The sequence below is a fragment of the Rhinopithecus roxellana genome, chromosome 9, assembly GCF_007565055.1.
Source record: "Rhinopithecus roxellana isolate Shanxi Qingling chromosome 9, ASM756505v1, whole genome shotgun sequence".
NCBI lineage: Eukaryota > Metazoa > Chordata > Mammalia > Primates > Cercopithecidae > Rhinopithecus > Rhinopithecus roxellana.
In genome coordinates, this window is record NC_044557.1 from 62,268,019 (window position 1) to 62,844,734 (window position 576,716).

At 39.5% G+C, this 576,716-nt stretch overlaps 3 protein-coding genes, 1 non-coding gene and 4 pseudogenes across 5 annotated transcripts; 4 read left to right on the plus strand and 4 right to left on the minus strand.

Moving 5' to 3' along the window:
- Positions 1-22,042: 22,042 nt before the first annotated feature.
- LOC104679885 lies at positions 22,043-22,937 on the minus strand (annotated as a pseudogene).
- Positions 22,938-36,082: 13,145 nt separating this feature from the next.
- KCNS2 (potassium voltage-gated channel modifier subfamily S member 2) lies at positions 36,083-39,930 on the plus strand. The gene is made up of 2 exons (XM_010385618.2): positions 36,083-36,466; positions 37,078-39,930. Exon 2 carries the CDS (start codon positions 37,120-37,122, stop codon positions 38,551-38,553), a length of 1,434 nt encoding a protein of 477 aa, XP_010383920.1. The 5' UTR covers positions 36,083-36,466; positions 37,078-37,119; the 3' UTR covers positions 38,554-39,930.
- Positions 39,931-70,106: 30,176 nt separating this feature from the next.
- On the minus strand, positions 70,107-422,164 carry STK3 (serine/threonine kinase 3). The gene is made up of 11 exons (XM_010385616.2): positions 421,943-422,164; positions 368,785-368,865; positions 360,698-360,826; positions 342,271-342,385; positions 312,712-312,876; positions 312,034-312,201; positions 225,886-226,023; positions 217,047-217,172; positions 183,886-184,078; positions 162,462-162,637; positions 70,107-71,479 (listed from the first exon to the last, which is right to left on the minus strand). The coding sequence occupies exons 1-11, from the start codon at positions 421,966-421,968 to the stop codon at positions 71,321-71,323; spliced, it is 1,476 nt and encodes a 491-aa protein (XP_010383918.1). The 5' UTR covers positions 421,969-422,164; the 3' UTR covers positions 70,107-71,320.
- On the minus strand, positions 85,181-85,287 carry LOC115899753. Its single transcript, XR_004059364.1, has one exon. It is a non-coding gene; the product is annotated as a U6 spliceosomal RNA (small nuclear RNA).
- Positions 249,876-257,750, plus strand: LOC104679900 (annotated as a pseudogene).
- On the plus strand, positions 373,340-375,387 carry LOC115899705 (annotated as a pseudogene).
- A 97,157-nt stretch (positions 422,165-519,321) lies between the features above and the next one.
- LOC104679881 lies at positions 519,322-520,427 on the minus strand (annotated as a pseudogene).
- Positions 520,428-559,518: 39,091 nt separating this feature from the next.
- On the plus strand, positions 559,519-567,144 carry OSR2 (odd-skipped related transciption factor 2). 2 transcript variants are annotated; one of them, XM_010385615.1, is made up of 4 exons: positions 559,519-559,938; positions 563,921-564,689; positions 565,705-565,804; positions 566,650-567,144. In XM_010385615.1, exons 2-4 carry the CDS (start codon positions 564,034-564,036, stop codon positions 566,722-566,724), a joined length of 831 nt encoding a protein of 276 aa, XP_010383917.1. In that variant the 5' UTR covers positions 559,519-559,938; positions 563,921-564,033; the 3' UTR covers positions 566,725-567,144. The 2 variants fall into 2 exon arrangements, with proteins under 2 accessions (XP_010383917.1, XP_010383916.1); XM_010385614.2 differs by having other exon boundaries at positions 559,542-559,938; positions 566,568-567,144.
- Positions 567,145-576,716: the final 9,572 nt, after the last annotated feature.

The window sequence follows — 576,716 nt, forward strand, 5'->3', positions numbered from 1 at the left end:
TTAAATGTCAGACTTTTTGGTGCTGTGTGATAGGTCTCTAATTCTGTATTCACTATGGTTTTTTCTGTTTTTTAGATTAGGTCATGGTTATTTATCTATCCTTAAGTTCATTGACTCTTTCCTCTGTCACTCAGTTTTGCTAGTGAGTCCATCTCATGTGTTTTTACTTTGATTATGATTACATTTCTACATTCTAAAATTTCCATTTTGTTCTCTTTATATTTTCTATTTTCTTGCTAAGCCCTTCTATTCTTTCTGTTCATGTGAAGCAAATTCGCCCTTACTTTTGGATTATTTTTATTATAGCTGCTGTGAACTCTTTGTCAGATAATTCTAACTCTGTGTCATCTAAGCATTGGCATCTGTTGACTGCTTTTTCCCATGCAAGTTGAGGTTTGTCTTCTTTTTACGTGCCAAGTAATTTGAATTGCATCCTGGACATTTTGATTATTACATTATGAGACTTTGTGTCTTGCTTAAATTCTATGAAGAATGTTGTTATTTTTGTCTTAGCAGGCAGTGAACCTGGTTAAGCTCGGGCCTCACTTTCCAACCTGCCTTCTGTGGGCTGTGGTTCCAGTGTCAATTCTGTTTTCAAATTCAAAGTCTTTGCAGTGCTATTCAGTTCTGCCCCTATGTGCTTCCCCTAGTGGTTAGTCTGGGACCTGGGCAATGGTCTATCTGTTAGTGTTTCTCTGCTGTTGGGGATCAGATCCACATACATGCAGCTCAGGGAGGAGACCTGCAGCTCATAAACACCTTTATGCGGTCACTTCCCGTGAATCTCCTTCTCCACAATCTCTCTGTTAGTTGCCCACTCCTTGGGGCTCCCCTTTGCAGTTCTCTGGTCATAAAACTGGGCTTTGGTCACCCTACTCTGCTGTGCACCTCCCACAACCATACCACCTTCAAGTCCAAGCTGGAGGGAAAAAGTAAACTCACCACCAGTTTAATGGTACATCGAATTTGTGTCTTTTTCCCCAATCTGCCTACTACTATTTGCTCTTCAGCGTCCTTGCATAGCGTCTCATGCAGTCTCTCCAGGTTTTATAGCTGCATTTCACTGGGAGAGACAGGGTCCAGTGTGCTTACTCCATCTTAACTAGAACCCGGACACAATAGAATGGTTTTACAGGACATTCTTCAATATGTGCCTCTGAAGATGTGCCTAAAGACTCATCTTAGAACTCAAACTCAGGTAAAGGTAGTTTCCTGATGAATTTTTACAGATTTGTTTTGTGAAACTGATAGTTCCCCCTTTTTACCCTGGTTACTGAAAAATTCAGAAAACATGATTTAGTTCACACAATCTAATTGCAGTGTCTGACACACAGGAAGTGCTTAGTAAACATTAGTCATCTCCATACCTGTCTATTTCTCCTCTTATCCCCCAAGAACTAAATGTTATACTCAATAAAAGAAATCTTTCTGAGTCTGTTTTTTAAAAAAAATTAATTTGACTCTTCCCATGCCTTTTATTACTTGACTTTCTCTTGCAGTTATGTGATAGTCATTTGGGGACTTATTTTCATCCTATTAATCTTTTACATTGCCTCAAATTCTGTTTGGAAGTAGTCAAGGCATAAATGAACAAATAGATGACAAAAATACTGTATTCATGGAATACTTCCTATTTCTAAAACTGCTTCTACACCTGTTTCCATATTTCATCCTAAACAATACCCCATATTAGTGAGGAAGAAAGGTAGCATGAGGCTCCTCATCAGAAAAGCCCAGCCCAGGCAGCACTGACTTGGGGATCCTCTGGGCTCCCCTCCCACTGAAACCGAGATGAATTATTCTCCATTTTTATCTTCTGTTGAATGTTATACCAAGATGAAAAGAAGTTTTGAGAATTTCAGTGTCCTCTGGGACCCCATGCCCTAGGAACTCCCAGTCCAGAACATTCCCACCAGGCCCTCTCTTCTCAGACTGCCTCATCAGTGGCTAATGCCTGCCCTTGGGTTCCAGGGACCCCTAGAGAAACTGGAGGCCTGATGTCACTTGAGGGAACATGATACTAGTCTCTACTCCTTCCAATCTGACTTGGAATTAGGACTCATCTCCTGAGCAGGATCATCTTGTCCACTTGAGGGGGGCTTTCCACTCCTACTCCTGTCCATGAAGCCAAGTACCTCTTCGTGGGTTAGCACTGAAAGGTAGGCACAGAAACCACTTCAGCTGGCACACAGAAATACATCACTATGACCCTTCCCTGTTATTCAGCTGTATCCTGGATTCCTCCTTCAGCTCAGAAAGCGAGATGGAACCTAGCACTCAGGTGGGCCTCTCTTCTTCCCTCCCTCCCTCGCTTAATGACACTCAGGAGACAAAGCTTGCAGCCATTTCCCTCTGAGGGGGAGTCCACCCAAGGGCAACTTACTTGCCTTTGACAGTTCTAGGAAGTGACACTAATATGCAGGAGGCTAGGAAGAAGTGAGCACTCAGGAGGCTTCTTGAAAGGTCCCTTGCCCCCTTCCCAGGTCAACTTTAGCAGCCACACATTCCTGGGGTTTAGCTGAACTTGGACTAAGCTCACTGCCATGGTACTGGCATGTCTGAACATGGTCAAGGTCTACAGACCAGTACTAGGGTCAGGGATGACTCTGAGTGAGCCTGGGCCTGTCATTCCAGTGTCCTCAGCCCAATTCCTATGGATCACCACCTCAATTCCAAAGAGAGGCTGCGGAAGGGTACAGATATGGCAACTGTCCTTCACTCCTCCTTGTGTCCATACCCTTTGCAATGTGACTTTATAGCTCCTCCTTTCAAGAGGTGGACTCCTTCTCATCTCCTTGATTTTGGGCTGATTCTGTAACTTTCAGTGTAATAAGGCCTATCGAATCTAAAACAAGTGATGTTTGCCAGTTCTGAGCCCAGGCCTTACGAGGCCTCACACACTTTTGCCCTTTGCTTGGGATTCCTGCCCCATCCACCTGAACAAGCCTGAGCTAGTCTACTAGAGGATAAGAGGACTGTTATTACCAACTCTGGCTCCCCAGTCTACTGGAGGATAAGAGACCTCTATATCCTCTTATCCTTCAGTAGGCTGGGGTGCCATGGCTGGTTAGCCCAGTTACCTCCCAACAGAGACCCCAGGCAGGTGAAAGAATCCAGTCAAGGTCAGCAAAGTTGACCCATGGCTTGCCACAGATACAAGAGGAAGCCCATCTAATTCCAGCCTGAATTGTCAACCTACAGAATCATAAGCAAAATAAATGTTTATTGTTTTAAGTCACTGAATTTTGGAGTCATTTTTTATGTAGTGCTAAATAGCCACTGCAGAGGCTGCTGAGCACTAAGAGAGCTATTTGTCTATCATTTCTTGGGATATTGGAGTACAAGGCTTTAGTAGTACCAGTCAGTTGACGGATGGAGACAGGAAGGGATGGGGATAGAGTGAGCAGCAGGATAAGGTTGTGTCTTGGGAGATGTTGCTGCGGACTCAGTACTCTCAAGTAGCAGGAGGAGCCAAAGGAGGAAGAGAATGTAGCAAACAGGAGCCCAGAGGAGTGGCTAGAGAAGCACTCTTAAAGCCATCTCAGGGACTTCCAGAAATATTTAGGAGAAAGATGAAAGGCTAGAGGTCTTATAGAGACAATGTGGTTGGAGCCAGAAAGACTATGTAATTTTAATATTACATCCAAGGCTACTCTGATTGAATTTTTTTTTAACCTCAAATTAGAGATTGTAACTTTCCAAAGCATATTAGAAATAGGAAGTTTTCGGCCAGGCACAGTGGCTCACACCTGTCATCCCAGCACTTTTGTAGGCCAAGGCAGGAGGATTCCGTAAGGTCAGGAATTTGAGACCAGCTTGGCCAACATAACAAGACCTCATCTCTAGAGAAAAATAAAATAAAACAGAAATAGAAAGTTTTAGCAAATTTGTTACACATGAATTCTTCCAAATAGTGAAAAAAAAAAATCAGTAGATTGTATTTACTTTATTCATCCTCGAAGGATTCTTTATTTCCAATTCTTTGGGGATAAGAAGAATAAAAATTGAGAAATGACTGCAAAGACTAGCAGCATTTATCACATATTCTTTGTACACATGAAGAAAGTGAAGAGCACACCAACAAATACTAAGTTACTGTGGCAAAGAAAGAAGTCTGGTGCTTACTTATATTGGGTTATCTTCTCCTTCCAGGCAAGTGTGAAGAGTACACGTCTTTGCTCACTCTCCTTGCCATAGAGAGAAGAAACATGACTAGTGGAGCCAATGCAGCAGTGAACAGCAGGGATCCTGTCATTTCTGAGCTGAAGCATTTCAGTGTTTGTATAGAACTCTCCACCATTCTTGCCTGCCACATGGACTGAGGAGGCTGTGTGTTCCAGATGGCAAAACCACGGAGTGGTGGTATCTCTGTCTGTGTGGATCACTGAGCCAGGCCATGAAGTGAAGCTGCCTTAGAAGTTACCCAGGCCTGCAGCAGGTATTGCACAAATATGAAACCAACTTCAATTGTGTCAGACTGCTGAAGTCTTGGCATTGCTTGTTACTGAAGCATTGCCTGGCCTAGTCTGACTAATACAGTATTGAAAAGCTGACATCCGGCCAGGTGCGGTGGCTCACGCCTGTAATCCCAGCACTTTGGGAGGCTGAGGCAGGCAGATCACAAGGTCAGGAGATCAAGACCATTCTGGCTAACTTGGTGAAATCCCGTCTCTACTAAAAATACAAAAAATTCGCTGGGCGTGGTGGCGGGCGCCTGTAGTCCCAGCTGCTCGGGAGACTGAAGCAGGAGAATGGCGTGAACCCGGGAGGCGGAGCTTGCAGTGAGCCGAGATCACGCCACTGCACTCCAGCCTCCAGCCTGGGTGACAGAGCGAGACTCCGTCTCAAAAAAAAAAGAAAAGCTGACATCTGATTAAAAAAAACTATCAATGTTGCAAATACATTACAAAAATGAGGAAAAATTGTTGTGCTGTTGTTCAGTGCAGATTTTACATGGTCTAATTTTTGGCAAGCAAGATCTAGTGTTCAGAGGAGCATCCAAAAAATTTTGTGAGCATGCACATGATAATGGAAATTTTATCCATTTGGCAGAAGCCACAGCCAGATTTGATAATATTATGGTAGAATGTTTCTGCATAATATAAATGTTGACACTAAATAATATTGCACCTATTTTGAGAATGAAATACAAAACTAATTAAAATTGTAGCAGATGCAGTGAGTGAAATAGTCTGAATAAGGTAAAAAGAGCTAACTATTATTCATTATTTTGGCTACAACCTTGATGTGTTTGAGACACAACTCCTGACGGATATAGAACAGATAACTTTTTTTGTTGTTGTTGGATTTGTGGATTCTCAAAATGCAAATATTTCCATATGCAAACATATTGGGAATTTTTTTTCTCCAGCAAATGGCACAACTGGGGAAGGATTATAAACAATGTTAGTACACCACTTACAAAACTAATCAAGAATAAAATAATTTGAAGCACCTTGAATATCACAATGTTGCAAATATGCATGGAAAACAGGACAGAATGAAACAGATGATTCTAAGAAATGATTCTAGTTCATTTTCTTTCTTGACTAGATATTTTAATCTTAGTAGAGAATGGTGCAGGAAAAATCTCTCCTGACACCACTGAATTTTTTTGTACCATCCAGATCTATACAACTGCCTTTCAGCTTCAGTGAAATGTTGTGTATTAAAAACACATTTACCAAACATAAATTTGAAACACTGTCAAATGCATGATGGGAGAGTTGAGTTTATGCCATTATGGCACTAAAAACTCAATTAGAGACCCTATCCAATTCTTCAGAAAATTTTGATATATTAATAAAGACAAGGATTATAAAATTCAAGCCAAAGGTAAGCTCTCAAAAACATCCGCTGTTAAGTTTATTTGCTCAGGACTCATTTGGGAAGATGTTTTAAGTAAAATTAATGCTACGTATATCCAAAATAATACAGGAGCTGAAATTCAACATATTGCCCTAAGAAGCATCCAAAGCAATTGTGTATCTGCAGATGTTTATTGTGTCGACTGGGAGATGGGGTGAGAGTGGAGGCTTTTCTTCCTGTTGAAAGAAGAAAGAAGGTTGTTGGCATCTGGACTCATGGTAAGAGGGGTGGTTGACGCCATGGCTTGGGAGGAGGCAGCCTGCCCTGCAGCATGGTAGGCAGCAGACCAACCAGGAGTGGTCCCTGGTGAAGGGCCTCTGCCACTGAGATCCTGGAATTTTCATGTCTGCTGGCCAGTGTCCAGTGATCTTTTCTGCGTGGATGTTCTGCCAATCCAGGCCTTCAGTAAAACTTTGTCAAACTTCACAGCCTCTACTTAGGTCCAGACTCAAACTCCCACTGCCTAGGAGGCAGTGATTGGGCGGCAAGACAGAATGAGAGATGCAGTAAGAACATCTGGCTGAAGTGACAAGCAGCCATGCTGCCTGCTGGTGTGCAGTTCTGATGACAACCAAGGCAACTTCATACATGACTACACAAAGTTAATTTAACATGTTTGACTCTGCCATTTCATCCTAGTACCATAGATAAGATTTTTTGAGTAATTACTATGTACCAGGCCCTATTCTAAACTCTTTGTGAATATTAATTAATTTAATCCTTGAAGCCATCTCACTATTGTGCCCATTTTACAGATTAGGAAACTAAGGCCCAAAGAGGTTACACTAATTACCTAAGGTCAAATTAATGACAGAGTCTGGCTCCAGAGTCCACACTTTTAACCAGAGTGCAACGGAATCTGAATGTTACCCTTATAACCAAAGAGTTCACAATAGTGTTCTGAGTTTTACTCCTAGAAAAGAAACACACGCACACAGTCTCCCATCCCTCTGTCCCCCAGATAAATCCAAAATCTGCTGCCAGCTTACAGTGAGGTTGAAACTGCTTCTGGACCAACCGTGGTGGCTCATGCTTGTAATCTCAGCACTTTGGGAGGCTGAGGTGGGAGGATTGCTTGAGTCCAGGAGTTCAAAACCAGCCTGGGTGACATGATGAAATCCTGTCTCTACAAAAAATACAAAAATTAGCTGGGTGAGGGGGTGGATGGCACATGCTTGTGGTCCCAGCTACTTGAAAGGCTGAGGTGGAAAGACCACTTGAGCCCAGGAGGTCAAGGCTGCAATGAGCCATGATCACGGCACCACACTCCAGCCTGGGCAACAGAGTGAGACCTTGTCTCAAAAAAGAAAAGAAAAGAAAGGAAATAAAATAAAAAGAAAAGAAAAGAACTGCTTCAGATTATCCAGATTATCAAAGTTTCAGGAATGCTGATGTTCAGCCTAGAATCTGCTTCTGCTCATTTGTCTCTGACGTGGTTTGCCTCTGTGTCCCCACCCAAATCTCAAATTGAATTGTAATCCCCACATGTTGAAGGAGGGGCCTGGAGGAAGATGATTGGATCCTGGGGTTGGTTTCTCCCATGCTGTTCTCATGATAGTGAGTGAGCTCTCACAAGATCCGATGGTTTAAAAGTGTGTGGCAGTTACCCCCTCGTTCTCTGTGTCTCCTGCTCCACCACAGGAAGACGTGCCAGCTTCCCCTCCACCTTCTACCATGACTGAAAATTTCCTGAGGCCTCCTAACCATGCTTCCTGCACAGCCTGTGGATCTGTGAGTCAATTAAACCTCTTTTTTTTTCATAAATAACCCAGTCTCAAATAGTTCTGTATAGCTGTGTGAGAATGGACTAATACAGCGTATCAAGCAGGCTGTGGGCTTCCCTCTCTCTTAGCGTGGACTAAGAGCAGGTCAATGCCCCACACTGGCAGGAAAACCTGCTGCCACCCCTCAGCAGAGAGAGAAGGGCATTGCGTGCCTGGGAAACTGAGCAGGAAAACTTTCACTCTTACAATGGTTGGGGTGGACGGGGAATATTTGTTCCCAGATCCGAGGCCATGCAGCAGCTACTTGGGAAGGAAAGAGTGACCCTCCCATTCCTACCCAAAGCTTTGGCTACATCCTAGGGCATGACTTGCCAAAGTCAAGGAACATCAAAGTTATGGTGACCAACTTCTCCTAGTTTCCCACAACTTTCCCCCTTTAGCTGTGAAAGCCCGTATCCTGGTAACCCCTCAGTCCGAGCAAACTGGAACAGAGGGCATCATGATCAAAGATGAAATCAAGGAAAACCCTTTCCACTCTAGCCTCAAATATGGAAAGCCAAAACCCCCAATTCTCCCATCTCATGGAAGCCAGGAGATCCCAAACCCTCACCATCAGATTACAGGCTGCGCCTCGCCGCTCTTAGTCCTAGGGAACTCGACATCTCCTCAGAGCTCTGAGATGAGGCATTGAGGACACAGACCTTGCATTCCATCTGCATGCTCCCATCTCCCCCGAGGCTGCCAAAAATTGGACACTGGGAGATGGAGACGCTTGGCAGCTGGAGTCACTCCTAGCCTCGGGCAAATTTTTCAGGCTTTTACATCTTTGAAGGAGATGGCAATATTCCCCATTTCTTCCAGATCCACACTGCCTGGGGTCAGAGATGCAGGGAGCTGGCCAAAATGCCTTTCTCTGTGATAAAGAGGCCACAGCGTTAAATCCCGTGAGTTCATCAATAGGTAACAAAATATTTTGCATGATTTGGCCTTGACTGAAAGGAAATTGTGAAACCTGCAAGGTGCTCTCTGTTCCTAGTGTGGACTCCCCAAAGAGGTTCTGGTCCCAAGCATGGCTACAGACATTCACTGCATGTAATCCAGACCTCATCTAATGCTATAAGTAAATAAACTCTGAATATTCAGAGAACAAATCACCAGTCCATCAAAATCCTTGGGGTAAATTAGTTCAGAAGACTGGACTAGAGACACACTCTGTGACTCACCCCCACCCAGAGTAAATAAGGGAAGATTAAGCACAACTTGATTGAATCATGCTGAAGTTTGGCATAACACAACAAACAGATCAGCCTGAAATCTCACATTAGGAACACATAATCTCATAAAATTTATGACTGTTATTGCTCACCACATATGTTTCTGGGTTACTGTGTGCCGAGCTTCAAGCAAACTTCATTGCTGGGGTCTTGAGGGGGCTGCCTGCTGATCCATAGCGTATTTCAAGAAAGAAGCCACATTCCCAGTTGACACTCTTTGGCATGAGTTTCCATGTGGCCTGGCCATGGCAGGGAAGGAGACTGGAGGGGGGATCTTGGCAGTGGGAAGGGGGTTTTGTGCCATGCCCCAAGTGGGCCCCTTGGCAAGGTCTCCTTGAGATGCTGAAGGGAAGACTGGCAGGCAAATCTTTTCTATCTCTCTTAGCCTCAGTTTCCTTATTTGCAAAATAAGGGGTAAAATTAGACGATCTCTGAGGTCTTTTCAAGAAGATCAAGGGAGTGATTCATTTAAAGAAAATTCATCTAAAGAGAATGAATTGCCAATCTACCGCCCTCCATCTCCAAAAGGAAGCCAGAGCAAGAACTGGCCACTATGTCACCAACTGAGAGCAGTAGAGAATGGTGTGTGGCTTACAGGAGGCCATGGAATGCCAGCCCTGAGATCTGGGAGGAAAGGAGAGACAGCCACGTGCTTCAGGAGGGTCACCCTCAATTGCTGCCCAGAACTAAAACAGAGTTCAGAAGTGTTTGCAAACTTGTATCACCACTCCACCTTCCACTGCCCATTGATCGAGGCCCCTTTCCCCTCTGAGCCCAAACGCAACCTCATGATTCTTCTTGACAGAAGCTGCTACCCAACCATCAGATCCTGGTGGTGAGCAAGAGCTGCTTTCCAACCCAAATGATGCTTAGACTCCCTCCAGGCCCATGCTCAGGGATTCCAGGTCTGACTGTAGAGACTCCAGAATGCGGAGTCAGTGAGAAGCCAGAGCCCCGAGAGAGGGAGCCAATTCCCTGGAGTGAAGGGCCATCGTTTGCAGGAGATGGTTGCTGAAGTCCAAGTCCAGGGATTCCGTAATGAAAGGAAGACGAAGCCCGTGAGCCCTGGATTCATTTATTGAAGCCCAGAGCAAAGCAACATATTCCCAGGCCCCAAGGCTGTGCCCCCAAGTGTCATCACAAGGGAACACATGTGTAGCAGAGGCAGGTGACATGTAGACACAGCAGGTGCCTGCCACGCTGAGGTTTGTGCCTTCCTGCACCCATCTGGGCTCTGCCCTGAACGTCTCAGCTCAACAATCTCTCTCACGCAGATCCCTGCCTTCCCTGCCAACAGCCAAGGTCTAACCCTTCTGACCCTCGGGCCCTATTCCAGGCTTTTCCTGTTCCATTTCCAGCACTGCTAGCTCCATCCAGAAAGTTTTGAACAAAAGAGCAACATTTTTTTTTTCTGGCTTGTTCATTTTCATTATGATTTTCACAGCCAATTCCAGTAAATCTGCTACAATAAAAGTCCCTATTCATCATCCATGTTCTTCTAAATAATCTTAGATTTGATTTGAAGTCTACTTCAGTTAATATTTTACCTTTTTTCAAAAAAATAGTTTTGTTGCTTTTTCCTGATTGTAACTCAGATATCAGCTGAGGACTGCCCTGCCCCTCAACATCTGTGAAATGTCCTGTTGCAGACTGTATTTTCCAAATAAGGCCACAACATTACTTTCCATCCCATATGCTCATTCCAGAACTTTGCGACTCCTCCATTGAGAGATGGCGGCTGTGTCATCTCCCCTTGAATCTGGGTGGGCCTTTTGACTGCTTCAACTGATAGAGTGCATGTAATTGACTGTGCAACTTCCAAAATGTGAGTCAGGAAGGCCACACAGCTTCCACCTGGCTCTCTCTCTCTCAGGACACACACCTTAGGAGCCATGGACAGCCACGTAAGAAGTCCAGCCCCCTGAAGATGCCCGGCTGCCAGCACCATGCAGAGACCACATAGAGATGGAGAGAAATTGCAAGAAGCCCCAGTTGCTCCAGCTCCAGCTGCCTGAGCCTTTCCAGCCCAGACACCAGACATGTGGATGGGGAAGGCTTTGCTGGGACTCCAGCTTCAGTCGCAGGAGAGACCCCAAGCAAGAGCCACCCAGCAGAGCCCAGTCAACCCCCAGCACCTGGAGAGATATAAATGATTATTGTTGTTTGATGCCAATAAGTTTGAAGTGGTTTTTTAGTGTAGCAATGGATAACAGGGACAATTTGGCTGAAGTTCAAGCAATTCTGTCCTGTGGAACTCACAAGGCTTTCCAAGGCTTCTGCGGATTCCTGGAAAAACAGAATGGATTGTTCATTTGTGGATTATATGTGTTCAGATGCTGCCTCTGTCCGACCCCACACAGCATGTGAAATGTGACCCCAATTTCATGTCCCATAACAGTCACTCACACCAAGCATCTGAGTGGGTAGTAGACCATGTGGGAGATTTAAGATCATGTAGCCGACCACATGGGTTTTTGTCAACTTGCTACCTCTTCTCCCCTCCCTCTTCCCAGGCTCATCTCCTCTCAGGTTGCTCTGGGAACCCACATTCTTCTCCCTCTACTATGAAGAGCAATTAAAGTTCCCTCAAGTGCCTAGTCCCAAACTTCCACACTCAAGCACATCAAGAATCCAGCCTTTACTGGAGCCAATTGAGGTTATAGATGAGCAATTATTCTTGTGTGCATTCATTGTAAAAAAAATTCAAGGAACACCCAGAAAAATAAAAGAAGAAAGTAAAAATTACCCCCAAATCCCACTATCCAGTGATAAGCACTACTAATGTTTGGTAAACATCCTATCAGTATACAATTTTACATATATAAGATTATACTATCCTTGCTGCTCTATGCTTCCCCAGGTATAATTGGTATTAATAACAGCTTTACCATTTATTTAGCACCTACTAAGTACTTAGCAATTATATAAAGGTAGCATCCTCAGTGCATCATTATCTTCTTTTTCCTAAGGGATTTTGGGGAGAGTCAGAGCAGGGACCTGAACCCAGACCCTCCCAACCATAAGGCCGGTGCACTTGCCACTAAATCATTCAGCCATAGCGGAATCTTTCCCCCAGACCTGCATATCACTGTGGAGATACTATCCTGGCCTGCATATCTTGAGCCAGGTCTAGCATCCTAACACATTCCTGTGCCCTTTTACAGAGAGTCCAAGGGATCAGAGCTCCCAGGAGTCTGTGTTTGGCTTGTTCCTGGTGAGGCTGAGTTTCTAGAAGGAAGTGAAAGTCTGGGCCCCACAGGAGAAACAGGGAGGGTTCCGTGTCCTCAGTATAGCAGAGCAAAGCCAGATAGGAGCTCTCCTCTGCCTCCGTGTCTGCGGGACGGAGGGGCCCTGCTGTCCCCTGGGAGTCTGGGGTGGTCTCCCATGAGTTCAGCATGAACCATCTGCCTCTTCCTCCCAGGGAGTGTTTGTCCCAACTCCTGAGGGCCTCATCTGTGCAGGGCCCGCCAGGCGAGGAGGACATGTCTTAGGAACAGGCTGTGCTTGTTCCCTCAGCCCTAGAAGAGACTCTGCCAGGTGGCACTTGCCCTTCCCTGGGGAGGAGTCTGCAGTATATTCTCTGTCAACCTTTACTGATGAGCACATGTTCCAAGCAGAGCTCCAGGGGACTAGCATCTGCTCTGACCCCTTCCAGAGAAACCCTGGGTGAGAGGCTGAGAGAGGAGATCCCACAATGGGGGCACCGCAGCCCCGGAAGAGGAGGAGCAGCCTCTGGGGAGGGCCTGACCTTTCCTTTGATGACTTTCTTGGGCCTTGCACTAATTGTGAAGAAGTAAAAAGTGAGTTATTAGTCTCCAGCTGTTCCCACAGATGCTGACATTTGAGGGAGGCCAAGGGCAGCGGACTCCTCCCCACCACACAACCACACTTACAGCCGTCCACTTGAAGGTGGGCCTGACTTGCAGGAGGTCCCCTTTGACTTCAGAGACTCAGACACCCCCAGCTCAGGGTAGGCGTTTAGAAGGCTGTGAGTCCAAAAGCCCCAGACTTGAGTTCTGGCTGCCACTTATTTACTTGAACCCAGGAAAATTTGCTTAACTCCTCTGAGCCTGGGCTTCCCCATCATCTTAGTTTTGTTTCCCCCATAGAAGTACCCCCTAAGATGGGGGTTCTGTTGCTGGTGTTTTAATTGGGAGGTGATCCCAGGAAGCTCCAGCAGGGGAGCAGGTAAGGAAGGGAAGTAAGCCAGTGAAAGATCATTGTCAAGCCAGTGACAAAACAGAAGCTTAATCCTGCTGGGGAACTCTTAGAGGCAGTGGAGAATACATGTCCTGGAATTATCCCCCATTTCCCTAACCCCAGGGCGAAGGAGCTGGCATATTGATCCACCAATTCCCACCAGTCATTGTTTAAAGGCTGACCCTGGGGAGGGGGTCAGGGATCATACCTGTGTCCCTCTGACCTACCCTATGCCCAGGTAGAGCAGGTTCCAGCCACCAGAGACAGCCTCAGGCAGAGTCACACACTGCTCTTGCACACTACTTTTGTTACAAAGTAGACTGGGTGCTATGGGCAACCAAGGACATGTCTTCATCCTCCAAACCTCCAGTGCCCTCCAGTGCTGTGGTAAGTGCCAAGAGGATATGGTGGGACACCCTCAGCCTCTGCTACCACTACCTCTAAAACAAGAGAAATGACACTGGCTGCTTAGGATGGCTGTGGGGAAATATGCAGATTTTGTTTTATTTGATTTGTTTCAGCAGGCAGTTGACTTGGTTGAACTCTTACTGCATATTCTGTCTCCTGGGTGGCAGCTCAAATCCCCACAAATGCATCATTCAGAGGTCAGCCCGAGATTGAGGCAGAGTTTATGCCCTGAATTTAGTGCTTATCCTCTTTTGATCAGTCTTTTCAACTACATCGCCTCCATTTACAGTGAATATAGATTCCTCAAACCCTGTCCTTTTGCCAGAAAAACTATATGCTGTCTCTCAGAGTTCTATTCTAGCCTCTCTCCACGGGACATGCTCCTGCTGGCTTTTTAAAAGTTGACCGTGGGGTAGGTGCAGTGGTTCATGCCTGTAATCTCAGAACTTTGGGAGACTGAGGCAGGAATATCACTTGAGGCTGGGAGTTCAAGACTAGCTTGGACAACACAGCGAGACTCCATCTCTACAAACAATAAAAAATTAGCCAAGTATGGTGGTGTATGCCTGTAGTCCCAGCTACTTGGAAGGCTGAGGTGGGAGGATTGCTTGAGTCTGGGAGGTCAAGGCTGCAATGAGCCATGATCACACCACTGTACTCCAGCCTGGGCAACAGAGTGAGACCTTGTCTCAAAAATAAATCAATAAAATAAAAGTTGACTGTAGGTTACCATTCTGCTTAACAATAAGCTGAATGAATAAGCACACAATAACTAGGGTTGAGAGAGTCAATTGAATAAAACCCACAATCAAGTTAAGGACCAGTCCTGAATACAGATAACCTATCTCATTGTGCAATCATGTCTCCAATCACATGACTGAACTTCAGTTTGGGTGAAAAAAAGGCCCTTGTAGCTATGTAGCCTTTTATTATTTCTGTAATGAATCTGGCCTATTTGACCCCAGAGATATCAATATTCCAAAGTTCCTGTTCTTGCCCCAGTGTTCTCATATAGGACCTCTTGTCCCCAGAAAGTCTACTAATCCCCATAGCCCTATCCCACCCTCTCTCACTCAGCTAAAATTTTCTGATAATCCACTTCTGATGGTGCCTCTAGGAGAGGGGTGACAATTTTGGATGAGTGGGGAGATGTCACTTTTCCAGATTGTTCTGAGGATTAAATAAGTTAATACATATAAAGTGCTTAGGACTTGACTTGCCCATAGGCACATAGTAAGCCCTTGATAAACGGTGGTGGTGGTAATATTGTTATTATCTTATTATCGTTCTCTCTTCTTAGTTGTAAATGTCATAAGCACAGAGTAGGAACTCAGTCACTGTGTGTAGAATACAACTTAATTGGAAAGATGCCCTCTGTCATGGCCTAGAACCTAGACACCTCAGAGCCTAATTAGCAGTGGGTCAGGAAATACAGATGCCTCCCCTGAAATGGTGAGACTAAGGTATATTAGTCCATTTTCATGCTGCTGATAAAGACATACCTGAAACTGGGCAATTTACAAAAGAAAGAGGTTTAATGGACTTACAGTTCCACATAGCTGGGGAAACCTCACAATCATGGCAGAAGACAAAGAAGAGCAAGTCACATCTTACATGGATGGCAGCAGGCAAAGAGAGAGAGCTTGTGCATTGGAACTCCTCTTTTTAAAACCATCAGCTCTCATGAGACTTATTCACTACCATGGGAACAGCATGGGAAAGACTTGCCCCCATGATTCAATTACCTCTCATTGTGTCCCTCCCACAACACATGGAAATTCAACATGAGATTTCAGTGGGGACACAGGCAAACCATATCATAAGGTGACCCAGGTCAGTGTCACCTCCACCAGGAGGACTCCTTTTCCATCTGAATTTGGTACCCTCCTTTATGTTCCCATTGCACACTACTCTTGTTCCAAAGTAGACTGGGTGCTATGGGCAATCAAGGATGCATCTTTATTCTCCAAACCTCCAGGGCCTGACACATGATAAAAGTCTAGTAAGTATTTGCTAACTGAATATTGGCTTACTTACCTTCCCCCAGGCATTTTATTTTATTATTTCATTTTATTTATTTTGGCTTCCATTTTAGGTTCAGGGGTACACGTGCCGGTGTGTTACATGTAAATTGTGTGTTGCTGGCATTTGGTGTACAAATGATCTCATCACCCAGGTAGTAAGCATAGTATCCAATCATTTTTCAACCCTTCCCCTACTCCCAACCTCCCCCCTCTACGGGTCCCAAGTGTCTACTGTTCCCAGCTTTGTGTCTGCCCCCACACATTGTAATGTCTAGCTAGCACAGTACCTGCCCCTAGTAGAGACTTACAGGTTTATTAAGTGTATGAAGGGCATAGATTTCCTTCATTACATGCAAGTGAAAGAAACATACTTTTTCCTTCTAAATCTAGTTAAATCTGGCTCTAGCCCTCACATGCCTGACTGAGAGCTGTCTGATACATTGAATCAGTAACCCCCAATTCTAATCCCTTATCTGCGCCTACCATAGAGGCTGGAGAAGCTACAATGCACTTTTTTCCCAGCATCCTTTGCAGTTAGGAGTGGTTGGGAGACACAGTATAGGCTGATGAGAAGCAAGACATTTGCTGGCAATGTCCTTACTTTCTTTCTTCTGTGCGATATACAGACATATGTCTGGGGGTACAGCAGCCCCCTTGAAAACATGAGGAGACAGTGTGAGGAAAAGACTGAGACAGTTACCCGCGAGCAAGCCTTGATGTCCCTGAGTCATGAACCAGTGCCTCCAGACATCTGCCTGCAGGCTATTGGCTAAAGGCACTCCAGTTAAGTGTTCTGAATTTCACTCCTCACTGAAACTAGATGGGGTACCTCTCTTTCCAGAGGATCCTGAGGAGGGGTAAATAAGAGATGTTGATCCAGTTATCCTGCCACAAATGAATGGAAACATCTTGCTCAGGTCGTTTAAGTCCAGAATTAAGCACGGAATTTCCCTTCCGTAAAAAAAGTAAGTTGGACCAGGTGATGGCAAAGGTTCTCGCCCTGGAGTCCAGGCTGGAAGAGGCAGCCACAGTGGTGACACCCTGTGATCCCCACCCTTCCTGACTCAAGCTGAGCTTGCTAAGAGAGTGCAAGGCTCAAACAGAGAGTGTACCAGGCTATTCCTACGTTCTTCACCAACCTGCGAGCAAAGGGAGCACCAGACAGGGAGGGAGTGAGGATACACCGAGCAGAGTCACTGGGACTGGAGGAGGCCAAACATCATGCGTAAGTCATCAGGCAGGTGTTGACTTGACTTGAAAGCCAAAGACTCAGAGAGCTGTAAAGTTTAGAGCTGACGAGTGGACTGCCATGAATGTGAGTGTAGTGGAGAGAGGGTGGGGATATTTATGGAGCTGATTCTGGAGACCATAACAGTAGCTGATGAGGAAGAGCTGTCTTCCTCTTAACCTGCTGTAGATTTGAAATTCCGGGAGGAGCTCACCTTCTAGCACACTCAGATGTTTGCGTGTGCATATATACGTGTGTGTGTGTGTGCATGCATAGTATGACTGCTGGCCCCTTAGCCTCCAGGCTGATTGAGGGAAAAGCTTTATGCTGTTACATCTCAACATCAGTGGGCTTCAGAATCTCTAAACGGAACCTGCAATCTCTTGGATATGGGGGAAGAAAGGAAGCAACTAAGCCCTTGGCACAGGTCGGGCATTGTGCTGGCACCTGCATGTCCATTGCACTCACAGTGAGCCTGCAAGGTAGAGATGATCAAACCCACTTCATTGGCTTTGCAGAGAGCACTTGATGAGACCAGAACTCACCACTGGCAGGGCCGCTCCCCTGAGCTTCCACATTTCCTGCTTGCACAGCTTAGATCTGTGTGGCTATGTGCAGGTGACCCAGCCTTTAAGAACCTCAATTTGCCATTTGGAAAAAGGGAGCAGTTTGGAGTTGCAGGCCCAGATGATGATTCCCCTTCTCCTTGGTCCTCAGTGTTATAGTGAGGATGGAATTAAATAACATTTGTGAATTCTTATAAAATTGTGAAGTGCCATGACAATGAAAGGCTTATAATTATTTTCTACAACAACAATAATAAGCTAAATTTGATTCTGGCATAAAAATGCAATAGCTAAGATTCAGTGATGTAGAACAGATCGATTTGGGGAAAATTATACTTCATATGCATTTCACAAGCTAGTGAAAGTGCGCATTGCCATGGCCATGAGAAAGACCAGGAGAAGAGAAAGGCTCAGTAAATTCAGCAAGTCTACCCAATTTCAGTTCACTCAAATGCACAACAATTTATTCTCAAATACTCTGCTGGGCTTAAGGAAAGACTCAATGATTACAATATACTCTTAAAGCCTTTAAGAGAGTTTAAGCAATCATTTGTATTCTAAATAGGCCTTCCTGACACATCCTCCTTAAAATGTTAGATCAGAAAAAGAATTCAAAGCCAGAGGCTGGCTGGCAGCGCTCCTGCTGTTCTATCAAGTTGACTGTGGGTTCCCATTCTGCTTAGACAATAGGCTGGATAAATGAGCATGCATAGCCAGAGCCTGGGAATCTAATCAAACGAAACCTTCCATTAAATTAATCTGACACAGCTTTGGCCATTTTTCTGGACTAGTTCTGGATTCAGATACTCTATCCTATTATCCAGCTGTATCTCCTACCATGTGACCCAATTTTGAGTTTGAAAGAAAACATCCCTGTTGCTATGTGGTCTTCTACTCTTTCTGTGATTCAGCTTACCTTGTTTAAATCTCATGAACACCCTGACCTTCACACTCCTCTACTTGCCTCTCTCTTATCACACAGGATCTCTCATCCCGAAATTGTCTCCTCAGCCTCATGTTCCAGTCCACTCAGCTGAAGCTTTCCCAAAATCCTCTGCTGATGATGCCCTTTGGAGGACGCTGATTATTTTGGGTGAGGAGAGATGCCACGTCTTGTAGCATCTAAAGTCACCAGCCCATGAGATGCGAGAGCGGTGCTGAGCTCCATACAGAGATAGAAGAAGGGTGTCTCCCACGTTTAGTCCATGAGCCTCAAAGCACCTCTGCTTATACCAGTGTCCTCAACCTCCTCATAACAGCAGCCCCTCTGACTTACCTTCTAAGCCTTCTGTCTGCAAGAGGACTGTGAAGGACTGACCCTCTGCCATTCCCTTCATCCTTCAGTCTCTACTTCTCTTCCTTCCCAAGGCAACTCTACCATCAATGTCTTCCATGTTCTCTGGCCAGCAAAGGCTCTGTGCCCAGAGTTCCACAGATGGGCTATCAGTTCAACCAAAAGCAAGCCTTGCATCTCTTTGAATCCCACTTTGGACCCAGCTACCACACCTTGCAATGTGAATTTTGCAATGTGAATTTTCTAATTCCAGATTCTCTGTCCTGTTGTAACTTCTGTGTCAAACCATGTGTTTCCATTTTAAGGCTTGAAAAATATGATCAGCCTGGCTCTGGGGGCTTGCACTGCCCTTAAGTCCCTTCTGACTCATGCCCAGCTGTCTTAGAGCACAGAGCAGGCTCCTACACCTCCCCTGAGAGATGCCTTCTGGCCAGGCTGGGTGCTGGAAGGAAGACCTGTGCCTCTCAAATACCCTCGTTGGTCCCTTCCTCAGCCAGAAAGCGCCATGTGTCCAGGAAGAAAAAGTTGACCCCCTAGTCCAAGACCCAACAATCAAGTTTTGTTTAGGATATAAGGCCATTGAACTGGTCGTATTTATTTTCTCTGCACTAGTGTTTTCTAAGTTTTTCCACATTATTTCTAATTTGGGCTGTCAGAAAGGGGAAAAATTAAAAACCAAGGATCTAGAGATAATGGAGTATCTTGGTGGTTACTGCACTAAAAACCAGCTGGCTAAAATGGGTTTGGAAGATCTTAGAAGGCAACCTGACTCAAACACTGTGCAAACCAAAATTGGTAGAGCCCACAGGCCAAGGTGCAGCTGAAACACTAAATGCACTCCCTCCCTCCCTAGTGAAAACACATATGGACTCATGTGGACGCTGTCCTCCCACCTTCATCTACTTCCGGAAATAGTGAAATAGAGAGATAGGAACTGCTCTTCGGATTGGAGAACCCCAGGCATTCCTAACATGTGGCCCTATCTGTTACCCTTTATCTATCTGCCTTGCTCAAAGCTGTATTTTCATGAGCACATGGTAAGGCCTTAACTATTATTTGTTGAATAAATGAAGGAAGGAGGAATAGGATAAAATACATGTCAGCTGACTCAGATACTTTTTTGGAGAGTTAGATATACATGTACAAATGGGTAAATATATAAAGAAATAGATGAATAATTAAATTGGCACTAATTGGTATGGTTGATAGAACACTAACACCATCTCTCTTGTTGACAGTGTGTGATTGAATTAACAGTATTAAGTGTGTCTATGACATGACTCTCCCTGCTTTTTTCTATCATCCTCCTTACATCTTTCCTCACCTCCAGAAATTATCCCCTCCACAAACACACAGATTTGTGTGTCTACTAAAACAAAATCTTTCACAGATGGTACAGGTGCTAACAGAGAGAAGAAAGGGGAAGAGTGAATTCTAAGTGTTTCTTTTCACTTAATAATTTACCCTCAGAGCAATAGGAGTTTTGGTATAGCTCAAGGTCCTAAGACTGCGACTATAATTTCTAGCAGTGTATTCTTGAGAACAGCATGTCTTTATTGCAATGAATTATGTACTAGCTAAGCATCCATCACCACAGTCCAGAAAGTCTGACCAATTGGTTTCAATACTTAGATGAGGCTTATTTTCAACCAGACATGCCCACTTGTAAATGCCTACTAAGAGTAACCCACATAAATTTGAGTGTCCTCATGGCCTTTTCAGCTCTTGCATAGTCAAAAGAAATAAACATTCAACTCGTAAATCCTTGAGGGAAAATGAAGATTTGGAGATGGGTTTTTGGATGATATGGCCCAAGGATTTTGCATTGCTCTAACTGCTCTTCTCTTGGGAAGCCACTGGCCTGTGCTTTGAATTTAATGCAACAAAATCTATCACCTTGCAACTCTTCCAGAGCCAACAACTAGGCTGCACAACTTCCTTTTAGAAGTATGCAGGAAACATATTCACAGCAAAACATCTTCACTTAAGGCCAATGGGACCCCTCCCGACACTCTACATCTCCTCATTCAACCCAGCTTGTCCTTTCTTGTTCTCCTTTAGAGTGTGGAGCCTTGGGGATTTAAGGCAGTGGGGTCTGGTGCCCCTGCAGCCTGCCCTGCTCCTGCCACATCACTAACATCTGAGCACAGCATCCCGCCTCTTCAACCGAAGACTCCTTAGCGATATCCACAGACCACATTTCCTCCAAGTTACAAGCTAAAATGTTGTTTCTTGCCACAAATAAAACACAAGTTACTTACTCCAAAATTCAATGTGGCCAGGGGGATGACACTACCTCACTTATGCTGAGGCCTGAGAGATGCTTTATGTGTGACCAACATCACTCCTTGAGGGACAAATCAAGGGGTACTAAGTCCTGGGCTGGATCTGAGGTGTCCCCTGAGTGGGACCAGGGGAGCTGCTCTCCCATTCATCTTGCTTCTCAGCTTAAGATACAGTGGCCCCGAAACCACCCCGCTGCCCTAGTTTAAACTCAAGTATTCCATCTCACTTGTAGAAGCTGCCATTTTGCCTCTTTTTTTCTTTGGGCTTGATTAGCCACATCAACACAGGGAATTCAAAAGGCCCCTCCAGTTTAAAATCAGCTCTCAAATTGCACAGCCACTCTTTGCCAAAAGTTGCTGATCTGTCTCCCGCAAGGATTGATCCAAGTGCTTCTCATTATCCAAGCTAGCTTCGATTGCTCCCGTGGTGCTGCCTGCAGTAGTAGTCCCTCCTACCACAACACAGGAAAACATTTGTGCCAGTAACAGATTCCTACTTGTGAATTAAATACATAAATCCTAGCTAACCTCCTCTCTACCCTCTACTGTCTCTAGGGCAGTGAGGTGGTTGGCCACTAGATCAGACATCTGGCGGCGTTAGAGTTGCAAACAGTCCCCATTGTTAAGGTCCTCATCTAACAACATCTTTCCTCTGCCTTTGCTGCATACCACCCCTGAAATCTTCAAATGGAGCTGCTAACACAGCTCAAAGCCCTTTTCTCTGGTTCCTTGCGTGGAACTTCCTGTGAATTTCTTATGTTTCTAGTAGCAATCAGCTTGTATAAACAGTTTCAAAGCCAACTTGATTGCCAACCTTACAGTAGCTGTTGTGCTCCAGGGGAGCTGGTCCCAGCTACAGTAGGGCAACAATGTGGATGAGTGCAACTATCCTTTTCATTGATCGCCTCATTCCTTGCACAAAGCTTCTGCTTCTTAGTTGCATATCTATTGGGATTGATGTGCTAATGTCCAATTTGCAATCTCAAGAGAGAAGGTTTTTGGTTTTTAGTTTATAAATGCTTTACTTTTTTAACATAGAAGAAGCTCAGTGGTGGACACGTATGTGGTCATTTGATGTTTTTATGACTAAACGTTAGAGTTCAGGCTCTCTCTCTTATAGAATGTAAATGTATCCCTACACATGCGTATGTAATTCTTATCAAAATTAAGCTTAGTTACTAAAAGAAGATTCGTTATCTGAACTTTCTTCTGTAATTTCTCACTTTCACCATCAAGCACTGGAGCATCTGGCCTCTCAGGAAAATCTGGGTCTAGTCCTTCTGATATCATTTTTTTTTTTTCGTTTTTGTTTTGAGACAGGATCTCACTCTGTCACCCAAGCTGGAGTGCAGTGGCGCAATCTTGGCTCATTGCAACCTCCACTTCCCAGGTCCAAGTGATTCTCCTGCCTCAGCGTCACAAGTAGCTGGGATTACAGGCGTGTGCCACCATGCCCAGTTATTTTTTGTATTTTTTGGTAGAGACAGGGTTTCACCATATTGGCCAGGCTGGTCTCGGACCCCTGAACTCAAGTGATCCATCTGCCTTGGCTTCCCAAAGTATTGGGATTACAGGCGCAAGCTACCACGCCAGGCCTAATTTTGTTTCTGATTGCCATTGCTGGTACACCTACTTGAACCATTTTGAGATCTCTGGCATATCTTGGATCCTTGACTACAGTTAAGCTGTTTCCTGCTGATCCCTCACTTTCCTGGGGTCCAGAGTCTTGTGTACTGTTCCGTAACTGCTCTGAAGTGGCTTCAGAAGGTGCTGAAGTCCATTTGTGATACCAGTGACACTTAAAGGAGATACTTCAACTGTGACATCATCTAGGTTAGAGATAGATGACAACTTTGTGTCTAAAATGTTGAGAGTTGTTTCAATTTGTTGGATACAAAGAGAAAGGTCTGCCAGTTTCTCCTCACAAACCATAGAAAAGCAGTTGAGGAACTGTACAGTGTGCACCACAAATTGGTTTAGAAAAGCCACAGTTCTTTTCTGTTGAAGAGTTGGCACCTTGGTCAGGTCATGCCTGATTCCATGAGAGGAAGCCCATCGTCATCCATCTTCTCGGTGGGCGGGAGCCCCAGAGTTCGCCCACAAACCCCTCCCAGATGGGGTCGCCCAAGCCAGTAATGGTGTGTTAAGAGGGAGTTTTCGTAGGCATCCTCCATTTAACTGGTTCACAGGGCCCTATGTTTATTTGATTCCCTGAGTGGTGCTGAGACCTGAAAACCATATTCTTCTCTAAAAGAGTAATTTTGGCAACGCACAGTGGCTCATGCCTGTAATCCCCACACTCTGGGATGCCAAGGCGGGTGGATCACTTGAGGCCAGGAGTTCTAGACCAGACTGGCCAACACGGTGAAACTCCGTTTCTACTAAAAATACAAAAGTTAGCCAGGCATAGTGGTACATGCCTGTATTCTTAGCTACTCAGGAGGCTGAGGTGGGAGAATTGCTTGAACCTGAGAGGTGGAGGTTGCGGTGAGCCAAGATCATGCCACTGCACTCCAGCCTGGGCGACAGAGCAAGACTCTGTCTCAAAAAAATAATAATAAAATAAAATAAAAGAGTAATTTTGATATCAGAGTAGGGCCTACCGTTTCCTCTCAGGCTTTCCCATGCTATTCGGTGCTTGTAACTGACTCACCTACACTTGTTTGTATCACAATTCCAACAACTTGGCAATCCCAGAATTTGTCTCTGTGAGTCAGGTCATGATTATTATTTTAATCTAAGAAACATAAGATTGCATCTTAGGCAAAATCCCACTCATCCCTCCACCCCACAAATAGAACCTACACAAAACTGGGTCCATTTGTAGCTCTTTCCACATTGGGTTGCATGCTAAAGCATATTCAAATCCAACTCTGAAACAGTGGGGACCTTTTGTGACGTAAACTGGCTAGCTCTTCACCCAACCTGATTCCTCTTCCTCCCAGCCACACAGGTAGATAAATTTCCCAGCCTCCCTTGCAACTAGGATTGGTCATGTGACTGTGTTCTGACCAATGACATGCCAGTGGGTATGATGTGGGCCACTTCTGAGCCTAGACTACAAGAACATCTTGTATCCATCTCCACTCACTTTCTCCTTCTTCTGGCTTGATGTAGGTGAGCTCTGCACTATCGGAAGGATGTGTTGAAGATGGGGAGGAGCCCAGTCCCTGAATCATCACTTGTAGGAGAGATGCCCACTAATTTAGAACAAATATTTTGGACTCTACTGTGGTCTGAATGTGTCTCCCAAAATTCACATGTTGAAACTTAATGATCAATGTGATAAAGAGGTGGGGCTTTTAGGAGGTGATTAAATCATGAGGGTTGAACAAGAATGAATGGGATTAGGCTCTTATAAAAGGGCTCAGTAGAGTGAGTTCACTCTCTTCCACCCTTTCACCATATAAGGACACAACGTCTCTGCTTCTGGAGGATGCTGCAACAAGCTAACATCTTGGAAACAGACAGCAGCCCTCGCCAGATACCAGTCCTGCCAGAACCTTGATCTGGTACCTCCCAGCTTCCAGAATGATGAGGAATTTCTGTTCTTTATAAATTGTCCAGTCTCGGGTATTTTATTATAGCAGCACAAATTAACTAAGATGGACTCTATGTGAATAAGAAGTGAAATTCTAGCACGTCTGAGCCACGATGCTTTTGTTTATGATAGCAGTCAGCATTACTTTATCTAAGACATTATGATGAGTGCTTTCCTGATGTGCCAGCACATCACGCAGAAAACCTTCTTAAAATTCTTCAGACATCTTCTCATCTTTTTCCCAACCACTCCATCTCTATTCCCTCCTAAGAGTCCGCTTCCCACTCATGGACGTGCCAGTAACCACAATTCTCTGAGAAATATAATCCCACTCTCATTCTGACCCCTGTTCTTCCGAGAGGCTGCCATCATCTTTACCCTGAAATGTGGGTAAATTTTAAAGCCGTCATCTGAACACGAAGTTTGCTTTAATAGGTTAAACATGTTCTCCAACAATTTTCTGTAGACCCAGTAAAAGTAAACTTCATCCTATTCCAAACTAAACTGAACAGATTATTTTTTGAAATTACAAAGTAATCTGATATAATTAAAATAATGTGGTATTGCTGTACAATGATTTTTACAAAAGCATTATTTGTTCATCAGGGTAAGAGAGACTCTGCCATAGGAGACAGCCAGTCCCCCTCAAATCTCAGTGATGTGACCCAGCTGAATGCACAAAGTCTGCTTCAGGCCCCAGAGACTCCAGGGCACTTGTACTCCATGGGGTAGCTCAGAGATCCAGGCTGCTTTGACCTTGGGGCACCATCATGTCAACATGTGCTTCCACAGCAGAGGGAGAAAACACTGGAGCCTCTCACATGAACTGGGCCATTCAATGCTCTGGCCTATATGCAACTTGTCACCTCAGGTCACAGCTCATTGACTGGAGCAAGCCACATGGTTCCTCCAAACTTAAGAGGGGCCAGGGAAATGTTACCCTTCCATATGCCAAGAGGGGACTGAGAGCTGGATTTGGATGAGCAAGATGCACTAGAAGACTCTACCTTTGACATCTTTTATTTTGGTTTCTTAATATTTATACCTTAAACTTCTGGGAAGTCCAAATTTTTCTCCAAAATGATCTTGTGTTTGAAAATTTTTTTTTTTTTTTTTGCTAAGTAATTTGGACTTTTTCTTTCTAGCCCCAGCTAATTAGAATGAATGTAATGTAAGGAAACAAATTCCTTTAATATAAACAAGAGCAAGGGAAATTAGAACCCTAAGAGAGGACCGCTCCTTCTCTCAGGAGACACGCTCAGCCGGGCAGGCCTGGGAGGACAGTGCAGGTGGGAGAGGGCCAGGAGAGGAGGTGCTTCTAGCATTGTGTTCCCCACCTCTCCTCTTTCCAAATCACAGAGCTTTCTACCACGATAAAAATACCTAGAACCTCCGTCATTTTAGCAAGATTTAATTAAACTGCCCTAAATTAGAAAATCTAGTCATTGTTTGCATTCCTAGATGCCTATGTTTAGTTGAGTCACACGTAAGCAGAGAAATGAAAAATTAGCTTAATTTTTTGGCTGCAGGGAAGGGTGTGAATTGGCTTTTTGTCACTCGTGGGGAACATCTTGTGTCTTCCCTCAGCTGGGTTTCTCTGATGGGAATGCTTCTTCCCACCCTCCTGAAGGTCTCTAAGGACAAACTGCAGCTTGGCTCTGTCCTGGGGGAATCCTCCAGAGCCCACAGACAGACCAGCCAGATGGCAGAATCCAGGGGACTCCTCCTGAGAACAGCTGTGACCCTTCCAGACTTCTGAGTAACTGACAGCTGCTCCCAAGTGGGCCTAGAATGGAAAAGGGGGCTTCTCACATGTGGGCTCAGAGCAGAGCTGAGTGCTGGGGAGGTATTCAGGAACCTCCTGTCTTGAAAAAATGACTCAGGGAAACTTCCAGAAACCCAGGGGTGGGGGAGTGGAAGGCTGTAGAGTAGCAGTAGATGCAATGTTTAAGAACACAGTTTCGGCCAGGCACGGTGGCTCACGCCTGTAATCCCAGTACTTTGGGAGGCCAAGGTGGGCAGATCATGAGGTCAGGAGTTTGAGACCAGCCTGGCCAGCATGGTGAAACCCTGTCTCTACTAAAAATACAAAAAATTAGCTAGGTGTGGTGGCAAACTACAGGTACTCAGGAGGCTGAGGCAGGAGAATTGCTTGAACCTGGGAGGCAGAGGTTGCAGTGAGCCGAGATGGCACCACTGCATTCCAGCCTGGGTGACAGAGTGAGACTCTGTCTCAATAAACAAACAAACACACACACACACACACAGTTTCTGGAGCCACCGTGTTTTGCCTTGAATCCTGGCTCTATTATTGGTGAGTTATGTAACCGTGAACATGGTACTCAACCTTTCTGTGCCTGTTTCCCCCTCAGATCATCCTAGCTGTGCCCCACCGTGTTGTTGTGATGATTAACCTAGTTACTAGATGTTAATCCTTATAACAGTGCCTTTCTTATACCAAGTGCCCAATAAATGCTAGCTTTTATTATTACAAAGAGGCCCTCCCAGCCAAGCATCTGCCTATCTCTAGGAACTTCCACTTGCTTTCCTGTGGTAGCACCCCAGGCATTCTTCCAGAATGCCTCACTGTTCAAGCAGTGGAGAGCTTTTAATTTAATTTAATTAATTAATTTTTTTAGAGACAGTGTCTCACTCTGTTGCCCAGGCTGGAGTGCAGTGGTGTAATTGTAGCTCACTGTAGCCTTGAACTCCTGGGCTTAAGCAATCAATCCTACTGCTTCAGCCTCTCCAGTAGCTGGGACTACAGGTGTGTACCACCACCCCCAGCTAATTAAAAGAAATTTTTTTGTAGAGATGAGGGTCTCATTATGTTGCCCAGGCTGGTCTTAAATTCCTGGTCTCAAATGATTTTCCGACCTTGGCCTCCCAAAATGCTGGGATTACAAGCATGAGTCACTGTATCCAGCCTTGATTTTATTTTGGTCCAGAAAGCTGATCACTTTGATGGACCAATCTTCAGGCAATGCCTGATCTGTGGGTAGGGAGAGCTACAAGCAGCGTGGTATCTCAGAAGCTATCCAGGGTTTGGGTCCAGCAACCAAGCTGTCATGGGGAACAGCCTAAAGCTGGAGAATCTTTCAGAAAACCCAGAGCCAACTCAGGCCCTGGAAGTAACCATGGAAACAGGAGCCCACAGAGGCATGCAGGGTGTGGGATAGGTACGTGGGTGGATGGATGGATGGATCGATGGGCGGCGGATGGGTAGGTGGGTGGGCAGGTGTCACTTTCACAGCAGAAGGGCGAGGGCTGGGGCAGCAGCTGTGAGCACCTCTGAGCTGAAGGAGGTTTGGGAGCTTGGAATGTGTCCTAGGGTGGACAGCTGGGCATGATAAAGACAAACAGACCAGGACAGAAAGGGATCTTACCCTGAGAGATTTCTCACAACTTCCCAGCCTAGGAAAGGAGTAGGGGTCACGGGAGGAGGAGTGGGGTGGGTTTTTGGAGCAGCGTCCTTGAGCTTCCACTCCACGTCTAGGTGAATTCTGCCTCATCTAGACCCTTGCATGTTATGACTCCCCTTGCCTTCTCCCTCCCATCTACACCAGCCAGGCTTTTCCAAGCCCTCTGTGCTCCACTCTGCCACAACCTGCAGACAAAGACATGCAGTTAGTGCATTTAGAGCAGTAACCTCCCACCAGCCTTGGTGACTGCATGGTGTTGTGTGCAGCATTGTGCTGGGACTGCAGCATCCTGCCACCAACTGCATGTATGTCCTGGCTCTGTAGCTTCCAAGTCTGGCTTCTGGCCCCAAGAGTCTGTGATCTGGCCAGGCATGGTGGCTTACACCTGAAATCCCAGCACTTTGGGAGTGCCAAGGCAGGAGGATCACTTGAGGCCAGGACTTCAAGATCAGCCTGGCCAACATGGTGAAACCCCGTCTCTACTAAAAATAAGAAAATTAGCCAGGCGTGGTGGTGGGCACCTGTAAGCCCACCTATTCTGGAAGCTGAGGCAGGAGAATCACTTGAACCCAGGAGGTGGAGGTTGCAATGAGCCGAGAGCACGCCACTGCACTCTAGCATGGGCAACAGAGTGAAACTCCATCTCAAAAAAAAAAAAAAAAGAGAGCGAGAGAGAGTCTGTGATCTATCTAAAATCCCTCAGTACATTCTTCTGCCCAAACCACTCCAGCTTCAGTGGGAACCTGGAATGGCACCCTCCTTCTAAAATGCAGTGCGGATAAGTTCACAGTGGAAGACGTTGTTCTGAGAAAAGGAAAACAAAGTTCTGTTGAAGGTTAAGAGAACATTTCTCAGTGCCAGCCGGGACTCCTAGAGAGCCCGGGCATCCTGGGCTGCATCGTGGACCTGGAGTGAGGTCCTTCCAGCCAAGGATAGCAATGGGGACTTTCCTGTGTCCCCTGTCTCCACCTTGGGAGAAATGGATGCAGGTTGTCTACCAGCTTCTGCTCATCCATCAGCAGCAGAGAATGCCAGGGACTCCAGTTTCTGTGATCTGCTTCTTCCTATAATCTCGACACCCTGTGATTTTATATGATTGAGCTCTGGCCAGGAAATGTGCAGAGGTGAAGTTTGCCACTTTCAGACCTGGCCTCGAAAACATCTTTGTATCATTGTCCATGCTCTGTCTCTTCCCTTATCTCTCAGCTTAATACAGAGGATGCCAGGAAAGGATTCTGGGACCCTGGGAGCTGGCAGAGCTCTAGATGGAAGGGTCTTGATCCTGGAATCACCATGTGGGGAAGACACTTTCCAAACACCCAACTGGACCATAACACAAGCAAGAAATCACTGTTTTCCAGTTGTCCCCCCTTATCTGAGGTTCTACTTTCTTTAATCTCATTTACCTGAAGTCTGAAAGTATTTGATGAAAAACTGTGGACATAATTCATAAGTGTTAAATTGTGTGCTTTTCTGAGTAGCTTGGTGAAATCTCTTGCTGTCCCATCCAGGACAGCAATCCTCCCTTTGTCTGCCAAATCCATGCTGCAGGTTCTCCCCACCCCTTAGTCACTTAACAGTCACGCTGGTTATCAGATCCATTGTCTCAGGGCCATAGTGATGTCCAAGTCACCCTTATTGTAATAATGGCCCTCAAGCACAAGAGTGGTGACATTGACATATTGTTATAATTGTTCTATTCTATTATTTGTTATTGTTCATCTCTTACTGTGCCTAATTTATGAATTAAACTTTATCATAGGTATGTATGTGTAGAAAAAAATATCTAGGATTGGTACTATCTGCAGTTTCAGGCACCCATTGGGGTACTTGGAATGTATCCCCTGCAGATAAAGGGGGGACTGCTGTATTATGTTAAGTTCCTGGGATTTGGGGGTTGTTTGTTATAGCAATTAGCCTACCCTAATTGGTCCTGCACCTACTTGAGATAGTTAAGAGGGCAGATTTGGATACCAGAGAGACATGTTTGAGTCTAAACACCCCACTTAATGGGCATCATTAAATGAGGTAATAATAGTACCCAAGTGAGGGCAAGAGGCCAGCAGAGAGCTTAGCACAGGGCCGACACATCACAAGCACTCAGTAATTGGCACTCGTCATTTCTAACATTTTAAGCACTTGCTATGTGTCAGGCCTTGGTATATAGCTCTTTAATGCCTCTTTTAATCCTCACAGTAATCTTATGAGTGTGGGACTCTCATAGGTTTCAAGATGAGGAAAATGAGGCATAGAGAGAGTAAATGTTTCACCCAAGGATTCCTGGCTAAAGGCAGGACTGGGACAGCTAGCTTCAGGGTGTGGGGCTGGCTCTTCATTTTCTCTGCCATCTTCATCTTCCTCACTCACCTGCTGTGGTGGGTGGTGGTTGAGGCTCCTCTACTCCTTGAATGCACTGGAGGGTCTCAGGGTGAATAGTTCTGATCCGGGCATCCCACTGGGCCCAGAGGGTAGGTTTCAGTTCAGCTGTCAGCCTCCCAGGGAAAGTTCAGGCGAGGAGAGACAGCTGACTGCAGAGAATATGCCTGAGGTCGAGGGAGAGGGAGCTTCTGGATCCCTGGGCCTCAACCTCTGCACAGTGGGCTTCAGGAGGACCTAGGGTAGAGGGGAAAGGTGGCCAGACCCCTGAGGCTGAGAAGGGCCCTGGAGGGAGGTGGTTGCCCCTAGCCTTTGCAGCCATGTTGTCCTCCTGTTCATTTCCCTTGTGGTGACTCTAAGTTTAAATTTTATCATACTTTTGTTAATTATTCCAACCTTGGGCCAGGCGCAGTGGCTCATGCTTATAATCCCAGCACTTTGGGAGGCTGAGGTAGGTGGATCACTTTAAAGGTCACGAGTTTGAGATCAGGCTAACATGGTGAAACCCCATCTCTACTAAAAATACAAAACTTAGCCAGGCATGGTGGCAGGTGCCTATAGTCCCAGCTACTTGGGAGGTTGAAGTGGGAGAATTGCTTGAACCCAGGAGGTAGAGGTTGCAGTGAGCTGAGATCGCGCCACTGCACTCCAGCCTGGGTGACAGAAAAATACCCTGTCTCAAACATAAATAAATACATAAATAAAAAATTATTCCAATCTTGTCTCAGGATGTCCTGAGGAATTCAGCGAAGGGCCCCCAAAGGAGCAGTACCTAGAGGAGCCGGTGAAGAGCCCTCCAAGGATAAGGAACTTGGAGCAGAAGGCATCAGAGGAGGGAACTTGAGGGCTCCCATCCCACAGGTGCAGGTCCCGTGCAGGCCAGATGTGGAGGATCTGGGCCCCTTTTCATTAAAGGACTCTTAGAGGAGCCCTTCAGACACAACCATACCCTTCTCTCCCTCATCGTTGGCCTCCAGGGAGCACACAGGGATGGAAGGGCTGTCGTCAAACGAGGGAGTGGCCTCTGCGGATAAAGCCAAATGGCCCAGGCAAGGACTCACCTGTAAAACAAATTCAGTCTAGCATCCAGGAACAATGCAAAAGCCATATAAACATTTACTGTTGCCTCCTGAGAGAACACTTCATGAGGAATTGCATTTGTAACGTGCAGCAAAACTTTTAAAATCCTTTGTTCTCCAATTTTCCTCTCAATCCCTCCCCTCCCCTACTCCAACTTCACTGGGTCCTAGATCCGGCTTCCTTCATTCCAGGGTCTCCCTCTCCTGCCTCCAAGCCCAGCAGGCCTCCATCTCCAGGCCTGCCTCCATCCCCAGCAGCGCCCCTGCGCCCTTACTCCTGTAAAGCCACCCAGACAGGCTGGCTATCTCCCTTGTCCTCCCTCCCCATTTCCACCATCAACATCAAAATGGCTCAGGAGGGGATCCTCTTCCAAGGAGGAAGAGAAATTGTGACTGTTCCTAATCACAAATTGTCTCCAAGGTAAATAATTCTGGGAGAAGCAGGCACAGGAAACCGGCTAGGAATCTGGCATGGAGGGAGGCGACCACAAAGGCACTCAGCCCTCACAGTGCTCCCACCACAGGCAGGCCCTGCCCTAAGAGCTAGAGCAGTGGGTGGGTGTCTGCCAAACTGAGTGAGACGCAGCCCCCTCCCTGAGACTGACCGCCGGGCTGCAGACTCATGGACACACAGCTCTCGATCCACATCCCCAAAGTCAGGCTGCTCAGGGGCTCAACCTTGGATCTACCCTGGAATTGCTTAGGAGCTTAAGAAATGCTGATTTTTCCTCACCAGAGACTCTGATCTAATTAGCCTGGTGTGAGGCCCAAGGCATCTAGGAGCATTGGCTAAATTAAAAGCTCCCTAGGTGATTTGAATGTGCAGCTAGAGCTGAGATCTACTAAGCTGATCAGTTGCTCAGGACAGCACCCCAGAGCCTGGGGGCTCCAGCCACAGCTCCAGGCACAATGACCCCCCGCCCCATCCAGTTCCCTTTGCTGCATCAGGAGGAAGGAGTTGGGGCCAAGACTCTGGATGGCACAGAATAACTTAAGATAGCAGCTGGGGCCTCATTCATTCATCATCCAATCATGTATTCAATAACTATTTAATATATGTATTATGAAGGCAACAAGAGAAACTGACCAAGGGCTCCAGTTTAGACTGGGGAGTCAGGCCTCTTTGAGGAGGTGATATTTAAATCACCTGAGTGGCAAGAAGTGGCCTGCCCTGTGAACCACCATGCCAAGCAGGGAGTGCGGAAGTGCAGAGGCCCTGCACAGGGAGCAAAGCGGGTATGCAGCTGGAGCACAGCTGGTGGAGAAGAGAGCAGTGAGCTGAAGTCTGGCAGGTGGGTAGAGTGTATCGTAGGGGGTCTTGGAGCTGTGGTTAGGAGGTGGTTTTCATTCTTAGTGCAATGGGAAGTCCCTGGAACCTTTTCAGGAGGGAATGACATGACCTGGTTTGTGTTTTTAAAAGACATTCTGGCTGCTGTGGGGAGTATGGCTGGTGGGGAGCAGGATGGACACAGGTGAACTGTCCAGTCCTTCAGGGCGGAAGGCACCCCTGTGCTGAGACCCCAGGGGGAAGGTCAAGGACCCAGTTCTTCCTCACAGTGGGGAATGTAGGTCAGGCAGCTCCCTCAGCCAAGCTGCCAGTGCAGCCCCCTCGCCTGTCAGGGGGAGAAAAGCTGTCTGAGATGTGTGGGCTCAGCTGAGAGATCAGCATTGGCAGTGAGGCAGAGATAACAGTTAACCAGGTGCAAGGATCTGGGCCACCGACTAAGGTCTCTTCATCTTCCTTCCTAGGGTGCCTCTCCCTGCACCCCTGTACCCCCTCACCATCTTCCCAGCAGGCCGGGCCAGCCCAGAGGCAGGCCTCAATCTGTGCCTGGAGCAGGTGGCTGTATTTTAAGATCAGGGCTCAAACCTCTAAATAAACCATAAACAAAGCCAGCTTCCCCAGTATAGAAGGAGGGAGACGGCTCCATTTCTTTTCAGCACGGTGGCTGGGAAATAAACAAGTGGCTCTGCCTGTCACATACACTTACCCTCTGCAAAGGCATCTGTCAGACCCACAGAGCTTCTGCCTCAGCCTTTCCAAGAAATAACTGATGTGCCCCACATTGGGCTTCTCCCTGCAGGCTCCAAGTTCACTTTGCCATTCAAGGAAAGGTGAGCATGGGGCTTGCCCCTGACCCCAGCCTCACAGGAAGAGCTATCAAAGGGCAGGCTTAGACACAGGGCCCCAGTGTAGCTGGAAGCATGTTGGCACAGCTCTCTCAGCTGGGGAAGGGGACAAGAGGGAGGGAGAGAGGGAGGAAGGCAGGAGGTCAGGCGGTTGGCAGGGGCAGGGGCAGAGCTGAGAGGGGCAAGGAGTGGCCTCTGTTAGAGAGATGGGAGGATGAGAGCCTCAGGGGCCCAGACAGAGCGGGTGTGCAGGTGGAGTGGCCGTGGGTGTGGGAGAAACAAAGAAACAGAAGGCAGAGGGCTCTCTCTCCATGGGTGAAATCTCCCACCACCACAGAGGATGAAGGAGCAAGAACAACAGACAGGAACAGAAGGAAGCGGGCAGATACATGAAGCAGGGGAGGGAGGAAAGCCCTGGAGGAATCAAACTCAAGTATGTGTAGAAGGAAGGACCCTCAAAATGCAGCAGGAAAAGGTGATTTATGCGTTGAGCTAAACCAGAAGAGCCAGGAGCCAAGGCCAAGGGAACGGGAGCGGCTGGGAATGGTGACATGTGGCACACACAGATATGTGTCGGTGAAGCAGAAGGGGGCTGTGAGCTCTGGAGGGGCCAGAAGGCAGGCAGTTCATAGTGAAAGGATAGGGGTAAGAGCTAGAGAGAGCCACAGGGCCCATGAAGACTGTCCCCCAGGTGCTGCTGCTCAGGCCCCTGCAGCAGGGACACCTTGCAGCCACCATCACCCCCAAGGTGTGGGAGAGGGGATTGGAAAATGTTGAAAGAGGCAGCGACACAGGGAGTACACACCCCCTCAGCAAGGGCAGCACTCTCTCCACAGCACCCCCATGGGGATGAAGGAGATCCAGGGGCTCCCAGACTGCAGCCAGGTACGCGGGAGCCACAGACCTCCAATGATGGACACAGCAGACCTAGATGAGGTTGCTCTCCACAACACAGACCCTGAGAGAAAGGGAGATGAAGACAAGGACAACCAAGATCAGATTTTTCTCCCTCTCTCCCTCTCAGACACACACACACACACACACACACACTCTCACACACGCAAACACACTGGGAAATAAAGGGTGGCTTGTATGTGTTTGGGGGTAGGGCAGACGGGAGGACTGGTTTTCTCTTTTAGGGACCTGAAGAAAAGTTTCCCAAAGCCCGGGGAAAGGTCAAACACAAGAAAGAGAAAGTGTGTGTGGCCCTCACTACCCTACTGTCCCTCTCCCATGTGGCTGACTCAGCCTACACACACATTTGCAGAGGCCTGCAGGGGCATGGGTGTGAAACCCTCTCAGCAGGCAACACACTGCATTCACACCCACACACATGTCCAGAAGCCAGTGGCTGGCACAGGGATGGGTCAGACTTGGATGCAGGAGCTCCCATACGAAGCCAGATTAAGGGTTCTCTCCAGGTCCACCAAGGAGGCCCCAAGCCCTCCAGGGCTACACAGAGCACCTCTCCAGCTGGGACGGCATTGCCAGAATTGCGTAAAGAAAGAATGTGCTTCCCACTGTGGCTGTGGTGGTTGCACCATGAGTCCAGAGCCACCTTGCAAGGGCATTCCCAGGACTTCTGACCGAGACATGTAGACGCTAGCTCCCTGCTAAGCTCGCACACCCACGGTGCTCCAGTTTTGCAAGTGGACACCACAGAGAAAGACCAAAGGGAGGGGGCTGCACAGGGACTGGGTCCATTTCTCAGCTCAGCCCAGTAGGCAGGGCCTTAAGGACAATCCTAGGAGACCAAGAGCTCAGATCTGGGCCACGAGTCTTCTTGGGAATGGGGACGCAGATCCTGAGCACATCTACCAGTCCCCACTCCAGCTCGAACCCCCCAGTCCCCACTGTTGGCACGCACATAGCTCTCAACGTATTCCACACGCATAAGTCCGTCACAGTCCCAAGAATACTACACTGTACACAGCACACTGTACACACAGCACACGGTTCCCCATGCCACACACTGCGCTGACACACGTCCCAGGGCTCCCCTGTGCCGACGCGTCTTCCCATCCGACAGAGGACCCATTTTAATGAACGCGGTACACACAGTAAAAAGTCCTGCTGTCCTCAGCCTACACACACACACAGCGCCCTGCAGTCCCGCACAGCCCGCACACCACACCGGCCTGGACACAAACGGTGCCCACACAGAGCTCCAGACCAGAACTCAGCGACTCCCGCCCCCGCTGTGCGGCCTGCGCTACCGTCCCCCGCGTACTAAGCCGAGCTCCACCTCAGACTTCACGGCCCCCTGTTTTCTCCTCCAGCTCCTTTTCCCCAACAACCCCACCCCCGGGCTTCGGGAAACTTTTCTTCAGGTCCCTAAAAGGGGAAACCTGGAGTTCCTCCGGTCCCGCCCTGTCCCCGGACACGCGCAAGCCGCCCTTTATTTCCCAGCCCGGCTCCCGCCAGACCCAGCGGGGAAAGGTCACCGTAGGCAGCCCCCTGCCTGCGCCCTGGGGGTGGTGATAATAACAGCTGTCACCGGGGGATGGGCGGGGGGGAGGGAGGGGTGTCGGCCCCGCGCCGAGCCGGGGGCGCAAGGTGGTCGCGGTGACGCGCTGGGGAAGCGCAGAGAAGCAGCGGCGGCGGCGGCTGCGCCTTCCGAGCCCGGGGCGGCGGCCCAGGCGCGCGGAGCTGTCCGTTCAGCACCACCGCGCCGCGCCCAACGCAGGGCCCGCGCCGGGTCACACCCGCTCTGCTCCCGCCCGGGTTCACGGGGCGCCTGCGGCGCGGGCTCCTGCTTCTCTCGGCGGGTGACGGGCGCGCGGATCCGGAGAGGGGGCTCCGCGAGCGGCGGGACCACGCAGCCACCTGTGAGCCTTCCGCAGCTGCGGGCGGCGGCGGCTTGCCCGGCCCGAGACGGGAGGAGAAGCTCGGCGGCCCCCGCCCGCCAGCCCGCCGGGCGCACACTCGGGCGCACACACTCGCATCCGCGCACGCACCGCCAGCAGGCAGCGGCCACCGCCGCGATGCTCGCCCGCGGGTCGGGGAAGTTTCCCGCCGGCCTCGGCCGCGGGCGCCGGTGCTCCCAGGTAAGCGCTTCCAGAACGCGCAGGGCGAGCCCGGGCAGCCCCGCCGGGTGAGGCGCAGCGCACGCGGCCCTGGGGCATAGCGCCAGGCGGGCGGTGAGACCTGGGCCGGGGACGCGGGGGCTGCAGGCGTGGGAGCTGGACCCAGGGGAGGCCGGGCCGCCCGGCTCTTTCCCCGGCCCGGGTTTCCAGACTCCAGCGCATCCGCTCCAACCTCCCAAAGCTACGCGCCCCCCATGTCGGCCCCGCTCTGCCCGTGCGGATTTCAGCTCTGGTCCCTCCTGTCTGCGGCGAGCGGGCGGGGGCGTCTCCCGGGCCTGCCCACGGACAAGGTCAGCACGCAGCCCCCTGGGCGCTCAGAGCCGCGGGGACGCGACGCCGCACGCGCAAAGCGCCAACCGAGACCCCCGGGGTGGAGCCGTGCTAATAGAAACATACCTACCCCCAGCCTTTCCTGGGAGGGAGCCAGACACCTCAAACTCTTGCCCCAGCCCAGTGCCCTTCAGTACCCAAGACCCACCTAGGAGGCCTGGGCCCGCCAGAAACGGGTAGGAAGAGGGGGCGATGGGCCGGGGCGCACGGTCTCTTGCCGACGCTGTTCCCTCCGCTTCCAGGTGTAGCGCCCCCGCGCGGCGCGGGCTGCCGGCGCCTCCAGCATGACCGGCCAGAGCCTGTGGGACGTGTCGGAGGCCAACGTCGAGGACGGGGAGATCCGCATCAACGTGGGCGGCTTCAAGAGGAGGCTGCGCTCGCACACGCTGCTGCGCTTCCCCGAGACGCGCCTGGGCCGCCTGCTGCTCTGCCACTCGCGCGAGGCCATTCTGGAGCTCTGCGATGACTACGACGACGTCCAGCGGGAGTTCTACTTTGACCGCAACCCTGAGCTCTTCCCCTACGTGCTGCATTTCTATCACACCGGCAAGCTTCACGTCATGGCTGAGCTGTGCGTATTCTCCTTCAGCCAGGAGATCGAGTACTGGGGCATCAACGAGTTCTTCATTGACTCCTGCTGCAGCTACAGCTACCATGGTCGCAAAGTGGAGCCCGAGCAGGAGAAGTGGGATGAGCAGAGTGACCAGGAGAGCACCACGTCTTCCTTCGATGAGATCCTTGCCTTCTACAACGACGCCTCCAAGTTCGATGGGCAGCCCCTCGGCAACTTCCGCAGGCAGCTGTGGCTGGCCCTGGACAACCCTGGCTACTCAGTGCTGAGCAGGGTCTTCAGCATCCTGTCCATTCTGGTGGTGATGGGGTCCATCATCACCATGTGCCTCAATAGCCTGCCTGACTTCCAAATCCCTGATAGCCAGGGCAACCCTGGCGAGGACCCTAGGTTCGAAATCGTGGAGCACTTTGGCATCGCCTGGTTCACATTTGAGCTGGTGGCCAGGTTCGCTGTGGCCCCTGACTTCCTCAAGTTCTTCAAGAATGCCCTAAACCTTATTGACCTCATGTCCATCGTCCCCTTTTACATAACTCTAGTGGTGAACCTGGTGGTGGAGAGCACACCTACCTTAGCCAACTTGGGCAGGGTGGCCCAGGTCCTGAGGCTGATGCGGATCTTCCGCATCTTAAAGCTGGCCAGGCACTCCACGGGCCTCCGCTCCCTGGGGGCCACTTTGAAATACAGCTACAAAGAAGTAGGGCTGCTCTTGCTCTACCTCTCCGTGGGGATTTCCATCTTCTCCGTGGTGGCCTACACCATTGAAAAGGAGGAGAACGAGGGCCTGGCCACCATCCCCGCATGCTGGTGGTGGGCTACTGTCAGTATGACCACAGTGGGGTACGGGGATGTGGTCCCAGGGACCACGGCAGGGAAGCTGACTGCCTCTGCCTGCATCTTGGCAGGCATCCTCGTGGTGGTCCTGCCCATCACTTTGATCTTCAATAAGTTCTCCCACTTTTACCGGCGCCAAAAGCAACTTGAGAGTGCCATGCGCAGCTGTGACTTTGGAGATGGAATGAAGGAGGTCCCTTCAGTCAATTTAAGGGACTATTATGCCCATAAAGTTAAATCCCTCATGGCAAGCCTGACGAACATGAGCAGGAGCTCACCAAGTGAACTCAGTTTAAATGATTCACTACATTAGCTGGGAGGAGTTGTCACCCTCCACCCCACATTGCTGAGCTGCCTCTTGTGCCTCTGGCACAGCCAGGCACCTTATGGTTATGGTGTAAGGAGTATGCCCAGCCCCTGAGGGGAGAGATGCATGGGATATGCACCCAGGTTTCTTTTACAGTATTTAGAATCGTTTTTAGAGGGTGGTGTGTCTGACACCATGCCTTTGCACCTTTCCATGAAATGACACTCACTGGTCTTTGCATCGTGGGCATAAAATGTTCACCTTTTTGCCAGATGAGTACACCCAGAATGCTAATTTTTCTGTTCATCGTGTACGCTATTCTAGTGCTTGTGGCCCAGTACTGTCTATGAGTTGTTGTGCTCCTGTTTCTGAGGTTGTCGTGTGAGTTCTGTACAAAAAGCCCCCACAAGTCTGTCCACTGGAAATGCATCTATGAAGTCAGCAAGGATATCATGAGATTTTTGCTCACAGTCATGTGAAAACAAAATCTCAGCTCTTTATTCATTGCTTTCATTTAGTTTTAATACCAAAACAAAGAGAATGCAAAGTTAAGCACACTTGACCAATGCAAGTCTGTAAGTTGTTTTTATAAATGATCTGTAGTTCCGTGGCTTGCATGGGTGCACCTATCATCTTTAGAACGATGTACACTGATGTTCATCTCATAAATGTCACTCTTTAGAGAATGTTATTTAAACATGTAGCGAAGATCGAAATTTTTCCCCAAGGACAGATGCGTTAGGCACAGGGGCTTCAGCTAAATAGTCGAGACCGTAGGGTGCTTAAAGCCAAGTCAGTGCAGGCTGAGCCCCTTGGTTCATGGTCAAACCTCCGTGTTTCGTAGGGTGACTGTAGAGACATGTATTTCTGGATGAGGTTTCTGATCTAGACCATTTGACCAAACTTTGCTGCGTCTGAGATATTAGCATGTTTTTGAAATATTTATTTTTTAAGATGTTTAGGAGTAAGGTTGTGTTGTCTTCCTCAACTAAAAAGAAGTTTATTGTTGTATCGTCTCCCTGAGGTGAACGTTGTTGGGTTGCTAGCAAGGGCAGTAGCTTACTTTTGTTGCCTGCTCTGAAAGCTCATCAAATGAGAGCCCTTTTATTTCCAAGCAGAATTTACTCAAATAATTTTGATTCTAAGATATAGTATGTTGTATATATGTTATGTTTCCCCTGGAGTTCCTGCCATGACATGGAAACCTGGTGGTATGGAAGCATGTACTCAAAATATAGATGTGCATGAAGGCGGTGTGGCTTACCCAGGATGGAAATGCTGCAGTTCTTACATGCATTCCAACTGCCTTTCATTGAGGGTGAGTGGGTAGAGGCCAGGAGAAAGGAAAGAGTTGTAAAATAAAAAAACTGCTAGTTCATAAAATGTCATAAAAATTGTAAACTTGAAAAGCTTAATGCTATTCAAAAGACTTTCGAACTTCTAAACTTGCATTGAAGGTAGATGACTGTTTCCTCCTCCAAAATTCTCCTGCCCCTCTTGTTCAGTTAACCAGCACATAACATTGTGATGGGGAACCTGGGTTCCTCTATAAAATAATTCTTCTCCATCATCTTTAAGGTAATCTGATGGTTTTCCAGGGGGCTTTCATTATTGTTCCATCTTTGAAAAGGCAATAGAACCCAGGGGTCTGAGCATGGAGCTATCCAGGCTTTTCATCCAAAGGTTGGGACTCTTCTTAAGAGGTCTTTTTGTGTTTCAGTTGATTGAAGATGATACTTACCTCGTGGAGGCGTGGCAAGGGTCTTCTCAGAAGGCTTTGTGTTCTTGTAGTTGTCATGGCTACTACAGTGTGGGTGATTGATTGAATGAATTCACTAGCCACTTGTGTCCTGGAGCTCCCAGTTCAAATCTTTCCATCAGACTAGAGGCTCATGGGAGGCTGGGGGTGGCTGTCTCCTAGTGTTTACATCCATGTCTCTGAAGCATCAGGAAAAGTGAGATGACTTAGAAGCAATGGGGCACTGAATCAGAGGAGCAGGGCTATTTTTCAGAATTTGCAATGGAACACTTAGCTTTGGCTGATGCTTCCAGCCCTGGAAGGCATAACATTTACAGAATCATCCCCAGCTGCACTGAAGGCAGGTGGTGGTACAGACTTAAGAGGACCGTTCATTTTGCCAAGGCTGATGGTATTGGGTCACTGAGCCTGGTATCCACGGCCACTGACCAGGAAACTTATGCAAAGTGGAAACAAGGAAGGAGGCAGAATAACTCAGTCACTCTCATGAGGTTTTTCTAAACAAGAAGGCTTACCACCAAAAAAGAGGTACCCTAGTGGTTACCCTTTGCAGATGCGAAAGCTGGAAAACTTGACTTTTCTTTTTGGTAATGACTTGCATTTATCTGGTGCCTTTCATTGGAGGAATCCCAAAGTGCTTTAGAGACTATCTTTTTAACATCTCTTGTACATACATATATACTTACATATATACTTATATAATATTATCTTGCCCACCTGGACCTTTAGTCACTTCTGAGCATGAGAATGTCCCAATAGCATTGAGTTTTTCAAGTGGTGGTTTTAGATAAGTGGGAGAGAGAACAACCCGGCTGGCTTGAACCATGGAGCTAATTCCCACAAGGGATGTAGACTGAATGGTGACCCAGAGAGAAATAATCTTCCTCTTCCCTAAAGTCTCACTAAGATGTGAAGTTTACAGGTGCTCTCCACTGGGTCTTTGATTGACCTTGCTAGATAACATCTAACCAGCAGTTTCTTTTAGTCCCTGAAGCTAACCAGGGAGGGTCAGGTTAATTTTCTGCATTGCTCTTGGAGCAAAGGCTAAAACTATGAGGTGACATCTTTGGCAACCAGGCTGTCAGACTGACCTTGTAAACCTCCTTTAGGGGGACAGAGTAAAAACTGGAGATGACTTGTTTCCAGCTGTGAGCTTGAGAGAAGCGTCACTCCCAACATTTGAAGGTTATTGCTTTCAATACCATTGGGACAAATATACGAGCCAGGCTTTGATATCTGTGATGCACATTTTGGAAGTGCTGGGTTGGGAAGTGACACATGTCTGTTGCACAAATGCATATTGGTTATAGGATTGTGTTTTCTGCCAAACCCCCACATTTCTTGGGTTTGCGAGTGAGGAAGGGCATGTTGTAATGCCGAGCTGATTTGTAGCTCGTAAGGTAGTAATTGGTATTTAACATTTGGATTTGTTATTTCTACTTATGTTAGCACTCAGATAACTGAACTACCTGCTAATTCTTGCCTCATTTCAAAGAAAATAAGTTGTTATGCACTTTGGGATAGCGGTGATCTGTACAGGCTGTGTGTTAGCTACTTGAAGGATTAACTGGTATTTCTTGTATGTTTTAACAGCATGACTTCTTACAGAGTTGTAATTTTTAAAATTGAGGACGCCGTATTTGAGATGTCAGTTTTAACACTCATTAACACACTACTGTGCAAGCATTGATGCAGGCTGCACGGAACCGTTATGTCTGATTGTTGCACTTTCATCTCTGTGCCTCGATTCGGGAATGGGCAGTAAAACTGACACACCCAGGACTCCAGCCTCAAAAAGTGTGCAGATTAAATAGATGAAAATTATTTGCACCTCTTGGAGGCACTTCAATTGCATATACAGTAGCAAACAAGGAGGGCATTTAAAGTTGGGGACCAGATTTCCTGAGAAAGCCTGGTTTTTGTTTTTGTTTTTTTCAATTTGGGGGAAGGGGAAGCTGTTGTTTATTCTTTGTGAAGGCGGGGTCCTGCTTTTCTAGGATCTTGAACCACTAGCCTCCTTTGTAGAAGGAATGGTCATGTATTCTTGTAACTCTTGTGAAACAGATACCCCTGCAGGATTTTCCTCCTGCATGCTTTCCTGCTCAGCACCTCTGTCAGCCTGCCCTGCCAGCCCCACCCTCTTCCAAAGTGCCACTCTCCCTGCTGCCGAAGTAGCTCCCTCATAGTAAATTGGGTAACCCTGAGTGTCCTGGCTGGTTGGGCATGAACACTGCTGGGGGATACATAGAGACACTTCTTGGCACACTTAAAATAGACTGACAGTATAAGCCGGTCCAAAGGCCATGGTGAATCAGTAGGAAGGCCACTGGGCGGACTTGGTTCTGCTGGGTTTTGCCTTTAGCTCTGTGACTGTAGGTACATAGTGTGGCCTCTCCAAGCCTCACCTTCCACTGCTGCAAAATGAGAAGCCCTACCCACTTCTTCATCTCAATATAAAAACAGAATTTCTGCATGTCTCTCTATGTCCTCATTCTAGCCATGAGCCGATCCTACTGTCCCTAATTTATTTTTAAGAAGAGCAGAGACATTGTTTACAAACAACCTTATATTTGGTTTCATTTCCTCTTCAGCAGTCAGCCACAATAGGCGACATTTGCAGGGGACAATGCAGTCAGGGAAATGCTTGAGCTAGGTTCTGATCCAAGTGAATCAAGTTTTAAAATCATCAGCGAGTGTCTCCTTTGGCATTTCCACTATTTCCACCTATGTACACTGAATCCAGATTCCTGCTATTAACAATCATTAGACAGAGGAAAATCACCAAGATCCCATTCAACTTTGGGGCTAACACTGCTCATTTTGGTTTGTTGCCTTTGTGAAGGAGGAGATCCCCTACCTGTTTCCATGAGGTTATTGGGCCCCAGAAGGGGCCCTGAGTTGTATGGAGCAGATGGCTGTCCCGTCTAACACTCAACTCACACTGAGCAGTGGTGGCATCTGCAGGTGACCTTGTCTGTGTATGCAGCAGAATGGTGTAGAAATCTGTGTTAACCTTGCTCCACACTCGCTGAGGCTGAGGAAGGATGCACAGCACTGCTCTCCAGCCTCGCCACAGTCTTTGCATTCCATCAAGTGGTGGGTAGCTCAGCTCCTCCCCTTTAGCCACCATCCCTGCAGCAAGGGTATAAATGAATGTTCAGGGGTATTTTAGGGCCAGGATGCCTTACATCTTAAAAGGAAAAACAAACACCTCCCCTTGAGGGAAGAACTTAAATGTTGCATGTACACAGTTATTATCTTCTGTTATTTTTAGGAGAATTCTTAACTAGCATTTCCACCCAAGGACCTTACATGGGTGTTACATCTGGTTGATGCTGCAGGTCTGAAACTCTGCAACATTTTCCCCCTTCTGGGACCTCACTTGTCAATAGCATCATCCTCCTGGGTAAATTCTCCCAAGCAAACGACTGTGTCTGCAGCTGGCAGCTGATGCATTCAGAAGAACAGAGACGCAAACAAGTCCTCAGAGATCCATGGAGGGGAAAGAGAGGGAGGGGAAAGAGATACAAGAGAGGGGGAGAAGAAGGCTGGCGTGCCTTGGAGTTGTGTAACGTCCTACAGAAGGAACGGGATAGGAAAAAACCAGAACATGGAGGGAAAGAGAAAAAAAGAGGGAACAGGAGAGAGCGAATAAAGGAAAACGCAGAGAGGAAAGAAGGGAAAAGAGCAGAGAGCAAAAAGAGAGGCAATGTCTAGTGACATTATTTTAGGACTTCCAGTGAGTCTATTTTATTTCCAGTCAACCTAGCGTGCTCCCAGCCCAGCAAGGCCTCCTGGAGGCAACGATCGCTGGGGTTGCTCCCACTGCTCTCCACCTGGACTGGCCCCCATCCCTGCTTGCCAGAGGGCTCCACAATCTGGTAGAATAGAGAGCTCCAGAGCCCACTGGAAGCATTTTTGGATGAAGAGGGCAATGTGGACACAAGGAAAGAAGGAATAACTGTTTCCTCTGTGAAGACAAGACTTCCGGGCTACAAACAGAAAGAGGACTCCAGGGGCCAGCCAGACAGGGTGTGGTGCTGGGAGTCAGGGCTGGACAGGTGGAGGGGAGGGAAAAGGAAAAAAACCTTTTCCTCCAGGAACAGGAACCTGCATAGGCAGAGAAAAGGAGGCCGAAGCACCAGCATGTGTGCAGAACGTCGAAGTCAGCATGTCTAGAGAGAAGCAAGGTGCAGATGGGGGGCAGAGCTAAGCCATCTGAAGAGCCTGAGCTTCATGCATTTGTCACCAGGGTGGAGACATCCTGACCTGATGAATATTGTCAGAATGTGACTCTAGCATCAGCTTGGAAGTGTGAGAGGGGACAGGTGGCTGATTTGAGGTCAGGGTCACAGTATAGATCAGATACAAAGGGAGTGGGGTGGGGAGGAGGGGCAGTGCAGGTCAGCGGGGAGGCGGTTCTGCAGGACTCAGTCAGTGACTGGATATGGGATGAGCGAGAGGGAGGGGAGGATGGTTTCTGGGTTTCTGACTGGGTTGGTGGCTGGGTGGATGGTGGTGCCACCTGGAGAGATAGGGAATACTCAGAGCCATGTTGCCTGAGTGCCTGGGACACACAGAGGGGGTGTGCGGTGGGCAGAGGGAGGCCTGGGATGGGAGTCCTCAGCTTAGAGATGGAAGTGAACACCATGGAGAGGCCAGTCGGCACCCCGAGGGAGACTGGCATGGGAAGGGACCCTTGGGGATGAGTGAGGCCATACATAGCCTTGCTTTTCTCAGCTGACTCCTTATCTGCCAACCTATTTCTTTCCTTTCGCCTGAGAAATCCTAGAGGGGTGATCTCTACTGGCGACCTTGGCTTTCCTCTCCTGCCACTTCCTTGTGTTTTCTCTGTGACCGCCTGAGAAATCCTAGAGGGGTGATCTCTACTGGTGACCTTGGCTTTCCTCTCCTGCCACTTCCTTGTGTTTTCTCTGTGACCGGCCTCTGTTCCCACCGCCCTTTTGGAACTGCTGTCCTGATGGTCACCAGTGCTTTCCTGATAGCCAAATTCAGTGTCCTGTCCTCCACTCTCAAGCTCCCCCGAATTCTTTGTCCACACAGATCAGCCTCTAAGTCCCGGGCACTCCCTCCTTTGTGATTTTGGGGCTCTGCTTTTCCTTCCCATCACCCCATGGTTCTTCCTTCTCCTCTGACCCCTCCCTCTTCAGTTTCCCCCACAATTCTGTCCACAGCCACACTGTCCATAGGAGCCTGCCACACCCTATATCCAACTGCAGGCTCCACCCACCTGCAAAGGACCCCTGTGTGTCCTGCCCGATGCCCTCACTCCTGAGCCCCACACCCATGTCACCCATGTGCATTGGCATTCGCCCTCTCTAAAATGAAACTTCCCACCTTCACTCCAAACTTGCTCTTCCTCCTGACTTCTTCCTCATTTCTGTCAATGGAACCACAGTGCTCCCAGCCCCTCAGGTTGAAATTTCGGTCATCTTTGAATCCTCCCAATTTATGTACCCCTTTACTCACCATCGTGATTATTTACTGGCAGCTGAGTAATTGCCAAGTACCATGTTAGATGCAAGGGAAATAAATCCAAAGGGCATTGTGCACAGTCATAAGCAGTGTAGACTTGAGAGACACTTTACTGTGCAGCAGAATCCTCCAGGGAGCTTTTCACGATGTAGATTTCTGGGCATCACCCATCTACAAATTCAGACTCTTGAGGTGAAACCAGGAATCTGCAGTTAAAGGTTCGCAGGTGTACTTGGGTTCAGGTGGCTTTCAGACTATTCATGGGGAAACACTACTTCAGGGGTTCCCCTTGCAGACCACATCGTCTCTTCGCCTGCACCCACTGGACCAGGTGTCACCCACACTTTCCTCGGTATCTTGCACGTTGGTCCCCTTGTATCCATTCTAGGGCTCTCACCCCACTTCTGTCCATGTTAACTCATGTTCATTCCCAACAAACTCATCCCCAGGCTCTCCCCCAACAACCCATCCTTTTCTGCAACCCCTCCACTCCCCGCCCCACACACACATCTTTCTCTTTCCAGTGTCTTAGACCTACTAGTGACTTCTTGGCCACCGTTGGTGCTCCTGTTGAATATAACCAGATGCCAAGGGCCACAGCTGAGGAAGTGGAAAATCTGCATGGGCCCAGTAAGGTACTATCTAAAAGACAGAAAAGGGCCCATTTAGGAAGGAGTTGCCTTTCAATGGACAGCCAGGCACAGGCAGAAGGGACATTAGAGCTTTGTAACTAGGGACACACAGAGTTGGCAGCACAAAGGTCCTGGGCCTCTGAAGGTTGTATGGCCAGGCTCACCATCCATCCAGGGATGACCCAGCCTGCACCCTAGATTATTGGCCTCCCACAGCAGCCGGTCCATCTGCCCAGCAGTCCCTGGGCACCCAGGAGCACAGCCTACATGGCATGAGCGGGCGGACTGGGGGTATGTGGCAGGAACAGAATTGGGGTTCTTGGGGAGGTTTTTTTCCACTTAAAACTCTTTTTGTCGCCTACGTCTCCAGACATTTAAAGACTTCTGAGCTATTTTCAGACCTACTATGAAAAGAACTGAGGTGCTAGCAGTCAGACACCCATCGAACTGTTTCCTAAGAGGAGAACTGGCATGACTCACTTTTGATCTGTCAGCTTTGTATTGATTTTTCTGGCAAACTTTGTAGGTCTACCCAGGGTTGACTCCACTGGGAGCGGCTACATTGTAACCCGCTGCGTTCAGAGTCGGTCATTACAAAGGCCACCATCACAGGATCGGATTATGCATTTCTTTTTGTGGGAATGTGGGAGGAGAGGAGGGAAACCGCAATCCACTAAACCAAGGGTGTCCCTGGGCTTCCCCACTGCCTGCTGAAGGGAAACCAGGCAGCTCTCTTCATGCCTCTCCTGGGGTGGGGACTGAGGGCTGCCTTTGGAAAGAGGGGCTGGTTGGAGCTGACAGAGGCCCAGAGGCAAACCAGTTCCACCCTGACCTTTCCTCTACACTGGGAACCAGGGAGCCAGCGATTGGAGGCTCAGAAGGAGGATGGTGAGGTTTTATGCACAGTTTAAATATATTGCTATGTAATTTTCCAATTTTAAAACATGAGATCACTGATTATTCAGTAGCTTCCCCCCACCTTTTTTTTTTTTTAACAAAGTCCTCCTGTGTGTATGTTTGTGTGTGTGTATTTAAAGCCTTTTCAGTCAAACTGAGATATCCTACTGACCTTCCCATTGTACCTGAGCACCCATGAGAATGTGTAGATGCGTGTCAGAGCTTTAGAGACTGCAAGGAGCTCCCGAGTCTGACGACTCACTCGTGCTGATATTTCAGGGAAGAGCTTGATGGCTGGAAACTGGAATGTGCAGATGTTACATATTGAGAGACTGGAGTGCTGGCCTCAGCAAACAGTGCCAGGAGAGGAACCAAGAGGTGGAACCACGTCAACCAGGAGCCATTGTTTCGCTGAGGCAAAGCCATTTGCCAGGCCCTGTGCTGGCTGCCCTGGCCCTCAGTGCCTCCCCCCAACTTTCCTGTGGGTGCCCTCAGATAAAACAGCCCCTCAGACAGCCCCTTTGGAGCAGGTTTGACATGTCACTGAGAGATGCATATGTGTGTGTGTGCCTGCGTGCATGTGTATGTCTGTGTGTGTGTACGTGGGTCTCTGTGTCTGTAAGTCTGTGTGTGTGTGTGTGTGTCCATTATGTCTGTGTGCCTGGATGTCTGTCTGTGTGGCCATATGGATGTCTATGAGCCTTGTGTGTATCTGTGTGTGCCTGTGTGTATGTGTCTGTGTGTGAACTTCTGCATATGTCCATGTGTCTGAGTGTATGCATGTGGGTGTGTCTGTGCCTCTGTGTGTGTCTGTGAACATGGGGGTGGAATGAAGGGGACAGCCTCACCCGTGGGGAGAAGGGGATGGAAGCAGCTGCTCTCCAGCGCTCCTGGTAGACATCAGTTCCACAGAGAGGCTTTCTCTGCACTCCTTCCAATTTCAATTCTGCTTTCTGCCAGCCAGTGTCTCTCCCTCGTGTTGTCTCACTGCATCCAATGCTTTTCCTTCTTAGCTGTTATTGTAATGTGTCATTTTTATTTATTGGGTGATGTGTGTCACCCCCACTAGTCTGGAAGCTCCATGGATACAGGGAGATTTTATCTCCAGTGCCCAGCGCAGTACCCGGCACAGAATAAATGCTGACAGATAATAAATTAAATGAGGGCAGAAGGGCCCTGTCATTGCTCTTCCGGATAAATGGCGAGTCCCTGCGGAGTCTATTGGACCCGGTACATAGCTGCATCAAGGGTCAGGAGTTTCAGGGCACCGACATCCTTAGCAAAGCCTCCCAGGCTGGAGACCTGTGACATGCTAGCCAGGCAATGCCACCAACAATGAGACTGGAAGGGACAGCTTCCCTGAGAGGCACATTTCTGAATGAGATCCAGAACTGAGGAAAGCTTGCCAGATATTCCCCTCGGGTAATGATTAATGCATGAATCAGTTCCCAGGTGAATAATGTAAAAAGGAATCACTATATAGGCCCCCAACTCCTCTGAGGCCGGGCTCAGTGAAAAGCACACAAGCTATTCGGCATCAGAGCAGCGGTCGCTACATGCGCACACAATTGGGTCGGCAGGTATTACTTTATACTAGTTAGAGGGATAGGCTTAACATTAATTAATGTCTCGTTGCTGATCTGCTAGCAAAACCTAAACCCCAAACCCAAACCTGAGCCCTTCATTTAAATGTATCCTCTGTGGCCAGCTCAGCACAATGAAGTCTGCATACCGATTCAGTCCTGCGGTTCACTGACTGGATCTCAAATGAAGCCGGCAGCGCATGGGCTGGTGTGGGAAGAAGAGCTTGCAGTGTGCATTTGTCGTCTGCCATGCACTAGCAGTGAGATACTGCGCACAACATGGCACCTCTCTAGCCTTCAGGGAAGAGGTGACGCCTGAGCTAGGACTTGTAGATAGAGGAGGGATATCAGAGGGAGGATGTACGTCCTGATTCCTTGGGGCGGGACTAGGGATAGCTGCTGCCAGGATCAAACCTGCTCCAGGGGGCCAGCCTAGCCCTAGAGGGATAAAGGAGTTAAGGGTAGGCTGCTCCTGGGGCCCTCCTGAGAGGCACAGATGGATAAAAGGTTGGGGGCTGGGAGATGGCAGGAATCCAGACCGAGAGTGTGGCCAGAGGCCCTGAGAGCCCCAGACACAGGGACTCCTTTCAGCTCCAGCTCCAGCTCCTAGGCTGGCAGTCTTAAGGCAAATTTCTCCCATTTCCATTTTTTTAAAATTTATTTTTCTAAATTTTAATTGTGATAAAATAGCGGAAATGTTACTATTTTAAGTGTCCAGTTTGGTGGCATTAAGTACATGCGCATTATTGTGCAACCATCACCACCATCCAATTTCAGAACATTTTTCACCTTGCATAAAAAAAATTCTGTGCCCATTAAACAATAGTTCCCCATTCCCTAATCCCCTGTCCCTGGTTCAGTCTTCTATTCGATTTTATTACATAAGCACGTGTGTGTGTGTGTTTGTGTGTGTGTGTGTGTACCATCACCCAGTGGTACAGTGCAAAAAACTTACATAAATCTTCATTAAAATTCTAGGTCAGACATTTACTACTGTGAGAATTCGGTTAAGTAACATCATCTTTCTGAACATTTGTCTTCTCAGCTAAAATCTAAGGAGGAGGATGATGACGTTAATAGCTAACATTCACTAGGCACATGTCCATGCATTTCCTTTTCTCAAAAACCCCATAAAATAGGTTCTAGTATAATTTCCATTGGTAGATGAGGAATTGGAAGCACAGAGATGTATCCCAAGGCCACATTTAACATCTAGAAGGTCACTGTGAAGAAAGCGCCAGGCACAGAGCCCATGCCCAAAAGTGCCCATGCCCAAAAGTGAGGGTTCCTGTTGCCTTTTTCAGGAGTCTTTACCAGGTGTGGTTTATATAGTCTATGTATGGAGCATCCTTTGTGTAGCAATGAGTCTAGAGTCATTGCATTTTAGCTTCACCACAACAGTAGAAGGTAGATACTTTAAATGTAGTTTTAAAGTGTGTTAATTTGTAATTCCTACAATAGTTGAAATCAAAGAAATCATACCTTATAGGGAGAACTCAAAACTCACATGACTACCACCCTCTAAACTCAGACCCCACCTCAGAGTAACTATTCTTATTGCATTGGTGTACTATATGTCTTCCCAGACCTTTCTATGAATTAATAGACACATCTTTGTACCTGAAGAATTGAAAAATGCTTTTGCAGCTTGCTCTGTTCTGGAAACTTCTCAATATCACTCAGAAATATTTTTCCGTATCAGTTCATAAAAATCAACCTCATTCTTTTTAACTGCACAGTGTGTTCATATCAAGGTGTATTTAGCCATCTCCCTCTGACGATCAGTTACTGAGGTGGGCAATGTCTTCATTTGGGCATGGTATCTTGTCGAAGGCCATCTGACTGGCCAGCGGCAGAGCTGGGTTCTAGCATCCTCGTTTCTGGCTCCAAAGTCAACAGCCATAACCACTGTAGTATAAATTAGCACAAACATAAAGTCTGTTTTAAAGTCAGATGGAAACTCAGTAGTTACTGACTACATTTATTTGTTCAATGATCACTTATTTATTGAGCATCTACTATGTACTATAACCAGTGGTGGAGAATCTCCACCTTGAAATGTCTCCCCTCTTGGCTTCTAACTCCACCTCATACCTCCTGGCTTGTTGTCAAATTTGCTGGCCATCCCTCTTGCTCCATTGCCCCCTAAATTTTTATCTTTGTTCCCTTTTTGTTTCCTCACTTGACACTGTTCCTGTGGGCCTTTCCATCCATGCCTCTGATTACTGAGTCTTCATTTCCAGGTCTCCCTCCCTTTCTCATCCAGCTCCAGACTCGTGTTTCCAGCTGCCCCCAGGATACCTGCTCCTGGGTATCTCATAGCCATCTAAAATTCCACACGTCCAATTCTGGACTCATTCTCGCACCCCTAAACCCACTCCTATTCCAATAAACTGCATCACTGCTTTGGGGTGACCCAAGTTGGGTCTGCAAGGCTAACTTCATCCTCTCACTCTTCTTTGTTCCATAAAGTCATTTAGTGAACCAGCTTCATTGGCTCAATTTCCTAAATAGTTCTGGGATCTGCCCTCTCTTCTCCAACGCCACTGCCCTGTCATAATTCAAGCCCCCAGCCCGTCTCCCTGAACTGGAGCAAAAGCCTTCCCCTCTCCAATTCTCCAAGCTCCTAAAGCACCTCATCCATTCCTGTTATCCTTCATCTCAGCACTTGGAACTTACAGGTCTATGTCTGCTCGAGACATGGGCCATATTCCAACAATCTTAATATCTCTGGCACATAAGTGTTTAGAACACAGTTTCCCTGAATGTTTGCTGAAGAAATGTTAGCACCAAAGGCACTTCCAGAAACGCTAGATAAAACCACCAAGGTGTTTTATTTCAGGCCCTCACCTTTTACATTATGGTTTTAGGGAAAGTATAGGAATAAGGACAGAGGAGAATGTCTGCTCCTACATCTGCATGTGTGCTGAAGCTGACTGAGCTCTTCTTACTGTTAAACTCCTTCCTCAATGTTGCAGCTTAGCAGCATTACAAATAATATCACTTCTGCTATCTCTGTGTGGTAATTGTTGGTTTGTCATTCATCCTTGATTTTTGCATAGTAATTGCACATATAACAAATGTACAAAATAAAGAACTAGAACTGGTAGCAAAAAGATATATTATTGCATTAACTGTGCTGCATGCAAATACACTTTTATCTTCTCAACACATCAACTGAGGACTGTATATCTTTTATAAAGCACATTTTAGTACTGTGGTTGGGTCCTTACAGTGCAGGAAGCCCTGAGACTATTAAGATATCCCTCAGTGTTCACACAGATCTCTGTACCAACGACCACAGAATTATAGGAATAAAAATTAAACTGGCTCCTAGCTAAAGCTAACAAAACAAAACAAAACAAAACAAAAAAAAAAAACCCAGACTCCGTTTTTCTCATTTTTGTAAAGCAGATGTGATGCATCCATCTGTTTTGTGTGAATTAAATGGTCTAGACATGCTTTCTAAAGAACTCCAGAGATGTGACTATTTTCACTCCATAAGAACAATAAAGAAACTCTTGTCTCTCCCTTTAGAAACTGGGGTATATTCTTTCAGGCCTGACAATGTAGTTGGATTCAGGAAATACAGCAGTATTTGTCACCTAAATTTTCACTTTCAATTGGATAATTATTTGTTCAAGGCCAAAATAAATGCTTCCCAAGCTTTCAGGGTATTGGCTATTGAGTAATCTAACTCAGGTTTGGGAGATAACAGGTTTGATTTTGTGAATGGCAGGTTTGTTTCCAGTGCATTTCTTTGCCTGTATCTACGTTCACGCATTTGCTTGTCTTCTCATCCACCCTTCCAGCAAACACCAAATGACAGTGGCAACATAGTGATGAGCAAAATAGACACAATCTGTGTCCTCATGGAGGCAAGCAAAGGCATTTAGCAGTTAAAAATTGGGTTTCTAAGCCTTCTTAACCATAGGCTGGGCGCAGTGGCTCACGCCTGTAATCCCAGCACTTTGGGAGGCCAAGATGGGTGGAGCACTTGAGGTTAGGAGTTTGAGACCAGCCTAGGCAATATGGCGAAACACTGTCTCTACTAAAAATGCAAAGAATTAGCCGGGTGTGGTGGCGCATGCCTGTAATCCCAGCTACTCAGGTGGCTGAGGCAGGAAAACTGTTTGAACCTGGGAGACTGAGGTTGTAGTGAGCCAAGATCACACCACTGCATATTTTAAATGTAGTTTTACAGTGTGTTCATTTGTAATTCCACAATAGTTGAAGACATGCATCATAAGAAATCAAACCAGGGCGACAGAACAAGACTATGTCTGTAAATAAATAAACAATGAATAGATAAATAAGATTTCTTAACCATTTGCTTAAATCCAAAATTTAAATCACATTTATTTTACCTATGGTTCCTCCATCCATCATTTAACAAACGTTTATTCAGCATTGCTTTGTCAGGGCCTGTGCTGGTGCTACAGAGATGAGGAAAATGTGGGCACAGTCCTGGCCCTCAGGCAGCTTACAGTCAGCAAGGAAGACAGACGAATAAGTAGATACCATAATGCAATACAGAAAGTGCGGTGACAGTGATCTCTATCTGGGTGTACAGAGGAGGTGTCCCTGAGCTCAGCTGAAAGGATGAGTAAGACTTGATCGCCTCAATTTCAGGAGGGTGGGCAGGAGCTAGGCAGATGTAGGTCACTAAAAGGAAAGTCAGGAGATGAGGAGAGGGAGGTGGGGTCCTGGTCAGAGAGGCTTTAATGATCCTTATCCTGCATCTGATGGAAATTCATTGCATCCTGGATTCACGTGCTGGCAGATGGAGCAGGGTGAGATCGACTGAGGAGGAACAAGCCTGGAACAGAGCCCAGTTAAGGGGATGCTGTGATATTCCGGCAGGAGATGATGAGACCTGAAGGATAGTGGAGTGAGAATAGAGGACACAGATTTGGGAACGACTTGGAAGACTGAACTGGCAGAGGTAAAATGGCATGGGGTGAAAGACAATGAAGATTCAAGGGGGATTCCCGGGTTTCTAGAATTGGTGATTGGATGGAAGATGGTGGCACCAACTGGACAGAAAATACAAGGGGAATGGCGTCTGGTTATGTTGAACTTGAGGTACATGTGGGACATTAAAAATGCAGATATGAAGTTTTAAGGAGAAATTTGGGTCGAAGGCACTAATTTGGGAACCATTTGCACATATGAGTTACTAAACTGAGTGTGTGAGCCACCAGTAAATATTAAAAACATCACAAAAGATAGGCCTGCAGGAGTTACCTCTGTGTTTCCTCTGAGAACAGTGATAATTGAATATTGCTGTTGAATTCAATTTTGATGGCATGCTTCCCTCTGGGTGCCATTAGAGAAACACTTCTTATCTTGGTACTAAGAATAGTTGGCTTTCTTCTGAGCAACAGAGTATACTTTTATCTTCTGTTTTCTGAAGTTCAAAAACTTTTATTTTTATAATATAACTAAATATAATGTATTCATTTTTTAAAGCTTACAGTTCCATGATTTTTAATATATTCAGAGTTCTGCAACCATCACATAATCAACTTTAGAACAATTTTATCACCTTTCCCCAAAATTCTGTCCCCATTATTTTATTCTCTTTTGTTGCTGAATCGTATTCCCTAGAATGGATATACCACATTTCGTTTATCCGTTCATCAGCTGATGGATGCATTTGGCTAATAAACTGTCACTGTCAAACAGAAATGTCACACAAACTACAAACATGAGCTACATATATAATTATATATTTTCTAGTAGCCACATTTTTTAAAAGTAAAAGAAAAACAGATGAAATTAATTTTAATAATATATTTCCACCAAACATATCCAAAATATTATTATTTCAACACATAATAAACATAAAAGATTATTGAGATATTTTACTTTTTTGGGGCTAAGTCTGTGAAATACGATGTATACTTTATACCACAGTACATCTCAGTTTGGACTAGCCACATTCCAAGGGTTTAGTGGCTACTATACTGGACAGCTTAGCCAGGCAGTGTAAACAGTTCCTAGTTTCCATCTTTACTTTGGCTTCTAGTACTGCTGCACACCAAATTCACAGTCAGCAATTTTTTGTAAATATGATTCATGGCTCCAGATTGCTTCTCTACTTTTGTTTTCTCATTGTCATATCTTTTCTTATTTGTTCTTAATTTAGGCTACTTTACTATGTTTTATGCATCCTTCTTTGTAAATTGCCTTAATTAAAAATGGAAAATGCTGATGGCCTCGAGAAGAAAACTGCTGACGAAAAGAAGATAAGTTTTTCACTCAGAGCACGCAGCTAGTGAACTGATTTGAGGAACTGAATGTAAACCTGTCTCCTCAGAAGCTGTTGCCAACCCTCTACCTACCTCTCTCTGCCCCTTTTGCCCCAACACCTAACCTCAGCAAGCCTCTGCAGACATCACTATTTCTAGATATTTATTAAATAGTAGAAATGAGTACAGCTGAGTGTGACCAGTATCTAAAGGCACCAGAAAATAGGTTAGCTCCAACTAGTGTTAATTTATCTGGAAAACATTCAGTGATTTGGGAAAACAAAAACAAAAACAGACCACATGATTCTATGACCTCTCCTAAACTGCAGGACAGAGAGAGTAAGCAAGACCAACTACCCTGACTTCTTTAATTGTGTAATGAACTTTCTCAGACACCGAAAGGTATGCTAGAAATTCTTTCTCATCTCTCTCTCTTTAGATATGCTTTGCCCTCCTCAAAGTGCCATTCTCCCTTTTCCTGCCTTACAAGCCTCAAGACTCAGTTCAAATATCTCCTTAGTGAAGACTTCCTCTATTCCTATTCCTGTAGGGCTTTGTTTACATCTTTCTTATTGCAATGACCACACGTGGGTGTCCATGCCTTGTACCAGGCTATAAGCACCAGCTCTTGGGTAGGAACCAAGCTGCCTTTATTTCTGTATTTCATACTTACCATAGACACTGGCACATAGTTGGTGCTTAATAGATGCTTGTTGATGAGTAAAGAAGGTGCAAGTCCTGGGTACTCATGGGTGCCAGGTAGTGTTTGAAGGGTTTTCTGTGCATCTCTCATTTACTTTTCATAACCCTCTGAGGTTGTCTCCTCTGCTTGATAAAGAAGGTAAGACTTCTGATCATTAAAGAAATGCAAATCAAAACCACTATGAGATACCATCTCACACCAGGCAGAATGGCTATTACTAAAAAGTCAAAAAATAACAGATGCTGGAGAGGTTGCGGAGAAAAGGGAACACTTATATACTGTTAGTGGGAGTGTAAATTAGTCCAACCATTGTGGAAAGAGCTGAAAACAGAACTGCCATTCAACCCAGCAATCTCATTACTGGGTATATATGCAGAGGAATATAAATCATTCTACCATAAAGACACATGCATGCAAATGTTCATTGCTGCATCATTCACAATAGCAAAGACATGGATTCAACCTAAATGCCCTCCAATGACAGACTGGATAAACAAAATGTGGTATAAATATACCTTAGAATACTATGGAGCCATAAAAAAGAATGAGATAATGTCTTTTGTGGGGACATGGATGGAGTTGGAAGCCATTATCCTTAGCAAACTAACACAGGAACAGAAAACAAAATACCACCTGTTCTTGCTTATAAGGAGGAGCTGAATGATGAGAACACATGGACACATAGAGGGGAACAACACACACTGGGGCCTACTTGAGGGTGGAGGGTGGGAAGAGGGAGAGGATCAGGAAAAATAACTATTGGGTACTAGGCTTAGTACCTGAATGATAAAATAATCTGTACAACAAACCCCCATGACATACGGATTTATCTATATAACAAACCTTCACATGTACCCCCAAACCTAAAATAGAAGGTTAAAAAAAAAGAAAGTGAGACTTATAAAAAGGATTAAGGAATTCACCCATGGCCATGCAGTAAGTTAGGCAGCAGAGCTTCAAAGATACCTACCTTTGAGGAGTTCTAATATGTAAAAGATATAAACTTTCTTGTATTTTTATAACAACCTCAAGAACTAAGGAAACGAATTGGCTTCTGATTGGTCAGAGTAAGGATAGGCCTTTTCTGGCAGAAGAAATTGTTTTCTCTCAGGCAAGTTAGAAATGAATATCACAAACAAATGTTGCATGTATTTGCATATATCATATTGCATGTATACTATATATAATATCTATATATGTATATACTATATATACTATTATATACACTATATATATACTATATATATATACTCTATATATACTATTATATATACTATATATACAATAGTATATATAGTATACTATTGCAATACAATATATTATGTTTTATGTATTTGTATATATTTGTAAAATATATACAATATTATATATATGTTTGCTATCATTGCTATGGATGAATGTCAGGGAACTGAGCAAGGCACCAGGATTCATTGAACAAGATTAAAACACTAGCAACCCATTAGATTACTGTGAAATTGAAATAATTTTACATTAAGAACTTTAAAAATATTCTGGTTGGACTTTTATGACTGCCTGACACATTCAAATTCAAATCAAACTCCAAATCACTACTTACTTGTGAAAGCAATTAATTTACCCTCAGAATCGAAAAGCTTTGCCGGAACTTTTAAAGGTCCAGTTCATTCATTCATTACTATCAATCTATAATATCACATATAATTTTCAAAGATTACATGCTAAGCATGCAAACTGATTTATGGTCATCAGCTGGTGTGCTTTTAAAATAAACTCCTACATACTTTATGAAAGGACAACAGAAAAGGAATTCATGAATTTGCACATTGATTAATAATGAAATAATTCCACATTTCAGATTCCTCCATGTACCTTGTTTTTCCTTGACATCACAGACTTCCGTTCCAAGTGCTATTATGTCTTTTCATTCAAATGTTTTGCCAAGAATATTTTCTTTCCAAATGGGAAAGAAAGCTGTCATAGAATAAGTGGAAAGGCTGAAAAATGCACAGGTGCAGGAGTGCCCTATCTAACATGCTTGGTGTACATAGAACATCAGGGAATATTTAAAAGCTCAGCGCTTCAGTATCAGGTTGTATTTAGCTTCCACTCAACTGATTAGAGTTCACCTTGGAAATTCTATAAAAATTTAAAAGACAACTATTTGCTTGGTTTAAACATAGGCAGGCACAGGATTTTCTACCAGAAAAATTTTGAACTTATAATTCTTAGTGCTGTCTCATAAAATGACATAGTCTCACTTTTCTGTTGAGGAAATGTGGGGTATGACATAGCTTTGTAATTTTTGGTTAAAATGTCATTTGTATCATGCTAAAACTATTTTTCTTTGCTCTCACCTCTTTTTTTCCTTCATATCCTTCTCTTTCTATAGAAAACATTAAGTAACTTATGAATAGAATAGTAAAAATGGAAAAATCCAGAGAGGTAGGTTTTTTAATAAGGAATTCTTTCTGACCGTTGGCTGACCTGGGACTGAAAGGTGCTTGCCTGGTAAGCCTGAGTCAGTTTTTGTGTTAATGTGATTTGAAAACAGGTTGTGAGGACGGGAGGTGTGAGAACCAAAGGTACTCTGATGTTCTCTATCTTGGCTCCTTCCAGAAGAAGAAGAAGAGAAGTTATCTCCGTCTCTGGGAGCCTTATATTCTAGAGTTCCCCTTCCTCCTGGGTGGTAAAACTCCCATATAGAAGATTCCAGCAATTGAACTGCAATTCACCTTGATACATATTGCCATATTTGACACTCACTCACAAGAACCCTGTGAGAAGATACAAAGATTACACACGGTTCATCAGATGTTTTTTAGTGGAGGAACCCATGCCTCCAGATATTTCCTTTAAAAAGATATTTTCAGTTGTTATAAATACAGGATCAGAGAAATGTAGATAAATAGAGCATAGAATCCTACAAACTATTAAAATATAAATTTAATTTTGAACTTCCTGGGACCAAAGCAAATTGGGACCAAGTCAATGACATGGTTCATATTTGTAAGGACCAAGAATGATGAAACTTCAGTGAAACGAAACTTTAAGGACATAAATTTGATATTTCCTGATGGTTCATCACAAATGGGGCAACTTATGCTGGCCTTAACAATATCCTTAAAATAATCATCTTAAAGAGGAGGGGGAAAGTTTAGCATAACATAATGTTATGATTTGGATGTGTTTGTTTCTGCCAAAACTCATGCTGAAATTTAATGCCAATGTACCAGTGGTGGGAGGAGGTGCCTTTAGGAGGTGATTAGGATGTTAAAATAGATTTATACCTTTCTCTTGAGACTGTGTTAGTTCTCCTGGAAATGGATTGGTCTCTGTGTGAATGCGCTATTCTAAAGAAAGATCTCCTCTCATATTTGCCCCTTTTCAAACACACTCGCTTTCCCTTTTGTTTCTCCGCCACATTGTGACACAGTATGAGGCTTTCACCAGAAGCCAACCAGATGCCAGCATCATGGTTCTTGAGGTTCCCAGCCTCTAGAGTCATAAACCCAATAAAACTCTTTTCTATTTTTTTTTACTAGTATACTTTAAGTGCTAGGGTACATGTGCACAACGTGCAGGTTTGTTACATATGTATACATGTGCCATGTTGGTACGCTGCACCCATTAACTCGTCATTTACATTAGGTATATCTCCTAGTGCTATCCCTCCCCACTACCCCCTCTGCACAATAGGACCCGGTGTGTGATGTTCCCCTTTCTGTGTCCAAGTGATCTCATTGTTCAATTCCCACCTATGAGTGAGAACATGCGGTATTTGGTTTTCTGTTCTTGCAATAGTTTGCTGAGAATGATGGTTTCCAGCTGCATCCATGTCCCTACAAAGGACACGAACTCATCCTTTTTTATGGCTGCATAGTATTCCATGGTGTATATGTGCCACATTTTCTTAATCCAGTCTGTCACTGATGGACATTTGGGTTGATTCCAAGTCTTCGCTATTGTGAATGTGCTGCAATAAACATACGTGCTCATGTGTCTTTATAGCAGCATGACTTATAATCCTTTGGGTATATCCCCAATAATGGGATGGCTGGGTCAAATGGTATTTCTAGTTCTAGATCCTTGAGGAATCACCACACTGTTTTTCACAATGGTTGAACTAGTTTACAGTCCCACCAACAGTGTAAAAGTGTTCCTATTTCTCCACATCCTCTCCAGCACCTGTGGTTTCCTCACTTTTTAATGATTGCCATTCTAAATGGTGTGAGATGGTATCTCATTGTAGTTTTGATTTGTATTTCTCTGATGGCGAGTGATGATGAGCATTTTTTCATGTGTCTGTTGTCTGTATGAATGTCTTCTTTTGAGAAATGTCTGTTCATATCATTTGCCCACTTTTTGATGGGGTTGTTTTTTTCTTGTAAATTTGATTGAGTTCTTTGTAGGTTCTGGATATTAGCCCTTTGTCAGATGAGTAGATTGCAAAAATTTTCTCCCATTCTGTAGGTTGCCTGTTCACTCTGATGGTAGTTTCTTTTGCTGTGCAGAAGCTCTTTAGTTTAATTAGATCCCATTTGTCAATTGTGGCTTTTGTTGCCGTTGCTTTTGGTATTTTAGACATGAAGTCCTTGCCCATGCCTATGTCCTGAGTAGTATTACCTAGGTTTTCTTCTAGGGTTTTCATGGTTTTAGGTCTAACATTTAAGTGTCTAAACTATCTTGAATTAATTTTCGAATAAAGGAAAGGATCCAGTTTCAGCTTTCTACTTATAGCTAGCCAATTTTCCCAGCACCATTTATTAAATAGGGAATCCTTTCCCCATTTCTTGTTTTTCTCAGGTTTGTCAAAGATCAGATGGCTGTAGATGTGTGGTATTATTTCTGAGGGTTCTGTTCTGTTCCATTGGTCTATAGCTCTGTTTTGGCACCAGTACCATGCTGTTTTGGTTACTGTAGACTTGTAGTGTAGTTTGAAGTCAGGTAGCGTGATGCCTCCAGCTTTGTTCTTTTGGCTTAGGATTGTCTTGGCAATGTGGGGTCTTTTTTGGTTCCATATGAACTTTAAAGCAGTTTTTTCCAATTCTGAAGAAAGTCACTGGTAGCTTAATGGGGATGGCATTGAATCTATAAATAACCTTGTGCAGTATGGCCATTTTCACAATATTGATTCTTCCTATCCATGAGCATGGTATGTTCTTCCATTTGTGTGTGTCCTCTTGTATTTCACTGAGCAGTGGCTTGTAGTTCTCCTTGAAGAGGTCCTTTACATCCCTTGTAAGTTGGATTCCTAGGTATTTTATTCTCTTTGCAGCTATTGTGAATGGGAGTTCATTCATGATTTGGTTCTCTGTTTGTCTGTTACTGGTGTACAAGAATGCTTGTGAGTTTTGCACATTGATTTTGTATCCTGAGACTTTGCTGAAGTTTCTTATCAGCTTAAGGAGATTTTGGGCTGAGACAGTGGGGTTTTCTAAATATACAGTCATGTCATCTGCAAACAGGGACAATTTGACTTCTTCTTTTCCTAACTGAATACCCTTGATTTCTTTCTCTTGCCTGACTGCCCTAGCCAGAACTTCCAACACTATGTTGAATAGGAGTGGTGAGAGAGGGCATCCTTGTCTTTTGCCAGTTTTCAAAGGGAATGCTTCCAGTTTTTGCCCATTCAGTATGATATTGGCTGTGGGTTTGTCATAAATAGCTCTTATTATTTTGAGATATGTTCCATCAATACCGAATTTATTGAGCGTTTTTAGCATGAAGGGCTGTTGGATTTTGTCAAAGGCCTTTTCTGTATCTATTGAGATAATCATGTGGTTTTTGTCTTTGGTTCTGTTTATATGCTGGATTACATTTATTAATTTGTGTATGTTGAACCAGCCTTGCATCCCAGGGATGAAGCCCACTTGATCATGGTGGATAAGCTCTTTGATGCGCTGCTGGATTCAGTTTGCCAGTATTTTATTGAGGATTTTTGCATCGATATTCATCAGGATATTGGTCTAAAATTCTCTTTTTTTGTTGTATCTGTGCCAGGCTTTGGTATCAGGATGATGTTGGCCTCGTAAAACGAGTTAGGGAGGATTCCCTCTTTTTCTATTGATTGAGTAGTTTCAGAAGGAATGGTACCAACTCCTCCTTGTACCTCTGGTAGAATTTGGCTGTGAATCCATCTGGTCCTGGACATTTTGTGGTTGGTAGGCTATTTAATTATTGCCTCAATTTCAGAGCCTGCTATCGGTCTATTCAGGGATTTGACTTCTTCTTGGTTTAGTCTTGGGAGAGTGTAAGTGTCCAGGAAATTATCCATTTCTTCTAGGTTTTCTAGTTTATTTGCATAGAGGTGTTTATAGTATTCTCTGATGGTAGTTTGTATTTCTGTGGGGTCGGTGGTGATATCCCCTTTATCATTTTTTATTGCGTCTATTTGATTCTTCTCTCTTTTCTTCTTTATTAGTCTTGCTAGCGGTCTATCAATTTTGTTGATCTTTTCAAAAAAACAACTCCTGGATCCATTGATTTTTTGTGTCTCTATCTCCTTCAGTTCGGCTCTGATCTTTGTTATTTCTTGCCTTCTGTTAGCTTTTGAATGTGTTTGCTCTTGCTTCTCTAGTTCTTTTGATTGTGATGTTAGGGTGTCAATTTTAGATCTTTCCTGCTTTCTCTTGTGGGCATTTAGTGCTATAAATTTCCCTCTACACACTGCTTTAAATGTGTCCCAGAGATTCTGGTATGTTGTATCTTTGTTCTCATTGGTTTCGAAGAACATCTTTATTTCTGCCTTCATTTCATTATGTACCCAGTAGTCATTCAGGAGCAGGTTGTTCAGTTTCCATGTAGTTGATCGGTTTTGATTGAGTTTCTTAGTCCTGAGTTCTAGTTTGATTGCACTGTGGTCTGAGAGACAGTTTGTTATAATTTCTGTTCTTTTACATTTGCTGAGTAGTGCTTTACTTCCAACTATGTGGTCAATTTTGGAATAAGTGCGATGTGGTGCTGAGAAGAATGTATATTCTGTTGATTTGGGGTGGAGAGTTCTGTAGATGTCTATTAGGTCTGCTTGCTGCAGAGATGAGTTCAATTCATGGATATCCTTGTTAACTTTCTGTCTCATTTATCTGTCTAATTTTGACAGTGGGGTGTTAAAGTCTCCCATTATTATTGTATGGGAGTCTAAGTCTCTTTGTAAGTCTCTAAGGACATGCTTTATGAATCTGGGTGCTCCTGTATTGGGTTCATATATATTGAGGATAGTTAGCTCTTCCTGATGAATTGATCCCTTTACCATTATGTAATGGTCTTCTTTGTCTCTTTCGATCTTTGTTGGTTTAAAGTCTGCTTTATCAGAGACTAGGATTGCAATCCCTGCTTTTTTTGTTTTCCATTTGCTTGGTAGGTCTTCCTCCATCCCTTTATTTTGAGCCCATATGTGTCTCTGCACTTGAGATGCGTCTCCTGAATACAGCAAACCGATGGTCTTGACTCTTTATCCAATTTGTCAGTCTGTATCTTTTAATTGGACCATTTAGTCCATTTACATTTAAGGCTAATATTGTTATGTATGAACTTGATCCTGTCATTATGATATTAGCTGGTTATTTTGCTCCATAGTTGATGCAGTTTCTTCCTAGCATCGATGGACTTTACATTTTGGCATGTTTTTGCAATGGCTGGTACCTGTTGTTCCTTTCCATGTTTAGGGCTTTCTTCAGGATCTCTTGTAGGGTAGGCCTGGTGGTGACAAAATCTCTAAGCATTTGCTTGTCTGTAAAGGATTTTATTTCTCCTTTACTTATGAAACTTAGTTTGGCTGGATATGAAATTCTGGGTTGAAAATTCTTTTCTTAAAGAATGTTGAATATTGGCCCCCACTCTCTTCTGGCTTATAGAGTTTCTGCCCAGAGATCTGCTGTTAGTCTGATGGGCTTCCCTTTGTGGGTAACCCGACCTTTCTCTCTGGCTGCCCTTAAGATTTTTTCCTTCATTTCAACTTTGGTGAATCTGACAATTGTGTGTCTTGGAGTTGCTCTTCTCGAGGAGTATCTTTGTGGCGTTCTCTGTATTTCCTGAATTTGAATGTTGGCCTCCCTTGCTAGGTTGGGGAAGTTCTCCTGGATGATATTCTGCAGAGTGTTTTTCAACTTGGTTCCATTGTCCCCGTCACTTTCAGGTACACCAATCAGATGTAGATTTGGTCTTTTCACATAATCCCATATTTCTTGGAGGTTTTGTTCATTTCTTTTTACTTTTTTTTCTCTACATTTCTCTTCTCGCTTCATTTCATTCATTTGATCTTCAATCACTGATACTCTTTATTCCAGTTAATCGAGTCAGTTACTGAAGCTTGTGCATTTGTCACATAGTTCTCGTGTTATGGTTTTCATCTCTATCAGTTCTTTTAAGGACTTCTCTACATTGGTTATTCTAGTTAGCTATACGTCAAATCTTTCTTCAAGGTTTTTAGTTTCTTTGCGCTGGTTACATAGTTCCTCTTTTAGCTCTGAGAAGTTTGATCGACTGAAGCCTCCTTCTCTCAACTCATCAAAATCATTCTCCATCCAGCTTTGTTCTGTTGCTGGTGATGAGCTGTGTTCCTTTGGAGGGGGAGATGTGCTCTGATTCTTTGAATTTCCAGCTTTTCTGCACTGCTTTTTCCCCATCTTTGCGGTTTTATCTGCCTTTGGTCTTTGATGATGGTGACGTACTGATGGGGTTTTGGTGTGGGTGTCCTTTCTGTTTGTTAGTTTTCCTTCTAACAGTCAGGACCCTCAGCTGCAGGTCTGTTGGAGATTGCTTGAGGTCCACTCCAGACCCTGTTTGCCTGGGTATCAGCAGCAGAGGCTGCAGAAGATAGAATATTGTGGAACAGCGAGTGTTGCTGTCTGATTCTTGCTCTGGAAACTTAATCTCAGGGGTGTACCCAGCCGTGTGAGGTGTGAGGTGTCAGTCTACACCTAGTGGGGGATGTCTCCCAGTTAGGCTACTCAGGGGTCAGGGACCCACTTAAGCAGGCAGTCTGTCCATTCTCAGATCTCAGCCTCCATGCTGGGAGATCCACTCCTCTCTTCAAAGCTGTCAGACAGGGACATTTACCTTTGCTGAGGTTTCTGCTGCTTTTTGTTTAGCTATGCCCTGTCCCCAGGGGTGGAGTCTACAGAGGCAGGCAGGCCTCCTTGAGCTGTGGTTGGCGCTACCCAATTCGAACTTCCCAGCGGCTTTGTTTACCTACTTAAGCCTCAGCAATGGCAGGCACCCCTCCCCCAGCCTCACTGCCACCTTGCAGTTAGATCTCAGACTGCTGTGCTAGCAATGAGGGAGGCTCCGTGGGTGTGGGACCCTCCGGGCCAGGTGAGGGATATAATCTCCTGGTGTGCCGTTTGCTAAGACCCTTTGTAAAGTGCAGTATTAGGGTGGGAGTTATCTGATTTTCCAGGTGTTGTGTGTCTCAATTTCCTTTGGCTAGGAAAAGGAATTCCCTTCCCCCTTGTGCTTCCCAGATGAGGCGATGCCTCACCCTGCTTCAGCTCTCGCTGGTTGGGCTGCACCCGTGGACCAGCACCAACTGTCCTACATGCCCCAGTGAGATGAACCCAGTACCTCAATTGAAAATGCAGAAATCACCCGTCTTCTGTGTTGCTCACGCTGGGAGCTGGAGGCTGGAGCTGTTCCTATTCGGCCATCTTGGGTGTTGTGTCTAAAACTCTTTTCTTTAAATTATGCAGTCTCAGGTATTCAATAAATTATCCAGTCTCAAGTATTCCATTATAGCAACACAAAGTGGACTAAGATATACAACTTTCTCTGCTCTGCGTATAAAGAGAATACTTTAAAAAATTGAGCATGATAGATTTTCCTCAGTGCAAATCACCACCAGAGAGTAGGTCAGGCCCTTAAGAGAAGGCCTCATTGGGTTCTAGGTGACTCTAATTCACTTTAGAAGTAACAATCAGTTTGCTTAACAAGGAACAGAACGCTCCCTTCTTCATTCTTGCAAAAACATGGCACTAAACTAAAAAGGGTTAAAAGTTTTTTTAAATTTATTACTTACATGTCATATGTCAAGAACTTTGCTAAATATTTTACATGTCCTAGAACATTTGATCTTCTTAATTGCTGTATTACAGATGAAGATGTTGAAACACAGAATGATTAAATGGTAATTTTTGCCCAGGACAACAAAAGTCCAAAAGAACAACTGAGATTTGAACCCAGATCATTTAATTTCTGATGCCAGGCTCCTTCCACCATGCTGACTAATGTTTCTCTAAAGCAATCATTATCAAAACAATACCAATAAGGGAAAGAATATAATACATTATCATATACAACAAAACATAGATTTCAAGGCACAAGAACACCACATATATCCTAAAATAATAAAAGAAAAAAGTGTATTTGTACAACTCATCTTGGAAGCTTGAATACATGCACCCTGCATCTTTTTTCTACATGTGGGAAGGAAGTCATTTCAGAAAATATAGATTTCACTGAAATGTGAAAGAGGTAAAGTCAGTCAACAATGGTCCTAAGTTATAACTGAAGAGCCATCAGCAAGCAGGCTCAGCAACCCTAACATTCTAAAGCCAGACCTCCTGTTTATTAGGCTATGTGGTCAAGTGGAAATACAAAGATTTTAGAGACAGAAGGGAGTGTAAGGCCGCTACTGGCGTTAACTAGCAGTGTGACCTCATTTAATCTCTGCAGTTCTTTCTTTTCAGTCCTCCCTTTCTTTTTCACTAAAAGGAATATGCATCTTGTTGTGGAGGTTGAGATGGTGTATCAAAAGTGCATGGCTTAGTAGATGCTCACAAAATGATTATTGTTGTTATGGTGATTATGTGGATGCCAAGGAGAAAGACAGCCTGTATGATTAATGACAGTTTGTTTTTTGTTTGAGCTCACAGCGTTCGATGAAACTTTAATACCAAATTATATCTAATATACTGGCATGTATTGTGGGGAAACAAGATGGATAAACACCAAGTCTCTGCCATCAGGAACTTTACAACCCACAAATAAAATAATTATATAGAGAGTTTGGAAGCAGTTCAGTTTGTTGGCGGAAAGGGCTCAAATAAAACAATAATGGAGATAAGCTCATAAACATCAATTGAGGCCTATTGCAGGTCTTGAATACCAGAAGACAGAGTTCATTCTCAACTTGGCAAAATTCTGTGAGCAGAAAAGTGATTTAAAAACCCTAATTTTTATTTAGGTAGCTTTATCAAGTGAAGGAAGTGGTGGCAAGGAGTCTGGCTAATGATGTGGTCCAGTGTGAGAAGAGCATGAAGTTGGAATTGTTTTTCCAAGGTTGGTGGAAGAATTGAGCTGGTCCTCTGCTTTCCCTCTTAGAGTCTTTCTGGGACCCCAAAAGGAAGTAGAGGGTAGTTGGCTGAGGTTGAAGGTTGTTTGTATGGAACAGGGCAAAACTGACTTGACTCTCTGGAAGTCACCACTCAGTGGCATGAGACTGCCCAACCAAGGTCTGTAAAACTTCCTTGGGTCCAGGTCTCATCACATTGCCCAAATGGCAAAGAAAAACTGTTCTCATTATATTCCAGATTCCTAGTCTTTCATGCCACAAAAAACAAAAAACAAAAAAAACCTGGTACTCCAAAATTGCATTTTGATGAAAGATCTAATTAAATGTCTATGCCTAATAATGGTTTAGTAATGCGATATAACTTCAATTATTTTTCTTTAATGATATTCTACTTAGAAATGTCACTAGTATTTTCAGGATTTATTTTAATCATTAATCTTTAACATACAGGATAGGAAATGAAAATAGCAATTCTATTGAATGCTAATCAGTAATTTGAAAAGATTTCCGGTGACTAAGTTAAAAACATCTTATTAATGTATTATATAATTTCTGTTACAGAACTACACATCCTTCAGTGAGTAGAGTGTGATTTTGAACACTGGGGAGGCGATTCAGTAAATAAGCAGAGGAAAAATATAACAGCAGGTAAGTAATGTATTTAAGGTTGTTTATCAAAGTGTCTGGCATATAGTAAGTGCCCCGAATAACAGGTGTTATTATTTTGAAATCCATTTGAATACACTTTCTTCTCCAGTGTTTATCAAATTAGCTCATACTTTGAACATGAAACTGTTTCTGCTAAAATAAGCTAAGTGTATTGTAAGTCTGTAGAAATGAGTCATCTAAGTTCATTACACCAAAGAAAAAACTTTATCAACTACAGGACAATATATACAATGATGCTAGCTTTTCAGCAAGATGAAACCCTGACTCACTAGCTTCAGTTACATTCACGATACTGTATTTGTTAAAGGATGGCGTGTGCAGAAAAGTACACTTACCTAGTTTTGGAAAGTTCCCAGCAACCAGGGTTAAAATAGGTTTCTTCTTAAACTCATTAAAATAACTAGAAAACTCTCTTTCCTAAGCATCATGATTAATCAAGGCTTAACTAGACTTGAAGATTTTTTTTTTTTTTTTTTTTTTTGAGACAAAGCCTTACTCTGTTGCCCAGGCTGGAGTGCAGTGGTGTGATCTTGGCTCACTGCAACCTCCGCCTTCCGGGTTCAAGCGATTCTCCTCCCTCAGCCTCCCAAGTAGCTGGGACTACAGGTGCCCACCACCACGCTCAGCTAATTTTTGTACTTTTAGTAGAGACGGGGTTTCACCATGTTGGCCAGGCTGGTCTCGAACTCTTGACCTCAGGTGATCCGCTGGCCTCAGCCTCCCAAAGTGCTGGGATTACAGGCATGAGCCACCAAGCCTGGCCTAGACTTGATTTCTTTTTTTTGAGACAGTCTTGTTCTGTCGCCCAGGCTGGAGTGCAGTGGCACGATCTTGGCTTACTGCAACCTTCTGCCTCCTGGGTTCAAGCGATTCCCCTGCCTCAGCCTCCTGAGTAGCTGGGATTACAGATGCGTGCCACCACACCCAGCTAATTTTTGTATTTTTAGTAGAGACGGGATTTCACCACATTAGTCAGGCTGGTCTCGAACTCCTGACCTAGGGATCTGCCCGCCTCGGCCTCCCAAAGTGCTGGGATTACAGGCAGGAGCCACTGAGACCAGCCAGATTTCTTTCATTGCTTGTGATTCTTCAAAACATATCTTAAATTCCTTTGACTGGTAGGGGCAAAGAGTAAGAATATAGGAAAAATTTTAAAGTAGGTCATCCTAAAATGTTTTGGAGCTTCCTAGGACTCTAAAATAAAACAATGCCCATTCCTGTTAATTCTCTTAAATATATGTATTTGTGTACATATACTTAAATAGACATAGATATAATAGGGTATAAAGTCTAACTGCAGAAAATTGCAATGTGATTGGAACATCTGACATATTAAGAGGAGGACTATTGAGACTGAATTAAGAGTGGTTAACAGGCCTCACTGAATTAATTTGCATACATTTTCTAATTTAGCAAACTGAAGAGAAATCATCTTCATAGGTTTCTTGTCCATGTCATGTAAGTGGTTTTGCCTGGATGACAGCAAATCAGTCATTTGATTCCATCAAATCAGGCAAGGTATCGAACAGGTTAGTAAAAAGAAAAATAATTAGGAAAAGAAAAAAGGGCAGGGTGTTTCAGTTGATCGACCCACACAACTGTCCCCAACAGACTCCAGTATAGATCTGCTGAAGCATATATTGTAAATTCAGTTCTTCATTTTTAAATAATCTTTATATGTTTCATACTTATCACTTTTTATAATCTTATAATTTGTATCCAATTATACAATCTATTATTTGTAAGGGCTCCACAGGGTAGAGACAAATGACACTTTGAGGCATTACCTAGGCTACAAATATCATTTTAAAAAAGGAATGGAAGCTTTCCAGAGACAATACACCTTCTGTGACAGACATTAGTGAACTCATCAGCTTTTCCTGTTCTCTCCCCTCCAGCTATGTGGTGATGCTACTCTTCCTGACTCCCTCGAAGTTAGGAGTGGCCATGTGACTAATTCTGAATACTGGGTTGTGGCCAACCAGACATGTGTCACTGCTGGCTGGAGCTAGTATGAAACTCTCCAGCTCCCCTTCTCCTTATTGTGGTGACCACAGATATCTCAGATGGTTGAGGCCCTGTCAGCGGGTCGCTGGGTGTGGATGACAGGAGCAGGGCGCCCTGCCAACCTGGGGTGGGCCTGGAGCAAGAGTGAGGAATAACCTGTATCATGTGAAGCCGCTGAAGGGTGAGGGTTGTCAGCACTGCATAATCTAGCCTGTCCTAACTAATATACGTCCCTTGCTTGGAAAACGTAGAGTCCAGGTCATGAGTTTTAACAAAGATACAGAAACGAAATGTGCTGGGTGGCACAGTGAAATTTATTTGTCTTTATGATTTACATATAATAATTAAACACACAAAAGAAAAAACACTGTCAAGATGGCCATATGTAGCTTAGGAAATGACTGGTCCCAATGCAATCATACAAATGTTCATTCGGCGTAAAAATGAATTTCTTTTTAATGGTTTTAATCTTTTTTTTTTTTTTTTTTTCAGTCCCCAAGGCTTGTACCACTCAGTACAAATGTTTTTGCTACTGGGTTATCATCAGGCACATGATGTTTACCAATTCCCAGGAAATGAATAAAATCAACAGAAACATCCTGTGACAATAGAGCACATTTTCATAGAAATGAAATTGATGAGCTTATTACAGTTTGAATCAGTTCAGCTATTAAATCTACACATAAAACATAAAACAATATTAACAAGTTACATTTATTTTTTTTAAAAAATATTTATCATATTTTTTTGTGCAAGGATTCCACTGATTTCTTTGGTTTTAAACACGATAGATCTATTTTACCTAAATATATATAGTTCTATTTGTACCAAACATCAAAAATCAAAAAATTAAACAAAATTTCAAAGGGTAAAAATGGAATTATTGCTTCGATATAAAAAAGGCCTAGCCCATTTGAGAACTATTGCCATTACTACTTTCCTATTGGAAAACTATCCTGGAAATCAAGGAATGTACCCCATAGCTCCCTGCAGAAAGTATAATTTGGTTGCACATTATCATCATATTAATATGACCCTACCTTCACCAAAGCTATCCTGATCTTGTCCTTAAAAAACAAAACAAAGCAAAATAGCATAAATAAATAAGTTTACCTAAGGGGATACAATAAATAGACTAGTATACTAGATAGGAATAAAGAATATTGTAACATAAAGCCCTTCAGTGCTGCACAATTAAACAATAGCTTTGGATTTTCAAGGTCTCTAAACGCAGCCTCCATTTCAAAACACAGTTTTATTGCTGATATGCAGCTGACAGAACAAGAGAATACATTTCTTTTGTTCTCCTCATCTGAGACTGAATGCACAGCAGATACAACTGTCAATTCTGCCTTTTGGGAATTTACCTGGGCATGTACCATTGTCAGTTTTTGACCTCTGACTAATTGTAGGGCAAAATCTTAGGATTAAAAATATACAAATATTCCTTCAATTCCTAGTGGTTTCTTGGTCTCCAGAATAGTTAAAAACAGAGAGGAAATTGGACTCAAAAGTTTTGCTGCCTTCTTTTTTTTGCATCCATCGCATCCAGAATGGGCTGTCTTTTCGCAGTGTATCTCTGACGAAGTTCTTCTATCTCCCGTTCCATCATAGGGTCCAGTGCTTTTAACCGCATCTGCAGTTCTTCTAAACTTAGATTTTTCAACTAGATATAGAAACAGACAAAGATATCAATATAGTGAAATTATCCACAACACATTAATGTCTAATGAGTTTTAACATAAATATTTCAGCAAATTCTTTACATCATCTTTGAAGTATGGTTCAACAGTTAAAACAGGAATTTCTTCCTTGAAGAACCCAGAGGTCATATCTTGCAAGAACCTCAAGTATTCTGCAATGAAACAATTGGATCATCTGCCTTTAGTAAAGGGCAAATGAGAAAAATATGCTGATGGAATTTGTAAAAAGGTACAAAGACAAATCCACCACTGCCAACAAACAGATTTTCAGAATACGTTCCAGGTGTATTCACTCTAACTTCTTACATCTTTGCCAGCTACTGAGTGCTACAATAATTATGAACACTTGCAGAGATCACCCAAGAACATGACAAGACTGAATAAAGGTTAAATTAACCATTCTATCCTCCATTTTACCAAATGCTTAATAAAGAAGATGACTGTGGTAGGTGGTGGGAAGTAAGGCTGAATAGGCCTGGTGGGGCCCCAAAAGTAGGAAGCCATGATCAATTCTGGAGTAGGACAGTTATGGAAGAGTAATCCAGATTTTGTTTCTCCTTCTCCTCCTTCTTCTTCTTCTTATTTATTTATTTTTTTGAGACCATGTTGCCCAGGCTAGCCTCAAGCTTCTGGGCTCAAGAGATCCTCCTCCCTCGACCTCCTCAGTAGCTGGGATGTGCCACTGCACCCAGCTAAGGCTTGGTTTTAAAATAAAACTTGCAACTTACTTTTTGTTTTAAAAAGATAACTGTCTTTGGTTATTTTATGAGTCAAGGAAGAAAAATACTCATTACTTATAGTCATCCAAAGTAGCATGTCCCAGCAGATCCTTTTACTTGCCATCCCTGGCCCTATCGTGACTTCTGCTTTCAAAAACCAAATTCACTCTTAGCTGAAAAAGACTCTGAGGATACTGAAAAGAATGAGTCACAGACTCTCTGAAGAAAATTCAAAAAAGGAGTTCCAAAAATATTTTGAGAAATGACAGTGTTATGGAGAAGAGTATGCAGGCTTCCATGATGATGACTTTGAAGGTGAACGCCACTCACTTCAGTACATAAGAAGTTCTGGTATGTATATTAATAATCAGCCCTGTTACTTTGTAGTCATATGTCATGAAAGAACCTAGCTTTTAATATTATGCTATAAAAGATACATTTATATATAATATGTATTATTATACACTTTCTTCATTGACTTTTAATTCAAGTAGTGATCATGCATCTGTTACATGCTCGGTGCTGTTCAAATTGCTGCGGGGATACAGAATAAGACAAACAGGGAAACTCCAAACTTTGAACTGTACACATCAGTAATGGCCACATTGAAAGGCCAATGTATACCACACAACCACATTTCCCAAGAAAGACACACCCAACTATGTCTACGTAGGATCCAATTCCACTTGTGTGTTCTTCAATATCATCTCTATTTCAGCCGATGTTAATCTTTCCCATTTCTAAATTTCTATGTAACACTCATAATTTAAACAACACAATTTAGTATTTGATTCTAAATCATGTACTATTTTATAATTGATTTTTATGCATGAGTTTCATGTCCCTAGATATTCCAAAACATATTTAGACTTCAGAGACTGTACATACACCAAGAAACTATCCTACTATACTGCAAATAACATGACATAAAGGTAGATAGATAAACACAAATAAGAATACATGACCCAAAGGAGTGGGTTACTCTAAGATTAGAAGAACTAACATATTATATAAAGCAAACAATTATCATTACTTCAATTCTGATTTAAGTTATTCCTGTAAATATCTTGTACTACTTTTACTGGGGCAAACTGCCAATAAGTTTATAAATATTGTATTGCAGTAATAGAATGAACTCAGAGAAAGAAGCTACTTAGAAGAAAAATTTTCTTCCTTTAACAGATTTTTATATTTTCAATACGTAAAATTTGTGAAAAACAGGTCTGTGATATTAGAGAACCATTATCTAACATTATTAAGGAATTAGGTGTTCATGTAAGTAAATTAATGAAATACCTAAATCTTAGTCCTTTAAGTGATAAAACTTTGTCTCAGTATCACATACACATACACACACATGCAAGCACACATGTGCACACACATATGTATGTACATATGCTCTTTTTTGGTTCTATATGACTTTTAGGATTTTTTCTAATTTTGTGAAAAATGATGTTGGTATTTTGATAGGAGAAGGACTGAATCTGTAGACTGCTTTGGGCAGTAAGGTCTTTTTCATAATATTGATTCTTCCAATCCATGAGCAGCAGATTTATTTCCATTTGTGTCATGTATGATTTCTTTCAACAGTGTTTTGTAGTTCTCCCTGTAGGGATCTTTTATCTTCTTGGCTAAGTATATTCCTAAGTAATTTATTATTATTAATTATTTTACAGCTATTGTAAAAGAGGTTGAGTTCTTGGTTTGAGTCTCAGCTTGATCACTGTTTGTGTACAGTAGTGCACTGATTTGTGCACACTGATTTTGTAACCTAAGACTTTACTGATATGGTGTGGCTGTGTCCCCACCCAAATCTCATCATGAATTATAATCCTCATAATCCCCATGTATCTAGGGAGACACCTGGTGGGAGGTGACTGGATCATGGGGGCAGTTTCCCCCATGCTGTTCTGGTGATAGTGAGTGAGTTCTCACAATATGTGATGGTTTTATAAGGGGCCCTTCCTTCTTCACTCTCACTCTGCTCACCCCTGCCACCACATGAGAAGGTCCAGGCTTGCTTCACATTCACCTTCACCTTCTACCATGATTGTAAATTTCCTGAGTCCTCCCCAGCCACATGGAACTGTGAGTCAATACACCTCTTTCCTTTATAAATTACCCAGTCTTGGGTGTTTCTTTATAGCAGTGTGAAAATGAACTAACACAGTTAACTGGCACTGAGGTAGTGGGGCACTGATATAAAGATACTTGGAAATGTGGAAGTGACTTTGGAACTGGGTAATGGGCAGAGGTTGGAATAGTTTGGAGGGCTCAAAAGAAGATAAGAAGATGTGGGAAAGTTTGGAACTTCCTAGACATTTGTTGAATGGTTTTGGCCAAAATGCTGTTAGTGATGTGGACAATGAAGCCCTGGCTGAAGTGATCTCAGATGAACATGAGAAGCTCATTGGGAACTGGAGCAAAGGTCACTCTTGCTATGCTTTAGCAAAGGGACTGGTGGCATTTTGCCGCCACCCTAGAGATCTGTGAAACTTTGAACTTGAAAGAGATGATAGGGTATCTGGTGGAATAAATTTCTAAGCAGCAAAGTGTTCAAGATGTGACATGGGTGCTCTTAAGAGCATTCAGTTTTATGGATTCACAAATAGATGGTTTGAAATTGGAACTTACATTTAAAAGGGAAGCAGAGCACAGAAGTTTGGAAAATTTGCAGCCTGATGATGTGATAGAAAAGAAAAACCCATTTTCTGGGGGAGAAATTCAAGCCTGCAGCAGAAATCTGCATAAGTAATGAGGAGCCGAGACAATGGGGAAAATGTCTCCAGGGCATGTCAGAGATCTTGCCAGCAGCCCCTTTCATCACAGGCCTGGAGGCCTAGAAGGAAAAATAGTTTGATGGGCCAGGCCCAGGGGCCCTGCTACTCTGTGCAGCCTTAAGACATGGCACCCTGCATCCCAGCCATTTCAGTTCCAGTCATGGCTAAAAGGGGCCAAGGTACAGTTCGGGCCATGGCTTCAGCTCATGCCTTGGTGGCTTCCATGTGGTGTTGGGCCTGCGAGTGCAGAGAAGTCAAGAACTGAGGTTTGGGAACCTCTGCCTAGACTTCAGAGGATGTAATGGAAATGCCTGGATGTCCAGTCAGAAGTTTGCTGCAGGAGTAGGGCCCTCATGGAGAACCTCTGGTAGGGCAGTGCAGAAGGGAAATGTGGGATTGGAGCCCTCATAAAGAGTCCCCACTGGGGTGCTCCCTAGTGGAGCTGTGAGAAGAGACCCACTCTCCTCCAGACCACAGAATGGTAGATCCATCCACAGCTTGCACCAGATGCCTGGAAAAGCTGCAGACACTCAACGTCAGTTTGTGAAAGCTGCTGAGAGGAGGGCTGTAACCTGCGAAACCACAGGGGTAGTGATGCCCAAGACCATGGGAGCCCACCTCTTGCATCAGTATGACCCAGATGTGAGACATGGAGTCAAAGGAAATCATTTTGGAACTTTAAAATTTAATGGCTACCCTGCTGGGTTTCAGATTTGCCTGGGGCCTGTAGCCCCTTTGTTTTGGCCAATTTCTCCCATTTGGAAAAAGAGCATTTATCCAATGCCTGTACCCCCACTGTATCTTGGACGTAACTAACTTGCTTTTGATTTTACAGGCTCCTAGGTGGAAGGGATTTGCCTTGTCTCAGATTAGACTTTGGACTTCGACTTTTGGGTTAATGCTGGAATGAGTTAACACACTGGGGGACTGTTGAAAAGGCATGATTGTATTTTGAAATGTGAGGACGAGATTTGGGAGGAACCAGGGACAGAATGATATGGTTTGGCTGTGTCCCCACCCAAATCTCATCTTGAAGTGTAATCTCCATAATCTTGGTTTATAATCCCCATGTGTCTACAGAGAGACCTGGTGGGAGGTGATTGGATCATGGGGGCAGTTTCCTCCATGCTGTTCTCATGATAGTGAGTTCCCACAAGACCTGATGGTTTTACAAGGGGCTCTTTCCCCTTTGCTCTCTGCTCTCTCCTGCCACCATGTGAGAAGGTCCAAGCTTGGTTCACCTTCACCATCCGCCATGATTATAAGTTTCCTGAGGCCTCCCCAGCCATGCAGAACTATGAAACAACTTGATTTTTAAAAACATATTGAGACTTGTTTTAGGCCTATCATATGGTTTATCTTGGAGAATGTTTCATGTTGGATGAGAAGAATGTATATTCTGCAATTCTTGGGTAGAATGCTCTGTAAATATTTGTTATGTCCATTTGTTCTAGAGTGCAGTTTAAGTCCTGTCTTCAATGACTTTCTGCCTCGATGATCTGTCTAGTGCTGCCAGTGGAGTGGTGAATTCCCCCACTACCACTGGGTTGCACCTATCTCTTTTCTTAGATTTAACAGCAATTGTTTTATGAATCTCAGAGCTCAAGAGTGAGATGCATATTTATTTAGGACAATATCTTCTTGTTGGATTGATCCTTTTATCATTATATAATGTCCTTCTTCATCTTTTTTTTTACTGTTGTTGCTTTAAATTCTGTTTTATCTGATACAAGAATAGCTACTCCTGGGGCGGAGCAAGATGGCCGAATAGGAACAGCTCCAGTCTCCAACTCCCAGCGCGAGCGACACAGAAGACCGGTGATTTCTGCATTTTCAACTGAGGTACTGGGGTCATCTCACTAGGGAGTGCCGGACAATCGGTGCTGGTCAGCTGCTGCAGCCTGACCAGCGAGAGCTGAAGCAGGGCGAGGCATCGCCTCACCTGGAAGCGCAAGGGGGAAGGGGATCCGTTTTCCTAGCCAGGGGAACTGAGACACACAACACCTGGAAAATCGGGTAACTCCCACCCCAATACTGCGCTGTAAGCATACAGGCACACCAGAATATATCCCACACCTGGCCGGGAGGGTCCCACGCCCAGGAAGCCTCCCTCACTGCTAACACAGCAGTCTGCCGCGATCCATCCGCAAGGCAGAAACGAGGCTGGGGGAGGGGCGCCCACCATTCCTGAGGCTTAAGTAGGTAAACAAAGCCGCTGGGAAGCTCGAACTGGGTGGAGCTCACAGCAGCTCAAGGAAGCCTGCCTGTCTCTGTAGTCTCCACCTCTGGGGACAGCGCACAGCTGAAGACCAACAGGGGAAGTAGCGGGAGCCGGTGCAGACGCGAACGACTCTGTCTGACAGCTTTGGGGAGAGCCGTGGATCTCCCAACGCGGAGGTTGAGATCTGAGAACGGACAGACTGCCTGCTCAGGTGTGTCCCTGACCCCTGAGTAGCCTAGCTGGGAGAAATCCCCCACTAGGGGCAGTCTGACACCCCACACCTCACAGGGTGGAGTACACCCCTGAGAGGAAACTTCCAAAGGAAGAATCAGACAGGTACACTCGCTGTTCAGCAATATTCTATCTTCGGCAACCTCTGCTGCTGATACCCAGGCAAACAGGGTCTGGAGTGGACCTCAAGCAATCTCCAACAGACCAACAGACAGTCCTTCTGACTGTCAGAAGGAAAACTATCAAACAGGAAGGACACCTATACCAAAACCCCATCAGTACGTCACCACCATCAAAGACCAGAGACAGATAAAACCACAAAGATGGGGAAGAAGCAGGGCAGAAAAGCTGGAAATTCAAAAAATAAGAGCGCATCTCCCCCTGCAAAGGAGCGCAGCCCATCGCCAGCAACGGATCAAAGCTGGTCAGAGAATGACTTGGACGAGAGGAGAGAAGAAGGCTTCAGTCCATCAAACTTATCAGAGCTAAAGGAGGAATTACGTACCCAGCGCAAAGAAACTAAAAATCTTGAAAAAAGAGTGGAAGAATTGACAGCTAGACTCATTAATGCAGAGAAGATCATAAACGAAATGACAGAGATGAAAACCATGACACGAGAAATACGTGACAAATGCACAAGCTTCAGTAACCGACTCGATCAACTGGAAGAAAGAGTATCAGCGATTGAGGATCAAATGAATGAAATGAAGCGAGAAGAGAAACCAAAAGAAAAAAGAAGAAAAAGAAATGAACAAAGCCTGCAAGAAGTATGGGATTATGTAAAAAGACCAAATCTATGTCTGATTGGGGTGTCTGAAAGTGAGGGGGAAAATGGAACCAAGTTGGAAAACACTCTTCAGGATATCATCCAGGAGAACTTCCCTAACCTAGTAGGGCAGGCCAACATTCAAATTCAGGAAATACAGAGAACTCCACAAAGATACTCCTCCAGAAGAGCAACTCCAAGACACATAATTGCCAGATTCACCAAAGTTGAAATGAAGGAAAAAATCTTAAGGGCAGCCAGAGAGAAAGGTCGGGTTACCCACAAAGGGAAGCCCATCAGACTAACAGCAGATCTCTCGGCAGAAACTCTCCAAGCCAGAAGAGAGTGGGGGCCAATATTCAACGTTCTTAAAGAAAAGAATTTTAAACCCAGAATTTCATATCCAGCCAAACTAAGTTTCATAAGTGAAGGAGAAATAAAACCCTTTACAGATAAGCAAATGCTTAGAGATTTTGTCACCACCAGGCCTGCCTTACAAGAGACCCTGAAGGAAGCCCTAAACATGGAAAGGAACAACCGGTACCAGCCATCGCAAAAACATGCCAAAATGTAAAGACCATCGAGGCTAGGAAGAAACTGCATCAACTAACGAGCAAAATAACCAGTTAATATCATAATGGCAGGATCAAGTTCACACATAACAATATTAACCTTAAATGTTAATGGACTAAATGCTCCAATTAAAAGACACAGACTGGCGAACTGGATAAAGAGTCAAGAGCCATCAGTCTGCTGTATTCAGGAGACCCATCTCACATGCAGAGACATACATAGGCTCAAAATAAAGGGATGGAGGAAGATCTACCAAGCAAATGGAGAACAAAAAAAAGCAGGGGTGGCAATCCTTGTCTCTGATAAAACAGACTTTAAACCATCAAAGATCAAAAGAGACAAAGAAGGCCATTACATAATGGTAAAGGGATCACTTCAACAGGAAGAGCTAACTATCCTCAATATATATGCACCCAATACAGGAGCACCCAGATTCATAAAGCAAGTCCTTAGGGACTTACAAAGAGACTTAGACTCCCATACAATAATAATGGGAGACTTCAACACTCCGCTGTCAACATTAGACAGATCAACGAGACAGAAAGTTAACAAGGATATCCAGGAATTGAACTCATCTCTGCACCAAGCGGACCTAATAGACATCTATAGAACTCTCCACCCCAAATCAACAGAATATACATTCTTCTCAGCACCACATCGCACTTATTCCAAAATTGACCACATAATTGGAAGTAAAGCACTCCTCAGCAAATGTAAAAGAACAGAAATTATAACAAACTGTCTCTCAGACCACAGTGCAATCAAACTAGAACTCAGGACCAAGAAACTCAATCAAAACCGCTCAACTACATGGAAACTGAACAACCTGCTCCTGAATGACTACTGGGTACATAACGAAATGAAAGCGGAAATAAAGATGTTCTTTGAAACCAATGAGAACAAAGATACAACATACCAGAATCTCTGGGACACATTTAAAGCAGTGTGTAGAGGGAAATTTATAGCACTAAATGCCCACAAGAGAAAGCAGGAAAGATCTAAAATTGACACTCTAACATCACAATTAAAAGAACTAGAGAGGCAAGAGCAAACACATTCAAAAGCTAGCAGAAGGCAAGAAATAACTAAGATCAGAGCCGAACTGAAGGAGATAGAGACACAAAAAACCCTCCAAAAAATCAATGAATCCAGGAGTTGGTTTTTTGAAAAGATCAACAAAATTGACAGACCGCTAGCAAGGCTAATAAAGAAGAAAAGAGAGAGGAATCAAATAGATGCAATAAAAAATGATAAAGGGGATATCACCACTGACCCCACAGAAATACAAACTACCATCAGAGAATACTATAAATGCCTCTACGCAAATTAACTAGAAAATCTAGAAGAAATGGATAATTTCCTGGACACTTACACTCTCCCAAGGCTAAACCAGGAAGAAGTTGAATCCCTGAATAGACCAATAGCAGGCTCTGAAATTGAGGCAACAATTAATAGCCTACCCACCAAAAAAAGTCCAGGACCAGATGGATTCACAGCTGAATTCTACCAGAGGTACAAGGAGGAGCTGGTACCATTCCTTCTGAAACTATTCCAATCAATAGAAAAAGAGGGAATCCTCCCTAACTCATTTTATGAGGCCAACATCATCCTGATACCAAAGCCTGGCAGAGACACAACAAAAAAAGAGAATTTTAGACCAATATCCCTGATGAACATTGATGCAAAAATTCTCAATAAAATACTGGCAAACCGGATGCAGCAGCACATCAAAAAGCTTATCCACCATGATCAAGTGGGCTTCATCCCTGGGATGCAAGGCTGGTTCAACATTCGCAAATCAATAAACGTAATCCAGCATATAAACAGAACCAAAGACAAGAACCACATGATTGTCTCAATAGATGCAGAAAAGGCTTTTGACAAAATTCAACAGCCCTTCATGCTAAAAACGCTCAATAAATTCGGTATTGATGGAACGTATCTCAAAATAATAAGAGCCATTTATGACAAACCCACAGCTAATATCATACTGAATGGGCAAAAACTGGAAAAATTCCCTTTGAAAACTGGCACAAGACAGGGATGCCCTCTCTCACCACTCCTATTCAACATAGTGTTGGAAGTTCTGGCTAGGGCAATCAGGCAAGAGAAAGAAATCAAGGGTATCCAGTTAGGAAAAGAAGAAGTCAAATTGTCCCTGTTTGCAGATGACATGATTGTATATTTAGAAAACCCCATCGTCTCAGCCCAAAATCTCCTTAAGCTGATAAGCAACTTCAGCAAAGTCTCAGGATACAAAACTAATGTGCAAAAATCACAAGCATTCTTATACACCAGTAACAGACAAGCAGAGAGCCAAATCAGGAATGAACTTCCATTCACAATTGCTTCAAAGAGAATAAAATACCTAGGAATCCAACTTACAAGGGATGTAAAGGACCTCTTCAAGGAGAACTACAAACCACTGCTCAGTGAAATCAAAGAGGACACAAACAAATGGAAGAACATACCATGCTCATGGATAGGAAGAATCAATATCGTGAAAATGGCCATACTCCCCAAGGTTATTTATAGATTCAATGCCATCCCCATCAAACTACCAATGAGTTTCTTCACAGAATTGGAAAAAACTGCTTTAAAGTTCATATGGAACCAAAAAAGAGCCCGCATTGCCAAGACAATCCTAAGTCAAAAGGACAAAGCTGGAGGCGTCACGCTACCTGACTTCAAACTATACTACAAGGCTACAGTAACCAAAACAGCATGGTACTGGTACCAAAACAGAGCTATAGACCAATGGAACAGAACAGAGTCCTCAGAAATAATACCGCACATCTACAGCCATCTGATCTTTGACAAACCTGAGAGAAACAAGAAATGGGGAAAGGATTCCCTATTTAATAAATGGTGCTGGGAAAATTGGCTAGCCATAAGTAGAAAGCTGAAACTGGATCCTTTCCTTACCCCTTATACGAAGATTAATTCAAGATGGATTAGAGACTTAAATGTTAGACCTAATACCATAAAAACCCTAGAAGAAAATCTAGGTAGTACCATTCAGGACATAGGCATGGGCAAGGACTTCATGTCTAAAACACCAAAAGCAATGGCAGAAAAAGCAAAAATTGACAAATGGGATCTAATTAAACTAAAGAGCTTTTGCACAGCAAAAGAAACTACCATCAGAGTGAATAGGCAACCTACAGAATGGGAGAAAATTTTTGCAACCTACTCATCTGACAAAGGGCTAATATCCAGAATCTACAAAGAACTCAAACAAATATACGAGAAAAAAAGAAACAACCCCATCAAAAAGTGGGGAAAGGATATGAACAGACATTTCTCAAAAGAAGATATTCATACAGCCAACAGACACATGAAAAAATGCTCATCGTCACTCGCCATCAGAGAAATGCAAATCAAAACCACAATGAGATACCATCTCACACCAGTTAGAATGGCAATCATTAAGAAGTCAGGAAACAACAGGTGTTGGAGAGGATGTGGAGAAATAGGAACACTTTTACACTGTTGGTGGGATTGTAAACTAGTTCAACCATTATGGAAAACAGTATGGCAATTCCTCAAGGATCTAGAACTAGATGTACCATATGACCCAGCCATCCCACTACTGGGTATATACCCAAAGGATTATAAATTATTCTACTACAAAGACACATGCACACGTATGTTTATTGCGGCACTATTCACAATAGCAAAGACTTGGAATCAACCCAAATGTCCATCTGTGACAGACTGGATTAAGAAAATGTGGCACATATACACCATGGAATACTATGCAGCCATAAAAAAGGATGAGTTTGCGTCCTTTGTAGGGACATGGATGCAGCTGGAAACCATCATTCTTAGCAAACTATCACAAGAAGAGAAAACCAAACACCGCATGTTCTCACTCATAGGTGGGAACTGAACAATGAGATCACTTGGACTCGGGAAGGGGAACATCACGCACTGGGGCCTATCATGGGGAGGGGGGAGGGGGGAGGAGGGAGGGATTGCATTGGGGAGTTATACATGATATAAATGATGAATTGATGGGTGCTGACGAGTTGATGGGTGCAGCACACCAACATGGCATAAGTATACATATGTAACAAACCTGCACGTTATGCACATGTACCCTAGAACTTAAAGTATAAAAAAAAAAAAAAAAAAAAGATTAGCTACTCCTGCTCACTTTTAGCTTCCATTTGCATAGAATATCTTTTTCCACCCCTTTGAGTCTATACAAATCCTTATGTGTTAGGTAAGTCTCTTAAAGACAGCAGATATGTGGTTTGTAATTTTTTATCAATTCTGCCAACCTGTATCTTTTAAGTGGAGCATTTAGATCATTTACATTCAACATTAATATTGAAATGTGAGTTACTGTTCCAGTCATCACGTTGGTTGTTTTCCAGATACTCTGTTTTCTTCGTTGTGTTATTGTTTTACAGGCCTTGTGAGTTTTATGCTTTCAAGAAGTTCTATTCTGGTGCATTATCTACCTTTTGTTTCATGATTTAGAACCCCTTTTAGCATTTCTTGTAGGGATGCTCTGGTAGTGACAAATTCTCTCAGCATTTGCTTGTCTGAAAAAGAATTTATTTCTCCTTCATTTATGAAACAGTTTTGCTCAATACAAAATTCTTAGTTAACAGTTTTCTGTTTAAGGAGGTTAAAAATAGGACCCCAGTCCCTTCTGGCTTGTAAGGTTTGTGCTGAGAAGTCTGCTGTTAGTCTGATAGGTTTTCCTTTACAGGTTACCTAACGCTTTTGTCTCACTGCTCTTGGTGATGTCCTTTTTGCAAAGAATCTCCTAGAAGTTCTTTTTTAATTAAAAAACTTTTTCTGTGGGTGCACAGTAGGTACATATGGGGTACCTGAAATGTTTTGATACTGACATGCAATGTGAAAGAAGCACATCATTGAGAATGGGGTATCCATCTCCTCAAGCATTTATCCTTCGAATACAATCTAGTAACACTCTTCAAATTATTTTAAAATGTACAATTAGTTATTATTAACTATAGTAACCCTGTTGTGCTATCAAATAGTAGGTCTTATTCATTCATTCTTTCTTTTTTTTTTTTTTGACAGAGTCTTACTCTGTCATGCAAACTGGAGTGCAGTGGTATGATCCTGGCTCATGCAACCTCTGCCTCCTGGGTTCAAGCAATTCTTGTGCCTCAGCCTCCCAAGCAGCTGGGATTATGGGCATGTGCCACCACATCTGGCTAACTTTTATATTTTTAGTAGAGATGGGGTTGTACCATGTTGCCCAGACTGGTCTCAAACTCCTGACCTCACGTGATCTGCCTGCCTCGGCCTTCTATTTTTTTTTAATACTCATTAACCATCCTTACCTCCCCGTCACTGCCTTCCTTGCCCCACCACCCAACTACCCTTCCTAGCCTCTGGTAACCATTCTTCTACTCTCTATGTCCATGAGTTCAATTGTTTTGATTTTTAGATTAAAACACTTAATAAATGAGAACATGCAATGTTTGTCTATGCCTGGTTTATTTCACTTAACATAGTGATCATCAGTTCCACCTAAGTTGTTGCAAATGACTGGATCTCATTATTATGACTGAATAGTACTCCAATGTGTATATGTACCACATTTTCTTTATCCATTCATATTTTGATGGACACTTAGGTTGCTTCCAAATTTTAGCTATTATAAATAGTGCTGCAACAAACACAGGATGCAGTTCTCTCTTTGATATACTGATTTCTTTTCTTTTGGATACACACCTAGCAGTGGAATTGCTGGATCATATAGTTCCTAGGAGTTCTTTGAGCTTCTTATATTTGAATATCTACATCTCTAGCAAGGCCAGGGAAGTTTTCCTCAATTATTTCCTCAAGTAAGTTTTCCAGACTTTTTGCTTTCTCTTCTCCCTCAGGAACACCAATGATTCTTAGGTTTGGCCATTTTACATAATCCCATATTTCTTGGATACTTTGTTCATTTCTTTTCTTTTTTCTTTATTTTTGTCTGATTGGGTTAATTTGAAAGCCTTGTCTTTGAGCTCTGAAATTCTTTCTTCTACTTTGCCTATTGTTAAAACTTTCCACTGCATTTTGTAATTCTTTAAATGTGTCTTTTGACTCTGGAAGTTCTGATTAGTTTTTCTTTAAAATATCTATATCTCTTTAGAAAAATTTTCATTCACATCCTGAATAGTTTTTCAAACTTCTTTATGTTGTTTTTCACCTTTCTCTTGTTATCTCCTTTGGTAGCTTAATAATCCACCTTTGAATTGTTCATAAAAAGGTATTTCAAAGATTTCATCTTGGTTTAGATCAATTACTGGACAGCTAGTGTGATCTTTTCAGGGGTGTTATAGAACCCTGCTTTGTCATATTGCCAGAATTGTTTTTCTGGTTCATTCTAATTTGGGTAGAAATATATAGAATGCTTCACAAATGTGCATGTGAGCCTTGCACAGGGGCCATGCTAATCTTCAGTTTTTCATTCCAATTTTAGTACATGTGCTGCTGAAGTGAACACTGTCAATTTTTTTGAACAGAAAATCTTTTTAAAGTGTTCCACAGAATATACTGCCTTCTTTCTAAGCAGAGGACATAAGGAGACGGTCTTTCCTTGATAGTGAGTTATCACTACTTTTATTAATAATCTGTGTTACATATTAAATTTCTCACTCCTTTTTTGGCTTTTCTGTCAGCTCCTCTTCATGGCCATCATTGAACATATACCCTTCCTATCTCTATAGCAAGTATGTTCATCTACTGGGAACCAGAAAAGCAATTAAACAACCTCATAAGGCATTACCCCAAATAAGAATAGGTTGTGAGTGAAATCCTGAAGCTGTCTGAGGAAAGACAGAGCATGGCCTTAGTGCTGAAGCTCATTAAACCTGTTTCTAGTTTTGTATTTATTTTACAACTATCTGATTTCAGTTTTGTGGTTGTATAAGGTTGAGTTTACAGGAAATCTGACTTCTGCATAAGCTACATATATAGCTAGGTCTTCAGGTGGGCTGTCAGAGAACTTCAAAGTACTCACTGACATATTTATTGAGATTTTTCTACAGACCAAGCATAGTAGGTTCAGAGATGAGTAAAACACTCTACCTCCCACAATGAGATTGCAATCTAGCTAGCAAGACAGGCCCATACACAGCTAACTCACTGAAGGATGAGTAAGATGATAAAATGGGAAACAGGATAGAGAAGGAAAACAGCATGAGTAAAAACATATATGGTACACGACTGTCTGGCATCTTTAGAGATATCTAGCAGACTGCTGGGATTAGAGAAGGATTCATGCAGGAAGATGAATAGAAGATGAGTCAGGAAAAAGAGAGCAAGGCCAGGTTGCTGTGGGCCTTATGTGTGTTGCTGCAAACTTCTGTGACAAGAAAGAAATGCTAAGTCATTTTGAGCATAAATGGTGATGTGATCACATATGAACTTTAGAAAAATATCTCCAGTAGCAGGTATAGGAAATGGATTACCATGGGAGAAAAAAATGGAGGCAAGAAGATCCATTAGTAGGTTACCACAACAATCTAGTGAGAAGGTTAGGCTTGGACCAAGACAATGGAAGTGGAGATTAAGAAGAGAAGGATTTGAGATCTTTGAAAGTAGAATTGGTAGGGTTGTTTTTGTTGAGTGACTGATTATAAAGGGTCAGAAAATAGGAAGGGTTAAGGATGATTCTGACTTCAAGCTTCGGTAATGGGGTAGAGATTGATACTATTAATAAGGTAGGGCAGTTAATGAAATTAATGTTAGTACTGGTGAGTTTGAGCTATGAACAAGGCACCAAGGTGGAGACATCAGATATGGATTGTAATTCAGGGTTTGGAGGTGAGGAGAGAGATCCAAGCAAAAGATACAGACTTAGGGAAGTATCAGCATTTAAGCTGTAACTGAAACCCTTGATGAGGAGTAGGTTATCCAGGGAAAGAAGGTTTTCTCCCTGATCTTACTATCTTTCAGATAGTGTCCAACAGAAAATAACACTCACACTAAGCATTTGTGGTCAGAGACTCTTCTCATTTTGTTAATAGAACAGTAATATCAGTAGGTTTCTAAGTAGCTCTAAATTATGGTGTCATATAGACAAAAAAAAGGTGAGGTTGTGTGGCAAAAATTTTCACTTTTTAGATAGTAGGCATGATTTATAGACAAACTTCTGGCTTTGATTAAGCCCTAATAACACGTATTTAACACTTGGTGTTTCTCTAGCTATCAAGCCTCCCACAGGCATGAAAATGCTTTTGGAAAGAAAATGTGACAGAAGCGGCCTTTTCAATCTCTCGAAAAACAGTGCTGCAACTGCTCAATGCCTTAGTAGTAAAAAGATTCACAAACCAGCTAAAGAGACTCACAGTGATTTAAATGACCCTGTACTATCATAGTTTTTATCCTTTCATTTTATTTTATTTTTGCAGTTGCAAGATCTAATAGAGTGAAATAGAGTGAAAACAGAGCTCCCATACAAAGGGAGGGGACCCAAAGGGGGTTGCCATTGCTGGCTTGAATGCCTGGGTTTATATCCCGATCATTGTCCCTCCTGTTGTGCTCTCAGGCAATAGATGATTGGCTATTTCTTTACCTTCTGTTTTTGCCTAATTAGCATTTTAGTGAGCTCTCTTTACCATCTGATTGGTTGAGTGTGATCTAAGTTGCAAGGCCCATGTTTAAAAGTGGAAGCGGTCACCTTCCCAGCTAGGCTTAGGGATTCTTAGTCGGCCTAGGAAATCCAGCTAGTCCTGTCTCTCAGTGCCCCCTCTCAACAGGAAAACCTAAGTGCTGTTGGGGAGGCTGGCTGACGACCACTCTAACTGCTTCCTGCTGAATTGGGGTGAGATTTTATCCTGTTAAAATGCGAATCCAAATTAAAAGTTTTTTGAGCTAATAAGGATATTAGAAGAAAAAGTTGAACTTCCTAATATCAGTATATTTTGACAAAAGTTTCCTTCATTAAAATCAGGTTTCCTGAAAATCTTTATGAAAAGGAAGGAAAATCACCTCAGAATTATGTTTATGGATCAGAGTTTGTGGTAAATCTGTTACTTTTTTTTTATATATAGGAAAGAAATGTCACTTGCCATCTTTCTATAATACTTAAAACACAAAGTAGCTGTATTACCACAGCTATACACTGGTTTACTAGTTCCAAAATCAATTCAGTGTTGGAGTAACAAATCTGATTCATGCTTCTCAGAGTTTATAATGGGGTCAGTCAACTCAGTAAACGTAATAATTTTAAAATATTCATACATTGTAAGTTTTACTATACATTTACCGAACAAATGTATAAAAAGGAATAACTGATCTGGAAATGGCTTTAGTGTGTTTAAGGCTAGTTCTCTTTAATAAAATTCAGTTTTTAGGTTAATAATAAAATAGAACCAGGGTGGGGCAAGATGGCCGAATAGGAACAGCTCCAGTCTCCAGCTCCGAGCGCGAGCGACACAGGAGACAGGTGATTTCTGCATTTTCAACTGAGGTACTGGGTTCATCTCACTAGGGAGTGCCGGACAATCGGTGCTGGTCAGCTGTTGCAGCCCGACCAGCGGGAGCTGAAGCAGGGCGAGGCATCGCCTCACCTGGGAAGCGCAAGGGGGAAGGGAATCCCTTTTCCTAGCCAGTGGAACTGAGACACACAACACCTGGAAAATCGGGTAACTCCCACCCCAATACTGTGCTTTACCAAGGGTCTTAGCAAACGGGCACACCAGGAGATTATAGCCCACACATGGCTGGGAGGGTCCCACGCCCACGAAGCCTCCCTCATTGCTAGCACAGCAGTTTGTGATCTAACGGCAAGGCAGCAGCAAGGCTGGGGGACGGGCGCCTGCCATTGCTGAGGCTTAAGTAGGTAAACAAAGCTGCTGGGAAGCTCGAACTGGGTGGAGCTCACAGCAGCTCAAGCAGGCCTGCCTGTCTCTGTAGACTCCACCTCAGGGGACAGAGCACAGCTAAACAACAACAACAACAACAACAACAACAACAACAACAACAAGCAACAGAAACCTCTGCAGACGCAAACGACTCTGTCTGACAGCTTTGAAGAGAGCAGTGGATCTCCCAACATGGAGGTTGAGATCTGAGAACGGACAGACTGCCTGCTCAAGTGGGTCCCTGATCCCTGAGTAGCCTAACTGGGAGACATCCCCCACTAGGGGTAGACCGACACCCCACACCTCACATGGTGGAGTACACCCCTGAGAGGAAGCTTCCAAAGAAAGAATCAGACAGGTACACTTGCTGTTCAGCAATATTCTATCTTCTGCAACCTCTGCTGCTGATACACAGGCAAACAGGGTCTGGAGTGGACCTCAAGCAATCTCCAACAGACCTACAGCTGAGGGTCCTGACTGTTAGAAGGAAAACTAACAAACAGGAAGGACATCCACACCAAAACCCCATCAGTATGTCACCATCATCAAAGACCAGAGGCAGAAAAAACCACAAAGACAGGGGAAAAGCAGGGCAGAAAAGCTGGAAACTCAAAAAATAAGAGCGCATCTCCCCCTCCAAAGGAACGCAGCTCATCGGCAGCAATGGATAAAAGCTGGACGGAGAATGACTTTGACGAGATGAGAGAAGAAGGCTTCAGTCCATCAAACTTCTCAGAGCTAAAGGAGGAATTACGTACCCAGCGCAAAGAAACTAAAAATCTTGAAAAAAGAGTGGAAGAATTGATAACTAGAATAATCAATGCAGAGAAGGCCATAAACGAACTGACAGAGATGAAAACCATGACATGAGAAATACGTGACAAATGCACAAGCTTCAGTAACCGACTCGATCAACTGGAAGAAAGAGTATCAGCGACTGAGGATCAAATGAATGAAATGAAGCAAGAAGAGAAATCTAAAGAAAAAAGAAGAAAAAGAAATGAACAAAGTCTGCAAGAAGTATGGGATTATGTAAAAACACCAAATCTACGTCTGATTGGGGTGCCTGAAAGTGAGGGGGAAAATGGAACCAAGTTGGAAAACACTCTTCAGGATATCATCCAGGAGAACTTCCCCAACTTAGTAGGGCAGGCCAACATTCAAATTCAGGAAATACAGAGAACGCCACAAAGATACTCCTCGAGAAGAGCAACTCCAAGACACATAATTGCCAGATTCACCAAAGTTGAAATGAAGGAAAAAATCTTAAGGGCAGCCAGAGAGAAAGGTCGGGTTACCCACAAAGGGAAGCCAATCACACTAACAGCAGATCTCTCGGCAGAAACTCTCCAAGCCAGAAGAGAGTGGGGGCCAATATTCAACATTCTTAAAGAAAAGAATTTAAAACCCAGAATTTCATATCCAGCCAAACTAAGTTTCATAAGTGAAGGAGAAATAAAATCCTTTACAGATAAGCAAATGCTTAGAGATTTTGTCACCACCAGGCCTGCCTTACAAGAGACCCTGAAGGAAGCACTAAACATGGAAAGGAACAACTGGTACCAACCACTGCAAAAACATGCCAAAATGTAAAGACCATCAAGGCTAGAAAGAAACTGCATCAACTAATGAGCAAAAGAACCAGTTAATATCATAATGGAAGGATCAGGTTCACGCATAACAATATTAACCTTAAATCTAAATGGACTAAATGGTCCAATTAAAAGATACAGACTGGCAAACTGGATAAAGAGTCAAGAGCCATCAGTTTGCTGTATTCAGGAGACCCATCTCACATGCAGAGACATACATAGGCTCAAAATAAAGGGATGGAGGAAGATCTACCAAGCAAATGGAGAACAAAAAAAAGCAGGGGTTGCAATCCTAGTCTCTGATAAAACAGACTTTAAACCATCAAAGATCAAAAGAGACAAAGAAGGCCATTACATAATGGTAAAGGGATCACTTCAACAGGAAGAGCTAACTATCCTCAATATATATGAACCCAATACAGGAGCACCCAGATTCATAAAGCAAGTCCTTAGAGACTTACAAAGAGACTTAGACTCCCATACAATAATAATGGGAGACTTCAACACTCCACTGTCAACATTAGACAGATCAACGAGACAGAAAGTTAACAAGGACATCCAGGAATTGAACTCATCTCTGCAGCAAGCAGACCTAATAGACATCTACAGAACTCTCCACCCCAAATCAACAGAATATACATTCTTCTCAGCACCACATCACACTTATTCCAAAATTGACCACATAATTGGAAGTAAAGCACTCCTCAGCAAATGTAAAAGAACAGAAATTATAACAAACTGTCTCTCAGACCACAGTGCAATCAAACTAGAACTCAGGACTAAGAAACTCAATCAAAACCGATCAACTACATGGAAACTGAACAACCTGCTCCTGAATGACTACTGGGTACATAATGAAATGAAAGCGGAAATAAAGATGTTCTTTGAAACCAATGAGAACAAAGATACAACATACCAGAATCTCTGGGACACATTTAAAGCAGTGTATAGAGGGAAATTTACAGCACTAAATGCCCACAAGAGAAAGCTGGAAAGATCTAAAATTGACACTCTAACATCACAATTAAAAGAATTAGAGAAGCAAGAGCAAACACATTCAAAGCTAGCAGAAGGCAAGAAATAACAAAGATCAGAGCAGAACTGAAGGAGATAGAGACACAAAAAATCAATGGATCCAGGAGTTGGTTTTTTGAAAAGATCAACAAAATTGATAGACCGCTAGCAAGACTAATAAAGAAGAGAGAAGAATCAAATAGACGCAATAAAAAATGATAAAGAGGATATCACCAATGACCCCACAGAAATACAAACTACCATCAGAGAATACTATAAACACCTCTATGCAAATCAACTAGAAAATCTAGAAGAAATGGATAATTTCCTGGACACTTAACGCTCTCCCAAGACTAAACGAGGTAGAAGCTGAATCCCTGAATAGACCAATAGCAGGCTCTGAAATTGAGGCAATAATTAATAGCCTACCAACCAAAAAAAACTCCAGGACCAGATGAATTCACAGCTGAATTCTACCAGAGGTACAAGGAGGAGCTGGTACCATTCCTTCTGAAACTATTCCAATCAATAGAAAAAGGGAGAATCCTCCCTAACTCGTTTTATGAGGCCAACATCATCCTAATACCAAAGCCTGGCAGAGACACAACAAAAAAAAGATAATTTTAGACCAATATCCCTGATGAACATCGATGCAAAAATTCTCAATAAAATACTGGCAAACCAAATCCAGCAGCACATCAAAAAGCTTATCCACCATGATCAAGTGGGCTTCATCCCTGGGATGCAAGGCTGGTTCAACATACGCAAATCAATAAATGTAATTCAGCATATAAACAGAACCAAAGACAAGAACCACATGATTATCTCAATAGATGCAGAAAAGACCTTTGACAAAATTCAACAGCCCTTCATGCTAAAAACTCTCAATAAATTCAGTATTGATGGAACGTATCTCAAAATAATAAGAGCTATTTATGACAAACCCACAGCCAATATCATACTGAATGGGCAAAAACTGGAGAAATTCCCTTTGAAAACTGGCACAAGACAGGGATGCCCTCTCTCACCACTCCTATTCAACATAGTGTTGGAAGTTCTGGCTAGGGCAATCAGGCAAGAGAAAGAAATCAAGGGTATTCAGTTAGGAAAAGAAGAAGTCAAATTGTCCCTGTTTGCAGATGACATGATTGTATATTTAGAAAACCCCACTCTCTCAGCCCAAAATCTCCTTAAGCTGATAAGAAACTTCAGCAAAGTCTCAGGATACAAAATCAATGTGCAAAACTCACAAGCATTCTTATATAACAGTAACAGATAAACAGAGAGCCAAATCATGAATGAACTCCCATTCACAATAGCTGCAAAGAGAATAAAATACCTAGGAGTCCAACTTACAAGGGATGTAAAGGACCTCTTCAAGGAGAACTACAAGCCACTGCTCAGTGAAATACAAGAGGACACACACAAATGGAAGAACATACCATGCTCATGGATAGGAAGAATCAATATTGTGAAAATGGCCATACTGCCCAAAGTAATTTATAGATTCAATGCCATCCCCATTAAGCTACCAGTGACTTTCTTCAGAATTGGAAAAAACTGCTTTAAAGTTCATATGGAACCAAAAAAGACCCCACATTGCCAAGACAATCCTAAGCCAAAAGAACAAAGCTGGAGGCATCACGCTACCTGACTTCAAACTACACTACAAGTCTACAGTAACCAAAACAGCATGGTACTGGTACCAAAACAGAGATATAGACCAATGGAACAGAACAGAACCCTCAGAAATAATACCACACATCTACAGCCATCTGATCTTTGACAAACCTGAGAAAAACAAGAAATGGGGAAAGGATTCCCTATTTAATAAATGGTGCTGGGAAAATTGGCTAGCCATAAGCAGAAAGCTGAAACTGGATCTTTTCCTTACTCCTCATACGAAAATTAATTCAAGATGGATTAGAGACTTAAATGTTAGACCTAATACCATAAAAACTCTAGAAGAAAACCTAGGTAATACCATTCAGGACATAGGCATGGGCAAGGACTTCATGTCTAAAACACCAAAAGCAACGGCAACAAAAGCCAAAATTGACAAATGGGATCTCATTAAACTAAAGAGCTTCTGCACAGCAAAAGAAACTATCATCAGAGTGAACAGACAACCTACAGAATGGGAGAACATTTTTGCAATCTACTCATCTGATGAAGGGCTAATATCCAGAACCTACAAAGAACTCAAACAAATTTACAAGAAAAAAAGAAACAACCCCATCAAAAAGTGGGCAAAGGATATGAACAGACATTTCTCAAAAGAAGACATCCATACAGCCAACAGACACATGAAAAAATGCTCATCATCACTGGCCATCAGAGAAATGCAAATCAAAACCACAATGAGATACCATCACACACCAGTTAGAATGGCAATCATTAAAAAGTCAGGCAACAACAGGTGCTGGAGAGGATGTGGAGAAATAGGAACACTTTTACACTGTTGGTGGGATTGTAAACTAGTTCAACCATTATGGAAAACAGTATGGCGATTCCTCAAGGATCTAGATCTAGAAGTACCATATGATCCAGCCATCCCACTACTGGGTATATACCCAAAGGATTACAAATCATGCTGCTATAAAGACACATGCACACGTATGTTTATTGCGGCACTATTCACAATAGCAAAGACTTGGAATCAACCCAAATGTCCATCAGTGACAGACTGGATTAAGAAATGTGGCACATATACACCATGGAATACTATGCAGCCATAAAAAAGGATGAGTTTGTGTCCTTTGTAGGGACATAGACGCAGCTGGAAACTATCACAAACTATCACAAGAACAGAAAACCAAACACCGCATGTTCTCACTCATAGGTGGGAATTGAACAATGAGATCACTTGGACTCGGGAAGGGGAACATCACACATCGGGGCCTATCATGGGGAGGGGGTGGGGGGAGGGATTGCATTGGGAGTTATATCTGTAAATGACGAGTTGATGGGTGCTGACGAGTTGATGGGTGCAGCACACCAACATGGCACAAGTATAGATATGTAACAAACCTGCACGTTATGCACATGTACCCTAGAACTTAAAGTATAATAAGAATAAAAAAAAAAAAATAGAACCTGCACAACTAGAGTAGTTCTCAAATATTTAAGCCTCAGCACTGTGGGAGGATTTTGTAGTTTGACAATCTTTACATGTATTAAGGACACATGGTTGGTTAAATAAATACATTAACTGACATGCAGTAAGAGGAAGAACTGGAACGCAAAGACAGTGGAAGCAGGACCCACAATCTCTGAAAAACACATAAAGAAAAAGATGAATTTCAGAGCGATATTGTTTCATTACCTGAAGCTTTTGTCCTACTCCTAGAAAATTTTGCTTTTCCTGGACAGCTGAAAGGACAAACATCAGCGGGCAAGACATACTAGTAAGGGCAGAGAAAAAAATCCATTTCCATAAAAAGATTTAAAATGAGATCAGGTAAATTAAATTGTATGGGCCTGAGATAAACATATTTTGAGATCCTGAGATAAACATATTTTGAGATCTGGGATTATTAAAAGTCATTGTTTGTGACTAAGTCATTTGTTTAATGGAAGCATAAAGTTGAGTTATGAGATAAACATTCACAGAATCTCACTGCAAAACAGAACCTCAGAGATAACTACTGTAACTTCCTTATTTTGGGTGAGGAAATGAGAGCTAGCTTACTCCAGTACACTCTTGGTTTATGGCAGAGACAAGATTGACCTCTGGGTCAGTTATACTACATACTGAAAAATCCCAAATTTATCTTTTCAATTTCAATTTCTTCTCTCTCTCTCTCTCTCTCTCTCTCTGTGTGTGTGTGTGTGTGTGTGTGTGTGTGTGACTGGACCATCAATGTAACCAATTCTGTGAGACAACAAAAAGTGTTATAAAGGGATGCAGTTAGCTCAGGTAAAAGACCCTTCTCTTGCCTTGTTCAGAAGGAAACAAGAGCCATAACCCATTTTGACTCATAATCTTGGGGAGGGCGATTTACTCAAGCCTGTAATCCCAGCACTGTGAAAGGCCGAGACGGGCGGATCACGAGGTCAGGAGATCAAGACCATCCTGGCTAACCTGGTGAAACCCCGTCTCTACTAAAAAATACAAAAAACTAGCCAGGCGAGGTGGCGGGCACCTGTAGTCCCAGCTACTCGGGAGGCTGAGGCAGGAGAATGGCATAAACCCGGGAGGCGGAGCTTGCAGTGAGCTGAGATCCGGCCACTGCACTCCAGCCTGGGCGACAGAGCGAGACTCTGTCTCAAAAAAATAAAAATAAAAAAACAAAGTAGGAGAGAGAAGAGGAAATAAGACAGAAGAGTGTGGAAACATGCTAACTCCTTTCTATCAGAGGACATACATACTTTTAAATTCTGCAAGTTCAAAATAAGTAATTGTCTAATATGAAGTCTCACTGGAAGCTTGGTCATGTTTCAAGTAGCAAAAGTTACTTAGATAGAAGTCAAAAGTTATCAAGTTTGATATTCTTAATCTAGCACTGTTAGAGAGTTCAAAAATGTTAAGTCACCAAAAATGGGGGGTGTTGCTGGTCGTCGACCTGAGCCGAAAGGAAAACTGTTTTTTTTTTTTTTTTTTAAATATTCAGCTATGAAGGCTACAGTGAATAGAAAACCCTGCATATGACATTTGTATAGAGCAGTATTTTCAAATGAAATAAAGAACAGAAGCTCAGTAAAAGGTCTATGCCGTCTTCTTTAAGCTTAAGATCAGTTAGTAGACTAGGATCTCCCAGTTCTTACAAGATAATTGTTTATACCAAACGAAAGACTTTAAAGAAAAACTGTAAAACTCTTAACATTAATAATTAGATGGATGGACGAATATTGTTTTTAGTTAAATTAAAAAGTCAAAACTACTTTTTAACAGGAGTCAATATTTTGTTTGAAAATTGATATAGTTTGGTACATGAGTGCCAGCTTAAATAAGAAACTCATTTTGTTAATATAGCCCTAGATAATTACATTTCATTCAGGAGATGAAAGATCAATATCCAAAACTATGACATTTGTCAGTATCTCTAAAAAAAATAAAAACCAAGTAAAAGATATGCAAATTAATAATAACTCAGTTACTAGCTCTTGCATAAAACAGGAGCCCAAATAACTCAGTGATATGAGAAGTTAGGGTGGAAAATAAGATTAAATCAATTCACTGATAATTCTGACATTTCAAAACTTTAATAATTAGAATTATTTCTGAACTCTGTAAGAAGTATTGAAAGGCTGCTTATCACTGATCAGAAAGAGTTGTCAGTAAAATTAGAACTTCCTTTAAGTTTACATATCTAGTCTACTATAAAAACCTAAAATATCACAGTCAAGTGATAAAACTTCATAAAATAATTCATCTTAAAATCTCGGGAAAAACACTACGATTTCTATATAATTTTGTTTTGACAAAAATAGTCCTAATTACATGAGCGATTTTTAAAAGTCATAATCTCAAATAGCAGAAATAAGAGTATGAGGGTTTTGAATAGATCACTGTAATAACATTTCAAGACCTAATGATTCTACGAGTTACTGGAACAATCAGTCTGTCAAAATAAATGAGACACTACTACAATGAAGCAAATGGTCTTACATGTTAATGTTAACACATTTAGTCAAACAGTCAATCAAGAGAATCCTAAGGTTTGCTGTTTACTGGGAAAACAAACTCTTCCTAGCAACTGTTTAAATAAATCTTGCAGATACTACAGACTATATTAGTAGCCTGTGATTAAAAAAATATGGGTTGCTAATACTGTATCCTGACTCATCTATTTTCCCATCTGCTAGTAATTCTAACGATATGAACTATCAACAGAATGGCTAACAACACTAATTTTCTATGGCAAATTTGATGCAGAATTGCCTATAGCATTTTTGAGATTTACCAGTGCATGTCTCAGACTGTTTTGAGTTGTTTGTGGCCTGGAGCAATGTACTCTTTTTTCCCTTAATATTCCATTTTACTGAAATTTTTACTGTGTTGAACAGAATCTTGTTTGGTTTTAGAAAACGCTGTTGATGGAGGCTGCCACACATTTTACTAACAATGAGAACAGGAAACACAACAAAGTACTAGTAAAAATCCAGTCAAGTCCACTGATTGGTTCACATATACATAAACAGGCAAGGGGCCTTTTGCCCATAAGCCTGAGCCACAGGGATAACAGGTAGTACTTAAAGTTTAAAAAAAGAAAAGAGAACATTAATATATTAAGGCTTTTTCCTAATTTAATTCCTGGCACTGAGAAGCATACAAAAAAGGAGCATTCTAGTCAATCCAAACTACTATGAAGTCTGTTTAAAGAAAACCGTACATATACATTTAATATATGCACTTACAAAAATAAGATAGTGATAATTTCAGGCACTTGACACTTACACTGTAGAAGAAAAGCTGAATTCCTCACTGTAAAAATGTGATCTTAAAAGCTGCATTAACATCAAATCTATTGGCAGATTCCCCTTCCCCAAACAGACATTATTTATCCTGTTCTGAGCTGAGTGGCCCAGGTCTTCAGCTGACTGAATAACTAAAAATATTCTGGGATTACAACTGGAAACTACCATGAATCGTTCTGTTTTGGCTGTTTAACTTCAGAGCACCTAGAAGAAACTTAGGAATTCTAGATTTTCATTCCCAAAGAAAAGAAAGAATATAGTTTCTTGTGAATATCAATGAAGGAGTAGGAGAAAGTGCCAACTATTGTTTACAATGTGCTGAATACTATCCTAAGGTCCTGTACACTAAGTCATTGAAGTCTAGCAATCACCTTAGGGGGCAGATGTTACCAACCACGTTTGACAGGTGAGGATGCTCACAGAGATCAAATGACCCACCCTAAATCTCTCAGCAGAGGTGCTTATGTAGGCACTCAAAGGCAACATCTAACCCACATAAATTTGAACTGGAGTCTACTGATAGCTATTTCATGGGTCTCCCAAGAACTACAAAAGCACTTCAAAATCCAGTGATCATGTGAAACAGTTTTTAACAAATTGTTTATAGATTAAAAATAGAAAAAAATTGCTTAAAAATCTCACCTTTCCTGTCAGATTACACCTGGTGAAGCATTTTACTTATAAGCTATTCATGTATTTTAGCCATCACTGGCCATATGAAGTAAGTGCATATGTGTTAATTAAGCATTTTTCTATTTAACCAGCTCTTTAGCCAAAGAAACACATTTCTACATAGCCCTTTGGGATAGATTTCATAATGTTATCAATAAAAAGAGAGCTACCCTGACAAAACCAATAAAACAGGTCTCCTTCACATTCCAGTGAGACTTTGCCTATGTCTGTTCAGACTGTTCCACAGTTGGTTTGGTGCTGTGTTTACCTTGAATCTAGTGCAGGAGTTACAAACTGATGAGCATTACCATAATCATCTTGTCCTGGAGAAATCTTGGCCACCCGTTTAAAAAAAGGAACGATGAAATTTTCATTGCATTCCTCAATGGTAGCTGACCACCCATTCCTTTTATGCATTTTCAGTTTCTAGTAAGTAGCTTTGCTTACTAAAAATATCAGGAAAAGCTTAATTTGGGCACACTTCTGTTATATTGTCAGTGGCTCTAAACTTCTAGGCCCAGGACAACAAAATCTAAGTAACTCAAAACCAACCAGTAATTAAATCTTTCTGGATCTATTAAAGGCAGATGAAAAATTGTATGAGTTTTGACTTGATTTCTTATCTCAGCGATTCTGATTAGCATTTTGAATAGTTTAAAACACCAATGAAGCCATAAATAAGAGGTTAACAAATTAAGTAATTAATGTTCTTTTTATACTTCAATTTAAGAAAAACGTTATATGACAAACATTTGTTATGGAAGATCACAAACATTACAAAAACAACAATGGTTAAAGTATATCTGTAACTAGCTTACTGGGTAGTCAAATCTCTGTGGAGCAATAATACAAACTTAAAATAATTTAATTTTTCTCCAATTACACTCTTTTGGCTATGCAAAGCCAAATTTCCTTGATATATCCCACAGTAAATCTTGGGATGATTTCATGGATTTCTGGTCACTTTTACTTATTAAAAGTCCAGATCAATTATAAACTTCAATCTCCTATTAAGTACAAATTTTGCCCCTTCCCTTAGCATGAGCTTGCAACAATTTACAGTGGGGAAGGATGATGTCTATATCTAGAACCTTCTCACCATCTCTTTCTAAGGTCTAGTTCCTCCAGTGCTGGCAGCAGGAAGGAGACAGCATGTTATTATGTAAATGGTGACTTGTCAGTGGGGTGTGTTTCCCTGGTCTTGCTCTGGTTTGTTTGATTACTAGTGGTTTGTGCACAGAAAGTGTGTGCGTGCATTTCCTGATGTTGTGGTTAGTATTATCCTAGTGCTCCTTTTACAGAGGGGCTGCCTAACATCTTTTCTGAGTTAGATATTGTTTTCTCTGACCTGAAAGCCACCTGGGCAGCATTATGACTTCTGACCTCCTCTTTTGGAGTAAAGAGATCATAGAAGTTCTCTACACTCTCCAGGGACTAGTGGGACCCAAGGAAGGTAAGGGGTTATCTAATCTCTTGCTAGCTCACTACTCCAGTGGTCCTTAGTTATCCCACAGACCTTGGCTCTACCTACAGAAGTCTCCCACCTACAAAAATCTTTGGGAGAGAAGCAGATATCAGTGTCTATGCTAATATACCTTCCAAACTTCCAGGAACTAAAGGCTCTGCCTTTAGTGGCACACCAGTGAGTCCACAGATTCAGCTAGGTCAGTAAGCACCTTGCTGGGGTACCAGGTAACGGTATCCCTTTCCTGCAGGCACCACCATTCTCTGTGAATGGATCTCTGGAAGGCTCCTTATTTGACTTTAGGTAAGGAGAGAGCTATTTTCTTCCCCTCCCACTAGGTTATAAATTCCATTTGGACAGGGCCTTTGTTTAGTAAACAGCTACATCTCTAGTGCCTAGAACACTGCTTGGAACATAGTAGGTGCTTAATCAATATTTATTGAATGAATGAAAAATGGTGGGTCTCTTAGTAATTCCCGGAGGGAGGTGGCTGGTTTCAGTTGTTGGTGGCATGCTTTAGAATATCGGGTACTTACCACTTGCTATTATCAGCTGTGGATTCTACTAACAATTTTGTGGTAACAGAAAGTCCCTTTCAATGTCACAGTATACATCTATTAACTATTTTAAAAACGGTGAAACCCCGTCTCTACTAAAAAATACAAAAAAACTAGCTGGGTGAGGTGGCGGGCACCTATAGTCCCAGCTACTGGAGAGGCTGAGGCAGGAGAATGGCATAAATCCGGGAGGCGGAGCTTGCAGTGAGCTGAGATCCGGCCACTGCACTCCAGCCTGGGCGACAGAGTGAGACTCCGTCTCAAAAAACAAAAATCAAACAAAAAAAAACATGTGTGTGTGGCATCAAGCTGGTAAATTTGCAGTTGAAGTAAAGCAAAAAGAATATCTGGGAAGATCAGGGTATTTTTCAGCATGTTTAATTAATATTACTATAGGATAGTTTCACGTTCCACTACATGTTTATTCTGCATGTCTGATGATACAATTATTTCATAATAAGGGGCTCATCCTTTTCTTAGAAAAATGGCTTCTGTCAAAAAATTCTCCAAAACGATCATAAATACCATAGTTGACTCTTTGAGGAAACATGCATGGAATGAAGTGTGCTGGAAGGGCATCATTTTTACTAATGTCACAATTTTCTGCTTCACTGACATCACAACACTTAGTCTGACAATTTAAATTATACTATCTTCATATCATAAAAATGTAAATATTTGTTTCTTGAAAATCTATAAAGTAGTTTTGAAATAAAAGAGGTTAGCTAAAACCCACAAATCATGCAATTCAGATTGTAATAGACAATTTTTAATAGTGAAGCAACACCTAGAAATAAACAAGAGTCTAATATTTTACTTCTGAAGCATCTAAATCCACAGTTCATTTAAAACAGTTCAGAATAAGAATCGTGGTCTGTTAACTATTTTTAAAACAATAAAACTCAAAACATGGCAAAATGTTTTCTAAAACACTTAAAAAGCAAAAATAAATTCGATCATAGTTCTGCATTCTCACTTGCCACATGAGCCTTGGAAGATAAAATTTACCAAAAAGGAAACATTTTAGCATTCTCAATTTTAGAATTGCATGGTTTGCGCCTGAAATAATACTTAATTTTCCCAGCTACTGACAGACAAATGTACAAATTCAACTAAAACACCCATGAAGAGATTCAGATATTTGTAAGGACACAAGAAAAAAGGATAGGAGGCTCTTATGAACATGTTTAAAAAGCAAAATTGATGTCTACCTTAATAATAAATAAGCTGTCTTGTGCAAACTTAAAAGCAAAACAGTCACCTGAATGAAACTGAGATTCTATTGTCTTTTCATTTTTGTTTTAAAATATGTTCACAAATGCTACGAATTTAAGGTAAAAGAAGGTAGAGAATGAGAATACATGAACATAAGTCTAGCTAATTATTAACTTAGATGTGTCTAATGGGGAAATAATCAACTTTCAAATGTAAATGTTTCAAATCTTCAACTTTCTGAATTGGGGAGAGGACAGCAGTGTTCTCTGTCCTAATAGCAAGTGTCTGTCCTAATAGCAAGTGTCTTACCACTTGCTATTATCAGCTGTGGATTCTACTAACAATTTTGTGGTAACAGAAAGTCCCCTTCAATGTCACAGTATACATCTATTAACTATTTTAAAAACGGTGAAACCCTGTCTCTACTAAAAAATACAAAAAAACTAGCTGGGCGAGGTGGCGGGCACCTATAGTCCCAGCTACTCGAGAGGCTGAGGCAGCTACTCGAGAGGCTGAGATGGTTATGTCATCATCTTAGACTGGGCAACTAATATGCAGAAAGCATAGAAACTAAAGATGAGGGCCGGGCATAGTGGCCAAAGCCTGTAATCCCAGCCCTTTGGGAGGCCGAGGTGGGAGGATCACGAGGTGAAGAGATCGAGACCATTCTGGATAACATGGTGAAACCCTATCTCTACTAAAAATACAAAAATTAGCTGGGTGCGGTGGCATGCGCCTGTAGTCCCAGCTACTCGGGAGGCTGAGGCAGGAGAATCGCTTGAACCCGGAAGGTGGGGATTGCACTGGGCTAGGATCATGCCACTGCACTCCAGTCTGGTGACAGAGCGAGACTCCATCTTAAAAAAAAAAGAAAGAAGAAAAGAAAGATGAGAAAGTAATATGCCACCGTTACTTCCAAACGGCTGAGTAAACATTGATTACAAACTAAAATTTTCAAACTCAGATGATTATAATGCACGAATGGTCCAAAAAGGCTTTTTTTGGTGGGGGAGGGGTGTCTGAGAATGGCACCAAATTAGATTTTTAAAAACTGTTTTTGGGTATCAACGAATTTAATAGAGAACATGGCATCAAAATTTTATCTCTAATAATACCTTGCAAAATGAGTGTGTTCCCAAACGTTCCTGCAAGTCTTCAGTGCTGGGGCTGGACCAAGCTGCACCTCACACAAAGGCAGCAAGGCTTTGGTTTTATCCTCCCTTGAGCCAGACACCTGCCTTCCATTCATGTGGACATGGAAGCAGAGGCAGAGAACTGAGGTTGGGGGACAGCACAAAGAATGGCTGATCTTACTTTACATCTACCGGGAAGCTGGGAGACTGCGGTCACGAGTGGAAATTTGGGGATCAGAATTTCAGCTCTGGTTTGAATAATATATGTTAATATGGAGTAGTTTTGCTAGTAAATCTTCACATTTTTATTTTACAAGATGAAATTTCAGCTCAGTCTTAAAAAGTCCATTTTAATAAGGATAAAAGGAAAATGCATCTTTAATTACTGACCAAACGAAAGACATACTGTTGGTTTACCTCCTGTGGAAAAAGTAATAACACAGCTACGCGACTGCTGAATTCAATGTGCTCTTGAGGAACTTTCCATAAAATACTAGTAAGTGACTGACATTCACTGTTATTCAAGGAAGAGCTTATCCACCGGATAATTATTCTGAAACTGGTTTATATTCACATACAATAAATGTAACTCTCAATCTGAAAAAAATGACCCAGCAGACCTAGTGCTGAGCTGCCAGTACCTGGTACTAAGAGATCTAGAATTATCCAAAGTTTTCTTAGACAAGAACACTGTGAGTAACTTTCCTTTCCCTTATTAGAGTCAGAGTAGCAGTGCATTACCAGAAATGATCAACTAATTTTGAAAAATACCACATGAAATGAAAAGAAATTACCTTCAAACTGACAAAAACATTGCAAGCTCGTTCATACAACACTGCCCATTTCTGGATACCCACGATTTACCTAAGTTCTTCTAGCTTATTTTCAGTTAGGAATATCCATTTGAATGAACCTCTTCCTGCTATAGTTCTCTTAACTACAGTGCATGATCTTGTGACTGTCAGGTCCACCCTAGTCCTGCCACTGCCAACCCACAGATCTCTTCTAATTACTCCCAGTTGTGAGAGACAGGCATAGTCCTAATCAGTTTCGTCTCACAGGCATGTTCACTGCCTCATCTCACCAGTACTCAGTACAAGGCCTTTTAAGTAGGCCACCCTCACTCTCACAGTTGTTTCTATAGTCAGAATAGCCAGCTGTGCTGGACCATGCTGTCAAAAGAAGGGAGAGATAACTCTTAAATATTGAGGAAGTTGCAGATTCTGTTAGCTATCTTCTAATTTTTCAATAACCAGAAACTGTCTTTCATTGGTCTTTAGTGAGTGTCATCCTTAATTATATCAACTAATTTTAAAGATGACATTTTTCCTAGACAATTTTGCTAGGGTGACAGCATAAGCTTCCTCAACCCTTGGTAAATCTCTGCTCTAAGTATAAAAAACAAGACACTGTTTACTGACTCTTAAGAGGTACGGGTTTTTAATCTTGCAGGGTGACTAAGTGTTGAATATTTGGTAACAATTTTGTAAACTCTTTTACATCCCACTCAGAAATTAACTGATAGAATACCTGAGGGATAGCAGTAAAAGTGGAATCAGTAGAACAGAATAAAATTAAATGATCCTAAATCAACTGCAGTGTAACTGAAACCTTCTGAATAGGCAGGTGGCTTCTGAAAAGGGTAGGGATAAATGAAGTTACAGTGTGACTGGCTCAGAGAGTTTACAGGTTCGTAGAGGATGAGTGGTTTACAGCTCGATCACTGGCTCCTAAAAAGTCAGGAAGTTGGGCCACTATCAGATCAATGGTATTTGAAACTGAGAAACATGAAGCCGTTGAGCTCTACAGATATGAACAGTGGCATCCACCGAACCCCTCTCACAAGGGCAAGATTTCAACCTCTAAGCGAGGGCTAGGTCGCTAGCTATACAGTACCCTCTGGCGGCCAGATTTGGCACTGCAGATCTTCTGCCTTTCAAGAAAAGAGGCCTGGTTTTTTTTGTTTGTTTGTTTTTAATGCACAGACTTACCATCGGGTTACGCCTTGATAAAGCCATCATAAAGTAAAAATATCATTAAGTCTAAAATGCATTTAGTACAGCTAACCTACCAAACATCATAGCTTAACCTAGCCTAAACATGCTCAGAACAATTAACATTAGCCTTCAGTTGCGCAAAATCATCTAACACAAAGCCTATTTTATAATCAAGTGTTGAATATCTCATGTAATTTATTGAATACTGTACTGAAAGTGAAAAAGAATGGCTATACGATTACTCCAAGTACCGTTTCTACTGAATGTGCAACACTTTCATATCACCAAAAAACTTTAAGTGGAACCATCATACGCCAGGGACTGTCTGTAATTCAAAATCTTTCCAGACAAGGAAGGAATCACCAATAGCACTGCTGGGCTATGGGTAGGTGGGCAACTACCTACTAGGTGTAAATCTGTCACCCAAAAAAGTAAGTTATTATAGTGGCTTTAAGGGAGAAAATGTTCCTGTGAATGTGTTTAAAATTGCATGGGTGTAGCTACTTAAATGAAGAAATCTGGTGAGTACTTAGCTATTTAAAATTTCATTCTTTGCAGGCACTTACTTTACAAGGAATGTTCTTATATAGAGAGATTCATATTGCTATAAATATGTACGTAATAGCTAACATGCACTCAGTGCTTACCACTGGGAGACACTATGCTGTTATTTAATAGGCAATAATCCTATGAATTAGTATTATTAGTATCACGATTTTTCAGAGTTTACGTTTTCAGAGGCACCAAGAGTTGGAACTTCAAGACATTTAGATAATAAAAAAGTGTGGCCAGGATTTGAATCCAAGGGAACCAAATTTCGGAGCCAGCACTTTTAAACACTATACAATGCAGTTAAATATATATAGTTTACCGGCCATAATACATTTTTCCAAAAAAGAGATGGTTTCTTAAAAAGTTTAAATTAGATTCAGATTAGTATAGAGACTTGCAGGTCAATGATGCTTAAAAACAAAACTAAAACCCTATGCCAGTTGAGTGTTCATTTCCTAGAATGTTTACTCACATACACCTCATGGTGGAGAGGGGAGTTTACAATTGGCCACAGAGGCTGAGACCTAATATTTTTCAAATCATAATATATTTTATAGTACTTCACAATTTACAAAGCATGTTTACATACATACATTGTATCACATGAACCTCAAAATAATGCTGTGAAATGGGGCAGATAATTCTGTCAACAGGCATTATTCTTAACTTTACAGATGATTAATGAGGCTTAGAATGGTAAGTCATTTCCTTAAATAACACAATTCTCTCAAAATCTAAGATGTTCCAAATGACTGAATACATTATGAATTACCCAATCATAGGCTTTATCATCTGTCACATAAAAGTTAAAAAAAAGATTTCTCACAACAAACCAAAATAAAATTTTACTTCATTTTATTTCTGCTTTATCTACAATAAATATTATAATTCAACAGTAATTACTATTGTTGAACTAGCAAAACCCACATAACAAAATAAAAACCAGAACATGAAAAGTTATAGTAAGGAGAATGAGAACAAGTATGGATCATAACATCCAGAGTTAGGAATGAAATGGTCCAAAAATTATGAGATTAAGATCAATGATTACATCAAGCACTCAGCATTTTTGTAATTATTTAAGTTTGTAAAGTGCCTTCAAAAATTTGTTACTCTTTTATAATCCCTAAGAGATCACTGAGAGACAATAATAGCCTTTACATGGCAGATGAAGAACATTTTGAAAGTACTATGAAATTAAGTTATTATTTTTGTTTAAAAGAAAACATCTTGTGATTCTAATCATAACTGAATGCCCCAAATTCTTTCTGAATATAAGCAATGCCATTTACAAACATTCCTGCTGCACCCATCTTCTACACCCCCTGTTGTCATGAATTTGCATACCTGCCTCTGATTACAGGCTGGATCGCCCCAAAGTAGTCTTCTCAGAAACCTATCTACACAGTCAGCTTCTTTCTCTTGTGCATCTTCAAACTCTCTTTGTCTTTAGCATCAACAAGATACACTTTCTGATATTTCCCATCTTAAACTTTTATCGCTTTTTCTTATCTCAAGAAAACCCTGCCTTGACTCACTCTCATTCCTCCAGTTGTCACAACTCCATCCCTCTTCTCCTTTAGAAAGTCAAACTTCTCAAAGCATGGAGAAAACAATCTCCATATTTTAAAATGGCAATCAAACTTCAACTTGCTCCATACTAGCTTCTGATCCCCTAATGCGCTACAAATTTTCTCTTGTTAGGTCGCCAAAGTTAAATGAATTCTTTTTAGTTTCTATCTTATTTGGCCCCTTGATACTTTGTCTACACCTTTCCTTCTTGAAATCTCCCTCTCTTGGCTCCTGTAACACCATGCTCTCTTTTCTCCTACCTTTATGGCCATTTCTCAATCTCCTTTATTGGCTTCTTCTCAACTACTAAATGTTGGAACTACTCAGGACTCTGGGCTTTTAATATATACTCCATTTCCTAGGCAGTCTCATACATGCCCTGGGCTTTAAATACCACCCATCTGATGTTATCTCTAATACAGATCTGTCTTCTGAGTTCCAGAACTTAGCAATTCTATTAGATATCTCCTGGGTATTGCAATACTCAATACGTCCATATCTGATAGAGACCTTCTAAACTGTTTATCTTTTAACCTTTCCTATTTCACTAAATGGCTCTTCCGCCATCCAACTAGTTGCAAAGGCTAAGAACCTACTAAATGTTGCCATGCCTTGTGTTCATACTACTTACCAAGATATGTCAAATCGATCCTCGTCTTCATCTGCTGTCATCTTGCCAGTCAAAGCCCTCTTATTTTGAGCACGCTGTTTCAACAGCTTCCTAACTAGTTTCCCTCTATCTTTGCTCCCCTCCAATTCAATCTCCAGACAGCAGCCAGAATTATTGTTTAAAAATGTACAATGGGTCATGCCCTGCCCCTAAGATATGGAAATGGCTCTTTGTTGCATACGAAATCTGAATGCGGCCTTGCCTGAATCTAGTCCTGTCTTGGTCTGCAGCTTCAGCTTGTGCTACTCTAGCCATTACTACTATGTTTCCATCATGACTGATTCTCTTTTAGTTTCTCAGATTCACCAAGCTTTTTGCACACTGAATTGGGAGTAAAATGATCCAAAAATTAAGAGGTTAGGATTAAATGATTACATGCCTTTCCTTCGCTTAGAATGTTGTTCCACACTCCCCACTTTGGCTTCAAGACTTTGTTAACACAGTTCTTTCTACTGAGAATGTCCTTTCCCTCATCTCTGCCTGATGAAGTTCTACTCATCTTTAGGACTGATCTTAAATGTCATCTTCATAAAGTCTTCCTGGTCAAATTTTCCCTATAAGCAGGTTGAGTTACTTTTTCTCCATACACCTAAAGATAATTTTGCATATGTCTCTGTTATAACATTTATCACCGTACTGCAATTTTTAAAACATTTCTGCCACATTAGAACTGTACTATGTGAGATACCTGAATATAGGACTGGGCCTTCTTTAGATCCCCAAATTTAGCAGGTGACTAACATCATCCAATCTGTCACCCATTAATATTGCTTTAAGAATAAGAGCCATCTTACATGGCAACAACCACTAGTGAAGATTGTATTTATTCACTTGTGTTTGTCATCATTGTGACATATACATATTCAGAAAAACGACTCAATATTAATCATTAAAGATGTTACTGTGATGAAGTTTCCTGAAATCTGAGTTCATCTGTATGCCCATATCCAATGACTTGAATGTCTCAATCAATTTATTGGCTAGCACAATTCTCAAGCCTTATTAGGAACCATAATTTCTGTGGTTGACATCTTTTTTTTTTTTGAGACGGAGTCTCACTCTGTCACCCAGGCTGGAGTGCAGTGGCTGCATCTCAGCTCACTGCAAGCTCTGCCTCCCGGATTCATGCCATTCTCCTGCCTCAGCCTCCCGAGTAGCTGGGACTACAGGTGCCCGCCACCTCGTCCGGCTAGTTTTTTGTATTTTTTAGTAGAGACGGGGTTTCACCCTGTTAGCCGGATGGTCTCGATCTCCTGACCTCGTGATCCGCCCGTCTCGGCCTCCCAAAGTGCTGGGATTAGAGGCTTGAGCCACCGCGCCCGGCCGTGGTTGACATCTTAACGCTGAGTAGGAGCTGGAAGCTTTGTGGACCCTCAGGTTCATGCACCTGAAAGGCCTGTTTGCTTAAGGGTGTGCATGATCTTGTTCAGAAGCACCAAGAACAGGGGTGAGAAGAGAGAATGTAGAACATCCATTGTATACAAGAGGCAGTGACAACAGAGATGGCCTATTCAAAAGCCTTTAATTCTCAAGCACCAGGAAAACAATTTTAGAACTGACTACAATAGATCTTTTGCTAGACTGTTCTGAAGGCTAATTTTTTAGAAAGCAAAACCATATTATCAGAATATTAATCCACAATAAGATTGAATACAATTTGTTAAAGAACAGACTCCATGTACTATTACAAAAATCAGGTCTGAGCTGAAACACCATCCACTTGAAATATTTAAAAATAAAAATAGACAACTCTCTAAAGGAGGTCTTTTAAAGTATCATCTGATATCTACGCTATGATAAAAGTCAGCATCAAGTTTAAAGAAGTGAAACAAAACACTGTCACCATGCCCCTATGAGCTAAAACTTTGAGAATTATAAATGGCGGATTTAACAATGACAACCTTGCCATTTTTTTGCCAGATGCGAAACAAATTATGCTAGTTCCTCCTCTAGAATTTCTTGCTTTTTCTGTCTGTGACCTCAGCTCACCCAAAAGCAGCACCATTCATTGACTGAACTGTTATTTGACAGTCTGTCATAATCAAATATGGTAAACAGAGTATCACAATGTTCCAGTTCACTTTAAAGCAAACTATTTAGGCCTATAAATTCTATCTAGGCCTTAGATACACTTCAAGGCAAAGGCAGGTATGTTGGGCAGAGAAAACATCAAGATTTGACTTTTACTCCAAAATGTACTTCAGTGTAGACTGGAAGTTTGTATTCAAAACATTAGGGGAGAAAAGTTCAATGTTACATGTGTATTCAACATAATAATATCCTCTGTTTTATCCAGGTAATTCATGAAAACCAGAGGTATGGAGGGAAGGTGAGAATCAGGCAGTGATTTGCTTACAGATATGAAATCTTGGGAGCAACTCAGTCCAGTGCAGAGACTTCTATTGCCCTAAAAACTCTAATATTGGGCAGACTTGGGTTTTTACTGGTTAGGTAATGAAAAGTCCAAGGTAATTATCAGGACTAATCAGAACTACAAAGGGTACTGACACGAGGTCACTGTAATAAAGTTATACTTTATATTATCAGCAGTCTTAAAGGGCTATGGGTAAATGTTCTGGCTGTGTGGCCCCCTGATAAGAAGGATTTTCATTCCAATAGAAAAAGGAAAAAAACTGATTCCAGGTGAAACCAATATTGCTTCCCCACCCTTTTTTCAGTTGAGAGCTGACAATCATGTTATAAAATGAAAATGCATGAACAGATTTTAGTGTTGCAATAAAACAAAAGTTACCACAAAACTAATGTGGCTTTTTAAATGACATAATAGATTCTGGGCAAATGGTAATTATTCATAATTAATTTCATTTCAAAAATAGCCATAGCCAAAATTATTTTTTACACAGTCAACCCAAAATGTTTCCAAATTCTCTAACATCTACAAATTAAATCACTCTTGATGATTTCCACTACAACCATGCAAGGTTTAACACTTTTACAACAAAGGAGTTTAGAATATGTCACCCCAAAATACATTAGGTTGGCACACTGACTATTTTGAGTAAAAAGGTACTTGAAAAACAGCAACTGCAAGAACACTCTGATCTTCCTTCTTCATAAAAGCAGGAAATGAAATTCCCATGTGAAAAATAGCCTCCCTCTACCAGAAGGAAAGCATCATTCTTATCATCAAGGACTGGAAGCTGAGACTGAGGAAAATCTGTACAGACAAACCTTGTTAAGCTAACTCTTGTCTTTCTAGTTACTTCTCTGCCCAATTAACTACTCTGCCCAAGGCCCTCTGCCTTGTCACAGTTTCAAAATGTACTACTCTTTCGCCAACACAGTAGTAAATTTAGTATATAAGTTTTCAATTTTAACTGCATCTGTGGGTCTTCATTTCCTTATGAAGACTCCTTGCCGTGTAAAATTTGTACTAAATAAATTTCTATGTTTTTCTCCTGTCGATCGATCTATGTCAATCTAATTCTTGGACCTAGCTGAAATACCCTAAAAATTGGTAAAGGTACAATTTCACCTCACCTACAACACATACGTATCATTAAAAACATCTTTCTCAACCCCAACTCCCTAGCAGCCATGGTGCACTCTCAATGTCGTGGCTGAGAATTAAGGGTTCCTGAGCTCTTCTCCTCTGTAAATCCCACTCATGGGTTCTTCACCAAATGTTCGTTAGCAATGCATTCAGCCATTTCCTATCTCCTCTCCACCAGAAAGGGCCACCCCTGCAGCCCTGAAATGCTTGAGGGGCTTGGGAAGCTGAAATTCTGTGGTATAAGGTTTCTATGGCTAGCCTAGCATAATCATCACATGTGGGGGTGGCCCTAACGAAGGCAAGGGAGAGGGAAGGGAAAGGACACTGAGAAAAGACTTCAGGAGTCTGTTTCAGGGCATCTTAGCCTTGGCACTAATGAACGTTTGGTGGGGTCAGGGGTAATTCTTGGTTGTGAGGGGCTGTCCTGTGCTTTGTAGGATGTTTAGCAGCATCCCCAGAGTCTACTCACTAGATGCCAGTAGCCTTCCTCAAGTTTGGACAACCCAAATATCTCTAGGCATTATCAAATTGTCCCTGGAGGGCAAAATCACCCCTGGTTGAGAACCAGCAGTCTACTCTAGAGTCTTGGGCATAGAGAGGTGTAGGAAGAAAAACAGAGGAAAGAACCTGAATTCAGACAGACTCTTGGGCTATGCGTGGAAGAAGCAAGTGGCTCTTGGTCACATGCTGCTCTCTGTGAACATGACTCAATGTAGCAGAAATTTGAGAGTGAGCACAAGGACAAGAGGAAGGGAAGTCAGAAAGTGAGAGGAATCTGCAAGGAAGAATTCCAACCGAAATACTCTGCCCCTCACTGACGAGGTGATCCCTATGTATCTACTGAAGAGTACTCAAACTCTTTTTCTTAAGGCGCTGGTTTATAAAGGCCATCAGGAAGCAGACTGAGATTTGGGGGTGGGGTGGAAGAAGGGGAGTTGGGAGGTACAAAAGGGTTTCCCCTACCTAAACTAAGCTCGGGCTTAAGATAGATCGAGTTTGCCTCCTGAGCAGAGCAAAGAACTGAAACATGCGAGAGGGTTGCAGTGCAGCATTTTAGCCAACTTTCCCAAGGCAGATGCCTGGAGTTCTCACTGAGGAAGCTGGCAGAACCTAGAAAAATCCTTACTACTCCCCCAAGTTTGCAGAGCGACTTCAGATGACTAAAACTAGCTGCAGGAAAGAAAAAGGACATTTTCTTTTCTGCCTAGCCATTTATAAAGTTTTTTAAGTCGTAGAAAATCATCAGAGTTCTTTCAGTTTCTGAGCCTCTCAAATAAAGTGGAAATACTATAAACTCATGTCACAGAGATGTTCTGAAGATTACATGAGACCACAGATGTTAAAGGGCCTAGCACAAAGGTGGCACAGGTGGTTCCCTATCGTCTGTCTCTCCTTCATTTTCAGTTTTCTTTGGGCTAATGTACCACATGCCAACATCTGTGCCACCAGAGCTTTCTCTGTCTGCTCTTATACACTATATTTACCAGCTTCTGTGATTTTCCTCTCTCCCTATGTTCCTGATGAGGTGGCAGTGGTACTTGCTGCTAAATACATCGAAGTCCTTTCATCACTGGTGACAAGAGTGCATGTGAGAGGTAGCAGTGGAGAAGATGCAGGAAAAAGAATGCCACAGTGAGGATGACACACTTCATCACTGTTTTACCCTTGGCAGCTCTGACTGACTCTACCTGCGTGAAGACACGAAAAAATCTTTCTGCGTGACAATGCAGGTGTGTAGTTTAGCAGGAAACTGAGAGGCTGTTAAAAGATGAAGAAGCGGCCAGGCGCCATGGCTCACACCTGCAATCCCAGCACTTTGGGAGGCCGAGGCGGGCGGATCATGAGGTCAGGAGTTCGAGACCAGCCTGGCCAACATGGTGAAACCCTGTCCCTACTAAAAATGCAAAAATTAGCTGGGCGTGGCAGCAGGTGCCTGTAATTCCAGCAACTCAGGAGACTGAGGCAGCAGAATTGCTTGAATCCGGGAGGTGGAGGTTGCAGTGAGCCAATATTGTACTACTGCATGCCAGCCTGGGCGACAGAGCAACACTCCATCACAGAGGGTAAAAAAAAAAAAAAAAAAAAAAGACGAAGAAGTGTATCAGGAGTTCAGCTTTTGCTAGGTCAGAGAAAGTTCTTAACAGACTAACTCTTTCACAGATAATAAACTGTGGACAAAATACAAGAACCAACTACTGAAGTCTCTGCAGAATGAACAAAAACACATTCTTCCCCCTCCACAAGAAAACATTTACAATGTCTGGGATGTAATCCAAAATTACTTGACATATGAAGAATCCAGAAAATGCAATCCACCCCCAATGGAAAAGACAATCAACAGAAACCAACCTTGACACGACCCAGATATCAGAAATAAAAAGACTTTAAAGCAGCTATAATTACTGCTGAGGTAAGAGAAGATATGCTCATTATGGATGAAAAGAATGGGAATTCTCAGCAGAGAAACCAGAAATATAACAACAACAAAAACAAATAGGAGCTTTGAAACTTAAAAAATTCAATATCTGAAATAAAAAGCTTCCTGGATAGGCTTAATAGCAGAACGAAGATGACAAAAAAATGATTGGAAAAAGGTTAGTGAAAATTACCCAATCTGAAGAGGAGAGAGAAAAAAATTTAAAAAGAAAGTGTTTCAGGACCCTCTGAAGTCCCAGAAGGTGGGGAATGGGAGAAAGTGGCGGGAAAAAACATCAGCGTAAATTATAGCTAAAAACAGTCCTAAATTTGGCAAGAGACAAATTTATAAATTCAAAAAGCCCATGAACTGTAAAGAAGACGAAAAACAACATTAATCACAAAAATAAATGCCTAAGTTGATAGAAACCAAAAATAAAAAAGTTGTGAAAGGAGACAGAGAGAAAAACACATATAGAGGGCAACAATTGGAATAATCAGACTTCTCTTTAGAAAATATGAAGTCCAGAAGACATCTGGAACAATATTTTAAACTTTCTGAGATAGGAGAAGCACACTTCACTTTAAACATAAAGGCATAGAGAGGTTAAAGTAAATGGATGTAAAAAGAACATGCAAACAGTGAATGATTATCGTACTAATATTGGAGGGGGAAGCCTATCACCTGCCTAGCTGCCACAGTAAGATTTCAAAAAAACTAGAACATTCACCAAGAACAAACAAACAAACAAACAAAAAACCTCTTCAAATAGACCACGGAACTGAATTCAAACTTGTATCTGATAACAGCGATGACAGTGTCTCTCTATAACAATCTTGACCAGCATATATCACAATTACTAGAGGCTACTGACAAGAAATCCAACCTTGGTATGCTGTACATGACTGTTCTCCCAACCTCCCAGTGAAATCAAGCAAAATTAGTAATAGCCTACTACATCAGAGGGACTCTATTTGGGGGAAAGTTTCAGGCTATGCTCTTGCCTCAAAATTGATGGGGAAAACACATACACATATACATACACACAAAGCAAATATAGCAAAATGTTCAAAATTGTTGAATCTAAGTAGTAAATGTTAAGTGTTTATTGTACTATTTTTCAGCTTTTTGAATATATTAAATTTTTTTATACTGTAAAAAGAGAAAAATTAGCCAGAAGAGCTTCATTCAAAACACCTTCCCCTCCCTTTCCTCCATATTTTGATATGTGGGGGAGGTATATCAGGATACTAACTGTATCTTTTGATATGAAAAGAACTTCACATGATTCTGGTATATTTCAACACTGCTAGAAAATCCACATGGAAAAAATGCTAGAATGAGGGCTAGGACTTTTTCTAGTTTGTCCATTACTGCATCTAGTATGTTTTCAATAAATTTAAAAAAAGCTACCCTAGATGTTCAATAAAAAAGACATCTGCACTTATATGTTTACTGTGGCACAATTCATGATTGCAAAGATATGGAATTAACCTAAGTGCTCATCTACAGATGAGTGGATAAAGCAAATGTGGTGTATCTGTATCATGGAATACTACTCAGCCATAAAAAGTAACATCTTTTGTAGCAACTTGGATGGAATTGGAGGCCATTATCCTAAGTGAAATAACTCAGGAATAGAAAACCAAATACTGCATGTTCTTACTTACAAGTGGGAGCTAAGCTATGGATATGGAAAGGCATGCAGAGTGGTATAATGGACACTGGAGACTCAGAACGGGGATGTGGGATTGAAAAAAATCACCTACTGGGTACACTGTACACTATTCGGGTGACGGGTACACTAACAGTCCAGCTTCACCATTATACAACTTACCCATGTAACCAAAAACCACTAGTATCCCTAAAACTATTGAAATTAAAAACAAAACAAAACAAAACAAAAACTTAGTAAGCTTCCTCGACTTTATGATTCCAATAATTCTCAACATTATCTGGAAAAATTGTTGGTAGGAATACGTTTGTTTGGTATTTTTTCAAGGATAGAATGATGTTTCGATAATCAGACTTCTCCTTTACTTGTCACTTAGTAACCTTCCATACTAAAAAAATTTAGTCATTGAAGTGTAACATTTATTCAACCAAAGCTAGTTGAATTCTCACATTTCTCACACTCCCCTTGAGCTGGCATCAAAGACTAACTTAAAACGTCATGAAGGAATTCAAATTCAAGGAATTGAAAATTCCAGCATGCCCATCTTGACACTTTGAAATAAACATAAACATATCCTAATGTCACTTCATTACAACATTCACCTTTCCAAGGAGGTCTAAAAAGAAAATACCCTGCAGGTGAATTTTTGACATGCAAGTCTTGAAGATAAAACAATATAACATTCTTCCAGATCAGTTATATGCTTTAAAAGCATTATTTCTCCCTGAATAAAAATGAATCCGAAGGCTGTGATTCCTAAGAACAATTAAAGTTAAATGTTCTCAAAACAATTTTACATAGCTCATTCTAAATGTTCTTTACCAATTTTTAAATAAGAATGACAAATAAGAGACAGTCAAATGTTTTTATGGATCTTGTGAATAAACTATATAAAGATAAAAAATACATATACATATAAAATACAATTTGTAAATGAGGGCAGGGATTAGCAAGGCCAGGATGGATAAAGACATGTTTTCTGGCATTTAGGTAACTTTGTCCCCTATGAGATGACCCTCAGCAGTTGTCTCAACGTGTGCTCAGCAGTGATTTGATTCAATGACCAATATTCAAACAGCACTCCCTTAGGGACTCTATGCATGACCTCTGACTGCTTGGTGCCTAGCTCTCCACATATGTCAAACAGAGAGAAGAGTAATTGCTAGCTACCTCCCAGCAATTTTAGAAGATTTAATGAGGCAGGGAGCCAGACCTCCATGGTGAGTCAATTATTCCCTGGGTAGAAGTTATGTTAGTTATGTTATGTGTGAGGTGCCGTAATTCTAAGGATAATAGAGTATTGTACAAGCATTACAAATAGGTACTTCTCGATTCCCCAAAGTGTTGACATTAAATCTTTCAGAATAATATACTCACCTAGTAACAAATGGTCTAATATTTTATAAAACAGTTTGAATTTTACGGAATGAAAGCATACAGATTTTATAATGTTGTTTCTTTTCTCATTATTAGTAAGAGAGAGAACCATCTTTTAGGACAAATGGGCTTAAAGGAATAGAGAGGTAAGGTAGAAGCTCTCTAACTGAATCCGGACCTATTAAAATGGCCAAGAGGTACCATGAACTATGTATTTCACTGAGCTGGGCCACGTCCAGAGTCCACTAATTTCAGCTTGCTCAAGTCAAGGCTAGGATGCTGCCGTGGTAGAAAAGATACGGATCTGCTGATGAAATGTGTTTCAATTCTTCTAAAGAATGGGGCCCAATATTAACTTACATGATTATATAACACACATAAATAAAGGCAGTAACAAACACTTAATTTTGGATTAGTGATTGTCACAGGATCTTTAAATAGTTCACACAGGATGGTCATGCTCTCATAAGTTAAAATGGAGAAAATTGATTTTTTACACCAGATTAGCCACACAATATTAATCATATAAAATGTTTCCCTGAAAGTCTTGGCATAAAAATGGGCCAATGTGTTCTGTTTTGCCTTTTTCCCCAAAGTAAATTTAGATGGGGGTGGGGAAGGAAAACTTAAGCAATCACAAATTTCAAAATCAATAAATTCAAATTGTTTTTAAGGCAGTAAATACATAGGCCTGCCAAATGCTGCAGGAAATTGATGTACAATCTGTCTGGCAGCTGGACCATGTGAAAAAATTTTAGAAAAGACCTTAAAATAACCAAGACTCTGAAGGCTCAACAAACATTGTTTTAGTAAGACAATTTTCCTGGTCCATAAAAAAGATAAGGAAGTAAGAGGTAGGATAACCAATTTAACTTAGGGTGTGGTGAATTATCTTGGGTATCTTAAATTGGTACTTAATTTGGTCTGGGCTCAGAAGAAATGGTTTACCACGGTGATAAAGACAGCTGCTAGGTGTCATGGATTTAAATTATACAACAGAACACAGGAGTGTGTTTGAACACAGACGGGTAGGACAGTCTCCAAAAAGCTAAGAGTGCCACCTCTGTTCAGCAAAAATTAAGTCAGTTTTTTACTACCCTTTAAGAGTTGCCTCCACTGATTTGGCCTTGAATATAGACTGAATGAGAAGATTTAGTTTTCCAACATATGTGCCACCATGACTTAAAGACTTAATACAATCCACTTTATTCTAAGTCCCAAAATTTTTCAGAAAGACCAGGAAGCCATTTAAACAAAGAAAATAATTTCCTTCTTACAAAAATCGGGGGAAATACTAACCTTTGTCATTCAAAATAGTTTTAGTTTGATACCAAAGTATCCTTATTAACACTATGAGCAGGGACACCAACGTATTTTATTTTATTGTTCACTTCGAAGTTATAAAAGTAGTCTACATTAAATGAAAAAATTCAAACAATACCAATATAAAAATGTACTAACTAGTGTAAGTTCACTTTTGACTCTGAACCCCCAGCTACCGAACTCACCAGGGAAAACTACTACGATTTGTTGAAGTGAAGGGAGTGGAGCCTACATTAAATTAGAATATAATAGTGCAAGTTTATGGACTTTTTACATCAATATATGTACTTTCAATGTGACTAAACAATTTCACCATTTACTGTGTTTTTTCTTTTTCAAAGTAAATATAAAGACAGGTACCTTTGGGGAAGAAAAAAGAAAAGAAAAAAAGTAAATATAAAGAAAACACTGGAACTAGATTTTCAATAGCGCAGTTAATAAGGATTAGAAAATACCACATATAATAGAAAATATAAGATTTAAAATTTTAAGATCCTCTTTTTATGACTTAAATATTTATATGTATAATACACATATGTACATGTGTATACATACACATACACAAACTACATATTACAGCATATAAAATACTGAGTAACAGTGAATCTGATGTTTTTGGATATTCTTGAAAAAAGTAAACTTCATCATTTGATCTCTCTAGAAGAATTTTATTGGTGGCTCATGCCTGTAATCTTAGCAGTCTGGGAGGCTGAGGTGGGCCAATCACCTGAGGTCAGGAGTTCAAGATCAGCCTGACCAACATGGTAAAGTCCTATCTCTACTAAAAATACAAAAAATTAGCCAGGCATGGTGGTGTGTGCCTGTAATCCCAGCTACTTGGGAGGCTGAGGCAGGAGAATCACTTGAACCCAGGAGGCAGAGGTTGCAAGGTTGCAGTGAGCCGAAATTGTGCCATTGCACTCCAGCCTGGGCAAAATGAGGGAAACTGCATCGCAAAAAAAAAAAAAAAAAAAAAAAAAAAGAATTTTATTTATAAATCTAATGCTTTAGTGGCAGACCAGGAGACAACCCACACACAAGTAGTCAATTTGAATTTTATCTAGAACCATTACTGTTGCCCTGAAAGCCAGATTCATTTTAGTCAACTAAATTTTATGGAGTGTGTTTTATGAACAAAATATTGTATGAAGCTCTAGAAAACAGTCAGCAGAAGACAGTCCTTCTTCTCAAAGGCTTTCCAATGCATTATCAAAAACATACATAGTCACAAGTAACTACAATTTGAAAGCAGCCCACAGTTAAAGAAATTAATTACCACTGGTGGGGCTGGAGATCGTTTAACAGAAGAGATAGGTTTAAGCTGGGTAAGATTTCAACTAGCAACACAGGAATGAAGGGTGCTCGAAAATAGCACAGAAAAGCACAAGGAAATAGTACAGACAATTGCACAAGACAAAGAAGTAGGAGGTTGACATGTACATGTGAAGGATAATGAAGTGGTACGGCGAGACTAGAGTTTAGGGGGCACAGAGAAGGCAGGAATAGGAAATGAGGCTGGAGAAGTAGATGGGGGCAGATTTTGGAGTCTATTAGCAATAAACCAAAAAATTCAGCATTTATATTACAGGAGTAGGGGACCATCAAAGGTTTCTCAAAGTGAATGACATGATCAGAATAATGATGCACGAGTTGAAATGGAAAAGAACAGTTAGGCAGAATACGACCCATGACAAAGCTCCAAGGAAGAGGTAATGTTGAGTAGATTTAAGGGCAGTAGCAATGAAAACTGGACAAAGGAAACAGAACAAAAGACATTCTGAAGGCAAGCTGACATAAGGAAAAGATCTTAGGCCCCAGGCTAAAGATTTGAATTCTGGCTCCTCCAACTATTTGCTTTTTGGCATTGGGCATGTTTCTTAAGCTCCTTTAACATATAGTTTCCTTATCTATAAAATAGGAATAATGCATTTGCCTGTGTGGGAGGAAAAAAAAAAACTGTGAGAAAAATATAGAAAGCTGTCGAGATAATTCATGTCCACACACTTATTTATTCAACATCACATAACGACAAGAAGAATAAAATGTAGCCCCTATCTGGTTGGGGAAACAGATATACAAACAACTAAAGTGACAATGATCTCATGTAATTGGACCTATACTAGGAGTAAGATCCAACAGGAACACAGAGGATAAGGTGTGTGTAAAGCCACTAGAGACCGTGTAAAAGTAGTGAAAGGGTTCAATGGCGTTCCATAGAGGTGATGTATGAACCAGGCTACTCACAACTTTTAAGGTTTCTTATTTTCACATCAAATCGCCAGGTCCTTCACCACATATATTATTTATTTATTTATTATACTTTAAGTTCTAGGGTACATATGCACAATGTGCAGGTTTGTTACATATGTATACATGTGCCATGTTGGTGTGCTCCACCCATTAACTCGTCATTAGTACACAACCCCCTAGGACATGGTGGTATCATTTGAATTCTAGAGTGTGAAAGTCCAAAGGAAATGGTGGAGGAAAAAAGGGGAGGCGAGAGGAGAGGAAGAAAGATTAGAGGAGTATGAATGAATTTTAGGCAAATACCTTCTCAGGAAACAATACTTGAAAGAAAGCCAGATAATTCTTAGATTCCCAGTGTGATACAATGTTAAGGCAGCAAAACTCAAATGAAAGAATGTAATGAGTTCCAGGTGTTGTTTAGTAGATTTTTTTCAGTAGGTGAAGCTGAGTTGAGGTGGCTACTGTCAGTGTCAATGCCCTGTCTGAACAAGTTTTCATTTAACTTCAAGCAACAAATACATAGGCTTTTGTTTATACTGTTTGCATATATTTGTCTACTGCTGCTAAGAGGCAAAATAACCTCTTTCTCGAGAAAGTGAGATAAAACTATGGTTGCAAAAACGTTTATTTTTTAATCTTTTCATGGATCAAGTAATTTTATCTAATTTATTCAACAAATACTTACTGAATAGTTACTGTGCATTAGGTCCAGTGGAGAATATGAGAGCATATGATATAGATTTTATCACCAAGAAGGTCTGAGTATCATAAGTTCACTATAAAGTAGAAGGTAATAAATTCAATGAGAAGTATACAGATAAAGTGCCACACAGTATAAAGGAAGGAGATTACTTTGAGCTGGGAGGATAAGGATTTGGCACTGGCATTAGGACAGAGGGGACTAGGTTGTGTTACTCATGTGACAAACATGTACTGAGCACATACAATGTGCATGCACTTACCTAAATGCAATGAGACTCTGAGGTGATTTAGTCCAATTCCTTCACTTAATTCACTAGAAAATGAAAACTCAGAAACTTAAATAGCTAATTCAAGGCCAAGATGCAATTTGAATTGATATTTCCAGTCTGTAAGTCCAGTAATTTCTACTACCTACCCTGTCTCCTCCAAAACTCTTCAGTCTGAATTTTTTGTCATGTACAATCATTATTTCAAAAGGCATTCCATTCTACTAAAAAATTAATTTGTTATAAAATGTGCTTTCCAACACTTAGTTAAAAGTTGTCTTCATTTTTTTTTTCTTTTTGAGACGGAGTCTCGTTGTGTCTCCCAGACTGGAATGCAGCGGCATGATCTCGGCTCACTGCAAGCTCCGCCTGCCGGGTTCATGCCTTTCTCCTGCCTCAGCCTCCCGAGTAGCTGGCACTACAGGCGCCTGCCACCACGCCAGGCTAATTTTTTGTATTTTTAGTAGAGACGGGGTTTCACCGTGTTAGCCAGGATGGTCTCGATCTCCTGACCTCATGATCCACCTGCCTCGGCCTCCCAAAGTGCTGGGATTAGAGGCGTGAGCCACCACGCCTGGCCAAAAGTTGCCTTTATTTTTAACTAAAAATGAAGTGGCTCCAGTGGCTCTCCCTGGAGTTACAGAGAACAAATATAATCCTGTGGCCATGTGGCCATCCTTCACATATACGAAGACAATCCTCATGTCCCCCACTCTAGTAAGGACTCAGTAATCACTATAGTCGGGGAAGAAGCTCTGGAATTAGACAGGCCTGAATTTGAATCTCAGTGTCAACATTTACTTGGTGTGTGATCATGAGCCAAGTTACTTAATTTAGATAATCTGTATGTTTATTTAGACAATGGGAATGTTTATGTCCTTCATGCCTCCCATTCAGTGTAATGGCTAATAACTATGACCAAAAATTGGCACAACTTTTGGTGTAACTGTCAGAACACTAGAATTTCTCTACACACATTAGCTGGCACTGAATCACAATGGGAAAAGTTGCAAAACCGAAAAAGATGGCAGCACCTGTCTTTTTCTCCCACTTCTCTTCCTCTCTGGCATAACTAGCAGTGAGTGACAGATGTGAAATACTAAAGACTGGGCGATATGGCTTCTCCAGATAACCTGTGCAGAATGGTGAAGCATGGCTTCATCAAATGACCTGTGCTGATAGAGCTGCTGGCAAAAGTGCAGTCATTTTATTGAGATAAAACATTGAAAATAATTTTCCTAAAACAAGGCACAAATGCTTTAATTAGAAAAAAAAATGTCCTTGAGGGTGGGATTTAGATGCAGTTTTATAACTTGTACACTGCCTTAAATGCATTAAAAGATAGACAATGGTACAAGGACTATTCTCCCTAGTGGTAACAAAACTGTTTCCTAGTTACCAGGGTAGGGTAGGGAGGGAATGAAAGGAAGAAGAGAAAATCTAGAGTTTATTCTTTTCCTACTTCAATGTTATAAGCCAGTGGTAATGTTCAGTAGTCATAACCTCATCTGCTAGGCACTGCATCTAATTTCCCATATTTGGGTAGAAAAAAATACATCATGTCTCAAAGAATGACATACTGACAGAAATTTAGTGACTGGTACTAAAGGTAGATATGTAGCTGCAGGGTATGAGAAAGAAGAGACACTGTCCTAAAAATAACAGCAAAACTAAGATGAAAATGCAGAGAAGTGGTATGGTACATTGGTAGCTATCTCCTAATACCTATCCTATCTTTCTTCCACAGAAACATCATTTTAGCCAGGCATACAGTCATTCAGAATAAAAACAACACTTTCAGTCTCTATTGCAACTACATGTAGCCATACGACCAAGTATTGGCCCACATTATATGGCCGTTTCTGGGCACCTTCCTCAAAAGATGGCTGGGGCATGCTCATTTCACCCCTCTCTCCAACCTGCTGCCTAGAATGGAGATGCCTCCACCTTTGACCATGAAACTGAGAGCATCACCCTAGGCATGATGAGTGGTGAGCTGGAAGGAGTGGGGCTCTCGAAGCAGAAATTGATTTTTCCATTTTTGTTAAACAATGCTGTCAAAAAGGCCCTAAAAACTATCTTTTGCACATATCCATTTCCTTAGAATACATTCCTAGAAGTGAGTGAAAGGATATGAAAACATAATCTGTCATGGAACTAGAGTTAAAAAAAAAAAAAAGAATATGAAAACATCCTAAAGCTCCCAATACATATGGTGAAACTGTCCTTCTGAAAGTTTAAATTTACATGTTCTCTATGCCTTCCCAGCCCAATACCAGGGGTTAATTTTATCATTAATTGGTAAGAGCTCTTCTTATATTAAGGGTGTGAATACTATGTTATAAATACTTCTTCCCAATTAATTTACCTTTCAATTTAGTTACTATTTTTGTTGTTGTGCAGTAACTTAAAATCCTTATGTAATAAACCTTTTTAAAAAGTGGTTTCTGCCCTTACTATTATATACTAAAAAGTCATCCCACATATCAAGATTACGTACATATCCATCTATATTTTTTCTATTACTTTTTTGCTTTCACTTAACCTTTAACGCACATGAAATTTATTTTTCCACACATTTAGCTGATTGTACCAATACCAAGATTCCACAATTCAATTATTGAATGTAATTGATACTATTGAATATAACTATTCCTAATAACTAAAAATTCCACTTTTATTTATTCTGATATCTTGAATTAGTATTATTAGACTCTTTTAATTATTGTGGCTTTAGAAAAAAATTTTATACTCACTTATGCAATTAATTCACATTATTTCTTGTTTTTTCCAAAAGTGTATTTGGTTTACACCTCCAATTAACTTTAGAAACATATTGTCAGTTTTGGCAAAAAGAAAAAAAACCTGAAATTTTAACTGGAATTGTATTAATGATCAATAGAGAGCAATTGGGGTGGGGAATGCCTAATTTTAAAACATTAACTCTCCCCATTATTCCCACAAATATGAGACATTTCTCCATTTCTTAAATTGTTTTGATGTCCCTTATGTTCTATAGTTTATTTCTTATAGTTAGTTGTAGAGTTTACTTGCTTAAACTTGAGGCAAGTTTCCTTAGTTACAGATCTTTTATTTATATCTGTGCTATTATAAGTAGGATCTTTAAACACATACTTGTCTGTGCTGGTACAGAGGAAACACTAATTTCTGAACTTACGCTGTAATTGACTATCATCTTACTGGTATGCTTTTAATAATGCTCATACGTGTTAGTTGATTATCTTGGGTTTTCTAGTTAGATAACTGTATTTTCAATTTCAAATAATGATGATACTTCTCACTTCCTTTGCAACATTTAAACTTCATTTTCTTATCTTACTGCATTAGACAAAACTTTCAAAACAATATTAAATAATAGAGGTAATAGTTGACACTCTTCTCCCCTCCCCCTGACTTTACTTCTTAGGGCATTTTCCTATTTTAACCCATACAAGAGCTGCATTGTATCAGTCTTCTATCTGTTTTTACACTGGTTCCCAACCCCCAATCCCTAACTATATTGTAAGTTCCTTGAAGGGAAAAACTGTGTTTCGCTACTTTTTTAAAATCACTGTAGCATCCAGCACAGTGTCTGGCACAGAGAAAATAAATCATTAAATGGACGGTTCTCAAAACTGGTGAGTCACTAGAATTACACAGGAGCTTTTTAAAAAAACCAACTGCAAGTTTCAGAAACCATTTACAAGCCTGAAATTCCCTGTTCATGGCGGTGCGAATCTAGATGTGTTCAAAGCTTCTGAAGTGATTCTGATGGCCCACAGGTTTAAAAACCACTAGTCTAATATTTTTATCACTCCTGGAGATTCTGTTTCAGAGTCAGGGGCCTGATTTTTAGCAAATCTTCCTGAGATGATTCAGATAGAGGCAGGTTTGGAAACTACTGGGTTAGACATTAATTCAAAGGGATCAGAGTTTTATTTTTTTCCTTTATATTGTATGTATTTTATATTTGTTACTTACAAAAGCAAAAAAGATAGCAAGATATATAAAGACAAGACTAATCTCTCCTACCTCTATCTTCTAAAAGTAGCTATTTATTACTGCCTAATGGTATCCTTCCATCCCTCTTTTCTTGCTTACACAAAATAAACACGAGACAGAGAGAGACACACACACACACACACACACACAGAGAGAATTATTTCTGTTTTCATTAAAACAAAATAATCAGATACTCATTTTGTAATTTGGTAGTATTTAAAAAAATGTTATTTCAAATAAATGATGAAACCAATATCTATTTTCTTGTCTATACAGACTTAAATTGAGCAATGAGTATATACACATTTTCATTTCATTTTTAATTCTTTAGCAGGTATAGGAACAGTTTGGGAAGATTCACCTAGGAAATTCTTTCTTTTTTTGCTGGGGCGGGGGCGGGAACAAAATCTCACTCTGTAGCCCAGGTTAGAGTGCAGTGGCACAATCTCAGCTCACTGCAACCTCCACCTCCTGGGTTCAAGCAATTCTCCTGCCTCAGCCTCCTGAGTAGCTGGAATTACAGGCGTGTGCCACTGTACCCGGCTAATTTTTTTAGTAGAGATGGGGTTTCACCATGTTAGCCAGGCTGGTCTTGAACTCCCAACCTCATCACCTAGGAAATTCTAAAACTATCAGTTAATATACCAAAGGATATGGGTTCATAGGTCAAACAGTGTCTTAAAAACCAGGAAGACAGTATTAATACAGGAAGGCTAAAAATGACATATAAAGCCTTCTTTTCTATACTTATAATAAAGTAATGAAAAACTAAAAAAAGAAATCCTTTTATAAATGTTACTTATGCTTAGCTATTACTCATTTTTTAGATAAAAGCTATTTTTTAATACAAAAGCAAAACTAAGGCACAACTGATCTCCACTTACATGCTTTAACAAAACATAAAAGGCAGCACTCAAATGTACGCCAGAAATAAAACTTCTAAAATAGAACTACTAATAAAAGGAATGTAAATTACTGGCTAAGACAGAAACATATTTTAGAAGACTAAGCGATGATTTTGGTGAAATCAGTAAGTTATTCATTTGTTATTATTAAATTTTCATAAAGCATCTCCAAAAAGCTCAATGACACACACTAATAATTGTTAAATAGTGCAAATGAATACTTCTAAATTCTCCAGTACTGAAAATTAGCAGACAGCGTAGGAGTTGCAGAGAACAATGAGAGAGAGAAGTAAAAACAAAGCAAGAAGTAAAATATGACATCTTAAATTAAGTTGCAATTTCTGATTTGTTCCATAAGGATCTTTCCGGGCAGGCAGGATTTGAAGAGTTTTAAGAAATGGTGTCTTTCTGCCTGTCAGGAGTATGTTAGAAGTATATTTAATTCTGTGAAGTTGGAATAGGAAAGAGAAAATGGGGGAGAACTAAGTTAATCTAGAAGAGGTGTGAAATTGCAGAAAGGCCTAAAAATCAAATGCAAATATGCTGAAGATAGTAATAATTTTAAAAAGGAAATAGTTTAAAGAAAGGGAACAACATTCAGTGTGGTAGTTAAAGAAGTGATCTTAAAAATAGTGTTATGTTTTTTTTTTGGCAGGAATGGAATGGATTTTATGGGTAGAGAAATCAAGGAGACCTACAATGGCAGTTAAGATTTGAAATTGCTAGATATTTGGCAAGAGAACTGATAAAAAGAGAGGGGAGTAATTATCAGGTGTCACCCACACCCTGAAGGCTGCACCCAGTCTTATCCCCTAATTCCTTTGACCCAGAGTAACATTTCTCCCTTTTCCTGTCCAGATGTGGTTTTTCTACTAGTGCTCTAGGTCGCATCCCCTCCTCTTTCCTTAGGAACTTCATTCCATTGACTATCTTCAGTCAATCCTCCAATTCCTGCCATTAAGTCTTTTCTTTCAGCATATAAAAATCATCAAGTACGCCAGGCATGGTGGCTCACACCCATAATTCCAGCATTTTGGGAGGCCAATGCAGGAGGATTGCCTGAGCCCAGGAGTTTGAGACCGGCCTAGGCAACATAGTGAGACCCTAGCTCTAATTTTTTTTTTTTTTTTTTTAATTTGCCAGGCATGGTAGTGTACAATCGTAGTCCCAGCTACTTGGGAGGATGAGGTGGGAGAATCGCTTGAGCCCAGGAGGTTGAAGCTGCAGTGAACTGTGTCTGTGCCACTGCATTTCCATCCTGGTCAAAAGAGCAAGACCCTGTCTCAACAACAACAACAAAAAAAACCATCAAGCGTTTCATATCTGAAAACAATATAAAATAAAATAAAATAAGAAGTCTCTTTAATCTTATATCCTCCTTTAACTATTATATCTCTTCTTTTCACAAGCAACTTCTAGGAAGAAGTCTACTTCTTCCCTCCTTGATTCCCTTCTCACTCTGATGCAGTCTGGCTTTAGGCATCACCATCTCATGGAAGATGCTTCACTTAAAAACAACACTGACCTCCTAAACATCTTATCCAATCTTCGGGTTTTAGCTCTCATATGATTCAATCTTGCTGAAGCTTTTTACACATTCATCTCCTCTTTCTTGAAATGTTCTCCTCCCTCAGTATCTAAGACGTCACATTCCTTTCTCTGTTGTTGTTCCACAGGGACCCATGTCAGTCTAATATTACTCCCCCTCTATACTGGTGACTTGAACTATACCAATTAAAAAATGACTCACAATCCAGAAATCTCTAGCCCAGATCTCTGTGGAACTCCAATTCTGGTTATGTCTAAGAAGCAGCTCTTTCTGAATGTCTGATGGTACTTATATATATAAAATGAATTCATCATATTCCACCTTAAAAAGTCACTATTCCTTAAATTGAATGAATCCACCAACTGCTCTCCTCTCCTTCACCTAGTTATTCAGGTAATCTGGGACTTATCTGAGATCTTCCTTTTCTCTTACTTCCCAGATCTATTCACTAAGGACTAGAGATTCTCTCAAAACTGTCCCCTAATATCAATTTCATTGCTTTTGTTCATTTCTCATTTGGACTATGTCATATTGCAACAATTCCCTTAATGATTTCTCTACTTCCAATCTCAATTTCTTGCAATTCTGTTTCAAGAGGTCAGCTCATTGTAATTTTTCAATGGCTTTCAGTTACCCATAAGCTCAACTCCCAACCTCCCTGTAAGGTATAAATGCAGCTGCCTACTCTCCAACCTCATTTCTACCACTTTCCAACTCAATTTCATGCTCTAGCAATACTGAACATGCTTTCTCATGGCTAGTCCTTCTGTAAATACTGTAGCACTATTTTTTCCATTTGTCTATCTGGTACATTCTTACTTATCCTTAAGTATCTGTTTAAATGCTGACTTCTCTAACAGCATCCCTTTTCTCTCAGGTGAACTTTGGTGTTCCTTATATATACCTAATTGTAGTTTTGAAGCCTCTTCCATTAAACAATGATCTTATTGCATTATAATTGCTTGCATGGGCATCTTAACTTCTTAACTGGCTTAGATTAGGGAATTAATATAGACATTGGCTGGGAAGAGTGGCTCACACCTGTGATCGTGGCACTTTGGGAGGCTGAGGTGTTTGGATCACTTGAGACTAGGAGTTCAAGGCTGCAGTGAGCTATAATGGTGCCACTGCACGCTAGTCTATGTGACAGAGTGAGACCCTGTCTAAAAAAAAAAAAAAGAAAAAAAGAAAAAAGACAGATTATGAAAACATTTATTGGGAGACCTAACCTATTTTTTCCTTGAGGAAACCAATCTTAAACAGTGCCAAGAAAGGCAAGCAAAAGACAGAGGATGAAGACAGTGGTGGTGATGCTGGAGAAGCCCAGGAAAACTGAAGCATAGCTACTGTGGAAGAGAGAACAGCAGAAAAAAAACTGGAGAGACACCAGGAGCCCAAATGTAAAGGGACTGCTAAGAGAACATTCAGCTTTGTGCTTCCAGTCACTGATTCAAACTTTCTTTATGAATCCAACCACTAAATTAAACACCTGCTTTCTAAAAGCTGTACATTCTCATACTATAAAAGAAAACATATTTCAAATAAAACACTTTCCAGGCTTTCCAGAAGAAAAAAATCCATCCCATGTCACCCACTGTGACTAAGCTTGAAGGAAACAGATTAAATTAGGGATATTTTGCCTGCACATCTCCAGGCTGCATTAAATGAAACCAAATGAGAGTCAGGACTCTCAAAAGTTTCACAGTTCTAACCATCAACTCAATGTGCCAAGCAACATAGTAAATGTTCACGTTTGAAATAGGAGGAATACATCTTACCTTTTCTATCTGGCATAGAAGATTAGATTCTAATCTTTTTTGGTTTTCCATTCAGATGAGCACCTTAAGTGGGATCGTATTTCTGTATTACAGGTACATTTTTTTTTTCTGAAAGTCTGTGAATACTTAATTCAAAGGCCATGGACAGCAACCTAGAGGAGCTCTGACCATGAAAAATGTTTTATAAATAGTTCCATGTGCACTGTTCATCTGGAGTCTCACTAGAGATGGATAATGACCTTGTATTTTGTACTCATTTATTCTGAATTAGCCAAACCTTCTGTTTTTAATTACATACTTAATTCACCTAGCATGGTCTAATTACAGAAAACAAAACATCATTTAAACAAAAGGTGGCCTTGAACTTAATCTATCAAAACACCAGTTAGTTTTTAGTTTTCAGTTCTTAACAAACGGCCAAGACATGCAATAGTAATTTTCCAAATGTGATCATATGCTTTTATAGCAACAGATTTACTACATAATCAAACATCTGTATATACTTTTGTCTCACTATTAATGCAAATATGCTTAAGTTTTGATAGACTTAAAAATCTTAAAGCTGAAGTTCATACTACACAATAATTTTTAAATATCCATAGTCATTTTGGCCTTGAAATGACAAGTTATCATAACCATGGCTACTTATTTACAAAATGGTCCAGACCTTTGTAAAAACTCACGTTCAGAATTTTCCCTAATTCTTCACAGTGTAAATTAGGAGCCCTTCTCTGTGCTATCATAGTACCTTACATATTTTCAATCACAGTATTTATAATGCTGAGTAGTTATTATTGGTTTAAAGATCTGACCCTCAACTAGATTGCAAACTTCATGAAAGCAGAGTTTATGCCTTTTATCCCTATTTTGCCAACATGGAGCACAGTGCCTAGCACAGAGCAGGTCCTCAATACATATTTGCTGAATTAATGTACTAAAATACAATGTTGTAAAACTACCTCAATTTGTGAATATGGTCTTATATGTAGAAAATCATAAGGAATTCGCCAAAAAATTATTAGAACTAATAAAAAAGTTCCAAAAGGTTGCAGGATACAAGATCAATATACAAATATCAATTGTTTTTCTATCCAGCAGCAATGAGCAAACAAAAATGAAATTAAGAAAACCAATTCCATTTACAATCAAAACCATTAAAATATTTTGTAATAAATTTAACAAAAGAAGTATACAACCTATACTCTGCAAACCATAATCCTATTTTCCTGGCTTGGAAGACGATATTATTAAGATGGCAATATTCCTCAAATTGATCTACAAAATCCAGAGCTCCAATGCAATCCCTATGGAATCCCAGTTGACTTCTTTGCAGAAATTGACAGCTAAACCTAAAATTCATATGGAAATTAAAGGAATTCAAAATAGTAAAAGCATATAATGGACTCTTCTTCAGCCTTAAAAAAGGAACAAAATGTGTCACCCTACAACACTGATGAACCTTGAGGATATTATGCTAAGTAGAATAAACCAGTCACAAAAGATAATACTGTATTACTCCATTTATATGAGGTATATAAAATGGTTAAATTCATAGAAACAGAAAGTATGATGGTGGTTGCCAGGGGCTGATGGGAAAGGGGAGTTGTTATTTAGTGGGTTTAAAGTTTCAGATTTGTAAGATGAAAAAGTTCTGGAGATCTGTCTCAGAACAATGTGAATATACTTACTAGTTAACTGTACACTTAAAAATGATTAAAATGGTAAATTATATGTTTTTTTAACCAAAATAAAAAAATTTTAAAAGCCTACCCAGTCTTGAAAAAGAACAAAGTTGGTGGACACACTATTTTTCAATTTCAAAACTTACTATGGAACCACAGCAATCAAGACAGTGTGGTAGTGGCATGAAGACAGACATACAGATCAGTGGAACACAGTTGAGGGTCCAAAAATAAATCTTCACATTTACAGTCAATTGATTTTCTAGCAGGGTGTCAAGATAATTCAATGAGGGAAAGAATAATCTTCAACAAATGATGCTGGAACAACTGAATATCGACATGCAATAGAACAAAGTTACTCCGATCTCACACCATATATAAATATTAACTCAAAATGGATCAAAGACCTATATGCAACAGTTAAAACTATAAGACTCTTGGAAGAACATGTAAGTGTAAAGCTTTGTGACCTTGAGCTACACAATAATTTTCTTAGCTATGATACCAAAAGCACTAGTCAAAAAAGAAAAAAGGAAACTGGAGTTTATCAAAATTTAAAAATGTGCTTCAAAGGACACCATCAAGACACTGAAAATACAGCCCACAGAATGGGAGAAAATAGTTGCAAATAAAATATCTGATAAGGAACTTGTATGTAGAATATATACAGAGCTCTTACAACTCAATAATAAAAGACTAATAACCAATTTAAAAATGAGCAAAGGGTCTGAATAGACATTTCTCCAAAGACAATGAGCAAATGGACAATAAGCACACAAAAAGATGCTCAATATCATCAGTTATTAGGTAAATGCAAATCAAAATCAGAACGAGATACCACTTCATACCCACTAGGATGACTATAATCAAGATGATAAACAATAGCAAGTGTTGCAAGGACGTAGAGAAATTGGAACCATCATACACTGCTGACGGGAATGTAAAATGGTGCAGTCACTTTGAAAAACAGCCTGACAGTTCCACAACATAGCACTTCCATATTATTCAGCAATTCTTCTCCTAGGTATATACCCAAGAAAAAGGAAAATGATGTCCATATAAAAACTTGTACAAAATCGTTCACAACAGCATTATTCATAATAGTGAAAGGAATAAAGTACTATCTGCACTTCATCCTTACATGGCCTTATAGTATTCCATATTATGAACATACCACATTTTGTTTATCTGTTCATCAGTTGATGGATATCTGGGGTTGTTTCTACCTTTTTGTTTTTAAAGCTATTATGAATAAAGCTGCAAACCTTTCTGTCTTTAAATCCCGACATGAAGACCTGGACTGAGGCAGGGGTATAGGGGTAGAGAAAATGCCTGTTATCAAGTTTTTCCCTTATGTCTATGGCCTAGATGGGGTGGGTGTCCCCACAGGCCTCCATGTGTGATGTTCCCCACCCTGTGTCCAAGTGTTTTCATTGTTCAATTCCCACCTATGAGTGAGAACATGCGGTGTTTGGTTTTCTGTCCTTGTGATAGTTTGCTCTGAATGATGGTTTCCAGCTTCATCCATGTCCATGCAAACGACATGAACTCATCCTTTTTTAGGGCTGCATAGTATTCCATGGTATATATGTGCCAATTTTCTTCATCCAGTCTATCATTGACGGACATTTGGGTTGGTTCTAAGTTTTTGCTATTGTGAATAGTGCCACAATAAACATACGTGTGCATGCGTCTTTATAGTAGCATGATTTATAATCCTTTGGGTATATACCCAGTAATAGGATCACTGGGTCAAATGGTATTTCTAGTTCTAGATCCTTGAGGAATCACCACACTGTCTTCCACAATGGTTGAACTAGTTTACACTCCCACCAATACTGTAAAAGTGTTCCTATTTCTCCACATCCTCTCCAGCACCTGTTTTTTCCTGACTTTTTAATGATTGCCATTCTAACTGGTGTGAGATGGTATCTCATTGTGATTTTGATTTGCATTTCTCTAATGACCAGTAATGATGAGTATTTTTTCATATGTCTGTTGGCTGCATAAATGTCTTCTTTGGAGAAGTGTCTCTTCATATCCTTTGCCCACTTTTTGATTTTTCAAAAAAAGTTTATTGTAAATTTGTTTAAGTCCTTTGTAGATTCTGGATATTGGCCCTTTGTCAGATGGGTACATTGTTAAAAATTTTCTCCCATTCTGTAGGTTGTCTGTTCACTCTGATGGTAGTTTCTTTTGCTGTGCAGAAGCTCTTCAGTTTAATTAGATCCCATTTGTCTATTTTGGTTTTTGTTGCCATTGCTTTTGGTGTTTTCATCATAAAGTTCTTGCCCATGCCTATGTCCTGAATGGTAATGCCTAGGTTTTCTTCTAGGGTTTTTATGGTTTTAGGTCTAATGTTTAAGTCTTTAATCCATCTTGAATTAATTTTTGTATAATGTGTAAGGAAGGGATCCAGTTTGAGCTTTCTACATATGGCTAGCCAGTTTTTCCAGCACCATTTATTAAATAGGGAATCCTTTATCCATTTCTTGTTTTCATCCGGTTTGTCAATGTGTAGATGTGTGGTGTTATTTTTGAGGCCTCTGTTCTGTTCTGCTCTGTTCCATTGTTCTATTTGTCTGTTTTGGTACCAGTACTATGCTGTTTCGGTTACTGCAGCCTTGTAGTATAGTTTGAAGTCAGGTAGTATGATACCTCCAGCTTTGTTCTTTTTGCTTAGGATTGTATTGCCTCTGCGGGCTCTTTTTTGGTTCCATATGAACTTTAAGGTAGTTTTTTCCAATTCTGGGAAGAAACTCATTGGTAGCTTGATGGGGATGGCACTGAATCTATAAATTACTTTGAGCAGTATGGCCATTTTCACGATACTGATGCTTCCTATCCATGAGCATGGAATGTTCTTCCATTTGTTTATGTCCTCTTTTATTTTGTTGAGCAGTGGTTTGTAATTTCCTTGAAGAGGTCCTTCACATCCCTTGTAAGTTGGATTCCTAGGTATTTTATTCTCTTAGGAGCAACTGTGAATGAGAGTTCACTCAAGATTTGGCTGTCTGTTTGTCTGTTATTGGTGTATAGGAATGTTTGTGATTTTTTTTTTTTTTGGAGATGGAGTCTCACTCTGTTGCCCAGGCTGGAGTGCAGTGGTGTGATCTCAGCTCACTGCAAGCTCCGCTTCCCAGGTTCACACCATTCTCCTGCCTCAGCCTCCCGAGTAGCTGGGACTACAGGCACCCGCCACCACGCCTGGCTAATTTTTTTGTATTTTTAGTAGCGACGGGGTTGCACCATGTTGGCCAGGATGGTCTCGATCTCCTGACCTCGTGATCTGCCCTCCTCGGGCTCCCAAAGTGCTGGGATTACAGGCATGAGCCACCGTGCCCGGCCAGGAATGCTCGTGATTTCTGCACATTGATTTTGTATCCTGAGTCTTTGCTGAAGTTGCTTATCAGCTTAAGGAGATTTTGGGCTGAGACAATGGGGTTTTCTAAATATACAATCATGTCATCTGCAAACAGGTATAATTTGACTTCCTCTTTTCCTAATTGAATACCCTTTATTTCTTTCTCCTGCCTGACTGCCCTGACCAGAACTTTCAACACTATGTTGAATAGGAGTGGTGAAAGAGGGCATCCCTCCCTGTCTTGTGCCAGTTTTCAAAGGGAATGCTTCTAGTTTTTGCCCATTCAGTAGGATATTGGCTGTGGGTTTGTCATAAAGTGCTCTTACTATTCTGAGATACGTTCCATCAATACCTAGTTTATTGAGAGTTTTTAGCATGAAGAGCTGTTGAATTTCGTCGAAGGCCTTTTCTGTATCTATTGAGATAATCATGTGGTTTTCGTCGTTAGTTCTGTTTATGTGATGGATTACGTTTATTGATTTGTGTATGATGAACCAGCCTTGCATCCCAGGGTAAAGCAGACTTGATCATGGTGGATAAGCTTTTTGATGTGCTGCTGGATTCAGTTTGCCAGTATTTTATTGAGAATTTTCGTGTCGATGTTCATCAGGGATATTGGTCTAAAATTCTCTTTTTTTGTTGTATCTCTGCCAGGCTTTGGTATCAGGATGATGTTGGCCTCATAAAATTAGTTACGGAGGATTCCCTCTTTTTCTATCGATTGGAATAGTTTCAGAAGGAATGGTACCAGCTTCTCTTTGTACCTCTGGTAGAAATTGGCTGTGAATCCGTCTGGTCCTGGACTTTTTTTGGTTGGTAGGCTATCAATTATTGCCTCAATTTCAGAGCTTGTTATTGGTCTATTCAGAGATTCAACTTCTTCCTGGTTTTTTGGTCTTGGGAGGGTGTATGTGTCCAGGAATTTATCCATTTCTTCTAGATTTTCTAGTTTATTTGCGTAGAGGTATTTATAGTATTCTCTGATGGTAGCTTGTATTTGTGGGATCGGTGGTGATATCCCTTTCATCATTTTTTATTGTGTCTATTTGTTTCTTCTTTTTCTTCTTTATTAGTCTTGCTAACGGTCTATTTTGTTGATCTTTTCAAAAAACCAGCTCCTGGATTCATTGATTTTTTGAAGGGTTTTTGTGTCTCTGTCTCCTTCAGTTCTGCGCTGATCTTAGTTATTTCTTGCCTTCTGCTAGCTTTTGAATGTGTTTGCTCTTGCTTCTCTAGTTCTTTTAATTGTGATGTTAGGGTGTCAATTTTAGATCTTTCCTGCTTTCTCTTGTGGGCATTTAGTGCTATAAATTTCCCTCTACATGCTGCTTTACATGTGTCCCAGAGATTCTGGTACATTGTGTCTTTCTTCTCATTGGTTTCAAAGAACATCTTATTTCTGCCTTCATTTCGTTATTTATCCAGTAGTCATTTAGGAGCAGGGTGTTCCGTTTTCATGTCGTTGTGCGGTTTTAGTGAGCTTCTTATTCCTGAGTTCTAATTTGATTGTACTGTGGTCTGAGAGACACAGATAAAGAGTCTTGACTCTTTATCCAATTTGCTAGTCTGTGTCTTTTAATTAGGGCATTTAGCCCATTTACATTTAAGGTTAATATTGTCATGTGTGAATTTGATCCTGTCATTATGATGTTAGCTGGTTATTTTGCCTGTTAGTTGATGCAGTTTTTTCCTAGCATTGGTGGTGTTTACTATTTGGCATGTTTTTGCAGTGGCTGGTACCAGTTGTTCCTGTTCATGTTTAGTGCTTCCTTCAGGAGCTCTTGTAAGGCAGACCTGCTGGTGACAAAATCTCTCAGCATTTGCTTGTTTATAATGGATTTTATTTCTCCTTCACTAAGGAAGCTTAGTTTGGCTGGATATGAAATTCTGGGTTGAAAATTCTTTTCTTGAAGAATGATGAATATTGGCCCCCACTCTCTTCTGGCTTATAGAGTTTCTGCCCAGAGATCCACTGTTAGTCTGATGGGCTTCCCTTTGTGGGAAATTCGACCTTTCTCTCTGGTAGCCCTGAATATTTTTTCCTTCATTTCAATCTTGGTGAATCTGATAATTATGTGTCTTGGGGTTGCTCTTCTCAAGGAGTATCTTTGTGGTGTTCTTTGTGTTTCCTGAATTTGAATGTTGGCCCACCTTGCTAGATTGGGTAAGTTCTCCTGGATAATATCCTGAAGAGTGTTTTCCAACTTGGTTCCATTCTCCCCGTCACTTTCAGCCACACCAATCAAACGTGGATTTGGTCTTTTCACACAGTCCCATGTTTCTTGGAGGTTTTGTTCATTTATTTTTACTCTTTTTTTCTGTAAACTTCTCCTCTCACTTTATTTCATTAATTGGATCTTCAATCACTGATACCCTTTCTTCCACTTGGTCGATTCGGCTATTGAAGCTCGTGCATGCGTCATGTAGTTCTTGTGCCATGGTTTTCAGTTCCATCAGGTCATGTAAGGTCTTCTCTACACTGTTTATTCTAGTTAGCCATTCATCTAATCTTTTTTCAAGGTTTTCAGCTTCCTAGCAATGGGTTCGAACATCCTCCTTTAGCTCGGAGAAGTTTGTTACTACTGACCTTCTGAAGCCTACTTCTGTCAGCTAGTCAAAGTCATTCTCTGTCCAGTTTTGTTCTGCTGCTGGTGAGGAGCTGCAATCCTTTAGGGGAGAAGAGGTGCTCTGGTTTTTAGGATTTTCAGCTTTCTGCTCTGGTTTCTCCCCATCTTTGTGGCTTTTATCTACCTTTTGTCTTTGATGCTGGTGACTGACCAATGGGGTTTTGGTGCGGATGACCTTTTTGTTGATGCTGATGCTATTCCTTTCTGTTTGTTAGTTTTCCTTCTAAGAGTCAGGTCCCTCTGCTGCAGGTCTGTTGGAGTTTGCTGGAGGACCACTCCAGACTCTGTTTGCCTGGGTATCACCAGTGGAGGCTGCAGAACAGCAAATATTGCAGAACAGGAAATATTGCTGCCTGATCCTTCCTCTGGAAGCTTCATCCCAGAGGGGCACCTGCCTGTATGAGATGTCAGTTTCTCTGTTTTGGTACCAGTACCATGCTGTTTCGGTTACTGTAGCCTTGTAGTATAGTTTGAAGTCAGGTAGTGTGATGCCTCCAGCTCTGTTCTTTTTGCTTAGGATTGTATTGCCTCTGCGGGCTCTTTTTTGGTTCCATATGAACTTTAAGGTAGTTTTTTCCAATTCTGGGAAGAAAGTCATTGGTAGCTTGACCAGGATGGCATTGAATCTATAAATTACTTTGAGCAGTATGGCCATTTTCACGACATTGATGCTTCCTATCCAAGAGCATGGAACGTTCTTCCATTTGTTGGTGTCCTCTTTTATTTCGTCAAGCAGTGGTTTGTAATTCTCCTTGAAGAGGTCCTTCACATCCCTTGTAAGTTGGATTCCTAGGTATTTTATTCTCTTAGCGGCAATTGTGAATGGGAGTTCACTCATGATTTGGCTCTAAGTTTGTCTGTTATTGGTGTATATGAATGCTTGTGATTTCTGCACATTGATTTTGTATCCCAGTTAAGCTATACAGGGGTCAGGGATCCACTTGAGGAGGCAGTCTGTCCATTCTCAGAGCTTGAACACCATGCTGGGAGAACCACTGCTCTCTTCAGAGCTGTCAGACAAGGACATTTAAGTCTGCAGACGTTCCTGCTGCCTTTTGTTCAGCTACACCTTGCCTCCAGAGGTGGTCTACAGAGGCAGCAGGCCTTGCAGAGCTACAGTGGGCTCCACCCAGTTTGAGCTTCTGCAGCCGCTTTGTTTACCTACGCAAGCCTCAGCAATGGCAGATGCCCCTTCCCCTCCCAGGCTGCTGCCTTGCAGGTTGATCTCAGACTGCTGCACTAGCAGTGACAAAGACTCCGTGGGCATGGGACTCACCAAGCCAGGTGTGGGATATAATCTCCTGCTGTGCCATTTGCTAAGACTGTTGGTGAAGCACAGTATTTAGGCAGAGGTGTCCCGTTTCTCCAGGTACAGTCTGTCACGGCTTCCCTTGTCTAGGAAAGGGAAATCCCCTGATCCCTTGTACTTCCCAGGTGAGGCAATGCCTTACCCTGCTTCGGCTCACCCTCCATGCACTCACCCACTGTTCAATCAGTCCCAACGAGATGAACCAGGTATCTCAATTGGAAATACAGGAATCACCATCTTCTGCATCGATCACTCTGGGAGCTGCAGACTGGAGCTATTCCTTGTTCGGCCATCTTGGAACAGAATCCCTGTCTCTATTAATAATAAAATTAGCCAGGTGTGGTAGCAGACACCCGTAATCCCAGCTACTTGGAAGGCTGAGGCAGGAGAATTGCTTGAACCCAAGAGGCAGAGGCTGCAGTGAGCTGAGATCGTGCCACACTGCCCTCCAGCCTCGGTGACAGAGTGAGACTCCATCTCAAGAAAAATAAAAAGAAAGAAAATGGAGAAAGAACCAAAGACTCAACGAATGCAGCTCCAGATACTGAAAACTAAAAGAGATTCTCCACTAGAGTATTTGGAGGGAGTGCAGCCCTGCTGATAGCATGATTTAGCCTCATAACACTTAGTTCAAATTTCGCCAGAGGAAGTGTGGCCCTGCTGAAACCCAGGTTTAGCCCCGTAAGATTTAGTTTGGATTCCTGGCTCCAGAACTGTAAAACAATACATTTCTACTGTTTCAAGTCATTAAATTTGTGGTAATTTGTTACAGCAGCCATGAGAAATGAATACAGACCCCTTCCCTTCTCTACATATACTCATTTCTTTGTTACAGCAGCCATGGGAAATGAATACAGACCTCTTTCCTTCTCTGCGTATACTCATTTCTTTGGAGAGTCCTTTGAAAATCCCATTCAGTCTCATGGTTTTAAATACCATCTATATACTGATTACCACAAAATTCCAGCCTAGAACTCTACGTTGAACTCCCAATTTGGACATACAACTGTATACTCGCTATGCCCACTTGGATGCAGAAGAACTTCCCAGTCAACAAGTTCCACCCACAGTCTTCCCCAGTTCAGTTACAGGCGACTCCATCCTGGTTGTTCAAACAAAAAACCTTGGAATTATCCTGGATCTTTCATTTTCATATTCAATCAGTTATACAATTTTGTTGCCTATATATTCTAAAGTTATCAGGAACCTGACCAATTCTTACTGTCTCTGGTGCTCTCTGCCCGGATGACTGCTTCTACCCTTGCCCCACTCAATTAATTCTCAAATGTGGCCAGAGGAAACTTTTTATAGTCAGTCAGTTATACATCAAGTTATTTCTCCATGGCTACATATTTTAGAACAAATGCCCAAATCTTTACAATACTTTCAGGAGCCTACCATCTGGTGCACCCTACCACTTCCCTATCCTGCTCTCCAACTTCATCTTCATATGCTCTGGCCCTCATTCAGCTCCCCAAAATCAATGTATCACTTTAGAGTTCCCCCAACACACCAAAGGGAGCTTCCACTTCAGTCTTTGCTGGTCCTTCTACTTGGAATGTTCTTCCTTCAGACATCAGATGGCTCACTCCCTGCTTGGTCCTTTCCCTCCTTCAAGTCTTTATTCAATTGTCACTTTCTCAATGAAGCCTTCTCCAACCACTCTACTCAATATTCCAAGCCGTTTCCCCCAATACTGGCCTCAATACCTTATGTGGTTCTTTTTTCTCTCCAAAGTACTTATCATCTTTTAGCAAACTGTATAATTTACTAATTTATTATGGTTATTGACTGTTTTCTCCATTACAGTGTATGCTTTGTGAAGGCAGAGATTTTTGTCTGGTTTATTTGTTGCTATATCACGAATATCTAGAGCAGTGCCAGGCACGTATTACGTATACCTGACTTCTAGTATATAGGAAGCAGACTGCACTACCCTAGTATTTAAGGTCCCAATGAATCCATTACAAATATTTTATTTTAGACTTCAAGTTTTTATCTATACTGCTTCAAGAAACACTTTATGTTATCTATTATTATAGATGGCAAATTCCTATGTTACAGCAATATTACAGTCATCCTGTTGTAATAATCACCTATCTACTAGAAAGGTAGAAGGAATAGTTGTGGCTCATATTGTATGATTCTACTTATATAAAATATCAAGACAGGCAAATCCACCAAGACAAGAAGTAGACCAGCGGCTGCCTAGGACTAGAAAAAGAAAAGGGTGTTGGGAGGAAATGGGAAGTGACTACTAGTGGGTACAGGGTTTCTTTTTGGGGTAATGATGAAAATATTCTGAAATGGATTATGGTGCCAGCTGCAAAATTGTACATGTACTAAACAACGATTGAATTACACACTTTAAAAGGGTGAGTTACATGGTGTGTGAATTATATCTCAATAAAGTTTTTATTAAAAATGTTATGTGACTGTGGCTGGTAATGTTTTAGATTGCTTAAAAAATAAAACAATTTTGGGGAAAATTATGGGAAAACAAATTTAAAATAAAGTTCTTAACAATTTAGGACTAACAACTACTATCACAATTTGACAGAAATTAAAGTAAGCAAAATTATTAGGATTCTAAAAAGCTTTCAAATAAGTATTTTAACCGTATAGCCTTGTTCTATTTAATGATGCAAAAGATTTAGGAAAGGTCAAGGTTAAGAACTAATGATGTATTCTTACATACCTTATAAACTGAGTAAACAAAAACTCAGAGAAACTGATCTAAAAAAATTAAAAGGTTTTCAAAACTCGACCCACATTTGCCCAATCAGGTAACTAACTAGTCTTTCCCTAACCATCTTTTTTTTCATCGGAAAAGTTTAACGATCTAACCTGCTAGAGATTCAGCATATGATGAAAGGGAGCTTGAAGAAGGCAAAATAATTATAGGAACAAAATATATTTCCTTCTCTTAACTTGGACAAAATATATTTAGACAGAACTAAATGGCAGTTTCTTGGATGGTTCTTTAAGGTCTTCTTAAGCACTCTTAAGATTGGTATAGCAATATGAATTTTATTATATCTTTAAGCATCTCAGAAATAACACTTATAATTTATGCTCATAATTATAAATAGATGTGTCTATGTAAAATGTACAGTGTACTCATTTAAAAATCTAGATTCATAGCATTAAAATACTTAGGCTGTTTTATATAAACTACAAAAAAAATACAAGTTTTACTTAGATGACTATTGTGCAGATTATTAATAGATTGGTAAATTTAATGAAACCATCCTAATGGAATTATGTTATTAAGGAGAATTACTTTGACTTTTAAATTTTTTATTTGAAAGAATCCTACCTAGTAATTGAATAGCTTTTTAAGAACAGTGTATAAAATGAACTATACCATAAACCTCAGCCTAGAGTTCATCACAGATTAAAACTTTTAAACTTTAAACTAATCATAAATTAAAGTATAGACTGAGGAATAAGACATATACAGAAAGAGAAGTACTATGACCAATAGCTTTTTAACAAGATTATAAGTAAAACTTATTTTACCAATATTAATGGATTCACCTACCATATGCTACTAAAAATTCTATTTTTCTCCTCAAGTTACCTCAATAACAACGATGTATGTGAAAATTAATCTAATACTTTTCTAAAACTTACTAAGATTTTATTTACAATATAATATCTAATGCTCACTGACATTTATTCAAATCACTTCTTTTTAAATAAAAACAAGTTCTCTATTTTGAAATTTTGTAGGACTCGATATCAGGTATTTTGTTAAATGGTAACTTACAATAAATACAAAAGAAAGGTTTAAAAAGAAAAGCTCTAAGCTTTTAAATAATCCTATCAATATTGGTGTCCGGGTTCCACACAAATATAAATCAAAGCAGAAACTGGCAAAATAAAAGAATGATGTTGACATACACCATTCGAATACATAATGGATTTCTATAAAGAAGAATTACTACAGACAATAGATACCCCTTTTGTTATGCTGCTATTAAGTATTACTTAACAATCACATTTAATTTAATGCCTAATCCAGAGGCATGCCACAAATATGCAAGTCTTATTTTTGTCTATGTCTGAACACAGTTATGTGTGTTCTTTTTCTCCTTCCAATTTCTTGATCAATTTTGCAAATAGTTACAAAATTTTTACCAGGCCAAACAGCCCCCTGCTTCCTACCCTCACCCATGTATTTGCCTTCATTTTCAGCCCCTGTAACATCAGAGGGTTTTTTTTAAAAACTGTAAATAAATCCTAACTAATTATGACTTATTCACAGCTGCTCTCAATGATACTATAAACTAGTATCCTTTTGCAGTATTAATAATTTACATAAAATATTTAAATGCAGTTTTCTTTACAGCTAGAATTCTCATTTGAACAAACAAGAAAATGTCAGACTGAAGGTAGATATATCAATTTAAAAATTTCTCTTATAAATAAGTATGTTTTTTTTATTATACTTTAAGTTCTAGGGTACATGTGCATAACGTGCAGGTTTGTTACATATGTATACTTGTGCCATGTTGGTGTGCTGCACCCATCAACTCGTCAGCACCCATCAATTCGTCATTTATATCAGGTATAACTCCCAATGCAATCCCTCCCCCCTACCCCCTCCCCATGATAGGCCCCGATGTGTGATGTTCCCCTTCCCGAGTCCAAGTGATCTCATTGTTCAGTTCCCACCTAGGAGTGAGAACATGCGGTGTTTGGTTTTCTGTTCTTGTGATAGTTTGCTAAGAATGATGGTTTCCAGCTGCATCCATGTCCCTACAAAGGACGTAAATTCATCCTTTTTTATGGCTGCATAATAGTCCATGGTGTATATGTGCCACATTTTCTTAATCCAGTCTGTCACTGATGGACATTTGGGTTGATTCCAAGTCTTTGCTATTGTGAATAGTGCCGCAATAAACATACGTGTGCATGTGTCTTTATAGCAGCATGATTTATAATCCTTTGGGTATATACCCAGTAGTGGGATGGCTGGGTCATATGGTACATCTAGTTCTAGATCCTTGAGGAATCGCCATACTGTTTTCCATAATGGTTGAACTAGTTTACAATCCCACCAACAGTGTAAAAGTGTTCCTATTTCTCCATATCCTCTCCAGCACCTGTTGCTGCCTGCCTCTTTAATGATTGCCATTCTAAATGGTGTGAGATGGTATCTCATTGTGGTTTTGATTTGCATGTCTCTGATGGCAAGTGATGATGAACATTTTTTCATGTGTCTGTTGTCTGTATGAACGTCTTCTTTTGAGAAATGTCTGTTCATATCCTTTGCCCACTTTTTGATGGGGTTGTTTGTTTTTTTCTTGTAAATTTGTTTGAGTTCTTTGTAGATTCTGGATATTAGCCCTTTGTCAGATGAGTAGATTGCAAAAATGTTCTCCCATTCTGTAGGTTGCCTGTTCACTCTGATGGTAGTTTCTTTTGCTGTGCAGAAGCTCTTTAGTTTAATGAGATCCCATTTGTCAATTTTGGCTTTTGTTGCCGTTGCTTTTGGTGTTTTAGACATGAAGTCCTTGCCCATGCCTGCGTCCTGAATGGTACTACCTAGGTTTTCTTCTAGGGTTTTTATGGTATTAGGTCTAACATTAAAGTCTCTAATCCATCTTGAATTAATTTTCGTATAAGGAGTAAGGAAAAGATCCAGTTTCAGCTTTCTACTTATTGCTAGCCAATTTTCCCAGCACCATTTATTAAATAGGGAATCCTTTCCCCATTTCTTGTTTCTCTCAGGTTTATCAAAGATCAGATGGCTGTAGATGTGTGGTATTATTTCTGAGGGTTCTGTTCTGTTCCATTGGTCTATATCTCTGTTTTGGTACCAGTACCATGCTGTTTTGGTTACTCTAGCCTTGTAGTATAGTTTGAAGTCAGGTAGCGTGACGCCTCCAGCTTTGTTCTTTTGAATTAGGATTGTCTTGGCAATGCGGGCTCTTTTTTGGTTCCATATGAACTTTAAGGCAGTTTTTTCCAACTCTGTGAAGAAACTCATTGGTAGTTTGATGGGGATGGCATTGAATCTATAAATAACCTTGGGCAGTATGGCCATTTTCACGATATTGATTCCTATCCATGAGCATGGTATGTTCTTCCATTTGTTTGTGTCCTCTTTTATTTCACTGAGCAGTGGTTTGTAGTTCTCCTTGAAGAGGTCCTTGACATCCCTTGTAAGTTGGATTCCTAGGTATTTTATTCTCTTTGAAGCAATTGTGAATGGAAGTTCATTCATGATTTGACTCTCTGTCTGTTACTGGTGTATAAGAATGCTTGTGATTTTTGCACATTAATTTTGTATCCTGAGACTTTGCTGAAGTTTCTTATCAGCTTAAGGAGATTTTGGGCTGAGACAATGGGGTTTTCTAAATATACAATCATGTCATCTGCAAACAGGGACAATTTGACTTCTTCTTTTCCTAACTGAATACCCTTGATTTCTTTCTCTTGTCTGATTGCCCTAGCCAGAACTTCCAACACTATGTTGAATAGGAGTGGTGAGAGAGGGCATCCCTGTCTTGTGCCAGTTTTCAAAGGGAATTTTTCCAGTTTTTGCCCATTCAGTATGATATTGGCTGTGGGTTTGTCATAAATAGCTCTTATTATTTTGAGGTACGTTCCATCAATACCGAATTTATTGAGCGTTTTTAGCATGAAGGGCTGCTGAATTTTGTCAAAAGCCTTTTCTGCATCTATTGAGATAATCATGTGGTTCTTGTCTTTGGTTCTGTTTATATACTGGATTACGTTTATTGATTTGTGAATGTTGAACCAGCCTTGCATCCCAGGGATGAAGCCCATTTGATCATGGTGGATAAGCTTTTTGATGTGCTGCTGAATCCGGTTTGCCAGTATTTTATTGAGGATTTTTGCATCGATGTTCATCAGGGATATTGGTCTAAAATTTTCTTTTTTTGTTGTGTCTCTACCAGGCTTTGGTATCAGGATGATGTTGGCCTCATAAAATGAGTTAGGGAGGATTCCCTCTTTTTCTATTGATTGGAATAGTTTCAGAAGGAATGGTACCAGCTCCTCCTTGTACCTCCGGTAGAATTCAGCTGTGAATCCATCTGGTCCTGAACTTTTTTTGGTTGGTAGGCTATTAATTATTGCCTCAATTTCAGAGCCTGCTATTGGTCTATTCAGGGATTCAACTTCTTCCTGGTTTAGTCGTGGGAGAGTGTAAGTGTCCAGGAAATTATCCATTTCTTCTAGATTTTCTAGTTGATTTGCATAGAGGTGTTTATAGTATTCTCTGATGGTAGGTTGTATTTCTGTGGGGTCGGTGGTGATATCCCCTTTATCATTTTTTATTGCATTTGATTCTTCTCTCTTTTCTTCTTTATTAGTCTTGCTAGCGGTCTGTCAATTTTGTTGATCTTTTCAAAAAACCAACTCCTGGATTCATTGATTTTTTGGAGGGCTTTTTGTGTCTCTATCTCCTTCAGTTCTGCTCTGATCTTAGTTATTTCTTGCCTTCTGCTAGCTTTTGAATGTGTTTGCTCTTGCTTCTCCAGTTCTTTTAATTGTGATGTTAGAGTGTCAATTTTAGATCTTTCCAGCTTTCTCTTGTGGGCATTTAGTGCTATAAATTTCCCTCTACACACTGCTTTAAATGTGTCCCAGAGATTCTGGTATGTTGTATCTTTGTTCTCATTGGTTTCAAAGAACATCTTTATTTCTGCCTTCATTTCGTTATGTACCCAGTAGTCATTCAGGAGCAGGTTGTTCAGTTTCCATGTAGTTAAATAAGTATGTTTTCAGTGTAATATAATTAGCTAGCAGCTGGGAATAGGAAAAATGGTGTTTGCTTCAATTTTGCAAGCATTTGATTTGATTGGATGGCAAAATCAGCTTGATTACATTAGACCTTAAAGCCTAACAGTGACATAAAATAGGTAAAATAGGATACCCTGTGAATAAGGTGGGTGAAGCAATTGATAATACAGAGATATTCTGCAAGTGGCTTCCTTGACTGCATTACTTTCTAAAGGGAGGTGAAAGGCACATAGATGGCACTTAAAATACTTTTGTTGAACGAATGAAACATTAAAAACTAAAAAGGAATTTTGTTAGTGTGTTACTCTAGAAAAAAATATAAAATTAGAACATTAAATATTAATTTATATTTAAACCAAGTAATCCTAAATTGGTCTCAAAAATATATGAATACTAACATATTCTAACCTCAATGTGTATACCTTATTTTTTTTTTTTTTTTTTTTTTTTTTGAGACGGAGTCTCGCTCTGTCGCCCAGGCTGGAGTGCAGTGGCCGGATCTCAGCTCACTACAAGCTCCGCCTCCCGGGTTTACGCCATTCTCTCGCCTCAGCCTCCCGAGTAGCTGGGACTACAGGCGCCCGCCATCTCGCCCAGCTAATTTTTTGTATTTTTTTAGTAGAGACGGGGGTTTCACCGTGTTAGCCAGGATGGTCTCGATCTCCTGACCTCGTGATCCGCCCGTCTCGGCCTCCCAAAGTGCTGGGATTACAGGCTTGAGCCACCGCGCCCGGCCGTATACCTTATTAACATCATCAACCCAAATGTCCATCTGTGACAGACTGGATTAAGAAAATGTGGCACATATACACCATGGAATACTATGCAGCCATAAAAAAGGATGAGTTTGCGTCCTTTGTAGGGACATGGATGCAGCTGGAAACCATCATTCTTAGCAAACTATCACAAGAAGAGAAAACCAAACACCGCATGTTCTCACTCATAGGTGGGAACTGAACAATGAGATCACTTGGACTCGGGAAGGGGAACATCACACACTGGGGTCTATCATGGGGAGGGGGGAGGGGGGAGGAGGGAGGGATTGCATTGGGGAGTTATACATGATATAAATGATGAATTGATGGGTGCTGACGAGTTGATGGGTGCAGCACACCAACATGGCATAAGTATACATATGTAACAAACCTGCACGTTATGCACATGTACCCTAGAACTTAAAGTATAATAAAAAAAAAAAAAAAAAAAAAAAAAAAAAAAACATCTTCTCATGTTCTGGAAAATTAATTAAAACAAAAGTGGTTCTTATTAAATGAATAAAATCTATTGAGACAAATGCTTATTCATATTTTTTGAATTTGATTCACTTCAAATGGAATATCTAATAATTCAGTATTTACATATCCCATAACTTTAAAAATATAACAATGCAAGATACTGAATCTTAAACATGGGAGTAGCTACTACTTATTTTGTACACCTATGATTTGCATCTATTAAAGATGTAAAAATATTGAATGAAATTTCTTTTATTCTAAAATTCAAAAAAAGATTATGTTTTAAATATATAGACATACCTAAGTATTTTAGAACATTTTCGCTTAAAGGAGTGCTAACTGATGTTATCCTAAATACAAGAAGCTAAATATATTAAGTATATCAATATAAAATTGAGTATGAACTGGTATGTTTCCTGAATGCCTTCTTTTATATTGTTACTAATTCATTTTATAATTTATCATGAATTAAAATCAGTTGCCTAAAAATGACTTATGGAAATATATGGGTATATAAATACCATCCATTTTCTCCTGGAAATATATTACCAATCTGAACACAGAACACAGAACCTGAAGAGAGAAGCTCAAGTGTTTTAAAAATACTTCCCCTATTCTCAGAAACTGGTTTTATTTTTCAATGCTTGTTTTAAATATTAATATAAAACAGGTTTTCCTTAAATTACAAAATAAAGGTAACTTTAAAGAAATATTCATTTAAGTTAGAGGTTATGCATTAAATTGTTGCCAGTGATACTGTTTTAATGTTTTAGTTACGAAACAGAAACTGAAGCGAAAAAAATCCCACTTGTATAATGTTTTAAAACAACCTTTAGCTTGTAATCTAGATATAATTTGTTTTTTACTTTCAGAACAATAAAACAATAAATAGAGACTCTAGTAATTGATTGGTCTGAATTTTTCTAAGTTCCTTAGCATGAATTCTGTTTCACAGTTAAGCCTTAGACTCAACTTGTATAAGGCAAATAGACAAAGCATAAAATACTACTTTGGAGACACAAGATAGTTATAATTTTTGAAGAAGTCTCATTTTAGAATTTTAGATGACACAAAAAGAACTAAATATATAAACAATATGTGCCACATGTGAGCAGTATCCACTTAATAAAATATTAGTATGAAGCTAAAAATTTCTTACCAAAAAGTTGGTAAAAATAGACATTATTGTCTTCAATTTCTTCCTTGAAGAAACTTTAAATCTTTAAGTAAATGACCTATAAGAATTCTTAGTCTGGTCCATGTGATTACATGATCCTATGTACCCAGGGCAACCGGAAATTCTGTAACCTTAGATAGCATGAATTCTGAATGTTAAACATTGCTGTTCAATAAAAAATAACTTATATTAAAATTTCATATTTTCACTTTCATGGTTTTATTTCTAAGTCTGGTTATTTTCACTACAACCTGATTTTCCAGATCAGTGGTGTCTGGCCAATTTATCTACGGGTAAAATAATTAAGTGTTCATATGTCTATACCCAAATGCTCCTCCAGAGCAGCAATTTGCTTAAAGTTGGCAGTGCCTAGTGCTTGGCATGCAACAAGGCTGTCACAAAAAAATGTTTACTGAATAAATGATGAATGAAGGAACAAATAAACTAAAATATTTCTGTAGAGAAAGAAACATGAAATGCTCTAAAATGTCAGTCATGTCAGTAATGTTTATTTTTACAGAAGAATGCTGACTGAAAGTTTTTAACTGTCCCCTGAATTGTGAGACTAAGGCTCACAACAAAGACAAAAATAATGTACAAGCACCACCTATCTTGAAGACGGCCACCAACCAAATGGGGCCAAATCGCCGACCTTGAGTTTACTCAGAGGTTGAATAAGCCCCACCACTCCCAAATCATCACCCAGCCTACATAAGAGAGCAAGGGTACATCAGGAGCACTGGGGGGCAGTTTTTGTCATAGCAGCTTCCTCACTCAAGCCACGTTGCATAGTACCAAGATATTCCATCAAAGACACGTTGTGGTTTCCTGCAAGAAGAGGAGACTGACATCTCACTTTCCAGCTTGACTGAACACTGAACAAAGAACCTTCCAACCCGCTCTGGTGCTGTCAGTGGAGTAGAATTTAGCCTGGTGATATGTTCATAGATGACCTGGCATATGTCCCTAGAAGTAGGGGAAAATATATTGGCCTAGAAACTTGTCTACTTCTTATCTAGAGATTTCTGAAGATGGGAGGCTTGGTAGAGCAGCCTGCAGCAGCAGACCTAATAGGGCCACAGAAATAGTATACCTGGGGGGGCGAGGGAGAAGTGGAGAGTACCTCTCACATTTCCCTATCTACCCACTAATTCCCTGAGATCCTAGATAAAGAACACCACTGACTCCCATGGCTCATGTGAGAGAACCAGAGGCTGGGGAAGAAGCAAGAAGCAAGGGCTGCTGATCAAACACATCAATGCCCTACCTAGAGAGGGGGAGGAGTTTGAACTTACGGAACAGAGAGGAGATATAGCTACCCATTTCTGAGGAACAGCTCAGTGATAAAGGGAGCCAAGATAACGCTATCATCCCAAGAAAACCACACATTCCAACCACATGAACATCACATTGTCAGAGACATTTTGCAACAGTTAGAACCAGATTATGCCCGACTGAGACCTACTACCTTCAGATAACCACGTTCGTTCAGATGATGACCTCTGCCTCTCTTGTCCTTCCTCCTCTCTCTACAAGAATGAGACCTAGAAGGGGAGAAAGCATGCCAAATGTCTTAGGCCACTTAGGTGGCCTACTCTAAGATGTAGGGTGGGGAAGGATCAAGTAAGACTTAAATCAAATTTGAGGTTACAATTTTAAACTACCCAGAATTTTACTAACCGAAAGTGACCAAAAAGTTGTAGCATTTGTCCAAAGGCATACTTAAGAGACAGAAAAGGGAGATTAGAAAGAGCATGCTTCAAAGTATGTTTTTTTTAAAAAAAGCAATTTCAGATATATCGCCAACGAGTTGTAGCTGCTTAAAAGTTATTTACACCCTGTGGTAGGATGAATGCTCAAAAAACTGCTAACAAAAAACCTGATAGCTAAAACTATTCTTTAAGTTCAAGCATAGACTGATACCTGCACCACACTCCCCCTACCACCACCGCCCCCCACAAAAAAACAGTGAAATTCTACTTATGGTAAATTCTCAGGTGACAGCTGTAATCTGCCTACATCTAAGCTTGGTTCAACATATCCATGGGTAGACAGAGCCAGACTCTGCTCACTGTTCCTGCCCCAGTCACCTTACATTTGGGTTACCCTAGAAATCCATTTTTGGTAATCATCTCTCTTCAAGGGTCTCTTTGGTTGATCTCATGTACTCTTTTCCATGCCAAATATTCCCAAATTCATGGTTCCATTCTGTAGTTTCAACTATCTAATAGATTTATATGTTCTCCAAACATTGAAAACTTTATATATCCACAACATATCTTGCTATTCTCCACACCACACCCAATCTCTAAAATCTGTTCTTCCCTTTTTCTATTCTTTATCTCAAATGATAGCAAAACCATCAGTCTAATTATCTAAATCAGAAACCTTCTTCACTCTAATCCTCTATATAAAACTGATGATCAGATCTAGATGATTCTAAATGATCTAATCTAGATGATTTCTTGAATGTAGACTCTCTTCTCTAATTCTACTATTTTTGCCTTAATCCAATTTTAACAATTTCAACAGTCTTGAATCCAGTTATCCTAGGACTCCAGTTCCTCTCTATGCTTCACTTTGACACCAAAAAACAAGTTTGGTAAGAGTTTTCCCCTCATAAAAATTTTTTATTAGCTATCAATTACTCATAGGATTAGGGCTAAACCTAGAGGCCGCAGCTTGGCAGCCAAAGCCTTTACCACCTAGGTCACTACTGCATCATATCCAATACTAGGCTGTTCAGGAGACATTGCTGCCTTTAGGACCTGTTCTCTGGCCCAGCTGGAATGTGCAAAAAAAGGATTCTGTGTTGCTGGCTAAGCCAACTCAGTCTGCACCCTGCACCTCTGCCTGCCCCATGTCTGTATTCCTACTTTATTCGAATGGTCTTCAGTTTTGCTACTACTCAGAATTTGGGTTCAGTGCTATAACTCATGCATCTCCTCTTTCTCTTGACTGATGGCTTTACTTCTGGCGGAGGCTAACCTCTTTACTAAAGGCTTAGTGATAGTATCATTGTTAAATAGTACAAAGTAAACTCTTAAGTCAGATTTCCTGGGTTCAAATTTTTGCTCTATCACCTACAAGCTAAGAGATTTTGATCACTGAACTTAATCTCTTTGTGCATTAGTTTCTTCTTCTTTTTTTTTTTTTTTAAGGATAATAATAGTACCCTCTATAAAGGATCTCCCGCATTGTCAGGGAAGTGCTTTAAAAAGTACACACCATATACTAAGAGCTCAATATGTGTCAGCTGTTGTTTTTACCAATACTTACTAGTTTATTAGCCAAAACAAAAGGATAGGACACCCTCTGAACCATAAAATTATACATGTAGATAAAACTTCACACACCATTTTCAATATAAAGACTGGCTACTTAGAAAAACAAATTCAGATGCTGAAGTTTCCAACTTAAAATAGCCTCCTATCATGAGTCATAGCAAAACGTGGCAAAGCTGCCCAAATTAATAGAAGCCTAATAGTTTAAATATGGAATCAAGAGGAAAAAAAAGTATAAATGACTATAGACAAGGAGGAAATTCTTACAGGTGAGAGCAACTGATATACAATATGGAAAGACACCACAGGTTGACTAATTCTGGAAAATTCTTTTAAAAATGACAACAAAAAAGGTGAATTTCCACATATCGAAAGAGCTGCTACTAAATGATGACTACTAGACACCCAAGGATTACATATAACTTAATAATCTTCTTCACTCAGTTATTTGAAGAATATTTTTTCTAGAAGAATATACCTATAATTTTATAATAAAAGACGGAAAATAGAATTTATTTGCAGACATGAGCTATAATTCACTGTTCTGCAAAGCAAGGGGAAATTATCTGTACTTTATTTCTATTGTGCCTTATATAGATATGCTAAGGGGAAAGTCTTTTAATGTTCATAGTCAGAACAAAAATGATTAAATAATAAATGGTCAAAACCAAAAGCAAGGCAATTTCAGGAATTCTGTATCATCACTGAAGTTCCAATGAATTAGACAGTATATTTATTTTCATCAAAGAATATAGGCATTAAAATGACTATTTTAGATCTGTCATTAGCAAAGATAATCCAGAACTCACTACTCGTTCCACTGGACTAGTTAGTACAAGAATATGGCCAATAATTAACTTTCTATATATTTATATATGTGTAGCCTTGGCCAATTAGGTAGTTTCATTTGCATTCTCAAATTAAGATAGAGAGTTAAAAACTAAACTGAAGTTCTGTGGGAATGAAACTTGACACTCTAACCCAGGTTACTGAGCCTTTTATAAATAGTTAATGATAGTATATTGCATATCAAATTTCAACATGCACCATTATTGAATTCATGAAGAAAAAAAGGTCTGTTAAGAACCATGAAAATGTGTCTTCAAAATAAATCAGTAAGGTATCTTTTTTCCAAAACACTTTCATCTGCTATGAGAAACAACATTAGTTTGAATGCCCCTATCACTCACTTATCTCCTTAAGATCTGTCTATTGTTCTGGGAAGGTGTTTCAACAACTGATGAACACAATTACAAAACAAGGCTACTTTGGTTTTGAGTCAAGACAACTAGATTCCGGATTTTTTTTTAAAAAAAGTCTATTATTTACTGAAAAGTCTTCCAACATGAAGAATCCAACCTAATGAGGGCTTTCTATTTTTATGAATGAGAGGTACTATGGAAAAGGCTACCAACCTAATGGCAGGAAGGAGGAAAAGGTGTCAGGATTAATTCAAGTAGGCCGACAAATATGATAGGCCCCCAAACAATGATGTGCATACTTCTAACTATGGAAGATAGACATGAGAAGTATGATGGAAGTCAGTTATGGAAATATTTCTGATAGTGAAATACTATGCATACTCAGAAAACCTGAATTAAGTATAAAATTACAAAAATAATTTTAGACTTAAAGAAATTTCATGACAGTTCAAGTACAAAACAACTATTCCATCATCAAAACGGAACCCGATATATGCATTACTAGTTACCTCAATCAATTTTTAAAACGTTTTTGAAATCTAATGCTTTATTTATTTCAAAAGGTAAACACTGTTGGGATATCAGTCTTAAATTAAAAGATCATAAATTACACTGTTCACTCTTTGATCCTAAATTCCACTATTGGTTAACATCTCTTTTGATGTAATCACCCCAATAGTCCCCAGTGCTTACTGACTAAACATCCAAAATTGGGTTATGAATAGAAAGCCCACATAGTCAAAATAACTTCCTTAGACATCAACATTAGCTACAACATATACTTGGAGTACAATATCTTGTTTTAAAATGTAGAGTAGTCAATTTTTCAACGTAATTTTCTAAATAAATGACATTTTAAAAAGAACAAACTACTATAAGGAGAGTTTGTGCTTCTTGGAACCCTTTATGTAAGCCATTTTTCTTTTGCCATGTGCTTTAAACATCTTAATAAATTATAACATGCTGACAAGAAAGCACATACTGCACCTGTGCTTTCTATCTTAATTAATCCAATAAGTACAGGCCTGCTCACTTAAATTTGTAAGGGAAATGATGATATAATGAGTTTTAACTTAAGGTATTAATTACCTAAATAAGCAGAATTAGCTTAATGTTTCAGTAGACTTTGCCTAGACACAACCACCAAATAAAAATTGCAGAAATTACGGAAGCCTTAAACAGCACCTTTAGGAATAAGAAAGTGAAACACTCATTCTACCTCAGGTAGCCAAGGGGATTAAATTCTACTAAATAAAAACATTTTAAAAACCAGTGTAGCAGTTCAGAGACACTAAAATCTTTGTTGCCTTTACCACAGAATCAACTAAATCTAGTTTACTTGCCCAGTGACTAAATTATTATTTTCTACTTGTACATAAACACTTATCTTTGAAGCAGGTCACCTTCCTTTCAAGACAAAGGTTATGACTATCTTAAATGCCTCAGCAGACTGATGGTCAAAACCTCATAAAAATTCTACATGGACCTAGACAATCATATGACACAACTGTGCACACGCCATACCATATGTTGGATATGACTGCCAGCAGAGATTTCGTGAGCTGGCAAAGGACTGAAATAGTCAAGAATTCTGCAACTGTTTCAAAGTGCAGGCTTCTCATTAATTTTAATTTCCTGTTGGCTCTACAAGGAATGACTGAGTAGTGAAAGCACAATGTGCCACATACACTTGAGTTCATGCCACATGTACACCTGTAATCATAAACTCTTATCCAAAGCTATCCACTGGAACATTTGGGATTTTGTGTGTTTATTTCTTCTTTACCCTAGAAGAAATAAATCTGAAATATCTATAGTTATCTTTTCATACTTTGTTAATACTCTTGCAAACATCTGGAAATACTTGACAATAATCATTTAATTAATGCAAAGCTAATCGATGACAATATGCTTAAATACTTCACTCAACTGAAGTGGTTTCCTCAGTCCACAGAACTAAGGACTGCAGAGAACAAGCAGTTCTTTGACTAAGGAGTATGCTACAAGGAAAACTATAGCCAATATCTCTTTTAAAACCAGAAACATTACCTGCATTTAAACAGACAAAGCAGATAACATGCTGCTATACTGGTAAAACAAACAAACAAAAAACTGGTAGATGCTGCTGGCTTAAGTTTTTACCTTAAGCTGTCTAGAGGGTCTGTGTTGCTGAGGGCTTACTAAACGGGTGGCCCTGCTGCTCTTTTTCTGGGGCTACTCCAGTTTCTTTATCACTCCTTCACAGCTGCTGGCTATAGAGGAGGGTGAAAAGACCCTGAGAAAGAAACATTTCTCCAGAACAAGTGAAGATTCCTAAAATGTCCATGGGCAGCTCCAGCAGCAGAGCTGGTACTTTCTCTGCCAACCCTTTACTGTTTTCTGCATTTTCCAGCAGTGACTTTTGTTTTGTTTCCCTGTAATCACACTCACTTGCTAATGCAGGCATCAAAGGTAGGACTGTGGAAAAACTAGAAAAGCCTCAGACAACTTTATACTTGGAGAACAAAGTTAGTTTTTTTTCCCTTCTCTGCCACAATTTTTGAGACTTTTTCTTCAGTGTGGCCCTGGTGGATTCTTGTGTCCCTTAGCTCAAAAGAACACCGCCAACTGAATAAATATTTAAGAATCAGAGTAATTAAGAAACGTTAACTTACAATTCAGTATGAGTCAAAACCAAAAATGGTTGATTTACCTAATTTCTTTTATACTAGTAATTATTGTCAATCCAATTTCTTTCTTTTTTAAAATTTGGAACCAATGTAGTGGGTTAACAGATGGCTTTTGAAATTTTTGTTCTTATTCCAAAATCTTTACGTTACCCAAAATATATCTATTTAAATACGATACTGTAATTTCTGCAAAACACTATCTACATGCTCTCTATTTAACACTAAACAATCTGGATGCTAAGGCTGTTTGGAAATAATTCTAACAAAAACTGAAACATTAGACTAGTGCTATAATAAACAGATTTGCCTTTTACATTTGTTTTAGAAATCTGCATAGGCACATCCTAAACATAACTTTTTTCTGGTAGGGTTAAAAATAATTCAATTAGCCCAAATATATTTTATCTCCTATCTTTCTACGATAATCCCCAATTTGGTGACATCATAAATTCTCTTATCATCTCCTTACATTCAGGAACATAACATGAAACAATCCACAGAAAATCCCAAAGACAAATGCTAACAATTTAAAAGGAAGTACACAAATTCTATTGCATACAGGCTTTAAGACAAGGAATGCTTCCTACCCTGCACATCTGTCTAGCAGGTGCCTTTCTGAATAAGTTTTGTCCTTTAGAAATCTGCTCTGAATACCTCAAAAGACAATAAAGTGTTCTCTTTCATTTCTTTTTTTTTTTTTCTTAGAACCCATTTTCCTCAAGGCAGAAGGATGAAGACTTCTTTGTCCTGAAAATATGGTCAAAGCAACTTTGGCTTATTTTAAGCAACTTCTATCAAACAGACTTAGGAACTACATAAAATACAGTTCTCTTCTAGAAGGCGGCCTCGAGATGCATCGTGAAGAGGGAAGATAAACACATAAACCTTAGTATGCTTTACACTTTAATATTAGAGTCACATTTTTTTAACATTCTGTAACTAACAGATGAGGGAATTAATAAGATCAGATTTCCCTCATTAACAGCTGGTATCTCTGCTTTTAGTCCATTTCCCCATTTTGTGAGAAAAGCAGTCCACCTAATCACTTACACTGTGCTCCACCTATGCTTCTTCTTTTAACTACCCTCTCTTTGCCCCTCTTATACACACTTTTCCTTGTCTTTTGCCATACTCACTACTACTCTTGGCAATTCTTTATTCATCTCCTGGCAATGCTTCCTTTATTCATATCTTATTTATTTCCATTTCCATTCCCCTCAGTGGCGATTACAAACATTTTCCACTTTCCTCAAAGTGATGAGAGGGTTGAGCAGTTCCAGTTGACAGGTGTAATAAATGTTGAGAAAAGAAAAACTATTTTAGTCACTCCATCCCTCCCACAATTCCCTTTTTAAGGCTATCTGCCCCATATAAGTCAAAAATAAATAACTCTGCAAAAATTGGATCCAGTCATATGATCTCTTGATATACCTTTCCTCCTGTGAGAACATTTTCCTTTATTTTATTTTATTTTTTGGTTACTGTCACCATTTATCATTTGGTTCCTCACCTTAACTAATCAAAATAGTACTCTTCAATCTAGTATGTCAGCTATTTCTGTTAATTAATCTTTCCTCCTCATTCTTGTTTTTCGTTTCAATTTTATTCCTATATTATTTTAAGCTTGTGCCACATAACCGATATCCCCTACCCTGAGTCTCTTCCTATCAATCCTTCATGCTATCTTCAATATTAATATTCTTAAGATACTTTTCATCATGTCATCCTCCAACTTAAAACCTTCAGTGGCTTTCCATTGTCTATTAAATAAACATTCAGACTCTGTAACCTTGCAAGCTTCCACCCTCTGATCTGGATATACTTTTCCATTTTATCTCTCATATTTTTGCAAATTAACTACCACACACTTGAAGGTTTCTACTTCATTGCCACCCAATATACATTATACTTTCCTACCGCTAAGCTTTTTATTACACATCATTCCTTGTAGTGCCTACCTTCTCTCTTTCTGCTATCCATTTATCAATGCTTAGACAAAGTCCTCTTCCATATTATAATTTCGTATACAACTCCAGCCTTCACCAAATCTCCCTCTTATTCAAAACCACATGGCAATGTCTGAGTTACTGTTCTGGATTACAACTTACCACTTCATTAATTCATACCTTGTCTTCTTAATACATCAGTATAACTTATTTTTACCCACAGTGCCTAGCACAATCCAAAGCAGAAAGTAAAATATTTGTTAAATTAGCTTAATGTTTTCTAACAAATTTTGGAATTTCCAGATAGAATGACTACAAAACCTATGAGGGGCTAAAAATGTTTCCAAAAGTTTACTTTCAGGAGTTAGCCACTGGAAAAATAGATTCACAAAACTAAAATGAGTCTAAGACAGACAGTAGAAGGCTACATGTCAAAAATTGTGTATATGTGAAAAATCAGAAAGTAGAGTACTGCAATGGACATTATCAAAATCATTAATAAACTCTCATTTCCTAAATTCAACATTCTAATTTCTGTTGAGTTTTAATTAACACCCTTTCTATTAGATTGTCTGCAAAGTATACTGTAATAATTCCTTCCATCTCACAGCACCCTTTGCCATGTGAATTTGCTGTTCCTTCCATCATGAGGGGAAATTTATTTCCATATCCTTTGAGTTAGGACTAGACTTCTGACAGATTTTGACAACAGACTATGACAACAGTGACACTGTGCAAATTCTTTCCCCTCTTCTCTTATGCATTTTTTTATGCAATTAACCATTTTCAAGTGTTCAGTTAAGTGGCATTATTTACACTCACACTTTCATACAAGCATCACTACCATCCACTTCTGGAACGACTTTTGTCTTGCAAAATGGAAACTCTGTACCTATTAAACAATAACTCCCTATTTCCTGCCTGTGAGAACCAACATTTTATTTTCCATCTCCATGAATCTGACTATTATAGGTAACTCACATAAGTAGAATCATATAGCATTTGTCCTTTTGTGACCTGGCTTATTTCACTTAGCATAATGTCTTCAGTGCTCATCCATGTTGTAGCATATTGCACAATTTCTTTCCTGAGGCTGAATAATATTCCATTTTATGTATTACAACATTTTTTTTTATCCTTTCATCCATCAATGGACACTTGGGTTACTTCTACCTTTTTGTCATTATGAATAATGCTGCCATGAAAATGGGTGTACAACTATCTCTTTGAGACCCTGCTTTCAATTCTTTGGTACATACCTAGAGGTAGAATTGCTGGATTATATGATAACCCTATATTGGTTTTTTTGAGGAGCCACCATATTGCTTTCCATAGTGACAACAACATACTTCCACCAGCAGGTGCACAAGGAAAGGTTCCAATTTCTCTACATCTTCAGCAACACCTGTTATTTTCTGTGTTTGTTTTTTGATAATAGTCATTTGAATGGGTGTGTAGTATCTAATTGTGGTTTTGATATGCCTTTCTCTAATGATTAATGATAATTATTGAATCTTTTCACGTGCTTATTAGCCATGTTTATCTTCTTTGGAAGAATATCTATTTAAGTCATTTGCCCACCCCCCCACCTTTTTTTTTTGAGACAGAGTCTTGCTCTGTCGCCCAGGCTGGAGTGCAATGGCGTGATCTCGGCTCACTGCAACCTCTGTCTCCTGGGTTCAAGTGATTCTCCTGCCTCAGCCTCCCAAGTAGCTGGGATTACAGGCATGTGTCACCACGTCCCAGCTAATTTTGTATTTTTAGTACAGGTGGGGTTTCATCTTGTTGGTCAGGCTGGTCTTGAACTGCTGACCTCAGGTGATCCACCCACCTCAGCCTCCCAAAGTGCTGGGATTACAGGCATGAGCCACCATGCTCAGCCCCTTTGCTCATTTCTGAAATGGATTGTTTGGGGTTTTTTTTGTTGCTGTTGAGTTGTAGGAGTTCATTATACATTATGAATATTAACCTCTTATCAGATACATGATTTACAAATGTTTTCTCTCATTCCATTGGTGGCCCTCCACTCTGTTGATAGTGTCTTGTGATGAACTCAAGTTTTCCATTTTGATGTAGTCCAATTTATCTATTTTTTTGTAAATTGTTTTTAGTGTCCCAGCCTAGAAATCACTGCCAAATCCAATGCCATGAAGTTTTTCTCATATGTATTTCCTAGTAATTTTTTAGTTTTAGTTCTTACTGTAAGATCTTTGGCCCATTTTGAACTAATTTTTGTATATGGTGTAAAGTAAGACTCCAACTTCATTCTTTTGCATGTGGATATCCAGTTTTCCCAGCACGATTTGTTGATATGCCTCTTCTTTACCCCCACTGAATGGTCTTAGGACCCTTGTCAAAAATCATTTGACCATAGGTGTGAAAAGTTTACTTCTCAGCTCTCTATTCCATTGGTCTACATGTGTCTTTCTGACAGAATCACACTGTTTTGATTTCAATAGCTTGGTAGTAAGTTTTGAAATCAGGAAACATGAGATCTTCAATTTTGTTTTTCTTTTTCAAGATTGTTTTGACTAATTAGGGTCCCTTGAGAATCCATATGAATTTTAGGATGAGTTTCTTCTACTTTTGCAAAAAATATCATTAGGATTTTGACAGAGATAACAATGAATCTGTAGATTGCTTTAGGCAATATAAACATCCTAACAATATTAAAGCTTATGATCTATGAATATGTCTTTTAATATATTGATGTCTAATTTCTTTCACCCATATTTTTGCAGTTTTCAGTGTACAAGTCTTTTACCTACTTGGTTAACATTATTATCAAGTATCTCATTCTTTTTGATGCTATTATCAATGGACACTGTGCAGATCCTAAGCTGACGTCAAGAGGCCTTACAACCTTGTTTTCACCTTCTTGGAAGGCTACTATTGCCATGTAAAAACCCCAGGCTTGCCTGATGAGATCATATGACCTAGCCAATAGTCAGCACAATTGCCAACACATTTGTGAAGTAATTTTAGAGACTGTTCAGCCCCATTCAAGCCAGCAGATGACCGCAGTCACTTAAGAAACCCCAGGTGAGCCCAGCAGAAGACACACTTAGATAAACCTAGACAAACTATTAACCCACAAAATTCTGGTTTTGATGAAAGTAAAATAGTTGTTATTTTAAGCCGTTAAATTTTGGGGTGTAGAAAGATTAACTGAAGCAAAATTAAATCATTTTATTTGCCATTTTTTAACCATGATAATTTATTCATTACTTTGTAGCTCATTTCAAACTGTTTCTCAGAGACCATTAAGATGTATTTCACACTATTCAGCCATAAAAAAGAATAAAATCTTAACTTTTGAAGCAACATGGATGAACCTGGAGGCTATTATCTTAAGTGAAACAGAAACAGCAAAGTCAAATACTGCATGTTCTCATGTATAAGTAGGAGCTAACTAATGTGTACACATGGACACGGAGTGTGGAATAATAGACAATGGAAACTTGGAAGGGTGACACAGCAAGAAGGGAGTCAGGGATGAGAAATTACCTAAAGGGTACAAAGTACATTATTTGGGTAATGGTTACACTAAAAGCCCAGACTTCACCATGATGCACTATATCCATGTAAATTTAAAAAACTGCACTTGTACCCTTAAATTTATGCCAACAAAAAAAAAGATTTATTCCAACTGACACAAGACAGAACTCTTTGTGGTTAAATACTCTACATTATTCATTATATTCATGAATAATTTAAAGCTTAAATGTCAGCATTCTAAATAATTCATAATTTTTAAAAAGTAGATAGCTTAAAATGAAATCTTATTAGGACTAAAGACATACTGATTTTATTTTTCTAATTGCTTACTATGATATTGAAAAAAATATTGAGTAGACATTGCAATGATGTTTGCAGGCTAACCTGTGAATTATACTGCTAATATTTGCTAGCAATTAGTACTAAATTTACTGGGGACAGATTTTGAAACTTTATTATCTGATTATTTAAAAACTCAATCACAGCACTGAGGAAAAAAGTACTTAAAATATTTATAATTGCAAAGCATTTGGAGTCATGTTGTCTAAGCAAAATGGTTTAATATTACTTAAAAATTCTTAAATTTAAAAAATGTATATATTTACATATATCTAAAATTGTATTTACTTTTTATTAATAAAACTACAAAGGATTATAAAGTTATTTTGTTTGGAAAAAAAATCTTCTAGAACAATATGGAAAAGTAACATTATTATTTAAAATGTTCTTCAGTAAAAATTTACTCCACAAAATTTTCACTCCATTAAATCACTCATTTTGAGAATTTACTCTCTCAAGTTCTGGAAACAGTTACTTTAAAATAGTTTATCTGTATTTTATGCATTCTTTCAAAGAAGTAAGAAGAACCAGGGTAGAAGAAATAAAGAGATAATGTAACAAAATAGGCGACAAGGCAGTTTTATACGGAAGTTTATATGCTCCTAGGTACAGAATAGGACTATTATTTCTGAGAAACCAAGTGGAATTAACACTTACTCAAACAGAAACCAACTCATATACTTTCAAAATTGAAGCAAATTCTCAAACTATGTCATAAATACCTTTGAATCATTAATTTTGGCAACTGAGTTTACTGACTGTCAGAAGTATCTCATATTTGCATTATTGAAAACATCTTTTAAAATAGTTGTCATTTTAGTTTTAAGGAGTCCTGAATATTTGTCTAAATTTGAGCTATGATTTATTTAACTATAAAAAAGTATTTTCTGCAAGTACATTTCTATAAGTAAGCTACAGCTTCACAATTCCTCTATCCACGTATATGGCTGTAAAATGAATATTAACATATGGTCTATAATTGTATATACATACACACAGTTCATATACATATGAACTATGCTTCTCAATTTGATGGTAAAATATAGAAGGAGAAAACAAATGGAAGAATTAAAATGTACTTACAAAGTCAAAGTCTCCATCTTGAGGAACTTTCCAGTTATCAGGAAAAACATTTTTGGACAAAGGGAAGGGTTCATGCATGTTCTGATTACAGTTTTCATGACTCTTATTCTTGAAGTCTTGCTTATCAAAGTAGTCCATGAAAGATGGTCTTTGTACTTGTGGTGAGGTTGTATTTCCTTAGGTAAACAAAGAACATAAGGAAGGTATAAGTTCTTACATTTAAGGAAGTATTTTCATTGAAGTATGATTTTTTATGAAGTCATATAATAAATTTGCACTGGTCAGATTCAAGGCCAACATAATTAATTTCATAAAGAACAAAGTGAAATAAGAATTTAAAAATACCCAGACCAAATAAAAATTAAGCTGATGATTAGGCAAAGGTCTGGTATGTTTAGATTGTAGAAACACTTCAGAAGTTTAGTAGAATCATTATCATAATTTTATTAAAAATCATTTCAGCTGTATTTCAAATTCCTCAAAGAAAGTAAATTTTAAAAACTCAAGTGTTTTTGGTGGACTTTTTTTCTTTGTATTTAAGCCTGCATTGCTATTGTTATTGTACATTTTCAGCTGTAAGAAATTATGAGGACTTGGCTAGGCATGGTGGCGCATTGCCCATAACCTCAGAACTTTGGGAGGCTAAGGTGGAAGGGATGCTTGAGCCCAGGAGTTCAAGACCAGCCTGAACAACATAGCGAGACTCTGTCTCTATGAAAAATACAAAAAATTAGCCAGGTGTGGTGGCACCTATCTGTAGTCCCAGCCACTTCTGAGGCAGAGGTTGGGAGAGTCACTTGAGCCTGCGAGGTCAAGACTGCAGTGAGTCATGATTGTGCCACTGCACTTCAGCCTGGGCAACAGAGCAAGACCCTGTTCAAACTAAAAAAAATATATATATATATATATATATATACTTTTAAAAAATTAAAAAAGAAATTATAAGGACTTACTCAGTTTCCTCTTATATCTATCGAACTGCTTCCTCAGTCTTTCTGATTCCCTCTGCCCCTGGACGTCCACAGCTTCGCCTGCCAAACTTACATCCATGTCTCCCAACACTACTTCTCTAGCCCAGACCTTGCTCCTAAGTTCCATATCTAACTTTGCTTGCTATTAGACAACTTAATCTGAGGTGAGCTGCCAATTAATTTATCAGTTCTAAAACTAAATTCAAGATCTTTCCCTTCAAACCTACAGCTCCCCCGACATATTCTATCTCCACTAAAGTCAACCTTATTTACTCAATCCCCAAAAATAATAAAGTTGAGAATTAACTCAGATTCCTCCCTTCCCACCACAGCAAACTGATTATTAGGTCTTTTAATTCTACTTCTCAATACAGTTAACCATAACCCCTTTTCTCTACTTATCATTGCAACTGTCTTAGTTTAGCTTCTAAACATTTCTTGCTTAGGCCATTGTAGCAGCCTCCAAACTCGTCTCCTTGCTTCCAATATCACAGTTTTGATTTTAATTTCCATATTGTCAACATGGTGACCTTTCTAAATACAAACCAAAACACGTCATTCTCCTCAGCATCTTTCAATGGCTCTTCATTTTTTATACTGAATGACTAAATAGGAAATAAATATTTGGAATAACTAGATTTTTAATCTGGCTATACTGGTCTTGATCGGTGGTTTTCAAATTGGATTCCTTAAAGCCCCAGGGCTCCAAATAAATGTCCCAGAGACCACCAAGAAGGCATTTCCCATGTAATTCTCCAAATAGAAAGTAAATTACTTTCTTTTTTCTTTTTGAGATGGAGTTTTGCTCGTTGTGCAGGCTGGAGTGCAATGGCATGATCTCAGCTCTCCACAACCTCTGCCTCCTGAGTTTAAGCAATTCTCCTGCCTCAGTCTCCCAAGTAGCTGGGATTACGGGCACATGCCACCATGCCTGGCTAATTTTGTATTTTTAGTAGAGATGGGGTTTCTCCATGTTGGTCAGGTGGTAAACTAGTTTCTTAAAAATTTTTTGTGGGGAGTGCACCTCCCCACAAGGGGCCCTGCTGGGCAACTGTAAGTTACAAAAAGTATTTTTAAAATGTAAAACTGAAATCTTTCCTTCTGTAATTTACACTCATGTTCCAAATAAATGCCTGTTTCATATAATTGTTCCTCAAATATCTGAAGACAGAGGTAATGGCTCCTGTCTTGGCTGTCTATTTTTAATATAAAACATCCCCAGTTCCTTTCATAGGATATATGTTTCAGAGTCATCATCAACTTGTTTACTTGCCTATGGAGACATTCTAGTCTCATTGTTCCTCTAAAAAGACACATAATATTCATAACAGTCATCTGATCAACCTAGATTGCATTTGTGATAGTCCTGGCACAGTTTAAAACTACAGTTACTACTATGACAACTAAGTAACACTGTTAGTTGGGATGAGCTTTAAGGTCATTTTGATCAAAAGAATGCATGCTAAGACTTATTTTTAGTCTTTAAAAATATGAGGAAAGCCTAAATCGATGCCTAGTTTATGTGACAAATCAGAGAGTCTGGAATTCTTAAACAAACTTCAAAAAACAAAAGGGTGGGGTGAGGGAGACAGAACTGACAGGTAAGCATCCTATCTCCTCTTTCCTTTCTCCCTACTTTTGGATCTCTATGTGCATTATTTGACAGATTGGGAGCCTAGGTGAGACGGCTTAGGTGAGGATACAAGAGAGAGTGGTAATGGTGATATTTATTCATTAAAAAAATTCTGTCTCATTGCCTTAAAATAAAATGGTTTGCCATATCAAAACGAAGGTTTTATTGACTTCACCTTATGTGTTTTAAAAAAATTTTTTTATAAGATAAAATTTACCATCTTACTTCTGGGTATATATCTGGAATTGAAAGCCAGGTCTTGAAGAGGTATCTGTATCCCCATGTTTATTGCAGCATTATTCATAATAGCTAACACATGGAAGCAAGCCAAGTGCCCATTTGCAGAGGAATGGATAAGCAAAATGCGAGGAAGGAAATTCTGACACACGCTACAACATGGATGAACCTTGAGGACATTATGCTATGTGAAATAAGCTAGTAACAAGAGAACAAAATACTGTATGATTCCACTTATGTCAGGTATTTAGAGTAGTCAACATCATAGAGACAGAAAACAGAATGGTGGTTACTAGGTAATAAGAGGACAGGGAAACGGGGAGTTAGTGTTTCATGGGTACAGAAGTTGAGTTTTACAAGATGAAAAGAATTACGGAAACTGATGGTGGTGATGGCTGCACAACTTCATGGAAGTGCTTAAGATTAATACCACTGAACTAGATACAGGCATATTTCACAGTTATTGCAGGTTTGGTTCCAGACCACTGCAATAATGAGAATATTGCAATAATGTAAGTCACATAAATTTTTTGGTTTCCCAGTGCACATAAAAGTTATGTTTGTTTGATTGCTTGCCTTCACAACGTCAATTTTCTTAAAGAAAAAATTTTTTAACTTTTAAGGTCAGGGGTATATGTGCAGGTTTGTTACATAGGTAAACTTGTGTCATGGGGGTTTGTTGTACAGATTATTTCATCACCCAGGTATTAAGCCTAGTACTAATTTGTTGTTTTTTCTGATCCTCTCCCTCCTCCCAGCCTCCACTCTCTGAAAAGCCCCAGTGTATGTTGTTCCCCAGATGTGTCCATGTGTTCTCAACATTTAGCTTCCACTTTTAAGTGTGAACATGCGGTATTTGGTTTTCTAAAAGTTATGTTTAGGAGTGACATCAGAAAGATGGCTGACAAGAGAGGCCTGGTGCTAGTCCATTCTCAACAAAAAAAGACCAAGGCAACAGATAAACAGCTAAGATTTGACTGAAATGTCAGCGGGAGAACCCTGGAGAATAATGAGAGAGTGCAAAGGCACCTGTGCTGCTTAGAAGTCCAGTTTGGGGTGGCTGTAGCGTTTCTTAAATAATACCACAGTGAAGTTTGCTGTATCAGTTAACTCTTCCTTTCACAGAAGAGTTCTCTGTAGCATGAGATGCTGTTTCATAACATTTTACCCACAGCAGAGCGACTTTCAAAATTGTAGTCAATCCTTTCAAACTCTACCACTGCTTATCAACTAAGTTTATGGAAAATTCGAAGTCCTTTGTTGTCATTTCAACAATGTTCACAGCATCTTCACAAGGAGTAGATTCCATCTCAAGAAACCACTTTCTTTGCTCATCCACAAGAAGTAACTCTTCATCTGTTCAAGTTTAATAATGAGATTGCAGCGATTCAGTCACATCTTCAGGTTGTACTTCCAAGTCTAGTTCTTTCACTATTTCCACCACACTTGCAGTTACTTCCTCCACTGAAGTCTTTAACCCCTTAAAGTCATCCATGATGGTTGGAATGGACTTCTTCCAAACTCCTGTTAATGCTGATCTTTTTACCTCTTCCTATGAATCACAAGTGTTCTTAATAACATGAAGAATGGTGAATCCTTTCCAGAAGGTTTTCAACTTACTTGGCCCAGATCCATCAGAGCAATCACTATTTATGGCAGATATTGCCTTATAAAATGTATTTCTTAATAATAAGACTTGAAAGTCTAAAATACTCCTGGATCTATGGGCCACAAAATGGATGTTGTGTTAGCAGGCATGAAAACAACATTAATTTCCCTGCATACTTCCATCAGAGCCCTTGCGTGACCAGGTGCATTCTCACTGAGCAGTAACAGTCCAAAGATAATCTTTTTTTTTCTCAGCAGTAGGTCTCAACAGTAGGCTTAAAATATTCAGCAAACCATGGTGTAAACAAATGTGCTGCCATCCAGGCTTCATTATTCCGTTTACAGAGCATAGGCAGAACAGAATTAGCACAATTTTTAAGGGCCCTAGGATTTTCAAAATGGTAAATGAACATTGGTTTTAACTTAATCTCCACCACCAGCCTGTCCTTTGAAGCTCAGAAGCCAGGCTCCTTTGTAGCTAGGAAAGTCTTAGATGACATCTTCCAATAGAAGACTGTTTCTTCTATATTGAAATTATGTTGTTTAGTGTAGCCACCTTCATCAATTATCTTAGCTACAACTTCTGGATAACTTGCTGCAGCTTCTACACCAGTACTTGCTGTTTCACTTTGTACTTTTACGGTATGGAGATAGCTTCTTTCCTTAAATGTCACGAACCAACCTATGCTAGCTTCAAACTTTTTTTCTGCAGCTTCCTCACCTCTTTCAGCCTTTACAGAATTGAACAGAATTAGAGCCTTGATCCGGATTAGTCTTTGGCTTAAGGAAATGTTGTGACTGGTTTAATCTTCTATCCACACCACTTAAACTTTCTCCATATCAGAAAGGGAAAGGCTGTTTCACTTTCTTATCATTCATGTGTTCACTACAGTAGAACTTTTAATTTCCTTTAATAACTTTTTCTTTGCATTCACAGCTTGGCTGTTTGGTGCAAGAGGCCTAGCTTTCACCCAGTCTCAACTTTCAATATGCCTTCCTCACTAAGTTTAATCATTTCTAGCTTTTGATTTAAAGTGAGAGATGTGTGACTCTTCCTTTCACTTTAGCACATAGAGGCCATTGTAGGGTTATCAATGGGCCTAATTTCACTACTGTGGTGTCTCAAAGAACAGGGAGGTCTGAGGAGAGGGAGAGAAACAGGGTAATGGCCTGCTGGTGGGGCAGTCAGAACACATACTACAACTATCAATTAAATTTGCCATCTTATATAGGCACAGTTTGTTGTGTCCCAAAACAATTACAATAGTAACATCAAAGACCACTGATCACGGATTACTGTAACAGATATAACGATGAAAAGGTTTGAAATATTGTGAAAAGTACCAAACTATGAAACAGAAACACAAAGTGAGCACATAACGTTGGAAAAACAGCGCCAACAGACTTGCTTGACACAAGGTTGCCACAAACCTTCAATATGTAAAAAACAGTGTCTGTGAAGCACAAAACAGCAAATCGCAATAATGAGGTATGCTTATGTTTAAAAATGGTTAAGATGGTGAATTTTAGGTATATGCATTTTACCGCAATAAAAAAATTTTTTAATTACCATCTTAACCATTTAAAAATGTGCAGTTCAGTAGCATGAGGTATTGTGTGACCAATCTCCAGAACTTTCACCTTGCAAAATGGAGACTCTTGTACCCAATAAACAACTCGCCATTTTTCCCTACCTCTAGCAACCACCATTTTACTTTCTGTTTTTATGAGTCTTACTACTCTGGATACTTCATATAAGTGAAATCCATTAAAGTGTTTTTTTTTTTCTCCTTTTTTTTTTTTTTATGATTGGCTTATTTCATTTAACATAATGACCTCAAGGTTCATTCATGTTGTGGCATGTGTCAACATTTCCTTCCTTTTCAAGGATAAATAACATTCAATTCTATGCATATACTACATTTTGCTTATCCATTTGTCTGTCAATGAATACTTGGGTTTTTCCACTTTCGTTGAATAATGCTTCTATGAACATGAGTATAGAAATGTATCTCAGAAATCCTGCTAATTATGTGGTTTTGTGTTATTTACTCTTTTTTAAATAACTAAGTTTTTCTCTATGTGATCTTTATTTGCAAGTAATCTTATTTTTTAATACCTATCCAGAGGTCTTTTTCAATTCTAGTGGGTGTTTCGATGGTTGAGCCTAATCTCTGATTAAATGAACGATTACGATACAATGTAAACATGTGAATAATATAATTATTGGTAAAAGTAATTTTTATTTTTACCCTATGAATATGTTGTATGGATGGATGGGGGGGGCAGACCGACTGATTTGACTGACTGACAGGGTCTCTCCTTCTGTCTCCCAGTCTGGAGTGCAGTGGCATGATCTCTATCCACTGAAGGCTTGACCTCCCGGGCTCAAGCGATCTTCCCATCTCAGCCTCCTGAGTAGCTAAGACTACAGGCATGCACCACCACACTTGGTTAATTTTTGTTTACTTTTTGTAGAGATGAGGTCTTACTATGCTGCCTTGGCTGGTTTCAAACTCCTGGACTCAAGCAATCCTCCCATTTTGGCCTCCCAAAGTGCTGAGATCACAGGTGTGGGCCACCACACCTGGCTGAGTTATGTCTTTTAAATGTGTTTCCATCTTTACTTTTCATTAAGTCATAAGTTCCCTAATGCAGAATTCCAGGTCCTTTACGTAAATAATTTCACAGCTATCTCTATCAATTTGTGTTTTTGACTGTCTACCTAGATATTCAATATCTATGAACAACAGCAGGAGCCATGTTACATGGTTTTTCAATGTTACTTTTGAATTAGTAGAAGCTATATGTATTTCATTACTAGCACTGGTGCACTGCTGGTAACGTATTTGAGAAAGTATTGTGACTACTACAATTATTATTAGGTTGGTGCAAGTAATAATAGAATGATCTATCCCAGTAGAGTCAGAAAGAACCTGATTTTCAGAATATGCATGTATTAGTGGAAAAATAGAAAAAGACTCTCAACACAACTGTTTATCTAAGGACCAGTCCTCTAATTACAGCTTTAGATGGCTAGAAAATAAATGCTACAAGACATCTGGGACCCAAACGGTACCCACTGTAAAGATATTGAGACAGTCTATCAAATTTAAGATAGTATAAAACACCAATATTTGCGGTAAACCTTTAGAATTTAGAACTTAGAACACTCTCATATCTCACATTCAAAGTTCATGAAAATGAAACTCCTTAGGGACAGTTCAGCAAGATAATGGCCAAGGCTGCCTTTAGATTTCCTGTCATAACAGATTTTACAGGAGTGTTAAAAATGAACAAAATATATAGAAGAGAAGGTGTAATATTTTAACAATCAATAAATATGCTAAAAATAAATACATGGTGTTTATGGTGTTCATCTTCAATTTTGTTCCCTGGAATCAACAACAAAAACAAAAACTGGTTAATCTGATGGGTTACATTACTGACGTTTAGATAGGACACATACATTCCATTAACATTTTCAGCAGATTTTTAGTACCTTTGATTTGTCTGTAGGCTTCATCATTACAAGACATATTTCTCTATATTCAGAATTGAAATTTGGTTCCCATGGTAACCTCTTAAATGAAAATCGAGTCTAGGAATTTAACCTGTTATTCTCCATTTCTGTCCCATTTTGCAAGTTTAAAAAAATTGCAAGTGTAGCTCAACTTACACATACTTTTTTATAAACTAATCAAAGTAGCAAATCAAACCATAGAGCTAGGAGAAGGTAGATAATCCCTTAAAGAAAATCTTTGCTCATTATTCTTTTTGTTTCTTTTTCTTTCTAAAAGGAAGATTGATTCTGTAATAGAATTACATATTTAGTTGTAAGTTCTGTTTTCATCAAGAAGTCTTAAAATGTGTCACACACATAAATACATCTGAAAACTTTAACATTCAGTATTATATAATAAGGGTTATCAAGTTTGTCAAGGAAAGTCAGAATCAGGGAGGAGAGGAAAAATGGTTTCTTTAGAAATGAACTGCTGGAAAAGTAAGAAACTCCTAAACCACCATTATCAACTGTATTTGATAATGAATAGAAAGGTTTCACTGAAGCGTATTTCTAGATAGCATTCTATAAAAAGTAAATTTAGTATTTGTAGGTACTTTGGTAAAAATGAAACAAAACAATAGAAACTACAAAAAGCATGCATTGTGGCACTACTAATTCAGTGAAGACAGCAGCCCTCTGTGACCTATGTTCCTCCCCAGATCATCTTCCTCTCTCCACACCAAGCCAGGACCACATTGCTTTCATTAATTTTTTTTTTTTTCATCCAGCACTGGCTTCACTGCTGAGGCTCTCATTATGGTCTTCTTTGTGTTCTCCTCAACTAGGAGATAAGGAACTCTTCATCCCAGAATCTTTACAAACTCCCCAGTACTGTAATAAACAGGGTTCTCTTGATATACCACTGACTCTTACTTCAGACCTCTGTATCTGAGAAAATTCACCCAAACCATTATTGGAGCAAATTAAAAACTAATATTTTCCTACCAGAAACTAACATTTATAGAGTACCTATTCTAATATGACCTACATGCTAAGAGTAGCAGCATACACTGGGAAGGAGAAGGAGAAAAATCAAATCTCAGAGGTTGTTTTTTTCACTACAAAGAATAAAGTGGGGGGAATTTTAATCTTCTATAAAAACCTTCAAAACAGAAAGATGGGCTGACCAGGCATTTCCTATAAAGATGAGGAGAGTAAGAAAAAGGCTGAAGGAAAGACAGTGTTCTTTTCTGCAATGAGTCAGAGAAGAAACAGTTTGATTAGAGAGAAGTGGTAGCAACAGAAAGGGGAGAAGCAGACTTCTCCTTGGTGCTGATTAAATAAAGAAAGGAAATTACTAGGAAATTTCATTCCAGGAATCTACCTTTCTAACCCCAACAGTCTTGTGCGTGCTCCTGACAACATCTCAATCAGGAGCTTCTAACTGAAGTCACATGAGCCACCATTAATGTCGTAGTGTCTTGAAGTGAAAAATGTGCCTCCCTAATAACTATAATTCCTAGCTTCCTGCCTACGGGTGAGAAAGTATCTATCTTGTTGGAAAAAGTGGCCATGTAATACAATTCTGGCTAATGACACATAAAAAGTAATGGTTTAGGCCAGGTATGGTGGCTCATACCTCTAATCCCAGCATTTTGGGAGGCTGAGGCAGGAGGATTGCTTGAGGCCAGGAGTTTGAAGCTGCAATAAGCTATGGGCTATGATCACACCACCATTTCCACTCTAGATGACAAAGTAAGACCCTTCTCTTAAAAAAAAAAAAAAAAATCAAGTAAGGGTTTCTAGGAAAGCTCTGTTTTCTTGATACAGGCACAATCCTTTCTGTTTTTTGCTCTTTTCTACTGCCTGGAATGCAGACTTGATGTCTAGAGATCCTGCATTTATTTTGCAGGCAGAAGAACAAGCATAATACCCTAAAGATGGTGTCACAGAAAGGATTTCTAATGACATCATGAACTCACTCTGCCAGTGCTGGATACTTTGCTTCTGGATTTCTCGTTAAATGAGAAAAGAAATTAATCTTATTTTGTTTAAACCACTGTTATTTGGGTTTATTGGTACATACAGTCAAATTCAGTCCTTAACTGATACATTTCTATTCCCAAATGGAGGATGTAGGGAGAAGCAGAAGAAGCAGCGATCTTCAGTTTTACTGCAGAAACATCCCAATTTCAAACTTGAAGTCCACTATTATACAGAGTAGTTTAAATATCAGTACGTTTCAGATACATTATAATTTTAAAGGTTTTTTTACAGGTTGACCTAAAAAACCTATGGCAAAATGCCTTTTGGCTTCCATACTCAAAAATTTAAAAAATAACCCATTCCTAAGATAAAAATAAACATTCTTACAGAGAGTTAACAAAAGTTTAAAAAGCAACTTAAATAAAAGAAGGAATCTGTTCTGTTAGATTTTTCTTTCTGGATGATTTGATAAGATACTATTAACCAAGATATGTTTACACTTAATTTTTTATTCAAACGTATGTGCTTACACTTCTAAATATTTTCCATTGCTTAATTTAAAACCTAGCATTAACATTTAGAGTATCTCTTTGTCATACACATAAAAGATTAAAAAACAATTTTAAAATAATTTTAAAGAGGAAAACAGGTTAGGTTTGTTTTAAAAGTTAACGGGAGGGGGCAGCTGCAATTGCCCAGTAATGTTTAACGACACAATATGAAACACATGCCACAATGTGGAGCTGAGTCTCCAGGGAGATACATGTTCACAGAAGTGGGACAGAGAGGATGATGTTTCTGACTTACGACTTATTAAAAAAAAAAAAAAATACTAGGCTCTTCAATGAGAAAATAAAGCAGGAAATCTCAAGACAGTAACCACTGTCATATGTGATGTGGTTGCTACGGCAAATACTTTTTTAAGCACAGAAAGAATAATCACATAAAATTGACATCAATTTCTCCAGCTGCAGCTGAATTCTGATCCCCAGCTTAAAAAAAACATTTTATTTTAACAATAATTTTAATGTTCAGAATTACCTAGTTCCTCAATTTTGGCCCCAATTCCTTCAACTAGTTGCTTATGGAACTAAAAGCCTATTAGCAACAAAGAATAAGGTAATTATCATTCATTCTCTTTGTGGATAAGAAATTTTAAAGAAAAAGGTTGCTTTTCATCTCCTTCATGCATCCCCAAAACATTAACAAGTAAATCAAATTGTGAGGAATATAATACCATAGAAAATATGTCAGTCCACCCACAATTATTCATTAAGTTTCCTAATTTGCACATCTTCTAAACAAAAGTCCTCATAAAAATGTAAATATATAAAGTAATATTTAAAAATACTTTAACAAAATAATTTAATTTTTAACTTCTTACCATGATTATGACAAAGATATTCAAGTTTAGAGAATAAAATAACAATCATGACTTTAGCAAAGTATGTGTCAACATCAAAGAGATTTATAAAGATTACCTAATTTGTTCTTCTAAAAATATTTTAAGATGTGGGTGGTTCCACCTCATTAATGACCTTGGAAATGTGTCCTTTAATTTGTTGCCAAGAGTATAGTGAATACATATAAAAACCAGGATGTTAACACAGAAGCTACTGACATCAGTTTTTTTCTGAACTTCACCATACTGTATTTTAAAACAAAGAAGGATAAACATAACATGGAGAAGTTCCACAGACTATTCATAAGAGATTAAAAAGCTTAGAAAATAATACCTGCACAAAGGTTAAAGAGACTGAAATTATTCAGCTAAGAAAAGTCAAGTCTGAGGAAGAACTTAGTAAGTATCCAAGTATTTATGAAGGGTTCTTTGCACAGAAAATAATGACCAGCTGTTTTCAATCTCCAATGAAGGCAGAATAGAAGGAAACAAAAATTGAAGCCCAAGATTTTAGTTAAGTAAAAGGATTTCCTGTGCAAGTAATGAATATTGTAATGGTCACTGTGTGTATCTATGAAAATGCTTTCTTCAAAGGCCTATACAGGAAAGAGATTTTCATTTGTACAGGGAAGACTAATATTTACATCCTTGTGTGTGTTCTGTGCTAAAAAAGAGGTATCCTACAACCAAAATACATACACCAGCAGGTCTGAGCTGGGTTATACTTTGTTAAACATCCCACGGACCAAGAGCACACAGAAGAGTAGACTATACTCAGTGCCCACAGGGAACTCCAAACCACTGCAGCCACACCTTACCTGGCTTCCTCATACTTTTGTAAAGGAAAATGAACGATTTCTAGTTGCCCAGAAATACGATGAGTATTTGCAAGAGGGACCTGTAGTTCATTGCTGTCACCTTTATTGTCATATCCCAGGCAACACTAACCTCCTAAGTTAAAGAGGAATGCAACAGTGTTTCATAAAAGCATGATAAGTGGGAAAGTAATTCCCCTACACATTCTCCTACCCTTGCCAATTATTTCTTGGCATCTAAAATTCCATCCTTAGTGATTTACTCCTTTGGCTCAAGGCTGTATGATTCTGGGTGAAAATGTATTTCATGAACATTAGGAACATTATTAGGCATTTTATTCCTGTGTATCTGGTCTTTTTCCAAAACAGATTTTGGGGGAAAAAAGGAAGGAAGGAAAGGATATGAGAACTGAGAGAAAGATATTACTAAGCAAAGAATACGGCATGGAAGTAGACGTTCAGAACAAAACAAATTGCCTCACACTTCACAATTTTGTCTAGGAACAATGGATGAACCAGGGAGCAGAGTCAGCCTTCCTTTCTTGGTATCTCTCCTAAACTGCCGCTGAATATCTAGTATCTGTTTCCAGAGTAACTCCTAAAAAGCTAAAGCGGAACTTCATTTGCTTTCTCCTACTATTTAAGTAAAACTGCATATATGTGCTGTCCAAAATAAACTCTGAAATTCTCAAAATCAATAAATACTATAGGCATATACAGGTAAGACATTGTTAAAATGTATATTTAGTAAATATTATTTAACCCAGTATTTAAGAAATGATAAATATTTATGAAAGGTTAATATAAGTAAATAATATACAACCTAAACATAACTGGTGATTTCTCCACCCATTCTTTTTTTGTTTTTCTGAGACAGTCTTGCTCTGTCACCCAGGCTGGAATGCAGTGGCACGATCTCGGCTCACTGCAGCCTCTGCCTCCTGGGTTCCAGCGATTCTCCTGCCTCAGCCTCCTGGGTAGCTGGGATTACAGGTACATGCCACCATGCCCGGCTAATTTTTGTATTTTTAGTAGAGATGGGGTTTCACTATGTTGGCCAGGCTGGTCTCGAACTTCTGACCTTATCTGCCTTGGCTTCCGAAAGTGCTGGGATTATAGGTGTGAGCCACGGCGCCCGACCTCGCTACCCATTCTTTTTATATTTTTTGAGATGGAGTTTTGCTCTTGTTGCCCAGGCTGGAGTGCAATGGTGCAATCTCCAGCTCACTGCAACCTCCGCCTCCTAGGTTCAAGCAATTCTCCTGCCTCAGCCTCCCGAGCAGCTGCGATTATAGGCCACCACACCCAGCTAATTTTGTATTTTTAGTACAGACAGGGTTTCTCCATGTTGGTCAGGGTGGTCTTGAACTCCCAACCTCGGGTGATCCACCTGCCTCAGCCTCCCAAAGTGCTGGGATTACAGGCATGAGCACCACGCCTGGCCTCCCCACCCATTCTTAACACAACATGGTCTCCACCTACATCACCATCCAGCTGCCTCTCTGTTCAACATGCTCCAGTGTATCTCCAGCCTTCTTAAATATTCCCGTAAGTTCTAAACACAATATTCCAGATGAGTTCCAGCTCCCAGCTCCGAGAGCAGAGGGAAGCTGTTTATTTCCTTGTTCTAAAAAGTGGTTATCTGTCCTAGCTGCCCCTCAGAAGCTCTTGTAGAGTTTTTAAATTTTAAAAAATATATTTTAAAAGCAGAGATGCCCAAACCCTGCTCCAGTCTTCAGACCAGTATCTCTGAAGACTGACTGTTACAAATACTTGTAAGGCTAGTTATTTGGACCCAAGACCAGGGTTTATCTTGTAAATCAAGCCCACTGCTCCAGCCTGTGGTGATCTTTTAGGATCCTCATTCTATCCTATAACATATTTTTATTTTGTTCCACTTCACGTTATTTGCAATTCTGATGGACCTTCACCTTATAGCTTCACCCAAGTTTCTATGAAAAATTTTGAGCTAGCCAGGGCTTGAGGCCGAGGTTCTGTATCACAAAATGAGAAATCTTCTGGTAAACGATTTATTATTTAACACTGTAGTCGACCGAAATTTAGCAACCACTGCCATGTGCCTCTGGTGAGCCTTTGTATCATAGAGGCTAGAGAGGTGAGCACCACATTTCTCAGAATTCCTTGCAACTAGAGTTCTGGGTAAGTGCACTCTTTCACAACTGTGGGGTGGAAAAAACAAACAGAAGCTATGTGTCTGCTAGTTTAGTTATTTCCTTCTTGCAAGCCCTGTCATGGAGACTTGATTATTTACAGCAGCATTCTAGCATCTAGTCACCAGTTTCACAGGTACTGAGGAGTGGTTACAGTAATATTTAGTAGCTTTCTAATCCCTAAATAGCAATGATGGTTTATTTCAATCTGTATTACTGAACTCAACAGTGCCAGTGGCAGCCTCTGGATTGCTATTCCTCATTGTGGCAGTAGTAGTTGTTCCTTATATGCTCACTTTTGTGGTGGTGTGGGAGTCACTCCTGAAGCCTATGCTACACAGTCTTCTCCTCTAGCCTTCCATTGATTTTCTTAACATCTACATCTCTAATATGGCTTGGCTCTATGTCCCCACCTAAATCTCACGCTGAATTTTAATTCCCAATGCTGGAGGGGGGTCTGGTGGAGATGACTGGATCATGGGGGTGGTTTCTAATGGTTTAGTACCATCTCCCTAGTACTGTCTCGTGGTTGAGTTCTCACAAGATCTGGTTGTTTAAAAGGGTATAGCACCAACCCCTTTGCTCTTTCTCCTGTTCAGCCACGTAGGACGTGCCAGCTTCCCCTTCCCCTTCTACCATGATTGTAGGTTTCCTGAGGCCTCCCCAGCCATGCTTCCTGTACAGGCTGCAGAACCATGAGCAAATTATACCCCTTTTCTTTATATATTACCCAGTCTCACGCAGTTCTTTAAAGCAATATGAGAACACATGAATACAAACTCTGACTTACATTTCTTTGTGTGTGGAATACCTAGAGTAGTTTCTGTTTCTTCCAGTAAACTCTCACTGATATAAGCACATTTGAGTATAACTGTTGCACTCTCATAACAGGACCACCAGCTAGGTCACACTACATAATGTCTACAAGGATATCATGAAAGACCTTGTTAAATACTTTTCTAATATCCTAAGATACAATATTCAAACTCTGCATTTTCTCTGACCTTGAAGTTTAGCAATGCTGTCAAAAAAGTAAATTATATTATTCTGATATGATTTCTTCTCAGGAATCTATGCTGACTTATAAGGATCCTGATCTTTCCTAAAGGACTCTTAAATGTTCTAGAATCCTGCCCAAGAAGGACATTGAGCTCACTGGCCCCAGAACAGTGATGTGATTCTAGTATCAACCCTGTGTCTATATACTGGTTCCAGTATATTGCTTACTTGCTATGAAAATCTTGGACAACATTCCCAAGTCTCAGTTTCCTTAGTGCTAAATGGTAGTGAAATGCTATTTTACAGGATCCTTGTGAGGAGTAAATAAGATAACGCATACAAAGTCCTGAGCACAGTGTTCGGCCTGCAGTAGGAGCTCAATTAATAACAGCTATAACCTGAGAAATTCACCTTTTTCTCCCTTTCCAAAAATAAAATAAAATAAAATGTAAATGTACTCTTTTATACTTCCACGACACTCTACTCATTTTCTCAAAGAGACGTCAAATTTCACAAATAGTGGAAAACAGTTCTTTCATTTCAAGTCATATCAATAGATATTATCAAACATACTCTTGGTCAGGAGGTGCCAAGTGCACTGAGTACTTCTCTAGCATTTGCTTATCTTGCCATTCAAACCCCTCTTAATCATGTTGATGCTACTCAGTTCATTTTGGAGATCATCACTATCTATAGAAGCCCCATTGGCTAGCTTACTGAAAAAAGAGAGATGGAGCAAGGTCTTGGAGGAGGCAGGAAAAGGTGGAGGTAAGAATTTGCCGTGGGAAGAACAGAGCTGCTCGACAGCTCACCATCTCCAGTCCCAGGAAGATATGGTCTTTCTCACTGCATGGGAAGCAAGGCTGGCAATGCCTGGGGCTTCCCAGATGCTCCCTCTTATCAAGTTGTTGGAAGGACAAATTAATAGGATGGATAGATGAATATTATCCGTTATTGATCATCAACTATATTTAAAACACTGCTAGGCTTGTTTTGAATTTACATAATACACACACCTGCACACATATACACAACAGAGAGACAAAACATATCACTGAAACTCAGACAGAATTAAGTAACACAATTAATGATTTGGCTTCACATCCCGTGCTCTTTACTATACCACACCATTTGTTCAGAAAACATTTCATGAACTCTTACCAAGTGCTAGGTATTGTATTAGGTATAAAAAATACAGTGGGGAATGAACAAAAAGCACATGCTCACAATAAAGCATGACAGTGCTGTAAGAGTGAAAGCTTGGGGTGAGATGGGAGCCTATTAGAGGGGCACTTATTCCTAACCTGAAGTTGACAGAGGAAGCAACCTCTTAACTGAGCCTGAGTGGATGAATGTGATTTAGCAAAAGAAGGATAAATCCCACAGAAGGATTTGGGCATTGCAAGAGGCCAAAGGTGAAAAAGCTCTGTAAGAGCTGAGAAGCTGGAAGAAGGATGAAGAGGGAATAGAAAGGTAAGTAGTAACCAGAGCATATACTGCTTCTTAACTGGTGTTGAGCTTTAGCCTATAAACAATTGGTAGTCACTGGGAGGTCATAAGCAGAAGAAAAATGTGCTAAAATCTGTATGGTGGGCAGGGAATGAAGATTGGAGGCAGAGGATCAGCTTAGAAGCCTCACAAGTGAGAAACTATGAGGACTTTCACTAAAGAAATCCAAGCCGAGATCATGAGAAGAGGAGAGGGATATTTAGAGGGCAGAACTGATGAGATGTTACTTCCATGAAGGGTGAAGGAAGAAAAGGAAATTAAGAATGATCTCAATTTTTTAACCTTATTCCAAAGACCACATTTAAAACACCTATACAACTTCTCTAGGTACTCGCATTATAACATTTCATTTTTTTTCTATAAAGTAGGGAGCAAGGTCATCTACTGAAACTGAGATGGGAGGTAGCAAGAAGAGATGTAGTGAAGATCTAAACTAGCCACTCTGTAGAATGAGGAATTGCTGAACCGAGAAACACAGGCTTCCAGGAAAGTTCTGAGGGCCCAAATGGGGCAGAAGGTCTTGATCTGGTAGCCCTCATCTGTACAGATGGAAGATTATCCTCAGCAGCACTCAATAGCCAGGGTAAAGATGCAGAGAAGATGAACACAGAGACTGGACCATATCAAAGTTTTCCAGGAGAGGCAGAAAAGACAAGATATTAGGGCAGAGGAGTTTAGAATATAAGAGAGTGGCAGAAGCAATGAAATATAGCCTCTAAGAGGAGTTTAGAATATAAGAGAGTGGCAGAAGCAACGAAATATAGTCTCTAAGCTGGATATAGAAGTGAAGGGAGGGTGTGCTAATAAAAAGAAAGCAGACTAGGAACTAGGGTCAGGGAACTAGAGGGCTCTCATGACAGCATTTCCCAAAATGTGTTTCTCAGATACTTATTACACAGGATGTTAATCACTGACAAGTTCCTCATTAAAAGCTTTTCATGGTCAAATAAGTGAAGGAAAGCTTGGGTAATGTAATTTTTAAACTTTCCTTCCTGTACTATTTGCATTTAATAAGTTAATAATATATACCGTAGTTCTGTAATAATTTATCTCTAGGATAAATATGCATTTCCCAAATACTTCTGATTATTGTATATTATTTATCTATATTTATCAGAGAATTTCACCGAATGGGTATCTTAAGGAACACATTTTCAGAAGGTGTGCTCTATGAAATGAGAAGTAGGGATGGTAGAACACTTGAAAAGAAAGTAGCTTACTAAGGCAGGAGGTTTACCTGAAAGTTCTCTTAGCTTCCAGAGCTATGTATCTTTAGTTCTACTATAACACACATACACACACACACACACACAGCTTGACTCTGACTCTACTGTAATTAGTATTCATTCATGAAACCAATATTCCAAGAGCATGTACTATTATGTGGCAGAGGAGATTTATACAGCATTCTCACCAGGACAAACTTCATAACTTATCTGGGGAAAAAACAGAAACACACAAGAAAAATGAAAACCTGGCTGGAAAGTATGGCTCTTCCTCAGATACCCATAAGATATAGTTTCCCTCCAGGGCAACTAGTGCTACCAATATAGCCACAGCTCTGTAAGATCAGAAAGTTCCTCCATAAAAACAGAACTAAGATGAGTAGAACTGAGCTGAACCAACGAAAAAGCTCCAGTCTTGTCTTTGCTGAAGCTACTACTCTCCCAGAGTCATTCATGATGAAATAATCTCTCCTACCCCATCAATCTGATGATACAGATTCTTGACCTGGTTCTAATCTACTCCAGGATAAGAAATCCTACAAGTTGATTTTCTTAAATGACAACCAACCTGCTTAAACCCAGTGTCAACCATTCAGAATTCCAACTGTCACAGACTAGTATGGATAAAGCATAATCCGTAAGGAAGAAGTAGAGATCCACATGTAAATACTGGCTAGTGCCAGATTGTGAAGGATCTTGGTGACACAGCTGAAGCCTGGACATTCCTTGGGGAATGAGGAGGCCTTATGGATATATGAATAGGAAGACCGGGAGCGGGAGGGTAAAAGTGATGCCATCATTGTTAAAAATAGGTTTAGAAAGTTATTCTTAGGGTCCATGTCCATTTTCAAAAAGTCAGATCAAATTTTAAAACATTTTTTGTCATTTTTCTCCGCTTCCTGTCAAAGGGTCTGTGGGTAATTTTCCTTCCTAGAGGTAAGGAAAATAGGCCCATAATTTCTAGCTTCATGGTTAAAGGTATAAAAGAGAAAGTGTAAACATAATTTAAACTGACAAGGATGTTAAATCAGGCAACTCACTTGAAACTCCAATGGGAAAAGAGATGAAAATCAAAATCTTCAGTACATATTGTAGAGATTTTAGAAAAACAAAAATAATATACTGCTATCATCTTATGAGGGAACAAAAACGCTATAGACACATTAGCAAATGTGGCTTTGACTGATGTGACATAAGCTGAGACCTCATACCAACTAATTTAAGAAGTTTTAAAGATTTAGATTATGAGAAAAACAAAACTACAATAATTATGTGGTTTCAGAAAAAGTTAAGTCTTCCCTCAGTAACTTCTTCACATTCTTTACTACTACCATACTACAATATGACAATCTCTAGGGGTTATACTAACATCACTTGATTAGAATTTTGGAAACAATGAAGTCCCACATTACAGAATGATGTCTAACTTGCAGAAACAAAAAACACAGAAAGTTGGCTCATGGGATTTAAAACTCGCCGAGGTCCATAAAACAACTGCAGTTATAAAAACCACTATCTGCTCAAATTCAAAATGGGCTTTCAATAAAACCTCTGTGACAAAAAGTCATACCTATATATTCAGTTACAACAAAATTATAACATATATTGATTTTTGTGGATGTCAAACCTAAAAGTCATACACAAATTGTGTAGAAATCTGTGGTGTAATTTTAAAGTATGATGTTAGAAACATCATCATTGCTCTCTCTTCTTTGAAACATAATACACTGCAATCCAAATGAATTCAATTCTATAAAGACTCATTTTTCTTAACTACTATATATATGCTGATGTTCAACTATATGACTGCATGAAAAGTTGTTTATACAGCTTCATGAGGAGCTCAGTAACTCCCTAAAGATACAAGACAGCACTCATGATCTAACTGATCTGTTAAGAATCATAAGATTTGAGTTAAAAAATTGTATCAGCTTATGGAAAACTGATATTACATGTGGATGAAAAATGTGTTAACTGTTTTACCACAGAATCTTTGTGATCCACTTGTACCCTAACACTGGCTGGTTCTGGAGGCCACAAGACCATCCTCTGCAGTGTAGTGAGGCACATTACGGATGCAGAAAACTTACTCTAGTCAGATGCCCTGCTAGGAATTTCAGGAAATCCAAGATTTAGGCTGCTTTCTGGGAAAAAGGCTCAGAAGACCCACCAATGGCAGGAGATAGAAAATTCATACTCCACCCGCAGGATTATGGCAACATAGCAATCTATTTACATTTTGTGCTTCATGATCTCTCTATCCAAAGTACATATGCAACCATAATGGGCTACACAGAACTAGGAAATGTGAAGAAAGCAGCAGTACTGAGCCACGTGACTTGAAGCTATGGGTCAAACTTCACAGGAGGAGTAGCAAAAAGAAAAGGGTGGGCAAAAAGGAAATGGAAGTATCTGAGAGAAAATTCTGGTACCCATTTTGCAGTACCAGCAAATTACTTGAATATTTACAGTCTTCTAGGTTCTACAATGCTAGAAGTCATGTAATTCTGCTTTTCTACCATTGAGAGGCAATACTCTTCAGTGGAAAGCAGCCTAGTGCTTGCTTAGACTTTGACACTAACCACACAGGACTAGGGTAGGACCAGGACAGGAAGAAAAAGGTCAGTTGGTGCTAAGAGAAAATTTGTTTTTGCCTATAATTGTGAAATCACAATGACCTACAATGTTAACTGCACTATCTTAAAAAACTATTTTTAAAAAAGAGAAGTGCTGGTCTGTGAAAGCATTCCTATTGTCATCACTCTGTAAGCAACAGAGGTCAGAGAGAAAGTTTGATCATCATTTTAGCCACTGCAGCACCCCCAGCACTGTGCCTCACATATGATAAGCAGCAGTAAATATTCATGGAACTGAATCTTCTGTATTAGCATCCCTGTCTCTTAATCCTTCTTTCTAGTGTTTCTTATTTTCCCACCTTATTTCTTCCCATAGCTTGCACTGCTCTGTCGTTGTGGTTTAACTGATAATTTGGACAACACAAAATAATAGTCTGTTGAATTTATTGGAAGATAATTTTAGGTTCACTTTTTTTAATTGGAAAAGTAAATGTTAGGAACATTATCTTTTTCACTCTAAAATACTTTGCAAATTAAGCTGTGGGTTAGCAACCTTCAACAGAAAAAAGTTCCATATCTCTAAGTTGAAGATGTGTTGCTTTCTGCTATATTAAAATACAATTTTAAAAAGCTGACTTGTGCCATACTCTTTTTTATTGTTACATAAATCTAAGAGACAAAATTTTCCACAATTGGCTATAAAAAGTAACACAGAACTAGCTTGGTTCCTATAAAAGTATCCTTTCAAATTAGAAAACAAATATTCAATGTAAAAAAGTCACATACTTTTCATAGTTCCATCTTCTTCTTCCTCATCCTCACTGTTTATCACCATGGTCCCCAAGTCGGATTCCAACATGGTGCTATTATGTTCAATCATGGTCTGGGCCCCTTCACTCATCGTGCTTGTGGCCCGCATGGTGCCCACACTCTCCACACTAGTCTTCACCATGGTGTGGGAATCCAGCTCATCTTCATCCTGCAAGCAAAATACTGCAATGAGGGAAGACTTTTCTGTGACAGCTGGATTTAATTCTTAACAAGAGAATGAATATATTATAGTTTTAATACTTATAAAAATACGATTAGTACTGATTTTAATATAGACATACATACAAATATTATTTTAAGAGCAAAAATTATTCAAAATAACCTAAAGCTTTAGGTAATTAAAGATCAAGCAACAGATACTGATGAAGCAGAAGGCTGCTAGTTGCTTTTAAAATAAGGATTAAGAAAGTGAACTATCAACAAATGCATAACAAAGAATACAGTGATGAAAACAACTAAATATATAAAAGAGAGTACCTTTAAGACAGAACACATTGACACTTTGTATTATAACGAGCATAATGATGTCTATAACCTTGTACAAGAGCCATTAGTTTTTTCTTTTAAATTATGGCAAAATATACAAATACATATACATAAAATTCACCATTTTAACAATTTTTAAGTGTACAGTTCTATAGCACTAAGAATGTTCACAGTGTTGTGCAACCACCACCATTATACATTTACAGAACTCTTCATCCCCCCTTTCCCCAGTCCTGGCAACCTCTATTGTACCTACATGAGGTATCCAGAATAGGCAAATTCATGAGTACTATTATAGTACTAGATACCTCATGTAAGTGGAATCATACAATATACTTCACTGAGCATAATGCATTCAAGATTCAGGTATATTGTGGTATGTTGTGTAATTTCATTCCGTTTTAAGGCTGAATGATACTCCACTGTATGAATACACCACATTTTGTTTTCCTATTTACCTGTTGATGGCTATTTGGATTGTTGACACCTTTGTCTACTGTGAATAGTGCTAATGTGAACACTGACCTACAAGTATCTGTTTGAATCCCTATTTTCAGTTTGGTTGGGTATTTACCTAGAAGTACAATTGCTGGATCACATGGTAACTTCATATTTAATTTTTTGAGTGCCCAAACTGTTTTCCACAGTGGCTATACCATTTTACATTCCCACCAGCAATGCACAGGATTCCAACTTCTCTATGTCCTTGACAACACTTGTCATTTTCCCTTTCTAAAAAGTAACAGCCATCCTAATGAACATGAAGTGTTATCACATTGTAGTTTGATTTGCATTTCCCTAATGACTAGTGATGTTGAGCAATCTTTTCGCATGCTTATCAGCCATTTGTATATCTTCTTTGGAGAAATATCCATTTACCCATTTTAAAATGGGTTGTTTGGTTTTTCTGTTGTTATTACAAATTCTGGATATTAATTCCTTACCAGAGATATAATTTGCAAATATTTTCTCCCATTTTGTGTGCTTTTTACTTCATTTATAGCATCTTTTGATGTAAGTTTTTAGTTTTGATGAAGTCTGATTTATCAGTTTTTTTTCTTTTGTTGCCTATGCTTTTGTTGTCAAATCCCAGCTTTTGAATGTTTCACAGAAGAATTGAGTCAGTAATATAAGTACAAATTAAAAGTGCTCTTTAAAACATTCACCAAAGATATACTGGAATAGGGTCACGAAAATAAACTAACAAATCCTGTCTGAAAGACCAACTGATAATCCCAGTGCTCTCGGAGGTCAGGGCAGAAGGCCAGGAGTTTGAGACCAGCCTAGGCAATACAGCAAGACCCTGTCTCCATAAAAAATTTAAAAATTAGCTGAACATGGTGGTGTGCCTGTAGTCCTAGCTACTTGATGGGCTGAGGCTGGAGGATTGCCTGAGCTCAAGAGTTTGAGGCTGCAGTGAGCTATGATGGTGCCACTGCCCTTCAGCCTGGGTGACACAGCAAGACCCCATTTCAAAAAGAAAGAAAGGACCAAAGAATCGGCTATTTAGAAAAACTTGATTATGTACTGAAATTCATTTATATTTATTCCATTTTTAGTAGAAACATATAAGGAAAATCTAGTTCTGGCAGAGTTGACAATGCAAATCTGAGAACATCAATGTTGAGTCTCAGCAATTTGGGTTGTATAATATAACAATAGTTGGACAGCTGTTTGATACCTTTCCTCTTCCTAAACCTACATGATAAGCTTGGGCATTATGTCTCAAAGTCGTTTGCACTTCTTTCATGATCCTTTCTCTTTTAGAAGACTTCTTCATTCTCAAGCCTTCAACAATCTAATAAGTCGAGGAGTCTCAAATCCTGAAATCTTCCTATGTCTTTACTTATTATGTAAATGCTTAATGACATCTAAAATTTGACAGTCCCAAATCAGATATTATTTGTCTCTCCAGTCCCTCCTATCTGTCTCCATCCCCAACAACCACCACAAAGCATGGTAATCTTCACTTGCTACATAAAACTTCAATGTCTTCTTACATTTATTTTGTCTTTCATTCCCTATATATGTAGTTCTTTAAAAAATTCTCCAATGGAACAGAACAGAGTCCTCAGAAATAATATCACACATCTACAGCCATCTGATCTCTGACAAACCTGAGAGAAACAAGAAATGGGGAAAGGATTCCCTATTTAATAAATGGTGCTGGGAAAATTGGCTAGCCATAAGTAGAAAGTTGAAACTGGATCCTTTCCTTACTCCTTATACGAAGATTAATTCAAGATGGATTAGAGACTTAAATGTTAGACCTAATACCATAAAAACCCTAGAAGAAAACCTAGGTAGTACCATTCAGGACATAGGCATGGGCAAGGACTTCATGTCTAAAACACCAAAAGCAACGGCAGCAAAAGCCAAAATTGACAAATGGGATCTAATTAAACTAAAGAGCTTCTGCACAGCAAAAGAAACTACCATCAGAGTGAACAGGCCACCTACAGAATGGGAGAACATTTTTGCAATCTACTCATCTGACAAAGGGCTAATATCCAGAATCTACAAAGAACTCAAACAAATATACAAGAAAAAAACAAACAACCCCATCAAAAAGTGGGCAAAGGATATGAACAGACATTTCTCAAAAGAAGACATTCATACAGCCAACAGACACATGAAAAAATGCTCATCATCACTGGCCATCAGAGAAATGCAAATCAAAACCACAATGAGATACCATCTCACACCAGTTAGAATGGCAATCATTAAAAAATCAGGAAACACAGTTGTTGGAGAGGATGTGGAGAAATAGGAACACTTTCACACTGTTGGTGGGATTGTAAACTAGTTCAACCATTATGGAAAACAGTATGGCAATTCCTCAAGGATCTAGAACTAGATGTACCATATGACCCAGCCATCCCACTACTGGGTATATACCCAAAGGATTATAAATTATTCTACTACAAAGACACATGCACACATATGTTTATTGCAGCACTATTCACAATAGCAAAGACTTGGAATCAACCCAAATGTCCATCTGTGACAGACTGGATTAAGAAAATGTGGCACATATACACCATGGAATACTATGCAGCCATAAAAAAGGATGAGTTTGCGTCCTTTGTAGGGACATGGATGCAGCTGGAAACCATCATTCTTAGCAAACTGTCACAAGAAGAGAAAACTAAACACTGCATGTTCTCACTCATAGGTGGGAATTGAACAATGAGATCACTTGGACTCGGGAAGGGGAACATCACACACTGGAGCCTATCATGGGGAGGGGGGAGGGGGGAGGGATTGCATTGGGGAGTGATACATGATATAAATGATGAATTGATGGGTGCTGACGAGTTGATGGGTGCAGCACACCAACATGGCACAAATATACATATGTAACAAACCTGCACGTTATGCACATGTACCCTAGAACTTAAAGTATAATAAAAAATAAATAAATAAATAAATAAATAAATAAATAAATAATAAAAAAAAATTCTCTCTTAGCTCCATCTCTTCTTTTTCCATTTCCACTGCTACTGGGTATAATCCTCACTACCTCATAGGTGGTTTACTGCAGCTAATGCTTCCTGACTGAGGACTCTCCCATCTAACTTTCTAGAGTCAGGCAGACATTGGTTCAAATCCTGGCTCAAATCACTTACGAGGCATAGGATCCTTGTTCCCAAAGATTGATGATTAAATAAAAAGGTAAGCAAAATGCCTGCATGCTACCCGGAACAAGGTAGTTTCACACCTTTCTCAAAGTACATGGCATTATACTAACCTTTCTTGAATACTATTTATATTATTCTACGGAAGAATCTACAATGGCTCCCAGTTCCTGCCTTCATTAAAGCTAAACATTTCTGCCTAGTTTTCAGTGTCTTCTATGGCCCAATCCTATTTTCCCATTGTTCATATAACCTCCAATACAGGCAGGCTGGACTTTAACTGAATCTCTCTTTGCCATAACTCCTTATGATGCTATGCTCATTGAAGACTTCCTTTGTGTACATGTCTTATTCTCTATCCAGAACCCCCTTCCCCTCTATCCATTTAACTAAATCCTACCTAGTTTCAGATCAAGTATCTACTACTTCCATGGCTAATTCAGTCTTTGTTAATTATTCTCTTTTCTAAACTTCCACAGAATTTACAACCTGCATTATATACTTTTGTATTCAATTTATGATCTCATATTGCAAGCAATCGTTTTGCAAAATCTTTTATAAATGTAAGTATCCTATGGACAAGAATGTCTTTGAGTGTCTCTGAATCCACTAAAGTGCTTCATTTAGTATTCAAAACACAGTAAGGATTTGTGAAAGTTGTCAGAATCAAAATGAAAACATTTCTGTTTAAAACAACAAAAAAACAAACAAAAACCAACCCTGACAAATGGAGCAAAAGAAAGCCATAAAGAGATGGTCCTCATGCATAAATGCCTGATAGCAAAAGCTATCACAAAAGACTCTGCCAAAACCACCACTTTGCACAACGGCCATTGCAATCTTACATGAAAAATACTGCGAGGACATCTACCCAGCAACTGCCTATCCAACCACAGACTGGCGCACAAGGATAAGGATTTCAAAACAATTAGGCAATTCTCCCCATTTTTCCTTTAAAAACCTTCGTCTTCCTTTACCCCCCGAATATACACATCGTTTACTATAGCATCTATACTAGCACTGCAATGCCCTATTCTAAAATAAATGTTACTTTCTTTTAGAGAGTCATTATTTAGGTTGACACGTTCAATACATATTGACTTTTTCATGGAATTACAAAATCAGGGACCTTTACAGTTAGAGAGAAACTAATTCGAACCATCATTTTATATCTGAAAACACTGAGGTCCATAGAAAATAAGAAACTTCCCTAAGGTCACACACCTACTTAAAAGTAGATCTGGGACTAAGAAACAAGTTCTTTTATTTCTTAGCCCATTATTCTACTACATACATGTACCTGAATTACGTTTAAATTTTGATCTACTTGAATGCTTAAGTTTGAGGTGCAAGCTTACAATTTTAAAAGCTTATATCACCACCTTCTATTCCCAAAGAGTCCCATACAAATTATGCAGTGCATTCTAGTCCAAGCCACCATCTTCTCCCACTTGGAGCATGAAAATAGCCTACTGACTGTTCTTATTGTTTCCATTTTTGCCCCTTTTAGTCTCACTCACATAGGCAGATTGATCCCTCCAGAAGACATGACATCATGTTACTCTCCTGCTAAGGACTCTACATTTGGCCTCCTATCACACTTAGAATAAGATCCAAAACCTTTATCATGTCCAAATGTGATCTGGCCTATCCCATTTAGTAATATCTGCCAATCCCATCTCCTATCACATTCCTTCTTGCTCACCAAGCTCTAACCAGGCTGACCTCCTTTGCTGTTTCTTGAGCATTCTAAGCATGTTCTTCCTTTTAAGTCTTTAAATTGGCTGATCTATCAGACTGGAATGCTCATCCATAAACCAGATTGATAATTTATTTAACTCAGGTCTCTATTTAGCTGTGACCTCCTCAGTGAAGCTTTTTCTGACCACCAATCTAAACTAAAGCCGCCATCATTTTCTATTCTTCTGTATTCTTCACAGTCTATACCTGGCCTTCGCGACCACTAGAATGTAAGTCTGAAGAAGGTAAGAGACTGTTTTAACTTCTGAATCCTCATTATTAAAACACCTAGCATACAGTAGGTACTTGATAAATATTTATTTAATGAATAAATCAATTTATATTTTCACGTATTAATCATCCAACAAGCATTTATTGTACATCAAGTAGTAGACAAGACATTGGAGATACAAAGATGAATAAGATAGTTTCATTCCATTTCAGTTTTCAGGGAGTTTGTGATCTAGGGGAAATCTACTACCATGTGAACAATAAGTTACAGGACAATCTATTAAGTGCTATAAGAAAAGTGTTGACAGTAAAATGGGAATACCAAGAGTAGAGCCTCTAACTCTGCCTTTAGAAAGTGAAGAAGGCCCCACAGAAGAGGCTGAACTTGAGTTAGCTCTTAAAGGATGAGTAGACTATATATTTAACACAGGTAGATACATTTGGGTGGAGTGTTTTACAACTGTTTACATCAGAACTAAACTCAGACACATTCCTTCTCAGCTCAGACACCCCAAGATTGAATTACGTGTCATGCCTCTGTATTCCCATAGTACTCTGTGCTTATGCTGATTTTACAGTACTGTAATTGTCTATCCACTTGCCTTGTCTAAATCCCCCATTAGACTCTCAAATCTATAAGGGCAGTAACCCGATCTTGTTTACAGTTGTATTCCTGATGTCTGGTAAAAAGTATTGTTCTTATTATGTAATTTGTTGAATGAATGTTAAATCCCTCATTATGAGGTAATGCCAAAACACAGAACGAAGGACAATGTTATGAGGTTATAGTAACATAACATTATTATTATAAAACATAGAATGGCTATTGAAGATATTATACTTTGGAACAGGAAATAAGGCTAATAACTAGAATTATTCAGTTGATCGTTCATTTAATAATGAAAAAATACTTATCATTGAGTTGGAAGCACTATGCTAAGGTCTTTTTAATTCTCTTTTGGCTGGGCACAGTGGCTCACGCCTTTAATCTCAACACTTTGGGAGGCCAAGGTGGGTGGATCACCTGATGTCAGGATTTCAAGACCAGCCTGGCCAATATAGTGAAACCCCATCTCTACTAAAAATACAAAAAATTAGCTGGGCATTGTGGCACGTGCCTGTAATCCCAGCTACTTGGGAGGCTGAGGCAGGAGAATCACTTGAACCCGGGAGGTGGTGGTTGCAGTGAACCAAGATCGCGCCACTGCACTCCAGCCTGGGAGACAGCGTGAGACTCTGTCTCAAAAGGGAAAAAAAAAAAATTATCTTATTAACCCTGAGGGGTGCTATTAATCCTCTTAGGCAAAGGAATCTGAGGCTCAAATAGGTTTCATAATTTGTCCAAGGTCATACAACAAATAAGTGGAGAAGCAAGAATTCTAGCAAGGTCTAATTCTAAAGCCTAAGGACCTACCTTCTAATTATGTAAGGCTTTTAAACTATCTAAGCATTTCTCAAGCCCCATTTAACTTACACTACAGGTTTGCAAGAGCATGTTTCATTTTCCGAAGTAAAGAGATGAAGATGATTTTACATCAGTTCCTTTTTCAAAACTGCTGGTTGAATATCTTATTTTATCACAGTTGCAACCAGTTTATTCCCAAAACACTAAGTCTGTTTTTACATGTGTGAGTCATTTGTCTCTTATCCTTGTGAGATTCAAAGCTGTGACCATTAAACTTAACAAGAAACATAACATCTGATTGGTATAAAATAGTCTTTAGCCTCCCTATATTCTACATTAGAGTTGAATCTACAAACGGACAATAAGGCCTGAACCTCTGGATTCACACAATTGGCTTAGATAAAATTGTAAAAACACTGAATTAAGTTTGGAAGGGATTGATCTTACTGCATATTATTTTTACTTACGTAGTCAATTTGCTAAAGAATGCTAATCTAATTTACAAATTGACAGTAAAAAATAGCAATAAAAATAGCATGAACACTCAATTCACTAATGAGAGGGTGACACACAAATAGAAATTAATAAAGTACAGATGGAATAACTAGTTAAACGAAATTAGAAAACTCACTTATAATTTGGTGATGGTGTTGAAAACTTTTAAGCCACAGCTTTTACTTTTTAAAATTCTTAACTTATTCTTGATATTTTAGATTAGTATTATAATTTCATTTGATACTTTTTATATTTTTATAATGAAACATTTATGTTTTTTCAAAATTATATTCCACTTACATATACTGTTATTCCTCACAAAAGAAAAGCAGAAGGAAAAACATGTTGATACTTTATAGAAAAAGGTCTGCAGAACAGATGCTTCCCTACTGTAGAAAGCAGCCAATTCCAGTAAGGAATACAACAGCACTTTCAATCAGTGGCCATCATGTGCCAGGAATGCAAAACAGAGTACTGATGATAATCCAGTTTATGAATCATAAAATCCACATGGAATACAAATATTTGAAAACATTATTAGGAAATCCTACTCCACTGCTAAGACAGGCTTATGCTAAAACAGTCTGAGAAATAATCAGAGATTTTGCATTATCTACTAGTAGATACGTGTAATAACTACTACCTTAAAGCATTTTCTAAATACTCAGTAATTGACTAAATTAAGGATAAAAAGTATTTGTCATTTGTGAGACTAATTTGTCATTAGTGTCCCAAAGACAAATACTTTAGAATACAAAATTGTTTCTATATTCTAAAAATGTTTAGAATATAAAAATAGAATTTTTCTCAGTTAGGATACCTATTTGATGAGATAGTTAGACTACTCCTTAAACAGGTGTCCTAAATGGAAAATATTCTAATTTTATTTTGCTTCTTAAAATGACATTAAACATTTCTTTACCGTACACGCAATCACCTAACAGTATAATATCGGTATAAGAGCAGTGATCTTAATGACTTTCATTCAGTTGGACAATTCTAATGAATATGCATTCTGCTATAGCATGAAAAAAATATTCGTCAGAAATGTGTAAAATATATACTTGAAACAATTATACAAAAAGTTGCATTATAGTGGTCTAAATATTTTTAAAACCTCTTAAAGGTGCTAATTAAACAGTCAATAATAAATGTAACAAACATACTACAAATACATAGCTGAGTTTTCAAGACAGGGCTCAAAACAGAGCTATGGTAATAAGTCAAATCTAACTTGAGGGCTTCTTTAGAGGCATGCGATGATTGGGGTGGGGGATTATTGGTTAAATAAGGTTTCTATTTTAACAGATAAAGGGGAAAAGGGAAGTCTTTGGTTTCTTTCCAAAGTAGAAATGAAACCTTCACTTAAAATTGGGAATTTTGAAAGACTACATCCTCAGGAAAAAGGTAGACAAGAAACAATTTACCCAGTGGCAAAGGAGATGACAAGTCTCACCTGAGCTAGGTAAGGTAGGGGACAGGGATTGGGAAAACTCCCTTTAGAATTTATAACCATGGTTTAGCCTTCGATTTTACATCACTCACACGCTCTGGGGGAGCCTCGTACTGAGAAGTTAACCAAATATAGCCCCAGTAAGGTAGCACCCCAGGTGCCTGATAGAAACAAATACAAATCCATGTTACAGGGATGCATACTGAACCCTCAACTCACACCGTTCTCAGAGACAAAATCTAGCCAAACATGAACTCACTATCCCAAAGATAAACACATGAGTAAACAAGTCACTGAGAATGGGTAGAAAGAACAAACAACAGAATTAAGATGCCCTTGCTCCTTAGAATTAATTTAGTCCCCTTAGAAAGCTGGATCTTGGGGTAAAATTAGGGAAGAATAGACAGTGGCATTCTGAACTGCAAAAAAAATGGAACACAAAAGTAGAAATATTCTGGCTAGAATGGAAAGCAATGAGTAAGTTTGATTGAATTAGGGGATGTCCTATAGCTTATGGATGCTTTGAACACTGGGAGCCCAGCATAAGTTGCTTGGCAAAGGAGTGACAGGAACCATGGGAACTAAAAGATGATTTGGAGAAGGAGAGACCGGAGAAAGACTAGAATCAGAAAGTTATTACTAGAATCCAGATTTGAGGATAATTAATTAGAGCCTGTACTAAATAGAGTCATATAGTAACAAATGACAAGTTGAATCTGAAAGAAATCGCTAAAGAGGAATTAACATTTTCTAGAAAGTTTCTAGGCAGTCAAATATAATGGATCAACAATAACTCCAATATTCAGAACCTAAAGAGATCAAACTGAATCTAAAGAGAAAGTTGAGAGATTTTAATTTGAATAAAATAGATAACGCCAGTTATTTGTAATCAAAAAGTGACTTACTATACTTTGTCACTTGACCACATGATCAAGGAAATGAAATCTATTATTCATTTTCCCATCAAGTAAGAAATCGGCAAGGCATGTCCAATGCAACTGCAAGAAGATGAACACAAAACTCAGGAAAACTAGGGTAAGAATCTTTCACTTCTTTCCCCATGCATAACTGAATTCGGGGACTGTTGACTACTTGATGCTAACATGTTAACCTAGGATGGTAAATAGATTTTAATCAGTGAGTTAGAAAAGGCAAAAATCAAAGGGTACTACTGTACATTTGCTTGTATGTCTCGAATCATGTAAGAGTCCTACTAAACTAAAAACACTCTTTCCTACAGCAAAGTGAAACTACTGATGTGACCCAACAGAGCATTACCTTTAAATTGTACTTCCAACTCTGGTAAAGGATAGCAGTTACCCCATTGTCCTTGTTATCAATACACAAAGGTTGTATCTGTTTATTGTTTCTGTGTTCCAAGTGAAATTGCCCACGGTAGGTCAACTGGTAACTCTGATCCAATTGAGCTAAAAATTACCGAGAAAACATCAAAAATAATCTCTTTCAAATAGCTGCCCTTAAGTGCCACTTCAATGTCTGACAGGCTGAAAAAAGTAACAAATTGGTATTCACCCATTAAAAACTAAGATTTACAGTATCTGAAAATCTGTAAAAAGAATTGTCTTCTTATTGCTGTAAGTAGGTGGTCTTTCTCTTTCACTACAAAATCAGCTTAATAGCTTATACAGCTGCTGTCTTTGACATACCTGTCTTTAGCAAACAGAAACTTCATGGATCCTAACTTTTTGCACGTTCACAGGCAGGTTTTAAAGTTACATCAAAGCTTTCAGGATCTCCAAACGTCATAAAAGACTTATTCAACAGTATAACAAGGCTAAATGGTGAAAAGGCGTATGGGCAGGACTTCAGAGGCTCCATGATGCAAGACTGTACAAGTTTTTGGCATTATAGGAGAAGTTTCCAAACAAAAGATTACCTTACATCTCCTGTGCACAATACTAGTATACAATAGAGTGAATTAAAAGTAAAAGCAACCTTAACTGTGACATTTCTTTTTTCTTTCACAGCCAAAGCATGTCAAAGGATTGACAAAATATAAAGAAACTTATAAAATCAAATATTTTAAAATAAGAATAACACCTTTAAAAACTGTTGTGTTCTTACAAGCAGTTTATAAAACATCCACAAGAGGGAACCAAAGACAAAAGACTAAAATTCCACTGTTTGGAGATGTACACAAATAGGTTTATAAAATAGGTTATTACATTTACTAACATACCTCAATATCTTTCAGAAATAGGCTAATGGTTCCTTGATAAATTTTTAAAAAGTGATATATTTAAAAATACTATAACCACTGTCATGTTGATACCTTTATATAAGCAATGTTTATGTTCCTCAAGGACAACAGATGTCTTTCACATTCAGTAATCTCCACTTGCATGTAATAGCAGGAACTCAATGAACAGGTGGTAATTCCACAAAATTGATAGAAGTACACAAAGGGAAATAATCAATAGTCACATTAATTTATCAAAACTTCATTCTAAATTGCTTTTATATGAAAAGATTTATGATTGTATTATCTTTTGTTCCTAGAACAAATACAACTAAAGGCTAAAGGGTCTTTAAAAATATATTTTTCTTTTCTTCATTCTTTCTTTCTCTCATTCCTTTTCCATTATCATAGTGTTCTAAGGGTAAGCAGAAATTTTGCTGTTGTTCTTTTTGGTTTGTTGGTAGTAAACATAAATTTTAATACATAAATTGTATTTTTATCGTTTAAATGTTAACAACAGAAATATCACCTACATAAACTTAGATATAATTTTGTAAAATAATTTTAGAAAATTAATTTCCAAAACATACAATTCAAAAGAAGACTACTTGAAACATGCTAAAGCAACAATATTGATTTTAACATACAGTTTACATCATTGAACTTCCTGATAAAAATGAAATTCTGGGGCAGAAAAATGTCAGGGCAACAAAAAACAACCTCCCCCACAACCCAATATTTTTCACACATTTGACTTAGGCATTGCTAAAGAAATACTTCATGTGCTACTATACACCTTATTAATTATTAAATGCAAATACATTCTGTATTGATGATTTTGTGGCTGGCACTATCCTTAATGATGAGTAAAAGTCAGGCAAAACCTGTTTAAAACAGTTTTATACATGTGTTTCTTGATTTGATAAATATTTACCAATTAAATATTTATGTAATAAATGCTTTCTGTGTGCCAGGCAAATGTGCTAAGGTATAATCTTTTCCTTGAGAAATGTATAGTTTAATGGGGAGTTAGAAAATAGACAACTACAGTGAGATAAATATTCTCAGAGCTAAACGCAGTATACCGTGGTAAACATAGAGGAGCACTTGCCTAACTGAAGCCTGGAGGAGCCCCATGAAAGGCTTCCTCTTTCCAGAGGAAGCAATGGCTAGGATGTCAAGACAAAAGCAGCAACCTACACTTTTCTTTAAATACTTTTTGAGCAATCCAATCTATGCTCATGGTTTAACTACCAACTGCAGAAAGCACTGATTTCCTAATTTGCCTGAGTTATTTCTCCCTTGGCATTCAGACCTGCATATCCAACTGCCTGCTATACAAAATGACTTAAGTGACCTATGGACACCTCAAATTAAGTAAGTGCTAAAGTAATCTCATCTTACACAGAAATATGCCTTGGGAGAGAATACCGCTGGAGAATACTTCAGCCACAGTGTAAGAGGCACAGTGTAAGTGCAAAGTGAAAAAACAAAGGCTCTGACTATGCTATCAAGAAGTGTAGTTGTAAATAATTTGTTGTTTTTTCCCTTATTTTTTAAATGGTCAAAGGATAACTGTATTTTTGAATGAGGAGAAAGGGCCCAGAAGAAAGGGTTCATGTAGCTGACTAAAGAAACAAGCAGAGAAGGGGCCTTTTGAGGGAAGTGAAAAAACCAAGAGCAATAAAACAATTACTGTTCTTCATGCGTACCTCTATCACAGTACTTGTTACATTGCATTATAATCAGTTATCAGTTTATTTGTCTCACTCATTAGATTGCAATCTTCTTGTAGGCAATTACCATGTCTTATTTTTCTTCCATACCCATATTTATAAATGGGAAAAATATATAACCTCTGAGCCAGGGAGACAAGGAAACATAGTGAGGATACAGAAACATATCAAAGTTAAAAGAAAACTGACATCTAGTTAGTGCCCTAAGAAAAAAGTTATAAATACTGGAAAGAAAGAAACTATATTTGCAGATTGACATCATTGTCTGTGTGGAAAATTTCACAGAATCTACAAAAAAACTCCTAGAACTAATAAAAATTAGTGTGTATGGCAAGGTCACAGGATACAAGGGAAATACACAAAAGTCAACTGCTTTCTTACATACCAGCAATAAACAACTGAAATTTGAAACTGAAAAAAATTTCAATAGAAAAAAAACCCACTTAGGTCTAACATATTAAAACATGTACAGGATCTGTATACACTGATGCAAAAAATAAAAAACGATCTAAATAAATTGAGAAACATCCCATGTTCATGAATTTGAAGACTCAATACTGTTAAAATGTCATTTCTTCCTAACTTGATGTACAGATTTCATTCAATCCCAATAAGAATTCCTGGAAGCTAATTTAGAAACATTGACAAAATGATCTTTTCTATGGAAATGCAAAAGGCCTAGAACAGCCAAGGCAATACTGAATCACAAAAACCAAATTTGGCCAGGAGTAGTGGCTCACACCTGTAACCCCAGCACTTCAGAAGGCCGAAGTGGGTGGATTGCTTGAGCCCAGGAGTTTGAGACTGGCCTGGGCAACACAGTGAGACACTGTCTCTACAAAAAATACAAAAAATAGCCAAATGTGGCAGTGTGCGCCTACAGTACCAGCTACTCGGGAGGCTGATGTGGGAAAATCACTTGAGCCCAGGAGGTCAAGGCTGCAGTGAGCGTGATTGCTGCCACTACACTCCAACCTGGTTAACAAAGCAAGATGCCATGTCGAAAAGAAAAGGAAAGGAAAAAGAAAATTGGAAGATTCAGTGTCCAATCTTAAAACTTCTACAACACGATGATAATCAAAACAGCATAGTACTGGCAAAAGAATACACACATATAGCAATGATATATCAATGAAACAGAATAAAGAGCTCAGAAACAGACCAACACAAATACAGTCAACAGATTTTTGAAAAGGACACAAAAGCAACTCATTGGAGAAATAACAGTTTTTTAATTAAATGGTGCTAGAACAAGCTGGATATCCATACGAAAATAAAAATAAAAAAAGGACCCAGACATAGACCTTACAGCTTTCTCAAAAATTAACTCAAAATGCTTCAAAGACCCATATAACATGCAAAACCGTAAAACCTATAGAAGAAAACTCAGGAGAAAATCTACGTGACTTTGAGTTTGGTAGTGAATTTATAGACACCAAAAGCATGAACCATGAAAAAAAGCTGATATTTTCATAGTAAAACTAAAAACTTTAGCTGGGCACGGTGGCTCATGCCTGGTAATCTCAGCACTGAAGGAGGCTGAGGCAGGAGGATTGCTAGAGACAAGGAGCTTGAGGCTATAGTGAGCTATGATCATCCACTGCACTCAGCTTGTGCGACAGAGCAAGACCCTGTCTCTAAAAAAACAAAAGGCAAAAACTAAAAACTAGAAATTTCTGCTCTGTGAAAGACACTGTTAAAGAATGAAAAGACAAACTAAAAATGGGAGAAAACATTTGTTAAATACATACTTTATAAAGGACTCATATCCAAAATACACAAAGAACTCTTAAAAATTCACAATAAGAAAACATACAACACAATTTAAAAATGGGGAAAACTATTGAACATTCACTTTGCCAAAGATATATAAATGGCAAATAAGCATATAAAAAGATGCCCAGCATCTTCATCACTAAGGAATTGCAAATTAAAACGAAGTACCACCAAACACCTTTCAGAATGGTTAAAATGCAAAAACAAACAAAAACCCTGACCATACAAACTGCTGGTGCACAGCAACAGAAACTCTCATTCCTTGGTTAGTAGGAATATAAAATGATACAACTTTGGAAAAGAGTTTGGCAGTTTCTTACTAAGCTGAACATACCGTAAGATCCAGCAACTATGATCCTAGATACTTACTCAATGTACCTGAAAACTTATATCCACACAAAAGCCAGCATATGAATGTATACAGCAGCTTTATTTACTAATAACTGCCCCAAACTAGTAAGTAACCATTGAAGATGGCCTTCAATAAGTTAATGGATAAATGAACTGTGGTGTACCTATGCAATGTAATACTATTCAGTGATAAAATGGGTTATTAAGCCACACACACACAAAAATGGATGACTCTTATAAAATACTGTTAAGTGAAAAAAGCCAGTCTGAAAAGGCTGCATAATATATGATTCCAATTATATGATATTCTGGAAAAGCCAAAACTGTAAATGGTAAACAGATCAGTGGTTGAAAGGGGGGTGGGGGAGAGTTGATTATGTGAAGCACAATGGATTTTTTTAAGGGTGATGAAACTGTTCTGTTTGACACTACAGTGTATCATATGTATCATTTTGATGCCTAATACCATGCATTTGTCAAAACTTTACATCATAAAGAGTGAACCTACTGAGGTTGGAGGATCCCTTGAGACCAGGAGTTCTAGACCAGCCTGAGCACACAGTAAGACCTCTGTCTCTACAAAATACTAAAAAAATTAGCCAGGCCTGGTGGTGCCTGCCTGTAGTCCCACCTACTTGGGAGGCTGAGGCAGGAGGATCACTTCAGCCCAGGAGGTCAAGACAGTGAGCTATGTTTGTGCCACTGAACTCTAGCTTGGGTGAAAGAGAGAGACCAGTCTCAAAAGCTACAATGACAACAATAACAAAAAGAGTGAACCTAACGTATGCAAAATTTAAAAAAATAATTTAGGAGGTCGGGGATCCCAGGGTGAAATGTAGAATTGTGGCAAAAAAAAAAAAAAAAAAAAGTAACTGTATTAAAAATGTATTGAAACAACTTCACTGAAGGGGGTGAGAAGAAAAGGTACTAACCTAAGTAACTTTGGAGTAAGTGAACTGTGAATTCTGTTAGACTAAAGACAAAAGGAATGATACATAAGCACTGCAACTGATAATGTTGTTTTCAATGTTTTCCATATGGGTCAAGAATTCTGAAACCACTAGACATGTATACTGGAGGTGAAAAACTTAGTAAATGAATGATGGGAGCCAGGTTTCTCACTACTGGAGTTGTAGGTTATAAACAAGCAAGGGGACCCACCTAGAATAATAATGGATTAGAGTCAGACACATCAGTATAAATTAATGTTTAGTTTAATACAGATACAGATGTATACACATACATATATATATATACACACACACAGGTGCCTACATATGTAGTTATAAATGTGTATATACACAGGTTAGTATACACACATATATCTCCTTGCCTCATAAGCTGAGAGGGCACAGAAGCAACAATGTCCCACAGTAAAAAAAGTCCCCGTGGAATTCAATCTTGATTTCCTACAGTTTTCCAGTAAAAGGAAGTAGGCTCCTTATTCTAGGACTGGAACAGGAAATATACAATATGAGCCTAGAATATCTTATAGTGTCAGAGAGTAAGGAAGTGTTAAAAACAAAACAAAACGCCATAACGATGGGGATATGTCATAGGGACATAGGAGTAAAAACAAAAGGTTCCCAATGGCCAAAGCTGGAACAATTTGAGCAAAATAAATAAATAAACATAGTAGTACTGGACTATAATCCAAAATATAAACTAATAACCGTGAGTCAATATTGATGCAAATGACTGAATAAACTCCTGGTCTCAAGGGAGAGTAGACAAATATCCTGTGTAGAAAAAATTCTAAATACTCAATCCTCAAGAAAGTTGAGAATAACCCCCCACTTCTTAAATGTGAACTGTGTACTGTGACTTCCTTCCAAAGAGTACAGTATGAAAAGGAAGAAAGAATATTTTACTGTAAAGAAATGTGACATGCTACCTCAGTCAGGTGATCCTGGTTAACATCAACAGTGGTAAGTCATATTGACAGAATAATTTACTCTTGATGTGATGAGACTTACATTTATCTCTGGGTCTTCTCAAAAACCAGTAAGCTTAGTCTCATCATTAGAAAAAAAATCCCAATTGAAGGATATTCTACAAAATATCTAACCATTATTACCCAAAACTCTCAAGGTCATCAAAAACAAGGACATTCTGAGAAGCTGCGACATCATGAACCCTTTCTGTGCATGGCTTATATCATTTAACGTCCTCCAGAGAAATACACGCTTGCCACAAATGACAAAATTGCATTCGTTTTTATCGTATAAATACCATGTGAAACTAGCCAAGTGCAGAAAGACTAAAGAAGCTGATCTCATGGAAGTAGAGAGTAGAAATGGTGTTTTCCAGAGGTAGGGGAGGCTTGTGGAGGCTGGGGGTGGTAGGGAGAGATTGGTCAATAAATACAAAATTACAGTTAGGAGGAATAATTTCTGGTGTTCTACTGCATAGTACAGTGACTATGGTCAGCAATATTGTGTATTTCAAAATGGTAGAAGATTTTGAATGTTCTTATCACAAATAAATGATAAATGCATGAGGTGATGGAAATGCTAAATATTCTGATTTGATTTTTACATGTTGTATACATGTATCAAAACATCACACTTTACCCTGTAAATATGTATAATTGTTATGTATCAATTTTTGTTTTTTAAAAAAAGAGAAGCCTAAGGAGATATGACTAAATGTAATACTGCATCTGATGGGTCCTAAAACACAAAAAGAACATTAGGTAAAAACTAAATAAATCCGAAAAGAATAGGCACTTTAGTTTTAAATCTGTATTAATATAGGTTCATTATTTAGACAAATGTATCATACGAATATAAGATGTTAATAACAGGGGAGACTGAATGTGGGAGGCATATGGAAACTCTCTAAACTATTTTTGTATTTCTTCTATAAATCTAAAACTATTTAAAAATAAAAAGTTAACTTTAAAAATTGAGAAAATCCTTTGCTTCTTATTTTGAGCAAATATTTATTATCTGTTTCACCACAAGGCCCAACACTACAACCCATAAGTCAATGGTTCTCACCCAGGCCACACATTGGAATCTGCTAGGAAGGTTTTTTAAAAATCCTGATGCCTAGGCCCTAGCCTATAACAATTAAGTGAGAAATTTCCCAGAATAAAAATCAAGCATTGCTTTTTGTTTGTTTTTGCCAAAAGCCACCAGCACTACAACGAGAAAGCTCAAATGATCTAGCAATTTATTAAATATTTTACATATTATATCGAGTATCACAAATCCCAAAGAATCACGTTTCTATTACAGGTAATAAAGCATATAAACTTTAAGAGATTAATATCTACAATTTTTATACTGACAAGAACTCTGTATTCTATTACTTCACCAAAAATTTTTTTGCAGTCCCTTTTCAGAGTATTTTAAAAATATTTTACAAATTTCAATATGTATATGCTTTTAAAAAATGCACTTAAGTGCATTCTATTTTCAAAATAGCATCTTTTATTCAATAATATATTTTAAATTTTCATATGACAGAGACAATTCCTATAAGTTTGCTCTATATCACACACAACACTACTGCAGAATGCTCCTTGGTAACAACAAAATGTTGCATTTTGAAGCTTTATTGCATAGAAAGAGCAATTTTGTTAACACATACTCTTTAAAGGTAGACTTGCCATAAGCAATTCAAGAGTTTACAGCAAATATGAACAAATAGATATTTTAATCAACTCATACTAAAGATTTGGGAATATCTTCCACTAATATCCAGAAAACAAAATTCTTACTATGTAATACAGTTGACCCATCTCAACACCTAATTTACATCACATGCTCAGAAATGCCAAAAGAAGATTTTTGTCATAGTTAGCAATGCTTAAACTAACACAACAACTTTGATATTGGATTAACCTTCTACAGAAATCTGTTTGCGATTTGTTTAATTTTAGAAATCTGTACAATTACCTCAGCACCTATCAAAACATGTCAATTTGTCAAGATACATTCTCATCAGACAAGCTCTTCCTATAATAGGTATAAAAAATCAAATTCATAAGGCACTATTTCCAATCATGCTCCATACTTTTCTTGAATAAAAAATATTTTAAAAGGTTTGTTTATAATAGCTACCCAGGGCACAGGTGTATGCACTAAAATTTTAAAAACCAACATATCTTGTAATGGTTATCATATACCATTTCCTTTTTAAAAGCCACACTATAAATTGATGAAAATGGCAATTTAATTTTAGGCCCCTAATATTTCCCCAACTGCAATAAGCCAAACCAGATAGAAGTAAATTAAATTTGGAAATTTTTTGTTTATATTGTTATAACCCATAAATTCTCTGAAAATTATGTTAAGAATACAGGATCCACACACAATAGACCCAAGTATCGATACTTGATGTGAAATATAAATCTCTCCCTTAATGTAGCAGTGAATTTCAGTTCTGAAATTTTGAAATCAGAGAAAACATTTTATCTATATTATCTAAAAAGTTAGCTTTATGAAATTTGTCAGTGGTCCAATGCTAAACTTGCTCTGTGTTATATTTGCTCCGTCACTGCTTAAGGACCAATCCAGAGTCTGGACTGGAAACAGCTACAGTAAAAGCTGCCAGAGAATACAGGTCCTCTGGGCTGAAAATAAACCAGAAGCAAAAGTTGGCAATACAGATCTCTCACCATGCTGAAAAGACCTTTCATCCATGAAATAATCAAAAAGGAGAAAACAGAATGGAGAAACATTTCACTGAAAACAACTGGGACACCCAAATATCCATCTAAAACTTTCTGTCATATTCTAAAAGAAAGTCAACTCCCCAGTACCACAACTAAGTAGGTAATGACCAAATGAATCCCTCAAACTAAAGCTAAAGAAAAAAAGAAAAGAACCAGAAAGTTTTATGGGCCAAAGGTAACCAAGCTAAGTTGTGAACACAAATAACAACAGGTTGCAAAGCAACAACCTTGACTTAACAGATACAGATGTTAGGTCAAGCACAGTATCAATTAGATAAGGAGGGGCCCAAGATTGTACTTTTGTTCCACCACCTTGACAAAATTATTGTAAAAGACCCAGTGGTTGAGAAAAAGAAAAGTATCATTTATGTCTATTCTTTTTGTTGTGCTGTTGAGACAGGGTCTAGCACTGCAGTGGCACAATCTCGACTCAATGCAACCTCTGCCTCCTGGGCTCAAGCAATCCTTCCACCTCACCCTCCTGAGTAGCTGGGACTACAGGTGAGCACCACCATGCCTGGCTAATTTTTGCATTTTTTGTAGAGATGGGGTTTTGCCATGTTGCTTAGGCTGGTCTTGAACTCCTGAGCTTAAGCTATCCACCTGCCTTGGCCTCTGAAAGCGCTAGGACTACAGGCATGAGCCATCGTGCCTGGACCATTTACTTCTGTTCTAGTCAACTATAAATTTGGGTATGATTTGCTTTAATTGTCGTGATTGCTTGTAATGCTACCTTACAGAAGTTTTCCCTTCCCTGCTTGTCACTTTGTTTGACAACTTCTCTAAAACAAATCAGAATTGAACAAACTATGATTTTTTCTTTGAATGGTTCTAATTTATGGGCACTCAAGGAGTCTGTTAATCACTGAAATATATTAAGGGTTTTATAGATTTATAAGGAGATCATATTACAAACTCAATATCAAAAATCATAATTTTAGGCCAGGCATGGTGGCTCACACCTGTAATCCCAGCACTTTGGGAGGCTGAGATGGGCAGATCACTTGAGGTCAGGAGTTCGAGACCTATCTGGCCAACATGGTGAAATCCTGTCTCTACTAAGAGTACAAAAACTACGCAGGCATGGTGGCAGGCGCCTACGATCCCAGCTACTCAGGAGACTGAGGCAGGAGAATTGCTTGAACCCAGGAAGTGGAGGTTGCAGTGAGCTGAGACTGCACCACTGCACTCCAGCCTGAGCAACAGAGTGAGACTGTCATTCATAGATAGATAGATAGATAGATAGATAGATAGATAGATAGATAGATAGATAGATAGATTTTAAAAATAAAATAAAAATTACAATTTTAGAACACTCCAAGTAATTATGAAGGGCAGGAGCTCCCATCAAAACGGAGATTAGAACACACGGGTTTACACCCATCCCTCGCAAAACCCTCTCAAAACTACAACAAAGTCACAGAAAAGGATAAACCCAAAAAGACAAACAGCACAAGGGAACAGACAACAGCATATAGGAGATGTCAAAAATGTGGAAGCTAGAAAAAAACGTTTGGAAGTTAGAAAACAGATAAATAGGTAAGTAGCTAACTCAGCAGACCAAAAATAAAACTTAAGCTTGCAAAGAGAAAAGTCACAAGAAGCATGTGAATTCAGAGTAGTGAACCCTACCATCTTTTACAGCAAGATTTGCTGGTCATCTAGTTCCATTCTTATACACAGAGCTGCCAGAGGTAATTTTAGTGTTTCTCTCAAATATAATCCCAATACATCTGAAGAAAGCCCATAAAGTGAAATGTCAGAGATCAAAACAAACACAAAAGAAACACAGACAAGGCAGGGAACAAAAGAAAACTCAAAATAATAATAAGGAAATAATAACGTAGAAGAGAAAGCTATCTTAGACATTAAATATCTAATATGAAAAAATAGCAAGTTTGGAAGATAAACTTGAGGCCATCTGAGAAGAACAAAAAGAGAAAAAGAGGGAAAAGGAAACAGAAAAGATAATTGAAAGACTAACCTAAGAGGTTCAACAACCAAATAAAAGGAGATCCAGAGAGAGAAAAGAGGAGAGACAGTGAAAATTATCCAGAAACAGCAAACATGAAATCACACAGAACTGAAGGGTGTTTCCAGATTTAAAAAGTCAAAGACATTCCATACGATGAATGGGGAAAAGATGTACACCAAGGCACATTATTAGGAAAGTTTTAAGTAACAGGGACAATGTAAGGATCCAAAAAGCTCCCACAGTCAAACATTCAAAGAATCAGGTATCAGAATGGCATCTATCTTCTCATCAGCACTATTGCTGAGCAAGGAAAAAGAGCAAGGTTTTCAAAATTATAAAAGAAAGTTATTTTCAATCCAAAATTTTACACCCAATCCATCAATCAATCAATCAATTAAGGGTAAATGTACAATAAAGACATGGTCAGATATGCAAGGACTGAAAAAAACTGCTGATATCAGGAAGCTACTGGGAGATATGATACATAAAAACAAGGAAGTAAAACAAGAAAGACAGAAGACAACATCTAGGAATAAAGAGATTACAGAAGAAAAAAAGAGGACATTCCACAGGTTGATGATGAAAGGAAGTCTTAGGATGACAGCTGCTCAACACTCCTAAAGAGCAATTAGTTCAGATTAGTAGAGGACAGAAGACTAGAGAAGGGATGAATCAATAAAAAAAAAAGTACAGTATTAATAAATTGTGTTTGAACATACACAGAGGAGTTCAGAGCTCCAGCAGAGAGTCTGGGAATATAGCATTGGGGAACAAACTTAGTGATTAGAAAACTATAAAAACCACAACAGTAACAAAAACCGAGACAATTATTGGTTCAGAAAAATCACAAAAAGAAATAACATGTAATCATAATATGAGATAAGTGAACAGTATTTACACAGTTAGAACTATATAAGAATTTGTTTTAATTGTGATTACACAGGAAAAATTAGAAATAACAAGTAATCCTTTTACAAGGTTTCAATTTGTCATCAATAATTTTATCTGAACTATTTCTTATTAAATAAAATTTACTTTTTACCATGTAAAGGAATAAGTAAATGTTCTTTACTGGTTCCCCCCCCAAAAAATATATATATATATGTGTGTGTGTGTGTGTGTGTGTGTGTGTGTGTGTATGTTTGTACATACTTTCAAATATATGTATACAAATATACATATATACACATATATTTGAGGAAAACCAGTAAAGAACAAATATATATTATATATTAATAAAAATAAAAAATATAAAAATATATATTGTAAAAATATAAATATATAATATATAAATATATATATGTTTTTTCTTTTTAGAGAGACAGAGAGAGAAAGAGAGTCTCACTTTGTCACCCAGGCTGGAGTCCAGTGGCATGATCATGGCTTACTGCAGCCTCAACTGCCCAAGCTCAAACCATCCTCCCACCTCAGGCTCCCAAATAGCTGGGACTACAGGCATGCATCACCAAGCCTGGCTAATTTTGTGGGTTTTAAAAAAAAATTTTTTTTTGTAGAGACAGGGTTTCACCATGTTGCCCAGGCTGGTCTTCAACTCCTAGGCTCAGGCAATCAGCCTGTCTTGGCCTTCCAAACTGCTGGGATTACAGGCACGACCCACTGTGCCTGGCCCAAATATATTTATTTTTAATTTTAAAACTAGGTTTATAAAAATATCTACTAACTCTTCCAAACATATTTGCCAGTTAAAATTTGTTTTAAAATGTTTTTTTAAAAATTGAATCTATATTGGTTCACACCAGATCAGTAATGTTATTTTGGTGGCCACAAGGAAGGGCAAAACCAGTAGGGGCAACCACCAAAAAAACCCTGAAAACTAAACAAACAGAACAATAACAACAACAACGAAAAAACCTGGCCAAAATGTTACAACAGCAGTAGTGATGGTGTAAGTAGTGGCATTAATAAAAACAAAAGCTAAACTTTATTGAGCATACTATGTGCAAAACATTGTTCTAAGTGCATATATATATATATATATATATATATATATATATATAAAATTATATCCTCATAACAACTCTATTTGCAGATGGTAAAACTGAATTAGAGAGGTTAAGTAACCTGCCCAAAGACATAAAGTTATTTGGGAACAGAACTAGAATTCACATTCAGATAGTCTGATCTATTCTTAGATAATGCAACCTCCCTTTTACCAACTAAGTACATTACAGGCTTCTGGACTGACTTGGGCTAATTCCGTTGCTGTTCTGTTCTTTACATAATTCAAAAGGTTCTCAAAAGGTAGACTTTGGGCCAGAAACAGCTCAGGCCTGTAATCCCAGCACTTTGGGAGGCCAAGGCAGGTGGATCACTTGAGGTCAGGAGTTCAAGACCAGCCTGGCCAACATGGCAAAACCTTGTCTCTACTAAAAATACAAAAATTAGTTGGGCACTGGTGGCATGCGCCTTTAACCCTAGCTACCTGGGAGGCTGAGGCAGAAGAATCGCTTGAACTCAGGAGGCAGAGGTTGCAGTGAGCCGAGATCACACCACTGCACTCCAGCCTGGGCAACAGAATGAGACTCTATCTCAAAAAAAAAAAAGAAGGCAGACTTTTGAAGCTCCCTATTGAATAGGGGTAAGGAGAAAGAGGGGAAGGGGAGGGGGAGTTTCTGTCTAAGAAATGCTCACCTGAAACTGTGTCACCACCTGAGGGGAATGGGTTATTCAAAGCACCCTGGCATTTCTCCCCATACCCATGCTGAGAATCAACTGCTTTAGTGAAGCACGTTTAAAGGGAATATGCCATTATTCAGAGATTAAGGACCACAACCTGAACAGCTCTGAGTTCAGACCATAAGAGGTCACCAGAAAGTCCTCATTTCTTTTCCAAGGATAGAAGCTCTAAGACACAGTCAAAGACCAATTTGACTTCTTGTCTTTGAGTCATTAATAAGTTAATATGAAGTCAAATAACACCTTTCTTTAGATAAAAGTAAACGACCTGATAAATGCACAAAAGTGAAAAGATTTCATTCAAGCTTAACATCAAAAAGTATCCCATTTTTTGCTCAACATTTCACTTAAAATTCTTCTACACCCATTTAACTCCTTGTATTTTACTTAACACTGTAATCCCTAAGAAATGTCTGAGCTCCAGTGACAAAGCAATTCTTCTAAACTCCTTATCAATCTTTTAAAGTACTTTAAAAATAGCATGTCAATGCTGCGTTCTATGCCTTATCTTATAAATTCAATTAACATCATTCTGCTTTGAAAATCATCATCCAATGTACCACATGTAGAACATTTGCTTTGCTGTTTTACTTAAAAACAAGTATTCTTTTACTGTATAAATATTTAAAAACTCATTCAAGTACCTGTATATTTCAATAAGCCATACCAGCAAACTTACAAATTAGTATTTTAAAAATCATCAACTGAGTTCAAGAAATACATAAGAATGAATAGTGCTTGTTGTGTAAATACCAAATTACCAAATTGCATGCTTACATTTTGAATACTAGAGATAAACGAGTATTAACTGAACAAATCCTGTATGCCTGCTTTTTATATACACAACTTAAACTTTGTGTTCATTTAGTCAAAAATGAATGTAAATTTTATAAAAAGTATTTTATTTTTATGAAAAAAGAGTATCACTTCAATGAAATAAATTGGCCTACTGAACATCAAGAGATGTGTAGTCTATGATAAATTAGCTGTTTTATTTAAAACTGTATATGTAATCCAATTTAAGCCAATTCACAAAAGAATCCCAAAGGAATAAATGATATAAACTATGTAAGATTCTGAGCCTTCGATGTGGATAAACTTTCCTGAGAAATTATATCTACTAATTTTAAAAGTTGCTAAAACTAAATGGCAATGCAGGATATACATTTACTGTAGAAAGACTTCAGATTCATTCTGCCTATCTCGTTCTTTTAAGTGCTTGTGAGAATGTATGTGTGTACGTATGTATGTTTTCCATGCAGGGCAACATCTAATAAAATGACCTCAAAATGGAAGGTACTGCCTGAAAAAATAATCTGAAGCAAAGCATGTGAATATTGCTCAATGTGTGACTCTCCAAACTTTTTACTTTTTTCTTATAATTTCAGTAAAAAGACCGTAAGAGTTTTACCCAGAAACACTAAGCTTTGCCCCAGAGAATAAATGTTTATTCAGGAAAAAAAAAAAATCATAAAAACCTGACATAATTTTTAAGTGCTCACAATATTTTCAGTTCTCCCTCAAAAAGCAAAAACTAATTATCCTCACCCTGAATATGGATAGGACTTTGTAACATATACCTAAAACGACTTGGTGTCATTGGATTTGAAACTAAGCAGTGGGCAGAAGCTAGAAGCACTTTGAAGACAGTTTTAGTAAGAGCCTGAAGAGTCATGAAAAAACTGTTAGAAGCCTGATAGCCTTTAAGAAAGTTTCAGGAAGGTAAGGGAAATATTAGAAAGCTGGAGAAAAGGAGATTCTTACGTGGTGGCAGAAAATTTAGAAACATTGTTGTATTAGTTCATTCTCACACTGCTATGAAGGAATACCTGGGTAATTTATAAAGAAAAGAGGTTTAATTGATTCATAGTTCCACATGGCTGGGGAGGCCTCAGGAAACTTAAAACCATGGCAGAAAGCACCTCTTCACAGGGCAGCAGGAGAGAGAACTGCTGAGCAAAGCAGGGAAAGCCCCTTATAAAACCATCAGATCTCCTGAGAACTCATTCATTATCACAAGAACTGGGTGCCTCCCACCAGGTCCCTCCCATGATACATGAGGAATATGGGAACTACAATTCAAGAGGAGATGTGGGTAGCAACACAGCCAAACCGTATCATTCTGCCCCTGCCCCCTCCCAAATCTCATGTCCTCACATTCCAAAACACAATCATGCCTTTTCAACAGTCCCCCAAAGTCTTAGCTCATTCCAGCATTAACTCAAAAGTACAAGTCCAAAGTCTCATCTGAGACAAGGCAAGTCCTTTACAGCAGCACCCCACTACCATACCAATTTACTGTATTAGTCCATTCTCACGCTGCTATAAATACCTGAGACTGGGTAATTTATAAAGAAAGGAGGCTTAATTGACTCACAGTTCCACATGGCTGAGGAGGCTTCAGGAAACTTACAATCATGGCAGAAGTCAGCTCTTCAAAGGGCAGCAGGAGAGAGAAGTGCCGAGCAAAGAGTTTTGGAAAAGCCCCTTATAAAACCATGAGACCTCATGAGAATTCACTCATTATCATGAGAACAGCATGTGGGTAACTGCCCCCATGATTCAATTACCTCCCACCAGGTCTCTACCACGACACATGGGGATTATGGGAACTATAATTAAAGGTGAAATTTGGGTGTAGCCACAGCCAAACCATATCAACTGTTGACTATAGGAACCAGAAAAGTAACAGGAAAAGCAAAAAATGTACCTAATGAACTGGGTGGTCTAGCAAAGCATTTAAGATGTTGCCTGGTTTCTTCCTGCTGCTATAATCAAACACAAAAGGAGAGAGATAAGCTTAAGAAATGACAACTAAACAAAAGAGGGACCAAAGACTTGTCCATTTTGTAAATCTCCAGCCTCTACAGACAGCAAACCATGCTACAGTTATGAGACAGCTTCCAAGCAAACTTCAAATCCAGGCAATAGTAAGGAAATTATGGTAAAAATATCAAGCTGAAAAGGTGACTATAAAATCCTTTAAGATTTCTGAGAGATCCATGCAGTTCCTCAAATAACAGGGCTTCTAAGAAGCTTAAAGGCATTGTCCCTGCACAATCTCATCAAGAGGCCAAAATTAGGGAAACAATTATCTCAACAAAATTTATGAGTGTAGATTATTCTAATGGAGTAAGCTCCTATAAATCTCATTTATAGGAGACCCAAAAAGTGTTTTTGGCAGAAACACTACCAGCATTGACTGCAGAGCACAGAGATGCATGAAATGGAAAGAGGGGCTTTGTACTCCAAAATTTCTAACCACAGGAAGCAGGCTAAGAAAACTATCTAGCTCAACACACAGGCTACCTTCCATGAAAAAGGAAGAACTCAGTGAGCAGAGCAAAAAAACAAAGAACATAGAAAGGAGCCATGAAAAACTATGCTGAGGTAGGAATAGAACTTAGTTTTAATGAAGAAACTTCTAACATTTGCTTGGCTGGATTCCAAAACCGCTATGGAAATTTTCTATGCACTCGTGTGCACTTCCTGTCTTCCGTTTTTTTAAACAGAACTACCCACAGTGATATAATTTTATGCCTGACCCACCATTGTATGTCAGCTACTCAGGGCGGTGGGGGTGGGTTAAGAAACTTACCTCTTTTGTTTATAGGTCTTCAGATTGAGAGGAACTGGACCTAAAGAACATTATCTCTATCTCAATGTAATTTAGAAGATGACATTCTAGATTTTGAGCCGATATTGTAAAGAAATAATACTTAGGGTAGATGGGATAGTGCGTGTATTTTGCATGGGCAGGGAATGTAAATAATGTGCGGCCAGAGGATAGTCTGAGCTAGTTTTAAAACATAACCATAAATTCTTTGGCAATTCTCCCCTCAAAAGGTGCAGCCTCATTCCTACTGCCTTGATTGCAGGCCAGACCTAGTGACTTCTTTTTTTTTTTCAATTGAGGTGAACTTCATATACAAAAAATTAACCATTTTAAAGTATACAAATCAGTGACACTTAGTACATTCACAATGTGCAACCATCTCCTCTATCTAGTATCACATTTTCATCACCTCAAAAGAAAATACTTTACACATTAAGGAGTCGCTCTCCATCCTTCCCTCCTTCCCACCTGCTGCCCACCACAATTGGGTCCTGTCCTGGTCTCTGGTAACCACCAATTTGCCTATAATTCAATTGTAAGTTGTAAGAGTTCTCTATACAGTTTGCTTGGTTTTTTTTTGTTGTTGTTGTTTGTTTGTTTTTAAAAACAGATAGGGTCTCATTATGTTGCCCAGCTAGTCTTGAATTCCTGGGCTTGGGCAATCGACCCATCTCAGCCTCCCAAAGTGCTGGTATTACAGGCATGAGCCACTGCACCCAGCTTCTATACATTTTGGATACTAGCCCCTTATCAGAAGCATAATTTGTAAATATTTTCTTTCATCCTACAGGCTGTCTTTTCACTTCTTGATAATTTATTCTTTTATGCACAAAAATGTTTAATTTTGATGAAGTTCAGTTTATCTTTTTTCTTTTGTTACTTCTGCTTTAGGATCATTCTCTAAGAATTCACTGACAAATCCAAAGTCATGAAGACTAACCCTATGTTTTCTTCTAAGAGTTTTAAAGTTTTAGCTCATACATTTAGGTTGCTGATCCAGCCAATCAGATCTTATACTAAAAGGCTGCTGTATTTGATAAGACACAGGGGTCTAATTTCATTCTTTTACATGTGGCTATCCAGCTGTCCCAGTACCATTTGTTGAAGAGACTGTTCTTTTCCCATTAAATGGTCTTAGCAACTCTGTTAAAAATCAGTTGGCCATAGATTTATGGGTTTATTTCCAGACTTTCTATTCCCTTGGTCTACATACCTATCCTTAAGCTAGTACTACACTGATTTGATCACTACAACTTAATATTAAGTTTTGAAAACAGGAAGTGTGAGTCTTCTAATGTGGTTCTTTTTTGATATGTTTTGGCTATTTGGGGCCCCTTTTTATTCCATATGAATTTGAGCACTGACTTTTCCTCTTCTGCAAAAAATAACCTGGAATTTGGAAATGGATCTTTAAAATCTGTGAACTGCTTTGAGAAGTACTGCCATCTTCACAATATGATGTCTTCTAATCTCTGAACACAAGATATCTTTCTATTGATTTAGGTCTTTTATTTTAGCAATGTTCTGTACTTTTCACTGTACAAGTTTTTCACCTCCTTGGTTAAATTTATTCCTTAGGTATTTCATTCTTTTGGATGCTATTATAAATGGCATTGTTTACTTAAATTCCTTTCTACATTTCTCATTGCTGGTGCCTAGAAATACAACTGAGTTTTGTGGTTGATGCTGTACCCTGAAACTTTGCCAAATTTGTTTACTAGCTCTAACAGATTTAGATGGTTGACAGATACCAACCAGGAAGCTGCTCTAGCTCATGGGGAGCTGAATAAAGGTATCTGCACCAGTCCCTCAGGGAACCACCAGACAGGTCAAAATGAAAACTACAGTTTTGTTTTTCAGAACAAGGTTCTTATTGTCCCCCTCCTGGCACCAGTGAGCTACACCAGGAATATGGGTTGCTGGCCCCATAGCTGCTGCTGAGCTAGAAAATAAAGGATTCTAGGTATATAAGCAAAAATGTCATAATGCTTTCTTATCAAAATCTGGCAGTCTTCCGGATGCTGTAAGTTTTCTATCAGATTACAGAGTTATGCAAAAGTTGATTTGTCAGTTTTTGCCAGCTTAATTAACAGTTGCTTCTGTGGAGATAATCGATTCTTGGAACTCCCTGCTCCACCACTCACTTGCTTTTAAAAACTAGAATGGGCTGGGCGCAGGGGCTCATGCCTGTAATCCCAGTACTTTGGAAGGCTGAGGTGGGTGCATCACCCAAAGTCAGGAGTTCAAGACCAGCCTGACCAATATGATGAAACCCGGTCTCTACTAAAAATACAAAAATTAGCCGGGTGTAGTGGCATGAATCTATAGTCCCAGCTACTCAGGAAGCTGAGGCAGGAGAACTGCTTGAAACTGGGAGGTGGGGGTTGCAGTGAGCCAAGCTCATGCCACTGCAATCCAGCCTGGGCAACAGAGCAAGACTCCGTCTCAAAAAAATAAATAAAATAAAATAAAATAAATAAAATAAAATAAAAAGAATGTGACAGAAGTGACAGTATTTAACTCCTGAGACTACAACATAAAAGACCAAAGTCCTCTTTGTTCTCTCTCTTGGACCACTCACTCTGAGAGCCTGAATGAGTCATCGTGGAAGTGAATCCTCCAGCCCTTGTCAAGCCTTCAGATGACTGCAGCTCTGACGAACACTTAGACTGCAATCTCATAAGAAACCCTGAGAATGAATCACCTAACTAAGACCCTCTTGAAACAGCAATCTACAAATACCATGATAATAAATGTGTGTTGTTTTAAGGTGCTATGTTTTGGGGGTACAAGATATTTAAAGCTGAGACTCAAAAGAACCTAGCCACTCCAAGAGTTCTAAGGAAAAAGAGTGTTTCAAGCACAGAGTATAGCACATGCAAAGGCCCTGAGTAAGGAAAGATCTTAAGCATGTTAAAAAAAATAATAAAAATCTGAAAGATTAGTGTGACTTAAGCTCAGCGAAGGAAAGAAAAATGGTGAAGAAAGAGATCACCAAAGGGGCAGAAAGAAACCAAAATGACTGTAACAAAGTATTAAAAAGTAGTAAAAACTGATAATATATGATAAAGTGCCTTTGAACCCACAAGAAACAACTACAAAAATTTAACATTTAAAAACATTAACTGGAGAGAAATCTAAAACTAAATGTAGCTATCATCACACAGGAATCCACGTAGGAAACAGGAAACCCCGAGAGCAAGAACCAAGGGTCTTTACATCTCCCATATCACCTACTTACCTTTGTAGAATTAATGCACAATGACAAACCCGAAAAAAATATCTTTTGAAGACACTATTTAAAATTCTAAGTAGTGAATTCATTGGTGAAAGCTTTTAAGTCTAGAATACAGGCTTCAAGTATCTCCTCACTAGGTATTCCATGACGATGGCCAAATAAATAACTCATGTAGCTGCATATCTAAAGAACATGATTATAAATCAGCTCTATGAAGATGCACATTTCTCCTTGTCCTGGGCTACCATGTGATAAAAGGTTTAATAATTGGTAAAAACAGTAAAAGAATTTCAAAAGAATTCCCAACTGGATAACCAGTTTCTGAAATTAAAACTGAATTTAATTTAGCAAAATAATTCTATTTACATACAGAAACTGTGAGATTTTTTTAAATGAACTTTTATGGGAGAACACACTGTTATAAAATACATTTTCAATCAGTAAAAAATAAAATAATACACGTGTTTTCAGATTTTATGACTATTTGAATACCAAGGGTTATTCTCCTCTATATCTTTATCCAGAAAAAAAATAACTTGAAACACAGAGGCAAAAAATAATTAGCAAGGGATAGAAGCATCAGACACTACAAGCCAGGTGCAGTTGGCTCACACCTGTAATCCCAGCACTTTGGGAAGTCCAAGTGAGTAGATTACTTGAGGTCAGGAGTTTGAGAACAGCCTGGCCAAAAGGGTGAAACCCCATCTCTATTAAAAATACAAAAATTAGCCAGGCATGGTAGTGTGCGCCTGTAGTCCCAGATACTCATGAGGCTGAGGCAGGAGAATCGCTTGAACCCGGGAGGTGGAGTCAAGATTGCAGTGAGTCAAGATTGCGCCACTATACTCCAGCCCAGGTAACACGGTGAGACACTGTTTCAAAAAAAAAGTATTAGACACTACAAAATGTGGTAAATAAATACAACTATTTTATTTCGTTATTTAAATGTAGTAACACCAGCATAAAGTAAAAGGAACTAATGGCTAGTTTAATATGCCAGGCCCTTTTACGTCCCACCTGCAACTCCTATTCTGCTATGGTACGCTTTATCTACAGCATAGCTGGCGACCAGTTAAAAGAAAATTCCAGAAGATATGACACAAAATTGTCCAAATTCAAGACAATATTTATTTAACAAACCCAGAGTTAGTATCAACTAGATACTAGGTACTGTGCAAGTTCATCCTATCAACATTACATTCCAGTAATCACTAATTCTTAAGACATCAGAAAAAGACAGCAAATGTATAATGCAAACCAAATATATTTTGAGATTCAAAGAAAAAACATATCTTACTTGTATAATAAAACAGTAAGTGCTTTTATTTAAAGAAACAGAATTATAGAAAAGTAACTCAGCAGAAAAAAATCAACTTTTTGAAGATAATTACAAACCGAATTTTCTTCTTCCTCTTCCAGTTCTCGTTGCTGTTCCTCATGTCTTTTAGCTTTGATCTCCATAGCTTCTGTGATCAGGTCTCTTAATATTGATACAGGTTTTGCATTCTTGATAAAAGGATGCTAAAAAAGTAGAATTCAATGGTATAAATTCAAAAGATTTTTCTGAATTATAGCTAACAAATGTGAAAACAACATGTAAATGTTAACCAGGATCACAGGCTTCAACAATTGTTTTTTCATCTAGAATTAAATGTATAGGTTAAGAAAATAGAATATGGCCACTGCCTAGAAATAAAGAATTTGCTTTGGGGCTTGTTTTCAAAAAGAAAAAAAAAAACTTAAAGCACACATACAAAAATACAACCCTGTAAATAAAACTACATTATCCTTAAAGATCTAATTGTCCAAAGGAAGTGTACATTAGGAGTAAAAACAATTAAGTTAAAAATATGATTACAGATTATATTACACATAAAAATAAACTTATTTTGGTACTGAGTTACAGAATTTAGTTAATCTTAATAAGCTGACAGCCAAAATCAGGGGCCAAAAAAAAAGCAACTATTTTGTTACTTCTTTAACATATTTTCTGTTTTACTGTATCTTAAGTAATTTAACCTCTTCCAAAGACAAAAATATTTTTTCAGAACATGAATGCTGCCTAATTTCTTTACCATACATAAAATAACTTGTCACTTTTAAAAAAATATCACCCTGATCTAGCTAAAATAGCTAAGCTCTCTACAATTCTGATAAAGAGAAGGAAAACCATCAGAATAGACCTAGGTTTTAAATTTCTTTTTACTGAGAAGGAGGGACACGAGAGAAAGTAGAGTGAAAGGTTATAATTTGGGATAGATAACCTAAATTTGGGGCAGCAATCAGTTTCAGTAATTTTCATAGTTATATGTCAGTAGATAGTGTCGGGTAAAAGTGACCTGAGTGAGTGCGTGAGTGAGTGAGTGAGCGAGCGAGTTATTTGTTTGTTTGTTTGAGACAGGGGCTTGCTCTGTTGCCCAGGTGCGAGGACAATGGTGCAATCATGGCTCACTACAGTCTCGATCTCCTGGGCTTAAGTGATCCTCCCACCTCAGTCTCCGTAAGTGCTAGGAATACAGGCATGAGCCACTGCACCCAGCCCTGAGTTATTTTAATAAACACCAATAGAACACAAAAATATATTCAAAGACAAAAAAACTGTGCTGAAGAAGAAATAGATATTTGAAAGAGGCTTTTAAAATGGCAAACACATCATTTGGGACAACCATAAGAAAGAACTTTTTCAGAGTACAGAAATATTAAAATCAATTGTAAAGAACCAGTAAATTATTTTAGAACAGTTATAGATTAATCTTACCAGATAAATTAAGTCCTGTTAACATATCTGTGGTAGAGACTCCTGGTCATACACCAAAATAGAGTTGTGGTTGGACCTATAATTGCCCAACTGGATCCTACATTTCTCAGCTTAACCCATTCAGGTAGTTATATGCGACTAAGTGAATGTGGGGGTAAATACTGTGTTCCATTTCCTGGCCTGGGCTATGGAGGGCTCCTTGTTACTAATGGATAAGGGTGAGAGGTCAGGTTCTCCCAGAGTCCTATACTGGTACTGTGGGGAGTAGTCTCATTTTAGCTGATTGGTGGTGAAAGTCGTGACCCTTCACCAGACTGCCTCTGACCCCACTCCAACAGGGAGGTTGTTGGGTTCTTGTTATTGCCTGGTAGGAGTATAAGTCCAGGCTCCCACATGGTCTTCACTGACACTCCTCAGTTAGGGAGGGGATACTTTCTACACTGCCTTGTGGAGATGAAAGCCTTAGCTTGACACTCAGTCTTCTCTGACAGCACCTCAGAAGGACTGGACAGCCTCAAAAGGGTGGAAGTCTAGGTTCTCCATTTAGCCTTTGCTGGTGGGGTAGGCCATAGTTCTCTTGGTGGTGTCTGGATAGAGTAGAATGGTTATCGTCTGAAAGTTTTCTGTCTTACTAGGCTGTCCATTTCTCCGTCCTTCTGCTTGAGAGAGCAGGTTTTTAGTTTGTGTCCAATGTTGTTTCTGGGTTGTTGGCTTCTCCACTACTCAGTGTGGGATAAATGAGGTAAAAAGAAACCCCAGGGAACTCACAGCTATGTCTTTCCTTGGGTCCCACCATCTTTAGCAAGTCTATTGCCTTCTTTCCACCTTTCAGTCTTTTTATGCTTATTTTATATACTTATAATGTGCAAGGTTTTAGCTGTACTTTAATAAGGACAGAGAAAAATATGGTTACTCAATCTGTCTAGCAAAAGAAATCCCTTCTTCAATTCACTTTAAGCACTTGTTTTATCTGAAATGTTTTTATATAAATAATTAATTTTGAACTCTATCAGTTTAGAAATTGATAATTCAGAACATGAACAAAATTTAAGAGGAAGTATTTCAGATTTTAAAAGAATAAACTTTTCAAGCAGTCTTAATTTTTAAAATACATCATCAAGAATGTGATAGGTTGATCTGCAGTAATTTCTGTCTTCTCATTACTTTAGGTGGTTTAAGAATCCTCACCCTCTTTAATTTTTATTTTAGATACATTTAGAAATAGGAAATCTTTATTGCCTTTTAGAATCTGGTACATTCATCTTTTTCTTGTTGAAATACTTTACAAAACCCTTCATATAATCAGCCCCTTGCCTGACATAAATATTATATATATATTTTTTAGTTTCCATTTTTCACCGTTCATGTATTTTTTTAAGTTATATGTATTCAAATCATCCATTTTTCTTTTGTTTTATTGCACTAGAATGAATATATAAATATTCTCCTATGTTAATCCCTAGTTCTTTCCTATTTCCCTTTTTCGTTTTTGTTTTTTTAACATTTAAGACCTTAATCTATCTGGAAATTACTTTGGTGTGTTGTGGTGAAGATCTAAGTTAATCCTCCCAACACCCCCCAAAGGCGGGCAGTTATCTCAGCACCATTTTTACTTTAAGTTGTTTCTCCCTCACTGATTACAAATGTTATCTTCATGATATGCTAGTTTCCTTTGTATATTATATACCATTTCTGGGCATTCAATTCTGTTTCATTATTCTATCTCATACTGGCGTCATATACTTTTCCAAGCATTTAACAAAAAGATGTAATTTGTTTATTAAACATAAAATTTGATTTTTCTATTAAATCAATCACTATATAATTCAGATAATGTTTATCTTTATTTTTTGCCTATATTGTTTCTCAGTGACTGAAAACGGAGTATCAAAATATCCCAACTTACTTATTTAGATCAACCTCTTATGTCTTTAATTTGTAACATACAATGCTGTATTAATATACCAAGTTTATAACTATATCTTCCTTTATATTATGTTTTTTATCAATATTAAGTGACTCCTTCCTCATTTACTGATTTCTGCTGTCAATTTTGCTTTTTTGATCATGTTATTCATAGTATCTTTTTATGAGTTTTATTAAAATTTCATTGCCTGTTTTTAACTTTTAACCCATTCTTTTAAGTATGCCTCACACAGAAACATGAGTTGGATTTTATATAAGTTTGTAAGTTTAGCTCGTGTAGAAAGCATGGAGTTGCGTTTATCTTATGAACTAAGTGAACCATTTAGTACTTAACTAAATATTATTTAATAAAAAAATTAACCATTTATGTTAGTTTATAATTATATGCTAATGCCATTTTTATAATTGTTTTACATTATGTAAAACATAAATGTTTTATCATAATATTCTATCATAAATGTTTTACATTTGCCATCTTGTTTTTTCCGCATTCTTTTTTACGTTGCTTTGCAGTTTTAATTTTACCTGCTGCTAACCTTAAAATGCCTTTAAAAATATACACATAGTCCCTGACTTACAAAGGTTCAATTTAGGATTTTTTAACTTTACAATGCTGCAAAAGTGATATGCATTCAGTAGAAACCATACTTGGAATTCTGATAGCTGATACTTTCCCAGGCTAGTAATATATGGTACAATACTCTCTTCTGATGCTGAGCATGGAGGTATTAGTAAGTCCCAGCTCCCATGAGCTATGCGATAATGAGGGTAATTAATCAATATTCTATAGTGTACTGTGTTGTCAGCATTTCTTGGATAATGTGTTTTGTGTTTTCACATTCAATTGTATCTACAAAACACTCAACTACACTAATTTATGTGTTCTGGGCATGTTTTTGGTAGGCTAGGCTAAGCTAGGATAGGTGTATTTTAACATGTTTTTGACTTACAATATTTTAAACCTTCATTGGGGTTGATCAGGACCTAACTCCATTGTAAGTTAAGGAGCACCTGTACTTAAAAAATTGGCAATTTGTCTGATAAAACTTCTCTTCTGACTCAAGAATACTCAAATAATATGGTCTTGCTCTTCAAGTACCCTTTTAACTTTATTAGCCACTTCCTCTTTGTTGATCAAAACCATGTCTGCAGCAGTTATACAGGGAAAGCACAAGTACAAATGAAATTGGACATACTGAGATTTTGAGATTAAGAATGTTAAGCTCTATAGACTAACTGTAGCATGACACTATTGTGAATTCACAATGAACTGCATAAAAACAGGGTTGCGGTAAACTGGATGAACCAGATAAGTATATTGGCTTTTCTTAAAAATAACTGCAGCTTAGAAGGGTAGTTTATACATTCCCCTGAGAAGATAAAGTATGATGTAGTTTGAAATTTCTATACTTTGTTAAAGAAATGTAATTCTGCTGGTTTCTAGTTTCTGTAGTGTTGGTCTTCTCTCGCTTTTGTTAATATATAATCAGTCACTAAATCCTTCTCATTCTTTCATCAGATTTACTATTTTCTATTTTGGCAACTATTTTTTTAAACTCAGGTCCTTAACAATTCACACCTGTATTATTACAGTGCCTCCTCATTCTATTTATACACTTCGTTGCAATATTATGCTATCAAAGACATTCTTTTCTTACATTCTCCTGTTTACATATGTAAGTAAAGTGGCTCTCAGACAAAATTGAGGCATCTCATCCTAGGCATCAGTATACCCTTCTTACTTTACTGTTGTCTGTATCTAAACTCTGACACTATTTCTCTAACTGGTGTTTCTGCTCTGGCTAAGCAGATCTTACTGTGTTCTAAGATATATCTCCCATTTTTTTGTCTTTGTTCATATTGTTCATACCATTTCTCCTCCCTAAAATGACCTATTTCTTCTGTAGGAGGTATCTGTGATTATCGTATCCATTCTTCTACTTTTACATTTATTAATCATATAGGCTGTGCATCATGAATGTAACTTCTATATTGTATTGTAATTTTTTAACATTTCTGTCTTTCATTTCTCAAAGAATATAACTTGTTTTTTGTGTGTTTTTGGGGTGTGTGTGTGTGACCTTTCTACTAGTTTGTCAAAAATTTTTAGAGTAGGACAGGAGTCTTTCCTTTCTTATTGCTCTGCTCTCCTCTAGGACACTGTCTTTGTTTTTATAGCTGTTTGAAGTTGCGTTGTAAGTACCTCTGTTTTCCAACTTGACACAAACGGAAGAGATCATGGAAGACTGGTCACTGACTTTATTTATTTATTTTGAGACAGAGTCTCACTCTGCTGTCCAGGTTGGAGTGCAGAGGCGCGATCGTGGCTTGCTGTAATCCCCATCTCCCGGGTTCAAGTGATTCTCCTGCCTCAGCCTCCCAAATAGCTGGGACTGCAGGCATGCACCACCATGCCTGGCTAATCTTTATATTTTTCGTATAGACGGGGTTTCACTATGTTGGCCAGGCTGGTCTTGAACTCCTGATCTCAAGTGATCCACCTGCCTTGGCCTCCCAAAGTGCTGGGATTACAGGCGTGAGTCACCGTGCCTGGTCACTTACTAACTTTAGATTCCAGGTTGCCCACCAGCAGGTATAAGGATCATCTCCAGATCGGGAACTCCAGTGCTAACAGACTGAAACTGAACCTTGTCTTTTAACATCTCTAGGGTTTTAATTTCTTTATCTTTAAAAACTACTAAAATTTCAACTTAATAATCTCAAAGGATCCTTCCCATCTATGATTTTTAAAAATTTATACAATATTCTGTGTCATAGAAAATCAATCACTATTTTTAAAATCCATCATGAATTTTTTTTAAATATTGTTTCTTTGTTTACTGGAAATGAATATGGTATAATCTGTACATGTAAGCTATAGATATATGTCAACAAAAATTTGGCAATCAGATTGTCCACTAAGAGTTAAACTATGATTTAAATCAGGGGTCCCCAACCTCCAGCTGCAGACTGGTACCTGCTGTGGCCTGTTAGGAACTGGGTTGCACAGCAGGAGGTGAGCAAGCATTACAGCCTGAACTCTGCCTGCTGATGTGGCATTCGATTTTAACAGAAGCACAAACCCTATTGTGACCTGCGCATGTGAGGGATCCACATGCTCCTTATGAGAATCTAACTAATGCCTGATGATCTGAGGCAGGACAGTTTAATCCTGAAACCATCCCACCTCTGCTCATCATCCATGGAAAAACTGTCTTCCATTAAACCAGTCCCTAGTGCCAGAAAGGCTGGAGACAGCTAATTTAAATCATAACAGATAAGACATACAAAACTCTTTGAAGAGACAGAATGGTTTCTAGGCTTCCTGCCAAATAAGACTCTAATGAGGCCAAAGATAATTATCCTATCCAAAAAAAAAAAATTTAAATCAGAAGTTTGTTAGGTTAAATACACACATATTACCTTTACTATGTATGTATTAAGTACTGGATACTAGGAATCTAAAGGTAGTACCCTTTGGACTACTTTAAAATACATATATATTTCAGCAGGGCGAGATAGCTCATGCCTATAATCCCACGAATTTGGGAGGCCAAAGTGGGCAGATTACATGAGCCCAGGAGTTAGAGACTAGCCTGGGCAACATGGCGAATCCTGTCTCTATGAAACAGACAAAAGTTAGCTGGGTGTGGTGGCATGCATCTGTAGTCCCAGCTACTCAGGAGGCTGAGGCAGAAGGATAGGTGGAGACCAGGAGGTAGAGGTTTCAGTGAGTGAGATCATGCCATTGTACTCCAGCTGGGGCAATACGGTGAAACCCTATCTCAAAAAATATATGGGCCGGGCACGGTGGCTCACGTCTGTAATCCCAGCACTTTGGGAGGCTGAGGCAGATGGATCACTTGAGGTCAGGAGTTCGATACCTTCCTGATCAACATGGCAAAACCCTGTCTATACTAATAATACAAAAATCAGCCAGGCATGGTGGCACACACCTGTAATCCCAGCTACTTGGGAGGCTGAGGCATGAGAATCACTTGAAACTGGGACGCAGGGGTTGCAGTGAGCTGGGTGCCACTGCACTCTAGCCTGGGTGACAAAGTGAGACTCCATCTCAAAAAAACAAAAAATTAAATTTAATTTAATTTAATTTAATTTAATTTAATTTAAAAATACACACACGCACATACATATATAACGCATACATATATTTCAAATGAATATTGACAATATTTCAAAATAAATGTTTTAATCAATTTTTTGTGGAAAAATAAATCTTTACCATCTAAACCATTAATTTTTGAAAGGTAATATTTGCACATAACCCAAATCTCAAAAGTCTCATAAACAGTATTCATCAAAAAGCAAGTCTCCATCCCAGTCCTGCCCCATCCATAGTTAGTTACCTTCTCTGGAGGCCATTTTTTTTGCTTATTTTTCTAGAGATACTCCATTATAAGCATTAAGATAGGTATATATGTTGTGTGTACGTAGGTGTATTTTTCCAATCACTCTCTTTCATGGACTTTAAATTGTTTCCAACTTGTTCACAGATATTTAGGATCTTTCCAATCTTTTAAAATTTCAATGTTCTATGAATATTTTTACACATATGTTATATCACACATGGTTAAATATTTCTGTAGAATAAATTCCTAGAAGTGCAATTGTTGGATCAAAGAATATATGGATTTTTATTTTAAATAGATATTGCTGTACTGGCATCTATGGAGATTGAGTACCAAGTTACACTTTCATAACAATAAACATTATACTTAAGAGCATGTTTCCCATACCCCTCAACACATCCTTTTGGAAAAACAGGACTTTGGAAAGTTACTTTTTTTTTTCCTTTTTTCTTTTTTTTGTCCTTTTAACCCAATGATTCTTTTAGAGACAGAGAAGTCACTTTTTACAAGAACCATGTTTTTCATTCTTTTGTTACTTAACAATAGAAATCATTTTGCAAATATCAAGTTTTGTTAACGTGAGACATGCTTATTATTAGTTGAAAGTTCTAAGGCTACTCTGTTGGGAAAATTAAGATTCACAAACACCTATTATAAATATTAAATTATTTCCATTTGCATTAAATTTTAAGGTAGATTTTAAAATCTACTGACATTCTGGATACAAAGTCTACTTACAATTATTCTATCAAAAAAAAAGTGAAACTCTGAAGCTCTTCCTTTAGATAATCCTGTAAGTGATATTTACAATGTGATAAACCCTTCAAGGAGTCCAGGGATCTTGTACTTACATATTTTATAGTGGAGCAAAAAGTCAAAGGATAAATGCTGAGTCAAGGAACAGAAGGAAAAAAAACATGAGAAATCGTAACTATGAAGACAAAGATTCCTTTCTGAAAGGAAAATGCTTTGGAAATTTTGTTTTAAAACAACACTGCAGGGAATGAGGGGATGAGAGGGGAAGAAAGAAAAGAAGAGAACAAAGAGGAGAGGTAAGAGGAGGGGAATGGAGATTTACATCTTTAGAAATCAGTTATGAAACACACAGCAATTCTGGCCAATGTCAGAAAGCTGAAAGGTATGAAGAAAATATCCTTCCTTTCGAGGCACAAGCACTGACCTGTAAAAGTTGTGTTGCAGTAGCTCTCTGCTCAGGATTCTTCACCAAACACTTTTTAACAAAATCGGTGAAATCATCGGACCAAAGTTCTGGCTTTCTGAATGTCGGTGGTGGATTTGTGGGAATCATAAAAATAGCCTAGTGCAAAGGAAATATCCAAAAGACAGTAAGAATCACAGTAGCACAATCAAATAAACAAATCTCTTTATCTTTTTATCAGACTCTAAATTTGAAAAACAAATTTAAGCTGTTCTAGGATTTCCAGTAAGTCTGAAATTCAGGAAGCCAATCCATCTGCTCCTAATGTAATCATTTCCCATTAAATTTCCTCTATTTGAATTGTAGCTCATTGAGCACATCATTCTTTATTTTACCTATTACTTTTTTTATCAGTCTCCAAAGAAGACTACATTTCTGACCCACTAACAATATTCCCTAAACAGATATATTCCCAAATTTTGCTACTACGTGCCAGATTTACTTCGTTTCAGTTTTATATAAGTACTGCTGCTTCAAATGGGTAGTAGGAGTCCAATTTGCTTTTGCAATCCAGAATATTTAAGTAAAATTACTGCTATAATATGAAATAATACTTGATAGTGCCAAGACTTTTATTTCTTTTTAAATACGAGTCAAAATTTCAAATGAAAAATTTCAAAGTAATACACTACTTTAATTTATCACTAATGATTCAGTACTAATAATTTAGTGGTAATGACAATACATTCAGATAGCTCAAAATTCAAAAACCACAGAAAGACTCCATCTCATCTCTCGCCTCCTAGAGAGTCACCCTGGTATGCTTTTGCTTTTAATCTGAGTATGTTTATGACCCAAGAAGTAGATTAAAAAAACAAAAACAAAAACCTGAAGACATTCTAAATATGAAATACAAAAGTCAGTTAGGGGGCTAATGTAGATGTCCCAACGTGAGTAATAAAATGTTTTGGAAGAAATGAAGCATGAGATACTTCAAAGGAGGAACCAAGAGTACCTGCTAATAATATTGTTTTGGAGAGGTGAAAAAGGGAAGCATGAAAAATTACTCCAGAATTCAAGAAATAAGAAATAGGTACCTTAAATTGCAAGGTACTCAGGTATTTTAATAATTCCCTATATCATTTTTTTGAATGCCCTCAGAATATGCAGCCATTTACTACAATGCATTATCATTGGTTTCTAACTTGGAAAGTGAACCAAGGGACTTTCTGTGGACACAGCAGCAAAGACTCAATATCCAAGTCTGTTGATTATAGGTTAAGAGTCAATCCTTTTACCAGTATATGCATCTTCTTTCATAAAAGGTAAATTCTTTAATAGATTAGAATATTTTTGTGTACCTCACGTCATGCTATACTTATTACATCTATGGTCGTCTTTCAAAAGCAGTGTAGCCAGTATTATAAAACAATAAACATCTTTCAATCAAATATTTATAAAGCATTTTTGTGTGTTCAGAACAATGCTTAATTTAGAGGTATCAAAACAAAGGGCCACAGGCCAAATAGTGCCAGTGGACCTATTTCGTTCAGACAACATCAATCTCACATTGCCACAAGGTATGAATCTGCTGTAATTAGGCTCATTTAAACTAGGACATATGTTCTTCCTTTTGCATGAGCCCTATCTAGCCTGGCTCAATTATCTACTTTATGTGATGGTCCCTTTAAATATCAGATATTGTAAACCTGGCTATTACAGATTTTAAATAGGATACATATCTCAGACCCCCAGAGCTCACAGTTAACTTGTGGAGAAAAAAACAAACACATATGAAACAAATAGCAAACAACAGAGTGCCAAACAATGAAATTCTGCCTGCAAATAACCTAATGAAACTCAGACGGCTCCACAGTTGAGGCAGAACCTAATAAGGCTTTAAAAAATGAGTAAAATGGGGTTAAAAGCAGCTGCTAGAAAAGGCACACAAAACCACCTGCTACTTCCAACTAGAGAATAAAAATAAATTTGAACTCTCATCTCTGCAAAACAGTTCAAAGGACTTACATGAGCCCCTATATAGACTGACCTCAAACTACAGGTAAATTACACTAGATTGTCTAGATAAATATTGTTCATCTGCACTTCTGTTGTAAACTGGGGGATAACACAGTGATTTATGTCCTTGAAGCCAATGCTCTCCTTTGAACTTTGAGGCAATGAGTTGCAGTCTTATCTTCAGATAATCTTAACATATAAGGCTCACCTTAGCAGTAGCTATTAGAAACCCAAGGATAAAAAGCTTAACTCTAACTCTTATTTACCCAGTACTCTCATAAAGTGAACCTCAAATGTCACAGTCTACCCTCAAATATGCATTGAACAAGCATGAACACCAAGCATACAGTCCAAACAAATAAGTCTTAGCGTATGATCTATACCAAAATGTCTCCAGGAAAACCACTATGCCATGTATTTCCATTTTTTAAGGTTAGATCATCAATAACAGATTTTCTTGCCAGCCTTACTGTACTAATTTAACTAATTTAACCTAATAAGGAACAACAGAGGATCCTCTTAAGAATCTCCAGGTTTCATATGAGTTGATTAGGTAATAGGCCCCTTCTATAGAAAGTTTTGGCAATCAGTGGTTCACTCTAGACTAACAATTCATTCCCTTGCCACCAACCAAATCACAGGGACACACATTACAGCCATATAATTTATCTTATCTCTAACACCATTTTGATTGAAGAATGTTAGTAAAATAAATGACATGATTATCCTTGTGTTTGTTTCTACACAATGTGTTGCTTAACTACATACCAAACCTCTGATTATGTTTCTAAAAGAACTACTCTGATCACAAGTAGTTTAAGAGGCCAAGAAATCTAGGTGCTTCAAAACAACTAATTATCTTCATGCCTGAAATGTCATGCCTTAGACTGCAGGAGTACCCAGGAGATGTGGAAAGGGTTGAAAATGAGAAGTTACAATGACTGAACTTTATAATCTCAGTGGAATGAGTCAACACATGTCTGAATCTACAGCAGCTGAGTTTGTGAATGTATAGAAGTGATGGGCATGCCAGAATAACAAAGAAATTCATACCATTATTTAAGAACCTCAGATATATGAGCAAAAGGTTATCTTCACAACAAATAAATGAGATAAAGGATGAGAAAACACTATAAAACTACAAAGAAGTAACAAATATAACTGTTTCCTGACAGCAAACATAATATACAGGTAATAAGCTAAATACAATTTAAAAATAATTTCTGGAAAGGAAATAAAGTAATTACACTAATTTATAAAAGACAGTACAAATAAAAGCAAACGGTACAATGTGATGAGGCCAATACTGGACATAAGACAGAAAAACTGGCTTGAGTTCTAAATCACTACCTGACTGTGTGGCTTTAGTATCATTTTGGTTTTTTTTTCCAAGTAAGGAGGTTGAACTGGATGTTTATCAGGTCCCTTACCAGGTATAAAAAGACCCTGGCACTCTTTACCGGGTATTAAAAAACCTTGGCACTCTAACTGCCTAGCAATTGAAGGGTAAAATTATACTAAACAAATTGCTAGTTAGAAAAGGGATGGAGAAGAGGAAAAAGAGGGAAGGATAGGAAAAGACCTTTTAGATGTTTATATAAAAATGTGAATCTAGGCCGGGCACAGTGGTTCACGCCTGTAATTTCAACACTTTGGGGGGCTGAGGGAGGTGGATTACCTGAGGCCAGGAGTTCGAGACCAGCCTGGCCAATATGGTGAAACCCTGTCTCTCCCAAAAAACAAAAATTAGCCAGGCGTGGTGGGAGGCACTTGTAATCCCAGCCGCTCAGGTGGCTGAGACAGGAGAATTGCTTGAACCTGGAAGACGGAAGTTACAGTGAGCCGAGATCACACCATTGCACTATAGCCTGGGCAACAAGAGGGAAACTCCGCCTAAAAAAAAAAAAAAAGTGAATCTAAATTTTTATCACCACTTCCTCAAAAGCAAATATGAAATATACAGAAATTTTGAAGAGAACAGTAAATCTAAAGTGAATATTTCTCCTATAATAATGTTTCCACAGTAAGCACAGAGTTAAAGTATTGGCACCATGAACTCACAATTCACTCCAGCTCCAATAGCAATCATTAATCTGGCCAAGAAAGGCCAATGTGCCAGCCTGGAAACCAAATTAAGGGAGAGGGTGCAGCTGGTATTCTGGCAGTACAAAGCAAATAAGAGAACCAGCTCTAGACGGCACTGGGTACATAACAGCACCATTACTGGTAACTATCTGACCTATTTACTCTATGCCTCTGTTCCCACATCTTAATATGCGAATGTTAAGGCTGTTCTGAATTTTAAATAGATTAATACATGTAAAACACTTAGAATAATGCCTGCTACAATTGTAAATGCTCAATAATATGAGCTATTATTAACCTAATTTTACAACTGAGGCTCACAAGAGTAAGCTAGCTCATTCAAGATCACACAGCTAGTAAACTGAATGTCAAAATTAGAACTCAAGTTTGATTCCTTAGCATATGCTACCTCACATTACCTCTACATTTCCATTAAATTTCTGCTGCACATAATTTTAAGATAAAGGCTCTGTTATATACATTCAGTCTCTAGAAAAAAATGGAAAAGTATTTGTAACAAAGATGATTATAGTTTTACTATCTTTAACAGTAGAAAACTGAAGAAAAAAAAGCCAAACAATTGAGGGTGCTAAGTAAACTATATATGAATAACATAAAGTAACATATTGCCATAAAAAGTGACAAACGTGTGAATTACAAAACCACAAAGAACAGTTCTTAAAAAGCAAAAATGAGGGAGTAAAACAGTAAAGACTGCTTTCACATAAAAACGACTAGTATGCAGCAATAAAAACTAAAAGATGATATAGAATCTTAAAAATTTAAACTGTCAATTCATAGCAGCAATTATGTACAAGATTGTATAAGTGTCTTTAAAATTTATTTTTACTATGATGGCTTTTTAATTTTTTTTTAACTTTTAAAAATTACACTTGCAGCTAGGCAAAGTGGCTCATGCCTGCAGTCCCTGAGCTGAGAGGCTGAGGGAGGAGGATCGCTTGAGCCCAGGAGCTCAAGACAAGCCTATGCAACACAAGGAGATCCTGACTTTATTTAATATATATATATTATGTATATATATATATATATATTTAAAAGTATCTAAAAAATTATACTTGCAACTGCAACAGCTTCATTTGATACCACCCCGCAAGCTGTCACCTATTCTAGTCTGCCCCACAACCACCTCTTACTCATGCACTATTTAATATACTCAATTGCTTCCAGTTAAATCTTAACCATCTTTGAAGACTGAAATATAATATCCCTTTAATACAATTCAACAATATCATAAAACATGGCTGTAGAGAAAAGTAAAAGTGAACAAAAGCCAACACTGAAAGAACTTTATCATAAATTTCACTCTCTCAGATAGAAGTCCTATGATCAGTTCAACTGACTTTTGTAAGCACACAAATATATCCATACCTGCAATATATTAACTTCTTCAAGAAATTTAGAGTCTAATGGAATACAAAAATGCATATGAAATCATTTTAATAAAATAGTGTAAGTGCTCAAATACATGTGAGCAATGGATATTACAAAAGACGACTTAGCCCAAATGGGTATGTGAGCTAGAAGGGTATGGGAAGATGAGATTTCAGCTGAGTCATAAATAACGAGTGAGTCAGTGAAGCACAGAAAGGAGACCAGCATCTTCTAAGTCGTGAAGTCTGAAACCTCATGGAGCTGTGAAACCTCATGGAGCTGTGAGAGAAACTGACTTACGTCAGATATAGGGCAGGAAAATTACAAGGTGAGCCAAAGGCATCTTGTTTCCCATAAAGAAAGAAATCACTAATACTAACTGGATCACATCAGAAGTTCAGCACTTGTAGAACTTAAGTTATCAGCCATAAAAGAATCTGATTTAACTGATCTGGGGTGGTGACAAGGTACAATATTTTCTCACATCTCCCAAGCAATTCTAATATGCGAGTAACATGGAGTACCACTATTCTAAAATATAAAATACAAGACAAGTGTTAGCACTCTTTAATATTTCAACTTCAGAGCTTTCCATATTTTAATCTTGTACTCTGATTAGTTATAAACTTATCCTCTAAATGCCCTGGATAACATGGAAACTACTTGAAGGCAAAACAATGTCTTCTATTGTCTGAATGTTTGTCTCTTGCAAAATTCTTACGTTGAAAGCAAATCACCAATGTGATAGTATTAGAAGGTGGGGCCTTTGCGGGGTGATTAGGTCATGAGGGCTCCACCTTTGTGAATGGAATTAATGCTTTCATAAACAAGTCCCTACAGAACCATCTAATCCCTTCTGCCAAATAAGGACACATAGAAGGTGCCATCTATGAGGAACAAGCCCTAACTAGACACCAAATCTGCTAGCACCTAGATCCTGAACTTTCAAGCCTCCAGAACTGTGAGCAATGCATATCTTTTGTACAAAATTACCCAGTCTAGGTATTTTGTTATAGCAACCCAAACAGACGATACAATCACTTAAGTTTTGTATGTCAACTGCATTAGGCATAGTACTTCGCCATAGTAAAATCTAAATTTATATTGAGAGTGTTGATATAAAGACATCCAGTTCAGTATGGTGACTTGAACATACTGATTTACGTCAACTCCTTCCCCAAAATCCTGCTAAAGTAGAGTAAGAATTTTAAAAAGACTTAAACCTCCAAAGTCAGAAGGGCAATAGAAAATAAGAGATAGCAATAAAATTTTGGAAATAGAAAGTAGATGAAAGAGTCATAACTGACTCAAAAGATCTGAGAAATCAGTAAGAAGCACATCAATTCCCTCCAAATAACTGGAAAAAAAAAAAGTCTAAGAACTTGGAAGTACCAAATATATCTAAAGATAGTGGACACCTGTAACAAGGAACACACTGGGTATCCCAATCTTGGCTTCTAAAATGCCAATCGCCAGTAAAAGCAACCTATGCTCCTTGAGGAAATGACTCATTTCAAAGGCAAAATAGGGAAATCATAAGGTTAGCTTTGGTATCTTGCTGGGCCAGAAGGTTAAGAAAACACTCAAAAGATTAATGGTATTATGTCAAAAGGACATACAAATAACCAAATTTAGGATAATTTGAGCATCAAAATAATAATAATTACACTAGGCATATAGACTATAACTGATAGTAACAAATTTTAAAAAATTAGTCTACGTGATTTTTTTTTTTGAGATGGAGTCTCACTGTCACCCACCCAGGCTGGAGTGCAATGACACGATCTAGGCTCACTGCAACTTCCACCTCCCAGGTTCAAGCCATTCTCATGCCTCAACCTCCCAAGTAGCTGTGATTATAGGTGCCTGCCACCACGCCTGCCTATTTTTCACATTTTTAGTAGAGACGAGGTTTCACCATATTGGCCAGGCTAATCTCAAACTCCAGACCTCAAGTGATCTGCCCACCTTGGCCTCCCAAAGTGCTGGGATTACAGGTGTGAGCCACCGCACCTGGCCTATGATGTTATTTTTCAAAGAGTTTAAGAAAAGCTATTCTTTATAGAAAAATTCTAAAAACACACAGTAACTGAAATAGAGTATCAACATATTACACCCTCAACGTAATTTAGTGATCAATTCAGGCAAGGAACACCAATGGATACTTGAGTTTGGATATCTGTCCCTTCCAAATCTCATGTTGAAATGTGGTCCTCAATGCTGGAAGTGGGGCCTGGGAAGGAAGCGAAGGAGGAAGGGGGAAGGGAAGGAGGAAGGGGGAAGGGAAAGAGGAAGGGGGAAGGGAAGGAGGAAGGGAAGGGAAGGAGGTAGGGAAGGGAAGGAGGTAGGGAAGGGAAGGGAAGGAGGAAGGGGGAAGGGAAGGAGGAAGCGGGAAGGGAAGGAGGAAGGGAAGGGAAGGAGGAAGCGGGAAGGGAAGGAGGAAGCGGGAAGGGAAGGAGGTAGGGAAGGGGAGGGGGAAGGGAAGGAGGAAGGGAAGGGAAGGAGATAGGGAAGGGAAGGAGGTAGGGAAGGGAAGGGAAGGAGGAAGGGAAGGGAAGGAGGAAGGGAAGGGAAGGAGGAAGGGAAAGGAAAGAGGAAGGGAAGGGAAGGAGGAAGGGAAAGGGAAGGAGGAAGGGAAAGGAAAGAGGAAGGGAAGGGAAGGAAAAGAGGAAGGGAAGGGAAGGAGGAAGAGAAGGGAAGGAGGAAGGGAAGGGAAGGAGGAAGGGAAGGGAAAGAGGAAGGGAAGGGAAGGGAAGGGAAGGGAAGGGAAGGGAAGGGGGAAAGATGATATAGAGAGATAGAATGAATAATGCCCCCGTCCCCCAAGATGTCTACGTTCTAATCCTCGGACTTGTGAATATGTTACTTAACATGGCAAAAAAGGATTCTGAAGATAAGATTAAAAGTCTTGAGGTGGAGAAATTATCCTAAATTATCTAGGCAGCCAAATGTAATCAGAAGGGTCCTAAAAAGTGGAAGAGAGAGCCAGGAGAGTCAGAGAGAGATGTGAGTGTGAAAGAATGGTCTGCTTTGAAGTAGTCTTCAAATAATGCTGCTTTGAAGATAAAGGAAGAGGGCCATGAGCCAAAGAATGTGGGCAGCCTTTAGAAGCTTGAAAAAGTAAGGAAACAAAATCTCTCTGAGACACTCCGGGATAAAAAAAGCAGCCCTGCCACCACTTCAGATGTAGCCTAGTGAGATCTGTGTTAGACAGGATATTTTGGAAAGCTCCAAAATGATCTCCTTTGACTTAATGTCCCACATCCAGGGCACACTGATAAAAGGCATGGGCTCCAAAGCCTTCAGCAACTCCATCCCAATGGCCCTGCAGGGTTCAGCCCCTGAGGCTGCTCTCATGGGCTGGCATTGGGTGCCTATGGGTTTTCCAGGTGCATGGTGCAAGCTACTGGTAGCTCTATCTGGAGGGGTCTGGAGGATGGTGGCCCTCTTCTCACAGCTCCACCAGGCAGTACTCCAGTAAAGATTCTAACTCCATACTTCCCCTCTGCATTGCCCTAGTAGAGGTTTTCCATGAAAGCTCCAGCCCTACAGCAGACTTCTGCCTGGACATTCAGGCTTTCCCATACCTCCTCTAAAATCTAGGCTGGGGTTCCCAAGTCTCAACTGTTGCTTTCCTTTTAGTTATGAAAATGTCTGCAGCTGGCTTGAATTGCTCCTCTGAAAATGAGCTTTTCTTTTCTACCACATGGCTGGGCTGCAAATTTTTCAAACTTTTATATTCTGCTTCCACTTTAAATACAAGTTCGAGTTTTACAACATTTCTTTGCTCATGCATATGGGCATAGGTTGTTAGAAGCAGCCAGGTCACCTCCTGAACACTTTACTGCTTAGAAATTTCTTCTGCCAGATACCCTAAATCATCAGTCTCAAGTTCAAAGATCTGCAGATCCCCAGGGCAGCAGTACAATGCCACTAGGTTCTTTGCTAATGCATAACAAAGGTGACATTTGCTCCAGTTCCCAGTAAGTTCCTTATCTCCATCTGAGACCTCTTTAACATGGATTTCATTGTCCATAACACTATCAATATTTTGGTCACAAGTTAACAAATCTCTAGGAAGTTCCAAACTTTCCCTCATTTTCCTGTCTTCTTATGAGCCCTCCATACTCTTCCAGCCTCTGCCTGTTACCCACTTTCAAAGGTGCTTCCATATTTTCAGGTATCTTTACAGCAATGCCCCACTCCTTGGCACTGATTTTCTGTACTGGTCTATTCTCACATTGCTATAAAGAAATGTCTGAGACTGGGTAATTTATAAAGAAAAGAAGTTTAATTGGCTCATGGTTCTGCAGGCTGTATAGGAAGCATAGCAGCTTCTGTTCCAGGGAGACCTCAGGAAACTTACAATCGTGGTGGAAGGTGAAGGGGAAGCAAGCACATCTTTTTTTCTGAGGCAGAGTTTTGCTCTTGCCACCCAGGCTGGAGTGCAGTGGCATGATCTTGGTTCACTGTAACATCTGCCTGCCCATTTGTGGTGATAACAACTTCTTCCTCTCTTACTTCCTGTCTCTCTGTCTTCCCCCTGCCCCCAACTATCCATCTATACTAGTGTTCTATTTCTGCTGTAGTAAGTTATCACAAACGTAGCAGTTTACAGAAGCTTATTATCTTACAGCTCTTCAGGTTAGAAGTACAATATGGCTTGGCTCTGTGACCCCACTTAAATATCCTGTCAAATTGTAATCCCCAGTGTTAGATGTGGGGCCTGATGGGAGGTGACTGGATCATGGGGATGGAGTTCTCATCAATAGTTTAGTATCATCCCCTTGGTGCTGTTCTCATGATAGTGAGTTCTCATAAGATGTGGTTATTTTAAAAGTGTGTAGCACCTTCCCCCTTTCTCTCTTCCTCCTGCTCTGGCCATGAAAGATGTGTTTGTGGCCGGGTGTGGTGGCTCATGCCTGTAATCTCAGCACTTTGGGAGGCCAAGGCAGGCGGATCACCTGAGGTCGGGAGTTTGAGACCAGCCTGGCCAACATGGCAAAAACTCGTCTCTGCTAAAAATATAAAAATAAGCCAGGTGTGTGGTGGTGGGTGCCTGTAATCCCAGCTACTTGGGAAGCTGAGGCAGGAGAATTGCTTGAAGAAACTGTTATCTCCATAAATGGGCAGTATCAGGCTAGTTACCATAACTATCAAGTGCTGTAGTGCCATCAGTATGTGGTCTCCACCTTCCAGTTTACCTCATGGTTTAAGATGGGTGGTTGAACATTACCACACACTGACTCCAGACCTCAAAAAAAAGGGTAAGGGATTGGCAATACAGAGTATTAATCAGGTCTCTTTACCCAGCCTCCTTAGAAGTCCAACACAACATTTCTCTTTTGCAGTGTTCTGAACACTTTTGAAGTTCTTTTCCAAGAGGCTGCAAAAGCCCATGGAATTTCCAGAGATAGATATGGCTTTGTTATGCTAAGGAGTTGACTCATGTCACGCCCCTAGATAGCTTCAGGATACAGGATGGCCAGCAGAAAGAATAAGCATGTAATCAGCAGGTTAGGATATTTAGCTGCCTGACCTCTGGTGAGCAGATATGAAAGACTGAGCTCAAACAAATGGCCAAAGATTTAACCAATCATTTCTACTTAACGAAAACCCAGTAAAAGCTCTGTACATCCAGGCTTAGCAGAGCCTCCTGGTTGGCAAACACATTCACATGTCCTGACTGTACAAGAGGAAGTCACAGAGGCTCTGTGTTCCCTCTGAGACACTATCATATGAGTCCCTTCATTTGACTGGTCCTCCTAATTAGCATCCTTTATAATAAACCGGTTATTCTAAGTATAGTTCTTTCCTGAGTTCTGCCAGTCATTCTAGCAAGTTATCAAACTTGAGGGGAGCAAAGGAACTGCTAAATGTATAACCATTTAGTCAGAAGTATGGGTAACCTAGGGACCAATTAAGTGTAGCTGGTATCTGAAGAATGGTCATGTTAGGGATCACGCCCTTGAACTTGTGGGGTCTGAGCTAACTCTGGATGGTTAGCAGCAGAACAGAACCACAGTACACTCAATTTGTGTTGAAATAGAATACTGTAATTCAGGTGGTATTCAAATGTATTTTCACTGTTTGTCAAGTACAGCAAAATAGTGAAATTGATAACCAAGCGATATAAGAAGTACTTTTTAGACAAAGGTGAAAAATACTGTTTCTCTAACAGCTTTTCTTTACAGTTGTGGTTTTCGAGGTGTAGTTCATGAACTCCTTCACAGGGCTCTTTCAGGGATCTACCAAGTCAAATCTTTTTTCATAAAAACACTAAGACATTCTTTTCCTTTTTCTCTCAATTGACATTTGCACTACAGGTACAAAAGCAATGACAGATAAAATTGCTGGCTCCCTAGCACCAATGAATACAGTTGAACAAAACTGTAATCATTGTATTCTTCATTGTCATGCATACACAATTTTTTTGAATTTGCGAATTCACAAAAAAGACACTTTTGATTAAGAAAACCCTTGATTTAAAAAAATACTCTTCTTAGCAAATCTTTTTAGCATCTTGTAGTGAAATGAGAAATATGCATAAACTATACCTGCTACATAATGAAGTACAATGGTTGTCTCAAGGAAAATTATCTGTGATTAAATTGCAAGCTGAACTACAGCTTTTTTCATGAATCATCTTTTTCATTTGAAAGAAAAACTGAGAGATAAACTTTGATTATTCAGATTTGGATACTTGGCAGACATTTTCTCAAAAATGAACCAACTGAGCCTATAACATCATGGAAACACAGATGGTTTTTGATAACAATTATAAAATTTAAGCTTTCAGTTGAAAAGCCAAATTTTCAAAAGCTTCTATCTGCCACCATGAACTTAACAGTTTCCTAGTATTTAGAAACTTTTCTGATTTTTCCAAATGACAAATACATGACATTACCCATTCACATATGAATAAAAATCCATTCCAAGTACAAGATAGAGAAATAGATTTTAATGTAACAAAATAGAAAAACTCACTACTATGGTTTCAGATTCTAATACTGGAATTAATCTTTAGAAAATTATCACTGTTGAATTTTGGTGTAGTATCAAAGGAAGAATATCATAAATACCAGAAAAAAATTATTAGAATATTGCTTTATCTTAATCACATATCACATATGTGTTAAGCCAGATTTTTAAATACATTTCCATCGAAATAATGTGTTACAACACTCACAAATAAAAAAAAATTCAACTATCTTCTATTAAGCCATCTGCTCATTATTTTTATGAAAATAGTGATTTTTCATAAAAATATATTACTTAAGTTAACTTAGGTAACAGAATTATTTTTAAATGAATTAATGAATAGATATTTTTAATTTTCTCAGTTTTAATTCTCAATGCAGTAATACTGGTAAGATTCATATAAACAAAAGCTCTTGGATCCTCAATTATTTAAAATGAAAAGGACTGCTCAGATCAAAAAGCCTGAAAACCACTATTCTATAGTGAATGCAAACTAGGGAAACTAACAGGAATATTTTCTCCTGTTTGATGCATGTTCACCAGCAACGGTACCACAAACTTGTTTCACTTTATATTATGTCCTTCTAATTTGTTTTCTTTTTTACATATTTGAAATTTTAACAGAGATAAAATTTGGTATATAGTTTATTTTTTCCAAGTAACTGTATTTTAACATGCCTGAAAAAATAATGAAGAGACATGGTTCACAAGACATCAAAAGAACATCCAGAGAAACAAAATTGGTAATGTGTCTCCATCCTGTCCAAGAAGAGGATGCCCTGGACCACTAAAAAACATACCTGGTTCTTGCAATACATAAATTCAAGTGGTAGAGACAGATGAGCATAGCTTGATGCAGCAGTCAATAAGATCATACAACTAATCACCTGATTCTAGTAACCATTTTCACCTGACAGCCTTCTGGTCAAAATTTGGATTCCCATGTAAAACTGACTTCAGAAGAGAATATGGTGATGAACATCTGATTACTTGAGGGTTAAATATTTTTAAAGTAATAAATTGGAATTTTGATTTGTATACCAGTGAACTTGGTTAAGTCCATCCTATGAGACAGTTCCATATTTATTACATTGGCAGATCAGTCTTGAATAATAAATTCTGCTCTCTGTGATCTTGTCTGGGTAGCCAACTGATCTTCCTTAGAAAATACACAACCACAACCCTTCTGCAAGCATTATGTTCATACTACCTCACTGATTACCTAAATTTCTGCCCTGACAAAGAAGAGGGCTCTGCATATTAAGTTATATATTTCAGAATAATGGAATAAGAGTGAAACTTTACTAAGAATAGTGAATAAAATAATATTTTAAATGTTAAATAAGTTTGGAGATAAGGCCTTTTAATGTTTAATTTTAGAATAAGTCTAGGCATTTTAACAGCATAATAACTCCTCAAAAAAAAAAAAGAGTATGGTTTAGATGCCACTTAAGCCATGAAATTTTTATCTCAGCTCTTTAAATAAAGGATCTCATCTGAAATATGGTACAATATATACTTGACACCGCATTACCTATAACAATAAATAATGGATCATAAACATTTACATATTATAAAAAGAACAAAACAAAAGGTAAGACTGGAAAAATACTAGAACAACTACAAGAAATTCAGGAAAAATAAGAAGACAGTACAAAAACATCAATAAAACAGATTGAAAAATAAAGCTGATGAACTAATTGCCTTGCATGTATCAGAAAACTTAAGGGAAGACAAAATGTTAGAAATAATTGACTGGGTGCAGTGGCTCTGCCTGTAATCCCAGCACTTTGGGAGGCCGAGGCGGGAGGATCACGAGGTCAGGAGATGGAGACCACCCTGGCTAACACAGTGAAACCCTGTCTCTACTAAAAATACAAAAAATTAGCCGGGCATGGTGGTGGGCGCCTATAGTCCCAGCTACTCAGGAGGCTGAGGCAGGAGAATGGTGTGAACCTGGGGGGCGCGGCTTGCAGTGAGCCGAGATCAGAGATCGTGCCACTGCACTCCAGCCTGGGCGACAGAGTGAGACTCTGTCTCAAAAAAAAAAATAATAATAATAATTGACATATATCAGACAAACTAACTGCATGCACTATCAAAACAATTTCAGAAGCATGATAAAATTAAGAATCTGGAAGAAAACTTTCATAGTAACTTATCTTAGGAATAAAACAGAAAATGAATCAGCTTTAAAAGCCAGAAAGAAGACCCAATACCCCCCATCCAAAGGAACTATCTGGAATGTACCAAAATGCTTCAAAACAGAAAAAAAAACATATGATTACAAAATGGGAAAAAATGAAATGAAAAAATGATTCATGAAATATAACTTATTATAATTTGACCATAAGATTAGGGAGATAAATTAATACTAGTCATTAGCAGCTTTTGTATCATCTGGTAAAAGGTTCCAAGGACAAGAAGTTCAAGACCATGAAGTACTATTAAAAGATCAGAATATTATATGCAATACTGCCTAGCTTCATTTTACCAAAGTGCAACAATAATTCAATTCAATACGAAGTAAATCAATAGCATCAATTTTCTTTCTATTCTATTCCCACCTCTGACTCTTAAAACAGTGCAGCACACACGTCTTAGATCTATCCCAATGCCCCCACCACCATATGCCACCCTTGCAATAGCTGTGTCTTGTCTACCACTAACCTGGTGTAGTCTGTCCTAATGAGGAAAAGCAGGGAAGATGCCTGCATAGGCTCAAGACCATTTAAATGGGGAATCCTGGGATCCTGGGTATGCAGAGCATGGTCTAGGAGGGAAAACTATGGGCTCTAGCACAGGGATGTAGCATGGCCCATGCAGGGTATAATCTTTGGGCAAAGGCTCCAGTTACCCGGGCCTAGTGCCTATAATTGACATACTATCCTCAAAATTATCATTTAGCATAAAATCATCCTGATTCAAGTTAAAATATTATGTCACACTTTACAACCAAAGTGCAAAGACTAAGTTGTTACAGAATCTGTGAAAGTTAATCAAATAATCAAAACATAGCAAAACTATAAAAATGCTCATTATGAAGAACACATCACTCAAAATCCAGTCATATCTAATATAGACTACAAAACTTAAGCAGATGTTTACACAAACGCCTATGAACTCAAACTGATGCAAAGAACTGGGTTAAAGCTAAACAAGCAGAGGTCAGCACAGAGCTCCTATGATTGAATTATGATAAAACAATATACTAGTCCTAAGATAGCAAGAATATGACGCAATAAATGAGGCTCTGGTCCCAAAACAGTATAACGTCCAGTACAAATCAATTTCACAAAAATCTATAATAGAAGTCAATGTAAACTAGAATTAAGAAAATCAAAATTAATAACAAAAAATATATGAAGAACAAAAAAGAAACAACTGAAAATATGAAGTTTGTAATTAAAGACACACAGACATATATCATATCAAAGTCTACAATCAGAAAAAAAACAATTGATCTCAGAAATCTGGTGTGAAATTTAATAGTAAATAGTAAGTTTTAGAAAGAAAAGATATCTGTCAACAAAGCCCCTCATTTTCTTGCCTAGGGAAAAGAAGGCTTAATCTACAGCCTTGGCCAAATACAATTGCCAGATAAACAAACCCTTAGATTCTAGGTTAATTCATAAGTTAATTAAAATGATAAAAAATATTCATGTATTAGTTTCTAACTTCAAATTTCTTTAAGAAACCTTTATGATTCACAAGCAACTACCCAATTCCAAACTCTATGCCGTTGGTTCTTAACACTGGCTACATATTAGAATCACCTGGGAAGCATTCTAAATTGGCTTATTCCCTGAACCCAGCCCAAAGAATCTGGTGTTGTCTAGGCCTAGGTTGGTTGTTTTAAAAAAAAAATTCCTATATGAGTCTAAGGTGTATCAAGGGTCAAAAAATCACTGCATGAATCAAACAGTATGGATCCAAACTCCCACTACATTTAGCACAAGTTTGGAGAATAAAAACTTACCATTTTTAGAGACAGAGTTCATAAACAGAATGGAAGAAACTATGAAAACTAATTCAGGGGCCAACTCCAGGCAACAAAATCAAACTGTTCCCCTTGCTAAATAACAAATACATATACAGTATATAAAATATATATATACACATATAATAGACATTTATATATTTATATATGTGTATGTATGTCACTATATTTTATATTTCATCTAAAATTCCATAAATTAGAAAGTCATTGCTGTTTAAAAACTATATGTAACTTCTGCTTCTAGGAAGAGTAGATGTACATTTTCCTATTTCTCTCATTAAGTACAACCAAATACCATGGACACTATGAATAAACAAGCATATGAAGATCTGGATTGGGCACAGTGGCTCATGCCTATAATCCCAGCCTCTTGGGAAGCTGAGTGGGGAGGACTGCTTGAAACCAGGAATTCAAGACCAGTTCAAGACCACTGTTTCTAAATATATATACATATGAATTCTATATATACACGTATATATCAATTCTATTTACATATATCAATCCATATATATATATAGATTCTTATACACACACACACACACACACACACACACACACACACACACACACGAAAGATGGAGAGAAGGCATAACAGCTAGGGATCTTGGAACCCCAGGAACATAACTGATGACTTCCCTGGATCTTCTTTTTCCCTTATATATTCCAGACTTGGGGCCAGAGAAGCCAACAACCAGAAAAAAGCTAACAGGTACAAACAAAAAAGCTTCAACAAAACCCTGCCCAAAAGATCCAAGAGAAGAACACCATGGAAAAAAGAAAATCAGGCAAATTTCATTCTTTGTCAGTCAAACACCACAGGAAAAACTGTAGTCCCACTCTAACCATGTCAGAAAGGCTCAGTGGACAGTCTAAAGTTCTATCCTCATGAGACTATAACATGGCCCCATAATACTCCTGACATGGTGAGAAAAGACCAAGTAGGGAGCCAAGAATTTCACCCCTCTGGAAAGTAAAAGGACAGCTCCCCCTAGCAGTGTCAGTAGATACCAAGTAGAACCTGTACTTCTTCTCCAAACTGGCAGCAATGAAGTGAGCCTCCCACTACCCACTAAGGAGGACTAGAAAAAAGTTAAATTAAGACTTTCACTAACAAGTGGAAATTAGGTAAGACCAATACAACAGAGACTACACATGGAGAGTTAGAATCCCCACTCTGCCTCAGCAATAATGAGGAGCCACTCCTGCTACTTGAATGGGGCAACAGAGACTAAAAGGGGAATCTGGACTTCAACAAACTCTACCTGGCAGTGATGAGCTCCCTTCCCCTCCTAAAGTAATGTCATAAACATCCACCTAAAATAGAAGGTTTAAATAAGATCCAGAGTCTCAGAACATAACGGGGAAACAGGTTCTGTTTTCAACCAAAGATTACTCATCAGAACAAGAGTCAAAAAAATCACAAACTGACAAAAAAAAAAAAAAAAAACACAAAAAAGATAAAAGTCAACACCAAAAAAAAAGAGATGTCAGAAGTATCTGACAAATATTTTAAGAGTCTTTAAAAAAATGCTTCAATGAACAATCATGAAAATAATGGAAACAAATGTAAAAATAGAAAGCCTCAGCTTTACCAGTACCTTGTGATAATATATGTACATATAGTATAATACTCAAATAAACCACCAAAAAGTTTTGCATAGAAATATCCTCATAAATACTATAGATAAATCAAAACTCTAAGAAATGTTCAAGTAACCCACAGGAAGTCAAAAAAAAAAAAACAGAAATTTTAAAAATGCAAAACTTTAGCCATAACATATTAATAATCACATTAAATGTAAATCGCCTAAATATGCCAATTAAAAGGCAAAAACTGAAAAAGAAGATTTTAAAATGTAACTGAATTATATGTAGTATATAAGAAACTAACTTAGAATATGAAAATACAGGCATGTTGAAAGAAAAATGATGGAACAAATACAACATGCAAACAATAATCAAAGGAAAGCAAAAGTGGCTATATTAATAAGAGATAAAGGAGACTTCAGCAAAGAAAATTACCAGAGACAGAGAGGGACATTATGTAGTGATGAGACATAATTCACCAAGAAAACATAACAATCACTAATGTGTATACACCAACCAACAAGCTATAAAATATATGAAGCAAAAACTAAAACTTGAAAGGAGAAATAGACAAATTCACCATTATGATTAGAAACGTCAATATCCTCTAACAACAAGAGATACAACAATTAGACAGAAAATCAGCAAAGATACAGAAGAAATCAACAACATCATCAACAAAATTTATAGAATACCCCACCTCAACAACGGCAGAGTACTTATTACTTTCAAGTAATCATGGACCATATACCAGGAGAGAACATATACCGAGGCATAAAACATACATCAACAAATTTTAAAGAACTGAACACAGTAGAGTCTCCAAGCACAGTGGAATCACACTAGAAATCAATAACAAAGATAATAGGAAAATCAAGCACTTGAAAACTAAAGAACATGCTTTCAAATAATCTATGGGTCAAAGAAGATGTCTCAAGGGAAATTTAAAAAAATTCACTAAACTGAATAAAAATGAAAATACAACAAATCCTATTAAAATTTGTAGGACACATGCTGCTGCCTGAAGAGCCTAGACAAAGAAAAGCAAAAATAAATGCAAGACAAGAAGAAAGAATATAATAAAGAGTAGAAATCAATAGAGTTTAAAATAGGAAAACAGTTAAAAATATCAATGTAACAAACAGCTATTTTAAAAAGCACACACACACAAGAAATTGACAAATCTCTTCCAAAATGACAACAAAAAAAGACAAAAAGAGTAGTAAAGTTTCTAAACATATTTTTGTTTTTTAAGCAATTGTAAATTGTATCGCATTTTTAACTTTAATGTTCATGTATTCACTGTTAATGTATATAGAAAAACAACTGATTTTTACATATTTATCTTGCATCTTGAAACCTTGTTGCACTCACCCATCAATTCTATGAGTTTATTTATTGGTATTTTCTACATAGAAAATCATATCATCTGCAAAAGGAGATGGTTTCATTTCTACCTTTCCAATCTGTATGTCTTTTCCTTCCACTTCTTGCCTTTTTGAGCTGGCAAGAACTCCCAGTACAGTGCTGAATAAGAGTGGTGAGAGTGAACATCATTCTTGTTCCCAATATTTGGGGAAAACATTCAGTCTTTTACCATTAATTATGATGTTAGCTGAAAGGTTTTTATAGGTATTCTTCATCAAATTGAAGAAGTTATCTTTATTCTTATTATTCTGAGATCATTCAATACCATAAATGGGTTCTGAATTGCATCAAATTTTTTTTTCTACATTATGTGACTTTTCTTCTTTAGTCTGTTGATATGGTGCATTACATTGATTCAGTTGAATGGTACTCTCTCCACCCAACAACCCAGCTGTCTGTATGCTCTTAAGGTGGAAGCTCAGAGTGTTGTTTTTTTTTTAACACTATGACCCTGAATAAAGCAACATATTTATATAGCTAGTCCCAGAATCAGTGGTAATTGCTTACATAAGAAGCTCCATATGGCCAGATGATACAGATTGTGGACATATGAGAAAAACCTTGTTGCAAGTAAAATATATCTGTGGCTGCGAAAAAAAGACTGTCAAACGAAAAATTCTACATACAAAAAAAAAAAAAAAATTCAGACACTGGGCATGGTGGCTCATGCCTGTAATCCCAGTACTTTGGGAGGCTGAGGCGGGCGGATCACTTGAGGTCTGGAGTTCAAGACTAGCCTGGCCAACATGGTAAAATCCTGTCTCTACTTAAAAAAAAAAAAAAAAAATTAGCTGGGTGTGGTGGTGTATGCCTGTGTTCCCAGCTATTCATGAGGCAGAAGAATCACTTGAACCTGGGAGGCAGATGTTGCAGTGAGCTAAGATTGTGCCACTGCACTCCAGCCTGGGTGACAGTACAAGACTCCCTCTCCAAAAAAAAAAATTGGATTTTTTGGTTTACCTTCCCTGATTCTATTAGTCACTCAATACAATAAACCAAATACTAAATAGGATTAGTTATGGCTTATAAATAAACATAAGGATGTGTACTATATTGCCATTCATTCATTGTATGTAAATTTCCTACAGCTACACTACAGTATACAGCTTCCCAAAGCAATCTAAAAGAAACAAACTTTAATGATATAGCACAACTGAAGTTTGGTATAGTAAGTGCAAATAAGTATTGCAATGACAGTTCATCATGGTAAACTCAAGGGTCTGTAAAAAAATCAAAATTATCGAGGACCTACTTCAAGAAGTATATTAATACATAGATTTCTGTAACTTGGCAGAGAATTCCCTACAATTGCTACATTTAAAGTAATCAACACATTTCTATATCTCAGAAGAAGATGGAAATTATGTGTTTGCCTATCCTAATGTGTTAAACTTTCATTACAATAGTTTTAGCATATTTTTAGCTTAATATTAAGGTAGAAATATTCTATCAAACTAAGAAATAGAAACTGCTCTGAAATTGCAAAAACCTGTACTAGTTCCCTTTTTAAAATTAGAAGGATTATCTGTATAGCATTTAGATTGTTACATCTTATAATAACAAATTACTTGGTATTAATATGCATAATAGAATACAATAGTAGTAGTAATAATGATTGAGAAGTAGTATATTTACTTACCGACAAAAGAAAACCCATGTAAAAGAAACTGAAGAAAATAAATGGAAGAGTGAACAAACGATGAAGTAATGCTCCAAAATACAATAAAAAGAAAGAATGGGATACAGAATAGGGGTTAAGACATTGAACTTGAGCAGAGAAGGAACCCTGTTCCTCCACATGGAGCATATTGTGAGGGAGTGAAGAATGAAATGAGAAGGAGGAGAGAAAGAAACAAGGGAAGAAAAAATAAAGGGAAGGAAGAAAGGAAGAAAAAGAAAGGTGGGGGAAGAGACAAGGGAAGAAAGGAAAAGTATAGATACTGACTGTTATGGACTGAATGTGTCCTGTCCCCCCACCACTACCACTACCAAATTTTACGTCAAAGCCCTAATGCCCCATGTTACCGTATTTGCAGATTAGGTCTTTAAAGAGGTATTAAGGTTAAATGAGGTCATAAAGGTGGGGCTCTAATCCAATATGACTTGTGTCCTTGTAAGAAGAAGAGACATTAGGAATGTGGACATTCAAAACCAAAGGCCAGGGCTGGGCATGATAGCTTACGCCTATAATCCCAGCACTTTGGGAGGCCAAGGCAGGCAGATCACTGGAGCCCAGGAGTTCGAGACCAGCCTGGGCAACGTAGCGACAGCCTGTCTCTACAAAATATACAAAAATTAGCCAGGCATGGTGGTGCGCACCTGTAGTCCCAGCTACTTAGGAGGCTGAGGTGGGAGGATCATTTGAGCTCAGGAAGTTGTGGCTGTAGTGAGCTGTGATCGTGCCATGACAGAGCAAGACCCTGCCTCAAACAAAAACAAAAACAAAAACCCAAAGGCCATGTGAGAACACACAGAAGGCAACCATCTGCAAGCCAGAGGGAGACCTCAGAAGAAACCAGGCCTGCCAACACCTTGATCTTGGAAGTCCAGACTCCAGAACTGTAAGAAAATAAACTTCTGCTGTTTAAATCACCCAGTCTTTAGCATTTTGTTATAGCAGCAGGAACAGACTAAAACATTAAGTTAAATGGGGGGACAGAAACAGTGAACTGCTAATAGTCTCCAGTTTTTCTTTGGACCAGAAAGCAAGTCTGCCAAGACCAAGGAGTGATGGGGTAAAGAAATTTTGCAACAGATCCAGAAGAGAATGAGGTGTTAGGCGTAGGGGACCATGTGAAAGGATTGCCAACTGTCCATTTCAGATTAGAGATCAATCTTTTGGAGGCATCAGTCTTCACAGTTACATAATTGACTGGTTAGAAGGAACACAGCAAAATGGGAAAGGTAAAACCTTTGAGGTTTTTAAAGTCTGAGTGATAACCTACCTCTGTCAGTGTAGCTGTGTCTTGGGTTGTTATCTAGAGTTATAATAATGATAGTTACATAGAGTGTGCCAATAATAATATCTACTCCTTTTAGAGTTGTTCTAGAGTTATGTAAAACTTTATCATAGAGTCGGTCAGATAGTAGACAATAAATAATAGTTACTATAATTATTACTATGGAATTAGTTTAATATTGGTACATTGTTAGGAAGATACAGCAAAAATGAGAAGGAAAAACAGGAGTTAAAAGCAAGTGGTTCAGCTGGGCGAGGTGGCTCATGCCTGTAATCCCAGCACTTTGGGAGACCAAGGCGGGTGGATCACTTGAGGTCAGGAGTTCGAAACCAGCCTGGGCAACATGGTAAAACCCCATCTCTATTAAAAATACAAAAAATTAGCATGGTGGCAGACACCTGTAATCCCAGCTACTTGGGAAGCTGAGGCAGGAGAATAGCTTGAACCTGGGAGGTGGAGGTTGCAGTGAGTTGAGATCACGCCACTGCACTCAAGCCTGGGCAACAAGAGCAGAATTCTGTCTCAAAAAAGAAGAAAAAAAGAAAGTGGTTCAAGTGACAGAGCAGTGTCTTGGCTAGAGAGGGGAGTAAAGCGAATGCCTGAGGATACTGACAAGCTGGAAAACAGGAGGAAAAGTAAGTTAAATGGCCTGAGGATGAAGTCCAGTTGAATTTTAAACCCAAGAAAATGAGAAAGATCGAAAGATCGGTAATTAAAATAAAAACCTCCAGAGAAGACTGCTGAGTGTGAATTAGCAGTTACTTCTTATACGTAACACCACAGAGAAACATAACAAAAAAAGAAAGCCAGCTAAATGGTCGTGGCCTTGTCATTAGTTAGCAGTATATCGTGAAAGAAGGCGCTTAAATTGTGAGCCTTACTGCTATTTGAGGATTACTGACAAATTACCTCTGGTTTCTCCTTTATTGCACTTCCTCTGTACCCTCTCCCACAACACACACACACACACACACACACACTCATCATTATAGTAAAGATCAAGAAAGGCAGCAAAGAAGAGCAAAGATCTGGAAAGTAGGCACATTTTCAAAACTGACATTTGTCTTGTGCATCCACCCACTTCCCTTTTTTCTCTCCCAGTCCCACCTCTACAAGCCCAAAAACCCCAGCTCTCATTGCTGGCTCTGCTCCCAGAAAAAGCCCAAAGTGTTATGTTTCTCTCTGACCTTTCTTCCCTCCCTCCCACCTATTACAACTTCCATTGCTGAGTCTATCTCAGTTTAACAAGAGAAAAGGCAAACTGATTAAGCCTTTCCATAATGATGCCAGGATGAACAGTAACTCTCTCATCTATGCTTAAACCTCCCGTGTGTTTGGCTTAAAAACTGAAATGAATCTATTTGGCAAAATTTCAGGAAGAATGGAAAAGGGATAATTTGGGACAACGAGATTTTCTTTCTTCCCTATTTTACAGTTGTGAGGAAGAAAAAGAAGTGTTTGTTGTAACTGACAACAGATAACCACCACAGAAAAAACATCCACAGCAGTTCAGAATGTTACACTTAAAGGTACTTTTTAGGCATACAGGCCTGCACAGGATGCTGAAGTGGGGGACTTACGAGGGCAAATATGAGGAAGCAATCTACCCTACTATAACCCTGAAAACTGGTTCAGAACCATCTACCATGTCATGGTAATGACTCTCTTTTCTCTTCCCTTTATCACAGAGGCTGCCCCTCACCCTGCCCCCGAGATGCTCCCCTGATAAAAGGAGGTGGAGGGGAAAGGAAGCAGCCATAAAGGCAGCAGTAGGAGTGAACTCTCCACCTTAGTTATTTCCTGTTAGAAGCAGGTAAAGAATCTGCAGCCTAGAAGACTTAACAGAAGCCTGAGTATAAAGCAAGAAAATAGCTGTAGACAGAATCACATGAAAAAGTGACTATACAGGAAAAGGTGCCATTCAATGAGAAAAGGGGGAAAAGGATCACTGAAAGAAAGAAACACTCTCTTCCCTACCTTCCCAAAAAAGGTAGAAATACAATCAAATGTTTCAGAGCAGGAATCAGGAAAACTTCAGCCCACATGCCAAATCTAACCAGTTGCCTGTTTTGGCAAATAAAGTTTTATGGGAACACAGCCACACTCATTCATTTATGTGCTGTCTATATGGCTACTTTCACATTATAATGGAAAAGCTGAACGACTGCAACAGAGTCCATATGACTTGTAAAGACTAAAACATTTACTATCTGGCCCTTCAAAGAAAAAGGGCCCTGCTTTAGGAGGTCAGGGGTAAGAAGGGGATTGAGATGAGGCCATCGGATTTGATAATAAGTGATCTCTGGCAAATATGAAGAAACAATTTAAAAGAAGTTTAAAAGAAAGTAAAGATATTTTAATAAAATAGAGACAATGAGGATAAGGTATTCTTTCAAACAGCCTCTAGGAACTACATGCAAGTCTGCATGGGGAAATAAGAAATTTTCTTGAATCTCACCAATCTTACTCCCCTTGGAGTCACTCTCTCTTTAATCACCAACCAACCAGCCTCCCAAACTAGAAACTTTAGAATTTTGGTAAGTGATTCTAGCTCCACACTGCTTTCCATATCCTCAGTTCCAGGTGCAATGCTTAGTATACAAAAGATAATGTTTGTTGAATAAACAATTTAAGAGTACAGAATGTAGAGAGAAAAGATTAAGAGAGAAAAAAATTCTGTCCCCACTTCATACCTGGAAAAACATTCCATGCCACCTCTAAAGGCTATGTAACTTGGACTCAAGTCTTAAGACTCATCATAGGCCGGGCGCAGTGGCTCACGCCTGTAATCCCAACACTTTGGGAGACTGAGTCCAGTGGATCACTTGAACTCAGGGGTTCGAGACCAGCCTGGCCAACATGGAAAACCCCGTCTCTACTAAAAATACAAAAATTAGCCAGGCACAGTGGCATGTGCCTATAATCCCAGCACTCTGAGAGACAGAGACAGGTGGATCATGTCGGGAGTTCAAGACTAGCCTGGCCAACATGATGAAACCCTGTCTCTACTAAAAATACAAAAATTAGCCAGGCGTGGTGGCATGTGCCTGTAATCCCAGCTACTTGGGAGGCTGAGACAGGAAAATCGCTTGAACCCAGGAAGCAGAGGTTGCACTGAGCCGAGATCGTGCCACTGCACCAGTCTGGGTGACAGACGGAGCTGCACCAAAAAAAAAAAAAAAAAAAAAAAAAATCTGGTTATTTAAAAGAGCCTGAGACTCCTCCCCTTTCTCTTGCTCCTGCTATCACCATGTGACATACTCATGCCCCCACTGCCTCAGGAAGTAAAAGCTTTCTGAGGCCTCACCAGAAACCAAGCAGATGCTAGCACCATGCTTGTATGACCTGTAGAACTGTGGGCCAATTAAACCTCTTTTCTTTATAAATTACCCAGCTTCAGGTATTTCTTTATAGCAATGCTAAAACAAGCTAACACACACACACCAAAGCCTAAGATTTACATCTATGTTTCCTACTAAAAATGTTATAGATTTAGCTATTAAATTTAGGTCTTTGGTGCATTTTGAATTAACATTTTTATATCGTATGAGGTAGGAGTCTAATTTCATTTTTGTACATGTGGATATCTAATTGTGCCAGCACACTATGTTGTTTTAACAGCAAATGAGAAAATATATAAGATAATTTGATACTACAAATATTTGTGGTTGTTAAAATTCAGGTACTAAGCAAACAGCTCAGTAGGATACTACAACAAACATGTAACTAATTCTCCTGTCTCTAGTTTCTCCTTCAATATCTGTTTTATATCTGTTTAAAACACAGTCCAGTAACGCAACAACTCTGCATAAAACTAAAGATACCTACCCCTGACAGAATTAGAATTTCTGGAAATTGTAATACAGAACTTGCCCCTGATTTTTCCAGTTTATACAAGCTATCCACAATACTTCGCTCATGGTCTCTTTCCTCTCTTTTCAATTTTCCAGGCTCATCTCTTACCATTTGTTGTCAACCACTTGGTCTGGCCACACAATGTTACTAGACACATCCAATGTGAAGTACTCTTGAAAGACTGTAGATTCCTCATGCTAGACTTTTGGCTTTTCTTACCCTGGGGGTTCTCTGAAGCAGAAAGAATTTTATTTATCCCTACATTCAAGAGTCCAGCAGAGTGCCCAACACAAAGCAGGTGTTTCACAAACACTTGCTAAGTTAAAGGAATACACAGGCAGGCATGGTGGCTCACACTTGTAATCCCAGCACTTTGGGAGGCAGAGGTGGGAGGATCACTTGAGGCCAAGAGTTAGAAACTACCCTGGGCAAAATAGCGCAACCCCATCTCTACAAAAGCAAAATTTTAAAAACTAGCCAGTCCTGGTGGTATGTGCCTATGCTCGCAGCTACTCAGGAGGCTGGGGCAGAAGAACAGTTTGAGGCCAGGAGTTCAAGACAGCAGTGAGCTATGATCAGACCACTGCACTCTAGCCTCGGCAACAGAGGAAGATCCTGTCTCCACTCCCCTCCCCACTCCAAAAAAAGGAATGTGCCTATAATTGGAAGATAGTGATGAAGTTAAAGGAATAAAGTAGACCAAGGTGATAGGTTTGGAAAACGTTAAATCACCTTGTTTGGCAGGAAAATTGTCTATACAGGGGGATGCTGAGAGAAGGCTGGAAACCTGGGTGGGACAGCAAGAGTAAAGGCCAAGTGAGGAATTTGTACAGTAATAGTTTTTTAGTGTAACTTGATGGATTTTTAGACACAGGTTATACCACTTCTCTTTTCCCCCAATAATAGATTTGTGACTTTGGCTAAATTATGTGACTCAGAAAAGACTCAAGTACTTCATACACAAAATTAGACTACTCTCTTTAGTATGATAGGCTCAGCTGGTAGGCCTATCACCCTAGACACAGAAGAAAAAAAATTCATGCTATAATAAGGAAACTTGACAGTCATTTACAAGAGTTTACCAACTTTTGAGCAGTGAAATCTATTTTCCAAATAAACTCATACATGGAACCCTAGTACAGAATCCTTTTTTAAAACCACAATAATTGAAAGTGGCATGAAAAACACTGGAGGCCCCACACACCCACCTTCCTTCCTCTCACAAACATTAGTTCATATAATCAAGTGAACTTCAAATCAAATATGGGGAACCCTAAAGCACTATTTAGAACACTGGTCAAAAGTTTACTAATCTAGAGGGATCTAGGTAAAGTCATACAATCAAGACTCCCCTTTGTGGCTACTGATAACGAAAATAAATGCTAGGGAGGAAACAAAGAAAAAAACTAAAGATGGAAAGGAAGTCCTACTGTAATTTTCCTGGCCAGACCAATAGAGGGCATAAACTAGGATGGTAGCATTAAAAACACAGAAGCCAAGCAAATATAACATACAGAAACAGTTTCTACTTTGTTTTCCATATTCTTGATGGGAACCCTGCTGATCCAGGAGAAACTGCCCCTCCCAAGGCTAGCTACTTCTTAGACAGCAAACTACCCCTCCTTAAGTGCTTTTCACATGCAAACCACTCAATCTAAAACTACCTCCCATCCATCCCCAATATTCAGCTCTCAAAGAACTCTTATATTTTGGGACTATTAGAATAGTCACCTGTTCTAACAATCACACCAGGGCCAGATATCAAACATGGGGCTGCTCTTATATGTGAATATGTCGAGATTATTAAAATCAGCCAATTCTCCTTACCCTGCCTCACCTGTTCCTTCTCACTAAAATCATGATAAAGTCTCTCCCCAATGATTTCCCTAGATATTTCTGCCTCCTAACCAACCCTGGTGCTTCCCTATGAGCACTATGTGGCGTGGCATATATGCCACCCTATCTGATGTGCCATGCCCTCTCCGCTTAGAAACTGTATCAATCTTTTCAATGGCAGTTGTCTCCTGACCTATTAGTTTCACCATGTTTGAATAATAATATAAACTACATTTTAAAAAGAGTTCAGAACCAAGCATCAAACAAACAGCATATATTGAGATAATAAAACGTGAAGTATTAAGAAACAGCATGGCCGGGCATGGTGGCTCATGCCTGTAATCCCAGCACTTTGGGAGGCTAAGGCGAGAGGACTGCTTGAGCCCATGTGTTCGAGACCAGCCTGGGCAACACAACGAGACCCAATCTCCACAAAAAATTTTAAAAATTAGCAGGGGTGGTGGCACATGCCTGTAGTTGCAGCTACTTAGGAGGCCAAGGTGGGAGAATCACTTGAGCCTGGGAGGTCAGGGCTACAGTGAACCCTAATGGCACCACTGCACTCCAGCCTGGGTGACAGGGAGGGATTGTCTCAAAAAAAATAAAAAATAAAATAAAATAATAATAATAATAATAAACAGTATGAAGATGAGATTTTCTAGTTATGAGAAATGCCAAAGCAGAATATGTTTTAAGAGATAAACCTGACATAAAGTAAATGTCTTTTTTTAATTAAAACACATTAACTATGAATATGTTTAACATCATTTATCTTCATCATTCAAGATATCTGAGCCAAAAACCTAGGCCAATAATCCTTGACTCTCATTTACATTCCACATTTAGATCATCAGAATATACAAATATCCAGAATCTGGCCACATCTCAACAACTTTACCTTTACTACCCTGGTTCAAGCCACCATCATCTCTTACCTGGACTACTGAAGAAGTAACCTCCTCACTACTCACCTGGCTTCCATTCTTGTCCTGCTACAATCCCTTCTCAATGAAGAATGAGCCCTTTAAATCACAGTCAGACCATACCATTCCTCTGCTCGAAACCCTGCAATGGTTTCCTGTTTCACTCAGGGTAAAAGTTAAAGGTCCTGCTGTGGTTTAAGAAGGCTCTAAGTGATCTGCTCCCCTGCCATCCCTCTGATCTCATCTCCTACTTCTTTCACCATCTTATCCAGCTCCAGCCACTTAAACCTCCTTACTGTTTCTAAAACATCAAACACAGTCACACATCAGTTTCCTCTGACTAGAACATTCTTTCCCCAGAAATCTGCATTGCTCATTTACTTACCACCTTTACATCTCTACTATAAGTCACCTTATTAGACAGGCCTTTCTTGACCATCCTACATTTAATATCACAAACATATCTGTCATTCTGTATCCCTCTTATCCTGCTTTTTCTTCATAGCAGTTATCAGTATCTGATATGCTATAGTTTTTGTTTTTTTGTGTTTTTTTTTTCCTGAGACAGAATCTTACTCTGTCTCCCAGGCTAGGGGGCAGTGGCACGACCTCAGCTCACTGCAACCTCCGCCTCCTGGGTTCAAGCAATTCTTCTGCCTCAGCCTCCAAAGTAGCTGGGACTACAGGTGTGCACCACTATACCTGCCTAATTTTTTTTATTTTTAATAGAATTATTTCACTATGACCAATTGTTTCACTATGCTGGTCAGGCTGGTCTCGAACTCCTGACTTTGGGTGATCCATCTGCCTCAGCCTCCCAAAGTGCTGGGATTACAGACATGGACCACCACGCCCGGTTTTTTGTGTGTAATTTATTGTCTCTCCCCATTACAAATAGGCACCTAAGAGGCTGGAACTTTGTTTCATTCACTGCTATGTATGAGTGCCTAAAACAGTGTCTGAGCAGGCACTGAGTAAACATGAAATGAATTAATATACCAAGAATTTGGCCTTCCTGAGGGATTTACACTTGCACTGCTCAAAAATCCATAAACCTAGCAAAGAGACAAAACTGGTTCACTAGTGGTAATATATAAAAATGTAAAAATAAAAATGTAGTCTTCTAAGAAAGATGGAAGGCTTGACAGTAAATGATTAACTACCAAAAGAATAAAGTATAAATGAGAGATTGGCAACCATGTGAACTCACCTCAAGAGAATAATAGATACCTACAAATGAACATGTGAAAAACTTTATAATAAAACTATATAATTAAGCACAGAGAATAAGACTATCTTGCCAAGATTTGCTAACTTGGCAAACATCCATATTAAACTCAGCTTCCCCAATTCCAGATACAAATGGAATTGTGAATTTGGCAATTCACTGGAGAGAAAGACTGCATTACAATCTAGGTTCACATTAAAGTTACCTCATTCTTCTCAACTTAGATCTGACCCAGAGGAAAATTTTTAACAGATTCTATTGGACATGTGCCATACTATAGTCAGTGAAGTTCAAAATTAACATTTTAGATGTTAACCTAAATGATTTGTTTTCCTAAAACTAAACTGTACTAAAAAAATATGCATTATGAGTATAAAATGAATTAGTTTAAATAATATTTTGTCAAAGAAAAAGCAATTTATAACACCAGTCCTTCCCTCATATTTTGATTTCATTCATGTAGTGCCTCATCCATGGCTGAACACATGGTAGCACTCGAACTGTTCACTGATAAGAGGGAGACAATATTCTTTCCTTCAAGGTTTATTCAATATAGATATGTCCACCTCAACATTCCCAGTTATTAAAAAAAAGTAAATGAAAATTATGTACCCCAAATTTGTATATAAATGTATTAATCATTTATTTAACAATTAGTATGTCATAAAGCATAGTATTAGATACTGAAGACACAAAATAAAAATTGCACATGCTGCTATCAATAAATTCATAATGTGGTAGGGAAGTCATATAAACTATAACAGAAAATGATAACTTCTATGATCTTGGGGTACACAGGATGCAAAGGAAGCCCAGAGGAAAAGTTTCCGAGACAGAATGCGTAGAAAAAGGATGGGAGAAAATGCAGGCACAAAGTAACACTGAGAAGAGGGCAGAGGTAAACCCAACGCTACCTACAAATGATAGTATGGCTAAAGGAAAGGAAATGTCACGTGAATAAAGACATATGCAGAGCCCAAGGCCTTACATGTCACCCTTAAAAATCTGGCTGTTAATGGGGAGGATCCTAGGTAAGACAGTAGTATGAGCTGTGTTTCATTTAAGATGGTCAATCTAGCAGTATCATGAAGTTTACTTTAGAAAGGAGATTGAGACTGTAGATTATTAAATCAGTTGGTACTGATCCAGAAGAAGGTAGAACGGTGGCAGCGGTGGTGGCTTTGGCAGCTCAGGACTGAGTGCAAGTAACAGAATCAGCACAATTCTCCAGAGGTTCTTCAGGTTCTCCTCTGTCTTTCGGTCAGCAGTCTCAGTCCGTTTGCAGAGGAACATTGGTGTTACAGCAGTGGCGTTTAATAAGGAACTTGATCCTGTACAGAAACTCTCCATGTACAAGGTTAGAGAATACAAATCTAAGTGACAGACAACTGGAGGATCTGTTGATATTGATCCAGAGTACCAGCAAGAGCCGGACAGGAAGCTTTTTAAGCACAAGCAACGGTATGGTAAAGCAGACATGAATACATTTCCTAACTTCAAATTTGAAGATCCCAAATTTGAAGTCATCAAAAAACCCCAGGCCTGAAGAAATAAAGTAAAATTAATCTGGTAAGTTGTCAAGGGTTAGCAGTACAACTAGCTAGAAGTTTCAGAATAAACATACATTCACAACTGTCAAATGTTCTTTTAATCTCGATTCCAAATAAATTATTTGGTGATGTGGAGTATTAAAAAATCTGGAAGGAAAAATAAAGATGTGGATGAAAAGAAGGGGATATTACTTGAGAGATATTAAGAAAGTTATAGAGATGGGAACTGGTGAATAATGAAAACTTGAATCAGCTCAGTGGCAGTGGAGCTGGACAGGAAGGAGGGAAGGAAACATCAACAGGACCTGGTGACTGATTAAAGGCAGAAGATTGGGCCAGACACAGTGGCCTGCAATGCCAGCACTTTGGGAGGCCAAGGCAGGCAGATCACTTGAGTCCAGGAGTTTAAGACCAGCCTGGGCAACATGGTGAAACCCTGTCTCTAAAAGAAAAAATATATATACATACAAAAATTAACCAGGGGTGATGGTGCATGCCTGTAGCCCCAACTACCTGGGAGGCTGAGGTGGGAGGATCACTTGAACCCAGGAAGCACAGGTTCCAGTGAGTGGAGATCACGCCACTGCACTCCAGCCTGGGTGACAGAGTGAGACCCTTTCTCAAAATAAAATAAAAAATAAAGGTGGAAGATTGGACAGAAGGAGGATACTCTTGGTTAATGGCACCATCACCCAACCAATTGCTTCAAATATATAGTTGGTTCAGATATAAAGGGAGAAACAAGTCTGATGAAAAAACAGTGAAAACAACTTGGAGATACTGGATTTGAATTATTTCAAAATAGTAAAGAAAAGAAAATTATATAAGCAGATTATTAGAAATAAGTCTAGAATTCAAGACAGAGATAAAAGCTGGAGGAAAGCCAGGGAATGGTGATCTCCTAGAAATCAAAAAAGGTAAGAGATTTAACAAACAGAGAATGGTTACCAATGCTAAATAGGAGTAAAGGTGTTAATAATTTCAGTAGGGTGGTAGGGAAGACACAGCCAAAGTCTGTTCAGGGGTAAATGAGAAGCAAGTGGGCAAATGGTAGCAGCAAGTATCCATTAGTCTTTCTACACGTGGCTCTGAAAGAAAGGGGTAAGACAGCAGTAAAGAACTGTTCTCTACTGCTGTCTTTCAGAGCCTTTCTTTCAGAGTCACATATAAAGCAATTCACTGGAACCTCTGCTTCCTGGGTTCAAGTGATCCTCTCACCTCAGCCTCCCAAGTAGCTGGGACTACAGGCATGCGTTTTCTATACTATTTTGAGATAATTCAAATCCAGTATCTCCAAGTTGTTTTCACTGTTTTTTCATTCTCCCAAAGGAGAATTGTTTGTCTCCTAAATCAAGGAGCACGTGAGCCTGTGAAGTTCCATAGCAGAGAGGAAATAAGTGATAGGTAGGAGAAAAAAAAAAAAAAAAGAAGGAAGAGGCATACCCTTCTATAATGCTGCAGCCAGAAAAGGGTAAAATGAGGCCCGAAAGTTCAGGCATATGTATATGGCCATTTAACTAGGACTTTTTAAGCAATAAGCATGCTGTGCTTGGGCTATCTCAGCACTATTGTTAAATGTTTTAATTATGTAATTTTTGATACTTTTGATACTTTTAATTATGTAACTTTTGATAACTTTGATACATTCATGTTATCATATGTTGTAATTATTGTTGTTACTATTACATTTTCTCTATATAGCACTATGTATGGGGCAATATACTAAGTAGCTTTACAAAAATTATTTCTTTTAATCCTCACCAAACTTCTATGAGGAAGTATTTCTCCATTTTATATATGAGAAAACTGAGGAATAGAAAGGTTAAATAACTTGCCCTCAAATACTCAGCAAATAAAGGACAGAGTTGAAAATGGAACCCGGGCAGTCTAGCTCCAAAGCCCATGATCTTAACCATCAAGTTATGCTACCTGTTTTCAGGTGGATAAAGAATACTTTTGGTTACTAACTTAATCTGAAGACAATTACTTTCTAGCAGGAACTATTTCTAATTTTACAATACATGTAGGAGAAAATTGAGTCTACTGATCAGAAACTTGCTAGACTATATTATTAAGTAAAAAAACACACAGAATTAAAAGTAATGTTATTTAAAATATCTGTACATTTTTAATCTATATAAACATGTACATATAACAATAGTTCTTATCTATATAAATATGTACATATAACAATTGTTCTTAAATTTTACCATGTATCAGAATTTCTTGGTGGGCTTGTTCAAATGCAGACTGCTGAACCCCTACTTCAAACTACAATCTTTCCCCATTACTTACAAAATAAAGTACAAGTTCTTCTCAGCATGGTTTACCTCTGGCCATGAGGCACTGTCTAATTATTCATCTTTCAATATGTTTTTAGTACATTACCTTTTTTTATGCTTTCCCTAATACAACCCTTCCTAATAAAGCCATACATTCCTTCTATGACTCCAAAGCACCTCTAAAATAGTAAAAAACAGAACAACAATGATAATAATATCAATTAACTCTGTGGGGCATTCCCCAAGGAAACATGAATTACCTCATTCAATCCTCATAACAAATTCTCAGGATAAAGATTATAATTATTCTCACTGTACATATGGGAAAAATATGTGTTAAAGACAAAAAGTACAAGGCACTCCAAGATTATAATAGGAAGATCTAACCTGTTTATAGTTATTGTACTGGCAGTGTACTATTATAAGAGTATAAGTTACACAGACTATGAATTTCAGGATGCCAAATAATTCCATTTTAAAATGACACTTTCAAAACCAAATTATTAATTATAAGACCAAAGTCATATAGTTAAAATTTTAAACACATTATTTAAAATGAAATTTAAATTTCTCAGCTCTTTTTTTTCCCTTAGCAAATGGAGCTATTACCCATCTGACACAGAATGTAATAAATATAAACTATCCAAAACTAATAAAATAGCATTTGAAAATGTCCTTGCAATATTGGTCATAATAAAGGTAAAATAATATGTCAAGTTCCTGACAATCCTAGTAGTGCATAAAGTACTTCACTTTTGGACAATGCTAACTTTCTTATGATTGAATTAGATCCATGACTTAATATACATCATTTGTAAGATTTTATTTTATTTTATTTTATTTTTTATAAAAAGCAGACTTGTTTCATAGTAAATTTCAAAATGAAAACCAGTATTTTTTTTACAGAGGAAAAATGCCTAAAAGTCCAAATACTGATCTTACAAAGAGACATGAAAGGTAAAATCAAGTATGAACCAGGCCTGGATCCCCATATCTTCAGTTTCTATTTATCAAACAGAAAAATCTTTCCAACTTTCTCCTTTCCTGTATAAGACCAAAACTATGCAATATTCTGTTTGTATTACAATTACACTAATTCAATGCAGGTCACTTGCTTTTTACTGAGTCCAGATGACATTCAGTAAACTAAACATGGGCCAATTAGTTTAAAAAAAAAGGAAGAAAAGAAAAAAGGAAGAAAGGAGTATGTTCTGATTGCCTTTGGGTAGGTCATACAGTGGCTACAGAGCATCACAGCCTGAACTTCATTTTGGGTAACACCAACCATACGGCTAACATTAAGGACTAGCATTTTTTATTCCTTTCAGATTTCTCACGTTTGGAAATTCCAATTTAAATACATTTTCTGGTGAAAGTGAGGACAGCACTCCTGCATAATATCAGTTTTCCCCTAATTCAACTCCAATGTCTTATTTTGGAGCTACTAAAATGGAGTCTGCACAATGTCTAAAAAAGTGTAATAATCCTTTTGAACCAGTTTATGTATTACAGTTATAAATGAGCAAATGAAACTGATGATTTAGCTGACACAAACCCACACAAAAAAAGATGGTCTAAAGCTATGAAGTTTCAACATCAATGTTTGTAATCTCAAATCAACCTGAACCACCATACAATTAGATATATGATAAAATAAGTAACAGAAATATTCATAACTAAAAGCAGTATTATTTTTAAATATCTTATTAGGTGTTGGCACCCAACATTTTCTTACAATCTATCATGTAAAGAAATCTGTTTTACTATTCCTTTTAAACTCTCTACTCATGCTACTTTAGTTGTATTTCTAGAAATAAATAATAAACTGTTCACTAATTTTTTTTGGCTAAGAAACTTTTTAAAAGTTATAATGTAACTAAGTTAAAATGTACATATAATCATAATTTGATATCAGACTGCTTTCATACAAAAAACCTACATTAATTACTTCCTCAAGTAAATTTACACTTTATCAATTGTTGGTATTTTAAATTAAAAAGTACTCAAAAGAAACTATTCATTCACCAATATTACAAAAATGGAAGTCTCCAAATATGTAAACTAGCTTGATTTTTAGATTTGTTACTTATTTAGTCTAATTTTTTTAAACTTGCCTAAATTTAACTGAAGAATATTGTGTTCCTGCAAGTGTTCATGAATACAAAGATACAGTAATGAAGATGGAAATTATTTACTCTAACAATTCTGACTGCATGACTGTTAAATCACTTACATACGGTCAAATGATCTACAAGGAAGCAGGGAGGTCCTGAAATTGTGTACTCATATCCATTTTCAACTACTGCACAGGTGACACAACCAATCAAGGCATTACTGAAACAGAATGGGAATAGAAAGCACTTAGTGAATAAAAGTAACTCCTTTAGACAAAAATGTAGAGGTTAGCTTGTGACCAAGGTGCAAGAAACAGCAGCACCATTCCTCCCATTGTTTGTTCATATTAAGAGAAAAGTAAGAACAATAAGAGGCAAAGGACAGAGGACAGCAACACCAGCAAAGAGTCAGGCAGCAGTGGGGTCAGAGCACAAGAACAGTATTAAGAGTTAAACATGGAGCACAGAAGGGGTGGTTTAAAATGTCAGTTTTGCCCAACTATTTATAGCACAGTTCTTACATATCATTGAATCAATAAGCACTATTCCCAAAAGCTTGGAAATAAATGTTACAATGAAATGTTGGTTATGTAAAAATCTTATTTAATGCAGTAATTACTATTTAGAAAAGAGCAAATATAGTAAATATTAAATAAAAATTAAAAATAATTAAAATGGGCTTATGGTCTGAAATATAATAGGACATATTACGGGAAATGCATTACAACCATGCATAAAGCTGTGAAAAGGCAACAGTTATATTAATCTGTAGAAACAGTACTCTAAAAATTACAATAGGGAGATATACTTTTATTTTTTTTCTTTTCACACAAGGTCTTATTCTGTCACCCACACTGGAGTGCAGTGGCATGATCGTGGCTCGCTGCAGTCTCAACCTCCTGGGCTCAACCGATCCTCTCAACTCAGGTTCCCGAGTGGCTGGGACTACAGGAGCATGCCACCACACCCAGCTAATTGTTTTTGTATGTTTTGTAGAGACAGGGTTTTGCCATGTTGCCCAAGCTGGTCTGAAATTCCTAGGCTCAAGTGATCCACCCACCTCAGTCTCCCAAAGTGCTGGGATTATAGGCATGAAGTACCATGCCCGGTCCAATATGGATATTAATCCTCCTGAAATAGATGGGATTTTAAAGTGCAATACTCAGTTTCAATGTTGAAATGTGCTCTCCTTTGACTGAAAATGACATGACACTGTGAAAGCTTTCTTCTAACAAGGGAATTTTTAGACCTTCACACAACAAGTTTTCATAATGTTTACTACTTTCAATAAGCTTCATGACTATTGATGCTTTGGGGAAAATTTACTTTTTGTTTCTTCATTTGCTTTTCAAAATCAAAGGCATACAGTAATAATTCATTATGCTTTTACAACCAGGTTTCATCTGATGTCAGTGTTATCTTTCATATATTTTTAAGTGTTTTTCCATGTTAACATGAAGGTGTGTTTCTTAACTTTACACAGCAAGAAACAAAGACACGCCTTTGTTCAATTTAAATATTTTGGCTCCTGGCCGGGCGCGGTGGCTCACGCCTATAATCCCAGCACTTTGGGAGGCTGAGGCAGATGGATCACCTGAGGTCAGGAGTTCAAGGCCAGCCTGGTCAACATGGTGAAACCCCATGTTTACTAAAAATACAAAAATCAGCTGGGCATAGTGGTGTATACCTGTAATCTCAGCTGCTTGAAAGGCTGAGGCAGGAGTTATTTGTTATATGTTATTCCATATTCCCTATTCTATTCTATTCTACTCATTCAGAGACAGGATCTCACTCCATCACTCAGGCTGGAGTGCAGTGGCGCGATCATGGCTCACTGCAGTCTCAACCTCCTGGGCTCAAGTGATTCTCCCACCTCAGTCTCCCAAGTAGGTGGGACTACAGGCACAAGCCACTATGCCAGGCTAATTTTTGTATTGTAGACACGGGGTTTCACCATGTTGTCCAGACTGGTCTAGAACTCCTGAGCTCAAGTGATCTGCCTGCCTTGGCCTCCCAAAGTGCTGGGAATACAGGCTTGAGCAACTATGCCTGGCCTCCATATTCATTTTGTTCAAAAGAATTTTATACACAAAATTATGGCAAAATTTCAAGGAAGAATATATTCTTTTGTAGTTCTATAATCTAGTGGAAAAATGTGATATAAAAATGTAAAAGTTAATGATATACTAGTGAAGGGCTCCTCATATTCAATTAACTTTGATTTTATTCTCAATTTATTTTATAGTACCATTCTTCTTATGAACATATCTTCAACACTTTCATTGTACCAATAAACAATACAATAATTAACAATTTGCATTCATTATTAAAGTATTAAATTTAAAACTCCAAAGCACCTACTTGAAAGGAACATTCCAATATAATTTAAATATTCTTGGTCATTTGCTCACATTTCCTTAAATATAAATACAGTATACCTAACAAATAATAAGCATAATTATAAATATTACCACATTTTACAATTTTTTATTCCAATAAAGAAAACATATGCTCAAATAATGGAATTTAACTATAAAATCTATTTTTTAGCTCATTGAAAAAACATAAAAAAGGAATGATTAAACTATTTACCTGTCTTAAATATTTAAGAGGATATGTTTATTTATACTACTATATTTATGTTATATAAAGTATATATTAATGCATTTATATACTATAGTAATATGTATTTATATACTATAAAAATATAATACTATATATAATACTGGTTTTCTAAATACATTTCCTAATTTCCTTTATTTACTACTTTAACTCTGTAGTTTATAATTTACAAATTTCCCAGCACTATATCTTCCCCACAAGAAGATTTCCCTTTCTAGTGGCTACAACATACAATGTTTAAGGACTAATTAATCATAGATTGGTTAATGAATCTACAAAATATTCAGATCTTTTATTTCCATTTTTCTTTCCTGCTAACTGACTTTTGACCATGTTAGTGTTTATTAAGCTAAAGATCCAAATTAGCTAAATTCTTGCCCTCCCAAATAGGAGGTAGTCTAAAACAAAGGTGTTGGCTGACTGCAAGTTCTGGTGGAATTTACCTATTAACCAGTTCTACACCATTTTGTCAAATCTGACCCAATATAGTGCCAAAAGAACATTCTTAAATATTAAGACTTTTATCTTTGGCATACAAGATTCATTCATCCAACAAACATATACTGAGTAACTACTATAGGCCAAGCACTGTTCTAGTGCTTAACATATATTAGTGAACAAAAGAAATAAGAAATTCCTGCTTCATGTTGCCAATTTACCAACCCTGTGCTGTGCTCCACACCAAAAATACAAAACTGAAGATACTATGTCTTACTTAAAGAATATTTAACCTAATTAAGGCAAGAAAAAAGTCCTCAATGCAACTTATCATATAATGCTAAAATAGGCATATGTAAATGGTAGCAGAAGCATATATAAAGTGCCATGGAGAGTAGGGAGGAAGAAGCCTCTGTGCAGATGTTATTGAGTACAACATCACAAGGACTATAATTCTCTCTGCCTCTAACAATCAAACACAGGCATTCCAACTTGAGAACAGATATGCCCAAGACAGTAACACAGCTTTATATCTAACTCTATGTTGTCTTTCTCAGAGGTAAATCAAGGTGCTGCTTTACAGACCTTCATAATTTATGTCCCCTTAGCATCTTCAAGAGTTAATGGAAAAGGAGGGAAAATTCTAATCACTACATGCTGACACTTGCTGGTAGCCAAGAAAAGTTCTCAAACAATGATAATTTTAAAAATTAAGTTGTATACACTTTCTAGGTCAACCGTGGGCCTCAATAATCCCTACCATTCCAATACAGAAAGACAAATATCACAAGTTCTCACTCATATGTGAGAGCTCAAACCACTGGATCTCATGACATACAGAGTACAGTTGCCATACCAGAGGCCAGGAACAGGAGCAGGGAGGGAGGGGTGAAATTGAGGGAAAAGGGATATAAATGTATTTATTAGCACTGAATTGTGCACTTAAAAATGGTAAAGATGGTAAATTTTAAAAACATTTTCAATAATAATAATATTAATAATTATCCTTACCATCCTTATCTCTTATTCACATGGAGACATTAGCTACCATTTATTAAGTGCCTCCAGCAGGAGAGGCACTGTGTACACCCTTTATATAACATTATTTCTAAGGCTTAAACCTTTAGAAGATTAGTATTCTTATTACCCAGTTTTTCACATATGAAGACTGAGGGTGGGAGAGATTGTATAATTCGCCCAAGGTTGTACACCATTTGGCCTGGAACGTAAAATAAATCCATATGAACACAAAGTCAAGGATCTTTTCACTCTACCTCATAGCTGCCCACTCTCATAAAGAATCTAATATTGAGGGATATTAATTTCTCTTCTATGATTATTTTTAACCATCTTATATGTAGATACATATGTAAACTGATCTAAAACAGTTTACATCCTTGTTGAAAACAGGATCACATATGATTACCTAGCCTGCTAACCTAGACAGGCAGATGGATAGACAGGCAGGTGGAAGAATGAACAAAATCTCTTAGTATAATGACATCCAAACTGTTTAAATCTACTGCACAGTGTTCTTATAAATCTTCAATGGCAAGTCCATTTGACCGACACTATTTCTAAAAGAACAATTAGGTTAGGCACAGTGGCCCATGTCTGTATTCTCAGCATTTTGGGAAGGCAAGGCAGAAAGATCACTTGAGCCCAGGAGTTTGGGACCAGCTTGAGCAACATAGGGAGACCCTCATCTCTACAAAAATATTTAAAAATTAGCTGGGTGTAATGGCACACACCTATAGTCTCAGCTACTCCAGAGGCTGAGGTGGGAGGATCACTTGAACCTGGGAGATTAAGGCTGCAGTGGGACATGATTGCGCTCCACTGCCCTCCAGCCTGGGCGACAGCTCAAAAAATAGAAACTAATAAATAATAAAAGAAAGCACAATTAAACAAAAAATAAACTTACCTTGAGATCTTTGTAACACCTTTATTATCCCTATTACCTCATCTTCTATTAATGTCCTTCTGGCTCACTCCAGCCACAGTGGTCTCTAGTTAAGAATCAAAGAGCCAAGCATGTTCTCATCTCACACAGACTTTGTACTGTCTGTTCCCTCCAACCAAGGCAGTCTTACCCCAGATGGCTCACTCCCTTGTGCGCTTCAGTCTTTAGCTTAAATATCTCCTCCTTAACAAGGCATCCTTGACTACCATTTAAAAGTACAATCAGACCTTCATACTCCCTAATCACCATCCAATGATATATTTTATGTATGTGTTACATTTATTATGTCTAATCTAACCAGAATATAAACACAATGAAGGCAGGAATTTTTGTTTTACTCAAGGCTATATATCCTGCCCATAGAAAAGTGGCTGATGCGCAACAAATATTTGTTGAATGAATAAATGAACTTTGTGGCCAGGCACAGTGGCTCATGCGTATAAATCTCAGCACTCTGGGAGGCCAAAGGAAGGATCGCTTGTGTCTAGAAGTTCGAGACCAGCCTGGGCAACATACTGAGACTTCACCTCTACACAAAACTTAAAAATTAACTGGGTGTGGTGGCATGCACCTGTAGTCCCAGCTACTCAGGTCTACTTGGGCTGAAGTGGGAAAATCTCTTGAGCCTAGGTATCTGAGGCTGCAGTTACTATGATCATGCCACTGCACTCCAGCATAGGCAACAGAGAAATACCCCAACTCAATAATAATAATAATAATAATAATAATAATAACAATAATAAATGAACTTCATTACTTGGAACCTAAAGAGGAATTGTTTAAGTTCAATGTCATCACTGATAAATAATTCAATTAAAGACTTCTTTTAAAGCAAAGTTTTATATTATTTGGCACTACTGAACTTCCCCTTCTTATAAAATGTTTGCCTCCTTACTCTGGGCAACAATCTTCTTTTCATTGCCCTTTAGAAATTTAACACGATGAAAATCAGTGTTTGACTTTAAAAGTCAAAGTATTGTACACAGCTATTAGCTCTTGTACACAGCTATTAGCTTGTACAAGCTATTGTACACAGCTATTAGCTCTCATTTCAATAAACTGTTATTAAACCCATAATCTTTTGAGAGAGCAATTCATATATTAAAAATTAAAATTAAGATTTTATCTGATGCTTTATGGCATCCATTGTATTGAATGCATTTGTTGAGTCACTCATTCATTCATTATTTAATATAATTTACTCTATGTAATACAGACGGATATAACATGACAAAAAAAGTCCCTGCCTTTAAAGAACACATATATTCCAGCAGACAAAGACAGACAATAAGCACATAAATGAATCAATTAATTAAATATAAAATGGTTAGAAGAGCTAAGAAAAAATAAGGCAAGGAAAGGAGAATCTTTTGTAATATATACATAATAGTCAAGACCAACCTCTGATTTTGACAATGATGGCCATTCACCCGTATATAGTGCTTTCTAAGTGCTGGGTACTGTGGTAAGTACTGGACACACATCAAATCATTCAATCATAAACAACCCTTCGAGGTAGTAACTATTAAAGTAAAAATGCTAAAACTGATGAAACTGAAGCACAAACAAGTTGATTTACCGAAAGTAAAACAGCACATAAGTAGTAGAACCAAGCTGTCCAGCTCTTAACCATTATGTTTTCTTGCTTCTCTGATAATATGCCATTTCAGTAGATAATGAAAGGAAATGAAGGCAGAAGAGAGAGCCATAGGGTTATACGGAAGAATAGAATTCCTAGCAAAAAGAAAAGCCACCACAAAGACCTTATAAACTCAATGAAAAATAGATATAAATACATTAAAATATTTGTATTATAATTTTAGACTCAACCTTAAAATACGTGGCTGAAACAACAATTCCTCATATGCATAGAAAAATGTTTAAGTTATATCACCTTATCACTCAAGAATTGATCAGATAAAGTACTCAGGATTAAAATGCAAAAATGCAAAAAAAGAAGATTAAGAGTATCTTAATGTGATTTCTTAAAATTTCCTTCTAAAACTAAATGCTAGAATTTATATAAAGTGAAGAAACACAGACATATTCTCAATAAAAATAGAAATAAAACTAGAATAATTGTCTACCACCCCTATGTACCAATACTATAATGGATCCTTTACACACAATTTCTCATTTAGTCCTTACAATAAGCCTGTGATTCCAATAAATCTATTGTGTCCATTTAATATATAAAGAAACTAAAATTTAGGAGAATCAGTAAATTGCCCTAAAGTCACATAATAGGCAAAGGGGGAAGAAATAAAATACAAATTTGTAAAACATCGCTGTATACCTTAAACATATACAATCTTTATATGTCAATATATCTCAATAAAGCTGCTGAAAATATGAATTTGTATGATGGCATGAGCACATAATATTAGATCCAAGAAAATCAATTTTCTATGGGAAATAAGTTCAGCAAAATTATAGGATATAGGGTAAATCCAAAAAAGTAATTCCCTATTGAAGCTGGACGGTGCGGTAGAAAAAAAAAATGAGCTTCGGTGCAAAATATGCTTGATTCAAGTCAGGCAGAGGAGGCTAGGGAGTTAACTGAAAAGGGAGTGCTGCTGAGATTAGTATCTGCAGGATCACGCTTCCAATAACCCTAGTGGATGCACCAGTGACAAAGTTGCTCAGCAACAACAGCAAACTAAAGCAAACATATCTGTTCCTAGATCTGAGAGATCAAAAGGCAACCATCCCAAACTATGTAAGAAGTTAAGAACCATACTCCCTTTAAGCCCTCATTCTCTTCTCTTCTCAATAATACTACTTTTACCTCCTGTTAACTACCTCATTTTTCTTTCTTCCCTTGCTCTTTTGACTCTTTCTGAGGCTTCCCTACTAGGCCTCTTTTTTCCTTTCAATCACCCCCTATTGAACTGCTTTCTTCCCTCTCAGCATCAGTTTGGTTTCAAGAGCGTTCTTTTTTTTTTTTTTTACAACCACGTCATCATTTTACTTGAACACTAACAAAAATATGCACCACAAAAATGACCAAATAACCCTCTATCCTAGCTAATGCGTGACTGTTGCTTCTTTTTTTTTTTTCTTTTTTTTCTTTTTTGTTTTTTATTATACTTTAAGTTCTAGGGTACATGTGCATAACGTGCAGGTTTGTTACTTATGTATATTTGTGCCATGTTGGTGTGCTGCACCCATCAACTCGTCAGCACCCATCAATTCATCATTTATATCATGTATAACTCCCCAATGCAATCCCTCCCCCCTCCCCCCTCCCCATGATAGGCCCCAGTGTGTGATGTTCCCCTTCCCAAGTCCAAGTGATCTCATTGTTCAGTTCCCACCTATGAGTGAGAACATGCGGTGTTTGGTTTTCTCTTCTTGTGATAGTTTGCTAAGAATGATGGTTTCCAGCTGCATACCATAAAAACCCTAGAAGAAAATCTAGGTAGTACCATTCAGGACATAGGCATGGGCAAGGACTTCATGTCTAAAACACCAAAAGCAACGGCAGCAAAAGCCAAAATTGACAAATGGGATCTAATTAAACTAAAGAGCTTCTGCACAGCAAAAGAAACTACCATCAGAGTGAACAGGCAACCTACAGAATGGGAGAAAATTTTTGCAATCTACTCATCTGACAAAGGGCTAATATCCAGAATCTACAAAGAACTCAAACAAATATACAAGAAAAAGAGCATTCTTAAATAACTTCACTACCTCCAAATAAATGTTGATCTCAAAGGTCACAGCTCTTCTTCCAATATCAGTAATTTAAGAATTACTAATGACACAAATCCACGTGTTAACATGAGACAATTCCACATGTTACAGAGTTAACAAATGGGTCAAACACACTGACCTGTTTATGTTAAAATATTATATGTCTTCAGAAAAAAATTATGCCCTAAATACAATATGTGCTGCATTAACAACTGCATTAACGACATTTTAGTCCTTTAGATATGCAAATACTTATTGTGTTACAACTGCCTACAGTATTCAGTACAGTAACACGCTGTAAAGGTTTGTAATCTAGGAGCAATAGGCTATACCATATACCAGTATTCAGTACAGTAACATGCTGTAAAGGTTTGTAATCTAAGAGCAATAGGCTATACCATATACCCTAGGTGTACAGACAGCTATATTATCTAGGTTTGTATAAGTTCACTCTATGATATTCTTCACAGATTTCTCAGAATGCATGTCCATCATTAAGCAATGCATGACTGTATTAAAAATTCTTTCATACAATTCTTCATTATTTTTGCAAAATTCAAGGAGTAATATATCACTTATTTAACAAAAGTTAACAGGATATTTCAGAAGATTAGTGTCAAAAAAACTCAGTTATTGCTTTAATGTCTCTCAGCACCACATTTCTTTTCCATTTGGACTTAATAACACCTTACATATACAAATGATTCACAAAGGAAAGACAAGTCCTCTACAGGTTACTATCATGAGAATCAGAAACCAGTAATCACACAATGCTTTTAATTCTTATCATATTACTAAAATTTTATCAGAAACAGATGTCAGCAACACAATTTTGATGGAAATACTTAACTTTTTTTTTACTTTCATAACAAATTAAGTATTGCTCAGTTGAAAAGTTATAATGTCACAAGCCTTGAGGCAGCATTAGGTACTATAATTTGAACCGATGCAGTGTAGTGTGCATACTAGTAGAAAATAATTTATTAGCTACATCGTTGATAAATATTTAACTAGCAAACTCCAAGGTTTTTTAAAAACACTTCCAATCAATTAAATATCTAAGAAAACTAATAAAATAACTCAAAGTTTTCTAGATGTATAATTAACATAGCAATATATAAGTTAGCAATATAGCTGCAAAACAGGTGGAAAATATAACCATTAAATGACTTCCAGCCTTTCGGTAGCAAGTAGCTTAAAAAAACAAAATAAAAATAAAAACAAAAACAAAAAATAAAATGACTTCCAAAGAACAAACCAGGCAAATGGTTTATGTCCCTAAATAAGCTAAAGCCTTGAGATAAAGAAATTTAGTGGGTAAAAAGGAAAGATAATCTATACTAAAAACAAAACCAAAAAATGAATGAAGATGATGAATGGATAAACAAAATGTGGTATAAACAGATAATTGAATATTATTTAGCATTAAAAAGAAAGAAAATCACATGCTAAATACAGATGAAGCTTATGGACATTATGCTTAGTGAAATAAGCCCATCACAAAAAGAAAAATACTCTATGATTACACTTACAGGGAGTATCTAAAGTAGTTAAATTATCATAGAGACAGAAAGTAGAATGGTAGTTACCAAGGGCTGGAGGGAGGAAGCAATGAGGAGTGGTTACTTAATGGGTAAGAGTTGCAGTTGTGCTAGATGAAAAACTTCTACAGATTTGCTGTACAATTTGAATACACTTAACACTACTGAATTGTGCACTGAAAAACAGTTAAGATGGGAAATTTTATTTTTTTAACCACAATTAAAAATAAAAGCTTTTAAAACTAATGTCAAGTAAAAATGGAAGATCTGTAGCACAATTTTTCTTACAGGCAAAGAAAAATGGTACATCTTACAGGTAAAACATGTATGTTATGTGTTACAACTTTAGGGAAGCCAAAGGTTTTACTATCTGATGCCCAATGAATATGATATAACAGCTCTCTCCATATCAATTCTGACAAACACTATCAACTTTATTTCTTAAAACTGTCCCTTAGCCATATTCATTCACCCCTCTCCCACCAATGTTACAGGATTCTAAGCCAAGACCTGCTTTGAAGCCCTTCACCAATGCAATCAGTACCCGACATACAACTTTCCATCCAGTATTTGTCGGTCAAGATATCACATTAGGTTTTCCCTTTCCTCTTCTCTTCACTTTCCCATCATCACTGTAGAAGCCTCTGCTACATAGGACTTCCTCTCCCTCCTCAAAAATGAAGAAGAAATTAAGACATTCCCAGATAAACAAAAACTGAGAGAATTCATAGCTAGCAGACCTGCCCTGCAAAAAACACAAAAGGAAGTTCTTCACGTAGAAATGAAAGGACACTAGATAGTAATTTAAATCCACACAATGAAATCAAGAGTACAGCAAAGGTAACTACAGAGGTAAATGCAAAAGACAGTATAAATGTATTTTTTTTATTTTCTTCGTAACTCTTTAGAGCACTCCTACCGTAAGTATAAATTACAATTTTTAAAATGTCAGGCTACAATTCAATAACTAAATACTAAACCTGTTTTAAGAAGTATGTTTTATATTTCACTTCTAGAATAGAGACAACTAAAGGAAACACAGCCTCTTTGAAAATAAGGAAATGCTTCAAAACAAACCTGTGGTAGATGAACTATCACTCACATGTCATAGACATATAGTACTCTTATAACTTGATAATTTAGCTCAATGAAGTTTCAAAATACTAACCCCATCTTATTTTACCCCTTGTATATCTCTGGAATCTGTCCCTTTTCCTCTATCACCACAGCTAATATGTTAATCCAGGGTATCATCATTTCTCCCCTGGATTACTGGCAGTCTCCTAACGGGTATTCCTAATGTTAGTCCTGCTTCACTCTAATCCGTTTCCTACACTGATGCCATTAGTGACATAACAACAACAAAAATCAGACCCCACCATTCTGCTCAAAATTTTCAAGGAGACTCCCATAATCTTCAGGGAGGAAAAATTTAAATTCTCAAATAATATACAGGTCAGGACATGACCACTACCTCTGTCTCCAGTATTAGAATCACCACATACATAAATAATCTACACCCATATTCTCTGCTACAGCCCTTAAGAGCTATTTAGGATCCGAGAATACCACACATCTACTTTTATACATGCTTACCTTCTCTGATTAGAAAAACCTTACTTTGTAGCACACCCCCATCTCTACTTCTTTAGTCTTCAGGACTCAGTGCCTATAGCTACACCCACCCTAACTCCCAATAATGCTGAGTTATATCATCTTATAGGTTCTAGTCATAATTACCACAGTACTTACCAAAATGTACTATAAACACCTGCTTGCTATGTATTTATCCCAGAGACTGTAAGCTTCGTAAGCATAAAGATTGTTTTCTTACTCCTATTTTTTATCCCTAGTATATGCACAAAATGCCTGCCATGGAGTAAGTGTTTAATCAATGTTTGAAAAAAATGAATGAAAGGATAAAGCACGTTGTACATTGAGAGACCTATGGAGAAGCTGTTCAATTTTTACTATCTATAACAAAAACAAACATCAAAATTAATAATCTGGTAAAACTGAAATACCAAAATTAATCTTTACTAACTTTGTAATCAGTAAAAATAAGTAAATCGATATACTAAAGTAGTTCTTAATTTTTGTAGTTCATTCTTCAAAATATTTTATTCCATTATGAAAGAAAATGGGATCCAGCAAAAAAAATGGAGACCATCCCCAAAAGAAAATGAGCTTCTTTCAAATTCTGATGCAGAATTCCCAAGTAACCTTGCAGCAAATTAAACAATATGATCCATATGATCCATATGTAGGCCTTAACTATTAAACTTATTTTGTCTTATTAACAGTATCGGAGGGATTATTTTAACACCATTGATTAAAAAGTGAAAATGAATTTTTTAAAGTGAAAAAGTAAAGCTTAAATAACACTATCTGTGGTTTTGCAAATGTGTTATGAAGCCTTAGAAACCACAAAATTTCCAACGACCTAAAAATGTACAATGTGCTATATGTCAAGTTGTATTTCTAAGGTAGGAGAAAGGTTACGTAGTCTTTAATACTTTCTCCTTTACATTAAACTTTTCCTCATATATAAAATAGAACAAAAACAGTACCTCTTGTTCAAACGATTGTTGAGAAGACTAGAATTCACATATCACACTTTTGCCTCGCGCAAAATAAAAACTTTGTACATGTTTAGGTGTTATTACTATAATTATTATGACATATCCAAGTCCCAAAAAGTTACCAGCAGTATACTCTTCAAAGGAAAAGAGAGCGCACCACTCAGATAAGTCTACATTCATTAATGAATATATCTACATACCAAACCTGTCCCCATTTCTTTCTACTGATTCTCATGTAACTGAAGAAAGATTTTAGTAGTATTCTGCTGTAGATTGACTCTTAAATCACTTCACTAATAAAGTCCTATGAAAACTGAACCACCACCAGAAAAAAAGGGGATCAGCACTTAATCGCAATCCTAGATTGCAACAGGAATGATCAGATGCTACCCGGGTCTGGGTCTTCATTTCTTCATCTGTCCAATGGCAATCACAGTTCCTATCAGATCTCATAGGGTTAACTATCTGTGAGAATTTAAAAATTATAATTTACGTAGAATTGTTTGCTAACCTTGAAAATATTTCATAAATACAGACTAATAATACTATTGTTGTACAATGCCAAATAATATATATTCTACACTTTAAGCAGACTGTCTTTGCTTCCTTCAGAACCAGGTCTTGACTCTTTAGCTCAACTTTATTTGGTTTGGATATATACAAAGACATCTTACAAGATGTTCCCTTCAAGGGTACCTTATATTACTATGCATAAGAAATGCTTTCCATATTAACTGAAAAGAGATGAAATGAACTAATAAGTTCACCGAAAGCATAAATGACTAAGAGGAGAGAGAATGATCTCTGGCTTTGAGGATTCTCTTAGAAGTACTGCTTGTAATCCCAGCTACTCGGGAGGCTGAGGCAGGAGAATTGCTCGAACCTGGGAGGCGGAGGTTGCAGTGAGCTGAGATCACACCATTGCACTCCAGCCTGGGCAACAAGAGCGAAACTCCTCCATCTCAATTAAAAAAAAAAAATTCTAGGTATAGTAAGTAGCTTAACTAAAAACAGTCTTAGAAACACGGATCCCAATTCCTACCCTAAATCCCACTAGGACGCAACATTCTTATAATTATACGTACTCTGCTTTCTTGCCAAGGTACTCAGCACTAAGCAGGCAAATTCCCAGAAAAAATCAAGAGTGTAAGAATGTATGTGCACTAACTTTAACTTCCTGTGTGTCAAACACTATCTTCACCTACTTTCTCATTTAACTCTCAAAACAAACTCGAAAGGTATTACATCTTTTTTACAGATGATTAAGTTACTTATTTCACAGAGATAGTATTAGAGAGAACAAAATGCTAAAACTAAAGGTCTGACTTCAAAGTTGGTTCTTTCTATTTCACCACACTATTGATCCTATGAAGCAGAAGCTAAAATTTTAAAATGTCATTAGAGGGTTGTATCCCCATTGAAGTAGCTGGTTACATAAACCATCAAGGTTTCTTTTTGTTTGTTTGTTTGTTTGTTTTTTGAGATGGGGTTTTGCTCTGCTGCGTAGGCTGGAGTGCAGTGGCACAATCACAGCTCACTGTAGCCTCAGCCTTCCCAGGCTCAAGCAATCCTCCCACCTCAGTCTCCGGAGTAGCTGGGACTACAGGTATGTGCAACTGCCTATACCTATTCTAGTCTTCTCAACAATCGTTTGAACAAGAGGTACTGTTTTTGTTCTATTTTATATATGAGGAAAAGTTTAATGTAAATAAAAACTAATTTTATTTTTTTGTAGAGACAAGGTCTCACTATGTTGCCCAAACTGGTCTCAAACTCCTAGACTCAAGTGATCCTCCTACCTCAGCCTCCCAAAGTGCTGTGACTATAGGCATGAACCACCACCACACCCAGTATCCATCCTGATTTTCTCTTTTTTTTTTTGAGATGGAGTCTTGCTCTGTCGTCCAGGCTGGGGTGCAGTGGCGCAATCTCGGCTCACTGCAAGCTCTGCCTCCCAGGTTCATGCCATTCTCCCACCTCAGCCTCCCAAGTTGCTGGGACTACAGGCGCCTGCCACCATGCCTGCCTAATTTTTTATGTTTTGAGTGGAGACGGGGTTTCACTGTGTTAGCCAGGAAGGTCTCGATCTCCTGACCTCGTGATCCACCCACTTTGGCCTCCCAAAATGCTGGGATTACAGGCGTGAGTCACCTTGCCCGGCTCCATCCTGATTTTTAAGGAAACTTCAACACTAGTTCTTCCAGTCCCTTTTACATGATGGGCACTGTCAAGAAGTAAATTTCCCATAATAACTAGTTTATCTGGAAAGAAAACTGATTGGCATTATCATTCAATTGGCATTCTATTAAACCAGAATAATCTCCTTACCTGGACACAATGGTTTTTGTAAATGTAAAAAAAAAAAAAAAAAGAGGTATTCTGATTCATCCAAGGATATTTTCTGTATTAGCCTAGTAACACACAGAATAAAGTAATATACAAGAAAACTTAGGGGTAGACAGTTAATTATTTAGCCACATGCTTCTCAATAAGAAAAATGATTTATCTACTGTAAGAAAAAGTAATCTTAAGTAAAAAACAGCAGCAGAATATTACTTGTAATAGATGTTAAATATTTAGTGTCTTTGTTAGTTCTATCCACAGTTATACCTAATCAAGTTAAGTTTAGAGATTTAGCCTCATAAATATTCCTATAACAGAATATAACCTCTATTTCTTAATACACAAGGCAAATGTAAATAAAACAAAGATTTGCTGGTCTATACATCCAATTCTTTAAAAGTATATCAAAATTTTCCCATATAAATTTTCCTCTGGAGAACACAGGAATAAATCCCATTTGATGAAGGAAATTATCAAAAGAATACATGTTGACCTAACATGTCTGGCTCACTTTGCCTATTATAAACAATTCTGGTCTCTGGACATGAAAAACTAATAATTTTCAGCCACTTGTTTTCTTACATCTAAGTCTCAATTATCCACAACTAAAAAAGACAGAATAATGACATTTTACAATGTCCCAAACACATGAATCAATCACAGAGTAGGTGGAAAAAGTGCTAGAAAAGATAACATTTGTTATCAGCTTTACCTCTCTCTCACAGAAGTCTCAACAGTGTAAAACTTAGTTCACATATCTTGACTGCCCAGAGCCATCCAGAAAACAAGATCATACTGTCTTTTTAAAAAATCTCAATTGTCAATAACTGAAGGAAAGCAAGCATAGCTTTCCAAAATAACTGAGTCCAGATATTTTTCTCATTGTTGCTGTCAATCACTTTTCTAATTTCCAACTTTAATTCTAATAAAAACTTTAGCATAACAAAAAAGACAAACTAAAACTACTCAGGAATTTTTATGCAAAACTTCCAATTATGTGTCCTCAACTCTTTTACTCCAACATGAATTCACAAACTCTGACAGATGTTTTATAACTGTTTAAATATTTAGTCAGTAAAAGGATAAAATTTTTTAAAAACAGAATGATTTCATTCTTTTCAAAAACCAGGGTGGTCTATGGGCAATTTTGGTACTAGCGGTGTTGCCGGGGGAACAAAATGAAAACAGGTGTCATCAAATTCAAATTAAAGATTTACTTCTATTTTAAACCACCTTAAACAATGTTTCCATAAACTTTCTAACTGATACTACTATAAATTTGACAATATTTTATAACAAGAAAAGGATTATAAATTGTCTGTAGACCATCAAATTTTAACTGTAACAAATTTTGACTGATTGGCAACACTTCCTTTTAAAAAACTTTTTCATTAAATATGCAGCATCATTTAAAAACTGAATGTATAAAAGGCAAGTTAAAATAAGAAAAGAGAGCAAGTATAGACTCTGATAGTCTTTTCTGGGAGATTTTACTTTGTTTTGAGCCTATGCTGTTTTAAAAATAAAAAATGAAGTACAAAACAATGTAAATTCACAACATATAAGGAAAAAGTTATACAATTAGTAACATCACAATCGTAACTTTTCCTCATAAACTTAATTGAACTATAATCTTTAATGTTAAAAAAATCCATTAACTTTTGTTTCTTATTTTGATAATGAAAAGAGTATCAATACTTGGTTTCTACCATTAAAGAGCACTTATTTTTATGCTTAAAAGAGATGATGAAGCAAGTGACTCATCATATAAAAGTTAATCAATGTTTAAAAATATACTACAGTAATAGACACTTTCTCAGTTGTTTAATACAGTTTCAGTGACAAAATACACTTAATTTTGTTAAAAGCTTTAATTAAGAAATGAGCATATAAGAAATTTTTAAATAGGTAATATTGCATATTGGTTGATGTTCTTAATAAAACCATTTAAGATTCTTTCAGAATGGATTAAATACTTACCCAGTGAGGATTCTAGATACAGGTAAGATGAGGTGTACATTCTTCAGTATTATTAACTTAAAACAGAATTAATTTCTCTTTGTATCACTTTTGACACATGAAAACTTCTTACACTTTTAGGGGCATTTAATCTTGCACTAAGGAGAGAACTTTTATCTTAATTGTGAATAATCAAATTCCATTGTCATTTCAAATCTTTCAGACAGTTCAAAGTTTTATCTTTAGCACTGCTTTAGGGAGGCACAAGTTGGTTCACTAGTGTGGAATCATAACTCACAGTCAGCTCCATTAGTTGGATTCTTTCCAATACTTATTAGTTTCATCAACTAGTTTTCAAAAAAGCTTAACGTTTCAGTATTAATAGATAAAGGTCTTCGAAACTAATATTTCTAGCTTAAAGTTTCCCCCATTAAATTGTATTTATAAAAATAATAAAAATAAAATCTTTTTTCAGATTAGTACATGTACTTTAATAGTAAAAGAAAAATATACAGCATTAAATAATGTTGAACAATATAAAACTTCCTTTACAGTTACAGTTTTAAATAATCTCACTTGTGTATAATTATAAAATTACTATACTCATCTATTGCTTACTTTGAAAGTGATTAATCAAAGTCAGAGAAAGCCAACCATCAAATGAAGTGTGTTTCAAATTTCCTTCTTAGGAGGCACATCAAAAAAAGATGAGTCAATTTTACTTTAATTAAAACCTTGTTTAAGAATATGAAATAAATGTTTTCTATATAATTCCAATTATATTTCAATTGTGTTCAGCTTTCAAACTGCCTCTGCTACTTGATTACACGTGCCAAATTAATCTTGTCTTTTAAATCATATAAACAGTTCTAAAAACAAGACTTGGATTTTTTATTGTTCTAGTAGGTATTGTTCTAGAAGCAAGATTCCTCTAATTGATCATAACACCAAGCCTACCCCTTAGCTAACAGTTCAGATGTGTGTTTCTGGTTGATTCAAATACAGGAAGACACCCTTTGTATATATTTGGCTAATTAGTCAAAGAATAAGAAAGCAGGGGAAAGAAATTTATCTAAAATATTTTTTGACTAATACATAGCAGTCTTCCAAAAATTCAAAGTGGAATTTTAGAGAAACTACATGTTCTAACATGTTCTCTTACGGTGCTTCAAACAGATCGTCCAAAAAGTATCCCCCCAAAAATCAATGAACACCCAGAATACCCGGTCTTCAACTGAATCAAGCAACACGCTACACAACTGAGGGTAACAAAGTATCAGTCCCTACAACACTTGTGTCAAACAAATCTGTTTCTCCTTTCAGCTTACTTACCTTCTTTCTCCTACACTGTTCTATTTATGGCCTAACCCTTCGAAGATACCCAAACACAGGAAAGATTAAAGATCCCTTTCACACGATAGAAGATAAAACTCACTGATAAAATGAAGAGATGTTTAGAAGGCTGTAGCTGCTGGCATTCTTCCACCATAAGCTTCTCCACCTATATCTGTAGTAGGTAACTGTACTTTTAGATAACTTTTCAACTCTTTTGAAGGGTTTCAGGTTAACAAATACTTGAAAATTAGTACTCACAACAGTGTATATAAAAATGAATAGAGGTCAGGCGTAGTAGCTCATGCCTGTAAATCCCAGCACTTTGGGAGGCCAAGGCAAGTAGATTGCTTAGTCCAGGAGTTTGAGACCAGCCTGGGCAACATGGTGAAATCCCATCTCTACAAAAAATACAAATATTAGCCAGGCATAGTGGTGTGTGCCTATAGTACCAGCTACTCCAGAGGCTGAGGCGAGCAGGTGCCTAGGCTCAAGGGGTTGCAGTGAACCGTGATCGCACTACTGCTCTCCAGCCTGGGTTACAGAGTGAGGCCTCATCTTAAAAAAAAAAAAAAAAAAAAAGAAAAGAAAATGAAAGAAGTGCTGACTCAGAATCAGAAAAGAGGTACTGACTCATAATAAGCAACAATCTAGATGCAAATAAAAATCATTAGATTTAATGTAACATCTTTAGGCTCAAATGGAAGCTCGTTAAATATTAAGTCAATCAACACTGATAGAGGCAGGAAGCAGACAAATTCTAGTCAGACAGGGTGAAACCCCACCTTCAAGCCAAAAACAGCCTGAAACCCATGACCCAAAGACAGAACTTCCATTCCTGTTTGCCTGCTCTTTCCCAATTGGTTCTTTCTGAATAATGCTTTTTAACCAATCAAATGCTGCCTTTTCCAATACTACCTATGGCCCATGGCCCCCTCATCCTGTGCCTATAAAAACCCCAGATCCAGCCACACTGAGAGAGACGACCCAACTTTGGGTGAGAGACCACCATCCTGTCCCCTCTCTAGACTGAGAGCTGCTTCATCATTAAATAAAATTCTCCGTCCTCATCATCCTTCAATTGTCAGCATGACCTCATTCTTCTTGGACATGGGACAAGAACTCAGGACCCACTGAATGCGGGGGCTGAGTATGCAGTCGTGGCAGCTGTAGGATCCACACTGGAGTGCATGCCAGATGTGGCCCAGCAGGCTGGGTAGATGGGGTACCTGCTCCTGTGAGCCCAGCAAAGGGGCCAAGAAAAATCCTGCATCAACACTATTCAAATGTTAAAGGAAGTCAATACGAATAACATGTATAACACACTAAAAATATATTGCTGATAAGGCAAAATGAAATTAGAGAATGTAAAATAAAGCTCTCTGGGATTAGAACCTTCTCTTATAACATTCTGTCAATGGCTGAACTTCCAGAAACACTACCTATGAAATTAAGGACAGCCTTTGTAAATAGAAGGGCTAACTCCTTACATCGAGACAGCACCCAGAACTACTGTCTGAATCCATCTGAGGGGGAAAAAATCCCATTTCCATGGTAAGGAACAAAGCAGAGACAAAGTTAATTACAGCTACATACAAATGGAAATGCCATAAACTACATAAAAGCTCATACAACGAAGAAATTAGCAACGTGGTTATTTGTATACATACAAAGACAGCAGAAAATAAAGTATTTTATATTATATGAAAACAAAATGCCTATGAACTCACTGATAAAGTTCTTTGAGAAATATGCTGAGATTTTTGTATATAAATTTTTTGGTTTGGGGATTTGTTGTTGTTGTTGTTGTTGTTGTTGTTGTTTGAGACAGGGTCTCTCGCTCTGTCATCCAAGCTATAGTGCAGCGGTGCAATCACGGCTCACTGTAGCCTCGACTTCCTGGGCTCAAAAGATCTTCCCACCTCAGTTTCCAGAGTAGCTGGGACCATAGGCACATAACACCACACTTGGCTACTTTTTAAAAAATCTTTTGTAGATAACAGTGATATGGTTTGGTTCTGTATCCCCACTCAAATCTTACCTTGAATTGTAATACTCCTCAGGTATCAAGGGTGGGACAAGGTAGAGATAACTGAATCACAGGGGCAGTTTCCCCTAGCTGTTCTCATGATAGTGAGTGAGTTCTCATGAGATGTGATGGTTTTATAAAGGGCTTTCCCTTTGCTCGCCACTCATTCTCTCTCCTGCCGCCCTGTGAAGAGGTGCCTTCCACCATGATTATAAGTTTCCTCAGGCCTTCTCAGCCATGTGGAACTGTCAGTCAATTAAACCTCTTTTCTTTGGAAATTACCCAGTCTCGGGTATTTCTTCATAGCAGCATGAGAATGAACTAATACAGACAGGGTCTCTCAAACTTGCCCATGCTGGTCTTGAATTCCTGGGCTCAAGTGATCCCCCAACTTCAGCCTCCCAAATATGTAGACCCAGCACTTTGGAAGGCTGAGGCAAGGTGGTGGGGGGCAGGAAGGTGGGGGGGGGGGTTGTACCAAGGGCCTTGAGGTCTCAAAGAGCTATGATCCTGCCACTGCACCCCAGCCTGGGCGACAGAGAGAAAATCTTGTATGGGAAAGAAAGAATTTTTGTTTTGTTTTGTTTTACAGCTTTGGGAAAGATCTTTTCTACAGAATCATATATCTGATATTACAACAAAATTATGACTGAAAAATTTGTTTTACATAAAATCATCTACATGTCTTCAAGCTAATTACTTAAACAACATCACCATCTCTTCCACAGGCACTAGCACATTTAGAAAAGAAAGAGGTTTGGGTTTTGTTTTGTTTTTCTGTATTCAAAGTTCAGCTAAGTAAAGAAATAATTATTTTCCCAAAGGTTTCAGAGCAATTGCCTCAGTAAATTAAAAGAATGCGTTCCTATTAGCAAAGCCGTATAATTTAAGAGTAAAGGGTTATTTAAGGTGATTTAACTTTTCTCAAATAAAAAAGTGAAAAATTAGGTGGCAATACAGTTAATGACCAGAATTCTGGAAAACTGCCAAATTCAGGCACATTCTAACCATCAAGTTATTACTATTTAGTGGAGGTGGGGGGCAGTCATGAAGAACTTTTTATGCAGGTTTAAATGTTGCATACAGAGAAGCCATATAATTATTGTGAAATACTTTAAGGGATTCAAGAAGAAACTATGACATTTTGCTGTGTTTCTTTTAAAAAAGGCTTATTTACTGACTTTGAGTGGTATTTAGATCCAAAAATACCAAAAATATCAGAAAGATAATATCTATATTTAATATTTGGTATTACATAGTGTGGTTATGGCTTCTAAATGTTCTCATAGCCCAGGCACTCAGCTATTCAACCTAAATTTTTCCAGTTGCCTCAATGTTATATAATTCCCTTTTCAATTTTGTTCAGTCATACTTAGGACTTACTTTATACAAGGATAAATAAAACACTATTTTACATCTAGGTCACAAGACCAGGATATAAAGTCCAGTGTCTGGGTTCTAATCCTGGTTCTACCAATTACTAGTTCTTTATTCTCTTTATACCTTACTTTTATCATCTGTAAGCTGTAGATATAGTAATAACACCCACAAAATAGGGTTTGATGTGAGAATCAAATAAGTTAGTATACAAAAAATACTCAGAACACAACCATATAAAGAAATAAAATGCGTGCTACAACATAAATGAACCTCAAAAACATTATGCTAAGTGAAAGAAGCCAGACACAGGGTCACATATTACATGATTCCATTTAGATAAAATATATACATCCATAAAGACAGAATGCAAACTGGTGGTTGCCAGGATCGGAGGGATGGGGAGGGGCGGGTGGGGTGGTGGAGAACGGGGATAAAATACTTAAGAAGTACCGGGCTATATTTTGGAGTGAAAAAAATATTTTAGAACTAGATAAGAGTTCTGAATGCCACTGAACTGTTCACTTTAGAATGGTTAATTTTATTTTATATGAAATTCATCTCAATAATTTCAAATTTTAAAAAAAGAAATAAAAAACAATTTATTAACACCATCCAAAAAATACTTAGAACAACAGTAGTGATACAAAATGAGTTCAGTAAATGTATACTATAATTATCAATGCCACATAAACTGCTAAATATGTAGAATCCTATGTTACATTCCAAAGATTAAAATAAATATACATAGGTTTGGAGTTTATGTTTTAAGTATTCATTTTAACAATTATTTTATTTTATTTTATTTTATTTTATTTTATTTTATTTTATTTTATTTTTTGAGACAGAGTCTCGCTCTGCTGCCCAGGCTGGAGTGCAGTGGCACAATCTCGGCTCACTGCAAGCTCCGCCTCCCAGGTTCACGCCATTCTCCTGCCTCAGCCTCCTGAGTAGCTGGGACTATAAGTGCCCACCACCACACCCGGCTTATTTTTTGTATTTTTAGTAGAGATGGGGTTTCACTGTGTTAGCCAAGATGGTCTCGATCTCCTGACTTCATGATCCGCCCACCTTGGCCTCCCAAAGTGCTGGGATTACAGGCGTGAGCCACCGCGCCCAGCCACAATTTATTTCTTTTAAATTCAGCATGAAATTATGTAATTCATCCACAAGGAACTCTCACTTCCTCCAAAAGAGACACTCGGAGAGAAAATACATATGAAAAATGGCAACTAAAAATTTATTTTGTACATTTACTGCTACATGTCATCCAAGTTATGTTATTTTAACATACAGTGCTTATGTGTCAAACTATCTGGGAAATAAAGAGATGACAGGCATAAAGAAAATATACACAAAAGGACAACCAAATAATTATTTTGTAAATTTAACCCCACAAATTGTAAATATTATATTGTTACATTCAGTTGTTTAAATAATATAATATATAAAATACCACTAAAAGACTCATACACATATTTATAAACTCAATAAAATGTTCAACTTGTGATGAATCAGAAAAAATGAGAAAACGTCTTCATAATGGGATACAAAAATGGAATTTAGAACTGGATCAGCCTGGAGAAAGCGAATTTAAAAAAGATAAAATCATAGGGCTAGATTTGTGGATATGAAAAATCAATGAATTCATTTGCTTTTTTTGAGGCAAAAAAAGGTCAAAGTAAAAAAAGTATTCTATATATCAAACTTAACACATTTATACTATAGTTTAAAGAATAATGTAAACAAATGAAGAGATCACAGTTCCCAAATAATTACAGCAGCCAAAAGGTCAAGTCTAAAAACCCTTCGCTTCAAATAAAAAGCTACTAGAAGAGACTACGAGGCATTTTCTACTAATATCTCAAAAGAAAACCCATGAAATATTCAAAAGCAAGATAATAATTCATGTTTTCCGTTTCTTTGCCTCACATATTTGTTTTACTATTAGAAGAAGGCTGTTTTTTTTTTTGTTTTCTTTGCCATGCCTAATGTTTATCTCATAAATTTCTATTAAATGTGTTATCAAAAGTTCCTGTTGGGAATGGTAACTACATTTCAAACACACATTTATAAACAACAAAAGAGAAAACTGTCATTAATTTTAATATGAAATTAAATTATTAGAATAAACTTTCAAACACACGTTGACAGCAGTCAAAGAATTGTGGCATGATACATGTAGCCTTCACTGTTTCAAAAGCACAGAGTTTAGGTCAAGCTTCTTAAAATGGCCAAATGTTTTAACAAGTAAAGAAAAATATACATTAAGTGCTTCATGAATAAAAGTAGTTCAAATGAACAAGCCTTGTGGAAAATAAAGCATTGTACAGATTTTATATCAAACATGCCAAGACTGTTAATAACACTACACTACATTACACTATATATGAGAAAGAACTCTCCCACTACAAGAATTGTTATATTAAAAATACACGTTATCTTTTTCTGTAAAGATCTTTAAACAAATAAGTCAGCTAGCTTCCTGAAATGATGTAAATGTGATTCAACCTAAAGATGTGATTTTCTTGCATGTCATGAGTTCCACAAATATTTGAATACAAATATTATGCATTTTATAAGCCATCTTATCTGTATGTCTATAAAAAAATGGCTGAGCTATGGAAAAACAGTATGGTGGTTCCTCAAAAAGGTAAGCATGAAATTATCATACGATCCAGCAATTCCACTTCTGGGTATATACCTAAAAGAATTAAAAGCAGGGACTCAGGCCGGGCGTGGTGGCTCACGCCTGTAATCCCAGCACTTTGGGAGGCCAAGGCAGGTGGATCATGAGGTCAGGAGATGGAGACCATCCTGACCAACATGGTGAAACCCCATCTCTACTAAAAATACAAAAAATTAGCCAGGCATGGTGGCGGGCGCCTATAGTCCCAGCTACTCGGGAGGCTGAGGCAGGAAAATGGTGTAAACCTGGGAGGCAAAGCTTGCAGTGAGCCGAGATTGTGCCACTGCACTCTAGCCCGGGCGACAGAGCGAGACTCCGTCTCAAAAAAAAAAAAAAAAAGCAGGGACTCATACAGAATATTTGTGCATCCACATTCATAGCACGATTCACAAGAGCCAAAAGGTAGAAACAATTGAAGTGTGCATTAACAGATGAAAAGATAAACAAAATGATGTGTATGCATAAATGAAATATTATTCAGCCATAAAAAGGAAATGAAATTCTAATAGATACTACAAGATGAATGAACCTTGAATATACTGTGCTATATGAAAGCAGCCAGACACAAAAGGACAAATATTTCTTGATTCCACTTATATTAAGTACCTAGAATAGTCAGATTTATAGAAATAGAAAATACAATGGTTGTAACTTGAAGTTAGAGGAGAAAGTAGTAGGAAGTAACTGTTTAACAGGCACGGAGTTTCAGTTTGGGATGATGAAAAGTTCTAGAGATGAACAGTGGTGATGTTGCAGAGTAATACAAAAGTAATGCCACTTAAAAACAGTTAAATGGGGAGGGGTGCAGTGGCTCACTCCTGTAGTCCCAGCACTTTGGGAGGGCGAGGCGGGTGGATCACGCGAGGTCAGGAGTTGGAGACCATTCAGCCCGATCAACATGGTGAAACCCCATCTCTACTACAAATACAAAAATTAGCCAGGCGTGGTAGCACATGACTGTAATCCCAGCTACCTGGGAGGCTGAGGCAGGAGAATCACTTGAACCTGAGAGGCAGAGTTTGCAGTGAACTGAGATCATGCCATTGCACTCCAGCCTGGGGAACACGAGCAAAACTCTGTCTTTAAAAAAAAAAAGGTTAAATGGTAAATTTTGTTAAGTGTATTTTGCCACAATAAAAAAGGAAAAACAAAGTAAGTTGTGTGTATGGATGGTAGTGATGGCTGTATAACAGTATAAATGTGTATATAACATCTCTGAATTGTACACTTAAAAATGGTTAAAATGGTGAATTTATGCTTATTTCCACAATATTTTTAAAAGTTGGTTAAGGTCTTTCAGTAATTAGCTTCACTCTAAATTATTTTTAAGGCAGATCAAAATATAGTTGCTCAGAGGCTTCTAAATACTTCGCAAGCAACTGAACTACCACTATAGCTAACCAGCACCCCTAAACCAATTAGTGCCTAGCAAAGTATTACTGCCCTTCAGCCCACTGGCCCTGCCTAAGTCTAGCAACCATATAAAATGCTTGATACTGCTTCTGCATTAATAAGCAGTGAGCTCTTCAAATATAACACTTGATGTCCAGGGCAGGAGCAGATTATAGACACAGTATGCTTAAATCTATTTTCCCTATGGTTGATGACTAGACTTAAATCCTCAATCACATTCCCTGCTACCTGACTGGGGCCTTGTTTCATTATCTGTCACCCTTGGTCCTTCTCCTTACATCTTTAATCCTCTCCTCTGGGTCCTACATCTCATTCTAAAATCAGACTAAGTCTCCTCATGCTATTAAAATCTTCCCTGGACTCTGACACCTTCAAATTTCCCCGCTCCCAACCCCCAACTTACTCCTCTTCTTGGCTACCAAACACCTCTACCTGCCATTCATTTCTGGATCCCCCAGGAACTGATTTTTGCCCGCTACTTGACTGAACTACACTCCTGAAAGTTAACCATGACCTCCAATCTGATAACTTATTATTCATACTACCCAAATTAAAGCTCCAATCTGATAACCTATTATTCATACTACCCAAACTAAACGCAAAAAAAGAAGAAAGACAAAGGAAGAAGGAAGAAAAGGAAGGAAGAAGGAAGGAAGAGGAGATGGAGATGGAGACAGAGAAGAGGACAAACATTTGTAAAAGGTCATCAGTCACAACCTCCTTAAAACTATTTTCTCCTTTGGCTGAAACTCTTAATTCTTCTCTTACTCTCTGGCCTCTCTTTTATCTCCGGCCTTTTATCTCCTTCCACCAAATCTCCAAACATGGGTACTTGTCATTCTGCCTTCACCCTTTGTCTTCCCTCTCCTAGGAATTTTTCGGAACTTTCCTTCTTGAAACTTTGCAGAACATTTGAAAATGTTTTTTACATTTTATATGAATACCATCAGCACAAGACGTAGCAGGAGTCAGGTAGTCAGAGAACAATTCCGCCTACCCCAGTAACTAAGTAGCTGGCAACAGAGGTATGCTTCCCTACTGCACATGTATATATCAGTGTCCAAGGTTAAGAAAACCCTATTTGTATTTTTTGGCAGGTACAATACATTTTAAATGAAAAAAACATTTAGAATGTTTTCTTTTTAAAATGATTGTACTGCTAGAAGGAAGTATCTAACAATCTGTTCATTATTAATTGCATGTTTTCTGATATGGTTAATTATTTAGGCTTGATGTAATCATTCAGCTGGTTAAGACTGCTTACTGATATAAAGTTAAAGATAGGATGTATAAATGCAATGTAAATATCAGTTTCTTAAGGTTAAAAAAAAATAGTAATTTCCTCCAATAGAGAGTTCTTAACATTCTATGTGGAAACAAAATTTGTAGAAAAGAAACAGAAAAATGAAATCCATAGAGAATTGATATGCTATACCTTAATTTAAAACTTATCACCGGAATACTTAAATTCTTAAAAAGTATAATTTATGATATTTAATACACAATTTGAATATGAAAAATTAAAACCATGGACTTTTTTAAACTTTAGGATTAATGACTAGTAATGGCTTCTTTGCTTAAGTTGCTTCCTTTTGCCTTAAACAAAGAAACCATACATTTTAAAGTTTTATCATAAAAGCAGAATGTATATGAAATTATTTCACTTTCGCAATTTTTAAAATATGTTAAGGCTCAAAAACTTAAGGATATGGGAAAGTGATCAAGATGTGGTGATGAAGGAAAAAAAGAAAGTTATAAAACAATGTAATCTCATGATTCCAATTTTGGTTAAAAACTAGTATGTACTAATGGGCAGAGAAGACACACAAAGTACACAGAAGCCCATATATCAAAATGTTAATGGTAAATCTTGAGGTAATACAAGTGATTTTTATTTTCTTCCTTATACTTTGTTTTCCTCCTTTACACCTTTATTCCTTTCTATAGCAAACATGCATCACATTTATAGCTGAGTTTCGTGGAAGAATAAACTCTATATTTCATTCCATTTCTGTCTTTCTGCTTATATTTTGATAGACTAGAAAAGGACCATCTTCCAAAGCTGTGCAGAGTAACTTTTTAGCATTGTCAGTGTTCTCATGTACCTAATCCATCAGCAAATCCTGTTAATCCACTTACAAAATACACCAGAATTCAACTACTTCTTCTTAAAGAGAAGTCACCGTCATCTCTTGGTTTATGCAAAAGTCTCCTAACTAGTCTACGTAATTCCACCCTTATCGCCTTTCAGGCTTTCGTGTCACTCCTTTACTTAGAAATTCTGTGACTTCTCATCTCATTCAGCATAAAAGTCTAAGCACTGATTTTAACCTTCAAGGCTCTATGATCTAAACTAGGAATCACCAGGCACACTCCCACTTCAGCACCACAGAACTTGCAGTAAGTTGGCTCTGCCTAGATATTCTACACCCAGATACCCTCATTTTCTTCAGCTTTTTATTCAAGTATCATCTTCTCAAAAAGGCCTTCACTGGCAATCCAACACAACACATCAACCACTCCACCCCACCCTTGAAATTTCCTATCTCGTTTCCCTGTTTTATTTTTTCTACTCTGGCACTTATGACTATCTAACACAGAGGATGTATTTATTTATTTTTGATATTATCTCCCTCCCTCAGTAGAATATAAACTCTATAAAGAGAAATTTTTACCTTTGCTTTGCCTGCTGCTGTATCCCAAGCACATGGTAGGTACTCAATATATATCTACTGAATAAATGGATAAACGCATTCCAGTGAATCCACAAGTTTAAACCCACAGCTTCTCAGTTACAGTAATAGTTGGCTCAATGCATATCATGAAATGATAGCAACACATTTATTCATATTCTGAGAATCAATGACTTTCTAAGTGACTTTGCATAGGGCAAGAGAGCTGAAGAACAGCTATAGTAAACAATAATGCAGACATATCTTCTCAAGCCTAAAAGGGAGCATCTAGGATCTTAGCTTCAAAATTCATGAATAAAATTATGACTTGATTTGGTGTAACAAAGATAATGTACTCTGAGATCATATTGCTGTTATTGTTCGTACTAAAAAGTAAGCAAAACTGTCTAAAATCATATTGTTACTCTTCTAACTTTTCCACTAGAATATTCAATTCCAGTCTGTAAAACTGGATATATAACTTTCCTTATGCAAACAAAAAACTAGCTGAATATCATACTACTATGCACCTGAGTATCTGTTATCTGCAAGATCTTTGGATCTTTTATAAACACCAATCAATGCTGTGCAGACAGAGCTAAGGGGAAAAGGCAATTAGATACTGTGAAAAAATGGAGGCAATCAGAAGAAATACAGTCCATGGTGGCAGTGACAGAGCTAAGCAGGAGGTATGGATAATCTGGGTAAGTGCCATGGAAAAATAAATATCATGATTGAACTTGAGGCAAATGGAAACAGTTCAAATTGGCTTCATACACTACTCTGTGAAACATATGATGTCCATATGTCCATTACCAACAAACTGAAACATGGAAAATAACAAAAGCCAATGCTATGATGGCTATAAGAACACACCCAATGCCAGTCTCTACCACACCGCAGCAGCATAACTTAGTCTAGCTGCCAGGTAAGTTGGCTAAGAAGTCAGAAGCAATAAGAAAAAGAGGAGAAAGAACTAACTATAAACTGTTCTCTTTCCCTACAGAAGACAAAGTTGGGATCTATACTAGAAAGTAGAATGTAACAACAATAAAGGCTGAAAAGTAAAGCACAATTTTTTCTCTGTAGACAGTTTCTAAAAGTGTAAACTACTTTGGAATTAAAGAAGGCAACATTTTATCCAAAACTACAAATGATTTAAGATCCAGAGAATTACATAAAACAACAGAGGAATAAGATGGAATAACTTCCAAATAAAAAATTATAAATATGACCTTTCAAGTTTTGAAATACATAATAGAGTATAAAAAGAAACTGACCAAAAGATGTGGTGGGAATCCATTACGTTTTACATCAGTTTCAATAAGTCTACCAAATTTTCCTTCTATAGTTTCTAACCCCACCTTTCTTTTGTTGTTGTTGTTGTTGTTTTGTTGTTGTTGTTGTTGTTGTTGGTTTTTTTTGAGACGGAGTCTCACTCTGTCACCCAGGTTGGAATGCAGTGGCATGATCTCGGCTCACTGCAACCTCCACCTCCTGGATTCAAGCGATTCTCCTGCCCCTGCCTCAGCCTCCCAAGTAGCTAGGACTAGAGGTGCATGCCACCACACATGGCTAATTTTTGTATTTTTAGTGGAGACAGGGTTTCACCATGTTGGTCAGGCTGGTCTTGAACTCCTGACCTCATGATCCAACCACCTCGACCTCCCAAAGTGCTGCGATTATAGGCGTGAGCCACTGCGCCTGGCCTCTAACCCCCACCTTTCTATACTCTCTAACCCCCTAAGTGATTCATCTTCAAGATACAACAAGAGTTGACATAAAAGAAGTAGAGCTTAACTTAGGCAAGTGTCATGAAGGACCAATTTACACAGCAAAGCCAAAACTGTAAAAAAAAAAATATATAAATATAAATTTTGTATAATTTTTAAGTCTTAAAGCCTATCTGGTGGTACTGACCTTTTCAACCAATCAAAACCAGGCCAGTCAGATGAACTATATAAAAATAATATGTACAAAGATTATACATCCATAATAATTAAAAAGAACGTTTAAGAAAATAATCTCAGCACTTATTCAGAAATACACTAGTGTCACTCAAATGATACAGTAATGAAATTCAGCAGCTAAAAATATATAACTATTTTACAGTAAATATCAATGTCATTCTTGTTTCAACCTGACTTCCCATTCTACCCCTAAACTCCCAAACTTGAAACCAACTACAATTTCTTGAGTAGCTGGAGTGTGGTTTAGGAAAGGAAGCTATGCTTGTTTGTATGGAATCTGCCATTTCCTCCCTGCCAAAACACTTGTTTAAAAAGTCATGTAATATTTCTATTAAATTGTAAATGCAGTCGACAAGGAAATGGCCTACTAGCAGTGTATTACCTTTGTGGCAGTGCCAACGGGCCTACAGCAAAATAGTGCACATGATAATTTCAACATGCATTCCCAAGTAACAAAATTGTGCTTTACATAAATACCACAGAACCTGAGCAAGATCCAGAAAAAGCAATGAAAATCTGCCCAAGCTTTCATGCTTGCCTATATCAATTGTATGTCATAACTAAAGCAAAATAGAAAAGCATCTACATATGTTCAAGAAGCTTGTGAAGTTAGATCATATAACCCTGGGAAAACTATTGCAACTTAAATCTGTGTATTTCTTGTTAACCACTGTAACAACTCACTAATAAAAATGAAGAAAAACCATGGATATCAAATGAACCAAAATGTACTAACTACATACAAGTCCTTAAAGATCATGATGCAACTTATTAACAGGAACATATGTTCAGTGTAAGCCACAATTGTTATGTTAAATTATTTCTTTCTTTGATATCATTCATTTGATTACAGAATGTAAGAGATTCACAAGCCTTCCAATTAAAATGGTGACCTCCAGTTTGTAAGTCACTTACCGAAATGCTTAAAAAGTCACCACTGATCATTTACTTCTTACCTTGCATTGCATAGCACTACATTTAATTATGCAAATTAAATAACCTCAGATGTAATAAAGATGGTTCTATTCATGTAAAAGTTATACTTAAAACCAAGTTAACATAATTAAATAATTAATCTGTAATTAATACAGTATTCTAGGACAGCTGAATTCTGTTCTACAGCAATTTAACTAATATGCATATTTATTTTGTAAGTCAGGTATGTCTCATCTTTCTTTTTAAAAATGTCAATCCATGCATAATTTCAAAATTTAAACCTGATAGAGATACCATTTCCTCCAAAAATGTAAATTTTTTAAGTGTTATACACATGAAATGAGAGTAAATACCTGCCCTCAGTGTACCTCCTTCCACCTTCCTACCCTATGCACGCCTATTTATTAATGTCTCATAAAATAAATGCTAGCTTAAATCTCTGGCATAAACAGTTACTACTACTGGCTTAGAATAAAATAAAACTTACTATGACCAACAGAGTAAGTCCACACAATTGCTTTTAAGGTATAAATCTTCAATAAAGCTTAACAGTTTTTTGTTAAACCAGTTTTCATCCCCAATTAGCAAACCAAAGCTACTATATCCTGACGCCAACATTAAGGGTGGCCACTACCGATTTTTCTGATCTCTAATAAGGAACAGGAACAAAAGTGCCAAAAAAGAAATAAATAATATAAATTATATCAATTTAAAATTTAAATGTTAAATAAATAAATTGTGCTAAGTAAAAGTTTGAAACGCAAGCTGTGAGGGATGACAGCTCTTTCAAGTTGGATTTGATTAGCATTTAATTACTTTCATTTTTTAATTTATTTCATTGATTTCTTATTTTAAGTTGTAAGTACAACACTTATTATTTTAAGAAAGAAAAATCTGAGCTTACCAGATTTCAGTATTAACACCACAGAAGCATCTTTGAGATAGGAAAGGAAATCAAGCACATATTCAACAAAAATATTTATTGGATATTCTTATGTTAGAATCTGTTGATTCATTTAGACACACAAAGATGAAACATACTTGAATTTAAAACTTAGATCTAGTAGGGAAATAAGACAACTATATCAAAATAACTATGATAATACACAGTAAGTTTAAAAGTGCCATAAGAAAATTATAAAGTGATATGAGAATTCAAAGAAACAAAATATTTTTTAAATCAGTAGGATGAGGAACTTCTAACAATAATTAGACTTATCTAAAACTAAGTTTTCCAGAAGTAGAAAGATTATGGGAGGAAGACATCATAATCTATGGCAAGATTTTTATATCTGGTTCCAGACTGAAATGCATGATATGCTATGATAAAGAAAATAGTAAACAAAACACTATCCTAAATACACAATGTAACAAGAAATCCTCTTGAGGGTCACTGATATTAAGAACCACAGTTCTCAATTATTTTGGATCAAGGAATCCTTGTTTCAAGGAGTCATTATTTTCATTTTGATGGAAAACTATGAACTATCTTATCAGAAAAATACATACCTGCACAAACATCAATATTTAAGCGCAATTTCATAAGATGCGTTGACTGAATTATCTGCCCCAGAAACAGCTCATTCTACCCTCTTGTGAATCATGGTTTCCATTATTGGGCTAGTATGCAGTATAGGTGAAAATGAAGAAGTAAAAAATAACTGTTTTTCTCCATTAGAAAAGAGAAAATGCACTGCAGTCCTAATAGGCTCATTATGTTCATATTGCTTCCAGTAGAGGCTGCAGAAGACATCTCAGCAGCCATAAGCAGGAACTTAAAAGTTTTCAGTAACCTCCCCTGGCTAGCAATAAACGGCCAATAAGCAGGTTCAGGCACAGAAACAGTAATTCCTTTGGGTACTGTGTAACGTCCTAATACCTCGCATCCTACTGAATGTCCTACAAAAAAATCAGGTGATGAAAAACAGCTGCTCGATCCTTCCACAGCCCAAAGTTCCTTAAGTAACAATGGTAAATATTATTAAACAGGCATCCTCTGTAAGAACCTGAACGAATTTATAGTCTCAATATGTTACTTCGAAAGCAACTTCATAAAGCTAGCTCACACTTCTACAGTAAGTATTTTACACGCATTGTTCATATACACTGTCCCTTCTGATCTTCAAAAAGAACTCTGTGAAGCAGATGGATGAGGGTCCATTATAACTAATTCACAGATAACAAAATTGATTTAAGCCTCACAAGTCTCAAACATCAGGTCACACCATTATTACGTAGCAACCATGGAAGCATTCGGACTTAGTTAGAATTTGGATTTCCAACGCCTGGTTCAGTAATTATTGCTCTACAGATTCAAATTAAAAGCCATTACTGGTTCATAAAATCAATGTAATGGATTTGGACCACACATTTTTTTAATGAAAAGATGAAACAGAATAGAATACTGTGATAGAACAGAAGTCAGAGTGAATCACAAATAAAGAAAATAAGTATGGTTTCATGTACATTTTGTTTCACTTATGTGTCTGTGTGTCTGCACACATGTGCATAATGGGTCACACTGTGAAAATATTTCTACTATGAACCACAATTTTAAAAGTCTGAAATGTAAATATCATCTTTCAATCATTAATAAATCAATTTAACTTGTCTCCTTTAAATTCTCCCACACAAATACACAGAAATATTGCATTTGTCAGTATTCCACATTAAAATCCTAAAAAGATGAAATGTAGTATAATTCTTTCTCAGTAAGTATTACTCTAAGCAATACTTAATGGAAACATGTCTCCAAAACTGTAATTCATATTTACATAATTTGTATTTCAGTAGGAAAATAATTGCTTCCTCAATAGTTACCAAACTAATCATGTGTAGAGAGCACTTGGCAATACCAACAGCAAGGTTACAATACAGATTAAGAACAGGAATGCCTCTTTCCTGTGTAAGCATCAGGGGTGACCCCAGCAGGCTTAATCAAGAGAAGTTGAGACTTGTTTATTCTCTTCACTTGTTCATGTCTTAAAGAATAGTAACTCTGACAAGACAAAAATATGTTGAAACTGTCACTGTAATAAACCTTAATCCCCAATTTAGGGGCTAGAATGCCTTGTACCACCACCACCCTTCAATGTGTATCAGGACCACAAAGCAGAGAACTCTAACTTTCAAATGGAATAAAAATCCATGTCTTGGAAGCAGTACTGAAATTCTCTGATGATCTCATTTCTCCCACTCCTCTGGATCCTTGGATGATCTGAAAGTACAGTTAACAGAATCAAGGTATCAGCTAAATAGGCAAAAAAAATAGGGAGAGAAAGGAAAGGAAACCAAAGGTAGAGACGGGGGTGAGGTGAGAGTATTCGCCTACACGTCCTGTCAGGAAACAAAAAAATCAAAGGACAATGGTAAGAAGAAAAGTAAAAAAGGAAGATAAAGGTAAGTTCAGGGGAGAAATGCAAGTAAAGTATATAATGACAAAATAATAAAATCTTTATCTACAACCATATGATATGTAATTTGAGATAATATATACATATAACTGAATAAATGTTTTACAGTGTATAGCTTTCTATTCTAATCAACAAAACTCTTATCTACCCTTTCTTATTAAATAAAACAGAAATCTAAACGATTCTAACATTAAAATGCTAGTTATCACTGAATTATAAATTCCAAAAGAACAGGGAACATGTCTGCTGTGCTTACTACTACTTCCTAACAGCTCAAGTGATACCTGATAAGTGTGCACCAAGTATCTACGGAAGGAAATACAGGAAAGGGAAAGGGAGTAAAAGAATACAGGAAGGCACTCTAGATGACATTTAATTTCTCTGACACAAAACCACCAATTTGGGAGAGTAGATATACTGTCCAACTGGTCCCAAGGCCAAATTTATTGCCTTTACGTTAGAATATGCATTTCTTACATTCTAACATTAATATTAAATCAAAAATAAGTTAATATTAATGATTAAATTTAGTATTGACAACAACATGAGAATGTCCCATCATGAGAATATACACATTTACATGGCAGAAAATTTCAAGAGTGTCATTCTCATTACTAAAAGTTCATTAATAATTATTTGTACTCCGAGGCCGGGCGCGGTGGCTCACGCCTGTAATCCCAGCACTCTGGGAGGCCGAGATGGGCAGATTACGAGGTCAGGAGATCGAGACCATCCTGGCTAACATGGTGAAACCCCGTCTCTACTAAAAAATACAAAAAAAAAAAAAAAAAAAACTAGCCAGGTGAGGTGGCGGGCGCCTGTTGTCCCAGCTACTCAGGAGGCCGAGGCAGGAGAATGGCGTAAACCCAGGAGGCAGAGCTTGCAGTGAGCTGAGATCTGGCCACTGCACTCCAGCCTGGGTGACAGAGTGAGACTCCGTCTCAAAAAAAAAGAATTATTTGTAGTCCAAAAGATCCCACTAGTTCCCAATGAATCCTAACCAGAATGAAATGTATGAAATAACAGATACAGAACTCAGAATATGGATGTCAAAGAAACTTAACAAGATCCAAGAGAAAGTTGAAATCCAACACAAAGGAAACAGAAGAACAATCTAAGATTTGAAGGACAGTATAGTTATTTTAAGAAAGAACCAAACAGAACCTCTGGAACTGAAAAAATCACTACAGGAATTTCAAAATATAGTTGGAAGCCTTCACAACAGACTAGACCAAGCAAAAGAAAGAATTTCTGAGACTGAAGATCAGTTCTTCAAATCAACCCAGTCAGATAAAAATAAAAGTAATTTTTAAAAATGAAAAAAGCCTTCAAGATACATGAGATTATATAAAATGACCAAATATGTGACTTAGTGGCATTCCTGAGAGAGAAGAGAGAGTGAGCAACTTGGAAAACATATTTGAGGATAGATATAATTCAGAAAAAATTTCCGCAATCTTGCTAGAGGGGTCAACATGCAGATATACAAGAAATCCAGATAACTCCTACAAGATACTACACAAAATGACTATTCCCTGGATACATAGTCATCAGACCATCCAAGGTCACCCAAAAGAAAAAACCTTAAAGGCAGTTAGAGAAAAGTGTCATATGAACTGCAAAGCAGCAGTCTCCAAACTTTTTGGCACCAGGGACTGGTTTCATGGATGACAAGTTTTCCACAGATGGGGCTGGAGGGGGTGGTTTAGGGATGAAACTGTTCCACCTCAGTTCATCAGGCATTAGAGTCTCATAAGGACTGTGCAACCCAGATCCCTTGCACGTGCAGTTCACAAAAGGGCTCATGCTCCTCAGAGAATCCAATGTCACTGATGATCTGAGAGGAGGCGGAGCTTAGGTTGTAATTCTTGATCACCCACCGCCCACCTCCAGCTATGTGACCCAGTTCCTAACAGTCCATGGACCGGTACCAGTCTGTGGTCCAGGGGTTGGGGGACCCCTGCTCTAAAGGGAAACCCATCAGACTAACAGTAAACTTCTCAGCAGAAATCCTACAAACCAGACAAGATTAGGGGCCAATTTTGAGCATTCTTAAAAGAAATTCCAGCCAAGAATTTCATATCTTGCCAAACTAAGCTTCATAAATGAAGGAAACATAACGTATTTCCCAGACAAGCAATTACTAAGCAAATTTGTCACTGCCAGACCAGCCCTTCAAGAGATGCTTAAGGGAGGTCTAAACATGGAAACAAAAGAATGACATTTACTAATACAAAAGCACACATAAAGCATATAACCCACAGACTCTATAAAGTAACTATACAATCGAGACTACAAAGCAACTAACTAACAACCCTATGACGGGAAAGAAACCTCACATATCAATATTAACCTTGAATATAATGGGCCTAAGTGGCCCACTCAAAAGACATACAGTGGCAAACTGGAAAAAACAAACAAAATTCATCTTTCTTTTATCTGCAAGAGAACCATCTCACAAGTAACAACACCCATACTCATAGTAAATGAATGGAGAAAGATCAGGTAAACGGAAAACAAAGAAGAGCAGACATTTTATATTAGATAAAACAGACTTTAAACAAACAACAGTAAAAAAAGACAAAAAAGAGCATTATATAATTTTTTAAAAGGGTTCAATTAGTCTTCTTAAAAGAAGACTTAACTATCCTAAATATATATACACTCAACACTGGAGCACCCAGATTTATGAAAACAATTACTTTTAGACATAAGAAAAGATGTTGACAGCCACACAATAACAGTGGGAGACTTCAACACCCCACTGACAGCATTAGACTGATCATCAAGGCAGAAACTAACAAAGAAATTCTGGACTTAAATTTAATGTTTGACCAACTGAACCTGATAGACATCTACAGAATACTCTACCAAACAACCACAGAATGTACATTCTTCTCATATGAACATAGAACATACTCAAAGATTGACCACATGCTCAATCCTAAAGCAAGTCTCAAAAAATTCAAAAAAATCAAAATCATACCAGGCATCTTCTCAGACCACAATAGAATAAAAATAGAAACCAACACCAAGAGGAACTCTCAAAACCACATAAATACATGAAAACTAAACAACATGCTCCTGAATGACTTTGGGGTAAACAATGAAATTAAGGCATAAATCAAAAAGTTCTTTGAAAAAAATGAAAACAGAGACACAACATACCAAAACCTCTGGGGTACAGCAAAAGCAGTGTTAAGAGGAAAGTTTAGAGTGCTAAATGCCTACACCAAGAAAATGGATCTTAAATTGACAATCTAACCTCACACCTAAAGGAATGAAAAAACAAGAAAAAACTAAACCCAAAGCTAGGAGAAGGAAATAAATAAGTAAAGTCAGAGTAGAACTAAATGAAATTGAGAACAAAAAACCATACAAAAGATCAATGAAACAAAAAGTTGTTTTTTTGAAAGGATGAATAAAACTGACAGAGACTGCTAGCTACAATTAAAAAAGGAAAGAGAGAAGATCCAAATAGGCACAATCAGAAATAACAAAGGTGACATCACAACAAAGCCCACAGAAATACAGCAAATGCTCAGAGGCTACTATGAACATTTCAATACATACAAAGTAGAAAATCTAGGGAAAACGGAACCTGAAATTTCAGGAACCTTAATTCCTGAAAACACGCAACCTCCAAGATTGAACTAGGAAGAAACAAAAATCCTGAAGAGACCAACAAGTAACAAGATTGAATCAGAAATTAAACACCTACCAATGAATAAAAGCCCCCGAAAAGAGAGATTCGCAGCGGAATTCTACCAGTACTAATGAAACCATTACAATCAAAGAGGAGGGCCTCCTCCCTAACTCATTCCATAAAGCCAGTATCATCCTGATATCAAAATCTGGCAAAGACATAACAAAAAAAGAAAATTACAAGCCAATATCCCTGATGAACATAAGACACAAACTTCCTCAACAAAATACTAGCACACTGAGCTAGGTGGAATGGCTCACATCTATAATCCCAGCATTTTGGGAGGCTAAGGCAGAAGGATCACTGGAGCTCAGGAGTTTGACACCAGCCTGGGCAATATATTGAGATGCCATCTCTCCAAAAAAATTTTTTTAATTAGCCAGGTACAGTGGCACATGCTTGTAGTCCTAGCTACTCAGAAGGCTGAGACGGGAAGATCACTTGAGTCTGTGATGTCAAGGCTGCAGTGAGCCATGGCTGCACCACTGCACCCGAGTCTGGGTGACAAAGTAAGCCTGTCTCAAGAAAAAAAATATATATATGAGCAAACCAAATCCAGCAGCACATCAAAAAATTAATTCACCACAATCAAGTGGGCTTTATTCCTAGGATGTAAGGACGATTCAACATATGCAAGTCAGTAAATGTGATTTACCACATAAGGAGAATTAAAAGCAAAAACCATATAATTATCTCAATAGACACAGAAAAGGTTTTTGATAAAATCCTATACCCCTTCATTATAAAAATCCACAACAAACTTGTCATCAAAGGAACATACCTTAACATAATAAGAGTTATCTATTACAAACTCACAGCCAACATCATACTGAAAGGGCAAATGCTAGATGCATTCCCTTAAGAACTAGAACAAGACAAAGATGTCCACTCTCACCATTCCTATCCATTATGTTATTGGAAGTCCTAGCCAGAGCAATGAGGCAAGAGAAAGAAATAAAAGACATACAAATAGGAAAAAAAGAAGTCAAATTATCTCTCTTCACTGACAATATAATTGTATACTAGAAAATCCTAAAGATTCTGTCAAAAGACTCCTAGGCCTGATAAATGACTTCAGCAGTCTCAGGATATAAACGCAATGTACAAAAATCAGTAGCACTTCTATACACTAATAATGTTCAAGCTGAGAGCCAAGTCAAGAATGCAATGCCATTTACAATACCTACCAAAAAAAATATCTAGGAATACACCTAACCAAGGAGGTGAAGGATCTCCACAAGGAGAACTACAAAAGACTACTAAAAGATATCAGAGACAACACAAACAAATAAAAGATCATTCCATGTTCCCAGGTTGGATGAATCAATATTGTTAAAAACGGTCATACTGCCCAAAGCAATCTACAGATTCAATGCTATTCCTATCAAACTACCATCATCATTTTTCACAGAATTAGAAAAAAACTATTCTAAAATTTATATGGAACCAAAAAGGAACCCAAATAGCCAAGACAATTCTAAGCAAAAAGAACAAAGCCAGAGACATCAATTTACCTGACTTCAAATTATACTACATGGCTACTGTAACCAAAACAGCAAGGGACTGGTACAAAAATAGAAATACAGACCAATGGAACAGAACAGAGGCATAAAAAAATAATGAGATCATGCCCTTTGCAGGAATGTGGACGCAGCTGGAGGCCACAGTCCTAAGCAAACTAACACAGAAACAGAAAACCAAATACTGCATGTTCTCACTTATAAGTGGGAGCTGAGTACTGGGTTCACATGGACATAACTATGGAAACAATAGACACTAGGGACTCTAAAAGGAAGAAAGGGGTGGAGAGGACAAGGGCTGAAAAACTTCCTATTGGATACTATGTTCGCTATCTGGGTGACAGGATCAGCAGAAGCCCAAACCTCAGCACCATGCAATATACCTTTGTAACAAACCTGCACATGTACCACCACTAAACCTAAAATAAAAATGGAAATTTAAATAATATAAATAAACTGTGAAAAAATATTTTTAAAAAATAATTTCCAAAGAATTTTGAAATGCTGATTTACAATTATTAAATATTTACACAACTTCTTCAGAACACATCTATTGCATAATGCAGAGCACATATATATGATTAAATAAAAATAATCCTCTACTTAGTAGACAACTAAGTCATTTGCACAGAAACAGTGAAAAGCATTCTGATTCAAAGATCTCTCAATATAGTGATTACAAAGAAGACATACAAAGGGACTCAGACTGTGTATTATAATTGGGGTGCAGAAAGTGATATGAGGACAACTGGAAAGACAATAAAGAGGCAGTAAAAAGTTAAAGGAGTAGGAGACCTTCGCCAACAATGAAAAACAAGCAGGTCAGTACTAGAGAGAGGTTAAACAAAAAATCCAATTTAAAAATGGGCAAAGGAGTGCCGGGCACAGTGGCTCACGCCTGTAATCCCAACACTTTGGGAAGCCAAGGCGGGTGGATCACAAGGTCAAGAGATCAAGAGCATCCTGGTCAACATGGTGAAACCCCGTCTCTATTAAAAATACAAAAATTAGCTGGGTGTGGTTGCGCACACCTGTAATCCCAGCTTCTTGGGAGACCGAGGCAGGAAAATTGCTTGAAGCTGTGAGGTGGAGGTTGCAGTGAGCCGAGATAGCACCACTGCACTCCAGCCTGGGTAACAGAGCAAGACCCTGTCTCAAAAAAATAAATAAAAGGGGCAAAGGAATTGAATAGACAGTTCCCAAAATATACACATAATGGACAATGGAAGATAAGCATATGAAAAGATGTTCTATATCACTAGTCATCAGAGAAATGCAGATCAAAACCACAATGAGATGCCACTTCACTCCCATTACAATGGCCACTAGCAAAGAAAAACAACAGAAAATAACAAGTGCTGGCAGGAATGTGAAGAAACTGGAACTCTTACACATTGGTGGTAGGAATGTAAAATGGTACAGCTGCTGTGGAAAACAGTATGGAGGTTCCTCAAAAAATTAAATAGTCTTGAATTGACGATTGTGGATCCAGTTCATGGTAGCATTATTCACAAAAGCCAAAAGGTGGAAGAAACCCAAGTGTCCATCAACAGATGAATGAATAAACAAAATGTGCTATATACATATGAAGAATATTATTCAGGCTTTAAAAAGGAAGCAAATTCTGACACATTCTACGACGTGTATAAATTATTGAAAACATTAGGCTACATAAAATACACATACACAAAAGAACAAATATTGTATGATTCTACTTATATGAGGTATTTAGAATAGTCAAACTCATAGAGACAGGAAGTAGAATACTGGTCACGAGAGGCTGGGGCAAGAGGATATGGAGAATTATTGTTTAATGGGTACAGGGTTTCAGTTTGAGAGAACAAAAAAATTTCTAGAAATAGTGGTAATGATTGCACAATAATGTAAATGTACTTTAGAGCAATGAATTGTATAGAGTACTTTAAAATGGTTAAAATGATAAATTTTACGTTATATATTACTCATTAATCTTAATTATAATCTTAAATTATATAATGATACTATATAATTGTTAATCTTAAATTATACATAATTATTAATCTTAAATTTTCTTTCTCTCTCTATTTGAAAGAAGTGAACATATTATGGGGAGTGTAGTGAGTTGAAAAATGACCATCCTCAGAAGATATGTCCACATCCTAATCTCTGAAACCTCTAAATGTTACACAATTTCCGGGGGCGGGGGGAGAATACAATTTATGCAGATAAAATTAAGAATCTTGAAAGCAGAAGATCATCCTGGATCATCTAACTGGGCCCTAAATCCAATAACAAGTGCCCTTATAAGAGAAAGGCAGAGAGAAATTTGAGGTAGACAAAAAAGAGGACACAGGGCTGGGTGCAGTGGCTCACGCCTGTAATCTCAGCACTTTGGGAAGCCAAGGCAGACAGATTGCTTAAGTTCAGGAGTTCGAGACCAGACTGGGCAACATGGTGAACCCCATCTCCACAAAACAAATACAAGATTTAGCCAGGCATGGTAGCTTGTGCCTACAGTCCCAGCTACTTGGGGGGCTGAGGCAGGAGGATTGCTTGAGCCCAGGAATTCAAGGCTGCAGTGAGTCATGTATGCGCCACAGCACTCCAGCCTGGGTGACAAAGCAAGACCCTATGGAAGAAGAAAGAAGATGATGATGATGACACACTCAGAGGAGAACGCAATATGGAGACGTAGGCAGAGATTAGAGTAAGACACGGATTGCAGGCAGCCACCAAGAGCTGGAAAAAGTGAAGAATGGATTATCCCGTAGAGCCTCTTGAGGGAGTACAGTCCTGGCAACACTTTGATTTCAGACTTCTGGCTTCCCAGGCTAAATGAAGATACTCCTCTATGCCATTCACCGCTGTGTTAAATCCTTGCAAGGAATCTTCCACGAGGTGGTGCCATACAAACACACTTGCACATACACTAAGCCATCCAAGGTATCTACCAATACCTACACAGCAGGGACTGGGAGATGGAAGGTGTGTTAAGTGTGTTGGGTACGGTATCACTTAAGTCTCACCACTACAGAGAATCAGTTTTCTAGAATTTCTCAACCAAATTTTATTACTAATTGAGCAGGAAGGAGGACATGGATTGTCTTCTCTTTTTTGGTGTTGGGTTTTTTTTAAATATTAAAAAATGGTTAACTAAGTGTTCACTCTTTAGATGTGAACATAACCACATTTTTATGTCTCTTTTTTTAAATCATTTGGTTGTGAAAAAAAGTAGTGCCATGTGATTTGCAAAGGGAGAGAGCTACTGTGTTTTATTTTTTTATATGCACTATAAAGAATGATCTTCTAAATCATGTCTGTTTTTATGCTGCCTATACTAAAGCATTTGTTGCACCTACTTAAATGCTATGTTTCTCTAAAAAGGGAGGTGGGAGCCAGATGGAAAATATGGTGGGTTAAGGAAAAGATTGTTCAGGAAAGGATAACATTATTTTCGAAAATATCATTCATCAAAAATAACTCTTCCATGTTTGAAAATATCTGCAGGGCTCCTTTCTTTGTAAGTACATAGTGTAAGGACACAGCGATAGAGACCTTTTTTCAGGCTAAAATAATTCTTAATTTACTCTTAGAGATTGTCATGTTTTATGTGAGTTAAATTTCCAGAAAATTGCCAAGTGCCTCCAATTATCTCCTTAAATCACATTTGACATAAATCTTCCAAAAATACACTATTTATTTACACATTTTTTAAGTTATAAACATTCAGTATTGCATTGCACAGAAGTAAAAATTCTTAGTTTGATTTTTATTTTCTTTCCTTCATCTAATTCAAGAAATCATCAGGTACTTCTCCTGCTGTCCACAGACTGATTCAAACAGTTCTTTCCTTACCCCTTTCCCTATGCTGAACAACAAGTAAGCAAACACAAAGGTTTTTTACAGATTACGCCTGTAATCCCAGCTACTCAGGAGGTTGAGGCAGGATAATTGCCTGACCCGGGGAGGCAAACATTGCAGTGAGCGGAGATGGCACCACTGCACTCCAGCCTGGGCGACAGAGCAAGATTCCATCAAAAAAAAAGGAAGCAAGGAAGCAAGGAAGCAAGGAAGCAGGGAGGGAGGGAGGGAAGGAAGGAAGGAGGGAAGGAGGGAGGGAGGGAAGAAGGCAAGAAGGAAGGAGGGAAGGAAGGAGGGAAGGAGGGAGGGAGGAAAGGAAGGAAGGAAGGAAGGAAAGGAAGGATAGGAAGGAAGGGAAGGAAGGAAGGGAAGGAAGGAAGGAAATGATACTATTTATTCATCTCCCGATTTAAAAAATATATATATACACACACACATACATATATATATATATATTTATATATATATATATATACACACACACACACACACACATACACATCCTAAGGCTGGCTGCACTGGCTCACGCCTGTAATCCCAGCACTTTGGGAGGCCGAGGCAGGTGGATCACTTGAGGCCAGGAGTTCAAGACCAGCCTGGCCAACATAGTGCAACCCCGTCACTACTAAAATTACAAAACATTAGCTGGGCATGGTGGCAGGCACCTGTAATCCCAGCTACTCGGGAGGCTGAGCTGAGACAGGAGAATCACTGGAAACCAGGAGGCAGTGGGTGCAGCGAGCCAAGACTGCCACTGTACTCCAGCCCAGGTAACAGAGTGAGACTTCGTCTCAAAAAAAAAAAAAATATACACACACACACACACACTCTTCACACTCACTTCCAACAGGCCTGAGAGAGAAGATTGATCTCCTCAAAAGTATGTGGTTAACTGAATTCAAGACTAAATTTTTTAAACTATTCTATTTATCTAACTGACCAAAATTAATTTGGTGGTTTCATATTTAACTTTATAAAATAAACTGAGTTTTAATTTTTAAAAAATTTGTTTCACTTAACATTCTGATTAGACTTACTCCCATTTGCCACTACTCACTAATTTTAATCTCACAGCTGAATGTAAATTTATAAGCACTTCTATCCCCCTCCTGTTTAAAAAGCTTTATACGTTTCAATGTGTACATCATCATTTCCCTTTACTACACAGATAATCATTACTGTCTATCACAGTGAAGATTCGGTTTACATATACCACAAGTTTCTTTGGGGGGAAAAAAAGTTGTATCAAAACTAACAAATTCGGTTGACTCCTTGCCATCAAACAAATCCAGTGTTTTTAACAGCTCTTTTTAATAGAAAATTTCTCCTTGAACACCTATATTCCAAATATTCCTTATTCTGCCCAGGAATGATAAAAGAAATATCAATCTTTGACATACTGATAAACTAAAGCATATAAAACAAATGACCTCAGACTTAACACCTTTGAAGGACCCATTCTCAAATAACTGTAAATTTCCAATTTAACCACTTTCATTTCCTAATTCAGTGCCATCTTTAAGTTCTTCATATCCCTCAGGCTATGACACCCTAAATATATGTCCTACAAAAACCTTAATTAGTGAAAAACACAGCAATAATTTGTGGCCACTTAAGGAGAAGCAACTCCATTCTAAACTATCCAAGCTCGAGGCATCTCTTTTTGCCCCTAATTTTTGCTGTCCTAAGCAAGACTACTTTATAAACAGGCCTGGTGCCTAAACACGGTAAAAGGCTGAGAAAATGACTGGGAAACCAAATCCCAGTTCACTCAGTCTAGAAGGCAGCACCACTGTTCTGGAGTGTTCCTAATTATATACATCTAGTGGGCAAGCATAGTGGAAAGGGCTAGAACTCTGTGAGGATGACTGCAAGGCATTTCAGAAAGACTGGATAGAATCCTCACTCCAATCACACTATCACCAGTGGCTGGGCACCCCACTGTATATGGAGGCTGGGGAAACTCATCCACCACATCCTAACTTTGTCTCTAACTTTATTCTAGATAGCCATTTATATGTAGTAAATTGTATCATTTACTTACATTAAAATAACTATCAGTTTTTTTGCCTGTATCAGTTGTGGGGTCTTCGTGTCAATCATATCTTTGTCTCATTGTGGCAACTTTGTAGATTACTGATTATATCATTAGCCTATATGGCTACCAAAAAATGGCTGGAAAACAAAATATTAAAAATTGAAATCTGTCCATATTTTCTGCTACTCTGGAAAACTTGTCTTATTTTTGTTAGCTGCTCCTCCACTTGTACAGAGTTGGAATATTAATGCAGAGGATATTTCTTTGGTGTCTAGGCAAAAACACCCATAAAACTGAGTTCATATCTCAGCTCTGCCACTAACAAGTTATATCATCTTAACAAATAACATAATCTTATCCATTTCATCCAAGCCACCCAATGGAGGATAAAATATTTATTTCACAAAGTTACTACAGTACAAAAAAATGTTGGCTAAAAAAGAAAACTTCAGTATTTCACTCACTTACCATAGTCTCATATCCTCCCAGCTTTCTCATATCTTAACTACCACTTTATCTCCTCTATAACGTCCTGAGATTTTGGATTTAATCTGTTCAGGGTAGGGCTCCCCAGATGACTGCTATGCAGCAAGCATGGAGAACACTATCTATTCTTCGATCCCCCCATTTCCTGACACTCTTTCTTTTCTTTCCAGACTGTGCTCTGTTAGTAACTCCTGAACTGTCTCTCAGCAGCATCCTTAAATTCCCTGAAGCCCCATCCTTCCAAGACACTCATTCATTAAAACCCAAACCCTCCATATCAAAGCCATAATGCACTCTACTGCACAGCAGAGCACACTACCACAGGAAGGCCCACAAACCAGGATTAATTACACCATAATTTCTCAATTATCAATTTTAGCTGGGCCCTCAACAACTTTTTTTCTCTATTGGACAGCTCTTTCTTTCATTGCCCTCACTATACCCCCGACCAAACTACTATAAACCTTGATGAAACAGTAAAGGTTATTAATTTTTTAAATTTCTATACTTGAATATGTTTTTTTTAATATTCTACATTGACAAAATGGAAAATAAAGCACTTCCCCACATATCAAAGAACAACAATAATCTGAAAAAAAGCAGTTGTGTGACTGAGCTGGAAGCTAAATAAACTACAAGGCTCTTTTCAAGGAACATCATTTTTACTTGAAGAATAACTAACAGAAAACTAAGGTTACACAGACTTGGGTATTTGACAGACATTTTCTCAAAAATGAACCAAGTGAACCTGTCATTTCAAGGAAAACAAAAGGTAGTATTTGTTACCAGTGATAAAACACAGCTTCCAATACTTGCAGTTCAATACTCTAATTTGTAAGACAGCTCACAAACACAAGAAAAGTTAAATAATGATACCATTTAAAAAGAAAATAAACTATATTACGTTTGGAAATGCACAAGACAACACCTGATTAACTGTCCAAAGAATTGGACTGTCAAGAAATTGCCTATATACAAAATATGAGGAAAAAGAGAAATTTACTTGGGTGATAGCTGTCAAGAATGGCTCTATACAGGCATAAAATCCAAGCTGGGACTTGAAAAATTGGTAGGATTTAGATTTTAAAAAAAAAAAGTGAGCAAGACATCCTAGGAAGTTTGCAATATATATATATATACACATATATATATACACATATATATATATACACATATATATACACATATATATACACACATATATATACACACATATATATACACACATATATATACATATATATATACACACATATATATATACACATATATATACACATATATATATACATATATATACACATATATATATATACACATATATATACACATATATATACACATATATATACACATATATATATACACATATATATACACATATATATATACACATATATATATATACACATATATATATTTTTTTTTTCCTAAGAGAAATACTATTTTCAGGTATATTTTTAATAATGTATAATGTATTCATTCAAACTCTCAGGTAATATTATAAGATCCTTAAAGGGAGAGGCCACATATTACAATTCTCTGCTATCTGAGCACAGGATCAAATTTAACAAGTTGAACTATCTGGTTGGAAAAATAAGATTTACACAGGGAAGAAGCAGAATAGTAATAATGGAAGTCCTAGGTTAAATCCCAGCTCTCGAAGTTACCTAGGTTGCCTTGGGGAATTTAGTAAAACTCACTGATTCAAACTCAAATACGCCTACTTTGAGGATCACCCTACAAACATCCTAACTAAAAGAACTGCAGATAACTAATGATCAGAGATGAAAGAAAGACTTTGTGTTCCTGTTTTTATGCTGACCTTGTTATTTTTCATGTTATTTTCAAACAATTGATGCTATTTTTATTTTTCATTTACCAAAAGGAATTTATATACACAAGGAAGAGAAAGATGGTACATATTGTATACTACTTATATATACTTATATACAATATATACTTATATATACTTATTGTATATAAGTATATATAAGTAGTAAACAATAAGTATACTACTTAATATACTTATTGTATATTACTCAAAGAATTCTAGGTTGAGCACACTCCTGTTATCTCAGCACTTTGGGAGGCCAAGATGGGCGGATCACTTGAGCCCAGGAGTCGTAAACCAGCCTGGGCAACATGGCGACACCCTGTCTCTACAAAAAACTAGTTGGTCACGGTGGTGCATACCTATAGCCCCAGCTACTCTGCAGGCTGAGGTGGGAAGATGACCTGAGCCCAGGAGGTCAAGGCTCGAGTGAGCTATGATCGCACTACTACACTCCAGGCTAGGTGACAGAGTGAGACCCTGTCTCAAAAGAAAAATAATAATAATAATCTCTCTTTAAAATGTTTCAATACAGCAGACAGATTTTCAAGTATTTTCTGTATAATATACTGTTACCTGTATTATCGAAATTGAAGCCACAATAGCATTATAATATCAGATGTAATTCCAATTTATTCTTCTTCAGATATTCTAAAATAATGCATTCTTCCTCTTCCTATCTATTTACTTCACATTCCTCCAGCCACCATGACATTATCTTCTCTTTTCTACAAATACACACATACGTACACTCTTCCCCTCATTCCTACATCTTTATTGAGATAACTACAGCCACTAGAGGGCAGTAAGTATACAAAGATAAATGTACTTATCTATGATGATGAACTTATCTATACGATTCACACAGTAATAAACCTAAAAAGTATATCATCACAAACCCTGAAACATAGGCAATTAGATTTGAATATGCAAGATACATATTTCAAACTCAAAAATTATCCTGCACAAGTCACAGAAGCATATAATGATGTTCAAAAAAGGAATTCCATCTTCTTAATAAGCATTCATTTAAAAAAATTAGCCTAATTCCTTTACATGTGCATAGTAATATTAGAAATTAGGATTGCTTAATACCATCTCCAGACCAAAGAAGAGAAAGGGCAGAAAAAAAAAACACAGTAAGGTATAAATTACAGAGTGGGTAAAAAAGTGAGAAATGATTACTTCAAACTCTTTCACTACCACAATCGAGAAAACAATAAACTGAAGAGCAAAGAGGATTTACCAACCCTTTCTTCTACTGAAAAGCAAGCAAAAATTTTACGGGTATATTTTTGGGGGAGGAGAACAGTGATGGTAGAGATATACAAAGCCTTCAGTTCTTTTCTCACAATTAAGAACATGGAAGAGAAGTTAAGAGTTACCAATCTTTAAGAGGTAATTTTACCATTTTTAAAAAGAATACATTTAAATGAACGTATTTAGTTTATATTTACTTACACTGACATTACAAAACAACTGCAACACTTATATAAGGCTAACATTTTCAGCAAACCATAATTTTCTTACCCTCATTGGATGTATATCAGCATAAGGAGGTTTTCCTTCAGCCATTTCTATGGAAGTAATGCCGAGGGACCAGATGTCGGCCACACAGTTATAGCCTATTTCTTGAATCACCTCAGGAGCCATCCAAAATGGAGTTCCTATTACAGTATTGCGTTTTGCCATTGTATCCTGCAATAACGTTACATAGCCATAAATACTATTACAAAAGCACAAAGGAAATCTGTATGCCAAACATTCTTTTAAAAAATGTTGAAACCTCCAATGCCACATATTATATCAGAAATTGACTATTTTGCTAAAATTTCAACTAGTTATGACATACTTAGGAATTCTGAATTCTGAAAATAACCAAGAGTCCACAGGTAACTTATCCCCACTACCATCATTAAACACAGTCATTAAAGATAGTGCTATAATGATAAAAGCTACAGAAATGAGCTACGTAGCTTCCCTTTTAGAACATTTAAGCATTTTGATTACAAGATATATTTTCATATTCAATCATCCTAAATTATAAATTAAATAATACTCAAATTTGGCTCAATTACGGTTCTTTCTCCATAAAAACTAAAGTTACACATTTCTTTCCATTCCCCCTCAAAAAGTTATTGAAGTTTAGTTATAATCAAATCTGAACAAATTAGCCAAGTGTTTAGAAAATTATTAAAGTTAACTTACTGTTAACTGACCAGCCACTCCAAAATCTGCCAATTTTGCATGTCCTTCTGTATTGAGGAGAATATTTCCAGCTTTTATATCTCTGTGTATTTTTCTCATAAAATGCAAATATTCTAGTCCTTTCAATGTAGATTTAAGAATGGTTGCAATTTCATCTTCTGTTAACTGGAAAGAAATATTTTTTTAAATCATAATTAAAATGCCATGTTAGATAAACTCTTACAAAAGAGCACTAGTAACAAGTATGTCTTTCTGTGTGTGTGTGTGTGCTTTTTTAAGAGACCCCAGTCTGTTGCCCAGGCTACAGTGCAGTGGTGTGGTGAATGCTCACTGCAGCCTCTAATTCCTGGGCTCAAGTCATGCTCCCACCTCAGCTTTCCGAGTAGCTAGAACTATAGGCACACGCCACCCCAACAGGCTAACTTATTTTTACTTTTGTAGAGATGGGGGGGTCTCGCTATGTTGCCCGGGCTGGTCTTGCACTCCTTGCTTCAAACAATTCTCCTCCTCAGGAGGAGAAGAACAATTCTCAATTCAAACAATTCTCCTTCCTCAGCCTCCCAAAGTGCTGGGATTATAGGTGTGAGCCACCATGCCTAGCCACAAGTACTTCTTTCTAATGACCACTAAACCTCCAGGAAAATGCTAAAGGGGTAAATAATCGAGAACCTCTTCTTCCCATAATACGCTTTGTTACTCTTATTACACATTTTACTAATGAAAGGATCATTAAATTTCTCTCTTTAAGATTATCAGTATCAGCAGGGCATGGTGGCTCACAGTTGTAATCCCAACACTTTGGGAGGCCGAGGCGAGCAGATCACTTGAGGTCAGGAGTTCGAAACCAGCCTGGCCCACATGGTGAAACCTTGTCTCTACCAAAAATACAAAAATTAGCCAGGCGTGATGGCATGCACCTGTAATCCCAGCTACTCAAGAGGCTGAGGTAGGAGAGTGTTCAAGGCAGAGGCTGCGGTGAGCCGAGATCACATCATTGCACGCCAGCCTGGGCGACACAGTGAGACTCCATCTCAAAAAAAAAAAAAAAGATTATCAGTGTCATCAGTATCATTCCTAAAGCAAAGGACATATCTCAAGAATCAGCCTGATACAAGGAATCACTATTTCCCACATCTTCTAACACTGGGGGTGGGGGGGCACTATCACAGCTAATATCTGTTCTGAAAAAGTAAATTCAGATACTTCCCCTGAGATATTTCAGATTCTTGATGAAAATGAAACCAACAGCTAAAGGAAAGTAAATGAGGGAGGGGGCTTGAAATGAATCTTCTGCAAGAAGCTCCTACACCAGTGCCACCCCTAACCCTTCCAAGACCTGGACTTCTGACCTAATATTGAGAACTCAGAAGAAAAAAATGTCAGAGAAAGATTAGGAAAATGGAAACACAAGCAAAGGTTATCAGAGGAAGGAAAAAGGGGAGAGCAGAGAAGGCCAAGGAAGAGACGGATGGGGAAGAAAATCTTAACAGCTGTAGCAGTAGAGCCACTGCTATCTGTACCAGGCAATGTGCTAAGAGTTTTGCATGCATTCTCTCATTTATTCTTAAAACAATCTTGTAAGGTAGTGTGACATTATGAAATCATAAGAAATATTTGGTCTTTGTAGGTTCTTGGCACAAAATCTCCTAAGACCCTATGAATCGACTGAGTGAGTGAGAAGTTGAATCAAGATATTTTATCTTTGTTTTCTCACCCCCTCACAAGAGTGAAAGGGGCTGTCTTTTGTCATTCATAATAAGCTCCTTTCAACCATACCAGAATTTATACTGATCAGGTGACTCGTAGTGGGAGCCTACATAGCTTCAGGATGGGAGCTGGTTTCCAAAAAAACCAACCAAGTGATTAGAAGTTTGGAAATTTCAGCCCAACCCCTGACTTACGGAAGGGCTGCAGGGAGACAGGGGGTAGAGATTTAGTTAAGCACAAATGTCCAAACTTAATCAATCATGCCTACGTAATAGAACTAACCATAAAAACTCTAAATGATAGGGACTGCTCTCAAGCTTATATTCTATCTATAAGCAATGGGATAATTTGATAGAAAACAGGATAACAAAGGAAAATGTCTGTGAAAATTGCTATGAGGACAATAATAGAGAGCTACTGATACAGAATGACTGAGAAGCTACTTTAGACTGACATTCAAGAAGGCCCAAAAGACATTTTACTAAAGTCTAAATGATATAATGGGGCCAGCCATGTGAATGGCTATCTGGGAACATACATTCCACAAAAAGGGAGAAAAGAAAAGATTAAAATATCTTGATTCAACCTCTCAAATTTTCTAAAACACTGAAGAAAAGAGAACACTTCCAATCTCATTTTAAGAGGCATTATTCTGATACCAAAGCCAGACAAAGTCACTATAAAACAACTACAGACTAATATCCCTTATGAACATTGATAGAAAAATTCTCAACAAAATACAGCACACCCACTTCAACAGGATCTTAAAAGGTTATACACCATGACCAACTGGGAAGTATTCCTGGAATGCAAGAATGATTCAACATACAAACTCAAACAATGTAATACACCACCTTAACAGAATGGAGAAGAAAACACATGATCATTTCAAATGAAAACAGAAAAAGCATTTGACTAAATTTAACTTCTTTTCATAAAACACACAACTAATATGAATAGAAGGAAACTATCTCACCATAGTAAAAGCCATATATATAAAACCCAAAGTAAACGTCATACTCAAAGCTGTAAGACTGAAAGCTTTTCCTCAAAGATCAGGAACAATGCAAGGATGCTATTAGGTTGGTGCAAAAGTAATGGCGAAAACCGCAGTTACTTTTGCAACAACCTAATACTTCTGTTCCACATAGTACTGGAGGTTCCAGCCAGAGCAATTAGGCAAGAAAACCAAATAAAGGCATCCAAACTGGAAAAAAATAAGTAAAATTATCTCTGTTCACAGATGATATGATCATATTTGTAGAAAATTCTAAAGCGTCCACAAAAAAACCTATTAGAAGTAATAAATAAATTCAACAAAGCAGCAGTATACACAATCAACCCATGAAAATCAGTTATATTTTTGTACATTACCAATGAGCAATCTGAAAAGGAAACTACAAAAAAAATCTGTTTACAATAGAAATAGAATGTCTTTATTTTAAAGAATAAAATACTTAGGAATTAATTTCACCAATGAGGTGAAATATCTGTACAATGAAAACTACAAAACACTGCTGAAAAAACAAATTTAAGACATTAATAAATAAAAACCTATCATAACTTCATAGATAAGAAAATTTAATGTTTTTAAGATGCCCATGCTACCCAAAGCAACCTACAGATTCAAGACAATCCCTACCAAAATCCCAGTGATGTTTATTGCAGAAATAGAAAAACTTATCCTAAAATTTGTATGAAATCTCAAGGGGCCCCAAATAGCCAAAACAATACTGAAAATACAAGAACAAAGCTATAAGTCTCATAGTTCCTGATTTCAAAACTTATTACAAAGCTATAGTAATCAAAACAATGTGGTACTGGCATAAACACAGACAGACAGATGGACGGAACAGAGTAGAAAACCCTTGTATACATAATCAAATTATTTTCAACAAGAGTGTCAAGAACATTCAACAGGAAATGAATAGTATTTTCAAAAAACAGTGCTGGCACAACTGGATACCCGTGTGCTAAAGAATAAGTTGAACCCTTACCTAGCACCATATACAAAAATTAATTGAAAATGGATCAAAGACTAAACATAAGACCTAAAACTATACCACTCTTGGGAAAAAATAAAACAGGGCAAAAACATCATGATACCGGATTTGGCAATGGTTTATCAGATACGACCAAAAAGGCGCAGAGAACACAAGAATAAAACAGGCAAATTGGACTTCATAAAAATTAAAAAAAAAAAACGCACATCCAAAGACAGCATCAACAGAGTAAAAAGACAACCCACAGAATGGGAGAAAATATTTAGAAATTACATATCTGGTAAGACATTAACATACAGAATATAACATACAGAACTCCTAAAACATAACAATAAAAAAATCAAATTCAAAAATGGGTAAAGGACTTGTATAGACATTTCTCCAAAGATATACAAATGGCCAAGAGGCACGTGGAAAGATCCTCAACATCACTAATCATAAGAGAAATGTGAATCAAAAACATAATAAGATACCACTTCACACCCATTATGATGGCTATTATCGAAAGACAAAAAAGAACAAATGTTGGCGAAGAAGTAGAGAAATTGGAACCTTTGTGTATAGCTAATGGGAATGTAAAATGGTACAGCCTCTGTGGAAAACAGTATAAAGATTCCTCTAAAAGTTAAACATAAAATTACCTTAAGACCCAGCAATTCCACTTTTGGGTAAATACTCAAAAGAACTAAATGCAGGGTCTCAAAGAGGTATTTTTGAACAAGTTTCACCTCGTGATGAGTGTACACCCATGTTCATAGCAGCAATATCCACAATGGCTAAAAAAGTGTAAGCAACCCAAATGTCATTTGACAGACAAATGAATAAGTAAAATGTGGTAGAAACATACAATTGAATTTTACACAGCCTTAAAAGGGAAGGCAGTTCTGCAACATGCTACAACATGGCTGAAGCTTGAGTACATTACGCTAAATGAAGTCAGTCACAAAAAAGACATCTAATGTATGATCCTGCTTATATGAAATACTCAGAGTTACCAAAATCATAGAGATAGACAGTAGAATAGTGGTTACCAGGGGCTGAAGTAGCAGAGAATGGAGAGTTAGTGCTTAATGGGTACAGAGTTTCAGTCTTACAAGATGAAAAGAGGGGAACGGATAATGGGGATAATTGCACAACTTTATAAATGTATTTAATGCCACTGAACTGCACACTTAAAAATGGCTAAGATGGCAAATTTTGTTTATGTGTATCTTGGCACAATAAAAGTAAAACCGAGGGGGGGAAATGCTTTGATTCAAGAAAAAGCTCACCATATTTGAGTTGAATTAAGAAGGCTGAAGTTTAATGCACCAGGAGAAGACTAGCTCTAGATGAGATCTGAGAGACAGGCAAGGACCAGATCATGTAAGGCTTTACTGGCCATAGATAAGGAGTCTAAATTACCTGAAAATTCTGGTACTTCCAGGAATTTATTCTCTACCTCAGACTAGATGGTCTGACTTGACAGTGCAGAGAGAGCAAGCACCATACTCTAAAGCCGCACCATCCAATAGAGTAACCACTAACCACACATGGCTCCTAAACATTTGAAACGTGGGTATTCTAATTTCAGATATGCTGTAAATGTAAAATATACACCAAAGATCAAGGCTTAATACAAAAAGAATGCAAGCTATTGTGTTAAAATTTACATATTGATTACCCAATAAATATTTACATATTATATTATTAATATATTAATGTTGAACATATAAAATGTTAGTGTTTAATATAATAAGTATTAAATATGGTATTTCATATTATATAATATTGTTTTATATTAATATGTCTGTTATATTATGAAAGTTAATTTCACTTTTTTTAATGTGGCTACTCAAAAATTTAAAATTATATGTGGCTTGTGTTTCTTGTGGACAGTACTGCAATAGAAAGGGTCCACAAGAATGCTTTGTGAACACTTTGTTCACTGATGTATCCACAATGCTTGGAGCGATGCCTGGCGTTCAGACAGCACTTGATAAGTAATGAATGAATGGGTACAGACTTGTCAATACAAAAAGAAAGGAGACACCTTCATCTGATGTTCCCAGTCTTTCTAAGTTAGTGGTGTGCAGCCAAATGTGAGGGAGAGGGAGGTAGGAGTGTTGTTTAGGGCCATCACAGTGGACCACTACAGACGGTGGGCAAGGTGGTGGCGCTGTCATAGGCACCTAAGTTTTCTCGTCTGTCCTCATCCTCCACTCTTTCTATAAAGACTAAAAAGCTTGGGGTGTTAATAAAAGCAGCATCAGCCCATAAAATTGTGTTTTGTTTAGTTACTTCAGTACAGACCTTTTTAGTTACCTAGACTTGAATTTTTATCTCTTAACATTCTACTATTTCCAACCAATAAGTCACTAATTTTCTATTAACTCTGATTTGTTATCTCTGCTCCTGTACCCTATATTTCACTGCTCTACTAAAGAATGTTCAGAATTACGTAAACTGACTGTACTTCAGGGCCTTAGGATTTGTCTGATTTCAATGCTATAAAGTCACTGGACAAATCCACAGCAAGATTAAAGGAGGATTTTTCAGGGATATTATACTAATTCAAGAACTGTCTGGCTTTGCTCAATGACTTGAAAGGGTCATTCCAACTCTATGATTCTATGTTATCAAAGTATCTTCACGTAAAGGCAATCTTCACTAAATAAAATTCTCACTCATTTGGGCATCAATCTATGTGTTCATTCAGCAAATATACACCTGACTGGCTCTATCACTGCGCTGATACTGTTCAAGGTGCTGGGTGTACAGGGACATGGAAACTGATAATCCCAGTCCTAACGAAGCAGACAAGAATATCTGAGGGTATAACCTGAATTTGGCTCTGAACTGTTAAAGGTGGAGAGTGCAGATCTGAAGTTTATACAACCTCTCTTTCATTATGTTTTCCTCCCTTTGGTAATAAATGCCTCCCACTAATTCAGAGAGTCAATGTCTTCTCATTTGCTTCATATCCTCCTCAAATCAAAAAATGATGCAATATCCAGTCATTCATACAAGTACATGAACACAGCTTAATTTAAATTTATTTTAACAACCCAATTTAGTATTAAGGCTTAAAAGCAGTATCTGTACTTTAAGACTTTTAAATTCAATTATGAAATGAAAAGTTCCTATACCTCAATAAAATCACTTTAAACAACAATAAACAGGTGGAGAAATATTTCCCAGAACATAAAGGCATACTGTTGTCTTAAATTTTTATATTTCTTTACAGTTTATAAAAACATTTTATGTGATTTCTCTACTCAAGTAAGTAAGCAGAAACACTTATTATTATTCCTTTTAACAGATGAGGAAACAAATTCAGAGAAATTAAACGGACTACCGAATGTCATACAACTACTAAGTAATAAATCCCACATTTCTTCAGCAATCAATATTACTTCCATCACACCACTGCCAGATGTCACAAACATAAATCTATGAATTAGTCTAATATAAGAAAAATTGGGGGTTTTGAGGCTTGTTCTAAGGGTGATATTCAAAATATCTGACAGTCATTAAAGCAAATGTCTAATCAGGACAGTTGCCAACCACAATACCAACCAATCAGAACAGCTACCAGTGGTAAACAACAGTAAGAATAGATACTAGCCATAAATAGGCAGCAAAATGATTATCCCTGAATATCAGGCAGAGTACCTGCCCCAGCTCAGCATTCAAATTAAAGTTATTTTAAATGGTATGCCAGCCAAACAAAACAAATACACCTGTTAATGAACTGTGGCCGTAAGCACACTCACCTGGCCTGAAGAGTAACCCTGAGTACATTAATGGGTGACTCTATAAGCATTTTATTGAAAACAGATGCTTAATTCTACTAAAATAAATATATAAATCAATGATTTAAACATTTTAAAAATACTTAGAAGAAAACCAAAGTAAGTTTCAAATCACTAATCAGGAAAGACAGTTTCTAACCAAAAAAAAGCAAAGAAAGAATTATGAGAACTTATTAGTTTTGTCTACACAAAAACTTAGAATACATAAGCTTAGAATACATATAAGGTTCTACATAACCTTAGCAAACTCAGAAAAATAGCCAGTTACAGTGGCACAGGCCTATCTACAGTCCCAGCTACTCAGGAGACTGAGGTGGGAGGATCACATGAGCCCAGGAGTTTGTTCAAGTCCAGGCTGGGCAACATAGTGAGGCCTTGTCTCTAAAAAAAACTAAATAAATTTTTAAAAAGAAAAAAAAGTCATAGCAAGATATTAATGTATAGAATTATTTATTTAGAACATAAAGAGCTTATATAAAACCTTCAGAAAAACAATAAAATCTCAATAAAAGAACAGGCCGAAGAAATCAATATAAAATTCACAAAACTAAAAAAAAAGAGCTAATTAACATACATGGAAACTATTACACTGCACTAATTATCAAAGAAAAGCAAATTAAAACAATAAAGTATCAAATACAAAATTACCCCAGGGGTTACAATATTGCTGAGAATAACAGCACATATATAACCAGAATGTAAACCAGAGTATAAAAGTGACATAAGAATTCAGAAGTATTTTCCAAGAAGCACTAGGTAACATTCAGCCACTGAAAAATCATTTATTGAGTACCTACTCTAGATTTAATTTTTTTTTAAATCTCTAACCTAACCTAATGGGGCTCCAATCTAGCAGGAAATACAGACTTAGAAACTCATAAACAATCATAAAACGCTGTTTCAAAGTGAAACATACCCAAAAAGGAGTGCAATTAATTAGGAATAGAGAAAGGAAGTGGCATTAAAATCAAGCTTTAAATAAAAAAAGTAGCTCACTATCCAGAGAAAGGAAAGACTACTAATAGAGTAACTAATGAACTAAAGAATAGAAATACAACAATTATAAAATGGCACTCAGAAACCAAGTAAGGCCCAGTTTTCTTCCTTCCACTACAATGAGAAAAATGACAAAAAGTGATAGGCCAAATTTCAGCCTTGTACCAAAATGGAGACAAATCTTAGAAAACTTGGAAGATAAATGTTTACTTGGTCTCTTTTAAATATCAATGGTGCCCAATGAACTTTGGACAAGAGAAATATCTGTATCAAGATTTAAGGCACTCTACAAGTATTGTGTGTCACTAAGGGAAAAGGAGAAGAGTGGAAGGAAATAAGAAGGTATATTTAGTGGACACCATGTAGCAGGTTCTGATCTAGATGTTTGTATCATGCTTATTTCATGTCATTTGGATATATGTTAATCTTTTTGTTATTAAAAAATAAAGAAGTTGACAGTCATTTTCCTAGATAGATGGAGTTTTGTTTTCAAATACTCTCTAGCTGTTTTAACAAATTTCATTTACATATAAATACAGCCAATTGCCAAAAGTAGCTCGATTTTTATTTGGCAACAAAGAGAACTACTTCTTCCTATTACGACATAAAATTTAAAGCAGTACCTTTCTCATATCTTTAAGACTTTTCATGAGGCTGGATAGGTCCATACCCAACTATTTCAAAATGGTCAGATTTATATTGAAAACACCAAGGGGGAGAAAACACATGAGAGGATGTGCTTCATACAGAAGAAGATAATATAAGAATTCAGTTTCAAGATGGAAAAGCGTTAGATCCATTCTCAAATCACAGCTAACACTTCCTTCAGTGGTATCTGTTAAGAATCCCTTAAAACAAACAAACAAAAATCTGTGGAACCATTGACTGGAACACGAAAAATTTTATCAACAGAGTACTTCATTTGTGGATTTAATTAAGTTATCCTCAATACATTACAGATTTAATTTCATTTGGGTCACTATACAAATGGTGCGATGTCATTTTTAAATCCCTTGAATCACATTTTATAGTCCATTTTGTTGTATTTTTTTAAAGAAGGGTGGTAGAGAGATAATAAACTATGAATGAAATACTCAGCAATCAGGGATGAAAATAAGACATTTATAGCTGAGCTAATACATTAAAAGACGGAAGTCTACATCTGGTTTCAATTGGTATGAATTCACTGGCAAATTTAAGAAGAATTTCATTGTACAAAAACAAAAAGATGGTTTTGATAGGCTTTAGTCCTCTGGTTACTTTTGTTTCTATAGTCACATGATTAGTATAATAATATGATACATTTAATATGTCACTGTGTATATGGTTTTGATAAAAATACACCCACCAACTTGTCTCAAGGGCACATGCACAAATGGTTTTCAAATACATATACTGCCTTAATGTTTTTAGATCAGTAAAATTCAAGTGAGGTTTTAATTTCACACAAAATTAAGAATTTTAATTTTCTAATAAGTCTTTCACAATCTTAGCTAAACTCCACCTTTTGGACATAATTATTTATGCACATAAAATGATGCATTAATTTTACATTTAATACCTATTAGATAGTAAGGATACAAAAAATTAGACATATGTCCCCCTTTCAAATGCCATAAACAGATAAGCATAGATACTTCATTTAAGTTTTACTTTCATAGGAACTTGTATAAGGTCTTAAAAACTGATCAAAACTCACCAATGTAATCCTTACACAGTCTTTTAAGGCCTGGATCAAACTTTGCCTCTTTCAAGAAATCACCCTATATTCCTCAAGTCAGGATTAATCTATCCAGTGTTAACAATGGTGATAACAATAACAGCTTGCATTTATTGAGTTCTTACTATGTCAACCACTCTACAGGTTTCATTTCATTTAACACCCAAACAGAACTGTAGCAGGTAGGCACTAACAAGAATTTGCTAAAAGTCTGTTACATGATCCCTGTCTTCATGACACTCAGAATTTTGTGGGAAAGGAATAGGAACAATTAATTACAATACCAAGCGATGCCTGCAACAACAGGATTAGCAATAGGAGCACTCCAGGACAGCAGTTCTTAAAGCTGATTATGCATCAGAACCAGTACACTTAAAATCCAAACCATCTAATACAACATTTAAGGCCCTGAATACCGTTCCTGCCAGCCTCAACCATTTACCTTACCATTCTACCACTCAGGAAAGACTTCATAGAGATGACTTTTGAGCTGAATCTAAAAGAGTGAACAAAGTTTATCAGGTGACCAAAGAGGGAAGGATACATACGGCATGTGCAAAGGCACTGAGCATAAAAATACATAAAGTGCATTACCAGTGAATAGTTCTTTGTGTTTGAACATAATGTGTATGGGAAAATAGTGCAAAATGGGAAGTCAGATTAGGGCCAAATTGTTTATACACCTACATATTTTTAAGGGGAAAGATGACATGATCATATCTGAACTTTTAGGAAGAAAACTCTGACAGCAGGCTCTCAGACAGAGACTAAAAGGAGGAAAACAGAAGTGGAGAATTTAATAATAAAATAATTTGTAAAAATAATAGGAGGAGGAGTAACAGGTCTATAACCTTGCTTAGAATCCTAAGAGAGACTGGTATGGTGGAATTAATAGTGAACACCTTAAGTAAAATTATTCATAAGATGAAGAAGAGAGCATGCAGAGAAGCCAAAAGGTGCCAAAAGCAAAATCCATCTTTCCTACTTCAGGAAGGTCTTAATGACTATCTAGAGTCTTTTCCCACAACTGAAAGTGCCTTAGCACTAAAGAATCATATGCTTAGTTAGCATCCTCTCAGTTTTCCCAAAAAATTGTTACAAAAAATGAACATGTCCTTTGACTCAGTAATTCCATTTCATGTAACGCATCCAATGATCACAACACAAATACGCCAATACATATGTACGAAAGTTCCTGCAGCTTTGACTGCAGCAACAAAACACTAAAAAGTTAGAAGTCACTTTCATCCAGGAGACTGAAATAAATACCTTCTGTTACACACACATAAGACCTATATGTACTGGTATGGGAAGGTATCTAAGGTATCCCAGAAGTTGAAAATGAAAAATGGTAAGGTATAAAACATCACATATGGTATTAATCCCTTGGGTAAAACAACATATACATATATAGGTGGTGAAAGAATCCACAAGAAATTAACTGACATAACCTCAAGGAAGTAAAATTGAAGGGCAGATGTAAAGACATTAACTTCCTCTTTTGTACCCTTTTGTATTATTTGAAATTTTTACAATGTGCTCATGTTTTTTTCTCTATAATTTATATAATTAAAAGGAATGGAGCAGTTAAAAGTACACTCTAGTTAAAAGTGCAGATAATTATGCAATGCAATTTTAGAAGATCTCCATATAAAACCGTTAAAATTAGAAATCTGCCATCCAAGGAACTAACTTTCCATTTCCTAGAAAATTAACTTACATATATTTCTTTATTTCCTAAGATTAAACAAAAGTAAGATAAGACACAATGATCTTTTAATATGTTTTTCTAATGCTGAAGAATATCCACTATTTCAACAAACATCATACAATTCTTAAATCACCTGTGATTTAAAACTAAATATCACTTTTTAAAGTTTTTACCTTAACAGTAAAAAGTGGCAATTTACATTTGTATAGAACTTTACAGGTTACAGAGTCCTCTGACACTTAGCATGTTTTTTTTCCCCACAAGAAAACACTGATGTAGGTAAAGCAAGTAATCTGATATTAGATCAATTTCAGGATTATGAAACCGAAGCTGAGAGGAGTTACCCAATGTACCCAGGGTCACAGAACTAATAAGTAACAATCCAAGCACTGAAGTTTGGTCTTCCTGCTCCACATCCAAAGGTCTTTCCACTAAACCACATCACTCTAAATAACCAGTTACAGTGTGCTATGGGGTCAGGCTTCTGACAGGGAAGAAGGGCTCACTGCAGATCTGGCAATGACAGGCAGTCTGCCTGCAGAGGAATGTACAATATAAAAATAAAGTATATGAAGGTGGGCCTGACTGATGAAAGGGAAATAGAACTGGGAGAAAAGCCAAGAAGAATAGCAACAAAGGTGAAAACTGGGCAACTTACCAACAAGAGAAGCCAAGGAAATACTTCTGTAAACTTAATTTACTTAGTTAAGGTAGAAGGGATAGTCTATGTAGGGGACTATATTATAATGTGGAAAAATGATAAAGTGTTTATAATTCAATCAAAAGATTTAGAAAAGATGTAATGGAGCGTGACGTGTATGCTGTATTTAATCAGAGATTACAATGTGGCAGCACATGATTGCTATGAAAATTTTAATGGTCTAATCCCACAATGCATATTCTGTTAATGCGGTGGCTTGGAACTGTAAGAGGCAAGTGTGAAGTACACTCAGAACTCATTCTCACTCCATGAGACACCCCAAATAAGGAGCAAAAAGTATCACTTTCTACACAAAAGAACTCATTCTCCTAAGATTCTAGTACAGCACTGATCATTAGTACCCACTCAGAGTGAGAAAATCCTTGTAAGAAGGGGCCAGGGACACCAGAAATAACATCAGGCTCAAGCCATCCTGGATTAAAGGGAACCATGGGTCTTTCCACTGCGTACTTTTCAGGAAAATCCTTATAGCAAACATTTACTTCTGACCTAGCAGGAACAGGCTCCTTGAGAAACATCAACCTTACTGTCCCTTACTGTGACAGAAGGAAAAAAGAGATGGGGACCCAAAAGCTTTGACTCAATGTCACTAGATATATCTTCCACAGTTTAAGATTCATTTTGTGAGCTATTTTAGAGTTTTTAAATTATTGTCTTTTATTCCTGGTGTGTTTTGTTTTTCAGTTTAGTAAATATATAGAAATATCTATTATTTTTTCCCAGTCTAGCACTCATTTGGCCTTCTCCTGCTAAACATATTCTGATTTCCCTTTAGGAAATCACTACTTCTCCATTCTCAGACCACGTATTTCTAGTAGTCAAGTCTACCCTAGCTCTGGATTGAACACATGACGTAGGTCTAAGTCCACTGCTAAATCACACTGTAATGGCCACAATGATTTGCTCAGAGAAGGGCACATGACCCACGCAGAGGCACAAGATTATCACTCTTTTCTGCTGGATTCTATATAGAAAGATATAACCCAGGGAACTGCTGGCAGACATCTCGTAACTGAGGGAAGAGTTTGTGTGAACGAGGCCAACGAAGAGGTATCAGAACAAAAACATGAATTCAAGTAATTCCTTTCACCCTGAATCAAGCCACGCACAAACTAACTTTGCAATGAGCGAGGGGTATGTGAACAAATAAATTCCCTCTTTGGCTTAAGCTGACTTAGGCTGAGTTTTCTATAACTTATAACCAAAAGTTGAAACTGATGCAGTAAACTTGAAGTAAATACCAAACAGGAGAAGTTCCTGGAAAAGAGGTTTGTATAAAGCACAAACCACTGACTAACTCCAGAAATGCTAGAGGTTATTTCAGATGTGTAACAGCATTAGATGTCTGATCTATTTTCTATTTTCTGGCCCCCCCAAAAAGGGATACAATAATTGGCAGCAAGAAAAGTAGAATAAACATATCTTTTAAAAGGAACATGCACAGTCATTTTTTTAAAGTCTCTTGCTGCCTTTGTTTTCCTACTACCACCTTCCTTAGCTAATAAATGTTTGTCATTGTATTCATTTGCATTTGGATTTCTCATTTTACAGAACTCTCAGATGTTTCAGTTTCCATTCATTTTTATGACATACATGTTATCAACTCACACAATAGTTACCAAAACCCCTTACAGAAAAATCAATGGTTTCAAGAAACTTGGTGAATATGTAGCAATTTCTGAAATACTTAAATCTCAAAAGTAATACTTAAGCTTACATGTAAGATTTTATCTGATCATTCACCAAGCTTCATATTCCAACTTCTTAACAACCAAAATGTCTCCCAAGCCCCTCCTTCTCTCTTAGGATAAAGAATACATACATTAAACAGGGCTCCCAGGTATCCTGGATGAGGAAAATACTCTGGGAAAAACCGCATAGCAGCTTGGTTAACTCCCCTCTACCCTCACAAATCTATTTCATTCCACACCCCAAAAACAGAGACTTGAAAATATAAAATATCCAAGGTTATAAACAATAAAAAAGTTATGGAATTTGTCCAGAAAAACACAAATCTTCTGTTCAACACAAAGTACATACATTAGGAAAAATAACTAGAATATTTTAACCATTATTATATACGAGAGGGCAGAGAGAGGTTGTCTTTCATGAAATCTGGATTGCACATGTCTGGCAAGGAAAAAAAAGATTAATAATCTATCACAAAGCCCCACAACTAGTGATTCAAAATGAAAGCTTTCACTACTTACACCATATGTAAATATATATATATATACAAGCTGCTTATAATCCCTTGATCTGCAGAGAAAGAGAACTGATACTCTACTGTGAAAATGGTCAGTGGGTACACATTTTAAAACCCTTTCCCACATGAAAAGATTCCTGAAAAAGAGATCAGAAGACAACAGAAAAGCACTCAATATATATGGAGTTGTAAATCCAGTATGAACCAGTATCTATTACACAAAGGGGGAACATGCCACAAAGTGATTAGGAAAGTCAAACATGAATTAGTCTAATAACACAAAGGCAAATATAAACCCCAAAGAGCACTTTATTGAACAGAAATCCACACGTATCAAAAAGATGTCTATTATTAACAATGATATATCAAGCTTTTAAGCTCCAAATAAATCTTAATAATCAATAATGCGAACTTGATATGCCCTTACCAAGAAAAAAAAGTTTGAAGAAGCAATTAATATCAAGGCAAAACATACACATATTTTTAAAATACAACAAACCAAATGTTTACCATAAAGGCTATTATTATACGCAAGGTATTGATTCTAAGGGCACTTGGATAAAATATGCTAGTATATTTTGAATAGCCACTGCTTGATTCTTTTATTTATTTGGTTATTTACTTATTTATTTGTTTGTTTATTGAGGTGGAGTCTCACTCTGTCACCCATGCTGGAGTGCAGTGGCAAGATCTAGGCTCACTGCAACCTCTGCCTCCTGGGTTCAAGTGAGTCTCATGCCTCAGTCTCCCAGTAGCTGGGATTACAGGCGCATGCCAACACGCCAGGCTAATTTTTGTATTTTTAGTAGAGATGGGGTTTCTCCATGTTGGCCAGGTTGGTCTCAAACTCCTGACCCCAAGAGATCTGCCCACCTCAGCCTCCCAAAGTGCTGCGATTACAGGTGTGAGTCACCTCACCCAGTCGCCACCATTTGATTCTATTAAAGAAACTAACAGTGTACCTAAAAATGTGAGGTCTGTGTTATGGAATGTATACTTTCTTCACTAACAACAATAATTCAAAGTACCAATGGTGACTACTAAGATTCTATTCTTGGTTCTACAGTTCTCTGCATTCTTCTACCCAAATACATCTGACAGATAATCATGTTCAAAACACAAAGACACTTTTATCTAACTAAGTGAGATGATAGGAGAAGGATGACAATATCAAAAGCAAATATATATAGGGCCATTTATGTGCCAGGTGTTATTCTTTAAATGCATGTAATCTTCATAACAACTCATATCTTATCCCATATATCAGATGAAGAAATTAAGTCACAGAGAAGTTTAAAAACTTGCCCAAGTTCAGAGAGGTAGTATGTAGCAGAGCTAGGATTCAAATCCTGGCAGTCTGACTCCAGATTTCATGTTCTCAGCTCAATTCTAGTCTTCAGCTATAATTCCAATCCTTTCTTTCCACATGACTACTTAACCTCTGTATGTTTCCATTTCTCATCTGGAAAATGCATCAATAATAGTTCTTACTTCACACAGTTCCCCAATCTTTATGAGGATTAAATGCCATAATATACACAATGTATTTAGAAAAGTACCTGGCACATAAAAGTAATACATATGTCTGTTGTTATTTTATCTACCAAATGTCTGTCACTGGATTTGAGAACCACTGTTCTAAAACTATAACAATGAGTGAGCATTTACCAAGCAGAATAGTCTCAATGTACCCTTTACACTGGTAACTAAAGAAAACTGGACTTTCTCAACTATTTTCATTATGAAACAAGTCTACCAGCAGCCTTCAAGAAAATATACAAATCATTTAAGAGTTGCTCTCTTCAGCCTGGAATTTCTTCTCCATTATTTAGTGTTCCCTCACACCCACCCAAAATTACAGAAATAGATCTCATCCTGATAAAGGTATATAGTGAAAATGTCTCTTATATACCAAACTGAATGTTCACATAACTTTTAAGACATAAAACCTATGTGGTATTTTAGGCCAGGTGTGGTGGCTCCATCTGTAATCCCAGCACTTTGCAAGGCTGAGGTGGATGGATCACCTGAGGTCGGGAGTTCAAGACCAACCTGGCCAACATGGTGAAACCCCATCTCCACTAAAAATATAAAAATTAGTCAGGCATGGTGGTGCATGCCTATAATCCCAGATACCTGGGAGACTGAGGCATGAGAACTGCTTGAACCTGGGAAGCGGAGGTTGCAGTAAGCCAAGATAGTGCCACTGCACTCCAGCCTGAGCAACAGGGCAAGACTCCGTCTCAGGAAAAAAAAAAAACAAAAAACACCTGTGTGGTATTTTAATGTAATTTTCATCTATGCAGCTGGATGCTGGGTACTCTTGAACCACAATACTACTCCCAGAGTTTGGCTTCAGGAAAGAGCTACAAAGTGTGAAGACTGAAAGAACTACAACCATCCTTTAACCCAGGGACTGATGCTGATTGACATTTAAATATGCTTCTATTAATAGTTTTTTGTTGTGACAACACTCTTGCACAGTCTCACTATACAATTGTGCCAAGATTTCTCGAAAGTACAGAAGGAGGAGGAAAACCACTGGATAGATCCTAGAGTACATACATATTCAACAACAGATTATCAAATTACTCTTCGAAGTAGTTGTACTAATTTAAACTCCTAACAGTATGATAGCATATAGAGTATATATAAGGCACAGGTGAATATAATAAATTTGGAAGCATTTCTACGGACAGGGTCACAGCCAAGAGCAGACAATGAAGTGATCTATCAAGTAAACCCCAGAAGGACTCCCAGCTTAGTACCATAGGGTAGGGAGAGCAAGAGTGAAAGGGAGTTCACTTTTTCATGGAAGCTGAAAAGAAGAAAATGGAACAACAGTTGGCTCCTTGTCCCCAGTCTGCTCCTACTCCCATGTACATGCAGATTACATGAATTCTGTCATTTATCCCCAGATCAAAAAAAAGGGGAAAGGGTTCCTCTCTAAAGAAATTCAGGGGACTGGGCACGGTGGCTCACGCCTGCAATCCCAGCACTTTGGGAGGCCGAGGTGGGCGGATCATGAGGTCAGGAGATGGAGACCATCCTGGCTAACACGGTGAAACCCCGTCTCTACTAAAAAAAAAAAATGAGACGGGCGTGGTGGCAGGCGCCGTAGTCCCAGCTACTTGGGAGGCTGAGGCAGGAGAATGGCGTGAACCTGGGAGGCGGAGCTTGCAGTGAGCGGAGATGGCGCCACCGCGCTCCAGCCTAGGCGACAGAGTGAGACTCCTTCTCAAAACAAAAAAAAAGAAAGAAATTCAATAAAACCTGTTGTAGGCCCTTTCCCTTAAAAGCTAGCTCCCAAACCATTCACCCTATCATGCCTGTCGGTCAAAAGGCATTGCTTATGGTGAGACCTGATCAGCCTTCCAGTCCCAAGGGCAAGACCAGAATAAATAAAACAAGGAAATCAATAACCCTAGAAGAAACAGAAATGATTCAGGAAACAGACAATAGCATTTATTTTAAAAACTTATTATTCTTAAAGCAATTTTAAAAGCTTTTCTATCCATGTCAGCATCAATATGTTATGAAAAAGGAATACGCGTAAGCGTTCTTTTAATTAAAATATAACTGCTGAAATAAAAACTTCAGTTAGAAGAGTCAGAAAACAAAGCAAAATAAAGCACCCTGCCTCCTCCAAAAGGCAAAAAGACATAAAGAGAGGAAAATCTAAGAGGAAAAACAAATTCAGGAGATTCAAGCTTTCAATAAAGAAAACAGAAATTTTCCAAAGCTAAAGACAGACAAGTGTTTATATATTAAAAGGAACTACTGAATGCCGAGCATAACTAATAAAAAGGACTCACATGTAGGCACATTCTTGTGAAATATCAGAAACATCAAGATAAAAAGAAAAGTCCAGAAATTTCCAGAGGGGGAAAAAAACTACAAATAAATAAGACTCAGACAGCCATTATCAACACTAGATGTTAGAAGATAAATGGAGGAAAGTCTCAAAGCTCTGAGAGAAAATTATTTTCACTGTAAAATTCTACTTAGGCTATCGACCAAGTATAAAAGCAAAATAAAGACATTTTCAGATACGCAAAGGCTCAAACAATAATTGACCTCTTATTCTTGTATCATGAAGAAGACAGTTTAGGAAGAATACAAAACAAAGGTAAAAACCAAGAAAACAGGAAATATCCTTTTTTTAATGGTGGCACTAACCCAAGAGTCAAGTGAAAAGAAATTCTAAGGATACAGCTATAAAGCAGACCTCAAAGCAATGAGTCCACATTAGAACAAGAAATCAGGAAGCTCCAAAGAAAATCTCAAAGAAGAATCACATACATTCCAGGAAATAAATATACTGATAATATAAAAAAATATATAATATAAATAATAAAAAATATATATAAATATACTGATAATATAAAGATATTACCAAAGCGATAAAAGATGCATACATTGCTTTTCTCAAAATAACAACAACAAAAAAAAAACTCCCGGAAACAGGAAATTATATAACAACATGATCCTAACATAGAGCCATCAACCTAAAATGTGAAAATGATTTTAAGTAATTAATTGATTAAGTGTGAGAAAAGTAAATCCATTTAGACCACATGCTGGGAACATTCTCCTTTGGGTAACCTAGGATATTTAGAGATAGAAATAAAATTTGAGCATATCATTGTTTCCTCTTCCAAGATGTTCTTTGCCCTCTCTTCTCTCCTCTCACTCATTTATTCACTCATTCTTTCAATATTTACTGAGCACCCGTGCTAGGAGCTGAAGATAAAACAGTGAACAAAAAAAAGAAAAACCCCTGCCCTTTTGAAGCTTTATTCAACAACTCCTACTCTTTCAAGAATCTGCTAATGCAGGAGTCTCCAATCCCTGGGTACTGGTCCATGGCCTGTTAGGAACTGGGCCACACAGCAGGAGGTGAGTGGCGGGTGGGTGAGCATTACTGCCTGAGCTCCACCTTCTCCTCCTGTTGGATCAGCAGCAGCATTAGATTCTCATAGGAGAACAAACCCTATTGTGAACTGCGCATGCAAGGAATCTAGGTTGTGCACTCCTTATGAGAATCTAATGCCTGATGATCTGAGCTGAACTGGTTTCATCCTGAAACTATCACCCCCAACCACAGAAAAATTGTCTTCCATGAAACCAGTCCCTGGTGCCAAAAAGGTGGAGGACCACTGTGCTAACGGATTCTCTCACCAATGAAACTTTTTCTAAATTGTTAGGCTATGTGTGTCTCCTTTTTTCCTCCTAAAGAGCTCTAACTCTTTGCAAAACAGAATTTGGCTTTTTACATACCTATTACCTCATCTAGTGTGTGAAGAATGCAAGACACCAACATTTATTAGTTATTTGTACCTCTAGTGAACAGCACTGGGCCTAAATCAATAAATGGGTTTTGAACCTTTCTACTCAACCAAAATGTAAATAAAACAGCTGTATTCATCCACTCTCACACTGCTATAAAGACCTACCTGAGACTGGGTAATTTAGAAGAAAAGAGATTTGACTGACTCACAGTTCCACAGGCTGTACAGGAAGCATGGCTGGGGAGGCCTCAGGAGACTTACAATCGTAACGGAAGGGCAAAGGGGAAGCAAGCACCGAATTCTCATGGCAGAGCGGGAGAGAGGATGAAGGGGGAAGTGCTACACACTCTGATGAGAACTCACTATCACAAGAACAGCCAGCGGGAAATCTGCACCCATGATCCAATCACCTCCCACCAGGTCCCTCCCCAAACACTGCGGATTACAATTCAACATGAGATCTGAGTGGGAACGTAGAGCTAAACCATATCAACTGCCAAGTAAAATGTAAAGCACTATGCAAATGTTACTTATTACTTAACAGATGAGGACACTGAAGTCCTTCTCAGTTAAATGATTTGCTCCGGACCATAAAACTAGTCTGTAGAAGAACCAAAACTAAGACCCATATTGCTGAAAGCCTGGGTTCATGCCATTTCTACTGTACTAGGTTGAATGAAAACAAGTAGTCAAATCAAAAAATGGGCCTAAATGGGAGAGAATTACCTTAGGCATTTTTTTAGAATGTTTTTAAGTATACAATAAACATCTAAAACATAGAATCTATTTCTTCCATATGTCAAGACATAGCTTTACAATTATGTAAAGATTGTTTCAAAAGCCTCTAATCAAAAATCTAACCTATCTTTTAAGAGCTTCAATTTCACAGAGTTATGTATTTCTACTCTGTAGTGTGTTTGAAATGCATAAATGTTTCGAGATGTTTAATGGCATTTAATATAATATAAATTGGCTTTTTAAAAACTTCCTCACGGGAAACCTTCAAAACTCATTACCACAAATATACTAAACTTTTTATTCTTTTTAAACCTGAAAACACTTGACTCCTCAAAAAAAAAAAAAAATGTGTATATTACCTTATACAACAACAACAAAAAGCTTTTTCATGAGTTACAGCAAGCCTATGGTTAAAATTATCAAGATACACATTTTTTAAATTAAGCAAAAAATTAAACATAGATACATATATAACTTCTGTAAAAATCAGAGAGCTAATGAAACATATTCTGGTATTTCACACATGCCAAGGTTACTAGTAAGCATACTTTTTATGGCTTGTCTTTGGTATATGACCATAGTTGTTCAGCAATCCACATTATTAATACTGAATAGTAGTCATGGAAATTATAACTTATCCACCAAAATATAACACTGAATAGAGAGGTAGGGTAATTTTATATTCACAGGATAAGAAGCCAAAAAATTGGCTGTTTCAGCTCAACATTTATCAAAGGCTTGTAGGTGCCAAAAGCTATTCTAGGCACTTGGAATATTTCAAGATGAATATATTAAAACTCCTGTCCTTGAGGAGTTTACTCCTCAAGGAGAAAGGCAACTGCAACTACTCTTCTCCCAAATAGTAAAAACTGACTAATTAAATGTAACTCCCAAGTATAGGATACCATGGCTGGATTATCTACAAAGAAGTTTCATCAAACTTAAAAGATAGTTTAAAATACTGTGAAAAAATCAGTTACTGAACGTGTATGATACCAGGACTTGAGCTGTGTTTGTGAGTCTGATCACAAAAATCAGAAATTTAAGTCACATACACTATATTATAGAGCCCCAAAAGGACTCAATGAATACTAACCTAATAGATTTTTACTTATAATGTAACCAGAAGAGTCAAGAGAAACTTTTATCACCCACTAGAATACAGGAGAGTTTTACCTTTTTCCTAATTCTAGTACCACTACCATTAATTACTATAATTCGTTACCAGCTCAGGTGCCAACTCTGTGATCCGGCCCATGCTGAGTAAGAATCAGCACTTAAATAGACAAAATCTCTATCCTTTACAACTCAGACTCAGTTACAATCACTGGAATATGTCTAATTAATCCGCAACTTAATTCTATGCCTTCATCTTTTCCTACATGTTTCCCAAAGAAAAAGTACAGATTAGCTTTTGAAGGTCCTTCTTTAATATCTATGCTGACAATCAGATAATTTGTTTTATGACTTTTAAAGCAACCTGTCAAGCAATAAAATGGATCCAAAAAAAAAGGCCAACAGAAACAACAAACAGCAAAGAATAGGCACAAAAAGAACATGAAACAGACAACACAAATATGAAGACAGCCTACCTAATAGTCAAAATAAACATCATCCCCACAGTAAAAAACAGCATTTATTGTGCTTTCTTTATGTAAGAGTGAATATGCAATAAAGACTCAATTAATTAATCAACGATTTACTAAACAGACAGCAAACTACCTGAGAAAATATGCAAATTTTCAAATAAGAGGTAACATTTTCAGCTGGGACTTCATGGATGCAAGTTCACTAGGCAAAGACTGGGGGTAGGGATAACACTAAAAGAAAGGCAGAGGACAAGGCAAGGGCATACATATCATCACCAAAATATGAAGCCAGTTCTTATTCTAGGAGCCAGTTCTCATTGTAACACTGAAGTGGAAAGTACCTGATAAAACAGTGACAAGGTATGAAAGTGTACAGGCAGAAAGGAGGTAACATATAAACTCTGTTTATACATCAGGGTAAAAAATTTGAACTTAAAAGTTTTGTTTAAAAGACATGTAACTTAATTGGACTTGCTCTTTCCTGTGCCTTTTATTTTCAGTTTTCAAGGAAACATTTGTTCAAAAATAAACAATAGTCAATAATTCAGAATCAAGAACGCTTTATCCCTAATAAGATTTCTCTCAAAGACAAGCACAATTCCACACACACAAAATATACATTACTTAGGTGGTCCTCCAAGACTTACTACTCTTAAAACAAATTAAGAATTTAGAATCCATTGTCAGCTCCCTAAATCATCACATAATTTTGTTTCTTCTCTATAGTAAATGAAGCTCACTATATATAAATATGTACAAATAGAATATGCAAATTATACATAGTCAGACAAGATCCAAAAGTTTCTAATAATGTAATCTAAGCTGTCCGTTACTCTGAGAAAGCTTACTATTAATATGGTTGATATATGCAGTATATACATAATCAAAGCAACTATACAGTTAAGCTCTCACATCAGAACAGGATTATGCCATCAGAGCAACATCCATATGGGTCCACTTGAGCACCAATCCAACCTTGTTCTCAACCTATATTTTATAGTGTTTATTAACAATTTAAAGATAAGCACAAAACAATAATTTCAGTGATCATGTTTTTACATCTTTTTTAGATTTATAAAGGTTAAAGTTGTCAATAAAGTTTTACATCCAGAGATCATACATGAATTCATTTAAGTGAATATAATAATAAGAAAAGTCAAGTCAAGGATTCCACCTGACATACCCAAATGACCAAGAGTAAAAAGAGATGCAAGCAAATTAGTAAACCAGTATCTGAGATACTCACTGCAACTAACAGGCCCCCAACACAAAGCATGAGTTTCAAGGACAAGTTAAAACTCCTAAAAAGAGATTAAGAGAAATAACTGGGGTACTAGGCAAGAATGATACAAAATGTCAAACAGGATTATTAACTGGATTACAAAAAAAGGTACGTGGATAGAAAAAAATAAGCAAATGACTAATTGGTAAAATCAAGGAACAGGGTCAGAGGAGTACCAATGGCAAAAGTTGCTATGGTGAATAACAAAAATATACAAGATACAGCATTCTTAGATACTACCATTAGCCTACTTGAAAACATAACAACAAAAGATCATTCATATTAGCAGTAAAAATGACAAAGCTCCTAGAAGCAAATCAAATTTAAAATGTATACGTTTTTTGTTTTTTGTTTTTTTTTTTTGGAGACGGAGTTTCACCCTGTCGCCTCGGCTGGAGTGCAGTGGTGCAATTTCGGCTCATTGCAATGTCTGCCCTGCAGGTTCAAGCGATTCTCCTGCCTCAGTCTCCCAAGTAGCTAGGATTATAGGCGCCCGCCATCAAACCCAGCTAATTTTTTTGTATTTTTAGTAGAGATGGGGTTTTGCCACGTAGGCCAGGCTAGTCTTGAACTCCCACCACCACACCCAGCTAAGTTTTTTGTATTTTTAGTAGAGACAGGGTTTTGCCATGTTGGCCAGGCTAGTCTCAAACTCCTGACCTCAGGAGATCCACCTGCCTTAGCCTCCAAAAGTGCCAGGATTACAGCCATGAGCTACCGCACCCAGCCTAACGATTTTCAAGGAGATTTAAAAATGCATTTAAATACAAAAAAGAAGAACTGAACACAAAGATATTCTATGATCATGGATTGGAAAATATCAGTTAACACAAATTATGAGTTAAACCTAATTCCAATCACAAACCCAGCAAGACTTTTTGTGGAGCTTGACAACTTATTCTAAAACTTATATGAGGCCAGGCACGGTGGCTCATGCCTGTAATCCCAACACTTCGGGTGACCGGGTGGATCCACCTCAGGTCAGGAGTTTGAGACCAGCCTGGCCAATGTGGCGAAACCCGATCTCTACTAAAAATATAAAAATTAGGTGGGTGTGACGGCAGGTGCTTATAATCCCAGCTACTAGGGAGGCTGAGGCATGAGAATCACTTGAACCTGGGAGGCGGAGGCTGCAGTTAGTCAAGATCACACCATTGCACTCCAGCCTGGGCAACAAGAACAAAACTCCGTCTCAAAAAATAAATAAATAAAACATATATGAGAGATCAAGGAAAACAAAGACAAGGGAATTGCATCCCAAATATCAAACATGCCACCATATAATTAAGAACATATTTCTGTTGCAGAAGCAGGCAAATAAATCTCTGCTAGAACAGAGACCAAATATAAAGCCAAATATATACATAACCTTAGTAGGACAGGCTTATAAGCCAGTTAAAAAGGGATAGAAAATTGTGTTAGGACAATTAGATTTCCACACAGAAAAAAAAAAAAAAAAAGAAGTGCTGTATACCCCTATCTCATATCATATACAGAAATAAACTCCAGCTAGATTAAAGACGTAGGTAAAAAACCAGCCTGTTGCAAGACAAGAGTGACACCATTTCGAAGCAAAACCACCATAATGACAGGAGTTTGGCTCCAGCAGTAAAGTCTTTAAACAACTGCCTGTAGCATAGATAACCCCTCATAAAGATGTTTATCTAACCTCTCCAGTGGTCACGAATAGCAAGAAAGTCTGAGGTGTCACCAGCTGCACATGTTTTACCAAAACAGCTTGCTATATAAAGGATATTTTGGGGAGCGTGGATGTGGGAATACACCACCTTTTGGCTACCCAAAACATTATTTCTGTAAGTCTGTAATAAATGTCTTTTTATAAGAAACTGGATTTGTCAGCAACTTTCTTCAGCCTCTCAGCTCCCTTAGCCTTTGAGGGTAGCTTTGCATATGTTTGCTCATAGCAGAACAGAACTGCTAATAACAAAACTTGTACTATTTGAAAGAGCTCCACTTCTGGTAATGATAAACTAGATAATTCAGACCACTCTCCTGCTGAAAGAACTAAAATGTCTGGACAAAATACATTTAAAAGTCTATGTTAAGGCTAATGAAGACACAAGGCTAATGAAAACAAAATATTAGAAAAAAGAAAAAGAAAGAGGTGAGCCTAGCAATAAGGGCTGCTTTTCTCCAAGAGGCATCTATTAATTACAGAACAGAGGCCAAGAGGCTAAGAAGCAGAGCAGACCTTTTGAATGACTTACAAGATGAGAAGGTCAAAAACTGGAAATCAAAACCTACCAAGAAACTGCGAAGCCCTATAATGCCAAAGGACCATATCCTAGATGTAAAGGAGGATCAACCCTCAAAAGTACAGTCATGTGTCACCTGACAACATGGATACATTCCAAAAAAGGCATTATTAGGCAATTTCATCATTGTGTGAACATCACAGAGTGTGTTTACACAAACCTAGATGGTATAGCCTACTGCTCCTAGGCTACAAACCTGTATAGCATGTTACTGTACAGAATGCTGTAGGCAGCAGTAACACAAAGGTATTTGTGTATCTAAACACATCTAAACATAGAAAAAGTACAGTAAAAACACGATACTATAATTTTATGGTACCACCATTCTATATGCAGTCCATCATTGATGGAAACATCATTATGTGGCACATAACTGTACTAAAGCCCAGATTCAAATTATCTCTAACCCTAATTGAATTAAAGTGATCCAGGATTGCTAGTTCTAGTCACCAGATAGAAACAAACAAAAACCTTAAGTAAAATACATCAATATTCAGAAGTTCAAAAAACCTCTATCACGTTTTATGCAATGTTTAGCACTCTATCAAAGATCACAAGGCATAGACAAAAACAATAAAAAACAAGAGAAACAATATAAAATAGAGACACACAGGAGATTAACATTTAAAGATTAGCAGACAGAATTAGACTATAATTAATATGTTCTAGGATATGAGCCTAAGAAACAAAGTGAGACCCTATCTCTCCAAAAAATCAAAAAAATTAGCCGGGCATGGTGGCACATGACTGTGGTTCCAGCTACTCAGGAGGTTGAAGTGGGAAGATCACTTGAGCCCAGGAGGTTGAGGCTATAGTGAGCCATGATCACACCACTGCACTAGAGCCTGAGTGACAGAGCAAGACCCTGTCTCAAAAAGAAAAACAAAAAATAAAAATAAATTATGTTCTGGAATATAAAATACAAGATTTCTGGATAATATCTTTAAAAGGCTAAAAGGAATCACTAACCTAGAATTCTTTACCCAGCAAATATACTGTTCAGAAGTGAAGTGAGGGTCAGGCATAGTTGCTCACATCAGTCATCCCAGCACTATGGGAAGCCAAGGCAGGAGAATTGCTTGAGACCAGGAGTTGAAGACCAGCCTGGGCAATACAGCCAGACCCCATCTCTACAAAACAAAATTGTTTTAATTAGCCAGGCATGATGGCATGCTCCTGAAGTCCTAGTTACTCAGGAGGCTAAGGCTAGAGGATCGCTTGAGCCCAGAAGTTCAAGGTTGCAGTGAACTGTGATCACATCACTACATTCTAGCCTGGGCAAAAGAGCGAAAACCTGTCTTAAAAAAAGGAAAAAAGAAAACATGAAGTAAAATAACAACATGTTCACCAAAAAAAAACAAAAACAAAAACAAACAAACAAAAAACCCCCAGGTATTATCATCATACCCACACACAAGAAAATACTAACAGATATTCTTCAGGCAACTGGGAAATGCAGAAAGAAATAAAGAACAATAAAAAGCATAAATATATGAGTAAATATAAACATTTACAATATAAAATAACAAGAATTCCTTGTTCTATTTCAAATGTATACAGAATTTAAAAAAACAAAGCAGATCACAAAAAAGCAACAGACCATACAAGCTCTTAAAAACACACTGCCGTATTCTTAGGAAAAGATTGTTTCATGACCATGAAAACAGTGACTAGAGTGAGTTTTACACCTGTTTAATCAAAGACGACTGTTATACTCGTCAAATTTTTGAAAGCTAGTCAATCAGTAATAGTCATGCTTCTGAAATTCAGACAATCAAGAGTATCCTTCAGTGAACAAAGGCTTACAACGTCCAGATACTTTTTAAATGGAATGTTACATATCTTTATATTATTAACCTTAACAATAATGGTACTCTTTTTGAATAATAAATAAATGAAGAAAAATGTTCTTGCACTAGAAAAGAAAGATACAAATATTTTTGAGACTTAATAGGAGCTGTCATCAAGGCAACACTCAGAAACAATATACCTACAGCTGCTAATCAATCTCTTGTGCAGCTCTGGGCTCCTTTTCATATACGGAAATTAGACTATTACCATGTCATCCCAGAACCCAGGGTACCTGTTGTGTGAGAGGAACAACCATGCTATTCCAAGTGTACGACTCCCCAACATGCTCAGTGGACTGTGTCTTATAACAAAGAATATGAACAGATAAAATCTTTTCTTTGATAACTGACAAAGAGTTTTCTGAAGATAATGATCTGATCCATACCTATCTTTAAGAACTATAGTATGCCTTCACAGTTGTAATTATTGGCAACAAGAATTAAACTTCTTGGATCAAATACTTCATATCTACTCAAAATTGTAACATTAACACTTAAAACTAAGAAAATGGAGATGTTTAAAATTTTCCATTTCACACCCTTTTACTTCATATTCCTACTTGATAACTTTAAATACCAAATGCACTGAGTTTAGCCCTGAAATGATATTAAAACTCTTCTCTAACTGGGATATAATTACTTTCCATTGAAGCATTGTTCTGCCACTCAAGAGTCATCTGATTTACATAAATGCTAGTTAAGCACCATAGAAATTCTAAAATATATCATTAGAATGTCACAGATCACTTAATCTACTCTGTCAAAACAGGGATTATTTCAATTTCTGTTTCACTTCTCTTACAAGAAATCCTATTTACTTTCTTTTCTCTAACAGGGAAAAAAAAAGTAAAATAAACTTACAGTGTACTTCCCAAATCAAACTTTAAAATGATTCTGGTTAACCACAAATTGAAGTATTTTTTCTGAATGTATTTTACTGAAACATGGCTGACAACATATAATAATGTTACTGCTACAGAATTACAAATTATTTCACTGATTACTCTTCTTATTCAAGAAAAAAAGGTCACTTTGGTCCATACAAAATTGTCCAAATAAACTAGATACACTACTAGCTTAAAGTAAACAATTTTGTAAATAGCACTTCTACTTAGAGTTAAAACATGACCATAAAAAGCTTTCATTAAGCAATACATTTCACTAAGCTAAATTTATAGAAATATGTAATACTTCTATCACTTTCACACATCCTGACAATATTTGGGAAAATAAATACAAAAATGTTTTATATTTTTTTAAATTCAGAAGTATATAATTTCTTCAAATATTACCAGCCATAAATTATAATATAGAAAATTTAAGATAATACCATGAATATTATAAACTTTAAATAAAATTCTAGCCATAATTTATGAAACTCACATTATTAAACAACACACACACATACACTGATTCCAAATGAAGAAGTACCATGATAGTTTCTCCGTGACACAACAAAAATTATTCTAATAAATAAACAATCATGTAATTCCTAAATTTGTCACAGAAAGGTATGTGAGCTGGTCCTTACACCTCCTACTAGATATCTTTACACAACTTAAAACCTTTTCTTTTTTCATGCTATTATTTTCTTTGTAACAAAATGCCAACTAGTCAGATTCTAAAATATGAATCTTTAAAAATGAGATTAGCAAAACTATTTTAAAATACTTACTGTCTTGTTTCGTAATCTAATTATGTCTGAGACAGAGCCAGCGCCACAGTACTCCATAACAATCCAGAGGTCTGTATTCTTAAAATAACTGCCATAGTACTTTACAACATATGGGCTAAAAGAAAATACATAAACAATTAAATTTAGTTAATTCCCAAAGAAATTTTTTTCTTAATCCCAATGCAAAGTATTTTCAACATTTCATAATGTTCCAATAAGTTAAATAAGTAAATGTCTATTGTACATCAAATTCTCAATATCTGGAGTTCACCAACTATGCATAATTAGACTTTAATTTATGGATGAAATTTAACAGGATTACAAACCAGAAGAGGACCAAATGTTTTGAGTGATTCTGAAGAAAATAAGACTTCATTTTGGCAAAGAAATTACTACTTAACATGAGGAACAAATGAAAATTTTTCCCTTTAACTAAAGCATTTTAAATATAAGTCTTCTAAAGGATTTTGCATTCAGTCAAATATTAATCAACTCTAAAATAATCTATATTGCAATGAGGCCAAAAGAGTTATTTTAAATTTTCTTTCATTCTGGCTTTTGAAAATTCTAGAGAAAAAAATTATAACTGTTTCTGCTTAAATTTATAGAATTAAAATATTAGCAATTTAATTTCTAAACTGTGGTCTTAAGTCTTCCAGAGCAGAATAAACTATGTTTATAGCCAAGCTGTCTTCAGGAAGATTTAGAAAGGGACAAATGACCATCAGCAATAATGTATATCATGGATAAACTACATATACTGATGTATGAGAAATCTTACCTATCTCAAAGAGGCAGAATACCAAATTCAAAAAATACATAGAGATAGGAAATACAAGACAGCAGAAACTAGAACACAACTTTAACGCTACAAGAGCTCAAATGAGGAAATAACATTGGAATCATCCAAAGAGAACTTTGTGGAAGGGAGTGGGATTTGAATGAGATTTTGAAAGAAAAGTTTAAACTCCAAAATGTAGACGGAGAAGAGGGATAAGAAAATTCTAGAAAAGAGAAAGGCCATGAACAAAGGTACACAAATAGAAAGAAAAAAACCAAGTATGGCATGTAAGAGCACAACTTGTTCAAATAAATACTTCTATGTAGTAGTAGCTACAATCAAAAACAGTAGCTATTTTGCTGGGCACCAATGTAAGAAAAATAAGACAGAAAAACAAATAAGGAAAAAAAAATAAATTGAAAGTATGATAAAAGAACATGTAGAGACTACCAATTGTGGAGGTTAAGAGAAGACTGTCGGGGAAGACTTCTCAGTACAGCCTTTAAAATTTTAGCTATGCTCTGTCATTGAGGCAGCAATAAATAGCCTACCATCCAAAAAAGAGAAAAAAACACTCAGGACCAGACAGACTCAGGGCTGAATTCTAGCAGATATACAAAGAAGAGCTGGTACCATTCCTGCTGAAACTATTTCAAAAAATTGAGAAGGAAATGCTCCCTAACTCATTCTATGAAGCCAGCATCACTCTGATACCAAAACCTGACCGAGATACAACAAAAAAAGAAAATGTTAGGCCAATATCCTTGATGAACACTGATGCAAAAGTCATCAACAAAACATTAGCAAACCAAATCTAGTGGCACATAAAAAACCCAACCCACCACAATCAAGTAGGCTTTCCCTTTGGGATGCAAGGTTGGTTCAACATATACAAATCAATAAATTTGACTCATCACATAAACAGAACTAAAGACAGAAACTACGTGATTATCTCAATAGATACAGAAAAGGCTTTCAATAAAATTAGACGTCCATTCACATTAAAAACTCTCAACAAACTAGGTATTGAAGAAACATACCTCAAAATAGTAAGAGCCATATATGAAAAACCCACAGCCAACTATCATACTGAATGGGCATAAGCTGCAAGCATTCCCCTTGAAAAGCGGCATTAAGACAAGGATGCACTCTCTCACCATTCCTATTTAACATAATATTGGAAGTCCCAGCAAGGGCAATCAGGCAAGAGAAAGAAAGAAAGGTCATCCAAATAGGAAGAGAGGAAGTCAAACTATCCCTGTTTGCAGATGACAAGATCCTATATTTAGAAAACTCCATAGCCTCAGCCCAAAAGCTTCTTAAGCTGATAAACAACTTCAGCAAAGTCTCAGGATACAAAAGTAATGTGCAAAAATCACTAGCATTCCTATACACCAACAACAGTCAAGCTGAGAGCCAAATCGGGAACTAACTCCCATTCACAACTGCCACAAAAAGAATAAACTACATAGGAAGACAGCAAACTAGGGAGATGAAAGGTCTCCACAAGGAGAACTATGAAACACTGCTCAAAGAAATCAGAGATGACATAAAGAAATGTGAAAACATTCCATGCTCAGGGATAGAAATAATCAGTATCATTAAAAAGAGGCTGGGCACGGTCGCTCACGCCTGTAAACCCAGCACTTTGAAAGGATCACTTGAGGTCAGGAGTTTGAGATCAGCCTGGCCAACATGGTGAAACTCCCATCTCTACTAAAAATACAAAAATTAGCTGGGCATGGTGGCACGTGCCTGTAATGCCAGTTACTCGGGAGCGTGAGACAGGAGAATCACTTGAACTCGGAAGGCGGAGGTTGCAGTGAGCTGAGATTATGCCACTGCTCTCCAGCCTGGGCAACAGAGCAAGACTCCATCTCAAAAAATAATAATAATTAAAAAAAAACAAAATATATATGTGCGTGTATACATGTATACACACACACACACATCATTAAAATGGTCATACTGCTCAAAGCAACTTATAGATTCAATGCCATTCTTATTAAAACTACTATTTGAGATTCAGCACAGAACTAGAAAAAATTATTTTGAAATTCATATGGAACCAAAAAAGAGCCTGAATAGCCTAAGCAAAAAGAACAAATCTGGAAGCATCACGCTACCCGACTTCAAAATATACTACAGGGCTACAGTAACCACAGCAGCATGGTTATGATACAAAAAAAGACACACAGACAAATGAAACAGAATAAAGAACCCAGAAATAAGACCACACAACTACAACTATATGATCTTTGACAAACCTGACAATAACAGGCAATGGATAAAGGATTCCCCATTCAATAAATGGTGCTGGGATAACTGGCTAGCCATATGCAGAAGATTTGAAACTGGACCCCTCCCTTATATCATGTACAAAAATTTAACTCAAGATGGATTAAAGGCCTAAATGTAAAACCCAAAAATATAAAAACCCTGGAAGACAATCTAGGCAATACCATTCAGGACATGGGCAAAGATTTTATGACAAAGACACCAAAAGCAATCACAACAAAAGCAAAAATTGGCAAATGGGATCTAATAAAATCAAAGAGCTAATGTACAGCAAAGAAACTAGCAAGAGAGTAAACAGACAACTTACAGAATGAGAGAAAATTTTTGAACAAACTATGCATCCAATAAAGGTCTAATATCCAGCAGCTATAAGGAACTTAAACAGATCCACAAGAAAAAAAAAAAAACAACCCTATTAAAAAGTGGGCAAAGGACATGAACAGATACTTTTCAAAAGAAGACCTACATGTGGCCAACAAGTATATGAAAAAAAGTTCAACATCACTGATCATTAGAGAAATGCAAATCAAAACCACAATGAGATACCATGTTACACCAGTCAGAATGACTATTATTAAAATGTGAAAAAAAAAAAAAAAAAAAAAAAAAAACAGATGCTGGCAAGGTTGTGGAGAAAAAGGAATGCTTACATACTGTTGGTGGGAGTGTAAATCAGTTCAACCATTGTGGAAGATAGTGTGGCAATTCCTCAAAGATCTAGAGACAGAAATATCATTCAACCTAGCAATCCCATTACTGGATATATACCCAAAGGAATATAAATTTTTCTATTATAAAGACACATGCATGCTTATGTTCATTGTAACTAGCACTCTTCACAATAGCAAAGACACGGCATCAACCTAAATGCCTATCAATGATAGACTGTATAATGAAAATGTGGTACATATATACCATGGAATACTATGCAGCCACAAAAAAGAACAAAGTCATGTCCTTTGCAGAGACATGGACGGAGCTGGAGGCCATTGTCCTTAGCAAATTAACACAGGAACAGAAAACCGAATGCTGCATGTTCTCACTTATAACTGGGAGCTAAATGAGGAGAACACATGGACACACAGAGTGAACAACACACACTGGGGCCTATCAGAAGGTGGAGGGTGGAAGGAGGGAGAGGATCAGGAAAAATAACTAATGGGTACTAGGCTTAATACCTGGGTGATAAAATAATCTGTACAACAAACCCCCATGACACAAGTTTACCCATGTAACAAAGCTGCACATGTACCCCTGAACTTAAAATAAAAGTTAAAAATAAATAAATAACAAAAATATCAATCATCTAAAAAATAAAGTTAAAATTTTTCCATTATAATTAAATTTTGTATTAAAAACAAAGCCAATAAATACAAAAAAAAAATTAACTATGTCTTGAAGTCAAAGGTAGAACAGAGTGGTTGGAGCTAAAAGGCCTGAATTCAAAACTGTTTTATCCCCACTGCTACTCCATTACCTCTTACACAGACTTGCTCCCCACCGGTCTCCTTGTCTTAGTTTTCTCCCCCGTTCTAATCTATGATACATACAGTTGACAAGGTACCTTACTTTAAAACAAAAGTAAAATAAGCTGATCATACTGTTCTCCTAGTTAAACAAAAATACCCCAATCATTCTCCATTACCCAAAGGAAAAGGTCTTATCTGCTTCATATCACATACAAGTTATTTCAAAGTCTACCTTGTTACCCATATCTCTGATTACTCTCCATCTCATACCTTAAGTTTCCAGACATACTCAGCTTTGCTAGGTCTTGGGAATTGAAAGTACATATTTGGAGTTCATAATGTTCACTGAACCATTTAAGAAAAGTGCTTGTTTACAAACTAATGAAACTAAATACAGACTTAGAACTGCGACATATGGGAAACGTAAAAAAAAAAAAAAAAAAAAAAAAAAAATTCTTTACATGTACTCCTTTGAGGTACGGAGCCTACGTGGAAACTTTTATAGGGAGTAGTGTTCCTATACCTGGCTGTGCATCAGAGCCACCTGTGACCCAAGCCCATATTCCTTTGAGGTTCTGATTCAGTAGGTTTTTAAAAGCTCTACCGGTGACTCTGATATAGACCCAGAGTTAAGCTTCACTCCACCAGTGAACAGACTGTATATCCTTCAGAAAACAAACAAACAAAACTCTTTCTCTATTTTTTTTTTTTCCTGAGACAGAATCTCACTCTGCCACCTAGGTTGGAGTACAGCGGCACCATCTCGGCTCACAGCAATGTCTGCCTCCTGGGTTCAAGTGATTCTCATGCCTCAACCTCCCAAGTAGCTGGGATTATAGGCCTGTGTCACTATGCCCAGCTAATTATTATAGTTTTGCTAGAGAGGGGGTCTTGCCATGTTGGCCAGGCTCGTCTTGAACTCCTGGCCTCATGTGTTCCGCCTCCCTCGGCCTCCAAAAGTGCTGAGACTACAGGCATGAACGACCATGCCCGGTCAAAAAAAAACTCTTTAAATATGAATTTTCTCATTCAAAATTTTGAAAAGTGTTAAGTAACAATGAATTCAAGATTACATTCACTGAAAAGCACACAAACAAATGTACATTTTTCTTGCCATACACTAATCAGCAATGCTAAGAGTAGAAGTGACAACTCACGAAAATTAGGAATTCTAACCTGGGCAGCTACCTGAAAAAACAGCCCTATCTCTCCATAAGAGTACGTCAAGAGAAAAAGTTGGCAAAAGGTAAAATTCTCTTCAAAAAAATAATTCATGGCCCATCTAATACCCATGTAAGTAGACGGATCCAAGTCCAACACCTCTACAACATAAAACATGGCCTCACTAACTTTAACCCAGTGAAGTATTTAAGCAACTAGAACTAAACAGCCACATGCATTCACTGACCCTCTACTTGGGCCAGGCATTTGACCAGATGTTCAGTATGCACTGGTGAAACACACATCCACAATTTGGTCCCTCACACAGAATACACCAGCATGAATACACAGGAATTAAGGAAGTAAACTCACAAATAAATATGATTACTAACCACGGCAAGAAAAGAAGAAAGGGTGCTATAAGATAAACTGGCTGTGACTTTATTTTGTATTCACTATTTCTGCAAATAAAATTGTTCCTAGTTCATATGCAGGAATGGAATGCATTCGTATTCCATGGTGGCCTCTGAGACTTGGAAGGCACTGGAGTATGTGAAAAACCTTTGAAGGTAGGTAAGTGAGCTTTAACAATAAAATGTCCTTTCTCCATTGAACGGCTGTGAATTACAAAATCCACAGATTGGAAAAGAAGGAAATGCTTAAACTCCAGAGTTCATATGTATACAGTGGCCATCCTCTGATACTTTCTATGTCAGCACCTTTTATACTGTAAAGCACTTATTACACCTTGTAAGGACTTTGTCATTGACTTTTATCTGCCTTCCCTAGAAGAACAGAAGCTCCATAAAGATAGGTACCTATCTGTCTTGCTTTGCATTTTATCCTCAGTAGCTCTCTTCTCATATATACAAACTGAAGGAGCAGGCAGGGAACGGTGGCTCACGCCTGTAATCCCAGCACTCTGGGAGGCTGGGGCAGGCGAATCACGAGGTCAAGAGATCGAGACTATCCTGGCCAACATGGTGAAACCCTGTCTCTACTAAAAATACAAAAAAAAATTAGCTAGGCGTGATGGCGCGGGCCTATAATCCCAGCTACTCAAGAGGCTGAGGCAAGAGAATCGCTTGAACCCGGGAGGCAGAGGTTGCGGAAAGCCAAGATCACACCACTGCACTCCAGCCTGGCCAAAGAGTGAGGCTCCGTCTCAAAAAATATATATAAAGTTAAAATAAATAAATAAATTAATAAATAAAAGAACCAATGAATAAATAAATCACACAAAAAAACTAAGACAGGACCTAATTTAGGACTCTCCAAGGGAATAATATTTAAGCTAAAATGCAAAACTTAATTAGAAGTTAGCCAGATAACTAAGCACCAAGAACTGCCCTGCAAAGGCCCTGAAAGACAGAACAAAGCACGGTCAAATAATTGAACGATTAGCAGGCCTAGGATAAAGTGAGTAAAGGATACAGTAGGACATAGTGGAGGTGCATATGTAAGCAGAAGCCTGACCATGAAGGGCCTCAAAACCAAGGTAAAGAGACTGGGCTATATTTGAAATACAGGAAAAAATCAGTGAAGAATTTTAAGCAGAGGAGTAACAGGATGTAAAGTTTCTGTGGTTGCTGAATGAAAGCTAGATTGTAGGGAAGCAGATGTGAATATAGAGAGACCAATTAAAAAGTAGTGTTAGTCCATGCAGAGATTATATTAAGCATATCTTTTTATTTTCTGTATTCTTGATGCTTTGACATCTGGGACCTTCCTAAAACTGAAGCGACTGCCCCTCTCAGGGTTAGCTAATTTCTAGAGACAGCAAACTAACTCCCATGGAAGGATGTCTTTTATAGGCACACCAACCTATCTAGAGCCCAAACCTCCAACCACCTCTATGGTTACAGTCTAGGGTCAACTTTTCCCCTGCCCAAATTGCCCCAGGGCCAGATACTAGACAACCAGAGAAAGTCCTATGCCCCAGAACCCACTTGAAATACTCAAAGTAGCCAATCCTAAACCTGTTTTACCCTGTCTCACCTGTCCCTTCCCACAGAAACCACATAAAGATTCTTGCCCACTTTTTCCCCCTCACTTTCTCTGCCTCCTAACTGACCCTGGTACTTCCCTGTGGAGCCCTCTGTGACACAGCACTCCTCCTTCTCTTGTGAGCTATATATGTAACAATATATCTTTTCCACAGCAATAGTCTCTTAATCTGTTGGCCTCATGATATGGGAGTAATAATAAAGCATACTTTTTTTGAGACGGAGTCTCACTCTGTCACCCAGGCTGGAGTGCAATGGCGTGATCTCAGCTCACTGCAACCTCTGCCTCCCAGGTTCAAGAGATTCTCGTGCCTCAGCCTCCTGAGTAGCTGGGATTACAGGCACCTGTCACCATGCCCAGATAATTTGTATTTACTAGACACAGGGTTTCACCATGTTGGTCAGGCTGGTCTCGAACTCCTGACCTTGTGATCCACCCGGCTCGGCCTCCCAAAGTGCTGGGATTACAGGCATGAGCCACCACGCCCAGCCCTAAAGCATATATTTTAAAAGAGAGATGTTGGTGGCTTGGATTAAAGTGAGTGTAGTAGAAATAGCAAAGAAAACAAATTCAAGAGATGTTTTCAAGGTACACAGAACACAATGTGATAGTAGTACAGACTGGGAAGCTGGGAAACAATAAACAAGTTTTCTTCTGTTTTATTTACTGTGCCTCCCTACAATTGCATACAGAACCTACAACTTAAGACTGGCAAACTAAAGACTAAATTTTAAAGCTGTCATTTTAAAAAATTAAAAAGTGAGGCCAGGCGTGGTGGCTCACACCTGTAATCCCAGCACTTTGGGACGCCGAGGCGGGCAGATCACAAGATTAGCAGTTCGAGACAGCCTGGCCAACATGGTGAAACTCCGTCTCTACTAGAGATACAAAAAATTAGCCGGGCCTGGTGGCACGCGCCTGTAATCCCAGCTACTCGGGAGGCTGAGGCAGAAGACTCTCTTGAACCCAGGAGGCAGACGTTGCAGTGAGCCAAGGTCGCGCCATTGCACTCCAGCCCGGGCAACAAGGCGAGACTCCATCTCAAAAAAAAAAAAAAGAAAATGTTAAAAGTGTTAACACAGCTACCAATAGGCCAATAGGCTCAGACAGTTCAAGACCTGAGACTTCAAAACTCAAGTCTATTTCCACTAACATAGATATGCATTCAAATTCACATTTATTTAATTTTTTTTTAAAGTAATTCAAACAACAAACATTCACTGAACTATTAGCAGACGCTAGGGAGAAAAACGGAAAAACATTAGACTAGTGACAAAGAATAAAGGGCAGTCCAGGCAATGCAGAACCCCTGAAGGAATTTATGTAAGGAAATAATACAATCAAACTAGCATTTAAATATTATCCTGTGCAGGATTGTCAAGGATCAAACATGATATTGTTCATTCTAGCCAGCAAGTTAACTAACTGCAATTATTTAGATGTTCTAACATCTGTTTTTAAACCATCATGTTGATTATTAAAGGCTAGGGAAGAGGGAGAGAGAGTTTCACTCAAAACACTGTACACTCCAGTGTTATATACAGGCAAATCTATAAGATACTGCAGGTTTGATTCCAGACCACCTCGACAAAGCAAGTATCACAATACAGTGAGTTACACAACTTTTTGTTTTCCAGAAAGAGGCCTTGGACCAGGTAGATTCATAGCTGAATTTTACCAAATGTATAAAGAAGAGCTGGTACCAACCCTACTGAAACTATTCCAAGAAAGCCGAGGAGGAGGGACTCCTCCCTAACTCATTCTACGAGGCCAGCATCATTCTGATACCAAAATGTGGCAGAGACAAAATGAAAAAGAAAACTTCAGACCAATATCTCTGATGAACATAAATGCAAAAATTCTCAATAAAAGACTTGCAGACCAAATGCAGCAGCACATCAAAAAGTTAATCCACCACGATCAAGTAAGCTTTACTGCTGGGATGTAAGGTTGGTTCAATATACACAAATCAATAAATGTCATTTGTCACATAAACAGAGGAGATTTTGCAAAATTCTTGAGGGTCCTAATATTTTTGGAATGGGCAATGAGTACTGGCTTCAACTTAAAGTCATGAGAGGCATTAGCCCCTAACAAGAGAGTCAGCCTGTCCTTTGAAGCTAAGCAGTGACTTCTCACTAGCTAGGAAAGTCCTAGATGGCATCTCCTTCCAATAGAAGGCTGTTCTGTCTACATTGAAAATCTGTTGCTTAATGTAGTCACCTTCATCAATTATCTCAGCTACATCTTCTGGATAACTTGCTGCAGCTTCTATATCAGCACTTGCTGCTTCATCTTGCACTTTTACATTATGGAGACAGCTTCTTTGTCTAAGCCTCATGAACCAACCTCTGCTAGCTTCAAACTTTTGTTGCTTCCTCACGTCTCTCAACCTTCATAGAGTTGAAGAGAGTAAGGGCATTGCTCGAGATTAGGCTTTGGCTTAAGAGAATGCTATAGCTGGTTTGAACTTCTATTCAGACCACTCAAACTGTCTCCATATCAGCAATGAGGCTCTTCCACTTTCTTACCACTCATGTGCTCACTGGAGTAGCACTTTTAATTTCCTTCAATAACTTTTCCTTTGCATTCAAGTTTGGCTAGCTGTTTGGCACAAGAACCCTAGCTTTCAGCTTATCTCGGCTTTCAACCTGTCTTCCTCACTAAGCTAAATCATTTCTAGTTTTTTATTTAAAGTGAGAGTTGTGTGACTCTCCCTTTCACCTGAACCCTTACGAACCATTGTAGAATGACTGATTGGCCTAATTTCAATATTGTGTCTCAAGGAATAGGAAAGCCTGAGGAAAGGAAGGGAGATGGGGCCCATGGCCTAGCAGTGGTACAGTCAGAACACACACAACATTTACTTCACCATCTTACAAAGGTGCAGTTCGTGGCACCTCAAAACAATTACAACAGTAACATCAAAGATCACTGATCACAGATCACCATAACACATATAATAATAATGAAAATGTCTGAAATATGGGCAGAATTACCAAAACATGACACAGACACATGAAGCAAGCACAAGCTATTGGAAAAACGGTGCTGACGGACTTGATTTGTTCAGTACAGTTGCCACAAACCTTCAATTAAAAAAAGAAATTCAGCATCTGCAAAGTGAAGAAGTACAACAGAGTAAGGTATACCTGTATATAAATTTTAAGCAATGCAGAAAGTTTTAATTCAGACATATGCCTAAGAATTTTGACTAAGCCAGTATATGGACTCGCAGGTTGTATCGGAACCCAGCAATTCTATACACAGTCATCCCTCAGTATCCATGGCGAACTGGTTCCAGGAACGCCACAGATACCAAAATCCATGAATGCACAAATTCCTTATATTAAATGGCACAGTATTTGCATATAACTACATACATCCTCCAGTATACTTTAAATCATGTCTAGATTACTTATTACACCTAATACAATGTAAATGCTATGTAAATATTTATTATACTGCATTGGTTTTTTATTTTTTATTTTTATTGCTTTTTTCTTCCCAATATTTCCAATATGCAGTTAGCTGAATCTGCGGATGCAGAATAAGCGGGATACAGAGGGCTAACTGTAGTTTTATTATTTTTGTTATTCTTTTTTTTTTAAGAGACAGGGTATCACTCTGTCACCTAGGTTGGAGTGCAGTGGCACAATCATAGCTCACTGTAGCTTCAAACTCTTGGGCTCAAGTGATCCTTCTACCTCAGCTTCCCAAGCAGCTGCAATTATAAGCATGCACACACCTGAACTAATTTTTTTTTTATTTTTTGTAGAGACAGGGTCTCACTATATTGTCCAGGCTACTCTCAAATTCCTGGCTTCAAGTGATCCTCCTGCTTTGGCCTCCCAAAGCACTGGGATTACAGGCGTGAGCCACTGTGCCTGGTTAGTTTTGTCTCTCTTAAATAGGAGTAAGCGGCTATGCCTTTGAAAATTTCACTGCGTGGAAGAACCAGGAACACACAAAGGAAATTACAGACTACACCAGGAAGCAGAGGTGAAATATGATGCCTTAATAACTAGCATGCCAATCACGCACAGGAAGCAGAGGTGAAATATGATGCCTTAATAACTAGCATGCCAATCATGAGCCACATTCTATGCCTTTCTCTTATGCATCTTCTCTCCATTTCATCCTCCTGTCTCATTAATTTTTCCCTTCCCCTATGTAAACACTTTCAATCCAATAAAATGATGTATCTTGTTCTGGTTTTTTTTTTTTTTTGAGGGGATGGGGGCATCTGGGCTTCCTCTCATCTCATACCTAACGATCACACCCTTTCCATTTCCATCTTCATTTCATAGCTCCCTACACTCTTTATCCTAATGATCCTCCTCTAGTATCACAACTCAAAATAGAAAGAGTATTTTAAAAAATGAGAAAACCCAAAGGGGAAAAATGGAGAAAGGACCACATACTCCTATCTAACTGTACGTTACTTAAACACTACCCATGATACAAATTATATGGACTGAATCATTATGTTGAAGCTTCTTATAAAAATCCAAATGTTCTATTCACAACACCCGAAACATGGAATCAATCTAAGTGTCCATCAACAACATCATATAATTAAAGAAAATGGAATACTTTGAAAATACTGCTTGAAAGGTGACTTTTTTTTTTTTTTTTTTTGAGACAGAGTCTGGCTCTGTCACCCAGGCTGGAGTGCAGTGGCATGATCTCAGCTCATTGTAACCTCTGCCTCCCAGGCTCAAGCAATCCTCCCAACCTCAGCCTCCCAAGTAGCTGGGACTACAGGCACGTGCCACCACACCTGGCGAATTTTTGTATTTTTTTTAGAGATAGAGTTTTGCCATGTTGCTCAGGCTGGTCTCGAACTCCTGAGCTCAAGCAATCTGCCCACCAAGGTCTCCCAAAGAGCAAGGATTACAGGCATGAGCCACCATGTACAATCAAAAGGTGACTTTTTAAATATTAACTTGAATTTCATTCTAACTGAAGAAAACCATATATTGCTAAAGGTATATTTTTTAAAAGTCTTCCTAATGTGAGCATGTGATAATTAAAATACTAAAGAAATGGCTATTTTTAATTACATCATTTTCATCAACATCTTACTACAGTCTTAGTAGTGTTCTATAACTTAGTAGGTAACATAAATAGAGTTTTTACAAAGGTAATATGGATATTCTACGGAAACTGAGCTGTTCCCAGCAAAAGCTGAATCACACAGCAATTTATTTCTTGGCCCACCCAAAACTGAATATACACATGAGCTGATACAAATTGCCAAAGTTCATCACTAACCCTCCAATATGGTGATTTTCAAGCTTTTTATTTTTTTTATGTCAGAAGCCGTGTTCAAATGGAATCTTATCTAGAAACATGAGGAAATAGAACAGGTAAGAATGTAGCATGCTCTGGTAGAAGTCAAGGGGTGCTCAGTGACACCCTGAACAGGCCAGCTGAAAATGCTCTATTCTGCCATAAGAGTTGTCTCTTCTCTTTGCCCAGCAAATCTAACTCATCAATTAGGACTCAGCTTAGCTATGACCTCCCTGGGAAAACTTTCCCTGAACCCCCAAACATAAGGTGTTAGATATCTCTTCCAACCCACATACTTCTCCATATCTATCCCATCCCATCACAGCTCTTACCACACTGTGTATTGAAATAGCCTACCCATTCATCTGTTTCTTCCAGCTCAGTGAAAGTCTCTCTAAGGCCTAAGACCCACTCTTTTTTTTTTTTTTTTTTTGAGATGGAGTCTCACTCTGTCACCCAGACTAGAGTACAATGGTGTAGTCTTGGCTCACTGCAACCTCTGTCTCTCGGGTTCAAGTGATTCTCCTGCCTCAGCCTCCCCAGGAGCTGGGATTACAGGCGCCTGCCACCACGCTAGGCTAATTTTTGTATTTTTAGTAGAGATGGGGTTTCACCATGTTTGCCAGACTGGTCTCGAACTTCTGACCTTGTGATCCACCCGCCTCAGCCTCCCAAAGTGCTGGGATTACATGCATGAGCCACGGCACCCAGCCAAGACCCATTCTTTGTTGTATCTCTTGTGAGAGCAAATCAGGGCTACACTTAGGAGTAGGAAGTACTCAATACATACTAGTTGAACAGGTAAAAAGGGGATAGGTGTGTGCCCTGATTTGTAACAACATTATTTCTCTTTGTTTAAATATGAAAAGTTCCTTCTCTGGCATATAAGCACCAGGAGAGTAGGGACTGTGTCAGTTGTGGTTCCCTTGTGTACATATTACCTGGCACATAGTATTGCTAACCAGTTGTTACCTCTCCTCCTAGGAATGCCTTGAGAGTGCTTCACTTTGAACTGTTGGAATTTTTTTACAGACACTGCTTTCTTCAACACTGGCCCTAGAGTAGGGTAAATGTGGGTTCTTATTGCATCTCAGTCACTAACTAGCAGTGTGATCTTGGGCAATTCACGTAAAAGCTCTAGGTCTCATTTTCTGTATCTGCAAAACTGTTTTTAAATATGCTTTAGCACTAGAAGACTTTTCCTCAAATAAAAATTTCAAAAGAGTCCCATATATAAAAAAGATAAAAGCAATAATGAGGTTCTCATTCTAATCAATTCTTCAGTGAAGAAAATGCCACTAAAAGTACCTTCTTAGATCAGGGTATGATTTGAAAAACACTAAACTAGCTGACCCACAAAAGTTGAGTCTAGCAATAACATTCCATGATTTATCCATTTAATAAATACTTATTAAATGTCTACTTTGTACCTAGTACTGAACTAGGCACTGCACATTCAGCAATAAACAAAGCAGATGGGCTTCCTGAGATATTTATGCCAACATGTAGTATTCAGCCTATTATTAAATATTCACTTAAAAGAACAAAAAAAAGATTAAAACACTACCTCTGATCTTTTTATAGAGTACAGAAAGCAAGACATTTTACCAAATTCACAAATAGCTGAATGTATTAAGAAAATAGCTAAATTTCAGAAATGCATATCTCATTTTTCCTAACCAAAATTTCAGTGTATTATTTGGGAATTTTTCAATTCATACTGTTTTCTTCCAATCATTTTTATGCTAATTTCTTAATAACACATTTACATTAATACTATTTATTGGTAGCTAAAATCTAAGTTTGTCCCTGTCATTTCCTAATTGTTTTTCTTTTTCTTTTTTTTTTTTTTTTGAGAAAGAGTCTCACTCTGTCACCCAGGCTGGAGTTTAGTAGTGTAATCTCGGCTCACTGCAACTTCTGCCTTCCAGGTTAAAGTGATTCTCCTGCCTCAGCCTTCCTAGTAGCTGGAATGACAGGCACCTGCCACCATGTCCAGCTAATTTTTGTATCTTTGTAGAAACGGAGTTTTGTCATGTTGGCCAGGCTGGTTTTGAACTCCTGACCTCAGATGATCCACCCACCTCGGCCTCCCAAAGTGCTAAGATTACAGGTATGAGCCACCATGCCCGGTCCTTATTTATTTTTTACTTGTCCTATCTTTTAGCATTTTAGGATCTTTTAGCCAACTGATTTTTGATCCTTCGCAACTTCATACTTAAAATATGAATTTGACAGTGAAATCTAAAAGGCAGAAACTATTTTTCATCAATATTTGTTTCACCATTTATTTCATTCAACAAATATTTGAGGAGTACCTACTATATGCAAGGCATTCTGCTATAAAGTGATACAAAAGTTCTAGAATTCTATTCACATTTCCTTCCCACTGTATTCTTTACTTTTCTTTCGCTTTAAAAGCTTAAAGTGCATAACAAGAATAAGTACCTGATTTCCCTAGGGTTCCCTCAATCTGTAATGCTCTTCCTCATACTCCTCATACATACCACATTCATTCATTCATTCATTCATCAAAAAGTATACTGCTAGGCACTGAACAGGTGCTAATGAAGAAAAATATATGGTTCCTTTCCTTAAGGAATGATGAGAAGAATAAAGATAGTGATGACATTTCAGAAGGAAAATCCACGAGACTCAGTATCATCAGAAGCATCATAAAAAGGAATAAAGATGATTCTCAGACTTGCTAAAAGACTAAGTACATGATGATGCCTTTGACACACAGGAATTTGAAAGGCTTGCCTGGAATGTTTAAAACTGGTTTTAGAATGTTAAATGTGTAATTCCCTCTGGATAGTCTAGTTGAGTTGCCCAAACAGAAATTACTAAATAGAAGTACTCATTAGTATCTGAGTAACCATTATGTGGCAGGATCCAAGGACACTGAGTAAAATACAATCCCCGAACTCAAGGAACTTAAGACTTAGATGATAGAGAATACAAGTAAACAGACACTTAGAAACTCAGGGAGGTGTAAGCACTAGATGGAACATGAAGGACCAGAGACTCGATTTCTCGAGGCAATGCGGAGCCATGGGTTTTAAACAGAGAATGCTTGATTACATTTGCATTTTAGAAAAAAACGCTCTAGCTTCAAGGAAGATAATGGGTTGGAGGAGGCAAAAATGAAAGACAAAGTGAAAAATTAAGATGCTGTTGCAGAAATCTGAGCAAGATTTGACAGGTTCCAAGACCTACAAAGATTAAGGGAAGAGATATGTAATAGTAATATTTGAGACCCTGACTTTCCTAGACAACACTCAAAGTACAATGCTAATTCCTGAACTATTTTTAACCATAATAACAGAATAATGCTAGCATCAGGCAAGTATAAAGCATACCTGATGGCCGAGCACTATGCTATCTCATCTCCCATTCTATATCAAATTGTGGGAACCACAGTTGAGGAATGTATCTTTTTTTTTCTACAACCACTTGAATTTCACATGCTATGGGAAATATGTAACATAATTTAAATATACAGCATACTCTAAAGAAAAGCAAAATTGAACAGATCCAAGCAGCAAAGTTCCTCTAGGATTATGCAATCACTTCATTAGCCAAGAAGCTTACAATCTATAGATCCTATGTATTGTTATGAGAGAAAGCTTTCCATAAATCTCTAATTACAGGGCCCTGAATTGATAAGGGGAGACAATGTGTCCAGACTACCCTGTGTCACCAGCTCTAAGTCACACATGAGACAATTCTTACAAATAAAACTGAAGCTGAAGGTTTCTGGGAAAGCCCCTTCCCTGCTTCTTCCTTTCTTCCTCCTGCCTGGAATGTAGACATAAAGCTGGGGCTATAGCAGCTCTGTCGTAGCCCTGAGATAATAAGCATGAGGACGAAGTATATGCTAAGGATGACAGAGTACAAGAAAAGAAGTCTGAGACCTGGCTGTTCCTTTGTTGCTGCTGTACCAGCAGACCTTTTGTTAAGGGAGAATAATAAATTCCTCTGTGGTTAAGTAACTTTAGGCTAAACATAGTCATAATTTATACACTCTGAATTCCTTATAGAATAAAGCCTTCGCTACTTAACATTGCATAAGACGTTTCTCACCGTCAGCTCCATTTAACTATCCAACCTCATTTCATTCTGTTCTCTGTCCCATACTTTCCATTCCAATAATTCTAAGTCTTGTCAGATGAGCACACCCCATTGAGCTGTTTTTACCTTTGTACCTGTCATTCCCTTGACTCTCCCTTATCACTCCATTTCTTCACCAAATTAACTCTTCGTCAGCATTCCAGATTTCCTGGCTCTACTGGCTGAGGAAGATGCCCTGCCTTCTTCTTTTCACACTACCCCATGCACCAGTCAGTACAATGAGTGTGCTATATTACAGTTATTTATTTATATATTTGTCTTCCCAACTACACTACTGATCCCTCAAAAAGAAAAAGGTAGCTCAGTTCTTTCGGCATTCTTAGATCCTGGCACAGTACTGGGTCAACTGGGCACGCTTAGTGAATGTTTGCTGAATGAATTAGATTTACATAAAACATGATTTCTTAATTAGTAAAAGTGATTATATAATACAGACTGCTAAATGATCCCTTTAACATCAAAAACTCATTCTCATCCATAAAGTTGTGCTAAAAATGTCCAGGCTGTAGTGCAGTGCTGCAATCATAGCTAACTGTGGCCCTGAACTCCTGGGCTCAAACAATCCTCCCACCTCAGTTTCCCAAGTAGCTGGGACTACAAGTCCAAGCCACCACACCTGGCTAATTTTTTCTCTTTTAGTAGAGAAAGGGTCTCACTATGTTGCTCAGACTGGCTTTGAACTCCTAGGCTCCTTTACCCTCGATGCTCTGGCCTCTCTAAGGGTTGAGATTACAGGTGTGATCTACCACATCCAGTCTCATTTCTGCTTTTAAGCAGAAAAGCTACAAAGAGCTGTAAGTCCTAAAGACACTTGACAAAGCCATCCTCATCTGCCTTAGAGGATTAATCTCACTTACAGTGGGAAGTCAGAAATGAAAACTAGGCTGGATGTGGTGGCTCACGTCTGTAATCCCAGCACTTGTAGACCAAGGCAGGTGGATCACGTGAGGTCAGGAGTTTGAGACCAGACTGACCAACATGGAGAAACCCATCTCTACTAAAAATACAAAATTAGCTGGGTGTGGTGGCACATGACTGTAATCCCAGATACTCAGGGGACTGAAGCAGGAGAATCACTTGAACCCAGAAGGTGAAGGTTGTAGTGAGCCGAGATTGCACCATTGCGCTCCAATCGGGGCAACAAGAGCAAAACCCTGTCTCAAAAAAAAGAAAAGAAAAAGAAATGAAAACTAAACAGATGATCAAAGAATAAATTTTGTTATACGTTATTAGCAAAACTTGTCAAAACAAGGGTAAGCAAAGAAATAAAATCTCTTCATACCTGTCACATTGCTGCATTATGGAAATTTCTTTGATTATTTCCTGAAGATCTGATTCAACAGGTACTTGTTTAATTGCGACAACTTGACCAGATTCCTTGTGTATTGCTTTAAATACACTTCCATAGGACCTAAAAGAAACCAAGACATTATTTTTTTCCTATCAAACATCGTAACTATAAGGTTAAAAGTCTATGAGTTTTCTCTGGATAGTCTTTTTTAGTTTAAAACACTATTTAAAAGATTAAAAAATCAAAGTAAATAAGCAACAATTTTAAAAGTTAATGAATTATATCTTAGCTTTATTGCTTCAACTATAGACTTAAAATAATCAAGTTAATATATAATAAGTAGCTATTTTTCTTATGAATGAAAGAAACAGACTTACGTTTTGTCAACTCAAACAAATGCAGCATTAGGAAGACATAAATGGAAATTAAAAGAATGAAATGTACATTAAAAATAGCCAAAGTCTCAAATTAGGAGAAAAGGCTGATCTCAAGGAAAATGACCCCCAGAATATCAAAAAGTCACACGTCTGTTCAGAGTACCTTAACAGTTAAAACCCTCAGCTGGGGACCACATTAACATCAAAGTTAGAGAAGCAAGGAATCTGCAGCCATCTGCTTCTACCTGATTTACAGATCCAAGGGGTCTTTTTAAAAAGTTCCTTTCACTACCTTTTCCTCAAGAGAAAAACTACATGCTCACAGGTAAATAAAATAAGGAACAGGGTCTAAGTCACTTGCCCAAAACCTGTCTGCTACAACTACTGAAACTTTGACAACTGAATATTCACGCGTTTTAAAAAACAAAACCAAAAAAGGAAGAAGCCATTTGTATCTTAGTATGAATTTAAAAACGAGGTTAAACACTACTATGTACTGAGTTCTTACTATAAACCAGGTCCTGTGCTAGGTGTTTTACATGCATTATGAAATTAAACCCTCACAATCATAAGGAAAAACACTATTATTGTCATTAAAAGATAAGAAACAGACCAGTAGGGCCAGAATTCAAACACATTCTGACCCCAAAAAGCATGTTTTTCTCACCATATTTTTCTACAGAAGACAAGGAAAAGCAAGCCAATGGAAGACACTGAATGTTTCCTAATATTAGAAATCTATACAGAAGACCTTCCAGATTTATAATCTTTTTAAATAAGTGAAAAAGAGAGAAATAAGTGATAAAGTGACTACTTCAATACAATATATTTTATCCTCTCCTCTATTTCTTTGGGCTCTCTGAAGTAATTTAATTTGGTTTGGTACCCAAAGTCACATTGGGCTGGGTGTGGGGGAATGTATGTGTGTGTATCTCCCCTTGAAAGCCGTATGTGTGTATGTTCCTTCAAAAGCTAACACAGAATTCAGTGCTAGATCATCTACTGTCAATTAGGCAACACCATCACTCCTTTCTAAGGACTCCTCAGCATTACAAAAGAGAAGCTGCAATCCCCATTTCCCAGAATCCTTTCCCTGAATGGTTCCTCATTAAAAGTCTGCCAGTGGGAAGAACATGCATATGTGAATGCAAAAAGGAGAAACCATTCTTTCTCCAGATATAGTTGTAGCAGATGGACTGACAGATATGAAGCGCACAGCGGCTTCCTGCTGAGCTTCCAACAGCCACCACTGCTGCAGACTGAGGTAGTTGGTGGGAGTTTCTCAATACTGCAGGATTCCAGCAGATCCCCAGAGAGCTTTTGAGAAACACCCACTTCAGTGCTTCAGGCTGAGATCTTCAATGCTGACTTCAACCTTCAACCTTCGGCAACAGTTTTCATGAGCTTTGCATCCCCGGCCCCTCCACAATTCATTTGAGCTCCTAACTTTATTACTAAACTCTTTATATCTAGAGTACACAGAGTAGCTTCTCTTTCCTGACTATACCTTGATAGCAATATAGTTTTTGGTAGAAGAAGTGGTTCCAAGGGAAAGAATCTTAAAGATGATAATCTTGAATTACTTCTTTCTTAGATGTTGATATGGTTTGGCTGTGTTCCCACCCAAATCTCATCTTGTAGCTCTCATAATTCCTACGTGTTGTGGTAGGGACTCAGTGGGAGATCACTGAATCATGGGGGCAGATCTTTCCCATGCTGTTCTCATGATAGTGAATGGGTCTCACGAGGAGATCTGATGGTTTTAAAAATGGGAGTTTGTCTGCACAAGCTCTCTCTTTGCCCACTGCCATCCATGTACGATGTGAGCTGATCTTCCTTGCCTTCCGTCGTGATTGTGAGGCCTCCCTAGCCACGTGGAACTGTAAATCGATTAAACTTCTTTCTTTCGTAAATTGCCCAGTCCCGGTATGTCTTTACCAGCAGCGTGAAAACAGACTAATACAGATGTGTAGATAGTAATTATTTCAATACAAGTAACAAATAGAACACTGATGGTCTATGGCATTCAGTGGCAAACAGTTATTTAAATTATCACCCTTAGTTGCCTGGAGTCTAAGCAAAGCTTTAAAAGACCAAGTAGCTGTATCAATACAATGTATGGTGAAAATAAAGTATAAGGACTATAGAATGGGCTGCTGCCTCTGCCTGCACTGGAAAAGTTATAGAACAAACACAGCAAGCTGAAGGCTTAAATGTCCAGCTCAAGACTAAGAGAATCAGAAAATTTCTGAATTTCTTAATTCTTACAGAAACAGGGTTGAGATTTCTGAAAAACAAATTCTAGGTACAGTCTTACTGGAGGCTGAATTACATTGTAAGTTGAATTCACATCAGCACCAGGTCTGTTATGTTAAAGTTATGTTAAAGTTAAGGCATGTAACAGTAAAGAGAAGTACCTAGAGAACTGGTATTAGGACATTTAGACAGATTCTCATTAATCTGAGTACCTTGAATCCCCAAATCCTATCAAGCCTCCCTTGCTACCAAAAGTAACTCTGCCCTCCTGTCTGAGAAGATTAACCTTACAATGCCTGAAGACTCCACCTCCTGAGGCAGTCACTTTTCAGGAGAATGGAGTGGTCCTCCAGACCACTCCACCACCACTTCTCATTGCTTCCAGACCCAAAGTTATACTCAGTTCCATAGATACCAGGGAGACAAGTATAAAATTTAACCCAAGAAGTTACTATTCACACTAAAAAAGCTGCAAGATTTTGCCAATTTTTATCAGAACCCTAAAGAATATGTGTGAGAGCAAATTCTAAGATTTCCAGAGAGGAAGAAATGTATTGCTATGGATGAAAGACCAGAAATTCCAGACTCAGCGTGTTAGCTCAAACAGTTGGGGGTGTCCCTAACAGTTGCTCAGCCAGTTAACTGAAACCTGGACTCAACAGTGGCCCATATTAAGTGAGATGCTAAGTGAGCCTCAGTACACACCAAAGGAAGCATATCAAAGGCTCAAGGAAATGGGATACTAGAATGGATATATATTATATGTGCCATGCTCACATACTCCCTAACTATGTTTTCAAAAAGCGTCCAGAGGATACCATCATCAATCAAAGCTCTATTAGTGCAGAGGAAAGATGACAAATATGCCAACAGTGAAACTGGCTCCTTGAGTTTAATAGATAACAGGATCCCAACACAAGAGAAGTGGCAACATCTATTCACCTGAGACAAGGTGGGAACAGTTACCATAATGAGTAACAAAGCAAGGCTGAATTACAGTTTTCTTTTATTGTACATCTGGGTATCAGTATTAAAGTTACACCAGCTTCATTTTTTTAAAAAAAGCTATAATTAACTGTCCTTTGAACAGTGTATAAAACATACTTGGAACCTTTCTGGAGGGGAGGAGGTGAAATACATACAACATAAAACTCACTATTTTAAAGTGTACTATTCAATGGCATTTAGTGGGTTCACAGTGCTGTGTAAACGTTATCTGTATGTTCCAAAATATATAGAATCTGCTTTCTGTCTCTATAGATTTATCTATTCTAGATACTTCATATAAATGAAATCATATAATATGTGACCTTTTATATCTGGCTTCTTCCTTCACTTAGCATAATATTTTGTAAATCCAACTACACTGTAACATGTACCAGTACTTCACTCCTTTTCATGGCTAAAAGGTCACTTGTACAGACATATCACATTTTGTTTATTCATCTGGGATAGTAGATGGACATTTAGGTTGTTTCCACATTTTCGCTATTGTAAATAATATGCTGTGAGTTGGTACCTTTATAATTAACAGTTAATCATTTCTCTATCACTGGCTGTATCTTCCTTCTTATTCCAGATCAGCTGTATTTTTGCTCTATTTTCTTTAGTCAACATTGTAAGAGTTACTATTTTACTGATCTCTTCGAAAGCTTATGTATGTATAAACATATATATATATATTTATCTTTTTTTTTTTTTTGAGACAGAGTCATGCTCTGTCACCCAGGCTGGAGTGCAGTGGCACAATCTTGACTCATTGCAACCTACACCTCCTGGGTTCAAGCAATTCTCCTGTCTCAGCCTTCCAAGTAGCTGGGATTACAGGCACATGCCATCACGCTCGGCTAATTTTTGTATTTTTAGTAGAGATGGGGTTTCACCATATTGGTCAAGCTGGTCTCAAACTCCAGACCTCAAGTGATCCACCCACCTCAGCCTCCCAAAATGCTGGGATTACAGCACGTAAGCCACTGCGCCTGCTTCATATTTTTCATTTCTAATTTTTTTCTATCTCATTAATTTCAGCTTTTTCTTTAATTCAATCTTCAGTTTCTTTTGGTATGTTTCATAATTTTTCTAAGTTCTTTAAGCACTAAGTTTATTTTTTGCCTTTCTTCTTTAGTAATGAATGAATTTAGAACTAAAACTTTTCTCTTAATTAGTTTTGCTGTGTTCCACAGATACTGGCACAATGTGTTCTCCTTTTCAGTGTTTTGTAGATAATTTATAATATCCTCTTCAATCAACAAGTTACTTCAGATTATGTTTCCTAATTTCCAGTTGGTGTGGATTTTGTCATATTATAACTACTTATTTCTAATTTAGTGAGTATAATCAGTGATATGGTTTGCATATTTGTCCCCTCCAAAACTCATTTTGAAATGTAATCCCCGGCCGGGCGCGGTGGCTCAAGCCTGTAATCCCAGCACTTTGGGAGGCCGAGACGGGCGGATCACGAGGTCAGGAGATCGAGACCATCCTGGCTAACACGGTGAAACCCCATCTCTACTAAAAAAATACAAAAAACTAGCCGGGCGAGGTGGCGGGCGCCTGTAGTCCCAGCTACTCGGGAGGCTGAGGCAGGAGAATGGCGTGAACCCGGGAGGCGGAGCTTGCAGTGAGCTGAGATCCGGCCACTGCACTCCAGCCTGGGCGACAGAGTGAGACTCCGTCTCAAAAAAAAAGAAATGTAATCCCCAATGTTGGAGGTGGAACCTGTTAGGAGACGTTTGGGTCATAGGGGCAGTTTCCTCATGGCTTGTTGGTGTCCTTGAGATGGTAAGTGAGTTCTCACAGGATGTGCTTGTTTAAAACGGTGTGACAGGCCGGGTGCAGTGGCTTACGCCTATCATCCCAACACTGGAAGGCCGAGGTGGGCAGATCACCTGAAGTCCGGAGTTCAAGACCAACCTGGCCAATATTGTGAAACCTCATCTCTACTAAAAATATGAAAATTAGCTGGGCATGGTGGCAGGCGCCTGTAATCCCAGCTACTCAGGAGGTTGAGGCAAGAGAATCCCTTGAACCCAGGAGGACGTTGCACTGAGCCAAGATCGTGCCATTGCACTCCAGGCTGGATGACGAGAGAGAAACTCTGTCTCAAAAAAATTTAAAAATAAAACAAATAAAACTCTGGCACCTCCCCTGCTCTATCTTGCTCCTGCTCTCACCATGTAAGACATCTGCTCCCCCTCTGCCTTCTTCCATGACTGTAACCTTCCTGAAGCCCTCACCAGAAGCAAATGCTGGCACCGTGCTTTTTGCAGTGTCTGCAGAACTGTGAGCCAATTAAGTTTTTCTTTATAAATTACCCAGCCTCAGGTATTTTTCTTATAACAACACAAGAACAGCTTAATACAATCAGAAAATGTGACCAGTAAAAATCCCTTATTTTTTAGAATTTGTAACTTTTCTTTCATCAATGGTCCTTGAACATATACCAAAAAAGCAGGTCTGCAAGAAATATATATGTATAGTTATATAGACATACAGATACTTTATATATTTTTACTTTATATATATTTACATTTCTATAAAATCAAGTTTATTCATCATCATGTTAACTCCCTCTATGTCCTTTCTCATTTTTCTATTATATCTGTCCAATTCTAAAAGAGATACAATGAAATCTCCCATACAATTATACTTTTATTAGATGCCTCTGACATCACTAATAGCTTTTCTGTCATAAATTTAGCTACCATGTTGTCTGACATGTTTTGTTATAAATTGTCTTTGACATCGCTACCTAATATACCTCTTTATTTAGTTGAAATCTTTTAAACTTTAATGTATCTAATATAAAAATTGCTACTATTACTTTGTTTTTTTATTTGTACATTCATCTCTTACATAATATTTTTTATAAGAAATATCCTTATAAGCTATGCACAGTGGCCCACATCTATAATCCTAACAATTTGGGAGGCCAAGGAAGGAGGATCACTTGAGGCCAGGAGTTGAAGACCAGCCTGGGTAACATAGCAAGATCCCATCTCTATTAATAATAAATAGCCTTGTATTTCCATTATTTGTTTTACTTGCATCTCCTATAAACAAAATATAGGTAGGTTTCACATGTTCACTTACTCTAACAGTTTGTCGTTTAATGGGAAAATTAACATTTACCGAAAAATACACTTGATTTTATTCTTTCCATCATGTTTAGCTTATTATTTTTTTTTTTTTTTCTTTTTTTTGAGATGGAGCTTCGCTTGTGTTGCCCAGGCTGGAGTGCAATGACGTGATCTTGGCTCACCACAACCTTCACCTTCCAGGTTCAAGTGATTCTCCTGCCTCAGCTTCCTGAGTAGCTGCGATTACAGGCGCCTGCTACCACACCCAGCTAATTTTGTATTTTTAGTAGAGATGGGGTTTTTCCATGTTGGTCAGGCTAGTCTCGAACTCCCGACCTCAAGTGATCCACCCACTTCAGCCTCCCAAAGTGCTGAGATTACAGGCGTGAGCCACCGCGCCTGGCCTACCTTATTATTTTACCTTTTTATTTTCTCTATTTCCTTGTCTTTGTTCTTGCTGATCTATAAGCTTCTTTTAATTCTGTTTTGTGCCTTTATTATTTTGGAAATTCTCCTATACTTTGTCATTCCATTAAATGCTCCCTACCTTTCTCTCTGCTCAAACCAAGACATGTTTCTCTACTATTATTTTGAAACCATGTCAACTATTCTTCTGCCTATACAAACTGTTTTCCTCACTAAGATATTCCTGTAATATCAACTACTTACCCTTTCCAAAATAAAATGAGCCCCAAGATCTAAAAGGATGGCCTTATGTTCGCTTGCCTAACAAAGTCAAAACCTTCAAGCATATAATAAGAATGCCATAAGGGATGAACTAACAAATCTCTTGAAAATCATTTCACAGCACATTTCTTGCTTTTCCCTTATATATATGGCCTACTTTCTCTGAAAAAACACTATTACCAGATTTAGTACAAACTAATCTTTAAAATTCAGTATTACCTGCCAAATTTAATTACTACTAAATACTATTCAATTCATACAAATATACTCTAGTTGAAAGATTAATGTCATATAATATTTTTTAAATTGTTCTGAAATTAAGCCGGGCGCGGTGGCTCAAGCCTGTAATCCCAGCACTTTGGGAGGCCGAGACGGGCGGATCACAAGGTCAGGAGATCGAGACCATCCTGGCTAACCCGGTGAGACTCCGTCTCTACTAAAAAATACAAAAAAACTAGCCGGGCGAGGTGGTGGGTGCCTGCAGTCCCAGCTACTCAGGAGGCTGAGGCAGGAGAATGGCATCAACCCGGGAGGCAGAGCTTGCAGTGAGCTGAGATCTGGCCACTGCACTCCAGCCTGGGCGGCACAGCGAGACTCCGTCTCAAAAAAAAAAAAAAAAAAAAAAAAAAAAAAAATTGTTCTGAAATTATTTAGACGCTTTCATATTTTTTGTACTTACCCTTCTCCAAGCTTCTCTAATACATCAAAAACTTCTTCAGGCTGCTTAGTCAAACTGTCTTCACTCAGCTTTTTTAGTTTACTGATTTAAAAAAGAAACAAGAAAGAAAATATTTTCTTTAAAGACCTTTTACAAAATTTTTAATTTTTAAAATTTTACAAAGTTTTTAATTTTATTTTAATATATTCAGAAGACTATAACAATATAAAAACATATATAGTAAACGTTCTCCTTTCAAGCCCTGTTCCTCATGTGCCCAGCAACACCTCCAAAAATAATCACTTTTATTAGTTTTTTGTGAAACCTTTATGCAAATATGAATACATATTCTTAATTCCTCCCCTTTGAATATATAAGAAGCACATACACACCCTTCTTTATAAATATTGTTATGTTGTCTACTGTTTCCACTTGACAAAACTATGTTAGAGAGCTTTCCATACAGGTTAACCATCCATAATCCAAAAATCTGAAATTCAAAATGCTCCAAGATCTGAAATTTTTGGAGTAACAACATGATACTGACAATGGAAAATTCCACACCTGACCTCATACAATGAGTCACAGTCAAACTGTAAGCACATAACACAATTTAAGGAAAAAAGATCCTCCCCAGCCCGCTTCAGCTCCGACATATCTTTTCCATGCATGCACAGATTCTCCCACCTAAGCACATCCAAAGAAGGGTAATAAAATGGCACAGGTACAGGCCAGATGCACCAATGACAGGTTCCCCACGATGCCCCACATGGAGCCAAGACTGTGCATTACTCACTGTGGGTTTTTTTTTTCTTATTCTCTGCTTTGTGGCATAAAGACAATGTTGAAAATCTGAGTAAGTGACAGAAAAACAGGAAGCATTTATGCTTATCTCAAGCACAAAAAGTCAAGCTGCTGGCTAAACTGGACAGCAGTGTGGGAAATGTCTTACAAAAGAGCATGGTGTTGGAATGACCACCATAAACAATCTGAAGAAACAGAAGGATAAATTGTTGAAGTTCTATGCTGAAGTGTCAATGAACAGAAGTTAATGAAAAATTTTTTTTAATTGCAGAAAACCAAAATGAAGATCTCAAATGTATACTGAAAGAGTAAATCTGTCAGCATGGCAGAGAAAACATACTACTTAATGGTATGGTGCTCATGAAACAAGCAAAGATATACCACGATGAACTGAAAATTGAAGGGAACTATGAATATTCAACAGGCTGATTGCAGAAATTTAAGAAAAGACACAATATTAAATTTTTAAAGATTTGTGGTGATAAAGCAACTGCTGATCATGAAAAAGCAGAAAAATTCATTGACAAGTTTGCCAAGGCCATCACTGATGAAAATCTGACACTAGAACAAGTCTATAATGCTGATGAAACATCACAGTTTGGTGTTAGTTCCCCAGAAAGACTCTGACTACAGCCCCTACAGGATAAGAATGCCATGGACAGAGTAACTGTGCTGGGAGGTGCTAATACAGAAGGCACACTAAGTGTAAACCTGCTGTGTGGGAAAGACTGGGTTCATTATCAGACTAACAAAAAGGCATGGGTCACCAGGGACATCTTTTCTGATTGGTTTCACAAACATTTTGTAGCAGTGGTTCGGGTTTGCTGCAGGGAAGCTGGACTGGATGATGACTACAAGATTTTGTTATTCCTTGACAACTGTTCTGCTCATCCTCCAGCTGAAAAATCTCATTAAAAATAATGTTCATTCCATGTACTTTCCCCCAAATGTGACTTCATTAATTCAGCAAGTGAGCAGGGTATCCTCAGATCAATAAAGAATAAATATAAAAACACTTTCTTGAACAGCCTACCTGCAGCAGTGAACAGACATATGAGCGTGTAAGGTTTTCAAAAGCAGTTTAGCATTTAGAATGTTGTATATGCTATTGCCAATGACTGGAACACAGTATCTAAAGACAGAGTTGTGCATACCTGACACAATCTCTAGCTTGCAACTATGTTCAGTAATGATGATGAACAAGGCAGTGACTTTGAAGGATTCTGTATGTCAAGGTAAAAAAAAAAAAAAAATAGGCCGGGCGCGGTGGCTCATGACTGTAATCCCAGCACTTTGGGAGGCCAAGACTGGTGGATCACCAGGAGATCGAGACCATCCTGGCTAAAATGGTGAAACCTCATCTCTCCTAAAAATACAAAAAATAAGCCGGGCATGGTGGTGGGCGCCTGTAGTGCCAGCTACTTGGGAGGCTGAGGCAGGAGAATGGCATGAACCCGGGAGACGGAGCTTGCAGTGAGCCGAGATTGTGCCTCTGCACTCCAGCCTGGGCAACACAGCAAGACTCCATCTCAAAAAAATAAATTAATTAAAAATTTAAAAAACAATAATAAATAAAAATAAAAAGATGTTTGACTTTCTTACATATGCAAAAAAACATACCTTCAGAGTCTGTCAGTAAGTTGGAAGAAATGGATATCAAATAAGTTTTTAACATTGATAGTGAGTCTACAGTTGCTCATTCATTGACCAATGGTAAAATAGCAGAAATGGGCGGGGTGCGGTGGCTCATGCCTGTATTCCAGCACTTTGGGAGGCCAAGGGAGGCGTATTGCTTGAGCTCAGGAGTTCGAGACCAGCCTGGGCAAACAGCGAAATCCTGTCTCTATTAAAAAATACCAAATGTTTGGTGGGCATGGTGGCACGTGCCTGTGGTCCCAGCTACTTGGGAGACTGAGCCTGGGAGGTGGAGGTTGCAGTGAGCTGAGATCACGCCATGGCACTCCAGCCTGGGTGGCAGAGTTAGACCCTATCTCAAAAAAAGAAAAAAGAAATAGAAATGGTTCTGAATCAAGGTTATGGTAGTAGTAGTAGTAACAATGAAGAAGATGTTAACATTGCAGAAAAAGTGCCAGAAGACGACATGGTGTGATGCGGTTATTTTAGGACTAAAGTAGAATGCATTCTTAACAGAACAAGAAATCACGTCAGTTTATAACATCAAAGAGAGACTTCTAAGACAAAAGCCATTGTTAATGAGGCAGACGATTCTAGAGGAAACATTTTAAAAAGTCATTCAGCAGAATGTTTCCTTATCCCTAGCAGACCTATTTCCTGGTCCCTCAGCTGCTTCTGATGTTTCTTCTCACCTAAAAAAAACAAAAAAACAAAACAAAAAAACCCACACAGTGTATAGTAGTAACCTTTCAATCAAAAATCAGCATCATAGGTGAAAACTAAAAGCCTGCCGTTGTTTGTTGTTCCTGTTGTTTAAAAGCTGATACAGGTATTCTGGTAATGCTACTGTGCTGCTTCTTTACCCTGAACATATTTTTTTTCCACTGTATTAATGTTATGCCATGTTTTTTACAGTTAAGTACTTATGCATGAGCAAGTATAAGAAAATGATTCCTTATCAGTAGCATGTAAATTCAGAGTCAGAAATGATGGTGATGCCCAACAACCCCACAGACTGTCCACATGGGTGGCTGAGATAGTGACACCTTTGCTTTCTGATGGTTCAATGTATGCAAACTTTGTTTCATGCAGAAAATTACTTAAAATATTGTATAACATTACCTACGGGCTATGCGTATAATGCAGATACAAAACAAATTGCATGTTTGGCCTTGGGTCCCAGCCCCAAGATATCTCATTATGTATATGCAAATACTCCAAAATACCAAAAAAAAAAAAAAAAAAAAAAAAAAAAATTCAGATATTTGAAACACTTTTGGTCCCAAGCATCTCAGATAAGGAATTCTCAACCTGTATAAAGCATCACTGTTCTTTTTTACAGCTGCATTCTATTCAATTACAGAGATATAGCATATCTTACTTGCCCAGTCTTTTGCTTATGGACATCCAGGTTCTCTTTTGATACGATAAACAACGCAGCAATGAGTAACCTTATGTATAAGTCAATTAATACATGTGCTAGAATATATGTGGAATAAATTCCCAGAAATGAAACTGAGAATACAGACACATTCATACACACATCAATATAAAAGTAGATATACTGACAAATAAGTATATAATCATGTAATAATATAATTTTAATAATGTAGTATAACATAAGATCATCATTATAATAACTATATGGTAATTATTAAAATTATTGATTACATTATGGTACATTTTACCTATTATACTTGTATGTTCTATAAATATATATACACATATACTGATTTCAGCAAGTTGTCCTTCATAGAGTTTGTACCAATTTATTCTCCAACAAGCAATATATTAGAGCCCTTCTTTCCCACAGCTTCACCAATAGGGTATTTAATGAAATTATTTGGATTTTAGCCAATCTGTGACGAAAACTTATTAGCTCAGTGTACACTTAACTTGTATTATGAGTGAAGCTGACCATCTTTTCAACATGATTAAGAAACTAAAATCACCCACTTGTTCTTTAATCATTTTTCCACTGGGTTTTCAGCCCTTTTCTTATCTGTATACAAAGGAAACTAGCCCTTTTTTTGAGATTAAAAACATTTTCATTTGGATTTTGACTTCACTTATTTTTAATTGTGCCGTCTATTTGATTTTCTGCCATACAAAAAATGTCATTATTTTGTTTTTGCAAATGAGTGGACGGTAATGCCATTTACTAAGGTAGGAAACACAGGAAAAAAAAAACAGTCTGGAGGGGAACAAGATGGACTCAATTCTAATCATCTAAAAGTAGATTTCCAGTAAGCAACTGGATTTACAAATCTCAGGAGAGATTTGAACTAGAAATATAATTATCGGTGTCATCAGCACATAGCTCAAAGCCTTCAGAAGAGACAAAATCATCAAGAAAATGTCTAAGAAAAAATAAGAGTCAAACACAAAACACATATCAAGGAAACACCAATATTTAAGAAATGAGGTCAAGAAGCACAAGAAGGTAATATCTGGCTACATCAAAAGCTACCAAAAGTTCAAGCAGCTTCAAAGTGTAAGTATCCATTGTAGAACTTCCACTTCTAGCCACCAGGTGTGACAGGAAGCAGAATTATCTGTCAGCTGTAAATAGCTACAAAACTCAACAAAATATAAGAAACTGTTTCCAGATGCTGGCTATCAGGTATTACAGAACTGGATATACTGAGGTCCCCAAGAGAAGGAGAAGAAATAAGACGAGCCCTGCCATCACCCAGGCTTTAGATCTAGAGACTATGTCATCAGACTGTAGCACAGGAAAAGAAGAACTCAAACACAACTAAGCAATTTTGCTGAGTTGAAGAAATAGAGCTTAGAGTTTGGTGAGGAATCAAGGCAAATAGAACTTCCATTACAGAGTATCAGGACAAGGGAGCTATGCAGAGAAAAGGTTCAGCAATCTATCTAGAGGTTTCCATGAAATGCCAGTCTGCGCAAGCTTACAAAACACTCCTCAAAGCCCTGCAAAACCAGTTTCTTAAGGGGAAAAAAACAATCAGGGAGCAATAAAAAGCAAAATTCCCAGACATATCACAAGGCAGGGAATCTTTCCCACTATCCAGAGTTGAAAGAACTCCATGAATATAAAGGTCACTCAGAAAATAACTCAGAACAGCATTATTTTAGAAAGGAGATATATTACCAAAAGATAAAGGATATTCCAGATTCTCCCTAGAGTAGCTTAAAAACTAACCTCAAAAGCATCAAGCCAAACCACAAGACAACTTACTTAACTGCCTACCAGAACGAGTCCGTAACTTCTTAAGCAAAACAAAATTCGACATTCACAAATGTAAAATTAACAATGTCAAAAAAATCAATCAAAAACTATTAAACCTATGAGTAACCAGGAACTATAACTCATAAAGAGAAAAATTAGCCAATAAAACAGACCCAGAAACAACAGAGGCGGTGAAATTGATAAATATCTTATAAAAAGCTCTTATGAATATACTTTCACATACTCACAGATGTTAAAAGAAATGGAAGGTGAGGGAAAGATAAACGGAAATTTAACAGATAAAAGATAAAATATTTGCTTTTGTTGCTGCAGCAGAAGCTGTGAGTATGTTCAAGGCTTCAGATGAGGCTTGCCTCTAGCATCCTCTGCTGTGGCAAAAAGATCTGGCCGGACACCAATGAGACCAATGAAATCTGCCATGCCAACTCCTGTCAGCACATCCAGAAGCTGATCAAAGATGGGCTGATTATCCGTAAGTCTGTGACTGTCCGTTCCTGGGCTCACTGCCAGAAAAGCACCTTGGCCTGCCAGAAGGGCAGGTACATGGACACAGGTAAGCAAAAAGGGTACAGTCAATGCTCAAATGCCAGAGAAGATAACTTGGGTGAGGAGAACAGGAATTCTGCGTCAGCTGCTCAAAGATACTGTGAATCTAAAAAGACTGATCACCACATGTATCACAGCCTGTACCTGAAGGTAAAAGGGAGTGTGTTCAAAAACAGGCAGATTCTCATGGAACACATCTACCCGCTGAAGGCACACAGGCCCACAAGATGCTCCTGGCTGACCAAGCAGAGGCCTGCTGGTCTAAGATCAAGGAAGCATGCAAGTACCATGAAGAGCGCCTCCAGGCAAAGAGGGAAGAGAGCATCAAGACTTTGTCCAAGGAGAAAGACGAGGAAATAAAGCTTCCCTTTTCTTGTCTGTACATAATGGTCTTGGTGATTATACAGATCAATCATTAAAATAAAACACACCTTTATCTGCTAAAAAATATATATATCTGAAACAAAATTTGTTGAATAAGATTAAAAGGAGATTAGACAGTGCAGCACAAAAGATGAATCATTTGAAAAGGAAAAAATGTTATTTAAATAAAGGAAGAAACAAAAAGCCTGAGTCCCACATGAAAAACAAACAAACGGGATGGGAAGTAAGGAAAGAAAAGTAAGGCAAGGAAGGAGGGAAATAAGGAGAAACATTTTCCAAATTTTATGTAAACCATAAACCCACACAGATGCATCAAATTCAATAAATTTGAAAAGATAAAACACAAAGAGAGAGAGAGAAGGCGAGAGAGAGAGCCAAGATATATTATGATAAAATTGCTGAACATCAGCAATTTGTATAGGTATAAATTTTGTATAGAGAAAAAATACTAAAAGTAGTCACAGGAAAGACATATAGGCATATCTCAGAGATACTGCAGGTTCGGTTTCAGACCACAACAATAAAGCAAATACCACAATAAAGCAAATAACACAAAAATGTTTGTTTTCCCAGGACATATAAATGTTTACACTATACTGTAGTCTATTACATATATAATAGCATTATGTCTGAAAAAATATATATATACCTTAACATAAAAATAATGTTTGAAGTGAAGGATACCCACTATTCCCTGATGACTGTTATGCATTATATGCCTGTATCAAAATATCTCATGTACCCAATATATACAACTACTATGTACCCATAAAAATCAAAAATAAAAAAGATTTTAAACACATTATTGCTAAAAATGCCAATGATCATCTGAGCCTACAACGAGTCAAAATCTTTTTGCTGGTGGAGAGTATTGCCTCTATGTTAATAACTTCTTCCTGATCAGTGTGGTGGTAGCAAAATGTTGAGGTAGCTGTGGAAATTTCTTAAAATAAGACAACGACGAAGTTTGCCACATCAATTAATTATTCCTTCCCAAAAGATTTCTCTATAGCACGTGATGCTGTTTGATGCATCTTACCCACAAGCAGAACTTTCAAAATTGGAGTCAATCCTCTGAAACCCTGCCACTGCTTTCTCAATTAAGATTATATTCTAAATCCTTTTTTATTTCCAAGATGGCAGATTAGAGGCTTTCAGTGGGCCTCATTCTCTTGGAAATAGCAAGATAGTGTACAAAGGTCAACTCTGAGAGCTTTAATTCACAAAGGAAAACAGGAATCCACTGGAATCGTGACGGACACCCCAGATCCAAGGAAGACACACAAACACAAACAGCCCCTATGATGGCATCCAATTGATAAAAGTGAGGGAAGCCCAAGTATGCAAGACAGTCAGAAAGCCTCCCTCTGTGACTCACTTTTCCACTGGGGATCTGAGCAACCCAGGTCAAGAAAGAGTACTTTGTTTCTTCCAAGACCTGGATCTAACTTGGGGACAGGCTGGTTTGGAGATGCTGTGAGGGACAGATACTGGGAAAAGCTACTGGCATTTCCCAGACCCAGGACGGAGAACAGAACACCATTTTAAATGTGGGTGCATACAAGTCAACCATTATTTGGCAACCCAGCAGCATGGTCACATAGGCATCTGGCTCTGGAGCAGGACAGGGGTCTTCACAGCCACACTGTAGTTAGTGCCTCAGCACTAGGTGCTGGGATTGTGCTCTCCTCCACTGGAGGTCTAGGATGAGAGGAGAGCTGCTATGGCTGTAGTTTCTCCTGGACAACCAGATTTGGAGCCAGATCCAGGCTGGCAACCTGGAACTGGTCTGCATGTGTCATGGCTGGTTGCCACAGCCTGTTCCTCTGAGAATGTGGTGCAGCAGGGCCCTCTCTGCTCTATTCCCTGGCAAAAATCCAGGCATTTGGAGCAACTGTTTGCCTGGACAAGCAAGCTGAACCACCTCACCCTTCATGGATATAGATTATGGCACAGGGGAGGCCTCTCTGCTCCACATGGAGGCAGATCTAGAGGTATTCAGAGCACTCCCTCACCTGCATCCACAGTCTGAGCTGCCTTACCCTTCCTGTGCATAGATTGTGGTACAGTGGGGCCCTCTCCACCCCACATGGAGACAGATCTAGAGGTATTCAGAGCACTCCCTCACCTGCATCCACAGTCTGAGCTGCCTTAACCTTCCTGTGCATAGATTGTGGTACAGTGGGGCCCTCTCCACTCCACATGGAGACAGATATCCAGGTATCTGATGCACTTGCTCACAGGGACTAGCAGATTGAGTTGCCCTACTTTTCCTGTACAGAGATTCTGTGCAGAAGGGCCCTCTCTGCTCCAGGCCCAGGCAAATCTCCAGGCATTCAGAGCATCTGCTCACCTGAATCAGAAGCCTGATCTGCCTTACCCTTCCTGTGCAGAGATCCTAGTGTAGGGAGGCCCTCTCTGCTTCACACTCAGACAGATCTCCCAGGCATTCAGAGCATCTGCTCACCTGAATCAGCAGCCTGATCTGCCTCACCCTTCCTGTGCAGAGATCCTAGTGTAGGGAGGCCCTGTCTGCTTCATTCTCAGACAGATCTCCCAGGCATTCAGAGCACCCACTCACCTGGATCAGCAGCCTGGACTGCTCCATCCTTCTGTAGATAGATTATGGTGCAACAGGGCCCTTCCACTCCATTGCCCAAGAAGATCTTCAGATATTCAAAGTACCTATTTGCCCAAACTGGCATCTTGGGCCATGCCACTCTTCCTATGAAGAGATCTGGGTACAGGGAGGCCCTCCCTGCTTCATGCCCAGGCATATCTCCAGGCATTCAGAGCACCTGCTTGCCTGGTTCAGCAGCTTAGATCACCCCAACCCTCCTCCGCAGACATCTTAGTGGTGGTGGGGTCAGGGGGACCCTCTTCACTTCATGCCCAGGCAGATGTCCAGTCATCTGAAGCACCTACTCTTCAGGATTAGGAATTTAAGCTGCCGCCCATCCCTGTGCAGAGAACTTAGGGCCAAGGAGGTCTCTCAGCGCCACACCCAGGTACACCTCTGGGTGCTTGGTGACTACCCACTGGAGTCTCCCTATGCACTGACGCTTGTGCTTGCCATTGGAGGACCTGGCAGTGAAAGTGCCCAGTCCAGCCCTACATATCTTGCCCTCTGCCCCCTCAGGGCTAAGCAGGAAACTCGGACCACTATACAATCCACAAATCAGCCCACTGCTTGAGGCAACAGAGAGCTGCTCCCAGTAAACAAGGATCAAATATATACTCAGTCACACTGGCAACACCTGGCTCTTACCCATAAGTGCCTTCTACTGATTTATAGGACAAACTACACACCCCAATATAAAACCTGCCAACTGAAGTGCATAGGACTATAAAAACAAAGCCAAAAGACTCTACACAGCATTATTTCCACTCACACCCCCTAAGGAGAAGGGAAAAGGGAAAGAAGAAAAAAACGTTATAAGAAAAGAAAGAAAAAATCCTACCAGTATGAAAATAATCACACAAATTAGCAGTGCCAGTGTCTCCAGATGGGAAGAAACCAGTGCAAGAATACTGGCACCATGAAAAATCTGAATGTAGTGCCACCACAAAAGGATCACACTAGCTCTCCAGCAATGGTCCTCAACCAAAAAGGACACTCAGAAATGACAACTCAAAGCACGGGTTGCAAGGAAGCTCAAAGAGATCCAAGACAAGATTGAAAATCAATACTAACACACTTCAAAGGAAATCCAGCAAATAAAAGAAGAGGTAAAGATCTTCAAAAGAAATCAATCAGAGCTTCTGGGACTGAAAAAGGTTTACTTAAGAAATTTCAAAATATAACTGAAAGCTTTATCAATAGACTGGACCAAGCAAAAGAAAGAATTTCAGGCCAGGCATGGTGGCTCATGCCTATAATCCCAACACTTGAGGAGGCTGAGGCAGGAAGATCATTTGAGCCAAGGAACTTGAGACCATCCTGGAAAACATAAAGAGACCATGTTTTTACAAAGAAATTTAAAAATTAGCTGGGTATGGTGGCTCGCACCTATAGTTCCAGCTACCTCGGAGGCTGGGGTGAAAGGATCACCTGAGCCTGGGAGTCCAAGGCTGCAGTGAGCCATGATCATATCACTGCAAAACAGACAAACAAAAGGAAAAAAGAAAAAAGGGATGAAGGCTGATCTTTTGAACTAACCCAGTCACACAAAAATAGAGGAAAATGAACTTTTAAAATTGAACAAAGTCTTTAAGAAACACAGGATTATGTAAAGCGATCAAACCTATAAATTATTAGCATTCATGATACAGAAGGAGAAAAAGCAAACAACCTGGAAAATATATTTGAGGAACTAACTCAAAAAAATTTCCCTAATCTTGCTAGAGTGATAGACATCCAGATACAACAAATCCAGACAACACCTGTGAGATAATATACAAATCCAGACAACACTTGGGAGATAACAAACTAAATGAACATCACCAAGGCATATACTCACCAGGCTGTCCAAGGTCAATGTTAAAAGAAAAAAAAAATCTTAAAGCTAAAGAAAAAGGTCAGGTTACATACAAAGGAAACCCCATCAGGCTACCAGTGTGCTTCTCAGTAGAATTTTACAAGCTAGGAGAAACTAGGGGGATTATTTTCAGCATGCTTTTTTTCCTGAGATGAAGTCTTGCTCTGTCACCCAGGCTGGAGTGCAGTGACGTGATCTCGGCTCACTGAACCTCTGCCTCTTGGGTTCAAGTGATTCTCGTGCCTCAGCCTCCCAAGTAGCTAAGATTTCAGGTACGTGGCACCATGCCCAGCCAAATTTTATATTTTTAGTAGAGACAGGGTTTCACCATTTTGGCCAGGCTGGTCTCAAACTCCTGACTTGGCCAGGCTGGTCTCAAACTCCTGACCTCAAGCAATCTGCCTGCCTTGGCCTCCAAAATGGTGCTGAGATTACAGGTGTAAGCCACTGCACCCAGCCAATTTTCAGCATTCTAAAAGAAAAGAAATTCCAACCAAGAATTTCATATCCCCCCAACAAATTAAGCTTCAAAAGCAGAAGAAAAATAACATGTTTTCCAAACAAGCAAGCACTAAGAGAATTCATTACCACTAGACCCAACATTACAAGAGATCCTTAAGGGAGTTCTAAACATGGAAACAAAAGAATGATACCTGCTACCACAAAAACACACTTAAGTACATAACCCACAGACCCTATAAAGAAACTACACAATACAGTCTACAAACAACCAGTTAACGACTTCATGATAGGATCAAATCCTCACATTTCTTTTATTTTGAGACAGAGTTTTGCTATTGTTGCCCAGGCTTGAGTGCAATGGCACGATCTTGGCTCACCACAACCTCCACCTCCTGGGTTCAAGCAATTCTCCTGCCTCAGCCTCCTGAGTGGCTGATATTACAGGCATGTGCCACCACATCCAGCTAATTTTGTATTTTTAATAGAGATGGGGTTTCTCTACGTTGGTCAGGCTATTCTCGAACTCCCGACCTCAGGTAATCTGCCCACTTCAGCCTCCCAAAGTGCTGGGATTACAGGCATGAGCCACTGCGCCTGGCCAAAACCTCACATTTCAATGTTAACCTTGAATGTAAATGGTCTAAATGTTCCACATTAAAGGTAGAGTGGCAAGTTGGATTAAAAAACAAGACCAGATATCATGGCAGACAGGAGGCAGGACTAGATTGCACCTCCCACTCAGAGCAGTGTGTGGAGGCTCACGTCTTGAACTTTTGCTCCAGAATGACTGCAGGAATACATTAGGAAAGCCAAGAAAACCCAGAGACCCTCTGAAGGAAGTGGACTGCTCCTGCAGGACCTGGCAGACACCCCAAATATTTTGAGTGCCCAAGCTGTGGAAGTGGAAAAGGGAGATTGTCCGCCTCCGAACACACATCCCCAACTGGGGAACGTGAAGGTCTAGATTATGGGAGAAGATTCAGACCTTACCTGGAGCTGAGACAATTTAAAGAGCCAAGAGAAATATGGGCCAGATGCGGTGGCTCACGCCTGTAATCCCAGCACTTGAGAGGCCGCGGCAGGCGGATCACAAGGTCAGGAGATCGAGACCATCCTGGCCAACATGGTGAAACCCAATCTCTACTAAAAATATAAAAATTAGCTTGGCGTGGTGGTGCGCACCTGTAGTCCCAGCTACTCGGGAGGCTGAGGCAGGAGAATCACTTGAACCTGGGAGCTGGAGGTTGCAGTGAGCCAAGGTTACACCACTGCACTCCAGTCTGGCGACAGAGCGGGACTCCATCTCAAAAAAAAAAAAAAAAAAAAAAATACAAGAACTAAAGGAAGAAATATTCAATGAAATAGATAGCATAAATAAAAAACGAAACTTCAGGAAACAACGGGCACATTTATAGAAATGCAAAATGCTCTGGACAGTCTCAGCAATAGAATCGAACAAGTAGAAGAATGAACTTGAGAGCTCAAAAACAAGGTTTTTGAATTAACCCAATCCAACGAAGACAAAAGAAAAAGAGTAAGAAAATATGGACAAAGCCTCCAAGAAGTCTGGGATTATGTTAAACGACCAAAACTAAGAATAATCAGCATTCCTGAGAAAGAAGATAAATCTAAAAGCCTGGAAAATATATTTGGGGGAATAATCGAGGAAAACTTCCCCGGCCTTGATAAAGATCTAGACATCCAAATACAAGAACCTTAAAGAACACCTGGGGAATTCACTGCAAAAAGATCATCGCCTAGGCATGCTGTCATTAAATTATTTAAAGTTAAGACAAAGAAAAGAATCTTAAGAGCCATGAGGAAAAAGCACCAGGTAACCTTTAAAGGAAAACCTATCAGATTAGCAGCAGATTTCTCAGCAAAAACTTTACAAGCTAGAAGGGACTGGGGCCCTGTCTTCAGCCTCCTCAAACAAAACAATTATCAGCCAAGAATTTTGCACCCAGCGAAACTAAGCTTCATAAATGACGGAAAGATAAAGTATTTTTCAGACAAACAAATGCTGAGGGAATTTGCCACTACCAAGTCAGCATTACAAAAACTGCTAAAAGGAGCTCTAAATCTTGAAATAAAGCCAGGAAACACATCAAAACTGAACCCCTTTAAAGCATAAATCTCACAGGACCTAAAAAACAAAAATACAATTAAAAAAACAAAACAAAACAAAAAAAACAAAGTATACAGGCAACAAATCACATAATGAGTGGAACGATACCTCACATCTCAATACCAATGCTGAATGTAAACGGTCTAAACATTCCACTTAAGATACAGAATTGGCCAGGCGTGGTAGCTCACACCTGTAATCCCAACACTTTGGGAGGCCGAGGTAGGCAGATCACAAGGTCTCAGGAGTTTGAGACCAGCCTGGACAACATGGTGAAACCCTGTCTCTACTAAAAATACAAAAATTAGCCAGGTGCGGTGGTGCACGCCTGTAATCCCAGCTATTCAGTAGGCTGTGGCAGGAGAATCGCTTGAACCCGGGAGGCACTGGTTGCAGTGAGGCAAAATTGCGCCATTGCACTCCAGACTGGGGGACAAGAATGAGACATCGTCTCAAAATAAATAAATAAATATATCTATATATGTATATATAGAGAGAGAATTGCAGAATGGGTAAGAATTCACCAACCATCTGCTGCCTTCAAGAAACACACTAACACATGAGGACTCACATAAACTTAACGTAAAGGGGTAGAAAAAGACATTGCATGCAAATAGACACCAAAAGCGAGTAGGAATAGCTCTTCTTATACCAGACAAAACAAACTTTAAAGCAACAGCCATTAAAAGAGACAAAGAGAGTCATTATATAATGATAAAAAGCCTTGTCCAACAGGAAAATACCACAATCCTAAATATATATGCACCTAACACCGGCGCTCCCAAATTTATAAAACAATTACTAATAGACTTAAGAAATGAGACAGCAACAGTAATAGTGGGGGACTTCAACACTCCACTGACAGCACTAGACAGGTCATCAAGACAAAAAGTCAACAAAGAAACAATGGATTTAAACTATACCCTGGAACAAATGGACTTAACAGATATATACAGAACATTCTACTCAACGACCGCAGAATATACGTTCTATTCAACAGCACATGGAACTTTCTCCAAGATAGACCACATGAGAGGCCACAAAACGAGCCTCAATAAATTTAAGAAAACTGAAATTATATCAAGTACTCTCTCAGACCATAGTGGAATAAAATTGGAAATCAACTCTAAAAGGAACCTTCAAAATCATGCAAATACACGGAAATGAAATAACCTGCTCTTGAATGATCATTGGGTCAAAAATGAAATCAAGATGGAAATTAAAAAATTCTTCGAACTGAACAATAGTGACACAACCTATCAAAACCCCTGAGATACAGCAAAGGCAGTGCTTAGAGGAAAGTTCATAACCCTAAACGCCTACATCAAAAACTCTGAAAGAGCACAAACAGACAATCTAAGGCCACACCTCAAGGAACTAGAGAACCAAGAACAAACCAAACCCAAACCCAGTAGAAGAAAGGAAATAACCAAGATCAGAGCAGAAATAAATTAAAACAAAAAAAATACAAAAGATAAATGAAACAAAAAGCTGGTTCTTTGAAAAGATAAAATAAAATTAATAAAACATTAACAAGATTACCAAGAAAAGAAGAAAGAAAATTCAAATAAGCTCAATTAGAACCAAAAAGATAAAACCTTCCTCACTTAAATCAGGAAGAATTAGATACTCTGAACAGATAGACAGCAAGCAGCAAGAATGAAATGGTAACTTAAAAATTACCAACAAGGCACTTGGGAGGCCGAGGTGGGCGGATCACCCGAGGTCAGGAGTTTGAGACCAGCCTGCCCAACATGGTGAAACCCCATCTCTACTTAAAACACAAAAAATTAGCTGGGCGTGGTGGTATGCACCTGTAATCCCAGCTACTCAGGAGGCTGAGGCAGGAGAATCGCCTGAACCCAGGAAGCGGAGGTTGCAGTGAGTCAAAATCGTCCCATTGCACTCCAGACTGGGGGACAAGAATGAGACTTCATAGCAAAAAAAAAAAAAAAAAAAAAAAAAAAAAAAAAAAAAAAAAAAAAAAAAACTAACAAAAAAGTCCAGGACTAGAGAGATTCACAGCAGAAGTCTACCAGACATTCAAAGATTTGGTACCAATCCTACTGAAACTATACCACAAGTCAGAGAAAGAGGGAACTCTCCCGAAATTATTCTATGAAGCCAGTATCACCCTAATACCAAACCAGGAAAGGATGTAACCATAAAAGAAAACTATAGACCAATATCCCTGATTAACATGTAAGTTAAAATCCTCAACAAAATACTAGCTAACCAAATCCGACAACATATCAAAAAGATAATCCACCATGACCAAGTGGGTTTCATACCAGGGATGCAGGGATGGTTTAACATACACAAGTCAATAAATGTGATACACCACACAAACAGAATCAAAAACAAAAATCACATGATCATCTCAACGGATGCAGAAAAGCATTCAACAAACTCCAACATCCCTCTATGATTAAAACTCTCAGCAAAATCAGCATACAAGGGACATACCTCAATGTAATAAAAGGCATCTATGACAAACCCACAGCCAACATAATACTGAATAGGGAAAAGCTGAAAGCACTCCCTCTGAGAAATGGAACAACACAAGGATGCCCACTCTCACCACTCCTCTTCAACATAGTATTGGAAGTCCTAGTCAGACCACTGAGACAAGAGAAAGAAATAAAGGGCATCCAGGCCGGGCACAGTGGCTCACACCTGTAATTCTAGCACTTTGGGAGGCTGAGGCAGGTGAATCACCAGGTCAGGAGTTCGAGACCAGCCTGGCCAACGTGGTGAAACTCCGTCTCTACTAAACTACAAAAAATTAGTGAGGCATGGTGGCAGGTGCCTGTAATCCCAGCTACTAGGGAGACTGAGGCAGGAGAATCACTTGAACCCAGGAGGCGGAGGTTGCAGTGAGCCGAGATCGCGCCATTGCACTCCAGCCTGGGGAACAGGGTGAGACCTCATCTCAAAAAAAAAAAAAAAAAAAAAAGCATTCAAATAGGTTAAGAGGAAGTCAAGCTGTTGCTGTTTGCTGATGACATGGTTGTTGTTTACCTAGAAAACCCTAAAGACTCCCCCAGAGAGCTCCTAGAACTGATAAAAAGAATTCAGCAAAGTTTCCAGATACAAAATTAATGTACACAAATCAGTATCTCTTCTATACACTAACAGTGACCAAGCTGAGAATCAAATCAAGAACTCAACTCCTCTTACAATAGCTGCAAAAAATAAAATAAAATACTTAGGAATACGCCTAACCAAGGAGGTAAAAGGAAAACTACAAAAAACTACAAGGAAAACTACAAAACACTGCTGAAAGAAATCACACATGACACAAACAAATGGAAACACATCCCATGCTCATTGATGGGTAGAATCAATATTGTGAAAATGACCATACTGCCAAAAGCAATCTACAAATTCAATGCAATTCCCATCAAAATACCACCATCATTCTTCACAGAATTAGAAAAAACAATCCTAAAATTCATATGGAACCAAAAAAGAGCCCACATAGCCAAAGCAAGACTACACAAAAAGAACAAATCTGGAGGCATCACATTACCTGATTTCAAACTATACTCTAAGGCCACAGTCACCAAAACAGCATGGTACTGGTATAAAAATAGACACATGGACCAATGGAACAGAAAGAACCCAGAAAAAAGCCCAAATACTTACAGCCAACTGATCTTCGACAAAATAAACAAAAACAAAGTGGGGAAAGTCACCCTATTCAACAAATGGTGCTAAGACAATTGGCAAGCCACATGTAGGAGAATGAAACTGGATCCTTATCTCTCACCTCATAAAAAAAAAAAACTCAAGATGGATCAAGGACTTAAATCTAAGACCTGAACCTAAAAAAATTCTAGAAGATAACATTGGAAAAACTCTTCTAGACGCTGGCTTAGGCAATGATTTCATGACCAAGAACCCAAGAGCAAATGCAATAAAAACAAAGATAAATAGCTGGGACTTAATTAAATTAAAGAGCCTTTGCACAACAAAAGAACAGTCAGCAGAGTAAACAGACAACCCACAGAGTGGGAGACAATCTTCATAATCTATACATCTGACAAAGGACTAATATCCAGAATCTAAAACAAACACAAACAAATTAGGAAAAAACAAACAATCCTATCAAAAAGTGGGCTAAGGACATGAATAGACAATTCTCAAAAGAAGATATACAAATGGTCAACAAACATAGGAAAAAATGCTCAACATCACTAATAGATCAAGAATGCAAATCACAACCAAAATGCGATACCATCTTACTTCTGCAAGAACGGCCATAATCAAAAAACAATAGATGTTGGCATGGAGGTAGTGAAGAGGGAATACTTCTACACTGCTGGTGGGAATGTAACTAGTACAAACACTGCAGAAAACTGTGGAGATTCCTTAAAGAACTAAAAGAAGGCCTGGATGCAGTGGCTCACACCTGTAATCCCAACACTTTGGGAGGCTGAGGCAGGCAGATCACCTGAGGTCAGGAGTTCGAGACCAGCCTGACCAAAATGGAGAAACCCCACCCCTACTAAAAAAATACAAAATTAGCTGGGCATGGTGGCGCATGTCTGTAATCCCAGCTACTTGGGAGACTGAGGCAGGAGAATCACTTGAACCCAGGAAGTGGAGGCTGCAGTGAGCTGAGATTGCACCATTGCACTCCAGCCTGGGTAACAAGAGCAAAACTCTGTCTCCAAAAAAAAAAAAAAAAAAAAGAACTAAAAGAACTAAAAGTAGAACTACCATTTGCTCCAGCAATCCCACTCCTGGGTATCCACCCAGAGGAAAAGAAGTCATTATAAGAAAAAGATACTTGTATACACGTTTATAGCAGCACAGTTCACAATTGCAAAAATGTGGAACCAACCTAAATGCCCATCAATCAACGACTGGATAAAGAAACTGTGTGTGTGTGTGTGTGTGTGTGTGTGTGTGTGTGTGTACGTATGTATATGTATATGAATTAATGGCATTCGCAGCAACCTAGAGGAGACTGGAGACTTACTCTAAGTGAAGTAATTCAGGAATAGAAAACCAAACATCGTGTGTGTGTGTGTGTGTGTGTGTGTGTGTGTGTGTGTGTGTGTATGAATTAATGGCATCTGCAGCAACCTAGAGGAGATTGGAGACTATTATTCTAAGTGAAGTAATTCAGGAATAGAAAACCAAACATCATACATTCTCACTAATATATGGGAGCTAAGCTATGAGGACGCAAAGGCATAAGAATGACACAATGGACTTTGGGGACTCGGGGAAAGGGTGGGAAGGGGGTAAGGGATAAAAGACTACAAATTGGGTGCAGTATATACTGCTCGGGTGATGGGTGCAACAAAATCTCACAGGTCACCACTGAAGAACTTACTCATGTAACCAAATACCATCTGTTCCCCAATAACTTACGGAAATTAAAAAAAAAAATTTTAATAAAAAATAAAAACAAGACCCTGCAGGAGGCTGAGGCAGGCCAATTGCTTGAGTCCAGGAGTTCAAGACCAGCCTAGGCAACATGGAGACACTCCATCTCTACAAAAAACAGAAAAAATTAGCCAGACGTGGTGACACAAGCCTGTAGCCCCAGCTACTCAGGAAGCTGAGGTGGGAGAATCACATGAACCTGGGATGTTGGAGCCAAAATAGCACCACTGCACTCCAGTCTGGGCAATCGTAGTGAGATCCTGTCTCCAAACAAACAAGCAAACAAGTACTTCTAGACCTAGGAAAAGACTTAAACAACCATACATAATAGTGGGAGACTTCAACAGCCCCGTGACTAATGCATTAGCCTGACCACTGAGGCAGAAAACTAACAAAGAAATTCTGGACTTAAATTCAACACATGATGAATTGGACCTAACAGACATCTGCAGACTACTTCATCCATCAACCACTGAACATATACTGTTCTCGCCTGCACGTGGAAGCTACTACAAGATCAACCACATGCTCTGCCATAAAACATGTCTCAATTAATTCAAAAAAAAAATCAAAATCATACCAACCATACTCTCAGACCACAGTGTAATAAAAAAATTAATACCATGAAGATCTCTCAGAACCACACAATTACATGGAAATTAAACAACTTACTCCTGAATGATTTTTGGGTAAACAATTAAAGCAGAAATCAAAAAGTTCTTTGAAATAAATGAAAACAGAGTATGAAAATCTCTGGGAACCAGCAAAAAAGTATAAAGAGGAAAGCTTACAACACTAAACACCTACCTCAAAAAATTAGAAAAATCTCAAATCAACAATCTATCACATCTAGAGGAACTAGAAACAAAAGAACAAACTACCCATAAAGATAGCAGAAGAAATAAAAGCGAAGAAGAACTAAATCAAATTAAGACCAAAAAACCATACAAACAATCAGTGAAACAAAAAAGTTGGTTTTCTAAGAGGAAAAACAAGACCAACAGACTGCAAGCTAGATTAACAAAAGAAAGAGAGAGAAGATCCAAATAAGCACAATCAAAATGACAAAGGTGACAAGAAACCAGTATCACAGAAATACAAAAGTTCCTTAGGGACGATTATGAACACTCCTATTTACACAAACTAGAAAACGTAGAGAAAATGGAATAAATAAATTCTTGGAAACCCACAATCTCCCAAGATTGAATCAGGAAGAAATAGAAACCCTGAGCAGACATCAATATTGAATTCTGAAACTGAATCAATAATTAAAAACTTATCAACCAAAAAAATCCCTGGACCACATGGATTTACAGCCGAATTCTATCAGACGTACAAAGAAGAGATGGTATCAATCCTCCTGAAACTATGCCAAAAATCAAGCAGGAACTCACTAAAACTCATTCAAAGGACTCATCACCCTGATACCAAAACCTTGCAAAGACACAAAGAAAAAAGAAAACTACAGACCAATATCCCTGATGAACATAGACACAAAAATCCTCAGTAAAATACAGGGCCATTTGCGGTGGCTCACGCCTGTAATCCCAGCACTTTGGGAGGCCAAGGCAGGCGGATCACCTGAGGTCTGGAGTTCGAGACCAGCCTGAGCAAGATGGAGAAACCCCATCTCTACTAAAAAATACAAATTAGACAGGCGTAGTGGTGCATGCCTGTAATCCCAGCTACTCTGGAAGCTGAAGCAGAAGAATGGCTTGAACCCAGGAGGCAGAGGTTGCTGTGAGCCGAGATCGCGCCATTGCACTCCAGCCTGGGCAACAAAAGCGAGATAAGAGCGAAACTCCGCTTCAGGAAAAAAAAAAAAAAAATACTAGTAAACCAAATACAGCAGCACATCAAAAACTTAATTCACCGTGGTCAAGGAAGTTTCATTCCTGGGATGCACGGTTAGTTCAACATATGCAAATCAATAAATGTGATCCACCACATAAACAGAATTTGAAATAAAAATCTTATGACCATCTCAACAGACATGGAAAAGGCTTTCAACAAAATTCAACATCCCTTCATTTAAAAAAAAAAAAAAAACTCTGAACAAACTAGACATCAAAGGAACATACCTCAAAACAGTAAGAGCCATCTATGACAGCCCCACAGCCAACATCATACTGAATGGGCAAAAAATGGAAGCATTCCCCTTGAGAACTGGAATAAGACAAGGATGCCCACTCTTAAAACTCCTATTTAACACAGTATTGGAAGTCCTCGCCGGAACAGTAAGGCAAAAGAAAGAAAGAAAAGGCATCCAAGTAAAAAAAGGAGAAGGCAAACAGTATCTCTTCACGGACAGTTTGGTTCTATACCTAGAAAACCTTAAAGGCTCCACCGAAGGCTCCTAGAACTGATAAACTACTTGAGTAACGTTTCAGGATACAAAATGAACAAAAACCAGTAGCATTTCTATACACCAGTAACGTTCCAGCTGAGAGCCAAATCAAGAACATAATCCCATTTACAATGGCCACAAAATAAAACAAAATAATAAAATAAAATAAAATAAAATACCTAGGGATACATCTAACCAAGGAGATGAAGGATCTCTACAAGGAGAACTACAAAACACTGCTGAAAGAAATCAGAGATGACACAAACAAATGGAAAAACATTTCATGTTCATGAAGTGGAAAAATCAACATCATTAAAATGACCACAATGCCCAAAGCAATCCACAGATTCAACACTATTCCTATCGCGCTACCAACATCATTTCTGACAGAACTAGAAAAAAACTATTCTAAAATTCATATGGAACAAAAAGGGCCTAAATAGCCAGCCAATCGTTTAAGTAAAAAGGACAAAGTCAGAGATACCACATTACCCAACTTCAAACTATACTATAAGGCTACTTTAACCAAAAAATCAAGTTACTGGTACCAAAACAGACGCATAGACCAATGGAACTGAATAGAGAACCCAGAAATAAAGTTGCACACCTACAGCCATCTGATGTTCAACAAAATTGACAAAAGCGATAGGGAAACGACTCCTTAATTCAACAAATGGTGGTGGGATAACTGGCTAGTCATATGCAAAAGAATGAAACTGGACCCCTAACTCAAGATGGATTAAAGATTTAAATAGAAGACCTCAAACTGTAGGAATCCCAGAAGAAAACACAGGAAACACCATTCTGGACATCAGCCTTGGGAAAGAATTTATGACTAAAAGCAATTGCAACCAAAAAACTGATGAGTGGGATCTAATTAACTTAAAAAGCTGCTTTTGTACAGCAAAAGAAACTATCAACAGAGTAAACAGACAACCTACAGAATAGGAGAAAATATTTGCAAACTCTGCAGTCGACAAAGGTATAATATCTAGAATCTGTAAGAAACTTAATTCAAAAAGTAAAAAGCAAATAATCCCATTTTTAAAATCAGCAAAAGACATGAACAAACTTTTATCAAAAGAAGACATACAAGTGGCCAAACGTATGAAAAAATGCTCAACATGACTAATCATAAGAGAAATGCAAATCAAAACCACAATAATATACCATTTGTACCAGTCAGAATGACAATTATTAAAAAGTCAGGCCTCAGATTTCTGGACTGATAATGAGCATTGGCTTCAACTTAAAGTCACCAACTTCATTAGTCCCTAACAAGAAAATCAGTCTGTACTTTGAAACTTTGAAGCCAGTCACTGACATCTTTTCCCTAGCTATGACAGTCCTAGATGACATCACCTTCCAGTAGAAAGCTGTTTCATCTACATTGAAAATCTGTTGTTTACAGCAGCTACACTCGTCAATTATCTTAATCAGATCTTCTGATAACTTACTGCAGCTTCTATATCAGCAATTGCTGCTAAGGGGTGGTTTCCTGGCCCACCTGAATTCACGGCAGACAGCTTTTGTTTCTACTTGCCCATCAGAAACATGATTTTTTGCCTGGGGTCAGAATGTAAAATATCCCTATCCTTCCCCCATCAGCACATGGCTTTTCCTTCTCTCTCTCTCTCCCTTAGGACAAGTATATCATGTGCAAGGATTGGAAGACAATATTTTTAAAGTCAATCCTCCCCAGTTTGAGCTTAGATCAAGGCAATCAATCAAAATCCCAGAAGCCTTTCTGGTATGTCATTACACATCACTTTGAAAGGTGCATGCCAAAACTGAGAGAAAGTAAGATAACTGACCGCAAAGGAACACAACCCAACTTTTTGAGGTGGTAGAAATGTTCTAAATCTTGATTTGGGTGGCAGTTACAGGATTATACACACTTTGTCAAAACTCATCAAACTGCACACTTAGAGAACATGAACTTTATTACATAAAAATATTAATGATCCTATCTTTTAAAACTTCAGCCGGTTTTTCTAGTAGAAGTTGACAAGCTGGCAATCTTAGAGTTTGTGTATTTTCTTCAACACTGCTCAGAACTCTGACGGTAGAATTTGTCCAGAGTTAGCATTTTCTAGGCAGATGCCACAGAACACCAATGATATAAGGGAGTTAAAGATATTAGCAAAAGAATGGTTGATGAAATAGACCGAGCAGAGAAAGAAACTAATGAACAGGGAGGGGAACTAATGAACAGGGAGAAAGAATAAAGTAGAAACATTTTGCGAACCATTGAAGAGCATATTCCTACAGAAAGATAAGCAATCTTTTTTAAAAATTGACAATTGCGCCTTAGAAATCAAAGAGACTTCATCCTCATGGCTAAGGCCAAGATGAAGCCATCCACATGGTACAGTGATAGAGGCGGCACTATGTTAACAAATCTCATTAATATTAAACCAAAAAAGTAATCTAATGGCTACATGATTCTCCAGGAGTTAAAAGTTTGCTTCAAAGCAGCTCATAATATGGCTCACTTTAAACAAATAAGTCAAAGATCCCCCAAATGAATCCAGTAAACACGAGAATTTTCTATTAGTCCACGCATCTCATTTTCTCAGTATGTGGAACAACTGGAATGTTACTAATTTAACTTAGGCAAAAAGACAATCTGTGAGGCATTGGTCAAGTGAAAATACATGATTTATTTTGGTAAACAATTCATGTTTTATGTCATTTTGTCTTTATTTCCTCTTTTTCTGGTGTTTTACATGAAAATCTTTTCAGTTATGAATTTTAAATAATTTTTATACTGTCTATTTTTAAAATCCTTACAGTCAAAAAAATCTCATAATTAAAAGTCAATATAAAATACACACACAACACACTTTTCTGTTTTCCTGACTTGGCAAACACAATATAATGTACATAGTTTCATCTGTCTTTGACATACTGTGAATTTTAACACCTCAGAATATCATCATAAAGGTAATGTTTTTAATCAAAGGCCCCCAAAAATGTTATTCTTGACTGACTGCCTTTAGAGCATGCACTCTTCTAGTTGCTTGGGAATTTTGTGGAGAACAAGTCACCCACAAAGTACCTCTCGTGGATGTTAAGAGGGAGGATTTCTTATGTGCTTAGGCAGACATACTCTGGAATTACCTTTTTTAAAATAAGCAATGTTTTGGATATGTCCCCTCCAAAATTCAGGTGCTGAATCTAAATGGTCAATGTCATGTATTAAAAGGTGGGGTACTTTCAGAAGTTTGAGGTTATAGTGATCTATGATCACCACGCCACCACACTCCAACCTAGACAAGATTAAGACCCTTTAAAAAAAAGTCGAGCCTTTAAGAGGTAATTAGGTCATGAGGGTTCCTCACCTTGTGGATGGGATTAAGGCCCTAATAAAAGAGATTTCACCCTTGTCCTTTCACAATGTGAAAACACAGCAATCCTCACCACCAGAGGATATAGCAACAAGGCACTATCTTGGAGCCACAGAGCAGCCCTTATTGGACAACCAAACCTGCTGGCAGCTTGATCGTGGACTTCGTAGCCTCTAGAACTGTGAGTAAATAAATTTTTCTTCTTTATAAATTACCCAGTCTATGGCATTTTGTTATAGCAGCACAAACAAACTTAAGACATCTATCATTTGACTATCTCATTAAGTAGGGAAGAGCATAATCTCCTATTATACTGACAATGGAAATATACTTAATCAAAGATAAAAGCAATCATTTTTCGGCGGGGCGTGGTGGCTCAAGCCTGTAATCCCAGCACTTTGGGAGACCGAGACAGGTGGATCATGAGGTCAGGAGATCGAGACCATCCTGGCTAACACGGTGAAATCCCGTCTCTACTAAAAAATACAAAAAACTAGCCGGGCGAGGTGGCGGGCGCCTGTAGTCCCAGCTACTCGGGAGGCTGAGGCAGGAAAATGGCGTGAACCAGGGAGGCGGAGCTTACAGTGAGCCAAGATCCGGCCACTGCACTCCAGCCTGGGCGACAGAGCGAGACTCCGTCTCAAAAAAAAAAAAAAAAAAAAAAAGCAATCATTTTTGAACATTAGTATATGCCCTTTTTTTTTACTGACATCCAAATTCTCTAGCACTTCAAAACAGTAAGCTTGTTGTATCTCATTTTTGTTGTTTCCTGTTCAATGTAAGAATTTCCAGCCAGAAACAGTGGCTCATACCTGCAATTCCAGCACTTTGGGAGGCCGAGGTGAAAGGACTGCTTGAGGCCAGGAATTCAAAACTACCCTGGGCAACGTAGCGAGATCCTGTCTCTATAAAACATTTTAAAATTAGCCAGGCATAGTAATGGGTGCCTGCAGTCCTAGCTACTGAGGAGGGTGACACAGGAGAATCTCTTGAGCCCAGGAGTATGAGGTTATAGCGAGTTACCACCGTGTCACTGCACTCCAGCCTGGACTACACAGCAAGACCCTGTCTCTTAAAAAAATAAAAAAGGAAAAAATAATTCTGTCAAAATTTTTTCCTAGCTCTCAATACAAAGTTTTCTAAATATTGAGGGGAGGTAGAGATTCTGTATAGACTAGTCTCCACTTTCTTCAAATTCTTCCTAATATTTTATAATTTCAATAAGAAGTTACATTTCAAATTATACCACAGACAATGCTAATATGGTGATAAATTATTTAATATTCTTATCATTTAGAGATGCATGCTAAAAGTTAGGAATATATCTGAGGTTATTTCAAAATAATAAAGGATGCAGTATATGTAGGGGAATATATTATGTAAGATTGCCCAAGGAATTAATAATTGTTGAAACTGAGTGATGGATACATAGAGGTTCACTTTCTCTACTTTGCTAAACTATGTTTAAAGTTCTCCATAATAAAAAGATTTTTAAAGAGTAAACAATAGGAATTAAATCTAATTAAATTGTTCTTAGAAATAATTAGACACAAAAAAGGGTATTCATTGTAAATTACTTATAACAAAATTTAGAACGAAATTAAATGTCCAAACATAAAATATTAATTAGTTATAGAACATTCATTCCATGAGACACCAAGTAGCCACTAAAAATCATGTTGTAGAAAACTCATTGATATAAAAAGAATTCACAATATACTTCTAAGAGAAAAAAAGGCAGGTTACAAAATAACGTGTACAGAATTGAACCATTTTCATTTTTTAAATGTGGGCATCTGTGTGTGTGTGTGTGTGTTTGTGTATGTGTGTGTGTGTGTGTGTGTTTGCATATGTGTGTGCTTCTACCAAATGCTGACAGACTTTGTTTCATTCACTGCTTTATCCCCAGCACAAAAAACTGTACCTGGAACATAGTAAGAACACCACATACTTGTGGCATGTAAAGGTTTTGGCATTCCAGACAACAGGGTTTCCCTTGGGGTATGATTCTCTCTGTGCTTTTGTTTCATACGGTTTCTCAAATAAACATTCAGTTTTTTCTGTTATTGGGGGAAAACATTTAAAATTGTAACTCACATAACAAAATTAAAATTTATTTGCCTGATTCAATAATTATTTCATGAAATGCATTCAATAAAATCATTTTATACACTGAAAAAAGAAAGGCCTCTTCTATACTTTGAATGAATAAACTGACAACAGCAATCAGAAATAGTAAAAATAGGCTGGATGCAGTGGTTCATGCCTGTAATCGCAGCACTTTGGGAGGCCGAGGTGGGAGGATCACGAGGTCAGGAGATCGAGACCATCCTGGCTAACATGGTGAAACCCCGTCTCTACGAAAAATACAAAAGCTTAGCCAGGCGTGCTGGCGGGTGCCTATAGTCCCAGCTACTCAGGAGGCTAAGGCAAGAGAATGACATGAACCCAGGAGACAGAGCTTGCAGTGAGCCGAGAATACCCCTCTGCACTCCAGCCTGGGTGACAGAGCGAGACTCCGTCTCAAAAAAGAAAAAAGGAAATAGTAAAAACAATAACCTGTTAATCAGTCTTATCGTTGTGAGTGAATTCTGTTGCTGAACAATAACATAGCCTTACTATCTTTAGGAAAGCTAACACTTCTAAAATGAATCTTTAAAACTGGTACAAAAAAGTATAAAATCAGTTTTAAAAAAATGAGTCCATTATATTCATTCAATATACACTTACTGAATTTGTAGACAATAAGTTACCTGCTAGGGTAATCCAAAAAAAGATTACGTTATAGCCCTTGATAACCAAGAGGCTCCCAATCTAGTGGGAAAGACAGATGAATAAAAGCTAAATGAAACATAAAAATAAAGGTAGCTGACATTTGTTAGGTTCTTTTTTTGGCATTGTGCTGACACTTAAAAAGCATTTTCTTTTTTTTTTTTTTTTTTTTTTGAGACAGAGTCTCACTCTGTCGCCTAGGCTGGAATGCAGTGGTACAATCTCAGCTCACTGCAACCCCCACCTCCCAGGTTCAAGCAATCCTCCCACCTCAACCTCCCAAGTAGCTGGGATTACAGGTGTGCACCAACATGCCTGGCTAATTTTTGTATTTTTAGTAGAGATGGGGTTTCAACATGTTGGTCAGGCTAGTCTCAAATTCCTGGCCTCAAGTGATCCACCCACCTAGGCCTCCTAAAGTGCTGGGATTATAGGCATGAGCCACCACACCTGGCCAAACAAGCATTTTCTTATTTAATCCCAATAACAACATTTTTGGTAGTTACTATGATATTCTCAGTTTTTAGAAAAGAAAACATTAAGACTTAAATGACTTTCTCAGTCACTTGGGTAATAAAAGGCAAAACAGAATCAAACCAAATAAACCCTGTCCCAGATACAATATGGTGTCGCTCATTGTTAGGATGCTAGTAAACACCAAAGTGGACTCTTATCATTTCCATCAGTTACTATCAAGTATAACATAATAGTCACCTTTTTTAAGGTAGATATCCTTTTGGAAGTGTTTCCAGGAATTTCTTATCTTCAACTCAACTAGTTATCTCTACTTTGAAATACACTATTACAGCCACTAACCTATAAGCCTCTAGAGCACAGAATTCAGTAGCTTCTCTTCTCCCAGTGCTATACAACGTAGGCACTCAAGAAATATTAAACAGATGAACTTTTAGCTTGTTTTATGCTTCCTAAATTCCAAATCACTATATCATATTACATAATAGTTGGTCTAGGTCAATAGCAATTTCATTTATGTTATTAGGAAAATGTGGTGTGGGAGAATCAGAGGAATAAAATTCTGAAGTGCTAAATTATGGTGGTTATGCTAATTGGGGAACACTGCTGACCGTAGAAGATGACCAAGATACTCTTCCTCCAGGGACTTCTTCCTAATCTTCTAAATGTCCTATAAGCCAAATTTCATAAGAGAACTAGAAATGTGCAAAACTAGGGGGTAGTTTTGTTTCTTGCCAAAATCTGGTGATAAGGATCTGAGCTAAAAATAGTGAGAATGACGGAAAAGAATTCAAGAGATATTTCAAAAGCAGAATCATTTCTCACTACATGCAAGACAAAAATCATAACTAACTGTGGAACCTAAGATCTCAGTCATCTCATTTCTGTTTCCTACAGCCTAGCCAGAGAGAACTACTCCTTAAAGGTCCTGAATTCTCACGTAACATTTTAAAACTCCCACAATAACTGTAATATAGGCCGGCACAGTGGCTCACGCCTGTAATCCCAGCACTTTGGGAGGCCGAGGCGGGCGGATCACCTGAGGTCAGGAGTTCGAGCCTGGCCAATACGGTGAAACCCCGCCTCTACTAAAAATACAAAAATCAGCCAGGCATGGTGGCGGGCGCCTGTAATCCCAGGTACTCAGGAGGCTGAGGCAGGAGAATCGCTTGAACCCAGGAGGCAGAGGTTGCAGTGAGCCGAGATCACGCCACCGCACTCTAGCCTGGGTGACAAGAGCAAAACTCCATCTCCAAAAAGTAATAATAACAACCGTAATATAAAAATCAGATAGTGTGCAGTCACTTGTATGTTACAAAAGAAATAGACAGTAGAACATAGGAATGGGAAAGGCACTCAAATTTTGTGTTGGAAAATGAACCAATGAAGATAATGCAGAAGACCTTCATAACTGATTTGAGAAGGGACTAGCAGCTATCTCTTGGTGATGAGATAATACAGGCCCTACCTCTCTATATATCACCATATTCTCTTACAACATGATCTTCCCCTTATCTCTGCCTGTCAAAATTAATCACTTGCTTAAAGACACCATCAAAAATCTTCTCTGGGAAATTTACAGAAATCACCTCCTCACTTCTACCATTGTCCCCACACAAGTACACACACATACACAAAGAACTAGTCCCACTGTCTACTATGGTCCCACAGCACTTGGCACCTGCCTCTATTATAGTACTTAGTACAGTGAGTCATTATTCCTTTCATTATGATGTTCTGTATGAGAATATCACTAGAGCTAGAATATGAATTCCACAAGGATATGGATCATATCTTACCTAGCCTATTTCCATTAAATACCTACCACAGAACCTCACACACTACTGTTTAAATAACTTCTATCTAATAAACAAATGAATAAACAAATGAAAACAAATTTGCTAACTCCTGGACAGCTAAAGGAACCTCAAAATGTCTGTGACTCAGACAGTGCCTTTATGGGAAAAAAAATCTATCTTCCTATATAAACACTTCTGGTTAACCATGACCTGCTTCAACTTAAATCAGTTTCGCTACCACAGCAATAAAAAATACACATATATGGCTAGAAGTTGATGTAAAAGCCAAAAGCATCCCTACCAGGGCTGAAATGGCCAATGGGGATATTCCAAATTTCATGGTTGCAAAATGACCCAATTAATCTTAGATTTCAGTTAACTGAACAAAGACAAGGTTCACTGGAGCTCAAGTCATCATTCCAAGTGACTCTAAGCTATTAGTCCCTGTGTTAATGGAGCCTGTTACACAACCCAGTATTAGAAAACACTGGAGCTTGGAAGGAGCATGCTACTCCATGCACATTTCCCAAGTATCCTCACAATACACTTATATTACTGAAGACAATCTATGTAGTTCTCTACCTTGAGTCTTAAAAGACCTAAGTAACAGTAAATAATATAGGAAACCAAGCAAAGGAAAGAATCACACACCGAATGTGAACTGTAAAAAGTGATAACGCCAATTAGTAAAGATTAGGTGTCCCAGGCGCGGTGGCTCATGCCTGTAATCCCAGCACTTTGGGAGGTGGAGGCAGGCGGATCATGAGGTCAGGAGATGGAGACCATCCTGGCTAACATGGTGAAACCCTGTCTCTCCTAAAAATACAAAAAATTAGCCAGGTGTGGTGGTGGGCACCTGTAGTCCCAGCTACTCGGGAGGCTGAGGCACAAGAATGGTGTGAACCCAGGAGGCGGAGCTTGCAGTGAGCCAAGATCATCACGCCACTGCACTCCAACCTGGGCAAGAGAGAGAGACTCCATCTCAAAAAAGAAAAAAAGAAAAAAAAGATTAGGTGGAAGGTGTGGATTCAGTTCTGAACATAAGGCCTTTAAGGAGACAGTAATCAAATATTTGGGTTTTTGTTTTGGGGGGTTTTGTTTTGTTTTGGAGACAGAGTCTTACTCTGTTGCCCAGGCTGGAGTGCAATGGCATGATCTTGGCTCACTGCAACCTCTGCCTCCCCAGTCCAAATAATTCTCGTGCCCCAGCCTCCCAAGTAGCTGGGATTACAGGAGCACACCACCATGCTCGGTTAATTTTTTGTATTTTTAGTAGGGATGGGGTTTCGCCATGTTGGCCAGGCTGTTCTCAAACTCCTGGCCTCAAGAGATCCAGCCGCCTCAGGCTCCCAAAGTATTGGGATTACAGACGTGAGCCACTGTACCCGGTCAGTAATCAAATGTTAATTTAGGAGACTGGAAATAATGAATAAGACTGAGTACAAAAATTCCAAGTCTCAATAGTATTTGTGGATCATTTCAATCAAACTGAAGCCATTAGAGTAGATAAACTCACCAAGGAAATAATTATGTAAAATAAATAAATAAAGGAGGAAAAGATAGAAAATGCAAAGTCACTGTCAATTATGAACTATGAAGATCAGTTCATAACTGAACATAAAGCAGGCAGAGAAACAGAGGCAACAGGAGAACCAAAATGCCAGAGAAAACTTCAAGAAACAGATATGAGGAATGTTAAGAACAGAGAAAAAGTTTCTGGTCTTGCCAAAACAATGATTAATTTGCAACCTACAGTAGTTTCATTAATAAACAAGGCCTGAGCATGTTGGAAGGCTGAAACAGAATACACTCGTAAAAACAGATTTTTAAACTGGGGGGCAAAAGTGTGTTTACAGGAATAAAGTCCTAAGAGCTACGAAAAGGGACACGTCCAAAGGTCAGATGAGATGAAGAAGAGAAGAAATTGTCCTTCTGTGACAGAAGCAAAAATTATGTAGAATAATCAAATGAAATTAAGATGAAAGTACATAAGGCAGCACCTCTTCCTACCAGCCACTGTATTTCAATCTTCTCTACAAAGTAGCAGAAAGCATCTGTGTTAAATTATATGAAAACATGAGGGTAGGACAGGAAAGAAAGTGTAAAGTGAGAGGACTACAGCTGTTTCTAAAAAGTCTGCAAACACCAAAACACATGAAACAGCTCGGTCAGTCAAAAAGGCCTTAGGGTAGAAAAAATGAAGGGACTATATTTGGTCCTGTTTCTTTATTTTCTCTGTTTCCAACCTTGGAACAGCAGTTTGCACGTTTGTGGACAGGTTGCAACTTCTGCTAAGGATGTCTCTTCAGCTTTGAAGAGACTCAGGAAAAGCTGAGAAGAAAGGAGAGAGCTGTTTATGATTGGCTAAAGGCTTTTTTAAATTATTATTGTGGCGGAATATACACAACATAAAGTTTACCATTTTAACATGTACAATTCAGTGATCTGTACATTCAGCTGTTGTGCAACAATCACTGTTATCCATTTCCCAAACTTTTTCATCATCTGTAATATGGTGATCTAATAAGAAATATACATTCCCGGCACACTGCCCCTAAAATCTTTGGAATTTCCTGAATGATAAGGGTGGAAGGATTATCTTTTGCTATTCATAATAAGTCCCTTTCAAATAAATTTGAGCTTATGCTAATGAGATGACTCTTGGTAGGCCCCTACAAAGCTGCAGGGGAGTGGGTAGAGAAGCTGGTCACCCAAGAAACCAATCATGTGATTACACGGTCAGAACTTTCAGCCCCACCTCTAGGGAGGGGAGAAGGACTGGAGTCTGACCTAATCACAAAGGGCCAATAATTTAATCAATCATACCTATGGGGTGAAGCCTCCACAAAAACCCTAAATGATGGGACTCAGAGAATTTCTTCTGGATCAATGAACACATCCACATGCTGAAAGGGTGATGCACCCCAACTCCATGGGGACATAAGCTCCTGCACTGGGGACCCTTCCAGACCTCACCCTATGTGCCTTTTCATCTGTATATCCTTTATAATAAACTGGTAATAGTAAGTAAAGTGTTTCCCTGCATTCAATGAACCATTGTAGCCAACGATTGAACCTGATTTGTAGCCACATCAGAAGTACCAGAGGCCTGGGACTTGCAACTGGCATCTGAAGTGGTGGAAGTCTTATATAACTCAGCCCTTAACCTGTGGTGTCTGACACTAACTCCAGGGAGTTAGCATCAAAATTGAATTAAATGCTAGGACAGAGAACTGGGAGCTGTGGGGGGAAAACCCCACGTATTTGGTGTCAGAAGTCTTGTAAGTGTAGAAAAAGTTATTTATCATCTCCAACCAAAACTCTATACCCATTAAATAACTTTCCATATTCCACTTCCCCATAGTCCCTGGTAACCACCATTCTGCTTTCTATCTGGTTCTATGACTTTGACTATTCTAGTGGAATTATACAAATTTGTCCTTTTGTGTGTACTTTACTTCACTTAGCATAATATTTTCAAGGTTCATCCATGTTGCAACATGTGTCAGAATGTTATCCCTTTTTAAGTCTGAATAATACTCCATAGAGGGAAATTTATAGCACTAAATGCCCACAAGAGAAAGCAGGAAAGATCTAAAATTGACACTCTAACATCACAATTAAAAGAACTAGAGAGGGAAGAGCAATCACATTCAAAAGCTAGCAGAAGGCAAGAAATAACTAAGATCAGAGCAGAACTGAAGGAGATAGAGACACAAAAAACCCTCCAAAAAATCAATGAATCCAGGAGTTGGTTTTTTGAAAAGATCAACAAAATTGACAGACCGCTAGCAAGGCTAATAAAGAAAAAAAGAGAGAGGAATCAAATAGATGCAATAAAAAATGATAAAGGGGATATCACCACTGACCCCACAGAAATACAAACTACCATCAGAGAATACTATAAACGCCTCTACGCAAATCAACTAGAAAATCTAGAAGAAATTGATAATTTCCTGGACACTTACACTCTCCCAAGGCTAAACCAGGAAGAAGTTGAATCCCTGAATAGACCAATAGCAGGCTCTGAAATTGAGGCAACAATTAATAGCCTACCCACCAAAAAAAGTCCAGGACCAGATGGATTCACAGCTGAATTCTACCAGAGGTACAAGGAGGAGCTGGTACCATTCCTTCTGAAACTATTCCAATCAATAGAAAAAGAGGGAATCCTCCCTAACTCATTTTATGAGGCCAACATCATCCTGATACCAAAGCCTGGCAGAGACACAACAAAAAAAGAGAATTTTAGACCAATATCCCTGATGAACATTGATGCAAAAATCCTCAATAAAATACTGGCAAACCGGATTCAGCAGCACATCAAAAAGCTTATCCACCATGATCAAGTGGGCTTCATCCCTGGGATGCAAGGCTGGTTCAACATTCGCAAATCAATAAACGTAATCCAGCATATAAACAGAACCAAAGACAAGAACCACATGATTGTCTCAATAGATGCAGAAAAGGCTTTTGACAAAATTCAACAGCCCTTCATGCTAAAAACGCTCAATAAATTCGGTATTGATGGAACGTACCTCAAAATAATAAGAGCTATTTATGACAAACCCACAGCTAATATCATACTGAATGGGCAAAAACTGGAAAAATTCCCTTTGAAAACTGGCACAAGACAGGGATGCCCTCTCTCACCACTCCTATTCAACATAGTGTTGGAAGTTCTGGCTAGGGCAATCAGGCAAGAGAAAGAAATCAAGGGTATCCAGTTAGGAAAAGAAGAAGTCAAATTGTCCCTGTTTGCAGATGACATGATTGTATATTTAGAAAACCCCATCGTCTCAGCCCAAAATCTCCTTAAGCTGATAAGCAACTTCAGCAAAGTCTCAGGATACAAAATTAATGTGCAAAAATCACAAGCATTCTTATACACCAGCAACAGACAAGCAGAGAGCCAAATCAGGAATGAACTTCCATTCACAATTGCTTCAAAGAGAATAAAATACCTAGGAATCCAGCTTACAAGGGATGTAAAGGACCTCTTCAAGGAGAACTACAAACCACTGCTCAGTGAAATCAAAGAGGACACAAACAAATGGAAGAACATACCATGCTCATGGATAGGAAGAATCAATATCGTGAAAATGGCCATACTCCCCAAGGTTATTTATAGATTCAATGCCATCCCCATCAAGCTACCAATGACTTTCTTCACGGAATTGGAAAAAACTGCTTTAAAGTTCATATGGAACCAAAAAAGAGCCCGCATTGCCAAGACAATCCTAAGTCAAAAGGACAAAGCTGGAGGCGTCACGCTACCTGACTTCAAACTATACTACAAGGCTACAGTAACCAAAACAGCATGGTACTGGTACCAAAACAGAGATATAGACCAATGGAACAGAACAGAGCCCTCAGAAATAATACCGCACATCTACAGCCATCTGATCTTTGACAAACCTGAGAGAAACAAGAAATGGGGAAAGGATTCCCTATTTAATAAATGGTGCTGGGAAAATTGGCTAGCCATAAGTAGAAAGCTGAAACTGGATCCTTTCCTTACCCCTTATACGAAGATTAATTCAAGATGGATTAGAGACTTAAATGTTAGACCTAATACCATAAAAACCCTAGAAGAAAATCTAGGTAGTACCATTCAGGACATAGGCATGGGCAAGGACTTCATGTCTAAAACACCAAAAGCAACGGCAGCAAAAGCCATAATTGACAAATGGGATCTAATTAAACTAAAGAGCTTTTGCACAGCAAAAGAAACTACCATCAGAGTGAACAGGCAACCTACAGAATGGGAGAAAATTTTTGCAACCTACTCATCTGACAAAGGGCTAATATCCAGAATCTACAAAGAACTCAAACAAATATACGAGAAAAAAACAAACAACCCCATCAAAAAGTGGGGAAAGGATATGAACAGACATTTCTCAAAAGAAGATATTCATACAGCCAACAGACACATGAAAAAATGCTCATCATCACTGGCCATCAGAGAAATGCAAATCAAAACCACAATGAGATACCATCTCACACCAGTTAGAATGGCAATCATTAAGAAGTCAGGAAACAACAGGTGTTGGAGAGGATGTGGAGAAATAGGAACACTTTTACACTGTTGGTGGGATTGTAAACTAGTTCAACCATTATGGAAAACAGTATGGCAATTCCTCAAGGATCTAGAACTAGATGTACCATATGACCCAGCCATCCCACTACTGGGTATATACCCAAAGGATTATAAATTAGTCTACTACAAAGACACATGTACACGTATGTTTATTGCGGCACTATTCACAATAGCAAAGACTTGGAATCAACCCAAATGTCCATCTGTGACAGACTGGATTAAGAAAATGTGGCACATATACACCATGGAATACTATGCAGCCATAAAAAAGGATGAGTTTGCGTCCTTTGTAGGGACATGGATGCAGCTGGAAACCATCATTCTTAGCAAACTATCACAAGAAGAGAAAACCAAACACCGCATGTTCTCACTCATAGGTGGGAACTGAACAATGAGATCACTTGGACTCGGGAAGGGGAACATCACACACTGGGGTCTATCATGGGGAGGGGGGAGGGGGGAGGAGGGAGGGATTGCATTGGGGAGTTATACATGATATAAATGATGAATTGATGGGTGCTGACGAGTTGATGGGTGCAGCACACCAACATGGCATAAGTATACATATGTAACAAACCTGCACGTTATGCACATGTACCCTAGAACTTAAAGTATAATAAAAAAAAAAAAAAAAAAAAAATACTCCATTGTGTATATACACCACGTTTTGTTTATCCATTCATCCACTGATGGACATGTGGGGGTGCTTCCACCTCTGGGCTGTTGTACATAATGCTGCTATGAATACAGGCACACAAATATCTCGAGACCCTGCTTTCAATTCTTTTGGGTATTGTACTCATCCGCTCTGGTGCTGCTATAAAGAAATACCTGAGACTGGGTAATGCATAAAGAAAAGAGGTTTAATTGACTTATGGTTCTACAGGCTACACAGGAAGCATAGCAGCTTCTGCTCTGCTTTTGGGGAAGCCTCAGGAAGCTTCCAATCATGGAAGGCAAAGGGGAGTAGCACTTCACATGGCCACATGGCTGGAGCAGGAGGAAGAGAGAGAGCGAGACAGGGACGTGCTACACACTTAGAAACAACCAGATCACACTTAGAAACAACCAGATCTCGTGAGAACCCTCTCGCAAGACCAGCACTGGGGGATGGTGCTAAACCATTCATGAGAAACTGCCCTCATGATCCAATCACCTGCCACCAGGTCCCACCTCCAACACTGGAGATTACAATTTGACATGAGATTTGGGAGGGGATACAGATCCAAAGCATATCAGGTATATACCCAGAAGTGGAATTACTGAGTCACATGGTAATTCTATGTTTATAATTTCTTGAGGAATTGCTACAATGTTTCCCACAGCGGGTACACTATTTCACTCTCCCACCAGCAATGCACAAGGGCTCCAATTGTTTCACATCCTCACCAACACCTGTGATTTTATGCCGGTTTTTTTTTTTTTTAATAATAGCCATCCTAAAGACTATGAAGTGGCATCTTGTTGTCGTTTCGATTGCATTTCCCTGATTACTACTGATGTCAAGCATCTTTTCATGTGCTTATTGGCCAATGTATATATCTTCTTTGGAGAAATCTCTATTCAAGTTCCTTGCCCACTTTTTATTTATTTGTTTTGGTGAAAAGCTTTTTAAAAAAGACACAAAGAGGCCGGGCGCGGTGGCTCAAGCCTGTAATCCCAGCACTTTGGGAGGCCGAGGCGGGCGGATCACGAGGTCAGGAGATCGAGACCATCCTGGCTAACACGGTGAAACCCCGTCTCTACAAAAAAATACAAAAATCTAGCCGGGCGAGGTGGCGGGTGCCTGTAGTCCCAGCTACTCGGGAGGCTGAGGCAGGAGAATGGCGTGAACCCGGGAGGCGGAGCTTGCAGTGAGCTGAGATCCGGCCACTGCACTCCAGCCTGGGCGACAGAGCGAGACTCCGTCTCAAAAAAAAAAAAAAAAAAAAAAAAAAAGACACAAAGAAAGGCTTTCTATACAATCAGATCTAGCTCTCTAGTCAAAAATAATTGGTGATATAGTTTGGATGTTTGTCCCCTCCAAATCTCATGTTGAAATGTGATTCCCAATGTTGGAGGTGGGGCCTAGTAGGAGGTGTTTGGGTCATGGGGGAGGATCCTTCATGAATGGCTTGGTGTTGTCCCCTTAGCGATAAATGAGTTCTCGCTCTATTAATTCACAAGAGAGTTGGCTGTTTAAAGAGCTTGGCACCTCCTCTTCTCTCTTGGTCCCTCTCTCTTCCCATGTGACACACCTGCTCCCCCATGCCTTCTGCCATGAGTAAAAGCTTCCTGAAGCGTCACCAGAAACTAAGCTGATGCTGGTGCCATGCTTGTACAACCTGCAGAACCATGAGCCAAGTAAATCTTTCTTCATAAATTACCCAGTCTCAGGCATTCCTTTATACTAGCAACACAAAACAGACTAATACATTGGTATCCGCCCTCTAGATCTCTTAGGAAACTAATCATGGAGAAGAGGCACTGGTAAGAGTGCTAACCCAGCAGAAGAGAAAAAACTTCTAACCCCAAGAACAGAGATTTCTTCTTCATAAAGTGCCTTCTACCTGATTTCAGCTCTGTAACTGTCAATCTCTTTTTCTCTTCTGACAGATTTCCCTATCACTAAAGCATAGGTTTTAATGACCACACTGCTGTTAGCTGTATCACTACTAATAGCAGCTATTTAATGAGTCATAAGTGTTACTGATATGTGCTAGGCATGACCCTTCATCTCATATGTGAAATCTCATTTAAAATTAAGTCCTACTAATGATGCAGAGAGGATTATCATGGTTCCTACACAAGGATGATATGCAAATTAATTAAGTGTTCCATTTAAGGAAAAAAAAAAAAAAAAAACCTCTTCCACCCTAGCAGTTTCACTTTAAATACTGTTAAAAAAAAAAAAAAAAAAAAAAAAGTCATACATCTTTAAAACACATGAAAGGTTTTCATCCTTTAGTCCTTCAATATAACGTTATCAAACAACGTCAAAAAGTCTCAAAGTTAGCATTAAATAATAAGCATTTTCTAAATTATACATTGAGGAGTCTGATCTTGAATCCACAAAACAAAACACCTTTTCTTCATCAACTACAGGAAGTACACTTTTACCTCAAACTAGTAAAATTAAAGGTTTCTTTGTTGTTGTTGTTGCTGTTTTTGAGACAAAGTCTTGGTCTGTGGCCCAGGCTGGAGTGCAGTGGCACTGCAGCCTCCGCCTCCCAAGTTCAAGCAATTCTCCTGCCTCAGCCTCCCAAGTAGCTGGGATTACAGGCATGGGACACCATACCCAGCTAATTTTTGTATTTGTAGTAGGGACAGGGTTTGACCATGTTGGCCAGCCTGTTGTTGAACTTCTGACCTCAAGTGATCCGGCCACCTCAACCTACCAAAGTGCTGGGATTACAGGGGTGAGCCACCGGGCCCGGCCATTTCTTTTTTAATCCTGCTCCCTTTTGCCTTTTAAAAGCTCAACATTTTACAAATATTTAGCAAATGTTTAGCTCTGAAGTAATAAACTTGATTTTTCTTAAAAAAAATCAACTAGAACTAGAAGTGAACACTGTCTTATTATACTCTTAGAAAGTTATGTGTTTCTCATGAAAAAAATGCTCATCATGATTGGCCATCAGAAAAATGCAAATCAAAACCACAATGAGATACCATTTCACACCAGTTAGAACAGCGATCATTAAAAAGTCAGGAAACAACAGGTGCTGGAGAGGATATGGAGAAATAGGAACACTTTTACACTGTTCGTAGGACTGTAAACTAGTTCAACCATGTGGAAGACAGTGTGGCGATTCCTCAAGGATCTAGAACTAGAAATACCATTTGACCCAGCCATCCCATTACTGGCTATATACCCAAAGGTTTATAAATCATGCTGCTATAAAGACATGCACACATATGTTTACTGCGGCACTATTCACAATAACAAAGACTTGGAACCAACCTAAATGTCCATCAATGATAGACTGGATTAAGAAAATGTGGCACATATACACCATGGAATACTATGCAGCCATAAGAAAGGATGAGCTCATGTCCTTTGTAGGGACATGGATGAAGCTGGAAACGATCATTTTGAGCCAACTATCGCAAGAACAGAAAACCAAACACTGCATGTTCTCACTCATAGGTGGGAACTGAACAATGAGAACACTTGGACACTGGGTGGGGAACGACACACACCAGGGCCTGTCATGGAGTTGGGGGAGTGGAGAGGAATAGCATTAGGAGATATACCTAATGTAAATGACGAGTTAATGGGTGCAGCACACCAACACGGCGCATGTATACATATGTAACAAACCTGCACATTGTGCACATGTACCCTAGAACTTAAAGTGTAATAAAAAATTTTTAAAAAGGAAAGTTACATGTTTCTTCAAAAGATGCTGACAATGTCAGACACGTTTTTTAAACGGTTTGGAAACTGTCTTCAGAGACAAATGCTGTAAAATCAATATTTCATTTAATCTTCACAAAACTCAAGAATAAGGTAGTATATAACTTCCATTTTACAAGTATATTCAGACAGAAAAGCTAAATAACTTGCCCACCACTGCATTTCAGTAAATGGCAGAGCTGAGATTAGAGCCAACATCTATCAGACTCTAAAGCACTAGCTCTTAATTGCTTTACTTTGTATCACTGTTTTGATACAAAATAGATGTAATGTGATGATTTCATAGTGTATTTACTTTTATAAAACAGTATTAAATTTATGGGGTTTAATTAATTATTGGCACCATAAAAACCTGAAACTACCTAAGAAAATAAATGCTCTGCAATAGACAGAAGAACTTTTTTAATTAAATGAAAGTCTTGTTTTTTTAACTCTATCATACTATTTCCTCTTAAGCTGGGCTCTTTGCCCAAAAGTACTCTAAAATTATAATTTTCTGGCAAGGAGTTTTAAAAGAAAAGAAGCTGAAATTTTCTCTTCTTCCTTCTCCCTTGGACTCTAATTTTTATTATCTAAGAATTTTCTCCACTTATCATAAACTGGAAAGTGATATGATTTCTTCGCATTTCTTGTAACAAACCTATACAAAGTTAACGAACACTGCAACATACTCCCTATTCCTAAGACATGTTACTACATTCACTTTCTTAATTATTAATTATTCAAAAATCACAAATTCAGAAAATATAGACAAATTTGAAAATGGTCTAACATATTCATGTCCTATTAAAATAAATTTGAAAATGCCCTAACATATTCATGTTCTAGTAAAATAAAAATTAAAAATAATTTCATTAGAAATATGGACACCTATAAGGCTCATACATTTTAATCCAGTTCATCGTAAGTATTCTGAAATAACCATACCTAGCTTTGAGAACTAAAAAAGGGCAACTGAATCTTTAATTGATTTTTTCTTTTTTTTTGAGACAGAGTCTCTCTCTGTCACCCAGGCAGGAGAGTAGTGGCGCGATCTCCGCTCACTGCAACCTCCACCTCCTAGGTTCAAGGGATTCTCCTGCCTCAGCCTCCCAAGTAGCTAGGACTACAGGTATCTGCCACCATGCCTGGCTAATTTTTTTTTTTTTTTTTTTTTGTATTTTTAGTAGAGACAGGGTTTCACCATGTTGGTCAGGCTGGTCTCGAACTCCCGACCTCAGGTGATCCACCTGCCTCAGCCTCCCAAAGTTCTGGCATTATTCATGAGCCACCACACCCGGCCTTTTGTTTGTTTGTTTGTTTGTCACCCAAGCTGCAGTCCAAGCTGGAGTGAAGTGGTATAATTACAAGTCACTGCAGCACAACCTCCTAGGCTCAAGCAATCCTCTGACCTCAGCCTCCCAAGTCACTAGGGCTAAAGGCATGCGCCACCATGCCCAGCTAATGTTTTGTTTGTTGTAGAGATAGGGTCTCACCAGGTCACCCAAGCTGGAGTGCAGTGGTACAATCATAGCCTGCTGCAGCCACAACCCCCCCGGCTCAGGCAATCCTTCCACATCAGCCTCCCATGTACTGGGACTACAAGCATGAAAAACTATACCTGGCAAATTTTTGTAGAGTGTAGTGTAGTGTAGTGTAGTGTACTGTAGTGTAGTGTAGTGTAGTGTAGTGTACTGTAGTGTAGTGTAGTGTAGTTTAGTTTAGTTTGAGACAAGGTCTCACTCTGTAGCCCAGGCTGGGGTGCGGTGGCATGATCACAACTTAGTTTAGTGTTTAGTTTAGTTTAGTTTAGTTTAGTTTAGTTTAGTTTAGTTTAGGACAAGGTCTCACTCTGTAGTTTAGTTTAGTTTAGTTTAGTTTAGTTTAGTTTAGTTTAGTTTAGTTTAGGACAAGGTCTCACTCTGTAGCCCAGGCTGGGGTGCAGTGGCATGATCACGACTCAGTGGAACCTCAACGTCCCGAGCTCAGGTGATGCTCCCATCTCAGCCTCCTGGCTGGGACCACAGGTGTGCACCACCATGCTCAGTTAATTTTTGTATTTTTTTGTAGAGACTAGGTTTTGCCGTGTTGCCCAGACTGGTCTCGAATTCCTAGGCTCAAGCAATCTGCCTGCCTCGGCCTCCCAAGTGCTGGGATTAGAGCATGAGCTACTGCACCCAGCCTAAAATCTACTCTTATCAACAGTGGTGTTATTTGTCTTGGATTATTTTATTTTCTATCTTTTTCATTTAAAATGACACTAGGTCCTCTGCAATACTACATGGTGAGAAAAAAGTGAGACAGTGTATTAGGATTATAGTGGGTCAAAGAGCAACCAGAGCAAATAGGAAGAACATAAAGATAAAAGTCTGCTCTAAATAGTCTGTAACCTGTAATTTGAATTTATATATGCCCAATTTCTGACTCAAACTTAGAAAATAAATGTGTAGCAGAGAGACTATCCAGAGAAAGGAGCTCAAAACCACCAGTGCCATCACATTTTTTGGCAGAATATCCCAGAGTTTGAGAGAAAAAAATCAGTTATCCTATCTATGAATAAAATGCTATTAAAAATAACAGGATAGGATATTAGTCTCCAGGTTAGGATCTTGAAATACCATTTCTCACTAAGAGAAACCAAGGCTTCTTGGAGAAATGGATGATTCCAGATCTGGGACAAGAAATATACAAGATGGGCCCCAAATATCAAAGCAGACAACAAGGAAACTATCAAAAACCACTAGGGTTATGTTATCTCCTGAAGAGACTCCCACTAACAAAAGATGAGACAATTTGCCCTTCAATGAAAGTAATTCCAATGGATTAAATCCATCAAGTATGTTTAAATCCATCTTCTCATAATGGCATTTAAAAGAAAAAACAATGGCCACCTTTGGAGGAAGACAGGGAACTAATTCCTTATCTTGAAAACTAGTAAGTAACAGGAAAGAATCAAACATTTATCCTGTCTTTCCTTTATCAACAATACCACTGGGTAACTAAACAGAAGATGAGGGGAAGTTACTTTTTATAAAAACATTCCAATTAATAAATGAAAGCAAAATGATGTATTTAGAATTTCATTATTTTGCAACACCCACTAACCATCCACAGCCGCTAACATCACAAAAAAGAAAGATATTAGACATTAAGATATTCCCATGGTCTTGCCAAACCCCACCTATATATATATCACAATGCCTAAGGGATCGAACTTGAGTCTGCTCCATCTCTGGACCCAGTTGCACGTTTGCAGAAAATACAGAAGACAAAGGAACATGTTGAACTGACCTATATTAAGCAATCAGCAAAATCCAGACTCTGGGAAAACAGTTCAAACAACCTGGGTTCTCCAACAGGAAAAGGAAAAGGATGGAGGACTAAAGATTAAAAGTGACAACTCATATCAAAACTACTTTTTGGGCTGGGTGCTGTGGCTCATGCCTATAATCCCAACACTTCAGGAGGCCAAGGCAGGACCACTTGAACCCAGGAGTTCAAGACCAGCCTGAGCAACATGGCAAGACCCGGTGTCTACAAATACACAAATTACCTGGGCATGGTGGCCGATGCCTATAGTCCCAGCTCCTCAGGAGGCTGAGGCAGGAGGATCCCTTGAGCCCAGGAGGGTCAGGCTGTAATGAGCTGAGATTGCACTACTGCACTCCAGCCTAGGTGACAGGGCAAGATCTTGTCTCAAAAGAAAAACACACACACACACACACACACACACACACAACCTACTACTTCTTTTTTTTCTTTTCTTTTATTTTCCTGAGACAGTGTTTCCCTCTTGTTGCCCAGGCTGGAGTACAATGGCGCGATCTCAGCTCACTGCAACCTCCACCTCCTGGGTTCAAGGAACTCTTCTGCCTCAGCCTCCTGAGTAGCTGAGATTACAGGCGGCCACCACCATGCCTAGCTGATTTTTGTATTTTTAGTAGAGATGGGGTTTTGCCATGCTAGTCAGGCTGGTCTCGATCTCCTGACCTCAGGTGATCCGCCCACCTCGGCCTCCCAAAGTGCTGGGATTACAGGTGTGAGCCACCACATCTGGCCAAAACCTACTATTTCTTAATCATCAAGACTAACCAGAGTATCTAGCAATGCACATTTGGGTTAATACTACACAAGTCAGGAAAATGATTACTTACAATGAAAGGCCACTGCGATCTATTTCTCAACCTGAGGTGTGATTACAAAGATATCTGCCTTATAATAATTCACCAAGCCACACACGTTTTATACTAATGTTCTATTTTGCAATAAAAAGATTTTTTTTTAATAGCAGGTTACCAGCACACCTGAACATTTCAACACCTTAAAAAGGCTAGATATGTTTTCCATTCTCTACTCTAACTGAGTGAAAACAATAGGATAAAAATAGAAATCAGGCCAGGCATGGCGGCTCATGCCTGTAATCCCAGCACTTTGGGAGGCCGAGGTGGGTGGACCACCTGAGGTCAGGAGTTCGAGACCAGCCTGGCCAATATGGTGAAACCCCATCTCTACTAAAAATACAAAAATTAGCTGGGCGTGGTGGCATGCACCTGTAGTCCCAGAGGCTTGGGAGGCTGAGGCAGGAGAATCGCTTGAACCCAGAAGGCGGAGACTGCAGTGAGCCAAGATTGCACCATTGCATTCCAGCCTGGGCGAGAGAGAAAGACTCCATCTCAAAAAAAAAAAAAAAAAAATAGAAATCAGTGCGCATCATTTCCTCCCTACCCACTTCCTCTTCTAAAGGAACCACTTAATACCATATTTTAGGCCAATCAGATTCACTTTCTTGGGATTATGAAATTCCAAGAAAGAGATTTATAGATATCCAAACCTGTTCTCCCAGTCTTTCCTCATTCCCCAAGTTGTTTCAACCCAAAACATAGGAGCCAGGATTGATACTTTTTTTTTTCCTCATTCCCCACATCTAGTCTATCAGTAAGTCCTTCATTCTTAACTCTAAAACATCACAAATCTCTCTACTTCTATCTCCACTGACTCTACCATCTCAAACCACAAACTATTCAAATAGTTTCCTAACTAGTTTCTCTTTTATTCTTAACCCTCTACAATCTACTCTACCCAAAGCAGCCAAAAAGATCTTTTAAAAACATAAACTGCTTAAAATCATGCTTAAAAACCTTTAACAACAGCACACAGAGCTCTGCCTTAAATCCAAATTCCTTACCATGGCCGGCATCATTGAATCCGTGCCCATCTCTGTGACCTCATCTCTAGCTACTGTCCTCTTCTCCAATCCAGGCACATTGGTCTCATTTCAATTCCTCCCACACATTAAGCTCTTTCCCACCTCTAGGCCTTCTCATAGCTTTCCCCTCTGACTGGAATACTTTTCCCTTGCTACTCACATGGATAATTCCTCAATGTCAGGTCACAACTTAAATATCACCTTCTCAGAGAAGCCTCTGCCAACTGCCCTATTAAGCAGGTTCCACCATCTTTCTCTACACACTACTTATATTTTTCATAGCTCAAGCTCCAACAAGAGTCTATGTTATATGAGGGCAAAGAGCCCACCTGTTTCATTCACCAGTGAGCATCTGGAATGTGGAAAACAATTAATAATTACTGAATGTATGAATAAATGAGGAAATGAAGTAAAGGCTGAATGCCAATTTTGCCATGAGTAGTGATCAGTAAGTAAAGAAAGCCAGTTTTCAGAAAAAAAACAGAACACAGCAACACAACAGAGAACAGGAGACTATGTGGCTTGGTTCCAAAAACAAAGAGTCAAGAAAATTAGCTGGCAAATATAAATTATAAATATATGTGTATGTGTGTGTGTATCAAGATAACAGAAACATCTGAAAATTTTACTCAATTCACCTCTTCCCTAAGATGTCTGGTATTATATAAATCTATAAACTAATTCAGAACTCAAAATAATACTACCTAATTATCATTAATGTTAACACTTTGTAATTCTCATTTTGCTATGAGTCATTTTTCAAGATATACTCCTATGATGTACTTTCAGAAATTCAAGGTAATCTTCATGTCGATATTCATAGTATGTATGCAAGCAATGAACATTTTTGAGACCGGGTCTTGCTCTGTTGCCCAGGATGGAATGCAACCACACGATCATGGCTCATTGCAGCCTCAATCTCCTGGGCTCAAGCAATCCTCCCACCTCTACCTCCCATTTACATAAATGTGTCGGTCTATACTGAGTCTCAGTATCAATGATTTTTTTTTTTTTAAATGTTGAAAGCCAGTAATATATGATGGCCTGAATTGTTTCTAGAGTCAACTAAAGACTGAATTTCTCTAGTTGACGTACAACAAAAGTTTGTTTACCAGAACTATTACAACTTTTATTGTCACACTTATTCTATCCAAGAAGAACGAGCCAACTGACTGTTGCCATCAGCAGGGCCTAAAGCAATTCTAATCATATTAATGTTACCCTAAATTAACCAAGAAAAGCCAAAGGGAAGACAGCAGATGCTTTAGCGACCAAGTTGTTAATTCAGAGATACTCCTGTTTGCTTGGTTCTTTTCTTTTCCCCTTGGACTAACTACTTTGAACATTTTGTCCACTTGCCTACCTCTAAAATTGGAAATTTTCCATAGGGCCTTCCTCTAAGACTACTGGGTCTTTTAAGGGTTCTTAGAGTTCATCTTCTCAAAGAAAACTCCAGCTCTCTATTTAGTCAATCTCTATGATATACACACAATTTTACTTTCCAACATTCCAAGGAAACATAAATTAGGAATATACACATAAAATGACATCCACCCTTCTTCTCCCTGCAATATCTTCATGATATTCCTACTATCTACTTAACTGGTGTGTTGCTTTGTCTCACCCACTTGCATTAATGAGCGCTGGGAGTTATCTGCTGTCTCTCTCCATTCCTAATTCTTGGCCTGAGATCCAGGCTACAGATGCTACAAGTTGATGTGGGCTCTTCATGCTGAAGAATTCATGAGTACTTTCTACTTAACTCCTCTATATTCTCAACCCATTACCTTTGCTTTTTCATTTCATAATAATCTATTTTCTGATGGGTAATCCTTCCAAACATTCATTTGCCCTTATGAAATTAGTGTTTTCTTGCTTTCCATTTGTGTGAAGGGACCCTAATATATGACTTCAACCTTCAACTTTATTTCCCCCAAACTACCCTTCCACACTATTAAAAATAATAATAGTAATAAAAAAATTGCCACAGAATCCAACTATAGCTTAAATTAAAGAACTCTCCTCACCTGTCTTGAGAGTAAGTATGCTTCAATAGCTTATTCTTTTACTATCCTTTTAGTGTTTTCATTGTTCAATGCTAACCTGTCCTCCAACTACACCTTAATCAACGAATTATACATTTTAAATAACAACACTATAATCTATTTGAGGAACAAGCCTATCTGGTAAAGTGTCTCTCTCCAGCAGTGATATTCTATCCTCTCTTTGACAAGTATTAAATATATTCTCATGCTGCCCACCTATCTATCACAGAGACCCACCTCCCTTCTATGAAGGTTCCACCTGGTGAAGAGCCCATGTTTTCTGGTCATTTACCTTTCTACCTATCAAAGCTGGACTATTATGTGGTCATTTTTCTCTCAGCTAGCAGTTCCCCTACAAAAAATCCAATAAATCTGGCAGTGTGCTGTGGCTCAAGCCTGTCTCCCAGCACTTTGGGAGGCCGAGGCGGGTGGATCATGAGGTCAGGAGATCCAGACCATCCTGGCTAACACGGTTGAAACTCCGTCTCTACTAAAAATACAAAAAAAAATTAGCTAGGCCTGGTGGCAGGTGCCTGTAGTCTCAGCTACTCAGGAGGCTGAGGCAGGAGAATGGCATGAACCTGGGAGGCGGAGCTTGCAGTGAGCCGAGATTGCACCACTGCACTCCAGCCTGGGCGACAGAGCAAGACTCCATCTCAAAATTAAAAAATAAAATAAAATCCAATCAATTCCATCTAACCAAAATGCTAATTAATAATCATTTAATAAAGGAGTGCCCAACTTCTTTACAGTACAGTACGGTGGACTAGTACTGGTCCATGGCCTGCTAGGAACCAGGCAGCACAACAGGAGGTGAGCTGTGAGCAAGCATTACTGTACTTGCTCTGGGCTCCACCTCCTGTCAGATCAGCGGTAGCATTAGATTCTCATAGAAGCGCGAACCCTATTGTGCTGCGCATGCAAGGAATCTAGGTTGCATGCTCCTTATGAGAATCTAACTGATGGCTGATGATCTAAGATGGAAGTTTCATCCTGAAACCATTTCGCCCCCAACTAAACCATCTGTGCAAAAATTGTTTCCCACTAGACTGGTCCCTGGTGCCAAAATGGTTGGAGATCTGATTTAATGGATTTCCCTTCCCAGAGGGAAATCCTTTTAATAACGACCTTGGCCAGCCTGAGCAACATGGTAAGACCTCATCTCTACAAATTAAAAAACAAAAAAATTAGGTGTGGTGGTGCATGCTTGTGGTCCCAGTTAATCAGGAGGCTGAGGTGGGAGGATCACCTGAGCCCAGGGAGGTCAAGGCTGCAGTGAGCCATGATTGTGCCACTACACTCCAGCCAGGGTGACAGAGTGAGACTCAATCTCAAAAAAAAAAAAAAAAGTTAAAAAGAAAAAAAGGACTTCTGAAGACCTCAGTGACAGATATGTTAAGGAAATCTAAGGAATCTAAAAACTACTCTGGTGCCTCAAGTCAGTGACATGGGTAACCACATCTATTGCCTATGTTTAACACAAACCTTGTTAAGGAGACCAAATCAATGAATGTGACGGTGAGAGTTACCTTAAAAATCATCTAGGTCTCTGAGTCATGATTTTTGAACTTGGCTACACACTGGAATCTCCAACTCCCAGAGGAGATACCCAAAGAAGCAAATTTCAAAGTCAGTGACAAGGCTAGGCCTAATACCCAGGCCTAACATTATGTGTTGATATGTGTACATACATACATATATATACACACATGCATACACACATAAATATATATAACATACTAAAAATATAAAGGCATGTATGGGAAGGACAAATATCCAATTCATGGCAGTGGTTACCTTTTGGGGGATGGGAAGGGAGTCTAATTGAGAAGAAATACACATGGTGGCTTCAAATGTATTGGTAATATTTTTATTAATAGTTCTAATTTAAATAATTTAATAATTTAATAGATACTTAAGTATCTATTAAATTAGGCTCTGTTCTCTTTTTTCTGTTTGTTTTGTTTTTATTTTTATTTTCGTTTCTTTGAGGCAAGGTATCACTTTGTCATCCAGGCTGGAGTGCAGGTGGCACAATCATAGCTCACTGAAACCTGCCACTGCTGGGCTCAAGCAATCCTCCCACCTCAGCCCCACAAAGTGCTGAGATTACAAGGCGTGCACCACCACAGCAGGCCCTCTTTATCTTTTGGAAGTCTAAAACCTTGTAATAAAAAAGAATAAAAAGATGGTATATAATCAAATGGATATCATGTTATGAATTCAGTGAAATATCTCAGGCTAGAAAGTACTCAGAAAACATACTTGATGAGGTAGGCTTTGAAGGAAGAATAAAACATAGATTATTCTTCAGGCAAAAAGTAACACAAACTTTTCTAAAGGAAAAGTGTGAATAAAGGCAAAGCTGGGAGTACCCACAGCCTATAACATAAATAAAGAACAGTGGGGGCCAGGCACGGTGGTTCACGCCTGTAATCCCAGCACTTTGGGTGGCAGAGGCAGGTGGATCACCTGAGGTCTGGAGTTGGAGACCAGCCTGGCCAACATGGCTAAACCCTGTCTCTACTAAAACACAGAAATGAGCGGGGCATGGTGGCGCCCACCTGTAATCCCAGCTACTCAGGAGGCTAAGGGACGAGAATCGCTTGAACCAGGATGGTGAAGGTTGCAGTGAGCCGAGATCGCACCACTCCATCTCAAAACAAAACAAAATAAAACAAAACAAAATAGTTTTGAAAACCACTGGACTACAGTGCCCAGCTAGAAGGTACTGCTGCAATTCAAAAGTGAGGGTCATAAAACCATGGAATGGGTTTTATGGGGTAGTACTCTTGAGAAAGAAAAGAGAAAAAATTAATCCACCAACTTTTCAACAGAAAACTTGATAGGCTCTAGTGACAAACTAGATGGGTTAATGAAAGAGTAAGAAAGAGTAAGACCTGCCTGAAAAAATGAAAAATGCCAACTGAGCAGCAGCTTCTAGTCATACTTGAACATCAACAACATCGATACGGCCATGTAAAAGTCAGCACTAAGGAAGTGTTATTCAAGGCAGAAAAGCAAAATGGCACTTTTTTTTTTTTTGAGGCGGAGTCTCGCTCTGTGGCCCGGGCTGGAGTGCAGTGGCCGGATCTCAGCTCACTGCGAGCTCCGCCTCCCGGGTTCACGCCATTCTCCTGCCTCAGCCTCCCGAGTAGCTGGGACTACAGGCGCCCGCCACGTCGCCCGGCTAGTTTTTTGTATTTTTTAGTAGAGACGGGGTTTCACCATGTTAGCCAGGATGGTCTCGATCTCCTGACCTCGTGATCCTCCCGCCTCGGCCTCCCAAAGTGCTGGGATTACAGGCTTGAGCCACTGCGCCCGGCCCAAAATGGCACTTTTATAGGCATTATGAACAGAATAAGCAACAGAGACCAGGAGATTACAGAAAAAAAGAGGACCACTACATCATGGAATAAGAAAGAGAGTTTCGAAAAGAGCCATCACTGTATACAATAAGAGGGTGCACAGCCTCTGTAGCCAATCAGATGCAGAATTCTGGCACCTTCTCCACTTGACCAAGTTATTTAACCTCTTTGAGCCTCATATAATAAAGAAAACATAAGTTAACAACTAACACTGTTGAACACATAGGGGCTTCGAATATATTGGTCAAATTTTATTTCTTAAGCTCAGTTGTGATACATAAATATTTATTAAATTAGTCCCCATTATGTTTTGTTTGTTTTTGTTTTTGTTTTTTTTGAGACAGGGTCTTGCTCTGTCCCAAGTGCTTTACATATCACCTCATTTAATCCCCACAATACATTTCCACAGATGAAAAAATTAAACTCAGAACTAGCATAATAAGTAGCAGTGCCAGGATTACTATTTCTCAGAATTTAAATAATGTATATTTAAATTTTCTGGCAAACAGGATGACCTCAAAACGAGTAGCTATATTTCATTATTAGGAGACAATAATCAATACGGACAAAACTGCCAGGAATTCCTGTCATAGCCTTCCATGTGGCAAACTCCCTCAACATCCTCATCTATAAATTAGGATTAATGCCTATAATCCAACCTACTCCATAGGGTTGCTGTGAGGATTAAATATTACGAATACGAAAATTCTTAAAAAAAATGCTGAGACATTCAAATATAAGGGATAGCTGTCACATACCTTTTGCCTTCAAAAATGCCTTTGTGGTATTTTTGTTCACTACTTCAAAATAAGACTCTCTGAATAAGCTAAAAATAAGTATGTTAAATGTGCAACCACCACTTTGAAAAGTATAAATCACCACAGAATTACCGCCTACACCTGCCCGACTCCTCCAGGTTCTCTAATGTCTCTACAAGGGCAAGGATTCTCTTACACCTATAATGAAACTCTGATAACTTACAGTACAGCTAATCAATAGAGAGCTGCACTTCAATTCAGTTGTTCAAACTGGCCTATTGTGTTTTCTCAGAAGTGCTCCTTCCAGTTCTTCCAGAAAAGAAAAAAGTGCCCAATTCTCTTATACTGTATTAAAACGGTGCCCAGTGAGTAGAATGCAGGTAACTTGTGAAATGCTAGAAAATAATCTATCAGTTGACTTGCTCAAGGGCTCTGACAGCAGGTCCCTTTTGGAAACTCCTTCACGACCCCCCCTTTTTTCACCTGAACAGATGGCTTCCAGGCCTCAAGGTTCACATGTCTAGTCACACAATTCACAATAGCCCCCAAAGTTCCTACCTTTTCAATTATCCCATGTTCTTGAATACACCTTTCATCTAAAGATCTCCAGCTGTCAAAGCAAACGATCTCTTTAATCTTCACAACAGCACTGAGAGATTACTATCCTTATTTTATAAGTTAAAAATGAAAGACTGAGGTTAAATGTTTTAGCAACATCAGACAATTCGTTAATTCATTCTTGGGGAGAGAGGAATGCATATTATGAACTTCTGTCAATGGACAACCTAGATTTGGCTTCCTAAGATCATCGCAAATATTAGCTTAAACACATCCCACTCTTGTATGCACACATTTCCAACATAGGTATCAACGATTAAATATAACCCATTAATAACAGTAAATACCATACCAAAGCAGCACTATTTTTACACGCAAATCTATATTGGGGGGAGGGGGTTCTAATTTAAACTTCCCACTGTCTTGAATCCATAAATACTTTTGAACTTGAGGGGTTAGGCGGAGGAACACCTGTCAGAGCAGCACATCCACAATGTTTTACAGCCTGTGTAGCTATTAATATTTAATTCCTTAAGCCGTAAGCAAACCACCTTCTCAAAAAAAACAAAAGGCAGTATTATGCAGAACACTTGACAAGAAAGTCTACGTGGTTGTAAGAAGACCAATAATTCCCTGGTTTTAAGTCTCCCAAACTTTGTGAACTTGCTACGAGGGATCACCCCACCCGCCCCGGGAGGTCAGGCCGCAGGGAGCCCGGCGCTGCCCACCCGACTTTCCACGCGCCAGGCCCGCCGGCCGCAGGGGAGGCTCCGGCTCCCGCTCCCCTCAGGCCCCCTCGCCCCGTAGACAGACTCGGCGGGACACTCGGACCCGCCTACCGACCTCGGCGCGCCCGGCTCGGGCCCGGCGGGCGGGGAGAGGGTCGCAGCAGGGCCTGGCCTAGCCACCCCCGCCCCGCGGCCGCCGGCGCCGCTTCCCTCCTTCTTCCCACTCCCCGATTCGTTACCTCTTAGGCGCCGGCGGCTGCTCCATGGCGGCCGGGGGCAGAGGGAGGGACCTGGTGGACTTCGAAGGCCGAAAGGAGGAAAGGAGACCGGGCACCGGCTGGCCGAGCCTCGGAAACCACAGAGGGAAACTCTGGGAACTCGGACCAACTTTCCCGTAACTCCGCGGCGGATCTCCCTCCCGCTTCGGAGCGCTGCTCCTACCGCCCCGCCCCCGACCGCCGGTCGCCTGCCTCCGGCAGCGGCCCAGAGAAGGTGGGCGGAGCCGGGCGCCGCGGCGGGGGGCGGAGTCTGCCGCGGCGGGGGGCGGAGTCTGCCGCGGCGGGGGGCGGAGTCTGCCGCGGCGGGGGGCGGAGTCTGCCGCGGCGGGTGCGCGGGGCCGGGGACGAAGGCCGGGCTGACCCCAGAGCCCCGTGACCGGGAAAAGGAGGAGGTTCGGCTAGAGCGAGGGGGCGAGGCTGGAGCCGCTCTAGCCTGGGGAAGGGCGAGTCCCCCCGAGCTGGCCCAGTGCTCCGCCCCTCGCTTGCCCTCGGTACTGTTTGCCCTGATCCAATTTGACTCATTTCTTTGGCTTTCCCAACGATACATCCAAACATCGTGTGAATCCGTTTGAAGTATTACTTTCTAACTGCCCACGCTTCCCTCTCTAGTTCTGTTTATAATTATCGGTTATGTTTTCCCCCAGCCATTTGGCATGTGTAGGCCGCAGTACTAGGGATACTTCTGGAAATTCTTGTTGGATTTTTATTGTAGACAAGCTCCTCGCTACATTTCACAATAATTACATCTAATTACCGAGAAAATAATTAATGTAGTGAGATCTCTCGGTGCACCAAATTCAGTTGCACTGGGTCCTTGCAGCTGTCCCATTGGGTAACCTGGCAAGCCTGTCAAATTATGGTGCCAAGAAGAATACTCAAGAAAAGTGTGCTTCCTTCCCTCTTTGGTCCTCTCCCCTAACCTGATCCCAGTAATCCTCATCCCATTGTAATTTGACCACTGCATGCATCCATATTGTGGGTATACTTTTAACCTTAAATTCCATGTATAGATACCTTTCACATAACAATATACAGCTGCTACATGAGTTTACTTGTTTTTGTCAGAAATTGTCAAGATGGGCCTGGTGCGGTGACTCACGCCTGTAATCCCAACACTTTGGGAGGCCAAGGCGGGCGCATCACTTGTGCTCAGGAGTTCAAGACCATCCTGGCCAACATGGTGAAACCTCGTCTCTACTAAAAATACAAAAGTTAGCCGGGCGTGGTGATGCGCCTGTACTCCCAGCTACTTGGGAGGCTGAGGCAAGAGAATCACTTGAACCCGGGAGGCAGAGGTTGCAGTGATCTGAAATCGCGCCACTGCACTCCAGCCTGGGTGACAGAGCAGACCTTGTCTCAAAAAAGAAAAAGAAAGAAAGAAATTGTCAAGATGTAGAGTTATATAGAATTTTCTTGGAGGTTAGAACAATAAATATGAAGATAATGCTAAATAAAGGAAATGAATTTGAAGAGAATGTTGAATAATGTGAATATTTGCCCAAATTAAACTTGACTATTAGCAGCTAATACAAGTTTAGTTTAGTCCTCTTTTTGCATTAAGTTTCACTATGTAATAAACTTACACTATTTATTTTCAAACCATTATATGCTTCCCTAAATTTAGTTATTTTAAGACCATTCATTTTTGAAACTCAAATTCTGAGAACAAGAAAAAGGGTTTTTTTGTTTTGTTTTCTTGAGACAGGTTCTCACTGTCCCCCAGTCTGGAGTGCAGTGGTGTGATCATGCCTCTCTGCAGCCTCAACCTCCTGGGCTCAAGCAGTCTTCCCAACTCTGCCTCCCAAGTAGCTGGGACTACAATGCCTGGCTACAAAATTTTATACTTGTTTGCATTTATTAAAGATCCACAGTCTGACTGTTCAGAAATAACAGGACAACAACAATTTTAAAACCTAATATTTAAAATGTTAAACCTGAGAAGAATCTTTGAAATTACCCCACTCTAACCCCCCAACTCTCATCTTCACTTCCATGCCATACTCCCATCTTTTTTCTTTTTTCCGCTCTTGTTGCCCAGACTTGAGTGCAATGCCGTGATCTCGGCTCACTGCAACCTCTGCCTCCCTGGTTCAAGAGATTCTCCTGCCTCAGCCTCCCTAGTAGCTGGGATTACAGGCACCCACCACCATGTCCAGCTAATTTTTTGTATTTTTTAGTAGAGACAGGGTTTCACTATATTGGCCAAGCTGGTCTTGAACTCCTGACCTCAGGCAATCCACCCACCTCAGCCACCCAAAGTGCTAAGATTACAGGCATGAGCCACCGTGCCAGGCTCACTCCCATCTTTTTGTGTTTCATCAGAGAAACCTCTTGAGGAAGGCTGGGCGAGGTGGCTCACACCTTCAACCCCAACACTTTGGGAATCCAAGGCAGGCAGATAGTTTGAGCCCAGGAGTTCGAGACCAGCCTGGGAAACATGGTAAAACCCCATCTCTACAAAAAAAAAAAAAAAAATACAAAAAAGTAGCTGAGCATGGTGGTGTGTACCTGTAGTCACAGCTACTAGGGAGGCCAACGTAGGAGGATTGCCTGAGCCCAGGAGGCCAAGACTTCAGTGAGCCATGAGTCTGAGCAATAGAGTAAGACCCTGTTTCAATAATGAGAGAGAGAGAGAGAGAGAGAGAAAGAAAAAGAAAGAGAGAAAGAAAGAAAGACAAAGAAAGAAAGAGAAAGAGAGAAGAAAGAAAGAAAGAAAAGGAAGGAAGGAAGGAAGGAAGGAAGGAAGGAAGGAAGGAAGGAAGGAAGGAAGGAAGGAAGGAAGGAAGGAAGGAAGAATAAATGATCTCTGAATTGTTTTACCAACTGTAATCTCCAGGGAGCCTTTCCCATTCAAACCACCAGCACCATCACCCACTATCTATCACATTTAAGTTGTGAAAGAGATACTCGTATATATGTCCATAGCACCCCATGTTGGCTTTTCTATGAAACTTTTCACACTATATTGAAGTTCTGTTATTAAACTGTCATCCCAACCCAACTATGAGTTGATTGAAAGTTGAACCATATCTTTATTCTCTATACCTTGATAGCAAGTGCCTGATACATCGTAAGGGCACTGGACTAGATAGCTTCCTTTTGGTCCTGCAGATTCATTCTCCATCCTTTTCCATCTGCTGTCTGCTCTGTGAACTAACATGTATGGCTGACATCAGAAGCCCCTTGGGTTATGGTTGGGTCCGATGATAGACCAAGCAACAGATCATCTGAGGGAGAAAGGAGGGTGAGGTCAGACTATTGGATGCCCTGGTTCCCTTCCTGTGAGGTGACCTAGGGCTAGCTGTGTTCCAGAGAATCATGGCTCTTTGCAAGGCAAATTACTCTACCTAATTATCCCTCCTTCCCCTTGACCCTTTGGGCCTAAGTGTCATGGCTGCTCTCCTATTCCCTGGGTTTCTTCTCTATGTCCTGTGTTCCCCAACCTCAATCCTCAACTGACGATTTGTAAATTAAACTCCTTCAATTGACTCTAATTTGATCGTACCTTCTAAAGGGCTTACGATCCTGACTCATACACTCATAAAGAATTGTGGAAGGAGGAGGAATACTATCAGAAAATAAATTTCTGAGGTCTTTCCTCAACTTGAAAAGGGAGAAGGCGAATAATTATCATATGACTCCAACAGGATCAGACACTTGGCCTCCATTTTCTCATTAAACCCTTAAAACAACCTTGTGAAGTAGTTATTTCCATTTTATATGTGAGAAAACTGAGGTTCAAAAGTGTGAAATGAGTTACCTTAGGATAAACAGAATGTCTGTGTTCTAATCCAGGCCTTTATGACTCCAAAGCTGGGCCTCATTCCACTGTAGATCAGTCAACAAATATTTATTGAGCACTTAAGTATGCCAGGCACTGTTCTAGGTGTTGGAGATTCATCAGTAAAGAAAAGAGACGACAAATAGACAAAAATCCCTGCCTTCAGGGGGTTTACATTCTGGTTGGGGAAACATAATAAGATAAAAAAGTACCTAATGGGTCATGTTAGAGATTGAAAACTGGTAAGGAAGAAACGTGAAATGGAAAAAGGGAATATAAAGTGGAGGGGAAGAGGCCAGATGTAGTGGCTCACACCTATAATCCCAGCACTTTGGGAGGCCAAGGTGGGCAGATCACTTGAGGTCAGGAGTTTGAGACCAGCTTGGCCAACATGGTGAAACCCCATCTCTACTAAAAAAATACAAAAATTAGCCAGGTGTGGTGGTGGACACCTGTAGTCCCAGCTACTTGGGAGGTCGAGGCAGGAGACTTGCGTGAACCCGGGAGGCGGAGGTTGCAGTGAGCCAAGATTGCGCCGTTGCACCCCAGCCTAGGCAACAGAGCAAAAGTCTGCCTCAAAAAAAATAAAAAATAAATAAAAATAAAGTGGAGGGGAAGGGATGAAATTCAGGTAGGATGGCAAAGGAAGGCCTCAATGAAAGAGTGACTAAGGAAGTAGAGGCCAGAGCCATGCAGCCTGACTGTGAGGCCAAGGGAATGTTAGAATGTGAGGCCAAGGGAACAATAAGCGCTAAGGCCCAGAGGCAGGAGTGTGCCTGGTGTGTTGTGTGTTACTGAATAAAAGGAATTGTTTTTCTCCTGAATTATTCAGAAGAAGAAAAAAAAATGCTTCAAGCTTCTATTTTACTTTGTCTGTGGAAAACCAACCTGAAGATTCCAGGAGGAAAGCATAGAAGTCATCATTCAAACTGCAAATAAGATCATGAACAATGAAAGCTGCAGGAACATTTGAGATACAGATAAGGGTCACCCAGCTTCACTTAACTGTGAAAGTAAGGTAATCAGCCGGGCACGGTGGCTCACGCCTGTAATCCCAGCACTTTGGGAGGCCAGGGCAGGTAGATCACGAGGTCAGGAGATCGAGACCATCCTGGCTAACACAGTGAAACCCCGTCTCTACTAAAAATACAAAACAATTAGCTGGGTGTGGTGGCGGGAGCCTGTAGTCCCAGCTACTCGGGAGGCTGAGGCAGGAGAATGACGTGAACCCAGAAGGCAGAGCTTGCAGTGAGCCGAGATTACGCCACTGCACTCCAGCCTGGGTGATGGAGCAAGACTCCATCTCAAAAAAAAAAAAAAAAAAGGAAAGTAAGGTAATCTGTTTCTGCTTCCATCAGCTCCATTTGGAATCGAGATTAAAGATACACTTTAATTATACTAGCAAACAGCTGATTACAATTCTCAGTTGAGTGCTCTAAGAGAAATGGGAGAGAAATCTGCAACTTGAGATCCGGTTCCTTTGAATAACAAAAAGCACCTTCTTTGTAACTACCATGTTTAAAATATTAAGACAGAAAAATATTAAAGTAAAAAAAATTTTCCTTGTCATACTAGTTGCAGCTATTCATTGAAACTATAACTTTGTATTTCTCTTAGGCTGGAGTGCAGTGGCACAATGAAAGCCCACTATAACCTTGAACTCCTAGGCTCAAGGAATCCTCCTGCCTCAGCCTCCCAAGTAGCCAGGACTACAGGCATCCACCACCATGCCCAGGTAAGTTTACTTTTGAGTTTTGTAGAGACGGGGGTCTCACTATGTTACCCAGACTGGTCTCGAACTCCTGGTCTCAAGCAATCCTCCCACCTTAGCCTCCCAAAGTGCTGGGATTATAGGTATGAGCCACCATGCCCAGCCTCATTTTTATATTTGTTGGAAAAATAATATCAATTAACAAATGTTAATTAATCTTTTCTGCTATAATAAGGAAGAGTTTGGGGAAGAGAGAAATCTCTAATCAAATATATTGTGTAGGTTTTTATTTGCAGGAAAATTTGGAAATGTTTTCCTTCAAGAGGTAACTTCACAAAACATTTTCTCTTGATCTGTTTCTCTTTTCTAAATCAGTTTTATGGTTAGTTTGAAACTAGCATGTTGCATTTGAATTTAACCACTGTACTCCTTTATTGTAACAATCTTAAACTATTATTTAACTTGTTTCTCAGACCACACTGTGAGCCTCTTGGGAATAAGGACAGTCTTCTTCCTATTTGTCATGTCAGGAGTCTATCATAACTATTAGCTACAAGTAACAACTCAAAATTATTTTTAAAACAAGAAGCCTAGAAGGAGGTGTTTCTAGGTTTGAATAATTCCTCAATTTACTTCCATTTCTTGTTGTCAACTTAAGAATCACAAGGTTCATAAATTTTGAGTGGAGAGCTTTATTTCTTATAAAAGGTTGCAGCCTGCAGGCTGGCCATCCCACAATCTGGGAAGCATAGCCTCTGTCAGAAACTGGAAGCAGGCATTTTAAAGAAGGAAGAATGAGACGGATTGGCTAAGTGTACATGTTCAATAGGTTATAGTGCCTCCCCTTTGTGAATATGTATATTCATAAAGGGAGACACTCACATGCACAATAAGCAAACATGCATATTACCCATGTTCACTTTGGGGTGGAGACTTCAATTTACATGCACTAAAATTAAGCTGTAACTTCAAAAGGTGAAACTGAAAACACAGAGGCATCCTGTGTGCATCCTCTGCAAATCAGCCACAACCAATCCATGGTGGTCACTTACCAGAAAGGAATGCTGGTCAGTTGTGTTGTCAAACCACAAAGTTTTGTTGTCAAAACCACAAAAAAAGGAGTCCAGCAAGTCTTTCAAAAGGACTAGTTCCTGTTTGACTCTTAGGAAAGAAAGTCTAAAGGCAATTAGCAAGGGAAGAAGTATAGTGAGGTATGTCTGACCGCCTATCCTGTCGTGGCTGGGAACTTAGTTTTTAAGGTTTCTCTGGGGTCCCGTTGGCCAAGGGGGTCCATTCAGTTGGCTGTGGGGCCTAGGATTTAATTTCTATTTCTCACTGCTCTGCTGTGCACAGCAGACCTAGTTATCTCCTCAAACTATCTCCCTACCCTCAAAGGACCAAGATGGCCACCAATGTTCCAGGCCTTACATGGAGACAAGACAATACCCAGGACCAGAAGAGAATTATTTATTTCTGAATACAACTTTTATGAGATGGTAGGAAAAGTCTATTCCAGAAGTCCCTCTGCAGACTTTCCTACATGTCCTGTTGGCTAGAAATGTGTCACAGACATGTTGATGAAAAATGCCAAACTGTGTAAAATATTTGAAGAGGTTTATTCTAAGCCAAATGTAAGGACAATGACCTCAGGAGGTCCTGAGAATATGTGCCCGAGGTGGTTGGGTTACGCTTGATTTTATACACTTTAGAGAGACAGAAACTACAAGCAAAAATGTAAATCAATATATGTAAGGTTTACATTGGTTTGGCCTGGAAAGGCATCTCAAAGTTGGGGGGTGCAGGGGGAAGGTTCCAGGTCATAGGAGGATCCAAAGATTTTCTGATTGACAATTGGTTGAAAGAGTTAAGTTTTGCCTAAAGAGTTCAAGTTAGCAGAAAGGAAGTCTTGTAGTTAAAATAAGGGGGGTATGGGAGCCAAGGTTCATGTTATGTAGATAGATCCTCCAGGTAGCCGACTTCAAAGGGAATAGATGGTAAATGTCTCTTATCAGCCATTTTCCCCCCTGTGCCTTCACATGGTAGAAGAGGTAAACAGCTTCCTCAGACCTCTTTTGTAAGGGTACTAATTCCATTCATGAGGGTAGCCCTCATGACTTAATCACCTCCAAATGCCATCACCTTCAGGGGTAGGATATAAGGAATTTAAAGAGACACAGTAATTCATGAGCTATACATTATGTCGACCTTAAATGATGAGATTCAGAAAATATGATTAAGTATAGAGTTTATTACAGCCCAAAGCTTGAGAATGACCTCCTGATGAACAGCAGTTACAAATGGGGTGTAAGGAAAAAAGAAGAGGCAATTCCTAAATTGTTACCAGGAATTTACATTGAAATAACATGAGCTATTGATTGGCTATTCATTTTTCTTTGTATCACAAAGTTCAGGAACCTGAAGATAGTGGGTGAGGCAGCTAGTCAGGAACAAAATGCTTTTACACAGTTGCCCCTGGGCATGGGTTGGAAGAGGCATGACTGAAGTTCCATACTCATGACTCTCTGGGCCTGATACATTTTGCATACCTCACATAGCTCAGACTACTCTGAGTTCTTTTTCTTTTCTCATAAGAGAAAATGAGTATGCCATTTGTGATTTTGTTTCTTCTCAACTCTAGATTCATCCTTCATTGCCTGCTCTGTTAAAATAGAGCTATGCCCTTTAAGTAATTTTTCTTTACCAGATGGCATGATGTTAAACTTTGTCAGTGGACAGCACTGGAGAGACATTGCAAAAGAAAAAGGTTTCCTTCCTGGTGGGCATATGTTCCCTCTGCAGGCTCCTGCACCAAGGACTGCTTTTCTGGGTCCTACTAAATGCGCAACTTCAACGTTGTCCAGCCAGGTCCTGTAACACATGTACCTTCTTCAGCATTTGGTTCCTGCAGTACAGAGCAGCAGCAGCACCCAGTGACCAACAGTTTCCTTCCCACCACACCCACCCCTCCTTCAGGCAGTTTTGCTACTGAGTGCCCCCAGTGAGATACCTCACTATGAACAGCTTTCCCAGAAACCTAAGAGGAAGATTTCTGCAAAGTTCCAGAAGGAAGATTTCCAGCAAGTTCTGTCAGCATGGCACTACAGTAACTTCTCTGCCATTCAGTGAGACACAGCTGTGTCCTCTTCAACAAGGTCTGGATCTCAATCCTGGGGGGCCTCTTCCTTGGGTGCTCCAGCTCAGCCCCAGGGGGAGTAGCTGTTATTCCTGTTGTCTTAGTCAATTCAGACCGCTATAACAAAATATCATAAACTGTTGGCTTATAAACAAGATAAATTTGCTGGGCACAGTGGTTCACGCCTGTAACCCCAGCACTTTGGGAGGCCGAGGCAAGTGGATCACCTGAAGTCAGGAGTTCGAGACCAGCCTGCCCAACATGGTGAAACCCTGTCTCTATCAAAGATGCAAAAATTAGCTGGGGATAGTGGTGGGCACTTGTTAGTTCCAGCTACTTGGGAGGCTGAGGCAGGAGAATCACTTGAACCCAGGAGGCAGAAGGTGCAGTGAGCCGAGGTTGCACTATTGCACTCCAGCCTGGGCAACAGAGTAAGACTCCGTCTCAACAGAAAAAAATAAAATCAAAATAAAATCAAAAAATTGAAAAAAAAAAAAAAAAAGACAGAAATTTATTTCTCACAGTTCTGGAGGCTGGGAGGTCCAAGATCAAAGACCTGGCAGATTCAGTGTCTGGTGAAGGCCAACTTCCTGATTCATAGACAGCCATCTTTCCCCGTGTCTTCACATGGTAGAAGAGGTAAATAGCTTCCTCAGACCTCTTTTGTAAGGGTACAAATTCTATTAATGAGGGTAGCCCTCATGACTTAATCACCTCCAAAGTCCCCACCTCCAAAGTCACCACCTTCAGGGTTAGGACATCAACATGCAAATTTTGGAGGAAAACAAACATTCAAACAATAGCACCTATATTCTTTAGAGGTGCCTTTGCTTCTTACTAGCCAATCACTTGTTACTCCAGTCCTCAGTTATAGTTAATAATTCTTTATATTAAACTCTTCCTGTTCAAATAACTGTGGTCTCTATCTCTTGTGGTTACTGTATCAGATTGGACCTTGACTGATACAGAGAGTAATAGCAAAGAATCCCAGGCCCCACTATAAACTCAGAAAAATGATTTAGATAAGATCAGATTGATTTTACTTTTAGTTCAACACATAATTATCTACACCAACAGGTCTCAAACTTTTTTGTCTCAGTACCATTTTACACTTTTAAAAACTACGGAGAAACTTAAAGAGCTTCTGTTTATGTGAATTATATCTATCAATATTAAGAAATTAAAACTGAGAAAATTTTAAAACACAAGATACACAAGCACACATTTCATGAGGCATCAGATCAATGATATCATTACATATCCATGTAGCATGTGGAAAACTCCATCATACATTCATGAAAGAGGGAGACTGAAAAAGGCAAATAATATTTAAACCTTATTTTTAAATAGTTTTGACCTTGTGGACCCCTTGAAAGGGTCTCAGATACCCCCGGAGGTACCTGGATCACACTTTAAGAACTATTGATCTACACTAACTTTATATAAACACAATAACTAAGACCTATGAAAGGAAAGTATAGAAAATATGGTCCTTGCCCTCTCAGAACTGCTTAGTTGAAAATGCAGAATATATATTCATGAAAGAGTAAAATAACAATTCAATTCTGTATGTAATAAATTATCAGTAAGTTCTATCATTCAGAAAAGTGCTGTAGTTCAGGCTGATAACAGGCTGGAGTTCAGCAAAAAGAAAAAATGGCTTCCATTTTATAAAATTTATCCTCCTTATACATTAGTTATAAGGAGAAAAAACATTTTCTTTATGTACAAACCCAAGTTCCAGAACAAGCTGAAGATCTCTCAAAACACAGCAATGATTGGCTAAGACACTAAACACAGCCACAGAGCTAAGGAAGAGAAAAGAACCAACACGAAGAATCTGATAGACTCCATGAGATGAAGCCCTTTCATGGTGCGTCCTTAGTTACATTGACATAAGGAAACATGTCCAGGTGTGGTGACTCACATCTGTAATCCCAGAGCTTTGGGAGGGCCAGATGGGAGGATCCCTTGAGGCCAGGAGTTCAAGACTAGCCTGGGCAACATAGTGTAGACCCCCATCTCTATTTAAAAAATGTAAAAGTCAACTGGGCATGGTGGCACACACCTGTAGTCCTAGCTACTTGAGAAGCTGACATGGAAGGATCACTTGAGCCCAGGAGTTTGAGGCTACAGTGAGCTATGATTGCACAACTGCACTCCAGCCTGGGTGACAGAGCAAGACCTTATCTAAAAATAAATAAATTAGTCTGGGTGTGGTGGCTCACACCTATAATCCCCGCACTTTGGGAGGCCAAGGTGGGTGGATCACTTGAGGTCAGGAGTTCGAGACCAACCTGGTCAAGGTGGTGAAACCGTGTCTCTACTAAAAATACAAAAAAAAAAAAAAAAAAAAAATAGTCAGGTGTGGTAGGACACACCTTTAGTACCAGCTACTCGAAAGGCTGAGGCAGAAGAATCGCTTGAACCCTAGAGGCGGAGGTTGCAGTGGGCCAAGATCATGCCATTGCCCTCCAACCTAGGTGACAGATGAGACTCTATCAAAATTAATTAATTAATTAAAAAATATATAGGAAACCTAAACTCTATAAACTACTGTTTCTTGCTTTGATTATTTTTCTTTATACATTTTTGATCTTTCAATTTCTTTTTATTCCTGCCTGTGGCCTCTATGAATAATTTCTAATGTGTCTTGACTGAACTAAGCAGAAAGAAGACTTGTTTACTTCTAGGCGAGGAAAGTTAGCGAAGTAAGAATACCCCTAGATAAATGTGTAGTGGTGACATCAGTTAATGATCTTGGAAAACAAGTCAATGAGGCCTAGAGCAGGAGGGAAAAAAGAGGAGAGGTAGATGTTTAGTAGACAGAGAGAAGCTGGAGTAAAAGTCAGCTGCCCTAAGGCCAGTCTGAGCATGTGATACATTCAAAGCAAGCTCAAATTCAATTGCAAAAAGTTTGGAAAGATGAAAATTTTTACTAACAATCTCACAGAAATGCCGAAGAAGGAATTATATACATATTAACACAGCAAAACTTCCCAAAAATCCTCTTTACCGGTCTTTTTCCCTAAAGTTTCCCTGAAAAGCTGCCCAAATAACTTCTCCCTTGCTCACCAAATTCTCATGTTTCTTCCGGTTTCTCATACTCACCCTCCTCTCCCTCCCCCGCAATTCCACCCCCACCCTTCCATCAAGGCCATTTACCTTCCTTGGCTATTACTTCAGACCTTTCCCCCAACACACAAGAGAATAATTTAACCTTCTTCTCCTTCTTCTTCTTCTTCTTCTTTTGTGTGTGTGTGTGTGTGTGTGTGTGTATTTTTTGTTTGCTTGTTTTTTGAGGGGGTTTTTGAGACAAGGTCTCACTGTCACCCAGGCTGGAGTCCAGTGGTGTGATTTTGGCTCACTGCAGCCTCAAATTCCCAGACTCAGGTAATCCTCTTGCCTCAGCCTCCGGAGTAGCTGGGACTACAGGTGTGCACCACTAGGCCTGGCTAATTTAAAAAATTTTTTGTAGCATCAGGGGTTCCCACTATGTTGCCCAGGCCGGTCTTGAACTCCTGGGCTCAAGCAATCCTCCTGCCTCAGCCTCCCAAGTGGTAGGATTACAGGCATGAACCACTGTGCCCAGACTAACCTCCTTTTTAACCCAACATAGATGGAGAGATAAGAAATGAAGGATCCTTCCTTCAGTGGGTGGGAGAAACCGAAGGGAGAAAGACTGAATATTCAAACTTTAATATTTTTTTCCTTTCAAACATTTTTTAATCAACATTTATTCATTAAGTTGCCAGACACAGATAATGAAATGTGGTCCCTAACCTGACATTATGGAATATCCATCCCCACTACAACCTTCTTTTTGCTCTTTCTTTGGAATTCCTTTCCAAAGGGAAGGATTCCCTTATAAAAAGTAATTTTTTGCTTAATAAAGTGATTATTTTACAAAAATTATCCATGGAATACTTTTACATGGTTAATTTCCCTCAGGCATTTAAACTATGATTTCAATCTCAGTCTTTATGAGAAAGAGGGTAAGATGACTGTGGCTTCTAAAATTCCCTTTGAAACAAAGTCAAAGGTATTAGAAAAGTTATCTCAGGGGCACCTTGCTAATAAATCATCATCCAAGGGTTTTGAATAACTCAAAAGTAAAAAAATAGATTTTTCTGCCATATAACCAGTTGTTATAAAATACCATCAACAAAGAACTGTTGAATTATCTCTGTATATTTAGCCACAAATAAGAGGAGAAAGAGTAATAGAGAAGCATCTGAACACCACAGATTTATGCTTAGTAAACAGAAATTATTTTGAAAAAAAAAAAAAAAGAGTAAGGGCATTAAAAATATAGGCTGGGTGCTGTGGCTGACACCTATAATTCCAGCACTTTGGGAGGCTGAGGCAGGTGGATCACTTAAGGCCAGGAGTTCAAGACCAGCCTGGCCAACATGGTGAAACCCTGTCTCTACTAAAAAATACAAAAAATTAGTTGGGCACAGTGGTGCATATCTGTAATCTAGCTACTCAGGAGGCTGAGGCATGAGAATCACTTGAACCCAGAAGGCAGAGGTTGCAGTGAGCTAAGAATGCACCACTCCACTGCGCTACAGCCTGGGCAACAGAGTGAGACTCTGTCAAAAAAAACCCAAAAAACCAAAAGCAAAAACAGCCTGAGCAACATGGTGAAACCCTGTCTCTACAAAAAATACAAAAATTACCTGGGCATGGTGGCACCCATCTGTAGTCTTAGTTACTCAGGAGTCTGAGGCAGAAGGATCTCTTGAGCCCAGGAGGTGGAGGCTGCAGTGAGCATGATCACACCACTGCACTCCAGCCTGGGGCAACAGAGTGACAACCTGTCTCAAGAAAAAAAAATGTATGTATATACACACACACACATTATATATATATGTATATACACACACATAACTTATTAATTCCTATCTTTATTAGTTGCCTATTGCTGAATATCAAATTACCCCCAAATTTAACCATTTAACAAACATTTATTACCTCCTAGTCTCTATAAGTCAGGAATCCAGGTGCAACTTAGCAGGACCCTTCAGTTCAGGGCCTCTCAAAAGGCTGCAGTTGAGGCACTGGTCCTGTGTCTCTCACAAGGCTTTAATCAAGGTGATGGCCCGGGTCATAGTCACCTCAAGATTTAACTGGGACAGGATCCACTTCCAAGCTCATTCAGGGGTTATTGGCAAGATTCAGTACCTCATGGGTGTTGAACTGAGGACTTCTGTTCCTTACGACTAGTTTGCCTCTGAGAGGCCCCTCAGGTCCCAGATGGCCATCTTTAGAGGGCAGTGCCCAGCATAGAGGCTGGCTTCATCCAAGTGAACAACTGAGAGAAGACAAGAGAGCAAGCAAGATGGAAGTCACAGTCTTTTGCAACCTAATCACAGAAGTGGCATCCTATTATTTTTTTCTGTGTTCTATCAGGTAGAAACAAATCACTACATCCAGCCAACACTCAAAGAGAGAGGATTACACAGAGCTTGAGTACCAAGAGGTAACTTTTGGGAGGGATGGATATGTTCATTGTCTTGATTGTGGTGATGGCTTCACAAGTGTGTATATAAATCAAAACTTATCAAACGATTGACATACAATAAACTGCACTTGAATTATGTGCAGTTTATTGTTATGTCAATTATATCTCAATAAAGCTGTTTCAAAAATAAAGCATTATTTTATCTGTGTGCAAAACTGAGGTTATTTAAAGCAGGAACTATTTCAATAATTCTATCATTTCACCTTAAGACCTCTAAAAAAACAAAGAAAATAAAAAGTACAGGGTCTAGCATGGTGGCTCATGCCTGTAACTCCACGGCTTTGGGAGGCTGAAGTGAGAGGATTGCTTGAGCCCAGGGGTTGGAGGTTACAGTAACCTCCACTGCACCCCAACCTAGGCGAAAAAGAGAGACCTGGTCTAAAAAAAAAATAAAAAAATTAAAAATGTAAAAAAATAAAAATAAAAAGTTTGGACTTGACAGTTCTATGGAAAATGGAAAAAGATAAAAATAATAATAGTAATAAAAAATACAAGGTTGTCTACTGCAACCTATAAGAAAAATAGGATTTCAACTATCAGGAAAGACAAAGTATCTTTCTAATGCAGTGGCTCTAACTTTAGCATGCATTAAAATCACTTGGAGAATCTGCATTTCTAAGTTTTCAGGAAATGTTGATGCTGCTGGTCCAGAGACCATACTTTGAGAATCACTGTTCTAGTTCATCAGCAATAAACAACTAGAAATTGGGTCAGAAAAAGATAGCATTCACAAATATAACAAGCTCCATAAAATACATAGAAATAATCCAAAAGAAAAATATACAAGACCTATATGAATTTAAAGAAAATAGTGAAGGGCATACAAGAAGTTCTGAATAAAAGATATACTGTGTTCCTAAATGAGAAGATTCAATATTTAAAATTTTTTAATTCTCCTTGAATTAATCTATAAATTTAGTTAACTCCAATTTTTTGAAGTCTCAAAAGGACCTTTTACAGAATTTAACATGTTAATTCTCAAGTTCAAATGGAAAAGGAAATACATTAAAAAAGTCAATAAGGTTTTGAAAAAATGAGCAATGAAGAGAGGCTTGTCCTAGCAGGTGGCAAAATATGGAATAAAACTATGGAAATTGGCCAGCCTTACACCTATAATCCCAACACTTTGGGAGCCAAAGCAGGCAGACTGTTTGAACTCAAGAGTCTGAAAACAGCCTGGGCAACATGGGGAAATCAAGTCTCTACAAAAAATGCAAAAAATTATCTGGGCATGGTGACATGCACCTATAGTTCCAGATACTCAGGACACTGAGGTGGGAGGATCACTTGAGCCTGGGAGGTTGAGGCTACAGTGAGCCTTGATCACACCTTTGCACTCCAGTCTGGGTAACAGAATGAGATCCTGTCTCAAAAACAAAACAAAACAATGGAAATTAAAACGGTGTGGTATTGGCTGGGCCCGGTGGCTCATGCCTGTAATCTCAGCACTTGGTAGGCTGAGGCAGGTGGATTGCTTGAGCTCAGGAGTTTAAGACCAGCCTGGGCAACATGGAGAAACCTCCCTGTCTATGTCAAAAATACAAAAAAATTAGCTAGGTGTGGTGGCGCACATCTGTGGTCCCAGCTACTCAGGAGGCTAAGGTGGGAAGATTGCTTCAGCCTGGGAGGTGGAGACTGCAGTAAGCCAAGATCATGCTACCATGCACTCCAGCCTGGGTAATGGAGTGAGACCCCCTCAAAAAAAAAAAAAAAAAAAAAAAAAAAAAAAAAAAAAAAGTGGTATTAACTTAGACATAGATAAATTTATATATATAATAAATAATAAGCCCAGAACATACATAACCATTTTTATCTGGAAATGTTGTTTATGATAAAGTGACATTTTACATCTCAATAAATTGAGATGAAACAGGTGACTTTTTGGAATAAATAAAATAAAGTTAGATCTCTGTTTCTATCACTCTGCATCAGTTAGCCTTCTTTATATTGCAAGCAATTGATGATCCAGCCCAAACTGCCTTACTCAACAAAGGGCCCATTTAACTGAAAGACCCTGAAATAGAGCAGGCTTTAGGAATTGCTTGGAGTTGCTAGCTGAGTACTGACATGAAAGACATTGGGGTTTTTGTTTATTCACTTGTTTTATGTTTTCTTTTTCTGCCTCTTCATTCTGACATAGGCAGTGTCAGCTGCTTCCTAGGACTTCAATGGCTGCCGAAGTTGCCAAGCTCCAAATCTTCACACCAAACTGCCCCAAAGGAGAAAAATACTATCTTTTGGTAGCTCCCTTACATGAGAAGGAGAAACCCCCTCTTCCAGAAGACAGCCTCTCTTCCTGTCATTGGCTCAAACTGTCGGCTCGACATTCCCTAGAATGCAATGATTTGGTTTACACCTGAAACAATAATTGACTTATCTGAATAAATCTGTGTGAAAAGAGGGATGGAGGCTGGACCTGGTGGCTCATGCCTGTAATCCCAGCACTTTGGGAGGCAGAGGCAGGTGGATCACTTGAGGTCAGGAGTTCAAGAACGGCCTGGCCAACATGGCGAAACCCCGTTTCTACTAAAAAGACAAAAATTAGCCAGGCGTGATGGTGCATACCTGTAATCCCAGCTACTCCGGGGGCTGCGGCAGGAGAATCGCTTGAACCTGGGAGGTGGAGATTGCAATGAGCCAAGATGGCGCCATTGCGCTGCAGCCTGGGTGAGGGAGCAAGACTCCATCTCAAAAAAAAAAAAAAAAAAAAAAAAGGATGGGAATTCCAGTTGATCTAAAACAGCAGGGCTCTCTTTTAGCGGTAAGGATGTTGTCAATTTCAACCCACTACCCCAAACAAAAGAAATGCTTGTTACATAAAGGAGAGGAGGAAGAAACAGTCCTAATATCTACTATGACAATATATCTGAATAAATTCCAGATGTGTTTTAGATCCAAATTGTTAAAAACAGAGAAACGGGATATTCCACTCTCAAGGAAGTAGAGCATAATTCTCACTCCTTAAGTGTGGGCTATACATAGTGACTTCCTTTAAAACAGTACAGTATGAAAAGGGGGAAGAAGAGTAAGAGAGAAACATTCTCTCAGTTAGGTGATCAAGGCTAATCTCAGTGGTGTTAAGTCGCTTGATCATGTATACCTTTCATATGACACGATGGTCAGCCTGGGCAGCATGGTAAAACCCCATCTCTACCAAAAATACCAAAAAAAAAAAAATTAGCTTGGAGTGGTGGAGTGTGCCTGTAGTCCCAGCTATTAAGGAAGCTAAGGTGGGAGAACTGCTTGAATCCGGGAAGCAGAGAATGCAGTGAGCCGAGATCGCACTACCGCCCTCCAGCCTGGGCAACAGAGCTAGATCCTGTCTTAAAACAAAACAAAACAAAACAAAAAACCATGATGGGAAGGGCTTTTTACAAAAGCTCTGTGATCTTCCTCCCACAAACACAAAACTCCAGTCTTGTTATGAGAAAAACATTGGATGAATCTCAGTTGAGGAGTATTCTATAAAATATCTGACTAAAACTCTTCTAGGTTAATTATTAAAAACAAGAAAGTCTGAGAAACTGTCACAGACCAGAGAAGGGCAAGGAAGTATTAGAACTAAATATAATGGGGTATCCCAAATGTATCAGGGACTCCTGGAACAGAAAAAGCATATTAGGTAAAACTAAGGAAATATGACCAATGTATGGTGTTCAGTTAATAATGTGAATACTGGTTCATTAATTATGACAAATGTATCATGCTAATATAAGATGTTAATAAACAAGGGAGATTGGGTTTGAGGTATATGAGAACTATCTTCACATTTTTGTAAATGTAAAAATATTATAAAATTAAAATCTTATTTTAAAATTTTTAAACAAATTAGGCCAGGCACAGCAGTTCATGCCTGTAATCCTAGCGCTTTGGGAGACCAACACAGGAGGATCACTTGAACTCAGGAGTTCGAGACCAGCCTGGGCAACATAGGGAGACTCTGTCTCTACAAAAAAATACTTTAAGAAAAGCAAGGCATGATAGTGCATGCCTGTAGTCTCAGCCACTTGGGAGGCTGAGGTGGGAGGATCACTTTGGCTCAGGAGATAGAAACTGCATCGAGCTGTGATTGCACCACTGCACTCCAGCCTGGGTGACAGAGCAAAGCCTTCTCTCAAAAATAAATAAATAAATATCTCCAAATATAAAAGTTTTGGTACAGTATAGTGGAATATTTTTATAAACTTGAGATAGAAAACCTGATAAGCAAAATGTAAATACTCAAAAAACAGAAAGGAAAAGTTGAGCAGATTTGACTACATAAGAATTGAAGACTAGGCCAGGTGCGGTGACTCACACCTGTAATTCCATCATTTTGGGAGGCGAGTCAGGCAGATCACTTGAGGTCAGGGGTTGGAGACCAGCCTGGACAACATGGTGAAACCCCGTCTCTACTAAAAATACAAAGCTGGGCATGGTGGCTTGTGCCTATAATCCCAACTACTTGGGAGGCTGATGCAGGAGAATCACTTGAACCCAGAAGGCGGAGGTTGCAGTGAGCCAAGATTGTACCACTGCACTCCAGCTTGGGTGACAGGGCAAGACTCTGTCTCAAACAAACAAACAAAAAGAATTGAAAAGTTCCATTACAGGAAAGCCAATAACCACAGTTAATAGATACCTACCTAAAGCCAGGCCCAGTGGCACACGCCCACAGTCCCAGCTACTGGGGAGGCTGAGGTGGGAGAATCACTTGAACTCAGGAGTTTGAAACCAGCCTGAGCAACAACATAACAAGACCCATCTCTAAACATTTTTTTTTAAGTTAATTAAAATAGATATCCAACAGAATGAAATAAAAATATTTGCAATATATATATATAATAGATGAAAAAGAATTCATATGTAGAACACATAAACAGATAAAAGGAACTAATTAGGAAAAAATAGACTAGACAAATGGGCAAAAATCTAAACTGATAAATTTGTACACAAAACACAAATGGTTAGTAAACATGAAAAGATGTTCAACTTCACCAATAGGAAAATGCAGATGAAAGTAACAATGTTTTTAAGTCATCATGGGGAGGAGAGGAGGGAAGAAGAAGAAAAATAAAATTAGAAGGATACTATGTAATTGACACTGGGAGCAACTTCTGTTTATCCCTTTGAAGAGCGTAAGATTAAAAATTGTATCCAGACAAAGTGGCTAATACCTATAATCCCAAAACTTTGGGATGCCGAGGTGGGAGGATTGCTCAAGTCCAGGATTTGGAGACTAGTGGGGTAACACAGAGAGATCCAATGTCTACAGAAAATTTAAAAATTAGCTAGGTGTGGTGGTGTACACCTGTAGTCTCAGCTACTTGGGAGGCTGAGGACAGAGGATCACTTGAGCCCAGAAAGTCAAGGCTGCAGTGAGCCATGAACATGCCACTGTGCTCCCAGCCTGAGTGACAGTGAGACCCTGTTTCAAAAAAAAAAAAAGAAAAAGAAAGAAAGAAAGAAGGAAAGGAAGGAAGGAAGGAAGGAAGGAAGGAAGGAAGGAAGGAAGGAAGGAAGGAAGGAAGGAAGGAAGGAAGAAAGAGAAAAGAAGGAAATTGTATAGCTGCTTTAAGACTTCAGGAAGCCCATGAAAGACAAGTTGTAGGCTGGGCATGGTAATCCCAGCACTTTGGGAGGCCCAGGCGGGCAGATCACTTGAAGTCAGGAGTTGGAGACCAGCCCGGCCAACATGGTGAAACTCTGGCTCTACTTATACAAAAATTAGCCAGGTGTGGTGGTGCATGCCTGTAATCCTGGCTACTCGGGAGGCTGAGGCAGGAGAATTGCTTGAACCCAGGAGGTGGAGGTTGCGGTGAGCCAAGAGATGTGCCACTGCCCTCCAGCCTAGGCAACAGAGCAAGACTGCCTCAAAAAAACAGAAAAGAAGAAAAAACAAAAAGACAAATTGTAAACTATGCTGCAAAGCTTAACATAAAACTTAGTGAAGTAGAAACAAATTATTCCTACTTTTGTTTGGAAAATATCTGTGTCTGTTTTTTGAAATCATCTCATGTCACTGCAACCTCTGCTTCCCGGGCTCAAGCAATCCTTCCACCTGAAGCTCCAGAGTAGCTGGGACCACAGTTGTGGGTGCCTTCACCACAACTGGCTAATTTGGGGGTTTTGTTTGTTTGTTTTTTGGTAGAGACAGGGTTTCACCATGTTGCCCAGGCTGGTTTTGAACTTCTGACCTCAAGCAATCTGCCCACCACAGCCTCCCAAAGTGCTATGATTACGGGCATAAGCCACCATGCCAGGCCAGGAAAATATCAATATGCTTCTTCGGTTGGGAAGGTGGCACCCAAAGCCTTGTTCTGTAATAAGACAATATGTAAACAGGCAGCCGGAGTCAGACTTGTAAATGTATACTGTGTAAGTTCCAAATGTCTTTGGACCCTAGGAAGAGATAGAAGCAGAATTACATTTTACTACCATACTGTTGAAGCAGATTCAAGGAGACGTTAAATGGTCTTATGGCTAGGCATATTTTGAAACTTGTGTTAAATGTTATCTTTTCTTCAGACTCAGCGCTGGCAATTAGTGGCTAATTAATCTTTATTCTAAGTTTGGGAAGCAGTTATTTTTATAGAAAAAAGTATAGTTGTGGAAAAGTTTAGGGAGTAAGACTTGCCTTTGGCATGCAGCCATGTCCAAGCTCGACCTCTTACCTGAGGACACCACATTCTAGGCATGATACCTAAAAAGAAACAATTTGCCTCGTATGATTTAGTTGCAAAGTCATGACAAGGCCAGGCACAATGGCTTATGCCTGTAATCCCAGCACTTTGGGAGACTGAGGCAGGAGGATCATTTGAGCCCAGAACTTCAAGACCAGCCTGGGAAACACAGTGAGACCCTGTCTCTACAAAAGAAAAAAGAAAAAGAAAAAATTGAGATGGAGTCTTGCTCTGTTGCCCAGGCTGGACTGCAGTGGCACGATCTCAGCTCACTGCGACCTCCACCTCCCGAGTTCAAGTGATTCTCCTGCCTCAGCCTCCCAAGCAGCTGGGACTACAGCTAATTTTTGTGGGACTTTTTGTTTGTTTGTTTTTTGTTTTTAGTAGAGACGGGGTTTTGGTGTCTGGAACTGCCGACCTCAGGTGATCCGCCCACCTGGGCCTCCCAAAGTGCTGGGATTACAGGCATGAGCCACTGTGCCCAGACAAAAAAAAATTTTTAGTTAGGTGTGGTAGCACATGCCTGTGGTCCCAGCTACTCAGGAAGTTGAAGTGAGAGGATCACTTGAGCCTGGGAGGTTGAGGTTGCATTTGAGCCCAGGAGTTTGTGCCACTGCACACCAGCCTGTGCAAAAGAGACCCTGTCTCAAAAATAATAATAATAAAGTCATGACAAGCATCAAATATGGATAGGGTTAATTTACATTTACTCCACCAATGTAAGAATACTAGCAAAAGAGGATGTCCCTTCAGGTTTCACAGAAACCATATTAATATTACTAACAGAAAGTACTGACATTTTATAGTAGGAATTTATAATAGGAAGTCATTCATACAATCATATAGGTTGAAACTATAAACATTTAAGAAGGGTTTGAGTATTATTATCATCATAGTTATCTCTAGTATTTTCACAGATTATGGATCCATCATGAGCTTTTTTCTTTAAAGATAAAGAAATATCTAAATATTTTGGAATTGTTATAATGGTGAATAACCACTTTTCCCCCACGAAGCCCCATTTTAATCTTGAAGACTGCTTCTTCCTGGTCAATATTCTTATCACCACCACCACCATCATATCAACAACACTTACCCAATACTTACTCTGTGCTAAGAGCTTTGTATGAATTTTCTTATTATTAAGTATTTGATTGTTTAAAAATGCAAATACTCATGAATGCCATAACCAGTTTACTCAAGAGCAGTAACCATGAAGCAAAATCCTTCGGGAACAGAAAAAAAAATATAAACCTCCTGTATTGAAGGGAAGGGAAAGTGATGTGAAAGATGGAAAACAAGGCTGGGTGCAGTGGCTCACGCCTGTAATCCCAGCACTTTGGGAGGCTGAGGCAGGCGGATCACTTGAGGCCAGGAGTTTGAGACCAGCTTGGCTAACATGGTGAAACTCCGTCTCAACTAAAAATACAAAAATTAGCCAGGCATGGTGGTGCTTGCCTGTAATCCCTGCTACTAGGGAGGCTGAGGCATGAGAATCACATGAACCCAGGAGGGAGAGGTTGCAGTGAGCCAAGATCACACAACTGCACTCCAGCCTGGGTGACAGAGCAGCCCTCTGTCAAAAAAAAAAAAAAAAGAAAAGAAAAAAGAAAAGAAAGAAAGATGGAAAACACAACATGTTTGTTGTGTTTTTAACTGGCTCCTTTTTATAAAATGCCTCAGGGATAGTCATCAAAGAACCCACTGAATACCTAACAAGTGCAGAACAGTATCCTAAGTGCTTTGATTATTTGGTTTTTACTAGAAAAGTATGGTCTTCTGCAATGGTCTGAATGCTTGTGTCCACCCAAAATTCATATGTTGAAATCCTCACCCTCAAAGTGATGGCATTAAAAGGTGGAGCCCTTGGGAGGTGGTTAGGTCATGGAGGTAGAACCTTCATGAATAGGATTAGTGCCCTTGTAACAGAGGCCCCTCACCCCTTTCACCATGTGAGATCACAGCTAGAAGGCACAACTGATGAACAAGAAAGTGAGCCCTCACCAAACACTGAATCTTCCTTGATCTTGTATTTCCCAGCCTCCAGAACTGTGAGAAATAAATTTCTCTTGTTTATGGTATTTTGTTATAGCAGCCTGAATGGACTGAGACATCTTCATTCAAGAAAACCTATGAAATTTAGAAAGTAGTAAGATAAGTAAAATAATATAATATCAATAGGTATATGTACACCAATAGGTATGCATACAAAACACAATTGTTTTGAATCTTTTGATTAAACTTTTAATTAAATCTTGCCATTTTCAATTATTGTAATCATTATCTTAATTGTTCACCATGCTTTATAATAATTTACCTGCTCTATTTAAAAAATTTACTTTGGGCTGGGCATGGTGGCTCATACCTATAATCCTAGCACTTTTGGAAGGCCAAGGCGGGAAGATTGCTTGAGCTCAGGAGTTCTTACTATTAGAGAATATGAGAGGAGGTCTCACTATGCTGCCCAGGCTGGTCAACATAGTGAGATCTCCTCTCTACAAAAAAATTTAAAAAATTAGCCAGACATGGTGGCACATACCTGTAGTCCTAGCCACTCAGGAGGCTGAAGCAGGAGGATGGCTTGAGCCTGGAAGATCAAGGCTGCAGTGAGCTGGGATTGTACCACTAAACTCCAACCTGGGTGACAGAGCAAAACCTTGCCTCAAAAAAATATTTTGTGTTCAGTTTTTTACTATTATATACAATGTTACAATGTAGATCTTTGTACAGAATCTATTTTGTGTTCAGAATTATTTTCTGGTATAAATGTCCATAAACAAAATGACTTGGACAGCTCACATATGCAGCGCAAAACTTTTGATATGTTACTATCAAAAATATCTTTCCAAGAGATATTTTCATATTCTCATTTGAAAACATGATTTTTTTTTTAGATGGAGTCATGTTCCATTGCCCAGGCTGGAGTGCTGTGGCATGATCTTGGCTTACTACAACTTGTCTCCCAGGTTCAAGCAATTCTCCTGCATGAGCCGCTCAAGTAGCTGAGATTACAGTCACCCGCCACCACACCCGGCTAATTTTTGTATTTTTTGTAGAGATGGGGTTTAGCCATGTTGGCCAGGCTGGTCTCGAACTCCTGACCTCAAGTGATCCACCCACTTCGCCCTCCCAAAGTACTGAGATTACAGGCATGAGCTACCATGACTGGCCTGGAAACATTAATTATTAAAGACTTTTTGTAGGATAATTTTGTAACATATTTCAGAATAAAAGTGCATATACAACTTGATTCGGCAATCCACTTCTAGGAATCTTTCCAACAAAAATTCTTACACATATACACAGACATGGATATACAAGAGTTTTGTTTTAGCACTCTTTGAAATAGGAAGAAGGTTGGAAATAACCTAAAGGGGAAATAAATTGTGTTATGGATATACTATATTATGGAATATATAAAGCTGTTAAGAATGCAGCGGTTGTGTACTGTCATGGAAAGATCTCTTAGGTAAGTGAAGGAAAAGCTAATTAATGAACAACCAGAATTACTTCATTTTTTTTTTAAATTAATGATTACAGCTGAAGATGCATTTAAAAATTAAAATTTAATCTAATTAAAAATTTTTTTAAAAGATGCAAAAAAAAAAAAAAATAGGGATTACACAACTGTGGCTGAGACCACTAGTTGTCCCACTGAATCCATCTTCCCCTTCCTCCATAGTAATAAAGTACCAGTTAGCTGGCCACATTTCCTAGCTGTTCCTGTAGTGAGAATTGGCCTTGCGATTAAATTCTGGCCAATGAGGTGTAAGCAGAAGTATTTGTGGCAATCCTGGGACTCTTCCTTAAGAAACTGCTGGTACATTTTATCAACTAATTCTCGAGAGCCTAAAACGGCAATTACTTATTTTCGTGGATCTGCGGGCAGCTGGGGCAACTGTGCTCCACATGCTTTAACTTTGGAGCCCAGGCTGAAGGGGCAACAGCTCACTCAGGAATGCTCTTCTCATGACAACAGCAGTGTGGGCAGGAGGGCAAACAGAACCGTGGAGGTTCCTGAAGGCCTGGGCTTGGAACTGCCACTGACCACAGTAAGTCACATGGCCAATCCCAAACCCAAGAGGCAGGGAAGTGTGTCTATGATGAGGCCATGGCAAGATGTCAATGGAGGTAGGGTAGAGAAGTAGGACAATTAAGGTCCATAATATACACTTTCCTTAAATGTATTAAGTTAATTTTCTAGGGTTACATGGTTACTATGTGTCAGAGCCAGGAATTCAAACCTACCTCTACTAGATCCAAAGCCCATGCTCTTTTAGTCTCACCACTGTGCACTTTTGTGTTTTTATTCTGTTTTCATTCTGGTAAAATAAATTGTCCCTCATTACTCAATTTTTTATTTTTTTATTTTTATTTATTTATTTATTTATTTATTTATTTTTTACAGAGTCTTGCTCTGTTGCCCAGGCTGGAGTGCAGTGGCATAATCTTGACTAACTGCAAGCTCCACCTCCAGGGTTCAAGTGATTCCCATGCTTCAACCTCCCTAGTAGCTGGGATTACAAGGGTGCACCACCATACTCAGCTAATTTTTGTATTTTTAGTAGAGTCAGAGTTTCACCATGTTGGCCAGGCTGGTCTTGAACTCCTGACCTCAAGTGATCCACCCAACTTGGCCTCCCAAAATGCTGGGATTACAGGTATGAGCCACCACACCCAGTCTTTAAAATCTTTTTCTTTGTTATTATAGTGTGTTTATGATTGCAAATAAACTTAAAATCATTTTGTCAAATTCCCAGAAATCAAACAAGTAAGAAAATAAACTAATAACAAATAAGAAAACAAACTGGAATTAGGCCGTGTGCAGTGGTTCACTCCTGTAATCCCAGCACTTTGGGAGGCCAAGGCGGGTGGATCTCAAGGTCAGGAGATCCAGACCATCCTGGCTAACATGGTGAAACCCCGTCTCTACTAAAAATACAAAAAATTAGCCGGGTGTGGTGGCGGGTGCCTGTAGTCCCAGCTACTCAGGAGGCTGAGGCAGGAGAATGGCGTGAACTCAGGAGGCGGAGCTTGCAGTGAACCAAGATTGCGCCACTGCACTCCAGCCTTGGTGACAGAGCGAGACTCGGTCTCAAAAAAAAAAAAAAAAAAAGAAAACAAACTGGAATTAAATCTATAACTTGGGAAGTACTGACATCTTTAAAATTATTTGTTTTCTTTAAAAGGAATATGTTGTGTCCATCCTATCAATTTGACTTATGTAGGCCTATCTTGTTAATATTATTCATAATCCTTTTGGATCTCTTAGCTATTTCATCATTTTACCTATAAATATTAATAATCTTGTCACTTTCAAAATTTAAAATTCTTATTTCTGTTTTCTGCCTTTTTATGTTGGATAAAATGTCCAGAAGAAAGTTATTGGGAGTTTTCTCACCAAAAAGGTTGCTTTGTTTTGTTTTGTTTTGTTTTGTTTTGTTTTGGGACAGAGTCTCGCTCTGTTGCCCAGGCTGGAGTGTAGTGGTGCGATCTTGACTTGCTGCCATCTCCGCCTGCCAGGTTCAGTTGATTCTCCTGCCTCAGCCTCCCGAGTAGCTGAGACTACAGGTGTGCGCCACCACCCCCAGCTAATTTGTGTGTGTGTGTTTTTAGTAGAGATGGAGTTTCACAATGTTGGCCAGGCTGGTCTCAAACTCCTGGCCTCAAGTGATCAACCTGCTTCAGCCTTCCAAAGTGCTGGGATTACAGGTTTAAGCCACTGTGCCCGGCCACCAAAAAGTATTATGATGACACTTTAAATGATTTTTTTTTTAATCGCAGTAAAGAAATAACTTATTTTAAACTTTTTTTTTTTTTTTTGAGACAGAGTCTTGCTCTGTCACCCAGGCTGGAGTATAGTGGCGTGATCTCTGGTTCACTGCAGCCTCAACCTTGCAGGCTCAAGCAATCCTCCTATCTCAGTTTCCTGAGTAGCTGGGACCACAGGAGTGTGCCACCACCCTCAGCTAATCTTTGTATTTTTTTGTAGAGATGATGTTTTGCTGTGTGCCCAGGCTGGTCTCGAACTTCTGGGCCCATGTGATCCACCCGCTTCGGCCTCCCAAACAAAGTGCTGGGATTACAGGCGTAAGACACTGTGCCCAGCCTTGGAAAATAGTTTTGGGGGGATGCTCTTATTACATTTTGCCCAAACCATTCCTGGGGTTTCAAATGGTAATGAGTCCTCCAATTCTGCAGCAAGCACATAAAGGACAAGAGTAGCCGACAACATCTGCCTGGGATATTTGGCCAGAACTGTCCTTTTGCTAAGGAAGATTTTTACACTGCAAGTGTTGCAGGGATTTGCTACATTAAATAAACAACTACTGGCGAAATTTTTGTGGGAATATATTTTAAAAGCACTCAACCAAGAAAAGTGAAACACAATTTTAGATTGGGCTGAATTTGTCGATAAGGATGCACTTACCAAAAGTGCTGCATCCAAAGTGCTGGCTTAAGCAGTTGGGTGTCTAACTGGATTGAATAAGGCAAATCAGGCACCAGCTTGGGCCCTCATTAAAAGATGCAGAGATGCCAAAAGTCCCTTGGCATATATATGGGAAGGAAATTAAAGGCTCCATGAGATAAGAATGCTGGAATAGATTCATTACGAATGTCCTGCTTTGCACATACGTAACTGTTGCCTCAAGAATGACTGAGACTGTCGGATGCAGTGGCTCACGCCTGTAATCCCAACACTTTGGGAGGCCAAGATGGGCAGATCACCTGAGGTCAGGAGTTCAAGACCAGGCTGGTGAACATGGTGAGACCCCCCCCATCTCTATTAAAAATACAAAGAATTAGCCGGGCATGGTGGTTCATGCCTGTAATCCCAACTGCTTAGGAGGCTAAGTCCAGAGAGTCTCTTGAACCGGGGAGGTGGAGGTTCCAGTGAGCTGAGATCACACCACTGCACTCCAACCTGGGCAATAGAGTGAGACTCCATCTCAAAAAAAAAAAAAAAAGAAGGACTGAGATGGAATTTCATCCATGACCTTGAGACCTGCACTGTTAAGGGGAATTTCAGCATCTTACAGAAAGAAAATATTCATGACCTATTTTCTGAATGTTGGAAATTGCTGGTGGGAAATACTGCAATTGAAATGCATTTGCTAGTTTCAATTTGCATAGGAGAATCTTGGGGGTATAGAGGTAAGATAGTGTTCCTCAACAGTCAGAACCGAGCGTGCTTGATTATGACAATAGGCTATAAGACTAGCTTGGTAATCAGAATGAGTTCACCTTCAGAGATATCTGGCTATGCCTATCTGAACACAGAGTTTCCACAAAATTCTTACTTAATTTGTGCAACCAAAATAGACCAATGTGACCTGAGGCAAGACAGTAGAGAGTCATGACTCCTCATGCAATTTCCAGAGCTGATTAACAAATTCATAGCACTTGCTTGAATGGAAGTCTAGGTACTGTGTTATAACAGCAAAGGTTCCCTTTCTTTGACTATTACTCTTAGACAGTCCTAATGGGAATTTAATAGGGTAACTGTGTTTTAGGATGAGAGGAAATAAGGCTTTTTGGAAACTCTTAGATACCTGCTCTGGGCTACCAGCTAGTTCTGGTACACATAAATCACCAGGAATTACCTGTCAGAGTGAGGATGTACCTGGGTCACTTTGACTGGATCAAACTTTAAACTCACTCATTCTGTGGATTTTTTCAGTTCCTGTGTTGGATAAACATTCTCCACAAGCGGCAAAAATCCCCAGACTTTTTTCCTATGAAGTAAGAATTATTGTGATAGGAAGAACTAAATGGAAGACCCTGGGGTTTCTTCTCCTTATTAAAATGGTAAATCAAAGGCAAGGATATATCCCGGGGAGAATTTCAGATGTTAATGCCACTGTTTGTGACCTATCCAATAGCTATTTTTACTTGCTAAACAAAATGTCTCTTTAAAGTTTATTTTATTTTAGAGGCAGGGTCTATTCTGTCACCCAGGCTGGAGTGCAGTGGCAAAACCATAGCCTTGAACTCCTGGGTTTAAGTGATTCTCCCACCCCAGCCTCCTGAGTAGCTAGGACAAATGTGCCACTGCACCTGGCTTAATTAATTCATTTTTTTAAAGAGGCACAGTCCCATTTTGTTGGCTAGGCTGGACTTGAACTACTGGACTCAAGCGATGATACTACTCCCACTCGGCCTCCCAAAGCGCTGGGATTACAGGTGTGAGCCACCACGCCCAGTCTCACCTTTTTTAACTTTAAAATTATAAAACAGCCATGGGCTTCAAGGAGACTAAACTCCTTCCCATTACATGAGAATAAATCTTAATTAGACTATGTCCAAATCTAAATAATTTCATTATCTTTGCAATAATTGGTTCAGATATGACAATATGATGTCATTCTAGCCAATAAGATGAGAAGAAAGGAAATAGAAGAGAACACAGCCTGCAAGGGGGCTAGAAGTATTCCAACACAGCTTGGTTTTTGTGTGTGTTTTTTTGTTTTGTTTTTGTTTTGAGACAGGGTTTGGCTCTGTTGCCCAAGCAGAAGTGCCTTGGTGCAATCTTGGTTCACTATAACCTCTATCTCTTGGGCTCAAGCCATCCTCCCACCTCAGCCCTTCCAGTAGCTGGGATTACAGGCCTGTACCACCATGCTCAGCTAATTTTTGTACTTTTTGTAGAGATGGGGTTTCACCATGTTGGCCAGGCTGGTCTCCAACTCCTGAGCTGAAGGTATCCTCCTGCCTCAGCCTCCCAGAGTGCTGGGATTACAGGCGTGAGCCACTGGTCCCTGTCCCAACAGTCTTTTTTTTTTTTTTTTTTTTTTTTTTTTGAGGCAGAGTCTCACTCTGTCGCCAGGGCTGGAGTGCAGTGGCCGGATCTCAGCTCACTGCAAGCTCCGCCTCCCGGGTTTACGCCATTCTCCTGCCTCAGCCTCCCGAGTAGCTGGGACTACAGGCGCCCGCCACCTCGCCCGGCTAGTTTTTGTATTTTTAGTAGAGACGGGGTTTCACCGTGTTAGCCAGGATGGTCTCGATCTCCTGACCTGGTGATCCGCCCGTCTCGGCCTCCCAAAGTGCTGGGATTACAGGCTTGAGCCACCGCGCCCGGCCCCAACAGTCTTAAAGAATGTCAATAATTATTGCTAGCATGATCAGATGGTTATTCCAAGTGCAGCTGCTCTTCTAAATACGTAATGGGGCAAAATACTACAGCCTCAGTCACTGGTATACAGCTTTGGAGCTAGGAAGTGTTTTTTTCTACTTTCCAACAAGCAAAGTACACCAAAAGCACTTTGCTTCCACGTGACAAAAACTGACAATGGTTGGAGCAGAGCATCCCAGTGGCAATGACTTGAGATTGTCACTTAGTTCCTTCTGGATCCCTGGACTTGCTCTGGTTCTTATCCTCTCTGAGACCCTATTCGATAGCTTTTGCCTTGATTCTATGGTTACATCACAGCCCTCTAACAACTTTCTTTTTTTACTTAGAGTTCATTTCTGTTACTTGCAAGAACCCTGCTAGATATACCTACTTATTTTTTTAAAACACATATTTATTTCACAAAGTTTTTGTTTTGCATTCAGTTTTATAATATATTTATCAATTTTATGTTTTATGTGCTTACTTGATTTTGTTACATGTCAGCAGTTCTTTTCTACCACAACTTCCTCATTCTTAAATTCTTCAGTTTTGACAAATCTCTCAATGTAATAGAGCTCATCTTTTTTTTTTTTTTTTTTTTTTTTTTTTTTTTTTTTTTTTGAGACGGAGTCTCGCTGTGTCACCCAGACTGGAGTGTAGTGGCGTGATCTCGGCTTACTGCAACCTCCGCCTCCTGGGTTCAAGCAATTCTCCTGCCTCAGCCTCCCGATTAGGTGGGATTACAGGTATGTGCCACCAAGCCTGGCTAACTTTTTTGTATTTTTAGTAGACACGGGGGTTTCACCATATTGGCCAGGCTGGTCTCGAACTCCTGACCTTGTGCTTCACCCACCTCGACCTCCCAAAGTGCTGGGATTACAGGCGTGAGCCACCGCGCCCGGCCCTTAGAGCTCATCTTTAAGAAACTTTTCAGACAGAACACATAGATGGTCTAATTCTGAGACCTTTGGTAACTGAGAATGCCATTCTTTTGACATCACACATGACAGCACTCCCACCCTGTTTCTATGGGTATTGCTTTATTTTTTTTATGGTATTTAGTGTTGCTCAGAAGCCTGAGGCCAATCTGATATTTTTCCACTGAAAATAACCATTTTTCCATGTTCATATACTTGGACGTTTTCTCATATGTTTTGTTATTATTTCTGCTTCCTTTGTTATTTTTACGTTCATAAGTTCTACAAAGTTAGTCTGGACTCTTGCAGTTGCTAATGACAGAAAATCAACTTAAAATTGATCAGCATTCAATTGTGGACAAAAGAATTCATTGAAGTCAGTTTAAGCAGAGAGATACTTACCAAAGTATATTAACTTGCTGCAGAATGGTTGGAAGACTTGTAGCAGGAGGCTGGACTTTTAGGAACTCCTGGAGCTACATTGAAATCTACCTCAGCAAAATTGCTGCTACCACTGCCGCTGCACCGCTACTGACTTAAAGAACAGGCTGCCTTTAAGCCATGGTCAAGAAATCTGCCAGAGTAGGAAGTTACTGCTGTCACAGTAGTAGGTTGCACAGAGCTAGGAACTGACTAGACATCAGAGCTTCTGACAGCTGCTGCAAAAGCACCAAAATGCCTCTGCCACTGTGCTGCCAGGATAGCCTCCTCATAGGACCCATAACCCTCTTCCAAGTCTCATTCAGATGCATCTATTTGGTGGATGCTACATCCCATGCAGAAATCCTCACTGCAAAGGTGTGTGGGTAATGTAGATGTCCATCTTCCAGCCTCTGATGTACACAAAGTCTCGTTAGTATGGGGTTGGAGCAGTATTGAGTGAACCAGTTGACAGTGTCTGCCACACTGACTAGAATAAAAGGAAATTTGTTCACCCATGTCCCTGGGAAGGCCAAGGAACAGGCTGACTCTAGAAACAAATGGAAGCAAAAGTTCAAACCATGTCACCAGCATTCTTTCTCTCTTCCTGCTTTTCAGTTCTGATTTTATTCATTTAACTAACATTTATTAAGCACCTACTGTGTTCCAGACACTGTACTAAGTGCTGGGATGCTGCAGTGAACAAAACATACATAAGTCTTTGCCTGCCTTGGTCCTTACTTTCCTCTGGGTTAGCTTTGTTTTCTGGCAGATTATTTGAAAATGGCAGCAAAACTAGTTCCCAGTAGCTCCAAGCCTATAGGTTACTTAGTGCTTGAAATATCACAAGGAGAAAGGGTTTTCCTCCCCCAAAGCCATATAAATTCCACACAATACAAAGATTATAATTGATTTTATTATGTGATGCATCCAAGACCGATCAGGGTATTGAGGGGCCACCAGATGTGGAGAGACTGTTGTTCCCAAACACAAATGGTGCTGTAACCACAAAGATAGAGTTGATGTCCATTTCATTCCTAAACTATTCAGGACCCTACACACATACACACACACACACACACACACACACACACATTTCCATATACTTTAAAAGGTACCCCCCATGACAATGCAAATATTTCTTCCACAAATGAAAACACAATCTCTTTCTCCCCCAAAAGAAGAAATCTCAAAACTCATGTAGTCACCTTATTGTGCTCTAAAGTCCCAGAATTTTAGGTCTAGATATGACTCTTCACCATTTAATAACCCATGGATAAATTAAAAATATAGGCTGGGTACAGTGGTGAGTACCTGTAGTCCCAGCTACTCAGGAGGCCGAGGTGGGAGAATTGCTTAAAGCCAGGAGTTTGAGGTTGCAGCATGCTATGACTGCGTCTGTGAATAGCCACTATGCTCTGGCCTGAATATTCAGTTTTGCAATATATGAAGTAAATCTGGAGACCACAACAAAACCTCTTATTTGAAAACTGAGGGCCAATTTTCAGTGGCCACCACTCTATGGCATATACCTGTGCTGCTAAAAGAAAAAGTAAGGAGTCTGCCCTAGCAGTAGGCTGAATCTTGCACTGTAAACTCCATGAACTAGTAACCAAAGTCAAAGATCTGCCAGGTCCTGATTTTTGAACCTGAGCCCACAGCCCAATGGCTTTTTCTCTTTGCTGCAGACCTTGATGCTGTGCCCATATGCCTTGCTCTTGGTTTAACTGTATTGTTCCTGGCTGTGACCCAACACTCCAAGATCCAGTAGTCTTTCTCAGACCACATCCCAGTGGTTGTCTTTAGTAGCAGAATTACTCTCACCTTTGTGGTGCTGAGAAGTAACAGCAGGAGGTGTCTGGAGGAGGCCTGGGGGTCAAGCTTCTACCACAGCCAGTCTTTTTCCCTTTTTTTTAAAACAAAGTTGGTTTTTTTGTTTGTTTTTACCTTTAAAAATATTTCTTCCTAATTATGTCCTTACTTACCCCAGCCAGTTTTATCTTCTGCAATTTCCACCTGCCTGCCTTACCTCTCACTAACTTTAGCTCCAGGTTCAAGTAGGGAATAGTGTTCTTAGACTTCTCCAAATGCACACAATCAGCTGCTTCTTAGTGATCCTGCAGGTATCTCAGATATCTTGCTGGTTACAGACAGAAAGGGCCTCTCCACAGAGCTATATGTCATTCCCCTTCAGCATGCTGTTTATTCAGCATGCTGTTTAGGTTAAAACCTTCTTGTTTAAAAAAACAGTTTTATAGAGATATAATTTCCATGCCATACAATTCACTTATTTAAAGTGTAAAGTTCAATGGCTTTTTAATATCTTAGTTCAATGACTTTTTAATATCTTCACACAGTTGTGCATTCCTCACCATAATCCATTTTGGAACATTTTTATCACTCCAAAGAAACCTAGCACTCACCTCTCAATACCCTCATCCCTCCCAGTCCCTGGCAACTACTAATATACTTTTTTTTTTCTTTTTTTTTGAGACAGAGTTTCGCTCTTGTTGTCCAGGCTGGAGTGCGATGGCGCCTTCTCAGCGCTCCCTGCGACCTCTACTTCCTGGGTTCAAGCGATTCTCCCACCTCAACCTCCCAAGTTGCTGGGATTACAGGTATGCACCACCATGCCTGGCTAATTTTGTATTTTTAGTAAAGATGGGGCTTCTCCATGTTGGTAAGGCTGGTCTCGAACTCCTGACCTCAGGTGATCCGCCCACCTCGGCCTCCCAAAGTGCTGGGATTACAGGTGTGTACCACCGTGCCCAGCCTAATCTATTTTCCCTCTCTACAGATTTACCTACTATGGACATTTCATATAAATGGAATCAGATAAAATGTGGTGCTTTGTGACTGGCTTCTTTCATTTAGCATAACATTGTCAATGTTCATCCTTGTGGTAGCCTATATCAGAACTTCTCCTTTTATTGCTGGATAATATTTCTTTGTGTGGATGTATTACATTTTCCTTATCCATTCATTCGTTGGTGGACATTTGGTTGTTTCTTACTCTTGGCTATTATGATAATATTGCTATAAACATTCATGTACAAGTTTTGATGTGGACATGTGTTTGCATTTCTTTTGGAATACCTAGGAGTGGACTTGCTGAGCCATATGCCAATAGTATGTTTAACTGCTTGATGAAGGCTGTAATTTTCTTGAAATTATTAAAAGCATAAAAAATCATCAACTTATTCCAATATCTGGGTATTTTCTTTTTCTTTCTTTTTTTTTTTTTTTTTGAGACAGAATCTTACTCTGTCGCCCAGGCTGGAGTGCAGTGGCCGGATCTCAGCTCACTGCAAGCTCCGCCTCCCGGGTTCACGCCATTCTCCTGCCTCAGCCTCCCGAGTAGCTGGGACTACAGGCGACCGCCACCGCGCCCGGCTAGTTTTTTGTATTTTTTTAGTAGAGATGGAGGTTCACCGTGTTCGCCAGGATGGTCTCGATCTCCTGACCTTGTGATCCGCCCGTCTCAGCCTCCCAAAGTGCTGGGATTACAGGCTTGAGCCACTGCGCCCGGCCTATCTGGGTATTTTCTACAAGTCACTAAAGCACTAGCCATAGAAGGCACATGATCAGATTTCCCAAATATAACATGTGTGGTTACTCTATAATCCAAGTGTTCAGTTCTTAGATGGGGACAGAAGAATCCTCATTCCCACTTACATACCTCAACTCACCCAGTTCTTCATGTTAGGGCCTAAGACTTGCTGTACTCCACTTCTAGTTACCAATATTTATCTTATGATTGCAAGTAAACCCGTTAGGTTTCACATAACTGGGAAGTTTGGGAGACCTGACTTCAGATATAGCTGGATGCAAGGGTTCAAACTGAACAGAGACAGATGCCAGCTTTCTACTTTTCAGCAATCCTTTTTCTGCTTTGGCTTAATTCTCAGGTGAGCTTGCTCTGCTTGACAACAAAAGTGCTCTTAGAAGCTCATAATTTCAGATACCAAAAGAGATCCGTATCAATCGCTTCATAAATTGCTAAGTGGCCCTCCTTGGAGGTGGGGGTGGGGATTATTTTCACTCCTTGCTCAATTTCCAGGTCCAAAGGAATAGGGTGGTCAGCCTGGGTTACAGGCCCGTTCCTGTGGCAGGAATTGGGAGGTCAAATGATTGCTATCCACACTAGGTATGGGACGAGAGGTTACTGAAAGGAAAATATGCCTGCAAAACAGAAAAGAAACAACTGTTCAACACTTTCTGTATCTATTATTCAATCACATAATTTTCATTTTTATCTCTTTATCACTTTTATGTGTGTCCTATGAAATGTTTCTCAAACTTGCCCTATACATCATTTATTCAGTTTTCTGCAAGGTGAAGTCTATAATTCACCTTCTGCACTTTGGTTTCTGTGTAAATTTTAAAAAATGATTTATGTATTTATTAAATTAATTTTTTTAGAGATGGAGTCTGTCTATGTTGCCCAGGCTATAGCGCAGTGGCTATTCACAGGGACAATCATAGCACACTACAGCTTTGAACTCCTGGACTCAAGCAATCCTCCTTCCTCAGCTTCCTAAGTTGAATACAGTCAACACGCCACTACACTTGTATTTAAATATTTACTATGAATCTTCTCTGCTCTGGGTATTAGGCTAGGACAAGGACCCTGTCTTCAGAGAGATTACTCTCTAATGGAGGAGGAACCAAGAAGCAGAAAATTACAATAAGATAATATGATTAAGGTAAGCTCAGGGGGCTTACAAGTGCACAGCACAGGCATCCAATCCAGCTTGGGGGCAGTCAGAGGTTTCCTAAAGGAGGTGACATCTTTCAAGAATGAGTATTGATTACACAGGGAACGGGGGCCAAAGAAGGAAGGGAATTTCAGGTCATGGAGCAGTATGTACGAAGACATGAAGATGTGAAAGGGCTTGTCCTGAAAGAGGAACACCAGTGATTTCAGTGCGACTGCGACAAGCAGTGCGTGGTGGGCAGCAAGAATGAGGCTGGTGAGGAGCCCAGGGGCCAGGTCATCAATCACACTGCACCTGTGCGCCTGGGGGGTTCAGAGTTTAACCTGTGGCAGTGGAAGGGTTTAAACAGGAGAGTGTCATGATCAGAGCCGCATTTTAGAAAGGCAATTCTAGGGCCCTTCAGAATCAAGAAGATTGTTCAAGAGGTTACTGCAGCCACAATGGTGAGAGACAGTGCGGGCCTCAATTATGAAAGTGTGGCAGGTGTGTGACCTTCACATGCCCAGCTCCTTCTTGTGATTAAGTCAGAAGCTCAGCTGACATCTCCTTGGAGATTTTCTCTGCACTCCTAGAAAGTGATCTTCATATGGCTAAAGCCTCCTCACCTTTGAGCTCAGCTGTCACATCTCAAAGAGGCCTTCACCATTCTAAGGAAGCAACACCCCAACCATCAGCCCTGACTCAGGTATAATTTTCGTGAGAACAGGGACTCATCTATCTTACTGTTCTCTGTACTCCAGAGCCCAGAGTAGGAGCTTAAGAGCATGTGTTTAGTGGATGAATGTCAAATGAACTGAAGCCATTCTCATTTTCAGGCAATGTATGGAAGTTCGTCAAGCCCACACTAGTATAGAGAAAGGCTCTTGTGGCAAGGTCATGGTTGAAAAGACAGAGGTTGCAGAGTCAGAAGGGCCTTCAGATATGACCATTCTCTGAGCCTCTTATCTTGTCTTCTGTGTTACTACAGCTCTATTGGCCTGAAGTGTGTTCATTAGTTCCTTAATGTAATCAACAATTAGCTATAAGGAGTATGAAACTGCATTTTTGTCAGAAACTATCTTCCCCAACTACACGGAAAAATCCATTTTTAGAATGAAGTAACATGAGGTTAAAAAAAAAGAAGAAGCCGGGCGCGGTGGCTCAAGCCTGTAATCCCAGCACTTTGGGAGGCCGAGACGGGCGGATCACGAGGTCAGGAGATCGAGACCATCCTGGCTAACACGGTGAAACCCCGTCTCTACTAAAAATACAAAAAAACTAGCCGGGCGAAGTGGCGGGCGCCTGTAGTCCCAGCTACTCGGGAGGCTGAGGCAGGAGAATGGCGTAAACCCGGGAGGCGGAGCTTGCAGTGAGCTGAGATCCGGCCACTGCACTCCAGCCCCGGCGACAGAGTGAGACTCTGCCTCAAAAAAAAAAAAAAAAAAAAAGAAGAAGAAGAGGAGGAGAAGGAGAAGACAGAGAAGGATAAGGAAAGGAGGGTGAGGAGGAATAGAAACAGGAGGGGTTGAGCATGGTAGCTCATGCCTATAATCCTAGCACTGTGGAAGGTAGAGGCAGGAGAATCACTTGAGGCCAGGAGTTTGAGAACAACCTAGTCCACATATCAGGCTTTTAAATTTTTTTTGTAGATACTTTGTCTTTACAAAAACTTTTTTTTAAAAACAGTCAGGCATGGTGATGCAAACCTGTAGTTCTAGCTACTCAAGAGGCTAAGGTGCAAGGACCTCTTGAGCCCAGAGGTTCGAGGCTATAGTGAGCTATGATTGTATCACTGTACTCCAGCCTTGGAAACAGAGTGAAATCTGCTCTTAAATAATAAACAAACAAATGAAAAAGAAAAAGAAGAAGAAGGCAGAGCCAAGAGACAGAAAGACAAGAGAATGATGTATAGCATTCAACTACATCTCTTAGACTTTGCAATTCTATGAACTAACAAGTTGCCTTTGGAGCTAAGGTAATTTTTTTCTTTTTTCTTTTCTTTTTTTTTTTTTTTTTTGGAGTTTCTCTCTTGTTTCCCAGGCTGGAGTGCAATGGCGCGATCTCGGCTCACTGCAACCTCCGCCTCCCAGGTTCAAGCAATTCTCCTGTCTCAGCCTCCCGAGTAGCTGGGATTACAGGTGCCCACCACCATGCCTGGCGAATTTTTGTATTTTTAGTAGAGGTGGGGTTTCACCATGTTGGCCAGGTTGGTCTCAAATTCCTGACCCCAGGTGATCCACCCACCCGGGCCTCCCAAAGTGCTGGGATTACAGGTATGAGCCACGGCGCCCAGCCTGGAACTAAGCTAATTTATATTGGCTTTGGGGTTTTTAAGTAAAAACGCCCTGAACCAGTTAATAACAAATCAAATAATCAATCTATCCCTACACCTATCTATTAATATGTTCTTCAAGGACATAGTTGACAATTCACTCTTCTGATTTAATTTCCTTTATCTTTTCTACTCTCATCTTTTCCTTGAGATTTAAAAAAAAAAGCTAGAGGGTGGAAAAAACTTTGCAGGGGCAATTCTCACAGTTTATTTTTGTGTTTCTCTCAAATCTCCTTACATGTTTATGTAAGATACTACTGTGGGTCTCATGTTATCCACAGAATCTTAAAAGGGATTATTAGCATAGCTGTGGCTTTCTCCCTTTAAAATAAATCCCATGTTACTTGGAATTTGTATTCCTCAAGGGACCATTTTTTCCAGATACACATCATACTTAATATTCTAATCAAATGTGTGATTAAAAAAATATTTTCCATTTTACTTCTTTTATTTATTTAATGGATTCATGTTACCCATTCTTTTTGGAAGAGAATTAATTTGGAATAAAAGCTCAGCTTTTATATTCCAAAATATGAAAAAATAATTTCTTCTTTCTGGGACACATAAAATGTCAGTCTAATTGTCCATTGTTTGGTATAGTCATGTGTAGTTCTAAGGAATATGAAATTATATACATTAATATTAAATTAATTTTTCCTAGGATATCTGTCTCATACTTAAAAGAGTTTGGTATAGGGTATGACTTGAGCAGGTTGTATAGATCTTTTAGGGCTCTCATATTATTTCAATTATCACTGTTTCATTCCCTAATATTGTCAGATAGTCCTACATATCTGTATCTTTGAGTCTCATGGCACCAACCTCAGGAGTGGTTCCTGCCTTCAACACAGTTCAGAAAAGGTCTTGGGTTGAGGCAGAAGTTGGTTCAGTATCAGGGAGTGAGCTCTGTTCTTACTGCTGGTCTCTGGTCTGTCTGCCTAAGCCTTGGTCTGTGTTTTCTTCTATTGCTGTTTTCCCTCCCCTGCTTTGCACACCTCCTAGTTCTTACTTTCCCTCTGGGTCTAGTCTCCCAGTGGCTCTATTTTATGGCTGGTCCTGACTTCTCTGCTAATGCACAGTCTGCCTTCTATTGCTCCATGGGTTGCTGACCCCTGGCTGCTTTTTAATCCTTCCAGGTCTTGCATCTAGCCACATTCATTTGTGCTCCACAATCCTAGTGCTGATTCATCACATCTGCCAACATTTAGAGACAATGAAGTGGGGAAGCTCAGACAGAATCAGGAACCAAAAGAAAGATACAAACTACTGAAACTGACTCAAGAAGAAATAGAAAGTCTGAATAGAACCACATGTGAGAAGGATGAATTAGGAATTAGTAATGAATAATTAGTTTGTAATTTTTTGTAACACTCATAAAGAAAGACCCAGGCCCAGATGTCATCCCCACTGAATTCTACCAAACATTCCATGAGGAATACCAATTTTTCCACAAACTCTTCCAAAAACAGAAGAGACAGGAACACTTCCCAAATCATTCTGTGAGGTTAATATTACCTAGATGTCAAAATCACACCAACATACCACAAGAAAACTGTAGACCAATATCTCTTATGAATATGAATGTAGCTAGGCAAGAAAAAGAAATAAAAGGCATTGAGATTGGAAAGGAAGAAGTAAAACTATAGTTATTTATTTATTTATTTATTTATTTATTTATTTATTTATTTTTGAGATGGAGTCTTGTTCTGTCACCCAGGCTGGAGTGCAATGGCGTGATCTCAGCTCACTGCAACCTCTGCCTCCCAGGTTCAAGAGATTCTCCTGCCTCAGCCTCCTAAGTAGCCGGGATTATAGGTGCCCACCACAACGTCCAGCTAATTTTTATATTTTTAATAGAGATGAGGTTTCACCATGTTGCCCAGGCTGATCTCAAACTCCTGACCTCAAGTGATCCACCCAACTCTGCCTCCCAAAGTGCTGAGATTACAGGCATGAGCCACCATGCCAAGCCTAAAACTATTTTTAAAGATGATATAATCTTGTATATAGAAAATCCTTAGAAATCCATTAAAATATTACAGTTAACAAATGAATTCAGCAATGCTGCAGGATACAAAATTAATATACAAAAATTAATTGTACTTTTATATACTTGCAATGATCATTTAAAAATAAAATTATAAAAAAACTCATTTACAATACATTTAACAAAAGAGCACAAAACTTATACTCTGGAAACTAAAAACATTCTGTAAAGAAATTAAAGAAGATCTAAATAAATGAAAAAATGTCCCATGTTCATGGATCAAAAGACTTAACATTGTTAACATGTTAATACTCTCCAAAGCTGGGCACGGTGGCTTACACCTATAATCCTAGCACTTTGGGAGGCCGAGGTGGGCAGATCACTTTGAGGTCAAGAGTTTGAGACCAGCCTGGCAAATATGGCAAAACCCCATCTCTACTAAAAATACAAAAATTAGCCAGGGGTGGTGGCGTGTGCCTGTAATCCCAGCTACTTGGGAGGCTGAGGCACAAGAATCGCTTGGACCTGGTAGGCAGAGATTGCAGTGAGCCAAGATCACGCCACTGCATTCCAGCCTGGGCAACAGAGTGAGACGCTGTCTCAAAACAACAACAACAAAATGTTAATACTCTCCAAACTGATCTATAGATTCGATGCAACTCCAATATCATCTCAATTGACAGCTTTGAATAAATCTACAAGCTGATTCTTAAATTCATATGGAATTTCAAGGGACCCAGAGTAGCCAACACAATTTTGAAAAAGAAGAATAAAGTAGGAAGACTCATACTTCTCAATTTCAAAACTTACTGTAAAGAAACAGTAATCAAGACAGTGTGGTACTGGCACAAGGACAGACATATGGATCAGAGAGTCTAGAAATACATTTATATATCTATGGTCAATCAACTGATTTTTGACAAAAGAACAAAGATGATTCGATGGGGAAAGAATAGTCTTTTCAATAAATGGTGCTGGGACACTGGATAGCCACATGCAAAAGAATGAAGCTGGACCCTTACCTCACACTATTTTTAAAACTTAACTCAAAATTGGTTAGTGACATAATAGAAGAGCAAAAACTATAAACTATTAGAGGAAAATACAGGGGTGTATTTTCATGACCTTGGATTCAGCCATAGTTTCTTAGATGTGGTAACAAAAGCAAGAGAAACACAAGAAAAAAAATAGATATATTAGACATCATCAACATTAAGAACTTTTGTGCTGAGGGGCTTGTATCTAGACTATATAAAGAAGTCTTTCAGGCTGGGTGCAATGGCTCACATCTGTAATCCCAGCACTTTGGGAGGTTGAGGTGGGAGGATTATTTGAGATCAGGAGTCTGAGACAAGCTTGGCCAAAATGGTGAAACCCCATCTCTACTGAAAACACAAAAATTAGGCCAGGCATGGTGGCTCACGCCTGTAATCCCAGCACTTTGGGAGGCTGAGGCAGGTGGATCACCTGAGGTCAGGAGTTCGAGACCAGTCTGGCCAACATGGCAAAATCCCGTCTCTACTAAAAGTCCAAAATTTAGCTGGCATGGTGGCAGGCACCTATAATCCCAGCTACCCAGGAGGCTGAGGGAGGAGAAGCTTGAATCCAGGAGGCAAGGCTGCAGTGAGCCAAGATCACACCACTGCACTCCAGCCTGGGCGACAAGAGCGAGACTCCGTCTCAAAGAAAAATTAGCTGGGCAGTAGTGGCAGGTGCCTGTAATCCCAGCTACTAGGGAGGCTGAGGCCTGAACCTGGGGGGTGGAGGTTGCTGTGAGCTGAGATCACGTCATTGCACTCCAGCCTGGGTGACAGAGTGAGTGAGACTCCAACTGAAAAAAAAAAAAAAAAAGAACTCTTTCAATTCAGTAATAAAAAGCCAAATAACACAATTTTAAAATGAGCAAATGTCTGAATAGATGTTTACCAAGAAAGAGATACAAATAAATGGCCAATAAGCACGTGAAAAAATGGTTGACATCATTAGTCACCAAGGAGATGCAAATTGAAGCCACAGTAAGATACCATTTCACACAGTAGGATGGCTAGGATAAAAAAGTGAAATAGTAATTAAGTGTTGGTGAAGATGTGGAAAAATTAGAACTCTCATACACTACTAGTGGGAATGTAAAATGGCACAACCACTTTGGAAAACAGTCTGGGTGCTCCTCAAACAATTAAACATAAGATTACCATAAGACCCAGTGATTTCATTCTTAGGTATATGCTCAAGAGAAATGAAAACATCTGTCCACACGGACACTTGTATTCAAATGTTTGTAGCAGCATTATTGTAAGAGCCAAAAGGTGGAAACAACCCATATGTCCATCAACTAATGAACAGATAAATGAAATGTGGCACATCTATGTAATGGAATATTACTGGGCCATAAAATAGAACAAACTACTGATATACTGCCATAACATAGATGAACCTTGAAAACACCATAGTAAGGGAAAGGACCCAGTCACAAAAGACTGCATACCATAGAATTCCATGTATATAAAAGTCCAGAATAGAGAAATCTATAAAGAAAAAACCTGGATTAATAGTTGCTTAGGGCAGGGGAGGACAGGGGGAAGACAGTGAGAAAGCAGATAGCTAAAGAATAGGGGGTTTCTTCTCGAGATGATGAAAATGTTCTAAAATTGACTATAGTAATGGTTGCACATATCTGTGAACATACTAAAGGCCACCGAATCACACACTTTAAAGGGTGAATTGTATGGTATGTAAATTATATCTCAATAAAGCTGTTAAAAACAAACTAACAATAACCAAATCCACCCAAGGGTTGTATTTGATGACTTTTCAGAACATTAAAAAGCTTTGAACATCTGGTGCAGATTTCTGAAGGTTTAGCTTCATGGATCTGTTTATTTTGCAATTAATGAAGGTTAAAGGAGCATTCTCCAGCCTCTCAAAAACTGTTACTGAGATTCTAGTTATGAATCTAAGCACAAGAACAGCCCCTGTCATGTCTTTCAAAGGAGAATGTATTTGCCTTATTAACAAATCAAGAGTACTAAGTTTCTATCAAAAGAGCAGAATAAAAAAAGATTAAATGTCTTATTTGCTCACTGTTTAGAGAAGTATGCTAGTGAATAATAGGTTTAAACTTCTTTAAGAGTTACTAGCATTTCAAGTTCTTAAAAAAGGAATAATGCATTAAAGTCCATTTAAAACTTCTAAGAGTGACATCAATGACCATACAATGGAAGCTGAATGAGTATTTCAAGTTAAAATTATTTACTAGACCAACTACTGGCTATAAGCAATTAAACTAAATACAGAATTACTGAGATGGCAATAAGAGGAAAAGAAAAAGATAAATCCTGATGAAAGAGCTGTAACAATATTCTGATAGGAGGATAATAACAGAATCAGTTAGAAGCAAAACTGGAGAAAGGAGAAAAGGAAAAGCCTGTGTGAAATATTCAACTGGGTGTTGAAAAATATGATAATTTTGATAGGCTCACTTTTTTAAACTAATTTTCTCACATGTTTACCAATGACTGGATGTGCAAATGGACAACTATTTTTATCCTGTAATAAAATGAATTTCAAAAATATAAGGTAGGGCCAGGCACAGTGGCTCATGCCTGCAATCCCAGTCCTTGGGAGGCCGAGGTGAGTAGATTACTTGAGATCAGGGGTTCGAGACCAGCCTGGCCAACACGACAAAATCCAGTCTCTACTAAAAATACAAAAATTAGCTGGATGTGGTGGTGTGCACCTATAGTTCCAGCTACAGTATATATATATAATATATATATATTTACATATAATATGTATATTATATATAAAAATATGTTATACACTCTATTATATATAAAAATATGTTATACACTCTATTATATATAAATATATATAATATACACTCTATTATATATAAATATATATAATATACACTCTATTATATATAAATATATAATATACACTCTATTATATATAAATATATATAGTATAGAGCATACATAGTATATATAAATATATATAGTATATAGTATATATATGTAACTCCTGACCTCATGATCCACCCACTTGACCTCCCAAAGTGCTAGGATTACAGGCATGAGTCACTGCGCCCATCCAGTAATTTTTTTTAAACGCTCTCCTGTACCTGTGTCTTATGTTTAGCCAAAAAAGGTTGAAAATTGAGTTTCTAGACTTAACCATTATTTTTCCTGTCTGAAAGGATAGTGGGAGGGGTCAAGCCTCTAAAAGGGACATATGTGGGCCAGGCACAGTGGCTCATACCTGTAATCCCTGTACTTTGGGAGGCTGAGGCAGGTGGATCAAAAGGTCAAGCAATCAAGACCATCCTGGCCAACATGGTGAAACCTTGCCTCTACAAAAAATACAAAAATTAGCTGGGCGTGGTGGTGCATGCCTGTAGTCCCAGCTACTCGGGAGGCTGAGGCAGGAGAATCGCTTGAACCCGGGAAGCGGAGGTTGCAGTGAGCCGAGATCACGCAACTGCACTCCAGCCTGGAGACAGAGCAAGACAGCAAGACTCTATCTAAAAAAAAAAAAAAAAGGAGATCTCTGCACATTGGCAGCAATGTGAATGAATAAAAGGATTAAGGATTACTGAATATTTGTCAGTTAGAGGACAGCCAATTCAGTGTCTATAAGAATAAATCACTCTTGACTATTCTTTCAGAAGGAAAACAAATTTACAGAGAAAAGGGAGAAACAATGAATTTATTTGATTTTTGGAAAAATCTTTGAAAAATTTTCACACAAATAGCTATTCCTTAGTTGAGTTAGCCTAGGGTTTCACTGTGAGAAAAGAATTAACATCGAGGTAGTAGGGCAGAGACCTTACTAAATGGAGAAGTGTAAATTGTGATATTTACTGAGGAAGCAATTCTGGGTCAGTCCAATTTAATGGTTTATTATGTTTTGGAAAAGACAGTAAATTCTCTACATTTGAAAATGATACTACATTTTTATAGGGAATGAGATGTCACAATGACAAGGATAAACTATGCAAAGCAAAAACAGCAGACAATTTTGGCCTATATATAAGTTAACAAGCACATTAGTGGGAAAATCATCCAAGCTCTAGTTATACATGGATTTGATTGCTGAGTCACAATGGGGCACAGGAATCTAGGCGTCACTGAGGCTGCTTTTTAAAGATACCCCAATGTGCTGTTGACATTAAAACAATCAGCACAAAGTTATTGGAAACAAGGCAACTGACATTGTTGATTTTCCTATCCATGAACAACATGGCTGTCATGACTCCTCTCAGCACATTTGGCTCCGAGACCTAGAAGCATGAATAGAAGGAGCTGGCCATGCAGGGGCATGCTTTTCTACACTGTGCAATCATATCACACAGCATGACCATGCTTATGTATAAGGACAGAATGTGGGTTGGCCACATCACTGGTAAGAACCCAGACAGCATTTCTTGGGCTCTGATAGGCACCAGAAAATGGAAAGATGTTTATTGAGAAGTTACAATGTGAAAGGCACTCTGCTGGGTTTAGGAAGGATATGTAGATAAATTAGACTGTGTGCTTGTGTACTTGAACTCCAAGCCTACTTAGAGAAATAAAACTATTGCAATATGGAGGAGTTGGTAATTATGCTATCTGAGAGGTATGGTTGTGGGTGTTCAGAGGAAAGGGAAACCAAATTCTGTCATTTATTTATTCATGTTAGTTCAACTAACATGTATTAAGTACCACTATTCATTCATGTATTGATCAACATTTATTTACTACTATGTGCCAGCCACTTTTCTAGGTGCTGGGATGTAGCAGTGAACAAGACAAGGTCCCTGTTCTCATGAAGTTAAGACAAATTTTTTTAAAGGATCAAAATAGACATGATAACATCAAATAGATAAGTGCTATGAAGAAAACAAAACAAATGGATGTGATGGAGTGGCTGGAGGTTGGTGGTTCCTTTATATGGAATCAGAACAAGCCTCCCAGAGAGGTGACATCTGACACCTGTTGATTAGAAGAAGCCTGCTGTGGGAAGATGCTCAGGAAGAGCTTTCTAGGCAGAGGGAACAGCAAGTGTGAAGGCCCTAAGGTGGGAAGGAGCTTGGTGTGCTTGAAAAGCAGAAGAAAGACCAGTTATTGCTCAGCAAGCCTGGAGAACCCAGACAGACAAGGCTGGAAGAAGACCTCGTTCTGCCTTTTGTGGATCCCTCAACCCTCACAGCCCAACAGAAAAAAGAGAACATGTCAGTAAGTACGTGATAACGTGCAGATTGCACAGATTTACAAGGGAGATCAATTTTATTTTAAATGTGAAACAGGAGTGAAAGATCATAAGTTATGAATTATATTTTCAGAAAGAACTAGGAGTATAATGCTGAGAAAGAGGGACTATGGACACTATGGACCAGCATATGACAAACACACAAAAATCTGGACATGGGGTGAATGCGGTGGCTCATGCCTGTCATCCCAACAGTTTAGGAGGCCAAAGTGGGCAGATACCTTGAGTCCAGGAGTTCGAGACCAGCTTGAGCAACATGGTGAAATCCCATCCCTACAATAAAATAAAATAAAATAAAATAAAATAAAATAAAATAAAATAAAATAAAAAATTAGCCAGGCATGGTGGTGCATACCTGTAGTCCTGGCTACTGGGGAGGCTGAGATGGGAGGATCACTTGAACCCAGGAGGTGGAGATTGCAGTGAGCCAAGATCACACCATTGCACTCCAGCCTGGGGGACAGAGCAAGACTGTATCCCAAAAGAAAAACAAAAAATCTGGACACCAGGCTAAGAATAAGCTGTACTGTGGGAGCAGAGGCAGCTGCAAGAGTGGGCAAAGAGGGTATTGTCCAGGGCTGGGACAGGGGCTGCAAGGCTAAGCTCCTTACACTGCAGGGTTTGAATGATCCCTAAAAGGTCAGTCAAATCCACCTCCTTTTCCACCAGAAACCTCTCAGGACTCACTCTGGGGAAGTGAAACACTTTACATGTCACGCCCTGCAATGTATTATTAGGGCTTCATTTCTTTGGATTTTTTTTTTTAATTTATTTTGAGACAGAGTCTTGCTCTGTCACCTAGGCTGTGGTGCAGTGGTGCTATCTCGGCTCACTGCAATCTCTGCCTCCCAGGTTCTCTGCCTCCCAGGTTCAAGCAATTCTCCTGCCTCAGGCTCCTGAGTAGCTGGGACTACAGGTGCACACCACCATACCCGGCTAATTTTTTGTATTTTAGTAGAGATGGGGTTTCACAGTGTTGCCCAGGCTGGTCTCGAACTCCTGAACTCAGGCAATCCGCCCACCTTGGCCTCCCAAAGTGATAGGATTACAGGCATGAGCCACCACGCCAGGCCCCATTTATTTGGATATTTAGTCTTCAAGAGGTCTCTGTTACAAGAGAATGGCAGCACCTTGGTATGAACTTTATATATGATTGTAGTCCTTCCATCTTTATAACAAGGCAAGAGATAGTAATGAGGCACTTGCAGTTTTTGAAGCAGAACAGAGTAAAGAGATTGTTTTAAGGAGGCAGCATTCACAGCCTTGTGAGCCAGGTACACTGTTCATGGACTTGCCTCATTGTGGAACCTAGAGAAAATTTATTATTTGAAGTCCCAGTTTCCTCATCTGAAAGAATGTCAGCCTGAGAGATTTGTTACAGAGATTTAATTGGGTAATTTAAATGAAAGTGCCTGCCAGATTCAGTAAATGTTCAGTGGTCATTTTTCCCACTCAAGCCTGTGGCCCCAATTCACCCAAATCCTGGAGGCCCACTCTGGGTGGGGAATAGGGAGTCCACAGACCTTAAAGAGAAAGGGCAGAAAGAAGGTGAGGCCATTAGGAGAAGCTGGTACTACTTACGAGGCAATGAATTGAGGAAAGATGTGTGAAAAATGAAATTTAGCCTCATTCCAAAAAGGATTCTGAGAAGAGAAACTCTGGAACTTCTGCAGTAATGCATTTTCTCCCTTCTTAATGCAGAAAGCTAATACACACATTGGTTTCAAGGGTGTTAACATATAATAGGGCTAAAATCATTTATTTCCAGGATTTTGATAACAAAATCCAAACATAAGAACTAGCAACCCACTTGCCAGAATTTAAACCAAGTTAAGCTCAAATCAATGCACAGTATATCCAACAAGGGAAAACATTTTTTACACTGCCTGACCTGGGATTCCAGCAAACAATCTTCAGCTATGTAAATTCATAGGCCCTTTTAATACCACGTTAGTCTAGGTTCACATCAATTGTTTCTTGCCAGGAAAATGAGTTTTTCATTTGGAGATGGCTCAATGCCAGACCGAACAGGGCTTTTTAGAGACATTGGAACTCTCAAATGTCACCAGTCACAGTCAATGCAATTTCAAGCTCATGAGATTTTAGTTAATGCAATTATTTGAAGAACTGAGAAGGCAGAAAGGAGGATGCTGATATCAGAGGGATTGCAAAATCTATTGAAATGGCATCTACTGAAGAAGGAATCAGGTGACCTATGTGAGGCTCTTAGTTCTATTAATAAACCAAGGTAGGACTTAATTGGATGAAGTGACAGATGTCTAGTATTTTTCATTCTTAATGTACACACAACAGGTTCAAACGAGCCTAGCAGAGATTCAGGCACTCACTCGGTGGATTGGCCAATTTAGTCTGAGGCAAGGAGGCACTCCCAAACATACCAGACTCCTTGGAAATATGTTAAGTGGTATTGATGATGGCCAGGGCTGCCAAGGATGTCAAATGTATTTAAAAGTGAGTGGAGCCCAAGCCTGCTGCCCTCTGGGTGGAGACATGGTTGATTTCAGGAGGATATGGTTCCTTTTTTATAGTGTGAGCAGGAGGCCCACAGCCAAGGATCTTACCTGACACAGACAACATCAATATAATATGACGCATGCTAGAGATGCAGCTCTTGTCTTTGTGAAAATGGTGAGAATGGTGTTATTGGTATGAGCAGCATTTGCCTTCTTGTTTTATTTTCTCTGTTTAATTTCCTTTTAGGAAGGGCAGTACAACATTAAGCTGAAGGCAGACTATCAGCTAGATTCCCTGGGTTTCAACACTGGCTCTTCCACTGGCTAAATGAGTGATATTAGGCAAGTCACTTTACCTCCATGTACCTCAGTTTCCCCATATATAATAGTGATAACAGTAGCATCTACCCCAAAGATTTACTTTGAGGAATTCATAAACACACACACACACTCACACACATACACACCACACGAACTGTTTAGAGCATGCCTAGCATGTGGTAATTAATAAAGTTGGTTATTATATTTCTGTGTGGTTGATTAAAAAAATACATATTTGCTATAAAACAACCAGTATACAAAAAATTTTTAAATGAAAACAACCCATTACCATCCATATTCTCACTATCCACAGGCAATGGAAACATTTTGGGAAAGAAATACAAGGTAGAAACAACCATTTAACTATGTAATATTTATTCTTTCCTTCTTCCTTGTTAACCACATCTTGATTTTGTTGTGGGTAGCAAACTATATTTCCCAGCCTTCCTTGCAAATAAGATCGTGCATGTGACTAATTTATGGTAAATGGAAGTTGTTGGGTGGGGCTTCTAGGAGAGCTCATTTAAAAAAGTCTAAATCAGCTGGATTTTATTCCATTTTGTCATCAATCTTCCTCCTTCCTGCTGTCTAAAACATGGGCGTGATGGCTGAAGTTTCAGCAACCAACTTGTAAAGCTGAGTATAAAAAGCACACCATGGGGATGGCGGAATAAAAAACTAGAATAAGACTGAGCCTCTAAGGACATTATAGAACAGCTACACTCACCAGGAACTGCTGTCTTCTGGATCTTTCATTTGGTGAGAGGAAATCTCTTCTTGTTGAAGCCACTAACTATTGGAAATGTCTGTTTTCATATAACTAAACTAGATTCTTGAGTACTTCCATTGTTTCTACCTTGTATTAAATCCTCTGTTTCCTGAATCTCCTGGTTTTCTTTTCCTTGGTTGATTCCCCTGTGTTGGTGGAGCATATCCCAGGTAACTTCATGAGAAAGGTACATCACATACAAACTGTTTGAGATTTAAGAATTTAGGTAAAATACTTGTTTATCTGCTACATCAAAGGTCAGAATAACAGTCGCTTAAATAAGATAGAAGTTTATATCTGTCACATAACACTCTGAACATAAGGGCCCAAGGCTAATACGGTAAACTCTGGCTACTCTATTACTATTTGCATCTTCAACAAGCAGCTTTTTGTGGTCCATATTGGCTGCTTCCGCTCCTTCTATTACAGCTACATTTCAGTCGGAAAGAAAGAAGAGGTAGAAAGAGCAATCTCCTTTCTCTTTAGGACATGGGCCAGAAGTTGCACATATCATTTCAACTCTCATCCCACTTTACAGAACCTAGTCACATGGTCACACCTAGATGCCAGGAAGGATCAGAAATACAGTCTTTTGCAGGGCAACCAATAGAAGCCATACAGCATTTATTACTACAGAAGAAGAGGCCAGGCGTGGTGGCTCACACCTGTAATCCCAGTGCTTTAGAAAGCCAAAGTGGGAGGACCACTTGAGACCAGGAGTTCAAGACCAAACAGGGCAACATAGCAAGACCCTGTCTCTACAAAAAGTTTCTTAACAATTAGGTGGCTGTAGCAGACCCAGTTTGAAACCAGGTTACTTTTGCCAGAGCTTTTGTTCCTTCCCCTATACCTGTCAGCCTCCGAAGCAATCTGAAATGGCCTTGCTATGCCATATAGTTTACTACTTTTTTTTTTTTTAAAGACAGGGTCTTACTCTGTTGCCCAGGCTGGAGTGCAATGGCATGATCTCACTGCAGCCTCAACCTCCTGAGCTTAAGCAATCCTCCTGCCTCAGCCTCCCAAGTAGCTAGAACTACAGGTGTTCACCACCAAAACCAGCTAATCTTTAAAAAAATTTTTAGAGATGATGTCTCGCTGTGTTGCCCAGGCTGGTCTTTGTTCTCCCACCTTAGCCCCAAAAAGCACTAGGATTATGGGCATGAACCACCATGTCCAGCCTAGTTTGGTATTTTTAAAGCACAGGTCATTTCTCAGGGGCACTCTCTAATAAAGTTATATGATGTGCCTTTAAAATAGCAGTAGGCCAATGCCATTGGCTATAGAGTATCATTATGGACAGATGTCCATCAAAGTCTATATTACCTTGCAACACAGTGGAGTATCAAAGCCCCGTTAGTGCCCTGCAGTGATCATTGTGTGAAATAGCCCACTAGGTTTTCTGCAAGGCCTGTCGCCTGCCCACAGGACAACACACAGGGCTGCCCCAGACTGTTTCTTCCTCCTGGCCACACAGTCCTCTAGGCTGGAGTGGGCAGAGGCTCTGCAAGCAACATTCCTGGGATGCAGGACCATGTGCCCGCTTGCTGTGTGTTGCTGCCTGCACACTGTGGCTGCTGCTTTCTGCTCTATCTATACCCTATAGTCTTTAGACCATGATGCTCAGATCTCTCAGGCATGTTGCTGACAGGAGCAGAAATTCCAAATTTTGTTAAGTTCTCAAAGCAGTTACTGTTGAGAGAGTATCTGTGTCTAGGTTTTGAATTCCACCTATTTGGAAGCTGCAAACTGAGTGTTCATTTTGCAGGATCAGTAGTGGCCTTACATCATCAACAACAAACATTTGCTGAAAGCCTCTTATGTCTAGAGCTGTGGGCAGCTACCTTTGTGGTGTAATTGGATCTCCTCTAGAATCAGGCTTTCACCCTGTAACTGCTCAATGTAGTCTAGGAGGTTATGAATCCCTCAACCCAGGTGAACAGAGACATTAATTGACCCATGACTAACCAGCTTTTGACAAGATGCTTCCCTGTGGCAAGATGTGGGGCTGCTAAATTTCATTGAGACACAGGTAGTCCAAAGCACAAGCACTCTGGGGGTGGTGAGGCATTGCAGCAGGAAGAATACAAGGTGAGTAGAAAAGCTGGAAAGAGTTTGTTGAATGTGTACCATGTGTCAGACATTATGTATACAATAGCTGGTGTAAGTCAGGCTCCCCAGGAAATAGATTCTGAAATGGAGGTTTGAATGTAGAGGTTCATTGGGAAGTGATCTCAGCACCAATGCCTGAGAGGACTGAAGTAAACAGGATAGGACAGAGGAAAGAGTGGAAGAATAGCACAGTTGCAATAGAGGTTTCAACCAATCCTCCTACCAGAAGCTGCTAGAACTGGGGTGGTCCTTCAGAGGTATCCTAAGTTGAAGTAAGGGAGTGGGCCTTCTTGCTCTTACCACACACAGTTGATAAGTCATCAGACGCCAGATGCCCCTGTGGAGGGGCATAATTTTGGACTCAATACCTTCAGCTAAAGGCAATTTCTGGAAGAGGCTCAGTTGTGAACTGTTAACAGGTAACTCTCTTGGCAGGAGGGGAAGGAGAGGAAGAGTGCCTTGATCCTGAAAGGGTGATCTGGGCAGCACACCACAACATCCACTACATTATATTATTTCATCCACAGGACAATCCTATGAAGTTATCATTATAATTGCCATTTTAAAATGGGGAAACTGGCTCGGCACAGGGGCTCACGTCTGTAATCCTAGCAATTTGGGAGGCTGGGTGGGTAGATTGCTTGAGCCCAGGAGTTGGAGAACAGCCTGGGCAACATGGTGAAACCCTGCCTCTACAAAAAAATACAAAACTTAGTTGGGCGTGTTGGCGCACGCCTGTAGTCCCAGCTACGGCAGGCTGGGGTGAGAGGATCACTTGAGCCTGGGAGGCAGAGGTTCCAGTGAGCCGAGATTGCACCACGGCACTCCAGCCTGGGTGATAGGAGTGAAATCCTGCCTCGAAAAAATAAATTTTTTTAAAAAGGGGGAAACTGAGGCTCGGGAAGTTTATCTAACTTGTCTACGCTCATATAGCTGGGCTAGATTGACTAAAACATCCATATGCTTTCTACTACCCTACCCTGCCTCAGAAAAGAAAAAAAACAAAGCAGGGAGGGCATGGAAAAACGCTGGAGACAGCCTCACCCACTGCACAATTTTGTCAGAAATGGATCAGAAGATGCAGATTACAAAGTGGTTATGAGCACAGTCTCTGGAGCTACCCTAACTGGTTTGTATCTCAGCTTCATTGCTTACCAACCTTCGGCAAGAATTTAACCTCTCCATGCCCCAGTTTTCTCATTTGTGAAATGGAGATAATAATAGTACATGCCTCACAGGGTTATTACAAAGCTTAAATGAAAGAATAAATGCAGCACATGCCAGGGCCTAGGACGGTGCTAGGCCTATGATAAGCCCCTGGTAAACTTTAGCTACTATTATAGCATTCCCATTTATGGTAACTCTTTTGACAGTACAGAAAATACTCTCTTTAGGGGTTCTGCTGAGACTTGCCTACCATTTCAAAGAATGATGCCTGTCCCTGAGCACCACACACAGCCTCATCACCAGTGAAGGCTCTGGATGTTCCATAGATCTGAATAATTTTAAAAATCCAGCTTTTAGATGGTCAGGGTGACTCCTGAAATATGAAAGGGAACAAGTACCAACCACACCTACACCTCCAAAGTATAATCCTGGAGGCAGAATAATAAAAGAAAACTGTAAAAAACAGCTCTTTATTGTCTGCCAAACAAAATACCTTTTATTGAAGTCAACATTTTAGAAATCTTGGACAGTGCATGAGTGGAAGCTATTCAGTTCTCAAAGAAGTCTCAGTTGAGTTTTGTAATCCAAATCCCACAGCCTGGGGAGAAAGATCATTAACCTTATTGCTGCAATTTCACCGCCACTTCCTCTGGATAGCAAAGCTCAGGGAGTTAAATCCTCAGTGCATGTTTCTTAGGTGTGTAGCCCATTTGTGACTGTATATCCCCTAGCCCCACTGGAGCCACTCAGTGGGTTCTGCCACAGCTCAGTTCTGCCTACCATGTAGCCATGTGATAAAAGGACCTGAAAATTTAAATCAATCACTCCTTTAAAAAATAACTTTTAAGAAGAAAATCATTTAACCAAGCATAGTGGGTTAAATGTTGGCCTCCAAAAAGATGTGTCCACTTGGAACCTGTGAATGTGACCTTATTTAGAAAAAGGGACCTAGTGCAGTGGCTCGTGCCTGTAAACCCCAGCACTTTAGGAGGCCAAGGCCAGCGGATGGCTCAAGCTCAGGAGTTCGAGACCAGACTAGGCAACGTAGTGAGATCTCGTCTCTACTAAAAATTAAAAAAAAAAAAAAGCCAGCTGTGGTGGCGCATACCTGTGGTTCTAGCTACTCGAGAGGCTGAGGTGGGAGGATAGCTTGAGCCTGGGAGGTCAAGGTTGTCGTGAGCTGTGATCATGTCACTGTACTCCAACTTGCATGACAGCATGAGACTTTGACTCAAAAAAAAAGAAAGAAAGAAGAAGGAAGGAAGGAAGGAAGGAAGGAAAGAAAGAAAGAGGAAGGGAAGGGAAGAAAGAGAGGGAAAGAAAGAAAGAAAGAAAGACAGAGAGAGAGAGAGAGGGAGGGAGGGGAGGAGGGGAGGGGAGGGGAGGGGAGGGGAGGGGAGGGGAGGGGAGGGGAGGGGAAGAGAAATTAGAAAAGAAAAGGAGTCTTTGCTGATATTAAGAATCTCATGCTGGGTCTGGTGGCTCTTGCCTGTAGTCCCAGCACTTTAGGAAGCTGAGGCTGGTGGATCACTCGAGCCCAGGAGTTCAAGGCCAGTCTGGCCAACACGGTGAAACCCAGTCTCTACCGAAAATGCAAAAATTAGCTGGGTGTGGTGGCTCACACCTGTAATCTCAGCTATTCAGGAGGCTGAGGCACAAGAATCGCTTGAGCCCGGGAGGCAGAGGTTACAATGAGCCGAAATCGTGCCACTGCACTCCATCCTGGGCAACAGAGTGAGACTCTGTCTCAAAAAATAAATAAATTAAATAAAATAATAAAGAATCTCTAGATGTAATCATCCTGAATAATATGGGCAGGCCTTAAATTCAATGATAGGTGTCCTTATAGAGAATGGCAGAAGGAGATTTGAGAAACACAGAAATGAAGGCCATATGAAGACGGGGGTAGAGATTAGAGTTATGCCGCCACAGCTAAGGGATGCCTGGAGCCACCAAAAATTGGGAGAGACAAGGGAGGATTTTCTCCTAGAGACTTCAAAGTAAGCACCATCCTGCCAACTCCTTTATATTATTTTATTTTTAAAGTTTAATCCATTTATACAGATTTATTACACATTTCAGAAATACAATAAGAAAACAGAAATGAATATTATTGTCTTTGAAGATTTTCTTTTTTTCTCTTCACTTTGGAATATTTTATTTTTTCTTTATTATTATTATTATTATACTTTAAGTTCTAGGGTACATGTGCACAACGTGCAGGTTTGTTACATATGAATACATGTGCCATGTTGGTGTGCTGCACCTGTTAACTCATCATTTACATTAGGTATATCTCCTAATGCTATCCCTCGCCCAACCCACCCCATAACAGGCCCCGGTGTGTGATGTTCCCCACCGTGTGTCCAAATGTTCTCATTGTTCAATTCCCACCTATGAGTGAGAACACACAGTGTTTGGTTTTCTGTCCTTGTGATAGTTTGCTCAGAATGATGGTTTCTAGCTTCACACATGTCTCTACAAAGGACACGAACTCATCCTTTTTGATGGCTGCATAGTATTCCATGGTGTATATGTGCCACATTTTCTTTATCCAGTCTGTCACTGATGGACATTTGGGTTGGTTCCAAGTCTTTGTTATTGTGAATAGTGCTGCTATAAACATACATGTGCATGTGTCTTTATAACATCATGATTTATAATCCTTTGGGTATATGCCCAGTAATGGGATGACTGGGTCAAATGGTATTTCTAGTTCTAGATCCTTGAGGAATTGCCACACTGTCTTCCACAATGGTTGAACTAGTTTACAGTCCCATGAACAGTGTAAAAGTGTTCCTATTTCTCCACATCCTCTCCAGCACCTGTTGTTTCCTGACTTTTTAATGATCGCCATTCTAACTGGTGTGAGATGGTATCTCATTGTGGTTTTGATTTGCATTTCTCTGATGGTGAGTGATGATGAGCATTTTTTCATGTGTTTGTTGGCTGCATAAATGTCTTCTTTTGAGAAGTGTCTGTTCATATCCTTTGCCCACTTTTTGATGGGATTGTTTGATTTTTTTCTTGTAAATTTGTTTAAGTTCTTTGCAGATTCTGGATATTAGCCCTTTGTCAGATGGGTAGATTGTAAAAAATTTCTCCCATTCTGTAGGTTGCCTTTTCACTCTGATGGTAGTTTCTTTTGCTATCCAGAAGCTCTTTAGTTTAATTAGATTCCATTTGTCAATTTTGGCTTTTGTTGCCATTGCTTTTGGTATTTTAGTCATGAAGTCCTTGCCCATGACTATGGCCTGAATGGTATTGCCTAGGTTTTCTTCTAGGGTTTTTATGGTTTTAGGTCCAACATTTAAGTCTTTAATCCATCGTGAAATAATTTTTGTATAAGGTGTAAGGAAGGGATCCAGTTTCACCTTTCTACATATGGCTAGCCAGTTTTCCCAGCACCATTTATTAAATAGGGAATCCTTTCCCCATTTCTTGTTTTTGTCAGGTTTGTCAAAGATCAGATGGTTGTAGATGTGTCGTATTATTTCCAAGGGCTCTATTCTGTTCCATTGGTCTATATCTCTGTTTTGGTACCAGTACCATGCTGTTTTGATTACTGTAGCCTTGTACTATAGTTTGAGGTCAGGTAGCATGATGCTTCCAGCTTTGTTCTTTTTGCTTAGGATTGTGTTGGCAGTGCGGGCTCTTTTTGGTTCCATATGAACTTTAAAGTAATTTTTTCCAATTCTGTGAAGTAAGCCATTGATAGTTTGATAGGGATGGCATTGAATCTATAAATTACCTTGGGCAGTATGGCCATTTTCACACTATTGATTCTTCCTATCCATAAACATGGAATGTTCTTCCATTTGTTTGTGTCCTCTTTTATTTCACTGAGCAGTGGTTTGTAGTTCTTGAAGAGGTCCTTCACATCCCTTCTACGTTGGATTAATAGGTATTTTATTCTCTTTGTAGCAGTTGTGAATGGGAGTTCACTCACGATTTGGCTCTCCGCTTGTCTATTATTGGTGTATAAGAATGCTTGTGATTTTTGCACATCGATTTTGTATCCTGAGACTTTGCTGAAGTTGCTTATCAGCTTAAGGAGATTTTTGGGCTGAGACGATGGGGTTTTCTAAATATACAATCATGTCATCTGCAAACAGGGACAATTTGACTTCTTTTCCTAATTGAATACCCTTTATTTCTTTCTCTTGCCTGATTGCCCTGGCCAGAACTTCCAACACTATGTTGAATAGGAGTGGTGAGAGAGGGCATCCCTGTCTTATTCCAGTTTTCAAAGGGAATGCTCCAGATTTTGCCCATTCAGTATGATATTGGCTGTGGGTTTGTCATAAATAGCTCTTATTATTTTGAGATACGTTCCATCAATATCAAATTTATTGAGAGTTTTTAGCATGAAGGGCTGTTGAATTTTGTCAAAGGCCTTTTCTGCATCTATGGAGATAATCATGTGGTTTTTGTCTTTGGTTCTGTTTATATGCTGGATTACATTTATTGATTTGCATATGTTGAACCAGCCTTGCATCCCAGGAATGAAGCCCACTTGATCATGGTGGATAAGCTTTTTGATGTGCTGCTGGATTCGGTTTGCCAATATTTTATTGAGGATTTCTGCATCAATGTTCATCAGGGATATTGGTCTAAAATTCTCTTTTTTTGTTGTTGTGTCTCTGCCAGGCTTTGGTATCAGGATGATATTGGCCTCATAAAATGAATTAGGGAGGATTCCCTCTTTTTCTATTGATTGGAATAGTTTCAGAAGGAATGGTACCAGCTCCTCTTTGTACCTCTGGTAGAATTTGGCTGTGAATCCGTCTGGTCCTGGAATTTTCTTGGTTGGTAGGCTATTATTGCCTAAATTTCAGAACCTATTATTTGTCTACTCAAGTATTCAACTTCTTCCTGGTTTAGTCTTGGGAGGGTGTATGTGTCCAGGAATTTTTCCATTTCTTCTAGATTTTCTAGTTTATTTGAGTAGAGGTGTTTATAGTATTCTCTGATGGTACTTTGTATTTCTGTGGGTTTGGTGGTGATATCCCCTTTATCATTTTTTGTTGTATCTATCTGATTCTTCTCTCTTTTCTTCTTTATTAGTCTTGCTAGTGGTCTATAAATTTTGTTGATCTTTTCAAAAAACCAATTCCTGGAATCACTGATTTTTGAAGGTTTTTTTGTGTCTCTATCTCCTTCAGTTCTGCTCTGATCTTAGTTATTTCTTGCCTTCTGCTTGCTTTTGAATGTGTTTGCTCTTGCTTCTCTAGTTTTTTAATTGTGATGTTAGGGTGTCAATTTTAGATCTTTCCTGCTTTCTCTTGTGGGCATTTCGTGCTATAAATTTCCCTCTACACACTGCTTTAAATGTGTCCCAGAGGTTCTGGTATGTTGTGTTTTTGTTCTCATTAGTTTCAAAGAACATCTTTATTTGTACCTTCATTTTGTTATGTACCCACTAGTCATTCAGGAGCAGGTTGTTCAGTTTCCATGTAGTTGAGCAGTTTTGAGTGAGTTTCTTAATCCTGAGTTCTAGTTTGATTGCACTGTGGTCTGAGAGACAGTTTGTTATAGTGTCTGTTCTTGTACATTTGCTGAGGAGTGCTTTACTTCCAACTATGTGATCAATTTTGGAATAAGCGTGATGTGGTGCTGAGAAGAATATACATTCTGTTGATTTGGGGTGGAGAGTTCTGTTGATGTCTACTAGGCCCGCTTGGTGCAGAGTTGAGTTCAATTCCTGGATATCCTTGTTAACTTTCTGTCTCGTTCATCTGTCTAATGTTGACAGTGGGGTGTTAAAGTGTCCCATTATTATTGTAAGGGAGTCTAAGTCTCTTTGTTGGTCTCTAAGGACTTGCTTTATGAATCTGGGTGCTCCTGTATTGGGTTCATATATATTTAGGATAGTTAGCTCTTCTTGTTGAATTGATCCCTTTACCATTATGTAATGACCTTCTTTGTCTCTTTTGATCTTTGTTGGTTTAAAGTCTGCTTTATCAGCAGCAACCCCTGCCTTTTTTTGTTTTCCATTTGCTTGGTAGATCTTCCTCCATCCCTTTATTTTGAGCCTATATGTGTCTCTGCACTTGAGATGGGTATCCTGAATACAGCACACTGATGGGTCTTGACTCTTTATCCAATTTGCCAGTCTGTGTCTTTTAATTGGTGCATTTACCCCATTTACATTTAAGGTTAATATTGTTATGTGTGAATTTGATCCTGTCATTATGATGTTAGCTGGTTATTTTGCTCAATAGTTGAGGCAGCTTCTTCCTAGTATCAATGGTGTTTACGATCTGGCATGTTTTTGCAGTGACTGGTACCAGTTGTTCCTTTCCATGTTTAGTGCTTCCTTCAGGAGCTCTAGTAAGGCAGGCCTGGTGGTGACAAAGTCTCTCAGCATTTGTTTGTCTGTAAAGGATTTTATTTCTCCTTCACATATGCAGCTTAGTTTGGCTGGATATGAAATTCAGGGTTGAAAATTCTTTTCTTAAAGAATGTTGAGTATTGGCCCCCCACTGTCTTCTAGTTTGTAGAGTTTCTGCTGAGAGAGCCGCTGTTAGTCTGATGGGCTTCCCTTTTTGGGTAACCTGACCTTTCTCTCAGTGCTCTTAACATTTTTTCCTTTGTTTCAACTTTGGTGAATCTGACAATTATGTGTCTTGGAGTTGCTCTTCTCGAGGAGTATCTTTGTGGCTTTCTCTGTATTTCCTGAATTTGAATGTTCTGCCAACTCCTTTATGTCAGACTTCTGGCCTCCAAAACTATGAAAGAATAAACTCCTGTTGTTTTAAGCCACCAAGTTTGTGATAATTTATTATGGCAGCCACAGGAAACTAATACACCAAGAATGGCCAACTCAAATGGATAGTCTTGCTTCATTGTTTCCTTTGTAACCTATATGTGTGTGTGTATGTGTGTGTATATATATATGCATGTATATATATATGTGTGTGTGTATGTGTATATATATATGCATATATATATACATATATGTATATATATATATGTGTGTATATATATATATGCATGTATATATATGTGTGTGTGTATGTGTATATATATATATACACATACACACACACATATATATATACATGCATATATATATACACACACATACACACACATATATATATACACACACACACACATATATATGTGCTATCCATCAAGATGTTTATAATTTTTTTTGGAGACAAGGTCTCCCTCTGTCACCGAGGCTGGAGTGTAGTGGTGAGATCATAGTTCATTGCAGGCTTGAACTCCTGGTCTCAAGCAATCCTCTCACCTCAGCCTCCCCTCCCCAATTGCTGGGACTACAGGTGCACACCATCACATCCTGCTAATTTTTTTTTTTTTTTTAGAGATGGAGTCTCACTATGTTGCCCAGGGTGGTCTCAAACTCCTGGCCTCAAACTCCTGGTCTCAAGCAATCCCCTCACCCTAGCCTCCCAAACAGCTGGGATTACAGGCATGAGCCACCACAACTGGCCCTTGTTTATGATTTTTAAATATATTCAGTAAATTAAAAATACAAGTTGTAAACAGTATGATCCAATTTTTATTTTGAAACAATACATGACAACTGTCCATTACCCAATGAGTGTTTGCACTACATATTTTTCTGAATAAATAATTAGAAAGCTTTAAACCCATATAGCATCAATGGATAGGTTCCAGATCCTAATCTGTTGTCCAGATTTGAGGAAGTTACTTCTGGGATTGAGCCAATCTTTCTCAATTGTGTGGAAATATTCAGTTCTTTTCCCATCAATAGACCCAGACCAGAGATTAAAAACTCAAATACCTGTAGAAGCCAGGCAGAAATACTCTTTAAGGATGTTGGTACCATAAAAGACATTCAGGCAAACGGGAAAGAACATTCTTGTCTTGAGTTGGAGCTCCAGCTCATCCCCAACTGCCTGTTGTCACAGAGAAGTTAGGCTGAATGTTACCAAATCTTCTGGTTTTTAAAAAGGTACTGGAAATTTCAGTTTTTATATGAAAACTTCTGTTTTTTTAATGCAAGCATCTAGTTCACATTCTCTTAAAACATTTTTCAGGCAAAATAAAATCCAGAAGCTCAGTCCTTTAAGTTTCCACTTGGGATTTAGACCTTTATAAATAAAGACCATTTCATTCTTGCCAGAGGTTAAAAGAAATCCAGGCTTCAGAACACAATGCCTAGGCTTCTTTGTTGGAAGAGATCTGGAAAAATTCCTCTCATTCTTTGCTGATGAGCCTACAACCTTGAACACAAGATACAGTTAACTCTGTAATCAAGTTATTCTGCCACGTGAAATTTTTCACAAATTGTCCTGCTGAGTAAACACTGTGCCAAATATATGGTATATTTCAATGCATGGTAGATCATCATCACAATGATTAGTATGAGTTTTCTCCTCCTCCTTTGGGTAGTCCAACAGTAGAGATAGGGGTAGGATAATGTGGTACCCAAGAAATGGTAGAAGAGCCTTTATTTCTCAGGCCATCATAGTAGCAGATGCTTATTGACCAAGCCTACAGGGTCTGCTCTAAGGTGAAGGACCCTATTCTCTCCATTATGCTTAGTGCCAAGCAGAGTCATAGTAAACTTCCATCATGGCACCAAAGGCAATGGTTCTTGGTGTTCAGTCTGGTCCCCCAGCACCACTGCTCCCCATGCCCATCAATGTCCAGTCCCTTCTGGGGTACAACATGGGACAAACTGTTCCACTTAGCCCCCTTCAGCCTTTGGTGTCCCTCTGCTTCTTGGATAATCCAGCACCTTTAGGAACCTAGGGCTTGAGAGTTTGGGGAAGGAAAAGCATTTTAATGACACCAGAGAACAAAAGCAGTCTCACTTGACTGCTTGAAGTGGGTCAAAGACCAAGAGAGAAAAATTCTACTTACTGTTTTCATGCTTTCTTACTGTAAGAAACCTAAGAGAAATTAATCTCTCAATGGATCCAGCCACCACATTATCGTATTCAGGAGAAATGTCCCTAAATTCTAGACTTTTGAGTCTGCCCTAGAGTCAGAAATCACTGATCTCTGTCTGCATTTGGAGGAGTTAACAAACCAAGTAGTGCCCAGGAATGTCCATAATAAACCAAAGGCATAGCCAAGAGAGGCAGAGAGGCATTTGTGTTGGGAAGGACCACAGGAACACTCTCACTACACTGCAGCTCCACAAAGCTTTGTTCTCCTGCCCAGGTCTAGAGGAAAGTCTCTTGAGGCCAGGATATTATAGATGACTTCTAGGACTGGAACAGTGACTTGCTCCTAGTAGGGTTCAATAAACTTGTTGCTTAATTATCTCCAAGAAGCTATGCGAAAGTGAGAAAGCCTCAGTCTCTCTGTTTCAGCTTCTCCAAATGTGACTAATGGCAGCAACCCTGTCTATTGCTGAGAACTGCTGTGCAGATCAAAACAAATATATGTATTTTTAATTGTAGGCAATGTGCTTGTAAATTTGCATTTTGAAAAGCTAGAAATGCCCTTGAGTAAACTGCCAACTCCTTGCAGAAAAGATAAAGGAAATTTTGTTCCGCCCAGAACAAAAAGATCCTGACTAGTCCATTAAAACATAGCCTTGCAGTATTATCTAAGAATTTGTTACACACTTTGTAAGCTTTGTTAGCTAGAATGATTAGATAGATAACTGTGATTTTGAACTATGACATCTATTCCAAAAGGTTTTAGAAACAACATGCATAACCATATAACTAAAGATTCAAAGTAAACAGGTCTTTTAAGGTTTATCTAGGCTATGTAATGACAATACAAACAGGCATTTTGATAACAAAGCAGTATGAGGTCAGCACTTACAATTCTATGTGAGTCTGGAATGTAAAATCATGGGCAGTTTGACATCCTCCATATTGTCTCTGTTCTAGCTCAGGAGACTGTACAGTCTACTTTTCAAACTCCAAAGCTTAAGATGATGGAACAAATGCCTTCAACTGTTTGTTTAGACTTTTCACTCTTAGGCTCACTTAAAAAAAATTAGCAGTAATACTCTACTAATAAATTCAGTCATTCCTTTTTTTTTTTTTTTTTTTTTTTGAAATGGAGTTTCGCTCTTGTCACTCAGGCTGGAGTGCAATGGCACGATCTCGGCTCACCGCAACCTTTACCTCCCGGGTTCAAGCAATTCTCCTGCCTCAGCCTCTCAAATAGCTGGGATTACAGGCATATGCCACTACGTCTGGCTGATTTTGTATTTTTAGTAGAGATGGGGTTCCTCCATGTTGGTCAGGCTGGTCTCGAACTCCCGACCTCAGGTGATCCACCTGCCTTGGCCTCCCAAAGTGCTGGGATTACAGGCATTAGCCACCACGCCCAGCCCAGTCATTCCATGTTTTGTAGGGGAAAAAAACTTGAAAAAATATTGAAATAATTATTATATAGTACTTTAAAAATGTTTTTCAGACAGTTTTAAGACAATAATAAAATAAAAGAATTATAGAGGTTTAGGAAACCTAAAAGAAATAGTCACTGGTCTAATTTTATAAACAAAGAAACTGGCCCGAGAGTTCTGGGTGAACTGACCTGCTCAAATTGGTGTTAGTAAATCATAACCAAATTTGTTGCAACAACAACAACAACAACAACAAAAATCTTTTTCTTTTTTTGAATCTTGCTCTGTCGCCCAGGCTGGAGTGCAGTGGTGTGGTCTCAGTTTACTGCAACCTCTGCCTCCTGGGCTCAAGCAATTCTCAGTCCTCAGCCTCCTGAGTAACTGGGATTACAGGTGTGAGCCACTATGCCCAGCTAATTTTTGTATTTTTGGTAAAGACTGGGTTTCCCCATGTTGGCCAGGCTGGTCTCGAGCGCCTGGGCTCAAGTGATCCACCCGCCTCTGCCTCCTGTTAGATATGAGTTCTCAATTTCTTTTCAAAGAGTCAATATGTCACTATGTTCAATTCTTTGCCTTCTACTTTTAAACTTAACTTCCTCATAAAGCAACCTTTTTCGACTAACTGCTCCACCCTGACTCATTTCAATCACCGGCACCACCCTGACTCATTCCGATTACCTACTCCACCATGACTCATTCCGATTACCTGCTCTGTCATAACCATTTTTCCTGCCAAACCACTCACCCCGTTACTCTCTTTAAATTAGCCAATCGGAATTAGTTTCGCCTGTGCCATCTAACCCTAGCCAATAGGGGAACAACACAGCAGCAGGGGCCAAGTGCCTCAGGGATAGGAAACCTTTTCCCTTCCTTGTCCAAGTGTGCGCTCACCATTGCTCCATCTGTAAGGGTGCGCCCTTCTCTGGAAGTAACTTACCTTGCTGAGAATTAAAAAGATAATTTTATATTCGAGTGCTATTTCTTTTGCTGCACTGAAACTTTATTTATAACACTCCCAAAGTGCTGGGATTACAGGGGTGAGCTACCACGCCTGGTCAAAAAGTCTATTGATAGAGAATCCTTTTTTTTTTTTTGAGTCGGAGTTTTGCTCTTTCTCCCAGGCTGGAGTGCAGTGGCGCGATTTCTGCTCATTGTGACCTCCGCCTCCTGGTTTCAAGGAGTTCTCCTGCCTCAGCCTCCCTAGTAGCTGGGATTATAGGTGTGAGCCACCGCGCCTGGCCACAGATTGGTGTATTTGTGTATGCACACTAGGACACCAAAATCCACGGATACTCAAGTCCCTAATATAAAATGGCATAGTATTTTCATATAACCCATGCACATCCTCCTGTATACTTTAAATCATCTGTAGATTACTTGTAACATCTGATACAGTATAAAAGCTACGTAAATAGTTGTTATATCATATTGTTTGGGGAATAATGACAAGAAAGCGAAAAGTGTATACATGTTGAGTACAGACACAACTTTTTTCTGAATATTTTTTATCTGAGGTTGGTTGAATCCACAGATGCTGAACCCACGGATACGGATGGCTGACCACCGTTGTTACTCCTTCACTTCGAGGCATCAGGTTTTATCCTTTGGATTTAGACAGGACTAGGATACCCATATCAATCTTAATTACATTACACTTCTGTCAATTCAATTTTTTTCAGTAAACTGTTCTTAACATATTTTACATGTACTTTTGTCAAAACTGGGAGCTGAGGAAAGAGTACATTCAAGTCTTGGAAAATACCTGCCACAAAAAACCTAAAGAGCGAATCCTCTTTGTCAATCCAATCAGCCTTATTTCACTTTCACAAAAAGTCTGACTTTTTCTTTTTTTTTTCAAAAACTAATCGGTGCGCAATGACTTTGTTTTTCAATTCAAATTAATGTATTAATTCATATCTCAAAAACATTATTGAAAACAACTGAGAAATATCTTCAGGGAAGTACTGTATAATATTACTAAAAAAGATTAAATTGATAAAATGATAATATATCAATTTTATAACATGTTATTCAAATGTGCTAAGCAAGATAATAAATCAATTTGCTGTTTCAACTATTTTGAACTCAAATAAGAAAATCACTTGAATTTGCTTTTTGTCTAACATCATTTCCATAACCTACAATAAATATAAAATAGGCTGGGCACAGTGGGTCAGCCTCTAATCCCAGCACTTTGGGAGGCCAAGGTGGGTGGATCACCTGAGGTCAGGAGTTCGAGACCAGCCTGGCCAACCGTGGCAAAATGCCGTCTCTACTAAAAATACAAAAGTTAGCCAGGCGTGGTGTTACACACCTGTAATCCCAGCTACTTGGCAGGCTGAGGCAGAAGAATTGCTTGAACCTAGGAGACGGTGGTTGCAGTGAGTGGAAATTGCACCACTGCCCTCTACCCTGGGTGAGACTCCATCTCAAAAATAAATAAAATAAACATAAAATAAACAGCAAGTAATAAGTCATTAGCAAAAATATAAAGTGAGAAATGTGCATTAAAATGATATATAACATAACCACATTTATTTAAGAATATATTCCAATATCAAATGGCAAATTTCAACAAAGCAAAAACTTTTTTGCACCAACCTGATACTTTGTAGAAATGTAATAGAATGTGTGACTAAACTTTTAGGTTATTTGTGAAGTTAGAGGTATCATAAAAGTCATAGTACTCTTCTGAAAAATTTATTTTGATCAAACTCTGGTGTTCATTTTTTGAGAAAGAATAAGAACTAAGAATAAAAATCAAACTCCATTAAGAAAATAAAAAGACAAGCCACAGACTGGGAGAAAATATTTGCATATCTGATAAAGGATGGGCAACAGACATGAAAAGATCTCACTTCACCAAAAAAGACATACAGATGGAAAATAAGCATATGAAAAGAAGTTCAACATCATATGTCCTTAGGGAATTACAAATTAAAATAAAAATTAGAAGCTACTACACACCTGTTTGAATAGCTCAAATGGAAAACACTGATAATACAAAATGCTGATGAGAATGTGGAGCAACAGAAACTTCAATTCATTGCTGGTAGGAATGCAAATGATACAGCCAGTGTGAAAGCTGGTTTGGCAGTATTTTACAAAACTAAACATACTCTTAATTATGAAGCAACGGTTTTGCTCCTTGGTATCACCCAAACCCATGTCTACCCCAAAATCTGCATATGAATGTTTAGTTAATAAATAACATATTTATGCCAATAACTCATAGCATATTATTATTTAGTTAATAAACATAGCAGCTTAATTCATAATTTCTAAAACTTGAACATGACAATGATTTCCTTCAATAGGTGAATGGATAGATAGGCTGTAGTACATCCATACAATGGAATATTATTCAGCATTAACATGAAATGAGTTATCAAGCCATGAAAAGACATAGAGGAACCTCAAATGCATATTACTAAGTGAAAGAAGCCAATCCCAAAAGGCTACATACTATATGATTCCAACTATATGACATTCTGGAAAAGGCAAAACTATGGAGACAATAAAAGGTCAGTTGTTCCTGGAGTTGTGGGGGACAGATGGATGAACAGGTGGAGCACAGGAGCATTTCAGAGCAGTAAAACTCTACTGTCCAACACTGTTATGGTGGGTATATGTCATTATACATTTGTCCAAACCCATAGAATGTACCACACAAAGAATTAACCCTAATGTAAACTGTGGACTTTAGTTAATAATAATGAATCAATATTGGCTCATCAATCATAACAAATGTACCATACTAATGCAAGATATTAATAATCAGGGAAATGTTGGGAGGGGGAGAAACAAGAAGATATATGGGAACTGTCTGTACTTTTCACTCATTTTTTCTGTAAACCTAAAACTGCTCTAAAAAAACAGTCTGCTAATTTAAAAAATATCAAACTCTGTAATTTTGTTTAAATACATGATCAAAATTTCCCTATGAATTAATGAAAGAAAAGGGTATGCATTGCTAAAAATCCAGAAGCTAGCATTTTATTATTATTATTATTTTTGCCACATTTTCCTTTTTTTATTATTATTATTATACTTTAAGTTCTAGGGTACATGTGCACAACGTGCAGGTTTGCTACCTGTGTATACATGTGCCATGTTGGTGAGTTGCACCCGTTAACTCGTCATTTACATTAGGTATATCTCCTAATGCTATCCCTCCCCCCTCCCCACTCCCCACAATAGCACCCAGTGTGTGATGTTCCCCTTCCTGTGTCCAAGTGATCTCATTGTTCAATTACCACCTATGAGTGAGAACATGTGGTGTTTGGTTTTCTGTTCTTGTGATAGTTTGCTGAGAATGATGGTTTTCAGCTGCATCCATGACCCCTACAAAGGACACGAACTCATCCTTTTTTATAGCTGGATAGTATTCCATGGTGTATATGTGCCACATTTTCTTAATCCAGTCTGTCACTGATGGACATTTAGGTTGGTTCCAAGTCTTTGCTATTGTGAATAGTGCCACAATAAACATACGTGTGCATAGTGTCTTTATAGCAGTGTGATTTATAATCCTTTAGGTATATACCCAGTAATGGGATGGCTGGGTCAAATGGTATTTCTAGTTCTAGATCCTTGAGGAATCGCCACACTGTCTTCCACAATGATTGAACTAGTTTACAATCCCACCAAGAGCATAAAATGTTCCTATTTCTCCATATCCTCTCCAGCACCTATTGTTTCCTGATTTTTTAATGATTGCCGTTCTAACTGGTGTGAGATGGTATCTCACTGTGGTTTTGACTTGCATTTCCCTGATGGCGAGTGATGAGCATTTTTTCATGTGTCTGTTGGCTGTATGAATGTCTTCTTTTGAGAAATGTCTGTTCAAATCCTTTGCCCACTTTTTGATGGGGTTGTTTGTTTTTTTCTTGTAAATTTGATTGAGTTCTTTGTAGGTTCTGGATATTAGCCCTTTGTCATATGAGTAGATTGCAAAAATTTTCTCCCATTCTGTAGGTTGCCTTTTCACTCTGATGGTAGTTTCTTTTGCTGTGCAGAAGCTCTTTAGTTTAATTAGATCCCATTTGTCAATTTTGGCTTTTGTTGCTGTTGCTTTTGGTGTTTTAGACATGAAGTCCTTGCCCATGCCTATGTCCTGAATGGTATTACCTAGGTTTTCTTCTAGGGTTTTTATGGTTTTAGGTCTAACATTTAAGTCTCTAAACCATCTTGAATTAATTTTCATATAAGGAGTAAGGAAAGGATCCAGTTTCAGCTTTCTACTTGAGGCTAGCCAATTCTCCCAGCACCATTTATTAAAAAGGGAATCCTTTCCCCATTTCTTGCTTTTGTCAGGTTTGTCAAAGATCAGATGGCTGTAGATGTGTGGTATTATTTCTGAGGGCTCTGTTCTGTTCTATTGGTCTATATCTCTGTTTTGGTACCAGTACCATGCTGTTTTGGTTACTGTAGACTTGTAGCATAGTTTGAAGTCAGGTAGCGTGATGCCTCCAGCTTTGTTCTTTTGGCTTAGGATTGACTTGGCAATGTGGGCTCTTTTTTGGTTCCATATGAACTTTAAAGTAATTTTTTCCAATTCTGTGAAGAAAGTCATTGGTAGCTTAATGGGTATGGCTTTGAATCTATAAATTACCTTGGGCAGTATGGTCATTTTCACGATATTGAGTCTTCCTATCCATGAGCATGGTATGTTCTTCCATTTGTTTGTGTCCTCTTTTATTTCACTGAGCAGTGGTTTGTACTTCTCCTTGAAGAGGTCCTGCACATCCCTTGCAAGTTAGGTTCCTAGGTATTTTATTCTCTTTGAAGCAATTGTGAATGGGAGTTCATTCATGATTTGGCTCTCTGTTGGTCTGTTTTTGGTGTATTGGAATGCTTGTGACTTTTGCACATTGATTTTGTATCCTGAGACTTTGCTGAAGTTGCTTATCAGCTTAAGGAGATTTTGGGCTGAGACGATGGGGTTTTCTAAATATACAATCATGTCATCTGCAAACAGGGATAATTTGACTTCTTTTCCTAATTGAATACCCTTTATTTCTTTCTCTTGCCTGATTGCCCTGGCCAGAACTTCCAACACTATGTTGAATAGGAGTGGTGAGAGAGGGCATCCCTGTCTTATTCCAGTTTTCAAAGGGAATGCTCCAGATTTTGCCCATTCAGTATGATATTGGCTGTGGGTTTGTCATAAATAGCTCTTATTATTTTGAGATACGTTCCATCAATATCAAATTTATTGAGAGTTTTTAGCATGAAGGGCTGTTGAATTTTGTCAAAGGCCTTTTCTGCATCTATGGAGATAATCATGTGGTTTTTGTCTTTGGTTCTGTTTATATGCTGGATTACATTTATTGATTTGTGTATGTTGAACCAGCCTTGCATCCCAGGGATGAAGCCCACTTGATCATGGTGGATAAGCTTTTTGATGTGCGACTGGATTCGGTTTTCCCTTATTTTATTGAGGATTTTTGCATCGATGTTCATTAGGGATATTGGTGTAAAATTCTCTTTTTTTGTTGTGTCTCTGCCAGGCTTTGGTATCATGATGATGTTGGTCTCATAAAATGAGTTAGGGGGATTCCCTCTTTTTCTATTGATTGGAATAGTTTCAGAAGGAATGGTACCAGCTCCTCCTTGTACCTCTGGTAGAATTTGGCTGTGAATCCGTCTGGTCCTGGAATTTTTTTGATTGGTAGGCTATTAATTATTGCCTCAATTTCAGAGCCAGTTATTGGTCTATTCAGGGATTCAACTTCCTCCTGGTTTAGTCTTGGGAGAGTGTATGTGTTCAGGAATTTATCCATTTCTTCTAGATTTTCTAGCTTATCTGAGTAGAGGTGTTTATAGTATTCTCTGATGGTAGTTTGTATTTATATGGGGTCGGTGGTGATATCCCCTTTATCATTTTTTATTGTGTCTATTTGATTCTTCTCTCTTTTCTTCTTTATTAGTCCTGCTAGTGGTCTGTCAATTTTGTTGATCTTTTCAAAAAACCAGCTCCTGGATTCACTGATTTTTGGAAGAGTTTTTTTGTGTCTCTGTCTCCTTCAGTTCTGCTCTGATCTTAGTTATTTCTTGCCTTCTGCTAGCTTCTGAATGAGTTTGCTCTTGCTTCTCTAGTTCTTTTAATTTTGATGTTAGGGTGTCAGTTTTAGATCTTTCCTGCTTTCTCTTGTGGGCATTTAGTGCTACAAATTTCCCTCTACACACTGCTTTAAATGTGTCCCAGAGGTTCTGGTATGTTGTATCTTTGTTCTCATTGGTTTCAAAGAACATCTTTATTTGTACCTTCATTTTGTTATGTACCCACTAGTCATTCAGGAGCAGGTTGTTCAGTTTCCATGTAGTTGAGTGGTTTTGATTGAGTTTCTTGATCCTGAGTTCTAGTTTGATTGCACTGTGGTCTGAGAGACAGTTTGTTATAGTGTCTGTTCTTTTGCATTTGCTGAGGAGTGCTTTACTTCCAACTATGTGGTCAATTTTGGAATAAGCGTGATGTGGTGCTGAGAAGAATGTACATTCTGTTGATTTGGGGTGGAGAGTTCTGTTGATGTCTACTAGGCCCGCTTGGTGCAGAGTTGAGTTCAATTCCTGGATATCCTTGTTAACTGTCTCGTTGATCTGTCTAATGTTGACAGTGGGGTGTTAAGGTGTCCCATTATTATTGTATGGGAGTCTAAGTCTCTTTGTTGGTCTCTAAGGACTTGCTTTATGAATCTGGGTGCTCCTGTATTGGGTTCATATATATTTAGGATAGTTAGCTCTTCTTGTTGAATTGATCCCTTTACCATTATGTAATGATCTTCTTTGTCTCTTTCGATCTTTGTTGGTTTAAAGTCTGCTTTATCAGAGACTAGGATTGCAACCCCTGCCTTTTTTTGTTTTCCATTTGCTTGGTAGATCTTCCTCCATCCCTTTATTTTGAGCCTATGTGTGTCTCTGCACTTGAGATGGGTCTCCTGAATACAGCAAACTGATGGGTCTTGACTCTTTATCCAATTTGCCAGTCTGTGTCTTTTAATTAGACCATTTAGTCCATTTACATTTAAGGTTAATATTTTTATGTGTGAATTTGATCCTGTCATTATGATATTAGCTGGTTATTTTGCATGTTAGTTGATGCAGCTTCTTCCTAGCATCGATGGACCTTACATTTTGGCATGTTTTTGCAGTGACTGGTACCAGTTGTTCCTTTCCATGTTTAGTGCTTCCTTCAGGATCTCTTGTAGGGCAGGCCTGGTGGTGACAAAATCTCTAAGCATTTGCTTGCCTGTAAAGGATTTTATTTCTCCTTCACTTATGAAACTTAGATTAGCTGGATATGAAATTCTGGGTTGAAAATTCTTTTCTTAAAGAATGTTGAATATTGGCCCCCACTCTCTTCTGGCTTGGAGAGTTTCTGCCGAGAGACCCCCTGTTAGTCTGATGAGCTTCCCTTTGTGGGTAACCCGACCTTTCTCTCTGGCTGCCCTTAACATATTTTCCTTCATTTCAACTTTGGTGAATCTGACAATTACGTGTCTTGGAGTCGCTCTTCTTGAGGAGTATCTTTGTGGCGTTCTCTGTATTTCCTGAATTTGAATGTTGGCCTGCCTTGCTAGGTTGGGGAAGTTCTCCTGGATAATATCTTGCAGAGTGTTTTCCAACTTGGTTCCGTTCTCCGTCCCTTTCAGGCACACCAATCAGACGTAGATTTGGTCTTTTCACATAATCCCATGTTTCTTGGAGGCTTTGTTTATTTCTTTTTACTCTTTTTTCTCTAAACTTCTCTTCTTGCTTCATTTCATTCATTTGATCTTCAATCACTGATACTCTTTCTTCCACTTGATCGAGTCAGTTACTGAAGCTTGTGCATTTGTCATGTAGTTCTCATGTCATGGCTTTCATCTCTATCAGTTCGTTTATGAACTTCTCTGCCTTGGTTATTCTAGTTATTCATTCTTCCATTCTTTTTTCAAGGTTTTTAGTTTCTTTGCGCTGGGTACGTAGTTCCTCCTTCAGTTCTGAGAAGTTTGATCGACTGAAGCCATCTTCTCTCAACTCGTCCAAGTCATGCTCCATCCAGCTTTGTTCCGTTGCTGGCAATGAGCTGCGTTCCTTTGGAGGGAGAGATGCCCTCTGATTTTTTGAATTTCCAGCTTTTTTGCACTGCTTTTTTCCCATCTTTGTGGTTTTATCTGCCTTTGGTCTTTGATGATGGTGACGTACTGATGGGGTTTTGGTGTGGGTGTCCTTTCTGTTTGTTAGTTTTCCTTCTAACAGTCAGGACCCTCAGCTGCAGGTCTGTTGGAGTTTGCTTGAGGTCCACTCCAGACCCTGTTTGCCTGGGTATCAGCAGCAAAGGCTGCAGAAGATATAATATTGCTGAACAGCAAGTGTTGCTGTCTGATTCTTTCTCTGGAAGCTTCATCTCAAAGGTGTACCCAGCCATGTTAGGTGTGAGTTGTCAGTCTGCACCTAGTGGGGGATGTCCCCCAGTTAGACTACTCAGGGGTCAGGGACCCACTTGAGCAGGCAGTCTGTCCATTCTCAGATTTCAACCTCCGTGCTGGGAGATCCACTACTGTCTTCAAAGCTGTCAGACAGGGACATTTACATCCACAGAGGTTTCTGCTGCTTTTTGTTTAGCTATGCCCTGTTCCCAGAGGTGGAGTCTACATAGGCAGGCAGGCCTCCTTGAGCTGCAGTGAGCTCCACTCAGTTCGAGCTTCCCAGTGGCTTTGTTTACCTACTTGAGCCTCAGCAGTGGTGGGTGCCCCTCCCCTACCTCACTGCCACCTTGCAGTTAGATCTCAGACTGCTGTGCTAGCAATGAGGGAGGCTCCATGGGCATGGGACCCTCCAGGCCAGGCGTGGGATATAATCTCCTAGTGTGCCATTTGCTAAGATCCTTGGTAAAGCGCAGTATTAGGGTGGGAGTTACCCGATTTTCCAGGTGTTGTGTGTCTCAGTTTCCCTTGGCTAGGAAAAGGAATTCCTTTCCCCCTTGCACTTCCCAGGTGAGGCGATGCCTCGCCCTGCTTCAGCTCTCGCTGGTTGGGCTGCACCCACTGACCAGCACTGACTATCCGACACGCCCCAGTGAGATGAACCCAGTACCTCAGCTGAAAATGCAGAAATCACCCGTCTTCTGTGTCATTCACACTGGGAGCTGGAGGCTGGAGCTGTTCCCATTTGGCCATCTTGGGCTCCCTCCCCCCATTTTATTTATTATTAATCAAAAGAAGAAAATATGCAAAGTTTAATAAATAAAAATGAGAATTAGACCAAAGAGGGAGAAGGCTAGAAGCTTGAGGCCAGAAGGTTGAGGCCATAGTGAGCTAGAATCATGCCACTGCACTTCAGCCTGGGTGATGGAGTAAGACCCTGTCTCAAAAAAAAAGAAAAATCATTTCATTCAAAAATGATTTTTAAAGAGAATTGACCATATTTGAAATAAATATTTCATGATATGATTTGATAATCAATTTTAACTATATTCTTTATGTAATAATATACAGCAAGTCCAAAATAAATAAAAAATTTATCCATGGCTTATTCCTGAAAAATTGGGTACTCATGAAAAATGTTTAAAATAATCAGAATCATTCACCTATACTGCTTTGAGTGTTTATAGTTGCTTCCCTTTCCTTTTTAAATTTATTTTTATTTTTAATTTTTGTGGTTATATAGTAGATATATATGTTTATGGGTTCCTTCCTAATCAATGATACATTTTAGGAATAAGTAATTGAAGAGGTAAAAAATAATCAATATTTAAATATTTTTAAATATATTGGCATTCACTCCTTCATAACAATATCTTTTTTTTTTTTTTGGCAGAGTCTCGCTGTGTCACGCAGGCTGGAGTGCAATGGCGAAGTCTCGGCTTACTGCAACCTCTGCCTCCCAGGTTCAAGCCATTCTCCTGCCCTCAGCCTCCCAAGTAGCTGGGATTATAGGCACGTGCCACCATGCCCGGCTAGTTTTTGTATTTTTAGTAGAGATGGGGTTTCACCATGTTGGCCAGGCTGGTCTCAAACTCCTGACCTCAGGTGATCCACCCACCTCAGCCTCCCAAAGTGCTGGAGGCGTGAGCCACTTAGCCTGGTCCAATATCCTCTTTTTTCACTCACCAGGTAATGCATTCTTTAACAGCTGCCTTATTGAGAGGAACCACTAGGACAGGGCTGCTCAGATTAAAGCAGAAAGATGTTAGACAACAATTATCATTACTCCTACCATCACACTCAACCAAATATCTCAATACCAAAAAGGCCATTTCTAATGCTGGTTTTACTCTCAGAAATAAGGTTTTCTAAATAAGAGTTTCTCAGCCTTATCTGGGAACCACATCATCATAGGAATCTTCTCTTTGGTGTCCTGGGAGTTCTCATACCCAAGGCCAGCTTGATTGGGATGGCGATGGGTCTATCTTTCTTTGTAAAGTGAGAAAAGGCCTATGGTAAGCACAAGCACGTTATCAACAAGGGTTTTCTTTTTGTTTTTTGTTTTAAGAGAAAAGATTAAAAGAAAGTTGAATATCTGACAGTGGAATCTCTCAAAACTATATAGGCACCCTTACGCAAAACTAATTTCTCTCCTGTTTTCCCTCTACTGTTCTCCTTCCATAGCTAAGGGTGAGGGGGAGTCCAGAATCTGCATTTTTAAAAAGTGCCTCCAGGCAAGTCTTATGACTAACCATCCAGTTTGGAAACTACCCAACAGTGTACATTCATTGGGGCTTGATGAGGTCATTCTCCACCATTCATCACATTACTTATGGATTAGGCTAGTCTGCCAGAAGGAAAGTACAGCATATTACAAAATTTCATCAAAACTATCTAAATCACTCTCTTGGGCTAAAATATCTGCAAGGAATTCCAAACACTCTTCTGTATTACTGAAGTCCTTTGTTTCCAAGTAACACATCACTTTAAGGTAAATAAAAAGAATTTATTTTAAGGACAGTAAACATCTAAAGGAACCCAATACCAAAACTGCTGCCTGGTCTGAGGAGGGACTGCAACCAGGCATTTCTTTACCTGTCTTGCTTCTGTTTTCTTCTCCCTGTGTGCTCCATTCTTTTTTCTTGAAGACAGAGGCTGCTCCATTCCTAAGGCAGATGGTAATGCCACTGTCCATGAGTTGTAACATTTCCTCCACTGAAGAGTCTAGCTCAGAGAGATCTCTCCATCCTTTTTCCAAATTCCTGAAAAAGGAACATTGAATGGCCTATTTGGAATAAAAAATTCACTCCTTAATTCAGTCAACTGAAGCCAGAGGGGCAGTCACATTTAAACAGGGGGGGAAATGGATGGTTGTCTCTGTACTGAACATGGACAGACCGTTTTTTGGTCATTATTTCCTAAATGATACACTATAACAACTATTACATGGCATTTGCATTGTATTAGGTATTATAAGTAACCAAAAGATGATTTTTTTTTCTTTTTTTGAGGCAGAGTCTCGCTCTGTTGCCCAGGCTGTAGTGCAATGGTGCAATCTCGGCTAACAGCAACCTCCGCCTCCCAATTCAAGCGATTCTCCTGCCTCAGCCTCCTAAGTAGCTGGGATTACAGGTGCGCACCACCATACCTGGCTAATTTTTGTATTTTTAGTAGAGATGGGGTTTCACCATGTTGGCCAGGCTGGTCTCAAACTGCTGACCTCAGGTAATCCACTCACCTCGGCCTCCCAAAGTGCTGGGCTTACAGACATGAGCCACCGTGCCTGATCCAAAAGATGCTTTTAAGTATTCAGGAGGATGTGTGTAGGTTATATGCAAGTACTCCACCATTACGTATAAGGGACTTAAGCATTTGTGGATTTTAGGGTGTCTTGGAACCAATCTCCTATGGATAATGAGAAATGACTGTTTCTCTCTTTTTCTGGGCACAATATTTTTAAAACTTTTTAAATTACAAAAGAAGTGTAACGATGTTGAAATATCCAAAGAAAAAGTTAATATGTATTTCTTTACTCCCAGGGCAACCACTTGTAACAGTTTAGCATAGGTATGCCCTCATTTCACTCCATGTTTTCCTAATGTTGCATGTAAATAATTGGTCTAACTCATCCCTTACTGATGAGTATTTATATTGCTTAAATTGCTTTGTTCTTGTAAATACATTGCACTGAACATTTGTTTTAATAAATTTCAGATTTTGAGCATTTCAGATTTCAGGTTTTCAGATTAGGGTTGCTCAACCTGTCATGTGGAGGTTTCATGTTTAGTTCTCCCAGATTCCACCAATGCCAAAATCTTACCAACTCTAGTACAGGATCAGAATTAGGAAGTTGACATTGGTACAGCTGACAGATCCTATTCAGATTTCATGAATTTTAGATGTAGTTGTGTGTGTGTGTGTGTGAGTACGTGTACATAGTTCTGTGCAATTTTATCTAGTGTAGGCATGCGTGACCACCACCACAATCAAGATACAGAACTGTTCTACCATAAAGATTCATTATACTGCTACCTTATAGTCATGCCTTTCCCCCTCTTCTCACTCCCAACCACTGGAAATCACTAATCTGTCCTCTATGTCTATCATTTGGTCATTTTGAAAATGTTATGTAAGTGGAATCATACAATATGTATTTGATATTGGCTTTTTCCCCACTTAGCATAATTCCCTTGAGATCCATTGGCGGTGTTGTGCCTTTATATCAATAACTTGTTCCTTTTTATTGCTGAGTTGTATTCCACAATATAGGTGTTCCACAGTCTAACCATTTGCCCAACTGAAAGATATTTGAAATGTTCCCAATTTTTGGCTGTTACAAATAAATGCAATGCTTTTCTAATAAATAACAACCTAAATCAGCCCGGCACGGTGGCTCACGCCTATAATCCCAGCACTTTGGGAGGCCGAGGTGGGTGGATCACCTGAGGTAGGGAGTTTGAGACCAGCCTGACCAACATGGAGAAACCCCATCTCTACTAAAAATACAAAAAATTAGCCAGGACTGGTGGTGCCTGCCTGTAATCCCAGCTACTTGGGAGGCTGAGGCAGGAGAATTGCTTGAACCTGGGAGGCGGAGGTTGCTGTGAGCCGAGATCGCACCATTGCACTCTAGTCTGGGCAACAAGAATGAAACTCCATCTCAAACAAAACACAAAACAAAACAAAACCAAAACAAAAACAAAAACCTAAATCATAAAACTCTGAGAAATGCCACGAATGTTGAATTTGACACCATCTTTGCACTTTTAAAACAGAGGGAAAAGTTTGGCTTCCACATCGCTAGTCATTGTCAAGTCCTTAGTCTGAAGCCTCCTTTACTGACCATGAAACATAAACTGTGCCCTCTTGAAATCAGTGCACATCTGTGCTGGGGCAAGGAAGCAGGCGTGGTCTTGGTTCAGTTAATTACCCAGTGATTTTCTACTCCTGGTAAGACCAGACTCTGGTATGTTATGAGAAGTTTGTTCAAGTCCCTAAGGCCATTCTCCATAATAATGTGGCCAGTTACAATGAGTTATAGGTGATTTGGCTAACACATTCCTCATTGTTAACAGGGTAGTTCATTTGTTTGAGGTTTATTTAATCTGTTTTACAATGCCATGCCCAACTACACAGGGAACTTGGAAGATGGTATTGCAGAGTTCTTTGAGTTTTTAAGCAAAAACAATTTTCTTAGCAATGGTTCCCAGCATCATAAAATGTTTTAAAGGAATTTATTCATTTGTTTAATAAATATTCATTGAGGACATAATATGTGCTAAACACTATTTTAGGTACTGGGAATATACTGGTGACCAAAGCAACCTGACATGATTACTGCCCTCATGAAGCTTATATTCTAATGGGGGAGACAAATTAATCAAATCACAAAAAGAAACATGAAGTTACAACTGGGATACATTCTATACAGGAAAGGTACTATGAAATTGTATAATGACCTGATTATTTCCCAAAAGCCCTACCTCCTAATGCTATAATCTTGGGGGTTCAGATTTCAACATACTGATTTTGAGGGGACGTAAGCATTCAGTCCATTGCAATCCTGAACCAGGAAAAGAAAATTAATGGGACAGTTGACAAAATTTAAATAAGGTCTGTAGGATAAGCTATTGTATTATTCATTCCTTAGTCTTGATAAATTATGCTTATGTACCAAGTTACATTTGGGGAATCTGGGAATTCTTTGTACTATATATTTACAACTTTGTAAAAAGTCTGAGATTACCTCCAAATGGGGATTTTTTTTATTTAAAAAAAATAAAATGGAGATTAAAAAGAGGGCTCCCTGAGTAAGTACCCAGTGCAATAAATAAAAATAGACTCACATCTTAGAATATCATTGTGAAGTTTTAGAGCACCACAGATAAAGAAATATCCTGAAGACTTTCAGAGAGGGGAAAAAATAGATCACATATATAGGAATGAGAATCCTCTGGGCACAAAACTTATCAATGGCATTACTGAAAACTAGAAGTTACAGCAAAATAGTCTTGGTGGTAAGGGCTCAGTGATGTCTTTCCTTATGGTAGCTAATGAGTGCTACCGTGGAAGATTTCCTTACTGTGTCCACATTGGCTGTCCGGAGCTTACAGGATGTAGTAGTAGTACACCTTGGGGGAACTCCTGCTCTTCTCAGAATGACCCCCTTAATTGCTTCCTTTGCTTTCCCCTCCCTGTTCCCAACATGCTGAGGTCAGAAAAAGAGAGAAATGGTCATTTCTCATTATCCATAGGAGATTGGTTCCAAGACACCCTAAAATCCACAAATGCTTAAGTCCCTTATACATAACTGGTGGAGTACTTGCATATAACCTACACACATCCTCCTGAATACTTAAAAGCATCTTTTGGACCAGGCACGGTGGCTCATGTCTGTAAGCCCAGCACTTTGGGAGGCCGAGGTGAGTGGATTACCTGAGGTCAGCAGTTTGAGACCAGCCTGGCCAACATGGTGAAACCCCATCTCTACTAAAAATAACAAAAATTAGCCAGGTATGGTGGTGCGCACCTGTAATCCCAGCTACTTAGGAGGCTGAGGCAGGAGAATCGCTTGAATTGGGAGGCAGAGGTTGCTGTTAGCCGAGATTGCACCATTGCACTACAGCCTGGGCAACAGAGCGAGACTCTGCCTCAAAAAAAGAAAAAAAAAATCATCTTTTGGTTACTTATAATACCTAATACAATGCAAATGCCATGTAATAGTTGTTATAGTGTATCGTTTAGGAAATAATGACCAAAAAACGGTCTGTCCATGTTCAGTACAGAGACAACCATCCATTTCCCCTGGAATCAACATCTGAAAGTTTTTGAATGCTGAAATGACGCTCAAAGAAAATACTCATTGAATCATTTTGGAGTTCGGATTTTTTTATTAGAGATGCTCAACTGGTAAGTATAATGCAAATGTTCCAAAATCTGAAAAAATCCGAAATCCAAAACACTTCTGGTCCTAAGCATTTTGGATAACTAATACTCAACCTGTATTTTTGCAACTTTCTGTGAATCTATAATGGCATCAAAATAAAAACTTATTTTATGCAATATAAGTTATTTCTAGTAAAACAACATTCAGCATATATGTTTGCCTCCATTTACTTCTGAAATCCCACTAAATGGAGTAAAGAAATGAAAAGATTATAAACGTAAAAGCGTACACACACCCACACACACACACACCAGTATGAGACCATAGAAATTGAGATGACTGTAAAAATATAGAAATTGGAAAATAGATGTACATGATATAACTATTGATAGTAGACTTCTGCGAAACCACAGTAGTAGAGATGACCCCAGAGCAAGGAGCAGTCAGCAGGGATGACTCCATTCTGGACAAGGCCACTAAGAAGACCTGTTATGTAGGCCTGGACAAAGTACTACAAAGCCAAGCAGCTATGGAGAACATATGGCTCGAGGCGTTTGCTGGCCTTTCTGTCTCTGAAGCAGGTGCTTAGCAATGTGACAAGATGCCAGACAGTTGGAGACCTGAGTGAGTATTCATATGCTGGGGGGAAGCAGAGGAATGGCTTAATGTGGGTCAAGAGGTGGATCTAAAGTCTGAACCATTGGGGGCCAGGTGCAGTGGCTCACACCTGTAATCCCAGAATTTTGGGAGGCCAAGGTGAGTAAATCACTTGAGGTCAGGAGTTCGAGACCAGCCTGGCCAATATGGTGAAAACCTCTCTCTACTAAAAATACAAAAATTAGCTGGGCATGGTGGTGCGTGCCTGTAATCCCAGCTACTCAGGAGGCTGAGGCAGGAGAATCGCTTGAACCTGGGAGGCAGAGGATGCAGTGAGCCAAGATCGCACCACTGCCCTCCTGCCTGGGCGACAGAGAGAGACTCTGTCTCAAAAATAAAAATTTTTAAAATAAATAAATAAATAAAGTCCAAGCTATTAGGAAAAATCAAATAGCACAGGAGCTGAGGAGGAGGGGTCCCAGTGCCTCCTGTGTCTGAGCCTTGCTCTGTGGACTAGGAGGGAGTAGACGAACCTGATTTATAGGGCCAAGGTTGGGCTGGACACCCCCAGTTTGAATCAGTGGTTTTCAAACTTTGTAAAGCAGTGGAACATTTTCTCCAAAGTAAATCTTAAATAAAAGTGTAATCCACCAAAACAAAGTGAGGATGCTCTGGTAGCAACTGCATCCTTGATTTCCAGGCCTCCTGAGGGTCCCACATCCAGATGTTGAAGCAAAAAAGAATTCAAAAATGTAGTAATTTTCTCTATCGAGAAGTCAGGTTAGAATCCCAACTTTCAAGTATGCAAATTAACTAGAATGTCTCCAGTCTGTGTTAGATAGAACCTGAAAAGGGAAATTTTGAACTAGCACACCCGTCACCATTTCCAGTCTGCTCTCTTGCGGCCCCATGGTCCCTGTAATTTAGCTGTTTAAGCCTTTTCCTCTGGCCAAACAGCTAAACTTGAGCCAGGTGGACTTAAACACATGAACCAATTCAGTTTACTGTCTAAAAATGAAAGAGAAAAGTCTGCCAGGATCTTCTCCTCATCCCCACAAAGTTCCCAAGAGCAGAATTCAGCCCTCCTTCCCACCCACTACAAACACAGGGGAGAGGCCAGCCCAATATAACTTAAAACAGAGCGACCCTGCAGCCCTCTCAGACAAATTACATCAAAACAAGTCAAAGCAAATGCAACTGTCCTTACCAGTTTTGTAAAGGAATTGCCTGGGAACCATTCCTTTTCAGACCTAATTAAAAAGTCAGTTTTGAATTACAGAACAAGATGGTATGAGAGCCAGTGTTCAACAGGCAGAACAAACAAACACGCAAAGATAAAATGCATGGGCTTTTACAGAGAGTTTGCTGCCAGCGACAGCAGAAATGGCTCTCTTTCAGCCAAGTCTGGGGTGCCCTGGAAAACTTCATACCTCTCCAGGGAGACAGTTCCCAGAAACCTCCCTCCCCTGCAAAGCACTCCTATAATAAATAAATAAACTACATTTCCCAAAGTTCTCTTTGCTCAGGCCTGGGGCTATATTTTAAACCACTCTGTAATTGTCCCCCACCAGAAAAGCAGAAACGTTTAAATGTGACAACCTTTTGACATACAGAGTTGACTCAGCTCATTTCAAATTTCATCTTATCTCCAGTGTCCTTGGGCATGTTTTAAAAGATAAAAATACCAACTGGGACCAAGATCAGCAAGGTATAATAGAACAAGAGTCCAATGCTTTTTACCCTCAACGAATGCATTATATTTCATTTAGATCAGTGGTCTCAAATATTAGCATGCGTCAGAATCACCTGAATTCAGGGCTTGTTAAAATACAGATTGCTGAACCGCACCTCCACAATCTCAGATTCAGCAGATTTGGAGGGGGTCCAAAGAATATGCATTTCTAACAAGTTCCACTGGTTCTGGATTATACTTTAAGAACTGCTGATGGAGATTATCTACATGGTCAATTCCAAATCTGTCGGAAAAGAAGGCACACGGGTACTGATTTCTGCAAGCTTTGAACTAGAAGTATCTCTGAGAAGACCCCAGCCATCTCTAGCAGTGTGGGGAATAGTAAAAGGCAAAGCAACCAGTTCCAGAAGATCCAGAAACTGGCACTGCCTGGTCCAGCATTTTCATTTTCCCACTGAGGAAATGTAGGCTTAGAGGGAATCAATTTGTGCAGTCTCCCAGTGAGTCCATGGTTGTGCTGGGACAAAGTACCCAGTTGCCCTGGCTCCCAGTCCAGTGCTCTGGCCCTTGCTGGAGTAAAATGGGACACCTGGGCTTGACAAGGAACAAGGAAGCCAACATGATTCTGATTCATCCCAATTTCTCTACAGCCTTCTACCTTTTCATTTCCTCTGCATTGGTAAAAGTATAATTCCCAACCCAGGAATTTCTACTCTCGCTTTCGTTCATGTCTTTGTACCTAAGAGAGGCAGTCAAAATGGGGCAGCCAATAGCCACAGCAGCCTTTAATCACAATATCTGGAGGATACATTAATGAATGTAGACCCATTTATTTACTTTTCTATGTACCTTGTCTATGTGACAGCAAGCAACAATAGAATCTCAGGAAACACCAACCAGACCTAGGCATCAATCTGCTACTCTGTTATTAGAAGGAAATTAGCCTTTAAGAAAAATTGTCTGGGCTTACCAATCACTCCCACCAGCCACCAGGGGTCACATAAATAAAAGTTTTTACTGGACCTTTCTAATTCACAAACCTACCCTCTTCCACCACAGGCCTTGGTAGAACACATAATTCAGCAACAAGAATCCCTTGAAGAAGAAAAGAAAACACCTATAAAACTATATCTTTTTCTAACTCCAGAGATGTGAAACTCTTTAGGAGTTTAGGCCAGGGTTCACCACAATCCATTATCTGAAAGCACAGATGTACAGATAAACTATTATTTTGGTAAAGATACATCTTCTAAAACACCAGTCAGTTTGGCATTGTGTTTGTCCTTGAATTGAAGAACGGTATCATTTTATCATCTTAGCCTTGAGCATGGTTATCAATGCCAGTAACTAAGAGGCCTAATTTGAAAGATGGTCGTGCTGTCCGACTTACAAATGCCTTCTACTCAGTTAACATGAACTGCTGAAAGCAAATGGTTTATACACTGTTGGACAAGTGAAAAATCTGGCCTCCTAACAGTTGTTAAATGTGCCAGCTAAGAGCCTCTGAAGGTCAGTCTGCCAGGGCTGGGGCAGTGACCACAGCCACGTGCTGTGCCTTTTTTTTTTTTTTTTTTTTTTTTTTTTTTTTTGAGACGGAGTCTCTCGCTCTGTCGCCAGGGCTGGAGTGCACACTGCAAGCTCCGCCTCCCGGGTTTACGCCATTCTCCTGCCTCAGCCTCCGGAGTAGCTGGGACTACAGGCGCCCGCCACCTCGCCCGGCTAGTTTTTTGTATTTTTTAGTAGAGACGGGGTTTCACCGTGTTAGCCAGGATGGTCTCGATCTCCTGACCTCGTGATCCACCCGTCTCGGCCTCCCAAAGTGCTGGGATTACAGGCTTGAGCCACGTGCTGTGCCTTTTGCAGCTCAGCACCGCATGGTGCAGCTGTTGTATTGGCCAAAGAAAGTGCTGGCAGCTCCCAGAGAAACAGAGACTTAATTCACTTGCAGGAACTTTCCTGAAAGAGTCTTTTAAGAAGCATTTAAGGCAGACCAGGTGCACTTTTTTTCTTTCTAAATCTCTTTGCTTTGTCAAGTATTCTCATTTATGACTCCAACACTCTTTATGTGCAACATTAACCATCCATTGTTACATTATAAATTATAATGAGAACTTTTATAAAACGTATTTAATGATAATTCATGATTTCTAGGTAGATTCCTTTAGATGTATAACACTTAAATATCTATGGTATAGCACTGTCGATATGTACATAGCAGGGATTGCAATTTAGGTTGCCTGGGGTTTTGTTAAAAGTTTAAGTTGTGCAGACTTTATCTTTAAATAAAACTCTGTGTGTGTGTGTGTGTGTGTGTGTGTGTGTGTGTGTGAGAAAGAGAGAGAGAGAGAGATACATAGTGCTCAGATATAAACAGTAGTAAAAGAAAGCTGATTCAATTCAGTATGTCACACTGTTAAGACTGCCAGCTGTCAACTGCTTCCACTGTAAACAGGAGGCGGGAAGGATGGGATCTAGAGGGAAAAGAGATTGTATAAAAGTGAAACTTCCCGACGTGAGGGCCGGAGGTTGGACTCAAGTCATCATCTATTTAGGTGAAAACTGCCAATACCCTGAATAATTCTAGGAAATACTCTGTGGTCCTTCACTAGACTCTGAAAGTACTCAGGCCACAAACACTCCCAGTCCTAGCATGACAAAAGACCTCCCTATGCCAGTAAGTAAAAATGAGTGCCAGAGCGATCCTCAAAGGTAAATATTTGGGGTAGGCAGCTGTTTGCATAATGTGATTTTAAGTGTGACAAGCACGCACTCCACCCAAAAAAAAAATCTATGCTATAGACCCAGGTCACGGATGCCTGCAATTCTACCATTAGGGAGTATTTCCATCCCAGAGACTTAGACTTAGGAATCATCCTTGACTCCTCTCTCTCCTTCTCTGACCCCATTCAATCAATCATGAATTCCTCCTTCCTAACTCTTGACTCTGTCCCTTTATCTTCATTCTCTCTGACAGTATATAGCTCAGGTCACTGTCGACTCCTGCCAGGATGACTGTGGTTACCTCCTGACCTGTCTCTGTGCCTCCAATTTGTTCTCCACACTGCAACTGCAACAAATGTAATCTTTTTAAGATTCTGATCTGATTATGACAATCCCCAGATTAAAACCATTAGCTGAGTTCTCAAGGCCCTCAGAATGAAGTCCAGATTCCTTAACGGGGTTTACAAGCCCTTATGCTCTGGCCATTGCTGACCACTGCGGGCTCTCCTATGACACTGCCTCCCCGTCAGTGCACTCATCTTTTCTTAGTCCCTTATTTTTGCTTCCAGGCCTTTGCACACATTGTCCCCTTTGCTTGGAACACTCTCCCCACTTTCCTACCTTTGTTCCCAAAGACTATATGACCCTAAATTTATCCCTATTTTAGCACTTTCTTACCATGTAAGCTTTATCTATCTGACTCTTTAATTCTTTCCGAATTAGGACTATGTATTTCACAAATGCCAGAACTGTTACTTACTCACTGCTTTATTTCCAGGACCTAGTAAATGCTTGTCTCATAGTAGTCACTCAATAAATATTTGTTGACTAAATGAACAAGTGAATTCCAGTAAATGTCTTATCTTTTATTAACAATGTTGGTAATTCACACTTCAGTGTGATTTTTCATACTACAGCTCTCTAAGAATATATTTGAGAGGGCTAATGAAATAAAGGCAGAATTGGCTCTAGAAAACCAGGGGACAATGTAAAGGCAACGGTTAGCCAAGAGAGAAAGGCACTGGGAGGGAAGGCAAGAACAGGCACTATTGGGATTGCTTAGATAGGGGTCCTTTATGGATAAAAAGAAAATAGCAACTGGGCGCAGTGGCTCATGCCTGTAATCTCAGCACTTTGGGAGGCCAAAGCGGGTGGATCACTTGAGATCAGGAGTTTGAGACCAGCCTGGCCAACATGGTGAAACCCCGTCTCTACTAAAAATACAAAAAATTAACCGGGCATGGTGGTGCATACCTGTAGTCTCAGCTACTCAGGAGGCTGAGGCAGGAGAATTGCCTGCACTGAGGAGGTGGGGGTTGCAGTGAGGCGAGATTGTGCCGCTGCACTTCAGCCTGGGTGACAGAGCAAGACTTGTGAAGAAAGAAAAGAAAAGAAAAGAAGAAAAGAAAAGGAAGGAAAAAGAACTTAAAAAAAAAAAAGCAATCAAAGCTTGAGTTCTGTCCCTGATTTCATCCCCAAGGTTACCACCAAGAAAGGTTGGTTCCTCTGCATGGGTTGAACAGTGAAGTACCTACACTTGGCCTGTGGCTCCACCCACGGCTGGCTCAATTCCAGCCACTTAGGCCTGGCCATATTCCCAGGCCTATGCCATGGAGAAGCTGCAAGAACAAGGCAGAGTGTACTGGACAGCCTGTGTCGCCCTGGCCAATTTGACCAAACTTATCTAGTCACAGATGGCTATGAGTAATTTTTTGCTTATCACAGCCTTTCAGAAAAGTATTAAAGTTTCAGCAGCCCATGCTTCAGGTATTTTCCTCCCGAAGTGTACTCTTTTATCTATAATCAGTACAATGGAAAAATAAGATGTAAAATGTGTTCTCTGGTTTGTTTGTTTGTTTTACTACTGACCTCAGTCAATCACCCAGTGATGTTTCTGGGCAATACAAAAATACCTTCTTCCTTCTGTCCCATGATAAGGGGTATTTTCTTTTTTTTTTTTTTTTTTTTTTTTTTTGAGACGGAGTCTTGCTCTGTCGCCCAGGCTGGAGTGCAGTGGCCGGATCTCAGCTCACTGCAAGCTCCGCCTCCCGGGTTCACGCCATTCTCCTGCCTCAGCCTCCCGAGTAGCTGGGACTACAGGCACCGCCACCTCGCCCGGCTAATTGTTTGTATTTTTAGTAGAGATGGGGTTTCACCGTGTTAGCCAGGATGGTCTCGATCTCCTGACCTCATGATCCACCCGTCTCGGCCTCCCAAAGTGCTGGGATTACAGGCTTGAGCCACCGCGCCCGGCCGATAAGGGGTATTTTCTAAGCCTCAGACGTGAGCCCTGATTTTTTTCGTCTCTCTTCTTTCCTTGGGGAACGAATTCTACATACTGATGATGCCTAAATTTAATACATCCACCTCGACCTCATAAACAGACTCCACCCCCACATATTTCATTGTCTATAGGACATTTTCCTTTGGATAGCTCACCAATCGCTTCAACCCAACAAGCCCAAACTACCTTGTTATCTTACCTTCCTCCAAAAAAATATCTGAGCCACAGCTGCAACATCCTAACTTTTTCCAGTACACCATTATTCTCCTAGTCACATGTCAGAAAACTCACTCCTCCCACTAGAACACAAACTGTCACCTCATTAGTGAGGGCCACCTTGACTACTACATTTAAAATTTCATCCCATGGCCCCAGCATTCTTGATTCCCCCTTAAAGTGCTCTGTTTGTTCCATAGCATTTATTGTTTTCTTGTATGCTGCATAATTTACCTATCTACTTATTATTTCTCATTCTGTCCCCAAATCCTGCTAGAATGTAAGCACCACTGAAGACAGGGATTTCTGTTCATGGGTATCATCCCTATGCTTATAACAGTGCCCAACATACAGTAGGTACAAAATAAATATGTGTTCAATTAATTCATTCACTCTACAGTTACATACTTAATATAACAAATAATGTAACTTTAAATACCTTATTCCTGTGATTGGAATTTACACTCTGTGAAGTAGAGGTCTTTGACTGCTCTGTCCACTGTTGTGTCCCCAAAATCTAGAATGGCACCAGGTAGCATAGATGTTCAATAAAAATTTGTTGAATAAATGAACGAATGGATAGGAACTCATTGAGTACCTTTTAGTACCAAGTACTAAGCTAGGTGCTTGGGGATTCTGGATATTTTAAATAACTATGATGCAATGGGATAAAGATATATAACAGAAATCGGAACAAAATGGCATGGGAACTCAAGAGCAATGGCACTGAAGATCATTCTTCACACCTGAGTCTGAAAGAAGACATAGATGTTTATCCGCTCCCTGTGCCAGGTAAAGGGCCACAAAGGGATTAAAGTGTATGGTATGGAGCAATGTTTCTCAAATGTTATTCGCATATGAGTCACCTGGGGACTCTTGTTAAAACAGATTCTGGTTTGGTGGGCCTACGGTAAGCCCTAAGATCTTACATCTCTAACAAGGCCCAAGGTGATGTTCAGGCTGCTGGTCCTCAAACCACACACTGACTGACAAATTTACTCAACTCAGCACCCATGCCCCTTATTTCTTTCTACTAGACTCAAATTTTGTCTGTGTATCTAACACGCCCTCCTCCAGTATGGAGAGGAAGTAGTTCTAGTCCCAGCTCCAGAGGTAGACTGGATTTGAGCTCAGCCAATCAGGACAAGGCATTTTTTTGACTGATTACTGTGTGAGAATGGGAATGGGAAGTAAGGATGTATGATCTGTTTAGGGGAAAGATTTTCCTTTCTATGCTGCTGTCCTTAAACAAAGAAGCATATGGCTTGATGGATACAGGCAGCCATCCTTCAACATGAGAAGCATCAGCTTCAAGAGGAAGCCAATGCCAAGGGTGTTGAGTGGAGAGGGGGAGAGAACCTGGGCCCTTGATGATGCCACTTAGCTGCTGATTGTGTTGATCCTGGAACCTACTGTACCTCTGATCTTTCAGGTATGTGAAACGATAAATATCCTTATTTTTCAAGCCAATTTGAGGTCAAGACTTCCACTGACAGCAGAAATTATCCTAATGATTACATCTGATTTTTGTTTATTTGTTTAGGGAACAAATATTTATTGAATACTACTATGTCCCAGGCACCAGAAAAATAAGACAGGCATAATTCTCTACTCTCATAAAATTTATAGCCTAGATGATAAATTAATTTGATAGAGTTCAAATTTCTGAGATGAGCATGATTTCATTTTAAATTATTTATATCCTTGGATAGGGACTATTTCTCCCTCCCTAGCCATGCCCCTGAAATAGTTCTTTATGAATCATCTCTGCCCTGATACAACTGCCTTCATCCTAAAACAGAGCTTTGTCTCCTTACACTTGAAAATTGCAACAGTACCCTAACACCTCTCTCAGATCCCATCTACAAACTAGTACCCTGTTAATCTTCCTAAAGAGTTAAATTCATGAGTGAAAAATCTCCAGAGACCCTCCGTTGCTTAAACCAGTGATTTTCAAGCTTGCTTTATGAAAGCAAAAAACTGTTTCTTCAAAAGCAAAAAATGTTCTTATACAAAATCACAATGTATTAAACAGACAAACTAGTGCTGTGCTGTAGAAGTGAGAGGCACCCAGAATCACTCCCCAACCCCACTCCTACTTCACATCCCAACACACCCCCTTCCTGAGGAGTGGTAGTGTCCAACTGGTGCCTTCATTTCACATAGTTTCACAAACAGTAGCGTTGTCATAGGGTAAAATTAAGAATTTTTACTTGTCATTCTATTACCTGCCTCTATTATCTGCCCACATTCTTGAATTGACCAAGTCCAGCCTCCCCACTACCCTTCAAACATACACACTCAAGTCTTTGCCTAGGCTATTACTTGCATCATAAATGTGTGGACTAGGTGCAGGCTCTCATGCCTGTAATCCCAGCACTTTGGGAGGCAGAGGCTGGTGGATAACTTGAGGTCAGGAGTTTGAGACCAGCCTGGGCAACATGGTGAAACCCCTTCTCTACAAAAAATACAAAAATTAGCCGGGTGTGGTCTCTCATGCCTGTAATCCTAGCTACTCATGAGGCTGAGGTGGGAGGATAGCTTGAACTCAGTAGGTGGAGGCTGCAGTGACCTCTGATAGTGTCACTGCTCTTCAGCACGGGCGACAGAAACCCTGTCTCAAAAAAAAAAGAAAGAAAAGAAAAGAAAGAAAGAAAAAAGAAAAGTTGTGTGTCATCTACCTCTGTGTCTATGCAAAACGGATCCACCTCCACTAGAAACCTGAAAACAACACGGAACACACACTTCCAGCATCCACATGGCAGGCATGACCAATCGATCCCAATCCATCAGTCTCACTTTCCTCTGAGTTTGGTAGCTCCACAGTTTGTTTCCATGCATCACATCGGTCAACCACTATCAATCCTATTATTTGATACTCAAAAGAAATGTCTTTTTATCCTCTGCAGTAAATACAGCCCTTATTCCATCATTTTATAGATTCACATTGGCACTTAATTATAAAGTAGTTTGATGTGTGTGATTCCTCAGTTCGATTATAAATGACTGGAAGCTAAGGCCTATATTTTCTCTTCTTTCCCCTGGATTCTTGGCTCAGCTGTAGCGACTTAGCAGGTATTAAATAAATGCATACGTAATGAATAAATGTTAAGACAACTATTAATTTGTATCTTCTAAAGCATGCTGATATGATCACCACACCATATCAAAACATGAGACAGCCCTACAGCTTGAAGAACCACTTTAGGAATCAAGAAATCAGAGCTCTTCTCCCCCAGGAGCACTACTAACTAGCCATGTGGTCCTTTCGTCTTCTAGGCCTCGGTTTTCCTCATCCATTAGAAGGGACTTGATTATATTGTTTCTGAGGGTCAATATTAGGGATGTTCTTCAGGTTTGCTGGGCGAAGAAGCACTCAGATTACCAGGTTGCCTGTGGGTGTGGAGTTCATCCTCCATGTCCCTAGCTGTAATCTGGGTTCCTGGACTTCCCAGCCAGGCCCTATGCCAGACCTCATGGAGAACTGGCACAACACTCCTGCCACGAAGCGTGACTACCCTTCTTTGTGTGAAAGCCTCATCAGTTTATCCTCATCGAACAGACTCTGTCGGTCGGGCAGAGTTTCACAACAAACTCTGTTGAGGCTTTTAACCTCCTGCATACCCGGCTTCCACATGATTGTCTTTGGCTTGGACACCAATCCCTGGTCTAAGCAGCTGGGGCCAAAACAACAGGATCAATTTCACTCAGGGAATAGTCAAGCCACTTTATGTGTAGGGAATAACTGATTTGGGTCATCATTCTCCAAAAAGGGGGCTGCAGGTGTGGCATAACCTGCACTCCCATAAACTCTTTTCTCTCCATTTCTAAAACATTTTATGTGAATTAACCAAATACTGACAATCATCATAAAGAGCATTAAGAAATGTGCAACATGAATGAAAGATTACATTATTCACTTAGCGGTAACTTAATCTTTCTGCACAGTAGAAATGCATACAGAAAGAAGACCTAGAGAAGAGGCTAACTACACAAATGGCAGAAAACCAACTCCCCCAAAGAATTTTTGGGATCCAGAGATCTTAAACATAATGTAGTGTTCCTCTAGTATTTAAAATGAAAGAAATATTTTTAAGAGGACACAGGGAATAAAAGTGTTTTATAACCTTCTGATATGTAGCTAATTCAAACACAGCCTGCCTGGTACGTGCTTGGCCATAGCCAGTAACAAAATCTCCAGCCTGTGGACCAGTCCCCAGTCCCCTCTCCTGGGATCCAGACACAAGTGTGCTTTCCAGAATGGGTTGGAGTATGCTAGCCCACATATCTCACTTAAGCAGAGAAATCAGGGGCTGACCCTTGAGTCCAAGGCCTTTGACAACAGATACACTTTTACAAATAAAAAGAAACAAAATATGGCACTATGTTTTCAACTATCATTTCAAAAGCAGATTTAAGAATGTCAGGATCATAACTGTTACACCCGGAAAATAGCACAGAAAATGCCGCAGAATCACCCCGGCAGCACTTCATGGGGAAAGGAGCCTAGACTTTGCTTTCATACAGCCCTAGGATTGAATTCCTATTATGCCTTCCCCGGTATGCAAAATTTTTTGCAAAGTGCTTAATATTAATAGTAGTTACAGTTCATCAAGCACAGTAGGCCCTCCTTATCCATGGGTTCCATATATCTGGATTCAACCAACCTCAGATCAAAAATATCTGGAAGCGTTGGTGGTATAGTGGTGAGCATAGCTGCCTTCCAAAAATATCTGGAAAAAAATTGTATCTATACTGAATATATACAGACTTTTTTCTTGTTGTGATTCCTGAAACAATACATTATATTAATAACAATGATTTATATAGCATTATACTGTATTGGGTATTACAAGTAATCTAGAGATGATTTAAAGTATGGGAAGATATGCATAGGTTAAATGCAAATATGACAGCACTTTGTATCAGGGACTTGAGCATCCTTGGATTTTAGTATCCATGGGGAGTCCTGGGACCAATTTCCCATGGATGCTGGGGGATAATTTTACTTTATTCTGTGCCAACGGCATGATATGCATAATCACATTTACTCTTTACAAGAACCCTGGGAGGTAGAAATTATTGAGTCTCTGAGATAGTAACCTTCTCAAAGCCAGTTAACGTGTAGAAGGGAAGCCAAGATTCAGAGCCAGGTCTGAAGCTCTCCACTGCCTTTCCTATTCATCCTGTCTGAGACTTCATTTCCTCATTTATAGAATAGCTATAATAATACCTCCCTTAGAAAACTGTAGGGAGATTTCCATTTTGTTTTATTGTAAACATGCCTGGAACATAGTGATTGTTTATTAACTTTTGGCTAGTAATATAAATTTACACATGAAATACTGAAGTCACAAAGGGTCCCGCTGGCCACAAACCGGTTTCCTTGATTTCTAGTATGCTATTTATTTATTTATTTATTTATTTATGAGACAGGGTCTCCCTCTGTCGCCCTGGAGTACAGTGGTGCATTCTTGGCTCACTGCACCCTCTACCTCCCAGGTTCAAGTGATTCTCCTGCCTCAGCCTCCCGAGTCCTAAGATTACAGGCTCCCGCCACCACACCCAGCTAATTTTTGTTTTTTTTTAGTAGAGACAGGGTTTCACCATGTTGGCCAGTCAGGCTGGTCTCAAACTCCTGACCTCAAGTGATCTGCCTGCCTCGGCTTCCCAAAGTGCTGGGATTACATGCATGAGCCACCATGCCCAGCCTCCAGCCTGCTTTTTAAAAACATGTTTTAAAGAAGTCTAATTTAACATCACAAGTACAAAATGTAGAATAATATAAAATCACCCCAAATTCAATTACACATATATAGTTTCCCCTCCCAAGCTTTAGTGAGGTATAAGTGACAAAAATTATATATATTTACAGTATATAATGTGATATTTGGATGTATGTATACATTACACATAGTTTTTTGTATATTTTCTCCTGCTGTTTTCTCACATTTTTTTAAAAGATTGTTATAGTTTTATATTCTTTTTTTCTTTTATTTTCCCGAGACAGGGTCGTGCTCTGTCACCCAGGCTGGAGTGCAGTGCTGCAATCTTGCCTCACTGCAACCTCCCCCCACCAGGTTCAAGTGATTCTCCTGTCTCAGCCTCCCAAGTAGCTGGGATTACAGGTGCACACAATGACACCAAACTAATTTTTGTATTTTCAGTAGGGACAGGATTTCAGCATGTTGGCCAGGCTAGTCTCGAATGCCTGGCCTCAAGTGATCTGCCTGTCTTGGCCTCCTAAAGTGCTGGGATTATAGGCAGGAGCCACTGCGCCCAGACTATAGTTTTATATTATACTTTTTCACTTAGCATTGTCATAAATATGAATATCATAAATAATATGAATACTATGCTACATCCTATTTATACTTAGCATCTTTAATCACAAAATAAGTGAAACATTCTGGAATATTTTTTTCTCCTTTGGATGAGTTTGGACCCTGTGTGAGAGAAATCTAGAATAGAATCCTCAGCTCTACCACTTATCACCATGTGACTTTAGGAAAGTTCTTAACTCTCTAAGCCTTTGTTTACTTATTTGTAAAATGGGGATAATGATTCCCAAATCAGAGGATTATTGTGAAGATTAAGTGAGGTAACACTTGTAAAGCCCCTATGCTTTTACTATTCACAATAAGCTTTTATTAACTATAGCTATTCTTAACTAGAAGCTTCTCCTTCCCCATCCAAACAGCATTACTTCACATTTTCTGTTAATCAATGGCTTTAGAGAAATATGCTTAGAGATTACATTGGTTTAAGAGAGGGAGAGGTGAAAGGGGAGAGAAAAAGAGAGAAGAAAGCTTGGGAGCTGGAAGGCTCTGCTAGGCTCTCTGACTGCACATCACGCCTGCCTTAGCCCTTTTCTTGCAACTCTTGCAACTGCAAGAGCAGCAGGGGTTCCCAGGCTGAAATTCCATTCCCAGGTAGCTCACAGGGCAGATCTGGTCACTGCTGGGATGTGTGGGCTGTGCCCACCTGCTCCCTCAGGCAGCCTCATTACACGCTGGCTCCCTCGGGATGACCGAAGCTTCTGTGGCCTGGGATAGAGGCAGCTGGGGAGGTAAGGGCAGCTTTCCGTGTTCTGTGAGAGCTTCTCAGTTGTCTGAAATCCTCAGCCTTCAAAGTAGAGCTGATCCCTACACAGAAATGTGAAACTGCTGTGAGTCAAATAAATCATTAATAGGCAAGCTGGGAGAGAATGGGCAGTAAAGAAGACAAAGGGTCAATCCTAACCTTTCTCAGAAGGATGGACTTCACATGTGCCCTTTACTTCCTTACTTGCAGGCAATGGCCTGCAACACACAAGAGGCTTTTTGCTGCCCCAGGAAGGCTCCAGAAGCATTCCACACAACTGAGCACTCCCTGGTTCTGGAAACACTCTATTCTCTTGGCTGCCATGATGCCATCCTCTCCCGCGCTTTCTTCTGCTTTTTTGGATGTTCCATGACTCCCTCCTTTGTCTGCCATTTCTCCTCTACTTGACTTCTAAATGTCAGAGCTCCTTAGGGGATGGCTCTAAGCTCTGTCCTCTTTATGAACTTTCCCTCTCCTTAGATGCCCTCATCCGTTTCCATGATTTGAAATATCTAATCCTAAATTTTTATCTTCAGCTCAGATTTTTCTGAGCTCTAGACCTATGTGTCCAATACCATGGATACACACATCTCCACTTAAATATCTCTAAGATCTTTTGTAACTTAACATGTCCCAAACTCTTGATCTTAACACCCCAATACACATCCCCCAAATTGTCCCTTCATTCAGTGCTACTCTCTTAGTAAATGGATTCCCATCTGCTCAGTAGCTCAAGCATACCTGAGACCTAGAAGTCATCTTTGATTCATCCTCTTCCCTCACCACCCCCATCCAGTTGATCACAAATCTCTCTCAATTCCTCCTCTACAATATTTCTTGCATCTTCCCACTGTCACCGTCCTGGCCCAAGTCTTCTCTTCTGATAGCCAGCTAGCTAATCACCCCGAGCCCTCCATATGGAAACCAGGAATCATTTAAAACACAGTAAATGGGGTCATGTCACTATCCTACACAAAAACACTTCAATGGGTTCCCGTTGCACTTAATGATAGCCAATATGTCAGGCACTTTGCAGAGATTATCATGTATTACACATGTGCATTATCTTAGTCTTCACAACCCTGTGATTATCATCCTATTTTACAGATAAGGAAACTGATGATTGGAGAAATTATTTGCCCAAACTGACAACTAGAACAGTGTAGAGTTAAGATTTGAACTCAGTCAGTCTGACTATAAAACCCAAGCCTCCCAATCACCACTATCCTGTCTTTCACTTAAGATGAAATCCAAATTCCCTAACATAACCTAAAAGACTCCGGCCTCCACCCCCTCTTTAGCACCGTCTCCTTCTGCATCTCCATCGTTCAGTGTGTTCTAGCCATGTAGGTCTTCTTTCAGTGACTCTAACACCCTAAGGGGCCATGAAAATTATGTTTACTACACTTTCATTATAGCACAGGGAAATGGCTAGGATATGACATTGAATGCACTGAATGAAAACACATAATTGCTTATATTATATATGCCTGAATGTGAGCAACTTTGATTATTATACAGTCCCAAGTTATCCTGATTAAAATATTAAACCAATTGGGTTTTTATGGGCAGGTGATGGAAAACTTGAATAAACTTTTAGCAATGCCAGAAGAAAATGCTATTTTTAGTAGTCAACTCCCAGAAGAAAATGCTATTTTTTAGGAGTATGTTTAACTGAAAAAGCTTATATTTCCACTAAATTTAGGCAGTTCTCCTTATTCTTCTCCTTCTTCTCCTCCTCTTTCTCCTTCAAGTAGGGCCTTGCTCTGTCACTCAGACTGGAGTACAGTGGCACAATCGCAGCCGAACTGCTGGGTTCAAGTGATCCTCTAGCCTCAGCCTTCCAAACACTGCATTACAGATGTAAGGCACTGTGCCTGGCCTTAGGCAATTATTTTTGACAGAAGGTATGAAAACTAATGTCACATTACAAAGTCCTCATCAAATATCTCATGCTTAAGCAAGGACCCCAAATCATAGTTTGTAGATTTATTGCAGCTTTCATTCAAAATATCTTTTTTATCATCTGTCACACAGGAAAACCCTGATATCTTCCTATCGGGCTAAAGAAATAAGAAACACAATAGGACCGTGATTATACTTTTAAATATTAGGGAGTTTAGAGCCCCAGATATTCTATATGCAGACCACCATGCTCATGTTTATGTCTTTTTTTTCTTAAGTGTTAGAAATGTTTATTTGTCAAAAAATTATTAAAAAATGGGAGGAGTGGAGTAAAACAAGGCTAAATTTCAGCTAATACTGTAACACCATCACAGGTCAGATATAAAAAAACAAACAACAATAAAACCCCCAATTGTTCTAGCAGTTTCAGAAGATTAACTTCAATGTTAGAATCCAGAACTAACAGAGAAGAATAAAAGGCTGCTTGCCACTACATGGTCATTTTAAAGAGAAAGGAGATGCTGCAGGTAGGCAGGGAGAAGTATTCAACTCCTAGGAAAAGCAAGATAAGAGGGGTTCCAATGCACAGGAAAAAGGGGATGCCAGCATAATCCTTACCCAGGACTGTTCAGAGGTTGAGAATATAAGGAACAGAGTAAAAAGGCTGCAGAGACTAGTATCAGGAGGAAAGAAAAGTCAACTTAGAAGAATTAAATTAAGAAAGAAAACATAGCTGGTCACAAACTTCTTTTGTTTACTGAAACGTGAAGCAATGGAAACATCCTGGCAAAGTGGACCGCACGGAGCAAGTTCTCATATATGCCCGCAGCGGAGGTTCAGTCTGCAATTATTCTACCTCCAGTTTTTAAAAGGCTGAATATCAGGCTTGGTCCATATACTGCTCCTGTTCATACCGGGCCATGCCATGTAGAGAATTCCGTATAGCTGCTGAAGCCTGAGATAACTCACTCTCTGGCCCATAACCATAGCCCTCTCCAACTGTGGGGAGCATGGCGACACGGTAAGGCTCCTGTCCGTTCCATAATAGGAGGAATTGGTGGCCGGAGCAGCAGCCATAGCAGCTGAAGTGGCAGCAGCGCGGGAGCTTGGCAATAGGTGTCTGTCGTAGGTATTAGCAGAAATAGAGTTGAGGTGGCTGGTCACAGTTGTACTTTGGACTTGAGGCAGATGGGACATGGTCTGCTCTGCCTAGTTATATGCAGAAGCTGCTGCTGCCGCTATTGCTACTGCCTCATAAAAGCAGACCCAGCATCACTAATAGTATCGCTTATAGATGCTCCTTATGCATCGTTGTAATACCTGGATTCCCCATAGCCCAGGGTATAAGGCGTGTGAACTGCTCCATACTGTTCATTATACTGCTTAGTAAAGTCTGCCACACAACCTGTGTGATCTACTGGGCCCTCTTTGGATCAGTGACCTTCTTTCTTACACTGATAGCAGCCACACTATCTGGGAGATAGCAGTCTCCCATCCCAGGGGCAGTTTGAAGCCGGCTTGTGGACAACTGCACATGCATTATCTTGCCTTGAAACTCTGTGTTGTCAAGGCCCCTGATGGTCTCCACTGCATCCTCTGACCACTCCTTATATATTCCATGTGTATGAAAGCATAATCTTTCACGATGTCACATTCGATGACTGGACCATACTTCTCAAACTTGACTCGAAGCTCTTGGTTGGTACAAGTGGGACTGATATTACCCACGTGTAACTTGGTTGAAGCTTTGCTCTTACTCTTGTTGGCTTCAATGTTGATGTTCACCCCATGAAGCTTGTAGTAGTGCAGATTGTGTATGGCATCCTCAGCCACTGTCTTGTCTTCTGTGTGTACAAAGTCGTAGTTCTTAATGATGTCATATTCCAGCACCTTCCCATACTGCTTGAAAAGAGAGCGGATCTCGTGCTTTGTGGCCTCCTGGGGCAGGTTTCTGATGAACAGCTTCACCATCCTGACAAGCGCCTCTGGATGGCAGCGGCAGAGGTAACTCCTGCATCAGAGAGAACCCTAAAAAATCATTTGTCTTGATAAAAGAAAAATTTCAGCCAAAATTAAATTTAAAAGAGTTTAACTGAGCAACGAACGATTCACAAATCCGGAGCCAGAGTAGGCTCAGAGACTCCAGGGCAGCCACATGGTGGAAGGAGATTTATGGACAGGAAAAGGAAAGTGACGTGCAGAAAACAGAAGTGAGGTACAGAAACAGCCAGATTGGTTACAGCTCAGCGTTTGCCTTATTTGAACACAGTTTGAACAGTTGACTATATGTGATTGGTCAAAACTCAGAGATTGGCACATGTGTAGGCTACAGTGTGTTTACAGCTCCACTTGTTATAGTTCATGACGCACGGAGAAAACTTTAGGCCAAAATCAAAATATGTAAGGAGGCAGCTTTAGACTAAACTTGATTTAACAGCCTTAATAAGATCCCTGTTCAAAGGCTCACATTTCTGTAGAAGCTACAGTTTTTCAGTTCCAAGGATAGGTAAAAACAGGGCAGCACCATGATCTATAAAATCTAGAGTTATGGCTCAGAGTTAGGGCTTTTTCTTGGTGACATTGTGATGGTTGAGCTGGTCTACAACACATCTATGAGGGCAGAACTTGGAAGTGTTGGTTGCCTTCACGGCATGGAAGGCCTCAGCCCTGCATACCACAGTGTGGTTGTGCTCCTGCCCCATGGTCAGGTAGGATGTGCTTGTGCAGTAGTAGTTCTCACGGTCTGCGGGGCGGCCGCTGGTGCTTCCAGATCCACTGCCTTCCAGGAATGCCGCCACAAGAGAGGAGGGCAGTCAGGAATTTGGAGCCTGGGGCTGCACTCATCAGAGAGCCAAGTCATTTTGGCCACTGAAGCACAGATGAAATGTTTAACTATCTTCTTACAATATTTAACTTAGTATTTTAGTTTAAAATGCATATACAAAATTATATGTATTAAAAAACAGTTTTTTTAATTGCCTTTTCCCACTCACATATTTTATGAAAACATTTTATTCAAACTTTTTAAAGGCATGTTTCATGTCAGTGTCTTCCATCACCTCTAAAGAGATGTTCTCTACCAATTTTCCTGACCACCTCATCTTCACTTCTACCCAAACGATTTGCAACATAGTATTTTCTTCTTAAAAACAAAAAAAATTATTACAGACTGGGTATGGTGGCTCACGCCTGAAATCCCAGCATTTTGGGAGGCTAAGGAGGGAGGATCCCAGGAGTTCAAGACCAGACTGAGCAACATAGGGATAACCCCATCTTTACCAAAAAAAAAAAAAAATTAGCCAGGCATGGTGGTATGCACCTGTGGTCCCAGCTACTCCAGAGGCTGAGGTGAGATAATTGCTTGAACCCAGGATTTGGAGGCTACAGTGAGCCATGATCGTGCCACTGCACTCCAGTCTGGACAACAGAGCAAGATCCTGTCTCAAAAGCAAACAAAGAAACAAAATTTATTACAGAAAATTTCGAACACAAATAGAAGTATATAGAAATATCAACAAAGGTTGGGTGAGGTGGCTCATGGCTGTAATCCCAGCACGTTGGGAGGCTGAGGCTGGCAGGTCACAAGGTCAGGAGATCAAGACCATCCTGGCTAACATGATGAAACCCCATCTTTACTACAAATACAAAAAAAATTAGCCGGGCATGGTGGTACCACCTGTAGTCGCAGCTACTCGGGAGGCTGAGGCAGGAGAATCCCTTGAACCTGGGAGGCAGAAGTTACAGTGAGCCGAGATTGTGCCACTGCCCTCCAGCCTGGGTGACAGGGCAAGACTCCACCTCAAAAAAACAAAACAAAACCAAACAAAACCTCAACAACTATCAACTCATGGCCAACGTTTTGTTCATAATCCTCCATGCCCTCCTTCCTGAATTGTTTTTAAGCAAATCCCAGACATCTTATCATTTCACCCAAAAATATGTCAATATGTATCCCTAAGAGAAAGCTCTTTTTAAGAAATATAACTGCAATAGCATTATAATACCTAAAAATTAATAATTTCTTCACATCATTAAACATGTAGTAAGTGTTCAGATTTCCCCAATTGTGTCATAAAGTTGTTTAAATCAGGATCCAGACTAGGTCCATACCTTGCATTTAGTTGATAGGTTTTTAAATTATCTTTTAATCTATGAGTGTCCTCCTTCCTCTGGCTCTTTTTTCCTTGCATACAATTCATTTGTTGATTGGCTCTTTAGAGTTTCTCACATCTGGAATTTTGCTGACTGCATTCCTGTGGTATCTCGTAACATGTTCCTCTACTCACATTTATCTCCTGGGAACTAGTAGGTAGCTCTAGAGACTTTATCACATTCACATTCTATTTATTGGCAAGAATATTTCTTAGCACGTTCATCAAGAGGCTAACTGGTTTGTTGTTTTTCTTTTTGTGTTATTATAGCCATTAATCATCACTACCTAGATTCACTATTTCAGAAAGGGTGCAAAATGGTGATACTCTGATTCTATCCTTTCTTCTTCATTTGTTAGCTAGAATACTTCTCTAAGGAAACATGTTCTCTTATCAGCTTTCGATTATGCTAAGGTGCAGTCTTCAGGAAAAGCAAGATAAATGTGTGATTCCTTCTCTTTATTAGTTTTCAGAATAATGAGTTGGTTTCCTAACATCCATCAAGAGTGACTTAATGTCTGTGTATTAGTTTTATTTTTGGGTGGTCATGGTGGCTCATGCCTGTAATCCCAACACTTCGGGAGGTGAAAGTGGGAGGATCACTTTAGCCCGGGAGGTTGAGGCTCCAGTGAGCTATCATCACACCATTGCACTCCAGCCTGGGCAACAGAACAAGACCTTGTCTCAAAACAAAAACGGCTGGGCGTGGTGGCTTATGCCTGTAATCCCAGCACTTTGGGAGGCAAAAGTGGGCAGATCACTTGAGGTCAGGAGTTCAAGACCAGCCTGGCCAACATGGTGAAACACCATCTCTACTAAAAATACAAAAATTAGCCAGGCATGGTGGTGCGCACCTGTAATCCCAGCTATTCAGGTGGCTGAGGCAGGAGAATTGCTTGAACCCAGGAGATGGATGCTACAGTGAGCTGAGATCACGCCACTGCACTCTAGCCTGGGCAACAGAGTGAGACTCTGTCTCAAACAAAAACAAAAATAAAAACTTAGTTTTGTTTTATCTTATTTGGATATACTACTTTTTATTTTATATAGGCTCCTGACCCTGGAATTTTTATTATAAGCTACAATCAACCAGCTATAAACTATTAGGACAGTTGACCTTTTTTTCAGTGGATAATCGTATTTTATCAACAGATGTTGAATTTTTGAGATAGAATTCACATACCATGCAACTCACAATGTAAAGTGTAATCCAATATTTTTTAGTATATTCACAGATATATGTAACCATCACCACAATCAGCTTTAAAACATTTTCAACACTTCAAAAAGAAATCTCCATACCCTTTAACTACCACCTTCTTATCTACCCATCCCCTCCCCCAGGCCCAAGTAACCTGTGATCTAATTTCTGATTTATAGAGTTCCCTGTCTGGGACTTTCATACAAATCAAATCATATATTATGTGGTCCTTTGTGACTCGCTTCTTTTACTTGGCATGATATGTTCAAGGGTTGTCCATGTTGTAGCATATACCAGTACTTCATTTCTTTCTACAGTTAAATAATATTCCACTGTATAAATATACAATGTCTTGTTTATCCATTCATCAGTTGATAAACATTTGGGTGTTTCCAGCTTTTGGCTATTATGAAGAAAGTTGCTATAAACATTCATGCACATGTTTCTATGTGGACATATGTTTTCATTTTGCTTGGGCATATACCTGGACTAGAATATGGTAATACTATATTTAATCATTTGAGGAACTGTCAGACTTTTTTTCAAAGCAGCTGCACCATTTTACATTCCCACTTGCAGTGTATGAGAATTCTAATTTCTCCACATCCTCAACAACATTTGTGGTTATCTGACTTTTTGTTTCCAGCCAACCTAGTGGGTATGAAGTAGTATCTTATTGTAGTTTTGATTTGTCCTTCTGTGACTTATAATTCTAAGCACCTCTTCATGTGTTTATTGGTCTCTTATACAGTTTTCTTGGAGAAATGTCTATTCAGATTCTTTGCCCATTTTTAATTGGATTATTTGTCTTTTTTATTGAATTGTAGGATAGATAATTTTTCTAATTTGCCACATAGGTATGTATTAATATAACCACTTATATTTTTAAAGTAATTTTTTAAAAACTTACTTTATAAATGTAACCAGCACTTAAAATTGTGTAGTAATAACCTCAGGGTTATTACTGACTCAGTAATAGGGTGAATTATTCACTCCATAGTAAGTTTTTCAGTAACTTTTAAATATTCCAGCAGATGACCTCAATAAACGTGAAGAACTAACATTGGCTGAAGTTTTTTTCAAACTAACATGTATTATCTAAACAGTAAGTTGTTATTCAAAACAAAATAATTGAGAAGGAGCCTTCTATAGTATGATCAACTTTGTAAGGACTTGAACGTATGGTGACTCTTTTCTGAGGAATATTTTTACAAAAATCCTGTCTTTTATTGGATATATGTGGTACATTACATAATTTACAACTCTGTTTTAAAATAAAGCCCACGTAGCCCACATTGGTGGATGACATTAGTCCCTGTGCATTACTGCTGGGTTGTAGGAGATTGCAGTGTTAAATGACATCACACAGGAAGTGTTTAACACGGTCTACGACCTGCCTGTGAGAATATCCTTCTTCAACTTAGACTCCAAAGGAAATGAGTCTTTCCACTGAAAGGTGTTAAACATGTCCCTCCCACGATTACAGTGCTCAAGAGAAAACTGACTGGGCAGAGAGATTACAGCCCCAAGGAGAGCATAGGTGAATAGCCCACTGGAGGGAGCTTAGTGGTCAGCCATTGTACTTAGCAGGGGAAACAGAGCTGACGCATCACATGGCTTCTGGTGAGGTCCATACATAGCAAGGCAGCAGGCCACAAACAATTCTGTGGACTGCTGGAAGAAACGCATGCTGGAAAAAGGTTACCACTAGTTCTTTATGAGGAAGAACTAGGGTCTGGAGTCATATGTCACTGTTCATTTTTTGTAGTTTGTTGCATGTAATCTTGTAAGCAAACTCTAGTTCTTCTCACAATGAGTGGATTGGTCATTCTCAACAAATTATTGTCTTCCTAAAGTTCTAAATATAAAAAGCTCTTTAGGTATAGATAAATTAGGTAGACCACAACTAATTATTAAGTCAAGATTCTGTTTTTGCAGTGATCAATCATATATCAGCAGCCTCCCTTACAAAATTACTAATGCAGGCCGGGCGCGGTGGTTCAAGCCTGTAATCCCAGCACTTTGGGAGGCCGAGACGGGCGGATCACGAGGTCAGGAGATCGAGACCATCCTGGCTAACACGGTGAAACCCCGTCTCTACTAAAAATACAAAAACTAGCCGGGCGAGGTGGCGGGCGCCTGTAGTCCCAGCTACTCGGGAGGCTGAGGCAGGAGAATGGTGTAAACCCGGGAGGCGGAGCTTGCAGTGAGCTGAGATCTGGCCACTGCACTCCAGTCCGGGCGACAGAGCGAGACTCTGCCTCAAAAAAAAAAAAAAAAAAAAAAAAAAAAAAAAAAAATTACTAATGCAGCCACAAGGATGTGTTACTCACTAAAAATATTGTATTTATTTATTTATTTATTTATTTTTGGAGAGAGGGTCTTGCTCTGTTGCCCAGGCTATAGTGCAGCAGCATGATATTGGCTCACTGCAACCTCTGCCCCCGGATTCAAGTGATTTTTGTGCCTCAGCCTCCCAAGTAGCTGGGATTATAGGCACAGACCACCATGCCTGGCTAATTTTTGTATTTTTAGTAGAGACAGGGTTTCACCATGTTGGCCAGGCTGGTATCGAACTCCTGGCCTCAAGTGATCTGCCTGCCTCAGCCTCCCAAAGTGCTGGGATTACAGGCATGAGACACCATGTACACCCCAGAAAATATTCTTAGTGGAAATATACTAACACAGTGATTTTAGTATATTTTGAATGGGGGTCTTATAATAAGAGTATTTATCCTACTTCTTTTTTCTATTTTTCTAATTGTACGTAATGGGAATTTTTTTAAAAAACCAAAACATAAAAAATAAACAAAGCTTATTCCTAAATGATTCAGATTTGTTACAGTTTCTATAGTAGTGCTTTCCACACTTGAAATATTGACCAAAATAGATTACTTCTAGTCCAAATAATTAGGTTATAAAAAAACATTAAGAATTTGCCTATACAACATTATAAGTGTTGAGGTTTTACAGAGCTAAGCCCTTTTTTCCTCACCCAAGTTTAAGACCAACTGAGAGATAGACACAAGAGTCAGACAGTTGAAAATCAAGACTTTATCTTGGGCTGGGCACCATGGCTCCTACCTGCAATCCCAGAACTTTGGGAGGCAGAGGCAGGCAGATCACATGAGGTCAGGAGTTCAAGACCAGCCTGGCCAACATGGCAAAACCTCGTCTCTACTAAAAATATAAAAATTAGCCCAGTGTGGTGGCGCACGCCTGTAATCCCAGCTACTCGGAGGCTGAGGCAGGAGAATCGCTTGATCTCAGGGGGAGGAGGTTGCAGCCCGCCTAGATCGCACCACTGCACTCCAGCCTGGGCAACAGAGTGAGACTGCATCTCAAAAAAACAAAAACAACAACAACAACAACAAAAATGAAAAAAAACTTTATCTTGATCGCTGGTAAAGCTAGAGTGGAGAACATGGTTTTAGATCTGTGACTTACATTTTGTCCCAAATTAAACTTGTCTGCTTGGTCACAGGAAGAGGTGGAAAGCCATAGGTTTTCTTCACAGGGATGGAATGTGCCCCACTAACAACACTATGTAGAGAACAGACTAAAAACATACTCTCTGCAGGCAGCCGAGATAACAGGGAAGTGGGGTCCAAGAGGCTGAGTCATGCATGCCCAGTTCTTATGCCCAAACAGCAGAGGTAGGGGGGTAAAAAGAGACCAGGGATGTTACTTTAAGAAAAGAAGTCTTCCATACAGAACTATGAGACCAAGGGAAATGAATAATCCTAAGCCACCTGAAACAATAATAAATGGTAAAAATTTCAGCCAGGTAACCAGGGCCATGTGATACTAAGAAAGAGTTTTGACAGATTATGTGTGTTTTTTTGTTTGTTTATTTGTTTTTTGAGACAGGGTCTCACTGGTTATGAGTTTGTTTTTCCTAGGGACTCTGTCCCCTAGGCTGGAGTGCAGTGGCATGATCTTGCCTCACTGCAGCCTCCACCTCCCGGGTTCAAGCAATTCTTGTGCCTCAGCCTCCCAAATAGCTGGGATTACAGGCATGAGCCACCACACCCAGCCCATTTTGCCTAGTTTTGAAACTAAATTGATTTTTAAAATTTGGGATTCACATAAATGGCAAAAATGAAATCATTAAGCAGAGGAACCTGTTGTATTTTGAAAAACAAATGAGAGCTTTCTTTTTTTAAATGTGCAATAATATTTTCACTTGATTTATACTTCTTTCAAATTCCACAAATTAAAAATGACTTGCAAATTAAAACAAAAATTAGAAAAACATTGTCATGTCTAACAGAATTCTCTCTCCCTTCCCTAAACACTACTTAGCCAGAAACAGAGAAATAAAAACTTGTCTAAAAGAGGGTAGAGAAGCTGTTGTTTGTTTTTTAAAAGTTAATTCAGTGTGCAAAGCTAGTAAGGAAAGCCCATCCTCTTAGCTGGAGTTGCATAATCTTCAAAGAAGAGTCCCTGAAGAGTCATAACCAGAAATGTTGATTCAACACACACATTTGCTGTGCAAGACTTCTGGCCTTCATCCAGACTCCTTGGGACAAGGTGTCCACATGCGCCTGAATGCCGCCAAGGAGATGGCAGGTAAGAAGATTTTCACATAGGTATTTCAGTGTACAAACCTCTTGCACCACATTTGCCCACTCAGGTATTAAACTAAATCCCTTTCCACACTGCAATGTGACTGAACCTGAGGAAAATAATCTTCCACATCAGGCACAAATGAATATTTCTGCTTAGGAGCAACCAGAAGTCCAGGAGTGAGAACAGAGTTCTCCAAGGCAATTGCTTCTGGCAGCCACAGGCTAAGATACCTGGGGTCTGTCTTTACTGAGAGACCTTGAGACCCTTAAGCCTGTTTTAGCCTCTATTTTCTCATCTCAAAAATACAGAAGCTGGATTTATCAGGTGAGAACTGCCTTGAGATTCTATGATACTTTAGTTTCTTTCTATCCAAACATTCTTATGGCAATCCAATAAGTTAAGATGAAATTTATTTCAGTGATTGATTATTCAGCTAAAGCCAATTCAAAAAAAAAAAAAAAAAAACCCAGACTTTATCACTGTGCAATACATCTATGTAACAAATCTGCACTTGTACTCCCAAATCTACAAAGATAAAAAATATATTTTTTAAATAAAAAAAATTAAAAAAATAAAAACCCAGCCAGGCACGGTGGCTCACACCTGTAACCTCAACACTTTGGGAGGTGAGGCAGGCAGACCCCTTGAGGAGTTTGAGACCAGCCTAGGCAACATGGCAATACCTCATCTCTACAAAAAATACAAAAATTAGAGGCCAAGGTGGGAGGATCGCTCACTTGAGCCTAGGAGGTTGAGGCTGCAGTGAGTCGTGATTGTGCCATTGCCATCCAGCTTGGGCGACAGAGCAAGACCCTGTTTAAAAAAAAAAAATGAAAAAACCTGTAAGCTAGTCTTGTGTGTAGGCAACACATGCCTACACACACACACACACACACACACACACACACACACACACTTCACTCTTAAAATAAGGGGTTTGAAATTATTTCAGTTGTTTGTTCACACAGGCCCAAATTGCTCAACACTGGGTCTCATGTTGCCGCTATTGACACGTTAATTGTACTGGACTGTTTTCCATCCTCTCAACTGTCCTAGTCTCTCTTTAAGCAGAATGGATTTCTAAACATGGGTCCTCAAAACAGGATGGTGGAGCCAGCCCCACATGCTTAGGGGCATGTAAGAGCTAAACGTGCTGATGTGCTAACTATGTGCCTGAAAGATGGAAATGACACAAGGACAATAAACAGTGGTTGATTGAAGGAAAAATTCCTGAAAAATTGAAGACAAATACATCTTTCACCAAACAGAATCAAGTTTTATGTGTTGTAGGACAAGTATCTAGGACTACATTTTGAAAATGTAAATGTAAAAAGAACACTGGATTTAGGTCCAAATTCATTTCTGCCATTTACTATGCAACTTTGGGCAAGATCCTTAAGCACCTTCTCTGAGCTTTGGTTTCTCCTGTAAAAGTGTAGATTAGACACCCACCTCAAAGCAAAGGGTGGTTGTGATGGTTACTACTAAGTGTTAACCTGATTGGATTGAAGGATACAAAATATTGATCCTGGGTGTGTCTGTGAGGGTGTTGCCAAAGGAGATGAACATTTGAGTCAGTGGGCTGGGAAAGGCAAACCCACCCTTAATCTAGGTGGACACAATCTAATCAGCTGCCAGCATGGCTAGAATATAAAAAGAGAAACTGGCCTAACCTCCCGGCCTATATCTTTCTTCCACGCTGGATGCTTCCTGCCCTTGAACATCGGACTCCAAGTTCTTCAGTTTTGGGACTTGGACTGGCTCTCCTTGCTCCTCAGCTTGTAGACAGCCTATTGTGGGACCTTGTGATCATGTGAGTTAATACTTAATAAACTTTCCTATATATATATATGTAGTTCTGTCCTCTAAAGAACCCTAATACAGTGGTTTTGAAGATTGAATAGGAAACTGTAAAAGTGCCTGGCATAGTACTTAATATACTCAAAAGTTTTTATCTGGATATCAAAATAATTATTTTATCATTTGAGAAATCTTTTTGAAAAGGAAATAATAATGCTAATTGATTGATATGTGTGTATGTGTGTCTGCATGTGATTTTTAAAATGGAGTCTTATAAAAATTTTCCCCAGATAAGACGTGTTCATCATTCTGTCACACAGGGCACCCACCACTCAGAGAAAATATCCATCCTCTGCCCCTCCACACATATCAAGTACTTATCCAAGAGAAGTTTCTCCTTTCCTTTTTATGCCAACATGGTTAGCTCATATTTTCTTTACTAGTGACCAATATCACTTTACCCATCTATTTTAGGATAGCTTTTCCAGAAACTATGAAAGGCAAAATAAAATTCCTCCTGTTTCAAAGACTTACAAAGCAGTAGCAGATTCACCAACTTCTGCTGGAGATGCTACAAGGAGACTATATTCACTGTCTCAAATGCATTTTTTTTTTCCTGCTGTGGCATAACCCTGCAAAAGCTAAGGAGAGCAAGTGTCCTCTTGCCAAAGGAGATGAACATTTGAGTCAGTGGGCTGGGAAAGGCAAACCCACCCTTAATCTAGGTGGACACAATCTAGGTGGACACAAAAAAAGAAAGGGAGGGTTAAAACTCCCTGTTTAAAAAAATATAAAAACTGGCTGGCTGTGGTGGCTCACACCTGTAATCCCAGCACTTTGGGAGGCCAAGGCAAGTTGATCACTTGAGGTCAGGAGTTTGAGATCAGCCTGGCTAACATGGTGAAATCCCATCTCTACTAAAAATACAAAAATTACCCGGGTGTGGTGGCAGGCACCTGTACTCTCAGCTAGTCGGGAGGCTGAGGCAAGAGAATTGCTTGAACCCAGGACGTGGAGGTTGCAGTGAGCTGAGATTGCATCACTGCACTCTAGCCTGGGTAACAGAGCAAGACTCCTCCTCAAAACAAACAAAAAACCACTTCAGCTTCTAGCATAGTGCTGGACGTGCAGTGAAGGGTGCAAAAAAGCTTCAGAAGGAAAATGGAACAAGCACTGTGTCTACAGTCTTCACAACTGAGACTTAGTTTCTCTTCCTGCAGTATAAATATAATTGCCCTCCCTGTCTCCACTGGTTATTGAGAGGACCACATGACCATGAGTGGCAGCAATACATTACCTAAGTTATTATTATTATTGTTATTCATCATGCATTCAACAAATACTGAGATCACTGTTCTAGGCTCTGGGGATAGAGCATTAAATCATCAGACTAAGATATCTGCCCCTCGTGCAGTTTCCTAAGTAATTGTAAGATATTTTTAGTTTGGGAATAGTTCTAAGTAGGAAATAAACAGAGCAAAGTAATTAAAAAACAAAACAAAACAAGACAAAAAACAGGGTGGAGATGGGAGTGGTTCTAGGTTAGTCAGTCCTTTTTGATGGGGATTTGGGAGCTGAGTCCTGAGCAATGGGAAAGAGCCAGCCATGAAAAAAGGTGGAGGAGGAGCACTCTGTTCTAAGAAGAGCATCTGCACTTCTTCGTGCGGGTCCTGAGTTGGGCATGAGATTGATGTGTCAACGGACTAGAAAGATAGCCCATGTTCTTGGAGCGCAGTGAGCAAGGGAGAGGGACAGAGGATGAAGTCAGAAAACAGATGGAAACCAGTGCATCTAGGTCATGGTAAGGATTATTCCAGAAATCTGCTGAAATGCACATGTTCCTGTTTAATTGCCTTGACACACAATAGGCACTTAATAAATATTTATATTCATTGATTTCCTACAGACACAATGTCTTAGATAAATATGGGATCTAACAGTCATCTAATTGACCAGGGCTCTGAGCAAATGGCAGATGTACCAGCATAACCTTTTTAAAGAAGACAGTAATGCGGGTTGCATTCCAGGGAGCAGAATCTAGAGGTGGGCTTCTCATCTGCAATGGATTGAATGTTTGTGACACCCAAAAATTCATATCTTTAAATCCTAACCCCCAATTTGATGATGTTTTTTGGAGGTTAGCCTTTGGTCATGAGGGTGGACTCCTTAGGAATGGAATTAGTACACTTTTAAAAGAAACCTCAGAGAGCTTGTTTACCCTATTTGCCATGTGAGGACATAGCAAGGACCAGGAAGAGGCCCTCATCAGACACTGGATCTGGCAGCTCCTTAATCTCGAATAGACCGGCCTCTAGAACCGTGAGAAAACAAATTTCTGTTGTTCATAAGCTATCCAGTCTATGGTATTCTGTTATAGCAACCCAAACAAGCTAAGACATCATCCATCTTGGAAGAAACCTCTGCTATTTCACTGTAAATTGCAGATTCCACCAACACCCTGCCAACCACCAAGAACTGATCTCAATGTTAGTATCATGTCTTCTGGGTACCAAGACTTCGAAGCCATCTCTGGGGAGTGTGGGAGGGAAAAAACCAACAGCTCAAGACCCATTCTCTACTCCTTTCTAGCAATACAACTTTGAGCAAGTGAATTACCTAATAACAATAAAGGTAAGTGTTTATGTAGTGCTTTCTATGGGGCCGACATTGTTCTAAAGACCTTATTTGTATTATCTCATTTAATCTTTAAGAGGGCATAATAAGGCCGGGCGCGGTGGCTCAAGCCTGTAATCCCAGCACTTTGGGAGGCCGAGACGGGCGGATCACGAGATCAGGAGATCGAGACCATCCTGGCTAACACGGTGAAACCCTGTCTCTACTAAAAAGTACAAAAAAACTAGCTGGGCGAGGTGGCGGGCGCCTGTAGTCCCAGCTACTCGGGAGGCTGAGGCAGGAGAATGGCGTAAACCCGGGAGGCGGAGCTTGCAGTGAGCCGAGATCCGGCCACTACACTCCAGCCTGGGCGACAGAGAGAGACTCCGTCTCAAAAAAAAAAGAGGGCATAATAATAGTGCCTACTTCATAGGCTGAGATGGGAGTTGCAAATCAATTAATGTTTGCTCCCTCCCCCTTTTTCTGTGAAGACTAAAATGTCTAAAATGTCTGCCTTCAAAAGCACTAGAAGAGATAACGTGTATGAAGTGATGCTCGATAGTGGGTGCTCAACATATTGTAGCTGTAATAATAATGATGTTACCAAGTCTCCCTCACTGAAGCTCTAGGTTAGCTGGAGGGTCAAAGCCCTGCTGAGTAACTTGCAAAAGTCAGGTATTTGGGGTAAATCTTGCTGCTAACTTATCCTAGAGACTGATTAAGAGCCTGGAGCAAACTAGATACTTAACAAATATTCTTTCCTCTCTGCTGAGATCCAGAGCTACCTGAAAAGGTAGCTGTCCTATCTCAGAGAATACAACTTAGTACTTATTAACTGTAGAAAAGAAGGTCAGGTGTGGTGGCTTATCCCTGTAATCCCAGCACTTTGGGAGGCCGAGGCAGGAGGACTGCTTGAGGCTAGGAGTTTGAGACCAGCCTGAGCAACATAGCAAGACCCCGACTCTACAAAAAATAAAAAATTAGCTGTGGTGGTGGCATAAACCTGTGGTCTCAGCTACTCAGAAGGCTGAGGCAGGAGGATCACTTGAGCCTAGGAGGTCAAGGCTGCAGTGAGTCATGATGGCACCACTACACTCTAGCCTAGGTGACAGAGAGAGACCCTGTCTCAAAAACACAAACAAAAACAAAAACAAAACTCTAAAAAAGAAAATCTAAACCTTTGTTTAAGGTGTCACTCTCCAATGTTCAAATTCATGCCTCAGCAGAGAAGTTGACAATCAGAACCTGAGGAAGGGGCCCAGCACCCCTGTCAGCCACATCAGGACTGGCCTGAGAGTAAGAGGCAATAGCAGTGTCATGGCCAAGCAGAAGAAAGGGTTAGGGGAGCTGGCTCAGGGAGATGGGCTCAAAACAGTGAGAATAACCCCTGGTAATAAGGCAAGGAAGTAAACAGTGTTCATAAGCCAAGATTTCGCAAGCAAGATCTGCCTGTGTATCAGTTTATGAACCGTATATTATCCCATACATACGGTACCATATCCAACAGGCCCCAGGGGATAAGAGTTGAGGCGCCTCTCATATGCCTCCCTTACCACAGCCTGCCACAAGATCTCACCTTAGAAGAGGGACCCTTTGAGGCTAATGTCTCTTTCTCCAAAGACCTCTGTGAAATGCCAAGGTCTGACTTGAGAAAGGTAATACATCTATCCATTAGCACCTACCCACAAATGAGTGTGTTGTCTTAGTAGATAAGCCAGCTCTCATGTTAGGAAACTAAGAGTAGAGTTCAGAGATAGGACACAAATCAGAAAACCCGCTGTCAGTTCTAAAACAGGCCAAAAAATAACAATAAATCTGAAGTTTAAAAAAAAAAAAATCAGAACAACGGTTGCCTCAGAGGGGGATTGACTGGGAAGGTACATGAAGGAATCAGGGGAGGGGGAAATTCTATGTTGTGAAAGGGAGTAAGTTACATGGGTGATGTATCCATTTGCCAAACTTGGACAGCTAAGAGCCCAGGAGCTGAATATTTCAATGTACGTAAATTTTACCTTAAACAACTCTTAAGAAAAATAATAATGCAATGGGAAAGTGGAGGTATAGATAATATAGAGAGGGCAGAATGGGATGGGTACATGAGTGTACATTACAGTATTAGATTTACTTTGTATATGTTTAGAATTTTCCATAATAAAAAAGCTAAGAAAAGTCTTAGGAGCAGCGGAAGGTAAGACTGGGACCAAGAAGGGGCTCTGTGGGATGAGGACCAACTTAGTCAAAGGACCGCATGGGGAATACACGAAAATGTCATGGGGAGGGAGGAAGGAGCCTTTTGTCCCCTGCACATTTCTTGTCAAACTTAATCCCATGTGTTATATATTCTTTTGCCTTATGAATCCGATCTTTTTCCATTTAATTTTCTAACTGCATAAAAGAAAGCTAATATTTTCATGTGTTTGCACAGGCCACTGTATTAATAGTTAACAAGCTTCCTAAGAGGAGGGGAACTAGAAGGTTATAATGCCATTTAAATGTGTCCCAGGCCAGCCCTGCTTATACCAAGTGAGAGAATTTCAGAGGAGAGGGACCCACAAACCCAAACTGAAGTTGCTTCAGAAACTTCCACATGTAGATTGTTGTATTCCCAGAAATGATTCTCATCACACAAAAAAATTGGGGGTTGGGGTAGGTTAGTGAATGGCCTTCATGTGTAGATAGATTTCTCCACCAGGGGATAGAGTTAACAGAACGAGGCCTGCAAACTCATGGAAATTAGCAGTAATGAGACATAAACAGTCAAACCTCAAAATAACATCTCTGGCCTTTAGAATCAACACAGCTCTCCTGTCAGCCTGCACCTGGCCCGTCCGGCTGGGTCTGGGAGCCAGTGGGGTTTTAGGCCCCTTTTAACAGCTGCCAAGAGCACATTACTCATGGCCGGGATGTTGGCCTTTTATGTTGCCACAAGTGGCCCAGCCGTTGTTTGGACCTGGCGGAGTCCATTGTAGGTTTTTCTCAGGGCTGGGGCTTTGTTCTTTGATTTTTCCAGAAGCTCCAGTTTGTCCAAATGTTACCCATGTGCAGTGAGCAAGCCCCCCATGCTCCTGTGCTGGCCTCCAGCCATGCTCACTGCCTGGCAGCATCCTCCAGCCCCTGGAGAAGCAGGGCAAGAGGCTGAAGTTAGAACAGCAGAAGGTTACAACCTCACCCTAAGAAACTGTTTGACCTGCCTTGTCAGGGTCCATGTACTTAATATAGTGCAAAGAGCTGGGAGGAGGCAGATTAACACAAAAACTGCTTATTACAGGCATACCTGTGAAACTACAAAAAAGCCTAATTGTAATACCTGTGTTTGAAATACACCCTTGAAATAAGTTGGTTGGTTGGATGAGTGGTTGGGTGGGTGTATCTAGTTAAAAGAGTCCCTAGATCTGTTTAGTTGGTAAGATCTTTTCTGGGTTTCTAAGCTGCAGATCAGCCTGGTGCAAATGGATTTGGGGTGAAATCCTGGTGGAGGTCATTAGTATCTGGTGATAATACGCTCACAATATTTTAGTGTAATTATTTGTCTACTATCTATTTCTCCTTTTAGACTTTAAGTTCTTTAAGGGAAGGAGTTGTGTCTATCTTATTCACTGCTCTATCTTCAGGGTCTGGCCCAGAGAAAGCCTTCAAAAAAAAACTCTACTGCATGAATGAATATGTTGAATCTTGAGAGCTTGTCTGGAGGTTCTAGCAGGGGAGCTCAGCTACTCTGTACCCTTGACTGAAGATCGGTCCTCCTCTGTCAGGGATGGTCATCCACTTTGACTGAGTGCACAGCTTCAGGAGAGACGCACATGGAGCGGTGAGGGAGGAAGGGAACACCCGCCTAGCCAGCCAGATCAGCTGAATTAACCCTGGTGGTCAATGAGGTGACAGATGTCACAGCCAGATCACCCTTGCATGCAAATATGTTGAATCTTTAATGTTCAAGTTGTTACAGCCTATGATGGCCTGAAGGCATTTCATACTACACTAGGTCCCTTGTGGCAAACTTTGTTAGCTGGGTATCCACAGCCATTTCTTTCTTTTCTTTTTCCTTTTTCTTATTTATTTTTTCATTGTTTGAGACAGTCTTACTCTATCACCCAGGTTGGAGTGCAGTGGCATGATCTCGGCTCACTGCAACCCCCACCTCCTGGGTTCAAGCGATTCTCCTGCCTCAGCCTCCCAAGCAGCTGGGACTACAGGTGCACACCACCAAACCTGGTTAATTTTTTGTATTTTTTAGTAGAGACAGGGTTTTGCCATGTTGGCCAGGCTGGTCTTGAACTCCTAGCCTCAAGTGATCCACTCACCTCGGCCTTCCAAAATGCTGGGATTATAGGCATAAGCCACCACGCCTGGCCTATCCACAGTCATTTCTATCTCCTTTCTCTTTCTCACTACAGAGGTTGGAAAGCGCCCTTGCAGCTAGGGGTAGCCGTTCTGGCCAATAAGGCGTAAGAGGGAAACTGCTGGCATATTTCTGGGAGAGATATTTTATTTTCTGATTAAAAAAAGAAAAAAACTCAAATAAAATCACTTTCTGGCATTGCCCTTTCTTCCTTCTTTTTGCTGTGAATGTGGACTGTAAAACCAGACACTGTGACAGTCGTCTTGCAACCAGTAGTGACAAGCATGAAGAGGAAAATGCAACCCCTAAGGATTGTAGAGGAGAAACAAAAATATTCTGGATTATTGGGCTTCACGGGGTCACTGAATCATCTCAGGAACCACCTACCTCCAGCCTTCTTGTTAAGTGAGATAACAGGAACATCTGTAATGTTTGAGTCACAATTAGTCTCATTCTATTTTCTGTTACCTGCATTCAAATATTTCATAACTGGGACTTTTCTTACTTCCACATTAGATACATGGATAGTGATGGTGTTTTATTCAACTTGTTATTCCTGCACACCTAGCTTAGAAGCTGGTACATAGTAAGAGCTCAAATATTATTAAATGAATGAACAAACAAAACAGGAAACAAATAAAAAGGGATTCAGAAGTTTATTGCTCTTCTATTATATACAAGGCACTGCTGATCGCTGAGTGAGGGCTGTTTTTAGAATTTATTATTTACTTGAATATTTAAACTATAGTATTTATAAGGCAGTGGTTACAAACTATTGTAATTCTTGCCTCTTGTCCTTTGATTTATATAAATTATGGTTTATCAAAGTGCATGCTGTTTGCTTATTTTCTTAATGCATGCATACTCATTCATTCTTGAAGCTTTAAGAAAAATAACTTCCTCTATTTCCTCTATTATGTTTATTAGCAAAACCCTTTTTATGAAATATGGAAACTATTTTTTCTTCTTTGAAATTAGTTAAAATTGGTTCCGCTGAGGATTGTCAAACTCTGGCTGTTTGCTGACATCATTTCATGTAGAGCACTAGGGTATATACCATCCATGGGGTTTCAAAATGTTTGATGTTTGAAACTTTTAAATTAAAAAAAAATGTGGAGCATTGATCAAATGGAAAGGTTTTAAATATATCTAATGCAAATTGTAATGAAGCAAAATGTATACTCACTTACAGTCAATGACCCATGTTAGAAGAAGGTCTAAAATAACAAAAAGAACAGTAATAATGCAAATATTATGTTAGTAAGTCTGGGGATTGAGTCTGTGGGAATTATAATAAAGTTTCTTTTTTCCTTTCACGCTATTCTTCATCAGAGCTCCAGTGAAACAAGAGTAATAAAATTTCCATCAACAGGTGGCAACACTTGTACTGTTTGCTTTTTCGAGTAGGCCTTGATTGCATTTCAGAACATTTCAGAGCATTGATAGTTGGCAAAGATGAATATGATATTTTTTTAAAGCAACCAAATCCAGAAATAACATCCTCATGCAAACATAAAATGAAAACTGTGACAGAGGAAATCATGAAAACAAACAAACAAACCTAAACCCTAGCACTACTTGTGAACATGGCCTGAGAAACCCCAGAGGCATTTCCTTAAGCACAGATAGATGGAGTCTCCCTAGGCTAGAACAACCCAGAAGCCCACAGTAGAAGGGTGAATGGTCACGCAACCGGAGATATAAATAAGATGGAATACTCTTTAGCTATTAAAAGTGTTGAAGTCTGGGGTACCCCCCAAGTCATGGAAATGTGTATATGGAATAAAGCGAAGTGAAAAACCAGAACATAAAACTCTGTATATATACAGATTACAGTTTTGCAAAAACTCGTGTGTGTGTGTGTGCGCTTGTGTGTGTGGGTTGACAATGATGGGAGAGAATTTGGAACCATGTCAATGGTTTTATGTTGAGCCAGCCAGTTCTTTTTATTTTTTTCCACCTGTGGAATTTGTTTAGATTCATGATATTAAAAAGAAAAGAAAAGAAAAGAAAACCCATAGCACTAAAACCAGCCATTGTACCCTGAAAGAGTTGTCAGGCCTTCTTGAGCTCATGGAGGTTTGTAGGCTCAAAAAGTCCATTTGAAGAATGCAGAGAAGCATGAAGACAAAGGTTCCATTTTTGCCCCTGAAAATTTTGTGGAGGCTGTTCTCCATCCTTGGCAGGTCTCTGCCTTCTTGTTTCTTCACACTGCAGTTTAGACAGCAGGGAGAACCTTGTCTGTTTAATAAGTTTGTGAACAAAGGCTGATTGCTTCCATTGTCAATAAATAAACATTATCTGCTTCTGTTTCTCTGCTAAATTGCGTTTTTGCTTACCCTAACTGGTTATATAAAGGCTTTATGTACACAGGAAAAAGAAATGACAAGGTTGTGTAAGCAGGCAGCCTTGAGTAGAGTTGTGAAGTCAGTACAGTTTATTTCTATGGGCTCCTTGCTTCTTCTTTATGCATACTTTCCCTCTTTCAAAGGCCCAGATGGCTCATGAAGCCACTGTTCTCATCTTGTATCAACCTCTAAAGGAACCAATGGATTTCTTCCCAGGATTCTTCAAATCAAGACAAAAGAGGGACTAGCCCAAGGAATGATCACTACAGACTGAATTTTGGGTGTGGAAGTGGGTTTATATTTGAGAATGACAATCTTAAGTCATACCACATAGGCAACAGTCCTTGTAAAAAGCCAGAACTGAGGAACAAACCTGAGGCACAGTTTAATTTACTGGCTCACCACCAAACAATTAAAAGGAGGTAAACTTAGTATTAGAAGCTAGGTCTGCGGAAAGCAGAAGGTGCGATGAGAGGCTGTGAGAGTTCAGAGGAATGAAGATGAACCTCTCTTTCTCTTCCCACAGGAGAGTGGAGCCTGGACACTGTGCCCATAAAATGCCTCAGAATTGTTGCTGGTGTAAGGCACAGTATGATATCAACAAGAAGGAAGAGGACAAAATCCTCTGATTTTGAAATGATGAGGGACAAAGGAGAAAAACTACTCACACCAATGATTCAAAGGTAGGTTTCCTCTGAAATGTCATCCTGTAATAAGAATGATGTTAAAGTCCAAAACTTTCTCGAAAGTAGCCACAAGAAGGTCAGATTGACCAGACAGAGTGGGTGCTTTGGGGCCCATCTGCTCCCAAAGTCACTCATCAGACTCAATGCTACTTTTCTCTATGCACAGGGCTGCCATTGGTCTCCTGAAAACCCATAAGAAATTTTTGATCCTTCTGTTGGCTCAACAGTTCTGATTTTTCTGCCTGGCTTATTGATAGTGGTTGCTTACATTTCAAGTAAAAACTGCAAAATAAGGCATCCAGACTTGTTGCATCACAAGGCAGGAAAAGACAATTACTGAAAATCTAAAGAGAGATGTGTGACTATTCAGCAACAAGTTCCTTAGCTCTCCTAAGATCGTGGAACAGATTGGCAGCAAACTGGAGAGAAACTGTTTTCTGTACTGTATGCCTCACTCACTCGTTTACCTGAGGGACTCGGGTTTTGAGGTAATAGAGATGCCAAATCCTTAGCACTTTATGGTATAGAAGGCAGCTCCATAGCCTTCAATGTCAAGAATAAAAACTCATTCAAACCCCTCTAATTTGAAAGATTTTTTTCAGCCCCCTTTTTCATCTGAAAGTTGTATTGTTGTTGGCCCAAACACCACTTTTTGATTGCCCTTGCTGCTTGCTGTGAATGCAATCTCTAAAGCACTCTGTTTAATCTTTGAATCAGCTCAGGAAGATGGAATTACCATCCCTGGAAAACTGCAGTTTAGTTTCAAGGAACCCGCTGCAGCTGCAACAATAAGATGGAAATGTGGTTTGGAGGAGGCAAGGATTAAAGGTATGGGATTAAGAAACCCTTGTTTGCCCTAGTGAGTTGAATGATCACGTAAATCACAGGCTAAACTTGGCTCTGCTCAGCTCATATTAAACTATGTAGCATCAGAGCCTCCCCATAATCAGGATTTGTCATCTTGAGTATCAGGATGGAAGATGCAGATGCCAAAGAGGGGCCAGGGGAGAAGAGAGGATGAGAAGGAAGTGAATAATTTTGGAGACAGTGACTACTATTTTGATAGGAACCAGAATGTCTGCACTATTTCAAGAACCACATATAAGGACAAGAGCTGTTGGAAATGTGCCTTCCAACTTCAAAATGTGTCTGACCATTAGAACGTTGATAAGGGTTGGGGGAGAGCAGCTGGAACTCTGCAGGCTGCTTGGGTTTCCTTTCTTGATATTTATTCCTAGATCACATTTGCAGCTGCTTTCATCTGCTCTTTAGAAGTTCTTGTATTTAGGGGATCATTCATTGTGAAATAAAAACCTGTTCATTGACCTGGAAATGTAATTTATTAGTCAGCTACAAAACTAGTTGTCTATTAATGCAAATATATGGAATATGGAACTTTCCATTCTACCCAAGATGCCACTTATGGACGCTCAAGTTTATCACACCCCGTGATGCTCCCATATTAGTGCCCTGGGCTAAGACATTGAAAATAATACTCTCTTCAAGAGAAAGTAAAACAATACACACACACACACACACACACACACACATATCTATAATGCAGTAATATAGACAGGGAAATGGGAAGAGGTTTTTGAAAAAGAACCAAAGCCCTAAATGAATAACCAGCGAAGAAAAGACAACATACAAATGCAGTTGTAAAATTAAGGCCTTTAAGAAATAAAGCATAGCCAGATCTTCTTCAAATGGGGCCAAAGCACATTGGGATTTGGGGTAACAAAAGAGGAAGTTAGGGCAGGGTAGAGGAAACTGACTCCAGGATAGCTATGGCATGGTATGTTAGGACACAACAAGCTCAGGTGTGCTATGGTACCAGCTGGCTCAAAACCAGTAGGCAAGGCAAGGTACTGAGAAGTTCCAGGCAGCAGTGGTGGGTGGTTGTGTGGGTGACAGTCAGAACTGCAGGGGCATGGGGCCCGAATGCAGACTAGGCTGTGTAAGGGCCACAACCAGGCAAAATGAAGTTCATAGTGTGTCCTAGCTCTATGCAGAACCAGGAGTTCTAGGCAGGATAACCAAGCAGATCAAGCTAGAATCAAGACATCTATATGGGCGCAGTTCTGACAGAATGAGGGTGATGAGATGATACTTCCACTTTAGACCACATTAGACCTGTGGCTCAATCTCTGAATGTGAGATCGTGCTGGCAATCCAACTTTATTTCAAATCACACTGGAGGGCAAAGCTGAGGCTACCTGTCTTGGTCAGGGCTGGACCATGTGTTGGCCCTATAGTGTTATTTGTCCTTCCTTTGGGAATAACTTTTCTGTGATTCAGTGTGGTTTGGGCATTGCCTTCCAGTGCAAAAGGGTGGGAATGTGTCTCAGATCTGGCCAGATTCCTTTATTCCCCATCCTACAGTGATTTATCCAGAGATAAGCATATGGCACAAGCTGAGCCAACTCTTCTATGGAAGGTCTTCTCCTACTACTAGCATTTATTGAATGCTTACCCTGTGCTGGGAACTGTTTAAATGCTTCAGATGCATTATCTCATTTAATTATCATATAATTTGATAAGGTAATGCTATCATTATCACCTCTTTACAGATAAAGAAACTGAAGCAAAGATAGAGTAACTTGTCTAAGATCATACAACTAGGTGGTAGAGATAGACTGTGTAACTAAGCAGTCTTGTCCCAGAGCTTGTGCTATTAACATGAAAGGAAAGACACACTTCCCTGCTCTAGGACTATAAACTATAAGGATAACATAAGCTGGAACTATAAGTGGCCACCTTCCCAGGCCACAGAGTGGGAGTGTCTGCAGTAGAGGAGAATGAGGCCATATATTATGAAAAGAAGGGAAAGAGACCCTCATGATATGGTTTGAGTGCCTGGATCTAGGTATGCCTGAAGCTATTCAGCTCATGGACTTTTCAGTTACATGGACCACTAAACTCCCTTTATTGCTTAAACTAGCTAGAGTTGGGTTTTTGTCACTTGCAAAGAAGAGTCCTAACTAATACAGGCTTGTTTGTAGCATACTTCAATATGCAGTGGGGAGCCTAGAGAAGATGAGAATAGGAGAAATGAGTCAGAATGTGTTAAAAGCAGGTTGGCATCCTATGACACGCATGCTATTGTTGTGGCATTCCATGGCTCCAGCTGTCCTTACCTTACTATTGTGCCCTGCTTCAGTTGACGGTCTATAAACCAACTGTCTCTGCACAGACACAGTTCAATGGCCCCTAGAGAGAAGTCTAAAGCTAAAGCAATGCAGGGTTATCACCTCACCAGGAGAAAATGTTTACTCTGCGTTACCAATGCCTGGATTTACAGCATACTGCAAATAACCTGTAGAATGCTGGTTGAACACAAAAAGGCCATACCCAAGAAACTGTGAAAAAAAAAACAAGACAATTGCAAAGCTTGTGCTTTAAAATATACCTACACACCTCCTTTAAAAGGTTGGGGGATTTGGTGATTGGATGGTTAGTTAGTCCCTCAGCAATAGCTAGACAGATTCAATAGTTATTCCACCTTTGACTAGTTTGAAGTGTCCTTTCTAGGTTCCTGCACTGCAGAGCAGTGTGCCTTTGTGTGGCTTGGCCTTGAGGTTAATACAAGGGAAACACTTAGAGCTGTATCTGGCAAGTAGTAAGTGCTCATTAACCAAGCACTATTCTTTTCTTCTCTTCTTGGTTTTCCAAAGATTCTACAATACTGGTATTACCTTTCCTATTAAAAAAAATATAATAAGTTGCTGATTCTCCCCAAAGGAAGGACAAATTCTTTACTTGGAAATAATTCCCAGCAAAACTGGATGTATGGACCAGAAAGCAATTTCTAAAGCTGATAACAGGTTCTATGGTGAAAATAAATGAGGAGGGCTTTAACAACTGTATGGACTACTGGAAGAAGCTCCAATCAATATTCACACACATGGACAATAGTTGAGCTGAAAAAAAATTTTAATTCAAAGGTCAAAGCTTGAGAAACAGGCCAGGCATGGTGGTTCATGCCCGTAATCCCAGTACTTTGGGAGGCTGAGGTGGGTGGATCACCTGAAGTCAGGAGTTCGAGACCAGCCATGGTAAAACCCCGTCTCTACTAAGAATACAAAAATTAGCCAGGCGTGGTGGCGGATGCCTGTAATCCCAGCTATTTGGGAGACTGAGGCAGGAGAATTGCTTGAACCTGAGAGGCAGAGGTTGCAGTGAACCAAGCATGCCATTGTACTCCAGCCTGGGCAACAAGAGCAAAACTCCATCTCAAAAAAAGAACAACAACAAAAAAACTAACTCGAGAAACTAAGGCAAATGAATGCCAAGAGTCAGACAGCTGATGAGTAGCAGTGCTGTGATTCAAAGATCAGGTTAGGAGACCAGATGTGCTGGCTCACACCTGTAATCCCAGCACTTTGGGAGGCCAAGGCAGAGGATCGCTTGAGCTCAGGAGTTTGAGACTAGCCTGGGGAACGTAGCGAAACCTCATTTCCGCAAAAAAATTAGCTGAGTGTGGTGGCGCATCACTGTAGTCCCAGCTACTTGGGAGGCTAAGGTGGGAGGATCACTTGAGACCAGGAGGCAGATGTTGCAGTGAGCCAAGGTCACACTATTATACTCCATCTTGGCTGACAGAGCCAGACCCTGTCATTCATAAATAAATAAATAAATAAATAACAGAATAAAGGAATAAAGATCAGTTTAGTACAATTAAATTGTGCCAGCCTCTTAGTCTCCCTTGACAATGAAATTAATTATATCCCTATTTTTTTAGTGTGTTGTAATCTGAGTTTTAAAATCTGAATTATCATGATTTTCTCTGTCTTCCCATAATCTCACTTGAAAAGCAGAAAGTGCTTGGTCAGCAAGAACCTTCAGAACTTTGTAGCTGAAAGGAACTTTAGAAATCAAATCGGGGTGAGGAAGACTGGATTAAACAGATGTCTTTACCATAGTTCTTCTCCGAGTCTTGGTTGTGCTAGCATGCACTTTGATTCTCCAATATATAACTTTTCTCAAACTTATTTGACAATGGAATCTTTTTTCCTCAAAATTATTAAGATCTTGAGGTGTCCTGAACACTGTGTAGGAAGTGGTGTAATAAATCTCTAGAGTTCCCTCCTGGGCTCACATTTTGTTCTGTAAATCCTAATTGTGTCCCTGTAAGCTGAGGCCTAGAGTGACAAATCCTTCATCTCAACTCCCTCACTAACCCGGGGAGGAGGGGAAGGCGGTTGTGGCAAGAATGGGAGGCCTACTGGGAACTCCAGGTTTCTGTTCTCTCTCAGGCCCTCAGCATGTAGGGAGGGAGAAGCCAGAAACTACAGCTGCTGCCCCAGGCCCCTAAACTCCATTCCCTTCACTGTAGCTTTGAATTCCTCCCATGTGTAATTATAAAGTATGTATTCAGTTATTTACTTTCCCTGTTCCATGCAGAGTGTGTTACTGAATAATACAGTTCACAAATAAATCCAGCTTTTCTGCTGCAAGGTCTGAATTAAAAAGATTACAACCCTCTATCATTCCAGTTTTAAAAGAAACCACTACTTATGTAGCTTAAAAAAAAAAAAAATGGAAACAATGATTCTCTGTCCTCTCAGAAATGCAAGCAAAATTGTAGAATTAAGACGTTTACATGGATTTTGTTGTTTCTAACAGCCTTAAATAGCCTCATTTAGGAAGGTTAAAAAATAAAATGCCCATGTTTCTTGGATTTCCAGGAACTGAGTCTGGCAGCCGGTTCACTGTTGTCTTCTAGAATTTGAAGCAAGAAAAATTACAACGAAAGTGGTGTCAATTTGCTCTATTTATCTTGGGAATTAACTTCAAAGCTTAATTGTCAGAGACAGTGACCTCTATACTCATGAAAATCCCCAGGGAATTACAAAAGCAGACTACTTGAGTGGAATGTGAATGTCATTCTGAGAACAGGCCTGCACAGCGCCTGAAGGAAAATGCTTAGCCCAAGAAGGATGGAGCTGACCCTACAAGCTTCTGTACTTCATTTCTCAATACTCAGATCAAGTTCCTAACCCATGGCTTCTGTCTGACCCATGTTTCTGCCGCTGAGCTGGTTCCAGAATTGCCTGTGGATGTGCCCTGCTACAGAGAGACGAGGTATCCTTGAAATCGACTGAGCTCAGGTGTAACCACTGACCCCACTCCACTCCTGAAGACCTCTAAGGAGATGGTGCAGTGGCCAGGGGATGAACTGAAGTAGTTTGGCTTGTATAGGAAGGCCCCTGGGCAGTGTTTTGTCTGGAAACTTCCCCTTAATCTGGCAGAATATGGAACAAATGTTTGGCTGAAACCATATACTATCAAATTAATAGAACAATTGTAGGATAGAGAACAATAAGTCAGAAAACAAAAATGCAAGCATACTGCTCATAAAGTCTACTTTATGGAAGTAAGTAGAACGCTGAAAAAGTACATATTGTGCTCCGTGGAATAACCACTCCCACCCCCACCCGGCCTGCTCCAGCCTGATCCCTCATGCGCATACTTAACTTAAAACAAAAGGAAGAGGAGAAGAAAATCATTTGAGCAAATAATGTCCAAGCCTCTGCTGTGGTCAGTGGTAAACCCAGATACCTAGCAGATAACATCATGGTTGTAATGAGGTAACAGTGAACAGCCAGGAGAGGCACTGGCTTTTGGTAACAGCCATTTTTGTTAAGTACAAAATACTTTGCTTACTGGCCCCGCCCTAAATCACTGCCTTGTAAGAAAGGAGCCCTGTCAGAACAAAAACAATCATGCTGAACTAGATGACTCTGGAATACACGACAATCTCCTTTCCTGGATATGTCAGTGCAACTTAAAAGCTTTCTTTTACTCTAAAAGACAGAACTCCTTAATTGATTTCGCCTTGACTAATGAATGGTCCCTCTCACTCCAGGAATGTTGTTCCTTTTAACCAAAGCACAATTTTCGGAGGGACTTTAATGAAATGATGAGGTAAGTGGAGACTTGCAGTTAGCAAACCAGATAATCCAAATAAATTCTGGTAGTCAGATATCGAAGCCAGATCAACCAAATGCCTGGATCTCCAATTGATCTAAACAGGCCTCCAGGATAGTTCACTCCTGATGGTAACAATAATTAACAGTGGAAAATGGAAGAGATAATTTGGGAATCATGCAGAGTTTACCATCTCAGATTGGGAGCAAGTGAGAAGCCAATGAAAGGGGAAAAAATAAGAGAAAATACTATCAGTAGGAAAACAGTTTTTATGATTTGGCATCTGAGAAAAACAAGATAGTTGGGAGTAGTGCTTGCTGTTTTCTAAGATTTATCTATTCTTAGTTATTCCTAAGGAACATTTTGGATCAATAGTTCTCAAACAGCCAATTTAAGGACCCTTGAAGGCTAGTCATTGGAGGAGGTCTTTAAATATCAATAGCTAGATTTCTTATATTTTCTTATCAATAGCTAGAACCTATATCAATAGCTCTAGAGCAAGTCAAGTATATGACCAGGGAAACAGTACTCCCCAGGTTTAGTAGATAAACACTGGACTTTCAAAAACATTTGGATAGGAAGAGATAAGCAATAGGAAGCCATTGTAGGTGTTCAATGAATCAGAGGAAAGTGATTTAAAAGGGCTTTAAGGAAATTATCTGGCAGTAGAGGCACAGTGGCCTGGAGTAGTTCTTTCCAAATTTAGTCTATAGGCAAATCACCAAGGGAACTATCTTGTTAAAATTCAGATTCTTATTCAGGAGGTCTGCTGCATTTCTAACCAACCCCCCAGGTGAGGCCAATGCACCTGGTCCTCCAGCCATACTTCAAAAAGTTAGGCCCTGGGAGGACAGCTGGGGTTGAATGGAATTCTGGTACTCAGAGGCTATTGATAAGGCTGAATACTCTGCTGGAATCCAGTCATCACTTTTTCCCAGAGCCAAATTACAGCTTCCATCTAGACTGTTATCTGGTCACAAGAGAAAGAGCCTTTTGCTTGAAATCAGGAGCCCCAGGTCTGTGCTGTGGAAAAGTCAGCTAGTATGAGAAAAATTACTTTCCTCCTGAGCGTCTGTGGCCACATAGGTAAAATGAGAGACCTGGGTTATATCATCTCTAAACTACATTCCATGATCCTAAATCCTCTAACTCCAACACATAGAATAGGGGCAGACCAAGTTAGGTGGGCTTTTCTAACTCTGCAGGTTATTAGGTATTGTATTCTAAAGAGTCAGCATGAGTATTTTACATCCTTTGGTATGTTTGTTGTAAAACATTCATGTCCTTCCTATATATCAGTTGTGTACATCACTACTTAGACATGAAAAAACACCCTAAAAAAAGGGAAATACATTTGTATGTGGGGAGTTGATAAAAGAAAATACTATTGTTTACAGACTGAAAAACATTATACTTTATTTTTAAAATATTGTAAGCACTGGCATAAACAAGGCATAGCTTACAGATGTGTGTAAATCTGCACAAATTGTGCACATTTACTATTTGGAGGGGGAAAATGGATTTTAAAAATTGTTTGGACTATATGTTCTTTTTCATTTTAGCAGAGTGGGGAGTCAAAAGAATTGAATTACAGGGCAGAATATAAAATATCTCCTTTAAGGAAATAAATGTGTAATAGGAACTATCTAGCCAGTTCTCTTAGGCATGGGAAGTCCCTGGGGCTCATGTAAATTGTGGATAAGTATGTCTTCAGTGTCACTCCAGATGGTTTTGGAAGGAAAGAATCCCTCTCCCCATATATTGGCATCAACACCCTGCATGTAACCTCCATACTCACTTGCACCAAGCCAAGCAGCATCCTGAAGAGTAACTCTAGGTGAGACTGGGGAGCCCTAAGCCCTTCCTGCCACCTTCCCTCCATACCTGGAAGATCATGTTACTAAATATACTTCTAGGCTTGGAAGAGAAAATACAGCCTGTAAGTATTAACACAGGACAAGGCTCAGAAGCAAAGTTAACCCACCAGGTAGAGAGGTCAGGCCAGGACAATTTTAAATGGTAATTAAGTCTCTCCACACTTACCTTTAGAGATTGTCCTTGAGCTCTGGCTGAGCAGGGCCTTCCCTGCTGTGTGTGGGGTCTGCTTGCAGTTTTGACTCTGCCCCTCTGGGGAACCTGAGCTGCACATTTTTTTCTGCAGCCTCTGACTATGAGGTTATATTAATAAAAAGGCCATTCCTGCCTTTAGCAGTTGCCGACCAAGTCTGCTTTATATGGCAACAGGGCCAGGAAGAATCCAGGACTTCAATACAGGTACTTTTCCACTAGTGTGTACTGTTTTGTCTCATTTCCTATTCCATCTTCCAAGGAAAAAATGAAGTGCTGCTGCAGAATACCCAGTCACCAGGCCCACCTGACACCTAGTACATATCTGACAAAGGGAATGCTGCCATGTGGTACAAATGGCCTTCCCCAACAATCCCCAGCCAGGTTCCTGAAACCTCTTTTTTCCAAGTCCGACCCACCTTCTCTGTTCACACCTCCACACTCTAAGAAGAAAGCTGCATATCAGCAGCCACAACTAAGAGTGAACAAAAAGGGGCAAGTAGTGGCAATATGCTTAGGGGTTCCAAAGTAGAATCTTGCCAATGCATATAGTGCTTAAAACCATAAAAGCAGCAAAGGTGTCAGTGAAAACTATCTAGAACCAATGACAGTGATTATGGTGCCAACACATATAAGATGACATATATAGGCTGGGCATAGTGGCTCATGCCTGTAATCCCAGCACTTTGGGAGGCCAAGGTGGATGGATCACCTGAGGTCAGGAGTTCAAGACCAGCCTGGCCAACATGGTGAAACCCCATCTCTACTGAAAATACAAAAATCAGCCAGGTGTGGTGGCATACTCCTGTAATCCCAGCTACTCAGGAGGCTGAAGCAGGAGAATAAGCTTGAACCCAGGAGGTGGAGGTTGCAATGAGCTGAGATCATGCCACTGCACTCCAGCCTAGGCAACAGAGCGAGACTCTGTCTCAAAATAAAAAAAAGATGACATATATAAAGAACAAAGCACAAGGCCTAGACATCCTATGGATGAAACTGTTGGTTGTCTCCCTATATCCATTCTCCTTTTCTTTAGTAATAGAAGTCTGAATTTAATCTGGGTACATGGCTACCCAGAGTAAAGACTACATTTCCCAGCCTCCGTTGCAGCTAGATATGCCTGGTGACTAGCTTCTGGTTTCTGTGGAGTCTCCTTAGAGACGTGGGGCTTGCCCTCCTTCATGCCTTCCTTCTTGCTATGGGTCAGAATGCAGCTATCTTGGACCATAAAGTAAGAATCATGGCTTGAAGTTGGTGAAACCGCATGACAGAAGGAGCCCAAGTACCTGATAATGAAAAAGCTATCCACCATATTGGCGCTGACTTGTCTATATTTATGTGGGAGAAGTCAACCTCTCTGTTGTTTAAACCCATGTTAGTTTGGATTTTCTGATACACACAGCTCAATTGTATTCTAATACTATCTCCTTCCTCAAGGCCTCATATATCAGTAGTATCCCCAAATTAATTGCATCATTATTTCATTAGAGAATAGCGTCTAAAATAATAACTTAGAAGCCTAAAACAACCTATTCATTATAGATTCACTCCATGTATTCTCTAATTGCAATTAAAACAAGATTGTAATAAAATATAATGCACAGTACTGTATTCCTACTTTTCAGTAAAAAATGAAAATGTAGACATTTTCTCCTGATAAAAGTCTTACTGTCAAAGCAGATGAATAACTTTTTCTCTAACATTTGTTGCAACAGCTTAATTTATATACTCTTGATAACTAGATAATAGGTATTGAGTCAAATTTCTTCCCCTTGGTCTCTTCTCCAACTTCTTACATGGATAGTAGGAATAATTTTGTGCATATAAGGTCAGTTCATGTTAATGGGTAAGAAAAAGTCATAACTACTAAGAGCATTAATATGGATCCATGTTATTTACTTATTGATTTATTTTTATTTTTTATTTTTATTTATTTATTTATTTTTTTGAGGTAGAGTCTCACTCTGTCACCCAGGCTGGAGTGCAGTGGCGCGATCTCAGCTCACTGCAAGCTCCACCTCCTGGGTTCACGACATTCTCCCACCTCAGCCTCCCAAGTAGCTGGGACTACAGGTGCCTGCCACCACGTCCAGCTAATTTTATTTTTGATTTTTAGTAAAGACAGGGTTTCACCATGTTAGCCAGGATGGTCTCAATCTCCTGACCTTGTGATCCACCCACCTTGGCCTCCCAAAGTGCTGGGATTACAGGTGTGAGCCACCACGCTTGGCCTGCATCCATGTTATTTAACCCTCAGAATATCCTTAATTTGCAGATTCAGACACTGAGGGTTCAACAAGCAACATGACTTGCCCAACATAATAGAGCTATTAACTAGGGATCTTGGATCCAGGTTTTCTGATGCATACGATACCATAATTGCCTATTTACTTGTACATCTTCCCAGTAGACCATAGCTCCAAACTTATTATTGCATTCCCAGTACCTACCACAAGGCCGACCATACCAAACATACTCAATAAATGCATATTAAATGAATTACCAACTCTAAAATATCACCCTGCTATTGCTCCCTTGCTCTGCAAGGGTTCTACAAACCAATGCCCTTAATATATTCCAGGTCACTCCCAGGCCATATAGCTTGTCAAGAGAATGTGGTCAAGGATGAGACAGAGGGGGAGCAGGACTAGTGAACACACCCATATGACACACTTGTTCTCCATACTCTCCTGGGCCTGGGTGGGCCCACACGTAGGGCATTTGGATGTGTGCCTCATGGCCTGGGAGACAACTTGCACTTTGTGTACTTTTCCAGGAAAAGAAAAAGACAACTGTGGTCTAACACGTTAGAAACGCTGCTGCCTGGTGTTCTGACATCATAGCATCCACCCAGTTTGATTCCTGGAGGCAAGCCCACTTGCAAAGCGTGGGCCAGGGAGGGTATGGGGGAAAGGACATGGGAAGAGGGATTTGGTGACTGAAAAGTGAAGTATGCAGCTAAGACATGCAGTGTGAGCAGACACTGTGAAGAGTGGAGGGGGGCTTCTCATACTGGTATGTCTCCAGATCCATTGAAGTTGTCTGTGTTTTGGGCTCAGAGGCAAAGATAACAGAACTCATCACTTCTTGTAAGACCAGGATTCTTTGAAACTTTGATCTGAGCTGGTCCTTCTCCAAATTCTCCCAAAAAACTATGAGGATGGGGCCAATCTAGCTGTCTGCCACTTCCCTTACTCCTCCTCCAGCAAGGGTGCCAGAAAAAGAATGATTTGTTTTTTCTCTGTGGCTCCTTACAGTCAGGAAGTGAGAATCAGTTTGAGTGAGCTATGGTCACCAATCACAAGGAATCTACAGTGAAATTATCACCTGGCATGAAGTGAAATACATCATTATAAAATGTTGTCTTCCAGATGGAAAGCCAGAAGTTAAGTCTGTGCTGGCATTCACTTTCTAATAAATGGGCTGACTTAAATGTTTGTTTTCTCTCCTTGACTTATAAAAATGACTAAAAATGTAACAGAGAATTCAATAAATGTTTTAAAGATTGCCATTAAGTACAAATACTTTAAAATTTAACTAAACCAAGGGGATCCAACCTTAAAATTCCACGTTCCTTGTCCTCACTTCCACCCCCAAGTCAGGATGAAAGTTCAAGGCTTCAAACAATAACACAATTGCCTCATACCTGGTACATAGTAGACACTCAAGAAAATTGTTGAAAAGGAATTGTATGTGCCTTATGAGTTGGTACTTCACAGGATTTTTAGAGTTGGCTTGACTTGGATTAGATTCAAGAATACTGTATTAAACCTCCAGGGGAATATTCACAGGCAAACAGCTACAAACATATACTACATTTTTCTTTGTTAAAACTTGTATCTGCATTCAAATATTGGCCTTGGCATTTCCTAAGGGCTGGCTGCTTCGAATGTTACTATATCAAACCATCTGCACTGGGAAGCAAAATTCTGTTAAGAAATAGAATCACTGGTAGTAAAGAAATTACCACATTCCTGACCACTGTAAAATCTTATATTTTGAGAATCCCCATAAGAAAAGGTCATTTGAAAATAGCAACCCTTTGTCAAAGTGAAGATGATGAATACTTTTGTACAATTTATGACTATGGTCAATACGAAAATGCATTTTTGTTTGTATGCGTTTTCAGTGGCTTCCCTGCACTGACTCACTAAAATTAAAGCTTAAAAAAAACCAACTTGAAAATAGATGACAAGAGGCTTCTAGTTAGAAGAGATTTTTGGGAGACAAAGTGCCTTCTATTGTTCACTGTCCAAAACTAGAAAATCCTGGAGGGAAGCAAATGGTCCAGTGGAGGTAGTTTTTTGACTGCCTGAGAACGGAAATTCAAGTGAAGGTCCTAGAGAGAAAGTGCAAAGTGAACAATCATAAGGGAAGTTGACTTGGCATAAGAAGACTAGAAAGTGCCAGCGTCATTCAGATTTTTAGTTGGGGGAGAAGGGAGACTATTTTGTACTCCCTAGAGAAAAGCAAAGGGACTTGATTCCATCTTAAGGTGACAAATCAGGACTCCAATGCTGGATGCACTTGACGGTGGAGAGCTAGGCAGACTGGGGCAGCAGGAAGTAGGGTGGGAGCCAGTGTGCAACAAGTGGGTGAGGGGAACATGTGAGTCAGTTCCAGTTGTCCTCAGACCCTCCTGCCCAGCCTCAGGGTAATCCAGGGCACAGAGACTCTGAACCCTGGCCAACCCATAGTCCCTCAGATCGTGACACTCTCTTACCCCTAGTGCCACACACTCTGACCTATTACAGGGAGGGTTGGCAAGGTGTGGGTCAAGTGTGTCAAGATGTGTGTGGAAGTGTGTGCAGTAGACACACAGAAAGGTCCCTAAAATGTGATGAAAATAAGAGAATGACATCGGTACGGACAAGGAAGGCAGGCAAGTGTTACAAATGGTTAGAAACTGTAAAATGAGGTGCGACATTTCCTGAAACCAGTCAGATCTAGTATTAGATAATACTAATAACAACAACTGGCCTTGAAAGAAGGCACCCGCACTTTCTCTCCATTGCTCTCCCCACCATCTTATGCTGACTCCTTGCGGGGAGACGTAGAGCCTTGTTCCCCTAGGTATCCTCAGCACGTTTCCAAGTACTTGAAGGTGCCCTTGGAAAGTCTTATGAATGAGAAATAAATGAGCGAGTGAATGAATGAATAAGCTGCCTGAAGCAGATGCGTTTATGCGTGCATTCTCTCGAGTGAAGGAAGAAAGAAGAGGTAGGGACGGAGCAGGAGAGAGAGCACGCGCGGGAAAGATAAATCGCGCCCGCCCACAATGGTTCCCAATGTCAATTTGATCTAGGTTAGTGGTTCTCAAAGTTTGCCATGCATCAGAATCACCTGGAGGGCTTGCTCAAAACACAGATTGCCAGGCCCCACTCCCAGTTTCTGACTTAGTAGGTGAGGCCAGAGAGTTTGCATTTCTAACAAGTTCCAGATGATGCGAATGCTGTTGGACCACACTTTAAGAACCGCTGCTCTAGAGGGTAACTCGGACCCATCCCAGCGTCCTGGGGAAACGAAATCTGCAGCGGGAAATGGAACCAAGGCAATCTTCAGCCGACCTTTCAAAAAGAAGTCCGGAGACGGGAGGGTGGAGCTGCTCAGCTCCAGCCAACTCACTGCCGCGTAGGAACGGAGGTCATCGGAAATTAAGATTTCCGTTTGAATTTTCCCAGTGTTTAAGCGTTGGCAAGTGTGTTGAAAAACACACACAACATGAAAGCCTAACAAAAATATAGGTTTTCTGACCGTGCCCTAGTCTTTTCCGAGGATGCTCTTTTCTGTCATCCATCGTCTACCCAGATTGAGCACAACACAGCCGGGCCAGTCCCGCCCTCGGCGGTTGGGGCCTTCCCAGAGAGGTCCCGTGCGGAGAGCCCCCCCTCCCCGGATGTGTCTGGGGCCTGTCCTTCACTGCGATGTGTCTTCTTTGTCACAGACACTGACGCGCTCGGTTCGAAAAGCACCATGAATTCGAAGCAGCCCTGGACGCAGGATCATGGGCGTTGGCCGGCTCTCTCCGACTAGGCAAACTGCAGGAGATCCCCTTCCCTGGAGTCACCGGAAGACGAAAGCACACTCTCTGCCCGTGCGCCCCGGGAGCCCGCTCCTACCCACCTCGGCGTGCGGCGCGGGCCTGGAGGCCGCGGAGCCCGAGCGGTATCCAGCGCCCCTCCGCTAGCTCCTGCCCCGGGACCATCCTCACGCTCCAGGGTCGCTGAGGCATCTCGCCACTAGCGAGGGGCTGACGGTGGCCTGGGTGGCCTTGCGCCGGCTCTGGGATCCACCGCTGCGGCAGCCGAGGGCCTCACCTGGGAGATCCAAACCCGGGCTGGACCTGGGCTCAAGGACATTTCTGTCCCCAAGCTAGACCACCCGGGCCACGGCCACGCAACTTGCCCTGCGACCCCGTGCTCGGCCTTCCCACAGAGCTCCCCTTCCCTGTGACTCAGTGCCTCGCAGGCTGGTGGCCGGAAGAGTGCCGGCGGCTGCCTGGCCTGGCCCGATTCGGGGTGGCGGGGTTCCTGGAGTGAGGAGCGACCCTCAGCTCCCGCAGACGCGGGAAGCCCCCCGCGCGATCCGTGGGAGTGGGGCAGCCTGTCTGCACGCGGTCCCCTGGGAAACCCTTCTGCATCTCCCGCCGGGACAAGGTCCCTTGCCTTGGAACCTGCGCCGCCGGGCACGGGACCGCCTGCGAACTCCCTGCGCTGGGGTCAGAACTGGTGTCTTTCCCCTCCTCTGGGGAAGTCAGGGCAGCCCGGAGTGGCGTCGTGGGTCCGAAAAATCCGTCTCAGAAACCCACCAGGAGAAAAGTCTCTGGGGGTGGGGGGCACCTTGTGGGGCTCCCACAAAGGACCCGACGGTGGGTGTGGAGAAGCCTATTGATCCCGATAATAGGCCCAGGCCCTCTCCACAGGACCCCTGCCGCATACACGACTCTTTCTCTGCAGCAAAGGGGCTCGAGCCCAGGTACAAGGAGCTGCGGAGCGGGCGGGCCAGCTGGTGGCCAAGCCCTGACGCAGAGGAGCCTGCCACGGGGGTGGCCGCCCCTTCAGCCCTCGCCACGCAGAGTTCGGCCGGTGCCTCCAGGGGGCGCTGCGGCCCTTCCCGCCGGCTGCTGACTACGGCCCGCGGCTGCGCTTTCCCACCTCAGCCCTGCTGAGAGCGCGGGCGCTGACGCGCTGTTTTAAAATATAAAATTCTTAGCTTTTTGCCCCTGTCTCCGCACCCTCAACTCGGCCTAATACATGCAATCCTCCTCTGGGTTCCCCAGGCGTCCTTGCTACTCCGGGGCCAGGGTGCACGCACCCTGAGCAGAGCCGAGCTCCCTACTCCTCCAGGCTATGGCGAAAAACGGCCAATAGTGCGGGAAGTTCAAATGCAAAAGGTCCCCGCCTCGCAGAGGCAGCGGAAGACTGAGGAGAAGGGAGGCGAGTCCGCCAGGGTAGTGGCTGGGATCCTTGGAAACAGATAAGGTTTCCATATTGTATTCTTGAAAGATTAAAAGTTTCTAGGATCCGAGTCCGAGTGGCAGAGGCGCGCGGTTCGAGTGGGAGAGCCTGAGAGTCAACTCCAGGGAAGTCTGTGTCTGACACCTGCTCGCTGCTTAGCTGGCAGAGCCTCCTGGGTGGGCCAGGGGGCAGGGGCCTGGGCTGCGCGCCCCCTCCTCCTCCACCTCCTCCGAGTTTCCTCTCCCTGGCCTTCATCCCGGCCTCCTGGGGCGTAAACTTGCAGCGGTTGGGGTTCAGGCAGCCGCTGCTCGCGCCCCTCGTCAGTTAGCCATTTCCCTGAGAGTCCTTGGTGTCGAAAGCCCAGAGCCGCGAGGACAGCAGACTACCGGGTCAGCGGAAATTTCAGAGCGAGCCAGCAGCTTAGGTACCCCGGGCCGCGGCGGGAATGGAACAGCTCGGCGGAGACAGCCCCCGGGGCACAGCTGGGCCACTGCAGACTCCGGGACTTCTTCCCTCTCCGCACACCCGAAACCCACAACTCGCCCGTGGGCCGGGTGGCCTTTCTGCGCCGGGGGCTGCTGGAGGCGGGCGGAGAGCCTGGCCGGTGACCTGCTCTTGGGTGGGCCCCGCAATGCCTGCGCCCTAGACGCCAGCCGGGACGAGGGGCTGGCTGGGTCTGAGCCTGTAGAAACGCAAGGGTCAGCCCGCAGTGGGCACAGAGGTGGCCCAGGAAGGCCCGTGGACAGTGCTGCGCTGCGCTCAGCCTCCGGGCCGCTCCCCGCGTCTGGCGCGCACCTGCCCATTGAGGCTGCAGGACCAGCAGGCGGCCTAGACGCGGCCGAGCCACGCGGCATCCCCCAAAGCTGGAGATCGCCGACTCTTCCCTACCTTTCCAAGCGACCGCAGTCGTGCCCAGAACGCCGGCGTGGCCCAGACTCCATTTTGGAACTTCGCAGGCTGGAGTGGACGAAGTAAACACATTTATGGAAAAACCCCGGGGTTAGGAGGTTTGAGGAAAGAGGGAGCAGCTCGTGGGTGGTTGGAAATTCTGCCTACCCCTCGGGAAAACCAAACGGTTCCGCACCCAACGTACACATACTTAAGGGCGGGAAAGGTGTGAAGCCCGCTGCTGGGGAGTTGCCTCCCCTTTGATGAAAAGGAAGTGTGAAGCTTAGGAACGCTCTTCAGGTCACCACCCCGTGAGTGGGAGACTTGGGGAGTCTGAAAGAAGAGAAAGCTCTCTCCAAATCTCCCAAATTGAGAAAAGCTGCGGGAGGAATGAGGCAGTTGGAGAGACAGGACCGCAGGCGCCCCGCAGCTGAGGCTCAGAACTGAGCTCTAAAATGAAAGCACCCCTATGGGACCCACTAGGGAAAACGTTAAAAAAAAAATCTGAATGCTTAGGCGTTCTGCTGCTTCCATTCTGTGTGTCAAATCTACTTTGAAGCAGTTAAGTACTGCAGGATATTACACACTCAAATCTCCGTTTCAAGCTCACTTTTTAATCTTTGCGAACTTAAAATTGGAAAGATAGAAAAAAAGATCTGCGACCCCTGTTATGTTTTACCAAAGGAACGAAAAATTCTCTCCACCTCGGCATAAATAAAATAGAAATAATTTTATCTTAATAAAATAATATCTGGGAGCTTCTGCCTGACTCCCCAATTACTGCTTAACCTTTTGACAGTTTTTAGCCTCAGCTTATATTTGTCTACTTCCCCGCACGATTGAGTTTTTTAAATTGTCTTTTGGGGAGTCCCATCCAAAACCATCTTTCGACGGAAGACTTTTGAATTGTACAGACCCTTGGTTGAAGATCTACCTCCTCTAAGTGCGGGCTTGCCTGGGGTAACGCAAATCCCGTCTGGCAACTCGTCTGGGACGAAGGGCGTTTTTGCTTAGTGTTGATCACGCAAATCACATCTGAAAAGAAGCTGCTTAAAATGGGTGTGTATCATTCCCTTCCTGTCACTCTGTCAACCCTATTCCAGAGTGGTTGAAGTGCTTTTTGCAGTTATACTCACACAAGACCAAACCTTTAGAAGAACCTGAAAAATGTATCACTGCACTTTGAATTCGATTAACTTTCCTGGCGACTGAACAATGAACTCAATTTTTGCTGGGAATGACGATGTAAATGTTTTGAAAAACTAGAATCGCATTTTCCTAAATTTTAAAAATGTTCTTCACCCATTCCAGATGGATTCTTTATTGTTTGCCAATGGGTTGCAGATGCCCACTCTTTTAACCAAGTTGGTTTACTGCGTATGAAATGAACATTTGCCGATTAAAGCTTAAATATTGGAAGAAATTTCTCCTGGGGCATTCCACGCGTCTTTGCAGTAATTACTAAATTAGTCAATTGCCACCTCTGTAAACAAACTTCGTTTAGAAAACAGCAGGCGAAAGCAGACTATACATGTAGTCATAATTGACCAAAAGTATGTACAAAGCTGTTCAAAATTGGGGAAAGAGTGATTTATGCTGGAGAATACAGTCTAGAACTGATTTATTTTACTCTAGGGTGAAGGTAGTTGTATTGAACGTGTTAAGATGTGCAAATTAAGCCGGCAAGCGCACCAAATAAAACTACTAAATGCCCTTTGGGATTCTCTGCAGGTTCTTTGAGAGGCAGAGAAGCAGTTGTTGAGTTTCTAATATTATAAGGAAAAGTGGCAACGAGAAGAAAAGGGGGGGGCATTGTGTTTGTATGTGAATTTTGAACTGAGTCACCTACGGCTGCTCGAGGGAAACCTCGAGCAAACCTGTGCCTTTAAGGCTTAGTTGCTATCCAAACACAAGTAAACAGAGTGGACCATTAGCAGACGCCGGGCGCGAAGGCGGAGCCAGGGCGCTGAGGGCCCCGCTTGGCTGCGCGACGCCCGCCCGAAGGGGAGGCGGGGCCGCTACTAAAGCCCACGACTCCCGGCCTGGGGCAGCCTGGGGAGGGACGCGGGCGGGGACGGAGCTCGGCGTGCTTGCTGCTGGAGGGTGATGGCCCTGCAAAGCTGTGGGCTCCGACCTCAGCTGGAGTCGGCAGCGAGAGGTTCGCGGAAGAGCGAGGTTCTGAGCGAGCGCTGAACGCCTGCCCCAAGCACCCCGGGTCTTTACACAGTCCGCGTCCACAGACTCTGACGAAGACGTGGATCTGCTCTTGCTTTCGCTGCTCGCGTCCTCCAGATCATGTCCGCGACTCCTGCGACTCCGCGCGGAAAAAAAAGTTTGCCAGGCGTGGACTCAATGACCTTTCCAAGCTGTGCGCCTCGCTGCCTGGACCGGGTTTGAGCGCTGCTGAGCAGGCAGACCTTTCTGCGGGAGGTGAGTGTCCGCACTGGGAAGTGGCTGTAGCCGCCCTTTGGAAGGAAGGGTTTGGGGGTGCAAGAGGCGTTCAGATTCTCGGTCTGGTGTGCCCCAGTTTAGATGTGAAAATAGATTATGGGGATGCAATCCCAGGGCACTGTATTTCTCACTTCCTTGGGTCCCTGGCACGCGACTCCCAGCTAACACCCAGCCACACACACTTCTACGTACGGTTTCTTAGTTTTGTTTTGGGATATTTTATCTAAGCGGTCGGCAAGACTTCTTATAAAAGCCGATCGACGTACACTGAGATCAAACCCCACAACCCCATGGTGTTTCTGCCCCTGTCCTAGCAAGCCCGGGTCGACTCGTCCCGGGGCAGCCGCGGCAGCGCAGCGTGGACGGGCCCGGACACCCGGTGCCTGCCCAGCCAGCGACGCTGAAGGCGCATTTCAAAAGGGAAATAGTTCAGTTCTCGGTAATTTGTCAACCTTGTGCTGGCTTTTAAATTTTCCTCCCACCTTCCAGTCCTGACTGAGGGGGGGCCAAAAGCAAACTCCCCGGGGGCTTAAACGCTCGGATTCCCGAGAAATGGCAAGTGAGAAAGGAGTTGCAGTTGTACAAAGAAGGAGCGAGGAAAAGGTGTTTGTGGAGGGAGCCCCGATCTGTCTTCCTACCTGTTAGCAGAGAACAAAAGGGGGCTGGCGTTTCCCAAAGCTAAAGGGCGCAGACAGCCACTTTCTCTGCTAAACAAACGGCAGTCCTGAGCAGAACAAGAAAATTACTCACGCAGGGGGAGCAAGGGGAGCAGAGAGAAACAGAACCTAGATTATGCGGAAGGCATCTTAATTTAATTAACTCCTTGGGAAGGCAGAGGCGCTCTGAAGGGGCAGGAAATTCGCAGCCGTTTCTCTATTCACCTGATACAGTCTGGCCCTAACAATCTGTCCTTAAACAATTTTTTTTCTTTTTAATGATCTTTGATCTACTTAGTCTATAGCTCTCTAATTTATATAAAATTCTACTGCGGTTTGGGCTGAAATTCAGTGAGCCTATCTATCCAACCATCAGTCATTTCTCTCAGATACCAATGCACAGGTTTTAGCAGATGAACCCTGACTGTATATTATTTTTAGATAATTCAGTGTAATAATACCATTACCAAAGAGCAAAACTCCCTATCAAGTTACTTCTTAACTTTATTCTCCAATGTTTTGAAAGCTTCACTGAACTAAGTGTGTACACATCTCCCTTGTTGACAGCCAGTCAAGTAAATTTTACAAAATTTCTCCACATGCCTGGAAATTCCTGTGAAGAAGACTGATGAAAGAAAAATAGCCTCAGCTCCACCAACATATTTATGCCTTTTCATTGGTTTATTTCCTTGCAAAATTAAAAGTAACCAGTGGTCTGAAACAGGACGGTGGAGAAATGACAGCAGAAAAAGATCGCTGTTATTTCCTGAAAGGGAGTGTGGGAACTACAAGGCTCAGCTCTAGACAAAACGAAAGTACTTTAGGATCTCTGCATTCACTTAAAATACTTCTTTTGACATACATTTCCAGCAACTCAATGGGAGTATGGAAATTTAACCTTCCTAATTAGTTGTGGCAAGAGCCATTGGTGGATATTTAAGGTAGTTCTGTTTGTAAAAGGGTTTCAAAAGGACCAATGGTTTGCTCTTCCCCTATGAAGAAACTATATGCTCTGCAAATTAAAACAAACAGGTACTATGAAATAGCACTTTTTTTTGCTAACATGAACCTGAAATATACTAGTCATTAATTTCTGTGTTATAAACCATTCATAGAAAAGGGAAAGAAGATGGCACTCAACTTTGTGGCAGTGTAACCTTTATGGCGGAGTTTGCTGTGCCTTTGGAATAGAAATCACAGGTCACAACAGTACTTTAGCTGACACCACTCCCCCCCACACCCGCTCCCCCCCTCAACACATACACCCTGTGGTGGGAGTTGTGCTTTGCCTCCTGTATTTATTTCTAAGAAATCTAGTCTGGGAATACACCCAAATAATAATTTCGGTTTCCTCTCTACGGGAAAGAGGTTGCTTTTCAACACGAAGGGAAAAATAATATTTTGAATCTCTGGAAAATCCTCATTATACAAAGGGAAATAAGAGTGTAATTTATTATTTTTAATTGAAAGGGAAATAATCAGATAGATTACTAGGAATGTTAGTAGAATCCTTTTTTCCTGCCTCCCTAAGAGGGTTGCCGCTGAGCAAAAATAATTGTGATTTGTGGTGGGAAAGTTGATTACTAATGGGGGTTTGCAGTTGCGGTTGAATGGTCTGACTGAGACCCTCTGACTGTTACACACCTCTCATTAACTCCTAGCCTGAACTCCCAGACCGCATACCACCAAGCAGAAGGGATTCGTTAATAAATCTCTGTCCCTGAGCCCTTCCAAACAGAAGAAGGTGTGGGCCCCGCAGAGGCAGCCAGATCCTGCCTTGCCAGAGCGCACTGTCATTAGCGTAGCCCCCTAAGTCTGCTCACAGATGGAACCACAGGCAGTACTTCACAACACCCTGGAGAGGACAACTTAGGCGCAGGAAGGGGTTGGGTGGGAAGGGAAGGCTGGAATCTCTCCTGCCTTCCCACTGGGTTCAAATGGCAGGCTTGGCGGTTGGTGGCACAGACTGGTGCTTAGCTCTGACTCCTACACCTGGGGGGCTGGCAGAGGGAAGGCCCTGGTCCCCTGAGCTGGCAGAACTCCTTTCTAAAAAGGGGCCGGCAGTGGGAGAATGTGGGCCCGCCCTGAATGTAGGTGAGGTGCTCCCGGGAACCTGGGTCTGAAATCAGACCTGTGTTGCCATTGGGAGCACGAGGAGAGGGGAAGTGCCCTGCTTAGGCCCAGGCCGGGTGTCCTGGTGGCGGGAGCACAGCCGCACTCACCTCTAGGCCAACGGACAAGGTTCCTGCAGGCCAGCAGGGCCTACCCTGTGCTTGGCCTACTGCGGCTCTGCTGCAGCTCCTTTCCTCTCCCTCCCCGGAGCGCTCTCCTCTCTCCTCTCCCCTGTCTTCTCTCTCCTCTCTGGTCTCCTGGGGCCTACCGGGTGGAGGGATGTAGGGGTCGCTTCTCGGTGCCAGACTGGGAAGCAGCTCAGGCCTCCCGAGAGCTTGGCACTCAGTCTGGGAAAAGGGGTTCCTCCAGCCTCAGGGACGTTCTCTGCCCCCACCCCACCCCCTGGGAGCCTGAACCATCTGGAAGGGATCTTAGTGGGGGGTTGGGAGGAGAGCCCCTGGAGGAGGAGGGGGCGATTCTAGACCGAATCCTGCCCTTGAGGTGTCACTTTTCTTTCCTGCGGCCCGTCACCGCTGATAAATGGGACTGAGGGCAGAGAAGGAAAAAGAAAACCTCCGAGGTCAGTGCGGGGCGAGGCGAGCCCTTCCCAGGGCCCTCTGGCCCAGAAGGATGAAGCGTACCGGCTTTGCTCTTGCACGCCGGCTTGCGGTCCGGGTAAGCGCGGGAAAGGCGGCCGCAGGGCGCGGCGGCAGCGCAGCGCGTGGGATCCCACCACCCATCCGTTAACCCACCGTTCCCGGGAGCTCCGAGGCGCAGCGGCGACAGAGGCTCGCCCCGGCCTGCCAGCATTGGCGTTGCGGTTGACTGAGCTTCGCCTGATGGGCTTGGGGAGGGTGGGCTGGGTTGGGCTGGGTGCTGCCCCGCTGTCCGCCTTTCGTTTTCCCGGGACCGAGGAGTCTTCCGCTCTGTATCTGTTCAGAGTCTGAATCCGACCTTCCTTCCTTTGGGCGCCCGTTTTCCAGTGAAACATTTCTTGCTCTGGCCCAGGGCTGATCTGCATGCGGACTTGAGCAGGTGCCAGGAGGTCCCCTCACGGCTTCTTTCGGGGGTCTTGGAGTCGGGTGGGGAGGGAGACTTGGGTAAGTGTGGTAACCTGTGTGGGTGCCAGAGGGCAGAAGGAGCAACCTTGGATTATAGTCATGGTCTCTCCCTCTCTTCCCTGCCATTTTTAGGGCTTTCTCTACGTGCTGTTGTCTCACTGGGTTTTTGTCGGAGCCCCACGCCCTCCTGCCTCTGATTCCTGGAAGAAAGGGGTGGTCCCCTCAGCCCCCCAGCATCCCAGAAAATGGGGAGCAAGGCCCTGCCAGCGCCCATCCCGCTCCACCCGTCGCTGCAGCTCACCAATTACTCCTTCCTGCAGGCCGTGAATACTTTCCCGGCCACAGTGGACCACCTGCAGGGCCTGTACGGTCTCAGCGCGGTACAGACCATGCACATGAACCACTGGACGCTGGGGTATCCCAATGTGCACGAGATCACCCGCTCCACCATCACGGAGATGGCGGCGGCGCAGGGCCTCGTGGACGCGCGCTTCCCCTTCCCGGCCCTGCCTTTTACCACCCACCTATTCCACCCCAAGCAGGGGGCCATTGCCCATGTCCTCCCAGCCCTGCACAAAGACCGGCCCCGTTTTGACTTTGCCAATTTGGCGGTGGCTGCCACGCAAGAAGATCCACCTAAGATGGGAGACCTAACCAAGCTGAGTCCGGGGCTGGGTAGCCCCATCTCGGGCCTCAGTAAATTGACTCCGGACAGAAAGCCCTCTCGAGGAAGGTTGCCATCCAAAACGAAAAAAGAGTTTATCTGCAAGTTTTGCGGCAGACACTTTACCAAATCCTACAATTTGCTCATCCATGAGAGGACCCACACGGACGAGAGGCCGTACACGTGTGACATCTGCCACAAAGCCTTCCGGAGGCAAGATCACCTGCGGGATCACAGGTGAGGCGGGCAAGGAGGATGGCCTGGAGAGGGAAAGCGAATTTGTTCTGGACACACCGAGTCCTGATAGACATCCCAAGTGTCATTATAATCCCCTGTGATCTAAAATACACGCTCAATCACGCTCCTCAGCCTGGTTCAGCTAACTCCCAATATCTACTCTTTCTTTCCCCCCAGTGGCTCCTGCTATGTTCTTGTTTGGGATGAGGGAGGGCCTTTCCTCAGCCTTGGACAGGAACAATTCGTTGGCCTTAGTCCTGGGATGGTTATCCTGTCTCTTCCCGGGGAGTAGTGCAGGAAGAACCGAGGGACCCTGGGGTGCCAGTCCTGCCTGCAATCGGGCTACTTCTGTTGGGTTTCGCCCCTCGCCCCCCCACCCAGGTGCACCCCAGAGCCTGCCATGGGGACCTTTTAAGCTGTATTTGGGGGGGGTGTCTTGCGGTCACCGAATTTACAAACAACTCCCACCTGCCTTCCACGACCTTAAACTCTGCATTAATACAAGGCAATTGAAGACATACAATAATGTAAGTGTTATCCTTGGGTAAAAACTTCTCAGGAGTTGGGGAGACCTTTTTAGGGGTATCTTTTCTGGACTCTACCTGCTGTTCCCCAGAGATGAGACTTCTGTACCCATCCTCTGAGGCTGTTAAGGGATTCACTGAAATTAGCACCTCTAAACTCGGCTTTGCCTTACATCCTGATTTGGCCAATTTAAATCCCAGAGAAAACCATGGAGGCCGAGAAAGGCCCGTTCAGCGGGGTTTTGAGCTCCAGAAAACACCAGAGAGGGCGATCAAGTGTAGATAAAACCCGCGGGCCAGTGAATATTTTGAAGAGAAGCTGTTTGTTGAGATTAACCATAAACAGAATTACACAGGAAAAAAAAATCTAAAAACATAAATGGAAATCTTGTTTCTTTTGTTCTTCCACGACTTCCTTTTAAGTAATTGCTAAAAGTAACTCTTCATCATGGGGCAAAGTTATTTCAATGAAACCTTATATTAATTTTCAGGTATATCCATTCCAAAGAAAAACCCTTCAAATGTCAGGAGTGTGGGAAAGGATTTTGTCAGTCTAGAACTCTAGCAGTTCACAAAACTTTACACATGCAGGTAAGTTTGTTTTCTTGTTTAAAAACAGTGGCTGGTTCGTTTTATCATTATTGCTTTGCAAAAGGTGTTCAGTGGCAGACTCTTTCTCATAAAAGGCTCTGTTTAGATTAGTTCTCTAGGTGGGGGAAAGCAACACTCTTGATTTTAATACATAAAATTAATCTTATTTAACATAAAGCATTTTTTAATTTTTCTTAAAAAACAGGCCACTTTGATTATCATAAACCCTAATTTTAGAATTTTTTTCATCCAATCTGCCCTGCATTTAAAGCTTTCGTGTTTAGGAGGAAATAAAGGTAATTTTGATAATGGAGGCATAGTGAAATCCCATACGTTCTCTTTCCCAGGGGGCTCATAATTTGTAGCTTTCAGGACATTGAGGAATAGTTTAGTTTTCCAGCAAAGAGGAGCCTTATTACCCAGGAGAATGCTGTTCCTTAAGAGAGGATTAGAGTTTTTCCTTCCTCCTTTTCCTGCCTATGACATGGTGATGAAATGTGAAGAGCTGGAAATCACAAAGCCCACCGAGGTGGCCGCGGGTCTACCTCTGAAGTTATCAGTGTAATCAGGCCTCTGTGTATGCCTGCACGTGTGTTTTCATGATTGGAGGATTAGGAGCACAGATTTGTTCCTGCAAGTCCCCTCTTTTGTTGTCATGCGAGTGTTATGTTAACGCTTGTGATACCGATAAGACAGAAACTATTGAAAAGGGTGCAGTGGTGGTGTGAAGGATTAATCCTTTGCTTGCTTCACATCTGAACAGGAATCTCCACACAAATGTCCCACATGTGGAAGAACCTTTAATCAGAGAAGTAATCTGAAAACTCACCTTCTCACCCATACAGACATCAAGCCCTACAGCTGCGAGCAGTGCGGCAAAGTGTTCAGGCGAAACTGTGATCTGCGGCGGCACAGCCTGACTCACACCCCGCGGCAGGACTTCTAGAGAAGCCCAGGATCTGTCCCGTGCCGCCGCTGCTCCCCTCCCCAGACACTTCTCCACGTCTCCTACCCGGGGGGTCGCACCCCTAGCCCTTCACTGACCCCAGCTCTTCCCTTGCTGCAACTGCACCTGCAGCTCCAGGGAGTTAACTCTTCTTCTGGGGGACTGAGAACTGTAGAAAGCCACACACTACATCCCTTCACAAAGAGTATATGCTAGTTTTTTGTAGATATTCACAGCTCATTTTAGAGCTCTGTACATAATGCTGTGGGTCTTTGTTTTGTTGTTCTGTTTGTTTTTGGATCTTGTTTGATGCACCTAGATATGGAAAATGGAAGCCAAATTTTATCTTTAAAGACTGTATTTTCAAAATAAAACTTTTTCTTGTTTGTTTCAACACTCCTGCAAAGGTGTCTTGCTATTTAAATTCTGTTTTTCCTCTAGATTCTGGATGAGTGGGCCTTCTCTATACAATTCAATACTGAAGGGCATTCTTTATCCCTAGGTTTAAAAAAATAGGATTTCTCAGAATTCTCATTCTGCAACTTCAGCCCTTCCCTTTTTATACGGTGGCATTTTGGAATTAGATAATTGGGCTGTTTCTTTGTTTTGCAAAGATATTAAAACATTGATGCCCCTGAGGTTTTATCCTCTTTTGTTTATTTCAATTACTTGTGTATTATTCCCTCAGAAAATGTAATATCTTAATATAACATGCAACTTCCATGGTTGTCCCACTTGAAAGCACAGGATGGGAAGAAGCAGGAAGCATAGAAGAGGTGGGAGCTTCTTACCACTTCATTTTTGAAAAGTCCTTGGCCTATTGTCACAATTTATGATGGGCAACTTCTCTTACCATTAGACTTTGAACACTATGATTTATCACTATAGACAGAAACTTTATCTTGCCTTCAGGAGGGAAGTCTAAAATCCTACAGAAGAGTACAGGAAGATACAATCTTCAAGAAGACGGGAGAGAAGAGGAGAAAGGAGAAACCACTTAGCTATGTTCACAAAATATTTCTTTCCAAGGGTGGGGATCCTTTCTTCTAGAAGGTTAGGATTTTTCTGCAAAGCAAACTGAGTTAGGTTACCAGTGAGGTTTCCACCACTGGTTGGTCTTTGTCCCTGGGAAAATGCCAGAAGTGCAGGTTACTCCATGTATAGAGCTCATGACAAACATGTAGTCACCTTCTGAGGCATTTCAACCTTTCCTAAATGGTTCCTGGGGAACATGACTCTAGTATAGTAACAATCCTGAAGTATAGTGTAGGATTTGGGTGGAGGGCTTTGGAAGGAGATAAAGAGTAGTACTATGCAGAGACTGGAAGGAAAGTGATTTAACTTAAAGGGGGAATGACAGAGGAACCTGTGGCCCAGTAGGCTCTCACAAACTGTTTAATATGGAACAACAGGTTAAACAAGACATTATCAGATGTTTAAAAAATTTGTATATTTGTGTGGGGATGGCATGTTTCACTTTCAGGGTGATTGCAAGCAACATGCCCTATGTTTTTACCTTAGAATCTTCCAGAAAAGTAGATAGAGACTTGAAGACTAGACTCAAAATTTCTCAACAGTACCTTGTTCAATACAACTTACTAAGAGGTTTCAAAAGTGTTCCTGACTAATTCCTTCCTCTGTTTTCAGGGGAGCAGGCTAGAAGTCATGTTTATCTCTCATCAGAAATTAATTCTCTCCAACAAAGTGTCCAGTCACCAGCCTGTGTGCCTAATGCTCACACAAATGCATTCCCCAGCATGGGATGAGCCCAAAGTCTTCCTGAAGAGTACGGGCAGGGATGGAGTATGAAGTGCATGTGCCTGTGTTATTTAGAGGAATGAAACAGCTGTTTGCTTTCTTTTGTTTGTATACAATTAACTCAGTGACCTCCTGTCCCCTCCTCTCTCAAGATCCTGCCCACGTTGGTACAGAAGATTTGAATACTTTAGGGCAGAGTTAACATTGACCGTCCCTAAAGCCCCCTTAATCATGCAGGCTTTTTCTACATAGTCAATCTCACAGCCCCACCCACCCCTACTGACTACAAGTGTCGCAGTTCCATTGCACAGGGTTCAGTCCAATTATCAAAGAATGACCCTTGTTCGCTATCAAGCTACAGGCATATCCTTGAAGTCCCTATTACAGGAATACATATATAGGTATAACCAGAAAACTGTTCTACTCCATTTATTTTATTTGAAGAAATGGGAATCAGAAGGGAAAGAGGAAGAAGAGAGGAGAAAGTGGAGAAAGCAGTTCCCCATCTTATACACAAACTACTTTAAAAGTTAAGGTTAATTTATTCATAATTAATTTATTTACTCATTAATTTAATAAATGCTTATTTTATGCTTTTCATGTGCCAAGCCCTGTGCTAAATTCCACTGATTTTCTTGATCAGTTCCTGCCTTTCTATATCCAGTGACACATTTTTGGAATCTTGGCTACTTAGATAATTTTAAAACCTATGATGGGGCTAATTTAACAGCTCCCCTCAATCTAGACACTTAAATCCAGCATTTGCCTAGGCTCAGAAAGGATCTAGCTTCTGTCAGGGTAGACTTTTTCTACATATGCTTCAGGATCTTAGGTGAACTTTTTATTTTTATTTTTATTTTTAAGACAAAGTCTCACTCATTGCCCAGCCTGGAGTGCAGTGGCACAATCTTGGCTCACTGCAACCTCCACCCACTGGGTTCTAAATGATTCTCTTGCCTCAGCCTCCCAAGTAGCTGGGATTACAGGCACCCACCACCATGTCTGGCTAATTTTTGTATTTTTTGTAGAGACACGGTTTTACCATGTTGGCCAGGCTGGTCTCGAATGCCTAACCTCAAGTGATCCGCCTGCCTTGGCCTCCCAAAAGTACTGAGATTACAGGGGTGAGCCACCACGCCCAGCCAGGTGAACTTTTAAACAGTGAGTTCCTCTCCAAATTCTGGGTTTTGTTTTTCTTCTTCTTTAGAGTGTCCAAGTATACAGGAAATGAACAAATTTATGAGACATCATAGGGAAAATATCTTGTATCTTAGGAAATTGATCTGCTAGTTTTTGGTTCAGAGAAGAGTCATTATTTGAGTTTTAGATTAGCCTGTGTTTTCCTTACACCCTCTACACAGTCAACTCGTGAATCAATGCTCCTGGCAAGAGACCAGCCAGGAGGTGGAAATATCACGAGTCATAACCACAGTGCTGAAGTTAGATATTTACTCTCTGTGACTGTAATCTCATTTTGCAGCCTATGCAGTAAGGTTTTTAAAATAATTTCTAAAAATGAATTACATTGTAATCAATTGTTAATATAAAATTATGAATGTGTGTTAGGTGTTCTTACTGATACTAACCTTGAAATGTAGGTCATTGTGGTACTAGTGCTTTATAATTATAGAAATTACAATTGCTATTTTGCATAGGCACACCCTTTTTTTACATGAGGAAGCATTTTAAAAATCAGACTGTAGAATAACAAAATATTTAAAAAGTCAACAAATCTAAAATCTCAAATTATAAATAGGCTCAACTGCCACTAGTGATTAAACCAGAGGTGTTTACTGGGAATTTTGTCTGTTCATCTGCTGACGTCAGCACATGCATTTGGTCCTCTTCCCTTAAATAATGTTCAGTCAGATACTTTTACCCCAACTTTGAGTTCTTGAAGATTGTCAACATGACAAAATAGATGCATTTGTACTAAACACTGTGTAGAATCAACAGCAAATTTTAATACAAGAAAAATATTAGCATAATGGGTTGCCTTTCTTATTACCAAAGTAATTTTAATATTATTATAATAAGGAAAGATTTAAACAATTGATAAAACCATATAACACACTGCAAACAGGAATGACTTTTGTATTTTAGGGGTTTGTGTTTGCCTTTATTAGTGTGTTATATGGAGACTATATTTCTCAATTTTTTCTTCTATAATGTAACTTGTCATGATAACCACCTCTGCTGACAGCAATGAGCAATAAAGGGCGTGGAGATTCAGAATGATTCAGCTTTGATGACCTGAGATATTTCAAGTTCATCCTGGTTTCTTTTTTTTATTGCTTGTTGTTTTTTTCCCCGAACACAAGCTACCTTATTATCTATGCTATGTAACTTTTGTTTCTTGAAACTATCCCAGGCAAAAACTGATAGTGAAAAACTGTAAGTAACCTTATAGCCCACAAGAGGAAAATTGTTAAGTAAATTATCATGCTATATCCATTAGGATGTTTTCTACTGCACAGAACAGAAAACTCACCTAAAAAGGGCTTAAGTAATAGGAGATATATTTTCTCACATAACAAGAAGTCTCAAAGTAGGGTCCAGGGATGTGTAATTAATTGGAGTGTCACGATCAACTAGGATCAATTCTTCCTACTTTTCTGTTCTTCCATCTTTAATGTGTATACTGGACTTCCTTTATGGCCACAAAATGGCTGCAACAGCACGAAGCACTAGCTCCACTGCTCCCTCCTGACACACATTCCTTAGGCAGAAAAAGTGATTATCTCTTCCTTGGATCACTTTTAAGGAACTAAGAATCTCTTTCACAAATCTAACCTATAGATTTGCCCTTATATCTTTTTGGTCAGAAGTCTGTCACTTGCCCTTTCCTCAGCCAATCACTGATAAGGGGAATATAATTGTACCATGATTGGCTTAAACTAAATAAAAAATCACTTTTTATGAGTGGAAATGGAGTCAGCCTTTAAGCCTGAAGCCCTTGACTGCCTGAACAAACCTGAGTTCTGTTAGCAGGAAAGAAAAGAGAACTGGCTATTGTTAATATTAGGCAGATGTTTAAAATGAAGTTTCCATTAAACACCTTGTGTTAGGAGATGTTGGTATTAGACAGTATTATTTCAAATATATAAAAAGGCATAGACACTATTATCTCAACTATATAAGACAAGCAAAACCTTTCAAAAACTAAGCAGAAACAAAGAGTAGCAGAAAATATACCAAAATGTTAACAGCAGCTTCATGAGTGACAAACTAAGGGTACATTTTTCTTCTCCTTTTTAAATTTTTCAACTCTTCCACAGTGAGCACATGTTACTTTTATAAAGGAAAAGGGTAATAATCTTTATTTTTAAAATCTAAAATAAAGCCTTAATTTGCTCATCTTTGTAATTTTTCATCTTGATTTACTACCTCTGACCAATCTTTGCTTGTCTCCTTTCACACACACTCATATGCCACTTCTAAACCATTCTTCTAATTTAGTTACATCTTTACTTTCTAGTTTATCTCTCTTTATTGATTTCCATTCAGAGCTCCTTTTCCTATCTTTTCTCTAGGTTTCTTCATCCTCGTTCCATACTTTCACCCTTTTTAGAGCTTCGACAATTCTAGCCCAGGGTTCCTCATGTGTGAACATTAGAATTACCCAAGGTACTTATTTCTGTGTCTTCCCTAATCCAGTGGGTGAATTGGAATTTCTGGTGATAAAGACTAAGCACTCTATTTTAAACAAACACTTCAGGTAGTTCTTACGTGTATTAGAGACAGAACTTCTGCGTTAGCCTTTGACACCATCATTCCCTTTATCTTATCCATCAGCCATTTACTATGTGCCTACCATAATAAACATAAAACAAATCTCAACCCCCTTTTCTTTACTTATTTACTCACTGTCCTTGAAGTTGTCAAGTTTTCCTCTGCTTTGATGCTTACTGCCCTTCCGTGGTCTTTCCCACGTACTTTTATTTTCTATTGTTGCTGTCCCAAATTTCAATTTTTTCATTAATAGACATGTTTGGCTTTGATATTTTATTTATTCATTCTTCTTTGTTCTCTTGATCTGCTCCCTACCTTAAAAAAGCAGCAGAAGAAAGAGACTATAATAATTGGTTGAAATGGGAAAATCACAGAGTAAAATTAATTTTCTTTCAATTTACTAATGAAAATATTGTCACCAAATGACTTCTTACTTCAGCTTTTTACAAAAAGCATTCATTTGCTGCAGTAATGCTTTATGTATTGTGGATGTGTGCTGGTTTTAGAATCAGAGCTAAACTAAATTGCTTTTAGATTATTTATGTTATCATCACACTAAAATTAGAGCTGGAGGAGGCCATTTTTTGATAGAAAGAGCCATAAACATGAAGGTCAGACATGGATTTAATTTTTTTAAGCTCTGAAACTGTTTATAGACAAGACAGTTAACTTCTCTGAGACTCAGTTTCTCATCTGTACAATGAGAATTTGCACTACACAATTTATAAAGTCCTCTCCAGCTTGTAAGATATATGGTTTTGGGAAAAGAACATTTCCAGAAAAGTATTGATGATTTCACAAAAGTTAGAAAATATCAAGAAATCAGATCACTTCTGTCCCATGAAAATTTTTATTAACTCAATAAAAATAAATGTGATTTCTACTTGAAACACATATCATTTGCTTTCTTAAAACTTCTTAAAATTTTAAAGACCCTACAGAAGACTGTTAATTTAATTTCTTAAAACTTTCTTAAAATTTTAAAGACCACATGGAAGATTGTTAATTGAAAGTAATATTTTTACATTGAAAAGTAAATTTACTTTTTAGATTATAAAAACAATCATACTTATTTTAAAATATTCAAACAGTATATAAATATATAAGGTAAGTTTCTTATTACCTGCTCCCACCCCGACTAATCTGGACAATTACACACAAATAGGATCTACTGTAATACTATTTTTCAACTTGCTTCCCTCGACCCCCACTTAACAATAACAATAAACAATGTATATAAACATTGTATATAAAAAATATATACAATAAACAATAAACAATGTATATAAAAAATAATGTATGTATAAACCAATGCATGTATTTGGTCTGTTTTACCCTACCAGTTAAAACAAATCTGCTGCTAATGTAATAGAAACAATCAAAACAAAACTAAGGACTTTTTAACCTGAGGATTAATTCTTATGCATTAGAATTTAATATGGAGAAATAGGGAAATCATTCTGTTACTGAAATTATTTACAAAATACCATCCTTAACTGACAACCTTTAGTCCCCTATCTTCATAAAGGCAGCTTAGAGTGCCTGAAGGGATTTGAGGGTTCTGCAAGGTGTGTCATATTATAGTTCACATCAGTGCACATTGATGTATCTCCCTGGCAAGAACTGAAAGATACAGTTCTTAAATCCCCTGCTGACCCATTATCCATGGATCATTGACAAGACAGAATGTAATAGCTCCTGTCTTTTTACCAAGGTAAACCTCCCAGTGAAACTGCATTGTTCATGCCCTACATCTTTTATCTAAATAAGAAAATTAATATAGGAGAAAAAACTACATTAAGTAGATAATATAAATACTTTCATATTCTTTATTATATTTTAATATTTATTGACTAAGGAAACATAAGCTGTTTAATTGCAGGGACTGAGACTAAGAAACTTTTCCCATAACCTATCTTTCCAAATAGATCATCTTAAATACAAGGCTAAAGGAATTGCATAAGATCCAGCATTTGGAACACCAAATTAAACTAATAGACATGTTGCCTATTTAAGGACAGCATTAAAAGAGTAGTTCAGTTGGTGTTATGAGTCAGAATTTAACATTTCCCATTATCTTGATCTAAAAAGTCAGTGTTTCTCTACTCTAAAAGTTATTTCGTGAACTGGGTCATAAAGAGTCATAAGCTCTCAGAGGGATTTATTCACAGACCTCGGCAATGTTTACAATGTGGCACTGTGTTTTTGCAACATCACATATTGACAGTGCTGTGTTGTAAATTTCATAATGCGATGACAGGACATGGTCATATTTTTATGTGGTTCTGATCAAGATCCATCTGAAAGCTCCTTATTTTATGTTAGCCTTCTTGACTTCTAAAATAATTATGCCCTATTTCTATCTTTTTAAATCTAGAAAAGGTTAGAAATAGAAAGATGATGCTCTCGTCAACTTGATTAACATTCATTTCCTGCCCAGGGCAAAATAAAAAAAGAAAATGAAAAAATAAATACATAACTTGACCAACCATCTCAGTAAGAATATGGGCAAGTGAATCAGATATTTAGCCTAGACCAGTGAAATTAAAGATACATATCCCTTTAAATCAGTGATTCCACTAGAGAAACTGAAACACATCTGCAGAAAGATACATGGGCAGGAATATTCTCTGAAATATTGTTTGTAATAGAGAAAAACTAAAAAAAAAAAACAATGTCCCCTAGCATGAGAATGGATAAATAAATCATCAATACTCACATAATAGAACACCATGTAGTAGTTAAAATGACCAGTTTAGCAGTAAATGTATCAGCATGGATTAATCTCAAGCACATAATGTTGTATGGGAAAAAAATAAATTACAGAATGATAAGTACCTATCATTCATGTAAAGTTTGAAGACATGTAGTTCATAAAGCTATAGTGAAAGTATAAGATGTTCTTGGAAATAATAAGCACCAGAGTCTGCATACTGGATACCTTTGGAGAGAAAGAGGAAAGAAATTAGAGATCAGTACACATTGAGGGGGGATTTCAGTTGTATTTATGGTATTTTATTTCTTCATTATATCTGAAGCAAATATAGAAATTAAGACTTGGAAAAGCTGAGTGGTAAATAGAGGGGTGTTTGTCATATTAGTCTCTCTATTCTCCCATATACTTGGAAATTTTCATAATAAACTGTTTTCAAAAAAGAATCAGATATTAGAGCTGAAAAGGACTTTAGGAAATATCTAATAATTAGATTTTTACTGAGTAGCTACTCTGTGATATTAGGATTACTTTGGTGATGTTAGGATTACTCTGGTGCATCAGAGGCACAGGGTCTCTACATCCTTGGAGCTTACATTCTACCAGAAAGAGACGAAATTTAAAAATAAACAGAATATTAACATGGACCACACAGAGGATTTTATTTCATTTGAGGATGAAGAAATTGAGGTGCAAAAAAGTCAAGTGATTTTCCCAAGGTACAAGCCAATTCTAGAACTTTGCCTTCCTCTGTCTTTCTGTATACGTCTATTTTCCTCTGGTCTCCCTCTAACCTAATGTTATTCTAATTACTGATGGTGTTAGGCGCAAGCACATTGATAGTTTCTCACTTGTTTTGTAGCCATCTGTTTGGCACAGGTACAAATTTGTCAAATACTAAAACTTAACTAAATAGCTTTAAAATTGTTGAATATTTTGCACGTGACATTAAATTAACACAACCTTCTTATATTAGGTAGGTCAGCATTATCTTTGTTTCATGGGTGAAGAAAGGGATGATTGGGGGAGTAGCAGTGGGGTGAGGTAAATTGCCTAAGGCTCTGTAGGAAATAAGAGTGACAGGTTCTGGATCAGAATTCAGAACTCTGACTTAATCTAATGCAAAATTTGGAGTACCTTTCTTTCTGATCTTCCCTTTAAGGTTAATGTGTCTCACTTCCACACATTCCTGTAAAGCTAACACTCTTGAAAATTCTAAGAAAAGGGCTCTTACCGCTAATACCTTGTCAGATGAATTATTTTTCACCTTCAAAGTTGTGAATTCATTGGTAAACATGTTTAATGTAAACTTTTATGTCCATCTAAGTGTGCAAACTCTTCTCTCCAGATGGTCTCAAAGAATGTTCAGGGAAATCATTTTCCAAGCCGTAACTGTTCTATTCAGAGCTTTGAAGACAGATATCAGGTGAGCTTTTATCGACTGTTGGAAAATAAGGGAGTAGAAGAACAAAATGATTATGGTAACCTAAGCTACCTAGATGGTGTTATGACATTCATTCTACTGACAAAACTCTAGCATTCATAAAGTTTAAAGTAATTATCTTCATTTCTATTTAAATAATTGTTTTAATATTATGATAGCTGAAGGTGATTTTTTCAGCTTCTTCTTCTTCCTGAGTTTATTGAAAAAGAAATGGTCACTTGCAGAAATGAAGCTCTTGTGGGGAAAAATTATTCTGAGCCGAATTTAAATATCCAACATCAGAAGGTACTATGATGTAACACTATTGCTACCCAGGAGT

Bases quoted from the DNA above. Each gene is read 5' to 3' on its own strand.
- OSR2 (XM_010385614.2), top strand. From the start codon at position 564,034: ATGGGGAGCAAGGCCCTGCCAGCGCCCATCCCGCTCCACCCGTCGCTG. The intron at 564,690-565,704 runs GTGAGGCGGGCA...ATTAATTTTCAG, and splicing joins GATCACCTGCGGGATCACAG to GTATATCCATTCCAAAGAAA. The intron at 565,805-566,567 runs GTAAGTTTGTTT...ACATCTGAACAG, and splicing joins ACAAAACTTTACACATGCAG to GAATCTCCACACAAATGTCC.
- STK3 (XM_010385616.2), bottom strand. From the start codon at position 421,968: ATGGAGCAGCCGCCGGCGCCTAAGAG. The intron at 226,024-312,033 runs GTAAGAAAATTA...CCTTTGCACTAG, and splicing joins CTGATATACATCCAATGAGG to GCTATTTTTATGATTCCCAC. The intron at 162,638-183,885 runs GTATGTGACTTT...TGTTTACCTAAG, and splicing joins AGAAGATGGAACTATGAAAA to GAAATACAACCTCACCACAA.
- KCNS2 (XM_010385618.2), top strand. From the start codon at position 37,120: ATGACCGGCCAGAGCCTGTGGGACGTGTCGGAGGCCAACGTCGAGGAC.